General features: G+C 46.9%; 3 protein-coding genes across 4 annotated transcripts; all 3 read right to left on the reverse strand.

Moving 5' to 3' along the window:
• Positions 1 to 37,790: 37,790 nt before the first annotated feature.
• Positions 37,791 to 70,588, reverse strand: ILF2 (interleukin enhancer binding factor 2). The gene is made up of 15 exons (XM_086947564.1): positions 70,420 to 70,588; positions 69,573 to 69,629; positions 68,505 to 68,547; positions 68,271 to 68,375; positions 67,998 to 68,075; positions 50,431 to 50,533; positions 50,271 to 50,336; positions 48,688 to 48,804; positions 48,307 to 48,385; positions 47,827 to 47,914; positions 47,667 to 47,728; positions 47,469 to 47,583; positions 46,472 to 46,562; positions 46,204 to 46,383; positions 37,791 to 37,966 (listed from the first exon to the last, which is right to left on the reverse strand). Exons 1-14 carry the CDS (start codon positions 70,422 to 70,424, stop codon positions 46,205 to 46,207), a joined length of 1,188 nt encoding a protein of 395 aa, XP_086803690.1. The 5' UTR covers positions 70,425 to 70,588; the 3' UTR covers positions 37,791 to 37,966; position 46,204.
• Positions 70,589 to 87,779: 17,191 nt separating this feature from the next.
• SNAPIN (SNAP associated protein) lies at positions 87,780 to 101,083 on the reverse strand. The gene is made up of 4 exons (XM_086947565.1): positions 100,898 to 101,083; positions 95,537 to 95,583; positions 95,064 to 95,182; positions 87,780 to 89,556 (listed from the first exon to the last, which is right to left on the reverse strand). The coding sequence occupies exons 1-4, from the start codon at positions 101,026 to 101,028 to the stop codon at positions 89,452 to 89,454; spliced, it is 402 nt and encodes a 133-aa protein (XP_086803691.1). The 5' UTR covers positions 101,029 to 101,083; the 3' UTR covers positions 87,780 to 89,451.
• A 100,311-nt stretch (positions 101,084 to 201,394) lies between these two features.
• LOC147673637 (SMAD family member 4-like) lies at positions 201,395 to 464,311 on the reverse strand. Of its 2 annotated transcripts, XM_086947573.1 has the most exons (12): positions 464,155 to 464,311; positions 379,421 to 379,671; positions 296,705 to 296,879; positions 293,879 to 293,899; positions 293,275 to 293,511; positions 292,869 to 293,027; positions 292,634 to 292,750; positions 257,236 to 257,292; positions 248,420 to 248,603; positions 236,204 to 236,372; positions 214,962 to 215,100; positions 201,395 to 204,302 (listed from the first exon to the last, which is right to left on the reverse strand). In XM_086947573.1, exons 2-12 carry the CDS (start codon positions 379,655 to 379,657, stop codon positions 204,091 to 204,093), a joined length of 1,707 nt encoding a protein of 568 aa, XP_086803699.1. In that variant the 5' UTR covers positions 379,658 to 379,671; positions 464,155 to 464,311; the 3' UTR covers positions 201,395 to 204,090. The 2 variants fall into 2 exon arrangements, with proteins under 2 accessions (XP_086803699.1, XP_086803700.1); XM_086947574.1 differs by lacking the exon at positions 292,634 to 292,750.
• Between the last annotated feature and the right edge of the window lie 89,581 nt (positions 464,312 to 553,892).

The following is a 553,892-nucleotide window of genomic DNA, read 5'->3' on the forward strand; positions in this document are numbered from 1 at the left end:
CCCATCCCCAAGGGCCAAAATGTAAATAATAGGGTGGCCATGAGGCCCACCCCCCTCCTCAAGCCTATTATGACACTGGGATTCCAAACCCCAGGGCAGAAATTTAAATAAAATGGGAAGGGGCCCCATGGCCCGCCACCTTGAGCCTTTTTAAGCCCAGGGGACCACATGCTGTATATATTTTAAAGGGGAGGGAGGACATGTGGCCCCCTCCCGAGCCTCATTAGGTCCTGGGGACACCATACCCAGGACTGTGTGCGTGTCTATGTATATATTATAGTGTGAGAGTATGACCAGCTAGCAAGAAGGGTATCCCCTGGCAAAATGTTTATGAAAAAGATTTGACGCGAATGGGAGTCGTTTACTAAGAGAGCAAGGTGCCCCTTTTTTGTCTTTCTTGACTTTTGCAGTTGGAAACTGCAATAGTGTGTGAGCATGACTAGCTAATGAGAACAGTATCTCTCGTTTTTATTTTTTCTCCTATTACGACGGAAGATAATGAACTATATGGAACTGTGTTTTGGGGCCTGATGTATGACCCTTTTTTGCTGCCGCAAATGGGAGATCCTCCTGTTTTCCACCACAAAAAAGGGTAATGGCATGTACAAATGCTATTTTGCAAGTCACTGACTCGCAAAATGGCATTTGCGACTTCCGCTATTAGGAAGGGGCGTCCCTTCCGAATAGCGAGTCACCATGCCATGTACAATTGTTTTGCAACCACATTTGCGGCCCCAAAACACTTGCAGTTTACCACCTACATCAAGTAGGTGGTAAACCACTCGCAAACTGGAAGGGCTCCCCAGGGGACCCCTTCCCCTTTGTGAGTATGTGACAAAATATTTTTACGTGCAGGCAGTGGTTCCAGCCTGCCCTTAAAAAAAATGAGGCTGAAAAGTTTCATTTTTATTTTTTAAATGCATCCCATTTTCCTAAAAGGAAAATGGGCTGCATAAAAAAACTGCTTTATTTAAAAGCAGTCCCAGACATGGTGATCTGCTGACCCCAGCAGGCCACCATCCATAGGAGTGCTAGCCATTTTTTATGGGGTCGCAAATTGCGCCTGCCTCATTAATATTCATGAGGCATGCAATTTGCGACCCCATTTGGAATCGCAAACAGTGTCTGAGACACTGTTATACATCCCAATTTGCGAGTCGCAAACTGGTAAGTCATACATCTAGCCCTTTGAGTTTTTATTGTTCATGTAACTGCAACAAAGTACGTATTTTTGTTATCGCTACAGTCCACAGGTAGGATACACCCAAGGCATTTACCAATGACAGAGCCATCATGCCATTACCACTTTACCTCTGGAACACAATAAGTAAGATCAGCCGCGGTCTGTGCATGTAAGAGCTGTGGGGCCCGGCGCGGGTGTATTTCAACATTCAACTACGAGGAAAAATTCATTATTAATTTAATTTTCCCTTACAGTCGCATGCTGAAATCCCCTCCTACCCTGCCCCATCGCTTTTACCTGCACAGGCCGTGGCTGTGTAAGATAAAAGTGATCAGTTTCGCACAATAGTTTCAGGTTTTCTGTTCATTCCTCGTAATGAAGCACGCATGATTGATTTTTACAGTTTTCCATACTGTACGCAGATGAAACTAAGCGCCACAAGAAGATTCAAAACTATTGCTACCCTTTTAACCAAGCAAGTTTTGAAAGCTTTCTACTGAAAAGCACAGGTAGGAGCAATAGATCCTGCTATACTTGTGTTTTTTTCTGTTTAACAAGGGTCTCTTGACCAATTAAGCAGGAGTCCGATCCCGGCTCAAAATTATACGTTTATAACATTCTTTGCGATGTGTAGTAATCTGACCAGACATTTTTGAGGTCGAACCTAGCAGCGCATGTGCACTGCTCTACGATGCATGGTGTATTCAGTACATCCGCTTCAAGCCAGCCCATCGCTTGTCATTGGTTGTTCCGGGTGCCATTCTAAATTCCTTACTTTTGAATTGTAAATCGTGCCCCTTTGTCCCTCCTTTTGGTTTGTTGTTCCCTCCCACAGACTGGCCCTGATACAGGGCTCATTTCACTTTTGTCCACTTCAGTTTGTTTCATGTATAATTTTTTCCGATTACCTGCCTCGTATTCTGGTGTTGCAAATAAGAGCAGCTGACAAGTGTAACTGCTTTCCCTTTCCACCCGTTTCACTGTGTGTTCCTCCCGTTGCACCTTAGCTTTCACATAAGATCTACAGAGTCTGGGTTAGAGAAGATGGATTTGAGCAGTCACACAGTTAGAATGCTATCTGCTTCTCTGGTCCCATCAGTAATTCCTCATTCTGCGTCCTCTAGACAGTCCTGCAGCTCTGCCTCAGTTGCGAGCGATAATTCCTCATTCTAAGTCCTCTCCACTGTGTTGCAGCTGCTTCTCTGGTCCCAGTGGTAATTCCTCATTCTACACAATCTAGACAGTGCTGCCAAGTGGTCTAAGTGGTAATTGCTCCTTTTTAGTCATCTAGGCAGTGCTGCTAGCTGCTTTTCTGATCCTGCCAGCAATTCCTCATTCTGAGTTCTTTAGGCAGTGAGTTTAGCTGATACTCTGGTGCTATGGGCAAATCCTCATTCTAAGTTCTCTGGGCAGTGTTGCAGCTCTGTCTCTAGTCACATTGATAATTCCTCATTCCAAGTGATCTATGCAGTGCTGCAGCTGCGTCTCTGTTCCCAGTGGTAATTCCTCATTCTTGGTCCTCTAGGCAGTGCTGCAGCTTCTTCTCCGGACCCATTGTCAATTTATCATTCTAAGTCCTCTAAACAGTGCTGCAGCAGTGTCTGTTCCCAGTGGCAATTCCTCATTGTAAGTCCTCTAGACAGTGCTGCAACTCTCTCGTCCTAGTGGTAATTCCTCATTCTTAGTCCTCTAGCCAGGGTTGCTAGCTGCTACTCTGGTCCCAGCAGTTGGTTCTCATTCTTTGTCCTCTACACAGTGCTGCAGCTCCTTCTTTCGTCCCAGTAATATATTCCTCCTTTTTATTCCTCTACGAAGTGCTGCTAGCTGCTTCTCTGATCCCATCAGAAATTCCTCATTCTGAGTCCTCTGGGCCATGCGGTTAGCTGATACTCTGGTGCCATCAGTAGTTCCTCATTCTAAGTCCTCTAGGCAGTGTGCAGCTCATTCTCTGGTCACAGTAGTAATTCCTCATTCTAAGTCCTCTATGTAGTGCTGTGTCTCTGTTCCCAGTGGTAATTACTCATTGTTAGTGCTCTAGCAAGTGCTGCTAGCTACTTCTCTGGTCACAGTGGTAATTTCTCATTCTACGTCCTCTAGACAGTCCTGGATCTCCTTCTCTTGTCCCAGTGGTAATTACTCCTTTTTAGTCCTCTAGGCAGTGCTGCTAGCTGCTTCTCTGATCCTATCTGTAATTCCTCATTCTAAGTCCTCTGGGCAGTGCGGTTAGCTGATACGTTGATGCCATTGGTAATTCCTCACTCTAAGTCCTCTAGGCAGTGTTGTTGCTCTGTCTCTGGTCATAGTGGTAATTCCTCATTCTAAATCCTATATGCAGTGCTGCAGCTGTGTCTCTGTTCCCGGTGGTAATTCCTCATTCTTAGTCCACTAGTAAGTGCTGCTAGCTACTTCTCTGGTTCTAGTGGTAATTCCTCATTCTAAGTTTTCTAGGCAGTGCTGCAGCTGTGTCTGTTTCCAGTGGTAATGTATCGTTCTTAGTACACTAGCCAATGCTGCTAGATTCTTCTCTGGTCCCAGTGGTAAATCCTCATTCTTAGTCCTCTAGTCAGTGTTGCAGCTTCTTCTCCGCACCCTGTTGGTAATTTATTGTTCAGCAGTGTCTGTTCCCAGTGGCAATTCCTCATTCTAAGTACCTTAGACAGTGCTGCAGCTGCTTCTCTGGTCCCTGTGGTAATTCCTCAGTCTAAGTCCTCTAGGCAGTGCTGCAGCTGTGTCTTTGTTCCCAGCTGTAATTCCTCATTCTAAGTCCTATTGGCAGTGCTGCTAGCTGCTACTCTGGCCCCGTCAGTAATTCCTTATTCTAAGTCTTCTAGGCAATGCTGCAGATGCTTCTCTGATCCCAGTGGTAAATCCTCATTCTTAGTCCTCTAGACAGTGCTGCAGCTGCCTCTCTGGTCCCCGTGATAGTTCCTCATTCTTGGTCCTCCAGGCAGTATTGCTAGCTGCTTCTCTGGTCCCGTCAGTACCTCCACATTCTAAGTCTTCTAGACAGTGCTGCTAGCTGCTTCTCTGGTCCCGTTGGTAATTCCTCATTCTAAGTCCTCCAGTCAGAGCTGCTAGCTGCTACACTGGTACCATCTTTAATTTCTCGTTCTAAGTCCTCTAGGCAATGCTGCAGCTGTGTCTGTTCCCAGTGGTAATTCCTCATTCTTAGTCCTATAGACAATCCTGAAGCTGCTTCTCTGGTCCGAGTGGCAATTCCCTACTCTTAGAACTCTAGGCAGTGCTGTTAGCTGCTTCTCTAGCCAAATCGGAAATTCTTCATTCTAAGTTCTCTAGGCAGTGCTGCAGCTGTGTCTGTTCCCAGTTGCAATTCCTCATCCTAGGTCCTCTAAACAGCGCTGCTAGCTGCTTCTCTGGTTTCATCCATAATTCCTCATTCTTAATCCTCTACACAGTGCTGCAGCTGCTTCTTTGGTCCTGTAAGTAATTTATTTATTCTACACCCTCTAGGCAGTGATGCTAGCTGTTCCTCTGGTCCCTGTGGTAATTCCTCATTCTGAGTCCTCTAAACAGTGCTGAACCTGCTTTTCTGGTCCTGTCAGTAATTCTTTTATTCTACATCCTCTAGACAGCGCTGCAGGTGTGTCTCAATTGCCAGTGATAATGTCAGATTCTTAGTCCTCTAGGCAATATTGCAGCTGCTTCTCTGTTCCCAGTGTTAATTCCTCATTCTTGGTCCTATAGCCAGTGAAACTAGCTGCTTCTGTGGTCCCACTTGTAATTCCCCATACTTAGTCCTGTAGGCCGTTCTGAAGCACCTTCTCTGCTCCCATTGGTAATTACACATCCTTACTCCTCTAGAAAGTGCTGCAGCTGCTTTTCTGGTCCTAGTGGTAATTCATCATTCTAAGTCCTCCAGACAGTGGTAATTCCATATTCTTAGTCCTCTAGGCAGCCTTGCTAGCTGCTTCTCTGGTCCTGTCGGTAATTCCTCATTGTAAGTCCTCTAGGACGTTCTTCACCTGCGTCTCTGTCCCAGTGGTAATTTCTCATTGTTAGTCTTCTTGCCAGTGCTGCCAGCTGTTTCTCTGGTCCCAGTGGTAATTTCTTATTCTTACTCCTCTAGAAATCGGCGGCTGCTTCTCTGGTACTGGTGGTAAATCCTCATTCTAAGTCATCTAGGCAGCACAGCAGCTGCTTCTCTTGTCCCAGTGGTAGTGCCACCTTCTCAATCCTCTAGGCAGTTCTACTAGGTGCTTCTCTTTTCCTGTTGGTAATTCCTCATTCTAAGTCCTCTAGGCAGCGCTGCTAAATGTTACGCTGGTCCTATTAGAAATTCCTCATTCTAATTCAGTGGTGCAGCTGTGGCTCTGGTCACAGTGATAATTTCTTATTGATAGTCTTCCCACCAGTGCTGCTAGGCGCTTCTCTGGTACCAGTGTTAATTCCTCTTTCTTAGTCATCTAGACAATGCTTTAGCTGTTGCTCTGGTCCCAGTAGTAATACCTCATTCTTAATATTCTAAGCAGTGCTGCTAGCTACTTCTATGGTTCAGTCATTAATTCCTTTATCTAAGTCCTCTAGACAGTGCTGCTAGCTGCTTTACTTGGTCCCGTTGGTAATTCCGCATTCCAAGTCCTCTAGGCAGTGCTGCAGCTGTGTCTGTTTCCAGTGGTATTTCCTCATAATTATTCATCTAGCCAGTGCTGCTAGCGGTTTCTCTGGTCCCAGTGGTAAATCCTCATTCTCAGTCCTCTAGACAGTCCTGCAGCTGCTTCTCTGGCCCCTGGGACCATTCCTCATTCTAAGTCCTCTAGATAGTGCTGCAGCTGCTTCTCTGGCCCCTGGGACTATTCCTCATTCTAAGTCCTCTAGATAGTGCTGCAGCTGCTTCTCTGGCCCCTGGGACTATTCCTCATTCTAAGTCCTCTAGATAGTGCTGCAGCTGCTTCTTTGGCCCCTGGAACGATTCCTTATTCTAAGTCCTCTAGATAGTGCTGCAGCTGCTTCTCTGGTCCCAATTGTAATTCCACATTCTCAGTTCTCTAGGCAGTGTTGCTAGCTGCTTCTCTTGTCCTGTTGGTAATTCCTCATTCTGAATCCTCTAGGCAGCGCTGCTAAATGTTACTCTGGCCCCATTAGCAATTCCTCATTCTAAATCCCCTAGGCAGTGCTGCAGCTGTGGCTCTGTTCGCAGTCTTAACTCCTCATTCCAACTCCTCTAGACAGTGCTGGAGCTGCATCTCTTTTCCCACTGGTAATTCTTCAATCTTAGGTCTCTACCCAGTGCTGCTCTCTGCGTCTCTAGTCCCAGAGGTAATTCCTCATTCTAAGTCTTCTAGACAGCACTGCAGCTGCTTGTCTTGCCCAGTGGTAATTCCACATTCTTAGTCCCCCCCAGGCAGTCGTGTTATCTGCTTCTCTGGTCCGGTCAGTTATACCTCATTCTATGTCCTCTAGGAAGTTCTGCTGCTGCAATTTCTCATTGTTAGTCTTCTTGTCAGTGCAGCCAGCTGCTTCTCTGGTCCCAGTGGTAATTCCTTATTCTTACTCTTCTAGAAAATCAATCGGCAGCTACTTCTCTGGTGCTGGTGGTAATTCCTCATTCTAAGTCATCTAGGCAGCGCTGCAGCTGCTTCTCTTGTCCCAGTAGTAGTGCCACGTTCTCAGTCCTCTAGGCAGTTCTACTAGGTGCTTCTCTTGTCCTGTTGGTAATTCCTCATTCTAAGTCCTCTAGGCAGCGCTGCTAAATGTTACTCTGGTCCTATTAGAAATTCCTCATTCTAATTCAGTGGTGCAGCTGTGGCTCTGGTCACAGTGATAATTTCTCATTGATAGTCTTCCCACCAGTGCTGCTAGGCGCTTCTCTGGTACCAGTGTTAATTCCTCTTTCTTAGTCATCTAGACAATGCTTTAGCTGTTGCTCTGGTCCCAGTAGTAATTCCTCATTCTTAATTTTCTAAGCAGTGCTGCTAGCTACTTCTATGGTTCAGTCATTAATACCTTTATCTAAGTCCTCTAGACAGTGCTGCTATTCTTGGTCCTGGTGGTAATTCCGCATTCCAAGTCCTCTAGGCAGTGCTGCTAGCTGCTACTCGGATCCTGTCGGTAATTCCTCATTCCAAGTATTCTAGGCAGTGCTGCAGCTGTGTCTGTTTCCAGTGGTAATTCCTCATAATTATTCATCTAGCCAGTGCTGCTAGCGGTTTCTCTGGTCCCAGTGGTAAATCCTCATTCTCAGTCCTCTAGACAGTGCTGCAGCTGCTCTCTGGCCCCTGGGACTATTCCTCATTCTAAGTCTTCTAGATAGTGCTGCAGCTGCTTCTCTGGCCCCTGGAACTATTCCTCATTCTAAGTCCTCTAGATAGTGCTGCAGCTGCTTCTCTGGCCCCTGGGACTATTCCTCATTCTAAGTCCTCTAGATAGTGCTGCAGCTGCTTCTCTGGCCCCTGGGACTATTCCTCATTCTAAGTCCTCTAGATAGTGCTGCAGCTGCTTCTTTGGCCCCTGGAACGATTCCTTATTCTAAGTCCTCTAGATAGTGCTGCAGCTGCTTCTCTGGTCCCAATTGTAATTGCACATTCTCAGTTCTCTAGGCAGTGTTGCTAGCTGCTTCTCTTGTCCTGTTGGTAATTCCTCATTCTGAATCCTCTAGGCAGCGCTGCTAAATGTTACTCAGGCCCCATTAGAAATTCCTCATTCTAAATCCCCTAGGCTGTGCTGCAGCTGTGGCTCTGTTCGCAGTCTTAATTCCTCATTCTAACTCCTCTAGACAGTGCTGCAGTTGCATCTCTTTTCCCACTGGTAATTCTTTAATCTTAGGTCTCTAGCCAGTGCTGCTCTCTGCGTCTCTAGTCACAGAGGTAATTCCTCATTCTAAGTCTTCTAGACAGCACTGCAGCTGCTTGTCTTGCCCAGTGGTAATTCCACATTCTTAGTCCCCCCCCCCTAGGCAGTCGTGTTAGCTGCTTCTCTGGTCCGGTCGGTTATTCCTCATTCTAAGTCCTCTCGGAAGTTCTGCTCCTGCAATTTCTCATTGTTAGTCTTCTTGTCAGTGCAGCCAGCTGCTTCTCTGGTACCAGTGGTAATTCCTCATTCTTAGTCTTCTAGAAAATCAATCGGCAGCTGCTTCTCTGGTGCTGGTGGTAATTCCTCATTCTAAGTCATCTAGGTAGTGCTGCAGCTGCTTCTCTTGTCCCAGTAATAGTTCCACATTCTTAGTCCACTAGGCAGTGTTGCTAGCTGCTTCTCTTGTCCTGTTGGTAATTCCTCATTCTAAGTCCTCTAGGAAGTGCTGCTAAATGTTACTCTGGCCCCATTAGAAATTCCTCATTCTAAATCCTCTAGGCAGTGCTGCAGCTGTGCCTCTGATCACAGTGGTAATTTCTCATTCAAAGTCCTCTATGAAGTGTTGCAGCTGCGTCTCTGTTCCCAGTGGTAATTTCTCATTGTTATTATTACCAGTGCTGCTGGCTGCTTCTTTGGTACCAGTGGTAAATCCTCTTAGTCCGCTAGACAGTGCTTTAGCTGCTTCTCTGGTACCAGTAGTAATTCCTCATTTTAGGTATTCTAGGCAGTGCTGCAGCTGTGTCTGTTTCCAGTGTTAATTCCTCATGCTTATTCCTCTAGCCAGTGCTGCTAGCTGCTTCTCTGGTCCCAGTGGTAAATCTGCATTCTTAGTCCTCTAGACAGTACTGCAGCTGCTTCTCTGGTCCCAATGGTAATTCCTCATTATTGGTCCTCCAGGCAGTATTGCTACCTGCAATTTAGGCAACACATGACCATTCCCAAGGCCCATAGGAAAGAATGGAGTCGCAATAGCAAATAGTAATTCCCTAATTGTGATTGCGATTCTTATGGAATCACAATTAAAGAATCGCTATTTGCGCCCTTTATTGATGCATTGCATTTGGCGATTACCAAATAGCGATTTATTAAAAATATTGGTTTCAAAAAGCACATATTGCCACACTGCAAAAAAGTACTTTGTATGCAGATATGATCCTTGTGAAATAGTTGAAACCAGTCAATTGATAGTGATAGAATTTTAATAAAAACAAAACGTCTTGGTTAACTCCAGACCTAATCAGTGGACCAATTTGTGAAGGAAGTCACAAAATTGCACCCAAGGTACATGTCCTTGCATTAGTGCAGATTACGACTTGCGTGAATTCACAACAATTTTACAGAAGTAGGCCAAGAAATCGTATTCGCAAGAACATTTCTGTGGACTGTAACTTAGCACAAGCAATCCAGTTGTAGATTTGTTTATGCAAAAATCTGTTGCGTGTTTAAAAGTTCGCTTTCCATCCAACCACTTTTTTTCCCAACACTAGAAGAAGTTTTACTTCTTCTATTGTCGGGAGTATATTTCCAGCCTTTTTCAGTGTAGTAAATAGTTTAAAAAAGAGCTGGTGAAAACAATTAAAACATCCAATTTACTAGGTTTGGACGGACTCAAAAAGGCATTCCAACCCTGGAAGTATTGTTTAACGTCACCTTCAACTCCAGTATGCAGACCTGAGGAAAGGTGGCAAAATAAGGAAATTGCTAGAATTCAAATCCTGGTTTAGTATGAGCCCTAGCATAATCAGAAAGGCTAATACCAGAGCTACTATAAAACAAGACTTCTGCCATAATTTGTTGCTGCAATACGTGGCACTAAAGGGACACGTTTTTTAGGTCTCGCCTGGAATAAGCATCCGAAGGATGCGTCCAGGCGAAGACTTATTGCTGCCTGACTTGGGGGAATGAAGGACAAGAGGGTGCCACGCGCCTCTCTTGTGCTGGATTTGACTGCGTGCACGCGCACCCACACTCACGCATGCGCACATTCACAGCCACACGCATACACAGCACTCACGCATGCGCACATATACAGCCACACGCATACACAGCCACACGCATACACAGGCACACACCCCCGTCGCCGCCGCACCTACACACACTAGCGCACCTACACGCACACACAGAGACCCCCCCACACACACACCAGGGCACACAGACACACGCGCGTACACCCCCCTCCCCTCCCACTCACCGGGCTCTTTCGGCGTGTTCGGTGTCTCCTCTGCAGCGCTGGTCGGGCAGTCACCGGGCTGTTGCTGGGGATCGGGCTCCTCTCTGCGGCAGTCTAGTCTCGTCGCGGCACCAGGGGGCAGGACTTCACTTCCGGGGCTCCCTCCAGGGTCTGGGAGCCCCGCAACACTCTGGCTGTTTTGCAGCCTCAACTCATGGGAGCCCCGGGCTGCGGAGAGGCCATCAGTCGGCCGGCTTCACTTCTTCCTCGGCGGCAGGTGGGACTTCCTGCCGGATTGCAGGCCCCGCCCCCGTCTCGTCCAAAAGTGCCTGACTTCCGGTTATCACGTAGCAGGGCTGCAGCGGTGATTTCTTTCGGGGGGAGTCTGGGAGGAGTCAGCTAAACTTGCACGGGTGTTTCGGTTTCATTTCTCATCCCGAGTAAAAGAAAGAGAAACGAGGGCGAGAGGCGGCAGAACAGACCTTGAATGTGGCTGAATATGGAAGCAGAAACACCGTTTTGCGGTAACTGGTAAGACTATTTATTGCATAGCTTTGTGTTTTAAATTAGATCTCAGGAAATTGTGGCAGCAATGCAATGATCAAACATAAGACAACAGCTCGGGGAATATATGCCTCTTAGAAACTGCCATGGTGAGGCTCTGAGATGGTTTATTTAATTGTATTGTTTGTTAGTGTATTTATATAGCGCGGCTTGTCACCTGTGTGGGTATCCAGGCGCTGCCCATGGGTATGGGGATCGAGTGATTCGCCTAGCATGGCAGGTTGCTGCGCTGACGCCGAGACTGGAGCTCGGGTCTGCAGCTCCCAGTCGGCAGTTCTGGTCGCTGCGCCACATCTCAACCCCATTGTGACGCTAGGCGTAGCTTCCTTTTGTGCAGGTGGTGCAGTGTCACCTGGGCAGAGAGTCCCGAGGGGCCCAAAGAACCCGGATTATACCTGTATTTTATAATTCATGCACAGCCAGGGGGCATTTCCTTCCGTGCTCTAGTGCCCATGGCCCACTGTCTTCGCACCTGTTTGTGATCGGTAGGAGTTTGGCACTTTGTCCGTTTTTTGGCGAGTGGCGGCTCAGTTACGTATTTATTGCCACTAGTGCCACTGACTTCGGAGCCTGCTGACAGCTGTCTAGCACTCGAACGGCGCATTTCTACATTCCCCGTAGGAATGAGAGTCAGAGGACTTTGACACGCCTGCAGTTTGCATTTGTGAGAAATCTAGTCATGCTGTTGCGAAACTTTATTCCAAGAGCTGGGTCTCTCAGTAAGTGCATGAAATGGAAAAATGGAAGTGCAGGTATCCTCTCCCAGGGTAAGTACTTGCTTCTGAGAGGTGCCGGTACTCTCCAGTTTAAAGTACTGTACCTCTGGTGAGAAGTGCGGGTACTCTCCCAGATGGACCCTGAGAAAGAATGATGTAGATGCCTCTCATTGTGCGTTTGATTATATTTTGATTATATATAATTTACATATGGCTGCCGCCGACAGAGAATAGGATCTGACAGTCTGTTTTCAATTGTTTTTGCTCTAACAATCCAGTATGAGTCCCGTGATACCAGCACAGTATTCACGGTACAAACGCGGAAGCTAGGTGGATGCGTCAAGGATAACCGGCAATACAGGTACAGTCCTGGAGGATTACTGGGACCGTATGTCTCTTAACGCTTCAATATTCATTGTAGTACTGAGCACAAGTGCTCACCGTTTTTTTCGATCTTTTTTAGATGGTGACCAGGGGTTTTAGCAGGAGGTAAGCGCGACTGAGAACCGCACTGGCATAACTAATTGCAATTCTGATATTTTACAGTTATTGACGTGGGCTATTGATGTTTGTTTCAGCTTACGGTGAATTATAACAAGCAATCTGAGGTAAGAGGCTTCAAAATTCCTGTCACAGTAATACAAACCATTTGACTTGCTAGCGAGTTGTCCAGTACTTATGGCGTTTTTGGTCAGTTTCAGTTTATGGAATGTGTACACTGGATGTCGAAGACTGCTTTACATAGAGGAAGGTAGGGCAACCCACATACATGTACACACAAAAATGGGTTTATGCAACAAAACATAAATACAAAATGTGTAATTTACAATACCAATAGCTCAAACTTTCCTAATGCGAGACCTATTGCATTGCAAATGCTTGTTTTTTATAGGACAAGTAGGTTTATGAAGCAACCTGTCCCATGCACAAGCAGATATTTTATCAAATCCCACACACCTGGGAGTGGTGTGGGCGGAACGGTGTACAGGAGGTGTACACTAGGCCTGACCTTCACTCGAGATGAGAAGGGTCTCCAAACGAAAGCTGCCTTGGATACTCCAGTACACAGAACTGCTGACATTGCGAGTTCTTTGCAGTGGCGACCAGATATAACCAAGGCTCTCCCCACTGCAGAAAGAGACCTTGCACCACCTCCAAATGGAGATACCATTCATGATCCGCTAGGCATCTTTTGCTGAGTTTGTCCGCCAGGGCCTTCAGTGAGCGCACCAGATGTTTAACCACCAGCGATATACCTAGCTGGTCCAGAGAAACAAGGCCTCTTGGCAAAGTGTCCAAGACCCCACCCCGGCCTGCTTGTTGTAGTACCACATGGCAATGGAATTGTCCGTGAACACTTGTACTAGCCACCTCTTGATGGAGGAGAAAGGCTTTTAACCCCTTGGCTGCAGCGGTAATTCCACTGCGGCACGGGTTGTAAGCGCAGCGCCACCATGCTCATGACAGAACCACGCCTTCATGAGCCACGGGCAAGCTGTGCTCATGACGTCGTGGTTCCGTCACGACTCCGCCCACTCACTAATTCGCCCGCACAGGTGGGGCATCAGTGTCTCGCGGCAGAGCGGCCGCAGCGTGACGGAACCACGCTGTCATGAACACACGCTGCCCATGGCTCATGACGGCGTGGTTGTGTCATGAGCGGGGAAGGGGTTAATATCAGCCAGCACAAATGGAGCTCCAGAAGGTTGATGTGGTGTCTGGATTCAGCCGGAGACCAGAGTCCCTGATCTCCACCTTTTCCAAATGGCCATTCTATCCCAAAAATTATGCATCTGTCACCATTGTGAGATCTGGTTGGGAAAGGGAGACTGGTCTGGCGCAGATCCAATCACTATTCTTTAACCACCACTACAGATCTTTTACAATTATCTCCGAGATCTGGACCATGTCAGAGAGATTTCCCTGATGCTGCGCCCACTGAAACTTCAGGTACCACTGCAGAGCCAGCAAATGCCAGCAGGAATGGGTCACCATCAGGATGCACAAGGCCATGAGTTCCAACAAACAGTCAGTCACACCGAATTCCAGGATAGAGGCTGAAACGTTGGTATCATAGCCTGAATATTCTGTACTTGCTGTTCAGGAGGATAGGCCCGAAACTGCGCCACGTCAAGAACAGCTCTGATTGAAGGGAGCGTCAGAGAGTGGCAGGTGTGACTTCGGCATGTTGATAGTGAACCCCAGCGAACGCAGGAGGGCCGCCGTAGTCTCAAGGAAGACAACAGACTGGAGTGAGCCCGCCTTCAACAGCCAGTCATCAAGATAGGGAAAGATTGGCACCTCTGATGTCTGCAGATGAGCTGCGATCACCCGCATCCCTTGGTAAACACCCAAGGGGTGCTGGTAAGGCTAAAATGGAGAGAGCGTGAGCATTTTGAACTTCTCCTTTTTGAAGAAGAAACTGAGATGGAGCAGGTCTAGGATAGGACGAAGGCCTTCCTCCTTCTTGGCCACCAGAAAGTAGCTTAAATAGCACTGTGACCAACTTCTGCCGTTGGCACCCTCTCTATGACTCCCTTGGCCGAGAGATCAATCACTTCCTGGTAGAGCAAGGTAAGATGATCCTCCATCAGCCTGTCGCAAGCGGGTGGCATGGATCGTGGGGTAATCACGAAGGGGATGGGGTAATCACGAAGGGGAGGGGGCAGTCAGGAAGGGGAGGGAGTAGCCCTTTCGGACAATTTGAAGAACCCATTGGTCTGCTCTTGTAGATCTCCAGTGGGGCAGATGATGGCATATACTGCCTCCCACTGAGTGCGTATGATGGCAAGAGGGCAAACTATAAGGGTTTGGAGGCCGCTGGGGTAGATGGTGGACTGACTCGACCTCTGGGTACCCGACCAAAGAGGTCGGTGGGTACCACCTCCTAAGCCACAGAGACAGGGAAGCAGGCGTGCCGTGGCAGCTGGGAGGGTATAGATGTGGCTGGAATCCCCTTCCGTGGCCACAAAAGGCTGAATAGACCTGACTGCATTTAGAGTAGAGGGAGAAGTTGTTGCTTGCACCTGAATGGACTGGGGCTGCCTCTCACAAAGCTCATAGAGTGAACCTAGTCTAAGTCAGGCAGAACTTATTTATGTATGCCAGTGGAACTTTGTGCCAACTTCAAAGTGAAATGTGGTATAAATATTGGGGTCTTGACCCCAGCAATTTAGAACTCTTTGGAATTAATGAACCTGCCAAGTAGTCTCTCCTCACAGCTTTTCCATCTCTTCTACCACTTTGCTGTTTGCTTTGCTGTGTTGGCCTTCTTTTTCTGAGTATCTCCAAGGGCTTGAGGTAGAGCTTGCATCTGTTCAAAAAGTCTCAGAAAAAGCAAATACTTCACCTTCCCAGGTGTACCTGCATCTGGAACTGTGTGTTTCAGCTGCCACAACTGGAAAAAGCAAATTGACACAGTCAACGTCGCCAGCTCCGTAACCTGAAGGCACTGCCCACTACAACCCTGGTCTCATTGATGACACCGTCCAATGCCGTCATAGAGCCTCTGCTTGCACCGCAACCCACAGGCAACACACTACCTCTGTGGTCTCACAGACAGGGCCGCTGCAAGATGACATTGACGCCACTCCCTGCACTGTGGTGTGGGGGCACCGCTCTTAAGTTTCACAACACACTGCACCGCCCCACCCCACACACTGCAGTCTGGGCCCATCAACACCAGCACCATCTACTCCTGATCGTCAATTGACACTGCTGCTTGAACCGTAACCTGTGGGCCCTGCATATTGCATTACCCCATCTCACACCACAGTATTGGGTCTACCAACGAAAGCGCTTCAGCAACGACAATGGCGCTGCTTGCACCATGACCTGCCAGCATCGTCCCAATTCGCACCTCAGTTCTGATCTCACTGATGCCACTAGACGAATGTCACTGAGCCGCTGACTGCGCCATGACCTGAGGTCATCGCATGCCAAACCGTTCCACTTCACACTGCAGTCTCTACGCTTTTCAGCGCTCCTGACTTCAACCTCACAGAGTTCGACAAGCACGTGTGTGACTTCAAGGGCTATGATGACGCCCGCATTGACCTCCAGAACCGACACATGTTGACGCCGGCTCTCCGGACCTTATCACGAGGTACCAGACGCCCTGCATTTCTTAAGCTACTGTTTTGCGGGTCTTCCAGACATCGTAGCTGGTCCACAACGCCACTATTGGCCTGAACCATTGGATTTATTTGTTCAAAATGCCGTGATAGCCCTGGGCGGAGTTATCAACTTCAAGGAACTGTATTGTAAGTCTATTTTTGCATTAGTTTTAACTTGATAACTGGATGTTGGAGTTTTATTGTTTTGGTCTCGTTTTACACAGATTAATATGGACTACTTTTCTAAAACTGGTGCAGTGTCCTTTTGTAGTGTTTTCACTGTATTACTGTATGTTATGTGCAAATGCTTTAAACATTACCTCTGAGATAAGCCTGACTGCTCGGGCCAAGCTACCAAGGGGGTGAGCAGGGGTTATTTTAGAAGCGTAACTCCATTATCCTGACTTGGAAGAAGGGTCCCTACTTGGCAGGGTACCAATCTGCCAATTAGAGACCCCCATTTCTCAACATTGCTGGCAAGAGAAGACACTTTATACCCTGTAAAGATAAGCTGACTACCAGGACTAGGATGTTTCTCTCCAGGGCCAGTGGCCCTCACAGTTGCTTTGCTAGATAGTCAGGAGGCTCAGGACCTGTGGAGTGCGGGCAGGAGGGTGGTGTGCTGGCTTCTTGCAGAGCAGTTGTACAAGGAGAATATGAAGGGACGGCTGTCACAGGGATCCAGAAAATCCAACTCCCAGAAGAAAGTGCCCATTTTGAAGCACGAAGGCCTCTTAAAATGCTCCTGGTTGCTAGGCCTGGCCAACAGGAGCAAAACGAGCCAAAATTGAAGACAACTGGACCAACAAAGCCAGAGCTATGCCACTTCAAAGTTGTGCTTGGTAAAAAACAAAGGAAATCAACCCTCAGATCTTCTGAAAGTACCTTGGAAATGGCAGAGCCCTTCGTGAAAAGACATGTGGGGCCCCCTTTCCAGAGACTCTTTTGGCCCAAGTCAAGTCAAGGAATTTGTATAGCGCACTACATACCCGGAGGGTTTCAAGGCGCTTAGGAAGGGGAGGAGGATTACTTGTCAAATATCCACGTTTTAAGTTGTTTTCTGAATGCTAGGTGGTTCTGTGTAAGGCGAAGGTAAGCGGGGAGAGAGTTCCAGGTTTTAGCAGCCAGGTATGAAAAGGATCTGCCTCCCATGGTGGTCTTGTTGATGCGCGGTACAGTGGCGAGGGCTTGGTTGGAAGAACGTAGTTGGCGGGAGGGGGAGTAGAAGGACAGTCGTGAGTTGAGGCATTCTGGACCGATGTCGTAGAGTGATTTGTGTGCGTGGGTAAGCAGTCTGAAGGTGATCCTCTTATTGACGGGTAGCCAGTGGAGGTCTTAAAGGTGACCAGAGATATGATCGTTGCGTGGGATGTCTAATATGAGTCTGGCTGAGGCGTTTTGGATTCGTTGGAGTTTCTTCTGGAGTTTTGCGGTAGTACCTGCGTAGAGGGTGTTACCGTAGTCCAGTCGGCTCGTGACCAGTGCGTGGGTGACTATTTTTCTTGTTTCGGAGGGGATCCAGCGAAATGTTTTTCTGAGCATGCGAAGAATATTGAAGCAGGAAGAGGATACGGCGCTGACTTGTCTGTTCATTGAAAGTGAAGAATCCAGGATGACACCTAGGTTCCGTGCGTGGTCTGTCGGGATGGGTGCTTTTCCGAGGGCTTCCGGCCACCAGGAGTCGTCCCATGCAGAGGGGGATGTACCTAAGATGAGGACTTCTGTTTTGTCCGAGTTCAGTTTCAGACGGCTTTCTTTCATCCATTCGGCAACTTCTTTCATTCCTTCGTGTAGGTTGGTTTTGGCGGTGCTGGGGTCATTGGTGAGGGAAAGAATCAGTTGAGTGTCATCCGCGTATGAGATGATGTTGAGGTTGTGTTGGCGTGCGATGGCCGCGAGGGGGCTCATGTAAACGTTGAAGAGGGTGGGACTGAGTGAGGATCCTTGCGGTACGCCGCAGATGACTTCAGAGGCCTCGGACTTGAATGGTGGAAGGCGAACTCTGGGTTCTTCCGGTGAGGAACGAGGTGATCCATTCAAGTGCTTTTCCATGGATTCCAATGTTATTGAGGCGTTGTAAAAGGGTGCTGTGGCAGACTGTGTCGAATGCTGCAGAGAGGTCGAGGAGGATGAGGGCGACTGTGTCTCCGTTGTCCAGTAGAGTTCGAATGTCGTCTGTTGCTGCGATGAGGGCGGTCTCAGTGCTGTGTTTTGCTCGGAAGCCAGATTGTGAGGGGTCGAGGGATTTGTTGGCTTCGAGGAAGGCGGCGAGCTGGTTGTTGACAGCTTTCTCGATGACTTTGGCCGGGAATGGAAGAAGTGAGATGGGGCGGTAATTTTTGAGTTCGGTGGGGTCCGCTGTGGGTTTTTTCAGAAGGGCGGTGAGTTCAGCGTGTTTCCAGTCTTCCGGGAAGGTGGCGGAGTAGAAGGAGCAGTTGATGACGTCTCGGAGGTGCGGTGCTATGACAGAGTCTGCTTTGTTGAAGATGTGGTGAGGACATGGGTCTGTGGGGGATCCTGAGTGGATGGAATTCATCAGGCGGATTGTGTCCTCAGTGGAGATTGGGTTCCAGACGTTAAGGGTGTTCACGGGGGGAGAATGTTCAGCAGATGGTAGGGTGGGTTGGTTTCCGGGTTGGTTGTCAAAGCTGTTGTGGATGTCTGCAATCTTGTTGTGGAAAAATGAGGCTAGGGAGTCGCAGAGGGTTTGAGAGGGGGTGATGTCGTTGGAGTTGGCCGAGGGATTGGAAAATTCCTTGACGATGTTGAAAAGTTCCTTGCTGTTGTGAGCGTTGTTGTCAAGTCGATCCTTGAATGCTGTTTTCTTGGCTTTTCGGATTAGTTGGTGGTGAGTGCGGGTGGTGTTTTTGAAGGCGTCCTTGGTGCTGGTGGTTGGGTCTTTTTTCCAGGCCTTTTCAAGGGAGCGGCAGAGTTTCTTTGACTTCTTGAGGTCATCGTTGAACCATGAGGCCTTCTTGCTGCCAGGTTTGCTTTGACGTTTTTTCAGTGGTGCTAGGGTGTCGGCGGTGTTGGATAGCCATAGGGTGAGGTTGGCGGCGGCTTGGTTTGGGTTAGAAGAGTGGGCTGGGGTGTTTAGAAGAAGTGATGCGGAGATTTGGTCGGTGGTGATTTTGTTCCAGTTTCTTTGCAGAGTTGGTTGGAGGTGGTTGGTGGGTTTCGGCTTGTTGTAGGTGAAGTGAACGCAGCTGTGGTCAGTCCAGAGGAGCTCCGTAGTGTGGCTGAAAGAGACATGCTTGCTGGAGGTGAAGATGGGGTCGAGTGTGTGACCTGCGATGTGGGTGGGGGAAGTGACCAGTTGATTAAGTCCGAGGTTGGCGAGGTTGTCCAAGAGGGTGGTGGTGTTGCGGTCGTTGATCTTTTCAAGGTGAAAGTTGAGGTCTCCCAGAAGGATGTAGTCTTTGGAGGGGAGCGCGTGTGGAGTGATGAAGTCCGTGATGTCTTCGCTGAATTTTGCGCAGGGTCCTGGTGGTCTGTAGAGGAGGGTGCCTCTGAGTGTGGTCTTGGGGTCGATGTGTATTTGGAAGTGAAGGTGTTCGGAGTTGGCGAGGTTGGCGTCAGAGCTGGTTGAGATGCGGATGGATTTCTTATGGACGATGGCGATTCCTCCTCCTGTATGGTCGGTGCGGTCCTTGCGTGTGATCTTATATTCTTCAGGGATGGCAATGGTGATGTCTGGGGCGGAGGAAGCGTTCATCCATGTTTCTGTTAGGAAGGCGACGTCTGGAGAGATGGTGTCTAGTAGGTTCCATAGGTCAATGGCGTGCCTGTGGACCGATCGGGTGTTGAGAAGGATGCATTGTAGGTGGTTGGGGTTAGGAATCTGTGGTGTGGTCGTAGCGGGGATGTTGTCGGTGCCGCTGAATTTGCAGGAATGACAGGAGAAAGGGCCATGGGTGTGTCCGGGAGCGGCTTGGACGCAGGTGGGGGCGCGGCCGGGGTTCAGGGCTAGGAGGGTGGCGGCATCGTAGGTGACGCGGGGGGACTGGGTAGCGCGAGGGGCAGGGGGTCTGGCGCTGGGCGCGGTCCAGGCGCGGACGGGCGTAGACGGGCTTACCTTTGGCGCACCTTCGGCGCGGGTTGGGCGCGGGTTGGGCGCGGTCGCTGCGCGTGGGAACTCCTGTCATATATGGATGGTGGGGGGGGAGGGGCGAGGGCGTCTCAGCTGGGAGGCGGGGCGGGCTAAGAAAGAGAACAACAACAACAAAATGGAGGGCGCTTGGGGGGATACACTTAAGGATCAGGAAGGTCGCGCTGGCAATCAGAGCAATTCGGCAAGTAAAGCGGTACACAGATCACACAGCAGGTAATTCTGTTCACACAGTTCAAAGCAACAAGCGCTTTCAAAGATCTGGAAAGTCGCGCTGGCAATCAGAGCAATTCGGCAAGTAAAGCGGTACACAGAGCACACAGCAGGTAATTCTGTTCACACAGTTCAAAGCAACAAGCGCTATGCTACGATACCGGAGCCAAAGGGAGCGACCACTCAGCTGAGAAGCGTCGAGTGAGTCACAGCGCTTCCAGGTAACGGAGCGCTAATGTAGTCTGTGGGAGGGCGTCTCAGCTGGGAGGCGGGCGGGCTAAGAAAGAGAACAACAACAACAAAATGGAGGGCGCTTGGGGGGATACACTTAAGGATCAGGAAGGTTGCGCTGGCAATCAGAGCAATTCGGCAAGTAAAGCGGTACACAGAGCACACAGCAGGTAATTCTGTTCACACAGTTCAAAGCAACAAGCGCTATGCTACGATACCGGAGCCAAAGGGAGCGACCACTCAGCTGAGAAGCGTCGAGTGAGTCAGCCAGTCCTCCAGGTATGGGTAGACAAACACCTTGTTCTTTCTCAGGTGCGCTGCCACCTCTGCCATGCATTTTGAAAAAAGTCCTGGGTGCAGACTTCAGTCCAAACGGTAGTACGGTGTATTGATAGTGATTGTTGCTGACCAGGAAGCGCAGGAACTTCCGATGTTTCCGTGCAATGGGCAGATGGAAGTACGCATCCGGCAGGTCTATTGCGCAAAGCCAGTCTCCTTTTTGCAGCGGAGGATAAATCTGGTGCAAGGACAGCATGCAAAATGTCTCCCTGCGAATCGCAAATCCAGAAAGGGCCTGAACTCGTTCTTGTCCTTTTTGCGTACCAGAAAGAACCTGGAGTATAGACCCTTTCCCCTTTGAAACAGAGGGACGTCTTCTATCGCCCTTTTTCCTAACAGGGTATCGGCCTCTGCTTGAAGTTCGCGCACCTGGAATTGCGAACCAATACGTGGAATAGCTGGAGGAGGGCTGACAAACCGAAGACTGTATCCATTGCGAACAATATTCAGCACCAACTTGTCCCGAGTAATTTTTCTCCACTCTGCCAAGTAATTCTGTATGCTTCCCCCCCCCCCCCCACCGGAGTGGGTAACGGACGAGGGGGAAGTAACTCCTCAGGGCTTAGACCAGGCCATGCCCTTATTCGCAGAGGAGGCCTGCTAGCCGCCTCTGCTCCCCTGACGCTTCTGGAAGGGTTGCCGCTGGTATTGCTGCTGTGGCTGCTGTTGGCCAGCTTGGCGACCTTGCCCTCACTGAAATCCCTGGGAAGAGTAACCACTCTGGAAGGGGCGGAAGGATTTCTGTTGTTACTTCGGTTTCTTCAAACCTACCACTTTCAGCGTTTCGACTTCCGCCTTCATGCGGGCCATCTCCTCATCTGCATGAGTCCCGAAGAGGGTAGATCCCGAGAAGGGCAAATTAGCAATCCGCTGTTGCACCTCTGGCTTAAGAGAGGTAAGGCGCAACCAGGAGTGGCGTCCCAAATTTATGCCATGGCAGTACCATGAGCAGCCAGGAGAGAGGAGTCTGCCGCCATACAGATGACCTAATTCGAGACCATCATGCTCATTCAAAATTTCTTGGAAATCTTCTCTCCTGTCCCTCGGATGGAGCTCAATGAATTGCTGCAGGGACTCCGACAAGGAGCGCTCATACCGACCCAAAAGCGCTGATGCACTTGCCGCTTTCATCGAGGTGGCAGCTTTACTGCAGACCTTCCTCCCCGGCGAATCCATTTGACCGCTCTCCTTGTCAGGAGGGACCGTAGATGAAGGGGCCGTAGAATGCTACTTCTTGGCCACTGTCACACCACAGAATCCGGTACCGGGTCTGATCTTAAAAACGCCGGATCAGAGTCTGGGGGCCTGTATTTCTTCTGGAGCCGTGATGGCACCGACTTCACCGTGGCCAGTGTCAGAAACAACTCCATGGCCGGTTCCTCCAGTCCTGGCACCAAAGTCAGCAAAGTGCGAGAGAGATGCCTGCGCTGCAATGTTTCAAAGATCACAGAGGTGGAAGGAGTGGGTACCGTCAGTGTGATCCCTAGCTTCGCTGCCCCCCTCAGCAGCACATCCTGGAAAGTCACAATGTCATCCACTGGCGACACTCTCGTAGGCGGAGAGTCTAAAAAGGGGGAGAGGATCTCCTGCCACTAGATGAGTCCGTGTATCTGGACCGTGACCTGTCCCTCCTTCAACGATGACGAGACCTCATTGAAGATCTACAATCACTGCGAGAGCGATGTCTCCCTCTAGACCTTGACCTCGGTTTCCTGGGCCTTGCCGGAACCACCGGCACAAGAGGTTGAGGCAATGGAAGAGGCTGAGCAGGAACCAAAGGCTGTGGAGGCGGAGGTGGAGAAGGCGGTGGCGGAGGAGGGTGTGGAGGAGGAGGAGGGTGTGGAGGAGGCTGCGGTGGAGGAATCTGCTGTGGTAGAGCAGGGGGTGTAGGCGTCCTGGGTCTCTAGGGCGAATAGGTCCAGGAATAATCTGAGTCCGGTGACCTAACAACTCTCCTCTTCTTACAAGCAGGCCTCGGGGAGGATGCTCTGGAGGCAGACCTCTCTGTGGATGAGCGCCGGTGCCGCCGCGACCGGGGACTCGCAGATGATGATGATAGGCTCACCACAGAGGCACTAGACCAGGGGTCCCCAACCTTTTGTGTAGTCAGAGCTACTTCTGGCCAGTGAAAATCGTCGCGAGCTACTGAACCCAAAGCAACTCGCGTTTTTTTTCCGAGAGACCCCCACGCCCAGTTTCATTGACTTAAAGCCTAATTTCATCCGAGCCCATACTGTGGTATGAACAAAATAAGTTTTATTGTATTGCCTGTATTATCATTGTTGTGTCTGTGACTGCTGTTGTCTGTCTTCCCCTTTTTCTTCCCTCTGTTCCCCTCGCTGTCCCCGTACTCTCTCTGCCCGGCCTTTCCTTCTGTACCCTCGCTGCCCCGTCTCTCTGCCTGGCTTTCCCTTCTGTTCCCCTTGCTGCCCCTGTGCCTCTCTGCCCGTTCTGCCTTCTGTTCTTAGCTGCCTTATTATTTCTGTATTTTGCCTCTGTGCCACTCGTTTTTCTGTTGTTTTTGTGCCACTTTTGCCTTCTGTTCCACTCGTTTTTCCCTAGTTTTTTTGTGCCTTTCGGCCACTAGTTTTTCCCTCGTTTTTTGTGCCTATCTGCCCTCTGTGCTACTCGTTTTCCCCTTGTTTTTTGTGCCCTTCTGCCCTCTGTTCCACTAGTTTTTTGTGCCTTTCTGCCCTCTGTTCCACTCGTTTTTCCTGTTTTTTGTGCCCTTCTGCCCTCTGCTCCACTCGTTTTCCCTTTCTTTTTGTGCCCTTCTGCTGTTCCACTCGTTTTGTGCCTTTCTGCCCTCTGTTCCACTTGTTTTTCCTTTTTTTGTGCCCTTCTGCCCTGTTCCACTCGTTTTTTGGGCCCTCTGTTCCACTCGGTTTTTGTGCCTTTCTGCCCTCTGTTCCACTCATTTTCCACTAGTTTTTTGTACCTTTCTGCCCTCTGTTCCACTCGTTTTTCCATAGTTTTTTGTGCCCTTCTGCCCTCTGTTCCACTCGTTTTCCCCTTGTTTTTTGTGCCCTTCTGCCCTCTTTTCCACTCTTTTTTTGTGCCTTTCTATCCCTCTGTTCCACTCGTTTTTCCTTCCTAACCGGCGCTCTTTGACGCCTGGCCAGCCATCCCTCCCACGGGATCCCTAATTCCACCATTGAGCTTACCTGCGGTGGAAGGCACGTCTCCTGGTGTTGGAAGGCACGTCTCCTGGCTGCTTCTGGCGGTGGAAGTCACGTCTCCTACGTGACATCCACCGCCAGAAGTAGCTGGGAGACGTGCCTTCCAACGCCAGGAGACATCACAAGAGTCAGACTCTCATGAGAGGAGACTGCAGTTCCAGGAGAGGAGCGTCCTCCTCTTCGCCCGCCCCCACCCCAGCTTAGCTCTAATCAGAGCGGCTGGTTTGGGTGAGGGCGGGCAAATGGAGCCAGAAAGGCTGATAGCCCAAAATACCACCAAATACTACTGAAGGGCTACATGAGCTACTCCCGGGGTCTCCGCAAGCTACCGGTAGCTCGCGATAGGCTGGTTGGATACCCCAGGACTAGACACTGTACTGGGCCTTGACTTCCTCTTTGACGTCACTCTTCTCTACGTCGATCTCCTTGATGTTGACGAACTGCTCGACGTCGAACGTCCTCTCCCAAAATACCACCAAATACTACTGAAGGGCTACATGAGCTACTCCCGGGGTCTCCGCAAGCTACCGGTAGCTCGCGATAGGCTGGTTGGATACCCCAGGACTAGACACTGTACTGGGCCTTGACTTCCTCTTTGACGTCACTCTTCTCTACGTCGATCTCCTTGATTTTGACAAACTGCTCGACATCGAACGTCCTCTCCTCAACGTCGAACGTCCTCTCCTCGACGTCGAACGTCTCGTCGACGTTGATGGCGGACGGCAAGCGCCTGCTTCTTTGGGACTCACCACGACGTCGATGGTGTGTTGACGCCGGTGAAGTCCTCGACTTCGCCCTCATCCGAGGTCTCAACGTCCTACTCCTCAACGCCGAAGTCGCTTCAACCCAGAGCCCTGGGTCGACGGGGAACAGCTGGTAGTCATACCTCTCAACTCAGACGCCGAAGCCATCAACATCGACCGGGACCGGTGCCGTTTCTGTGCCTTTTCTTGACTGGGGAGCCCCGCCCCAGAGGCCGAAGCACGGGCAGAGGATGACGACAGAGTCCCTCCATGCCCAGAAGTCCCACCTGGTTCGAGGTCTCCTCTGTTCCAGGCCTTGGAGCCTAATCTTCTCCCTGTCACGCAGGGTCCTCCTGGAGAAAAAGTGACCGATATCACAGGAGTCAGGGACATGGGTGGAAGGGAGACAGAGTATGCATACTCTGTGGGGGTCAGACTTAGTCTTCTTCCTACCACACTCAGGGCACTTGTCGAATAAAGCTGGCATTTCGACAATAAAGAGGTGGCAAAACTAGTCAAAAAACACAGCAACTGGAAGAGGAAGACCCCAGTCATCGAGTGAAACACTCAAATCACTGTAAATGCTCCAAAAATTGAAGATATACCCAAAAAGGTAGAGCTCAATGCTCCAGGGTCCTGCTAACAGGAGCCGGAAAAAAGAACTGAAAGTAAAAGGCCTTTGGCTGTGCATCCTGGGATACCGAGTGTCTCTGGAGAGTTCCTTAAAGGTATGGTATCCCTTTTCCAGACACATAATGGCAGCCTATGGGGCTTGTCTGTCAAACCCTTCCTCTCTATCATTACAAAGGATTTTTGTGAAGTGGAGTTTCTCTGAGTGTGAAACTTAAAGTGTGTTACATTTAATAATATTTGGCTATCCCTTTCACTTCAAGATGAAGTGCTGGCCAATGTAGCCTTTAGTTTTAGGCTGCATTATTTGTCTTCGATTTTCTCTTAAGTGTCTATGCAGGTCTGCAGAAGAAGACAACTTAAGAGACTATTTTGATTGCTCCAGAGTCCACGCACATGGGCGGGACTATTCACAAGATTATGACTATAAACAGAGATCCCCTACTACAGAAAGGCCAGTTCCCGCAACCTATGAATAAGTATGAAAGATGCAGAGGATACTGCAGAGAAGAACTGGATTGGCCCCAGCCCTTCTGGCCTGTCTGCAGTTTCCAGAGATCCTGCACCAAAAGTCACCTTGTCCTGCAGCCAGCAACCTCCAGAACGCCTGGGAGGACTGACTGCCTTCAACAAAGACCAGATCTCCTGTGAACAGCATCTCTGTTCAAAGGAATCTCCAAAGAAAGACTCAAGAGCCTGCTGCAGAAAAATAACCAGACACCTAGAACCACCACTGCACTAGTTACCTGCGGCCCGAGTGGCCCACCAGTCACAGCGAGGTCCCCCAGCGATCCAGAGTCCAAGTCCACCATGGGTTGACCTTTCCAGGACTCTGCGATGTTGTATGCAGCCTCTGCATGGAGACCCTCCTCCCCCCCACCAACCAAGAGTGGCCCAGTAAGATGAAATCTGACCTCATAAGACACCCCTGCACCACACCGCCTTGTACCCTGGAGAAGAGGACCGGAGGTGCACTTACGTCTCTAAGCCCTCCAACTTAAGTGCCAATCTGTTGGTTCTTCCTTGAAGACGGACCTAGACCGAGCCTGCAGCCAAAATCCAAAAGCAGCAATTCCCATTGAAAACAACAGGGCATCCGACACCAGATCAGCACTCTGCACCCAGCCGCCCCTGTGCCGCTGTGGATTCACCTTGTGTGCTAACTCGGACCCCCCTTTGCCCTGAGCTTAACCCTAGGAGCGTTGCTCCCTCAACCTTGAGGCGTGCCCAAGAGCAGCCACCAACCGACTCCCCCCTAGCACCATAGGCTAACAATAGGTCTCAGCACTTTTTACCTGTCCGCCCTAGTGCTGCTGAGGGTGCTTTTAGAGCGCATCCTTGACCCTGGGGGAACCCCTGTTCTAACCCCAGAAATTCAACCCTAAAAAACAATTGCTTACCTGCAAACAGATCAGCTCATTTTTCTTCATAGGATAGCACTGTTTTCCTCTGAAAAAGTGTTGAGCTGTGTTTGTAAGGAAACCTAAACCACTGTGTTTTAATGAAAAACTGTTTTACTTACCTTTAATCAAGGAAATGTCCTAGTGTAATATCGAGACATATCACAGAGTAAAAAAAGTTATCTAAAAAAATACTCTGAAAAGTAATTAAAAGTAATCCAAAAGTAATTTCAACTGTAATTTAATCTTCTTTGCACAAACCTGTACCAAAAATCATTCTCATTGAGCTTGCTTGTTGATCAGTGTGTCTGGAAAAGTACAATTCTATTTATCTGTACCAAGTCCTGCTAGGTTTCTTAAAATAAAATACAACAAAGAAATATTGTTGACACTAACAAATTGGCCTGAGTTCTGATTTTGAGTGTGCACAATAAATGCTTAACACTACCCTCTGATAAAGTCTTACTGCTCGCCCACACTACCACAAATAGAGAGTACGGTATTATCTTCTTTTACCTCTGTAAGCCTTTGGGGATCCACTGGACCCTGTGCACACTAAACCTTACTTTGGTATAGGATATACAAAGACTGCTTGCTACATGCGTGCATAAGGCAAGCGTTGTTCGGCTTGCAGGGAAATGGCATGTGTGGTTCAGCCCGTGATAAGATAATTTCCCCTTTTAAAAACGTACCCGATGTCTCCTGGGCCCCAGTAAGGGGACCCTTGGGAAAGGTGTTTATTATTTCCAAATTACTCCTAGGGCTAGACCTTTTGCTCCTGGGCTAGGGCACACTAGTGGTTGGTCCTACAGTTGCATTATGTGGCCTGAAACAAGTAAAGACTAGGACACATATACTTGTGATTGGTTTTTTTTTCCTTAAACTTTTTATTGAAAAATGATCAGTCACGGAGCATTCAGGCAAAGTAGAACTGCAATTAGAACATGTCAATAGTATACAATGCATCACCTTTAACATAAATATCGGAGCAGATATGGATTGTTTTGAGTACTAATGCTTTAAACAGATATACCGACAGACACTGCAATGCATATATTTCTAAAATAACTATTTTAATTTTATTAGGATTATTGCTCCCAATGGTCTTAGTGATATCATGGCAGTATATTGCTAAAGTATAAATGTGGTTATTGGTTTTTTTGTGGTGACACTTCTGGCAACGCCAATAGGCCTGATATATATATATATATATCTATTTTCACATTTGTTAACTCCTTGAGAAAGCCAGGAGGCTCACCATACGTGATGTCGCATCTGATATATATATATATATATATATATATATATGTATATCTATATATATATATATGGAAAAGCATTGCGATAACTGGGTTCGGGTTCCACAAGGTATGAAATGTGATACGAGGGTGTCACCAAAGTAATTTCCATCTAGCTGATGTATATATTTGTAATTTAATGCATAATATTTAGTAATGTGTGTTCTGTTGGCGAGTGCCAGCGAATTGAGATTACTAGCCCACACCAAGTCACCCCGGGTAGGTTTTGAATGGTTTTGCTTCGCTACACAGAGAGTCAAGTGTTACAAGGGGTACATAGTTCCCAGTAAAAATGCAACTGCAGGCTTATTACTTCTGCAGTAATCACATCCTTCTCTATTAATACCCAATTTTTCACAGCATGCCAAACAAGGTGTCAGAACCACACTCAGAGGCCCACTGGACAAGAAGGCACTTTGCAAGGTGTACACAGACTCCCAAAACAAAAACACGCTCAGTGACCCCAAAAATTGAAAGTCCAGCCAGATACTTGCTTTTATGAAAAAAGTAGCATTTACATACTAACACAAAGTGAAAGATATGACACAAAGTTTTCATAAGGTTAGCACTCTAGTGTTGTCAGGTTAAGACCCCTTGTTAAACCCCCTTCTTTAAAGATGGTGGTTATTCCCTATTTATATCAGGCAACAACAGGTAAGGGCATGCTAGTAGAAGTTCTGTGGTGGCTTCTTGAAATGACAAATCATCCCAGCGGAATACCGCTTTTAGGTACAGCTCCGTCCCTGAGGCTCAGTGACGCGGCAATCAGTCTAACACACTCTCTCTGAAGCTGCGCTTTGGCAGGCCCGGGCGCGCGTCAGCGGCACAGTGGTGAGCAGATGTTTGGAGGAGACCGGCGTCCATGATACTCCTCCGATCATGCAATAAGTCTTTAGAGTGTGGTGACTTGGGTGCTTCTGGGTTTAGGTGGTTAAATTGATGCTCCGCTTCCATGGAGCACAACCCGCTACTCTTCACCATAAACCGGCTGTTATGCATGCGCCCATAGTGAAATGGGAGGTGCGATTCATCCCAGCATCCCGTGACAGGCACCTCAAGGTGCCTGGCATAAGATGTAGGGATTAACAGGAGGGCACCATAGGTGCCCCATTGGCCTCCAAACTGAGGCCGTGCACCAAAGGAGGCCCTGCTGAGGGCCCCCTGACTCGCTTTACAATATGGTTTCCCTGTCGGACTGACCGGCATGAAAACCATGTTGGAAACTGTGATCTTAATCTCAAGGGCGGAAAGACCAGCCCTTGAGATTACAACCCGGATTCCAACTCGCAGATGGGATCTCCATCGTAATGAGGCAGTCGGAAAGGAAACCTACCGGCCCATTACAACACAGCCCCATTTATGGGCTGTATCATAATCGGCCCCATGGACTTCAAATTCGTTAGAGACCATCTAGGAGTTTCAAGGGTGCACCAGCCCACCTGCCAAGACATGATTACAGAAGTTCATTAAAAGGGAACACTCAGGCTCGAGTACAATAACAGTGTTTAACATGTTCCAATGCTTAAAGATCAAATATTAGAATAAGCTGCATAGCGCCCTTGTAATCCCACGCTTTAAAAATCTGTGTGCCTGCAAAGTAGGTGTATTCGCTACACAGAGACCTCAAAGGACAGGCATTTAAATAGAGGTGGCTGTTAAATCTGAGAAATGTGTGGTCAGAACCTAAAAACTGAAAAGCATGCCAGTCAATATTGTGCTGTAAAAATCCCAAAGCATGAAGATGCATCTAGATTGATAGTCTTAATAACTGCAGCTGTGTTCAGGCTAAGAGTCACTTTCATTCGAACAGTTCACAGGAAGAGAAATCCCAAGGGACGGCCATATATCCGGCTGCCCCAAAACTGAGATTGCAGCCAACCCCAGAGCCCTGGCAATTACTGGGAAGGCAGCGAGAAGCACAGGTTTGATCCATGCCACATTACCAACGCCCACGGTCCCACCAGTTCATTAAACAAGGATACACAAGGCCTATTCATCAGCAATGATTTGAAGAATAGTCAGTGATGTTACCTCAAAGCCACGTTGATCTCCCATACCGCTATTAGCAGTATTTGGATAGAGTAATTGGTTCACAAGACCACCATGCAATACTAAGAGTTCGAGTTCAAGAATTTATATAGCGCACTACTCACCCAGAGGGTCTCAAGGCGCTTGGGGAGGGAGTTAATTATTTATCGAATAGCCAGGTTTTAAGTTCTTTTTTGAAGGAGATGTGGTTCTGTGTAAAGCGGAGGTGAGTGGGGAGTGAGTTCCAGGTCTTGGCCGCCAAGTAGGAGAAGGATCTACCTCCCATGGTGGATCTTTGGATACGCGGAACTGCGGCGAGGCCTTGATTGGAGGATCTTAGTTGGTGGGTGGGTGTGTAGAAGGATAGTCGAGTGTTGAGGCATTCGGGCCCTAGTTTGTAGAGGGCCTTGAGTGCGTGGGTTAGGAGACGGAATGTTATTCTCTTGTTGACGGGAAGCCAGTGGAGGTCTTTCAGGTGGCCGGTAATGTGATCTTGACGAGGGATGTCCAAAATGAGTCTTGCCGATGCGTTTTGGATGCGTTGGAGTTTTTTCTGTAATTTGGCTGTAATTCCAGAGTAGAGGGTGTTTCCGTAGTCTAGTCGACTCATAACCAGTGCGTGGGTGACGGTCTTTCTTGTCTCGGTGGGGATCCAATGGAAGATTTTTTTGAGCATACGAAGTACGTTGAAACAGGAGGATGAGACGGCGTTGACTTGTCTGGTCATCGAGAGGGAGGAGTCTAGGATGAAGCCTAGGTTACGTGCGTGGTCTGTGGGTGTGGGTGCTGAGCCCAGATCCGAAGGCCACCATGAGTCGTCCCAGGCAGAGAGGGATGATCCTAGGATGAGCACTTCCGTTTTGTCTGAGTTAAGTTTTAGGCGGCTGTTTTTCATCCATATGGCTACTTCTTTCATGTCTGCGTGAAGATTGGTTTTGGCGGTGTTGGGGTCTTTGGTGAGAGAGAGGATCAGCTGGGTGTCGTCAGCGTAGGAGATGATGTTAAGGTTGTGTTGACACGCGATGGAAGCGAGTGGACTCATGTAAACATTGAAGAGGGTGGGGCTGAGTGATGATCCTTGTGGTACTCCGCAGATGACTTCGGTGGCCTCTGATTTGAATGGGGGACTCTGAGTTCTCCCAGCAAGGAACGAGATGATCCAATCCAAGGCTTTTCCTTGTATGCCGATGTTGTTGAGGTGTTTTAGGAGGGTGCTGTGACAGACAGTGTCGAAGGCGGCGGAGAGGTCAAGTAGAATGAGGGCCACTGTTTTTCAGTTGTCCAGTAGTGTTCGGATGTCTTCTGTTGCTGCGATGAGGGCGGTTTCGGTGCTGTGTTTGGCTCGAAAGCCGGACAGTGAGGGGTCGAGGGAGTTGTTGGATTCGAGGAAGGCGGCGAGTTGGCTATTGACGGCTTTCTCAATGACTTTGGCCGGGAATGGGAGGAGGGATTATGGGGCGGTAGTTTTTAAGTTCAGAGGGGTCTGCTGTGGGTTTCTTCAGGAGGGCGCTGACTTCGGCATGTTTCCAACTTTCCTGGGAAGGTAGCAGAATTGAAGGAGCAGTTGATGATATCACGGAGATGGGGTGCGATGATGGAGTCTGCTTTGTTGAAGATGTGGTGGGGACATGGGTCTGTTGGCGAGCCAGAGTGGATGGAATTCATTAGGCGGATGGTGTCTTCAGTAGTGATTGGGTTCCAGGCGCCGAGGTTGTTAGAGGGCGGTTTGGATTCTGAGGGGGGTGGAGGGGATTGTTCGTTGGAGCTGTTTTCAAAGCTGGTATGTATGTCGGCAATTTTGTTGTAGAAGGAGGATAATGAGTCGCAGAGGTCTTGGGAGGGAGTGATGTCGTTTGAGGCTGCGGTGGGGTTGGTGAATTCTTTGACGATGTTGAATAGTTCCTTGCTGTTATGGGCGTTGTTGTCGAGTCGATTCTTAAATGCTGATTTCTTGGTGGATCGAATTAGCTGGTGGTGTTTGCGGGTGGCTGCCTTGAAGGTGGTCATGTTGTCGGTGGTTGGGTTTTTTCTCCATGTTTTCTCGAGAGTACGGCATAGCTTCTTGGATTTCTTAAGGTCATCGTTGAACCAGGGGGCCTTTCTCCTGTTTAGTTTGGTGTGATGGTTTTTCAAGGGTGCTAATTAGTCAGCGCTGTGAGTGATCCATTGTTTAAATTTGATGGCAGCTTGGTTTGGGTCCGATGAGAGGTCGGGTGGGTTTTGGTTGAGCGATGTGAGGAGTTGGTCAGTGGTGATTTTGTTCCATTTTCTTCGGGGGATAGGTTGTGGGGGGTTGTGGGTCGAGGTGGTTTTGTAGCTGAAGTGAACACAACAATTGTCCGTCCGATGGAGAGCTGTGGTGCGATCGAAGGAGATGTGTTTGCTGGAGGTGAAGATTGGGTCGAGCGTATGTCCGGCTACATGGGTGGGGGTGTCAACAAGTTGTTTGAGGCCGAGATTGGCCAGGTTGTCAAGAAGGGTGGTGCTGTTGCTGTCGTTTTTCTTTTCCAGGTGGAAGTTGAGGTCTCCTAGTAGAATGTAGTTCTCGGAGGCGACGGCATGTGGACTGATGAAGTCAGTGATGTCTTCGCTGAATTGTTTACGGGTTCCTGGAGGCCTGTAGATGAGGGTGCCTCAGAGTGTGGTCCTAGGGTCGGTGTGGATCTGGAAGTGGAGGTGTTTGGCGGTTGTAAGGTTATCGTCGGAGCTGGTCGTGATTTTGGTGGTGTTCTTATGGACGATGGCGATGCCTCCTCCTGTTTGGACGGTGCGGTCTTTTCGAATGATCTTGTAGTTGTCCGGGATGGCAATGGCGATGTCGGGTGTTGATGATGCGTTCATCCATGTTTCAGTAAGGAAGGCGACGTCCGGTGATGTAGTGTCGAGTAGATCCCAGAGTTCAGTGGCGTGTTAGTGGACCGAGCGGTGTTCAGCAGGATGCACTTCAGGTGGTTAGAGTCGGAGCTGTGTTTGGAGTTAGTGGATGTGGTATGGGTCTTGACGCTGGTAAATTCAGGCACAGCACTACGATACCCAGGCTTGGAGCGTGGGGGAGCGACCTCTCAGAGAGTCTGGAGGACACTCTTATGTGTCTGCAGCCTGTACAGATTCAATGAGTCAAAGTAGTAAAAACAAACCGGTCCCTTCGGGTGTGGCTTGCCATCCTAAGATGGCGGACGCACGAGTTAATCGCTCCGAGCCGGCCCTCATAATATCCTGTGCCATCCGACAGCTACTCATGGCAGTGTCCCTGAGGTTGATAGACTACTTTATCTTGATTGGTGGCAGCCATGGGGCCTGACCAGGCGCAGTCTGTGCGGGGCTGGCGGAGACCAAAAACAAGATCGTCCCACACAGAGATTGGTGCCTGGCTGGCTGGCCCAGAGGTGATGTACCACTTGCAGAGTGGACAGCAGGTAGGGGGTTCCACCTGGTTGGTCAGGCTGGCACAGGTCCTACAAAAAGCTTGGGGGCCCACAGGGACTCTCACCTCCGCTGCTGCAACTCCGGACCCGGATGTGTGGGTGGCTCCCTGCCTCCCCCTTAAGCAGTGACCTGCGGTGAGGAGCAGTTGTTGGGGGCCTGCATAGAGAACACAATTGCAGCCTTGTGCCTGCCGGGTTGCTCGCCTCACCCAATTTCGTCCACACCTGCAACAGTCCATCTTTGAACAGTAGAGTGGTGTGGCAGGAAGAGGGCCCGCGTGTGGAATTTATGAACTGGTTTGTGGCGCACATCCGCACCCGGAACACGTTTGTGGGGCGGCAAGAGAGCCCGCAAGCACGAAAAGGAACCATGGCCGTTGCTGGGCTGCTCTTGGGAGATGTAGTTCAAGGTTGGGGTGACTGTCACACGGGTTGCGATACATGTTGCTGTGAGAGTTTGACGGTTGGACGATCTACTATTGGGCGGAGACTTTGTGTGGCCGATGTCACGATGGACTGTTCCATTCCCCCTTTTGCCCAGAGCACCACCACACAGGACTGCAAGGGTCTCAGGGAGTGGCTGGAACATTGGTGGCTGTCCGATACATGAAGAACCCAGCATGGGGTGATGCAGGATTACTCCTATTATTCCCACATTTACCAGTTACACACTAGATTAATCACATTTCTTTCCCTGAACAGGCTCAGCCAGTAAGTAAGTATTTGGGCCGCACACTCTCGGACCCCAGCCCACAGTTGCTTGGCTTTTGATCGGAGGAGGAGCGCCCGGGGATCCCTATGTGGCGGCTCAAACCAGCATCCCTTGGAGAGGCCGGCTTTAGAAGCTCCGTGGGGGAGATTGTCATGAGGCACTTCAAGCTTAATCAGAGTTCAGCGTCTTCTGGCCTGGTCGAATGGGAAGCATTTCAAATGGTGGTTCATGTGCATTGTTTGGGTCACTCAGAGTCCGGAGGGAGTTGGACAGGGTTTTACGGTCCCTGGATGACACATTATACAGGTTAGATAGGACCTGGGCACTGAGGGGGCTGTGTTACCTAGACTTAAGGAGGCCTGGGAACATAATTCCGCCATGGAATGCCTACAATACCAATGTTACAAAAAAACTATTGCAAGAGCAAACGGGGAAGAGGGGAGGCCAGGTAGGCTCCTGGCATGGTTCATTAGGCCTAAATCCAAAGGGGCCCCCCCATCACCCAAATCCAAAAGGGGATGACACCACTATTTCCCAGGAACAATCAACACCTCCATTAGGAAATACTACGAAACACTATACAGAGTCCGGTGCCCCTCCAGTCAGGGATCCCAACCACCTTCTTGTAACTACCGCTTCGGGAGCTTGCTCAAGAAGCTAGGGATGATCATAGGGGCCTGGTGCCTGTCCAAGAGCTTTGGTTTGCCTTCAAGGAAATGGCTTAGGTAAAATCCCAGCCACGGATGGCCTACCTATGGAGTTTTACTCTGCTTTTGTGAGGACCCTGGCCCTGAAGTTGGAAGCACTCTATGCAGATTCAGAGACTGGGAGCGCTGCCTGAGTTCACATGGGACGCAATTGTGGCCCCACTTCCCAATACCAAGGTTCAGAGAGATCATAGCTCTGTGTTCAGTCACCTGTCCATGCCCAACATGGACTTCAAAATCATTAGCGAGGTACCAGTCCTCCAACTACTCCCAGATATATGTGCACTGATGCAGTAACCAAAACGGTTTCATTCCAGCTTGTAGTACTTTCCTCAACTGTAGATGGTTATATCATGTCCTTTACCACCTGGAGGTGCAGTCTTGACCCGGAGCCACACGCATGTCAGGGGACCTTGAAAAGGCCTTCGACAGTGTGCTGGGACTTCTTGTTTCAGATCATGTGACGGATGGGACTGGGGAAGCGTTGAATAAACTGGGTTAAAGTGCTGTACTCTACTCCGACTGCGTAGGTCAAACCGGGCATCAACATCTCACAAGAAAATATATACAGAGGCAGGTTTGCCGCTTATCCCCCCCCCCCCCTTTCTGTTCGCATTGGCCAGCGAGCCGCTGGTTAAAAACTTTTGCCAGGAGGGTGTGGGCACCAGCATAGTGGTAGGAGCCCGGGACCACATAGCGCGGGCGATCTCCTGCTTTACTTGGCAGATGGCCCAACAGGTGCCACGGCTACAGTGCACCTTCTAAAGGAGTTCGGGACCCTCTCTGGCCTATGGGTGAATAAAACCAAGAACTGTTTTTCCCAGTGTCAACGGGCATCCAGCAGCAGGCCTGATTTTCCTCTGAACTTGATTTGGTTCTCCACAACCTTCTGGTACATGGGTACCCAGGAGTTCCATTTATAAGAGAACTTGCAGTAGGATCATCTAGGGAAAGCACTTAGGTCTCTTAAATACATTGTCCCCTTTTGGAGAACTTTTAAACTGTCAATTATGGCCAGGCTCTCTTTATCTAAAATGGCTACGCTCCAGAGGTTCATCTACTTCATAATCTCTCGATTGAGGTGCCAACCCCTTGCTTTCGACAGGTGGACTCAATGCTTAGAGATCTGAAATGGGACAGGGCTGCCATAGAGTGGTCCTTGAGGTCCTCTGCCAAATACCTGATGAGGTGGGCCTGGGTGTCCCAGACTTACAATTGCATTTCCTGGCCACACAACCCCAGTGGGTCACTCAATGGCTTGACTGGGCTCGCGAGGAGGGACTGGGCCCAGTCAGGATGGCACAATCCCAGGGAGCGCTACCGGCGAAATTGCTTCACCCATGGGTGAGGATTCCCCGCCCTGGTGTATTGCTTCCGGTGGCCTTGAAATGCTGGAGGCAGTGTGCGGGTGGGACTCCAGCATGGTGACACTTTTTCACAGCCTTGTAGTTGTCAGCCTGGACAGATGCCAGGCTGGTGATGGTTGGTGGTTATCAATGGGGCTCTCTGATCCCTCTGGAGTCGTCGATGGCCCAGTATGCCTTGCCCCTAGGCCATTATCAGGTTTATGAGGCATGGACACGCACCTTCAGTGACTTGTGGGCCGGGAGGAACCAGCAACACGCGCAGTACTTCAGTTGTTAATGCCAATTGGTTCTGCGCAGCATTTAGGGATGTGGTTCCACAGGGCACTGAACGAGAGGATTCAGAAACCTTTGTTAGCACTCCGGTGCAGATGGGGAGGGGTACTGGGGCACGACCTTAGAGACACGGAGTGGCCCAGGGTTCTGGCATATCCTAAAAGAGTGTCTAGGAACGAGGTTGAAACATTCAATTACGTACACATGACCTACAAAAAGCACCCCACAGAATTCAGGTCATCTATGGAGGAGAGCCACGCGGCTGCCCTAGATGTCAGCTTCGGGATGCAGACTTCAGCTACATGACCTGGAACTGCTCCCATCTACAACTCTGGGACATTGTGTTACGCACCCTGAACACTACACTGGGTCGCACCCTTGCTTGCACCTTGGAGGTCATGCTCTTAGGGTTGCTCCCTAGGAGTCTGCCGTGGAAGTTGGGATCTAAATTCCTGGATTTGGCTCTGGCTAGGCGGTGGTAGCAATGGCCTTGAAGTCCGCATTGGGACTAGTTATGAGGACCTGGGTGAAGGATGTCAACATGTAGCTGGGGCGCATGAAAGGGCTCTGTTACAGGAAGAGACTCTGGGAGCGCAGAGATGTCCGATCGCGGGGCCGTGGACAGAGGCTGGAGGCCTGGGAAAATCCAGAGAGACGCAGAGGTGGGATGAGACAAGGTAGACACCTCAGGATACAGTGGGGAGTGTACACTAAGAGGCCAATGTCCGCGTCCCCATGTTGGGATCCTGTTACAGATTTCCTACAATAATGCCCACCACCCTCCTGGATCCTAGGCTACTGTCCCTGCCACCTGGGGTCTCCCATCAGTCTATTGGAGGTTATGCAACCACTCCTTTTCTGGTTCTCTAGTATTAAACAGGTACGCATCTCAAGACTGGTATCTTCCTTAATTGCGCTGGCATTCACGTTTTTCCTTTCCCACACTCCTTCACAATAGTCTGATTAGAAATGAGACAAGATACAGGCAGCTACACACATTGGGGCACTGCATGGTTTAGTTTGTTGGCACGTCCCAGGGAGAACCCCGGCAAAGGGAGTCGGGGAGGCAAGGTCTTCACAATCTGTATTAGGACCCTGTATCACACCTCCCTCCAGTCGAAGGACTGCTATGCTATCAACTTTTAGACCCTCATGGCGATGTCCTCTCGCTTTATATGTTAACTTGACCATCGGTTGTAATGTTGATTTGACTCTGCATGCCATGGTTTTACAGAGGTGATTTCATAGTAAACGGTCTTGAATTTTGTATATTGCTCATTATCAATGCCAATGAAAAAAATGTAAGTTACATTTTTTTTAAGAGTCCCTTTAACACCAACGTCAGCATCAAGTCCATCGGCTGCTATCCGCAAAGCAAAACACACTTTTCTGCTTTTGGAGCCTCAATCCTAGAAAAATGACAGTAGGAGGCAGTATTTGGGGAGGATGCAGATAAGTAAGCATACACAAACACTGATTTCCAGGCAGGTTCTAGCAAGAATTACTAAAGCTGGGTCAGCATAAAAACTACATTTCACCCATAACCTGGAGTCCCAAGAACTGTACTCGGCAAACAAGATACAAGTAACGAAATAAGTTTTTATTCCGCTATAAAAACGATGAAACAGGTAAAAAATAAAAATTAAAAAAAGTCACAAGTCTCAACATAAAATAATTTAACTTGACTGGTATGCTGTAGAATCGTCTTTGAACCTCTCCCATGAATACAATCTGCATCGGGTAAATGAGCCTCATCTGCGAAAACAAAAGAAATCTGTTAAAGGCAGTCGTTTTTTTTCTCCAAAAATAGCTTTCCAAAGATGAAATGCCTAGGTTACAGACACAGCAAGGTGGGAAAGGTAGAGCTTCCAGCATTTCAGGATTTGCCTACAAAGGAGAAAAATCAGCTATGAAGCATAATGCCCGCAATACATAACTCTGACACCAGCAAAAATCGAAATAAAGTCTTGCCCTCAAAGAGAATTCTTTATATTATGCCATAGCTACTTCCTGAAAACAGTTTACTGAAGCTTAAAGAAGCCGGACAGAGGCCCATAGGCTGATTCGGCTAAGAGGGGAAAGAATTTCAGCACAGGAGTGAGACTGGCGACCAAATGCAGTAGTCCTGTTGCTTTTAGTACAGAACTCTGGATAAAAATGCAAAGGAGCTCATTTCACATAGGCACAATCTTCTAATTCACGTCTAAGAAAGAATATACAGCCTAGCTAGAGCATATGCTTTCCCAGAGCTAGGTGGTTGCATGTCCCCAGTTCTCGTCAGGGAAAAAAGGCGCGATCCTATGCACTGAAGACAGAGCTGCGGGAGTAGTACAGCAGCATAGCCCTAATAACAAAACACAACGCTCGCTATATCTTACAGCCCAATTTCATGCTCCCTCGCCCAGAGTGGAAACTGGTGGAATACTGGCAAAGCAGACAGCTGCGCAGATCTATAGGTGGGATAGGGCTTTAGATTACTGTGGTCTGATGGGTGGATACTGGATTCCAAGGGCTCTGGAGATTGGCAAGGAGGCTTCTAAACAGCAGTCCAAGCACTTCAACTCTCCGGGCCTTGCTCTTTTAATGAAGGTAGCAGGGCCTCAAACACCCTCCATTGGGCAATATTATTGGTTATAGAGAGCTGCTTTCTACTGAAAATACGAAAGGATACACAAATTACATACCAGAAAAGGGAAAAGGTTGCTACAGGTAGAAAAACTAAAAGGGAGTACCACGGATGATGGATTCAAAGGGCGATTGTTTTAAATGATTGAGTAATGAGCATTCGTACGTGGGTGCCAAAATCAGTCTCTTTCACTTCGCCTCATTTCAAACGTACTGCACCACAGATCGACCCACGTGGTAGACCACACAGAGTGGTCCTCGACACAGTGCAGCACTTTAAGGATATCAATCCAGTGACTTAGACAGCCAAGAGTGAGATTAAATTATGCTGATTAAACCTTAGATATACAGCAGAAGGCACTCTGCCTCTTTTTACCCAGCTTCAGAGGGATTTGCACAAGCCCTGAAACAGATACCCCTGGTATACACTTGTGGAAGCCTGGCTGCAGAGTGAGATTAAAAAAGAAAACTGCTCAAGTCTCAAACAGATGAATGAACAGACACCTCACCCCATCAACAAGGATAGCTGGATCTCTAGGTTAAAGATGCAACCATTAATTAGGGTCACAAGTGGGCCTCCACATAAATGGTACAGCTTGGACTGAGCTGGGCCTCCCTGGCAATACTAGTGTGTGGCATGGACAAATCTAAAAGAATAAACTGGAATGGCTCAAACAGTTCCTCCATGTGTCAATTAAACTCCGTCCTATTCATGGGCCTTCAAGTCTGGCATACTGCGTAGTCCATCATTGCTAGTGCGCCTGAATTTTATTATGCAACATTTTTTATAGAAGAAATAACTTGCTGTACTTTGCCACACAAAGTTGTAAGATCAGTAACACAAACCGCTCACCCAAAATCTGGTTTACAATGGTTCAGCTACAATAATTCAACGTCTTTTATTTATAGCTACATAGCATGTTAAGGTTAGCAGACTAGTCTCATGTCGCAGAAGCTTCAATAAAATGCAGAAGAGATTGGTTGGGATGGGGAAAATCCCCAACATGGTAAATGGAGATGTCCAGATTGCACATGGACTTTCATCCTGCCCTATTTTTGCCTTGGTGTCAAGCCCATCTATTGAGAGGCCTAGGCCTGCCCCTGCAAGTGTGAAATCCAGAACCTGGTAGGGCTTTCCTTCGTGCCATCATGGAGTGCCTGGGACTACTGTCCACTATGCCCTGGGTGCATCACATAAAGTAGTGGCATTGGTGAACTCAATACTGTGAATCTTTAGTGAGGCTATACCCTTTTCTCAGTGTCAAGGAGATGCAAACCTACCGGCTCCTCTTGGGAAAGTTCTGTTGTGATGTAATGATAACCTGTGGGCGTGCATGTGCCCAATGTGTAGCTCATGCATGGTAAGACTATGATGTGTGTCGGAGTACTGCGACTGGCGGGATCTATTCTGGATGCCCCAAATTCCACATGGGATAACATGTGTGGGGCAGTTTTCCTCCCAAAATTACCATTTGACAAAACCACCCAAAACCATTTTTCTTAACCATGCTCGGTGGATTCACATCCTCCATAGGCAAAATATATTTGAAAGTACTGTCTAAACAATGCCTCTGTTCCAGTTCCAAGTTGCAAAGGAAGGGTCTGCTCTGGGTAACCACGGTTGGTGTCTGCATGACAACTGGTCGCCTGCCTAGCATCTGTCTAGCTATTCATGCTAAAATTGGGAGCTCTGTCCGACTTCGTGTTTCACAGCATTTGGGGCTGAAAGATGACAGACTGACATTGTGCACTCCTATCCTCTAGCACTAAAGTTTTTTTTACTCTGTCGTCCCTGACTGGCAAACGTTTCCACAGCAACTGATAGAACGGGATCGGGATGGTTATTTTTCCTCTACTGTCGAACTTACATTGTTCAATGCTCTAGAATGTTACCATAAAGGAAAGTTTGGCAAACAGACACTCACAAAGTCATCTCAAACATTGCAATCATCAAGGATGAGATGTTTGAATACAACTTGTTCATTTTAAGACAAGCTGAAATATTTTTTTAGATTTCACTAGACACCTTAGGGCATCTGTTTATTTTTTTATCATTTGTTTCATAAATTCACCTTTCTTTTTGTTCTCCTTCATCTAATCACCTGAAACCTCCCATCTGCACAGAAGAGTTTTTCCTTTCCCCCTGTGTCTGTCTATTGTGGATTCCTGCTTCACAATCATGTGTGGGGCCACGACCATGGAGATGGAATCTACACCACTAGACCACCAGGGCTTTGTTTAATGTTGGGGGAGCGGCCCCTCTGGGCAGAGTTGGTCCCTTTGGGGGATAATTGTATATCCCTGTTCAGCCACCCCTAATGGGTAAAAAGTTGGCTGTTCATTTGTTTCATTGGGCAACCTTCTATGCCGTTCTATTCAGAGATTGAATCGGGAGAACAAAGAGGACTTTATTAGTTTCATCAGTCTGTAATAGGCAGCCTTGCAGTAGTGGAGCAGGCAATTGTTCATAGAGATGGAATGGTGGAGGATGGGGCTAGATCAAAAGATTGCCACTTTCCCGATTACATTCTTTCCACAGCCAAAACATACCCAAAAACTTTCCCTGTAGATGTAGAGCCTGTGTCTGAAGGGGTGCCTTTGAATGGATATTCGTATGTACTGTCCAGAGTGGCCTTTCCAATTGTGGGTAAAGTGCATCCATACGTTTTAAATCATACCACAATCAACTCAAGTACTGGGAGCAACCGATGAGCTCAATTATTGGCTCTGGGTACCTCAAGTTTTTGGAAAACTCACAAACCCCTGCAAATGTAATTGTGCATTTGTCTTGTATATGGACCAACATGGCGAGAAGTAATAAATTAAAACATGGTCAAACAAAGGGGACTTTTCCCTATTAATTTTAAATAGATTTTGCATTTTATTTAAACGGTTAGCTATTTTGGGAAAACCTGAAGGCATCTACACAAATGCCTCCTTGCTTTATTCAGAATTTTGTATACTTTTCAGAAATCTATAGCTCTTCAGGATGGCCCATGCATTTCACAGTGGTTTCCACTATAAACTGAAAGTAGGTTGATAGCACAAAAATTCGGAGTAAGCACTGGCATAGCCAATTGTCTCTGCAATGGGAGTGCCCAATTACAGATACGGGGAAAGGGGCATTGCTTTTGCACAGCAGGTTTTTTATTTCTGTCTTTTGAATGAACAGATGTGTGCATTGGTGAGAAAAGATTGCGATTTGCAGGAGAGGAGCTTTATTTTTTCTTACAAGGCTCTTGTATCTACAGCCGAGACCTAAATAACGGGGATTGTCAGAGCAAATCCGGGGCCTCTGATCACCCTAAAGTTGCTTCAGCACAAGAGTTTTGCAGCGATTGTAAATGCCCAAGATATTAAAATGTAAAACATACTTACACTGCAAATATGAAAATGACACCAAAAATGTTTGCTAGTATTACGTGCCCGTTTGTATTTTGAAAACATTACTGAATATCAGTCTGTGTCCAAAATTCTTAAGAGGAGATACCCTCAATATGGAGTCATGTTTTGGCTTCAACGCTGTATGAATCCCGTCACAATTCGCATTTTAAAGGTAAAAAAAAAACGTAATTTTTGGGAAGACTATTTTGTAGGATGGCTGAAGATAAAAGTTCGAACACTGACACCCTTACACTGAAGGACACGCAAGTAGTCCCCCATCCAAACACAAAAGACCTAGCAGAGAAATGGTTATTTTGTTTAGGTATGCCAACATCATGGTAGGCGAGTACAATTAATTGAATAGGTCCGATCTGCATATTAGGACACCTTTATATTAAAATTGAGGTACTCCAATATCCTGCATGCTGATGCATTCCGCTTGGTCGTTCGTATACCCATGCTTAGTTTTTCAAAGTCTCCAGAGTTAAAAATCACCTCACAAATGCAATCATGTTATATATTTTTAATTCTCTTGAAAATAGAAGTTACAATAGGTCATCACAAGCGTATTAAAGGTGTAAAAAGCTGGTGCATAATGCATTCAAAATAACTGCAGAAGCAAAATTTCTCAAAAACCAGGAAGAGAATCCCCTTTTCAAGACGAAGCCTACCAGACAGCACAGCAGTCTTGTTTGATTAGGACTTCTTGTGGGCATTCGGAAAGCTTTATTTTGCAGACTTCAAAATGAGAGAAATTATGTATCAATCTTTCCTACTGAGCATCCATGTGAGAGGACATGATGTGTGTGGAAGGTATTTTTTTAGCACACAACAAAAAGGAACTATGCTGATATTTCAGAATTAGGGAAGTAGAAATGAAGCACATATACACTAGGTGATGACATTTCCACACATTTATTGTTTGTTTGCAGTAAAACTGTGTGTGCAAATGTAATGGTAATATCAATTGGAAATATGTCAGAAATGTCACTGTTACCACACCATGCATGTTCCACACAACACCACTTTACAATACTCCACAACATTATACACCACTCTATGTCGCCCCCTCCACACCGCTTGTCCCACTCCACCCAATCTAATGTACTCCAATTCACTCCTATCTATCCTACCCCACCCGATCGACCTTCTTCGTCCAATGTACCCCAATCAGATTTACTACACTTAACCCGGATCCACCGTAACCCACTCCAATCCATCCCAAACTACCCCGCCCCAAACAACCCATCTCTACCCCCACCCCAATCTACCCCACAAACTTTTATCCATGCTGAACAGCAGCTACATTAGTTTAAACATGGCTTAAACCTGTTGCCAAAGGCAATAGCTCTCACAGACTAGACCCATCTGCTTCGCCAATACTGCAATGTACTTGACGCATGAACTGATCTCAAATTGCGTGATCCTAGGCAAATATTTTGTCTTATGGAGACGCCTTTTTCTTTATCATCAAATAAGCGAGCACCGTCAAAAATGTAAGTTCACTATTTCTGCTGTACAAAAACACTATTTACTAGACAAAATGTTTGCTCCATGTATGACAAGAATCAAGCCCATATATAGGATACACATGAATCCTGACTTGCCGCTTGGGTCACTAATAGCATTGTCATCTGGGCAGAAGCAGTAGTAAGTCCCAGTTCATGTTTAAAAACTCACTTTTCATAAATATATTACCAAACCATGATGTGGTAGTGTATAGTCATTTACAGATAGCATATTTTCCATTGAAGTGGCCGCAAAACGTTACCACTAACGTAGTTTTACTGATAATAGCGGATAAACAATTTTAGGATATTGGGATTCGGATAAACTATTTTAGGATATTGGGATTCAGAAAAAATATTTTAAATGGGCACATTACCAAGTAAAGTGTTCTAATTTGTTTTGATCCTATAAAAATATTTTTCACCATTGAATTATAAAAATGGGTCTTCATAACTAGTAAAATATATTTTAAATGTTTGAACAGTTCACTTAGCCATTTCAGTGTGGTTAGAAAAAAGCCTGACATCTAACAGCCTTTCATTTGGCATGCTTTGCACAGTTCATTTGCCTAACTGTTCACTTTACAAAATCCTCCAGCTTAAGTCATAGAAAGAAAAATAAATGTAACAAGATAAGCGGACTTTTGACCTCTCCCTCTGAAGGCTAGCACATGTGACAAGATAATAAGATTTAATGGCATTTGTATTGCTCTTTCACTTTGTGCATTAAAGATGCCTTTTAATCATTTGCTCTGCTTTCAGAGACAGAGGTCAAAAGTCAGTTTGTATTCCCTGAAGATAGAGGATTTTCAGCTCCCCAAAAAGGGCGAGTGGTCCCTAAAAATAGCTTGTTCTGAATAACTCTAGCTGAGCCCGGAATTCTTATTGATTCTTGTTTAGATATTAGTTACTCAAAACACCACTAGACTGTGCTGGCCTTTGCTCCAAACAGTTAGAGACACTAAATATTTCAAAGTAGTTTAATGCCACACAGACTATTAAAAGGCTTCAATCAAACGACAGACTGTTCTAGAGACTTGGAAATGTTATTTAACTTGATTTATCCGTTCAATGACTATCAGTGTTGACATTCTGTAACCTAATCCTTCTGATATCCTTTGCGGTTAACAGACTTCTCTTCAAATGAAGGAAACGGGTATGAAAGACTAGCATGACCGTATTCGTAAAGTTCAACTCTTACGGGTACTTGATGCTTCCTTTAACTTAAATTTACAAGATTCTTAAAAAGTCCAGAGCCCCCACTTTCTTAAAAGGTACTTATTTTGGGGCAAACACCAGCTGAAGTACCTAGAAGTGCTTGTTCAAGCCAACACTGACCAGATCTTGATAACAAATTCCTTTAGCATATGTAGCTGAACATTTTTTATTACAGAAAGTGAATGCCTGCCTCCTTCAGAGAAACATTAAGCTACAAAAGATTGATAATTATATCCACACCCTCTCCGCAACTGGTACTACAAAGAAAACAGATCATAAAGAAATGTCCTTGAGTAAATAGGAAATAAATATTTCTGAGGTTTAATAACTTTCGGCAAAGAAAACTTTGAAACATGTTCTTGGCTATCATATGCAAAGATAAAAAGGCAAGTAAATTCTTAGACAGCTTTATCAGGCTAGGAATGCTTTCAAAACAGTACCAAGATTCCCAAAACATTTCATATCCCCATACATAACTGGTTACTCCAACTTTGATTAAAGACTTTTGGGAATAGACTGTGCAACAACGATGGGTTTGACAGAGCGTATTGAAATATTTGAATGGCAAAAGTCAAGCCACTGGAAGCTAGGGTCAAACTGAATGGCAGATATTCTAGCAACGACTGAAAAACGCAATTTCGATGAACTCCCGTCTTCCAGCCCTTTTGATGTAATATAGTAGCTCGCCCGGTGTCCTTAGACAAGAAAAAGAGCAAAACTAACACTATAAGCAAGTACTTACTCCAATTTTAACACAAAAAATGAGAAACATTCTTTTTTCGCTCTTTCAGAAACTTGAGGCGCCCCCGAGCCTGATTTACATACCGTAGTTTATGCTCAACTTTCACTATTAATTCATTGTACTCAGTATTTTCTGCTGACGTGGCATTTTAAGCCCTAGGTGTATTGCCAATAAATTTAAAGTGTTCTTGCAAGGAAAGTAATGAAGTGAGTCTAAACTGGCTGAAAGACTAAACCCTTCAATTAAATCATTCAAAAAAGAAATGCTACCCTAGAACATAATGACTCATTTACACGTGTACTGATTTGACGCAGTGTTTTCAAACATGGTTCTCTCTTGACGCCAATGACCTGGTTTACTAACTCATTGACAGTTTCCTGATTTACAATTTGTGTTTCTTGGTTGTTTTGTTTTTGTTCTTGCCTACCTATTTGTAAAATGCTCCGATACTTTTCTAGGGCCAAGTTTGTGCTATATAAAACTTTATAAATAAAAACATAAGTACTGTTACCTACTTTACTCAGTTGTTTCCATGCTCTCTTCCTCCTCCTCCTCCTCTGCTACGTCAGTACCCTCTGGCGCAGTCTCCTCCTCTTCCTCCTCCTCCTCTTCCTTCTTCTCAGGGGGCTTCTCATAAGCCTTTTCAGAAGGAGTAACTATTATACCATCCCAGGTTGACATTTCAGTGGCAAGATCTGTTTGGAAAGCAATAACTAAGAATCAAAATATCTAAACATTCGGTTTTGTTGATTGCCTCCAGTTGAAGCATGAAATGCTACGTACAGCTTGCATCGCCTTCTTGCCCCAGGATGTGACGATACCCGCCGTGTGAAAGTATCCTGACCAGAGTCTGTGCTGTAAAGCAAACCATGTCCTAAAAAAAGACATATTATTAACCTTAATCCAAAAAGATCGGGGCACTTATTTTTCGTTACATGAAGAAAAAAAAACACAAGTGCATGAATTCAATTGTAAATAATAACACAAATAACGCATGTTAAATCATAGCCCTACACATACCTTTTTGGGACCAAAGACTGAAAGTCATTGGCAATGAAACATTTATTAGTGGGTGAAATTTATAGAATGAGCCTCCCAGGTATAAAGTAAGACAACTAACTTGCTTTACTGAATACATGTAAAGTTCTTTTAGAAAGTATTTAACCAGGAAATCCATATTAAACTTTCAAATTGGAAAAGGTCTTTGAAACCGCAGCCTCAGACAATTGGTTCAGACAAATAAAGGAAGGCCCCCCCACTCCAAGAGAGTTACCAATTCATTAAATAGTTGAAGATATATTTACGTATGCAGAAGCTCAGCAAAGAGAAGTGGACTTTTAGTAAAACACAGAATATCTAAGATAATTCTGAACAGAACGTAGTTGCTAATCAACTGCTAATACTTTCCAGCTGCTAAGTTTAACATTGTTTCGATAAATGCCATTTGAGGTCCTAAAATTAAATTTTGGGGAACACACAAAAATACCACTTAGTGTCATTTGAATGTCAGTGTTAGTCAAACGTAGGATAAGAAGGAATTTTAAGGCACTTTAAGAGAAAAGTCTTCAAAAATAGTCTTCTCAGAAATGAAGCCTTCAAATGAATACAGAAATCTGTTTTTCGAAAACCCTTTAAGTCTGTAATGAGATAGTTTGCACTAAATCGCGGATTATGCAAAAACACTAAAGAGTTCACTCATGTCTCAGCAAGCAGTGGTGTGTAAATAGGACTTACTCAAATATCCAGCTGAATCTTTACACGAGTACAATAAACACCCTACCTGCTGCTCAAGTGTCATTACAGTGTGAACTCTGAAGTTCCCGGATTCACAGGGGTCGGTAATTCCTACAGACCCAGGCAGAAAGAGTCCAGCTGCTAGAATCTGCAAACAGCGCCTAATATGGAAAACAAATTATATAGTAACCATTGTGTTGTGCTGATTTATCAACCGATTAGGCACACACTGTGTTTGTCTTACCTGAAGGCAATATTGAGAGCCAGGGGTGCTCTTTGTGGGTTGTTCATCACTGCATAGTGACCCTGAAGATAAAGGAATATGATCAACTCGTTGTAGGACTGTGAAGACATAGATACAAGCAAAGTCACACCTGAACTTGGGTACCACCAAAACCACATACCAGTAGATCAATTATCCAAGGTGTCAGGGGCTCAAACCCAGGGAACCGATTCCTCAGATCCTTTAGCAGTCGGACTAAAACTTTCACTCTGGAAAGAGAAGTCTATTTACTAAGACATTAACTCGCAGCAGGAATGTACAAAAGACAAAATTCCCACTAACACAGTAATACATGTGTACATATTTTACTACTGATGGAACCGAAGAGCTGCATCGTAAAATAAAATATCACAAAGTGGACTACAAAGAAAAATAGTTTTTCATAATGTTGACATATGACCAACCCCATGGTAAAAGTGCTTTGGAACTCCCCAAATGATCTTAAGTTTCACCCATATGCAACCTTCTCCTAAATAAGCCGCTCAAGAGTACAGGTAGGTGATAAATGTGAAAATAACTTGACAGATAGACAACGGCAAATCCTGTGGACCATAAGTATAATGGGGAATTCTAGAGAAGGGTCCCATCCAGTTGAACTTACGTAGACTGTGAAGCATTCTCCTCAAACCAGCGAGCATGCCGGATGGCTGCCAGGGCGCTCTGTAACACCTTAATATCCACTGAAATAAAGATAAAAAGGTATTGATTAATGGTATCTAATCTATCCTCACATTGCCTGTCAAATTCAACTGACAGGGATGCATAAGTGAAGGGACCAAAAATACACAACACAATAATTAATGCAGAAGTCCATCGGCAGAGAGCATGAATGAATGGCCAAGAAATAAAGAGCACAAGCTGGAGATGCTAATGCAGATTCAGACAGACAGACAAGAGATGGATTCAAGGAAAAGTAAAAATTAAGGTGGAGAGAGGCATTTACAGATAGATTCAATAAAAGGGCATTGCCCACTGTACTCACAGTGAAGATCGCCATCTAGCTTGCGCAGGTTGGGGGGCACTGTGGTGATCAGAACTTTCACGACTGCATCTGCAGAGCTGATTTCAAAGCCAGTTTCACTGATCTCCATTAACAACTCTACAAAATGAATTAAGTCTAAATGTTCAATCACAGAACTAAAGCACACTTTAGTATCTGGGCTCCTATATACATAATCTCAGTGCTCATTATCCCAACACAGCATTCCTTTTGTAACCAGTCAGATCAAGGTTTTCTAAATACATATCAGTGGGTGCTAGTATTATCTGGTTACTTGTTTTAATTCAGCTAAAACTATCCAACTGGAGATTAGCTACTATTAGAAATTTGGAGGGCATGGCCTACTATTTGGAATTGTTCTACTCTCAGACTTGGCGAGGGTCATTAAATCGCACGGGTTGAGTTTAACTACCTATGCCGACGACACCCAGTTGGTGTTGGCTGTGCATAAGGATGGAGTAGCGGTTGCGTCCAGATTCCAGAAGGGTATGCTACCTATTAGCTCCTGGATGTTGAGCAACTGCTTAAAGTTAAACTCAGATAAGACGGAGGTCATGACCTTTGGCAGTCTCTCTCCCGGATGGTTCCCCCACCTGGTGGCCCAACGAAATGGGCCCTCCACCAGAGCCGGTTGCAAAGGTCAGAAACCACGGAGTAATGTTCGACGACAAACTACTATTGCAACATCCTGTAAATGCCGTGGTCTCCTCCTCCTTCCATAGCTTACGAAAAATCAAGAAGTTACTTCCATACCACCCACCATCTGCGGGAAAAACTCTCATTACCACCCTCATCTTCTCCAAAATGGATTATTGTAATGCCCTCCTTCTCAATGCCCAAGAAAGGCTCCGGAGTAAACTCCAGTCTGTCCAAAACGCGACAGCAAGAATTTTACTAGGCATCCCCAAATACAAACCCATCACCGCGGCCATACGTCAATTGCACTGGCTGCGTGTCAGAAGCCGGATTAAATTGAAGGCTCTCTGTATTGCCTATAAAGCCATCCATAACTCAGGACCTCGGATTCTAAAAAGTGCTTCTCCCATTTACACCCCATTAGGCCCCTTCGCTCATCATCCACCTGCCTTCTACCTGTCCCACATACAAAAACCTCATCTTGGGGAGACAGGCGCTTCTTAGTTGCCACTGCAAGACTCTGGAACACACTACCCCTCCATATCAAAACCAGCCCTACTCTTATTGTCTTCAGGAAACTATTAAAATCCTGGCTTTTTAATCAATGATTCTTCCTCTCGCGTTCTTCTGTCTGGAATTACAATCCTAAGCGCCGAGCCACCCCAGGGTATTTGCGCGCTATAAAAATCACCCAAACATAAACATACTCTGCTCATGAACAGGTTATAAAAGCATCACTGATTACCATATCCACCTCGTTGCCGTAAGTTATTTAAACGCTCTGTAGGAGTGCAATGAACTTGCAGCTAGCAATGCCAAAAGCCTAAATAGTCCTTACACATCAAGTAAAAAAGTACACGTTCTATTTTTTTTATTGTGTTGCATTTCCTATTAAACATCAGAAAAGAAAGAAAATTAGGCCAACCAACCTTCTGAAGCGTCTTGGGCTTTAAGTGTCTCAACAACGTTGTTCCCCAAGGCTGAAACTGCTTCCACTGCAATAAGAAAGAAAAAAAAAAAGCATCTCTCAAAACTTCATTTCTCACCATCATCCCCTCCATAAAATAAATATTTTAGTGTAAAACTAACCAGTAGGCAAGATCTTCAATATAACTACCAGATCTGCAATGTTATGGCCAGTCATCATAGTGCCTTTCTTGTAGGATCCAACTTGCCGAACTTCTTCTATTTGCTGTACAAAACAAACATATTGCAAAGACGTTAAAAGAAAATTGATTGTATGCTACTTTTTTCCCTTACCATAACCACAGGCAAAATATATTACTCATGAGAAGACTTCAAAATATTGACATTTCGTCTACAATTTGCTGCTGATCAGTAGTCCTCCAAATTGACGCCGAATCCCAGTAGTCTGAAGTCTGCTGCCATCGCACACCACAATCCACCAGATGCAAACAACTATTACCCTACGTCCCTCGTCCTCACAAAGTTATTCCCCCTCATGACAGTAACAAAGAACAACAGGATCTTTGAATTGTTAGCCCCAACCATCCAACCTGGGTGCCATAAGAGGGGGCTAACACTCTTGGCTCCTCTTGGTTCATTTTCCTGTGAAGGGACAGGGAGGTTCCTGCTAGGCTAGGGCTGCGCATATTATGGGACCAATCTAACCTTTCTTGCTGGGCCTGGATGGCGGCAGGCCTTTGCGGCGTTCTCCAAGAGGTAGGACAGATGGCAGAGTCCTATACTGTGCCTCGCCATGGTGGCATCCTTTCCTTCAGGGCAGGCCGTTTGGATGGGCCATATTGGTTCCTCATTGCTCACTGTTAAACTGGGAGCCGGAAAGAGCATCTGGGCAAGCGCTGGGAATGCCACCCGTGCCGCCCTGCCAAGTGCCACGCATCAGACTAACATTTCAGTTTGGTGATCTGCATCACCGCACTGAAATGCAATATCACGCATTATAGACCTCCTCCGCTGCCAAGCCAGGAGTGTTGCTATAATAAAGCACCGTACAAGCTGCAGTGGCAGCGCGCTCTACTCCATGCATGCTTGGGGTCCTCTGGCTCAGCTACTAAAGTTCAGCTGTACAGAGTGGTGCAACAATGTAACAGTAGGTTACTAAGGACACCACACAGTGATATCACTGACATCAGGACGAAGGGTCAGAGACAGTGCGCCCAGTGACTACAGTGTGTGAGCTGGGGTTACGACACCAAACTTTTTCCGATACCTACTGTACCATTGATTAAGATTTACTGGGCAGTGTGAGAGCGTTCACCAGATTCTGAAACACCTACCAGTAGAGTAGGTAGTGAAGCTCATGACCATGATTCACACGGGTAGAAAGAGGAGATTTCAAAGACGACCACCATCAAGCTCATGACCATGATGCACACGGGTAGAAAGGAGATTTCAAAGACGACCACCATCATTCAACAATAGTCCACTTTGTACGATTTATTTTTACCAATAGTGTTTATATCCGTGCCGGCTCCTCCCTGCTAGATCCCATGCAGCGCCAGGGCTAAAGGGCTCCACTATACTGCTTGCCTCATCCTCTGTCCCGCTCTCCCTATGTTCTCCATCTCCACCTACCGACTCCACCAGGCATCACACATCTGCCCTAAAGGCTGTCCGACATTTCTGCCAATAAGCAATGGCCGGATAAGCTCCACTTGTCCAAAGGGAGGGGGGAAACGGGAGGCTGTGGTATGAAGTAATTTCACTGTCTGGACGCTCAAATTGATATCACGGTCTTTAGGCCCCATCGAAGACAGATGGTTGAACATGTGACTTAATAACCGGCTCTTGCGGCTGATGTGAGCCAGCCACCGTGCAGTTCTCTCAAAGTTGGCTGCACTGACTGTTGTGCTGCTGGGCAATGGATTTAATTATGGCAGTGAGGCATGTTGCGCTGTAGGTTATTCCCACACCGGACCAGACATCCCCCGCAAACACCCCACCAGCCTCTAGGCACATTCATGGCATGGATTGGGAGAACTCACTAATTGCACCGTAGCTGCTACCATATCGGACCCCACCGGCGTCACAGCCAGCGTGTGTAGTGATTTTGAGCTGCATGCGCCCCAGTACTGAGTCACGCAGAATATCTGCTCAGTTTTTCAGCTGCTTTAATAGTGCGCAGACTAACACCGGGGCAATCTCCTGTACCTAAGCGTTCCATCTGTGGCCTGCTTAATCATCGGACTTACATCCCCATCGGACTCACACCCAGTCATCACCTAGTGTGAGTGGGTAGGCTCAACGTGTTTGTAAGTGGAACTTAAATGGATGAGGGATTGAAAGTTATATCAAATTGCCTGCTGGATACTAATTTGAATTTACACAGAAGGTGCTTAGCCAAAGAGTAAAAACAAATTAGGATCCGGTAGGTAATTTTAATTTGATTTCATTGTAGGATTTATATAGCGCACAAATGCCCAAGGGCGTCCAGGCACTTTGCGGAGGAGAATGCCAGAGCTCCAGTTAAGGATGGATTATGTTAGTTTGAAAAAAGCCAGGTCTTTATTCGTTTTCTGAATCTGAGCAGAGTTAGGCATCTTTTAATATTTATCGGGAACGAGTTCTATCGTTTCACTGTACCCGGGACAAAGCTTCTTCCACCCCAGCAGGCTTTTTTAAATTTTGGTGTCTGAAGGAGTTTACTCTGTGCCGAGCGTAGATGTCTAGATGGATAGTACCAAGTGAGGTGGTGTTTCAAAAATGCTGGTCCATTACCGTGTACAGCTGTGTACGCCAGACATAGGGATTTAAAATCTATTCTTTCTTCATAGGAAAGCCAGCTGAGTTTATTCAAGCCTTCGGAGATGGATTGGAATTTGGGGATGTCCAGCGGTATTCTGGCGGGCACACTCAAGCTTGACCCGGTGCGGTTTTTGAAAGCCTAGGTATAGGGCGTTTCTGTAGTCCATTCTAGCTATTGCTAGAACCGTCACTAGTGTTTTTACTGCTTCAGGGATGGGAGGGGGGAAATGAAGGTGCGTACTTTGAGGATTGATTTTAAAGTTACAAACACCAAGGAGACGACTTTGTTGACCTGGTGTTGGAAGGTCAGTTTGTCAATCCTACAATCAAATCAAAATTTTGTTGGGCCTTCACCCACAGATCCCATCTGTGGCCTGCTTCATCATCGGACTCGCACCCCCATCACCTAGTGTGAGTGGGTAGGCTCAACGCATTTTTAAGTGGAGCGCTTATGGACGAGGGATTGAAAGTGAATTCAAATTGCCTGCCGGATCCAGATTTGTATTTACACAGAAGGTCCTTAGGCAACAAATAAATACAAATTAGGATCCTGCAGGCAATTTGTATTCACTTTCAATCCTTCAGCCATGGTTTAAGCGCTCCACTTACAAACACATTGATCCAACCCACTCACACTAGGTGATGGGGGTGTGGGTCAGACGATGAAGCAGGCAAGATTTGGCCTCACTCACAGGTCCAAACAAAAAAAAAATCCTAGAGTTGTACAACACACCCATTCATCTGGGTGTGGATCTCACATTCTCGTGGGATGTACTAAGGGCAACGCAGCTGGCACTGTAAACAAGCATTGGCATAGCCAATAGGTCTCGCCTTTGGGACCATATAAGTGTTTAGACATGCAACAGTTGATGCTGTTGCACCAGGGATAGTGTGCTGCATACCTAAATACTTATAGGGTCCCAAAGGCAAGACCTATCGGCTATGCCAAAGCGGGTTTATTCTTAGTTTCTAGTGATAAAAAGCCCAATACTGCAATTTACCATTGTAAGAGATTATGCTTTCCATGTAATGCAAAACTGGAAATTACACCCAGCACATCCAAAAACATTAAAATAAAGTATTTTGTTAAAACAAAAAAGGGGTTATAGTGGGATTTTTTCCCCCACATGTTCTAATCAGTGAGCAGGCTTGTGAAAGACTTGTGACAGGTGTTTGCACAGGAAACAGCTGGGGTGTGCAGAAAAGCTAAAATGAGGAGTTTGCCATACTTTCAACCCTACAAATAGAGATATGCAATAGCCCATGTGAAATTGTACATCCAGATTCATACTTCTTGCATTACGTTGAGCTTTGGAGCCAGTTTTTCAGGGAAATTGTACAGAAAATACACTGCTCAGCAGTTACTTTTTCAAAACTCTCTCTCTCGAGGAACCGGAGACACTCCTGGGGATCGCATGGTCTGCATGGCACAATATGCTCGCAGCGGAATATTTATCACTGCCTCTTCAGAATGGGTTACATTTTTTCGTCATTTGCTTGGGCCATGGCCCCCTTGAGCCTACCTGAAGATAGTCAGGCTCAGTGGCTTTGCTCTCAGTGCAGTTCAGAGCAGGTATTGCTCTGAACTGCAGATATCCTCTTCACATTCTGCAAGGAGTCCTCATCACTTTATGTTACCCCACTGCTCAGTAGCAGGCAGATCTTTTATCCATGTTCAGTTCAATAGACGTCATTTAGATGTAGCCACTTTGTAGCACTGATCTGACCTTACTACCCCTAATCCCTAGGGAAGGGATCTAAACAGGCCAATCTTGTGATGCCAATAGTGCTGCCAATTTGTGTATGATGTAGCTTTTGCTACCTTTGCCATTTTGGTGAATTGACGTTACTGTGCACTATACACAGCTATCAACAGTAAAGCTGGTGCAGTGGCGCCAAAGCCCAACAGAATATGAATCCACTGCATGCCAGTCACAAGTGACTTTTAGTAGGCAATGGGGGTAGCAGAGCTCACATTAGTTGCTTGAGTTAGGCCCCATGGCTCCCTTGGTATAACACACACAACCTTACAGAATCACATTATCTATTTTGCAGGCCAAGGGGGTGTTCAGAAGGCCAGTAAAATAGATGTCCACATGGAAGCACATAAGCATGTGCCAGGAAAGAATGATCCTCTGTCCAAAATACAGGCCAAGGTAAGACTAAAATAAGTAACACGTTAGCAAGACACTGGGCCTGGCTGTTTAAAATGGCAGAAAATGGTGTGCATTGTGGCAATTTCGATTTTACTTTCCTCTCTGCAGTCTGGCCATTGATTATGTCATTATTGAGAAATAACATTTGATCAAAGCATTCATGTGTAACCGTGAAGCCACCTCTCTGATCACAGCTAAGTAGACTGAGCGTACAGAGAAAATCGCTTGACCATCAAATCAGACGCCAGCTGTCCATTCTCCCAGGCACAAATGGACCCCAAACAGTAGAGCTTTTGCAAGGAGACAGAGAGCCCAACAGGCATATCTCCTCAAGAATAACTGCCCAGGGGGCACACAGCAGGCAGCATTTCTATCCCGTGAGGGAAACGGGCTCATCTTCCGCCGTGGAGGAAACGGCACCGGACGACTCACTGATCCACGCCGGACCCACCAGCAGCAGCGGGAGGAACTACATCTCCCAGCTGCCCCGGCTCACCAGGCACACCTGTGGCTCCAGAGACGCGCCCGGAGGCGCTACAAATCAGCAGAGCGCCGAGAGCTCAGTGGGGCACACAGCAGGCAGCATTTCTATCCCGTGAGGGAAACGGGCTCATCTTCCGCCGTGTAGGAAACGGCACCGGACGACTCACTGATCCACGCCGGACCCACCAGCAGCAGCGGGAGGAACTACATCTCCCAGCTGCCCCGGCTCACCAGGCACACCTGTGGCTCCAGAGACGCGCCCGGAGGCGCTACAAATCAGCAGAGCGCCGAGAGCTCAGTGGGGCACACAGCAGGCAGCATTTCTATCCCGTGAGGGAAACGGGCTCATCTTCCGCCGTGGAGGAAACGGCACCGGACGACTCACTGATCCACGCCGGACCCACCAGCAGCAGCGGGAGGAACTAAGTCTCCCAGCTGCCCCGGCTCACCAGGCACACCTGTGGCTCCAGAGACGCGCCCGGAGGCGCTACAAATCAGCAGAACGCCTCTCGCCCCGCAAGTCGCGCGCGGGAGCGTCCGGGAGAAGCCCGGGCAAAGGGCGGGCCCTCTGTGGCCCTCAGAGGCCAGAGGAGGACGGGACGGGCCACCTCCTTTGGTCTTCCAAGAAGAGGTAAAGCCACTGACTGCCCACTCCACTGACTATCTCACCTGGCTTGACATTGTTACCCATACCAATAAGGGAGTGGTTACATAATATATCCCCCTGGTTGAACTTATGCCTTAAGATACAAGACTGGCATGCTATCGTCAATGTGGTACGATTGAACTAATAGTACAGTTGTTTGTTTTGTTTTCCATCACATTGCTCACCTTAAACATACCCCCACCAGCATGGATCCTTCTCCCAAAACGTCTAGCACAACGTCTAATCCCCCTTGGCTAGACGATTTAAACAGTATGTGTAATATCAGGTACACCCTTGTTACTGCACCCTATCTGGTATCTAACGCCAGTTCGCTTGCTCACAGCGTTAGTACACAGGGGCTTCTACCGACTTCCGTAGAAGTAAATGCAAAAAGTACAACTCCCGTTAAGGTCACATCTGGTAAAAGGAAACATGAAGGGGTTGGAGAAAGTGGGTCCCAAACCAAAACATCAAAACTGGAGAGTGTGTCATCAGATTTAAACCCGCCTGTTAACATGGCTCTGTTAACTCCAGAGATGGGCAAAAAACTAGATGACCCAGCATCCTCTCCCCAATTGGTTTTACTGACCATGATTGAACAGTTGATCAAAACTATTATCCATCCCCTGATCGACAAAATTAACATCTTGGGGGACAGACTAACGGGGATTGAGGACATTGTTAAACTCAATCAGGCATACACTGTAACATCTAAGTGTTCACCCCAGACTGGTCTTCCTAATTTACCCAAACAAACTATGCAAAACACAGTTTCCCCAACACAAGTATCAGTCTCCACTACTGTGTGCCCACTTGACCCTAAAGCTCCACCCTTACCTGCCCCAGATCGCAATGTTGAGCCTAGATTAAAAAGTACCAAGACTCCTCGTATTAATCTTCCCCCAGAGGCCGCTCCATTCGTGTCCATCCTGTCGGGGGTTCCTCCCCTGACACATGGAAAATCTGAGAGAACCAGCGATTTGCTAAATAAAGTTAAGTTTTGGCTATCGAAAAATAGACCCTTACCCCATAACCTTGATGGCAGGATAGTCAGCGTGAGGAGAGTGGGATGGTTGTGTCCCCTTCGAAAAGATATCCGTGGGGATCTGGTACTAATCAGATTTAGGAGTAGACAAGTTGTCCCTATCTCCAGTCTTGGCAGCCCCAAGAAGGTGATGGTCCTATAACAACTTGGGACCTACATGACTTTTACCCCAGTGAATCATATACCCCCTTCCGGAAACAAACTGCCGATCACTACACTCAGCTGGGTTATAGATCCTGCCCACCAAATGAGCGCAGTTTCCTCTTTTCTAACCTTTTTCCGCATAGGCTTTTCAAGTATAGCAACCTACCTCATTTTAATCCTCTCACACCATATTACAACTGTCAATATTAGGCGGGTGCATACCATGTAAATTTTTATAGACATAAATAACAACTGGGTTAGCTAATTCTACTTAACCCATTGTGATCATGTTGTTTTTAAAATGTATGTTGTTTGCAAAATTATGATTGTATTTTTTTAAAACTGTATGCTTTTATGATTTGAAACAAAATCGAATAAAGCTTAATGAATGAATGGAATGAACTGCCCAGCCATAGAATCATCGATCAAGCTGGTAACAGAAAAACAGACATGCTAAAACCATCACACAAATCACTGGCTGGTGCAAAGATTTGCAAACAGCATTGAAGAAGAAACCGCTGAAGTATCCGATATGACCAAAGTGCAAAGTTCTACATTGCAGTTTTTGGGGTCCTTCAAACAAACATCAAGACAGCCCTTGGAAACAAAGCTGTAGGTGAGAAACATGGTATAGAACACCCAGATGGAATTTTCTTTGTACTTTACTAGCTACTTAAAGTGGCAATAACGTGCTCTGGGATTTCATAGACTGGAATTAAAAAAAAGTTTAAAAAAATAGCATAGGTAAAGCCAATAGGTGTAGCTTTTAACCCCTTGTATGCTCATGTCGGAGCCGCTCCGCCATGAGCCGCGGTTGCGCTGTGCTCATGACGGAGCGGTTCCGTCATGGCCCTGCCGCCGCGCCTGCGCGGCGCTGATTTCACGCCTGCGCGTTCTATTGAGCGGGCGGGGCCATGACAGAACTGCTCCGTCATGAGCACAGCGCAACCGCGGCTCGTGACGGAGCCGCTCCGTCACGAGCATGCGAGCGCCGCCCCCCCCCCCCCCCCCCCCCCCTAGCGCTGCGGCGGAATTGCCGCCGCAGCGAAGGGGTTAATGTGCCAAAGTATGTAAACAAAGGTATCAACAAATGCGGTTTACAGGTGATGCATGCACAAATGCTATTTATCACAATAAAGCATGTTCTATTGGCTTTGCCAATGCTGGCAGAACAGTAGCAAACAAGGATTGTTTTCTGTACTGAATGCCTACAAGTGATATGCATGTAATGTGACGTTTGAATGGACTTTGCAGATGGAAAATAGTCCTTTGTGCAGTCTGAAGGAAACACTTTCTGGAAAATGAAAAGCTACGTAAAATAGTCACTAGGTAGTGTGTAATACTCCTTTGTGTGCAGCAAAAGTCTGCCCTATGCTTGTTTTAAACAAATGGTAACAATACATCTTGCTGACCATTGAGCTATGAAGTCAGACCAAACAAGCATTGGCAAGTCAGCAGATATTGCGTTAATGTGTAAAAAATGCTAACAGCATTTGTGCACGCCAGTGTTAGCGTGTTTAAGGCAATGTTTGCTTATCAGTGAATATGGAGCACTATATGCAAAACAAGCATTTACAATGCAATGGTTTCGCCTTTGGAAAAGTTTGAGCTATTGGCTTTGTAAATGACAAAATTTGTATTTATGTGTTAGTTTTGAAAACAGATAAATAAATGGCATGGTCATTTACATTGCCATTAGCTTAATCTCTCGCAAATGTGACACCTATTGTACCCTACGGACGAGCTCAGCAGACAGCAATTACTACCACACAAACACACCCAGAGCCAGCCACACAGACACACCCAGAGCCAGCCACACACACACACCCAGAGCCACACACACACACACCCAGAGCCACACACACACACCCACCCAGAGCCAAACCTAAAAATTAAATCAAATCATGGTGAGCAACACAGGATGGAGCAGAATGTGGCCCAGAGCAATTAACAGTGCCCGAGATGAATTCCGGCATTTCACCCATCGCGTTTTTGTTTTCCTTTGTACCAAACTCTTACACATACACACCAGACTGACTGCATAAATAAACAGTGATGAAAATGCAGTGGTTAAACAAGTTTGCTGCAGTAATCAGTGTGAATTATAGCACGGGGTTGACAAATAGGCTAAAGTTTATAAAACTGGCAGCAGTGAAATAGGAGTGCCTGTTTATAGCGCTGCGTGAAAGCAGGCCTGTCACAGCAGGAGCTAACAAGTTAATTATTCAACGTTTGTCAGCGCCCACCTATGCTGGAGTGGGCGAGGACAGCTGCGGGCAGACTAACAGCAGGGTTTTGTTTGTAAACGGCGGGGTCTGGTCTGCAGGATTATTCTGCAAGGAGAGGCGGGCGTGGAACTGGAATCCAGCGCCTACGGGTCGGAACGCCGGCTTCCAAGTGGGCAGATGTGAGGGGCGGGAGGGACCGTCCCACTTCACATTTTCTGAAGGGCGAACCCCCCTTGCGCCCCCACTCTATTTGTCCGGGCTCCAGGTTGCAAGCAGTTGGGATCAGCCTTGTGGGCCACCGAAGTGGTCCCGGAAGCCCACCTGAGGCGAGATCAGCAGATGTAAGCCCTCCTGCACCAACCACAGCCCGAGCACGGAGACCCTACAGCGGCACTCCCCGGAGACCCCAGGAGGCTGGGCCCGCCGGGGAGGTGCAGCTGTGCTTTTCGAATCAAGTACCAGGCACCTTGCACTGCAGGAAACTCATGCAGTCTCACCTCGGAGGCCACCAAATGCACCCTAAACTTCACGGTCTGCCTGGGAGGCACGCAATAGACATCACGTGGCCCCGTCAAACTCACCTCCCCTCGGGCACCACGCAGAAACATGGCAGAGACCACCACCACTGAACCCCCCGCTTCACTGTAAGCGACACAGCTGCGCCCTGGGGCTCGAGCCATGCACAGATGTGCACTGTCCCATCATTAGGGCCGTGTTATGCAAGAACTCACACACACTGAACACCCTGACACGATGTTGCCACAGATCTGTAAAAGTGCTAAGAGGAGGACCTTCAAAAGGCCTGTTCTTCACACAAGAGACTGACAGACTGGGGACAACAAACAGAAGACTTGTTTTTAGTTTACCAGTTTGTGCAAAACAAGGGGCACTGGAAATGGCAGGGTTACGAGACAGTTAATCTCTTTGCTGCAACCCGCCAGCCATAAACCCATGTTGTAGGACTAGGACGATAACCAACTTCCACCCCCCTCAACCCACCGAGCATGTGGTGGAGCCATTGTTAAACCGGTTTTAGCACGTCGGGCCGCTGGTAGGCCTTGTAGCCGGATTGTTTTTTTCGGCCCTCAAAGGGAAAACTCCCTTCGGAAAGAGATTTTAAACACTGCCAGGACACTTCCGAGAAGCCAGGACATCTGGCACAATCTACACTCCGCAATCTGGCAAATTTACAGAAACGGCGGCAGAAATACCTATTGGGGGGTGCGGTCAACCCAGAAAAGAACCCAGAGCCCCCCCCTTGTCCAGGAAATAAATGTTCTACTCCATCCCTCCTCTGTCCGCTGAACATGCAATGCTGCTGCTAATATGAAAATACAGTTAATTTCCCAAAGGTTTGAGTATCAGGCCTTCGTTTTTGGGTCGTTAACATCTTTCATAATCGGTGCTTCGTGGCACTCGCCGGGTGAGCCGTGCTTCCAAGCGGCGTCGAAGGAATGAAATAGGAGGCGTCTCGTCATGTTTTGAACCTGTGACCTGCCTGCACGTTGTACTCACGCATGGTTACTTCTGCAAGAGGCTGACTCAGCCTTTCCTGACTGATAACTGGTACGTTCCAGCGAGATACTGGCAAAAACTGCTATCTGCTTTTTTAAAAGAAAAGAATATTATTGGAGTATGTTGACGTGTAACATCTAACAATCTTAAACTTTGCGGCAAGATTAAGTAAACCTCAGCAGATGGGCCCTCCTTCTCGGTCTCGAAGCTCTGGAAACGTTTACCGGATCATATCAGAGCACTCATTCAAGAGCCTCTTAAAAACCCAACTCTTTAAGAGACCAAATGTTGGCTGGTCTCACCTCTGTTTATTTCTTCAACATCTCTTTCCCTCACCTACCTCCGGAACGTTCCTTTTGGATCAGCTGTTTTGCACTATGCAGACATTTCATTCATTCATCGACATATCCGCAGTAAAAAAGCGGCAAGACAGTCCCAGCGCTTGCTCTGGCAACGCGCCGCAGACTGTAAACTGCATGTAATATGATTAAAAGTGTGAATCCTCTAATAGACATAATTTGCGACTATTGGGAGACTGCGATATTTGCTGGCACTGGAACTCAGGTCTTTAGCCCCCCCTTCCATGTTTGAGGCGAAGCGTTTTGTCAGCGTTATAGGATAACACACCATTTTCATTTGTTGTTTTTTTGCAGCGACCTATCGCTTTACATGACACACCATTATCTTATCCTCTGACCTCACCGTCCTTCGAATTGTAGGGTCTCACATGCTGGACTAGCCGGGACAGGGTACTAGGGCACGTACTGTACCGCAGAACCCCCACCCCCTTCTCGGTGTGTTTTCGCGGCCCTGCTCAGACACGCACCCGGGGATGGGATTTATCGCCCCGCGGGGGCCCCGTCCGTCAGAACACGGAGTTCATACCCTGCTTCCGCCTCCCGCCGGAGGCGCGTCCATAAATCAATAATCAGCTGATGGATGGCTCGGAGCGCGGCGCGCTCTCCCTGCAATCCGCTCCAGACGGAGCGGGAGCGCCCGGCCTAATGCAAAATGCATGAGCAGTTTACCAGACGGAGGAAAACATGGAGGAAGGAGCGAGGGGGAGGTGAGCAATCACCGTGAAGCAAGTTAAATAAAAACAGAGAGAGGCTTTTCTTAAAACCGCCCGCTTGCATCCCCGGGGGGCGCGCGATAGCGCAGAGCGGAGCCTGGGAATCCTGACGCGCTGCCAGCGGCCCGCCGCCCCTCCCCCTCTCTCGCGCCCTCTTGCACTGGGCGGGCAAGGCATCGAATCAGAGCGCGGCTCTCGGGACAGGCCTACTGCAAACGGCCAATCAGAGCGCGCCTCCTGTCAACAGAGGACCAATCAGGTCGCGGCCCCTTCGTTTCTCTCGCTTCAGCTTCTGATCACTTTCAGGCCCCCGGGCCGCAGCGGTGAGAACACGGGGCAATGCCGGGTGGGCACCGGCTCTTCAGTTAGTTAACAATCGAGGTGGCCACTCGATCGGGCCATAACAGGACAGCGAGGAGGGGGGAGGGGGGACGGCGGGAGGAGGGACACAAGGCAGGACAGCAGCAAGCACGGCCCGGCCGGACCAGATTCGGGGGCGTTCCCGGCTTTTGGCTGACGTAGCCAAAAGCCAAAGATTCTCAGGAACGCCCCCGAATCTGGTCCGGCCATGACGGACGCCTCTCTGTTCCAATGGCTAGCCTCCATTTATGGAGCTAGCCAATGGGACAGGGGGGCGTATTCCAGAGTCACTACTGTAATCAAGAGATTTCTCTGGAGGCGGAGCTTTACAGCTCCGTCCCCCAGCGAAACCTAAAAAGGAGTCATGATTAAAATATTAAAGCCAATCTCACTCACTGCCCTCCCCTTTATGAGAATAGCCACTGTAATTCATCTACAAAACTCAGTGATTATGGCCAAGAGTGCAGCGGTCTCGAAAACCGTGTGTGTGTGATGGGGAAAGAGGACAGAGAGGGGTCATAACAGAAAGGCAGTGGAAACAGAAAGGGAGCTAGAGAAATAGGAAAGGACACAAGATAAACTTAATGGATCAAGCAGAACGTATGAGCGAGAAAGATGACAAAAAAAAAGAAACAATTAGATTGAGCAAGCTACAGAGATAAAGGTCAAGTGAGAGGGAGGGAGAGAACGATCAGAGACAGTGAAAACAGACAGCTCACAAAGAGCCCACTGCTGCCTGCAAAAGTCACTGAAGCTGGTCTTTCTGTATAATAAGCCAGGGAGAGGTGCATGCATGGTCTGCTCATTTTCAAGCACTGCACTCGTGCTTGTGGTGCTCGCCGCCACAAGCACGGATTTGTGCTTGAAAATGCGCAGAACGACGGCTAAAGGCCCGCCTATGCAGCGCATGCGCGCTGCGTAGGCGAGACCTAAAAACAGGATATGAGACAGATAGGTTAAGCCTCCATAGTGTAGTTACTGTGCTACTCTAGCAGAATATCCTGCCAATTCAAGTGGTTTTTGTCAGGGGAAAAGCAGATCGAATTGGAGGGAATTGATAGCAATCTTCAGGGCATTAGGATTTTTTTCATCACCATAGGTTTCAGAAAAATATGCTAATAAAGACAGACAAAACAGTGCTGTCTCCAACATCAACCTTCAAGGGAGCACAAGTTCAAAATCCTTTAATGTAATAGCAACACAGTTGGGCTCCTGGGAAAAAGTTAACCAGTTGCGTATGTCAGGAGTTCACACCAGGAGCACGGACAATGTGGACATGGACATCCAGAGCAGGAAATTTCTTAACTCACTGGAATGGACGCTATCCATTCAAACATTGAGAGCTATGCTGATAGTTCATTTCTGGATCTTCTGAGACGAAAGGCACTGCTCAGCTACACAGGTTCTACTGCAGGTTTCCAGACCATGAGGCTTGGGGAGTAGACACATTGGTTGTAGGATGTCTTCCTTTTCCCTTTCATTTTTCCAGAAGGTTCTCTCCAAGTTGCAGCAATAGAGCGGACCTGATCCTGGTGGTCCCTTACTGGCCACAGAGATCATGGTTTCTATTTTTGAAGGCTCTTCTCCCTCGTTGGATGCTGCCAAAGTCTCCATCGCCCTACAGACTTCGGCACTGGCCTTCTCGCTCCAACTCACTATCGGCTTGGAGGTTGAGAAGTCTGCTCTTCTAACAAAGGATCTTTTCCCTTCATTGGTGGAGGAAATTAAACAGTCTAGAAGGCCTTACACTATGAAATGTTCCTTAAAAAAGTACCTCCTTTGACACATGATGTTCTGCTGACAATCTTTCTGCAGCTTATGTAATGTTTTACACTTTCTTCTGGATGGTTTCCACTTAAATCTTTCTTTTTCATTTTAAGAGCTTAATCATTTGCAATTAGGTTTTTCTGTGTGGAGGTCAATGAAAACTCAGTTATCCAGCTTGGGACCTACCTACTCTTTTATGGGCTTTACAACATCATCCCTTTGAGCCTCTAGACACAGTAGACAGTTTCTTTACCTTACAGTGCTTTTTCTGGTGGGCATCACTTCGGCTAGGAGAACTGGGGAGCTGTGAGCCTTTAAATGCAGCCCTTCGTTCATATGATTTCTGGACGATTATATTGTTTTGAAACCTGGCAATGCCATTATCCCAAAAGTGAACTATTTTTCATAGATCTAAGGAGATTATTCTACCTTTTTTCTTTCCTTCGCCCTCCTCTCAGGAGGAAATTTTGGCTCATACACTTATAGTTAAAAGAGTTCTTCACTTATGTTACCAGGTCTCAGCAGTTCAGGAAAACTGACTCTTTATTTGCAACATATAGGCAGCCTAAATAGGCAAGAAGGCGACCTCTGACTGAATACATGGATTAAATTTACAATCTTGCTGGCCTTACAGGATATCTTCCAGTTCAGGAACTGGTCCACAAAGGGGGGGGGGGGGAGGGGGGGGCGGGCAGCCATCTTCTGGGCAGAGGTCCAAGGAGTATCATTTGAAACTCTGCAGGGCTGCTACTTGGTCCTCAGAGCATACTTCTGTCAAGCATTTATCGACGTAATAATGTTTGACTCACATTTTAATTTGGATACAGGTGTTTTGAACCAGCAGATTAATCACTTATTGTGTGTCTGTTTTCTGGAATTTGCTCTAATTAAATCTAAGATGTTGCATTACCACCACAATTCATTCCTTTCAACAAGCCGAAGGACCTTCAGCATACCAAATTTTGAATGACGAGAATGAGGGCTGTAGGGGTAAAGCCCTGTTACTTACTGGTAATCTTTATTACCCTTAGACCATCTCATCCTTGTCACAGTCATTACATCTCGCCCACCCTCCCTCCCTCCCTCCCTCCCTCATGTCAGTTCTTTGATGAGGGCTTGGATACATACAGGAGAAGCCAGGAGTGCCAGACCCTTTTTAATGGCACCCAGGGTGAGAGGGAGGGACTTTGTTTCTGTCCGGAGGCGACATCACCTCATGTCGCGATGGCAGGGACAACGTGGACTAAGGGCAATAAAGATTACTGGTAAGTTACCGGGGGTATTATCTTATTTCCAATCATCCAGCATGGGATGTAATAAAAAAGGCGCGGTGTCACTGGTCCTAAAGCACAATGCTATTGTGCTGTATGGTTAGAGGGCCCAAAGACATATTGCTTAATGTATACTCAAGTAAGCATGTACTATAAGTTTCTACTAAACATCCAGTAGGTAGGTCACTGCTTCCTAGGAAGCATGTGTTTGTATCAACACAAGTTACACTTTTTCTGCTTTCAGTCACTGATATATTTTAGACAAACATATCTATAGAAGTGTTACCCTCTTATCATACTTTGAGCTATCACCAACCTACCAATAAACATGTCACCCTGTATACTCACTTGAAGACCAAAGGCAACCACTACCCTTAGATTAGTTCATAGTATCACAAGAGATCAAGCTTCCCTCCATTACTTGCACCAATCTTCAAGTAGGGCTCCTCAAAATTCTGGGTCTTACATGGCTAATCAGTGACTTTCACAATGAAGTAACTGGCTTATTCGTTGATGACCTTAGAGGCCATATAATCATTACCCTCTCCACCCCACTCATTGTAGTTGACCTAAACCCAAACCATCAAAAACCCATCCACCCAATTGAAGGTACCCGGACACTTGCTTAGAATATAAATTCCCTCTGGCCCACAGCACCACACCCTCTTATCATACAAATGACAACAAGTACATCAGTATAGCTGATCTAAATACTGACACTAAAAGGCGCACGTCACCAAATAACACCTTGTCAAAAAAAATTCACAACCGTATACATGTATTGAACTCCACCTGTAAACATGAAGAGAAATGTGGCAGATGCCTTGACTTTAGCGCTGGATTTCTCCAAAATCACTCAAACCCCAACAGATAAACTTAAGGCCAAAAAACATGCCCTGGCTACCATCAAATCAACTCTCATATCTGTCAAATCATAACACAATTAATACCAAATATCCACTCTACCCTTACACCCTCAAAGCAATGCCAGCAAAAATACTACTATCTCCCCCAGCACATCTCCCTAACAATGGTATTTTCAAGCTGGTCACATTTATGCTGCTCAAACACTTATCACACACCATGAAGCTCTTTAACTTTTTTCTACAACCCTTAGATTTAAGCACTATTCTCAAAGGAGTCACTTATCCTGCTTACCATCTCACCCAATCAGCAACCAGATCCTAATCGCTCTAAAACTTAGGGCCATATGTATTAAGCCGTTTTTGAATCGCAAAGGCAGAAATTCGCATAATTTCGGCCTTTGCGACTCGCAAACTGCAGTTTTGCACGGTTTGGAATGTATGAAACATTCCCAATATAAGGAATCGCAAACTTGTGCGATTCCTTATTTTTCCTTAGCATTTAGGGTCGCAAATTTGCGATTCCTTAAATGCTATGTATGTAGCAATTTTAGCTAGCGATTTTTGTTTAAGGATTCGCAAATTACCACCAACTTTGTTGATGGTAACTTGCAAATTCTTCCAGAAATGCACAAATTGGCATTTTTAAAGGTGGCATATGATGCACACACATGCCCATAGGGCACGTATGTGCGCCATATGCACACACATGTTCTTTTCAGGAGTGCAGCAGGGTTCTCTTTGAGACACCCCTGCACCCTTGCAATAATTCTCAAATTGTGATTAGCAAATTGCGAATTCGCAATTTGAGAATTATTTTGCATTCATTCCTATGGGCCTCCTGGCCCATAGGAATGCATTGGTAATTATTCCTTAATTGCGAATTCGCAAATAAGGAAGCTTAAGGAATCGCAAATAAAAAGCGATTTTGTTCATACATACCATTTTGCATTTCCTAAATAGTGATTCCTTAAAATTAGCTATTTAGGAAATGCAAAATAGTTTGATGATACATATGGCCCTAAGGTACTCTCCTGCTGACATATCCTTATACTGCCAAGCTCACAAGTATCCAAACTTACCACACATCTGGACTCTTAATCAATTGCCCTCAAACACTTTCAGTTAGTCCTACTTCCTTCATCTGTACTTAAACTATTTCCCTCACTTCTATCGGGATTCAGAGTGCAACATTCTACAGAAGCATCCCTAGCTCACAAATTTAACTCAGGCTTGCAACTTACTATAATCACCAGTCTCATTCCAGGACAACACATGTCACCCTTTCTTATTTATGGACATTTACTAAAGATAGGTAAACACTTCAAAAGCAAACTAATTGTGATAATATAAAGATTGAAAGTAAAGTTAACTCACCACTTCAAAAGTTCCTGGTGCCACAATGAGATTATCAATGACATTGTTGATCTTTGTGACCAGGGAAAGTATAGATGCCTGAAGGGGGATATCAAAAGAGAAATGTAATAAACATGCAAAAATGGACACAAAATCAACTCAATGGGGGATAAACTGACAACTCATCCCAGGCCAATGAAACATACCTTCAACTGAAAGTAGTTTCCAGAGGGGTGCTATTCCTCAGGGTAATATGTCTACAATCAAGCACAGAAAACTAATGAACGGTGGTACCTGTTCTGATGGTGTGGGTGCCAAGTCCTGGTTCCTCTTCAACAATGCATCACTAAAAGGAGTCTCATCTGGAGCACTTTTCACACGAGGGAAGGCCATCTCACACTAAGGAAAAATTAATTGAAAAATAGTTAACAGTATACAGGTGCAGAAATATTCTCCAGAACCCACATTCAATCAACTCATTACAGTACAAGCACCAACCTATAATAATACTGTTGATAGATCACTTACCACATAGAAGTCAAATGGGATGTGTGGAACAAAAGGTCTAAACCTAAAAAAGAATGCAACATATGCAAGTCACTGTTAGATCAGATACAGAATAAAAATAATCAAGCACTTAGCCTTCTTAGATGCTGCAGAAACAATGTGAAATAGTTAGTCAACGTGTACACAGGTGTCAAAGAGGCATTTCATTAAGATACTTGCTGCAGTACCCCCAAATAAAACTTGGGGGTTGCTTCTTGGTTGTACGTGCCAATTCAAGATAAACTGTTACTGAATTTTAAAGCACAAGTCTTGAAACTGAATACTTGGCGTAAAGTTTGGGGTAATCAGATGGATTCTCTTTCACTGGAACCAAAAATTAACCCACGTCTAAAGTTCTCTCTTCTGGCTGCAGAAGAACGGATCCATTAAATAAAAAATATAAATAAATAAAGTGATAACTTTACCAGTTAAACTGAAAAACAAAGCAGTGGCAGCGCCACGGGACTTACAAAAGAAAAGCCTTCCTGTGGATGAAAACAGGAAATAAAGTCTACTTCGAATGCATAGACTTTCATGACTGATTACGTCTGAAGACCTCCATGTGTGGTCGCAAAAACCTTACCCAAGTGATAAAGCTCTGGGTAAGTCTACGATCCTTCTCTCTAGAAATGTAAAAAGGTGTAAACCTTTCCCAAACTGCACCCCCTCAACTAGGTATATGTAAAGTGATTTACACGTTTTCGCGCTTCTCTTCTTTATCGGTAAGGTAGCAAGCTATGAGACTGAAGACACCGTATTTGATGCAGCGCCCCAGAGATACAAATGGAGTTAGGGAGCAATAAGACAATTGAGACCAGAAGACAGATGGGTCAGGTAAATTCTGCACCAATGAAGCAGTAGGAGAATGAATTAGAGACAACAGCGAGAAGTTCGAGAGCAGGTTTAAAATATAAAAAAAGAATGCAATCTTTCCTGTGGGAAATGACCGCACCGAGTGGAATTTTAGAATCCTTTCATGAGTTAATAACTAAGGACACTAATTAAAAGGAGGCCTGTGAAGAGCATTAACCAAGCAGGACAACAACTCACCCTGCAGAAAGGCCACCCCTGGCACCGAAGCGTCCACGACCACGTCCTCTTTCGCCCCTGAAAAAAGAAAACACTGTCTCTTAGGAATGTGCCAAGTATAATGTTGGAAACTTTTGTGCGTTTACTTTCTTGAACCTAGGTGAAGAAAGATGTAAAAACAACAGAAAGGGGGCCCACTCGCCCGACTGGCCTCCAGTCCGCACCAAATTCCCACTTCTAAATATCAGCTTCCTTAACCACTCTCTTTGTTTTGCAGTTTAATACAGAGTGTACTTCCTTAAAGACATTACAGCGCTTTACAGGAGGGCCAGTGTCTGCCATTTATTGCAGTACTATACCTCTATGTTGAAAGTAGATTAGGTAGGCAGCAGTGCTATCTTAATAAATATATCCTGTAACCTTAAGACGTGTCCTGCTGCCTACCTAATCTACTTACAACACCCTATTTGTACTTTGTAAGCTTTTGTAACCTGCAAACGTCACTTTTTCCTCTTGTAATGTACCGTTTGCTACCTCTTGTATTTAGTTTGCTCACAATTGTCACTTTTGCCTCATGTAACTTAACGTTTGCCTTTGTAATTTCTTCACGTGTAACTTTCACCTCATGTATCTTTACTGTTCCTATTGTGAAGCGCTCTGACACCTTCGGGTAAAGTCCGCGCAATATTAAACGCATAAAATAAATAAATAAAATAAAATAAAAATCGCTGGATATTAAATAGAGGTCTCGATTATGGCTCCCAGTACCAACGTCTGACGCTCTGGCCTTTTATTCTCAATTACCAAACTCCTTCCTAAAAGCCTCGGCCTAAACCCGGTGGATGGATTTTTTTCCCGCCAGACTCACCTCATCGTTAGGCCGAATGCAGGCCCAGCGAGTGAAGAATGGAAGAGACCGCTGGGCTCGACACACAACGAGGAGAGAGAAACCGGGCCGGCGTCCCAGATTACAGAGGACTGCTCTAGCCAAAAGGAAGCCCAATCGTAGGCCTTAACCCAGCAGCGAATATCCAGGGAAGGAGGAGCTCCAGGCACAGCGTGACGCTTACGGCAGGACAGATGGCGTCTGCGCATGTGCGCTGAGGGTCCCTTTTCCTGACAGGTTCTTTTGGCGCCAGTGCGCCTGCGCCCTCGCGAGACCTCCTATTTTTTTAGTCGGTGTGGCGTTGTCACGGATACCGAGTAGTTGGCTTTCACCCCGTCAATAAAGTGATTTTCAACTTTAAGTTTTAAGGTTGACAGTCACGGTGTGAGCATTTGGAGAAATTAGAAACACGCGCCGGACGTGCGTCGTGAGAAATGCATGCCTCTCAACTTTTGTTTGGCGGGTAACACAACCGTTTTTAGCGGGAACCTCCAGATTGTTTTGTAACCTTATCACATTTTATCTTTCAGCCGTGGGAGTTTAAAACATACTGGCTAAGCGTGTCATTGGACATTTAAAACATGAATATATATACAATACGGGAATTGGAAAAAATGTACTCTCGGAACCCACGAATTGGGGATCATGTGTGGCCATAGGCTCTGGAAGTAGAGGTACGGGTAGTGCTGCAATACCCCCAGAAATAATCATATGCTTGAGTATACTTTTCTTGTCACATTAGCTGATCTTTCAAACACAAAGTCAAATGTCAGGCTAGGTCATCTGGCAAATAGCTGCTTAATCGATTAAAATAGAGATTGGTGTTTACTTTTAATTCTTTGACTTTAAAGAGAGAGGATTTGTTTCTAGGAGTTAGGCTCAACATCGCTGCCAGGCATGATGATACTTCAACAAAAGGGCTAATGGTCCCTTAAATCAGCCATCTTTTCTTGGCACAGCTGGAAGAAAGAACAAGCAGGCACTGCTGAATTGTCCTGGTGTCCGACAATGACACAAGGACAAATTCTGCATATTTCCTGGGTCTGCCAGATCCTACATATAGTCCAGAAGTTGCTGCCAGAATTAGGATCCGCCTACTTTCTGTAGCATCTTCCCAAGCCTGGGAGCATGCAAAAAAACATGCCGTATACCTGTGTTCATAGCTGCCAAGGTTTCTGATTGGCACGTGTGACCTTTTCATAATTTTAATGCATTTATGAATGACATTCAACGACTATGAGTTACACTTTCTCGCAAGCAATCAAGCAATGAAGTCAAGGGAAGGCTAGGTGGTACACTTGCGAATGGCCGCCATTGTGTGAGGCTCTCGCCGCCCAGCGGCTTTAATCCTTAATTATCCTGTTAATTGGTACCCCCGGGGACATTCAAGGAATCCAATTGATTGGTATGCCCCTCCGGTAGATGTAGGCAGAAACTCCACCCAATCAGTGGAAAATTGAGCCCGAGAAGCGTTGGCGAACTTTCACCGGTAGAGACCTGCGGAGCCCTGCTTACGCGGGCGCCGGCTGCGGTAGCGACGCCGGTCCGCGACTTCACACAAGGGATATAGGCAGCAAGTGGAGATTGTCTCCGAGCCCAGGGCCTTCGTCGAACCTGAAGACTTGCCTGTGCACCTGCGGCGGATGGAACGATATCTGCGGCCCCTCCCGTGCTCGCGGGGAAGGACGACTACAGGCAGACACCGGGCTGGCGGTAAGCGTGGGGCTCAACTGCTCCTGATTGGGGCGCGCATGGACTTGGTGGACCCCGAGCTCTTGCGCGTCTCTCTCCCCCGGCCCTCCCCCCCCCCTCTCTTCAGCCGTCCGCGGAGCTAAAGCGCGATATGGGAGACATCTGGCATCACAAATAAACTGTACTGTCCAATTGGCAGTTCGAGGCCACGAACACCATCACGAACCGTAGCTTACATCAAGACTTGACCAGTAGAACAGCTTGCTGGTCAGCCTACCCTATGCACGCTCACTCACCCGCCTACTTAACAGCAGGGCTTTTTTCAACAGAAGGCACTGCTGCAAGTCTGGATCAGATCAGGCACCAATAGACAATGATACTGCTATCTGACGTAGCCTAGACCCCGGCTTACCATCATCAGACACAAGACTTACGAGGTTGGCGTATAATGTAAGGGAGACCGCCGTACATCATCGGCATACTCAAGGAGACGCAGCACCCAGTGGATCCATCATATTATCGGAGTGAGGCAGATCTACATGGTGTCTATCAAACCCTGTCGCCCACCTCCATTATCAGACGCGCCGCTGTCCCCCACCACACCGGTGGTCGGTACACGGACCACAGTGTAAAGCTAACGACCCAGGGTGCGATTGCACCGATATGGGCAAAACAGATACGAGACAGCCGAAAATCAAATTTTAAGCTGCCAAGAGGCATACCCGCACGGGACAAGAGACACAGGACCAAACAGGCAGCAGTGGGTCACTGGGTGAACACCTCACAGAGGTACAGGACATACTACGGGAAGTTCGCCAGGGGTTTGCCACGATAGCGGACAAAGTGGATAGGTTGCCGTCACGGATGGATGCCATAGTCCACAAAATAGATGTGCATGAGGATAGGATCAAAGAAACGGAACGGCGTATATCGGACTCGGAAGATACGACTGCCAGACATACGTCACAGCTCTCTCGAATGGATAAACTGTTGATAAACTGTTGAGAATCATTGCAACTAAGAACGAGGATTTGGAAGCGAGAAGTAGGCGCAATAATATTCGCATTTTAGGTATTCAGGAGACGACCAATACAGGCCGAATGGAGGACTATGTTGAAAAGATGTTACTAACGGCGATTGGGTCGGAAGCCTTTTCTAACCAATTTATTGTTGAACGGGCGCACAGATCACTGGGCCCTAGGCCCAAGCCAGGAGACACTCCGAGACCCATCATTGCTAGACTCTTAAACTACAGGGACCCGAGATGTAGCACTGAGAGCGGCACGAAGTAAACAATCATTATCATATGATGGTAACTCCTTTTCTATATATCCTGACTTCACACCTATGGTCCAGGAGGAACAACGGAAGTTTCTTGATGTCAAGGCGAAGTTGCACAACAGGTGGAAGACTTCCTTAAGCACCTTAAGCACTCGAACAGACCTAGCAATGGAGAGGAAGATCCTCGATGATCACCGCTGGCAGGAGCAGACTGAGAAGACCAGTGAAGATGCCTCTGGTTGTTGTAGACCTCGAAACGGACTTTTGTACCTGTGAGTAGTATCATACATGCTGGGGAGCAATACCAAAAAGAGTTTATGTAACCATTGATTAATGTACCCCGGGTGCTAAACGCTAGCTGGCTGTGCCCCCCCTTCATGCCAGATGGAGCTGCAGCCCTGGCTGTGACTGTTCTGAGGGCGAGGGGTTGTTGTGGAGCCACCTAGATATGACCCCCAGAGGGAATTACCCCAGGCTATCTTGCCACATACTTATGGTAGGAGCTGTACTTTGTTATTGGTTGGGTGAAGGTTCAGGGAAGGTGGGGTGGGTTTATAATGCTGGCATGTTGGGCTTGCTTCAGTGGGAGTGGCGGGTGGTTTGGAGGGACGAACAGGAGTTGGATGTTTTGAGGAAGGTAGGGACACGCAGCTTAGAGATCAGAGAATGTACATTTTATTTGAGAATAATTGGAGCACTGAGCATCCCGCGATTGACAATGTGTTACCCGTGGTACGAGATGCTATGGCGCTACACAACATGGCTTGATTCTTTTGTATCATACCTCTATGGCTAAAGACATGGGATCACATTTGAATGTTATCACATGGAACGTCAGGGGGCTAGGAGACACTAGAAAGAAACAACAGGTGTTAGCGTATCTAGACAGACACCACACGCATATAGCAATGCTGCTGGAAACTCACTTTTCACCCCAGAAGGTTTCCACATTTGCATCTAGATGGGCCATGCAGTGTTTTCTCCTCTTACTCCAGGTACGCTAGGGGTACAGCCATATTAATTAGGAAACAAGTGCCCTTCCATTTAGTTTGATCATCCAGCGATGATCAGGGGAGGTACTGCATGGCCTGGGGAGTCGGTCACGTTAGTGTGTTGTTATGGACCAAATATAGATGCCCCGGATTTTTTCTTTTCCTTATGGGAAGCGATGAGAGACATTGGATCACACCACATTATCTGGGGGGGAGATTTTAATGTTACTTATGCTCCGGCCCGTGACAGATCTCATCCCGCTCCGCACCATCGCACTAAAGCAAGCAGTTTACTCAAAGATATTATTACTGATAATCACTTGTTAGATGCGTGGAGGCACATACATCCCTTGAAACGAGAAGGAACACATTTTACGGCATATGCAGCCACCTGGGCATGACTAGACTATTGGATTATATCCCGGGGGCTTGGACCTGCAATCTGTGCAGTGCAGCATTTGGCTAGGACGTACTCCGACCATGCACCTGTCAGACTCGCACTCTCTTTGGTGGAATTCAGCCCACCGCGCAGCGCTTGGCGACTTAACACATGCATGCTACTAGACACAGTCTTCAATGAAGAATTGCGTGAAGATGTGCAAGACTTTTTCACACGCAACAAAGGGTCAGTGCAGAGCGTGGAGACCGTCTAGGAGGCCTTCAAGGTTACACTGAGGGGGTTCTGCATATCTAAAGGATCAGGCGTACGCAAGGACATTACTAATACGCTTTATAGACTAGAGCCCGAACAGAAGGTACTGGAGGCGACACTGACGCATACACCAGATCGGGACACACAGGAGAAATTTAGGACTAAACTACTGAGTACATGGCGGAGGCGCAGAGAGAAACACATTTTAAGGGTAAACATTGGCAGGCTCGCGGCTATGGGGAGGGGGAACGCCCTGGCAAAACTTTAGCAGCTACAATCCGGAAACCGCAATATTCCAAATATGTGGTGGAATTGGAAAGGCCAGATGGAACGTGCTGCTGTGATACTGCAAGTATACTTGAGGATTTACTAGCCATTACGAAACCGTGTATACCATTTCCGGGGAACGAGACTTAGACTTAGATGCCTATCTGGGGGATGTAGCCCTTGGTTGGCTTGGCGACGTGCATTGTAAATTCCTGTGTGCACCGTTCGAGCTGGATGAAGTTTGAGATGCCATAATGGGCCTACAATCTGGGAAGGCCACCGGAATGGATTGCATTCCTGTGGAATTCTATAAAACTTATATAGATCCAATGGCCCCAATCCTTCGAGAAGTCTACGAAGAGTCTTTGGAGGTTGGCTCTCTTCCTCCTTCTATGAGAGAAGCCCTCATTATTTCACTATTAAAACCGGACAAACCAGCCCACCTCTGCGGATCATATCGAACGCTCTCCCTTATTAACTGCGACATACTGCCTAACCAAGTGTTAAGATATGAAATTCTAAGAACCCGGGTTGGGGTTAACCCTTGGAAGACAGACGGAAAACTAAAGTCTGCACTGATTGGCCCAGAAGGTAACTGTAACTGTGGGCGTGGCCTAAGACATGATATGCTGCACATTTTACTTGATTGCTTATTTGTACATGATATAAGGAAATAGTTTTTACGTCCTATATTCCTATCACATAAGATAACTTCAAGTGCCCAGGCGATCTGTCTACTTACTGGTATGCCCTCGTTAGAAATTGCAATTGGCTGGCAGCTGAACACTGGCTTGTACATCCAATACCGATAGAGGGTAATTTATATATGGCATTGAGTACCCGGGATCGTACACAGACCACTGTCAATGCCACGATTACGGCATGGCAGTGTATTGCACAACTCTTTGAGACTCCCATACCGTATTCACCGCTGCTTCCACTGGTCTATCATCCGCACATGCCCCTCTTGCAAGAAACACTTTTTTCATAAATTGCAGGAACGCACATCCATCAAAACCTGGGGAGACCTATATGAGAATGGTCAATTTCGTGATTCCGATAGTATGTTTCAGGGAACACAGTGCACTCCACTAGATGTCTTTTTATACATACGCCTCAAGCAAGGAGTTAGATTCATACATGCTGATTTTCCAGACGAGCCTCTGACGCTTACACCACTACAGACACTTTTGCAGCAGCCTTCGCCTAGACGTTTAGTATCCCTGATTTATCGAGTGATACACACTCGGCACAATGTCGAGACTTCGCCGTCTCGCTCTAAGTGGGGGGAGGAGTTAGGAGTTGATCTAACAGAGGAACAATGGGAATGGCAATGGCTGCTCGCAAACGGAGCGAATATCGGCCAGCAGCAGGCTACGAATCATACACTACAAATATCTACACAGACTGTACCACACCCCGGTTAGTATGCATAGACTTCACCTCCGAGATACAGACAGGTGCGATAGATGTCACGCACCACAAGCTGATTTCCTACACTTGTCCTGGAGCTGACCAGCAATACATGAATACTGGGGACATGATTTCACAGCACTGGGCCAGATGACCAATGCGCATATAGAAGCTACACCACTGCTTGCTTTGTTGAGTTATGTCAAACATGTACCATTGGCACACCGCCAATATACAGCCCTTGCATTATTGATGGCTAAGAGACGGGTAGCCTGTAGATGGAGCAGGGGGAGGGCGCCCAAATTTAAGGATTGGCTTAATGATATGATATACTGTCAATAACAGTCTGCCATTTATGCCGAGCTGTTACCTAGTGCATCCAGGTCCAGAGATATATGGTCGCCACTAACATCCTACTTATTGACAAGGCCCCAGGAGAATGACCATTAGCAAGCCTATATGTAAATCACTCTGTATTGCTATTATCTATTAACACACTCAAGGTTTATGGCATTGGTGACACTGTTTAAATGATACTATCTTCAGAGAATGTGAAAATGTCAGCGGGGCGGAATGTCTCGGATATGCTCTTCGACGTTTCTTTATTTTTCCAGGACACACTGCTGTCACACTGCCTGGCATAATGTGCAGCGCTGAACAGTGAGCGGGAACTGCATGCTCCAAGTACATGACTTACCACAAGCCTTATTGATTTTTGTTGTTTGTGTTTCCTGCCAACTAAAAAAGATACTTGTTGAATTGATGATCAATTAGACGCGGCCGGCCCAAAGTGGTTGTAGGCGGATTGCTGTGTTAAATTACACTGACTACGTTGATTGCTGTTTGATGCCTGATGACAATAATAAGGCGCTGCCGGCCATGATATGGTTGTAGACGATGAGCTGTGTTAACACTTTAAACCACTAATAAAGGTTTTTGAAAACTTGAAGTCAAGGGAAACCTAAAGATCAGAACCCACATGCTCCTCTAAAAGTAAATTAAATGAATGGCACAACTTTGCAGACAGACTAGTGACTGCTGAGTTTGGGGTGCCCTCGATGTCTGCCTGACTCGGAGCACTGTACGCATCAGGTGTCGGCCCCGCGTGCAGGAGGCCTCAAACTGTCCAGCAGTTATTGCACTGCCCCTTTTGGCAGCAGGCCTTACTGTCTATGTATGATAGACTGCAGGTTAATTCTGTGTGTAGCAGTGGGCACCACAGAGTCTGCAGCTGTGTGATGCTGTTTGCGTGCAGGTGGCTTGCATATGTGTGTACAGTGTAGCTGTGCATGATGCTAAGTGCATGCAGGAGGCTTGCAAATGCATGCCCAGTGTAGCTGTATACTATGCTGTATGGATGCAGTAGGCTTGCCTCTGTGTGCACAGTGTAGCTGTGCACAATGCTATGTGCATGCAGGAGGCTTGTAACTGTGGTTAACAACACACAAAAGAGCAGACAAGGTCTATCAGTGGTGTGTAACTGCAATAGCGACTGTGAGGCACTAATGGCGAGCGCATGAGACAAAGGGTTGCACAAGTTGGAAACTTCTTGTCACCAAAAGGACTAAAAATAATACCCATCAGACCACCCATGTGGTGGAGTTGCGTCATATGGGGATCAATGATCATCCCATCACGAATCTGACCATATAGTGTCGATCCGGGAAGGGTTGTCAGAAGATAGTCCTGTTATGATACCAAGAGGTATTGTGAATGGACAAAGTGCAGTGCTCAAAGAAAAATGTGTCAAATAAAATTGGCTACCAGGACACCGAAGAACATTACAATAGGGGTCCGAGTGTCAAAGATTAAAAACACGCCGAGTAGCAAAGACTACTCAGAGGCGCTGTGCAGTACGGTCGACATGTTTCAGCTGTAAGAGCAATTAGCTCAGCTTTCTTCAGGACCTTTAAACAGAAAAAACGGCTACTGCAACTACATGTGATATGTATAGGTGAAAATTAATGTACTCATCTAGAGTTACATGTATACCAGGAACTAGTACACGTAAAAGTCCACTGGAGGAAAGGAGTAGTGTCTTCTTCCCAGCTTTGTGTGGGTGATGACCTCACCTCACCCGGCAACCGCTCGGGAGTATGAGGCCCCGCCCCGTTCGGGTCTGCAGCGAGAGCACCGACGGAGAGAGCGGGGCCTCATACTCCCGAGCGGTTGCCGGGTGAGGTGAGGTCATCACCCACACAAAGCTGGGAAGAAGACACTACTCCTTTCCTCCAGTGGACTTTTACGTGTACTAGTTCCTGGTATACATGTAACTCTAGATGAGTACATTAATTTTCACCTATACATATCACATGTAGTTGCAGTAGCCGTTTTTTCTGTTTAAAGGTCCTGAAGAAAGCTGAGCTAATTGCTCTTACAGCTGAAACATGTCGACCGTACTGCACAGCGCCTCTGAGTAGTCTTTGCTACTCGGCGTGTTTTTAATCTTTGACACTCGGACTCCTATTGTAATGTTCTTCGGTGTCCTGGTAGCCAATTTTATTTGACACATTTTTCTTTGAGCACTGCACTTTGTCCATTCACAATACCTCTTGGTATCATAACAGGACTATCTTCTGACAACCCTTCCCGGATCGACACTATATGGTCAGATTCGTGATGGGATGATCATTGATCCCCATATGACGCAACTCCACCACATGGGTGGTCTGATGGGTATTATTTTTAGTCCTTTTGGTGACAAGAAGTTTCCAACTTGTGCAACCCTTTGTCTCATGCGCTCGCCATTAGTGCCTCACAGTCGCTATTGCAGTTACACACCACTGATAGACCTTGTCTGCTCTTTTGTGTGTTGTTAACCTTAGTTTAGGGGAGTGAGCAGGAAGGTCATTAAATATTTCCCCTCGACCCTCCACACACCTTTTTGTTTGTCTAGGCTTGTAACTGTGCCCAGTGTAGCTGTGCACTATGCTGTATGGATGCAGGGGGATTACGTCTGTGTGCACAGTGTAGTTATGCACGGTGTTGTGTGCATTCAGGAGGCTTTCATCAGTGTAAACAGTGAACCGTGCGCTTTGCTTTGGGTGTAGGAGGCTTGCGTCTGCGTGCACAGTGTAGCTGTGCCCGGTGCTATGTGCATGCAGGAGGCTTGCGTCTGTGTGAACTGTAAGACTGTGCGCAATGCTGTATGGGTGCAAGAGGCTTGTGTCTGTGTGTATGGTATAACTGGGTGCAGCAAACCTTGGATAGCATGCCTTAGGCCGCATATCTTAGACTTTGCCTACATGCGGCTGGATGTCTGTGTGTAGCAAGCTTCAGTCTGCATACAGTGCGCCCAGGCCTCAAACTCTGTGTACAGCACGTCTCAGGTTTGGCATCCGGCCTCATGGCTCAGACTCTGACTGTTAGATCCAGTTTAAGGCTTTTTCTGCTCAGCAGGCCTCTGGCGATCTAGTGAAGCAGGCCTTGTGGTGCTTAACTTTAGCATTCTGAGGTTCAGTCTCCAAATACACATTTATTTTTCTTTCTATAGCGCGATCAAGAAACTATGGAGTATCAGAGCGCTTTATAATTAAGCACAGTTACTTGAAATTAATATGCAGCTGTATTTCCATACATGCGACGTCAGCAGCCTCAGTACTTTTAATCTGTGCGAAAAACAACTGGCTGCCAATAAATACAGATAATCCCATCCTTGCTTTCAGTATTTGCTGATTTTAAAATGTCTTTAAATGTTCACTTAAGGATCGCATTTCATTCCAACTTAATTCAGGAAAGCACACCTCTTAACACTATATATTCAGCCGTGAGCCAGGGGAACAAACCTATGACCTGCAGTGGGCCGCTGATCACTCTTTTCGTAAGTGTTTCTCTATTAGTAACTTTTTAAGGACATGACCGTATTTACGGTGCGCACAGGCTGCAGTCCATGTTAGCACTTGACTTTTTGGGTGAGCGAAGCGTAAACCAACTCTATTACACTGAAATAAATGACACACCTTACCGCTGTCGTAAAGCCTAAGGTAACTCCTCAGGAGACAGATCATTATCTTTGGCACTGGAACAAATATGGCTTGAATCGGGCGATGGAACTAATTTGAGCAAGGGATTGCGGAATGAAGAAAGATTACCGGCCTGGCTCGCCTCTCTGTGGACAAGACGGTCTCCCGAGGCAATTGCCGTGGTGCGAAGGGGGAGGAGGGGGTGTAGGGGGGTCCTAGATTTTAATTGCAGCTCTTCTGACAGCTGAGCATGATGGGGTGGGACGGTGCAAGCAAGCAGCAATGCAGCAAGCACCATGATTTGCCACAAATATAACTAGCTGCAAGCCTCCTACAACTCCGGCAGCAGGATGTGACGTCACCCGCAACGCAGGAGGAATCGGTCTCCTTTTCTGATTAAATACATTGTAATACTGCCAGCAGCAGCTGCTCCTACCGCAGCCAGCATGCTCTGAGCCTGTTGGAGCAGGGTGCACACGCCATGGCGTGCTGCCACTCCAGTTGCTATGCGTGAGAATGCATTTCAGTGCGGTGATGCGGAGCACCACACTGAAATGCCTTAGTCTAGCGTCTGATGAGTGGTACTTGGTAGGATTGCGTGTACGAGACATCTTTATTCCTCAACATACGATCACTCTGCATGCATTGCGTCATAACTTCCATAACCACACCTGAATACCTCTTAGCAGACTACGTAATTCCTGTTTAGAGACCACCTAGAATCGCAAGGGTCCTGGCATGCATAAAATCAATGACACTACATCTCGCCCTTTTTTAAATAAAAAGTACAGACAACATCATCATATTTCCTCAATGGATCACAGAGGTGCTCGCACTGGTCTGCCAGATCGGGTGGTAGGTAGTTGAGATGCACCTTGATCAGGCACCAATGACAAGCTCAGAAGTTTGATCTGGACATTCTGGCGGGATTACCTCAATTGTGATCTTAGGAGCTCACGAAAATTGAGGTAGGTGTTTAAAGTGGGACAAGTCCCATGTGATGGACTTTCTGGGGCAATGCGCTGTCACCATGTGTGCTTTGCACGTTACAATACACAAAGGATCGACAGCAAACAGAGTGTCAGTTTTCTGCTTCCATTTCTGTTTGACGAGTACCCAGCCCCTTTATCGTAGACTGTTTCCTGGGCACGTCGGTACTGATCAGAATATGTTTTCATTTTGCACTTTCGACAAGTATCTGTGACACAATCGGCATTCAAGTCAACCTGATGTCCATTGTGGCAGTTTGGTTCCCATGGCTCACCCAAATAGCAAGGTGGCAGGACTCTCACCAGTTATGGAGTGAGGAGTTGATCGATAGGCCTGAAGGGCTTGACACATGGCTTGGTTTAGATTGATTCCCTCCAACGATGCTCACTGAATTACCCTCTTGAGGGTGCCCATAAATCGTTCAACACCACCATTGGTCTGGGGCCTGAGAGGTATACTCTTTTGCTGCTTGACCTTGAGTCAAGAAACGCCTTGAATTCTCCCCCTTCATAAGCAGGTCAGACCTTGTCAGTGGATGCTAAGTAACCTTGGAGGATAAGCATTTACAAAGGTGGTACGCTTTCTCAACTCGTTCATCTAGGCAAGGGAACCACATTCGGCCTGTGTGCAGTTTTAAACTGCCATGTCGACCTGGCAAGTGCACCCACTTGCCAGGCCCTAACCTTCCCTTTTCTTACATGTTAGTCACCCCTAAGGTAGGCCCAAGGTACCCCTGCAGGCAGGGTGCAGTGTATGTGAAAGGTAGGGCATGCTCTGGTGTGTATGTGGCATGTCCTGATAGTTTACTACTGCCAATTTTGTTTTTCACTATTGCAAGGCTATCTGTCCCCATAGGATAGAATTGGGGGTTTGCTTATAACATCTGGTAAGTATAACTACCCCTGGGAACAAGGTAGGGAAATAAAGTTCTGTATGCCTGAACTCAGAATGTTAAAATGCATCTTTTATTAAGGGTGATTTTTACATTCGGTTTCTAAATACCACTTTTAGAAAGTAGGTATTTTCTTGCTTAGCCATCCAGTGTGCCTTTGCTAGGATGTGTAGACTGTCTGGCTTTGGCGTGACAGGGGGTGGGGATGTGCAGTGACTCCAGAGAGTCTGGAAGAGTCGGGCTGGGTTGAATAGATTTGAGCTGCATTTAGAGTAGGGGAGAATATTTTCTTTCACCCGAATAGGCCTGGTCTGCCTTCCACCATGTGGTCTCCACCTCCTGCCCGGAAGCTGCAACAGAGAGGACAGAACTGGTTTGGACTGGGCACAGGGTTTCTCTGACACCAGAGAACAAAGGATTGTGCTGCAAAGTATTCTGGCCCAGACCCCGGAACTTTAGATCATCCCTGGAATTCAGAAGGACCCTTTGCCAAGTAGAAGAGTTGGAGAGACTGAGAAGTACTGCCCCTTTGCTGTGTGTGGTTGGCCTGCAGTTGCTGTTTCCGCCAAGGAAAGGAGAAGGGCTTTGCTGTGTGCTGTGTCCCCTGCTTGAAGGAGATCTCCAAGGGCCTGTGTAAGCTGGTATCCTGTTCTGAAGTCTCAGGGACACAAAGAATTCACCCCCAGCTCCCCTGAACTCTGCTGCTGTGAGTTCTGACCTGCCAAGAGGTGCCTGGGCCCGTTTTGGACCTCTGGAGGTTGTTGCTGCAGTTTGGGAGCTGGGAGAAAGAAGAAACTTGAAGAGCAGCAAAAGTCTACGCATCGCTCTTCTTGCAGCTGTTTTTCCAACGCATCTCCACAGCGTGAGAAGAATTTCGACGCATTGCCGTGCTGCTGCGAAAAATGACGCAGTGCCGGTCGCTACTGCAAGAATCAAGGCATTGAGGGCCGCTCGATGCTGCCACATCGATCACAACACATCCTGGATTTCCACGCATTGAACCTGTGTGGCAAGTTCTCCCACTGCATCACCTGCGGACCGAAACAGTCACAAAGAATCGACGCATTACTCCCCATACAGACCGGATTCAACACAACCCTTCCTCTGCGTGCAACCGGACTGTTGCATCGCCTCCCCAAGGTCTCAGGAGTTGACGCATCTCTTTGTTTCCGACTGTGGCTATTGGGCGTTGTGAATTTTCACGCAACTACAGGTACTTTGTGTAAAAGTTACGCATCCATAGTTTTCTATGATACAAGTTCTTGAAACCTTTTGAAAGTCTAATTTTTAACTGTGTATGTTAGATTTTTGTCATTTTGGTCTTGTTAAGTTTAGATAAAGATATGTTACATTTCTAAACTGATGTGGTGTCCATTTGTGGTGCTTTCACTGTGTTACTGTGAGCGTTGGTACAAATACTTTACACATTGCCTTTGGTATAAGCCGGTCTGCCCGTGCCAAGCTACCAAGGGGGTGAGCAGGGGTTATCTAAAGTGTGTATCCCCCTTACCCTGACTAGAAGCAAGGGTCCCTATTTGGAAAAAGGTACCTACCTCTGCCAACTAGAGACCCCCATTTCTAACACTTGCTGTCTCAGGCTCTCGGGTATGATGATTCTCGAGCCCCTCAAGATGATACCTTCCTGGGCGACAGCTTTTTCATCCTGTACATTTTTGAATTTTTAAAATTAAACATCTTCAGCAAAGGGTCACATTTTTTTCTTCCAAGATTGCATTGTAGTGAGGTCTTTGAGGATAAGCATGTCTTCATTTACATTGGTCACAAAAATAATCTGTTCAATGGATAGAGCTGCTGGCGTGCTGGACCTTTCAATGAAGTGGAGATGAACTTCAGTTGCTTTGGATGTCGAACTGTGGCACTATAGCGGCATGAAAAGTAATCTGCAGGGTTTTGCTCTTTTCTTGGGATGTGTATAATCACAGAGCTGTACTCTTGCAGACTCAACCCCCACCTCTCAATGTGAGGGATCGCCTTCATTTTTAGATTTTCAAAGATGTTGAGCAACGTCTGGTGGTCTGTAATGATGGTGAAGCCTTTCCCATATAAAAAAACATGAAAATGTTTTTAGGCCCACACTTCAGCCAGACTCTCCTTCTCCAGCTTAGAGTAGGCACGTTCTGCTTCAGACAGGCTTCTACTGGCATAGGCCACAATGTGTTTCTGGGCATTCGGATGGCCATTGTTTTGAGCAAGGATTAACACCAGCCCCACCGGGCTCGCATCTGCTGTGAGCTCAATATGTAACTTGGGGTTAAAATAAGCCATATCAGTTGCATTCTCAATCGCATGTTTTTATTTCTTTGAAACTTTGGTTGTTATCAGGAGACCACTTGAATGGGACATTCCGCTTTGTTAAGCCTCTCAATGGGGCATTCACAGTAGCAAAGTCACTAATGAACCTTGAGCACTAATTAGCCATGCCTAAGAAGGATCGCAGTATCATTACATCTTGTGGGGAGGGGGGGGGGGGGGGGGGGGGAGTAGATGGCAGTGCTTGAACCTCATCCGGGTCAGGAGTCATTCCCCCATCAGAGCGAATGTGCCTAAATAATTTAAGTTTGTTTTTGTGAAACTCTCACTTGGCTGCATTCAGAGTGAGAAATGCAAAAAGAACAACTGATGGACAGAATGCAGAACAATGTCATACATTCACCCCAGTACAGAGATCTGGGCCTAAATCCATTGTTTTTTTGCTCACCATGACATTCCAGTTTGAACCCAGCCATATCAGTCCTGACCATGTGCCCAATGGGAACAGTCCAGCCTGAACTGCCAAGCCAGGTACTCCCTGGACTGGAAACAAGCATCCTAGGACCGGTTTCGGGGTTTCTCCCTCATCAGCCAGGATAGCTTGACTCCAGTGGCATGCCAGGTTCTCCCTGGACTGGAAACAAGCATCCTAGGACCGGTTTCGGGGTTTCTCCCTCATCAGCCAGGATAGCTTGACTCCAGTGGCATGGAGAGCACAAGACCATCGTCTGGGCATACCCGTCCCACCTGGGGTAACAAATGAAAAAAGACCAATTGATGGACAGAATGCAGAACAATGTCATACATTCACCCCAGTACAGAGATCTGGGCCTAAATCCATTGTTTTTTTGCTCACCATGCCATTCCAGTTTGAACCCAGCCATATCAATCCTGACCCTGTGCCCAATGGGAACAGTCCAGTCCGAACTGCCAAGCCAGGTCCTCACTGGACTGGAAACAAGCATCATAGGACCACCCTGAGTCGTAAAACGGTCCCCAATCATGAAAACTGCCCCTTCCACTCCTCCCTGACCCCTAAAACTACCCCCTCCCTCCTGAAAATCATCCCCTCACCTGGAGTCCCAAAATGGCCACCAGTCCTGAAAACAGCCCCTTCCTCCCTGCCCTGAGCCCTAAAACTACCCCCGTGAAAACTCCCCCCCTCCCCCTGAAAACTAACCCCCCTAGCCCTCAAGCTATGCCCCAGTCCTTCCTCTCCTTTCTTTAATTCTACCCACCCATCCGGTCTCTAGAACTAGACCACTGACTGCCTTAACTAAGTTTATGCGTGGGTAAGGCATGTGCATTGTTAAGGCAAGTGGTGTTCTGCTTGCGTGGCAACAGCACGCATGGTTAATGCTGTTTACCATTTTCGACGGCCAAAAGCTGCATCATAGTACGCTGGACCAGTGAGCGTCAAAGTCTGTATTAGTCATTCCAGAAAGACACTAGCCCCCACTAAATTATTTTGCACCAAACATTGTGCCCGGAGACCAGAAGCCCGGCTGCTGCTGACCCTCAACCCCCAAAAGGAGGACTTTGTGGCATCCTGACTTCTGTGGCCAGTCACCCTACATCACCCGTGGACAGATAAACCACCGCAAAGGCACCCACATAGACCGCATCACAGCCAGAGGATTCTTAAGCATCTTTTCATCATGTATCCCCAGCATCAGGCCCACTCCATTAAAGTCTGTGGCGGTTGTGCTGTAAAGGCTGGAACTGGAGTGAAAATCCCTCTAGTGGTCAGGTAACTGTCCAAACCTACCCCATTAGCCTCCTATACCTCCATCCTGTCAGGTTTGGTCACACAAGCCAGGCTGGAGTAGTCGAACTAACTTTGACAAACTTGAAAAGTTTGTAAGGTTTTTGTTGACCAATGCTTCTTGGTGGTTGAAATCAAAAGTGATAAAATCTTTGAAAAATCTTATCTCCTGAACCCTCGTTTTAATTTTGCTGATCTTACACTCTAAAAAATGCATAAAAATTCACTGTTTATAAATTGGTGTCACGTTTCTTTCCTGTTTTATAGCTTTATTTAGTCGTTTGATGCTGTTAAGTAGATTACACTAAGTACCTTTGTTCAATCCTTGATGCTCGAAACCCATAGCTGCCAGGGGTCGGCTTAAGGTTGTTCAAAAGAGCCTGACTGGACCTAATAACGGTTTTCCGAGTGCATTCCACGATAAGGCACTGCAGCAATATCATATAACATACCGAGATCCTCACCAATACTGATTCCACTAAAACTTAAGCTTCTCCCGCTTTGACAAACTGTGATTAACTGGTTACCATTGCAAAGAACCACTCGGTGTACAAAACCCTAACAAATATAGAAGCCCAAAAGCAACCTTGTTCAAAACACCGACCATTCAGGCTGAAAAAAACTCTGCGGCAGACAAGTCATCACTTTATCAGCTATCTAGGAAATTAGTCAAAATGCTCAACATCTGCTGCAGAATATGCCGGTAAGAGATGAAAACTCACTAAAGTACACTAAAACACAAGAAGGAATTTCCACATCATCAAAACTTTCCACAGCAGAACACAAGGTCAACACCCATTTTGGAGCTGCAGTGCTAGTATGAAGAGGTCAGAGGCGGGTGCATTAGCTGAGTGTTGTCTTGGTATTCCAATGCTGTATTAAAATGAGGTGCAAGTGTCAGGAACAAGGTGCATTGGGTGAGTTGGAAGGAGAATATGGTGATCCAGAGCTTGTTTATGTGGGATGAAAAGACAATGAATGCAGTGCACTGACAAGAGTTACTTTTGCTGGGCACCTGATGCTGGTTCAAGTGTGTCCGCAGCAACGCGGTGCATTACTGAAGCAAGGTACAGTAGTAGAACAGGAACGTGAGGATTGGTAATAAGAGGCTGAAGCCGTTCTGGTAGCTGCAAGTCACACAGCAGCAAATGAAAAGGCACAGCAATCCAAGAACTGGAAGTTTATTCAAAAGCGGTTCGAGACGCGGTTGAAGAAACCATTTTACCATATAAAGCAAGCACAACCATTCCTGAGAAGAGAGGACTGTACCCTCTCTTCCACCCACACCCACCGAAAAAAAGACATTGAGGAATCCACATCTTGACTCTGGAGCCATCAGGTTGTAGGGCAGGAGAAGTCTCCAGGCATCATTTCTCACACACAATTTGGCCAGACCATTCAAAGGACAATAAGATGGATGGGAAAAAGGTAACTCAGCCAGCCTATCTCATATTGTTATTTTCAGGATTATGATTGCAGTTTGAGTAGGTGGGTTGGGTAGGACAGGGACAGTGTGAGCTACAGAGAGTAGAGCTTTTCCTCGGGTGTGGTTGGAGTGGTAGGGTGGAAGAAGAGCTCCTCAATTTCACAGACTGGGGGCCTCTGCCTAGCTTTTTGACTGGAGAGTTCTGGAAATGATGGTCTGAACTTGTAGAGCTTAAACATATTTCCAACCCCCCTACAGAGGATAAGAACTTCTCTCGAGTTGTTGCAAGTTTAACTGGCATGGAGGTACCTTTAGTACAGAAGTTTAGTATTTTTTGTTTTTATTTAGAAGGCGAGTACTTCGTGTACAGGGACTGGTTTTGCTCCCAGGTGCTTTACAGTTTTTGGAGTACGGCGTAGGGCAATTTTTTTAGTTGTTGCTGGTTAAAGAGGGAGGTGGTGATCTTGTGGTACAGAGCAGGGCATGGCTTCTCTCACAGGTTTGCGGTATGAAGGAAAGAGGAGGCGGAGTTCTTCGGCTATGAAAGGTCGTTTTTTTTCACAGTTTTGACTGGAGACTGAGAGGGTTATGTTCTTAAGATAAAGATGGCAACATTTTTTCTCACTTTGTTGTGGGGTGAAATTAGAAAGGATCTGGGGACATGTCTCTGCCCCAGGTGATGGAGAAGAACTTTTTGAGATACAAAAAGCAGGGTTATTCCCGGTTATTTGAGGACGGAAATGTGTTAGGAGAATTACTAAGACACAAAGACTATAGCTTTACCCCATGAATTAGGAGTGGGTGTGTAGATAGGAATGAACATTCTTAATGGTTGCTTCTTTTGTATTTAGGGTGCTGTGGACTTGAGTCGTGTGTAGGAAGGGGGTTGTTTCCTAGTTAAAGATGGCATATTATGGTTGTAGGAACCACAAGTGCCTTTCCCATAACCTATAGCTCTCCATTACATCTGGTAAGAATGCATTCAATTAGGTACTTGCAAGGGTCACATTTATTTCCTCCTGACAATTTCAGACTTATCAAGGATTGTGCTCTGCCTCCCACTTCTTTGCCACAACATTGAGAAACAAAATACAATCCAGCATCCTAACTTCATTAGCGATTCTGGCACACAGGCAGTTCCAGAATACATTTCTTCTTCTTTTAGTGTTCGCTTCACGAGATGGTCTCTCTCATAGACTCACCTCTCCCCAAAGCAATACTTCCCATACAAGAGATGAGAAGAGGGCCGCAGAACTACACCAGAATCTTTCTGTCAAAGGCCTTCACTGCCTGTTGCTAAGAAGGGTGGCTTCATTGTGGCTTCAGTGAGACATGCGGCAAGCATCTCTACATGTTATGACTTGAAGTGTCTAGAGCAGCCATGACTGGCCCATTAGCAAAGACTTCCTCATCACTTGCTTGGTGATCCTGGGGGGTACACACCACTTGACTCAAGCATAGCCTTCCTGCGTGCGGTCTCCTTACCCACGCTGTGATTAAGACGCCTCAGGCGCTCCTGTAAAAAAAAAAAAACAGCCATGAATAATACTCTCAACATTAGCTCTCAGTTGAACTCGGTTATCCACTCTTCCAATCCACCATACCCTCTCAAGTACAGTTGTGCAAGCCAGAAATTCTGTACCCGACCATGAGGGTGCCTCCTCACCTAACCCTTCATAACACCATAAAAACGTGCTAAATAAAAAAAAAACACTCAAGCTCAGTAACTGAATTTGTCGTTTGTACTCCTAGCCTGCAAGATATGGAACTCATCCTACTGGTCTTGCCCTCTGTCAGCCAAACACAGAGTATTAAAACTAACAATTTAGGTTAACACAGTCTTAATTAAAGATGTTTAGATGGGCGCAGGTATCATCCTGCCCAATGGAGCAGGAGATAGTCATTGGCCATTTAAGCGAATGGGTGAATGGAAGGACAGCCATACCACCGTGCAGCTGAGGAAAGAAGTGGAGACATGATCTAAAGAAATATTTGCCAATAGACTATAATCAGGTGGCTCATGGTTGTAGGAGAGTAGGGTCTGCTTTCCTAGGGTCACCCCGATTTTTGCTTTACTGATTTTCGACTTAATGTGGCCGTGGGCCTGCTAATCAGACCCACAGCCCAGCTGTGCCCTCTCTAAATTCAATACCATGTACTTTAGGTACATTACCAATTGGATATTGGGTCACCTTATGAGCCACTGTACAGTGTACTATAGGTACCCAGGGCATAGGTGCATCCAAGGCCTACCAGGGGCTGCAGCATGTATTATGCCACCCCTGGCTAGCCACTCGCATTGAAACAACTGGCTGATCACTCAGCTGGGGCAAGGGGTGTAATCACCCCTTGCTTAGGTGTAGTATACCTTTACATATAGGCACATATATACCTATAAGTCACTCCTAAGGAAGGCCTTAACAATCCTGGAGGCAGAGTGCTTGGTTTTATGTGAGATGAGGCTCTAGCATGAGCTGAGCCTGTCTGCAGCTTTCGGAACCATGCCCTTATAGCCATACCATATACTCTTAAGTGCATTATAATTAAGGCTCTCGGTTTTCCGTTTAAACGGATTTTTACATATAAATACAGACGGAAAACCGTCTGTATTTATAAAATTAAAGCGGAAAAATACGACCAAATCAGATTCCGAGAAATGTTTGGCAATCCGTGCTCTAGCCCTGACCCCAAGGTTATGTTTGAGTGTCCCTGGAAGCTGTCTCAGCCCGGGTGTCACACAAAGGGGGCTGGGGGGGGGGGGGGGGTTGGGGCTGAAGCCCTTTGAGCACAATGGGCGTTGCGCGCCAATCTCTAGCACTTCACCCAAAAGAGAGGCAGCCAGGTGTGCGCGCACTGCAAGAACGAGTGATTCACACCTGATGTTACCCTTGTAACTGGCGAGACCCCCTTCACAGGCCCTGGCACCCTCTGCACATTGGCTGTTTACATTTCAGCAGGTTACTGATGACATAATGGAATACACATCTACTGCCTGTCCGAGGGGCAGGGACAACATGGCGTACGCGCCGGGCAGACACTTAACCTCTGCAAAGTGCTTAAGAATGCTTTTCCGCTAGACACTAGAGCGCCCTGAAGCAGCATCCCAAGAAACACTTTGAATGAATAAATACATCACAGCCTTGCCCACAGGTATCTGCACTGTCCGTGAGACGAAGGCTCACTGAGAGGAAAGGTTTGTTTTGTAAATCCAGCCCGCTACTCCTCTGTATCGGTGAACACTGTTTGTTTGATCTTGGGCCAGGAGCCGAGGGTGTGGGCCTTGTGTAATCAGAGCTCTTTGTTACTGCCCTGCAATAACCGCAGGCCGGCTTCATCTCCAATAATAAGAAGCTCGGTCCCAACCAGAGATCTGTCCAGATGCTTCTCATTCCAACACGGACTACAAAGGATGCGCTTCCGGTTCTGTGCACAGCTGGCCTGTGCTTGTTGAACAAGCCTTGGGAGAGCCCCAGGGGTCACTGTGTCATTTGCTCCCTTGCAATACCCCAACAGGATGGAACCGAGTGTGAGACTTGTTCACTCCACTCATAAAGGATCAGAGAGTGTTCCAGGGGCCAGGCACCCTCACCGGGCGTCAGTGTCACTGCGCCTGCGCTGGCCACTGTGAATCTGGTCTGATCTCCTGCACACTCTGGTTCTCGCCTCAAGGCAGTGTCTTCCTAAGGATTTTGGGGACCTAAGACCTTAATATTTTTGGGTGTTCCACTAACAATATTCTTCTAAGTGAAGTACCTTGATGCCAAACAATATTGAAATATGTGTTAAGGGCTGAGATAGAGAAAAATACAGAAGTACAAATGATCAAAAGTACATTTTCCCAGGAGCTCCTAGGGTGGTGGGGGCCCTGGGCAACCGCCCACTTTGCCAATGGCTTAAAACGTTTCTGCCTCAAGGCACAATACTCTACAAGTGCGCCACAGCACACATTGTCACATCAGGTGGGTGTGTGCAAATGTGCCCTCTTGGGTTCATGTGTGCAGAGGTCGAAGCTGCTGATATGAGGGGACCCCTCTGCTTGGCTCAAGGGGCCCTTGAACTAGTGACAGCCCCCTCGCTTTGTGAATGTTCAGCCTTTGTTTTCTGAATGCAGACAACCAACTGTGTCAAATGTGAAGGCAATGAATTGAAAGCGCCTTTCAGCACATCTAATCTGGGCCAAAATGGGAACAAATGTTTTGTGAGTGCTCCGTGCCCCAGAGGGCAGGTGCTTTCTACGCTCGTGTGCAAGTAGCAAAGAAAATTCAAAGGCGAAACTGCAGTCATGTCATGTCCTCTGCAGGCCAACATAGTTGGCAGAGGCGCAACTAGAGCCAGATTTCAGGTCACTGAAAGTGCACAGGTGCACTTGTCTAAATTTTAAATGTGTTTACATTTAATAATCATGGCTAATGACAGTGTTTTCAATTTTGTAACACAGCAGCAGCTCACTAATTCTGCAAGTAATTTCTGTGGCAAAGTTTTCAGCTGACTGTTTTGTGTTTACTTAATTTGGCACCGATATACATATAGCTAAACCTATAACAACCGCGTGCAGTCTATTTAAATAAATGTGGAAAAATACTAGCTGAAACGTCTGTTTTTGCTTGCGGCAAAAATAAATACAGATATATACAGATAAAATGACAAAAAAATAAATATGGATAAATACAGACGGAAATGTTAAAAAAATAAATACCATAAAACCGGGAGCTCAAATTATAATCCTCGGGGTTGAATGCTAACTTTGGTTTGGCTTTATCAAAACCTGTCGTGCAGGATGTCATGCGCTTTGGAATACTACCCCATCGCCAGTTCTGGCGACTGGGGTAGCATTCCACCCTTCTAGAGGGAGAAGACATTTTGTTCCCACTAAACCCGGTTAAAGTTAACCAGAGCCTCAGCATCACAAAATGGATGCTGCTGCCACAGACACAAGTCTGACCTCCTGCTGCTTGGAGTCCTTCCAGCGAGGGAGGCTTGGACAATAGGTTTCGTGTCTTGAGAGGTGCTAGCACCACCCAGGCAGGCCATAGTGTATTGGGGCAGGGAGGGCTGAATGAAATGAGACACTGCCTGGGGCACACAAGGTCTCCCATGCATAGCCCGGTTCAAACCAGTTGCTGGGGCACTCCAGCCCCAGCTCTGGCGCGAAACTGGACAAAGGGAAAGGGGTGTAACCACCCCTTCCATGGTCCCACCCATAGGAGGGACCTAGCAGGTAATCCAGCCCTTTAGATTAGTATATAGGTAGGAGCTGAGTCTAGCAACTTTAGATTTATCCTGACTGAAACTTGAAACATAACTCTTGCTTTGTCACCGCTCCCGCCGGAGCCCGAACACAGAGCCTGACAAGACCCGGACTTCCAGACTTCCTTCAGCTCGATCCACAGCCACAGCAAAGATAAGACCCGTGGAGGCGACGCGAGACGTGGAATCGGCCATCTTGGAAAGCCAGCGAATTGCTTTCCGTGCAACTTCTGAGGCACCCTCGAAGTTGTGCATTGGGGACTGAGAAGCCCCAGCCCCGAGCATCATCTGCACCAAAGACCAGCCCTCCACACTCCACGAGTGCCGCGTGGGGCCCTTTTGCATTTTCCTGCTCGACGCGTCTGTCCCGTCACTTGCCCGTTTGCTAGTGGCCTCTGTGAGGACGAACCTACGAATTTCCACCTCTGGCCTGGTTGCTCCAGGCTGGCCCTTGCTTCCCTGAAAAGGAAAAGCCCATCAGACCTTGCTGGTCTGATCCAGAAGCCATCTTCGATTCCTGTGTGGGTTGCTTAGCCAAGGCTTGTTGACTCCAATCCGGAAGCAGACACCGCCGACAGCAAGATCCTTCGTGGGACAGTCCGTGCCCAGCTCCTGGTTGTCGTCGACACCTCTTGGTTCACGTGGCTGCGGAGACAAGCTTCAGGACATCACCTGATTGCTTCGCGACATCGCCTGCCTCCTTCCTGGTCACTGGCTAGTGACCCAGACTCTGTCCCCTCTGCTTTCAGGTACTCTTCATCCTCGATCCGCCCTTGGATCCAACCGGACACTTCTCTCCTGGTCGCCTGCAGCATCTTTCTTCAAGGCTCCATAGGATTCAGCGACGAAACCCGACACATGTTGACACCTATGCACCCACTTCCTGTGGGTGAGGTAACGCGAGTACTCTGGTGCTCCTGTGGGTATTAACTATCCTAGTCCCAGTTTTCAATAGTTTCTCCTAGTCCATCCGGAAGTGACCTAAAAGAACTAGTTTCCAATTCTTTCGTTCCCATTCTAACTCTATGGTAACTTGCGTGTGTGTAAAGACACTGCACACAGCTCCCGTGGGCCTCCTACTTCCTATCCTTTGGTAGTACAGTGTAGCCCCAGCGATTCCCTAGGCCTATCCTTTGTTCGTGACATGGTTCTTATATCACTATTTTAGTATATGGTTTGACGTGCCCCTAGGGTGCTAATGTATATTGTGCAACCTATTGTATGATAATTAAGTATCTTGTTATGTGCTTGTGCATCTGACCTCATAAAGAGTTCAGAGGGGTTGTGTTAGAAATAAATACATATATATTTTATATATAACCTGTGTGGTGTCCTTTCATCTGGTATTCAAGGGATTATATATGGTACAGCTGGCTTCACGTGCCTTCTTAAGTTTAGCCTAAGACTGCTTTGTCCATGCTACCACTAGGATAGCTGGTCTATAAGGTTGACTTTACAACCATCACCATAAGGGTTGTTTGGACTGATACAGGGTGCCCACTAGAATAGTGGACATCACATATCAGGCCAACTTATCACAATGGTCATCTATTAATCAGTGGCTATGCTTAGCACAAAACTCACCCTACGGCATCAGAGTGCAGTTTATTTAATGAGGTGAAGACATTAACCTGCAGAGTCTGCAGGGGGAACAAACAGGAGCAAGCAGGATCACGTACTGGTTAAGTATTTTCCTAGGTTGAGAAATTCCTTCACCCAAGGAAGGGCTACTCAGAATCACGCTTTTACCAGCATCTATTCTAACTATATATTCACCTGGGCATTCTGCAAAATATTATTGACCAGAACCACTCTCCGCCTGGCGTTCAATAACTTCTTTACATAGGGATCCAGGTCCAGCGCCACTTTCTGGTCCTCGTTGATCCTGCAGAGCTCTGAGGGTGAGAAGGGAGCAAAAAAATGGATAGTAAATTTGGAATGCCTGTATTTCAGGCCAAGCAGAGCTCTATGGTACAACAGGACCAGCTATCTTAAAGTAGATCTAAGTCAGGCAATTAGCAGAGGAAAGAGAGCAGAAAGATGAAAAGGGAAAAAAAGAAGAAATAGGTTTTGCTAGATAAAGAAAAAAAGAAAGAAAGAAAGAAAGAAAGAAAGAAGACTGAACAAAAACAAAGAGCGAAACAAAGAGAGATACATACACACAATAGCTGATCAGAATCAAGAAATACAAAAGTTGGTAAACTAGATCAGCTAACAGCTCATAGCAAGAATTAAATTGTAGTGATTACCTGTAGCTAGGTTATCAATATGCTCTCGCAAATCCACCTGGCTTTCTCTGCAAACAAAGAAAAGAAAATGCTGGTCACAGAAAAGATAGGGGGCTAATGTCTCCTACCTCTGGTTTAACGGCCAAGTTTAGCACATCAAAATAACCCGTAACTAAACATGGGGTGCCCGCTTTCAGACAGTAGTTTGGTTCACAAGATCTTGCAACAGGGAAATACAATATCTTATCAACAAATACGATCCCGAAAAACCCACAAAGTGGTATCTATTAAGTAGAAGTCACCATCTTCAAAACTAGCAATAAAAAAAAATATAAGCGCCCATTCTGTATATTGCTAGGAACCACCCTGCTCCGTCTAAAACCTCACCACATTCCCAATTTAACAACACATGCCCGCTTTTTAAGAATCTAGAAATCGGATTTTAGGACAAGGTTCAAATAAGCAGATGACAAAGCGCAAGAGGGGGCTTTTACTACTAGCTCATGCAACGGCCAAGACATACCGCACAATCTTGTTACACTGCATGCCGCATTCACACAGACTGTACTGGGCTACATGCAAGTAGCTGGTTTAGTTAAGCCAGATTTTGAATTCAGTACAGAATGTCGATCCAACACTTCATCATAACCAATTAAACTTGTAGTGGAGTCCTACTACTCGCCAAGATTTGGGTGGCTAACTTTCAATCACATTCAGAAACTTTAAGAAGAAACAGAGGGAGTTATGCATTGCATATTGTAGGTCATTCTCATTGCATTAATACACTATGTACGTTATTCTACTCTGCAGAACAGAGCCAGCAAAACAATCAGGTGTTTCAAAAATACAGGACTTTGCCGAAATGCAGGGGAGTTGACCACTGCTGTCTGACCTCTGACATTAAGTATCAAAGGATGTGCAACAGGTTAAATCTCAACCAGAAGAAGAATTATCTAAGGAAATGGCGTTGACACTCAAGCCCCAACGTAAGAAAATAAATGCCAACTGCAGTTCATAAATAATTTTAGAGAAACCCTGCTATGTAAATATAATACATGGATGACACATATTACATAACAAGCATTTACAATGCAATGGTCTCGGCATCATTAAAGGTAGAGCTATTGGCATTGCTCATGACATTTCTTTAAATCATAAATAAATGGCATTGTCATTTACATTGCCAACAGCTTAACCACATCGCTGCTGTGCATTTTCCCCCCCGGTGCTGGGATCTCAGATTCCCCACTGTTCATGACGAGCTCAGCTCGTCATCAGCACAGCTCAACTGTGCATCATGACGAGCTGAGCTCGTCATGAGCATGGAAAGGGTTAATCGTTAAATAAATGGCATTGGCATTCACAATAGGCAACTGCAAGACTTTGTTTGTAATGTAAGCCATGCTTTCGCAGTACTGTTGAATTTCATTATTGTCGCCTAGTGCTATTTTTCAGCCGTATATAGCGTGAGTTTTGTGGAGGTGCACCGTGCACGCTCGCACACTGCTCACCCTGCGTAATGCGTAAAGACCTAGCTCTGCCCTTCGGCCTGTGTTGTAATCGTACAGTAGGTTGTGAGTAGCTGCGCTTGATTGGTTGAGGCATCCCCTCCTTGCTGCTCCCTTCACAGAGGGCCGACTGCCTCAATGAAGCTCCCACATGTTCAGCTGTTCTTTGTTTTAGCTCCTGTGTGTCAGTGCACCGTGTAAGCGCACAAGCATACCCTGCTCTCTCTGGAACAGACACTCAACACTCTGCACACTCAACACTCTGCACACTCAACACTCTGCACTCACACTCTGCACTCTGATTGGCTCCTGTTACTGTCCTTTCTAAATTGTTGCTTTTGATTCATGAACAGGCTTAGTAGTCCCTCCTTGGTACCACCTTGTCTACATTTGTAACCTCCCATAAGGAGTGGACTTTTTATTTGTGTTGTTACACTGTCTGCTTTATCTAGTCTGAGAGCACTGTTTTCATTAATGATTTGCCCCTATTCCACCCCTTATGTGCTTTCCTACAAAGCACGCCGCCCGCTTTTAGATTTTTATTAGTAAGAGCAGTCCACTTTAACTATAGCTGCCCTGCTAGAGAACCTTTTTTTTGTTTGAAAGCGCCCCATACAGTGCTTTCGCTTTAATGCTGGCTGCTCGCTGTATTCAGGTTACAGCAAACCGCATCTAAAGAAAGGGACCCCGTCGCCATTAAAATGAAGCACAGCATTGGGAACGTTTACAACAACAACAACAAAAACATTTGTTAGTGAATTTCACTTGGGTGTAACCTGAATACAGTGAGCAGCGTCTAAAGAAAGGGGCGCAGCCACCATTAAAAAGGTCTCGGATTTGCGAAAGTTTGAGCTATTGGCATTATAAAGATGGCTCCCTGTTTTCCGTTTTTACTGATTTTTACAGATAAATACAGGCAGAAAACCATTTATTTTCTTGTCTGTCTTTATTTTTAAATGTGGATAAAAACGGCTATTGGGTGCTTTTTGAGTGATTCTAAATACATTTTGTCATGCCTGCCAGGCCAATAACTGTGTGGATTGATAGGTAAGGATGTTAAAAAGGAACGGTATTTTAGTAAAGAAATAAACAGCAGGAGATATGCACAAGGCCGATACTGAAATGTGCATATTTTCATAAGTGCATTGATTTATCTTCTGCGGGTGTTCATATCACTAAAACCTGGCAAGCATTCAAGCATGACTGTATATTTATTGGGTAAATTAATTTGGAAATATACCAGTTTTAGCTTTATTTTTTTTCGCAATACCCATAATAAATATGGATAAGTACAGATGGAGTTCGCAAAAAATAAATATGGATAAATACAGACGGAAATCACAAAGAAATAAATACCATAAAATCGGGAGCCCTAATTATAAAGGATGCCGAATTACCGCTAACTTTGTAATTCTGATCACTGAGCAAACACGAGTTTGCGGAGCTATAAATAAATACAAGTCTTACCAAATGTAGGAGTAAAGGCAGCTCGTGGCTCTTACTAGCCAACCAGCCCTACCTGACCCCACTCCCGTTTCACCTCACGTGTGCCCCGGTTTTTGGTTCTTCATCACGGATCTCAACTTTTTTTTGTTTTGTTTGCACTTAACTTTCTAGGACTGTGTTACATAACAATGGGGGTAGGGGTGCGCATGAAGGGGACGGAAGGCGGAGGGGGGGCAAGCTAAAGGGAAAGAGTATATTACAGTGCAACAAAACAGATTGTTACTTTTCGATCCTTGCCGACCTTTTTAGGTCGAGCCTAGAGCAGCGCGCATGCCCTGCTTGCTCGACTTTAGTGATGGGCTTTAGAAAGCTCACCACATGCTCGTGCGTGTTTTTCTCCTAGGCTATTGGGCTTTGCATGCGTCTTTCTAAGAAAGACAGCACGCAATTGGGCAAAGGCGGGTGTATGTCCCGCCTTTGCTCTACCAACGGCCTATTACCTGCGGTTACCCATACAGGCCACATCTGTTTTCAATTATCGTGCCCAGACATGGGCGCGATAATTGAAAACAGATCGCTTGCTGTGGTGCGCGCGCACCACTCGCATGCTTGTTTAAAATTGAAGCCCACCTCCATAAATGGGCGCCATTGTGCACAAATTACTTTAACCCCTTGCGCGCTAGCGGTTTTCCCGCTGTGTGCTGGGTTTTGTTAAAACCCGCGTTACATGACCAGCTCAGCTCGTCATCAGCATACGAGCGCCGTAGCTGATGACGAGCTGAGCTCGTCATCAGCATCGAAGGGGTTCACATAAGTGAAGTAGTGGCTTAAAGTCATCGCACTACAACCCTTTTACTTGCTTAGTATAACTATGCTGCACTTGATTGCATTGGCGTGGCAATGATGCTATGCTGAGCCTGGAAAAGGGCAGGATACTAATAGGAAGTGACTGTTTAACCTCTCGGAAACGCATTAAAGCGCAGTTCCTCTGAGCGTGCTGGCCCAACAACATTTCAACTGGGGATGCCCCGGTCGCTTAAGAGGAGGAAGCTATGTGTACGCGCTGCGTTGCCTGAAGATGAAGAGCGCGGAAAGCCCTGCAGCTCCATGCCCGTCTTCTCACCTATCTGTCTCACGTAAAGGGACATGCTGTAGGCTGTGACAGCCCAGGGAGGTGGAGAGATTGGTATAGGCGCAGTGCACGTAGTGACTTTGTGATTGCTCCTCCTCTCCGCTCTTGGGGTCTGTGTGCAGGGGCATCTACTATACCTCCTGATGTAGTCCGTCTCGAAGGGCTTCAAGTACGGGCCCGCCTCCATGAGCCGGGATAGCTCGGGCGGGACCACAGCATCTTCAACGGCCATAGCAGCAGTCAGGCCGAGCAGTCGATACATGAGAGAGTCGGAGCGTCTGCTGTCAGCTAAGAGGAGGCAGACGGGGCTGCGGGCTGTGACAACCGCCGCCACTTTTATAGGCTCTCCTGCTGCCGCCCCCTCGGACAGGAAGCGACGGGGTCACTGCCCATGGGGAACTGTCACTCACTTCCCCTGAGGCTGGTATCTCTGCCCCGTCCACGAGACAGGGCATAGTTTCTCTAGACGCCTCCCTGCATAAGGTCAAGCAGTCACCGTTCTTTTATAAACCCCCCTCTAAGTTTCTTAAAGTACAAAATTGCAAGTGTTCGGCGGTTTCCTCTCAACTGCTAGCTTAAGAGCGCAACATATGTTTAGACAAAAGTTCAGTTTTAACTAAATACTTATAAGGTCCAAAAAGCGAGACCTATTGGCTATGCCAATGCTTGTTGAACAAGTGATTGAAAGGGGGACGGTAGGCCCAAAACGGCAAAAAGCTGATATATATGCTAACATCATAGAAGTGCACAATAAAGCATGGCTAATTAAGTCATAGAAGAACCTGCGAAAGTTGACAGTTATGTTTCTGCTCTGTGGCTGGAGACAGTAGCACTGTTTGTGCTTGTCCAGCACGGACAGGAGCGCTGAATGAGTAACGTGTGAAAATACACACATTTTTACTCCAAACGACTACCAAATTCGGGCCCGGAGCCACTGATGGCAGAAAAAGTATTCGCTTCCAAAACGGCGCTCAACTCTTTGTCGTATTGCCGTTTTCCACATTGACTGCAAAAATAACATTTCAGTTGTCAAACTCATTCTGTGAGAAATGGCCGTTCTACGATCTTCCTCACGTGACATGGCCGCTGATTCTACGTTACTTCGGTTATAACAGATAGCAAAATATGCATGAAATAATGACAGTATCTTTTACAACTAAAAGATCCCATTCCAAGATGGCCGTCATACATAAACTTGTACTAGGGAACATCGTCTCCTTTCTATTTCTATGCCTCAGTGGTTGGTTCATGGACTAGGATCTGTATTCCTTCTAAGGCGTATACGGGGGCCCGTACCTGACAGCGTGCACGTGAGAATCTAACTGCTGCACTGCGGGCTGCAGCAGCTCCAAAAGACCCTCGGCGAACACTTCTCTGCCCGCAGGCGTACCCTCCGCCGATGACAAAGTGACTGTCGCCATAGCCATCTTCAGAAGGTGGTCATAACAAGCACTTGCGCACTACCGTTAGGGAAGTGTGATTTGTTGATGACGGATTTGGTCGGCATTAAGAGAGGACAATGTTTTGTAAATGATGCCTAAGGGAAGAATGCGGCAGCCATCTTAAAGACGTCAAGCTCTAGTCAGTGCCCATCAGGTATGGTAGTGAAATGAATTTAGCAGGGTTGGTCTTTCTCGGCAGAGCTATAATTGGGGCACCATTTCACGATGTTCAGTTTACTTTTCTACGAATGCCTTACTTTCTTTGGGTTTGAATGGTTCATGTTCACTTTGAATAGTTTTTTGCAGTTTTATATAGCGCGAACTGGACCCGTAGGTATTGGAGTACTTTACAGGAGCACCAGTTCCATTACCCAAGGACACATTCTTTCTTGGTTGACCCACGGAGATTTTTAAGTGATTGGCCCAGAATCACAGGCTGTTGAGTCAACCCCGAGAGACAATCCTGGTATCCCATTTCCAAAGTCAACATCGCTGGCCGTTAGGCCACATTCCTTGACAAGTTGTGTGCATATGTGACATTTCTAGGCATTACGTGACAAGTTGTGTGCATATGTGACATTTCTAGTTTTGCATTAGGCACATGTGTGAACATTTCATGCCTCACGTGTAACACCGTGAGTGAGACTAATTACAACACATTGAAAACAAGCATTGGCAAAGCAAAAATGTCTTGTCTATGGGAGAAAAAGGGTTGTCCAAGTGCACACCTGTTTTTATTTCAATTTCACTCAAGTTGTTCAGTTTCATCTTATCAGCGTGCAGCCCGGGTCGTTGTCCGCCCTGTAACCACGTGTAGAAATTCATCACAAACTGGAGCGAGGTGACACTCCTATACCAGACGCACAGCGAAAAATGTCTCACGACAGAAGATTTTCACAAATTTATCCATGTTCAATAAAGTTTTAATCCGTGTGTTCCAACTGTTTTATCTTGTTTGCTCAGATCAGTAAATCATGTCACATGAGAGACACAACGTATTTTTTTTTACATCTAATGCAGCAGATATGCCACTCCAGGCCTTTTTCTGAAGCAAGAATTCATACGCAAATCATCCTTAGTAGTACATGCAATTCCCAATGCATTTCAGGCATTGTATGCCCTTCGTCAGGGGTACACTACAATTAAAAACAACATAAACATTAGGATATTTGTCCAGATCTTAATGCACGCAATGTGAATGACAATGCAGCCCACAGTCCCTACTTTGTTTCAACATAGCCCCCAAGATCAACGTTTTCCCTCTAATTATGTAATTGTACAATACACAGTACCCAAACAGGCTTCCTCCAAACTGCTTGCGCCCTTCTCCATTTTACTTCCACATCCCTTAACAACCCTCTATGGCCTATCACCATCAGCTTGTGCTGTATGCAAATGTGATCTCACCACTCTCACAAAGAGAAGTCAACGCACTCCTGTGTTTTAGTTCATTCTCGATGTTTTCTCCTCCGTAACATACCCTTTCAGTATTCTCTGCCTCTGTTTCCACTACCTTCACACAACCTCTCCCCTCTCATACAAACCTCGTTCACCCTCCTTCCTACGTCTCCCATAACACTCTATTCTAAACACCGCCTTCACACCACTTCCCACGTCCATACCTAACTACCTGCTTATACCAAATGAATAGCTCTGGCACCTAAACTTTCAACAACCTTCCATGTATCTATCTAAACCTTCCACCTTCCCAACCACCTTCTGCACTACTTCGAACTTCCTACCTTCTAACCCCATTCCCTTCTGTGTGTTCAGACACAAACTCACCCATCCCCTTCAGACATGGCTTAACCAACATACCACCCTACCTTATTCCTCGGTTGCCCGATTCTCCTTCCTGTCATCCTCTCACCTAGAGCAAAAACGGTAACGCGCTCACTTTCACCTCCTTCCTTTAAAGTGCTCCAAACTGCATGCCGCCCCTCCCAATCAACCAATCATGTATGTAACCAACATTCTTGTGCCTACAACTCTCATAACCCTCCTGTTAACAGCTCTTCACGAACTATACTCAGGTGGTTAAACTCCTATCCATACATATCGCAAGCTCACTACCTTTCATTAAAACCTCACTGGGCTACTCGCTTGATTACCCCGCCCACCCGCTGATGGAATATGAAACGTCAATCATATGATGAAGTGCCGAAATTTATAACACATATCTATTTCTGTGCAATGCTCTACTTTTGAACTGTAGTTTACATTTAAATTCCTATTGAAAGTCAGTTGCTTTTGATATTGTACATGCAAGCGTGCCATCAACGAAAAAGTATCCATCATGCTGTTTTTCAGAGCAGTTCACTTGCTCATTTATTTAAGGTGACGTTGTCTCTCACGTGACAGTTCCAATCTTTAATTCCTTTTAATTCATATCTTCATTGTAATCTTTGGGTGCAACTTGTCCGTAGGGCAGACAAATAATATGTTCCAAGAAAAAGGGTTGTCCAAGTGCACACCTGTTTTTATTTCAATTTCACTCAAGTTGTTCAGTTTCATCTTATCAGCGTGCAGCCCGGGTCGTGGTCCGCCCTGTAACCACGTGTAGAAATTCATCACAAACTGGAGCGAGGTGACACTCCTATACCAGACGCACAGCGAAAAATGTCTCACGACAGAAGATTTTCACAAATGTATCCATGTTCAATAAAGTTTTATTCCGTGTGTTCCAGCTGCATTGTCATTCACATTGCGTGCATTAAGATCTGGACAAATATCCTAATGTTTATGTTGTTTTTAATTGTAGTGAACCCCTGACGAAGGGCATAAAATGCCCGAAATGCATTGGGAATTGCATGCACTACTAAGGATGATTTGCGTATGAATTCTTGCTTCAGAAAAAGGCCTGGAGTGGCATATCTGCTGCATTGGATGTAAAAAATACGTTGTGTCTCTCATGTGACACGATTTACTGATATGAGCAAACAAGATAAAATAGTTGGAACACACGGAATAAAACTTTATTGAACATGGATAAATTTGTGAAAATCTTCTGTCGTGAGACATTTTTCGCTGTGCGTCCGGTATAGGAGTGTCACCTCGCTCCAGTGTGTGATGATTGTCTATGGGAGAGCCATTGGCTTAGCCAATGTCTTTCAGCCATGTTGAACTGCAGCCCGGCTGTGTACAGCATGGCTAAAAGTTAGAAAAAGTGATATGACAGCCAAGGATGGCAGAGGAAGAAGAAATAAACACAGTACAACAATTACAATGCAAGCAGTGGGAAGACACAAATAAATATGAAGCAATCAGGACTTGGTCCATGCTTCACATGAAGGATGAGGAAGTGAAGCTGGCACACAGGAGCCAAAGAGGAGGCAGCAAATAAGAGTGACATTAATCCATCGAATGGTAAGCAATGGGCGGGCTCCAAGCCTCTTGTATACAATATTTCTCCAAGCAACAGCACATGCACATTTTCTTATGTGACACTTAAAAACAAAGGGAGGCATAACAACTCTGTCAACTTTCAGATTGCAGTGAGCAGAGTCCAGGAAGTGGTAAGGAGACAGACTAGTGCTGTCTCTTCCCAAAACAAAAGTTGTTTAAAAAACGATTTTCTCTTTCTGTGATTACTGTCTTTGCATGTGGTTGTTACAGTTTAAAATTGTAGTTTTGACCTGCCTGTGATTGCATATTTTATCACCTGTTTTGTGTTTTAAACTTGTGGTTTTTCCCTGCCCATGATTGCTTGCATTTAACATGTTGATTTGTGGGATTTGCAGTCTGTAGAAACTGGGTTCACCAGATCCCCGGGGGGTAGCATGGACCAAGCAGGTAGGCACCCGAAGCTTAGGTGTTAAGTGACTGCACAGCACACGCATCCACTGAGACAATAAGTTCACGCAGAGACTGAGACCACACCAGTATTTTTGATTCAAATAAATAAGTTTTATCTAAGATCAAGATCAGGGAAATCAAAGATCACAGTAGTAATAGCTCATTACCTTTCCTTAAAAACGCATATTTTTCATTACTCAGCCATAAATACATAAATAAATAAATATTAAATAGTATATAACTGTAGGCCTGGCATCAGCCTTGCTCCTAGTCAGCACCTGCAAGAAATTCTCTTAGAGAGACATTTGAATACCGTTTCATTTAGCAGGAATAACGTCTCCTCATGTAGAACAATTAGTCAGCATTTCCTCAACCCTGCATTAGGCAAAAGCTAACATTCTATTAGGCAAAAGTACGCCTTTCATTTGGTAAAAATAGACATGTCAGTAAAGATCATGCAAAATCTCGTTATAAGAGAACAGGCAACTCATTAAGTAGGCAGGACCTTTCATTAAATGCAGACCAGTTAGTTAGCATAAGTAAAGCATTTTGATAGCCAGGTTAAACATGTATAGAGTTAAATGAGCCTTTAACGTTATCCCAGGCAGGGTTTAACTTATCTAGCCCCGGCTCCAGGGGCGTATCAAAGATTTAGCCCAGTTCAAACGGTTCAGGGGCTAATCGGGGGCCAACGGGGCTCAACTTCAGCTTCCCCAGGGGAGGGGCGAACCCAGGGCCTCCTTCGGCCTTCCGCCCTCCTCCCCGGGGGTTTACCTTTCAACTTCAGGCCTCCTCTACGCCCCTTGCGGTGGCACAGCTTGTTGAGGGAGGGCTTGTGCTCCTTCTGGAGCCCTCCGGTGAATCTTGCAAGGCGGGGCAGGACGCGTGGCGCAGCCGGGCTTCACGGGCCCCTACGCCGATTATTCCGCCGTCCCTGACGGTGCAGCAAGTAGCAAGGGGGCTGTCGCTCCATCTGGCCCCCTCCGCGATGAACTGGGGGCCGGACCGGAGCTTTTTCGGGAACAGGCCAATCAGATGGCGGGCGTTCGGCCCTATGGGCAATCACAGCTGAAGTCGGGGGCGCGGCCTATGATGCGGCCGGGCGCCCCCGTCACATGCTGCGGGTGTAGGCGGCGTCGGGCCTCGCAAGGCATAGCGCTGCCTACCTTGGATTCCGTTGGCCCTCTCCTGATACCGGGGGCCGCCGCGTAGGCACACACAGCAGCCGGGCCCACGCAGGGAGAAGCGCCAAGGTCGCATCAGCGATGGCGAGTTAAAGAATTAGGAGCCTTCCGACTAGAATAGAACTTAACCACTGGAAACTAGGACACTAGGGATGTAAACCTCTACAGGAGCACTGTAGTACTCGCGTTACCTAACCCACAGGAAGCGGGTACATAGGTCCAAAAGTGTGTCGGGTTTCGTCATGGAGATCTATGGAGCCTTGGAGTAAAGATGCTGCAGGCGGCCAGAAGAGAAGAGTCCGGGTGGATCCAAAGGTGGATCGAAGATGTAGAGGACCTGAAAGCAGAGGGGACAGAGTCTGGGTCACTAGCCAGTGACCAGCGTGGAACCAGGATGGAACCAGGCGATGTCGGGATGCGATCAGGTGCTGATTGGAAGCTTGTCTCTGCAGCCACGTGGTCCAGGAGTCATCGACGACGACCAGGATGAAGGCACGAGCTGTCCCACGAAGGCTCTCGCTGTCGGCAGTGTCGGCTTAAAGATTGGAGGCAACAAGCCTTGGCAAAGGCAACCCACGCAGGAATCGATGAAGGCTTCTTACTCAGACCAGCAAGGTCTGAGGGGCTGCTTCTTTTGAGGGAAGCAAGGGCCAGACTGGAGCAACCAGACCAGTGCTGTAGTTTCTCTGATTCGTGGCCAAGATGGCCACTAGCCAACGGGCAAGTGACCGGGCAGACGCGTCGAGCAGGAAAATGCAAAAGGGCCCCACGCAGAACTCGTGGAGTGTGCAGGGCTGATCTTTGGTGCAGATGCTGCTCGGGACTGGGGCTTCTCAATCCCCAATGCACAGCTTCGAGGAGGCCTCGGGGGCTGCACAGTTAGCAGGTCGCAGACTTTTCGAGATGGCCGGTCCCACGTCTCACGTTGCCTCCACAGGTCTCAGCTTTGCAGGGACTGTGGATCGGGCTGTTGGATGTCTGGGAATCCAGTTCTTGTCAGGCTCTGTGCTCGGGCTCCGATCGCTGGATGGTGCCTGCTTGTGCAGGGTGGTCACTCCTTGACCACAAGGGAGATACTTCAGTCGTCTTCTACCAAAGTAGAGTGATGAAGGTCCAGAGTTTCGTTTCAAAGTTTCAGTCAGGATAATCTAAAGTCCTAGTTACTCAGCTCCTACCTATATACTGATCTTAGGGGCTGGATTACCTGCTAGGTCCCTCCTATGGGTGGGACCAGGGAAGGGGGCGGTTACACCCCTTTCCCTTTGTCCAGTTACGCGCCAGAGCTGGGACAAGGAAGCCCCAGCACCGGTTTGAACTGGACTATGCATGGGACACCTTGTGTGCCCCAGGCATGTCTCAATCCTTTGAGCCCTCCCTGTCCCAATACACAAAATCCTGTCTGGGGTGGTGCTAGCACCGCCCAAGGCAGGAAACCTATTGTCCAAGCCTCCCTCGCTGGAAGGACTCCCAGCAGCAGGAGGTCAGACTTGTGTCTGTGGCAGTCTTTTGGCAATAGATTACCCATAAATAACAGAAAAGCAGCTAGTGAATTAAAACGGAAACAAGGTTTTCAATTGTTGTCTAAAACGCAATAAGAATCAGTCTGCTCAAAGCTGCAATGACTTGTGTTCCAGATTTTTGCTGCAGACACCGAAAAAATACATATGGTTGCCAAACTTTACGGTTCTGGTTCTAGGAATCTTCAAGAGAAAAAAAATTACCACTCAGTTTAAGGGGAGCGTTATATCTTTCAATTTTGGTGTTAATGAAGCCAGGAAACTCTTGATGAATTGCACAATGAGAAATCATTAGAGCTTTAAAAATTAAACTTTGGCAAACCGAAAGCCAATGCAGTTTTAACACTATGACACCTATCCACGAAGCGAAGGATGTTGTCTATTTTTTAAAGTAAAATAAGCAGGTGCTAGCAATGTTAGCATTCATATGTATCCCCCATGCTTAAAAATGGCCCATTTTCCCAGGGCCCACGTAAGAATTAAGGGTTATGTCTCATTAAAGATTGTATGTCTACACAAGCTTTCACTGACCATGACAAACATATTTCTCAGGTGTGTGTTACAGAATCAGTGTACAAGGAAGCTGGCAGTCAGACCAAGGACCTGGAATGGATTATGTATCTCACCGGCACAGGGGCTTTCACCAATTGATGCACTCTGGAAGGGACACACAACACTGATAATTTCAATTTACCTTTAGGTTTAAAGTATTTTATTCAAGACAACACGTAAGGACAAACAAACATTTCAAGAGGATGTAGCAGGGCGGAAAAGCAAGTGTCCAAAAGTGCCGTTAATGAATGGTTATCCGTTGACTCCGCCTGCACTGTGATAGAAGGCTCCAGTCGCCTCAACATGTTATGACATTTCCCATGTAACCCCCCCCACCCAACATGCCCCCCCAACACCCAAACTCCCATCCCCCCCTCCCCATCCCACCCCCCGTCCAGTGCACAGTCCCTAGGCTCAACGCACATCAGAGCTACAATACTGAGGAGAGAAACTCACAGGAAGATCAAGGGGCAGACTCCACTTGGGCTGGAAGCCTCAAAAGGCGGAGATATTTTGGACAGGTAAGTTCCTTAAATTCAGTAAGCAATAGGGAGTGAAATGGTTGCCAGAGCTCCCTAAACTGGTCCACATCCCCCGCCACCGTGAGGGACAGCTTCTCCATACCCAACACATGCCACAACCTGTGGAGCCAGCCAGTGATAGACGGGACTGTAGCAGTGTGCCAGTGAATCAGGATGTTCTGAACCGCAGAGCCCAGAGCTATTGCTATTTGTCTTCCTCTACGAGAACGGAGGGGATACATCAGATCATTCGGTAGTCCCAGCAGGGTATAAGCAGGGAAGCGTGGCAGTTCAATTTCAAAAGCAGAGTCAATTTCATCCAACACCTCCTTCCAGTAAAGTTCTAGGAGCGGGCAGTCCCACAGTATATGTGTAAGTGTACCTTTATGTCCACACCCCCGCCAACATGCATCCACTTTACTACGGTCAAACTCATGCACTCGCTCCGGCGTGTAATACCAATAGGTAGAGATTTTAGTCAGGGTATCTGTGAGTCCCATGTGGTAGGCCGAGTGCCGCGCTCTATAGGCTATGTGTTCCCATTCCTTAGGGCTCAGTGTCCTCCCCAGCTCCCTCTCCCAACGCTCTCTCCCAGGGTGATAAAGGTGTGTCGCCGGGGGTTGCAGCAGCCTGTACAAATCAGTAATCAGTTTGGAGTCCGAAGTCCGTGTCATGAGCCAGTGCTCATAGGGGAGAAAAGGCCGATCGGCCGTCTCTCTCACTTGCGGGTGAAGGGCCCAATGGCGGGCTTGCATGTAATGAAGTCGCTCCGTCTCTGGAAGTGAGAACTCCTGGCGAAGTTGGGGAAAAGGAACCACCCCGTCCGGGCCATAAAGATGACATAAGGCTCTGCATCCCGCCTGTTGCCACCTCGCAAACGCTCCCCTCTCCATTCCTGGGGTGAAGTCTGGATTATCCACCAGCGGAGTAAGTGGCGACGGGAACGTGGTGAGGCCACGTAGAACGCACGTAGCGTCCCACACCCGCAGTGGTACCCTCGTAACAAAGGAGGCATAGAGATTTTTGGGCCGATGAGAGCGACGTAGGAAGGGGATTTCCTGCAACGGTCTCCCTGCTACCGCCTGATCCTGGAAGAGCCAATGCTTATCAGACTCCCACTTACTCCATTCCACCAGGTAGCGCAGCTGCGCCGCCTGGAAGTATTTGCGAAAGTCTGGGATACCCAGTCCACCTGCCTCCGGGGCCAGCAGCGAGAGCGCCCTACGTAATCTGGGCTTCTTCCCCTGCCAGACAAACCGAGAAACGTCTGCCTGCAATTGCGAAATCCATCCCGCCGGCGGTTGGAGCGGCAAGGCCCGAAAGAGGTACAACACCTGAGGTAAAATCGTCATTTTAACAGCAGCTATCCTGCCAAGCCAGGAAAAGGTGCCCCGATTCCATCGGCCCAGTTCCTCCTTGATCTTGGTCCCCAGGGCCCGATAGTTTGCTGACACCATCGCCGCCAAGGTAGGCGCAATCTGGATGCCCAAATAGGGCACTGCTCCCGAAGACCATATCATGGGAAATCGCTGCTGCAAACAGGCCCTAGTGACCGGGTCAAGGGAGAGATCCAGCGCTACCGATTTCCCCATGTTCATCCGAAATCCCGACACTGCGCCAAAAGAGGACAGTTCCTCCATGCACGCCGGGAGAGCCACGGCGGGCTTATCAATGGATAAAATAACATTGTCAGCGTAAAGGCTAACAGCGTGTGTGAAGGCCCCCATCCGGATGCCGGTCACTCGCGGGTTATCTCGCATCCGCTGGGCAAAGGGCTCCATGTAGAGCGCGAAAAGCAAAGGTGAGAGCGGGCATCCCTGCCTGGTGCCTCGTTCAATGTCGAAGGAGGCAGAAGCGTGCCCATTAACGCGGACCACCGCCGACGGACGAATGTAACAATTGAGGATCATGGTGCGGAATTTCTCTCCTATACCTGCTTTCATAAGCACCCGCTCCAGGTAAGGCCAGTGGACTCGGTCGAATGCCTTCTCTGCGTCCACCGCCAACATCATTCGCTCCCCCGGAATCCGGGAGGCCTTTTCCAGCAAATGAACAATTCGTTTCGTATTGTCCACCGTCTGCCTTCCCGGGACAAACCCCGCCTGGTCAGGATCGATAAGGCCAGGCAGATGGAGAGCCAACCTAGCAGCAAGTATCCCCGTATACAATTTTAAATCAATGTTCAGAAGGGAGATCGGCCGGTAGGATCCACATTGCCTCGGGTCCTTACCTGGCTTGGGGATAACCGAGATCGATGCTCTGAGCAGATCAGGCGGAATGGCCCCGACTACCGCGAAGGAATTGAAGAGGCGCGTTAGGATGGGTGCCAGCGTCATGCAAAATGTTTTATAAAACAGCGCAATGTAGCCGTCTGGACCTGGCGCCTTTCCGTGCTTGAGTCTGGAAATGGCCGAGACCACTTCCTCGATCCTAATGTCCCTATCCAGATAGTCCGCTTGCACAGAGTCCAGAGAGGGAAGTGTGATCGAAGCCAGATAAGTGTCCATCGCCTCCTCATCCGGAGGATCTCCGGTATAGAGATCTTTGTAAAAGCCCCGAAAGACTGCAGCTATCCGCTCGTCTTCAGTTTCTGCCACGCCCGTCGGGCTAGAGATCTCCTTGACCAGTTGGCTTTGCCGCGCCACACGGAGCCTATGTGCTAACAACCTGCCGCAGCGGTCACCTCCAGTATAAAAGGCATGTCGCAGCCGCAAAGCGGCGTACTCCGCCCGGTCGAGATCCAGGGCCGCCAGGAGCTTCCTGGCTTCCTTGAGCTGCCGCCAAATTCGGGGGGCCCCGGTCCTGCGATGGATCTGTTCAAGTTCTCGAACACGATCCGTGAGTTCATCTCGCTTGGCCTGCCGTTCCCTATTATCCGCCGAGGAGATCGCTATAAATTCCCCTCTGATGACCGCCTTCAAAGCCGCCCATTGCGTGGCCCGACTCGTGTCTGCATTATCGTTATGGGATTGAAAGTCCTGAATCGACTTTTCAACTCGAGCCACCACGTCCGCCCTATGCAGCAGTGTATCCCTAAGGCGCCACGTCCGTGGGCGGAGCACCGTCGGGGGCATAGTTAACAGGACCTCGACTGGGGCATGGTCCGATAGGGAGATCACGCCCATTTCAGATCCAGATGCCAATGCTTTCACAGGGGAGGTAACCAACAGGTGATCTAACCGTGCGTACGTTTTGTGGGCATGAGAATAGTACGAGTAGTCCCTATCCGTCGGGTGCAGATGCCGCCATATATCAAGGAGGTCCACCTCATCCAGCTGAGCTTTACGGTCCGCCGAGAGTTCTCCAACTTGAGGGGAGCGTTGCGCCGACCTATCCAACGCCGAATCGAAGACAACATTGAAGTCACCCCCGAGTATGACATGCCTATCCTGGGAAGAAGTGACCTCCTCGATCGCTGCCTGAAGAAAGCGGTCCTGACGGTCATTAGGACCATAGAGGGACCCTATCGTAAAGAAGAGGCCTCCATTTCGAAATCGATAAGCCAATAACCTACCCTTTTGTTCAGCAAATTTGTGGAGAACCTCCCCCTTGAAGCGCCGCGCCACCAGAATCGCCACCCCAGCAGTTTTAGTAGTGCAAGAAGAAAAGAACTGTGTGGGGAACTTGTGTGAGCGGAGTCTATGAGTGTCCTGTGACAGTAAGTGCGTCTCTTGGAGGAGACAAATATCTGCCTGTGTGTTCTCCAAAAGTGAAAGGACTGCTCGCCTCTTTACGGGATTATTCAGACCCCGGACATTCAGGGTCACTACTCTACAAGTGGTCAGAGGCATGAGTGATGTGGCAATATACAGCAACAAGGGCCCCTCGTTGAAACAGGGGGATAGGAACCACAATCAACCCGCAGTGCCGCGGAACACCAAGCAAAGAACAGAGACACCGAAAGCAGATAATACCAGCCAGACTATAAAGCAGGCCACGCCACCAGCAGCTCACCACTCTCACGAAACTGCCGGTAACCTTTCTCTCCTCACTCCAACATCCACGCCAAGCCGAGAGGCAGTCCGCCTCCCCGACTCCAGAGCCAGTCAAAAGCAGATCAAAAAGCACAAACAAAGTCAAAATGACCAGGAACCCCCGCGTGCACTGGGCGACCCCCCCCCACCCCTTCCCCAACCCCCAGACCCCATTCCGGATCCCAACTCCCAATGCCCCCCCCAACAGTTCCCTGTCTCCCCCCACCCCTTACCCGCAACCAGTCCCCTCCCGCAACTGGGACCAGATCAACAGCCTTAAACACCCCCTTCCCCACCCCCCAAAGAACTTGTAGAATCATTGTCCCAGTCCGGTCCTAAGCGGACAAGCCCGTGGAAAGTCAAAAGTAGTGGACGTCCAGCCACCTCGCACCCTCCATTCCCCCCACCCCCCCAGACCCCCAAACCTGCAGCTCCATCACAGCGATGTCGATCTCCCCCCGGAGTTCACTTATGCCGTCAGCGCGACCTCAGTTGCAGCATCAGCTCCAGAGCCATCCTGCACTGCTGCATCCGACTCCGCTCGGGCCCTAGGGGAGCCCGGCCGCAACAAGGAGGCAGGAGAACGCCGGCCGGGGACCGTCTGCCAGCCGTCTCTAGTAATCCGACTCCGGCGCGGTGTGTGTGCTCCGTCCTCAGTGGCTGTGATCCCCAACACTCCACACGTGTCCTGAAGAGAACGCAACTGGTGCAAAGTACCATTCCACCTGAAAATGAGCCGGAAGGGATGTCCCCAGGAATACTGAGTGCCGTGCTCCCTGAGAAAGTCAGTTGCAATTTTAAACGCTTTGCGTTTCTGCAGAGTAGATGCAGCCAGATCCTGATAGAGAGCAATCCGGTGGCCCCTGAACTCCAGGGACGGTCTCCTCCGTGCCTCCCTCAGTATCCGCTCCTTCAGGGGGTAGTCCGGTAGAAAAGCCAAGATGTCAGGAGGAGGCGCAGAATTGCGGCGTTGCAGGCCCACCCTGTGCGCCCTGTCAATCCGAATGGCAAAGTCAGCCGATTCCCCCAGCACCTCTCTAAACAGCTCCACGAGGTACGCCGCCACATCCTCCCCCTCTTCTCGGGGCGGCAAACCCCGGACGCGGATGTTGTTGCGCCTGGAGCGATTCTCAAGGTCCTCTGTGTGTGCCTGTAGGTCAAGGTGCTGCTCCCGAAGTCGGATGACCTCCTGTTGCAGCTGCGTAATTTCTTCGTCCCTAGCGTGGCCTGCGTCTTCCACCGTGGATACTCTGTCACCGAGCCCTTCCACATCCCTCCGTATCTCACGGACCTCGCCCGCAACTTCCTGCTTCAGCGTCTGAAAATCGTCCCTCAGCGAGCTGAAGAGGGACTCCAGGAAGGACCTCGTAACTGGGGGTTCCCCTCCACTCGCTCCCTGGGCACCGCTCGAGTGGGGTGGAGATGGGTGTCCTCGGTCCTGTCGTGCAGTGCTCCGACTCAACATCTCAGGCAGTGTGCGGTCCCCTTTCCGGTTCCCCTTGTTGTTCGACATGATGGCGCTCGAGGTGCCCTCTCGAGAATTCACCAGCCCAATCCCAAGTGCAACGTCGGAGGCCCGCTGCCGGACCCCTGCCAGTGGGTCGCGTCCACAACGGTAGACCACTCTCTCGGGCCCTCAGCAGTAAGCTGCCCAGTTCCGCTCAGTTCCCCTCTCTCCTTGCCCAAGTCACTCTGCTTCGGGCACTGCGTCACTCACTGTACTGAGGGATCGCTCCTCCAGCTAGGCCACAGCAGACCCCTAGACGCCACGTGGGGGCTGCAGCAGTGCCCGAATGGGCGTATGGTTCCCCCACTGCCAGGCCCGGAACACCACCAGGGACCACCTCAAGGAAGGGGGCCTGACCCAGCTCCAGTCTTATGGCCAAGCGCAAAGGCGGGCAGAAACACTGAGGCCCAGGTCCGGAGGCCTCGAGGGGAGAAGGCCGCTCCAGTCAATTCCTGTCAATTCCCAGCCGCCTGACTCACCGTCGGGTTCCGCTGCTGCCCATGAGCGCCGCTTCGTGCCCTGCAATATCCACCGGATGGCTGGGGGGCCCCTGCTGAGCAGCGTCACTGAGGCCTAGAGCGCGTACCAAAGCCGCGGTCTCGCGTAGCCGGAGGCCCCAGGTCCGGCACCTTTCCTCCTGGACCTCCGCTCCAGCCCGGCCCGCTCCGTTGGGGTGTCGCCAGCCCAGGCTAGGCTGTCCGAGTCCGGTATGCAGGGCCTACAGCGCTGGGTAGTCCACGTAGGGGCCGTTCAAAGTTGTCGAGGCCCAGGACCAGTCGCAAGCCTCGGCCTCGCAGTACTTCTGACCCCGACCCGGGGTCGGAGACTCAGCGGCTCCCGGTCCTGTCGTCCAGGCCTCCGGCTCCCGCAACAGCGCAAGGCTCGAAAAGCCGGCGCTAGCAGGCAGGGTCAGCGACACCGCTACAAGCACCCAGCCGACAGCAATGGCCGGGCAGGACCCGCCTCCGCTTCAGGCCGCAAGCCGGGCCTCGCTCGCACTCCACAGCGGCGCCCCGTCCGGCGTCCGCCCAGTGCTCCAAGGGGGAGACCAGGGGTCCCCTATTCGCTTCACCGGTGTGGCGGGCCCCCGCTCTGTCCAGTGCAGTGTCCCGGGGGGAGGATTAGCACATGTATAGCAGGAATGGGTTCCGGGGATCGCGGAGCTCACCGAGAGTGCAACCACTCAGCCCGCCATCTTGGCCACGCCCCTCAATTTACCTTTAAAGTATTCTGCACACTGGAACTCCCGCATTCTGGGTGATACCTAAGCTACTTGAATAGAACACACTGGAACTTGTTTCTTGCCAGATGCCAAGAAAAGGACTTTGCGAGTTAAAAATTCATTTTGGATATTTGGCGGAAACTGGAGATCAATGAAGGAAACCGGGCCCTTTTAGCAAGCTGAGCCAAGATCGGTCTTGTCATCTTTTTATTCATACTTCTCTTTAACTAAAATCACGCTCTTACAAATGAAGCGTTCGATAAAAATAGAGCTTCCCAAGGAAGAGGCAATCAGTCACTGTAATCAGACCGCCCAGCAGTGAAATTCATTCACACCATATATTACACTAGATCGCTTTACACCGAGTTTTGCAGAGTTTGGCAGCCAGGAAGCAACTCTTTTATGGCTGCACGGCGACACCTAGTGACGTGTGTGCCGCGTGCAACCAATAAAAAGCCTTCATTATTTCCTTTCTTCAGGAAGACCCTTTTTAGCGGTTAGTCAAAGGGGAGATCCCTGGAGTCGACTAATCTACTGATCACTATTGGCCTTTCCTGTTAGAGGAGAAAAGGTCACAATATGCCATGGGTATTTGGACAAACATAAAAATAGGTTTCCACAAAGAAATAGTCTCGTTTACAGTCTAAATTTATTAAAATTACAATCGATTAAACAATAAAAAACACAGTAAATTCATATACTTATTGCTATACAGTTTAAAATCCAAGGGAAGGTACCTTGGAAGGATAAAAATAATTATTCAACAATGTCACACAAACACAATATTACGGTACACGATAAATGGGGACACAATCAAAATATATTCACAGTAAATAGACAGCAAACTACACATAATCACAAAAAACCCTAATGTATAAGTGGCCCACTAGATATCTACGCCACTGTATTTCACCAGATCCAATGGCCTTAAACAGTTTCGTTACTATAAAGCTTTAGTGGAAAGATGAGATACCCATCTAAAGTTTTACCCGGCCCTGACTGGATTCTTTTAAACAAAACAAACAGTGCGTCGACGCGTTTCGGTGCTTTACACTTGATTTTGTGGCACCTTCCTCAGGACTTCTTTTTTCTGGGGTTTCGGGGAACGGATGGTTACACCGTATCTGTGGATATATTAGGAGAAATGTGCGAAATCAATTATCGTGCATAAAACCTGTTTCCCATTCTCTATGTGAGGTGGAGTGCTCAATTAACAAATACCCAGTCTGACTTCTCACTCTTGGTTATAATTGCCATTGTTCTCTTGACCATTCATAGTGCCTGGCACTGGTCTACTTAGTCAGAAAATACATAATGTGTTTAAAAGAATCCAGTCAGGGCCGGGTAAAACTTTAGATGGGTATCTCATCTTTCCACTAAAGCTTTATAGTAACGAAACTGTTTAAGGCCATTGGATCTGGTGAAATACAGTGGCGTAGATATCTAGTGGGCCACTTATACATTAGGGGTTTTTTGTGATTATGTGTAGTTTGCTGTCTATTTACTGTGAATATATTTTGATTGTGTCCCCATTTATCGTGTACCGTAATATTGTGTTTGTGTGACATTGTTGAATAATTATTTTTATCCTTCCAAGGTACCTTCCCTTGGATTTTAAACTGTATTGCAATAAGTATATGAATTTACTGTGTTTTTTATTGTTTAATCGATTGTAATTTTAATAAATTTAGACTGTAAACGAGACTATTTCTTTGTGGAAACCTATTTTTATGTTTGTCCAAATACCCATGGCATATTGTGACCTTTTCTCCTCTAACAGGAAAGGCCAATAGTGATCAGTAGATTAGTCGACTCCAGGGATCTCCCCTTTGACTAACTGTCTTCCTACCCTGTTCCCTGGTGAAAGTGGGGTACCCTCTCCTTTTTGAAACCAGACCCTTTTTAGCGGCCAAATCAGCAAATATCGCGGCCATCGCGCTAATCTGCCGATTTCTTCATGAATCGCGAAATGCTGGAGGGTCTGAAAGATGCTTCAAGCTGCCAGAAGAGAAGAGTCCGGGTGGATCGAAGATGTAGAGGACCTGAAAGCAGAGGGGACAGAGTCTGGGTCACTAGCCAGTGACCAGCGTGGAACCAGGATGGAACCAGGCGATGTCGGGATGCGATCAGGTGCTGATGGGAAGCTTATCTCTGCAGCCACGTGGTCCAGGAGTCATCGACGATGACCAGGATGGAGGCACGAGCTGTCCCACGAAGGCTGTCGCTGTCGGCGGTGTCAGCTTCAAGATTGGAGGCAACAAGCCTTGGCAAAGGAAACCCACGCAGGAATCGATGTAGGCTTCTTACTCAGGACAGCAAGGTCTGAGGGGCTGCTTCTTTTGAGGGAAGCAAGGGCCAGTCTGGAGCAACCAGACCAGCGGTGTAGTTTCTCGCATTTGTCGCCAAGATGGCCACTAGCCAACGGGCAAGTTACCGGGCAGACGCGTCGAGCAGGAAAATGCAAAAGGGGCCCAGGCAGAACTCGTGGAGTGTGCAGGGCTGATCTTTGGTGCAGATGCTGCTCGGGGCTGGGGCTTCTCAATCCCCAATGCACAGCTTCGAGGAGGCCTCGGGGGCTGCACAGTTAGCAGGTCGCAGACTTTTCAAGATGGCCAGTCCCACGTCTCACGTCGCCTCCACGGGTCTCAGCTTTGCAGGGACTGTGGATCGGGCTGTTGGATGTCTGGGAATCCGGTTCTTGTCAGGCTCTAGGCTCGGGCTCCGGCAGGAGGCAGCGGCAAAGCAAGTCGTCGATCGCTGGATGGTGCCTGCTTGTGCAGGGTGGTCACTCCTCGACCACAAGGGAGATTCTTCAGTCGTCTTCTTCCAAAGTAGAGTGATGAAGGTCCAGAGTTTTGTTTCAAAGTTTCAGTCAGGATAATCTAAAGTCCAAGTGGCTCAGCTCCTACCTACATACTGATCTTAGGGGCTGGATTACCTGCTAGGTCCCTCCTATGGGTGGGACCAGGGAAGGGGGCGGTTACACCCCTTTCCCTTTGTCCAGTTTCGCGCCAGAGCTGGGGCAGGGAAGCCCCAGCACCGGTTTGAACTGGACTATGCATGGGACACCTTGTGTGCCCCAGGCATGTCTCAATCCTTTGAGCCCTCCCTGTCCCAATACACAAAATCCTGTCTGGGGTGGTGCTAGCACCTCCCAAGGCAGGAAACCTATTGTCCAAGCCTCCCTCGCTGGAAGGACTCCCAGCAGCAGGAGGTCAGACTTGTGTCTGTGGCAGCAGCATCCATTTTGTGATGCTGAGGCTCTGGTTAACTTTAACCGGGAATAGTTAGAACAACATGTCTTCTCCCTCTAGAAGGGTGGAATGCTACCCCCGTCACCAGGACTGGCGAGAGGGTAGTATTCCAAATCGTATGACACCTTACTCAACATGTTTCGATAGAGCCAAACCATAGTTAGCATCTAACTCCGAGGATTATAATGCACTTAAGAGTATATGGTATGGCAATATCCCAGAACAGCTAAAGGACATGGTTCCGAAAGCTGCAGACAGGCTCAGCTCATGCTAGAGTACCATCTCACATAAAACCAAGCACTCTGCCTCCTTGATTGTTAAGGCCTGCCATAGGAGTGACTTATAGGTGTATATGTGTCCAGACATAAGGTTAGATATAGGTATACTATATCTAAGCAAGGGGTGATTACACCACCTTGCCCCAGCTGAGTGGTCAGCCAGTTGTGTCGATTTGAATGGCCAGCCAGGGGTGGCAAAAGATATGCTGCAGCCCCTGGTAGGCCTTGGATGCACCTATGCCCTGGGTACCTATGGTACACTGTACAGGGGCTCATAAGGTGACCCAGTATCCAATTGGTAATGTACCTAAAGTACATTGTAGTGAATTTAGAGAGAGAGCAGCTGGGCTGTGGGTCTGATTAGCAGGCCCACAGACACATTAAGTTGAAAACCAGTGAAGCAAAAAGCAAAAAGTGCGGTGACCGTAGGAAAGCAGACCCTACTCTCCTACACACACCACGCTGCCGTAGCAGGGGTCAGTGGCAGCCATGTTGGGGGAAGAGAGCACCTGCACCTTAGCATTGATTAGCAATGGGAAGGTGCCCGGAGACCTAAGGCCAACAAAAAGAAGGTGGGAAAAATGAGGCAAGGGCGAAAAAAAAATAGGGAAAGACCACCGTTGGGCTGACAGGTCTAACATGCATCCCCCCAGCTGAAAGTGGGGAGAGCTACCCAACCTCTAGGGAGTTCTCGTCACTAAGGCGGAAAAACCGGGAGAGAGACCGTCAGGATTGGCTTGGTCAACTCCGGGCCGGTGTTCCACCCTAAAGTCCATCCCCTGTAGGAAAATGGACCACCTTAGCAACTTGGGGTTTTCACCTCTCATCTGCATGAGCCAGTGAAGGGGTCGGTGGTCGGTTTGAATTAGGAAGTGAGAGCCAAAAAGGTATGGCCTCAACTTCTTCAAGGCCCAGACCACAGCGAAGGCTTCTCGCTCGATGGTACTCCATCGCGGTTCCCGAGGGAGGAGTCTTCTGGAGATAAAGGCCACAGGTTGGTCTTGGCCATCGTTGTTGAGTTGCAAAAGCACAGCGCCTATGCCGTGCTCAGAAGCGTCCGTCTGCACGATGAATTCCTTTGAAAAGTCAGGTGTTTCAAGCACCGGAGCGGTGCACATCGCGTGCTTCAGTGTTTCGAATGCCTCTTGGCAATCAGCCGTCCAGATCACTTTTCGTGGCTGCTTCTTGGACGTCAACTCAGTCAAGGGGGCTACGATGGTACCATATCCCTTGACGAACCGGCGGTAATAGCCAGTGAGGCCGAGGAAAGCTCGGACCTCAGTCTGAGTTTTGGGGGGCTCCCAGGCCAAGATGGTCTCAATTTTGGCCTGGAGGGGTTGCACCTTACCCCCGCCCACCAGGTGTCCCAGGTAAACGACAGATCCCTGTCCAATCTGGCACTTGCTAGCCTTGATGGTCAGGCCAGCACGTTGCAAAGCCTGCAGCACCTCCTGGAGATGCTGCAGATGGTCCTCCCAGGTGCTACTGAAGACAGCTATGTCATCCAGGTACGCCGCTGAGAAGGACTCCAGGCCAGACAGCACCTGGTTCACCAACCGCTGGAAGGTGGCCGGAGCATTCTTGAGCCCAAAGGGTATCACTCTAAATTGAAAGTGGACCTCGGGGGTGGAGAACGCGGTTTTCTCCTTTGCTCCATCAGCCATGGCAATCTGCCAGTACCCTGATGTTAAGTCAATGGTGCTGAGGTACCGGGCTGCTCCCAGCCGGTCAATCAGCTCATCTGCCTGTGGGATCGGGTGAGCTTCTGTCTTGGTGACCGAGTTCAATCCCCGATAGTCCACACAGAACCGAAGTTCTGGTGTGGTGCCCGGTGGGGCCGCTTTCGGCACCAAAACAACCGGACTAGCCCAAGGGTTGCTGAAAGGTTCGATCACCCCCAGCTCCAGCATTTTGGCCACTTCACCCTGGATGCTGTTCTTAACTTTATCGTACAGCCTGTAAGACTTGGTTTTTACAGGCGGACTGTCCCCTGTGTCCACATCATGGGTACACAGATGTGTAATTCCAGGCGTGAAGGGGAACAACGAGGCATACTGCTCCAACACCTGGCGGCAGTCCCTTTGTTGTTCTGGGGTCAAGGATGGGGAGAGGACAACTCCCTCCACTGAACCATTCTTCTCCTGGGCCGCCAGAAGGTCAGGAAGAGGCTCACTGTAAAGGAGGCCATGCTCCCAGTACACGTGAAAACTTCCGGTTTCCTGATCAGTCGCTTGGGCTTCAGCCTGTCGCCGCATGCCTTCAAGCGTGGGGCACTCCTTCTGCGCCCGACAGAATTCCTCCCGGGTAGGCCCTCCTTCCCCATGCCACTCGGCAAGGGTCGGCAAGTCCCACACGGGAACAACATCCACCTCCGCGGACTCCGGGCGTACCTCCGCGGGCTCCCCATCCATCACACGGGGTGTGTCCTCCACAACACTCTCCTCTTCACGACCAGCATTGGGTTGGGCCGTTGTTTCAGGCTCCAACCCGGGTTGAGTTCCTTGCCGGGCAGTCATGGACCGCGTGACCACGCAAGTCCATCCTGGTAACCCCAGCATCTCAGTGTGGGTCTTAAACTCCACTTCCTTCCAGGCGGTATGTTCCAGGTTGGTTCCTAGCAGACAGTCCACGGGCAAGGCTTGGCTTATCGCAACTCTCAACGGGCCTTTCACTCCTCTCCACTCAAAGGGAACCTAAGCCACAGGATAGTAGCTCAGAGCGCCGTCAGCGAACACGGCCGGATGGACACCAGCCGCCTTACTACGGTGGTCATGCTGGCACCTGTGTCCCTCAGAGCCTCCACCTCCTCCCCGTTAACCTTCAGCCTCTGCTGGTTATTAGCAGTGTTCGATGGTAAGGACGTCACTGGGACCATCTCTCTGTCCCCAAGTGAAACCAGGGTCAGGCCTGTCCATTCCCCTATCTAGGGGCAGCTCCACCCCAAGCGCTCCACTCGCTACCCCGGGACTCTTGCCACCTGTGGGGGCTGGAGGTCTCTTGCGACACTGGGGATCCCCCTCGTAGTGTCCAACCTCCCCGCATTCGTAGCACCGAACAATTCTCGGCTGCTGACTCTTGTCAGGGTAAGTGGGCTTTGGGGAACTGGAATGAGGTGGGGTACCTACTCCTCTCCCAAACTGTCTAGTTTGTGGGCCTCGTGAGAACTCTTTTTTATCTCCCCCCTCTTTCTTCTGGGGGACGCCCTGTCCGCCTTTCGGGCCTTCTCCCCCGGGGCCCTTGTGTGAAACCCGAGTGCTAACCCAAGTATCCGCCTCCTCCGCAAGCTCACGGGGATCAGTTAGCTTGCGGTCCACCAGATGTTAGCGCAGCTCCGGAAAACATTTATCCAAGAGGTGCTCTCTCATAAATAAATTGTACAGGCCCTCATAATCATCCACCTCACTACCACGCACCCAACCATCCAGAGCCTTACGGGCATAATCAAAGAAATCCACCCAATTCTGCGTGGATAGCTTATGGCTGCCACAGAACTTTTGGCGATACCTTTCGGGGTTGAGGCCAAACTTTTTAAGGAACGCCTCCTTCATGGGGGAATATCTGAACTGATCAGCCTTGTCAAGATACAGGAGGGTGTCCCTGACATTGGGGGGTATGTATCGATCCAGGCCACCTCTTCAGTGTTTCTCAGGCACCCCATGGGCTGTCAAGGCCACTTCATACGCCTCCAACCACTTGGCAATGTCATCCCCCTGAGTGTAGCTCGCTATCACCTCCTTGGGTAACCAAAATCTAGGCTCGTGTTGAGCCCCTGGCACGCTGCCACCATTGGGACTTGCTGGCGCACTCAATCGCAAGGCTCTCAGCTCCAACTCCTTGAGCTGAAGCTCGTGCGCAAACTTCCTTTCTTCCAATGCAAACTCTTTATCTTCCCTCTCTCTCTCCTTCTCGTGCTCTAACTTGGCAAGCTCCCACTTCAATTGCCTTTCCTCCCTCCTGTCCTCATACTCCTGCGATGACATACTCCCTCTAGACCCACTACTACTTGCCCTGGAACGTCTTCCTGGCAACACATTTTCACTCACCTCATCATTAAGTAGGTCTAGCTCTTCTGGAGCACCCGTCCCCCCTGGTGTGCCCTGCCCCTCCTGTCCCCCATCCCCTCTCCCCTCTGGGTGGGCCCTTACCCATGCCCTCAAGGCGGTACGGATTTCCTCCTTTGCGGCCCTCCGCCCAACCAGCACCCCTATCCCCTGACAAAATTCCCTTAGCTGCACCACTGTGTACTCTACCAGGTCGGCTAGCTGGAACTCCATTTTGCCAGGTGGGGACCCAGATAAATCAAGGAAAGATACTAGGACGTAGGTAACAGGATTAGGTCAAACAGGTCTCTATACGCTCAGGTTTGACAGTGGGGGTCAATTGAGCAGGCTTGCATGCACAATAGGTGTCTAGTCTGATTGCAGCGCACTCTGCCTTACTGGAGGGTGCTGTACAGTCACAGGTCCTGATCCCACCGCTCGCCACCAAATGTAGGACCTGGGTTCACCAGATCCCCGGGGGGTAGAATGGACCAAGCAGGTAGGCACCCGAATCTTAGGTGTTAAGTGACTGCACAGCACACGCATCCACTGAGACAATAAGTGCACGCAGAGACTGAGACCACACCAGTATGTTTGATTCAAATAAAAAAGTTTTATCTAAGATAAAGATCAGGGCAATCAAAGATCACAGTAGTAATAGCTCATTACCTTTCCTTAAAAACGCATATTTTTCATTACTCAGCCATAAATACATAAATAAATAAATATTAAATAGTATATAACTGTAGGCCTGACATCAGCCTTGCTCCTAGTCAGCACCTGCAAGAAATTCCTTAGAGAGACATTCGAATACCATTTCATTTAGCAGGAATAACGTCTCCTCATGTAGAACAATTAGCATTTCCTCAACCCTGCATTAGGCAAAAGCTAAAATTCCATTAGGCAAAAGTACGCCTTTCATTTGGTAAAAATAGACATGTCAGTAAAGATCATGCAACATCTCATTATAAGAGAACAGGCAACTCATTAGGTAGGCAGGACCTTTCATTAAATGCAGACCAGTTAATTAGCAGAAGAAAAGCATTTTGGTAGCCAGGTCAAACATGTATAGAGTTAAATGAGCCTTTAACGTTATCCCAGGCAGGGGTTAACTTATCTAGCCCCGGCACCAGGGGTGTATCAAAGTTTTAGCCCAGTTCAAACGGTTCAGGGGCTAATCGGGGGCCAACGGGGCCCAACTTCAGCTTCCCCAGGGGAGGGGCGAACCCAGGGCCTCCTTCGGCCTTCCGCCCTCCTCCCCGGGGGTTTACCTTTCAACTTCAGGCTTCCTCTAGGCCCCTTGCGGCGGTACAGCTTGTTGAGGGAGGGCTTGTGCTCCTTCTGGAGCCCTCCGATGGGTCTTGCAAGGCGGGGCCGGACGCGGGGCGCAGCGGGCTTCACGGGCCCCTACGCCGATTATTCCGCTGCCCGAGGGTGCAGCAAGTAGCAAGGGGGCTGTCGCTCCTTCTGGCCCCCTCCGCGATGAACTGGGGGCCGGACCAGAGCTTTTTTGGGAACAGGCCAATCAGAGGCCGGGATGGCAGGGGTTCGGCCCGACGGCCAATCACAGGTGAAGGCGGGGGCGCGTCCTATGACGCAGCCTGGCGCCCCTGTCACGAGGTGCGGGTGTAGGCGGCGTCGGGCCTCACAAGGCCTAGCGCGGCCTACCTTGGATTCCGGCGGCCCTCTCCTGATACCGGGGGCCGCCGCGTAGGCACACTTAGCAGCCGGGCCCACGCAGAGAGAAGCGCCAAGGTCGGGTCAGCGATGGCGAGGCCCCGATTCCCTCCGAGGCCCCGCGGATGATAGCAGCCCCGCTCTCGCGTGGTGCCGGGCCGCGATGGTGAGTTCTTGTCAGGGGTGCTCACGGGGACAACAGCGCTTCCCGGCACAGCCGGTCCACAAATCACAGCGCTTGGGGGTGCTAGCGCTTAGAGGCAGACAGCAGGTCAACAGGCTACAGCGCGTGGGGGAGGCTTCCTCAATAGCGCTTCTCAGGACACAGTGCTCAGGGGCAGCAGCGCTGTAGCAGGCACAGGTGACAGGGATCCAGCGCTTCTCCAAGGGCACAGAGGGAAGCGCTGGAGAGGCACTAGAATTCGAGGGGGCCAGTCAGGCAGTCCAATTAATGAGGCCCCTCAGGATTCCACGTGAGGAGAAAAGCGCCTCAGGGCACAGCAATTCAGGCAGATCAGTCAGTGGGAGTTTGGTAGAACAGCGCAGGGACCCAGGTAAGGCAGAAAGGGGCGCAGAGTGGACACAGCCCTATACCTGATTGATCCCCAGTAGTCCTTGCAGTGAGGTTTGTTCTTGGCGCTTGGTGGTTCCTGCGCCCTTGACAGATTCAGTCTCTTGGTGTCTTGAGGAGGGGGGGGGGTTGAGTTAAAGGCTTTCCTCAGCAGGTCACTTCAGGTGGTCCCTGGGTTCCCCTCCAGCCGGGCCAGATGAGCGGGCTAGTTCAGTGTTCCTCACACAGCTTGGTTGGCAGCGCCTAAACCCTGTCACCCCCAGTGGTATAGGTTCCTGACTAGGCCCTCCCGCTTAAGTCTCCTACGTAGGGTCCCCCTGGTAAGTGATGCCCCAACTGGCTAGAAAGTTTCCCTCCCTTTTCTTTTATAGTGGCAGTTGGCAGTTGGTGACCACTCCCCTATTCCGGAAAGTTCCAGGAGCTTCCTCACTCTAGTTATGGGCAGGCAGGCAGGCTGGCATTGCTACAATGTTTAGGGATTCTAGCCAGATCCTTGCTACTAGAGTGCGTCTAACAAGACCACGCTGCGGTAGCAGGGGTCAGTGGCAGCCATGTTGGGGGAAGAGAGCACCTGCACCTTAGCATTGATTAGCAATGGGAAGGTGCCCGGAGACCTATGGCCGACAAAAAGAAGGTGGGAAAAATGATGCCAGGGCGAAAAAAAATAGGGAAAGACCACCCTAGGGCTGACAGGTCTAACACACACAGTCCACCCTCTGTAGCTTGTTCCTCTCATTCCTTGGTGACAAATCTGTTTTCCCATCCAAATTTCTCCTTTGCTCTGTGCTAAGACCTGTTTGTTAAAACAGTGCAACCCCAGGGGGCGTGGCCAAGGTGGCAAGCATGGCGGACGTAGCCTAAGAGAGCTCCGTCCCGCCGACAACATATCCGTTGATTATCCTGCGTCTCCTCGACCCAGAGACGTCCAAACGGGGTGAACGGCTATCGGAGGCGACAGTAGAGCCCCGACGGCGATTTGAGCGACATCGACGCCGGAACAATGGCGGTCCGGGCCCTGAAGCGGTGAGGCCTCCTTCACACGCAGAAGCCGGGACCTCGAGTTTGGTGAGCCCGGGCGGAAGTGCGGTGACGCCGGGGCCGGCGAAGAGCAGTGGGCTGGATCGCACCTCCGGATAGCAGTGGCCCGGGGCGATCAAACAGTGCGGCACAGAGGCGACAGCGAAACCTACAGCATCACTGGAGAATCGAACCACCGGAGGCTGCGGGGTAAGCTGGAGACAGAGGGCACGCGGGGGAGACCGGGCTGATCCCATTCGGCGGTCGTATCGGACCGCGGGGGCCTGGTGGGCTGTAAGCGCTGAGGGACATTTATCCTTTCCCCCCCGCCCTCCAACGGATATTTGAAGGCATAAGCGGCGCTGTTCGTGGCTGAGGCTGGTGGCTCGTGGCAGGCCCAGCCGGGGTCCGGGTAAAATTATGCTCCACACACAGCGCACCGCTGAATGCCCCCCGTTCGGCGGCTAGATCGGACCGCAGGGGAGGTCTTCGAGGACGGGGGGCCTGGGAATCAAGGACTGGGCCCTGGGCGGTGACGGACTGGTGGTGGTGCGGAGGTGAGCAGAGGCGGAGGCAAGCCACCCCTCGCGGGCCCTGGAGTTTGCGCGCATACGATGCCTCAGAGATTCGCAGGGGGATCTTCTGTGGAGCAGCGATCGCATTCCCGGAGTGGCTCCTGAACTGAGGTGGGACATTTATATCTTTGGCATTGAAAATGGAGTGCCTGGGCACAGCGAGGATGGATGGGGGCGCAGCGGCATTGGAGTGAGGGGACGAAATAATACAGGCAGCCATACAGATTGCTCGAGAAGTGGAAGATAAACTCCCCAGCACCCGGGAGAGCGGGGAAGACCCTGACACAGATCCACATCCGAGGAGGCGAGTGCAGCCGTCCAACACCCCCGCAGTAACTTGGACTCTGTACCCATATCGTAGACCGCCATGACGAGGGGCGCCACGAAACAAGGAACAATTGACAAGTTTACAGGGCCGAATGGAGGGGCAGGGGCCTTGGGGGGCCACCAAGTGCCGGGACCGGACAATGCAGCTCTCATGGCGGCGATAACGCAATCTAGAGACATGCTGGATGCAAAAATTGGGTCAGTTGGGGCGGATGTTACTCTGCTACGTCAGGATTTGCGAAATGCCGTGGCCCGCATTACTGAGACTGAGACCAGAATCACGGGTGTGGAGGATGACGTGGCGACCCTAAAGAAGAAAGTAGCCAACATGGAAGGGATTCAAAAGGGTCTTGCACTTCGAGCTGAGGATGCGGAAGGGCGTGCTCGACGAAACAACCTACGGTTTGTGGGATTTCCGGAGGGCTGTGAGAAGGGCGACATGGAGGCCTTTCTGACCCAATGGCTAGAGGGGTGGCTCCCTCCAGAGTCCCTCTCGCGCTGTTTTATAATTGAGCGAGCGCACCGAGCACTGGTCCAAAAGCCGCCGGTGGAAGCTCGCCCTCGACCGGTGATAGCCAAGCTGCTCAATTACCACGATCGCGACACTATCCTGCGACAGGCACGAACAAAGGAGCCCCTACTATTTGAAAACCACAAAATCCTGATATTCCCAGACTACACTAGGCTGGTGCAGCAACAACAACAGTCCTTTACTGCGGTTAAGGCGCGTTTGAGAGGCCTCAATATCCAATATGCCTTGCTCTACCCTGCCCGCCTACGTGTGGTTTTCCAGTCCCGGACCCAATTCTTTAATACTCCGGAAGAAGTCTTCACCTGGACAGACGAGACGGTCCAGATCAGAGTACATACCCCTCCGGGCCGTGACTCGGACTCATCCTCCACAGCGGGGCCCCCGAGGACCCCCCGGCGATCGTGGAGCAGGAGCAACTGGAGGTCGCGTTCTAAGAGGAACCCTCCTCCCAATGATGGGGCGACAGAGGCAACCGAAGCTACTGACACTCAGACTCCGGAGGCATGAGGCCCTATGTCACTCGGCGGATTTCTTGCATGGGCCCTGAGGGGTGGCTAGGGGGTCGCGCTCACCTCGTGGGCGAAGAAAACTCTTGGGATTCACCACCTGAGACTCTTGACAAACTGTAATTGTATAGCTAAGGGACGTGGGTTGGGAGATGTTTAAGGGAGGGCGGACACAACCCCTCAGTTTAGCGGAGTTTGTTTAGTGGGGGGTAAGTTGGGATTGAGAGGGTAGTTCATGGGGATCCATTGGGATAGTGGGTCTCCTACCTCCCGTTGGGGGCCGGGGATGATCTATACTGCGACAGGTACTTCAATGTTGCTGAGGTATGGGGGGGGGGGGGAGTTGCAGGGGCGGTTTGGGGCAAGGGGAGGGCTGGGGGGCTAGTTGGGAGGAATTGGGTAGCCGGGAGTGAGTTGAGGGGGGATGGGAGGGGGTGGGGGTAGCTTTCAACTGCACAGTGTCCATTCGAGTTCTATTGAAGCGTGGTGTGTGTGTGTGGTCTCTGACGCCCGGGCCATTGACCTTTCTGCCCATAGATGGTGGTTGACACCCCCGTGACAGGCCTTCAGAGGGCATTATTGCGCATTGTGAGCTGGAATGTACGGGGGATGCTGGATAAAATAAAGAGGGGTGCAGTCCTGCGGCTAGGGAAGAAAGAAAAGGCAGATGTACTACTTTTGCAGGAGACTCACCTCCTGGGCACCAAGACCCTTAGCTTACAACGTTATGGATATCAGCAAGTATTTCATGCTGGTTTTGTGAGGGGATCCTGAGGGGTAGCTGTCTTGGTACACCGTAGGTTGTCCTATGTTCATGAGACACAATGGGTTGACGCGCAAGGCAGGTATGTGTTTGTCAAGGGAAAGATAGGTGCTGAGCCGATAGTCTTCGGGAGTGTGTATGCCCCACCTCCACTGCAGGGAGCCCTTATAGAAAAGCTGTTTGGTGTATGGGCCGAGGTACCAGACGTTATGGCAGTTGTGGGCGGCGACTGTAATGACGTAATGAATGGACGGATGGATCGCCACAGGCCGGGGGGAGCTCTGTCAGCGGACACACCCACTAAATTGAGTGACATAGTGAGAGGGATGGGCTGGGTTGATGCATGGCGATACCAACATACCCATAGCTGTGAATACACCTACGTTTCGGCAGTACATAAGTCCTTCTCCAGGATAGATTATTTGTTTGTCCCCCACACCTGGATTGGGAGGGGGGACTCTACTTCCATGTTGCCATGCGGCCTGTCGGATCACTCCCCGACAACGATATACTTACATCTCGATAGGAGGCGGCAGCCATTTCGGTGGCGCCTTTCCACATGGCATTTGCAAAAAGACAGTTATCAGACTCACATGAGGAGGCCATTGCTCACTACTGGGACGATAATGACAGGCCCGATACTGACGACATGACCCTCTGGGAGGCTCTGAAGCCCACGCTCCGCGGGGAGGATATTGCCTGGTGTGCAGCGGCCCGTAGGACACGTGGGGAAGATATAGTGAAAGCGGCGGGTCGGGTCCGAGATCTGGAAGAGAGATGCCATACCGGAGGGGATGCGGAAGATGTTGGACAGTTGCTACTGACGCAACAGACATATGCCTCTCTGCTACTAGACGAGGCTCGACAGCTGTGGCTGGCAAGTGGCAACACAGAGTAGAATTTACCAGTGGGGCGATAAATCCAGCACTATGCTATATAGGCTTTGCCAGAGTACTTTCCATGCACAGTCCCTACCGGGTCTTCGAGATGGGGCAGGGGCGTCCATGACGGCCCCGGCAGATCTAGCAGCCAGCTTTGCACAGTACTATGCGGCCCAATATGCCCCCGGGAGTCCCTCCCGGCAGAAGACATCGACAAATTCCTTGCAGACCTCCCGCCACGAGCGATCTCAGATGAGGGACGCGCTCGTCTTGAACTTCCACTGTCGGCTGAGGAGCTGGGCACAGCCTCGGAGAGCTAAATGTTGGTAAGGCCCCCGGACCCAACGGGTTCCCGTGTGAATTTTTAAAGAAATTTCACCTCCAACTAGGGTTGTACTATAAAAGGGCACTGGAGGCGGCCAGAGAGTGTGGCCGACTCCCGATGGACTGGCGACATGCCGAAATTGTGGTCTTCTGTAAACCAGGGAGGCCCCCTGAGCAACACGAGTCTTATAGGCCAATATCGCTCTTGAATATCGAAGCGAAAATACTGGCGAAGGCACTATCCAATCGTCTCCTCCCATATATTACTGACCTTGTCCACCCGGATCAGGCCGGGTTTATGCCCCACAGAGCAACAAGACACAATATTAGAGGCGCACAGGTGGCAGTAGAGGCGGCCCTGGCGGCAGGGATCCCGTCGGCACTTCTATTGGCCGACATAGATAGGGCCTTTGACTCATTAAGTTGGGTCTACCTCCGCGCGCTCCTGTCCCATCTGAACCTCGGGCCCCACTTCGTATCGTATCTGCAGCTGCTCTACACGGATCTGACGGCATCAGTGAGAGTGGCCGGGGCGGTGTCTGATCCCTTCCCTATAGGCCAGGGCACGAGAGAGGGATGCCCCCTATCGCCATATTTATTTGCCTTGGCCATGGAGCTGTTGGCAGTGTGGGTACGGGTGGACGCACAAATGCGAGGCATCGAGTGGGAGGCGGGACCGTCTGATAGAATCGCACTCTATGCCGATGACGTCCTATTTTTCCTTACAGACCTGAATAGATCCGGGCCGAGGGTCCTTGACATCATGCGAATATTTGGGGAGGTGTCGGGCCTTCATTTGAACTTATGGAAGTCCGTGTTATGGGTGTTGGGGGAGCGCGGAGGCTTGGGATCCTGGCCGGGGGCATTGCAGGAAGCGGCCGGTGGCCTTAAATACCTGGGTGTATTCCTGACAGACCTGCATGGGGTCTCCTGGATGCGCAATGTTGTGCCTGTCTGGGACCGAGTCCGATCAGACATGAAAACATGGTCCCGCATGCCCCTGAACGTATATGGCCACTCGGCCATATTTAAGATGGTGGCCCTCCCGCGTCTACTATACCAATTGCAAAATCATCCGTATCCTATTTCACCGCAGTGGTTCAAACAGGTGGATTCGGCGCTAAGCCAATTTCTCAGGGCTGGGGGGGCGGCGAGAGTAGCACGCCGCAGATGTTTCTTCTCCACGTATTGTGGTGTCCTGGCAACGTCGGACATTCCGTCCTATTATCAGGCATCTCACTTATTGGTACTGAATGAATGGTGGTATGGGGACCGGGGAGACCCGGCCTATGCTCTTGAGAGACACCTGATGGACCCAGACACGCTACACATAATACTTTACTCAGCGGCTAAGAGAAAGAGGCTCCCAGTAGTTACTCAAGTGGTCTTCCGCATATGGCGTGGGGCACTACACCGTATGGGGTGGTGGAACAGACTGACTAGGGAAACTCCATTATGGCAGAATGGGCAGTTGCCGGCGCTGGCGTCCCTGCAGGGGTTCCGTGGCTGGGGTGCGATTGGCATATCGGCCTTGGGCCATGTTATGAAGGGCACGACCCTCAAATCGTTCCAGGAGCTGCGGGAGGAATACGATATGCCCCAAACCCAATTCTTTAAATACTTGCAGTTCCGCCACGCTATAACACCCACCTTGAACGGCCTAGACACATTGCCCGAATTTAGCCCATTGGAAGCTAAGGTGTTCATGGGGGAATTGGAAAGTAAGAAAATATCTAGTATCTACCAGACGTTGGTTACGCATTGCTCCTCTTCCCTAGACAAACTGCAGACTAAATGGGAGGGAGACATAGGTGCACTAGAGGAGGAGGACTGGAGAGAAGCCCTTGAGGCTCCAAGGGGTGCGGCTATTGCGGTACACCTGTGATTTATTCAGTTCAAATATGTGCATAGTGCCTATTTTACTAGGGAACGGCTATGGAAGGCTGGCTTGATTGCGTCTCCTGATTGCTTGAGGTGTGGTCGAGAGGTGGGTACTTTTGTACATACGGTGTAGTCGTGCGATGGGCTGAGGAGGTTTTGGTCGGGTGTGTGGGACTGCCTGTCTGAGGTGTTGGGCTGGGAGCTCCCCCGCTCGCCACAGCTGGGTCTTCTCCATGTCCTGGAACAAGTGGGGGGGAAACATTTACAAAGGGCATTTGCTGCTTCTGGGCCATACAGTGGCCAAGAGGGATGTGGCTCGAGCCTGGAAGGACCCCAGGGCCCCCCTGGTGGGAGTGTGGAAAAGGGGATTAGATTTTTACATGGGACTGGAACGCCCGATCTTCGAGGCCAGGGGCTGCCCTCGAAAACATTATAAAATATGGAAGAGATGGGCAGACTATAGAGGGCTGTGGTTGGAACCGCAAGTGCAACATGATGCTGATGCAGGACAATTGAACGTAGATCCCGGGTGAAGAGGAGTACACACTGAATGTTTCTTGACATGCTTTTTGTTTGTAGACTAAGTAGACGCTGTGCAGGGGGCTGGGGGGGATCCGGGTAGGTGGAGTGGGAGGGGGATGGGAGGGGGATGGGAGGGGGGACATAGGAATGTTACTTTATTTCAAACTGTTGCTTGAATTGCCTATATATGATTATTACTCTAATGCTCACAGCTTCTCCGGTGCCCGGGGTGCTGTGCTTTTCTTGCAATTTCTCAACAACACAATAAAATTTTGTTCTGAAAAAAAAACAGCGCAACCCCAGCCACCATTTTGTGTTCATAAGCCAGTGAGGCCAGCCCCCCCCCCCCCCCCCCCCACCCCAGCAACAGGGATATTCTACATCAGAGGGTGCTTCTGTGAGCTGTTTAAACTTTATTTACTGGGGCCTGTGCACTTTATTTTTTGGCCAGCAGGGGGAGTAAAGCTCTATTCAAACAGTATGGTTAGATTTCGAGTTAGTGAAGCCTTTACCTGCAGAAGTCCAAGTGTGGATTGAGCCTGTCTGTCTCCTAGGAGATTCTGAACAGGAAAAGCAGCTGCCCAGCCCCCACCCCCAGGCCAGCAGACCATTGGCTATTCAGCTACCAGGCAAGTCTCAGCCCTCCTCTCACACCTGCCCAGGCCCCTTAAGGCCTTGCTGGGTGCACCCCAAATCATTCCCCTCCATCTTGTGAATTGCAGCCTACCCATGCCCCAGATTGCAGTGAGCAGAGTCGAGGAAGTGGTAAGGAGACAGACTAGTGCTGTCTCTTTCCAAAACAAAAGTTGTTTAAAAAACGATTTTCCCTTTCTGTGAATACTGTCTTTGCATGTTGTTGTTACAGTTTAAAATTGCAGTTTTGACCTGCATGTGATTGCATATTTTATCACCTGTTTTGTCTTTTAAACTTGTGGTTTTTCCCTGCCCATGATTGCTTGCATTTAACATGTTGAATTGTGGGATTTGCAGTCCAACCTCTGTAGTTTGTCCCTCTCCTTCCTTGGTGACAAATCTGTTTTCCCTCCAAATTTCTCCTTTGCTCTTTGCTAAGACCTGTTTGCTAAAACAGTGCACCCCCAGCCACCATTTTGTGTTCACAAGCCAGTAAGGCCAGCCCCCCCCCTAGCAACAGGGATATTCTACATCAGAGGGTGCGTCTGTGAGCTGTATAAACTGTATTTACTGGGGCCTGTGCACTTCATTTTTTGGCCAGCAGGGGGAGTAAAGCTCTATTCAAACAGTATGGTTAGATTTCGAGTTAGTGAAGCCTTTACCTGCAGAAGTCCAAAGTGTGTATTGAGTCTGTCTGTCTCCTAGGAGATTCTGAACAGGAGAAGCAGCTGCCCAGCCCCCACCCCCAGGCCAGCAGACCATTGGCTGTTCAGCTACCAGGCAAGTTTCAGCCCTTCTCTCACACCTGCCCAGGCCCCTTAAGGCCTTGCTGGGTGCACCCAAAATCATTCCCCTCCATCTTGTGAATTGCAGCCTACCCATGCCACAGATGGCAGTGAGCAGAGTCCATGAAGTGGTAAGGAGACAGACTAGTGCTGTCTCTTCCCAAAACAAAAGTTGTTTAAAAAACGATTTTCCCTTTCTGTGATTACTGTCTTTGCATGCGGTTGTTACAGTTTAAAATTGCAGTTTTTACCTGCCTGTGATTGCATATTTTATCACCTGTTTTGTGTTTCAAACTTGTGTTTTTCCCCTGCCCATGATTGCTTGCATTTAATGTGTTGAATTGTGGTATTTGCGGTCCAACCTCTGTAGTTTGTCCCTCTCATTCCTTGGTGACAAATCTGTTTTCCCTCCAAATTTTTCCTTTGCTCTGTGCTAAGAACTGTTTGTTAAGACAGTGCACCCCTGGCCACCATTTTGTGTTCACAAGCCAGTGAGGCCAGCCCCCCTGCCCCCCCTCCCCCACCTCCACCCCCCTCCCCCCCCAGCAACAGGGATATTCTACATCAGAGGGTGCTTCTGTGAGCTGTTTATACTGTATTTACTGGGGCCTGTGCACTTCGTTTTTTAGCCAGCAGGGGGAGTAAAGCTCTATTCAGACAGTAGTGTTAGATTTCGAGTTAGTGAAGCCTTTACCTGCAGAGCCTGTCTGTCTCCTAGGAGATTCTGAACAGGAGAATCAGCTTCCAACTTCCTGGCCAGCAAACCTTGTCTGAGGTCGCTGGGACCTTATATGGTCTGCTAGTGGTTGGCACATGTGTACACTGATTGGTGGTTGAATCTGGTGTTTCTATTGGGTTAGGGTTAATGTCCTCCTCGGTTGGGTATTTGAGGGTTCTTATTGGTTTCTGGGTCTGTGATTCAATCATTGTAGGGTTGGGACTAGGGCTAGGGTTAGGATTTCTATTGGAAGTAGAGACTAGGGCTTCCTATGTTATTGGTTGTTGGGAGTAGGGTGGGACTAGGGCTAGGGTTAGACCTTTAATTGGAAGTAGCTATTTAGGGCTTCTGGTGTGATTGGTTGTTGGACTAGTTGTGGGACTAAGAGTAGGGTTAGGCTTTCTATTGGAAGTAGGGACTAGGGATACCTGTACCATTGGCTGCTTGGACTTGGGTTGGGACTACTGGTAGGGCTAAGGCCTTTATTGGATGAAGAGATCTGGGTTTTTGAACTGATTGGGTGCTTGGACTAGGGCTAAGATTGGCTGTAAGGTCCTGGTCTCCTATTGGTTCTAGATTTTAGGGCTAGTGTTGTGATTGGATAGTGTTAGGGCTAGGGTTCCCATTGGCTGAAAGGGTCACCTGATTACTAGGGCTATAAAAGGCCAGGTTAGGGCGTCTCAGCCCGGGCATCTCAGCTAAGGGCGGAGAGGACAAGGGTAGTTGCCAGTTTGAGCCTGTTAAGGACATAGAGGACAAGGGTAATTGCCTGTTTGAGCCTGTTAAGGGCAGAGAGGACAAGGGTAATTGCTTGTTTGAGCCTGTTCAAGACTGGTCGGGACTAGGGCCAGAAATGCTGCCCTTTTTCTCATTTAGCAATACCCAGCCCACACCATCCACTTCCACAAACAGAGCATTTTGCATCTATGTACCTTCCATGTACTTGGATCTGTGTGTCTGTTACTTTTCTCCTGAAAAAGCATATCCAATGCACTACCCTATTTCTCATCCTGTGCCACTATCAATATATTTAATCTAAATATACTTACTCCCTTTATGTATCTATATACTTTCAATGTACTTATGGATCTATATATTTATCACTTTCTTCTAATTTAGCATTTCCAATGCACTACCCTATTTCTCAGCCTATACATCGTTCAATATATCTTCTATCCCAACCTACTGACTCATCTCAAACTTCTTTCTAATACTCCTTCCATTGCACTACCCTATCTCTCATCCTATACATCTATCAATACATCCTCTGCATCCACTCTCTCATTTATCTCAAACCCCATACCATTACTATGATCGCCAAAATAACCCTTTCTAGACTCTCTCCTGCTCTACCCCTCCTTGCATCATCTGACACCTCTTTTTACTACACTGATCCCCTGAAAAAACCTTTCTAAACTCTTCCCTCTGACTCCTCCACTCCAAAACTCCTTTTTACTCATCCAAAAGCCTCTTCCTGCTGCTAAGACCTAAAAAAACCTTCACTCTTTTACCCCTCCACTATCCTTTTCAATCAAAATTAACAGACTAACATGTTCACTTCTCAAATTCCATATTCAACTATACTAATATACTGCCCAAATAACTGAATACAAACATATACAGGGAGAGGAGGGTCAAAGGGAAAAGATTGAAGACCTACTACTGGTTCATTTCCCCAGCAACATCATATGAATCACGAACAAGAAACCAGGAGGTCTATGAGCCATACATTGTACTGGCCATACTGACAAATCTTCGCCTCCCCCAAGCTTCAGGTTAGTTTGGTGGCACCGACGGAGAGTGCGGGGCCTCGTGTACCTGAGCACGGTCCAGGTGAGGTGAGGTCCAGTCCCCTGTCATTCTGGATCACGTTGAGTATCCAGTGACAAGGAGGATCAGTATTTGAATCTAGGTACAGGCTGTATTGTTCCTACGTGTATTATCTATATCCTTTTCACTGATTAGTTGGGTGCTTTATTTGTTTTCACTCACATATAACAGTAGCAACTATTGTAAGAGTAGTGGCCCTGATGAAAGCCAAGGGAGTTTTTGCCCGGTAGGCAGAAACATGTTGGCCCTATTCGCGACAGTCATTTGTTCCATACTGTCGTTTGCGCTGTTCCTGTTTTTTAATTAGGGGATGTGCCTCGTTTCTATTAAAAAGTTGTTTAGACACATCACCCTATTTTACATTCACCACTTTTTCTGTATGTTGCACTGTGTCTCTATCACTATCACTTTTCACCAACCATCATAAACTGGCCAACAATTTGGAGGTTCATTTCACTGTGGACCGCACCCAGTATTCACGATCTACAGTGTGGCGTGGGGTCTAGATGATCTAGAGACCCGCCAGGCCATGGTGTGGACGGCCAAATGATAGGACGGATCACTTGGTTTGTTTGATGGTTGTCCACAAATTCTCTGTACTGGATTTGGTTGACCAGTCTGTGATAGTTTTTCTAGACACTATTTTTCTAGAGATTACTTTTTTGTCTCCCACACATGTTTCTCTTGTTCTCCTTTGTTTGACCTTCAGAATTTAGTATATGGTGACTGTAGCACCAACTGACATAGTGGAAGATTTGTCAGTATGACCAGTACAATGTATGGCTCATAGACCTCCTGGTTTCTTGTTCGTGATTCAAATAACTGAATAACATATCTACTACTCAAATTGCTTCATATTTATACCATACTCATTTTCAACACTAATCCTTTATGGGTTCCGGAGTGGCGTGCTACTCGCCAGAAAAGCGCTTCAACACCCATCAGGGGTAACACGTGCTATATGAATGCAAATCTTTCTTCCCCTTTATCCCTACGCTATCCTTCGCACTCCAAGTAACAGACTAATATCCACCACTGAAATTACCTCATATTTCACCATATTAATTCACCACTAATCCTTTAAACCTTTGTCCTCCTCTATCCTTCTGCTATCATTCCAAATCGAAATAACTGACTAACCTATCCACCACTTAAAATGTACTTGCATGTTTCACTATACTAATTCAACACTAATCTTCTATGGGTCCCGGAGTAGCGTGCTACCCGCCGAAAAAGCAATTTGACGCCTTGTCAGGGGTAGTAAGCGCTATATAAATGCAATTACAATACAATACAATACAATATTACACCACCACCTTCACTATAATATTGCTTCAATGCCTCGTCAGGGGTAGTAAGAGCTATATAAATGCAATTACAATACAAAAACATGGCAGCAAGGCAGGCTGTCACAGTGCACCGGCTCACAGGGACACACGCAAGCAAGGCAGGCTGTCACAGTGCACCGGCTCATAGGATTCTAGACCAGGTTTTCGCGCTGATTGTGCAGGTGCGTGAGGAGACCGAAGGAGAACGCAGGGAAGACGCCGGCCGCTCCCAGCAATCTCGGGTTTCTACCCCCGCTCTTCGTCCCTGTTTGCGCCCCGCGTCTTCCACACACAGCTTGGGAGCGGGCGCTTCACAGACCCGCCGCCCTCTGATCCACGGATCGGCAGAAAGCAGGCAAGGCTGAGGACGAGGTCGAGGATCACCCCCGGCGGTTGGAGATCGTGCACAGTGTGGAACCTCCAGGGTCCAGAATTTGCACCAGGGCTGTCACGGGAGACTACCGCCAGGAACCAGGAGCGGGTCCCCCTGCAGTTGGCACCATTGAGGCAACAATCAAGCAACAACCAAGCGGCAGACGGCAGTAAGTGGGGAGCTGCAGCAAGTGGGAAGACCAAGACCAGACCAGGTGTGGTCAGGTGCGGCCAGTTGCTTCTCCTACTTTTCCAGCCTTCTCCCCAAAACTTGCCCCCCAGCTGCCCCTTTGCTACTCCCTAGCTACAGGCCGCTGGGCAGAGAAGAGGGAAGAGAGGGAAAAAGAAAACAAACCATCGGGAGTGATTAGGCAACTGTTCCTCCTTAGAAGTCTTCACTCTAGCAAATCAGCCGCCTAAGATCTCATTTGCATAAATATTTGCACAATTTTTGTTAAGCACCATCATCGAGCAAACCCTGGATCGCTGCACAGATACATAACTGTTTAGCACTAAGAGTCCCGGCTCAGCTTTAGCGACCTGCCCTAGCTGGTAGAACTCTATAGACCGGATAGAGTTTGGGCCCCAACAATTCTTGATAACAACCAGAAATGCGGTCTGAAAAATAAGAGGAGGTGACAAGAAAGACGAGTTCTTGCAAGTCCCTGCCCCAGCCCAAGCCTCAACCAAAAACAGAAAAGATGGCAAGGATGAGGACAAAGACAAGGATAATGAAGGAGCCATGGCCGATATCACAGCCCAAAAGCATAGCACCTCAGATACGTCCCCGGTAAATCTTGGTACACAAAACATAGAGGGCTCAGAATTAATAGAAGTAACAGAAGTACGGCACACGTACGGACCAACAACAGATACATCATCTCCCATGGCAAACACCTTGGAAGTCACAGAAAAAAACACAGCAGAGGCCACCCCACAAGCCAAGCGGGACGGTAGAAGGAATGCATCCTGCTCAGCAACCCGCACAGCAATCAACAGGCATAATTCCTGCCTGAATAGCAGCAAACGGGCTTTCATAATGGACTTCTTAAAAGTCGCCATTAAAACAACTGAGGCAAACCAGGGTCGTCAGGTTGTGAAAGCCACCACCCCTGTTAATCTAACTAACAATGACAAGGCCCCCCAAAACAAGAATGACGCAATTCTCCCCCCACCGGGGGGCAGACACACAAACAGTGAGGCTGAATGGAAAGAAAAGAAAATCACGCGGGACTGGATGTTTCGGGCAACAAAAACCAAGAAATCCAAAGCCCCCATCCACCTATTCCTAAGACATTCCTCCCTCTGGAGATCCAACAAAGGAAAAACTCCCAAGTAACAGAGGTCCTAATACACCACCCTTCGTCTCATCCGGAACTGCCTTCCCAGTCTTATGAACAACATTCCCCGAATGGACACAGTTGTCATGAAGGCAACCCATGTTGTAACCCAGCATATCAGTACAATAAAACCACCTCGAGTGCCTTGGGCATGCAAGATCCTATGAAGGGGGCCAACCCCCCACAAGACAGGGGATAGGCAACTCAAGTTTCGACACCCAACTCACCCCGATTCACCCTTCCATATGATGGAAATAGTAGAACACCTTTGTCAGGACAAACAAAACGAAGTGTCGAACTGCCAACCAAATCATTCTGGATCAGCCTCCCAGACACCACTAATTCAATACATGGCATCACCCATCAGGTCCCCAGGTTATTTGAGCGAACCACTCCCAGGGCAATCGCCTCTCCTGGACCACTGCCTTAGCCCAGCCTTATTAACATCTCCAGTTTAGCCTCACCTGCTAAGCTCAATGGATACAATCAGCAAAGCAATGATCCTCCATGCAGACAAACTGGAAACGCAAGTAGACCTCTTAAACATTCTTGCAATCCATGTTCAGGGGGTCGAACAAAAGCTGCAAAGCTTTGATGAAATGATCCAGAAGGTGCAGCAATATCGAGAAACAGCCTTTCAAATGTGCCACTGTCACTGTACCCAAATAATCGACAAATTAGCCTCTGTTCCAACTATACTTACTGACCTATTGGGTACAACAAGGGAAGTCTCCACCAAGCCCACAGCAGGGAATGAAAAAGCAATAACAACAGAGAACGAAAATGCATCCCCAAAGGATATCGATTTGGAAAGTCCCCACCACCCAGCGGGGCAAAAAAGCAGTGAAACAGAGTCAACCAGTGTATCGATCAAACTTACTAAGTCAATAACACCGACACTCAATCCATCAAGTGTTCTCGACAACATAGGCATCCAGGATATTTCATCCCAAGAACAATGCAACCAGTCTCTTGAAAGAGATCTAACAGTACCTACGCTTTTATCAAAGCGGGAGCGAAAGCGACTGAGAAAGTCCAGAAAGCACAAACATACTAGCCAGGTACAAGAATCATCCCTGGCAGCATCAGCTCAAAACAAAATCCATCAAGAAGACAACGCAACCCAAACCAGCATGGAAGTAGTAACCCTCAAGGACCAACCAAGCCCATTCCCCATTCGGCCCGCTACGCCCAATGCTTCAAACCATAAAAAAGGGAGTCACCCCTGCCAGAAAAAATATATCGTTTATTCAAACCTGCAGCTGGGAAGGAAAAACATAATCCAAATTTTCAGGTTACACAATCATCAGCGAGATGCTTCAAGTCGGCAATAAGGAAAACAATTCATGTTGTGTCCACCTTTGCTGAGGAAACCAGAACAGTTGCAAGCTGAGTTGTGGAATCAAATAGGGGAGGTGAAATCAACCCACAAAAAAAAACCTCCAGAACCTTGAGATATACCCCACATCTTCCGAGAGCCTGTGGTGGTGAAAAAAAGTGAAAGGTCTGTAGACAATGAACCACAGGCCGATTCCCCAGTTAACAACAAACTGGTTTTCAATCCACAGTACGTTTCAAGGGGAACGCATGACATTCTAAATAGAAGTGTCTTGATCAAACTATTTCAAGCCCTTCCTTCCACCTTTAAGCCACATAAACACCTATGATATTGAAAGCATTGAATTTCATCAAAACTCGAGTCTCCTCGGTCAAGAAGTTACAACAGCTACATTTAGCAACAAAATGCACATAGGACAGATTTGGCAGCAGAAGGACATGTTTGCCAAATGGGGAATCGAGTTAAAAAAGATAATCCCACATCGTTACCCTACCCCACTACAACCATCTTCTCATATTGCAAGTCTTCGAAAGGGGGCTATAGGCCCGGATCACCATAGCCAAACAAGGGATAAAGAGGACCCGGCAAGGAAAATTACTATTACTTTTGATCATCCAGAAGCCAGTAAGTTTTCGGGCTATTGGGACTCAAACGCAGAAGGCACACCCTTGGGATTGGCATGAACAACTTCAACTGCTTCACACACACACACCAAGGTTGTGACATCTGTTCCTGGAACGTGCACGGCCTCCCCTCAAAATTAGAAGACCCAGACTTCATGGATTTTATTACACAATACAACATTCTTCTATTTCAAGAATCCTGGCAGATAACCTCATCCCCAATAATCGGTTTTAAAGAATACCTAAACCCAGCCAAGAGAGCTAAAAAACACAGAAGAGCAAAAGCGGGTCTCTCTACCTTTATTTCAATAGAAATCCCATGGCCCGCCTCTATTATAGATCTAGACTGTTCTTATATGCTGTGCGTCAAAATAGACGTCTCGGAGTCCCAGACCCTGCTCATACTCAACATCTATATTCACCCCGCATCCAAACAAAAGAAGTTAAGAATCAAACAATTAATTTGCTCACTAACAACATTAAAACTCACCTATCCAAATGCCAAAACCATCATGTCGGGCGACTTCAATATGAATCTACAATACGCCAGGAGTAAGGGTAAAACGGAGGCTACATCAGCCCCAATACAACAGGACACATCTGGCAAAAATTGCGTGGCCCGCTTGAAAGACCTTTCAATGTGTGTACTAATTGGCCAATGTCTGACTGATTGGCCCGCAGCTTACACCAGGGTTACACAAAAAACACGCTCTACTATTGATTACACCTTTACGGATTATGATCTCCTCCCATACATCGTGAACTTCCAGATAAAAGACAGGGCGGAAAGTGCCCCGCAGCCGCAATCCTTTACTTTATTAAAATCATTCACAACCTCTGAGAAATCAAAAGCGTTATCAACATTAACACAATGTTACAACTTAAAACGACTCCGCTGGAATAAGGACAACATTGAAGATATTACAAGCACCTACAACAGTCTTTTGGAAAAAACCACATCTGAAACATTAACCATAGAAGCCTGGGAGTCATTCATCAATGAAATTAATAAGAAATTCTCTAAAAAAGCCCATGTTTATAAAGCAGGATACAAAAAAGGGGCAGCCTGGTTCAATAATAGCCTGAGGAAACAAAAACAACAACTAAATAAATACATCAGACAACTACGATCTCAGGAACCAGAACGCCACCAGGAACTCCTTCTTTTAATTGCAAAAACAAGAAAAAAGCTAAAAAAGGATATAAAATTTACCAAAAAAGAACATCAAGAACAAATTTGGGCGAAACTCCTTTATGCTTGTAAATTAGGGGACTTAAAGCTCTTTTGGGATCAAATCAACCAACTAATCAATGGCCGGAACCAACATCATAATTGGGACATATTAGAGGCCACATGGAGAGCTCATATCGAACGCCTATACAATGAAACTACACCCCAATTGCCCCCAAATTGCGAATTACCAATAGGGAAGGAGGCTGGAGGTTGAGGCAAAGTCAACTATACAACGAATTATGAATGCCCCAATGATTTTATGCTGTTCCTGGAAATCCAAGTTCTGAAAATAATAAAAAATCTAAAAAACGAGGGAGCTCCAGGTCCGAACGGACTACCAAACACTCTGTTTCGGCATGACCCTCCATTCTGGTCTCAAGTCCTGACTCCTCTTTTCTCCAAAGTCACAGCTAATAGTCTGGTCCCCGAGTCCTGGAGAGGAAACATCCTTAATCCAACCTATAAATCAGGTTCTCGTTCAGATCCCTCCAACTACAGGCTGATTGTGCTGATAGATGTGGAGGCAAAAATGTACTCATCTAATCTCCTTGTAGAGCTAGACGCTTGGGCCAGTCAAACAAACCTAATACCTCCCACGCAAACTGGATTTCGGGCTGGGATGGGCACCCTTACGAACATCTCTGCAGTTACTCTTTTAGCCAGTCAAGCTTTTGCAAAATCAAGGCATTTGAATGCCTGCTTTGTAGACCTGAAAGCGGCTTTCGATAAAGTTCCAAGAGCTTCTCTATTGGCAAAAATGCAAGCCTGGGGGGTCCCTTCCAGGCTCCTGGACGCCATTATCAATCTGTATTCCCACACGTGGGTTCAAATCAAGAAAGGAGACGGGTCCAGCGTAACCGGTAAGATTCCAACATCAAATGGGTTAAAACAAGGTTGCGTTTTAGCGCCGTGCCTGTTTAACATTTACATGTCAGATCTCGACAAGTGCCTCCAGTCTATCCCAGCTGACCCCCCAAAATTGGGCAAAATACCGACACCTTGCCTCCAAAACGCAGATTACATTGTATTGATATCACAAACACCAGTTGGCCTGCAGACATTGATCACGGGACTAGAAGCCTATATCACCTTAAACCATCTTACAATCAATCATCAGAAGACAAAAGTCATGTGTTTTTCCAAACATAATAAAACATTGAATAGGCACTCCTTCTCCTAGAAACTGGGCGAACAACCACTGGCCTGTGTTACTTCCTAGGCTTCTTGCTCGATGGCAAGCTCAAGTTTAAGCTACAGGTGGAACAAGGAGGTACAAAAGCAAAACAACTGTTATTTGCCTTTAAAATCCTGAAGAAAAAGCTTATAGGTTGTTCTACCGGTCATCTGCTAAAAGTGATCTCCGCAAAATTCCTACCTTCCATCTCGTATGGCTCAGGAATGTTGCACCCTAAAGATGCTACCATATTAAATACAGCACAATTGACATTCTTTAAAAAAACAGGTTTTTTTACCGCTACATACCTCGCAGGAACAAATCTGTTTAGAATTCGGACTAAAAAATCAGATCATGGCCAGACAAGGTGCCCTAGTAAAGTATTATTGGAGGATGAGGGAGTCAGAAGACAACACCCTAGCCCACCGCTGTTGGGTTGAGACTGAAAATCAAGCAAGACTAGCTAATTCGACCACGACAATCCTAAAGGAATCCTTGTCGGCATTACAGCGAAAGGAGGCTTGGTTAACACCAGTAACGTATTCTGGTCTCAAAAGCGTTGTGAACACCGCAATCAAGCGAACCTCTTTGTCAACCGATAAAATGAACTTCGCAAAAAAAATCACGCTTGGGTCGTGATACATGCCTAGCAGAGGATTAAACCACAGCAGTATCTGACCGAACACCTCTCCTACCATTAAAAGCATTACCTGGTGTTGCTACGTATGGGATCATTCCCCTCAAAGGATTTGACCCCAAAATGGAAATTTACATGGCCATCTAAGGAATGCCGCCTCTGTCGTCAAGGGGAGGAGTCACTATTACACTTACTATGCATATGCCCTTTCCTACTGAAAATCCGTAAATCCATTCTTCTGGAGTTTTTTCGGATTGAACAAATAAGAACTTGCAGAGCTGCAGTCATCAGGTGCCTTGGAGGGCTTTCAATTCCCCTCTCCTGCAGTGCCATGAAACTCTGGAAAATAGCTGCTAAGGAACTGGAAAAATTGATTTAAGCGAACCAGTTAACAAATAACGTACTGGCCGGCATTAATAAATATATATATTGAATTACTTTTCAGCTTATTAACTGTGGTCCCGTCTCACGCTTCTCATGTTTAAAAAAAAAAATATTGTGTTTCATGATGGTTTGCCATGCTTTTACGATTTTTTAACGAATCAATAAATGAATACTTGACTTGACTACAATACAAAAAAATACAATAACGTGCTGTAAATGTAATATTTATGAAATGCATGTGCATCATTATGCTCTTAGCCTTTGCATCAAGCTTTAACCACATGCGCGCTAGCGTTATTCTGGAGCTGCGCTGAGATTTTAAAAAACCCATTGTTCATGACGAGCTGGGCTCGTCATCAGTGTTTGAGGAGGCTACACCATGACGAGCCCAGCTCGTCATGAGCCTGGAAGGGGTTAAAAGAAAAAACAAAAGATCATATCATGATCCCGAAACAGAATGCATGTTTGATTTTAACTGCATAATAAGACTAATATAATACATTCTTGTATAAGAATTGCCCTACTGTTCACAGAACAATAGATATGTGATTAGGTTACGTACCAATATACAGCATTACAATAAATGGCATATTGTCTTTCCTGTCTAGGCCGGCACTAATGCAGTGGTTTGACAATTTTAGTACCATCAGCTTTGTATTCCAAACAGACAAATTAACTCTATTAGGAAAATCTAAATTCTCTTCATGTTCCACATAAATATTATCCTCATTTATTAATTTCTATTTTAAAAGGATGAGGTGTCGAAGAAGAGCATGGAGAGGTAATTACAAGCAACAATTTATCCACTTACTTTATGTAAATGAAACATTACACAATCCCTAAATATCACTCATTACCAAACAAACCAGTACTACAAAGAAACACTCAGGGTAGCACTCTGCACTCAAACAAAAGGTGTTATTGGCCAACATGGTGCTACTCATTACACCTACCCGAGAATAATGAACTACTGATTCAAGCATGCATGTCACTCATAAATCGCTTCAATGAGTTATTTTGCCAGCTTAGAAAAATGTGAAGCTTTGTCACCGATTGCACTGGTGGGCCACAACATTTTTGAACAGGTGCAGCATCGAGCTTGAGATTGCACAACGCCTGATGTGCCTGCATTCAAAACCTTTTTGAAGAGATTGGTACCGGTTTACTTTTCTAGAGCATAGTTAGCTAGGCTGTGGCAAGGCTGTTTCAAATAACAATGACTGACTAAGTGATGTTTAATTCTTAATATATGGAACAACAAAGGATCAGCACAAACCGCAGACCTCTAAGTGGCAGCAGCAGGATTTTCCAGATGTGGACTTGGAATATCACCTACGCAAGAATGTTGTCTGAGCTCACACATTCACGAACACAACCACCTATACATTCATCTCACTGATTAAGCATCCACTCCAGAGCTCTGTCTGTAACATACGTCACTCAAGCCTTAAGTGTACATATTCTGTGGGCAATGAAAGCTTGTTCAGGTCTGCCCTGTTGGATCTGTTATGTGGAAAATAGAAGATTGCGTGTATCGCCATCTCTACGAAAGAGAAGTTTGATTTACTCTTGCCATACTGTCCCACTTTTGTGAGGAAGTGAAGCTTGCACTGCTTCTTCCCAATTTGTTACTGTCGTGTGATGGGAAAGACTTATACTGATGCTTCCATTGCTGTACCTGTCCTCTGAAGTTAGTAAGCTTGAATTCTGTCTGCCCAAAGTGTACCTGTTCTATGAATCGAGTTGAGTTGCACCCATCCTGTATGTTTGAGAGAATCTTGTGATATTCCCTCTGCTACTACCACCTGTCCCTAACTTATTTGTGCTAAGGAAGGTTGTGAAGTGTGTATCTATGTTATACCTTTATTGTGTTGTGACGCTAGCTTTGAAACTTTCCACTAAACATAAGAACAATTAATTCACATCACCAGTGCTTGTTTTAATGCATTTGAGTAGGCGAGTGAAAGCTTAGGTTTTACGCATGTAACAAGCTGTTTTTTAAAAGGAGTAGATGATTTTATAACATTTTAAAACATAGCTAATTAGTGGCTACATGTCATGCCTAATACCTCTATCCGTCAGGCATTGTAGCTAACAACACTTTGTATGCTTAGATTTTGAGCCTAGGATGAAACTGTTAAAAGCAAAACCTCAAGACCCATGATGCAATATATTGGGGAAAAAGATGTTTGTATCCTATGTAATGATGCCAAAGCACAGGGTGTGAAAAACAAAATAAAATGTAGGTTTCAGCTTTCTACCGGTTTTGTCTTGTAGGCAAACACAGGTTTACAGTCTAGAGCATGAGAAGGGAAAGGTAGCCAATAAGGTGCAAATACCTACATCTCACTGCTAATGGGTTAACATTAGCACTCCCTGAAAAACAAAAGACATTATTTACCAGAACAATATGAGAAACAGCAGTTAGACATCTCACAGAGAAATGAAAAATAATGACCCGATCCCCTTCTTTCTAAGCACATCCTTGGCCTAGAAGTAGCTCAAGTTTAATTAGTGAGCTACTGTAAAGCCACCTGCATTAAACAAGTGCTGTGCATGCTGCAGGTGCTGCCCTGTTACGACTGACAGTGATCCACTGAGAAAAAATAGTGTAAAATATGTTGACTACAAAATGCAACACAAATGTCCTGCTTAATAGCTTTGAATGTGGAGGTTTTATTTAAAATGTAGCTGTTTCTTCAAAATGAAGATGTAATATTTCAGGAACCATGAGATCTATATACTTCATTTTGGTGCCAAAACATAGGTTTTGAGAGTCAAGTAGTCTTATAGAGACAGAAATAACTCCTCGGTGAAACCCTTCTGCCATTTTCCAAAATGGCAGCTCTATAATGATGTGTTTTAGCCATCACATTGATAATTTATTTTAATAAGGTTTTCAGTTGCTTCAAATTCGTAGACATGATCGAAGCAGGTGGTAGCAGAGGATCTTTACCTCCTGACAGTGTTGCTAACTACAAAATCCTAGGACTCCTTCAACAAAGCAAAATGTGCTGTATGCCAAACTATTCCTAAAGAAAAGCTAACATCAACTGCAGCTGGACAGAAGAGAGTTCAAGATGCTGCAGAAATATGGCAAGACAAAGTTTACAAAAGATGGAAACTGATGGGTGAAGAGGATCAAATATTGTACCATTGTTTCAACAAGTGCTACAAGTGGTATAAAATGGAAAAAAGCCAGGATTTTTTGTTGTTGAAAAAATGGTAGCAACCAGTGAATGACAACAAGAATCCGAGTCTTCTGAGAAAGCGAAGACAACTAAACCCAATGCCCATCCACTTAGATCGATGGCTACCCCTCGTCCACCTCCAACAACTGATCATAAAGCAGAGGATCTGCAAAGTGTTATCTGTGGTCTAGCTAGAACAAGGGCCAAAGGGATTGATGAAAAAATAAAGTACAGAGTATCTGAGTCTCAAAGGGCAAACAAGTTTTTATGTGCAGCTGGTTTCTTACAAGATGACATTTTCAACAGAGTAGCTGATCTAAACAGCGAAGTGAATGTATTTGCAGTGGATTTGTATGCCCTCTGGAACTGCATGCATGCATACATTGACAATTATGAAGGTACAATGAGCTCCCAGCACCACCGTAACTGCCAGCCTTCAGTTAAGTTTGCACTCTTTGAAAAAGCAAACAAAGTTTTAAAGCCATTCTTGAGTGCTGGCTACGGGTTCACACTCATTGAGATCAGAGAAATAATGGTCAACATTGATGAAACTGTATTGATCTATAATGATACTTAGATTTTTCTGGTGAGAATGCACAACAGAATTTGTTTTTGTCAGTCTAACAAAAATAATGAGCCACTTATGATGTTCTCAGCTAATTTGACTCCTTAAGTTCTTGCTGCCAAAATGAGATCACAGAATGCAGTAAAATCAGCAGGAATCATTTTAAGAAACATCCTGAAAGATTTACATTTTAGACTTAATGACACATTTTGTGATGCGCCAGAGCTCTGCAAATCATGGGAGTCGATAGGAATGCCTAATGTTGCCCTAACATTTTTTACACCATTGTTTAAAATCAGCAAAGCAAAACTGTTACAAACTGAATTTCTTGAGTTCGGAACAGGAGACAATCCTGGGGACCAACAGGTTTATGATGTGCAAATGTACTGTCTTTTCCAAATCATGTGTTATGAATTACATCATGGCAAAAAGAAAAATGTGCTACAGATGATGACTGCCCACGCAATCAATGACAAATGCAAACGTTGAGAGCTAATCACTTCAATGATGAGGATTGGTGTATCAACAAGTTATAATGACATAGTACGGAGTAGCAACTTGTTAGCAGCTCATGCTGTAAAGTCTTGTGAATCCGACAGCACACCACTTCCAAGTCACTTTACAAGTAAAGGATTTACAATTGCTGCTCTTGATAATTTTGATTTTGAAGACAACTCTTCTTTGTCTGGAACATCCAGCACACATGATACTGTCATGGTGCTTTTTCAAGACTGTACCAATGACGTAGCTGCTGGAGAACAAGCTGTGTCAGCTGTAGGCATAAACAAACAAAGCTAGCTAGCGCCAGGATGCCTCTCGAGGTGACAGTGCGCTCTATAAGTGTGATAAACAAATAAAATAAAAAGCTGCAAACCTATAACCCAACTGCCTTGCCAACATGTGCAAAATAACTACAAGCCATCAATACATCCCAGTCTACCAGAAAGTTTAAAAGAGGCTGAGGACATGTATCTTCTTCTACCCAATGCTGCGGTCCCCAAAGCTGATTTAACTGAATTTATCATATTGCTTATTCGGTGCGGTTTGAAGGATGAAGAAAAGCCACTTCCTGCTTGACCTGGAATTCATGCTCTGATCGCCCGGAATACCGTCCCACTGAAGAAGGCTAAGTTTTTACCACTAATACCATGTCCAGTCACAAACCACGCAATAGTATAAACATCTCTAAAAAGTTTCCAAATTGTGCATGCTCAGCTTGAAGATCAGCCTATCCTGCCAATCTTTTGCGACAAAGGTGTTTTGTTTACTGCAGCTGACATTTATATGAGTAATCCATTAAAATATGATGATGTATATCCACCGATGGACGTTTTCTACATGCCAAAAGTTGTGTTGCGGTATGCAGGAAGTTGTTGCAGTAGATGTCACATAAGGAATGCACTTATTGAGGCTGAAATCCTTGGAAGCAAAACTGTCCAGTCAGTATTGAGTGGAACTCATTATGTTAATTTGTTACAAGGTATGCTCATAATATCTGTGGTTATAGTAACATTGCGTTGGAATGCTTTCTGAAACAAGAATGACAAATTCGGTTTTGCATATCTTATTCCAGAAGTGAAGAAGTCACAGGGTGCACTTCATTCAAAAAACATAATGCAAAGCCATGCAATGTTCAATACACTCAGTCCAAAATCAGAACATCTGAAAAACAAGTTTGTAGAGTTTGTCAAAGAATGTGAAGAAAAATCAGAACTTTGCAAGTACAAGGGAAATGTTTTACACATGATAGCTCTAGTGAAAAACTTGGTACATGCTGATCGGGGAGGTCATTGGGGGCTGCATATGAAGACTGTGAAGTCACTGATTACTGTTCTTTTTCAAATTTGATTGCATAAACTAACTGAGATATGGGTCCTGGTATTTGGAAAGAGCAAAGAAGATAGAGGTGAACAAACCATACCTCTACAAAATGTTAATCCAAAGACATTTTGTGGTGGAAGAGAGAGAGGGAAGGTTTAATGCTGTGTCTATATAGATGAAGCTGGAACAGACAATCCAGAGATCACAGTAAAACTCAAAGGGAATTGTTGGTCAGACACAAAAAACTGAATATGTTTCTCAATGGCAGCTAGTTTACCATGATGTTCTTTCTATTTGTAATGTTTTCAGATAGATGACAAATCCAAAATTAATGAACCATTGTGAAACTGTTCCTCACCACAAACCTGTGGGAAAGAAATGGGAACGGTTTAATAAACATGTTGACAGCCTTCTTCATTTCATGCATCAGCAAGAAAACCCCTTTGAAATGACTGAGCATGTGAGACTACATAACTTCATGACCAAACAATATGTGGATAGGGATACTAGTTGTCCTGGAACATGGATCAAAACTATACGCAGAACTGAAGCAGGACAGATTTGTATTGAAAGAGAAAAAGCTGTTTGACATAATCACTAAAGCTAAACTTCCACACTTTAATTGCCATAGTAAGAGTTTCATCCAACCAGCCAATATAAAACAGGTTACAAAAAAAAGAACTTTTGCAAGCACATAGAGATGGATATAGCAAAAGAAAGGGGTGAATTTATCATGGACATTTTCTCGCATGATCTTCTTTTGGCAAACGCATTATTTGATGAAAATGCTGCAACCAAACCAGTGAAGCAAAAGCTCATACAAGACCTAGTTTTATTTAGAACATTTAATTAGAAAATGTGTCCTCATTGAACACTGTAGTTGTTGTGGGCTATATGTCACAACTGCGAATGGTAAAGATTTCATCCATGCAAAACTTCGGATAGGTCGTTCAGACTGTCTACAGATATCAAAGTCAGTGTGCACCGTGCAAAAACTGCATATTGCCTTTGTCAGTTGTCTTGACCTTTTGGTCAAAGAACGTGAGAGAATCAAACGAATGTTTGTTTCCAATTGGAACAATTGGGTGTCAAGACAGAATATTGAGTTGGAAATGTCAATTTACACAAATATCGAATTGGAAATATCGTGATTCAGAAATATCGACAGCAAGAATATCGAAGTCATTAATATTGTTTGCAAAAATATAGTTGTTTAAAATATCGATTTTTTAATTAGTGTTATGTATTTTGGTTTATATTACAAATGTATGTAATGTCCTTTTTTTGTATAAGAATTGTTTGTTTTTTAATATGTGTTACATTTTTAGTAGTTATGAATTTTATTTTCATAACATTTTGCATTTTTTAGTTCTGTAGCGGGTTGTGGGTTTGTAGGGGAATAGGGTGGAAAGTAATTTAATTATAATAAATTAATGATGATTTTTTTATTTATTGAATTTAGATTTTATAGTGTTAATTGTGTGAAGTAATCAATTTGTGATCTATTATTAATTGATTGTTAATTAATATTAAGAAACTAATTGATTATGGTAATTGTATAATTTTTTTTTCAGTGCGGGTTGTGGGATTTATAGAGGTAAAGGGTGGGAAGTAATTTATTCTTGATTACTAATTAGTTGTTAATTTATATTAATTGATTGGAAATTAATTATGGAAATTGTGTAATTTCAGGTGCGGGTTGTGGGGTTTCTTCGGTTAAAGGGTGGGCAGTAATTTATGTTTAATTAGTTAATAATTAGTTGTTAATTTATATTAACTAATCAATTGATAATTAATTATGCTAATTATGTGCTTTTTGTATAAGTGTGGGCTGTGGAGTTTATGGGGTGGAAAGTAATTTATGTTTAAATAATTAAAAATGAGTTGATCATTCATATTATTAATTATTGTTTATTTAGTTAGGGTATTTGTTTATATTTTTTTGTGTGGGTTTTATTGGTATGGGGTACAGTTTTGGGGAGTAATTTCATTTTACTAATACTGTTAGTCTTTTAATTTAAAATAAGTTTTAATTGTGTAACACATTTCTTTCACAGTTTAACTTTAGCTGTGGGTTGTAGGGATTGCAGGGGTAAAGTGTGGGAAGTTAAATAATTTTTATGAGTTTTTATTTGTTTTTAATTAATATTTCTTTAAATGGTACTTATGTTAATTAAGCAAGTACATTTAAACATTTTTTAGATGTGGGTTGTGAATTGTGTGGTGTTATAGAGTAGGAAAAAAAAATTAAATGTATGTAATTAATGTTTTTGTTTCTAAATAATTTCTAATTAAAAATATGTATTTATTTGGAACTTATTGTTTATTTTATTAATATTTGTAGGTATTGTCATATGTATTTAACATTATAATATGTTTTGAATTTTTCTTAAAATAATAAATATTTGTATTTTAAATGTTAACATATTTATATATTTTTTAATTTATTTTGTTTTTGAAATATTTTTGTTAACATTTTGTTTGTTTTAATTTTTAACTTATTGGAATGAGAATATTAAATGTTACTCCTCTGCAATCCAACACTTTCCCTATGGTTGCACTCACTGGATTGAGAATAGTAATTTTTACCCCTCCGCTATCCAACGCTTTCCCTACTTTTACAATTATTGGTGTGGAAATAGTAAATTTTATCCGACCACTATCCAACACTTTCCCTATTGTTACACTCACCGGAGTTGGAATAGTAATTTTTACCCCTCCGCTAGCCAACACTTTCCCTACTGTTGCACTCACTGGAGTGGCAATATTTATTTTTACCCCTCCGCTATCCAACACTTTCCCTAGTGTTACACTCACTGGATTGGGAATTGTAATTTTTACCCCTCCGCTATCCAACACTTTCCCTACTGTTTATATATATGTAAAATTCAATATTTTGTACAGCTAAATTTTTTACATCAATATGTTTTCTCTCAATATCTTTGTACTTACCTGTTTAAGTATAGGGAGTCAATATTTTTTCAGCAATATTTTTTACTTCTATATTTTTTACATCAATATTTTGTCAGTGAACCGAACAATTAACCTTGCCCGCATCAAAAATTCAATACCAATACCTGTGCAACTTAATAAGTTCTGGTCATCAGAATCGAACAAGATGTACTTGGAGATGATAACTCGTCAAACATTGCAGATGCTTCAGTGAATTTCCAATTATTGCAACTGGAATGATTTTCAATGATTGTTGGTTCCTGCAGAGATATATTCAAAAGGCACTGGACATATTGTTAAAGAACTTAACAGCAAATTGAATGAAGCTGGCCTTTGTGTTGTGCCACATGTGAATGAGCTGTTTGAAATGAGTCATTATTCCGTCAAATGACACAGATGTTATTATTGGGCTATTTAGATTTGTTAAAATGTTTATAAGTCAAGGATTGTCAGAGTTATGGTTACATTATGGAACAGGCAAGAAAAGACACTTAATCTTGCTTCATATATCCTGTACAAGAAACTTGACCCAGAGATTCCCAGTGCTCTTATCAAGGCACATATTCTTATGGGTAATGACACTATGAGCAAAATTGGAACAAAGCTTAGAGCTTTAACGGCTGAACCTGTGAAGTTTCTAAAACGATTTGCTGAGACAGAAGAAGAGTGTAACTTTAAAGATGTAGAAAAATACCTTGTATGTGTGTAGATAACGAGTTTTGACTGTCACTGACGAGCCACAACAGACGTAGAAAAGCTGTGGAAATGCATTAAGATTTCTTTTTCAACTTTTCCCCTTAGAATTGAGGAACTGGCAGTACCAGAATGCAAATTAAAAGCAGTATTTAATGAAGTAGTTAAACACATGAAAGGAGGGCCGCCACTTGGCCATGTTGTTTACTGGTATGACCGGTATTTTAATGTTCCAGCCGGTAAGAGAATTACAAAAATCATTTATAACCTGTATTTTTATCCCATATCAATACATATTTTAAACGATAAATAAAAGAAAAAAGCACTTTAAATTGTATTGTAGGGCTACCCTACTGATACCTGACTGATAATTAAAGTGAATAAAGACAGAAGGGCCATGTTCAAAATGAATACAGGTGATTTTATTTAGACTTCTATTTAAGTGTCAGGTCCGGGCCCTTGCAGAAGCCTTCAAACATGAAACAAGCATTGGAAATGCAATAGGTCTCGCAGCATTAGAGTTAGTGCTTTTAGAATTGTTTATGGGTTTTTTTTGTAAATCTTTAGCATTTTTGTTTCCTGTAGCCAATGCTAAAGAATTACAAATAAAAAAAGCCATAAACAAATCTAAAAGCTCTAACTCAAATGCTCCGAGACCTATTGCACTGTGTGAGGGTGAGAGGGTGAGGGTGAGTGAGAGTGAGGGTGAGTGAGGGTGAGTGAGGGTGAGGGTGAGTGAGGGGTTGAGGGTGAGTGAGGGGTTGAGGGTGAGTGAGAGTGAGGGTGAGTGAGGGTGAGTGAGAGTGAGGGTGAGTGTGAGTTAGGGTGAAGGGTTGAGGGTGGGTGAGGGTGAGTGAGGGTGAGGGGTTGAGGGTGAGTGAGAGTGAGGGTGGGTGAGGGTGAGTGAGGGGTTGAGGTTGAGGTGTTGAGGGTGAGTGAGGGTGAGGGCGAGTGAGGTGTTGAGGGTGAGTGGAGGTGAGGGTGAGGGGTTGAGGGTGAGGGTAGGTGAGGGGTTGAGGGTGAGTGAGGGTGAGGGTGATGCTGAGGGGTTGAGGGTGAGTGAGGGTGAGTGAGAGTGAGGGTGAGGGTGAGTGAGGGTTTGAGGGTGAAGGGTTGAGGGTAAGTGAGGGTGAGTGAGGGTGAGGGGTTGAGGGTGAGTGAGGGTGAGGGGTGAGGGTGAGTGAGGGTGAGGCGTTGAGGGTGAGTGAGGGTGAGGGGTTGAGGGTGAGTGAGGGTGAGTGAGGGTGAGGGGTTGAGGGTGAGGGGTTGAGGGTGAGTGTGGGTGAGGGGTTGAGGATGAGGGGGTGAGGATGTGAAGGCGCGTTTGGCAGTGTATGTTTTAACGCTCGGAATATCATAATGAACCCAGACATGACAGTCTCCAGCCAACAGCTGTAAATAGTTAGTCAAGTAAGCTCCAGTGGCCCTGCCAAAAGGACGTGTTTTTTTCGTGTAAAGTTTCTTATGTTCTTGTGAGATAATCAGCCACCCAAAGTTCTAGGGCTCTGTGCAATGACAGAAGTTACAATTCTTGACCAGAGGCCCCAGTTGGCACACATGCAAATCAGAACCAAACTTTCCTCTAAAAGGAAACTCAATCCGCAACACAAGACCTGTAGTGCCGATAATGGTATGATACGGATATAGTGCTTTATACTTCCGATGGCGCTGAAGCTACATTAGAAATGTCACCGTGCGTAAGGAATTAGACTTAGCCATGCTGATTAACACCCAGCTATCATGCGGTAATGAAGGTCATGCTTTTGATACAAACTACTATTCTTGTACTCGTCTGTCCTGCTGGATCTGTTCCACGAGGAATAGAGTATTGCACTTGATGCCTTCCAGGAGACACGGAAACTTGCGTTGCGACAGCCACGCTGAGCCGGTTTTGTAAGGCAGCAAAGCCTTCAATGCTGCTGCCCAATTTGTAAGTGTCCAGTGATCGGGAAAGCCCGTGCTGCTAAAATGGCGGCACCCCGCAGATTGCTCTCCAGATTGCTCTCCTGAAGCTGGCTGCCTGATGGAGTGGAGAGCGGGCGGGCAGAGAGAGTGAGGGGGCGGAGCGGGGGTGTGGGAGGAGTGCGGCTGACTGCCTGATAGAGTGGAGAGCGGGCGGGCAGACACCACAGACAGTATGCGGTCAATAGGCTTGTGTGGTACCATCATTTTTCAGGGCTATAGGGTCAGGATGTGGTCCAAAGCACCAGAGGGCGGACAATAACTTGCGGACGATATCAACTCGCTGGACAATCGCACTGAACTGCCCACGTCATCTGTTTGTTTACCCAGCCTGTTTTGCAAACCTGCAACATAATTCACACCTCCACCTAAATGCACTTGAAGCCTGTGCTGTCTTAACGCGTGTGCACCCTGGGCAGTGCCCGGGAGCCCCACGAGCATAGGGGCCCCACGCAGACCAAAATGTAACACCAATTTTCCGTTAAACATTTTTATTCCTGTGAGTGTGTAGGTAGAGCCCGGTGCAGTGCTCGGCCCGGGGCGTATAATGCTGTTAAGATGGCCCTACTTGGAGTCATGTATTTCAGGTGGTTCAGTTACGTCAGCAGGCGTTGAAGCGCTTTGGTGACAATGATAGGATTCAGCAGCCAGCATCCACAAGCAGCAGGGACACAGCACGGCCAGTGCACTGGGTGACAGCAGGGGCAGCACAAGCTGCTGCGGTGACAGGCCTGTGTCCACAGCCCACCGCTGTTAACCAAACAAACCCCAAGTGACTGTGGTTGCAATGATCCGGGAAGGCGTCAGTCAGGGGAAGCAATTAGAAAACACAAATGCATTCTCTCCAAAGAGCGTGGGGAGAAAAGATGGCATTAAAAAACAAGCTGATGCAAAGACTCCAAAGCCAAGAAGATCCAGAAACCGTGACACCGGAAGCCGGGCATCCCACAGCAGGAAGCGTACCAGGTGCCCTTTTCAGAAGGAGTGAACCCTCATGCTAGCACACTCTGTACTTCTAGAAACCACAGTAAACTCAACTTTAGGCCAGTTCGTGAAACTGGACTACAAGTCCCAGCATGCATTGTCTTATTAAGGTACTGTTTGCAATAGGAACATTGTGTCCACGGAGACAAAGTTATCTGGAAGCTTAGACAATAAAAACCATGCACTGGGGTGGGAAACACAAAAATATAGAACGTAAAACGTATTCAAACCTAGAGGTAGGGTAGAGTTCATCAACTTTGTCGGCAGGGAGGAGGCTACGTTGATTTCAGGAGGAAGGGTGGACCAGGCACTGGCCAAGTGGATCATGCAAAGAAAAAAACTGCAGTCGTTTTAGGAAAAAAATAAGGTGGCATTGAGTTACTCTGTAATTATGAACCATTGGTGAGATCTTCTGTCGCCCGTAGGGGTTGGGGCTCTAAATAACCCTTAAAGACCCCCCTATTACTGCGAAAAGACCACACTGTGGATAATTTCACACGGCCAGGCTGCGCATAGCATTCAGACAGTCATGAATGGGACTGTAGTTTTAAAAGGGATAACTGAATTGTTAAATACCTTTAGAGATATCAATTTTAGAGTGTATATGTGAAAAAATGTTGGCTACCCTGGTGGCTAATAATCGAGTGGCCGCCGCCGCACCATTAAAACTTTAGGACCACTTGGCTAGAGGGGCAGAGAAGCAATAGTCATCGGCGGAGCTCAAGAAAGTGCTCGAAGCTTCACCAGCACTTACTGGGCCCAAGTGCACGTGCACCACAGCGGAAGTGTCTGCTGCGGAGGCGGGAGGGGCGGAGGAGATCTTCTCCTGACAGGAAGGGGCGGGGCTTGTGCACCCAGGGCTCGAGGCAAAACCCCTTCACCTGTTAAGGTACTCAGACTTCGCCTGATCTCACCGGGCACGGGTGCACGTGGAGGGCAGGGAGACCGAGCTTCGTGTCCCAGGAAGGGTGGCCATGCACCGAGGGATGGAGAAAGGCCGATCACTTGGTTCAAGAGCGTGCCCAGAGTAGTCCGGCGTGCACTCACGCGGCACACGTGCACGTGGAGAGCAGGGAAGGCGGCGCTGGACAGAGGGCTCAGGTCCCATTGATGGGGGCTGGAGGGGGAGATGATTCGTGGGAAGAGGTCTTCCTTAGAGTTCAAGAATATGCTGAAAGTTAGGCCTGCACGCACGGGGAGGGCGGGGCTCGGGCGCTCTGCGGGAACGCGTGCAGCCAGGAGTGGAGGGATGAAGAAGACCAATGTCTGGGTTCAAGGAGGTGCTGAAAGTTGCGCCTGTAGCACGGGTGCAGGTGGGGGGGGGGGGCACGTAGGCTGCACAGGAGGAGGGGCAGCGTAATGGCTCTGTAGGGGGGACCCGTGCAACCAGGATTCGGGGGATTAAGAAAGATGCATTTCTGGGTTCAAGGAGGTGCTAAAAGTTCTTCCTGTACGCACGGGAGGAGGGGGGCGGGGAGAGGGCACTTGGAGTGCACGAAGGGGTTGGGGGAGGGCGCCGAACGGGGACGCGTGCAGGCACTATTCGACGGATGAAGAGGTCCATATCTGGATTCAAGGCCATCTAGAGTGGAGAGCGGGCGGGCAGAGAGAGTGAGGGGGCGGAGCGGGGGTGTGGGAGGAGTGCGGGAACAGACGGGAGGGGAGGAGAGTAGGAGGAGGAGTAGGGGAGGCACGGCCTAGCGGCCGTGCAATCAAGAAGTGAGGGGGCGGGAGAGTAGGCAAGGCAGGCGGCTGGGGCCATGTGCACGCGCTTTTAAGCTCAATGCGCATGCGCATTGAGCTTAAAAGTCACGGGCACTGCAAGGAATCGCCACGATTCCTTGCAAGTTGGATAAAGAGTCGATGAGCCCCCATAGTCTCGCTTGCTCGATGCGCATGCGCATCGACAGGCGAGACCTAAAAATGGGCCGTATTTTTCCCTGGAAAGGTGGCAACCCCAACAAAGGGATATTTGAGTTTTGTATGCATGGGCTGACTTCTTCATAAATCTGTTAACCTTTTATTCCTGTAAATCTTCTGAAATCAACCAGTGTTGGTGTATTGTATTTTAAGTGCCCATCCACAAACCATCCATTTAGTCCTATTAATATCTATTCTTTGATTAATGTTTTCACTTAATCTATTCTCTTTTTAAATTAAAATTGTCGTCTTAAAACGTTGTATCATAGCTACCAAATGGCTTGACGTTGTTTATGAAACTTTCAGCGAATTCTGATTTTTTAGTCTGCACTGAAGCCCATGTTAGTCTGGCTTGTAGTTTCACCTCTAACAATTGAGTTATAGGCGCAGAACTCATAGCATGCAAAGTTCCAGAAAAGTCAGGCTTAGCTGAAAGTGCAGTACCACATGGAGGAGAACAATAGAGTGGAGACTAAAGTAATGGGGGACTACAAATTCCAGTGTCGAGTCTGATACATGCTACCCCAGTCTTTTGAGGCCCGGGACTTGACTGTCATGTCAGAGATGACAGAGTGCTATAAGTAGTGTATCTGCGTTAAAGTCATTGTCTGGTAACATCGCTTATTTCAGCTCTTTCGCTTGAAACACATGTACCTCCGTCCCTTCACCTTTGTTGTTTTTACCCTTCATCATTTTCCTAGGTTTCCTTCTCATCTGTATTTACCCTTGTTTTTGTTTTGCACTGATTACTGTTTTTTTATTGGCTATAGTTTTTCATTGGCTCCTCCTTCTGTATATTACTACGGTAGTCCCCTTTTTTACTTTGGTGACTAGAACTCTACCTTCTGTACAGACGTGTGCATTTCATCGTTAGTTCTCGGGCAAACTTCCTGGTTTGCCTGAGAGCGAGTTGCAGTGACGATTCCGAACACACAGGTAAGCCACTCACTCATCTGACAATATACTTACCATTATAGAGTACAGTACAGTTACTCATATATTCACTTTCTTTTGTGCTTCCTTCTTGCCAGTGAGTCACATTACCCCTCTGCAGTGCTACACCATCCTGTACCTCAGAGAGCGTAGTCCAGATCCTGCTGGAACTAAGGGTCTTGCAATCTCTGTTTTTCATCATTTACCTTCTCTCCCATTAAGTTCAGATAGGTGTTTCCTACTCTTGTGGGTGATGCAGGAAGTGGGATCACCTTTCCGGCGAGAAGGTGGGATTAGCCTTGCTATCCCTTCGAGCCACATTACAACGGTCGTGACATTGGGCAGGGCATCTGGCAGCAGTTTATGGGTAGGGGAAAGGAACTGATGCCATGAATGAATTCGGGGACTTTATACTTCTTCAAGAAATTCATAGTTGCCTGACTTTGCAGCCATAGTGTTTCACTTTTAGCTACCAATTGTTTTCACAAATAGCAAAATCTTATCAAAATTAGAAATTTGCTCCAAGAACAGCTTACATCAGACAATATACCCTAAAAATGTTCTCTCTTTGAGGCAGATATTCTATTATGAATTATGTATTAGACGGATTCAAGCCAACAGCACAGTCAACTAAATTTAGGCTTTCATCAGCCCCTTTGTGTTTCACCAAGCTTCTAAAATATGTGATGGAATGACTTATGAATTTGTCTCATCATTTACATGGATGATATCTTGATCAAGGCGTAAGACCCAAGAGTTCTTTCTGGTCATCTCAATCTGGTGATCTCTCTTTTACAAAACTTAGGCTTGGTGATTAATCTAGACAAATCCTGCCTTACTCCTTTCTGGTGTAAAAGTTCAGATCCATTAAGTAATTGATTCTAAAAGTGCCATCAAATACCGAGGTTACTTCCCAGTATATTACCAGGCTACCAGGCATTTTGTCTGCCTACAACCAGGCCATCTTTTGCTAGCCCGCTTCACTACTGGGCTCTCCCAACAATAAAACAAGCATTTGCAATGCAATAGGTCTCGCATTAGGAAAGTTTGAGCTATTGGTCTTGTAAATGACAATTTTTTTATTTATGTGTTGGTTTTGAAAATAGGTAAATTAATAGCTTTGTCCTTTACAATGCCAATAGTTATAACTTTCGCAAATGGCACACCTATAACCTGGGGTTGCGCTGAGTGATGCTGTGGTGGTGCCGAGTGATGCTGTGGTGGTGCTGAGTGGTGCTGTGGTGGTGCTGAGTGATGCTGTGGTGGTGCTGAGTGATGCTGTGGTGGTGCTGAGTGATGCTGTGGTGGTGCTGAGTGGTGCTGCGGTGGTGCTGTGGTGGTGCTGAGTGGTGCTGAGTGGTGGTGCTGAGTGGTGCTGTGGTGGTGCTGAGTGGTGTTGTGGTGGTGCTGAGTGGTGCTGTGGTGGTGCTGAGTGATAATGTGGTGGTGCTAAGTGATAATGTGGTGGTGCTAAGTGATAATGTGGTGGTGCTGGTTGGTGCTGTGGTGGTGCTGAGTGGTGCTGTGGTGGTGCTGAGTGGTGCTGTGGTGGTGCTGAGTGGTGCTGCGGTGGTGCTGTGGTGGTGCTGAGTGGTGCTGTGGTGGTGCTGAGTTGTGGTGCTGTGGTGGTGCTGAGTGGTGGTGCTGAGTGGTGCTGTGGTGGTGCTGAGTGGTGTTGTGGTGGTGCTGAGTGGTGCTGTGGTGCTGTGGTGGTGCTGAGTGATAATGTGGTGGTGCTAAGTGATAATGTGGTGGTGCTGGTTGGTGCTGTGGTGGTGCTGAGTGGTGCTGTGGTGGTGCTGAGTGGTGCTGTGGTGGTGCTGAGTGATAATGTGGTGGCGCTGAGTGATGCTGAGGTGGCGCTGAGTGATGCTGTGGTGGTGCTGAGTGGTGCTGTGGTGGTGTTGAATGATGCTGTCGTGGTGCTGAGTGATGCTGTGGTGGTGCTGAGTGATGCTGTGATGGTGCTGAATGATGCTGTGGTGGTGCTGAATGATGCTGTGGTGGTGCTGAATGATAATGTGGTGGTGCTGAGTGATAATGTGATGGTGCTGAGGTGGTGCTGAGTGATAATGTGGTGGTGCTGAATGATAATGTGGTGGTGCTGAGTGATAATGTGGTGGTGCTGAGTGATAATGTGGTGGTGCTGAGTGATAATGTGGTGGTGCTGAGTGATATTGTGGTGGTGCTGAGTGATGCTGGGGTAGCGCTGAGTGATGATGTAGTGATGTAGAGGGCAGAAAGGCACAACAAGTGCAAATTTCTTTTAAAACCATCCCTATTTATACATTTTACCTGGCACCCTTGGCTGTGTGTGTGCGCGCAGTGCCGGTGTGTGCGCGCAGTGCCGGTTTGTTGTGTGCGCAGTGCGGGTGTGTGTGTGAAGTGCCGGTGTGTGTGTGAAGTGTCGGTGTGTGTGTGAAGTGCCTGTGTGTGTGAGCTGCATCTGTGTGTGTGAGCAGTGTCTGTGTGTGTGTGAACAGTGCCTGTGTGTGAACAGTGCTTGTGTGTGAACAGTGCCTGTGTGTGTGAGCAGCCTGTGTGTCTGAGAGCATTGTGTGTGAACAGTGCCTGTGTGTGCCTGTGTGTCTGAGAGCATTGTGTGTGTGAGGGCAGTGTGTGTCAATGCAACGGGGCTCATGTTATCGACCTCAGAAGCATTAAAAGAGTGTGTCTTGGAACGTCTGAGGGCAGCTCGTGTTACAAGCTTGCTTTGAAGATGGTCATGCAGTGCTGGGAGTGGAGCAGATGGTCCTGTTTATGACCTGCAGAGCGCGTGTGAAGTGGGCGCGGATGAAGTGACTGGGGGTGAGGGGTGTGCAGCCTGGTGTGCTGAAGCCTGGCAGCAGAGGCTGAAGTTACCTTTGGCGAAGGATGGCCGCACACAGAAGGAGTCTGCCTCAGAATGTGAGCAACTGGGAACTTGTATGGGCAAAGGGCAATAAAGACTAGAATCACATTATGGTGCTCTCATTTGGGGGCTGCAAAATATGTCTCGGATGAGTCGCAGACCGATCAGCTGATACTGTCTAGTTGCTTTGATTTGGTGGTGTCTCTGCACATAAGACAGAGGGATCTGCGGCTTCTGGACATTGGGATGGGGTGGTAAGGCGTCGAGGGTAGCATTGTTGTGTGATTTTCATAAAAGGGCGCTAGAGGGTATCAACCACCACCCCGGGAAGACCTGTAATTGTGTGAGGTACGGGGTTTGGGGGTGAGTTACAGAGAGGGTAGAACGGGAATTGCTTCCCCATAGGCGATTTCGAACAGGGTAAATCTGCATGTCACTTAGCAGCTGATGCCATGTGCTTTCATTTTTTTGATCCAGACGTAATATATATATTACTAATTCACTTTGCATAAAAAGGCTTCAAGTTTGACCTTTTTCATTTTAAGCAAGTTGGCTCTAAAACGCAGCTGACTCGGTGTACCCTGGGCATCTGCAGAGTGGCCCGTGGAGACCCTAGCCTCATCAAATTGCTCTAGAGAGTGAAGGCCATGCTAAGATTGCTGCCTTTCAAAACCCGTGTTTGAAATAGAAATAATGAAGTTCTGGCACTCATAATATCCGAGTACCGGGCTGTTTGCTCCGGAAAAGGTCCGCTCCCATTGGAAGCATCCTGCTGAGGCGTACAGTCACCCCTACCCTCCGCCTTTAAAAAAAATTGAAGTACCGATACTCCCTACCTGACAGCACCTATCTATTTAAAACAACGTGAAAACATATGTTTAAAGACATGCACATATGCATATAATGGATATGACAGTGTATGTATTTCCTCATTTCACGTAAGGCTGTAACTCAAAAAATATTGTTGTAACTCTGTCTGCAATCTGAAAGGGTTGGGTCGGTTCGTTGCTCACTGTAAAGTGAATCTATGCCCTCCAGGTTAGATCTGCACCAGAAAAAATAGGAATGAAATAAGCGCTGGCAAAGCATGCAGGTCTTGCCTTTGCGAATGTATTTTGCTGGTGCTGTATTGTATAAATTAATAAATGTCAAGATTTGTAAAGCTTGAACTAATCACCCTAAGGGTCTCAAGGCCGTTGGGGATATTAAGTGAGCTGTTGTCCATGGCCACATGATGTTGACCTGCCACAGTCCCCGGGGATCGAACCGCGAGCCCCACAACCTGGAGTCAGCCACTCTAGCCACTGCGCCGCAGCTTCGTATCACCCTCCCCACTCCTCCAAAAAAGGCATATTAGTGCAGCCAATGTTGATGGAGGCATCATTCTTTAGACAAGGGTATGTGTGATGAAACATGCGCCTATAAAATGGCATGGGCACTATTTACTTAGATTTCTTTTTTTATCAATCAAAGATGGCGGGTACTCCTTAGATAGGTCAATTACAAAAAAAGACGTATGTATGCGAAAGTGATTTTGTGGAGGGTCGGCAACCATTTGCTGCCTGGCTGCAAAAGAAAATAAAAGTATTTATAAAAGAATGGTGAAGGTATGGGGTAGTAAGGGAGTGGGTTGGAGATGAGCATCAGAGGAGTTGGCAAGGACACCAGGGAGAGAGCAACTCGAGCAGGGGTAGAAGTATGCAGGAGAGACAGCAACACAGTGGGCAAGAGCAGAAAAGCATATAGACGAAAGAGCAATGCGAGGAGGGAGAAGCGCATGGTAAAGACAGAGCAACAAGGAGTGCTTGGTTGGGGAAAGAAACATGAGTTAGATTAGTGGAAAGCAGATGCTTTCTGATGGAGTTCTAAAGCAAAAGGAAACAAGCAAACTCACTGCCACAGCCCGGCTTCAACAGGAAGCCAGGCAACCTTTGTTGGGACGGGGGCGGGGCCGGACACGCGACCGGAGCTTCCCAGGAGGCAGGCTGCAGTGGCTGGCGCATGGCTCCGGTGCAGAGAGAGGAGAGCCCTGCGTGCAGCCGGCGTCCGCCCGGGAAGCCAAGGAGCGGAGTGCCGGTGTCCCTGTGCCCGTTGACGTCGGAAGAGTCCTGCGGAGTAGAAGTCCCGGTGAGTGGGGCTGCAGCGTGTGTATGTGTGTGTGCGTGTGTGCGCGTGCGCGCACCTGTGTGTGCGTGCATGCAGAGGGGTGGGGGCTGGCTGTGTCCCGGTGAGTGGGGCTCCGGGCTTGCGTGTCTGTGTGTATGCAGGGGGGTGGGGGGCGGCATCGTGTGTATGTGTGTGTGTGTGCGCGCGCGCCTGTGTGTGTGTGCGTGCATGCAGAGGGGTGGGGGCTGGCTGTGTCTGTGTGTGAGCAGGGGCTGTGAGTTACTCTGCGCAAGCGCGGCTCAGACACGCGCTCCCGCGGTCAAAACTGAGACTGCAAAAGCGCGCGTCTGAGTCGTGTCCACTCTCCTAAATACGGGCCACATTAGGTCTGTAGCAGACACTCTCAATGCTCACGCATTGAGAGTACGTCTGCTCGACCTAAAAATGCTATACTTGAACAAGGGTCTGTCTTATAAAGAGGCAATTCCTCTTTCCTTGGAGGTTCAGTCAGGAACTTCAGTGGTAGCTCTCCTATCAAAAACATGGAATAGCCAATGCCATTCTTGTTCTAGTTACCGACGTAAATAGAGTCATATGTGAGTCAGTCCTGTTGGGGTGCTTGATGCGGGAACATTTCCACATTAGCAAATAGTCCCAGGAGGAGAGCCAGTTTCACTTTAACTGTCTTGGATGTCTTTGACATCTGGCCTCTAGCCTCTCACAGAGCCCATTGCTGCATCTTCCTTAGGATGGGCAATGTCTCAGCGGTGCAGTAGATGAACCATTTGAGGAGGAAACTAGAGCTTGGATGCTGGCAGAAATAGGTAAGTGCTTTTAGCATTATTACAGGGATCACAATATTTCAATATCCACTGTGCACCTTCCAGGCAAGAACAACAATGTAGCTCACAGGAACTTGTGATGTCCCATGGGTTTGAGCGAATGGAAACTTAACTCGCCCTTCTTTACAAAGATATCGGGAGCTTTGGTGTCCACATAAGATGGATCTTTGTATCTCTTACCTGACCTGGATGCCAAACACCAAACCTGGACTAGATTCAATCATCCTTTACTTCATTCTCGGTGATCTCATTCAGATCAGAAAGCAGGGAATGGAGTTGATTTTAATCAACTCTATTATGGAGAACACAAGCATGATTGCCCACTGTACAGAAATTATTTTGTAATACCCCTCTTCTATCATCTTACCTCTCTCTGCATCTGGGGCGTTATGCCAACCTCATCCACTGAGCCTTCTTGGACAACTCCATCTGGTGGCTTGGAATCTTTCCAGAATTGCTGGCTGGACCAAGCTCTTTTCTTTATTGACTAAGGATGGCCTGATTCAACTCACAAACTCTACAAATAGGCATAGAATAGATGCTTACACTGGTGCCTACAAAAGGATCTTCATTCCATGGTAGTAGATGTCAATTTTGTAGTAAAAGTTTTGACTATTAGGCAGCAGAACATTTGTCCTATCAAACAATCGATTGTTACCGATCTACCTTCTCGGTGTGCCATGTTCCTGTTGCCAGTCAGCCGCTGAGTGAGCATCCTTTTGTTTCGAAGTTGCTTCAAGGCTTTAGATTTGTGTTGCCCCCTCAACATAAATAAACTTTTCTTTGGCATGTGTCTATTGTTCTAAGGTTTTTCCATTCTTGGCTGAACAATGGTGCTGTGACCAGGAAACAGCTATTGGCTAAACTGAACATGCTTTAGTAACTGGCTTTGTGTAGATGGAACATTTAAGTAAGAACCTTAGATCTAGCTGGAAGATGACATACATCGGATGGTGTCCCCTTTGTTTTATCAAAGACCACCTCCAGGGAAATCTCTTATACCACTTTTTCCACGGGACCGCAAAGTCTGCATTGTGAATTGACAACATGTTTACCAGACTGTGGCAACGTATTATAGATTTGCTCCTTTTGGCCATCTTTTGATTTCTTTTAACCTACCCTATGCTCCAGTTTCTTCAGGCACTTTAGCTAGTTGGGTCAAAAGGATATTGACAGAAACGGGTATTGACACCTCCATTTTCGGGGCTCATTTGATTGGTGGCACTTGGGCCTCAAAGCCTTACGCTTTAGGTGCAAGACCAGAAGACATAATTCGAATGGTGGACTGGTGTACAGATTCAGGGCCAGATGTAGGTGGCCAAATAGCAGATGTGTCGCTTTATTGCTCAGATGTCTGTATTGATAACCGATTATATGACTTATATTCAGATAGTATTCCTGTCTATTATTATATATATTTAAATATATTGAATGGATGGTGATATATATTTTTTCTTTCTTTAATTAGAACTAGGACAGGGAGGTTTATCTGAGCCCTCAGATGGTCACTGGTTGGAGGACATATTCATGGGAAATATAGTTTTTCACTCAAAGCACCATGGTCATTTTAGTTTCTTTGAGTTTATATTTACTATGGGCCATATGCATGAACACATTTTCTCATAGACTAAGAATGGGCAAAACCCTTTGATGCATCTGGCCCTATGTGTATTAAAACTTTAATACATCTGCGATTTAAATAAAGCAAAGGAGAGAATTCCTAATCCTCACCTCCATGTCCTAAATAGAATTGAAATTGTAGGAGAGTAGGGTCTGCAATCCTATGATCACCCCAGATTTTTGCTTTTTGCTTCACTGGTTTACGACTTCTCTGTCTGAGGGCCTGCTAATCAGACCCACAGCCTTGCTGTTCTCTCACTAAATTGACACGTGTACCTTAGGTGCATTGACCAATTGGTACTGGGCCACCTTATCAGACCCTGTAACTCAGGGCATAGGTGTACCCAGCGCCTACCAGGGGCTGCAGCAATGCCACCCCTGGCTGGCCATCTAAATCTGACACAACTGGCTGCACGACAGCTGGGGCAAGGAGGTGTAATCACCCCTTGCTGTAGATATAGTATACCTATATCTAACCCTAAAATGGACACTCGTACTCCTATCAGTCACTCCTATGGCAGGCCTTGACAATCCTGAAGGCAGAGTGCTTGGAATCGTGTGAGATGGTGCTCTGGCATGAGCTGAGCCCGTTTGCAGCTTGCGGAACCAAGTCCTAATAGCTGTTCCATGATAACGCATACCATATACTCTTAAGTGCATTATAATCCTCGCGGTTATATGCCAACTCTGGTATCGCTTTATCAAAACATGTCGAGTAAGGTGTCATACGAATTAGAATACTAACCCCTCGTCAATTCTGGCGACGGGGTTAGCATTCCACCCTTCTAGAGGGACACGACATGTATGTAACTGTGAACCCCGGTTAAAGTTAACTCGAGCCTCAGCATCACAAAATGGATGCTGCCACCACAGACACAAGTCTGACCTCCTGCTGCTGGGAGTCCTTCCAGCGAGGAGAGCTTGGACAAAGGGTTTCCTGTCAGGGGCGGTGCTAGCACCATCCCAGACAGGGTTTGGTGTATCCTGGGTAGGCAGGGCTGAATAGGAAGGTGACTGCAAGTGGCACCCCGGTGCTCACTACGCATAGGCCGGCTAGAACCAGTTCCAGGGGCACACCAGCCCCTGAGCTGGGGAAAGTCCGGCATGGGAGAGGGGTGTAACCACCCCCTCCCTGGTCCCACCCATGGGCAGGACCTAGTCCCGTACCAGCCCCTTTCTTTAGTATAAAGGTGGGAGCGGGGACCCTTCCAAATTAGATAATTCCGAATCTTGATGACTTTCCACGAAAGAACTCTTGAACCTTTCAGAAGACTCTCCCTTGTGGCTAAGGAGTGGCCACTCTGCACAGCAGGCACCATCCAAGCGCATCGCGGTTTGCTGTAAGTCTCTCCTCCGGATCAAGACTGCCCAGCTCGACGAGACCCGGCTTCCCTGGCACCTCTGACCTCTACCTACATCGTCAGCTCAGCTGAGATTCGTGGGTGTGACGAGACCTCGAGGGACCGGCCATCTTCAAGACTGCACGACGCTTGCCCAGCACGACCGCCGAGGGATCCTCGAGTGAGTGCTTTGGGGTTTGAGAAGCCCTAACCCTGAGCAGCTCCAGCACTGAAGTCCAGCCCCCCAGCATCCTCCAGATCTGCGTGGGGCCCTTCTGCTCCTTGCTGCTCACCGCGTTGTCCGGCTACTTGCCTGCTGGCTTGTGGCCCTCCTGACGACGCACCACGACGACAACACCGCTGGTCTGGTTGCTCCAGACTGGCCCTTGCTCCCCTCCAACAGAGGAGCACCCCGGACCTTCCTGGTCCACTCCAGACGCCATTTTAAGTCCACCGCGTGGGCTTGCATTTGCCAAGACTTGTTGCCCCAATCCTGGGTCCAGCGACGTCGACAGCAGATACCTTCATGGGACAGCTCGCACCTCCATCCTGGTCACCGACAACGCCTCCTGGTCCGAGAGACTGCAGAGCCCAGCGTCGCCCACTCACCTGGTAGAGGTGACTTCGTCCGGTGCCATCCTGGTGCCCATCTAATCACTGGCTAGTGATTCAGAACTTGGTCCCCTCTGCTTACAGGTATCCTCCATCACCGATCCAGGCTTGGATCCCATCGAACTTCAACACTGGTCGCCTGCCAGCAACTTCTTCTTTCAGGCTCCATAGACTGCAACGAGGATTCCCGACGTCTTTCCAGACCTATGCAGCCGCAGCCCCTGGGCTAGGTAACCTGAGCATTTCGGTGCTCCAGCATAGCTTAACTATCCAAGGGTCCAGATCCTTTTTTCGATTCAGCTCTACCTAGTCGGATTCGTCCGATAACACTAACTTTACGAAATCTAGCATCCATAGACTTTGTCCCGCATCCCGCGTGAGAGTGCACACTCTGCACCCGATCCCCCTAGGCCTCCTGCTCGTAATCTGAAGGTTCAGTAGTCCAGTCCTAGCGATCCTAAAGCCTATTAGAGTAGTACTTACCTGCTAGTAATTTCGCATTCCACTTTTAGAGTATATGGTTTTTCGTGCCCCTCGGGCATTTGTGTAAATTGTGCGACTTTCAGTATTTTCATAAGAGCTTTGTATTGTGCTTAGCACCCTGTCCTCATAAAGAGTCCAGGGCTGTTGTGTTCTAAATAAATATCTTTTTATTTTCATAACAACTTGTGTGGTGTCCTTTCACTTGGTGTTCAAGGGGTATATGTGATGGTATAACAGCTGGCTTAACACGCCCTCTAGATTCTAGCCTGAAGACTTCTCTTGTCCATGCTACTAGGATAGCTGGTCTACGGTTGACTTACAACCAATCATCAATAAGGGTTGTTTGGACTGATACATAGTGATCACTAGAATAGTGAGCACTGCATATCAGGCCAACTTCTCACATTGGTGAGCAGCGGTTGGGATTTGAGCTTGCTGTTGTTTTACCACACGTATCCTAAGAATATCATTTGAAAGATCACATAAGTCCCAAGGTACATATAACTTAGCTTAGAATACTCTGAGTTCTACTGAACCAGCTGTTGTAGTTCAACAGGGCTTAGCACACCCTGACTACAACTCTTAGCAAGGGATCAGTAGGCAAACAAATAGTGTAGGTAGGTGCATCACTTACACCACACTAGAAGCATGTCGGACAAAGGAGGGAACTCAGAAGCCCCCCTTGTGTCAGTGGACCCTCCACAGGTCACTTCACGATATGCTGCTCTTAGCTTCCAGGAGATGAGACAAATCTGTACATCCAGGAAGCTAAAACAGGGTTCTAACCCTACAATCCCATTTCTGATTGGTCTCTTAGAGACGTATGATGCAAGGAGGACTGCTAACACAGACACTTCTCATCCAGATGGGAACATGCCCCCTTTAGAGGGAACTACTGGTGACCCTGACCTCCAACTCAATGGAACAGTTAGTGAAGGAGAGGAGGAGGATCAGGAGTTGTCAGGGGATGAGGCAGACAAAGGTCAGGTAGAAGTCAGTAGACTAACCAGGACCAACTTAAGCAGGCATGAGAATGGATTTGGGGGACCCCCAGGGCCACTCTCAGGCAGGCTTAACATTGGGAGTGGACGAGTTAGGTCTCTATCCAGAGGCTTTAACAGATCCATTCGAACCAATGGCTCTCAGACCTCTTCTCACAGAGGGATGACATCCCCTCAGAGAAGAGAGCATGAAGCTAAGATGAGGGAAGTCAATCTGAGGATTGAAAGGGAAGAACTTGCCCTGGCCAAAGAAAGACTTGCCCTTGCTAGAGAGCAAAAATAGTGTGGGCTAGATCCCACTGGTGGCAGCATTTTACCTAGAGAAAAGGACAGGAGTTTAGACACTAGACACCTGAGTAAGATAGTGCCCCCCTTTAAACAAGGGGATGATACCCACAAATGGATAACTGCTTTGGAGAGGGGCTGCACTGTCCAGTGCGTCCCCCAGAGTCAGTGGGCAGCTGTCTTGTGGCTCTCCTTTGAAGGCAAAGGTAGAGATAAGCTCCTCACTACTAGAGCTGAGGATGCTAACAATTACCAAGTCCTGAAAAATACACTGATAGATGGGTTTGGCTTAACCACTGAGCAGTACAGGTTGCTGTTCAGGGATACCCAGAAAACTCAGTCTCAGGATTGGTCTGATTTTGTGGATTGTGCCACTAAGGCTTTGGAGGGCTGGTTGCTGGGCAGTAAGGTTACTGATTATACAGGATTGTACAATCTGATCATGAGGGAACAGATTTTAAACAATTGTCAGAACCAGTTGTTGCATCAGCACCTTGTTGACTCGGATCTGACCTCTCCCCAAGAATTGGGAAAGAAGGCAGACAGATGGGTCAGAACAAGGGTTAAGCAGAACCAGGGCCAGAACCAGGGTGGTCAGAAGAAAGCAGACCAAAAGGGTAATACTAAGAATGAACAAAATGACCAGAAGTCTTCGATAGGCCCTTAACAAACCAAAGAGGGTGGGGGCCAGGCTTCCCAGAAGAAGAAGACTCAAGAAGGCCAGTCTAAAAGGTGGTGCCAATACTGTAAGAGTAAAACTCACTGGTTTAGTGAGTGCACCAAGAAAAGAGGGCAAACTCCTGCCACTGCAGCCCCTAAGGCACCTGCACCCCCTAGTACAGTCAGCAGTGGTAGTGCACCTCCCAAGGGATTAGTTGGGTTAACCTTGGGATCTGAGGGGTATGACAACTTAGTTGGCACACTCACTCTGGCTGTCCTTGTCTGTACAGGGGATATGGATATATCCCCTGATGCAAGTCCCAATACTTTGGGCAAATACAGGCAGACACCTTTTATAAATGGAAAGATGGCTCAGGCCTATAGGGACACTTGTGCCAGTGTCACAATGGTGACACCTACCTTTGTGGACCCTGGACAGATCATACTAGGTACAGACTACCTAGTGACCAATGCTAGCAATGTCACTACCCACCATAGTATGGCAATTGTAGCTTTCTCCTGGGGAGGGGTAAATGGCCAAAAGAAGGTTGTTGTTAGTTCAGACCTCCCAGTTGAATGTTTTTTGTGCAATGATTTGGAGTCATCACTATGGTCAGAAGTGGAGCAGAGGACTCACATGGAAATTTTAGGTGTGCCAGCACATGTCCTTGCTGTGACTAGGTCACAGGCCAGAAGATGCCCCACTGAACAGGTGCTGGATCCTGGAACAATGGACCCGACACCTTCCAAGAAGAAGAGCAGTAGGGTTAAGGCATTGCCTTCCCCCTTGCCCCAGGTGGAGGATCAAGTCTCAGAGGAGGCTGACCTCAAAGAGCTGAGGGAAACTGAGCCTAAAGAACTTGAACCTGATCAGGTTGAGTTTCTGGGTTCAGGGGGACCCTCCAGAGAAGACCTGGGGAAGGCACAGTTAGACTGCCCTTCTCTTGAATTCTCAGACAGCAGGCTGCTGCTGAGGCTGCAGGGAACGCCACAGGTACCCACAAGGTATACTGGGATGATGGACTCCTATACTCTGAAGCAAGAGACCCCAAGCCTGGTGCAACCAGGAGGCTGGTCGTCCCCTTGTCACAGAGAGGTTTCCTTCTTACCTTGGCCCATGAGATTCCCCTTGCAGGACACTTAGGCCAGAACAAGATTTGGGACAGACTTGTCTCCCACTTTCACTGGCCTCATATGAATGAAGATACCAAGGAGTTTTGTCGCTCCTGTGTCACTTGCCAAGCCAGTGGTAAGTCAGGTGGCACAACAAAGGCCCCCCTTATACCAATGCCTGTGGTGGGGGTGCCCTTTGAAAGAGTGGGGATTGACATTGTTGGTCCAATGGAACCCCAGACAGCATCAGGGCACAAGTTTATACTCGTGGTGGTGCACCATGCCACCAGGTATCCTGAAGCTCTTCCCCTTAGGACCACTACAGCACCTGTTGTGGCAGGAGCCCTAGTTGGAGTGTTCTCCAGAGTGGGCTTCCCTAAGGAGGTTGTCTCTGACAGAGGTGCAAACGTCATGTCAGGATATCTGACTGCTATGTGGAAGGAATGTGGTGTCAACTACAAGTTCACTACACCCTATCATCCACAATGCAATGGGCTTGTTGAAAGGTTCAACAGGACCCTAAAAGGGATGATTCATGGACTACCTGAAAAGCTCAGGCGTAGATTGGATGTCCTGATACCCTGCCTTTTGTTTGCTTACAGAGAGGTCCCACAGAAGGGGGTTGGCTACAGCCCTTTTGAACTTCTGTATGGGCATCCTGTAAGAGGAGCCCTGTGTGTGGTGAAGGAAGGATGGGAGAAACCTCTCAAAAAGCCTGCAACCAACATAGTGGACTATGTACTTGGTCTCCGCTCCAGGATAGCTGAGTATATGGAAAAGGCTTCTAAAAACCTTGAGGCAAGCCAAGAACTCCAAAAAGCTTGGCATGACCAAAAGGCTGTCCTGACTGTGTACAAGCCTGGACAGAAGGTGTGGGTGTTGGAGCCAGTGGCTCCAGCAGCACTCAAAGACAAATGGTCTGGGCCCCACACAATCATTGAGCAAAAGGGAGAGGTCACCTACCTGGTGGACCTTGGAACTCCCAGGAGCCCCCTCAGGGTGCTCCATGTGAATAGGGTCAAGGCATATGTCGACAGGAAGGACATGAGCTTGCTCATGGCCACAGATGAGGGACAGGAGGAGGAGAGTGACCCTCTCCCAGACCTGCTCACTCAGAACCCTGATGATGGGTCAGTGGATGGTGTTGTCTTTTGTGGCAGCCTCTCTGAACATCAGCAAAAGGATTGCAAACAAGTTCTTCAATCCTTTAGACATATGTTCTCTCTGACACCCAGTCAAACCAATTGGTGTACCCATGAGGTTGACACTGGTGACAGTCTGCCAGTTAAGAGTAAAATCTACAGGCAGCCTGATCATGTCAGAGACTGCATCAAATCTGAAGTGCAGAAAATGTTGGAGCTGGGAGTCATTAAGCCCTCAGATAGCCCTTGGGCTAGTCCAGTAGTTCTAGTGCCTAAACCTCACACCCAGGGTGGTAAGAAAGAGATGAGGTTTTGCGTAGACTACAGAGGCCTCAATGCAGTCACTAAGACTGATGCCCACCCAATACCAAGGGCAGATGAACTTATAGCCTTATAGGCTTCTGCCAACTACTTAAGTACATTTGACCTGACAGCTGGGTATTGGCAAATCAGGTTAGCTGAGGATGCCAAGCCCAAGACAGCATTTTCTACCCCTGGTGGGCATTATCAGTTTGTGGTAATGCCCTTTAGTTTGAAAAATGCACCTGCCACCTTCCAAAGGCTGGTGAATCAAGTTCTCACTGGGCTGGATGACTTCTGTGCAGCATATCTTGATGATATAGCTGTCTTTAGTTCCACCTGGGAGGATCACCTGTTTCACCTGAGGAAAGTGTTAGAGGCACTGCAAGCAGCAGGTCTCACTATCAAGGCCACAAAGTGCCAGATAGGGCAGACACAGGTTGAATACCTGGGCCACCTTGTAGGTGGAGGCCAGGTTCAGCCACTGGAGAGCAAGATACAATCCATCAAGGGTTGGGCTCCTCCAACCACCCAGACTCAGGTTAGAGCTTTCTTGGGCCTGACTGGTTACTACAGGAAATTTGTCAGAAATTATGGTCAATTGTGACTCCACTTAATGACCTGACAAGCAAAAAGATGCCAAAGAAAGTTCAGTGGACAGCAGGCTGTCAAAAGGCATTCGATGACCTAAAGCAGGCCATGTGCACAGCCCCTATCCTAAAGAGTCCAGACTACTCCAAACCATTCATTGTCCAAACAGATGCTTCTGAGTTGGGTGTGGGAGCTGTTCTATCTCAGCTGAATTTTGATGGTCATGACCAGCCCATTGCTTTTATTAGCAGAAGGCTGACCCCCAGAGAGAAAATTGGTCAGCTATTGAGAGGGAGGCCTTTGCTGTGGTTTGGGCCCTGAAGAAACTGAGGCCATACTTGTTTGGCACTCATTTCAAGATTCAGACCGACCATAAGCCCCTCTTGTGGCTAAATCAGATGAAGGGTGAAAACCCCAAACTGCTTAGGTGGTCCATTTCCCTACAGGGGATGGATTTTACAGTGGAGCATAGACCTGGCACTGATCATGGCAATGCAGATGGGCTCTCCAGGTATTTCCACTTAGAGCCAGAAGACTCACCTGGTCAAGGTTAGTTTATTGTCCCAAAGTTTGGGGGGGGGGGTCATGGAGGAGAGTAGGGTCTGCAATCCTATGATCACCCCAGATTTTTGCTTTTTGCTTCACTGGTTTACGACTTCTCTGGCTGTGGGCCTGCTAATCAGACCCACAGCCTTGCTGTTCTCTCACTAAATTGACATGTGTACCTTAGGTGCATTGACCAATTGGTACTGGGCCACCTTATCAGACCCTGTAACTCAGGGCATAGGTGTACCCAGGGCCTACCAGGGGCTGCAGCAATGCCACCCCTGGCTGGCCATCTAAATCTGACACAACTGGCTGCACGACAGCTGGGGCAAGGAGGTGTAATACCTATATCTAACCCTAAAATGGACACTTGTACTCCTATCAGTCACTCCTATGGCAGGCCTTGACAATCCTGAAGGCAGAGTGCTTGGAATCGTGTGAGATGGTGCTCTGGCATGAGCTGTGCCCGTTTGCAGCTTGCGGAACCAAGTCCTAATAGCTGTTCCATGATAACGCATACCATATACTCTTAAGTGCATTATAATCCTCGCGGTTATATGCCAACTCTGGTATCGCTTTATCAAAACATGTCGAGTAAGGTGTCATACGAATTGGAATACTAACCCCTCGCCAATTCTGGTGATGGGGTTAGCATTCCACCCTTCTAGAGGGACACGACATGTATGTAACTGTGAACCCCGGTTAAAGTTAACTCGAGCCTCAGCATCACAAAATGGATGCTGCCACCACAGACACAAGTCTGACCTCCTGCTGCTGGGAGTACTTCCAGCGAGGAGAGCTTGGACAAAGGGTTTCCTGTCAGGGGCGGTGCTAGCACCATCCCAGACAGGGTTTTGTGTATCCTGGGTAGGCAGGGCTGAATAGGAAGGTGACTGCAAGTGGCACCCCGGTGCTCACTACGCATAGGCCGGCTAGAACCAGTTCCAGGGGCACACCAGCCCCTGAGCTGGGGAAAGTCCGGCATGGGAGAGGGGTGTAACCACCCCCCTCCCTGGTCCCACCCATGGGCAGGACCTAGTCCCGTACCAGCCCCTTTCTTTAGTATAAAGGTGGGAGCGGGGACCCTTCCAAATTAGATAATTCCGAATCTTGATGACTTTCCACGAAAGAACTCTTGAACTTTTCAGAAGACTCTCCCTTGTGGCTAAGGAGTAGCCACCCTGCACAGCAGGCACCATCCAAGCGCATCGCGGTTTGCTGTAAGTCTCTCCTCCGGATCAAGACTGCCCAGCTCGACGAGACCCGGCTTCCCTGGCACCTCTGACCTCTACCTACATCGTCAGCTCAGCTGAGATTCGTGGGTGTGACGAGACCTCGAGGGACCGGCCATCTTCAAGACTGCATGACACTTGCCCAGCACGACCGCCGAGGGATCCTCGAGTGAGTGCTTTGGGGTTTGAGAAGCCCTAACCCTGAGCAGCTCCAGCACGGAAGTCCAGCCCCCCAGCATCCTCCAGATCTGCGTGGGGCCCTTCTGCTCCTTGCTGCTCACCGCGTTGTCCGGCTACTTGCCTGCTGGCTTGTGGCCCTCCTGACGACGCACCACGACGACAACACCGCTGGTCTGGTTGCTCCAGACTGGCCCTTGCTCCCCTCCAACAGAGGAGCACCCCGGACCTTCCTGGTCCACTCCAGACGCCATTTTAAGTCCACCGCGTGGGCTTGCATTTGCCAAGACTTGTTGCCCCAATCCTGGGTCCAGCGACGTCGACAGCAGATACCTTCGTGGGACAGCTCGCACCTTCTTCCTGGTCGCCGACAACGCCTCCTGGTCCGAGAGACTGCAGAGCCCAGCGTCGCCCACTCACCTGGTCGAGGTGACTTCGTCCGGTGCCATCCTGGTGCCCATCTAATCACTGGCTAGTGATTCAGAACTTGGTCCCCTCTGCTTACAGGTATCTTCCATCACCGATCCAGGCTTGGATCCCATCGAACTTCAACACTGGTCGCCTGCCAGCAACTTCTTCTTTCAGGCTCCATAGACTGCAACGAGGATTCCCGACGTCTTTCCAGACCTATGCAGCCGCAGCCCCTGGGCTAGGTAACCTGAGCATTTCGGTGCTCCAGCATAGTTTAACTATCCAAGGGTCCAGATCCTTTTCCGTTTCAGCTCTGCCTAGTCAGATTCGTCCGATAACACTAACTTTACGAAATCTAGCATCCATAGACTTTGTCCCGCATCCCGCGTGAGAGTGCACACTCTGCACCCGATCCCCCTAGGCCTCCTGCTCGTAATCTGAAGGTTCAGTAGTCCAGTCCTAGCGATCCTAAAGCCTATTAGAGTAGTACTTACCTGCTAGTAATTTCGCATTCCATTTTTAGAGTATATGGTTTTTCGCGCCCCTCGGGCATTTGTGTAAATTGTGCGACTTTCAGTATTTTCATAAGAGCTTTGTATTGTGCTTAGCGCCCTGTCCTCATAAAGAGTCCAGGGCTGTTGTGTTCTAAATAAATATCCTTTTATTTTCATAACAACTTGTGTGGTGTCCTTTCACTTGGTGTTCAAGGGGTATATGTGATGGTATAACAGCTGGCTTAACACACCCTCTAGAGTTTAGCCTAAAGACTGCTCTTGTCCATGCTACTAGGATAGCTGGTCTATAAGGTTGACTTACAACCAATCATCAATAAGGGTTGTTTGGACTGATACATAGTGATCACTAGAATAGTGAGCACTGCATATCAGGCCAACTTCTCACAGAAATGTTTTGTGCAAGTATGCAAGAACATTTTCAGATGAATGTTATGTGATAACGTAACGTCTGTTACCATTGAACTACTGATGTCTTTCTACTCAGTTAATAGTATTTTGTGAAGGGTACCATGTTCACCATGTTTACCTCTTAATTTTCAAAAACAATAAACAATAGAATGTTTTGAAATAAAATACATTTAAAAGCCTGTATACATCTTCGGCTCACTCATATTCCTCACCTCAGCTGCATGTAGAAGACTGCCTTTTTAAACTGATGGATGCCAGTTCAGAGCTACATTACAGGTGAGAGGCGGCCCTGTGCTGAGTCATCTGGACATGGCATCAGCTAAGCTTCTGGACTCGAGTCTTGGAACATGCACTGAAGCTGTTTCTACCTTAACAAGTGGCAGAAATTCATCCTCTGGGCTGGAAATCCAGGTGCATAGGGTGCCCGAGTTGTAGTTTGTGTGGTGTTTTACTGCTCTCAACTAGGATGCAACAGCTCTACTCTCGTGTGCAGGTTTCAAGGTAGCCCTGTGGGGAGGTAGAGGCCTGTAGAGCTGTGTAGTGGTGTCAGAGGGGCAGCTCTGGGATTGCTTGCTTCTTCATCGACCCCGCTGTGCCTTTCTGCCCAATATGTGGCCCGCTCTCTGTGATCCTGCGAGTGATGACATCTACCGTTGACAAGTCCTGCTTGCACCCAGGTCTGCTGCTGCAACTAAGACAACCAGTCTCACTGCTCGGCTATGTGGCTTGCTCCGCTGCAGGGTCGGACTCATCGCCCATCAGCCCCAAGTGCACTTCAGTCGCACTGAGTCAGAAAGAGCCCAATTTTCATGTACACCAGCATTTCCACAATGGTGCAAAGGGGCCTATTGCAGCTTCAGCTTGACCCACGCCCTCCGTTGCACCCTAACTGCTAGAGAGATTGCTGTATAGATCTATCCTACGCCTGTGGAGCTACTTGACAATCTGCGCTGTGAGCTTTTGTCTCCAATGCATTGCCCACACTATTAGTTTTCCCTCCCACAGTAGATGCTCTGTTAGCTCCACTGCTTTCAGCCTTTGGTGGGTGAACCTCCCCTCAAAAAATGACTGCTGTTGCCTTCTGTGTCTCTGCTTCAGAGATGCTGATCTTCCTTCTTGGCGACACTTTCCTTTTTCCCCATAGGGCATTGTGCTTATCAGCGATCTTGCTGTCAGTGCTGGCTGAACACAGGAAGCCACATATGAAGATGCAGGGTTGAGAGGCGCTAGGCATTGACGCACCCGGCATTCACCAGGGCATTGTAAGGTTCAGCCAGGGAGGTTCATCAGGCGCCACCCAGCGGGGTCAAGTCAGTTCTTTGTGCAAGTGCTCGAGCTCCTAATCCATCTGAAGCGAAGGGAAGTGGCCCTAGGGTTCTACACTTGCCAGGATCATCTTCCCTCCAGCTCTAAACGCGGTGACTTCTGCGATATGCTTCCCACCGTATGGAAAAACGACCATCAAAGAGGCCAAAACTCTCGAGCGGGCCCCTTTTCATACGCCTCCTAGCCACAGTCGTCCTCCCCTAGAGATATCCTTACTGGGGATGGAAATCTGTGCTTCTTGCCCCCATGGCACACCCAGAGTGACCAAATTCCTCTTTTTGGCAGGGGAGCAACACTACATTACTGTCTCCTCTGCTGTCACCCCAGTGGAGAAGTGTGGCTCAGGGGTTAGAGGCGGCAGACCCGGAAGCTGAGATCGGCCCTGGACCAGGGTTCAATTCCCCGCCTCGGCGGGTCTTGGGCTCAAAAATTCCACTGACTCGATAATTCTCGCTCCGGTGCCTTCTCGACTCACGGGTTCACACTCTGCGACTCTGGGCAATAGCTTGCTTAATCTCCACAACGGCCCCTCGCGGCGGGATGCCTGGCTTTCACCTTGTGGATACCCTGCCGGGGTTATCTCACAGGGGAATACCAGGACGGGTTCTCTAAGCAAGCGCCGGGAAACCGTTTGTGGGTAGCTGTGCGCTATATAAGCTCAAATACATTTACATTTGGGTAACGTGGGCAGCTTAATTGTTGTTTTTGGCAGGAAAACCGTGACTCCTCAGGTTTCTATAATTCAGGTCTTCATTTTCAACCAGTAGGGAGATGTTGCAGCCTCCATCATCAATGCCAACAGTGCCTTGCCAAGATGGTGATCTGTTGGTCCTTCTTAAAATACAAATACAAATAATGTAATACAGCAAGACTGAGCACATTCACTTCCTCCACTGCAACAGTTGCAAACCTTGAGACCATCTCAGCTGATTGTTCCAGTGAACAGGAAGAACGCTGCTCCAAGCTCCATGACATGGGAAAGTTGACAATCAAGAAGATAGCTGGAACTGTGCCTAAAGAAAACACCTTCGATTAGGTGAGTACCCGCTGGCTTAGCCAACAATGACCAGGGTGGCTTGTTAACATGATCCTTACTGGATCCTGGGAAACTCCACTGTGGAAGTGGATCACATTGATCGGGTATTCTCTAATTTCCAGGCACTCTGATAAGGCTCCATCACCTTAAAATGAAGTAGGTTATCTCGCAGAGAGCAAGAAGCAAGAACAAACTGGAATGTTGTGGTTCACGGTTAGCAACGTCAAAAGTGCAGGGATGTAAAGTATAACCTCACATCTACCAGGCTTTTTAAATCCTATTTAGAAAAGACTGGGGTTCAAGCCGTGTGACAGAATGTATATGCCTGGATTTGCAAAAATCGTAGGTTGGTCCCCGTACAAAGAGGAACCTTGTGTGGCACTATCCAGTGGCTTCATGACCCGAAGCCATCAGCAGTTCAAAAGATATCTTACTCCTGCGACAAACTCCCAAGTCAGACAGTGTCAACAACACAGACACAGCAGGTAGGTGACAGACATTAGCCAGAATGACTTCTGGAGGGGCAGGTTATTTTCTGAGTAGGCAATGTAGAAGAAATATTGAAGATTGCACCTCCACCGTACTATTATTTCGAGTGTGATGAACTGGACAAAGTTGACAAGTCGATTGTGGCACTGGGTAGCACTGGTGAAAGACCTGCAACTGTGCTAAGGAAGTACATTATTTATTTACTTATTTGGGGGTGTTTATATAGCACAGACAGATCCACTAGGGCGGCAGCGTGCTCTACATGTAACGAAGTGGCTTATGGCCTTTACAGAAAACATAATGAAAGGGGAGGATAACCTGAAGAGTATGTACAAGGAAGATAGAGTTTGAAAAACTGTAGGTTCAAATCCTTTTGGAATAAAAGGTCAGGATTTAGCCTGATACAGTTTGGAATGTTATGTTATGTTATTTCCATTTTTAAAGCGCACAGCTGCCCCAGCAAAGGGGCGTCCCGGCGCTGTGTCTGGAAAAGAAACACAACTCAGTCAGGGCGAGAAAAGAAACCAAGCGGAGAAACCCTAAGAGCCAATGGGAAAGATGAAGGTCTTAACGGCTCTCCTAAATACCAGTAACTCATCCAGGGCGCGAATATGGGCAGGAAGAGAGTTCCACAGCTTGGGTGCCAACACTCTAAAAGAACGACCACCTGCTCTGCTTCTCTTAAAACGTGGAACAACTGCCAAATTTTGCCCAAATGACCTCAGCTGCCTAGGAGGAGCATAAGGAGTAATAAGATGCTCCAGTATCTGAGGCAAGGATTGTTTCAGAATTTTAAAAGATAGACAAAGTCTTGAATTCAATCCTCTGAATCAGGGGTAGCCAGTGAAGCTTACGGATAGTTTCTTTTGCCGAACAAAATCTTGGAAGGCCTACCAGAGCCCTGGCAGCTGCGTTCTGAATGAGGTTCCGTAGTCTCAGAGCGTGGCCAGCTTAGATGTTTTGGCTTTTCTGGTTTTAGGCATTTCCAGCAAAAGATGTTTTTTGCCGGTAGTTTTACTTTGTCCTCCAAGGTTGTCCATGGTTGTTTTTCCGTGATGGTTACATCTTTGATGGCCTTGGTCCCCGGTACTCTTAGCTTTGGTAGGTACTCTTAGCTTTGGTAATATAATCCTAAACCGACAAGTCTTAATGAAATAAGTGATATGTATATTGTTGTTATTCTTTGACTTTCATACCTAGATATTCTCCCTACCATCACTACAGATTGGCAAGCAGCCACATCTCCAATCACCAAACATTTCCAAAGAGGTTACTAACTCAGTCTGTAGCCTCTTGCCATATTTCAGAAGACCATTGTAATATTTAAGTCCCATATTTAGCCTGGTCACAGAAAGGTGTAGCCAAAATACTCTTCATGGACACAACTCCACATACCATGCCTTCCTGACAGGAGGTTCCCCTTCCATGAAATAATCCTCAGTTGCAAGCCCCCTGACAAATTCACTCATACTACATTCATTCACACTGAAACTTGTAGCTTATGCTCTTGATTATGTGGAGTCTTTATAATAGTCGCTCTCACCAAAGAAAAAAAAAAAAATCCTGGAATTTCTGTTGCTATATTTTTGCTTGTCTCCCTAATGCGTGATGATGTGGTCATTTGTTCACAGATTGCAAATCTATGGAGGACTGCATCCCATATGCAGAACGGCAAGAAAAAGTCTACCAAGGAATACATCATCTCCAACATAGAACAAGAAGATAAGTCAGCTGCACTTTGTCAGAAGGGACACATCTATCACAAACCAAACCATTTACATATCTATATAAAACTGTTGTTTATTGACTTTGGTACAGTCACATCAAAGATTAATCTTTACATTTGACAAGAAGAAAACTTTAACACATTCCTAATGTGTCTGTATGTGGTACCTGTATAGTACATTCCTACAGGAAGAGTGGTCTTCACCCACACCAGTCTCCTTCATAATAGCCTGTGCAACCATAGCCTTGACTGAGAATTTTTTCCAATATGGGACACAACTATACCACCAAATCCGGGGGACCTCTATGGGTTCTACCTTTGCCCCCAGTCTGACCTGCATTTACATGGCTACCTTTGAAGAAAGTGTAATCAGGGCCACACACAACCCCTTCTGTGACAACATAACACTCTGGCGCAGATACATAGACAATATCCTCGTACTATGGAAAGGAGACCGTGTGACTTGTGAGGCTTTCTGCTCATGGATCAATCTTTAGAACCCTTTCCTTAAATTCACCGGCACTATCTCAGAGACGGCTATCCCCTTCCTAGACTTGAATATCTGTCTGAGCCCTACCGGGCTAAACACTACACTCTACCGCAAAAACACTGACAGGAACAGCCTTCTGTTATATGAAAGCTACCACCCGAGGGCCCTGAGGGACAATCTCCCATTTGGACAGTTCCTTAGGGTCCGCAGAAACTGCACTAACAAGACTGATTTTAAACAAGAAGCAAGTCTTCTGCAACACAAACTACAGGATAGAGGGTACCCCACAAGGCTCATTCGCAACTCTTGTAAACGAGCCTTAAATAACCCTAGGGAAGTGCTGCTGGAAACACGTCCCAAGGAACCAGAAGACCTGATAACCTGTGTCACCTGCTTCACCAAAAACTCAGCTTACATTAAAAGCACAATAAACAAGCACTGGAATATCATCAACACAGGTGGTCTGGACATTCCACGCCCACGTTTTGCATTCAAACGGACATCCAATCTAAAGGATGCACTGATCCACACACGACCCAAGAAGCAGAACATCAACAGCCAGAGCACATTATGGGACCTCCCCCCGTGGTGGGCCACTTCCCATGTGGCGGTTACACTGTATGCCCTCAAACACAACAGTGCAAAGAGATCAGTCTTACAGACACGTTCACCTGGCATCTCCAGAGGCATACCAATTGCAATAGCACCAGATGCATTTACATGCTAACCTGTCCCTGTAATAAGTATTACATTGGGATGACAATGAGACTAGTTAAACTGCGAATTATGGAGCACAAGAGTAATATCAGATGCTTAAAGACACATACCAGACTGTATGAACACTATGCACAGCATGGCCATCGAGCAGACTGTACGCTGGCTGGTTCTAGAATCCCATCCTGCCATTACCCAGCAGGCCCTGTTCCGGATTGAACAGAGATGGGTCCACCTGTTGAAACTTGACACAAGGGGTCTTAATGACTCGGTCCCATGGTCGACACTGGCTCGCTAACCCTGACCCAGAGGATGCTTGATAACCATCCCTATATCTGTTGCATGCACACTGCCCATGCTGTTAATTGACTATAGGCACCTCGTCCCTGGTTGTGGGGCATGTTCTGATAACCTAGTGCTATCTCCTGGGACCCAGTCTCTCATCATTATGACCAACTTCAGCATACAGGGGGTCAACTAGCCTATGCCAAACCTAGTGCCTGCGATAACTGCACATCATACGTACTGACAGCACCTCGGAGTCTGCATAGTATTGGGCCTCTACCACACGTTCAATGACAGACCATAGCAACCAGAGTGATCTCACCGCAATACGATCTGTCCTTGCACAGCCCCTGTAATCATAAACATCTGCACCATCTGGCGTTTACCACAAGTGGGGGGTATTTGTACATCAACATCACCTCACAGTGTTACCTTCCTATTTTTCCACCTTGCTTATGACCGGTTTGCAAGCCAGCATGTTGGCACCTTCCCAGCCGGGTGATTCGAGTATGCTTGGCTTTGACCAGCGTCCCCGTCACCTATCCTTAATTGTACCCCACATTTCAATGGGCTGCGAACAGGCTATCATTGTTTCTGAATTAATCAATCCCTTAGGCCCGCTATTGCCAATCCTTGGCTCGTCCTCTCATTCATGAGCGAATTTCTCCTTGGACACTTATTTGGGCACTCATATCCCCGTTTATATCTATTACACCCAATATGGCCGCCGCAATTAGAACTTGGTGGTTGTCCCATTCCGCTGCACTTGCCAGGCGCATGCGCAGTATTTATCCACGTTGCCCCCCCCCCCCCCCCCCCCCCCCCAACCAGGGCAGGACGGAAGTGCGGACGCTACATAAACAACGGGCATCTTCCGTGTATGCTACCAGTCGCTCCAACGTCCTGACCAGACTCTGTGGGGGTAGGTGTTTACGGATAGAACCGCGCATCGACTGGGTAAGTGTTTTTTCGGGGCTTCCACAGGTTTTATCCCGGTACCAGGCTGACGGTGCGCTCTACCTCAGGGATAGCCTCTACCTGCCGGCGCTACTGAGTACCCGGGCCCTGTGTCCTAGGCGCGGTCCCTGGTGGGCGTAGTTGCCATGCCCGCTGGGTGTTGCCTGTACGTGGGTCCGGTCCTGGCTTGTCCCGTCCTCCACTGTCTTCTACATGTGGGGGTTCGGTGATGTGTCGGGCCGACTCAGTGTGCCGGCGGCTCCCGCGGGTGAGGCACTACACCCCCGACTCGTGTGTTACCACCAGGCAATGACGCTCACCACGCGGGTGTGGCCTTGGACTATACTTGAGGTAGTCACCACCTAGAGTAACAACCTATGGGCTAATTGCGTTCAGCTCACCTTGAATTTTATGTGCGAATTGGTCTCCAGGCAGACACTTCTACTGCACGTCTTCTCTCTCCATTAGGTACCTGACTCATGGGTGCAGGTCCCACGGGAGCAGACTGCGAGGTGCCTTAGGGAATCACTTAGCGCCTATCTGCCTCACCCTTTCTTCATGAGTTCTGGCGTTTTCGCCTTTTTAACATAGCTATTTTCACACCCACGATTGTGGGTCTCCTGTCACCATGTACTTGTTGTTTGTTATTGGTTTTAATTTGACTAGTGTGCTTTTTATAGCGTAGAACACATTTGACCAAGGAAGTAATGGAACACAGCATTGATCATACCCCTATGTTGTGTATTTTCCCTTTAGGTCACATCGCAATAGCAGGACCTGCCGGCCTGCTTACTTATTGACCTCAAGGAATAAGGTTGTAATTCACATTTAATTAAGTGTTCACTGTGTAGTACTGAGCACTTTGGTCCTGAAGAATTGCCATGTCGGCAAGAAACATGTTGACCTGACCAGAGGGTTGCAGATATTCTGCTGTGTACCTTCTCAGCGCATATCTCCCCTCCCACCTATTTTATTCAAGGGAGTCAGCCACGCTAATAAAGTTCCTTGTGGACTGACCCACCTTTTTTAATTAACCACTACTTCACGACTACACCTTTTCACTCGCCCTCTCACCTGCATGCACCATATGGCTGGAACAAAAGATCTCCGATAAAGAGCCCCTTTACAGGTGCCCGTTAGACATTGCAGCGCCAGTCTGACGAGGAGCAGAACCCATATGATGAAGCATGACATCTAGCTTGCTAGGTGTGTGAGGGTTTTAGTTCCAAAAAGTGAATTCCCCCTCCCTTTTCACCTACTTCAACACTACACGCACACTTGTCTTGCACAGCCTCCCCGGGGAACTTTGTACCCCTCTTGTGCTACCTGTATAGTAAACACATAGCCAAAAGGTTGCAGAGTGAAGTTCAGTTAAAAACCTTCAGTATTCAAAGTAAATACTGAAGGTTGTTAAATGAACCTGGAGAAGCTTGCCTTGAGCAAAGACCCGCTGGCTCAGTCACATCATAACAGAGACTTTGGCCCCTGTATCACTGAAGTGGAGGAACAGCACATGTTCTAGGGGCGAAATTGGCACAATAATCTGAAATGAGCGAGTATAATTTAGGCTGAAGCAATTACAAACTCTAGATTATATAACTATTTAAAGTTATCTGTGGAAAAATCGTCATAAGTCTTTCAGAATCTCTTAAGAAGTCAGACACATAGCTACACCTCTAGAATCTTTTGAACGGGACAGACCGCTAAAAAAAGATACCCCGAAAGTTCTTTACATCCCCACAGATATCTTGTAGTGCTGCTCTTTGTACTCTTGGGTAGTTTGCTTCTCTGCACTGTAGATTTAAGGGCAGATGCAATATACATTAATTACCATAGATGCCACCTTGGTGGTACTAGATAAGAGTTTTATTGAGTTGCCTTATGAATGTACTTATTGGCATGTATTATAAAGCACAAGCCTAGCAAAAGAGTAACCTAGAAGTGATTTCAATAATGATTCAGGATCATGAACAATTAGAAGAGGGACATACGGATGCCTTGGGTGGAAACAACTGAGCACTATGGAGGTCTTTCTCGCTCCTTGAAAAAACAAGCATTTGCAATGCAATAGGTCTCGCATTAGGACAGTTTGAGCTAATGGTATTGTAAATGATATTTTTTTTATTTATGTGTTGGTTTTGAAAATAGTGAAATTAATAGCTTTGTCATTTACAATGCCAATAGTTTAAACTTTTGCAAATGTGACACCTATAGCATTTGTAATGCAATATGTGTTATATTTACGTGACTTAGATGTATTGATATTATAAATAACTGGCTTTTAATTTTTTTACATAATTCATACTTAAATAAATGTTATTGTAATTTATAATGGCAATAGCTTAAACTTTTGTAAATAACTTTTGTGAAGATTATGTTCAGTGAATTTTATTGTGACGAAGAACCAAGAACAGAAGTGAAATATTAACATCTTTTTGTGACATTTGTAATTAAGCTTGAAACATTGAGAGAACATATTTGAACCAGTTGTTGTTGAATGGTTGCACAGATTGATGCTGTGGTGGCGCTGAGTGATGTGGTGGCGACAAGTGATGCTGTGGCGTTCAGTGATGCTGTGGTAGCGCATAGTGATGTTGTGGTGCCCCTGAGTGATGCTGTGGTGGTGCTGAGTTATTGTGTGTTGATGCGATAGACAGAGTGAGGGCGATAGATAAAGTGAGGGCGATAGATAGAGTGAGGGCGATAGATAGATAGATTAAGTGAGGGCGATAGATAGATAGAGGGAGGGCGATAGATGATAGAGTGAGGGCGATAGATAGATTAAGTGAGGGCGATAGATAGATAGAGGGAGGGCGATAGATAGAGTGAGGGCGATAGATAAATAGAGTGAGGGCGATAGATAGATAGAGTGAGGGCGATAGATAGATAGACAGATAGATAGAGTGATGTCGATAGATAGAGTGAGTGCGATAGACAGACAGATAGAGTGAGGGCGATAGATAGAGTGACGGCGATAGATAGATAGAGGGCGATAGATAGATACAGGGCAATAGATAGATAGAGTGAGGGCAACAGATAGATGGATAGATAGAAAGATAGAAAGATAGAGTGAGGGCGATAGATAGATAGAGTGAGGGCGATAGATAGATAGAGTGAGGGCGATAGATAGATAGAGTGAGGGCGATAGAGTGAGGGCGATAGATAGAGTGAGGGCAATAGATAGGTAGATAGAGTGAGGGCGATAGATAGATTAAGTGAGGGCGATAGATAGATAGAGGGAGATAGATAGAAAGGATAGATAGATAGAGTGAGGGTGTTAGATAGATAGATAGAGTGAGGGCGATAGATAGAGTGAGGGCGATAGATAGATAGAGTGAGGGCGATAGATAGATAGAGTGAGGGCGATAAATAGAGTGAGGGCGATAGATAGATAGAGTGAGGGCGATAGATAGATAGCTAGCTAGATAGAGATAGATAGATAGAGCGAGGGCGATAGATGGATAGATAGAGAAGCAAATCATTTCAGTGGGTCTGCCTTAGGTGAATTAATCACATTGGTTTCCAGTGGGTCTGCCTTAGGTGAATTAATCAAATTGGTTGTATAGTAGCAAAGTAAGGGATATTTTCATTGATGTTTTGTGTCGGTGCTTGCGCGGCCCAACACAACCCAGCCCAAAATGTCATTGAGATTTACCATACGCTTAAAAAAAAAACACAAGTGCAAAATGAGCTGCACTGCGTAAGCTCACAGGCTAACGTTAGTAAATATACACTGAAGACTACAACTCCCAGACGCCTTAGAGTGTCAAATGAAGATCCGGGATTGGAATCGTGGAGTTTTAATAACTTGGAAAAAGTCGTTAACGCCAAGCACGGAATCATGAAGGCGAAGTCACCGACATTTTCCTCATTGTTCCCATATTTATAATTGTCAATAAATGCGACCATACTGTTCCAAAATGCATTCCGAGGCCTATATCGAAGTCTATGGTGAAGTACGACTCCAAACGACCCCCAGTCCTCCCATGAAAGTTATTATCATAGAATGAAGTGACTGATAGCTGAGAAGGCCGGTCAGCAGGGAAGAAGAGAGTGTGGTCTTGGAAGAGGGAGGGAGGCGTGGCGAGGTGAGAGGGAGGGAAGAAGAGGTGCTGGGGGAAGAGGGCCCAGGGGGTCTTGTGAAACTCGAGCTGCAGTACCAGTGGGGGAGGGACAGCAACACTGAAGTTTCGTTTTTTTTCAACAAAACATTTGGGAGCAAACCTGGCGGGCTCGAGCAGGGGCATGGAGAGGGCAATTTAGAAGGAGTGCTCTCTTAGAGACGGGGAGCCTGAGTGCCAGAAGGGTGAATGCTAAGGACACAGCTGCGAAGAAAGAGAGACTTGGAGAAAATAACAGAGAAGAGTGAGGGAGGAAAGAAAATACGAGGCGCACAGACATGCAGGAAGTGGGATAAGGTAGGGGTGGCAAATGGTGTGCATTTTCGCGGCCGCTTTGATGTTCTCAGTGGCCGCGCGGCTCACTGAGAACATCAAAGCGGCAGCGAAAGTGCTCCCAACGGCTGCATGCTGACAAATGGTGCACGCGCCCGGCGCACATGCACTGTACCTCATCCGCCTGCAGCCTTTGGGAGCACTTTTGAAAGCCCCTTACTTAACTCTCGTAGAGCAACGCATGCGCGCTGGCTCAGCGAGATCTAAAAAGGCTCTGTCAATATGGAATGCCTCTACATAGGTAATACATAACAGCCATAGCAGCAATGCCTCTGCTACTAAGGTAATAACATTTGTAAAAAGTCACCTCAATAACACATGATATATCACTCAATGTCAACTTTAAATATATTTTAGAAATTCAGCCATTTTCCTTCAAATATCAGTCATGAGTACTGAAAATAAACTCATTTTCATCTCTAATACACATCCTCAGTTTTGGTATACATATATTAATTCAACCAAGCAAAAGTTTCTAATTTAATGGGGTTGTCTGAACACAGGAGAGCTACTTACAGGTGGCTGTAGAGTTACCAGTAGCTCACAAGCTTCTCGTTGGGAGAAGCCTGTGCTAGGCCATTTTCACTTATTCATAAATAGTGCATTGTTAAGGTGTTGTAGACTTCTGATACTATGATGACAAAATGCATCCTCTTTGTTAGTAATATGTGAAGGCATCAGACATACAGCCAGTGCTTAGTATGAACTGGTGTATGGAGGTTGGGGCCCACCAGCACTCATTTTTACTCAACAAACATTGATGCAGAGCAAAATATAAACAACCATAAAAGAGGGAAGGAAGGAGGAAAAGGAAGAAGGAAAACAGTAACAAAGGGAGGAAGCAGGAATTAAAAAGAACCATCAAGAGTAAACTTAAGGGGCAGGGAGTGTCTGGTGGTAGATTAAAGAGCCATGAGGTGGAATCAAGTTTACGCAGCCTTGGCACCCCGACCTTCAACAGTGTCGGCGGTGGGGTTCTGACCGAAACTTTAAGCATGACAATTATTTCATTTTTATTTTTTTAACAAATTTCACACCATTCATAGCACCCAAAGGTTTTAGAACAAACATAAAATCACTTATGTGGTAATGGGTAACATAATCCTGTTTCAGATTTGGATAATAAATCTGGCTATGGAAAGTATGAACTTTTATTGGGGGCAATGAGTTTTTGGCATTGACTTTTGGTCAATGAAATGATGGCATAGATATTAAGAGCATCCAGATAAAATAACAATTGTTCCTTATTGAGTTATTGCTGTTGTTTTTCTTCTTATTATTATTATTGTTATTATTAATAATTGCTCTTTCACCAGACCATCTTATGTCATTGAAGAACAAAAATTAAAAAAGATATAAAAAAAAAATAAAAAGAAATCAACAACATCCCTGAAAATTAAAAAGGGGAATCAGCTTTGAATTGATGTGACCTTGGGGGTTCTTTGGAGGTCAAATGGCAAGCCATTCTAAATCTTAGGTCCTAAAAGCCAAATGCTCTGCTTCCTCATCACATGTTGTAATCGTGAATCTTCCAGAAGGGGAGAGGAGCTGGACCGCAGAATTCTGGCTGTTCTGTACGGGGGTCACTTTTCGAGGTAGAGAAGCCAGACCAATGTTTAGGAATGCTCTGTGAATCAACATAGTACTTTCAGTTGAATTATCTGCTATACTGCCAGCCACTTCAGGGTCTGGTATTTCTGAAAGACAGGATTGAATTGCAGAGGCCGCCCACTAATCTCACAGCTTATGTTGGAGGCAATGAAGACTAGAGACCTATTGTTCTGACAGCCCCAGGTAAAGGGCATTACCATAAACAAAATGGGTCATAACAGGCCCAAACTACTTTTCCATGCATCTCCAGAAAAAAAGGAAAGGGTTTTCTCAGAATTTTAACTTGGACAAAACGTATGGATGCCCAAGTTCTTAATTTAAGCTACAGTGGTAGGAAATTAGCAGAACTAAGGAAGCCACAAGTCAGCAGTAGAGCACCCGGGATAATCTACTATTGCCAAGATCTCAGTTTCTTCACCATTTAGTTTTAGGAAATGTCTCAACATTGAACATTGGATACCCAGTACACACTCCTGCTGATGTCCGACCCAAGTGGAGGTATGCTGATCAGATAATAGTATCAACTAGCTATCACTGGCATACAATAATGCGCTAAATCCAAACGACCGGTTAAGTCGACAGTGAGGCTGGATATACAGATTGAACAAAATGGGCGAGTGAGAGGAGCTCTGTGGGGCTCTGCAGTGAGACGTTGTGATTGCATAAAGAAAGGTGGAAGAGGTACAGATTGAGACCTGTTAGATAAGAAGAAATTGAAACAAGCAAAGCCAACCCTTCTATTCCATGAATCTCAGAAATAATCTAGCAAGGCGTTTAAAATAGGTGTAGTATAAGCATTACATAAATAAAAAGCAAGTCTTTTCAGAAACCAAAGAGACATGTTTCCACAATGGTTTCAATTGACTCTGCTTTCCAGTTGGATGGTTTAGCACCCTAGATAACAGTATTGTTTGGGTGTAGGATGTCAAGATGTTCTAGATATTAAGTCACTGAACATAGTCTCTGTGAACAACATGTCTGAAATGAGGTCTTGGAAGGATATGCCGATTTTAAGAATTGTTAGTGCAGATCTTGGATCAATGAGATGGCTGCTGGTGTCTCAGGTGGGAGTGAAAGCTGGCTCCCTAAATCTTTAAGATGGCTGAGGGAGGAGGACAGGAGCATGAAGTGACTTTAATGCCTTTTGATATTGGGGATAGTTTCACAGAAATGGGGACGTGGAGTTACTTGTCATAATCTGCAATTTGGCCACTAATTTTGTAGCCCATGATGGTCTTCTTGGGGGACAGGGGATACTGAATGAGGTGTGTGGCTGAGCTGGTCGCAAAGGTATCTGGCCAGGATGGGTTTGGTTGCAGTCCTGTTCTCTGAGCTCAGAGTGTGAGCCCTATAGGGCTTAAGGTGGTAAGGGGAGAGGTTTTATGGAGTGAGATGAACCATGCAAGATGTGGTGATAGGGTACAGCATATATATCAGTGGCAGGATTAGCATCAGAGTTGCAGAGACAGCCTAACTGAATTAAAGTGTATGCTGATTTGGAATCGTTAACATAAAATGCTTTCTGTGTGGATTTGTGTTGGATTCCAGGGTCAGCAGACTAAGGAGAAAGCTGCTTAACTCTAGCTCATGAACAGTCCTCTCTCACCTGACTCAGGACACTGGTTGATTTACATTTCATCTTGATTCAGTGGAAGAGGTAAAATAGTTTACCTTCTTGCCATTCTGCTCCACAGAGGAGGCTTGCTTGCTGAGACTCCAAGGGATTCTGGGAGTAAACATAAATGTATCCAAGATGGCATGGGTAGCCAATATAAATTGTGGAATCCATATTAAAGCTGAATACTTAGGACATTTTTATTAAATCTCAAAAACCATCGAACCTGTTACGTTTTTAGCTACTAAGGAAAAGAAGTTGCTATCCCATAACTAAACTAAAGAGTTGGCTAATTTACTATTGTGTCGCTTGAAAATAAACAGGAGTGACATAGCCAGAGGATTCTGCTGATTTTGTGAAAATGCAGGGGACATCTATTTAAATTAGCTATGATAATAATAAATGCCTGGGCTGATTATCTTTAGGTGTAAGGACAAGAAACACTGACTTGTAATACTGAAGCACACACTTGCTTTTCGAATTGTTTCGGCACAAATCACCGTTTTCTAAAATACTGTAAACCACTGCAGTTGCGCTACTGGCAACTTAAGGAGAGTAGCCTTTGCTTGACTTGTAAAAGGAAGAGGGCACCTATCTACATTAATTCTGATGCGAGGGACCTAAACTCTGATAAAAAAAAACTAGAAAGGTCGTGGATCTCCAGCCGGTGGTCATGCCTACATTGATTATTCTTCACTTCAATGAATCTTTGCAGATCTTCTGGAATAGATATAAACTCATGGCAGAAAGGTGATACAAAGAGTGAAGGAATCAGCTTAAAACGTGCAGTGTAAAGTTGGATGCAATTTTTATGCTGCTTAGGCACTTTGAGAAATCTCTATTTAGCACCAGCAACTCAAATGAATACGAAACAATGTAGAATGAATTTGAAATATGTTTGACTTGATCTTATTGTTTTTCCCAACTGACTGGTTAACCCTCACAAGTATAACTCTTCCACCTTGCCTTTCCACCATTAGTTTATCTGTGTTACCTTTGTCTCGTTGTATGAAGAGTTAGCAGAAATGACTACACTACTTTTATTTATATTGAGGGAACTACCTTTCCTTTCCTTTTCTGTCTATCTATCAATGGGAAGGACCACCATATAGTATTTATTTTTACAATAATGAGTCAAGTGTTTGTTGACTGCAACTAATGGCATGGTCCCAAAAGTAGCAGTATCTGTGCTTCTTAAAAATTCAGCATGTTGCTTCTAAATAGAATGTTTAAAAATATGCGGGTTATGTTTGTGTATTAATACAATCTCTCGCTTTCTGTTCTTTGATGGTAGGGGTTTCACTTTATCAATCGTGTACTAACCAGCAGAGGTAATAGATTGAGGAAGGTCTAGCAGACAAACATCAGAAACCTGAAAGAATTGATAATCCCCCAATATGTTGTATTATACAAACACCTTTTGTCCATAAAATCCTCAAAGCCCACTAAAAAGTGTTACTGTTTTGCTTTACAAATGTGAATGTTATAAGCCACCCGAGCGCTAACCTCAACTTCATTTCATCTTGGGAATGTGTCATGGGACCCGAAGAGTTATAACGTTTTACCTGGTTTAAGATCCACATAGACTCTTACAGCTTATTTTTACCTCAATTAACAATTTAACTTACGTTTATTTTTAACTCTGTGTGTGGGGGAAAAAAATCATTTCTGGGGCACATTATCTTGACAGTTAAAACATGGAAATATTGATTTTTTCACTTCCCAGTTATGCAAACAGATGTTTGAAACTCTCTAAAATCGCCACATAAACTCGTTCGCCGTAAGTGTATGGTCGCTCCCAATGTCATTTCCTACAGTTGTGTATGAAGCAATTAATAAAAAAAACGGTATGCTAAATATTAGTTCAGCCGTGAGGAGCAGAGTTTATTTTTAAGGGTGCTGGCCTCCAACTTGGTATGTATGAATATGTGACTCACATGACCGTTTCGTGAACAATACTTTCATTCTGGTCTACTCTGGAGGAAAGCAGCGAGCCTCGAACCATCTACTTTCCTGCCAGCGGACGCCCTTCAGAACGGAGACACCTTGCTGCGTTAAAGCGGCTCAGCGAGTCACTGCGCAATGGTTGACTCCGTGTCACGGAGATGGAAAGGAGCACGCAGGGACGCTGTCAGCGTTTATTAACGTCGCGCGGGGCATTAGTTGCTGAAAGTTGAGAGAGAAAAACACCACAGTAAGCGAAACAGAAAGCGTGTTAGTTTTCAGACGAATACTTAATACCGAGTCTTCTCAGTACTAATTGGGCCAGCCAACACTGGTTTAAAATCGTCTTTTTCTTTTACAAAGTAATGAGCAGACGTTGGTTGCTGCTTGTTGAACAACAGACACTACGACAATAAGAGCTGTCTGGGAACAAAGAATGCAGCAAAGTTGTCAAAAGGCTGCTCAAACAAGCTCTCTGCATTGCGCGAAGGAGGGGCGGGGGAGCAGATTCGTTCGAAGTGTGAGTGTGGAGAGAGGCTCACTGGCTGACAAATGGTGTTTGATGTGCACACGCCTGGCTCACATGAACTGTACCCGATCCGCAGCAGTTTGGGTAGACTTTTGAAAGCCTTACTATAATCTCGACAAACAAGCATTGCTAAAGCAATGCTGTAGGTCGAGACCTAAAAACAGCCTTTAACCCCTTCGCTGCTCATGACGAGCTCAGCTCGTCATGCAGTACACTGGTCGTGTGCTCATGACGAGCTGAGCTCGTCATGAACAATGGGGATCCTGGAGTAACAGCACTCCAGGGGAATTCCCTTAGCACTGATGTGGTTAATAAACTTCAGGAGTAATAATATGAGGAGCACTAATGTTCCTGATTCTTGGTGTATTTGACAAAGTGCTTGAGAGCTGCCTGTCATGTCATGTCCGAGCCATATCTAACAGGTGACTGACCCTTACTGCTGGACAGCATTGGTGTCTGGCCTTCACACCCCATAAGTCAGCCAGTACAGTGATGGTGTGTACATGATCTTTCGTAGGGACCGACGTATTTGTCTTGGAAGAGCTGTGAGGATGCTATATAATCTGTACTGACACTGACAGGACCTTATTGAGCCAATCCTATGCGGTATGCATACCTTTGGCATCTAAACACGTTGTCACTACCATAGGTTAGTCAGCAAGTTACTGTAACAAGGTTGAAGGAGCCTCCAGGCATTGGCTGGTAGGAGGTCCACAAAACCAAGAGTTGGTGAAAGATTCTGTTAGGGGCTGATAGAAGAAATATTGAGTCTGGCCTCTTCTTGGGCAGTTTAGGATTAGACCAAGTAAGAAAGCATTGCCTGTTAGAGAAAATACTTGCACCGAACAAGAGTGTGAAATATACAACTTCATGTGTGCCACTTCGAATGATGTTGTAAAGGTGGAAGGTGATTTGCCGGGTATGTTAAGAATGGAATCCCTTCAGCCTACTGTTAACCCGAAATCGACAGCCTCAGCTGTGCCAAACTTGATGGCAAAGGAGAGTTTGGAGATCAAAAATGCAGGTGTTTTGTTTATTTTGGACAAAGCATCTGCACAAATTACTTCCTGAGGAGAATACGGTCTGAGATTGTACACTAAAATAATTCCACATAACTGAAACACTGATCTACTGCAAAGTACCTTAAAGTTATGGAGCATACAGAGGAAATGTATTTTGCATAATGGTTTCAACTTTCATACTCTACCCTTACTCAGCAGATCACACACAGATGAGAGTAAAAACATGTAGGTAGCCTAAATGGCATATCCATGTGAGCAAAGTAGCTGTTTTTATACTTTGAAAAATCGCTGTGTGTTCAGTTTTTCCTCTACAAATATTGCAGTTACTGGCATGATCTGTTCACAGTCTATGGGAGTCTTCAGTTTTGTAAGGGAATAAAACATGGTACAAGAAAATTGCAATTCATCACGTCCATGTCGTCAAAATAAGATGCAAAAGCTGAGTTTCGACAGACCACACAATTTACATATGTGTATAAAAACTGCTATTTATTTACTTTGGTGCAGTCAGATAAAAGATTCATCAATACATTAACAAGAAAAAAACCTGAACACTTCCTTAATATAAAAAATCCTGTAAGTAAATATTTGACAACACAAAGCAGATCTCTCTGAAGAATACAGTTACTTTGGGACGAGATTTCATGTCAAAAACAGGGGTGTGCTTTTTGTAAAATCAGCTATTGCAAAGGAAATCACTGGTAAGCACATGAAATAACAGGCCTCTGTACCTGTATTTGAAAAGTAGCATCACAAGACTTAAAGAAGGTATACTAACCATGTCCAGTTAAAGCCACAATTTGTTTTGGTACCATGTTTAGATAGACAAGGAATTATTAACAGGAGTGCAGAAAATCAGAACATGGAATAATTTTGATTTTGAGGTGTGCTCATTCTGCTCTGAATACATTTCCTAAGTGCAATGCGTTTCTTGTATGGAGAAATTAAGTTGGGTTTAACACCAATACACAGAACCATTTGTTACAATTTGACACACATCCCTCACGAGGGTACCAGGTGATAAATGTGTTCCTTCCATCACTATAAGATTAATTTTTGGTCATTAATCTCTGTGCGAATAAAGTAGGAGGGCAGAGGGGGCACCACTGCTCCAGCTAGTCACTAGAAGAGTGGACACAGGTTTTTGAGATAACACGATGTCTAACAGGGTGTTCATCTTACTAGCCAAAAAAGCAAGAAATCTTCATAAAGCTATGAAAAATGGCCAAGAGGGCATTCTCACCAGGATGGGAGTGCTGGAATTGAAGTGGGTACTAACATCTGTGGAGCTGACAGACAGAGCAGCATAGCAACAGTAGGTGCAATTGGCGAAGAGACCAGCTCACCTCTTGGTTTCCTTGTTCTTACACGAGTAAGGTCAATTTACATGAACAAATGGCTCGATTTCGGTGAGGGCAAGGTATTTACACAGGTGAATATATCTGTTTCCTGTGCAATATTGCTCCACAGTGGTGTAATACTGCAGGTGAGTAAATCTCTCTGTAGGGTAAGGAAGTGGGCATCCCAGCCAAGGGGTTCCCCATGTAAGTTTATAGACATCACATAAACCCAAGAGTTTATAAATAAAAGTTTCAATGTCTGGACAAGGACTCCCTTTTTACAAAATCAAATAAGACATACTTTTTTAGGTATTATTTGGTAATTAACCATTTGTGCGAAAAACAATGGGTTAAGGATTTATTGTTTGTTTGCCCCACACTTTGGTGAAAGTTGTATTATAAAAGAAGCACTGGCAAATTCGGTAGATCTGACGTAGGAAGCCATCCTTTTGAATGCTTGTTTTGTTATGGTTTTTGCAAACATTTTTGTTAGGGAAGCTGCTAGCCCTCATCAAGTTGATAAAAAGATTGACTTTTATGCTTTCATAAAGCACACATTGTCACAGTAGTCCTTAACGCTTGAAGGAACAATGTTGTGTGTGAATGTGCTCCCTGTGAAAGGACAGAATACTGTCACTCACAATGAAGTTAACCAATGGCTGAAGTGGGCTTACCCCATGCTGTTTCCTATAGTAAGCAGAAGCAAATTGTGAATTACACAATAAGAGACCAATGAACCAAGAAGGCTGACTGAGAGCCCATATAGAGAGCTTGTCTAACACCAGAGCTAAAAAGTTTGACCAGGCCTGTGCTACTGTGTTGAATAAATAACACCAGACTTATTTTAAATGTAATGTAGTTTGCTGTTTTGATAATGAGTACAGCATGCCAAAGTATGAACGTACTCTGGAGATACCTTCTGTTTGCTTATTATTGTGTGCGCACTGGATGAGTATTATACGAGTCTCATGTGACTGTCAGTCATTTGGGAGACAGGATCCAGAGGCTCCACCACTGCCCTGGGATAAACATGGTTCTTGCATGACCAAAAGGCTATAATCCTTACCTCCCATCACCACGATATTCCACCACCAATATTACATATTCCCCGCCACCTAGCACTATTGCCACATAAAAGAACGCGGTATGCCTTGTTCGTATGTTCTGTTGTCATGCATCCCAAACACGAGCACAATGAGTTCCGTGCCCTTTGGGAACACCCGACTGCATATGCACACGTTGCACCTTGCATGGAAAAACGGCTGTTGACTAGCACATTAGTCTTTTAGCGCTTACACTGTAAATAATTGATACAGAAAAAACCTTTTTCTCTTTTCTTTTTCCTCCTGTTTATACCCTACAGGCTCACTTGATAACTCAGGCAAAATCAATTCTAGTCCTGAAGATGATCCCAGTACATTATTGGAGATAGGGATCGAAACGTTCGTCGACTGTTTTGCAGTACTGCCCGTTATTTAATTTTTAATTTCCCGGCAGTTTCTGTGGGTTTGTGCTTATTCAAGAATTTCTTGCATTGTATTATAAGCCACCCTGTTCTCCTTGTTTGCCTGTGAATTCTTTGTCTTTTCTTTCTGTATTGTCTCCCCTTGACTTGGTACAGGCTTGTGCCCAGTTATTAATGTGCGAAATGTTTTCGCTTTATGCTGTTTATCTTCATTATTTTTGAAAATAAATACTTCTAGGTCCGGCTGGACACTAAAAGAGAAAAAACACAGTCTTTATTTTTAGCCTGTGAAAACTAATCCTTTAGATATCATTATAAACCTAGGACCTTTGTAATATAAAATTAATTGATAATGAGTACAGCATGCCAAAGTATGAACGTACTCTGGAGATACCTTCTGTTTGCTTATTATTGTGTGCGCACTGGATGAGTATTATACGAGTCTCATGTGACTGTCAGTCATTTGGGAGACAGGATCCAGAGGCTCCACCACTGCCCTGGGATAAACATGGTTCTTGCATGACCAAAAGGCTATAATCCTTACTAAATAACTTGCTCCATCATTGGATCTTCATGGACATTAATGAACACTGAATAGCTCCACCCATGTGAGGAATCCCAAAATACTTTTTGACCAGATCCTGAGTTTGGCACATGGTACGTCAGGGCGGAGGACGATATTACGTATGCCACTCTGATGGACTACTTTCTGTCAAAAGTTAGAGGTCACTGCTGGCCCAGTTGTGATCTATATGCTTTGTCAGAAAATGCCATCATGGTGGTTCAAGTCAAAGTACAAAAAACTTGGTGGAAAGGCGATGTGTATTTTGACACCAGTTCAACAAACTTGAGCAATGTTTGGGTTTTTAACAACAGACTCCTAAAGTGGGAGTTTGTTATTGAAAAACAAACTCTGGCTGGTGGAAGGGCAGGTGCTTTATTAGATTTTTTCAGTTTTTTACTGCTAGGTTAACCTTGTGGTGATGGACAAAATGAAAAGGACAGCTCACCATACAATGCAATTAGGGTGGATGGTGTAATTCCCTTTCATTGGAGGAATCATTCTGTCACTGGCTCCATGTCCAAAGAAAGCAATTGGTCATCCTGATCTTAAATAGAGCAGGCAGCCCATAATTTTGGCAGACAGGGTACCCTATCGCCTTTGCCTTCAAAACAAAACATGTTTTCCTTTTTAAGGTTAGACAATCTAAACTTTTTTGTCTCTTTTTAAGAGGAACAAAATTAAAGAAAGTGAGGAAATATGCAGTGTCCCATTAATGCAGAGAGGCTGCTCTTCCACTCCCAGAAGGCACAACTTTCACAGGTGAGAGGGATTTCATTTTAATGCTATATAAAGGAGGGCTACCTCCAACTATCTTCTCAGTAGTCACACTTTGTGAAGTGCTCTTCACATGGCATAGTGTATATAAAAAGATTATTCATCAGCAATCCTAGTTCTCCACATTGGGAATCTTAGTAACAGCTGTAAGCACTGAACAATCCTACCCAGGCAACAAACCCTGGAGCACTTTTAAAATGGTATATATATATAAAACAAATGTCTGTAGAAAAGCCATTAAAAAAATAATAATAATGTTGGAAGGTTATTCATTTCGCCGCGGCGGTGCGGGCGAATTTGACGTGTGCGCAGATCGGATGGCCCCCGGACGTCTGGCGCACACGCCCACAGTGACGTCGGACGGCCGGGGGCCAGCCGACGCATGAAAGCAGTTATGTATAGGTGACATAGGCCGATTTTTCTTTAAGTTGTTTCTTTAAAAACTGACCAATTTCAATAAACATTTCCACTATTTGCAAAATAGCATCAAGGAAACTCCCTTTATCAAATGTCTTTCCAATCATTACAAGCAGAAAAACTGGCACTGTTACTTTAAGAAACTCCAATTCCTTCATGTCCTGTCAATAGCAGCTAGGTCGGTTCTTTTTTTCAGCTCCCTGTGTAGGTATTCTGAGCAATGAGCTCTGGCTTTATAGGCTATTTTGTTTTGTCTGAAACCTTTCAAAATCAGTTTCCTTAAGTCCCCCATCCAGGGAGCTATAAGAATAGATACTGTCATGCTTGATCTTCATACTTCTGATCAAGGTTGAGGACTACTATGTCGAAAACAGGTACAGCGGTGACCTTTTTGTATGCACATATCTATATTTAAAAGTGATGCCTGATCACATTCTTGGGTGGAACTATTCAGTATTTATAACTGTTAAAGAAGAGCCAAAGGAAGAGAAACATTTGTGTATGCAACATCTTCACCTTGGTTAGTACTCCCCAAAAACTTGAGACTTAGAAGGGATTTTCAGAATTACAATCCTAATGCCTGTTTCAAACTTCAACATGAAGTGCTTTGTGACTGGCTTCGACGCGTAACGCAGGGTTTTAATTTGATATAACTGCAGTTTATGTGCTCTCTCCTTCCTTTTAAAAATACATTTATAATGTTTCAGAAGCTGTTACCTCTGAATTAGCTTTCTCAAGGTGTTAATGGGTATCATTTAAAACAAAACAGAAAACACGCCCTCATTGTTAGTTTTTTACCAATAAAGTGTTCTAGAAAGCCACACAGGGGCAGAGATATAGAGTGCGTATAAATTAAGTGAACAGTCCCTCGATGAAGAACAAAGAATATAGTTCTGACTCTCCCAGGCCTCAGTTACTTTACGTACCAAACCCAAAAGTGCTTAGAAACAGGGTGAACACGAGTAACAGTGCTTTATAAAAACAGAGAACATTTACGGTGTAGTGGAACATCAGGGTTGCTATCACCTCTAGGTTATTTTGAATATTTTGGCACCATCCCCTATAACCCCGCTAACATCCTGAGAACACTAGGTTGGAAGAATGCATGATCTTCATACTCTGAAGGACATCTGCAAATCCCACCTTGCACCAGCAGTATACCAGACTCCTTGACTGGCCAGTGAGACAACGCTCAGCAAAAGTCACTGAGAAACATTAATAGAACAAACTCAATGCAAGCCCAACACTAGCTGAGCAAAACATAAGATTGCAGATTGATCTGGCCTCATTATCACTGTCACATGTACTTTCACTTTTTGACTGTAAGCGTGTTAGGGTATTTATTTAGAGTACGGATCACTCACTATACCTTGCTACAAGGTACCGGTTTAGCGGTGGATCTCAAATTTCTTTTCCATTTGTTTCAGTCTATGGCAGTCTGTGTTTCAGTGCTATGACCCTTTTGTACTTGAACTACAGAGACTGTGTGTTTGACTTCAATATATCTTCTTCTTTGAGATTCTTACGCCTGAAGTTTATTCATTAGCCCACACTGTACTGGCAGAAATGCTCAACACTTTCTATTAAGTCAAAGTCTAGACTAAATCAAACATTTTATGCCTTTCTTTTTGAATCAGGTAAGATATTATACAACTTGAGAGAATGTGAATAGACCTCCCTCTGTCACCTCAAGGGCAGCAGGCATCCAGCACCTTCTTTCTCTAGCATCTATGCGTTCTCAGAAGAAAGACAGTGAGGGAAGGAGATGGAGACTGGATTGCTTATGATTTTGACATTTTACAAACATTCAGTGATTGCTACAATGGAATATTCCAAAGTCACTGAGCTAAATATGTGTCTCTGTGTATGCTCACTGCCACACAAGGCATATAGAAGCTCTGACATATTTTAAATCACTGAACGTTGAGTAGAACAGAGACACTTTCTTTAAAATGTTTGATTTAAATTAAGTATACAAAGCTGGACATTACGTGGGTACAGCAGCTCTTCCAAAAGGAAGTGAAGGTGGTGCAGCCTGGGCCTAGGGACCATCTCTGCCAGCAGTTTCTATGGAAAGTCTTCAAAGATGTTGGTGAGCACTTATTATTAATATTTAAGCATAACATATCTTTGGTGAGCTACTGATTGCACACCACCTGTTGAATGACCCTGTGCACCTTCTCTGAAGATCTTGTGATCATTAAAGAGGGTAGGATATGTTTTTGCACACCCAACAACGTGTTAAGATGCAGAAAGTATATGGCACCTAAAAACATGTGCAATATAGAAACAGAGTATCCTACCAGATACCTAATTCCAAACAACCAGGTTTCTAAAGGAATTGATGAACAAGACCAACGATTGGCAAGGAAAAAAGACAATGTGTTTTCTTGCTCTTTGCAAGCGACCTGTTTAGTACGGCACACCTACAATGAGATCCATACACAGACCCGCAGACCGGATTTCACAAGATTTGTTGGTTCAGCTCTTTCTACTAGGGGCGGGTCCGGAGACTCTTTAGTGTTACAAGCTTACTGGTCTTTCCAATTTGCAGCTTCTTTTTGGTGATTTAACCTTTAATTGAACTTTGGTGTTAAAAAAATAATTCAAAATGTTAAAGGAGTGGGCATCTTGTCCTCTTCTACACTTGGCACCCACTCTGTACGTTGCAACATCCAAAGAAGATAGTGCGTGTTTGAACGCACTCAATTTAGGAAGCAGCAGAATCCTCCCATCTGTCCGAATCCCCATACTTGCAGCTTATAAGTGGAACGGGTTGTTGACTTTGGAATGTGGAGAGCATATTCTATTACCTCAAGGGCTCCCCATGCAAATCTTTTTCTTCTTTATAATGGACAAGGTATAATATACATTGAGGCCAGGACGGGAGGTGCTCTTGAACGCAAGTTTCTGGAACAGAAACGCACGACAGGCCGAAGACTGTGAACCTCAGTCCAGGCAATACCATGCCCACCGTCAATACTGAGATAAATCCTAGCTGGTCGCTCCATGATTGTTGGTGGTCCCTGTTCTCTTCTTTGTCTTCACGTGTGGCTTACCAGCCCTGTTATCTTAGAGAACCTTCACAAAATGAAGAGCAAGACAACACAATATACATCCAGTACCACTAGCCATGTTGCTTGGCCTCAGGGAGTGTGCAGTGCTGTAGGCAGCTAATGATGGCAAGTATTCCAGTGTCACTGCCAGCCGCTCTGTTAGTTCACGGGCCCAGGGTCTGCCATGGGCATTGTGTGCAAGACCTCGTCCAAGAGCTGCAGGGCGCGATGTAAGTGCACCTCGATCCAGCAAGGAGTGTGCTTGATGCTCTGGCGGGGGTAATCTGGACCCCAGCCCTTAACGAAGCTAAGTCGGAGAATGCACAGGCGCCTCAGGTCATCCACTCCAATCCCGGCTGCTGCAGAGAGGCCTGGAGGGGAAATCAGAGAGTCAAAATCATTGTATGAAGACTGTAAAGACAACAAGAGGCAGAGAATGAGAGTGACCATGAAAGCTTCATAGGCAAATGTAGGACAGAGAAGGAACATGGAAAGATGCACACATATCTTGAACTGAGGCTGAATAAAGGTTGGGCGCTCAGAGTGTAAGAAGCAGAACATTGCAGGCTGCACAGACAATGAGAAAGTGAAACCGAGACAGAAAAACAGAGATGATGATGGAGGAAACGGAATACCTCACCAACAATGTGAACTACAGTGAGAGATAGCTTAAAAGGCTATATAGACAAGGGCGTTTGCCAAGCAAGATGGCCGACACGATGTGCTAGGGGGAGCTCTCCCAGCAACCCACAACAATCCACAAAAATCCTCTGTTAAACTGCATTCCTGGGCTGCCACTATTCATGCTGAGGTGGATTAAGTGGGGGTGACCCCAGAGACGCTCCTAAACTGAAGATCTCTACTGGGGGGCTGGCTGCAGGGTGACGGGTGCCGAGACCGAGGCACGAGCATTACCAGAGCCCGTGGCGGCACTGTGCTGTTGGGAGCCATGGAGGATCTGCTAGCTTGAGGTCACGGCGGCTGGTGAGGGGCGAGGACAGAGCAACGCGGCAGCAGCGGGCTTCTGGGCTTGGAGACGCCCGTGTGATGACGCTGTAGGATCCTGGGCCTTCCGCCGTTGGGCACCGCGCCTGTTGAGGAACTCAGAATGGTTTGGGGAAAGGCTGTGAGGGAATCACAGCAGCTGCATAGGTACCTTTTTCACAGGAGCTAGAACACCAGCCGATGCACACCTCCAACGCCTGGATTGGAAACCTCAGGCGCTCAAATTCTGGTCGCGCTTGAGGCCTCCAAGCAAGTCTAGGAACATAAACTAGACACTATCACAGCTGAATTAAATCTGCCATGCTCGGATCTATGGGCAGTCTCCCAGCGCTCCAAAGAGACCAAAGGAAAGGTACAGGTACTGACACAGGAGGTAAAGACATTGACATAGTACATACCTTATCAGTTCAAGCTCTGCACTTCGAGAAACGCCTGGGAGATGCAGAGGGAATATTTTGTCATTATAACGAAGATTTGTAGGGTTCCTGGAACGAGCAGAGGGAGAGGTCACAGAGCTCTTCCTGGAGCAATGGCTCACCATACTGATGGGAGACAGGCCTATCTAAGCTCCTTGGGATTGAATGAGCCCGTAGAGCCTTGAAAGGACAACCCCAGCCCGGGGCCTCTCAAGGGCTTTCATGGCCAAAATCCTAAACTATAGAGACCGTGACACAACACTGCAATGAGCCAGAAAGCATGGAGACCCCAGATTCGAGGGGTCAACAATACAGATCTCCCTGGACTAGGCTGAGATGGGGATGACCCAAGATGGGATGTCACAGTGCATCGAAGTGCAGCCGGATGGTACATTGAACCTGGCAGAAGTGTTTCGGGAGAATCAGAAGGGGCCTCCCCACCACCTTTGTCGCAGGATACTGACAAATAACTGGTGTGTGGAGGGGTGGGATGGCTGTATTGATAAAAAAGAAGCCCACGATCTAGGTGCCGTGGACATGGGTAGATCAGAACTGGAGATATGTATGGGTCCAGGGACTATGGGGGAGGACTTCAATTGCCCTAATCAGGATATATGAACCCCGACTGCAAGTGCCTGTATTGGACCATGAAGCAACCATATTCCTGGAGGCCAACTCCGACCAACATGTTGTGAGAAGTGACTTCAATTATGTCATGGCACCCAATTTGGACCATTCAGGTGTAGCTACCGCCCTCCTAAGGGACACGCCCTTGGCACTATTTGCGGACTCACTGAGTCTCTCTGACTTGTGGCGGCAACATCACCCGAGGGACAGGGACTATTCCTATTTCTCCAGGACACACAGGGTCTTTTCTAAGATTGACTATAAATTCGCTCCAGCAAGTAAGGTGGCCGGGGTGGACAGGGCAGACTACTTAACACTTGGTTTATCGGATTACTCGCCTCTCTGGATCACGGGCGGGAGGTGCTCTCCTCAGATACGGCCTGGAAGCCCAACTCATGGGACCTGAGCGACGGAGAGGTTGTTCAGGCGCTACAGCTGATTCTGAACTTTTCTTTAAGGAAAACAAGGGGACAGCAGAGCAGTAGTGCCCTGGGAAGCCTATAAATCCAGAGAGATAGGGCACAGAATATACTGGCCCATAAGAAGAATAAAGCAACGGCGGAGATAGAGGAGATTGGGGTTAGCTCAAGGACATCTCGGAGTCCCCCGGGGACTGGACGGATCTACAAATCCCCCGCAAACTAGAGGTGCTCCAGACAGAATACCGAGATTTGAAACAGGGGAGGGTCAAAAAGCAGATGGTGGCCATGGAACATTGCCTCTATGATGCCGTGGAGAAGGCGGGCAAGTTGCTTGCCTGGCTGAGCAGTAGGGAGGCAGAGACACCCTGGGTGCGGTGTGTCAATAACGAGACCGGGGCTCCCCACTTGATGGACACGACAACTGCGGAGGCCTTAGCACGGGTCTATGCCTCTTTTTATAGGGCTCGCACACTAATGGAAACGAAGCACATAGCGGACAACCTGGACACTGTAGACATGCCAGAGGTGCCTGCCAAGGGCTGACTGGCGCTAGAGGAGGAAATCACACTTGAAGACGTCCAGGCGGTCATTCTGAAACTGAAATCAGGGAAGATTCTGGGGCATAACAGTCTCCCAGCTCAATTCTTTAAGCGATACCTAGGGCTGTTGGGTCCATAGCTGTTGAACCTTTTCAAAGATGCGAGGGACAAGGGTGAACTCTCACCAGACTTACAATGTGCTACCATTGCTGTGAACCACAAGAAGGGCAAGCCGGAGACCATTTGTAGCTCCTACCGCCCTATCTCCTTACTAAACACTGAAACAAAGATGCTGGCCACAATTCTGGCCACCAGGCTTTTAACAGTGATAGTTCCGCTTAAACACAGAGACCAGTTGGGCTTCCTAACAGGCAGGTCTACTAGACTCAACCTCTGTCGCTTGCACAACTGGATGTTGGAGGCAAGCCACATGGAGGAACCCCATGTATTTCTATCATTAGATGCCAAAAAGGTATTTGAAGTAATTCACTGGCCCTTCCTTCATCAGACACTGAGAAAGTTTGGATGTGGCCCTAAATTTAGACAATGGATTAAGCTACTCTATCTGGCCCCCACTGCAGCGGTGCGGGTGAATAGCACTCTTTCACTGACATTTCCAATTGGGCGGGCACCTGACAGGGGTGCCTTCTGTCCCCCTTGCTTTTTGCCCTCACTATTGAGTCATTGGCCGCTATGAACTGTACCTGTTCCGACATCCAAGGATTTAAAGTCTCCAGCACTAACAAGGAAGAAGGAAAAATCTTGCTTTATGAATACTAGGTCATCGAGCTGGTGACAACTACCCTGGCTATTCTCCAGACGTTGGAGACGTACAGCGTTCATTCTGGTTACCATATCAACTAGAAAACGTTGATGCTTTGCCACCCCTATGGCCCATTTGATCCAACCATCCTACCTCGAAAGCTCCAAGTAGAGACTGTTTCCAATACTTGGGCATTTATATAACTCCCCCACAGGGAGATGTCTGTCCAGGACTTTGGGATGGATAGTACTGAAATTTTAAGAAGAGGAGGAGAGATGGTGTGCGCTGTCTCTTACGCTGGTGGGGAGGGAGGCAGTCTTTAAAATGATCACACTCCCCAAATTGCTATATGCCCTGCAAAACACATATTACCCAATCCCAGAGGTAAAATTCGCCAAGCTAGAGGATGACCTGAAAACTCTACTGTGGGATGGGGTGGCACCCTAGGTTAGCGCTCACACTTCGGCGTAATCCATACAGTGGTGCAAAGGTTCTCCCAGACATTAGGGTCTACTACTGGGAGGACACATGGTGGCTATAAATGATTGGTTTTCTGCACCAAAGGACCACTCAACTAACAGACTGTAATGAGCACAGTTCGCCAGCGGGTCCTATTTGCATTACCAGTAAGGAGGGAAGGGCACTCGACAGTTGCTGCCAGAGACACAGGTGGCATTGGAAGCATGGAAGAAGGCCACTAAGTGCATAGGTTGGGCAGGAAATATAAGACGGGTAACGCCATTCTGGGAAGGCGCGTGGATGCGGGAACTGGGAGGTTGCCCTGATGCACCCAAGAGAGATGGCCATAAAGTCCTGACTGCGCCTGATACAGCTCAAAATACTGCACCAAGTGTACTATAATCGTGATCGCCTACACCACATGGAAAAGGCGCTGTAGGGGAGCAAGGGGTACATTTATCCATATGATATAGGGCTGGCCAGCTATTCAGGAATATTGGTCACAGGTGGTGAAGAAACTCAGTCACGTGTTGGGAAAAGACATCTCTCTTGAGCCAAAATACATTCTACTAGGTATTCAAGGTGATGTGGCCATCCCCTGGGTGAAACTACTCTTTTGTAACCTGGTGGCCAAGCATGATGTGGCACATCACTGTGGTGCACCAGAGACCTCGACCTTAGGATAATGGAGGAAGTAGATAGACCTATACATGGCACATGAGAAGGTCACCTACGGGAGTAGGGGGTGCCCAAACAAATGTTTCAAGCTTTTGGGGAGCTGGCTAAAATACTATGACCTAGACTTCACTGTGGATGCGGTGGATCCTTCAACATGATTGTAATTCTAACGTGCACCGTAATGTCCTATCATTTATTAATGGACTCCATCCTTCTTGATGCTACACCTTGTTGCTACGTGCTTGACTTGTGTAAACTGATGTCTGTGTACTCCTGGCACTTCTGATTTTCTAGGAGTTTTTTGGATAAGAAATCACACTCTAATTTGCTGTTTGACATGACAAAAACAAAACAAAGATATTTAAAAAAAGAAAAAGAAAAGAGTAAAAAACAAATAAAAAGGCTATATAGACGATGACAATCTGTGAATGGCAGCATGGTATGCTGCAAGGATTAAGAGAAAAAACAACAGTGGAAGACTTTACTGGCAATGGGAGACACACTGAGAAAAAAGAGTAAGAACAAGAAGTTGCAAAGAAATTGTAAGAGTCAGAGAACACAGACAGCTACACCAACAATATATTAGCTGAAGCAGTAGGGGTACACAGTGATCAATGAGGGAGAAACAGAGAGAAGGGAAGATTTAACCTGTACAGACAATGGGATACATCAAATGAGACAGGTAGCATGGAAATTATATATAGCGAGAGAGCGACTGAGAGGCTATAGGGACAATGAGAGAATGAGACAGAGAGAGAGCAAACAGAAGGCGGAATTAATAATGAAAGAAAAATAACTCAATGGAGTTATCCTATCACAGATAAACATTCTGCACAGACAGAGGGTGAGTTTAGGAAGCTGGCTCTTTATATAGTGGACCAAAACGGGGTACACTGTGTAAAGACTCCAGGTAACCCTTATCTGTTTACAGAGGCAAAGATGATAAGGCTAAATGCTAATTTTTGTTGTAGCGTGGGCGGGAATTTTAGGCTTATCAGAGGGTAGAGCTAAGTATTTGCTGCTCTCATAGAGGCAATTAATGAAACGCACAATCAAGAATAAATCCCAAATCAATTTAGAAACATAACTTGTGATTTTATATAAATTTTGATACCAAGAACTTCGTTATCAAATAAGTACTTTTTTTAAATACTGAATTTCACAAATAAACAGTTCACTTTAATGAGTCTTTACGCAGCAATGATTCCCTATGGAAGAAAAGGCATATGTTGCATACAGGTATTTATGGTCGGTTTCTTGGGGTCTCCTTTAGGACTTAGGGTCGTAGGGGACCTTGGTCCAAAGTGGTACCAGCAGTTACTAGTTACCTGCCTTGACGCATCCAGGTGCAGGGGTGCTGGTTGGGTTGGTAGCTGTGCCTACGTCAGATGGATAAAAGGTGGGCCACCTACAAACAGGCTGCAGAGGGGGACTTGGGGACAAGTCCGGGAGATCTCAATGGGCGGCTCGGGTCCTAAGGGTGCTGGGAACACGGGGGCACACCTGGTTCGTTGGTACCCGGGCTGGGGTGCTCGGGTGCAGAGTGGAAAGGTCAGCTGGGCTCTGTGCGTCCTAGTTCCTTGTGGTTGTTGGTCTCGCCGGTTGAGGGTGCAAAATCAGGACAGCTGGGCCACTCTAGAAGTGGGTCTCTGCGGTGCTGACATCCCTTGATGGCTCCTTAGTCTCGGTGCTGTTAGAGTTCCGACTGGACTTAAACAGGCCTTGGCTGCTGCAAGGAGTGCAGTGCCCTGGGTATTTGTCCTGTGCGGCTCCAGTTGGTCCTGGTGTTCTCTCACTCGGTGGGGGGACCAATCTGATCTTCAGGAGCACCGGTACCTCTTCCTGGGGGGCTGCTGCATCAGGCTGGCTGGGGAGCAGCACCTTGGTGAACCTTACTTTGCTTCTTTGGTGCTTGCGGACTGCAGGGTAGTAGATCCTCTACACCATGGGAGATTGCTGGCTATTTGCGAAGGGCTGCCAATCTCTCGAGGTTCTTGGTCGATGCTCAGCTGTAGGATGAGTCGCTGGTGACGATTGTCGAGATTGGTGCAGGCAGGCAGGGTTTGGTGCCAAAGGTCCAATGCTAGTCTTTAGTTCTTGTATTTTTGTGGCTCTTCTTTGTTCACTTCTTCTGGATCTGTCAAATCTAAGTTCCTGGCATCAGGGGTGCCTCCTACATACTCAGTATAGGGGTGTTAAGGGGAGTGACAGGTAATAGCCAATGGGCTACTTACCCTTAGGGTGTCTACACACTCTATTTGACCACTTCCTGTGGGAAGTGGGAAACATCCTTTACAACGAAACTTTTTCCACACAGTACCTTTACAACGCAGGAATTACAACGCAAGTCGTTACAACGACTTGCGCTGGAGGGCGCTGTAGGATAGGGAATAGTTTAATTTACTATCCAAAACCTTCCCTACTATCCACGGGGATGGGAGTTGGAATAGTAAATTAAACTATTCACTATCCAGCGCCCCCAACACAAGTCGTTGTAACGACTTGCGTTGTAAAACCTGCGTTGTAAAGGCATGCGTGGAAAAAGCATGCGTTGTAACGACATACATCCGTGGGAAGTGGGCATAACCCTGACCCAGTGAGCCTAATTCCGCCAAAACAAAGCTGGTGGAATTCTAAGTTTCATGTTCACATCAGGTAGCCCAACTTTGGAATGGAACTAGCCTGAGGGGGGGAACATGCCTCTGACTAGCTAATTTACCACCTGTCCTGGTGCTGAATGGGCCTGGGGCAGGGGGTGACATTTTCTCTGTCTTGGGACGCCTTGGGTCGCATATCATAGGTGGCAGAGGCTTGGAGGAAGTGACAACATCTCTGACCGGAGCAGGCACAGTTTCTGCCTTCAGAGAGCATGGGCTGTAGGGCAGGCTGATCTACCCCAGCCAGCCAGTACACTAGCAGTCGGTAGTATTTCAGGGGGCACCTCTAAGGTGCCCTCTGAGTGAATGCATTGATTAATTCATCACTGGAATCAGTGTGGGTTTATTAATACGAAATGTTTGATACCAAACATCTCTAGTTTCAGTGAAGCCATCATGTAGCTGGGGAATACCAGTGTCCAGCAAATGTTTTCAAAATGGCTTCCCTGTTCACTTGTAATATCTAAGAATCGACTTAGACATCACAGGGGCATATCTGCTCATGCAGATATGTCCACACATGTAGTATAGAATACACTGCATTAGGGCTTTAACGGCTGCTGTAGGGGTGATTTTCCTATACTGCATGCAGTGTCTACATGCATGGCACACAGGTGGTGTGATATGTTGTGTCTTCACTTTTCTCTGCACCAAATCACACAGCCTGTAATGGCAGTGTGAACAAGTGTGCTGAGGGGTCCCTTAGGGTGACACAATACATGCTGCAGCACTTAGGGATTTTCTTTAGCCTCCTTGCCCTAGATACTATGGGGTACCATTTACTGGGGACTTACAGGGGGTGCTAAAGATATTGCCAATTGGGGGAACAATTATACAGTTTTAGGGAGAGAGATCTGGCACTGGGGACATGGATAGCAGGAACCCAGTGCACTTCTGTCACTATTGCATCAGATTCCAGGCAAAAAGTGGGGGTAATCATGTAAAAAAGAGGCACTTTCCTACAGAGAGGGTGTGAGTGAGATAAGGTTTCACAAGCAACTGGCAAAAGAAATACAGCGTGTTGTTTGTTAATGGGAATAGGAGAGCCACAGAAAGCATAGAAGCTTATGCATACAGTGACAGAAAGAGGGAGAAAGGGAGAAAGATCACAAAAGCTTTGAATAATTATTTTTTAATTTGATTTTACTGAGTTTTATATAATGACAAACTTGACCCGAAGGTATCAGGTATCAGAGCGCTTTACATAGCACCAGTTGCATTACACAAGGACACATTCATTTTTTGTTTTTAGGCACAGGGAGATTAAGTGATTTGCCAAGAATCACAGGATGTTCAGCGTCATTGCCGAGACTCGAACCCAGTTCCCCAGATTCGAAGTCGCCCGCCCTAGCCATTAGGCCAACTCCTCTCCTCTTACTGTTTAAGAAGTCTGGTATCATTCTAAGTGTATAATGTTTTAAAATAAATGTAAATATACATTTTCTCCTTATGTCTGTCACTTGTGAAACTGGGACCTCTACGGCCTCGGACGCCTTGGCTGCTGCCTGTCTGCTCTGTGTTGTCTAAATGGTCGAAAGAATAAGCATAAGCTCTCATTATAGGATTTTAGTCCTTGGAACCTCTAATCGTTGTGTTGCCACTTATTGTGAAGCAAGGATCTGGCTATTTCAACGCCAGTCTTTATTGCTTGCAGCGTATCGTCAATTTTTTCTCCCAAAGATGCTAGCCCTATATTAAGGCATGTCCAGGACTCTTAACTGGTTTTCTGGACTGAATGATGAGCTCTTTAACCTGCAATATCTGGGAGACATCGTTTACATTGAATGCGCTACAACGCATTCCATTACAACGCGGTCGTTACAATGCGAACCATTAAATTGCAAGTCGTTTCAACAACTTGCTGTAGGGGACGCGGTGGTGTTAGATTTACAATCCAACACCTTCGCTGCTGTTGCACAAACTGGAGTAGGAATAGTAAATTATACTATCCCTAAATCCAATGCCCCCTACAGCAAGTCGTTGTAACGACTTGCGATGAAATAGTTTGCGTTGTAACAACGCCTTTGTTTTAATGACCGTATTGTAATGGAATACGTTGTAACGCATTTGTTGTAAAGAGATACATTCGCAATATCTTTGCATTACAGTAGCGTTTCTCGTTTGCCTAAAGGTGCATACATTTTTGCATCAATTAAGGGAGTAGATGCTTGCTCTCCATCTTTAATAATTGCCTTCACTTTGTTCCTATCCTCGTCTGGCAATTTTTCCAGGAGTGGCACCACATCACTCTATCGTTGTCGGGCAAAACTTGACACTGGCTGATGCATTGACGAACTTAGCTGTGTGTGCAGCCAAAACATGAAACGTTTTCTCACCGACTCCTAATTACGTCCTTCCTCATTAGTTCGCCCAGTACACTATCTGAAGTGTTTCCAGACCTCTGTTGTACATCAGCTGAGACAACTGAATCAGTCCTTACCTGACCTAAAATACAAAATAGCTCTGGGCTTGTAGCCCTATATTTGTCTCTATCTTGGATAGATTGACAGCTGCTGGGTAGTTGGGTTCTTCACTGTGACCAGACCCTCTTCCGAGAAATATTATAAAATAGGATTACATCCAGCATTTCTTGAAGCTTTTTCTTTGAAATCAAAAAGAAAGCATGTGTTTTCCACAGCAGAAGACAGGAATATAAAATGATGGGATGCTTTCTCAAATAGTGCATGAAACTTTCCTAAATAGTCTGATGAAAACTCCCCTAGTTTAGGTTTGGGACTGCATCCCTAGCAATTGCAGAAGATGCAGCTCACTCTCGATTCCAGCTGCCAATGCTGCCATGCGATCCAGTCAGATTTCGTACACTTAGCATGGCATTGCCCAGCAATTGCAGCTTTCTGGAGCGAGGTCTTCCGGTCTCCCCGCTCACTGGTCTATTGGGTTATGTGAAGTAGATGCACAATGACTTCCGCAGGCTGACTGCCCTGATGCTCCTTCTCGTGAAGCGCAGAGTCGCTGTTCACTGGGGCGGGACGCACTCCTAAGACTCAAGATTGGGTTGAAGACATAGCATACTGCCAAGGACAGCTTTCAGCATATTGAGATTTGACACCAATGCAAGCGCGGCCCTGCAATATCTGGGAGCCTTTTACCTCGTATCTCCTCCGTAGCAACATGACCCTGGGCACGGACACTGTTCACGTCGCGCTTGAGCATTAAATGTAAATGCAAACTGCCCCAGCCTAACAATGTTTCTGCCTGGGCTACTGACGTGTAGTCAGTGTCTCACTAAGCCACAAACGTGTTGGGGTGATAGCAATGCTGCACTGTGTCTCTATGCGCACATGCAAGGTTCTGCCATTCGTGTGGTGTGCTACTGCTTAATGTGTACCCATGTCATGTTTGTCATTGTTACTGTCTGTACACTTCCAATGTATGCTGTTCACTATGTACTGTTCTGAATTGGCCAACTGTTACTTCAATAAATAAAATAAAAAAACACTTACTAACAGCAGGGGCAATGCCCCCTACAGAGCCTGGTCCTGGGATGTTTCCAGCGACAGCTGCAGCCTGAGCTGCGGCGGCTGCCTGGGCTGTTGCTGCCTGTTGCTGCATTTGGCGGTGGCACTGACGTAAGTCAAACACCTGTTACAGGTACGACAAATGAAAAAAGAGGTGTGTGAGGAGAATCAAGTAGGACAAATGTGCTTATTTCACTTTTTTAATAAGGCACACTCCATTGTGCCCGGTGGCAGTGTGCTTACAAGTCAAACAACAAAAGAGAGCAAGCTTATTTTACAGAGCACATGAAACCAAAAATTACGAGAAACTTGTTACCTGCAGCAGGTTGGAAGGTTGAAAACAGAGCACAGAAGGTGAGATAAAGTACTGAGATTCCCTGCAGGAGAGAGGAGCTAGTGATAGAGTTTAGAAGAGGATGGGGGAATACATCCAGGACAAGTACTGGACAAAAGAGGAAGATTAGAAACGTGTAAAGCCAAGTAAGGTGAAAAGTGGATATAATGGCAGGGTTGCAGAGCAGGGAGAGTGGTATGAGACTGTAAAAATGAACAGTGATGACATGGCAGAAGTGGGCAGGTGCAAGTTGCAAGGTTAGAGGAGTAGGCAGTGGGCGAGTAAGGAGAAAATCTGAAGGTAGAGTCGATTGGAGAGGAGTTGGACAAAGGAAGAAAAAATTAGTTACAGCTCAAAGTAGAGTCTAAGTCTTTATTTTTATACAACATTGTAGGTATTCTTGGCAGCGGCGGTCTTCAGGTAATGAATTATAGGGAGAAGCGTCTGCTCCTGAGAAGGGCTGATATGCAGGCATGCGTAATCCTAATTTTTTTTGATTGGAATGTGAACGTTTTTCCATTCAAGAGGTTCCGGTTTTCAGGTTGGAATCAACAAGGTAGACTGGACTTTGCAGGAGGATGGTTTTGAAGGTAGTGCAAACAAGTACAATATAAAATCTCAAAAGATTGGAGTGATGTGGTACCTTTTTTTGCGCTGGATTAAAAAGTTATTTACCTTTTGTAACATTCCTTCCGATGGATACTGTATCCATCTGCAGATTGCCCTCCATTTGACTATCCAAGGCTCGAGAGTTCGTGTTGACTTCGGAAGGGTGTCATCATGTTGTCACTGGAGCCATAAAGCACCCAGCCTGGCATACGATCATTAGTTTTCCATCTTTGTTGACAGGCCAATGAGGTGACAGGGTCAGAGATGGTCACATGTGGAACTGGGCCTGCCACATACCTTCCCGCAACAAATGGTTGCTGTTTTACCACTGCAGGAACAATGGATGTTGGTCGTTATCAACACTAGATCATCCCAAAGACCCTCCGCTTGTGACTATTGATCTGAAAGGCAAATTTTGTGCCAAGGAAGAGAACTAAGCCTTGAGTGAAGGACTATAGCTATGCATGAGTCCATCATACCAAAGAGGCCCATTACAGTTTGAACTGGGAGAGGACGGAGTCACTGAAAATGAGGCAGAAACCCGACGGCTAGGTAAGCTACGCAACACCAAGGGATTCAGACAGTGGGACCTCATCAGTATCTCCAAGATAGGAGACCTGAGGAAAAATGGGGAGGTCATTGCTTTTGCTCAATTAAGAGACATGTATGGCCTGGCGCCAACTGAGATGTTCCGATATATGCAGATCAGACACGCACTAATGGGCACTATCCCACCAGGAACACAGCTACCGGTGGCCTCACCATTACAAGACAGACTTCTTACCGATCACATGTGCAAGAAGGCCATCTCTCCCAAACCTATTGCTAAATAATAAACAATCAACCAGACCCCACAGCGACCCTATGGGAACAATGGCAAGCAGACGTTGGAGAGCTGGATGAAACAGACTGTCAGGAGGCCCTCGCGTCTCTGCGAGAAGTTGCGATCTCCTCCAAACTTAAACTGGTACAGCTAAAAGTCCTCCATCGCATATATTACACAAGTATCACAATACACCGACTAGGCCAAACACCCACGCCCATATGCTTACGGCAATGTGGCTTGCCAGGTACGTTTTACCACATTTTATGGGAATGCCCGCAGATCGCACCCTACTTGGAGACGGTCATGAACACGATCTCAAGGGTAGGTGGAGCTGATGTCCCGCCAGAACCAAAAAGATGTCTCCTTAATATTTGGGAGCCTAAAGATTTAAATTTGAAGATGCAGGACTGGGCTGTGTTAGGGATGATAATTGCGAAACGTAACATAGCCCAGAACTGGGTTACGGGGCTGATTCCCACATACCGACAATGGAGTTGTGATATGTTGGTGGAAAGAGCAGTCTATATGCATGGAGGCTGCCCTAAGAAGTGGTTGAGGGTGTGGGGTAAATGGAATGCATTTAGAGGCAACATAGGCGAACCCACCACAGGAAGAATCGATCTCTGATGTCAGTGATTAATGGGTGTGTAAGAAGACCATGTGTATTTCACGTAATGCTCTGCAATGTGCTACAAATGATGTCAAGTTTTTAATAACGTGGCAGTAACGAATGCTACCATCTTACTGTGTAATGAGAGATGCTTACCTCTTAGCGTATATTGTAATAATAAGTCATGTTGACTGCAACTTTTCACATTGTAAAAGATCAATAAAATATTCAAAAAAATAAAATAAAAAAGAAAGCAGAAGCTGCTGGAATGCCACTACCTATTTACTCTCGGGTTAGCATTGTCCAAGACTGCATTTACGTCTGACCTCAGGAAGGATTGGACTTGAACTGGCTAGATGTGAGACTTGGTTGCGTTTATTGTAAACCCAAAACTGTGTAGAAGAGCGATAGTGGCTTGGGTGTGTATTAGGCAGTCTTATCTGCTTGCACTATTGATCAGGCAGTCATCTAGGCAGAGGTCGACAGGAGTTTTGTTCCTTCTGAGGTGGGTGGTTACCACTGCCAGACATTTGGTGAAAACGCTTGGGGCCATGGTGACACCGAAGGGCAATACCTGAATTGGTAGTGTTGCCTACTTACTGTGAAGGTCAGATAATACTGATTAGCCAGATGGATTGGGATGTGGAAATAGGCGTCTATCTGGTCTAGTGCAGCCATTAAGGCACCTCGCTGCAGCAGAGGGATGAAATCCTGTAGGGTGACCATATGGAAATGTTCTGAAAGGATCATTTTGTGAGAGACATGAGATTGAGGATTGACCTAAATGATCTGTCCTTTTTGGGGATGAGAAAGTAGAATAAGTAGCGCCCTTGTCCTAGAGTTGAGGGGATACTAGTTCCATGGACGCTTGAGAAGGAGCACCTGAAATGCCTCTTGGAATAGAGCCAGGTGTTCTTGTCTAAGGGCGCGTGCGCGGGGTGGGATGTTTGTAGGGGTTAAAATTAGATTGAGGCACTAGTTGTGCTGGAAAATTTATAAAATCTGCTGGTTTGTAACGATTTCCTCCCAACAGGCAAGAAGTCTCTGTAATCTACCCTGACATGTGTAGTGTGATAAAGGGCAAGTCAGTTCTTGAAGGTAGAGGCACCACTGGCGTTGAGTGCTTCTGCCCCTAAATTTGCAGCTATTCCCTTTAAAGGAGACCTGCGTGTAACCTCTACCGCCTGTTGCTACCGTTGGGAGGACTGGATTGGCTCTGGGGAAGTAGTCTTTTACCGACAACTTGCTTGTTGCCTTGAGAAGGAGCCCCTAACAATAGGTACTTGAAGTGCACCCATGGCCTTAGTGCTATTGGTGTCCTTTATTTTTTCCAAATTCGTATCAAGCTGCGCACCGAAAAGGTGTTGTTATAGCTCCAGCGTGAAGCCAGAAACACACAGCCTGGAGTGGCGGTGGAGGTCGACACATGTATTCACTCCACAAGCAGCTGTTTAGCTGAATCCAAGCAACACCTCATGGTAGAGTGGAAATGGATTTCTCTTCTTCTACGATTTTATCACCCCTTTTGCAGTATTGATTAAGGATGTGTTGAGTAGAGCCTCCATCTCTTCTCCCTGTGCCATTTTGTAACGTGGCAGGAGGCCTACAGAATTGGAGATGTAGCAGTGTGTGGCGGCACCAACCACTACCCTCTTTCCAGCTGCGTTCATATGCTTAATATCATTGTCAGGTGGATGGGGTGGACGGGGATCACCTGAGGTTTGATCTGCCGCTCTTTTCTGGGCAGTAGAAATGACCACTGAGTCTGGTGGAACGTGACCACTGATGTAGAGTGCATCTGAGGGTGCCGGCTTGATCTTCTTTTTAATCCTGGGTGTTATCGCCCAGGATTTTACTGACTCCTTAACCCCTCCCCTGCTGATGACGGAACCGCTCCGTCATCAGCTACGGTTGGGCTGTGCTGATGACGGAGCGGTTCCGTCATGGCCCGGCCGCCTCTCTATTGAGCGGGGCGGGTCATGACGGAACCGCTCCGTCACCAGCACAGCTCAACCACGGCTGGTGACGGAGCGGTTCTGTCACCAGCATGCGGCCGCCACGCGGCCGCCCCGCCCCGTTAGCGCTGCGGCGGAATAGCAGCCGCAGCGAAAGGGTTAAAGATCTCAGAGGTAAATTTTGCCATCCACTTGAGCATGGGCAAATACTGGAGGGAGAGCTCGGTTCTAGAGAGACTCTCCACCAAAAAGTCATCATCCTCTGTGGTGACAAACATATCCACCTTGTGACATGCGACTGCACGTTAATAATAATAATAATAATGAATTTTGTAAAGCGCATGGTTACGCCATCTCGGCGTGTCCCCGTTCTGTAGTGAGTAAGAAGGGAGGTAGCCCATCCAGCGTTAAACGGCGGCTGCAAGATTAACTAGCAAATAAATAGGTTTTAAGTCCCTTTCTGAACTTAGCTTCAGATTGTCTCCATCTGTTAGTTCCGGCGGGAGATTATTCCAGTTCTGAGCTGCCAGGACCCGGAAAGATCTGCCCCCCATTCTGGCTTTCTTTACTCTCGGTACTGTTAGCAGACCGATCCCACTTGATCTCAAGGACCTCCCTGGAACATAGCTGGTAACAAGATCCCCCAGGTAGGCTGGACCAGATCCCTTAATAATGCGGTGGCAAGTGCAGAGTGCTTTGAACATTACTCTTTTCCTTACTGGGAGCCAGCGCAAGGTGTCGAGGGCTCTTTCAGAGGCCGCCCTCCTTGGCTGCATGAGAACAAGTCGAGCAGCAGCATTCTGCATAACCTGCAGTCTGCTAAGGCATTTAGCAGTGGCACCCAGATAGAGTATGTTGCCATAGTCCATACAGGATATTATAAGGGCATGTACTAGCGTCTTTCGTGCCTCTATTGGTAGGAGATCCATTGTTTTGCGGAGGCTTTTAAGGACTCCAAAACATTGCCCTACTACGCGCCTGGTGTGCACTTCTTAGGAGAGAGTGGGGTCCAGCCAAACCCCAAGATTTTTCGCCTGGGTACAGGTTAGATACCAATATGGTATGCCGCAGTGCTATTCGGAGGGGGAACCCTTACAGGGACATGGTCATAGCCCTTCCAAGGATCATCCTAGAGGTGAGGGTAGACTGGGGCACTAAAGTCCTATGCAGGAGGGAAGGGACTAGGGCTGCTAGTGTCCGAGTATGACTCCGGTGACCCCTGAGAGCAAGTCGCAAGAGGTGAGGGAGGAGGTGGTAGATCAGGTGGTGTAGGCAGGTGAAGGTGGTGGAGAGGTTGGTGGAGGAGGAGGAGAAGGCTAACAACCATTCCTTAGGACCTTTGGGGGGCGGTGGTGGCAGAAGAATATCCGAAGATGGACTGTCCTCGAAGGCGAGTTTGCACTTTTTGGGCAAAGTATTTTCTGAGGTGGAGAGCCTGCCTGTGTGTGGGCGAATGATGAATCACCACTGCCTTTCATCCAGCTCCTGGTGGAGCTTTTTGTGGATAGGCCTCTACTCTGGGTTGACTGGCAATGGCCTCAGAGGCAACAAGCTTTTCGGTGACAACACAGGTTTCGGCCTTGACAGAGACATTTTCTGCAAGACTTTGTCGCTGACATGTGGTCTTGGACTCATGGGCTGCGGGGAGGGGGGTACTAGGCTTTTGGCTGGATTCTACCCTGGCTCTAATGCTCTGCTTCCGGTTTGACGAGAGCCAAAGGGTGGTCGTGCAGGTTTTTGCATGGTGCATAAGGATTGACTCCCAGAGGGGGCGTTAATTAGCCAGGACAAGCAGTTGCTTATGTGTCTTAGAAGAGGTTTGGTGTGGTCTTCACATGAGGTCCAGGGGTTGATGGAGGTAGATGGGACGTACTCTGTCACCTCTTCCTCCTATTGAACTTCTCTTTAATTGGGTGCTGAGGAGTTGGAGCCAATGATCTCGGGACTGGATTAGTGGGCAAGAAGATCAGGTGGCTCACCAGAATCTTCTTAAGCGCCGAGTGGGTCTGCCTTACCTAAGATGACCAGCGTCTCTGAAGATAAACAATGCATTTTGTTGTGGGCCCACGCCCTGTCTCTACGCTGCCAATGGGCCTTTTGGCTCCTGAATGCTGAACAAGAGTCACAGCACTTATGGGCTCTGGTGATGGGCACAGGTTACGGACAGTGTAGAAGATGGCCAAAGCATACCCGGAGTAGCACACAGAGCATCTTTTGCTTGGTGCCCATTCCACTACATTCTGCACTTCCTCATTCTCCAGGATGTGATAGAGTTGGGTACAGCCCCCTGGAAGGGTGGGATCTGTAGAGGTTGTAGGGGGTACTGGTGTCATTTATGGTAAACCCAAGGCTGTGATGGAGTGAGATAGTAGCCGAAGTATGTGCTGGGCCGTGTCCCTTTCCACTGCCCCACTTGTTGCTACTGTAGACACCCTTGGAGTAACCTTTCATTGCTTGCTCGTGGTAGGACTGCTGCTACCTCTGGTAGGAGAGGTTAGGGTCTGGTAATGTAGTCTTAGAATCGGCCCTATACTGGTGTCTGCAAAAGAAGCCCCCAGCGAATGCGGTCAGCAGGACACTCATGACGTTAGCAGTGTCAGTGTATTTTTTCAACTCTTCTAGCATCTGGTCAACCTGCAGACGGACAGAATGTTCCCCACAAAAGGGCAGGTGAGCAGAATCGGATGGACTTCGTGTTTAAAGCCTGAAACATGGAGCCTTACGTGGCGTATGATAAGGAGGATGGTGTCGACCCCTCGAGAAGCGGTGTCTGCAGCTTCTAGGGTGCAGCGGAGAGTGGCACTGGAAATGGTCTTTACTTCTGCTATTAATTCCTCCACTCTCTTCCTAAATTTTTCAAGAATGTGAATCACTAACCCCTTCATTTCATCCCATTGTGCCCAAATATATTGGGAGAGAAGGCCTAAAAATGTTAGATATCCTTCAGTGGGTGGTGGCTCCTATCGCTATCCTCTTCCCAGAAGCATCCAGCTTCTTGCTCTCTTTATTCGGCAGGAGAGTATCACCTGTGGCATGAGCATTAATGGGTTTGCATGGGATATATCCAACAAGGGGCTCAGGAGAGACCCAAGCCCTGATGTAGACTGAAGCATTGGAAGAGGGCTTATATATATTTTCTCCACCAGGTGCGATACCTCCTTTGGCTTGACATATTCCTTGAAGGTATCTGCAACTGACTTCAACAACCTCTCCAGCATCAGAAGAGACTGTACTGGACAATGTTCCATCTAAGAAGGCATTCTCCTCGTGGAAGACATGCATATCCACCTTGTGGAAGATGGCCACCCTTTGTATGCTTTTGTGGTGTTGTCTGTAGGTACTTGTGGAGTGGCTCACTGGTTAGAGGCAGCAGACCCGGAAGCAGAAGTCGGCCCGGGACCAGGGTTCAATTCCTGGCGCGGCAGGGTCGTGGACCAGGGTCAGCGGACTCAATAATTCTCGCCTCCGTGCCTACCCTAACCAGGGGTCCCACACGGCAACTCTGGGCATTAGCTTGCCTAATCTCCACAATGGCCCCATCAACGCCGGGGATGCCTGGCTCCACCTTGGGGACTCCCAGCAGGGACCATCCCACAGGGAAAACCAGGACGGGTTCCCCAGCGGTATACAGCGCCAGGACGCCGGCTGGCAACAGTGCGCTCTATAAGTATAACATTACATTACTGACCTTACCAGACAGGGATCCATATCTGGATCTCCCGGGGATCTACATCATTGTCACCACCTGGGTCATTGGTGGTCACCGAATGGAACAGTTTATCATGAGGGTGTTTAGGGCGAAAGGGTTTCCTACTTTTGAAGAGATGAGGGAGTCCTCTGTTGAATATGGGGGTCGTGATTGTCACGCTTGCTGGAAGCGCACGATCAGCAGTCTCTCCATATCGCTGTTTTCACCACATACGCATGCGCGGGTGACGCCATGCAAAGTCAAAAGCCCGAAGCGTCCCAGCTTCGGGCTAGGCCTTCCCTTCCGGGTTCACTCCTGGTAGCTTCCGGGTCTGAGCTCCTTGTCTCCAGCGTCGGTAGCCTTCTGCTCGGCGTCCTGTTCGCCGTATTTCTATCTTCGGGTCTCCTGGGTTCTCCTTTTCACTACGAGTTGGCGTTCATGTTCGACGAGACGTTGGCTCCTTCCACGCCCTTTCCAGTGCCTCTGAAGTAACCTCTCCAGTACGTGAAGTAGGGTAACAGTGTTTTAGGCGCTGCCTTGATTTTGATTCTATGTTGTTTATGTTTGGAGATTTATAGAGCGCATAGCTGCCCGTAAGCGTCCCAGCGCTGATGATAGAAACAGCGACAGCAGAAGGGGGAATTTACGGGTACAGCCAGGTCTTCAGAAGTTTGCTGAAAGGAAGGAGATTGGGTTGAGCGCGCAGATCCAGAGGGAGTGAGTTCCACAGTTTGGAGGCAATGTAAGAGAAAGATCGGCCCCCCGATCGGGCCCTCTTGATCCTGGGTGTCAGGGTCAGGTGGAGGTTCGTGGATCGAAGGGTTCTGTTGGTGGTGTATGGGACAATGAGATCTTTGAGGACGGGGGTTGGAATTACCGTGAAGTATTTTGTGTGTGAGACAGAGAGCCTTGAACTGAACTCTTTCCAATATTGGCAGCCAATGCAGTGCTCTAAGGGCCGGTTTGGCCGAGCACCGATTGTTGTTATTCGTAAGGATCCGGACAGCGGTGTTTTGAACTACTTGGAGTTTGGCTGTCACTTTCTTAGGGGCAACGAGGTTTCGGGCATTTCCGTAGTCCAATCTGGACAGTATAAGGCCCTGGACTAGGAGCTTCCTGGACTGAAAGGGGAGCAACGGGAGGATTTTACGGTAAGTAAGGAGGAGACCATAACAGGCTCCGGCTGTTTTCCTTGCTTGGGTATTCAGTGTGAGTTCCTGGTCCAGCAATATCCCAAGGCTTTTGATATCAGGTTTAGGAATAGGAGGAGGACCCATGCAAGGGGGCCACAAGGTCTCTGGACGAAAATGAGACTGGTTGCCCATTACCATAATCTCCGTTTTGTTACCATTCAGTTTAAGGTGAGACCTGTCCATCCACCTGACTGTATCATGAACGCTTGTTTCTGGGTAGTTCCCATATCAATGGAGATCTAGTTATTTTTTGTTACATTCCATTTTGGGCTATCCTGACAGTAAGGTGATTGCCAGTGGAACTACCAGATTTTAGGTAGATATCTTTATTTAGCATTCAACCCATTTTAGACACGTTTTTGGCCTACCTACACCAGATTTACGGTTCTCTGTTCTTGCCTTTTAGGTGAGTTAGGACCTCCATATTGACCGTATCTCACTATCCTTTACTCCTTTTGTGTTTACTCCCTACCTTTCTTCTGTCACAGCCTTGAAACGCCCCTACTCTCTCACCAGACTCCAGAGTCCACGGAAGAAGGGATTCATTCAGGTAGTTATAGTATAGGAACACATAATTATAAACTGTGCAAACCTTCTCTTCTGTGGGTACTTACCGTGTTCTGGTCATTATATGACAGATACTGCTCCTGGTTGACTGGTCCTGACATAGAGCAGGGTGCATCGTGGGATTATTCCTTTGTTTGTTCCCTTCTTCCCTGAGCTACTGATGACACTTTGACTTTGTTGGGTGTCTGTGGTGGTTCCGCGAAGTTGGGGAGCATTCATCATTTCCATGGTGTTCCTGAGGAAACGTGAGTAGATCCTGACAGTGATGATGGAGGCAGTGGTTGGGTTGAGGTGTTTGTGGTGGAGGTGGCGAACTGATGTTGCAAGAGGAGGTAGTGGTACATGTGGGAGGGTGCTAATGCCCCGTTTCTTAGGTTTTTTAATCTTGGGAGCTGAGGGAGACTCCAAAGCAAGCTTTACCATGTAGTGGTGTGTGTTTATTTTGCTAACCATACTCATGGTGCTGGCTAATGTATTTTTCAGGGATCGGAGGGTGTGGAGGTGAGCTTCCCGGTCTTCTTCCACTGGATCAGAGTCAGAAGAGAAGGTCGCCTCTGGTCTCAGCGATGGCTGCTAGGGCAGATGCCCAAAGGAGCCTTCACTCTCCTCAATGTCGGACAAGGGATATTGCCCTAAGATGCTGGTAAGTCATCGGAGGGTTACCACTGCATCTTCTGATGTGCCCACTGTCCCTCTCTTCATAATGTAGGCAGCTGGCTCTTAATATGACATATCAAAATGAGATATATCGTGCAAAGAGGCCTGGGGTTCACTTATGAGTGGACAGGGGCATGCTCGAGCAATCCCAAGGTTCTCTTCTAAGGGGTATTATGGTTGAGCAGCTTTAGGCTTATCAGAGAGGACTGTAAGACATATGTAAATACACACAAAAGTCATTAAATGATGCACACAACTCAATAAGGATATTCACACCAATTTATAAAAATAACATGTATCTTTATATATACTTAAGCACCAGAATCAATACGATCAGGTAAGTACATTTTTTAAAAGAAAAACTTTTGCATTAAAAAAGACGACACTGTGCAATTTCTAGAAGCTGCAAAGTTATCCAATTTGAAGAAAAACGAGTACGGACACTTACAAGACTAATCTCCTGGACTTAAGGTGAGTGGAGGGCAAGGTCCAAGGCAGCGCCAGCAAGACACCACCAGTGGCACTGGGGAGGCAGGGTGCAGGACTGCAATACACCATTGGGTGCCCAGTGGAAATGAACTGGGATTGGTCTTTGTGAAAAGATGCTGCAGGTTTGGAGTGCGAGGCCCGTCGGGCTGAACCAACAGGGGGCTCAGGCCTCACGATGCTCAGGCACTTGGGGACACCTTCGGTCCTCTTGTCCACGGGCCAGCGGCGACGGGTGCAGATGTGGACTCCCGGTTTTAGTCACCAGGAGCAGTTGAGTTAGAGTGGGGCCTGCAAATAGAGGCTGCGGGCATTGTTGAGAAGTCAATAGTGGGGAAGCCCAAAGTGGACTTCCAGTTTGGAGGGTGTGGGGGCCATTTTGGCACAGTTGGCCCACTTCAGCTCGGGCTAGGCAGCTCAGGAGCAGGGGTGCTTTCTGGCATAGGGTTTCTGCGGTCTTGGTGCCTCACAGCTCAATCTTTAGTACCTGCAGGATGCAGGGTAACAGCTCCGCTCTCCCATTGGAGTTCTTGGTTCCTGGGTGAAGTACTGGAAGGTCTCCCAGGCTTTGGAGACTCAGCACCTGCCAGACAAGTTGTCTTTCGGTGCAATTGTCGAAGCAGGCAGACCGGCAGGGCTGGTGCCAAGTCAGTAGCTGGATTTTCTGCTCTTGCTTTTTGTAACTCTTCACGCCCGTCTTCTTTCAGGTCAGCAGGATTTGCTGTTCTAGTGCCAGATGCTCCCCTAAATACTGAATTTAGGGGCAAAAAGGGTAGTAGCTTATGGACTACCTACCCATGGGGTCACTACGCACCTATGTAACCACTTCCTGTGGGAAAGGAAAAATAACCCAGTCCCAGAGTTCCTAAGTTTGCCATCACCAAGATGGCAAACTCTGAAAAGTAATATTCACTTCAGATAGCCCATCTTAGGTGTCAAACTAGCCTGGAGGTGGGCACGCCTGCCTGGTGAGCTAATTTTCCTACCTGTCCAGGTGCCAAAGAGATCTGAACGAAGGGGGCTGGCTTCCTCTCCTTTAAGGGAAACCAGGTTTGCATATCAAAGGCAGGGGATTCTTTGAATCTCCCCTGCCCTGGAATGCTGATCAGCAGGTCATCCTGTGGTAGGAGGTGTGAACATTCCTGCCCGAGCAGGCTTTGTTTCTGACCTCCTGAGAGCGGAGGCCCTCACCTTTGGGGGTCAGAAATGTATCTCTCTGTGCATGCTGGCGTAAAGTAGTCAGTCAGCACACCAGCGATAGGTAGGTTTTCAGGGGGCACCTCTAAGGGGACCTCTGGACGCATGTATTGATAAATCCAACCCTGGCATCAGTGAAGGTTCATTAATACGAGATGTTTGATACCAAACATCCCTACTTTCAGTGAAGCCATCATGTAGCTGGGGAACTCGTTTTCACCAGTGTCCAGCATATGTAGTCAAAATGGGTTTCCTGTCCACTTGTACTGGCAGCAATATGGCTGACCAGCACAAGAGCATATCTGCTCGTGCAGTTATACCTTCACCTGAAGTATAGGACATCCTGGCTTAGGGCTGTCAGGCTGCAGTAGGGGTGACTTACCTATACTACATGCAGTGTCTGTAAGCATGGCACACAGGGATGTGTGCCATGTTGTGTTTTCACTTTTGTCTGCACCAAGACACGTAGCCTGTAGTGACAGTCTGTATGAGTTTTTTGAGGTGTCCTTGAGGGTGGCACAATTAGTGCTGCAGCCCTTAAGGGCCCTCTTTGGCCTCCTTGCCCTAGGTACCAGGGGAACCACTGACTAGAGACTTACAGGCTGTGCCAAAGGTATTGCCAATTGGGGTACAACTGCTCCATTTTGGGAAAGAGATTATGGCACTGGGGACCCTGTTAGCAGGCACCAAGTGCACTTCCACTCCAAATCACATCAAATACCAGGCAAAAAGTACGGGTTTGTTGTCTTTGAGGGGGGCAGAGGTTACACACTTCATGTCAGTTGGACCACAGGAACGTCACGTGCCACTGGGGACAGTTCTAAAATGGAGACCTCCTATCATCCTGTGTGCATTCTCAGTGAAGAAGCTGTTGAGAAAATTTTCAATGTCGAGAAGCACGCAACCCTGAAGAGGTCCTGATGGTTTTGTCAGTCTTTTGGAAGGAGTTGCCGAGAAGCCAGGGTGATAAAGGCGGTTTTTTTACCCGAGTATCAGAGTCGAATTGACCGGTTGGGCCTGAACGAGAGCTTGAGGAACACGTCAACCTCTGAACCGTGGTAATACCAGTCCAGACCCAATCCCGGGGGAAAACAATCGAACATGGAGTTCGGTGCCCATGAGCATTGTTAACCGACGGAGGAGTCACTAAATACTTTTTGATTTGAACAGTGTCTTCGAAGAACTACTTGCAAATATTTGAGCGCGCAACACTAGATGGCAGGAGTATCGAGAGCCTGTGTATCTACAGCAACACATGCTAAAAACATGCAATGACTCAGTCACCATGTCAATTTGTAGGCATGTGCTTAAACACACGTGTGCTTACAAAAGGATACAGGCTTTTTTTACTTTTATTTACTTATCTGGGAAAGATCAGTAAATAAAAAAATATACCTAAAGTGCTTTTTCTGGGAGGTTAGAGCTGAACTGACGGAGGATAATGGTACTATTTTGAGGGGTAAATAGTGGTTTGACTGCACTCACTGCATGAAATGGTGTTAAGTTTGGGCCATGAAGGACATTTTGGAATTTTTAAGACTAAGTTTGCAGTGAAAAAGTTGTTTAGCTGGCTGGGTGTGGACCTTGCTGTGGAAAGATTTGTAAGTAAATGTTCTGTATGTGCAGGAGCTGACAAATCGTTGCCGACTGCAAGACCTCCTATGTGCAGTGGTCTTAGTCCCCTGAATACTTGGGAACCGGGTGCCCAGGATATTATAGGACCTGTTGGCTCTTTACATAAGATTATTTTAGTCCTCATCGATTCATTTTTAAATAGCCCGTTGTGAAGGTTGTGGATAAGGCAGATAAGGATTCAGTATTGGAGTTTCTTGACCTGGTATTTGTTTCAGAAGGTATCCCTGCTACCATTTTGAGTGGCAATTTGAATCAAAAAAGCTAAAATGTACTTTGAGAAAGTTGGTGTTAAACAAAGGACCACTTCTTTATATAATTGAAGTGGGAATGGCATGGTTGAGAGTTTTAAATTTGAGATCAAAGGAGCTATACAGTTGGCCTTAGTTAGTTGCATTGACCGGGTTATGCAACTCGGAAAAACTGTTTGATCTTATAGAGTCTTCGAAACAAAGAGAGAGAAAGGAGTTGCGTCCGTGGTAGCCGGACGGGGAATACTCCTGATTCCCTGGTCAAAGTATAGAAAAGAACAAATGGAGGAGTATTGCCCGATGAGGGTAATGAAGGCTTTATCCAAAATAAGGAAACATTGTTCCTTTGTTAGTAAACTCCTCACTCACCACCTAGTGGTGACTTGCTTCATCATCGGGGCCCACCCAAGTGGCCTAGCGTCACTTGGGTGTGCTTCAACACCTGAGTTACAGTGGAGCAGGTAGTGAAGTGTGGGATGCGAACAAAAAAAGTGTGAGTGTTAAAATTGTCCTGGTTAATGCTTTTATACAAATTTGAATAAAAAAGTAACTGGACAATGTTAAAATGTGGGTGAGATAGTAGTAGGGAAGTTACGGCCTACATATCTCAGTTTATGTGTTGGTCGACATGTTTCTACCATATGGGGAAATCCCCGGTATTCTTCAGGACCAAAATAAGGAAGTGGGTGGTGTGCGCCCCCTAAAAGACGCACCCAGTCCTAATTCCTTGGTCATCCAGAAGAAAAATATACTTCTGGGTAAGCACTCCTAAGATTTAGGGTGCAGATAAAAACCTATGGGAAAGAAAGAGAGTAAATAAAATAATTACTATCCTGTAACGTAGTGCAGAATTAGGGTGCAGAGTACGTGCAGTTATTCTTGCTTTCCACAGTGGTGAATGACACAGTGCCTTCATCAGTACAGAGCGTGTCTACTAGTGGAGTGTAAACGTGCTCATTAACGTGGGAGTAGTAACTCAATAGAGTAAGGTATATCAGACTAAGGGCTCTGGATTTGCGTCCTTAGTGCGTGCCTAAAAATACATGCTCGCGCCGTATGTTAGGGTGCACTGAACTGTAGTGCTCATACTTGTACCGTCGTGGTTCAAATTGTGCCAGCTGGGTAGTTATTTTTTTATATTATAAATGTTCGAGTATGTCCTAATCAGGATCAGTGGTCAGCATATAAGGACAAACTAGACTCACATACACATAAAACATAGAGCTTTTCACGAGGTGTCACATGGCTGGAAAGAAAAGGGCTTACTGGAGTGGAACTCTGGTTGAGCTGCATCAAGCAGGAGGTGGGGGCTTCGCCGGTTACAACATATTCTAATAGGGAAGGCATATGTTGTAAAATGAGGGTTAAACCTACATAGCGGAATAAACCTACATAGCGGTTCAGGTGTTCAGCCCAATTGTTGGTCCTGCGTGGGGAGGAAAAATAAAACTTACAGTTGGATGTGGCGAGCAAAGGCGGATCACCTATGTCTCCCTGTTCGCTGCTTGGTTGCAACGAGCGAGCGAGGGCGTTGGGCGTATATGCGCCCGGCTACTTCCGGGGAGTGTCACGTGTCAGCTACGGCGGCCCGTGGGGAGGGATGGTTGACATGGTAACCACGGGACGCTGCGCCTGCGCCGTAGTAATGGCGTTGTTGTGATCACCACGAGGTTTAAAGGGGAGCGCGCGTTGGTAAAGTTATGAGTCAACGCTGCGCTAGTGCAGTTATTAACGGTCTGGGGCAGAAAAGGCATTACAGAAACCTGATTGTTTTAATTAAGAGGCTTCGTGGTTTGTGATACCGGCAAAGTAAGGGATGAGGTGCATCCATACGTCGGGACTGACTGTATGGACCTGGATGGGATGGATATGATATAAATTATCAAACTGGGAGCTGATACAGTTAAACGCAGGGGAATGTCTGTAGTGTCAGACCGGCTCAACATTAGGAGTTTTTAAGAGGGCAGCGTTTCAGAAGGGGGTGTATTGTTGTGACATCAGACAAAGTTACTAAGAAGTGTTGTTATTTTAGTACAGAGTTCCACGGGATATTGTCGTTGAGCCCATGGATGTGAGTGGAAAGTCTATATATCCATCTCTGTTCTTTCTCAAATAAACGAGCCTGGATGTTAGGGCCCGCTTGTAACTGTTCAATGACCGTCCACCTCATGTCATTGGTGGTGTGATGGGCAGTGAGAAAATGGTCTGTGAGTTTTGTCATGTTCTTCTTGCATCTTATCGTGCTCCTGTGTTCGCAAATACGTTGCTTTATTTTGCGTGTTGTCATACCCACGTAGGGTTTTCCGCAGGTGCAGGTGATCAAGTAAATTACATTATTGCTATTGCAATTCGTGTGGGATCTCTGTTCCCATGTTTTTCCAGGTTCCAAGGTGATGGTCTTGGTATTTTCTGTCAGGTGACAGACACTACAATCCCCACATCGAGAATGTCCAGTGACTGGTGGTAGACCCCATATCTGTGTTAATGTCGGGTCACTAGTGTTAGTGTTGCTTTTGGGTCTAGTGTTGACCAAGGTGTTTTTCAGACTGTTCGCTTTCCTGTATGAGAAAAGAGGTTTCTCCCAATTAAATGATCCAGAATTGATTATTGATCAATGCTTTCTGATGCTTTTGCTCACTTCATTGGAAATCACATTATAGGTCGTCACACAGGTCAGCGGTATGTTTTCACTGTCTTTTACGGTTTCTTCCAAAAGCGCTTGACGTGGTTGGTTTCTAGCTCGTCGTTGGCACTTCTTGGTGATCTTAGTTGGGTATCCACGTTGTGAAAGTTTAGCAGTGAGGTCTTCAGCTTGTTCTTTGAAGTCCGTGAGATTACTGCAATTCCTCCGTAATCTTAAATATTGGTTACTCTCACCCACCAACCCATACTTTGAAAACATAGTTTTCTGGCGCCGTTATATTGATGACGTGCTAGCAATCTGGAAGGGCCCTCATGAAATTCTAACAGCCTTTATCGCCTGGGTCAACACACGTGATCAACATCTTCACTTCACCCACAGCATAGAGAAGGACAAAATGGTCTTCCTAGACATTGAGATTCAAAAGAATCAAGAAGCCCTGACCACCAAAACACATTTCAAGCCTACGGCAAAAAACAACCTCCTTAGGTTTGAAAGTTTTCATCCCCGACCATTACGGGAGAATCTTCCCTATGGCCAATATTTAAGATTACGGAGGAATTGCAGTAATCTCACGGACTTCAAAGAACAAGCTGAAGACCTCACTGCTAAACTATCACAACGTGGATACCCAACTAAGATCACCAAGAAGTGCCAACGACGAGCTAGAAACCAACCACGTCAAGCGCTTTTGGAAGAAACCGTAAAAGACAGTGAAAACATACCGCTGACCTGTGTGACGACCTATAATGTGATTTCCAATGAAGTGAGCAAAAGCATCAAAAAGCATTGGTCAATAATCAATTCTGGATCATTTAATTGGGAGAAACCTCTTGTCTCATACAGGAAAGCGAACAGTCTGAAAAACACCTTGGTCAACACTAGACCTAAAAGCAACACTAACACTAGTGACCCGACATTAACACAGATATGGGGTCTACCACCAGTCACTGGACATTCTCGATGTGGGGATTGTAGTGTCTGTCACCTGACAGAAAATACCAAGACCATCACCTTGGAACCTGGAAAAACATGGGAACAGAGATCCCACACGAATTGCAATAGCAATAATGTAATTTACTTGATCACCTGCACCTGCGGAAAACCCTACGTGGGTATGACAACACGCAAAATAAAGCAACGTATTTGCGAACACAGGAGCACGATAAGATGCAAGAAGAACATGACAAAACTCACAGACCATTTTCTCACTGCCCATCACACCACCAATGACATGAGGTGGACGGTCATTGAACAGTTACAAGCGGGCCCTAACATCCAGGCTCGTTTATTTGAGAAAGAACAGAGATGGATATATAGACTTTCCACTCACATCCATGGGCTCAACGACAATATCCCGTGGAACTCTGTACTAAAATAACAACACTTCTTAGTAACTTTGTCTGATGTCACAACAATACACCCCCTTCTGAAACGCTGCCCTCTTAAAAACTCCTAATGTTGAGCCGGTCTGACACTACAGACATTCCCCTGCGTTTAACTGTATCAGCTCCCAGTTTGATAATTTATATCATATCCATCCCATCCAGGTCCATACAGTCAGTCCCGACGTATGGATGCACCTCATCCCTTACTTTGCCGGTATCACAAACCACGAAGCCTCTTAATTAAAACAATCAGGTTTCTGTAATGCCTTTTCTGCCCCAGACCGTTAATAACTGCACTAGCGCAGCGTTGACTCATAACTTTACCAACGCGCGCTCCCCTTTAAACCTCGTAGTGATCACAACAACGCCATTACTACGGCGCAGGCGCAGCGTCCCGTGGTTACCATGTCAACCATCCCTCCCCACGGGCCGCCGTAGCTGACACGTAACACTCCCCGGAAGTAGCCGGGCGCATATACGCCCAACGCCCTCGCTCGCTCGTTGCAACCAAGCAGCGAACAGGGAGACGTAGGTGATCCGCCTTTGCTCGCCACATCCAACTGTAAGTTTTATTTTTCCTCCCCACGCAGGACCAACAATTGGGCTGAAAACCTGAACCGCTATGTAGGTTTATTCCGCTATGTAGGTTTAACCCTCATTTTACAACATATGCCTTCCCTATTAGAATATGTTGTAACCGGCGAAGCCCCCACCTCCTGCTTGATGCAGCTCAACCAGAGTTCCACTCCAGTAAGCCCTTTTCTTTCCAGCCATGTGACACCTCGTGAAAAGCTTTATGTTTTATGTGTATGTGAGTCTAGTTTGTCCTTATATGTTGACCACTGATCCTGATTAGGACATACTCGAACATTTATAATATAAAAAAATAACTACCCAGCTGGCACAATTTGAACCACGACGGTACAAGTATGAGCACTCCAGTTCAGTGCACCCTAACATACGGCGCGAGCATGTATTTTTAGGCACGCACTAAGGACGCAAATCCAGAGCCCTTAGTCTGATATACCTTACTCTATTGAGTTACTACTCCCACGTTAATGAGCACGTTTACACTCCACTAGTAGACACGCTCTGTACTGATGAAGGCACTGTGTCATTCACCACTGTGGAAAGCAAGAATAACTGCACGTACTCTGCACCCTAATTCTGCACTACGTTACAGGATAGTAATTATTTTATTTACTCTCTTTCTTTCCCATAGGTTTTTATCTGCATCCTAAATCTTAGGAGTGCTTACCCAGAAGTATATTTTTCTTCTGGATGACCAAGGAATTAGGACTGGGTGCGTCTTTTAGGGGGCGCACACCACCCACTTCCTTGTTTTGGTCCTGAAGAATACCGGGGATTTCCCCATATGGTAGAAACATGTCGACCAACACATAAACTGAGATATGTAGGTCGTAACTTCCCTACTATTATCTCACCCACATTTTAACATTGTCCAGTTACTTTTTTATTAAAATTTGTATAAAAGCATTAACCTGGACAATTTTAACACTCACACTTTTTTTGTTCGCATCCCACACTTCACTACCTGCTCCACTGTAACTCAGGTGTTGAAGCACACCCAAGTGACGCTAGGCCACTTGGGTGGGCCCCGATGATGAAGCAAGTCACCACTAGGTGGTGAGTGAGGGGTTTACTAACAAAGGAACAATGTTTCCTTATTTTGGATAAAGCCTTCATTACCCTCATCGGGCAATACTCCTCCATTTGTTCTTTTCTGATCTTATAGAGTCACATATAATGAAACTACTGATGTATCTCCTTTTCGGATGAGGAGAGGACGGAATCCTAGAACTAAGTCCAACCCTGGGTGGTTGTTCCACACAGGAGTTGAATAGTGGTATGTGGAAGTAGTTTGTGGAACAATTTGTGAAGGACAATAGAAAAGAAAGATATAATATGATTCCAAGAAAGGAACTAAGGTGGTGAATGTTACAATTAGTGATTGGGTTCGTGGAAAAAAATAGGTTGTGTTGCTAAGGGTAAGAGTCAGTCTTATGAACCTGAAAAAGTGAATGAAGTGTTAAAGAATTCAGTCAGGATGAGTAATGGGAAAGTAGGGAATCTCAATTGAGTGGACTTTGGGCCTTTAAAACGTGAGGAAGAGTATTAGGAAAGAATCTCCTAATTCTTTTCAAGATCCTTTGGAGGATGTGCCTGTCACGGCTGACTGCTCCATTGAGGTGACACCTGAACAGACAACAGGTGGAAACATAACTGACGTGCATGATTTGATTTCTAAGGAAGGTGATGAGGTGTCAGTCATTGGATCATCAGCGGAAACTAAAGTGGTTAGACGATTATGTACAAGGAAACTCTTAGTTTGTGAACTTTATCAGAATACCTTTTAGCTCATTCATGTTTTTTTTTAATAATTGGTTTTGGATTTAGAGTCATATTTTAATTTTGCTTAGGTATATGTTTTATTTTAGTTTCAAATATATTTAGTTTAGTCACTTCTTTAAATTCTTGAATAAAGGGGGGGGTGTTGTGGGCTGCTAGTTGCTTCAGAATTGAGGGTATGTAATAAGGGGTAGAGCTTATGTACATTCTATATGATGTAAGAGAAGGGCACTTGGTGGAGAGAGGGAGAAGAGGTAAGACGTGTGCTGCCCTGCTGCTGTACTTCTGTCTTCAGGCGTTGTGGTTAATAAATGTTCCACAAGTGCAACTGTGTGGTATCTCCACTACACTGCCTTCCTGGTGCCCATTTCTTTATCTCCTAGAATTAGTGAATTTCACTGTGCACCCATACTTCTCTCATCCTCAAAGAGAATTCAAAATTCAAGCTTAGTAAGAAGATTCTCCTTGCTGTCTTCTTCCCTTGATCCATGAATCTAGGACTAATGAGAAAATGAAGACTTGATATGTTGGACATCCTTTTAGGTTCATCATTAGCAGTATCAAGAAATCCATTACTCTGTGTCTCTTTGGAGCAAATGAAGAAAATGTGTGTCTGGAAATATCCACACCTCTTTTCCTATGCAATTGTTTTCTGTTTATACCATGGCCACCACAACCAGGAGACTAGGCACTCAATGGTGACTCATATCCACTTCAACTTGTGTTTCTTAGGCCTGATTCTGGACAAAGGGATGGCAATCATTGATATACATCTAGGCAAAATGAAGCATGCTCCATGTAATAAGGGTGTGTATTCATTTACCTTTATATATGCTCCTGGGTATATTTTGTGGACTGCATCTCCAGGAGCCCGTCCTGCTTCCCTGTCCAGGTAATAACTTTGCACAAAAACAGCATGATCACTGAGACATCTCATCCACACATCACCTTCGCCTCGGCACTCCAGCTGCACGCCTTTCCCTATATGTAACCTGGAGGAAAGGGAGTGAAAGAATACAGTTCACTAATGTTATGTTATAACAATTTGTATAGCGCACTACAACACATAGGTGTCTAGGCGCTTGAAATCCTTAATTTTGTGAAGCCATAAGGCTGAATGTGAGCATCAGAGTATCATTACTTAAAACTTATTTTTGAGAATCATTACAAGTTAGAAACTAAACACAGAAGGCAATGAGAATATTTAAAAGGCTAAATATTAGGAACCCTTGCGATACTGTCCTGTATTCCCATCAAGAGGTTTGGTGACATCAAAAACCAGAAAGATGAAGGCCAAGTAGTTTTGTAAACGTCATCAGATCCCTGCTATGGCATTATAGAACTACATTACACATTATCACTATGTATCTTTTATATTACATGTTCCTTTTGGCACAGTTAGCTTGTAAGATTTTTTTCGAACAGCGAAATGTTTATTATTAGTGAAATACTAGATACTAATGTTTGATTGCCTGTGGTAAACAAATAAGAGAACTGTAGTGATCTTGTTCATTTTGCCAATAACTTGAAGTCAGAAAGTTACCTGGATAAAAATTATTTTCTTAAGTAGCAATATCATTATGGATTATATAACACTTGGTATGTTCCCTCGCCCCCTTTCCCCCTGTGGTAGCACATTCCACTGTGTTCTATTTGGAGTGTGGTGACAGTTTAACTGTCTGTAAAGGTACCTTTGAGGCTTGAGGTTGTTCTCCTTTTGGCTTAATAAATTCCTCTTTCAACTGTCACCTGCTTCATGCCTTCTTAACCCTTTTGATGCTGATGACGAGCTCAGCTCGTCATCACCCACGGGTGTCGTGTGCTGATGACGAGCTGAGCTCGTCATTGTGCCACTAAAATGGCATTTTCCAGCACACAGCGGGAAAACGCCTAGCAGCCAAGAGGTTAAGGAACCATCTCCAAATACATTAATAAGAATGTCGAATTTTAGAAAAACAACCTTTGTTTGATTAAAAATACATTACGCGCACGGAACAGAATGGTTGTTAAAGCTGTTCTCTGAACGTTGCAGCTAATATGGGCAATGACTGGAATCAGAATGTTAATTTTTTTCTACCTTTCATGAACAGTATGTTGACTAAATAATGGACAAGAGTAAAATGGTAAAAAGTGGTGTGTGTGTAAATTAAAACCCATATCAAAGAAGAAAAGACAACGCCCCAGATTACGATTCACTAAAGTAAACTGTCACACAAAGTAGTTTTGAGAAGGGATAATTATGGTGTTGGATAAGTACACATGAATATGTTTTGAAGGATTACTGTAACATTAGCATTTTTGACTAATTTAATTACCTGAAAGCCCAAGTGCAACTACATTTACTTGAGTGAGATGCTTCTACCTGACAGTTAATTTAATTTTGAAAGCTTTAATCAGCCAATCCAACAAAGATATCCACTCCAGCGCCTGTTTTCAACAAGCATTTACAATGCAACGGTTTCGCCTTTGCAAAAGTTAGAGCTATTGGCATTGTAAATGACAACATTTTTATTTATGTGTTGGTTTTGAAAACAGAGAAATAAATGCCATTGAGGACACCGCATGAATGCCATGTAGCTGCATTGTTTAATTAAATCACATATGTGACCATTTCTGGGAGGTTTGGATTTCAACCAATAGGAAGCCTATTTATGAAGATCGGGGTTAACAGGTACATTATGGTCAACAGTTGCCTACTCTGAATTCTGCAGAGACGCACTTGTGCCGCCTTCTTAGGACTTCTAATAATAACCTTGTTGCCCGTGCCAACAAAGGCCTAACTTCAGAATGAGACGTCTGACCTTACCGGCCTCTTTATCATATTTTAGATCCGGAGACCAGGACGCCTTGAATAGTGTGCTCAACCAACATGTTGACATGCTTGCACACCACACTGCTGCGGTGACTCCTGCCGTCTGCAGCTCGTCCGACATCGGCCAGCGGCCTCAGTGCGCATCCCACCCCTTCCAAAGACACGGACAAAATGGCCAACACATGCCGAGAAAAAAAAAAACATCCTCCCAACGCCGCATGACGTTCTAAACGAGGCGGGATGCGAAAAAATCTACGGAACGCCCATGAATCTGCTCCGACAATTACGGACAGATCTCTCTTCCAATGGCTAGCCTCCATTTATGGAGCTAGCCAATGGAAGAGAGAGGCGGGACAAAGCCCCGTACTGGTAAACATAAGATGCGCAGTGCTACGCCAGGCGAAACCTAAAAATGGGCGGTGATCCCTACCATACCTTTCGTTATATACGTTTTTGATTTCAAGAATGTAAAAGGGCCAGAGCAACGTCCATCACTCAGGATAATCACTTACTATTCAAATGATTTCCACTTAAAATTATTGCATGTACATTTACCCAAATGGATATCTTGAAAATCCCCACCGAACTGAGAATTCTGTGTAGAATTCCACCCTGAAGAAAGCAGTTTGGCAAATTATTCCTTATACCATGGGGATAAATTCAGAATAGACGGTGGAATCGTAAGCTCCAGCAACCTGATATTGCCATAACTATATCTTTTCAACTTGTAGTCAAGGCAGGTCTAGAACTGAAATATACAATCAGTGTTTACGTAAGGAGACATATTTAGAGTTCGGAGATCAACAAATTGTCCAGCTACATAAATCTGTATTTCGTGACTTTTGGTTTGTGCAACAAATTCTTACAACTGTTTTGGGAATACCTTGTCAACCAGCCAAACGGAGCATTTTGTACTGGCCCCACTCTTCCCCACCACTCCATAGTTTACTCCATAGTTCCTAACTAGTGTATAAAAAATGCATAATCGTTTTCACTTAGAATAGGGAAAGTCTGTGTAAGAGTAACTTTTTTGAATCTGCAAGGGAAGTGCAATGTTAACCTACCAGGCAAAAGCAAGAAGTTGGCAATCTTCGCAGGATGGACAAGTTACTCACCTTCGGTAATGTTCTCTGTGGTGGCTAATGCATATTTTTTGCCTTGTAAATCTCCTCAGGCACCGGATTCAATGTGGAAAAATAAAAATCAGTGCTCCTGTCCACCAGTAGATTTTATTGTGCGACTGGGTCGTTGTCAGTCTGCCCCGGAAAAAAGGAAGCCCCATGGAATTGCCACCCATGTGTTATTTTTCATTTATGAACTCTTCCGCACCCTCCAAAGCGAAGGATATAGGCGAACTGAGCGCACCGATGTGCAGACTCCTAGATTAGGATCTTTTAAGATGGAAGGAACCAAACCACCTAACAGGGTGGTGGGAGGGTGCTGAGGAATCTGTGGTTACATAGAGTATGCTTCGGAAAGAGAGTTACCGAAGTTAAGTAACTAGGGGCCAGATGTAGGTGGTCAAATAGCGAGTGCTAACGCTGAAATTCTCAGAATTTCAGTGTTTGCGATCGGTATTTGGCAGCGAGCAATGTAGGTAAGTTGAAACCCACTAGCAAAATAAGGAATCGCAAAATTGCGATTCCTTATTTTGCTCTTGCATTTAAGGAATCGGAAATTGCGTTTCCTTAAATTCAATGTAAGTAACACAAAAGAAACTGCACTTTAGCCTTAACCCCTTCGGTGCTCATGACGAGCTCAGCTCGTCATGAGGCACAGTGGAGCTGTGCTCATGACGAACTGAGCTCGTCATGAATCATGGGATTCAAAGGCTCTCAGCACAGCAGAGGACTATCCTGTGCAGCCAAGGTGTTAAGGAATTGCTAATTACCACCAACTTCAGGTTGGTGGTAATTAGCAATTTCCTTTAAAAAAGCACTTTTCTGCTTTTTTTTTTAAGTGCCATGTGGCACACATTCATGCCCTTAGGGCATGTATGTGCGCCACATGTGCACACATGCACATTTCAGGAGTGCAACAGGGTGTCCATGTAGAACCCTGGCACCCTTGAAATTGCGCCCACAATTCCTATTCATTCCTATGGACCTCTTGGCCCATAGAAATGTATGGGAAGGTATTCCTTATTTGCGAATCGTAATCTGCGATTCACAATTAAGGAATATTAAGGAATCGCAAAAATATTGCGATTCCTACCTACATGGCATTTTGCAATTCCTTAATAGCGATTCCCTAAAAATCGCTATTAAGGAATCGCAAACATGCATTTACCAACATCTGGCCCTAGTTCTTCTGATGAATACTTCTAACTGCAGATTCCTTAGCTTGTGAATATATACCAAAGCAGTACCTCCCAAAGTGATGGGTCTGTGGAATCACTCAGACTGAAAAGTTATAAAGGACCGAGTGAGCAAAATGCCTATCTCAACAGACCTGACTGTTAAGACAGTAGTGGTTTGCGAACGTGTAAACTGATGCCCACATAGCTGCCTGACAAATATCCAGGACAGATAGTCAACATACCACTTTAGTCATAATTGGCCCCCGTACAGTGGACCCTTAGGCATTATGGAGGCTGCTTGATCGCCAGCACAAAGCAGACCTTAATGGAGAGAACTATCCCAGTAATCTTCAGATCTACTACTGACTTGGCTGTCTTTAAGAAACCTCCTAAAACTTAGTTATTCCATGGTTAGGGGTGTTTTTTGTGTGTAGTTTATTAGACCAAGACATTTAGCGCCAGGACACTCATCTTCGCCCAGAGAACCTCACAAATAGATGACCATCCACCTGAGGTTCTCTGGTACGATCGTTATAAAAAACTGAGTCCACTTTTGGGGTCCAGACCATGGAGTTTCTCTTCCTCTTCTGAGAGATGAGGTAGAGCAAATTAGTCAGGAACGTGATGGCTTGTCCAACATGAAACTGAGTCACCACCTTTGGTAGGAACGCAGCTTGAACAATTTGTCCAGAAAAAGGTGGTGTAGGTAGGCTAGACCAAAAGGGCCTGCAGTTTGCTAACACATCGTGCAGATGTTATCACAATCAGGAAAGCCATTTTACTGGTGAGTAGCAATGTAGAACTAAGCATCGGTTAGGACTAAATGTAAGTCCCATTATGAAGGGCCTAGTTGGAAAGGGGTTGTAAACCTTTTAATAAACGCATCACAACTGGTGATTTGAACACGGTGTGACAAATGTAGAAAGGGTGAAAAAACCAAGAGGTAATTTTTAACTGTGCTCAGAGCAAGGGCATGCTGGGCCAAAAACAAAGAAAAAACACCAGTTTGGCCTGCAACTGCGCTACATACTTGTCCCAGCGCCCTATGTGCACAGATTTTGTGGATGGGTGGCCAGCCAAAGGATGTGCAGGCTCAGGTCCACGGTCCGGATGTGCTGTTGCAACAGGAAACCATCTCACACCTGCAGTCTGGTCAGAGGGCAGATGCTCAGGCCCAGGAGTTCTGGATACCCCACTCTGCTGGCCCATTGCGAGACCTCAGAATGGATTGGGCCTAGTCATTCCTGATCTTATTCAGAACTAGAGGCTGCAGAGGTAGTGGCTGGAAATCATACAGAAGTCCTGTGCTCTACTAAAGGCAGAATGCGTGTCAGAGAGAAAGCCTTCTTTGGAACTTCAGTGCACAAAAATGCTGACACGTAAACTTCTCTTCGGTGGTGAACAGATCTAGCCAGGATTCTTCCCATTGTTGGAAAATGACCTGTGTCACCTATAGATGCACCTGCCATTCATGATCCACTAGGCGTTGCCAACTGAGTTAGTCTGCAATGGCACTTAAAGATCCTGCAAGGTGGAGTACCACCAGGGAAATACCCTTGTTATCCAGTCAGCTCTAGAGGCATATGACCTCCTGGTGCATGATCCTGGACTCTATCACACAATGCGTGTTGCAGTACCTAAAGGTAGTGGTGTTGTCTTGAGAACCTTCACCATCCTCCCTTTGATGGCTGTCAGGAAATAATTTAACGCCAAGCGAATCACCCGCAACTCTAACAAGTTGAAGTGGAGGCAGGTCTACGCTGAAGATTAGAGTTCTCCAAACTCCATCCCTCCCAGATGACCAACCCAGTTGTAACGCATCAGTTACCACTGTCAACATTGGGTGAGGCGGGTAGAGGGGCCTACCACTTGTCAAGCTGCCATTGCTGCAGATCTTTTACCGTCTCCTTCTACAACAAAATGGAATCTGACAGGTTCCCCAGGTTCTGGGCCCACTGAGGTCTCACTGCAAAAATAGCAGGTGCCATTCAGCATGACCGGCAAGCAGGACACAATAGGCTAGTAAGCCAGGAAAGTACAAAGATCAAGAGAGAATGGACCACTTTTACCTGTGTGGTCAGGGTCATTGGTTATTGGTACCTTTCATAAAAAACCCTCATACACGCACGCAGGTTGGAGGCTGTATATCTTGGTTCTCCGCCTGATCGTGACGTGACAGCATCATCATCAGGTTACTTTTTTGGTATGCTGACCTCCACCCGGAGGTAGACTCACTGATGTTACAGTTGTGTCCAGAGGCCAAAATATTCTCTTAAAAAAGTGAAGTATGGCAGGTCATTATCTGTGATCCAGCATAGAGAGATCCTATGCCAGGGTTAGTATCTTTAATTATCCTTTATACAGGAAGGTGTTGCGAGGGAGAAGAACCAGAATAGAATAGAATTTGTCACCCGAGTGGGACGGGTATGCCCAGAATTGGGTCCTGTGCTCTCCATGCCACTGGAGTTAAGCTAGGCTGGCTGATGAGGGGTGAAACCCCATAACCGGTCCTAGGATGCTTGTTTTCCAATCCAGGGAGAACCTGGTCTGCCAGTTCAGGCTGAACTATTCCCATGGAGAACAGGGTCAAGAATGATTTGCATAGGTTTAAACTGGAATGGCATGGGGAGCAAAAAAATGATGGCGTTAGGCCCAGATCTGTGTACTGAGGTGAATGTTTGACATTGTCAAAATTCTGTCCATCAATTGTTCTCTTTGCAACCTTCCTTCTTTGGCATAAGAAAGTAGTAGGAATAACACCCAGTCCCCACTTCTGAGCTGTTACCCTCACTATGGCTCCTTATGGCCAAAAAGGCTTGCACTTAGTGGAATAAAACAGGTAGGTGGTTCTCTGACGGGTGTTTTGCTGTAGGTGGCAGGTCCAGTGGGTTGCAATGAAAAATGGCAGGGCATAGCCCAGTGGACAATCTTCAGGACCCATCTTTTGGTTTGAACTTTTGTCACCCCTGCTGCAAGTGGCTGATCCTGCCTTCCAAAGGATGTGTATGTGCTGCTAGGGGGTGCAGTAAAGTTGTTTTCTGGTTGCCGGGGTAAAGATATTTTGGGCGGAATGCTGTCCCTGGTGGCTGGGCCGTTAATTGCCGGAACCACAGGCCCACACTCAAATGGGCTGGAAAACCTGCTGTGCAGGAAGTTGGGGCTGTGGCTGTTATTATGCCATGGAATGCAGCGTACATTCGATTGGGTAGGGCTGAAAGCAATCTCAGAGGTGGGGTCGCTGACATTTTGCTCAAATTCAGGGTCTGATATTTGGGAAGGTAAACGTTTTGTAATTTGTATTGGTGTAAAGTTAGTTGCTGGAAAAAAATAATTGAAGGTGTCATAGTCAGTGACATCAATTGAACCAGGGACATCTTTGGAGTACTCATTGACAGTGTAGTAGTCATCAATAGCATTGATGTCAAAGGCACTGATGTCGCCAACAGGCTAGTCGTCGACAAAATTGTCTTCATGGTCATCGTCGACAAGGGGATTTTCATGTACAGCGAAGGTCTCGTCTTGTAAAGCAATGTTTTTTCTTCGTAGAAATTATATTTTTGCACAGCTTTTTAAACAGAAAGGGTTATTCTGGGATATTTTCTATGAATTTCCAAGTTTGTTCAGTCAGGAGGTGGTTGCAGGCACTTTATAAAATAAATCCAACTCAGGAAACTCTACATGTTTCCTTTTTTGTGCTGCCTTTGTGGAAGTCCTTGGAGGGGCACTTTTCACGAAATCATCCCCTGACGAGAGGGCATACCCCTTTAAAATATGGTATTTCTTGTTAGTTTCCAGTAGATATAGTGCCAATCTTCTGTGCCTGTCCTTCAGGGTCTTAGAAGGAAACGTTTTACATATATCATTGCGCAAAGTCTTGAGAGTAGGAGAATGGTAGTAAATGCATTGATCAAGTGTACCATCAATATCAATCTTTTTATCTCCATAGGTAGAGCAGGATTGTTACAAGGATTTCTTGTTTCCTTCAGTTATAGTGACAGCTGGAGGCAAAGAAAGAAAAGGCCTCCTTGGTCCCAAAAAAGAGATTTACTCTAAAAACAACTCTCAGCACTCTAGAAGGTAAAGGTAGGCCTGGTTCAGTCCCAGGGTAAACAAGAAATAGTAACAGGATAAGGTAATTGAGATTTTAGAGCAGAGCTTTGCTTGGGGACTCCCTCACACATGACATGATTTAGAAATACATATGTACCTACATAAATACACACCTACTGGGTACCATGAGTACCTGTAAATATCTCTCAACCAAGCTGTTACAATTTGTAATCTTGCACTGTGGAGTGTTGCTCATCCCCAAGTGAAGGTCATCTGAGCAATGCTTTCTAAGCCTGGGGTACCTTTGAGACCAGGCAACTGCACATGTGGTATAAATAAGCACCACAAACTACAGCTGTGGTACCTGCAACTCCTGCTCAATGTATCGGACTGCGAGTGAGCACCAACCTATTAGCAACACCAATTACGCTCGTCAATCCTGTAATTATACCAACTGCTCCTACGGAACCTGTGGTATTCGTAAGCTCCCTTAACAGTGTCAGGGGAACTTCGAGCTCTTCCCACTATGAGTCTAGCACCTCTTGTTTGAACACAAATTCTCTCTGTGGTCTGGAATGGCTTTGTTATGTAGGAACGTTGATCCTAGAACAACTGCTCCTAATGCTGATTTTACTCCTGGAACTGCCTTTTTCAAAAAGAGATATGTGAGAGTTTTTTACACATTGAAAAACCTTTACATTGGACTGTGGGAAGTCTGTCTTGCTACATGCTGCTAAACCACTGATGCTTTTTTTTATATATACACATGAAATATATGTGATTTGATTCTTTGTGATTCCTGTCTTTAACCTTCAGATAATGCTTTTAATGATTTTAATAAAAAAGATGTGTATAATTCCTACTACTGAGGTATTTATAGTATGCTACTTTTGAGTTGACAAATAGAATCCCTTTTGTATGTCAGATTCTGCATTGAGCAGTCCGTCGGATGATTGTGATTGGTGTTCATTATTAGGTAGCCCAAAGGATGACTTGGTTTTTTACTTTTTAAAGGACTGCAATGTTTCTGGGTCTGTTTTCTGGATTCCTCATTAGCTTTAGACCTGAAAAAAGACAAACCATTGAAAGACAGCTCAAGCATCTTGTGTGGAGCGTATGGCAATAAAGACGTAAGTCTGAGCCAAGACATATGTCTAGCAAAGGAGCCGTGGCAGATGTCAGCAGGGCCCATGTTAGTAGTGTCCCGGGCCACACCAATCAGTCAGTGGTAACCATACCTTCCTTTACAATTTTCTGAAAATTCTCTCTCTGTTACCTAAGGAGAAATTCCAGAAAAGCGATCTATCATTGCGGTCCAAAAGGACAGAAGAACTGGCAGCTCTAGCAATGCCAGCCGAAGCTTGACAAACATTTATGTCCAGAGTCTCATCTTCTCCTCTCTTTTTCTGATGGATTTGAAAAAGTCAACCCTCAGCATTACATATCTTCTTCACTGCTGCTTCACGATGCTGCCACCAAGGAACAGCTAAGAACTTTGCATCAGAATCTGCAGTCTAAAGAAAGGATTAGCAAATGTGTCCATCATAGATATGGGTTACTAAAGCAACGGCAGAGCACACCTAAGGCTTCACCTGAATAATGTCAAACAGAACTGATGTGGTAACCTCTGGAGTTGCTGTTTGTACGCTGAACTTCCTCAGACTGCTTTTTGATTGCTCAGGCAAGAAAGTGAGATTACAACTGGAGACCCTCTTGATGGAATTCCCTTTGGTGAAACCGATGATAATGCGCATCAAAGTGCAGAAGAGTCAAACATGGAGTCTGAATGATATGGCATTAACCTTCGCCTCCTAGAGCTGGGAGATTCTACCACTGTAACTTCTATGATCAGACTCTGTCCAGCACAGCTTCTCTAATTGTGTTATGAGACAGCGAGCAGAAGGTTCATCATCAGTGACAACAACGCATTTCTGTTAAAGTCGGCTAGAGAGCTGAATAAACTGTGGAACTTGAGGCAACCATGTTTTGGATGGGGGTCCAGCCTCTTGCAGAGTACTGTAAGCCACAACATGGAGAGGTTGTACATTATCCTTTGCTAATGGAAGAGCATCCACTATTTTATTTTTATTTATTTAAGAGGTTTTATACAGCGCTAGCCTGACCGGAAGGTATCGGAGAGCTTTACAACCAGTATAGAGCAGTGCAAAAGAAAGCAAATATAATACATTCAGCAAGGCGTTCTGGATACGAGTCAAGTATAAATGACCAACCGCATCGAAGATGAGAGCCAAGGCGTTTTGAACACTCCAAGCGGTTCCTATCTGTTTGATAGGGAGCGGTCGAGAAAAAGGATTTTGAGTTGGCTATATGATTTTCTGTGCGAGAAAACGACAAGGCTCTAGTCAAAGGAGGATATACTCTGACAGACGGGAGCCAGCCAACACCAATTGTCTCTTGACATTGAATGGTGCCTTGACATCCACCCAAAGTGATCCGAACCTCTCGATAGTGAAATGCAGGAATGCCGCAACGTCAAATTTTTTGAGGGCAAAAGATGTTTGGCAAAAAATGTGTCATAGAAATGAGAGGGGTTGGAACCTGGACCCCTACCCTCTGAGACAGATGCAGGTGCACCAGGAGATGGAATTCCAATCTCATCACTCTTGTCTTAAGCCAGGCCCCTTTATTGACCCATTAATTGATGGAGTGAGATTTCGGAAGACAGACTACACGTACTCTATGGTCATCGTTCCATGACAACTTTCCCACAGAGGCCGGACTTTTGTCAAAAAGAACTGTCAAAATGGCTTCAGACAGCAGGGAGATGAAACACCTTAAGGAAATAAAAGGTGAAAAACCTATTTTTTCCTCAGAAAAGAAGAAAATGAACAGCAACATCAAAAAACATTGAATGAATATCAAAAGCCCGCAAATAACTGGTGTTTGTTATCAACACTAGATTTAAATAAACCAAAGCTGTCTTCAGGATCTCCCTCACAGAGTGGAAAAAAATAAGCATCTAAATTAGACCATGCATTGCTTGATGGAAAAGTGCAGCCTTTCAATGTTGTTAAGGAGCAGAGTCTGTTTTAACTGTGGTAAAGTGCTTTTACATCAGGGCACTATTCCAGCATTCTGTTTTAGTTAGTGCACTGTTCTCTGAGTAATGTTTCAGCAAAATGTTCTGTGTACTTAATAAATTGGCTAAATTAAAAAAAACTGTGAATGTTGATTGTTTAGGCATGCTTTCTTTTTATTTGTTTGGCTGAATTATATTCATTACATTGTTGTGTTATGTAATATTATATATGTTAAGTTAAGAGATTTCTAACTTGTTGATTATCGGAAAAAAACCCATGGTGAAGAACTGGTGCATGTCCCATCCAACTTCTGCAGTTTTGTAGGTGTGTAGAGAGAGTCCGATGATAACACAAACATTAACACAAGTTGCACGGATTTACATTTGTGATGCATAAGAGAGAGTGAATAAAGGGGAAAACATTTCAAAAGAACTAGAGAGACCTGGTGGTAGCCCAAAGAAAAAGTACAGCAAAGAAATTAACATGCATGCCTTTATGAACCCTTTTTATTACTTAATAGTCTAACAAATACAGTGGTAGAATAGGTATCTGCTCCAGCAGTTACTGGAGTTGGCAGAGCTACATTCAGGAATCAACTGAAAAAAAAATGTATAGGAGAAGATTGGAAAAGGATGGTGAGCAGAAGACTGAGGCGAGAAGACAGGGCGATAATAAGAAGGCCATGAAATAAGTGTGACAGAGAAAGGAAACAATAGCGACAAGTGGAATTAGGGCAGAAATGGAGGTGAAGGGACTGGAAGAGAGTGTATGGGGCATGAAACCGAGGGACAATAGGAAAACTGGAGTCAGATAAAAGAGGCAAAAAGTCAGCATCACCTGGCCCTTTCACTGGCGTCTGTCCGATGCACATTGGAAAGCTGCCCCAGACAGAAGCGATCACCACCGGAGGGATCCACGTACCCGTCCACCGTCACCACGGGACAATTGGCAAGCACTTTAAACATCTCCCCGACCTGAACGTCCATCTCGAAATATGCGATAGAGCACCAGAATTCAGGACCTTTGGAAGGAAGACATTATGCCTCAGATAAACATCTCTTGAAAAGATCAACAGAAGGATCATACACTATAATGCAACAATACTCTTGCCAAGCCCATGGGAAAAGAGCATCGCAGACACAACCCATCATCAGGGAGGCAATAGAGGCAGGATCACCAGGGAGAGCTCATTTAGTAGCAAAATAGGGGATTATGTTAGAGAGACAATTAGGAGTGTCCACTTGGAGGGCAATGGACAGAAAATCTTACAGGGGCAATGGGAAGAGTCCACAAGACAGATATTGGAAAGCAAGAGCATCAAAGAGACATTCCACCATTTGGGATACAATAAGTAAAGTATGTTAAGAGCAGCAACGACAAATGAGGAGATGGAAAAATGGAGAGAGTTCAGTGTAGGAACCATGGGGGAAAAATCTGAAGCACAATCATTAGGGAGAAAATGTGGAGCATTAGGGAAAGCTCAACAAAAGAATAAGGAGGAGCATGTGTTAGCATGACAATGGGGATAATGCCCTAGATGGGCAATGTGGAGAACATGTTATGGGAACAATGTGGACAACGTGGTAAAGTAACAAGTGGAAGAGATCTGGAGAGGCACGCCCTATCATTAGGCTGACCCACAGGAGAATGTAGGAGATGGGACAACAGAGATGTTGTACTAGAGGGCCAAAGAGGGTAATGTGTTATAGGCAATATGGGGAGCAAGTGTTAAAGTATGAATGGGAAGACAGCAGCTGAGGCGTAATCCATGATCCAGAGGGAATTGTATGAAAGGGACAAAGAGGACAATCAAGTGGATGGAAACATAAGAGAATGTTTTTTAAGAACAATGAGGAAACTTTGTTAATGTCACAACAAGAAAAGAGCAGCAGACAAGCAAACTGTCATTGTTTATTATATTTGTAGGGCATGCGATTAGCCACAAGCACCCTGGCATTGAGAGAGAAGTCAAATTATCCTGTTCATTATGTGAACAAAGTATCCTGATGACTGAGTGAACTACCACGATTTCCTAAATCTCACTAGATCCGTTGGATTTCTCATTTGTTTTCCCCCCCGAGATTTATATAGGGCGAACTAGACCCGAGTCATCACTTTACAAGAGCACCAGTTTCGTTACAGATGGACACATTCATTTTTTTTGTTAGGCACGGGGAGATTAAGTGATTTGCCCAGAATCAAAGGATGTTGAGAGCCGTTGCCGAGACTCAAACCCACTTCCCCAGGTCCGAAGTCGACTGCTATATATACTGCTATGTATAGCTATATCCTTCTCTGTTCAAAAGGAGAGGCTTCAGCTTGATTGCTACTTGGTAGGTACAGGATCTGCCCCATTGATGGTACAGTGGCCCCGGAAACTTATACATTTTCCCACTGGGAGCCATTGTAGGGTTCGTAAGTGCTCAGAGATGTGCACCAGTCGAAGGCATTACAGTGCACAGGATGGAAAACCAAGAAAGAGACTATTAGCATAATTAGGGTGGGAACCAACCAGGGCTTGAATTATAGGGGAATGTGCTGTTTTTGGAATATGAGAAAGATTTTTTTAAAGAATATTTAAATAGCTTAAACAGGTGGCAGAGAATTTATCACTGTGGGGGAGAAAGGAAAAGCTGTCATCAAACAAGACCCTAAGATTTGTAAAGATATTTATGGAGTTGGGCACTGGCTAACATCTGGCCACAAGTCAGTGGCCCAACAAGAGGGGGAGCCTCTCTTCCCCCAAAGTCTAAAACTTCATTTTAAAAATAAATTAATTTAGGCAGATTAATGCCATCCAATCAGTCACTGCGGTTAAACCACGTAGAAACTTGATTTGAGAGTATTATATCTGAAAGAAACAGGTTATTATTAGATTCCTCACCTTAGACTATCCCCAGGCGTCAGACTGGATCCGGAAACTTTTGCGTGGCAATACCCCTGCGCGTCGGTAGGTGTCGTCTGCGGCTCCACGTCCCTCGTCGGCGTCGGGATGACGTCGCCGGAGTACTTAGACGCCGCCTTCGCGCGCTGCCATCAGTTCTTCTTTTTTCCGCGCCAGCAAGCGCAGATCCGGAAAAAGTGGTACCTCTTAGTCAATTTTTGACTAAACTTTTTCGATAATTTTTTATTCTTTTCGAAGTCTAACGACTCAGACGGGCCGATAGGGATGCCTGGGTTTAAGCCCTGCGCCAACTGCGACCGACTGATGTCGGTTACCGACCCCCACCGCCGGTGTCTTCATTGCCTGGGCCTCGACCACGACGACAAGGCCTGCTCCAACTGTCGAGCACTGACGTCTAACGCTAGGCGGGTGCGGTCCCGCAAGCGACTCCAGCTCCGGCAGTCGGCCCCGCGCCGAGAGGAGGTCGAGGGACCGGTCGCAGGGTCGGAGCCACCATAGCTCCGGGAGTCGTCCTCGGTCTTCGGGCTCGAAGTCCTCAGGTAAGCACAAGAAGTCGATGAGACGTCATCGCTCTTCCGACTACCCCCGATAGTCTTGTGACGCGGCCGGGGGTTGGGGTGACACCGCCGGAGCCGCAGGCGTCGCGGCCTGCTTCATACCCGTCGGTCCCTGGGCAGAACGCGACGCCGGAGGAGATCGAGGCCTTCCTCACGGCCATGAGGTCGCTCACTCCTCCGTCCGGCTCCGCAGCGCCTTCGGGCCCAGCGGCCCCGACTGGGGGTCCCAGCGGGTCGGGGCGCTTCGGCCCCGACGCCGTCGGGTGCTTCGGTCCCGACGCCGCCGGTGACTTCGGTCCCGGCTCCGCAGGATCCAGGTCCGAATCCGAGCGGCGCCGTCCCCGATCCTTCCCTCGATTCGGGTCCGGCGCCGGAACGGCGCTGCTCGGCGCCGCTCTCGACGCCGATAGGAGATTTCTACTTCTATGACCAAGTCCCATCCTTTGGTCCAGAGTCTCACGATATGGGTGGCGAGAGGGATTGGGAGGGGTCTGAGGAGTGCCAGTCTTATCAGGACTGGACAGGTGAGCTAGGGGAGGCCAGTGGTCTGGACACCTCACCGGACACTGGTTTTGTCTCCCCTCCTACCGTGGCTACGGAGGAGGGGGCTGCCTATAGTGTGGTACTGAGGCGAGCGGCCTAGGGGCCTGGAGCTCCCTGTCGCGGCCTTGAGAACTAACCTCCTCACAGAGGACCTTAAACCGCAGGGAAGCTCGGCCGAACCTCTGCTGCCGTTTAATGAGGCTTTGTCTGACGTTCTTCTGGGCACTTGGTCCAAGCCCGCTACAGGTCAGACTGTAGATAGGAACGTGGCCAGACGCCACCGGCTGGCTCCGGGCAACCCTTGCTTCCTGTCCACCCATCCCACCCCCCGAGAGCCTGGTCATCCAGGCCTCTAACTCCCAGACCGCATTCCTGACGGCTCCCCCGATCGGGAATCCAAGAGGTACGAGCAATACGGGAAAAAGGTATTCTCCTCCCTAAGCTTAGGGCTGCGGTCAGTCAACACCGCGTGCCTCTTGGGCAGTTATACCCACTCTCTGTGAGACACAGTCGCGGACGTGCTGCCACAATGTCCGGTGGAGGTCCAGACTAAACTCACTCAAGCCCTTGCGGAGGGTCGAGATGTAGCACGGTACTCCATCGGGTGTGGACTGGATACCACAGAGTCACTGGGCAGAGCGATGGTAACGACGGTGGTGATTCGTCGCCACGCCTGGTTGAGGTCCGCCAACTTTTCGGCTGATGTCCAGAACACCCTTATGGACATGCCGTTTGATGGCCATCGCCTCTTTGGCGACAAGTCAGACCATGCGCTTGAGCGCTTTAAGGACTACAGGGCTACGGCCAAGTCCTTGGGCCTCTCGGCCCGCGCCAGCAAACGGCTGCTTTTCGCTCCTTTCGTGGCCAAGGAAGGGGCGGCCCCACACGTCCTGCCAGCCACGGGCTGCAGACTACTGTCCAGCACGGTGGCAAACGTGGACACCGCCGGGGCGGCGGTCGTGGACAACGGCGAGGCCAGTCCACACCCACCCCTGCAGCATCCGCCTCAAAACCCTCCTAGTCCGAGCTTTCAGGCTCATGTGACGCCAGTGGGGGGCAGGGTTCGCCATCACCTCCTCCACTGGCGCACTGTCACATCGGACAGGTGGGTGCTGCAAATCGTCCGAAGGGGCTACTCCCTCCCCTTCGAGGCGACCCCTCTAGCCATGCCACCGCGATACCACTGCGTGTCGGGGGAACACTTGACACTTCTACAAAAGGAAGTTACGGCCCTCTTGGCCAAGGGGGCCATCAAGCGCGTTCCTGGGCCAGAAGTAGAGTGTGGTTGTTACTCCCACTACTTTCTGGTACCCAAGAAGGGCAAAGGGGGCCTAAGCCCTATCTTGGACCTGCGGGACGTCAACGGCTTCCTCCGGCAGGAGAAGTTCAAGATGCTGACATTAGCTCAGGTCTTAGCTGCCCTAGACCCAGGAGACTGGATGGTAGTGTTGGACTTGCAGGACGCTTATTTTCATATCCCCGTCCTGCCGGCCCATCGACGTTACCTGCGGTTCACAGTAGGCCACGAGTATTTTCAGTTTACCGTGCTCCCCTTTGGCCTTACCAGCGACCCACGGGTGTTCACGAAAGGGATGGCGGTGGTCGCAGCTCATCTGCGCAGGTTAGGGGTTTCAGTCTTCCCCTACCTCGACGACTGGTTGTTGAAGGCGGGCTCGCCCCAGACAGTCGTCAGCCACCTCCAGACTACGGACGACCTCCTGCACCTGCTGAGGTTCTCCATCAATATGCCGAAGTCACACCTGTGTCCCTCTCAGAAGCTCCTCTTCATCGGAGCGGTTCTGGACTCGGCGCAGTTTCGGGTTTATCCTCCCGAACAGCGGGTTCGGGATAATCAGGCTCTGATTCCGATCTTTCAACCGTTATCCCAAGTCTCAGTCAGGTTGACTCTGTGGCTTCTGGGGCTGATGGCCTCCTGCATCCTTCTGGTGCATTACGCCAGGTGGCGGATGCGGGCTCTGCAGTGGGACCTGAAGTTTCAGTGGGTCCAGCATCAGGGCAACCTGTCCGACCATGTCTTGATCTCGGAGGGCACTGCAAGACAGTTGCAGTGGTGGTTCACGGACCGCAATTGGGTCAGCGGCAGATCTCTCTCCCTACCCCAACCGGAGCACGTAGTTGTGACTGACGCGTTCCTCCAGGGCTGGGGAGGCCACATGGGAGAGGCGGAGATCAGAGGCCTCTGGTGGCAGGCGGAGTCCTGGCTCCACGTCAACCTTCTGGAGCTGCGGGCGATCCGGCTTGCACTGAAGGCATTCCTCCCCTCTGTCCGGGGGCATGTAGTGCAGGTGTTCACGGACACCACCACCGCCATGGTGTACTGCAACAAACAGGGCGGGGTGAGGTTGTGGACCCTATGCCAGGAGGCTCTGCGCCTCTGGCAGTAGCTGGAACATCAGGGCGTGACCCTGGTGGTTCAACACCTGGCAGGTTCTCTGAACGCCAGGGCGGACGAACTCAGCCGTCGGTGCATGATGGATCACGAATGGCGTCTGAACTCGGACGTGGCGCAAGGCCTCTTTCAGCAATGGGGAGAGTCCTGGTTAGATCTATTCGTCACAGAAGAGAGCGCGCAATGTCATCAGTTCTGCGCGTTGGAATTTCCAAGGCGGCACTCGCTTGCAGATGCTTTTCGTCACAAGTGGATCTGCGGTCTGTTGTACGCCTTTCCGCCTATACCACTTCTGCCCAGAGTGCTGAAGAAGATCAGGCGCGACCGGGTCCAAGTTATCCTTGTGGCTCAGGACTGGGCCCAAAGATACTGGTATCCCGAGCTACTCAGTATGTCTGTCGATTCCCCGATTTGTCTGCCTCTTCAGGAGGACTTTCTGTCGCAGCAGCAGGGGACGGTCCTCCACCCGAACCTGTCCAGTCTCCACCTCCATGCTTGGAGATTGAACGGCGACAGTTGAGGCCATTTGACTTGCCTCCTGAAGTTTGTGATGTGATTCTGGCAGCCAGGCTTCCCTCCGCAAAGTCGGTATACGCCTGCAGTAGAACAAGTTTGTGGCATGGTGCACAGCAAAGGCTGTGGATCCCCTGTCTGACCCTCTTTCCGAAGTTCTCCTCAACCTTCTTTCTCTTGCCCAGCAGGGCTCTGCTCTGGGCACTATCAAGGGCTACCTTTCTGCCCTTTCCGCCTTCTTAAGGCTACCTGATCAGCCTTCTTTGTTCAAGTCCTCGGTTGTTAACAGATTCTTAAAGGGCATCACTCATATGTTCCCCCCTGTTCCCTTTGTGATGCCTCAGTGGGACTTGAACCTTGTACTTACTTTTCTGATGTGCGCTCCCTTCGAGCCGCTTCATAACTGTCCTCTCCGTCTTCTTACCCATAAGACTGCTTGCCATCACCTCTGCCAGGAGAATGAGTGAGCTCCAGGTTCTTTCATCCAAGCCTCCCTTCCTTTCTGTCCATCCGGACTAGGTTGTGTTGCGGACAAGACCCTTTTTCCTGCCCAAAGTAGTCACGGCCTTCCACATCGGGCAGTCCATCACCTTGCCCACCTTCTTACCGCCTCCGCATCCCTCTAAAGAGGAAGAGCGGCTCCACCGTCTCGACCCAAAACGTGCGCTCTCATTCTATTTGGATCGCACACGTCAGTTCCGGGTGGATGACCAACTCTTTGTTGGTTACGTGGGTGCTAAGAAAGGTTGGACGGTGCACAAGCGGACCATCTCTCGGTGGGTCGTGTTGTGCATCAAGGTATGCTACTCTTTGGCTAAAAAGGAGCCTCCTGTTGGGCTGAGAGCCCATTCCACTAGGGCCACAGCGGCTACTATTTCCCTTGGCCGGGAGTCCCCTTGCAGGACATCTTTGAGGCAGCTACGTGGGCTTCGCTGCACACGTTCGCAAGACACTACTGCCTGGAAAGCCAAGTCCGGAGGGATGGCTTTTTTGGCCGTTCCGTCCTCCAGGACTTTCTGGTGTGATTTTGGTTTGCAGACCCACCACCGGGGTTGGTATTGCTGGGGTATCTATTCTAAGGTAAGGAATCTAATACTAACCTTTTTCTTTCAGATGCACAAGTTACTTACCTTCGGTAACGATATATCTGTAAGAAACAGTAGTTAGTATTAGATTCCTTACCGCCCCACCCATCTTCCCCGTTCTGCGAACCGATATCTAGGGTTAAGGTTATCCCCTTTCAGGGCCCTAGTTTCTTGGCACCAGTGTTGGTTTTGATCATGGCTCTGCGTTTCTGGCACGGAAAAGCTGTGTATAAGAACGGATGTCAGCGCGTGAGGGCGGTGTCTAAGTACTCCGGCGACGTCATCCCGGCGCCAACAAGGCCGACAACGGACGCGCAGATGACGCCTACCGACGCGCAGGGGTACTACTACGCAAAAGTTTCCGGATCCAGTCTGACGCCTGGTGATATTCTAAGGTAAGGAATCTAATACTAACTACTGTTTCTTACAGATATATCGTTACCGAAGGTAAGTTACTTGTGCGTCTGTCCTGTCTAATGATCATTTGTGAGTCATCCACATAGCTCATATAGGACAGCAGAAACCTTGGATCAACTCACCTTGTGGAGCCACACAGAGATTGAAAATTGTGTGATTTAGCAATGATCCTTGTGTAACACTCTGTAAGCATTTAGTAGAAAATTCTAATGAAGCCATGATGATTGATTGGCTCGCCCTGTTGAGAAACAGTGCAGCCAATCAAAGGCCACTCTTTCACTTCATCTGAAGCTAGCCTGTCTATCAGAACAGAATGACAGACGGGTAAAAGGAGGCAGACTAGTTAAGGAGGAGGATGAGGGATGCCACTACAGCAAATCAGATGCAACTCATTTTGAACTGCAATAAGAGCAGCCTCTACGCCATGAAATGGTCGAAGCTAGGCTGAGCATGATTTAACAGGGAATGGTGGGGGATGCCCTCAAAGAGCTGCTGGTGCACTATTCTTTAGGAGATCTTGGCGCGGCATAGCAACACCAGCCAAATAGGACAAAATTGCCACATTGAATGGGTCAAGAGAGGGAGTTTGAATAGCTGCACCAGAACAAGCCTCTTCTCATTCATTCGTCAAAGAGTGTGCAATATTTAAAGGTTAAATTGATTCACTTGCCACAAGAGAGAGAATGTATGAGAATGACAATGGGGTGAATCATCTGCAAGAACGATAGGAAAAAACACTGGAAAATTAGTGCGAGAATGTAAGGGAAGTACATTTGGAGAATATAGATAGAAAAAGTTTAGAGAAATTGTCGGAACAGAAATTAAGAAAGGGCTTGATATAGAGCTTGTTTTGACCCAGCCCCATTTGCCTCTCAGGAGTTGGTTTGTCGGGATGTCTTACAATTGTGTGTCTCATGTAGACACCTTGCGAGTCCCGGCGAGAGCGGGGCTGTATGCTCCTCGTCACCTTTCCTCCTACAACTGTCTTGCCTTCATTTTCACTGCCCTGCCTCTTCTTGCTCATTTATGAAACCTCTATGGTCTCTGTCTCAGGCCACATTTGCCAGCTACAGGGAACCTCTGTGTCTCCAAATATGTCTGAGAGTAAGCAATTAAAGAAATTTGTTTTTATTTGATAGACAGGGCAAGTTACACAACTTGAGTGGCCAACAAAGCTTAACATTAGAGTGTATTTTGAGGTTTAGGGTGAATACATTACCTACCAGGGTGACTGGAGACAGGCTGCTGTTGGAACTGGGAAGAGTTGTGGTGTGAAGGCCCTTAAATAGGAAACACAAGTAAAAACCATCAATGCTAAATGCGCTTATATACCATAAAATACAAAGATGGGCAAAAAGAGAAAGCAGGAAAAGTACACATAAAGGTTACAGCATAGGCAGAGGTAAAGCAAGAGGTACAACGGTAGAAAGACTAAAGTACTAACAGAAGGAAAATCTAAACAAAAGCTTGAGATCCAGTCCAACATAAATGGATAGGATAACATGGACTGATAAAAAAAATGGAGCAGGGAGAGGCACACGAATAAAGGAGGACAGATTGGAGATGTGTAAATGGGTTCGGAGGAACAGATAAGGGAAGACATCTTAGTAAAGAAGGCCTTGGGGAAGGGACGAAGGAAGGAAAGAGCTGAAAGAGAAAAATATGTAGATGAGGAGAAACAGTAGCACTGAGAGCTTGACTGGTGTGGGAAAGAAAATAGAACTTACAAAGGAAGGAAGTTGGTCGAAGGTGTAGTTTAAGGCACAGGTGAGTTACAGACAGAGGCAGATAGATGAAGGCACTGGAGTGAATACACCCAGGTCAGAGGGAGGATGGTGGATGAGGGTATTTGAGCAGATAAAAGAGAAGCAAAGAGAAGAAGCTGGGTGGTGGTAGAAAGTAGGGTATGGGTAAAGATAGGAAGCAGGGTACAGTTTTAATTGAGTGACTGAGCAAGGAAAAAACAGATTGAATTGTGTGAGGAGATTGGGAAGTAACAGCGGCAGGGAGGTGGAGGTGCAACAAAAGGAAGTATCTATTGCCATAGGAAGGAATAAGAGCTACAGATGTAGGATTCTGGACAGTTTTATATATAATCATAAGGAATGACTGAGAGACAAAGATGAATGAAGGACAGAGGGGAGGAGGAAGATAGGAAGAGGTCAGGGGGACAGGATTGTAACATAGTAAGGAAACTGGATGAGGAGAAGCTGGATTGAGGTACAACATGATAAGGAAACAACGGCGGCAACTGAACAAAAATATGCCACGGAGAAGGAGAAAAATTACATTTCTACATGGTTAACAGAGTGAGGGATTAGGAAATGACAGAGGCATCTGAACAAAAACATATCAGTAGACAGAAAAAAAGCTGGCACCTGAGAAACAGTGAAAAAGATACAGGGGAGGGGTGAGGGATGGGAAAAACCTATAACAAGAGTTTTGCCGTTTGAGACTATAGTAGATTCACACGCTGTGCATTACTTCACCATCTAATGATTGGGCGGGGAGAACCATCTTATGTTAGTAACAAAATGTTTTTAGCCATCAACCATAGGCTTAGGCGGTTGGATTAATGACGACGTGGGAAGCTCACAATGCCCCACAACAAATCACCCATGTGACATTGCATCACATGTGAAGTCTAACATGAAGTGTAACATTAAAGAATATATGTTAACACTTCTCTACATTGAGGAAGCGGGTATAGTGAGTCTAGAATAGTCTCCAGCTGTTACAGGTAAGTAACCATTTCATTTTGCAGTGTAGTCTATTTTAGAATCACATGCTGTGCCTCACAGCCAAAGCACTATTCTCGTTTTACTGGCCGGGTCAGAACAACAAGAGAAGGCAAATTAATAATTTGGTATTGTATAGCCTCTTAGCATGTCCAAGTATCCAAACACAGATGTGCGAACATCACACCAACTTGACACGCTACATATCTCGGACAAAGAAATACTGCCAAGGAAAGCTAAGGAAGATGTTTTGAACCTTGAGGAATGTCGTCTAGTCCTAATGTAGAGTTTTGCCAGCTAACTAGAAATATAACTGAATGGGCTGTATGATATTACAAAGCATTCCGTTGCAACGCATGCCTTTACCACGCATGCTTTTGAATGCACTACAATATCAAATGTGCATTTTTCTCTTTCATTTCCTCTTTCTCTCCCTCCGGTTTGTAAACTGTGGGACATAAACTGATTTTTTTTTTTTTTTTTTTTAAATATATTTTTATTGCAGGAATCAGTAAAACAATACAGTAACGACCAGTATCGTATTATAAACAACTTATACAAGATATAGCCCACCGACCCCCTTCCATAAGGTTGCTATACAGCCAATCAGCCCATATCCCTAGGGTTGGGCGGCAAATGCAGCTGGGGTCAGTAGGATGCTGGAGCTGGTCCGGATAACTCACTGTCCGTCATCTGCTTTTCTAAACAAACCCAAACCCCAAAAAGAAACCCCCCCCTCAAAATTCCCAGTCACTGTGAAACTCCCCCCTCCCCCTCCCCCCCACCATCAGCGCCAGGGAGCTCATCAACATAGGATCCACTGCTTGACCCACGGGGAAGGTAATAGTGCTGTCAATGCTAATGTTTAACGGGACTCGGGTCGAGTTGCATCTTCACTTTCGGAGTCGCTGGGGGTACAATAATCTCTGAGGGCCTGCACCAGCGTTTCCCATTCTAACGCGGCCTCCTGCGCCTTCTCATTGCTCTGCCTCCAAGCCAACTGATATCGCAGCGCGCTCTCACCCGCCGCCCATTTCAAAAGCTCACTGTGCCATCTGCTGCCTGTAGGACCAGCTCGTGCCTTCCAGTTCCTGGTCACCTCTCGCTTAGCAAGTAGGAGCCCCAGGTCGATAAATTTACTGGTGATTTTATTCCGGGGGGTATGGGGGAACCAGTGCAATAGCCCTACCGCCACATCGAATGATAGGTGCCTCCCCGTCACCTCTTCCAAAGTCGCCGCCACCTCCTGCCAGTAGGACGTCAGTCCTGGACAGGCCCATAGCATGTGTAGGAGGTCCGCCTCCTGAGCCGGGCACCTAGGGCATTCCGCCGAAGCCGTGGCAAAATAACGCCTGATCTTTACCGGGGTCAGGTACGCCCTATGGAGAACATAATAGTGGACCAGTTGGAAACGGGCGCTACGTGTACCCTTCCAGGCACGCCTCATCAGCTGGGACCAGGTTGTCTCCGGGATCTCCCTACCAATGTCCTCTTCCCAGCGGGACTTCAGTGTGGCGAGAGGAACCAACCCCTCGGCAATCAACCTGCCGTAGAGGCAAGTGACCGCCTTCACCGTGCCCGCCGACATCATTACGTACTGGCACACCTGAGACAATTGAGGTTCCTCTAGCCCGTTTTGCCAGTGCGCCTGGATCGCTCGCACAATGGCCGAGTGCAGCAGAAAGTCGCCCCGGGGGATCCCAAAGCGGTCAATGAGATCCTGAAAGGACAGGAGCGCTCCGTCTTCGTACAGGTCCCCGACGAGCTGTAAACCGGAATCCTCCCAGTCCGCCAGTCGTGACCAATCTCCTCCGTGGGGGAGGGCCGTCAGCATCCCCAATGGTATTTCAGGCGCATATGGCGTCCGTAGGCGACCTCTGTTATGAGCCCGATTCCAACAGAGTCGGATAGTCCGCTCCTCCATCGACAGGTCCCGTAGGACTAAGCGCTGTCGCAGCGCGATAAAGGAGAGGACGTGCCTGGCCATACCCGTCCCTCTACCGTCCTCCGGGCCTCTGAATTCCCTGGCTATCTCCTGGGTGTAGGTCTGGAGCTGCGCCGCTAGGTAATACTTCTCGAAGTCCGGCACAGCGAGCCCCCCCTCGTCCTTCGGCCTCATCAGGGTATTGAGGGCCACCCGCCGCCGGCCCGTTCCCCAAAGGAACCCGACCACCATAGAACGCAAGCGACGAAACGTAGCCGGTGGGACCCAGATCGGCAAAGTCCTAAAGTAATACAATAGTCGGGGGAGCGCCACCATTTTGAGCAGGGCGATGCGTCCCGCCACGGAGAGCGGCAGCGTGGCCCAAAAGTCCATGCTACCTCGGAGTGCTCGTATGCAACGGGCAATGTTTCCATCTAGGAGGTCGGGTTGGTCGTGGTACACAAATACCCCAAGGTATTTAAAGCAGTCGGGCTCCCATCTGATCTCCTTACTTAGCGCAGGAGTGGGGGTACCCCTACGCATCGGGAAGAGGCAGGTCTTAGACCAATTCACTTGGAGGCCTGAGACCGCTCCGAACTCCGTTAGCGCTAATTCCGCTCCCCGTAATGCGTCGACCGGATCCTCCAGGAAGAGCAACAGGTCGTCCGCATAGAGCGAGACGTAATGTGGGCCCGCCGCTGTCCATAAGCCCGTATAGTGGGCTCCCGAGCGAAGATGCATCGCTAGTGGCTCCACCGCTAGTGCAAAAAGAAGCGGGGATAAGGAGCACCCTTGCCGCGTGCCACGCTCCACCGGATATCGCGATGAAATCAAAGGGCCCGATCTTACCCTGGCCGAAGCGGAAGCGTAGAGGACTGCTGTCCATTTGACAAATCCCTCCCCGAGGCCGAATTTCCGTAATACCGTGCATAGGTAGTCCCACTCCAGGCTATCAAAAGCCTTCTCCAGGTCCACCGACAAGACTACCGGGGACGGGGCATCCACGAATGGTTCCCCAAGCAAGCGGAACAACCTTCGGATGTTCATAGTCGTATTCCGCCGTGGGATGAAACCGGCTTGGTCTTCATGCACTAGGGAACTCATATGTCCCAGCAGCCTCATGCTCCGAACACATTGAATTCACGCATGCCATAAGCGAAAAAGAACTTCCTTTCTTGGATGTATTAGTTAAAATTGATGAACAACAAATTGTTACCACCATATACAGAAAACAAACCGATGTCAACAATTCACTTTTATACCAAAGTTTCCACACCCAACACTTGAAGGATAACCTCCCAGTATCTCAGTACATGAGAATCAAGAGGATCTGTTCTGAAGAAGATGAATGCAAAAAGAATCTTGACTTGCAACACCAACGCTACAAAGATAGAGGATATCCGGAAGAAGTATTGAAGAAAGCTGAAGACCGCATTAAAGTTTGCAGTAGAGAGAATTTACTCACTCAAAAACCCAAGAAACTCCAAGATAGACAGGTGTTCGTATCCAAATTTTCTACATCATCCAACAAACTAAAAACCATAATAAACAAACATTGGACTCTTTTGAGGAATGAAGTTGATTTCAAGGGAATTTTTAACAACACACCCATTTTTGCTTACAAGCGCTCTAAAAATCTGAAAGAGTTACTCATGACCCCAGTCAGGGCAACTGAAGAAATTAACAGAGGCATGAAGAAGTGCCAGAATTGTGTACACTGCTCCAATGTTATTGTAGGAAGCATACTGAACCATCCGCAAACTGGCAAAGAAATACAATTACACTACAACGGAGATTGTAACACAAAAAATGTGATTTATTACATCAAATGCCCGTGTGGCAAAATCTACACAGGCAAAACAGAAAGGAAACTAAAAACCAGAATTTCAGAACATAAAAGTACAATCAGGAACAAAAACACTAAAAGTAATTTAGCCAGACATTGGAATGAGAATAACCACAGCATCGCTCAGATAAGGTATTCCATCCTAGAGGTAGTTAAATTATACGAGGGGGTTGATCTTACCAGATCCCTCCTCCAACGAGAGATTCACTGGATTAAATTTTTATTGACACAAGAACCTAAAGGTCTCAATGAAAAAATAGATTTCTCATGTTTTTTATGAGTCCTTTTGACTTTGTCTATGTACCATAGTATGCTGCTTGTAATTATCATTGTTATATTGCATCTGTTTGTAATCTCTAAACATTTTGAGGCACATTGTCCCTTGGTTTGAGTCACTATCTCATCACTCACCAAAAATTTTTTTTATTTTCACTCATTTATTTTCATTCACTTGTTTTTATTTGAAAGGGTAATTTTCACCATTACAAGATGGCGCGGTTCAGCGTTTGGAACCTTAGACGCTAGTCCGTCTTTTATGTTGTTGGATGTAGCTGGTAGTTTAGTACCGGCGAGGTTTGTGGTCTTGCATCCACTGCCGAGTCGAGAGAAGAACGCGTGAGGTTTTCTATGTGAGGAGTTTCGAGAGAAGTTCTGTGGAAGTTGATTGAGGTGAGCGAGCTGCGTTATTGCAGCGGTGTCAGTTACATCGGTCAGGGTTAGTTAGATGCCCGTTTTACAGATATGGTGTTTCTTTGTTACTTCTGCAGGTGAAAACCATAACACGGAGCACACAGCATTTTGACTAGTGGAATTGAAGACAAGGTAACTAGTTGCTTCAGTCCACCGGATTGATTATTGAGAGTTTAGATTTTGTTTTAGTTACCCCGGTAGAAACCTGAGTTTAGAGGACATATTCTGGTTTTTGTGTTTACAGAATGATTTAGCGCTTGAGGAGCGCGACTGGAGTAAGTGGTTTTTCAGTGTTTTTTCACACGTGCACTTAGGTGATGGTGAAGGTTTTTCTTTGTTTTGGAGTTCTTTGTTTTGGAGCTCCATTTCACTATCTTTTGTGCTTCTAAGACTTCTGAGTGACAGTATTGCTTTCTGCATCATTTATTTACAGGCCCCCGACGAAGAGCTGCCCACAGCTCGAAATGCATTGGGCATACAGAGATGAAAAGAAACTGATTTTGATGTTTTTTTGAATATTGCATATTGTGTTTGTTATAAAATGAGAACAAGATGTGTTTATTTGTAATCTTTGGAAACTACTGTTGAAAAAAACTAAAAATAATTTTGAAACAGCAAAAGAGTGTATGTTTAATTTGGAGCGCGTTTAGCGCTTGAGCAACAGTGCGCTAAGGTTAAGTGTCATTTACACTTAAGATAAGGTTTTCTAAGTTTCAGCACGTGATAGGGCAGACGTGCTACCTTAGCTGCACGCTTTGAAGTTAAAAAAGTTTGAATATTTACCTAAGTTCAACTAAGAATAATAAATAGAGTGAGTGCTCCTCTAATCATATAAAGTACCAGCAGCCTCGAGGCCAAGATGCTGCTCAATATTTTGTAGTCCACCGTCAGCATTGAAAGGGGACGGTAGGACCCCGGGTCAGACGAGTCTCGGCCTGGTTTGAGGAGAGGAACCACCAACGCCTCACACATCGAGCCAGGGAGACGACCCAACCTCTTCGCCTCCCTGTAGACCACCAGTAATCGAGGGGCCAAAAGGTCAGCGTAAGCTGCATAGAACTCCACCGGAAGGCCATCTAGGCCCGGGGTCTTGTTCCTCGCCATCCGTTTGATGGCCCCGCGGATCTCCCCCAAGTCGATGTCAGAACCCAGGGTTTCCGCCACTTCCTGTCTCACTGTGCGGAGTTCCAGTGGGCTAAGATAGTTATCAAGCCGGTCTGGGTCACGTGCGGAGCGACTGCGGTATAAACTTTCGTAGTAATGCCGGAAGCAACTAAGAATCTCCGGTTGGGTGCATACCTCGGTCCCATCCGCCCTACGCATATTTGTCGTCGTTTGGGACTGGCGCGTAGGGTTGGCCAACCACGCCAATAACGCGCTCGACCTGTCGCCCTCCGCAATAGACCGGACCGTATAGGCCTTATAATCGAAACAGCGGAGCCGTTCGACCTCCACCGCTACCTTCTCCCTCGCCTCTACCGTTTGTGTTTGCAATTCCGGGTGTCCGGGGCGGCTAATTTCAAGCTCGCGGAGCGCTCGGTCCGCTGTGTCTAAGTCAGCCAGGATAACACGCCGCATGCCCACCTTCTTAGAGATACAGTAGCCCCTCACCACCACCTTGAAAGCGTCCCATTCGAACGCCCTAGTACTCGCGGAGCCGCCGTTGGACGCAAAATAATCCGTGATTCTCTCCCCTAGGTCCGCCTTGAAGACACTGTCCTCGAGGATCTCGGGGCGCATCTTCCAGGTGGGTACTGCCGGCGTCCCAGGGAACCAGCGAATGTCGAGTAGGAGGGGGTTATGGTCCGAGATGGTCCGCGATAAGTACTCCGATCGGACCGCTGCCGAAACTAATTCGGACGAACCAAGAAAGCCATCTAGTCTGACATGCAGCTCATGAAGGCTCGAAAAGTATGAATAATCTCTAGATGCGGGGTGATGCGCCCTCCAAATGTCCGTCAAACCCCAGCGGGTCTGCCAATCTTGACGGCCCTTAGCCGTCCGCCGGACCGGGGAATCGGGGAGCGGGGGATGCGAGCGGTCTATGTCTACATCCACTACGGAGTTAAAGTCTCCCCCCAGCAGGAGGGGCCCGGCGAAAAAGTGGGCCAGCGAGCCCGATAACCTGGAAAGGAAGGCAGTCTGGTCCACATTAGGAGCATACACACAGCAAACGTTCAAGTCCCTCCCTCCTAGCGTGCCTGATATGGCCACGAAACGCCCCTCTGGGTCCAACACTGTCCTCGTGACCTGGAAGGGGACTCCTGCCCTAATCCATATTAGCGCCCCCCTGGCATAAGCAGAGTACGCCGTGGAAAAGACCTGCCCTCGCCACCTACGCTGAAGCGCCGCCCCTTCCGCCTTGTTCAGATGCGTTTCCTGCAGCAGCGCCATTTGCACTCCCCTACGCACTAAATAAGCATGGACCTTGTGACGCCTGGACATAGTGTGAAGCCCCCTCACGTTCCAAGTAATACATTTCAAGTTAGCAACATCAGCCATTGTCCCAGAGTGTTCTTGCACAGCCTCCCCGTTCGGGTCCCCACAAAGAAAAAGCATCAATCCTCCCAGCGCTGACGGCGGCCATTTTCCCCAACCAGAACCAAACCACCCAAAAACCAACAAAGACCCCCCCCAACCACCCCAGAACAGGACCCAAACTGCACCATCTAGATCCCATCCAAACCTCTACGGAGATCAACCCCAAAATCCCCACTAGTCCTACGGTCGCCACCGTAGGAAGGCCTTATGGGCCAGGTGCGGGCTGAGCGGAGGCAGTGGGCCCTCGTCGCCCAGGCTACCAGGACTATAGTAAGCCCCCCCCTGTGTCAAAACCTTTCGGGGCAAGAGCAGAAGCCCCCCAGCCCTCCCTCCTTCATTGTCAGCAATAAAGAACGGCAACCGCCTCCCCCCTGCCGGGCCCCCACCCAAAACAAGGCAGCATATCCCGTTACCCTTGTCCGTCCAAAAGGTCCTCCACCGATTTCGGTGTGATCACCGGTGTATGGGTACTGTCTGCCACTGAGTCTTCCGAGTCCGATGGTGCCCCCTGAGCACCCGGGTTTTCTTCCTCCTCCTCGATGACTTCGCCTCTTGCTCCCGACAGTTCCGACAGAACTTCCAACACTCCCCTCCGCTCCGATGATGTCTCCGCTGTCGAGGGCCCTCCCGTGCGGCCGCGGCGGTTCCTGACCCTCTTAGATCGCCTCCTTTGTTCCGGCTCCTCCGCCTGATGGGTCGAGGCGCTATACCCATCCTTCCCTGTCCGGTACAGTTCGAGCCAGTCACAGACCTCCTCTGGGGTGTCGAAGAACTGGGTTTTGTCGTCGACAATGACTCGGAGCCTTGCGGGAAATAGGAGTGAATATTGGATGCCCTCACTCCTGAGTTCACGCTTAACCGCCAGGAAGGAGAACCGCTTGCGCTGCGTCTCGTAGGTGTAGTCAGGGAAGATATTCACCTGACTGTTTGCAACCTGGAACGGGCCATTGTGCCTGGCGGCATTTAGGATCAGGTCTCTGTCCCGGAAATGAAGCAACCGCGCCACCACTGGCCTTGGGGCTCGTCCCTGCTATGGGGGCCGTGCTGGAACTCTGTGGGCCCGTTCTAGAGTGTAAAAGGTGGACAGGCCCTCCGGGACCACCGTGTCTCGGAGCCAGGTCTCCAAGTATCGCACCATATCGCCATCCTCGATTTTTTCCGGCAGGCCCACCACCCGAATGCTATTCCTCCTATTTCGGCCTTCCGCATCCTCCGCCCTCCGTTCGAGGGTCTCGATTCGGGACATGGCATCCTTTATCGTCGCAGCCAGGGTTCTCTGCGCCGGTTCTAAAGTCTCCACCGTGCCCTCCACCTCCTTGACCCGGTCTGAGAGTTTACCATGGTCTGCCCTAAGGAAGCCCAGGCCGGTCGCCACCTGGGCAATGTCCTGTTGGAGGGCCGACCGAGTTGCCTCTATCGCTTCCAGTACACGGTCGAATTGTTGCTGGAGTGGTGCGCCACCAGGTCGTTTAGGGTCTCCATGCTCTTCCTTGTCCTGGGCTTCAGAGTCTGAGGTGGTCTGGCTGGATCCCTTGGCTCCTTTAGGTTTCCCCATGCTGCCAGGGGCTCTCCGCGAGGGTCCCGGAGTAGGCGTCTCCGTGTACAAGTGTCCAGCACGACCTTCCCGGGATTTCGTTCTCAAGTCTGGTATGGGCGATCTCCTTCTCCAGAGCCTGTGGAGACTCCGCCGCTTCGGCTCACGCCACCGCCACGGCGTCCGAGGGCACCGATAAGGGGGCGGAGACAGCCGTCGCCGAGTCGGGCAGGCCCGTTCACCCACTATAGCTCCGGGGCGAGGGCCACCAACTCCCTCGGTTGACCTGTGGCGCCAGAGTGTCGCGCCATCCATGTAGTTGGGCTGGCCAGGAAATCGTAGCTAGTTGCGGAGTCACGGTGCAGACCACCGCCTGGAACCGAGGGCACCCGCGCCCGGTGTCCTCTAGTGCGTGGGCACCCGCCCGGTCGTCTAATCGAGTATGAACCCGTTGTAGAAGGTCCGAACCTGCCAATGTCCAATGTCTAAAACAACTGAGGATGGTGAAGCCGGGTGCCAGGTGACACCCGCGAGACCTCTTCAACTCCGTAGTTTCGATCAAGGGGACAAAGGGGTCCGGGCGCCATGTTGGGTCGCACTCCGCAACTCCGCAAACTTCGGCATTTCCTCGAAGCCACCCCCGTCCAAACTCCACCAAGGCCCCCGGCAGGGTGTCGTCGCCTCGCTCAACCGAATGCGGGGTCTGGGGCGCCCCTCAGCCTCCGATGTTCAGGATAATTTCGGGCTTAGTCCCGGAGCCGAGCTCTCAGGCGACCATCGCCATCGGCGCCCAAGCCACGCCCCCCTGTGGGACATAAACTGATGTTACGACTTCCTCATGGATTTTGATTTGCCAAAATAATACAATAGCGCTTACATACTACACCTCCCCCCCAACTCTGTTACTAAAGGAAGGACTACTATCTCCATTCAACTTTCTGGATCTACTGTTCTTCATGTAGAAGAGCCCGCCCTTCACATTGTGGGCTCGGACGCTGCATCAGTACAGGGTTGCACCCAGGAAGAGGGCAGTGAGTTGGACTGGGGGTTCACAAGCCAGTACAGAATAATAAAAAATTGCATAGCAAGTGACCATGATGTCTGCACCCGGATGCTGCGCCTCTACCCTTGTTGAAGTGCCAAAGCTGAAGAGCTGAATGATGGGTTGCACAGTAGTGGCTGCAACACCTTTGTTTATTTTTTGCGGGACGTCCAATCACCCACCATAATGCACAAGAGAATGCTTAGGTAGACCTCGATCGAGAGAAGGCATACAGCCTAGAACATTTCGATTTAGTCACAATGGAGTTTGCAACTGCCTCCTGCGCAACCCATCCAAAGAATCCTGGTACTCCCTAATAAATGCCAGTGGGGTACGGTGGCACTCGTAACTTCAGGCACATACCAGCACTGTGCACTCCCACATGCGCGCGCTATTCCCACATGTTCCCGGATGTAGGCCAAAGTTGAGTTGACCACACAGCAGTGGAACGTCTGCGAGTGGGCTTGTTGGCCCTACTCCCATAACACAGGTTGGAAGGCCTGCCTATAATACTTGGTCATTTTCTATAAAAAACGGTATGCTGCCACCAAGGCACTCACGCTGGTTAGCTCCAAGTGAGGACAGTAGTCGCCACCACTATGATAATAACGCGTGGTGTGACCCTCCTGGTCTAACCAGAGTGTAGTCTGTGAGTTTGAGCCTAGATCATGGCGCACATGCATGATCAGTGTTCGCTCAGAAATCATTACCAAGGAGCCAGATATCACTGCGGTTGGGACATTCAGGGCAGGGGTTCAGGTCTGCTATCATGTGCGGGACTTTACTGTCCCAACAATATAACAATTATTAAAAATATAAATTAAATTACAAAGACAAAATTAAAAATATTAATTACACCCCACGGCCGCACTCTATGGACACTCGAGTACCTCCAAGTAGACGATTTTATATGCACGATTGACCCGGAGGGGGGAATACTTAATGATTTGGGTGCAGGGGTACCCATTGTGTATGTGGTTTCCTTCTAGCAAAATGTCAATTAAACAAAGTTAAACATAAAACAAAGCTAAACATAAAAATATTAACGACAATTACAAATTTATTACACTGCCATCCAAACCCCCAAAAAAGCCCAGATCCCATAGGAAAAATGACATAAATAACATGCAAAAAATGAATAAAAACTAAAATGAAATTAAAATTACAAAACAAATATATAACATCTTTTATTGGAAAACTACCCACCGAATTCCTATAAAATCCAAAAACCCAATGAAAAATAACCTATAAAAACTAATACGATAATTAAACATTATAAAAACAAAATAAGAGATTTTAATTGCAATTACAAATGTAATACACTGCCCACCTAACCAATATAATATTTAAAAACTCAAATTATAAACAGTATAATCACATTTTTAAATTATAACACTCCCAAAAAAATATGAGTCTGAAAATATAAATTAATAAATTACACACACAAACCCCCAACATAATCAACAACTCCACAAAAAATAAATAACTGTACAGAAAATAATGAATGAAACAAAAAAAGTAGGAATTAAACCGTACAATCTAATTCTGTAACCTCTCAAAAAAGCAACCAACAACATAATTAAATTTTTACATCTGAAACGTTTTTAAAAATGTATACAAAATATAAATGTAACTAAATAAGCTACCCACCCAAACCTCAATCCAAATAATAAATAACATAAATATAAAACAAGTAATACATTTTCTTGACAATCAAATATTGAAACAAATATTTAAAAAAAATATTTAACACATTACTCACACTAATCCCCTAAAATAACAAACAACCTGAAATAAAAAATACACTGAAAAATAACATTAGTAATTTATAGAAAAAACAACAAATATATTTATACTACAACATATATATATATATATAACACAAGCATATTGAAGAATATATAAATATATTTCAAATTCAGACACATAAAATGTACATATAAATAATGCATTTAAAGACTTACAAATGGTATTGATTTACAACTATATTTAAGTTTTTCATATTTAAAACTCCGAAACTATCGTATACAATAGACAAACAATATACTTACCAATGATAATACCTGCCTCAATATACTGAAGCGCTTGCTATTCTGCCTTTGATATTTTGTACCATTAATATTCTGACTTCGATATTAAGGGTGCACACCTAAAAAGGTTAGAATTTTTCTTGCTATTTTCATTGTCCATGAAATTATTCGCTGCATTACTTTTCATATTCTGTGCGGTTACCATTTTTATTTTATTTACTAGATTAGGATTTTAAAATAAGCATTTTAAAACATATGTCTTAGGGGCATCCTTGAGTGTGCTTTCCATTAACTAAAGTGATTTTGGAGTTCCACTGTGTCCCTGAACTCATTTTGTGAGACTTATTGAAGGAAAGTAGGATCTTTCAGACATGGTTGCCCCCACTTTTTGCCTGGTGTCAGTGTTTTGACTGTAGTACACTGGGATCCTGCTAACCAGGTCACCAGTGTTGATGTTCTCTCCTTTAAATTGACTGGTAAGTACCTGTACACCCCACAATTGGCATACTGGTGTACCCTTGTAAGTCCCTAGTATATGGTACTAAGGTACCCAGGGCATTGGTACACCAGGGGTCTCCCACGGGCTGCAGCATGTATTATGCCACCCATGGGAGCAGTTGCAAACTGTGACTTCAGGTCTGCCATTGCAGCCTGCGTGAAATGGCGCATGCATCTTTCACTTCGGATGTAAGGTTTATCTTCTATCCCGTTCACTGCATTTAAAACCTATAAGTCACCCCTAAGGTAGGCCCTTCAGCCCACGGGCAGGGTGCATGGTTCTAAAAGTGAGGGTGCTCCTGCATGAGCAGAGACACCCCTATAAACCCCAGACTCTATTTTCTGGGCTTTGTAAGTGCGGGGAAGTCATTCTAAGGTATGTAGTGGGCAATGCCAAACTCAAGATATCAAACTACATAATGGCTTCACCGATCCCGGTCATGTTTGGTATCAAACATGTTGGGCTCATGCAATTACACCGATTCCAGTGTTAGCTGTTAGTTAAAACCCACGCCAAAAAGACTGCTGGCGTGTGCTTTGGCCTGCTCCGTTCAGCCCAGAAGATTCTGCCCTTGCTCCCAGTGGCCACTCGAAGGCTTCTCATCCAGGGACTTATCATCTCGCGGCTGGATTTCAGCAATGCGCTATTCCTGGGCGCACCCGAATCTACCCTGAACAGACTGCAGCAAGTGCAGAACGCGGCTGCTAGGCTTTTGACGGGTCTCCCTAGGCGTCAATCTGCCCGCCCGGCGTTGAGGGCACTGCACTGGCTCCCTGTGAGGGACAGGGTGAAATTCAAGTCACTTTGCATCGCCCACAAAGTTCTGCACGGGGTAGGTCCACCTATTCTGGAGGAGATGGTCCAGCCCTACAAGGCCTCTCGTTCCCTTCGCTCTGACCACCAACATCTCCTTCAGGTTGGCAGGGTGAAAAAAGCTAGAACTGGTGGCAGAAGGTTCTCAATTAATGTGGCCTCCTTGTGGAACTCATTGCCCCTACAACTGCGCTCCGAAGCCAGTCTTCTCAGGTTCCGTAAACTTTTAAAAACTTTTTTGTTCTCCGTTTAATCCCTGCTTTCTTTTAGTAGTGTTATGTTCTGATAAGCGCTGGGATGCCTACTGGTAACCAGGCGCTATACAAAACTCAGAATAATAATAATAATAATAGCTGCATGATACCATGTACTGGGGGGGGGCTCCTTAGAGGACCCCCCCCCCCCCCATGTCTACCTGTGTAGCCTTGCAGGGCCTGTGTGCAAGCCAGTGTTGCCGCCGATCCCAGACACTCTTTTACCCTTCTGCTGGTAAGCCTAACTTGGGCAGGGGAAGACAGAACAGAGGATTTCATGTTGAAGAGAGGTGCATCCACCTCTCCTTTAGAATTAGGTGTCTCTGGGCTAGAGTGGGGGCTTCCAGGCGCCACCAGACTGCTTTGAAGGGCACATATTGTGCTGCCCGTGCATAAACCAGTTTCCCCAGTTTAGGAGCCTTTAGCTCCCGCTCTGGGGCGAAACCACACAAAGGACAGGGGAGTGACCTCTCCCTGTCCAGCACCTCCCCAGGGAGGTACCCAGAGCTCTATCAGGTGGCCGCTTGATTCTGCCATTTTGAAAGCAAGATAAGCAGAGACCCCTGGGAGCACCCGACTTGTCAGACTATCAGAGTAGAGTCTTTGACCCCCAAAAGCTGTCCAACCCCCTACCTGGGTTACTTAAGGGTTCCCCTGAGGGTGGGACCCAAGATTCGTCTGAACAAGTATTCTGCTGCAAGTCTCGTCTTCAGTATCCTCCAAAAGACTCTCCTGCTCCTGGACACTGGACTCTGCTGTTGGGCTGTGCCAGACCCAAAGGCAAGACTCCTCCTGGTAGGAAGGCTCCTACTGCAACTTCGTCTCCATGCTTTGCACCCATCCTGCAACATTTGTTACTGTGAATCCTCCAGAGTCACAAGGACTCTAGGTGCATCAACGGCAGCTGGAAGGAATCTCCCTTGGAGTGAAGGAGTCACTCTGCTGCAACCACACACACCTCAACGTTGTCTACAGATCCTGTTGCCCCATTGACTCTTCAAGGCTCTACAACACAGGTGGTGGTTTGTTGGTTCTCCTGAGGCCTGACTGGTCTTCTATGCAACTTGGACGACTACAATCCCTCTTGGAGCTGCTGGAACAGCTTCCCTGTGCACCATGTTTGTCTGCTGTTGCCAAGGCTTGCTGACTCTTCAGTCTAAAGATCTTCGAGCTCCAAGAAGCCCAAGCCTCCAGCATCACCCTGCTGCAAAAGCGACGCCATCCTTGCATCTCCTGCGACATGGGCCTACAAATTTGCTGTGCTGCTGAGACCTCCTTGCGACTCCCTGTGCCTGCTGCCAGAGAGTCTTTCTGGGGTTTCCATCGATTCCTGCTAGCTCTCCTGCTTACTGAGGGACAGCTCTAACTTACCTGTGCTGGGAGAGTTCCCTGGACCTTGCTGGTCCTCCTTTTCGTAACTCTTCCTGGAATGCATCTGCTGCATTTCCCATGGCTTGTTGGTGGTCCTGCCAGTCACTGATCCTCCTGCATTTCGTCAGCTGAGGTGCGATAGTTTGTGCACAGCTACTGTGTTCTACATTGTTGCCTGGGCTCCACAGCTGCATCTCTCCTTCTGCTGTGAAGTACCCCTGCGAAGGGGGGGCATTGTGCTCCAGGCCAGCGCCTCCTGGTCGACTGTGGGTGGTTTGGACTCTGTCTCCTCGCTCCTCAGGTGCTCCTCATCCGGAATCCTCGCTTGGGTTCAACCGACCTGGTCCAGGGATCACAGTAGCAGCTGGACATCCGAAGTCCCCCACTGACTTTACCAGGCGGTTCCAACACCACTTCACACCTATGCACCTGGGCTCCCTGGTATAGGTATCTTCCTGCTTCTCTTGGAATTAACGGGGGGCTCTCCAACCTCCCTGGTTCCAAAGGGTTTCACCTGGGGAGGAGTATTATTCTAATTGTGCAGGGAAAATCTATGCAAGGGAAATGCAAGAAATAAGCAAGATGTAACAGGAGGGTCCTGAAATTCCAAATCCTTAACTGCGACTTCCCCATGCTCTTCCATGGACTCCGACCACCTCTGCACCCAGATGCTAATGGACTCCCAGTTACTTATCGTGGGAGGATCCGTCCTCGCCCTGGCCTACAGATCCTTGGGTATTAGTCTTGGTGAGGTACCCCTTTCGCATTCCACTTACTTAGTATATGGTTTGCCCCCCGCCCCCAGGGGCCTATGTGTTTTACTTACCTGTTTTACTGATATTGTTATTATGTATGAATATCTCTGGGTAGCAGGTATATCAAAGTAGTTTAGTATTGGTGTGCAATAAATACTACAGTGTTTTTCTAACACTGGTGTGGTTCTTACTTGTGTGATTCTCACTGACTGACATGTGTTAAATGCACCCTCTTTACACCCTCCTGGATAAGCCTTAGCTGCTCTCCACAGCTAGCCCTTGAGAGCTTTGCCTATAAGGGACCTCTTACACTATCACTAAGGGTTGCCTGGACTCAGTGCAGGGTGTGTCACCAATAGGCGTACACCACATACTGAGCCAGCCTACAACACTGATTTTAACCAGGAGTTATGTCCTGCTATACAGCGCTGCTCTGTAGGCTGTGCGTGGGTTGCAGTCCATTTGAATTTCTAATTTGTATTGGCACATTGACTATGTCCTCGGACAGGAGGTTGGAATTTAATCCCTTTAACTATAAGGGCGGTGACCCCCAGAGAACCTAACACTAAGACAGGAGGTTTTTTACAAGTGTTATCTTGTGAAGGAACAAGGACTCTTAGACTTGATTATGTTGCGCTTGTATACATGAATGTCGCATACGAATTTCCAAGACTAGGGAAATCAGTATATGAACATCCAGAGTTAATTCCAGATCTTCAGCGTTGGTATCTTTCATATAGTCACATACTTGAATCAAGTCAAGTCAAGTCAAGTCAAATTTATTGCTTAAAATTATTGAAAATTATTACAACATACATTTGAAATCATCGCTAAAATTTAATAAATAATGTGCTTAATTGTTCACAAGGTAAATGAATAGTCCGTACCATTAATAAAATCTCAAATAGTTCATTTTGGTTGTACACTTCTTACTTGGCTAAACTTTTCAAGTATACCCTTCCTATACACTGTGTTTTCATGGGTCCACTTGTTGTAGGAGAGATTGTACTTTCCTCATGTATTTGACCCCCCTGCAAGCCAACATAGGAGATGATCCATCTAGCCATCGAATTACAGCTCGCCTGCATGTTCGAATGTTTAGTTTATTAAAAATAAAAAGCCGTCTCCTTAGGACTATTAGAGCTGGGCAAGCACATTGCGGGTGAATTAATGTTTCATTTTTATATACGCATAGACGACAATAAAGGTCAGTGTGACTACCTTTCCAGGATGGTAACAAGTCCTTTGAAAACTGTAGGCCCGGCCGATGTTCTATGTATCTTTGTTTTATTTGCATATTAAAATGACTTTGGAAATATGGCTGTGGTTTTACCCCGGAATATGAGTTTATTACTGTCCACCCGTGTCATCGTTTTGTGGTGCTTGACTTGTCTTCCAGATAGGATTTCCATTTGACCGCATTGTTTGTAATTTTATCGAAGTTATTTCTATCTGGCATCAAGTCCCATTTTGAATCTATTTCTAAACAGGTCAAGGATTGTGACAAGAAATCTCCCCAACTGTGAGTCACGTGCTGTTTCTGCTGGATGTCGATTTCTTTCCAACACAGGTTGTCCAGTGAGCCTTCTTCTGATGCACGTACTTTATGACAGAGTTTCGCAAAAGTTCCCATACTGCGAAACTTCTGATTCAGCAGGCCAATTTCTAAACAAACCTGCGCCGTGATGCTGATTTTGGGAGGTTTAAAGCTGCCTTGTATACCTTTGTTTGTAGGCTGTTTAACAGCCCGCCTCTTTGCCACACCAGGAGGCCAATGCGTAAGACAAGGTAGGTAAGGTTTACGCTTTTATCACTTTCAGCAGGTGTGTATAGTTTGGGCAACTTAGTGTTTTTTGTAATTGCCGGTATGCGTAAATCAGGGAGTGTGCTTTTGCCTTCAGATCTAATTTGTGTTCCTTGTTCGTTGGGCCTCGCCCCAGTTTCAGACCTAGGTACTTGTATGATGATTCCTCCTTTATTGGGGTGTTGTTTGCGTCCCGTATGAATGTTGATTTTTTCGGGTCTACGATGCGGACCACTTTGGTTTTGTCTTTATTGAGTTCCAAGCGTTCGTGTTTCAAGTAGGTGGACAGATTGTTGATCATCCTTTGCAGGCCTATTGGGGTTTGACTCAGAACAACAATATCGTCAGCGTACTGCAGGAAGGGGATTGGGACTTTTGACTGCAGGAAGGGGATTGGGACATTTGAATCATTCACCATCCTCAGGATTAAAATCCCTGGTAATTTTAAATACCAGTAAATGGTGTTAAAATGGTCCAAGCTTCAACAAAGAGTTTACTTAGTATGACTTTGAAGCAACCAAACTTCAAGCAATGAGGTGGAAGTGCAAGGTCTCCTACTCTCCCTAGAGGCCACAATAGCAGAGTATATAATAAAGGAGTTATAACGCTGGTGTACTGGAGTTATAGGTAAGTAACCAATTTCTTCTCCAGCATTGGATCTTTTCATATAATCAAATAGCTGAATCAGATTAGTAAACGGTACATGAAAATCGAAATAAATACAAGAGAATACAAGAACAGCGGGAAACAGGCTCACATTTACAGAAACTGGTTAAGAAGAGCAGCCTGTCCCACTGCTTTGTCAGCTTCTGCACTCACATCGAGGCAGTAGTGTTTCAGGAACATGCGCCTGCTCTTCCAAGTAGCTGCAAGGCAGATGTCTTTCAAAGGTGCACAAGCGCAGAAAGCTAATGTCGCAGCCATGCTTCTAGAAACATGCACCCACACCCCTTGGGTGGGCGCTTGGCCTTGTTGTGGCAGCAGATGGTGTAGGCTGATAACCAACATGCTATTTTCTTCTTAGAAAGAGTTTTGCTTATTCTTGGATGGTCAAATGACACAAACAGCTGTATAGCAGAGTGAATGCCTTTTATTCTATCAATGTAAAACTTAACGCACCTGCGTACGTCAAGTGAGTGCAAAGACTTCTCAGCTGACGTTGTGGGATTTGGAAACATGGAGCACAGAATAAGGGTACACTGAGATGGAAATCACTAGGATTAAAGTTGGTAAGATGACTTACTCATTAGTGAAATTAAGGTAGGTTTCTTTGGCAATAAAAGCATGTATTTCTCCTACTCATGCACTGATGTAAGCACCAAGAGAAGCAAACCTTTTCATTTGGCATTGCAGTTTCTTGTGGTAGCAGGTGCTTTCGCCAGGATCTTTCTACATTCTGCTGAGAGAGCACGATAACCATACTCTGGATTGTCAGGTATCCTTCTGCCAAGCTCAATGAGAGAAGGTCATGTCAGCATTCTCAGCTGTTCCTGGAGAGAAGCATCTTCAGTGGTATTGAAGGGCATGCAGAGAGATTCCAAAGTTTTGTGAACCAGTACTGGCGAGGTGAGGCGGCAGCAATGAGAATCAATGTACAATAGTCAGGCTTTGCTTTCTTCAGGACTCTGGGAATCAGAGGAAATGGTGGTAAGGCGTAGGCAAAGACGCTGACCATCTGACAAAAAGACATTTCCCTTGGACACTGGTTTAAAAAACCTGTAGACATAAGACTGGCATTTCTTGTTATTGCAAATGGCGAACAAATCCAGCGTGGGTTGGCCCCATTAGCGGAAGACGTAATCCACTTGGTCTTGGTGGAGCTCCCATTCGTGACAGTCCAATAATGTTCGACTGAGTGCGTTGGCCTGATTGTTTTGCCGATCAGGGAGATGTTCCACGACAATGTGCACACGATGGGAGATGGCCCAGCTCCACAGTGTCTGCACCTCTTCTGGTAGTGGCCTAGACCTTGTTGTTGCTTATTTTGCAATGTAAAACATTGATGTTGTGTTTTATGTTCTTATGATAACTGCTTGACCTGCCAGCCTTGGAAGCAATGCTTCGAGACCCAGTCTCATGGCCCGGAACTCGAGGATGTTGATGTGGAGCTTCTTTTATTCGTCTGACCATACTCCACTGGTTGATAGTTCCTGCATGTGAGCTCCCCAGCCTTCCACGAAGGCATCTGTATTAAGTATCACTCTGTCCAATGTAATTTTGAAGTGAAAACCTGTGTTGAAATTTATGGGGATCCACCACAGTACCAGTGCTTGCTTCAAACGCCTTGTAACTTGGACTACGTAGTCCCATGAGCCATGTTTTTTTCACATTGGTTGTCCAGTTCTTCTTGGATGGGCCTCATCTAGAACCTGCAATAGGGTAGAAGACCTATGCATGAATACATAAGACCCAGCAGTGATTTGTATTGTCTTACTGTAAATAACTTTTAGGCAGAGACGGTACTTGCCATGGAGTAACGCTTTCTTAATCTTTCTGCAGAGGGCAAAGCTTTTCCCTGCTGCTTGTCCAGTACTACTCCCAAGATCTGTAGTTTTATTTGAGGTTCTAAAGCTGACTTGTCGATATTCTGTGTCAATTTCAATTTACGGCAGTGATCAGTACAGGATACAGTCAAAATGTTTGCTTTTTCTTTTGATGGAGCCTTGACCAGCCAGTTGTCCAAGTAGGGGTATACTTGATGTCCTTGATGTCCGAGGTAAGCAGCAAATTCAACTAGGCACTTGGGGAAAATCTGTGGTGCTGGCTTGAGGCCGAAGGGGAGCATTTTTTTAAATTGGAAGTGCTGTTGCGCCACTGCAAAACAGCTGCAGGAAGCAGAGCATGTTTTGGCTGTCCTAGAAGCACGATTAATAGGCAACTTCTTTTCAACCAGATGACCAACTATAGCTTTATCTGTTGGATGTATAACCCTGGTTGTACCCAAATTGTCTTGGAGGGTAAAAGGGACAGCTTTGACCTCCGGACTGGTGATAACCTCCTCTATAGTACTGAGATCTACTTGAGCTATGAAAAGGTGTTAAACCTGAATTGCAATATTGAAGAGCTCCCAGAGATGTTGCCAAATGAGTATCTGTTTAAATACTCTGCAAAGATTCATCGACATACTTGCCAAACAGATTGGCTCCATCGAACGGCATGTCAAAAATGTGTGCTTGTACTTCAGGACAAAAAGCAGTGGACCAGACCCACCCTGCCATCTCAAAAGAGCTGCTCCTGCCAATTGATGAAAGCCTGCATTAAGTACTTCCATAGCTGCATCAATAATAGCAGCTGAAATTGTGGTACCTTCTTTGACTATTGCCCTAGCAATGTCCCTCTTAACATCAAGTATGAGATCAATTAGTGGTGAGATGGCAAGCCACATCTGGCAAAACCAAAGGGGATGAAGGCCGGAGTGTTGAACAATGTAAGCACTAACCCCCAGTCAACTGACCTGGGTTTAATCCATCATCATTCTTTAGTTCACTCCTCCACCCCAGTTCAGACATGGCCATATGCAAATCAGTCTGACCCTGTGCCTCATGGGAACAGTCCAGCCCGAACTGCCATGTCATGTCTTCCCTGGAAACAAGCATCCTGGGACCGGTTTCTGGCAAATCTGCCGTCATCAGCCAGGCTAGCTTGAATCCAGTGGCAAAGTGAGCAAGGGACCCACGTCTGGCAGTCATTGTGGTCTAAAATTGCTAATCCATTTGCCGCACTGATTGACATAGCCGCCATGGAACCAAGTCTATGGCCCAAACTGTTGAGGCACCCACTATCTGGGGATGCTGAGGAAGTCGTGACTGGAGCCGTTTCAGGAGCCTTGTATTTTTCCCCCCAAATGAGGCAACACTGCTGGCACTGTGTCCAGCATGTCCATTAACTTCTGACCTTCTGATCACATAAAATTTTGTATAGGACTTGATTTTATAGATTTACCTAGTTGTTCCGTAAAATCATATAGGAAGCATTGCTGTTCCACGGATATCTTTGGCAGGCTGAATTCTTTAGTCGCTCTCACCATCAGTGCATGGGAACGGCCTACTTTGTGCAGAGAAGGATCCAGTTGGACCGGGGACTTGTCACTTTCCTTAGGTGCCACATAATCATCCCACTCGTCTGCACTGCCTTCATGAGGTAATTCACCCTCTTTCTCTATATCTGAATTGTGGAATTCAGAGGAATCTTTGTTTTCCACATCCTCATGAGTGGGTGGCACAAGTTTTGGTGTTACTGTATTTAGCAGTTGGGCTCTTGAAGGAGATGCGGTGGAGGTGATGTGGAAGTCAGCGATGGTGGAGGCGGTGGTCATGCTCGGGATGGAAGAGGAGCAGACACATGCTGCCCCACAGTATGCTGAGGAAGTAGTATCTGAAAGGTTTCTATCATCTGTTGCACTGTTGTTAGAAATGCAACAGGTTCCAGACATAGCTCAGATTCTGCAAAGCCATGAGTTAGGTTCACAAGGACGATGCAGCACAAAGTTCTGTGACTAGTAATCATACTTGTTCTGGCACGTGGCATGGAAAAATACAGTTGATGAGAGTGTGGTCGTCAATGGTAGTGATGCTACAGCTGGCATCGAGTGGGTCATCGCCAATGGAGTTGATGTCTGAAGCAAGCACATTCTTGGTGTTGTCGGTGTCATCATTGTCGATGATGATGATCTTGACCTCGAGGGAGCTGTTGTAGTTGACAATGGTCTCGACATTGACAAAGTTTTTAGAACCACAACCCACTTTTTAGAACAACAAACGTTCACAATCAATCTAGCTTTAATAAACATGAGGTGGGCGATTTTTTAATGTAACTAAAGCTTTGTGTGGCAGTGCACTTTACAGACAGCACATTTTCCATTGAAAATGGCCACTAAATTTGCACAGACATACAGTTTTACTGATAAAACTATATTACACACAAATGATAGCTATCATTTGTGCATCACCAAGAACATGTCTTGATTTGTTTTGATCCAATGGCTTAGTTCATCTGCTCTGGTGTTCAGAGAACCCGCCAAAAGTTGAGCAACCAGGAAAATGTCCTACAGTTTCAGCCATGTCCAGAAACGCAGGGCATCTTGGCACAGGGTCCATGACCCCACCCCGCCCTGCTTGTTGCAGTACCACATTTTGGTGTTGTTGTCCGTGAACACCTGAATCGGTGTCCCCTTGACGGAAGGTAGGAAGGCAGAAGAATATGTTGGAGAGCAGAATCCTCTGTTCTCCAACTCTTACATATGGTCCCCCATCTCTGGTCAGAAGGTTAACTACCTCAGGAACCACCTTAAAAGGCTTTAAAAAAGACCCATTGTAGGTCACCAAAAGAGCATAGCCCATCTGCTGAGCACTCTCACAACTATATAAAAGAGGATGTTTCCTTAAGAAAGTCAAAATCTGAGCCTCCAACATCTCCCCCAATGTAGGCTTTAAAATTCAAAAAGCCCTCTTCAATGACGCCAACTGAGAAATCTATAAGAAATGAGTCAACAACTAAAAAAATACCTGAGAAGACATTGTTGATGACAGCAACTGTGTCAATGATAACATCTAAACAACCTTGACTATAATGACGATACTATAGACTGCACGATGGGCAATGACACAATGGAAACTGATGATGACCCCGTCGATGACAACAATGATACCATCAACGGCAAAAACAATGATTACACAATTAACAACACCGTCAGCAAGGGAAAAAAATACCTTAAGAAAGAGTCCTATAAATGCCTGAGCATACCTCCCTCAATAAGGTGTCACCACTTTCTCCAAGTCATTTACTGGAGAAGAGGATGCCAGGCCTTTAGAGGCTGCTCATAGTCCTTCTGCATCAAATGTAAAGTACCAAAAAGAAGAGGAAGGTGGGGAATATGTTGAGGAGGAATACTATTCTTCTCGAGCAGAAGAATTTGCTGCTAGGCCCATTAAATATATGGATCAATACCAACTGTCTACTCTTCAACAACCTCAAGAAGAGATGATGCAGTTGCCAAGAGCATTAGATCATGACTTAAAGTTCATGTTGGATGATTATTAAAAAAGGTTTCCAGAACCTACGAAACCTACACCACCTAGACAACCATTTAGGTCTCCGCAATCTCCTCGGATACAACCGCTTACTCCACCGATGCCTCACCACCTAGACAACCATTTAGGTCTCCGTAATCTCCTCGGATCCAACCGCTTACTCCACCGATGCCTCGTAATTTATCAACGGAGCATACACCTAAGGGAACAACAGGGTCAAACCTTGCAATTCCAACAGCGGATGACGATATGCCCTCTGATGAGGACAGAGAAGGTGAAGTATGCCGAATGATCAGGACATAAGTAATAAATGGGATGACTACTTAATTTCAGATTCTTCTCCACCTGCTCCTCAACCTGTGGACTCTTCTTTGGATGACATTGGAGGATTTCATAATCTAATGGAACGAGCGGTGAAGAGATTTGTATTGCCGATATCTACGAAACAATCAGATTGTTTTATGTATGGCTTCAAAGAGCCTTCTAGGACATCGGTAAGAGCAATCCTTATTGTAGATTTCATTTGAAAGGAAGGTCTTAAAGCCATGAAGAACCCAGCAACCGTCTCTACTGTCTTGCTTGGATTAGATAAGAAATATCTAAGCACCAGAAAATTCACCAGCTTGTTTGATCAGACACCCAAAACTAGATTCCATAATAACAAAAGTAACCCAAAACCAATCTAAACATTCTTCTACAATCATCTCAACGCTACCTGATAGAGATGGCAGACGTTTAGACAATAGAGGGAAGCGTTTTTTCATTATGTCAGCGACTACTGTTACGGCAGCCAATTTCTTAGCGATCCTTAGTCCCTGTAATAGACAGATGTGGTCAGACATCACTCCATACATCAATCGTCTACCAGAGGATGTAAAAACAGAGGTGAAAAAGATCCTGCAGGAGGATAAAAGAATTTCCTCAGTGAAGGTGGATTGTACAATGGACAATGCTTCTATCAGCTGGCAGGAGCAGCTGTTCTTCACAGACAGGGGTACGGTTGAAGGTAATTTCTTTCAGGCCTGAAGTCTAAAGAAAGCTCCTGGACATGCCATATGATGGAGAAGCATTATTTGGCAAACAGGATGACAACGCCCTACAATCAATCAAAGCAGATACAGAAACTCCAAGATCACTGTGTAATTTGCAAATGAGGTGAATGACCTTTGGCGGAACAAAGGCCAGAGGGCAGCTTGCTTATAGAGAAAGATATCAACCCTTTCGATATCAGCCATATCAGCCCTTTCAACAGCAATACAGACTCCAATGGCCACAACAGCAATGTAGGCAACTACCACCAGCAGCCTATACCAGGAAAACACCAAGAAGGAAACAAGGTACCCAAGGAAGGGACACTGGATGAAGGTAGTGATAAGCTGAAAGTGCTGGTTACCTTTACACATTCCGTAATGTCACATAGGTGTTGAATCTCAAATTATTTTATAGACTGGAAGACAATAACAACAGACTGCTAGGTTTTGGACCTAATCACCTACAGTCATAATTTGGAAATCAATCAATCACAACCTCATTAGCCTCCACACAAAAACATTCCCACATCATCTCCATCTCCTTCAATTAGAAATACTAACCATGCTCAGCAAAGGAGCCATAGAAAAAGTGCCTCACTCCCGGAAGGAAATGCGTTTCTAGTTCACCTTCTTCTTAATAAGGAAAAAGATGGGAGGATGTAGACCCAGTTTAGATCTGTAAAAGCTAAACAATTATCTAAGAAAACAGTAATGTTGTATGGACACTCTTAAAGACATCCTCCAGCTGTTCAGCCATGGAAACTATATGACAACGTTAGATCTCCCAGATGCCTACTTTCATATCTCAATTCACCCAGAGCTCGGCAAATTCCTAAGTTTTGAGGAGACTAGCCCTCAGTATCAATGCAAAGTTCTTCCTTGTATCGAGACAATCGATGCAAAGTCAAGGAGCTTTCCGGATATAATTCAAATCACACCATCCATGAAGACGGTTCTTCCTTGGCACACCCCGGGAGTGGAGGAATGTGTTTTCAGAAGAATGGTCAAGGATCTTTGCTTACTCTTTTCCCTCCGATCCCTGTTAGTCCCAAAATGTCTCAACAAAATGAAGAGAGTAGCATGACGAATATTTTCATTCGTCCTGAAATGGCCCAGACAATACTGGTTCACCAAACTACTTCTCCTGTCGGAGAAACATCACAGTAAACTGAAACCATTTCACAAATGGTTGACAATGAGATACAACCAAATGCTTCATCCAGATCCAAAATCCTTAAACTTGCCAGTCTGGCTCCTGAACACGAGTAAGCAAATTTGAAAATTCAACAAGACCAGAAATGAATTCTTGCCATGGCCAGAGATGAATCAAGCAACAAAACTTACAAACTGAAATGGAAGCGTTTGTGCTTATGGTGGTAAGAGTCACACATTCATCCTATAACTTCACCTCCAGAGCAGACATTACCTCATCTATTTATATTTAACAAAAACAAGCTTGTTTCATATTTTTGTTAAATTGCACTTAGCTGCAATATGCTTTAGAAGATCATCTGGTTCCATCCTTATGGTCAAATAGAATAATCAAGGAGTTTCTTAAAGGACATTTTAGAGTGCTTTCTCCAATACAGCAGGCTTCTCCTCCTTGGAAACTAAACACAGTATTCTCACAATTGATGAAAACTCATTTGAACCCATTCACACAGCTGAAATTTCTGTCATGGGGGGTAACACTGTTATTGGCCTTAACGTTAGCAAGGACAGTTAGTGAAACACAGGCTTTCACCATTAAAGAGATATTTATGCAGCTGAGGAGTTTTAAAGTAATTTTGAGGAGAAACCCCTGATTCATTCCAAAGGTTCCATTAGAATTTCATCTAAATGAGCCAATTGCCTTAAAAACATTTTTGCCGAACCCGAATGATGTAGCAGAAAGGTCACTGCACACAATGGATGTCAAAAGATATCTGAAATTGTATTTAGACAGAACAGTTTAGAAAACAAGATCAGTTGTTGGTAGCACATGGCACTCCTCGAAAAAGCTTTCGAGGCATAGTAAAGCACTCTCGATTTCAGCAGCCATTCTATTCCGTAATTGGAAAGTCAGTAGGCGGTTAACTGACCAAAGTAAAAGTGATTGCACCAATGAGTATCTCTACGTTCACTGCTCTATTTGCTGGTGTGCCTATTCAGGACATTTGTGGGGCAGCAACATGGAAAAACAGACACTCGTTCACGAAGCACTACTGCTTGAATTCAACAGTGCAAAAGGATGCAGCTGTGGGACAAGCAGTGTTATGCCATCTGTTTCAATAAGGTGAGCTCTTGTTTCATTTGTTCTCCCGCCACCAGCTGTTATGTCATTGATTATCATATTGTTTTCATGTTTAAATGCGAGCTACTCTGATTCAGGTATGTGAATCTATGAAAACCCAATACTGGAGAAACAAGCATTTGCAATGCAATAGGCCTCGCATTTACACTAGTTTGAGCTAGTGGCGATGTAAATGACAATACCTTTCATTTATGTTTTGGTTTTTAAAACATAAATAAAAGGCATTGTCATTTACAATGCCAATAGCTCAAGCTTGCGTAAATGCGAGACATATTGCATTGCAAATGCTTGTTGTTATTAGGTGGTCAGTCTTCTAATGCAGGCTTGTAGGCCGTCCGTATGAGGGAGTGGATAAATAATAATGAGGCATTGCTAACAACATTAAAGCCATCAAATCAAAGCAATACAATCTTCTAAGTCTCGTGGGTTTAAGGTGGACGACAAGGGTTGTGTTAGTCTATATTTCAGGTGGTAACGTTTTTTTTTAGTGTCAGTTTTCTGGTGTAATTGCAAATGTCTATGAAAATGCTGTCAAAGTTGATGATGACATGGAGTAACACAAGCAAAGCGTCTAGGGACCATACAGCTGTGGAAGGTGGCGTTCTGGAAATAGTGCTGGAGGAAACCAGTACATCTAACGTGTCTTTGCGCTGTAAAATCAGAATCAGTGGTGGATGCTGTTTTACCGCGAGATTAAACAAAGTGAAGTGTATATGTATTCTGTTTCTGTTCCCTGGGAGTTTGTCACCATAATGTTTTGATTGATGCAAGAAGAGGAGACGTGTTGTATCCTGTGGCATGAGGGAGCAATCCTTTGATTCTTGAAATGCCCCCTCACACCTGGTCCCTGTCAAAAAAATTTAAAAACCGTGTGGTGGCGGCCTCCTGGGGTTAGGCAATCAAACGATATTTTACATGTAGGCTATCTGTGTGCTTGATTAGCAGTCATACACCTGTTGCCACAGTATGCATGGGGTAGACCACAGTGAACCACTTAAATCTGCACCGCACCTACCTGTTGGGACTTACTGGCTTACTGCACTGATGAACCCCATTAGTATAACGCTTTATCTTTTGCTGGTGCTGCTTAATATCAGCAACACAAAAAAGCAATGAGCAATCAGTCTCTGTTGGTGGTCGCATAATTCTGTAGGAGTACCAATACGTCATTACTCCTGCACGCGCCTAGGAAAGGATGAAAGCACCATTTTCTTTTCATTTTTTTGACCGATCTAACATTTGCAGGTGCCACTTAAATTGATCAGTGAAAAGAGACATTTGAACTGTGTGAATGCAGTTTGTGGAGGGGCTACAGCTATTTGCTGTCTGGCCCTCGAAAAAAAATATTTAAAAAAAAGAATGACAAAGGCTTGAGAACAACGGAGGAGTGGGTGGGTTAGTTAGTGGATGGGAGGCATGAGGGGAGAGTAAGATAGGTATGGAGAAAAGCAAACAAGAGAGACAGCAACCCGGGGATTCAGGTGGCGAAGTACACGAAGGAGGCAGCCACACAGGGCGTGGAGGGGAGTGTACAGAGTCCACATTACTTGTGAAACACGTCCCGTGGCTCGAAGACTGACCTGGAGAGACACTCTGCACCCACTGGCAAAAGATTAACGGCGCGTCACTGCTGTGTGCCGGAGTCTAGGCTACCTGCGTGTAAAGTCTCTCCAAAAATATGTTGAAATGATAACACTAGAAACAAGATGTCTCGGTGGAGCTGACGGGGGACGGAAAGTGAAAGTGTGCGATCGATCGTGCAGTGGGAGCCAGAGAGGAAACGCCAGGCGCGCGCGCCGGTGGAAGCGCGTGAAGCAGAGGAGACGCCATGCGCGAGCACATCGCATGTCCGTGCGCGCACATGGTTTGTCTCTCTTCACTAGCAAAAGTCACAACATTAGAGGCTCGCCAAGGTGAAGCAGCGCATGCGATGCGTTCGCTAGGCGAGACCTAAAAAATAAGGTACTTATTTACCTGTAACACTAGTTCTACTGTATTGGCATCTTTCATAGATTCACATGCCACCCACCCTCCTGCCCTGAGAGGCTCACCTTATTTTCTATAGTACTGTAGGTTCACACTAGTGCTTACAAAAGTGAGTGTATGAGGCCTCTGAGGGGAGTGTTCTACAGGATGCTACAACCTGACTTGCTGGAGTTTGGTTGTTTTTGAATGATGTAAATAGGATACTGAAGTGAATGTTTTCTAGCACTTCTCCGGTGTATGGGTAACATTGTAATGCTTTTTAGTTAAACAGTGAAACTGCTGCTTCGACGATCTGGCCCTGTCTGAACATCAAGCCCGGTCCAATGCCCTCGATCCCACACAGAATGGCTTCCGTACTGGCCACAGCACGGAGACTGCCCTTCTTGTGATGGTGGAACATCTCCGTGCGAGGTTGGATGCTGGTCAGACGGCGGCGCTGATTTTGTTAGACCTCAGCGCCGCCTTCGATACTGTATCGCACAGCATCCTCCTTCAGCGGCTCGAGGAGATCGGTATCGGTGGCCAGGCGCTGCAATGGTTCCGCTCCTTCCTAGACAACCGTTCCTTCTGTGTTGCCATCCCTCCCTTCGAGTCCAGGTTCCAGCCTCTGGCCATGGGGGTTCCGCAGGGGTCCTCGCTGAGTCCCACGTTGTTCAACCTTTACGTGAGACCGCTGGCTGATGTCGCAATGCAGTGGGGCCTAACCCTGGTCTCATATGCCGACGACACACAGCTGGCGGTTACTCTCAGCGGGGATGCGGAACAGGATGCCCCCAGGTTTCAGTCTGGACTGAAGGCGGTGGCCAGCTGGTTGACAGGTAACTGTCTCCAGCTTAATGCCACAAAAACAGAGGTTATGGTTGTCGGGAAGGGAGTGGAGCTCTGGGGCGATCAGTGGTGGCCTTCGGAGCTGGGCCCCACTCCGACCCCGGTATCGGAGGTGAAGAATCTAGGGGTCTGGTTAGACGCTGGTCTCACATTCATAGGGCACACCAAAAAAATTGCAGCCTGTTGCTTTGGACTCTTAAGAGGTTAAAGGCCAGTGCTTAAATTCTTCGATGCCCCTACCAGACAGCTTGTAGTACAGGCAACTATCATCTCCCGTCTGGACTACGCAAGCTCTTTGCTGGCTGGGGCTAACCAGGCTGAGCTAACCCGTCTGCAGCGGGTGCAAAACGCCGCGGCGAGAGCCATTGTCGGCCTACCTAGGTTTTTCCCGGTGGCTAATGTCCTCCGCTCCCTGCACTGGCTTCCGGTCAGGAAGCGTATTCTTTTTAAGGTCTTGTGTTTGACCTTCAAAATCCTAAGAGGCATAGGCCCTGAGATTTTGGCCAACTCTATCTCTTTTTATGTCCCCACCCGCAACCTCCGATCTCAAGGTCAGGCCCTTGCTGTTGTCCCCAGATTTAGGCTCAGCAGGATGGGGGGTCGCTCTTTCAGTGTGAAAGCTGCGTTAATCTGGAACACCCTCCCAGTTGAAATCCGGCTGCTCGAGGACCTGTTGTCCTTCCGTAGAGCCATCAAGACCTTCCTGTTTTAGCCTTCCTTCTGAGGCGTTATCTCCCTGTTGTGTTATGTTGCTCTGTGTCTCTGCGCCGGGATGCTCCTTCGCTGGAGTCGCTGTGCGCATAATGAATTGTTATAACATAACATAACATAACATAACATAACAATTATAAACATAACAGTCTATTGTAAGGCGGTCTGTTCTAAATTAAATATATAATGTTCTAAGAGCTTCCGCGCTCACCCCCCCCCCCCTCCATGAGAGCAGCACCGACCCGCCCGACACACAAGCCACGACCACAATCAGCCGCACACACGAGGGCCCTCCACCACACAATGGCCCGAACACTGCTCTTAGCACCTTTGCCTTGACACAGCCCCCACGAGTACACTCCCCCCCCCCATTTCCGACCCCCCCTAAGCAATCCCATGTTAAAGGTTTCGCACTCCTGTTCTTACTAGCTGCGTGAACACCCACCATCACACAGCGGCGGACAGGTGCCGCTGACTGGACACTCGGCAGGGAACACGGGAGCGGGTGACACCCACCGAAAGTGCACCAGGGGCGACACATATGTCTGCCACACACGCCGTACACTGAACCGACAGATGGGGGGACACCACCGCTCACCGAACCTGTTCCCCACCAGCTTTACAGCTAACCACATAAGCGAGCCATAGATCCCACATTTCACTGATGCGCCACCAGCGCATGCCTAACAAGTTGATGGGACATTGGTGCCGTGCGCACCGATGGTACGTGGCACGGCACTGGCATCACAGACACACTGGGACATACCGATGTGACCAGCCCTGTTTTATGTTGAAGAGTTAATGGTTGAATTATAGAAAAATGTAAAATGAGACGTCAATTATAGAAATGATTGTGTGCGAAATGCGAAGAGTATGCATAATCCACCAGTGACAAGGCACGCCAGACAACGAACGAGGCGATGCATAATGCCTTCCCCTGTAACCCTATGTCCCTACAATACACGGACTTCTCGCAGCCGGCCCGCAGGGTTGTAGGCTTTGCTATATGTACTGCACTTTTTTTCACAATAATAAACGTCTTCAAAAAAAAAAAAAAATAATAATGTTATAAGAGCTTGAGTATATATTTACTCCAACTATAAACCTGTAGCAACTGTAACCTTGTGATCAAAACAATGGAGACATGCTACAGGCATTTGCTATTTGCAAAATCATCATCTCAATTCTCTCACAATACAGGTGTTTAATTAATTGAATATCATTTATTGTTAGCTGTGTGATACTTTTTATAGCCAGCGCTATATAAAACTCTGCAAATAAATCAATAAATCAATAGAGATCAGTCTTATTCAGTGCGTCCAAGTTTAAATAACAAGGTGTATGTACATTACATTTTGAGTAGTCTTAGGACTGACAGTTTGTTCTGATTTTGATGGGTTCAATGGAGTCAAAAACACAATCAGCATAAATGCACTCATATTCGTAATCTACAAGATTCAGCCCTATTTAAAGCTTTTGAAATGTTTTTTCCGGGTATAACTTTACTGAGGCAGACCCATAGCATCCATCCACATTTTTTTTAACACATGCAGCAACTACAGTTTGTTTTGATAACATAAAAGGGTATTTATGGATTAAACACTCCCAACCTGCAGGCATATTCCAAAGCAGAGTAGTTGAAATAATTAACTACTTCCAATCTCTCCTTATAGAGAAATAGGTGGAACCCTTTCTGTTTCTTTGGGTTTCTATGGTCTGAAAGCCATTATTTTACATTTTGGGACATTAGAGTCAAGCTCTGTGCTAATGCAGCAACTGTGGTGGGCATTAAGAAACCAAAAGAAATCTTCTGTAGTATCTACCAATGTAACATTATCCACATGCAACGCTAGCAGAACAGATTCTCCTCTCCATCTGTAATTTAATGTATCATTTGGGCCATTTATATAGCTATATATAGGACACAGACTTGGCACACCCCTAAGACAATCAATGTTTCAAAGTTTATATGAGCTTTTTCCTCACTCCAATCACGAGCCTTTAATATTATTATGATGTAGAATCTTGTTGCGTTCTACCCAGTTCAAAATCATATTTGTAATTCATTTGCGGTGCGGGTTGTAAGAACGATCTGAAAGTGGAATGCACCTATAATTATTTGTCAGAAATTGATCTCTCATTTGAAAGTCAGCACTATTTGCCAGAAAAACACAGTCATTTAAATGCTTAGGTCAAAACTGGGAAACAGACTATATGATCATATTTGATCATATATTCTGGAATATATTATCTCTGGCTACACTTGACCAAGGAAAGTGATACCAATACATCATGTAGAATATCAAACCCAAAAGGTCCTCTAGTACATTATATACTCAAATTACCATATTCCAAAATTTACTTATGTGATACCTATGTACATGTTTAGGGGCTGCACTTTTTAAAATCATTCTTGTGCTCACCTTCCAAAATTGCAGTATGCTAAATAAACTGCTGATGTTGTATCAAGAAGTTTATTTTCCTAATAAAAGGGATCAAATCTCTGAATAATTCCAATGAATTTAAATACAGTATTTAGTCACAAGTTTTATCACAGACCAATAAATCTTTTCACCAAAGAATCGAAAAGATGCAAGTAGGTACTTGGAAAAAAATCAGCTTGAGGGACGGTGATGCGTATCGCCGCCCCTCAAGCTGATTTTTTCCCGAGCTGAGCAGTCTGCCAGGGCCGGTTTCTGTTCCCAGTCTGTCCCTGCCTTCAGTTGTGATACGTCGCCACTGCTATAGAAATAACTGTAACCTGGTCCTGATGATGGCCTAAACATTTCAACAGGCCGAACTGCCGTTGACTTTTACAGCGAAAACTTCGGCGCTATTGCTTCAAGGATACCCTTCTTGACTCCTTTTATATATATTATCATTCACTGTTTGGGTATCCCAACTATGTAAATCTCACCATCATTTGTTTTTTGTGCACCCCTTCCTGTCGCTGTACATACTTCCTCACGTGTCACTTGCGCCGTCACAACTTTTCACGAGCACTTGTGCACAGTATCCCACAGGTTACATGCCATTTAATGTAACGCAGTGCTAACCTCACATATGTTTGAATATATGAAATTAAATATGACAAATGAATGCATTTACTGAACTACATTCTATGTTGTCCAAACAAAAAAATTTTTTGTCTCCCTGGTTTCTCCTTCCGCTCCCAGCAATTATGCTACCTGTAAATTGACCTTTAATTAATACCCTTAGAGACATTGTCGCATGTTACAGATGTTCACCCTAGTCTCTATAGGGTTTATGGGCTACCTCCTATAGTCTGAAACTACTGTGATCTACTACTTAACAGTGTTCTTTTCGTTAACGTCCCTAAAAATCCTGGAAAAAGGCACCCAAAAAATCCTCAAGTGTCATTCCATAGGAGCCTTTTCCACTGCTGGCTGCTAAACACCGTAGCAGCAGTAAAGTTGAAATCTCCAAATTCTGAACTGTTGCCCACGGTGACATTTTTGGTTCATTTTTCGTTCTTCTTAGGAGTCAGACTAACTAATGATTCAACAGGATCTATCAAAATGCTCAGCAATATTATTATTCCGTCACATATATGCTTCTGAACCAGATAGCAGAAAATACATTCTGAAGATGGTGGATATGTTATAAGGCCTTGTGGCCTCCGGTCGATGTCATCACAAGGCAAAATGACTCTGCCTATGATAGACTCCCAAACAAGCCCAACAACTAAATGGTCGAAAAAATGCACTGCAGGTAAATCTTTGAAAAGTTCACTTTGTAAAAAATAAAAAGGAAAGAACACCTGACAGAGAGGGACAGGTGAGTGACAAAGATGGGTGAGGTGCTGATAAAGAGAGGTGGCAGAAAAAGATGCAGGGAAGGATGGAAGAAATAGGAGAAAAGATCACATATACTAGACATACAGAAGTGGTTGGGATGGTGGAGGGGAGGTTGTTGTTGTCCACGGTCATTCTGCTGCTGCGATCCTACACTGGGTGTGTACACAGCTGTGCTGCTGCCCGTCCAGGTCGCTGTGGCATCTAACACAATACACCCAGACACATTATATTAAATAATGAAATTATATTAAATGATTACTTGTCAAAGGCATAAAGAATCCCTGTGGATGAACAGCATCTCTTTCAATAAAGGACTCACTATGGTATGGCTGCTTTGACTGAGCTGGAAATCCATTCTGCTGAGGCGGCAGGTTGGGAATGGATGGTGGCGGTGTGGGGGCCATTGGCTGGTGAGGAGGAGCGATTTGCAGTAATCCTTCATTGTGCGTCCTTGAGGTCACCGGTCCTCCTACAGGACCTGGGAAATAAGAAAAAGGTGATCTGAAGTGTCAAGTCGCCAAAGGAACAAAATAGGATGGATATTAGTGAAATCTACAAAGTAAATATGATGTTTATTAAAATCCATTCCAAAATACTGATAGATGGTTGCAGAAGATGGACTCAAAGTAGAGGGCTGCATCTTGGAAATGGAGGAGAGAACAAACAAGTGGAAAATTTACAAGTTGTCCATTTCGCTATATCAATTTGTGGAGGAACGCACTTACCAGGAGGCGAGAGGGGTATGTTGGGATACAGATTCAAAGGGGTTCGGGGATGCTCTGGGAGCTGTAATGGAGGTAGAGGTTGTCTGTAGGAATCGGAGGGCACCATGATCCTCGGTGGGTGCTTTACAGATGGCACGTGCTCGCCAGGAGACCTGGACATCATGGAGGGCAACTCCAGATGCACACAGTCATGCATGTCATGTACAAACTCTTCTTTCACCAGGTGCGTTGGGGGACCTGCAGGGAGGACAGATTGCAAAGGCAAGTGTCAAGAACACTGAACACCCAGCACTAAAAAGTGGGTAAATAAAATAAATTTACAACCCATGGAGCTGGTCAACCTTCAGCCTAACAACTCCAACTTCATAGGACTTCCATACCCCCAATATGCTTGTCCATACGACAATCAGCAAGGAACCTCTCCACTCCTTGTGGTGCTTTTCACTTAGCTTTGATCACATCATACCCTCAAATCACGCTGCACCAGCATGTTCTGGCTATGGACCTCAACATCCCATGCACATGAGGACTTTTGGACTCATAGCTGCAGATTGGTACCTCAAACTCACTTCAGCCATCACTTACATCACACAGATTGACTCACCTGAGTTCTGAATATTCAAACCTGCAACATGAAAGAAAAACAACATTTAAGACACTCATGTTATTATGAGACTCTCTTGAGTAAGAGCATCATCACGAATTCTGGACACAATAAGCATGGCACAGATGTAACACCGTTCCATTTTGTGAGTCGCTAATTGGGATTTTTTGCGACTCGAAAATGTAATGTACAACAGTGTCTGAGACACTGTTTGCAATTCCCAAATAGGTTGCAAGGGACCTTCCTCATTAATATTCATGAGGCAGGTGTCAATTTGCGACCCATTGGAAATGGTCAGCACTCACAGAGAGGGTGGCTTGTTACGGTGAGCAGACCACCATGTCTGTGACTGCTTTTTTATTAAAGCAGTTTTTTTAATGTGGCTAGTTTTTCTTAAAGAAAAATGAAAAATTTGTTTCAGTTTTTAGGAGCAGGCAGTGGTCCGTAGGACCACTGGCTGCTCTTTAAAAATATCTGTGCCCACATTCGCTAAGCGGAAGGGGTTTCTTGGGGACCCCTTCCCATTTGCAAATGGTTTACACTAACTTTCCATTGGCAGTAAAATGCAAATGTTTTGCGACCACATTTTGACCACAAAAGATGCGTACATGGCACTGCGAGGCGCTCTTAGGAAGGAATGCCCTTGGCACGCTCCTTGCTAATATCGATTTGAAAACCCTATTTTGCGAGTCAGTAATAGGTTACTGACTCTCAAAATTGGATTTTACATGCCACAGATCTATTTAGCGGTCGCAAGTGGCCCGATTAGCCGTTTGCGAACTCGCAAAATGGTCATACATGTGGCCCGTGGTGACTCTATACCAATATATCACCTCAAGCAACTTGAAATCAACCGGCCTGCATTCCTTAACACTACCTAAACCACCCCGCTCTTGAAACTTGAAGGCCACCGAGGTTTGACCTCAAATGGCCTCACAATGTAAATTTGCTGATGGTAGTTTTCTATCTCCTTTTGTATGTTCTCTCGTGTACAGTATTTCAGATGCCTGGTTGTCTTTGCTTTTCTTACTTGCTAAACATCAGCACATTTTATATTTCAGGTCGTACCCTCATTATTTTATGAACCTTCATACAATTCATCTATTATCCTAAGTTGAAAATGTCATTCTTGGCTTTTCAAAATGTTACTCTCTGTTCTAATATATAAATAAATAAATTCACCATCCTATGCCATGAGATCCTTACTGCTGCTATGCAATGCATATAATATGCGGAAGCTTCCAGCAAAGGCTTTTTTCTGTCCTTACAGCTACCTAGACTGGGGATGCTTTGAATCCTGGCTGCCAGGTAAGAACAGAATACTGAAACATATCAATGTAGTTTAAGAAAAACTATCCTTTCTTCAACTCTTCAATTCTAAACGTTGTCATCTCCTTGACAGCACTTTTGTCATGGTACCTTTGACCAAATCATTTGACACTGTTGCATCCACCATTTTCAGTTTGTATCTAGGTCTCCCATTGGACTGTAAATGGAGTCTGAATATTTGTGACCTGCTACATCCAATAGTCAAGTGAACATCTAGTCATTTTAATTTATTAGATACACAGTGCTCTTAGGTTAAAAATAATAAAATCATTCAAGTATTTACATCAGATTCTGTAAGAGATTTGTGCAACCATGTTTGCCTCAAATGAGAAAATAATGAATAATGTGTCGTCTGGACATAATCTGATTTTTAAAAAAGAATATTGGATTTATTTCCTATAAAATGACAATGAGAAAATTACCTTAGAGTACAACCATTTGGAAATGCATGTAAATGCTTGAATGGTTAATATGTCTAACATACGAACATTATTTATCTGCAGTTGAATGGATTTTCTATTGGCTGATGGATGTAAGACTGAAGACCCCCAACTATCAAAGTTGGTTTCAATTTGAGTTATTGATACAGATTGTAAAATGTGACTCGTTATGGTGTTTGCTGCACAATATCTCGAGAAAGACCGTGTGGGCGAACATATTTAGCACTTTCCGTGAAAGGACTGGCCATGTCAAGAATTATATCCTGACATAAAGACTCTTTTCAACCTACAAATATTGTTTGCTTACTGACCAGCCTTGTAGCTGCACCAGAAACAAGCGCTCAGCGGTGGAAGGCCTCAGGGTAGCCATGCGCTATACAAATATAAATTCATTCATTCATCCATTCATAATGGAATTCTACCCAAATGGCAGCAAGAGACAAATGGGGTTACGAAACAATTATCACGGCCAAGGTTAGCGTTCCGCAGTGTGGAGTAGGAATGAAAAACTCGGCCCCACGTCAGTTTGCCCTCAGTGCGGAGTATGAACAGCCTTGGTTCCCTTTGTCGTCCCTGATGGGTAGAAATACACACTCGCGGCTTAGCCCCACTGTCTTCTCCCAGCTGTGGGTGAAAGCCATGCTTACCACCTCAGCCATCAAGGCCCTGGTTTAGTCTGGTGAATGCGGGACACCGGCAACAAAATGGTGGCTGTCCTGCCTGCCCTATGTAGAGAGTGTTAATATCTATATATTCTAACCAGGGGGGCACGGATTGGCTGCTTTCTTGACAGCTGGCCAGTATTCCTCAAACTCTAAATCAGATCCCAAGTTATTCATGGGTGTGAACACAGCCCGGGCGCTAGGCCTTGCTTAGTGGCACTGACGGGGAAGGGTGCTTCCTGTGGCAGTGTGTCTCACAACTGGAAAGAAACATAGGGTTGTAACTAGTTGGTAGAATACAAGTACACTCATTGTAGTGTTTATACTAATGTTAATGCGCAATGCAAAACAACAGTAAAGGGTCCATTAGAGCACTTTCTGGCGGAATCACTTACCAATGCCAGGCGACACCACCCTCTCGTAGTGGAAGGGGTTCACGCACACGCTGTCGTACTTCAGGTCGAAGGCGAACTGGCAGAACTTGACGTGCTTCAGCTCGTTCTTGTGGAGGTCGGGCCAGCGCCAGAGGCGGGCGTAAATGACGTGCGGGAAACCCTTGCGGCCGGCAACCTGAGAAAGAGCGACATAAGGAAAATGACCGATGAGCACACTGGGGATTATTTGATATACCTGCCAAAACGAGATTCAGCCGTACATGTGAATCACGGGGCACACAGGTACACGAAGAAACATCTGCATAAAATACTGTGGCAGAGGCGACGGCCCAAAGACGTAACAGCAGCCCCGTGCAGTGCAGGCTTCCGAACCCCCATTCAGCCCAAGACCAATGAATATTCATTGAGATTCGGGAGGGTCAGGGGCCGCTCTTCATATTTTGCAGAGGGCCCCATTATTTTGTGTTGCACACAACAAACTGTAAATACCTGTAAATTAACTGTACAAATACTTCAGAATATATCAGAATTGGGAAAGCACAAATTTAGCACTTTTTTGTAATTCTGAAGTTTGGTGGAAACAAATATTTTATTTGGATTAAAACAAATCAATACAATAGGTGATGCTGATTTTGACACACTATTGTTTGTGCACTCTATAGTTTTATCAGTAAAATCGCACACCTGTTCAAATGTAACGATCATTTCTATCCCCGGGGTGGGGAACTCCATTCCGCCAGTGACGTTTGCAGAGTGTTGCCAACTCAGCGCTACGTTGAGAATGCGGAGTTCAGGCAAAACTCCGACTCTGGGGCGGAGTGGAGTTAGCCCCTTAGCCCATGCGCCACGGCCCAAAATAAAAATAAAAAAACACTTACCTGCTCTCTGGCGTCTCCGGGCTGCCCTCCCTTTGCAGTCCACACAAGACGCAAATCGTAGGGGTTTGCAACTGGCGACGAGGATGGTGGCGAGGAAGAGACACCACGGCAAGGAGGAGGGCAGCCCTAAGACGCCAGAGAACAGGTGTTTTTTCTTTCCTTTTTTTGTTAAATTGGGGGTGGGACTAGGATGGAGCGGAGTGCCACTCCACCCACCCTTAATCATTTCAATTAAAAATGTGTTTGCTGTAATGGCAGTGTGCTACTACACCATTCATACTCCACTCTACGCAACTCCAATCTAAAACACACTATTCCACGTTGCTTTGCACAGCTCCACTCCATGCCATTCTACGAAACACCTTCTATGCTAGTCTACACCACGCGATTCCACTCTACAACACTTACTCCACACCAATCCACAAAACTACTCCACTCTACGCCACTCCACAATACTCTACTCTACAATACTTGCTCCTTGCCAAGCCACTAAACTCCACTCCACTCTGCTATACAACAGTCCACGCCACTCCATTTAACGGCACTCTATGCCACTTTACTCCACTCTATTCTATACACTCTACGCCACTCCATTGTACGACACTCTACTCCACGACACTTCATTCTATGCCATTCCACTTTATGGCAGTGCACTCCACTCTACACCCCTTCACTATACAACACTCTACACCACTTCATTCAACACAACTTTATGCCACTCCACACGTTACTCTACTCCCCTCTACAACACTCCACTTAAGGACAATGAGCCACTCTATGCCACTCGTTTCTACTCTACTCTACGATACTCCACCTTAACCCACTCTATGCCATTTCAAGCTACACCACTCTACTCCACGCCACTCTTCTCCACTCTATGCCACTCCATTCCTGCCACTCTCCTCTACTCCACTAACATTTAGCCATGCTGAACGGCAGCCACGCTGGTGTGCAACATGGCTAAAACATATTGGCAAAGCCAATAGCACTAGCATAAGCGAGACCTATTGGCTTTGCCAATTCTTGTTCTCCAGTGCTGTGAGAAAAGTGTTGACATTTTCCAGCTGGTAACAGCAGGTTAAAAATCTCATCCTGAGGCCCATTTGAGGGCACAATTTTGGGCTGAATGTGGATGATCAGGGCAGACATGAGCCTGTTCTTGGATGGTCTCTCTGCTCCAACGGTGCTGCTGCAGAAGTTGGGTGGGAGCCGGGCTGCAATCCTTCCTGCAGCCCCTGTCTCTGTAGCTGAAACAGAGAGCCCTATGTCTCCAAACCTTGAATTATTAGATCCGAAGAATAAGGATTTGATAACTTGCGGCTATGAGACACCTGGGCATTCATGATTATCAGTGGCAGAATTCTTCCCATAGTTTACACTCAGGGTGAAAACCTGCTGTTCCTAACAAAGGCCCAAGTTCAATCTTGTTCAGTTAAATCTATCTTTACTGCAAAATTGACAACAGAATTCAAAATCTATTAGGACACCATCTGACCTTCCCCTTGAAATTCCTCTACCTTAAATATGCAACTGCACCCCTCTCCATCTAAGAACATCAGATCCAACTTTAACAATGTAGATCTTGAAATGGTCAAAGGAACCAAAAGCTGCATATTGTATTTGTTTTGTGAATGCTTGTTTCCATATATTTTTGGGTGTGTTTTGCTGTTCAAATCATAGAAATTGCTTAGGCTGGGATCCCTGGATTCCAATATTGACTCAGTGGGGGTCCCCGGATTCAAATCATGATTCAGTGGAGATCCCTGGATTCCAGTAATGAATAAGTGGGGTCCAAGGAAATCAAAACGTTACGAACCACTACTTTTGGCCATCACATTAATTTTCTTTGATTTGTTGGGGGTGTAGGAGAGCACTCTTTTTGGCATGATTATCCCCCACTTTTTGCCTGACACTGAATGCAAATTTGACTGACTGTCACTGAGTTCCTGATAATCAGGTTCCCAGTGCCTGATTTATTTCCCAAAACAGTACCTTTGTTTCCACAATTGCCATACCTCTGGCACACATGTAAGCCCCTTGTAAAAGGTACTGCGGGTACCACGGACACTGTGACCAGAGAGGGTCTCTAAGGGCTTTAGAATGTATTGTGTGACCCTAAGGGACCCCTCACCAAACACATGCACACTGCCACTGCAGCCTGGGTGTTTTGGTACAGCTAAAAGTGAAGAGTCGACCTTGCACACATCTCTGTGAGCAAGACCTGCCAGCACTGCCAGAGGCATAGATAGACCACCCCTACAGCAGATCTTACAGTCCTGAGGCTGGGTGCACTACACATCCGGTGAGGGCATAACTGAATGAGCAGATATGCCCAATAGTGTCTAAGTCCATTCTTAGGCATTATAATTGCATGTGAAGCAATACAGAGCACATGGGCTGAGAGCTTGTCAATACGAGTTCCACAGCTCCATGATGAAATCCCAAGATGTTTGATACCAACATATTAATGAGCCCACGCTAATGCCAGTGTTGGATTCATTAATAAATGCACTCAGAGGGAACCTCAGAGATGCCCCCTGAAAACCTACCTAACTGATAGTGTGCAGCTGACTGGTCTGCACCAGCCTGCCACTTCCAGACATGTTTCTGACTCCTTGAGGCGGGAGCCTTGTGCTCTTGTGGGTTAAAAGCAAAGCCTGCTCTGAGTGGAGGTACTTCACACCTACCCCCAAGCTGGAACAGCATTCAAGGGATGTGAGCCTCAAACGCTTCCTTCCCTTTGTTATGCTAGCCAAGGCCTCTCCAGCTACTGGAAAAGCCCGCCCTCTCACCAAGCTCCACTTTTGGCAGCAAGGTCAGCGGGAAAATTAGTAATTAGGAGAGATGTGCCCCCTCTCAGCCAGGACCACCCCTAAGGTGTCCTGAGCTCAAGTGACCCCCTCCTTTGGAAATCCTCCTTATTGGTTGTGAGGATTTTAGCCAATAAGATTAGGGTTATGCTCCCTGCCCAAAGGGAGTGGGCATACAAGGAGTGTAGTCACCCGAAAGGTAAGTAGCCCATTGGCTACTACCTGCTGTACCTGGAATGCCCCTAAATGCAGTATTTAGCGGCACCACTGAACCTTGTCCCGCAGATTTCTGGTGACCTACAGAAGAAGAAGGACCGAAGAGCTGTGCAGCAGTGAAGACTCTCGATAACAACTGTTCCCTGCCCTCGAAGAAACCTGTTCCAAAAGGCAACTCGTCCATCAGGACCAGCAACCTCTAAAACCCTGGGAGGACTGCCTGCCTTCCCTAAAGATCAAGAACTCCAGAGGACAGGGGCCCTGTCCACAAAGAACCCCTCAAGAAGAGCTCCAGTGACCTGCTGAAAAGCACAACCAGACCCCCGTACCGACCTCTGCACCTGACGCCTCCGGCCCGGGTCCAAGTGGTCCACCTGTCTTAAGAAGGTTCCTCAGCCGTCCTGAGCTCAAGTCCACCCCAAAGTGACCTCTCCTGGACTTCACCTGCAGCCTCAACACAAAGGACCCCCTAACCACGACCGGTTCTGGTAAGAATCTTCCGACCTCAAAGGACACCCTGCACCCACAGCCTCCAGGCCTTGGGGAGCCGGATCGACGGAGCCCAGGTGCCCTTTAACATCCCAACTTACCTCCACAGCGACCGGTTCTCTTTGTCCTGCCTCCTGGTCCGAGCCTGCAGACTTTGTTCTAAATCTTCACTCTACATTGCTTTGCATTGGGTGCCTCACACTACGCTATGTTGGCACTCTTCACCTGGCCGCCTCTGTGGTTCTGAGGGTGTGTATGTGGTGCTGCCTTGTGGCCCCCCAGTGCTGGTCCTAACCTCCAGAGATTGAACCACAACTCTCGATTTTACTCACCTGCAACAGGCACCTCTTTGCGTGCCTCTAGTCCCCCTTGACTAACATTGGGCCCCAGTAACTGAATTTGACCTCTGCACCCGACCGCCCGAGTGCCGCTGGTGGTGCCGTCTCTAACCCTTGCCCAGTGTTGGCATTAAAACCCGAACACTGGATTTGTAAGTCATGTACTGACATGTGAAATTACATTGTTTTTCCTCCATAGTGTTTGATAAAAGCAGTGTCCACTTTTTATACTTAAAAACTTTGAGTTTACAAAACGTATTTTACTGCAACAAAGTATCTTTGGTGCTAAGTAATAAACATACAAAAAGTAATATTTTTTACAATAACCTGGTCCTGAATGTAGTCATTGACTGTGTGTAATCATTTCTTTCTTACATGGGAGATGAGTTGGCCTAACAGCTAGTGCGGTCGACCTCGAACCTGGGGAACTGGATTTGAGTCTCGGCAATGATGCTGAACATCCTGTGATTCTGGGCAAATCACTTAATCTCCCCGTACCTAACAAAAATGAATGTGTGTCCTCATGTAACGTAACTGGTGCTATAAAGTGCTCTGATACCGGATTAGGGTCAAGTTTGCGCTATATAAAACGCTGCAAAGAAAGAAATGTGTGCAACAAATGCTTAACACAGTCCTCTGATAAGCCTAACTGCTCAACCACACTTCGACCACACTACCACAAATGAGAGCATCAAGCATTGTCTACTTTAGCCTCTGGGGATCCGCTGGACTCTGTGCAATACCTTACTTTGGTAAATTATATACAGGGCCAGCTTCCTACAAACACCTGGGTTCAAATTGAGCAAACCCGATCTATGATTCTCTCAATCATAACATTCTGGTATTGTCAACAATGGTTGGAACATTCTACACTGCCTGCAGTGAAACAACACCTTTCTCTCCTATCCGAAGACATTATCTTGACAGATTTTATTATGGGTCCAAAATCTCTGCGTTCTAAAATATTTATTTGTGGTACCTATAAAGAAATTTAGAAATTATCCCAAATGGAAGCTGCCACAAGTTAATGAAAATGATCTTAGTCAATTTGTCTTAAAGTGCTTGCTGTTGTTGATACTAGTATTATTTTGCTGTTGTCTAGTATTCACAATTTAAATAACATTGTGTCTTCTGTTGTTTATATTATGCAAAGTGACCCATCAACCTTGTATCATGGCAAAGTCAGCTTAGATCTATCATGCAATTTGGCTGGACACTCAAACACTTACAAATGGGAGTGTACCATGACATTATCTGAATTGCAGTAGTTTATTTTTGCCTTTTAATTTAACTCACAAACAACAACTGATGGCATTGAAGACGCAAACTACACAATGCTGCACTTAGAGAAGTTAGAATAACTTCCATTCACTACAGCTGAAACATCTTCAGCTGGGTGGTTAATACATGGCGTTATCTCTTTACCTATTTCAACATTTCAATTCACTGCTTCCATGAAACATTTTCCTTTTGGTGGATATGAACTCCTCAGAGGCAGCTTCATTCATGAGTTGTGGTCACTTCCTTTCTCCTATCATGAACATGCCAATAAGACGTTTTCCTAACTGGGGAGCAACGTGACTTCTCTGTTGGGCATTCACTTGTTTGCAAACATGTTAAAATCCAGAGTGCATTTAACCCCTTGGGCGCGGCCGCGATTCTGCGCGGCACTTCTACAGAGTGGGCGGGATCCTGACGGCGCCTAGACGTCATCAGCACACGCCCACCGTGTTGCATGACGGACGGGGGCCGTCATAAGCATGGAAGGGGTTAATGTATCAGCACTGAATATAGCCTTTTATTTCAAAGGAACACCAATTCCCGCATTACTTCCACTTTTTATGGTCCTTTCAAATGGAAGTTATTTATTGCTTAGCAATCGAGATTGTTGCGGTATGCGAGCAGGAGTTTCCAATATCTTGTCCATGTCCCAGCTCGTCCATTGTTGCAACAACATCCTATTCCCCCCATGCATGGAATTGTAGATAGCTCTTTGTGGCTTTCTATTCCAGCTTTGAAGGCAGATTTCAATAAGCTAAAGAGACTCACAGCACTATTGTTTCAAAAAGAGGTAGCTCTCACATCTGCTTGCAAAATCTTTGAATTGCAGGTGGCTAGAACTTCTAGCAAAATACAGTCATTGTTAAATACCAATCTTCCGCTGCATTTCGGTGAAGTAGTGCAGTGAATTTTTAATGCCTCTAATAGGGCAGGTCTCACACACTTTTTTTTAAAGCTGTTAGCTCCAGCCTTGTCAATTTCTTCCAAACTGTCTTTGGAATAATACCGGCATTTATTAATTCCTTTTTAGGTCTCGCCCTGGAATTCGCATCCGAAGGATGCGTCCAGGGTGGAGACTTATAGCTATCGGACACGGGGGAATGGAGGACAAGAAACTGTCACGAGCTTTAGAAGCAGATTTGGGTGCGCGAACGCGCACGTTCTGTCCTGCGCCGCGCCGTGCACTTCCCTCCCATACTTTCAGCAAGTCAGCCTAACGCGCATGCATGCACACGCACACGCACTTACACAGACACGCAGGCACCCAGACGGGCAACCCCCACAGTCACACACACACACGCATACACACAGACTCCAAGACACATACACACACACACACACACGCACGCTCACACACATACACAGCCAGCCGCCGCACGCGCGCGCGCGCACACACATGCCCCTGCCCTCGCAGCCCAGCAACAAGGCAAAGCCCCACTCACCGGCTTCCTTGGTGCAGCGGCTCTCACCGGCACCAGGACTCTTCCTCCCTTCTTCGGCACCGGGGCGCAGGGTAGGCTCCTGCCTGCTCCGGTGCTCCAAACAATCGCGGCTCTTCCGTGGGAGGCGGGGTAGGCTCCCGCCCTCCTACTTCCTGTTTCCGGTTGTCCCGCCCGGCCTGCCTGACTTCCTGGTCGCAGGCCGGCGGCGGACTGCAGCACGAGCTAAAGTTGCAAGTGAATCTCCAGTACTCTCTCAACTGCTTGTTAATTTTATAGTGACTTCTTGCAGAGGCGCCTGGTGTGTTCTGATTTTGTGTTTTATTTTATTTTTCAAATTTTTTTAAATCGTTGACTACGCGTGGCCATGAGCACATTTTTCCAGTTGCCGAACCGCTCCGTGGTGGCCGTCTTCTTCCTCTTCTCGCTCTCCTCGTCCTTCCTGTACTTCATCTACGTCGCACCTGGAATAGGTAAGACTGTTATCCATGCCTTGTTGTTGTGCTTGTATTCAGTTAAGAAGTGTCTTTTTTTAGGGCGACTGTGTGACAGGATCCGGCACCCCCTTCGATCGGAGAGCCGAAGTCAGACCCCAGAAGGCAGCACATTTTAAATACTTTTGGGGAACAAAATGCCCTGCACTCCAACTGAGTATGATATGGATTTAGCCGATGTAAAGACAGAGAGCAAGCAGCCCTCTAGGCGCTATGTTAGGAGTGGAAATGTGTAGACCGGTGGGAGTTTCAATCTCCTCTGCTGTTACTTTCACAGAATGCTCTGCCGAAGGGTGTTTTTTGTAGCAGGGGTGAACTATGCAAACAATGACAGGTCCAGGGCTGCCTTCAGACATGGGAAGCACTTGAAATATATGGTTTTTTTTTTTTTTTTCTTAGAAGAACCGGTTGATGGTTGTGCTTCTCTTACCACCCACCCATCCCATGGTATGTTTTTGTCATATCCCTGGTGAGATCTGTGGGGGCCCCATCACATTCTGCAGGGGCCCCATCATTTTGTGTTACGTCACTGGAGGTGTACCGTGATACCTGCACGCAGTAAGATGTGGTAACAAGTTATCTTGCTCATTTCCTCCACGTCTTATTGTCACTTAGCGCCCCGAGGCGGATTTGGTACTTTTGCACGCTATACTAGCACACCGGGTAACGTAACATCAGATTGCCCCTTCTCCCTAATAATTTATTATTCATTTTTTTTCCTTTCCCCGAAGCCTGCTTCTCCTTGCCTGTTTATCCATTCACGTTTTGACACGACCTTTATATTCCTATAAGCGCTATACAAGGCGAGCTCTGTAGTGACAGTGGGAAGCCAGCGAGGCAACTTTTAAGCCCCTTCATATGGGCCAGCACGTTCATTTCGAGTACAGACCTTTCGTCTTTGACTCGACAATGCGGAGAGGGGGCATGTTTGGGACCCCGAATAGGGCATCCCAGGGTAATTCAAGTAAAAAGCATTGAGAAGACTGCAGTGTCACGTTTTGTTCTGTAATGTGTGACATGTAATGACTATGCATTATTTTGACATTTGCACTTAATACCCAAAGTCGAAACTAGCGATTTATGAAACTGATTAATTCATAAAAATAAAACATAGTACGGCTATTTTGAATGCTCGGCGTGGTCCGTGACGAACAGCGAGTTGTGTGCGGAAGAGCAGTGTCATTTTACTCTCGCTGGTTTCACTAGCCGCCGGCACCTGCTTCAGAGACACCAGCAAACAGCCCCTCGGGCAGCATTCCGCACGCGGCACTCTTCCTCCCCTCTGGGGTAATTCAAGTGGGGTAGGGGGGCGGCGCAGAGGCCTGAGTCACTGCATTTTATTTGAGCCCGGCGGCAGACAGTGACTTCATGCTTGGGGCGACTGTTTCAATTGTGACTGGCAGCCACAATTGGACATGAATTACACCCTCCATTAAAGGCTGAGAGGTGGCATTAACTGCGCTTGCCTTGCACGTGCTCTGACCGCATGGGTTCCGCTGCCTTAGGCAAAGTGACGTCTGCCCTTGTTCCCTGACATTTGGCTGATTGTGGTGGCAGTCTGGCGCCCCCTACCGGTGGGGCAGGAACGCTGGCCCTTTGTCACCCCTCTAGCGCTGCTTCCTCCGTGCTCTCTCTAGCCTGAAGCATCCAGAGGTGGGGGACACAACGTGCTCTGGAGAACAATTTCTGACTCCCCGCATTTCCCGTAGGACTGTACCTAGGAATAGTCTGAGACAGAATTACTCGATAAGATCCCTCGTCACCGGATCATCACCGTTTTCACTCTGGGGGTTTTGCAATACCCGAGGGCTCCCTTCCAGCCGTTGTCCTGGTGCAGTGCTGTTGTTCTGTTTGTTTACCAGACGACAGTGCACCGTGAGAATAGCTTCCAGGGTTGCAGCCCCGATGTCACCAGGCACGTGGCCCCCCTGGCATCGGTTCGGTTGAAGGGCATCCCTCGGGCGTGTGGCCTAGGGGTACCTTTTGTCTTCTAGCTTTCATCTGTGTTTTGTGTCTGTTTCTTTCACGGTCTGTGCTTGTTCAGATGTGTAACAGCTGACATTTATATGTTTTCCTGGTTTTCATTGCTTGATTTTGGTTGCGAGAAAGTGTCACTCATAGTTGTTGAAATGTAACACACAATTACACTGAATTTATGAAAATGTCACACATGGGAATCAGAAACTTTGGCAGCTATGCGCTCTTCACTGGGGAAGGAAGGGTTAGGTCCTCGCGCACCTTTTGCCCTACTTTTGGAGTGCGATATGCCACAGCATCACTCAGCGCCACCACAGCATCAATCTGTGCAACCATTCAACAACAACTGATTCAAATATGTTCTCTCAATGTTTCAAGCTTTATTACAGACGTCACAAAAAGATGTTAATATTTCACTTCAGTTCTTTGATTTTGGTCACAATAAAATACAATGAACATAATCTTTACAAAATTTTAAGCTATTTCCATTATAAATTACAATAATTTTTATTTAAGTATTCATTATTAAAAAAAAATAAAAGCCATTGTTATTTGTAATATCAATACATCTAAGTCACGTAAATACAAAACATGTTGCATTACAAATGGTATAGGTGTCACATTTGCAAAAGTTAAAAGCATTGGCATTGTAAATGACAAAGCTATTAATTTCGCTATTTTCAAAACCAACACATAAATAAAATATTAGTCATTTACAATACCAATAGCGCAAACTTTCCTAATGCGAGACCTATTGCATTGCAGATGCTTGTTTCCAGTGTATTCAGGTGATTTCTGTTACTTTTATTCCTCATTTGCGTCATTCTCATCCTATATCTGCTTTACCGCAATGGATGTTCCTTTTGCAAGCCCACCGGAACTACAACCGCTACAACCGTTTTCCAATTATAATTTTAATGAATTGCGCTTTGAGTTTTTTAATCTTTTTTGATTACATTTATATTTTCAGTGCTTTGTTGTGCTATTATTTTGGCCAAAGAGGGGTGTTGTATGTTTCTCACATGGCCCAGTGTTGTTTACCCTAAGCTAGCCAAATCATGCACGATATAGGCAGCTTTGCTTTTGCACACGTTACTGAAGAATCATGCTTGTCTTTGTGCCACATTATACTTTCACCTGGAACAAGCACATGTTTTTGTATTTTATTATTTTTCTGTGATTTAGTCAGAACAGCCTAGGCAAGGTCAAACAATACTGCCCCTTGTTATTGTCTCTGGACAGACACTAGTACCTAGACATAATAAAGGAATGAAGCTGCTGTTTTTGAATACACACATCTTGCCAAATAACTGAGGATAGGGGTTTGGAAAAAACAGACACAGAGCGAAGGTCCTGGGGCTATAAAGAGCTGTATCAGCCGAGATGTAGATCATCCACCCGTGCATGCTAAGGTACGGGGTCCGCCACAAAACCCAGAGATCTATAATATACAACCACTTCGCTTCAGTAGTACGGGAGGGGTTAGGCAGATCTGTCAGATAACATGACAGGGATTTACATGGTGCAAGTAAGCCATGTTAACTCCTTTACAGGGGAGTCCTGAAGTTGATACCCCTGAACCTTTTCCACAACGTTCAACAATCAGAGCACCTCTCTTCAAAGAAACATATTCCAGTCATGGTGGGTCGTTTGAGCAATGCCCCCTGCCGCATGTGAGGGTGGTGAGCCCGGGGCTATTTTGTCATGTTTCGGCCTGAATAAACAACATGCCCAAAAGCTGTAAACTTTTAGCCAGGAAGTAGCCAGCTGACTAAAGAGTATGCTTTTTATTTTCTGCTAATTTTCGAGGAGAAGAGGGTCTAAGGGCCAGATGCATCAAAGGGCTTTGCCCATTCTGAGTCTATGGGAAAATGTGTTGATGCATAAGGCCCTATATGTAAATGAAGGATTCCTTATTATGTTCAGCCAATATGGTGTCAAGGGGATGCAGGGAAAATAACAGCCCAGCCCCGAGCCCCCGAGCCCCCCCCCCCCCCCCCACACGCATTATTCAACCTGAACTAGCTGCAGCAGAAGACCTTTTAAAAAAGTGAATGTTTCAATGTAAACATCTTTCACTCCAGGTTTCTTCTCACGGTTTCTGCATTTTTCAGTCTGTACCAGTAAACACAGTGTGTTTTTTTAAGTGTCGTTGTCAGTAGCAATTCAACCGTCATCCCCCAGGTCGCCTTCTGGCTACTGAGCCCACAGGCAGTAAAAAGAGTTTAAAGATGACGACTCTGAACTGCGCAATGAGGACTTATACCCGACGTCACTGACATCCAGAAATAAAACTTAATTTCGAGAATACTTCTAGATCCAACCACTAGATGGCGAAACAATGCACAGCATGAACGCTTCCAATAGCTTCCATCCTGGCAAAGGTACATCCATCCTAACAGCAATACAAGGGAATGAATATATGCTTCTGCTACCGTGGGGATGTTTTCTTATATAAGGTCATTGCAAAGGCATATGTATAGCTGAAAGACCACCTCACAGAACCATGCGCACGTGCCCCAGCAGGGGGTAAACACGTGCAGCATCACTGTAGGGGATACACCTTTTTCTGCAGCAGAAAGAATATGGCAGGCTGCTGCTTGACAACATCTGTGGCAGCAGACTGTGGGGGGCACTTCTGTTGTATAGGTATGCGCGGCTGTAGCGCCAACGCATGGAGAGACATCCCACAATGCAGAACGTAACACCACTTGCGACGCCGTTTCAGGAGAAAGATATTTTTACACTGTAGACTTGTATCTTTGATCTGTAACAGCCAAATGTGCTAACATTGCAAAAAGTAGCATCCCTCTGCGACACCATTGCAGGGGAATGGTACTGATGCTGCGGAGTTATATGTACCTGTAACACCAACGCAGGGAGAAATAAGGTCACCCTGTAGAATTTAAAACCACATGCAACACCGCTACAGGATAAAAGCCCTTACACCAATGAGTGATATGTAACTAAAATACCAATGCTTACTCTGCAGAATGTAACAGCACTTGTAACATCATTTCAGGAGAAATGTACATTTACCACAGAGTTCTATATGTACCTATGTAACTTGCGCCGGGGGCATCTATGTAAGTACACTATGAAGAGGCTATATATTACCTCTGAAAGGCCACACATGTACATGCAGCACCATACATTCAGGACATAGCTAAAAGAGCACCTGTAATATCACTGAACATGCCTCGCACTGCAGCTGCAATGCGAAACTACAGTTCCAGACTTCTGCCTGGGGGTAGTTGTACCGCAGAGGACACACACTAGTAACACCACTGCAGGGGGGTATTGGTCTGTAACATCATGTAGGGGACATGTATTTCTAATACCAGTAAAGGGACATATGTACATCGATACGAGTAATGTATGTGGCTGTAACAGGAAGGCAGACGTATGTACTTCTGCCGTAGTATGAAAAGGTATGTTTAATGTAAAGGGGGTGGTTATGTACATCGTGCAATACTGTGGAGATATATGTCTTATGGTGCCCCTAGAGGAGGGTGAATACTACTATCACACTGCAGACAGACACGTGCTTCTGCTGACAGGGGGTACATGTGTCTCCAGCATCACTGAAAGAGGAAATGCAGTTCAGCTGCCGGATCTGAACCTCCACCGCATTCCCAGAATAAAACAGTTTTCAGGGATGTGTCTTTGAAACATACCCGTGCTTCAAGGGGTTATGTACCTGCATTATCTCTGCAGGGCGCTCTATATTTTTATGCAAAAAGAACAATTGATGGACAGAATGCTGCACACTGTCGTACATTCACCCCAGTACAGAGATCTGGGCCTAAATCCATTGTTTTTTTGCTCCCCATGCCATTTCAGTTTAGACCCAGCCATATGCAAAGCAGTCGTGACCCTGTTCCCTATGGGAACAGTCCAGCCCGAACTGCCAGGCCAGATCCTCCCTGGACTGGAAACAAGCATCCTAGGACCGGTTTTGGGCTTTCACACCTCATCAGCCAGGCTAGCTTGACTCCATTGGCATGGAGAGCATGAGCTGAGCATACCCACCCTCCCACTCGGGGTGACGAATGCAAAAAGAACAATGAATGGACAAGATGCTGAACAATGTCAAACATTCACCCCAGTACAGACATCTGGGCCTAAATCCATTGTTTCTTTGCTCCCCATGCCATTCCAGTTTAGACCAGCCATATGCAAATCAGTCTTGACCCTGTTCCCCATGGGAACAGTCCAGCCCGAACTGCCCATGAGGAACAGGGTCAAGAGTGATTTGCATATGACTGGAACCAAACCGGAGTGGCAAGGTGAGCAAAAAAACGATGAATTAAACCCAGATCTCTTGACTGGGGGTGAATGTTTGCATTGTCCAGCATTCCGTCCATCAATTGTTTCGTTTGCATTTGTCACCCTAAGTGGGAAGAGTATGCCCAGGCGTGTGTCCTGTGCTCACTGCGCCACTGGATTTAAACTAGCCTGGCTGATGAGGGGCGTTACCCCGAAACGGGTCCCAGGATGCTTGTTTCCTTTCCAGGGAGGACCTGGCTTTGAAGTTCGGGCCGGACTGTTTCCATGAGGAAAAGGGTCAAGACTGATTTGCATATGGCTGGGTCCAAATAGGGTACGTGGTGAGTGGTGAGCAAAAGAACGATGAATATTTGCATTGTTCACCATTCCGTCCATCAATTGATCCTTTTGCTTTCATATATTTTTTAAGCACCTATAACGACAGGGCAGAGTAATCGTTTAAACAGGTAATTTAATTGACAAATGAGATTATGATTAAAAAACAAAGTTCTACTTAATGTGACAAGGAAAAGTCAGAGGAAACTGCCAGTCCCAAGCGTTAGAGCACCTGTACCAGCTATGCAAGGACGTGTCATTCTTAATAATACTACAAGTATAACATCAGGGGAAAGGAGTTGGCCTAACGGCTAGGGCGGTTGACCTCGAATCTGGGGAACAGGGTTCAGGGCACAAGTCCTAAACAAGCATTGGAAATGCAATAGGTCTCGCATTAGGAAAGTTTGAGCAATTGGTATTGTAAAGGACACTTTTTTTATTTATGTGTTGGTTTTGAAAATAGCAAAAGTAATAGCTTTGTCAGTTACAATGTCAATAGTTTTAAGTTTTGCAAATGTGACACCTATAGCATTTGTAATGCAATGTGTGTTGTCTTTACGTGACTTAGATGTATTGATATTGCAAATAACAATGGCTTTTAATTTTGTAAATAATTAATACTTAAATAAAATTTATTGTAATTTATAACGGCAATAGCTTAAACGTTTGTAAATTAATTTTGTGAAGATTATGTTCAGTGTATTTTATTGTGACGTAAATCCAAGAACATTGCATTTGCACCTGGTGGTGGATGTGGTGGTGAATGTGGAGGCAGGCGAGACCTAACAATAAACATCTGAGAGTTTTTCACTGATCAACTCTCACGATCTCTTCTCGCTCGCACCACGTGAATATGTTGTCAGAAATTCGGGAAGAATAATTGATTTCTTAAGTGCGCCGGGCTTATTTCTGTTTTTGTAAAAAAGTTTTCCCTGGCACTATTTACGCTGTACAAGCAACTTGGTTGGGTTTGCTTGTGTATAACGTATATTTTCTCTTCTTTATAGCATTGTAATACAGTTGGCTTTAAAAAAAAAAAGTTCAGGTGACAAAATTCTCCCAGTGAAACTTGTAATCCCGTAGATATTCAGACCACTAGTTTGCCGCTCCTAGCATTATTGTTCAGTTGGGCAAACGTTAGACACACTTGGATGCGTATAGATGTGATTTATTGAAGTCGTTTAAAATATCAGAATAAGCAAACTGAGCATGTGTAATAATAGGTCATTTACAACGTCAGTCTTTTAGATGCACTGCAAAGTTTTTTTTTATACAGCCTCTAAAAAATGTAATGGTATGTAAAAAAAAAAGCTTTAAAGGATAATGTTTATAAATGATCAAACCACCATGCATATCCATTTCACGCAGAATGCTAATAAACGCGCGAGTGTGTAAATATACAGCTATAAAGAGATGTAAAAAGCAGATTTTGCCGCTTTAACTTTTGTATTTCCAAGGTTGAATGAAATGCAACGAGGGCGCATTAAATATATGAAGTCTGGTAGGAATGTGCTACATTCTTCCATGTGGCTCGACATTTGCAAAGTTTTAAGTGGGTGAGCTACTCTTTAAGAGCTGTGGTAAAAGTTTACCAAAAGATTGTATCGCTCGTGTGACCCCCTTGGATACTTTGTGTTTGCCTGACCGAATACAGTATAATTCGACGTGGCATTACAAAAGTGCACGGTAATAAAGTTTTTTTTTTTTTAACTCTTGAGATAAGTGTCTCGTTCACGAACCATCACGTGTTAACATTACAAATACCAATACAGTTAATTAAAGAAAGGCAGTTACAGATGGACCCTCCAACCATCCAATGCGTGCTGTGCAGCAGCTTCCACAGGACGTAAGCCCAGAAGGTCCAGGATGGTGGTCGAGATGTCGCATAAGTAAAAACATTGAAGCCACGCCCCCAATGACATCAGACGAACATTTACGCCAAAAAAACAAGACCTCTTAAAATCAACTCTGACACTACTTGGCATTTTGCGCAAGGTTTCCTAAACATCGAGCTGTTGCACCGAGATCATACACTTGAAAATAAAACACTGGAGATGTTCGTCTAAATAAAGGGGGATGGGGATGGGGTTGTGGTGGGTGTGTTGAGGACAGGGAAAAGGAGAGGTGAGGGAGGGAGGGAAGGAAGGAGGCGATAGGGAGAGGCACAAGGGAAGGAGCGCAGATTATTAAAGAGAAGGGCTGTGGGAAGATAGCGAGCAGAGGGGAGGGGCGAGGGGGCCAGGGGAGAAGTTTAGTATCAAAACAAGTCCTTGGAAGCAGAGGCGCCTGCTCGGTGGCCGGTGCTCCAAGTCTTCTAGGGACCTCGGGCAAAGTTTGGGCTGCAAAGCAGACGTGCGGATCGAGAGTGGGCTTCGGGACCCCGGTGGCGAGTTGGTGACGTTTCTGATGATGGACACCCTCGATGTATCTCTCCAGAGGCTGGAGAGCAAATCTGCCTGGAAGGTAAGCCCAGGGTACCATCTGGAGGAGCGCGTGCGCTGCGAGGAACTCCGGGGGTAGGCTTCAGCTCCAAGAAGCCCTCTAAAGCGGGGAGAATATATATGCACATTTATTGCCAGCTAAGAGCAAGAGATGGCCTTGGGCCAGAGCCTATCTAGTTTGAGGGGGGTCCTGGATACACAGAGGCTTTGGGGATGCAATATTGTTGACAGAGGTTACAAAAGCTACGGCCCCGTATCCTGGGAACGCCGCACCCTTCACTCGGTGTACTGTGTGATCTTGGCTACTGGCAAGAAAAAAAAGACGGAGGGAAGGAAGATAAGGGGAGGGGGGAGGAGAAATGCGACACGGCGGGCAGGAGAGGGGGCGGAGCGGGGAGAGGTGCGACACGGCAGGCAGGGAAGGAGAGTAGGAGGAGGAGGGGGGAGGAGAGTAGGAGGAGGAGGGGGGAGGAGAGTAGGGGAGGCACGGCCTAGCGGCCGTGCAATCAAGAAGTGAGGGGGCGGAGCTGGGGGAGGCTGTGACAGAGAGAGTAGGCAAGGCAGGCGGCTGGGGGCATGTGCACGCGCTTTTAAGCTCAATGCGCATGCGCATTGAGCTTAAATTTCTCGTGCACTGCAAGGAATCGCCACGATTCCTTGCAAGTTGGTTCAAGAGTGGATAAGCCCCCATAGTCTCGCAAGCTCGATGCGCATGCGCATCGACAGGCGAGACCTAAAAAAGAAGTGGGGGGACAAAGACGTCACAACAGGAAGTGACATCACGAAAGGTGGCTTGCACTCAGTTACAGTTTATAGTTATCGAGCTCCCGGTAAAATAAGTGGGGGGATGCCGTCCACATGTGTGGTACACCGACTCGAGCCTTGACTGGGTTCGAGTCTCGGCAATGACGCTGAACATCCTGTGATTCTAGGCAAATCACTTAATCTCCCAGTGCCTAACAATTATGAGTGTGTGCTCATGTAATGCAACTGGTGCTATGTAAAGCTGTCTGATATCTGATTCGGGTCAAGCGGGCCCGGTTCTAGCCGGTGGGCCGGGTGGGCCAGGCCCACCCAAACAGGAGCCTTGGCCCGCGCAGTGAGCATGGGCTTGAAGGCATGCGCGCAAAGGCATTGTGCTAAAAAAAGGGTTGTCTGTGTGTGTGTGTGTCCCGGGCGAATACACGCACAGACAGTTTTAGGGATTATAGCAGCCCGAGTACTTCACAGGTCTTTAAAAGACCATTTACATGTTAACAAGGCTTTGTTTATTTTTTCACCCCTTCATCTCCACTGGCAAAAGGCGACACAGTCACCTTTGCCTCCTGTTCTGCTGTGTGGATATTTCTTTTTCAATGCAGTGCAGGAGAAAAGAAGTTTGTTTATTCCTATTCACCTTTCCTGACCCCTGCAGCTGCTTATCACATGGACACAAAGTTTGACTAAAGGAGTAGTAGGAAAGAGGATGTGTTACTACTTTGTTTTTCTTTTTAAAATCTGAACAGGCCCAGCAGGACACATACTTCCTGTGTGCTTCATTTGAACAGTTTGTATCATTATCATGGCTGATGCAGGACAGACAACAATAAGACAATACAAAATGCCCAAATAAAGCTGGTGGTTAATGATCCTGCTGGAGAGCAAGCATTTGTCTGTTAGTAGTTTTTAAATGCAGATGAACTGTATTTTATTTGGAAGCTCAGTGGGTTACTGCCTTTGTCACAGAGATCCTTGTGTTACTTGCAGTTCAAAAGTTACAATCCTAACATAGGACAGTGACCAATGAATTGTCACCAAAGAGCTGCATACAAACATGAATGGTATAGTTAGAACTTCGCTGTTTTTGTTTTGTGATGTAGTTAGAACTTCCTTTGTCTTTCATTATTCTAATGTTGCTAAAATTAGTATTTTTGGGCAGATACACATTTTTATCAGTAAAGCTGACCCCCATGGAATACTCTTTAAATCCAAAGGTTGTGTTTCCACAGACCGAACCCTCTTAAAACATACTACTCACCAGTATAGATGACATGTGATTCAGTCCCCTTGTAATCCTCATTGGCTTCTGTGACATTCCCTGTAGACTGATTTACATACTTGTATGAGTCATTGTCTCTGTATAATGTGTGCATGGTGTAAAGTACTGACACACACTACACTGATATGAGTAGCGCTATGCAACAAATGAAATGCATATGAGAGAGGGGCTACGTAAAGATGAGGGGCACTGGTGGAGGGTGGCAGTGAGGGAATCCGAGGAAGAGGTCATGGAGTGGGGGGAGTTAGGGAGAGATAAGGGGCACTGGTAGAGGGTGGTAGTGAGGGAGTCCGAGGAGGAGGTCATGAGGGGGAGGGGCTATAGAGCGATGAGGGGCACTGTTGGAGGGTGGTACTGAGGGAATCCAATGAGGAGGTCAATAGGGGGGACCATGGAGGGATGAGGGACACAGGTGGAGGGTGCCAGTTAGGGAATCTGAGGAAGAGGTCATAGGGTGGAGGGGGGAGGGGGGAGCTAGGGAGATATAATGGAAACTGGGCGAGGGTGGTAGTAAAGGTATTTACGGAGAAAGAGGTTACTGGTGTGGCGCCAAAAAAGACTTTCGCATCAGCGCTAAAGCCGGCCCTGTAATGGCCTTTCTGTTTTTGATTATTTAATTAGCAGTCGGGTCATAAGCGCTACTGTGGAACATACTTTAATAGTGCGTGCTAATTATATTTACTGCTATATTCAATGTTTTAATGTTGAAGGTGATTTTACTAATGTTTTCACTGGGAAAAATGAAATTGGAGCCCGATGGTGCCTGATATGGGGCTGGGGCCCAAGGTCAGCTGTGAGATAAGGTGCACTGGAGAGGAGAAGTGGATAATCAAGCCTGTAAGGGAGTACGTTGCAGAGTCCGGGGTCAGGTGGAGGTAGTAATGAAGAGGGATTCTCCCTGATGGCTCACAAAGAGGGAGCCTGAGAAGTGTCACTTGCCTGATACTCCCACCTCCGAAAACTCCTCTTCCCATCAAAGGAACATTACATGGAAAAAACTTTTTGAGAGTGATAATATTTAGAAAGAGACTTGGAAAAGAGTGTGTTTTACTGGGCCTTGTAAGACTAAGAAGTGATAAAGGAGGGCCCTGAAGCAGGCCTGCCCAGACATATATGCGACAAGTCGAGCCCGCACCCTTGGCCCACCCAAATAAAAATTCCTGGAGCTGGGCCTGGGGTCAATAAAACTTAAAACATAAAACTCTTTAAAATAAAAAATAAAAATAAAAGAAATCAGTGCAAGCTGAACGACAAAGGTCCCTGTGCATACACTGCAGCGGAGGCTGTTTCTGTAGCATTACTTCAAAAACAAAGCCGGATCAGGGGGCTCAGTGGACTAGCGCGTCCACTGCAGGGACCTGTGTTTGACCTCATGGTAACATGTTCAAATCCCGGCGAGTCCACTCAGCCTTTCATCCACCTGAGGTCGATAAAATAAGTAACATTGAGTTGGGTAACAATAAACATCTGTTATTCAGCGCCAAGATGTCTCTGGGTGAACGTGTGCTTTACAAATACACTCTATGTTATGTTAAAACGGCAGAGTACATACTTTTGATACATGCATTAATAAGGGCTCTGCAGAGGAGCACCCACCGAGACACGCATAACAAGTACATGTAATAATGCAAGGGCAGGAGGATCTATCTGTAACAACAATGCTGGGGAAATACTAGTGTACTGCGAGCAGGCACTTATTGCAAATGTCAGCATTCGAGGGGCGCTAGAACCCAAGAGCGAGCAGGGCTGACTGCACCCCAATAAACTCAGTGTGTGTGACTGGAGACGCAGGGGTGGCGCTGACAGCAGAGCCCAGCTGCGCCTCTCTCTCTACTCCTGCACATTCCGTCTAACGCTCCTGTTTTGGAAACTCGACTCTTCCCCTCGCAGCCCTGACCCCCGTGATCCCTCGGGGTGCACTTTGTTTATCCCAATGCGGTGAGATGTCAAAACTCATCCAGTCTCACTGTGCGGGCTGGCGCCACTGCGCGGGAAACATGAGCGCGCGGCGCCCCTCCCCCTCACACCTCCCGCAGGACTCACTGCCCTCACACTCCGAGAGATGCCAACGCGAGGCGGACCCAAAATGAGCTTCTCCCCCTCACACACCTACTGCAGGACTCACTGCCCTCACACAGGGCCGGCTTTAGGCATGTGCAAAGTGTGCACCTGCACAGGGCCGCCAAACCCCAGGGGCCGCCACGACGACGAGGATCGGATCCATCGGATACCAATCATATAATATTCGTGGCACTGGCAGGATTTGGCACCCTCCGACCCCGGCTTTTTACTAACTTCCATTCCAGTAACTTCCAACCAAAGCCTGAGTCACCCCCCCTCCTCCCCACCTCCCCATCTCCTTTCTTTTTTCATTACCTTTTTTTTTTAACCTTTACCCTTTAATCTTTCGCTCGTTTTGATTATTATATTTCCCCTTATTTGAACCCCTGCCATTGTTTCTATTCTCTTCCCCTCATGTATTTCGTTACGATTTGATATGCTTCAACAATAATTATTTTGCTTTGCTTTCACAATGTTTATTAACTTTATTAACTTCATTGCTATTTCCATTACGATGTATGTATTCTCTTAATTTATTTCTGTCTGTCTCTCTTCGTGCAAAAGTTTCTGGTGATTTATCTCCAGAGGCGAGTCTGGCTTCCTGTTGAATCGTGCATCCCCTAACTCAGCCCGAGCAGTGATCAGCTGCTTCTGTCTGAACCTGCCCGGGCTGAGTTTGGTTTCCGAAAAGTGCCGAAGAGCAGGGGATACAGGATGCCATCTTTGGTCTAGAAATACTGTGTTAATGTTTACTGACGTATGCAAACCCCTCGACCTTTCATCCCGTTCCTTACTGCCATGTTATCTCTATACCACCTCAAATCCATCCTACCGCCTCGTCAAAGGGGCAGAAAACCCTGACCACATGATTCAAGTACTGCAAAAACTTAAAGTACTGCACCCCGAGCACAGTGCTGTGGACACTGCACAGATAGTATTAGCTCAGACAGTGCAGGTGTTATTGTAAGTGGGCCGCACAAATTGTTTGAAAATATTAATCACAACATCCTGAGTGTAACAAGAGCTTTGAATATGAGACTTTTCATCGCACACCTACAATGAGGAAGAAAACAACAAGTACCAGAATGCATTGTGTACTTGGCTAAAGGCCAGGCGTGGAAGAAGTTGACATACATCACATGGGGTCGCTGGCAGCTGTGTACCTCAGATAACCAGAGATTTAGGTAATGACGCCTTCTGCACAGTATTGGATTCCTCACAGCCCACCAACACTATGTGCCTATAGGCCCTTAAGAGAAGCTCTCCAGTGACCCACTGATTGCCCTCAGCTGGGCCCAGGCCTTTGACCCGCGTTGAGGCTCTTGAAAGGTCTTGTGGGAGGGGCCTGCACTCATTCACCTGGCTCCGGACCAGAGGTCCCCTGTGCTGCGGCCCTGGATGAGCAACAGGTGAGCAGAGGCCAGGTAGGTGAGCTCCCTTCTTCCCGCAGTGGGATGGCGGCCGTGGGGACTGTCTTTTAGGCAGGGTGACTTACCGTCATTAAATTTCACGGACAGTCCGTGAATTTACCATAATGTCCTTTCTCTGTGAAGGAAGTTTCCACGGACGTCATTTATCCGTAATTGTAGCATTGGTGCTAAAGTGATCATCTAATGACTTTTCTGGACGTATTATTAAAACACCTTCCTGAACTCCGCCCCAGCCGGACCCCCTCTTCCGGGGCCTCCACCTACACTCCCTGCACAGGGCCACCATGAGCCTAGAGCCGGCCCTGCCTCACACTCCGAGAGATGCCAACGCGAGGCGGACCCAAAATGAGCTTCTCCCCCTCACACACCTACTGCAGGACTTACTGTCCTCACACTCGGAGAGATGCCAACGCGAGGCGGACCCAAAATGAGCCCCTCCCCCTCACACCTCCCGCAGGACTCACTGCCCTCACACTCCGAGAGATGCCAACGCGAGGCGGACCCAAAATGAGCTTCTCCCCCTCACACACCTACTGCAGGACTTACTGTCCTCACACTCGGAGAGATGCCAACGCAAGGCGGATCCAAAATGAGCCCCCCCTCACACCTACCGCAGGACTCACTGCCCTCACACTCCGAGAGATGCCAACGTGAGGCGGATCCAAAATGAACCCCCCCTCACACCTACTGCAGGACTCACTGCCCTCAAACTTTGAGAGATGCCAACGCGAGGCGGACCCAAAATGAGCCCCTCCCCCACACCTACTGCAGGACTCCCTGCCCTCACACTCCGAGAGATGCCAACGCGAGGCAGACCCAAAATGAGCCCCTCCCCCTCACACCTACTGCAGGACTCACTGCCCTCACACCCCGAGAGATGCCAACGCGAGGCGGACCCAAAATGAGCCCCTCCCCCTCTCACCTCCTGCAGGACTAACTGCCCTCACACTTTGAGAGATGCCAACGCGAGGCGGACCCAAAATGAGCCCCCCCCTCACACCTACCGCAGGACTCACTGCCCTCACACTCCGAGAGATGCCAACACGAGGCGGACCCAAAATGAGCCCCTCCCCCTCTCACCTACCGTAGGACTCACTGCCCTCACACTCCGAGAGATGCCAACGCAAGGCTGACCCAAAATGAGCCCCCCCTCACACCTACCGCAGGACTCACTGCCCTCACACTTTGAGAGATGCCAACGCAGGGCGGATCCAAAATGAACCCCTCCTCACACCTACTGCAGGACTCACTGCCCTCACACTTCGAGAGATGCCAACGCGAGGCGGACCCAAAATGAGCCCCTTCCCCTCTCACCTCCTGCAGGACTCACTGCCCTCACACTTTGAGAGATGCCAACGCGAGGCGCACCCAAAATGAGCCCCTCCCCCTCACACCTACTGCAGGACTCACTGCCCTCACACTTTGAGAGATGCCAACGCGAGGCGGACCCAAAATGAGCCCCTCCCCCACTCACCTCCTGCAGGACTCACTGCCCTCACACTTTGAGAGATGCCAACGCGAGGCGGACCCAAAATGAGCCCCTCCCCCTCTCACCTCCTGCAGGACTCACTGCCCTCACACTTTGAGAGATGCCAACGCGAGGCGGACCCAAAATGAGCCCCTCCCCCTCTCACCTCCTGCAGGACTCACTGCCCTCACACTCGGAGAGATGCCAACGTAAGGCGGATCCAAAATTAACCCCCCCTCACACCTACTGCAGGACTCACTGCCCTCACACTCCGAGAGATGCCAACGCGAGGCGGACCCAAAATGAGCCCCTCCCCCTCACACCTACCGCAGGACTCACTGCCCTCACACTCCGAGAGATGCCAACGCAAGGCTGACCCAAAATGAGCCCCCCTCACACCTACTGCAGGACTCACTGCCCTCACACTCCGAGAGATGCCAACGCGAGGCGGACCCAAAATGAAATGAGCCCCTCCCCCTCTCACCTCCTGCAGGACTCACTGCCCTCACACTTTGAGAGATGCCAACGCGAGGCGGACCCAAAATGAGCCCCCCCCCTCACACCTACCGCAGGACTCACTGCCCTCACACTCCGAGAGATGCCAACGCGAGGCGGACCCAAAATGAGCCCCTCCCCCTCACACCTACTGCAGGACTCACTGCCCTCACACTCCGAGAGATGCCAACGCGAGGCGGACCCAAAATGAGCCCCTCTCACCTCCTGCAGGACTCACTGCCCTCACACTTTGAGAGATGCCAACGCGAGGCGGACCCAAAATGAGCCCCTTCCCCTCTCACCTCCTGCAGGACTCACTGCCCTCACACTTTGAGAGATGCCAACGCGAGGCGGACCCAAAATGAGCCCCCCCTCACACCTACAGCAGGACTCACTGCCCTCACACTCCGAGAGATGCCAACGCGAGGCGGACCCAAAATGAGCCCCTCCCCCTCACACCTACTGCAGGACTCACTGCCCTCCCACTCCGAGAGATGCCAACGCAAGGCAGACCCAAAATGAGCCCCTCACACCTACTGCAGGACTCACTGTCCTCACACTTGGAGAGATGCCAACGCGAGGCGGACCCAAAATGAGCCCCCCCTCACACCTACTGCAGGACTCACTGCCCTCACACAGAGAGAGATGCCAACGCGAGGCGGACCCAAAATGAGCCCCTCCCCCTCACACCTACTGCAGGACTCACTGCCCTCACACTCCGGGAGATGCAAACGCAAGGCGGACCCAAAATGAGCCCCTCCCCCTCTCACCTCCTGCAGGACTCACTGCCCTCACACCTCAGAGATGCCAACGCGAGGCGGACCCAAAATGAGCCCCTCCCCCTCACACCTACTGCAGGACTTACTGCCCTCACACTCGGAGAGATGCCAACAAGGCTGACCCAAAATGAACCCCCCCCTCACACCTACTGCAGGACTCACTGCCCTCACACCCGGAGAGATGCCAACGCGAGGCGGACCCAAAATGAGCCCCTCCCCCTCACACCTACCGCAGGACTCCCTGCCCTCACCCTCCGAGAGATGCCAACACAAGGTGGGCCCGAAATGAGCCCCTCCCCCTCACACCTCCTGCAGGACTCACTGCCCTCACACCTCAGAGATGCCAACGTGAGGCGGACCCAAAATGAGCCCCTCCCCCTCTCACCTCCTGCAGGACTCACTGCCCTCACCCTCCGAGAGATGCCAACAGACGCTCAACGCAAGGCAGACCCACAATGACTGAACATACTGCAGGCCCGAGAGTAGGGTGACCAACCGTCCGTAAATTTCACGGACAGTCCGTAATTTGGACCTCACGTCCGTTGTCCGTGAGGAAACCTTTTACGGACGCCTTTTGTCCGTAATTTTGGACATCACAGGGAGCAGCACTGCTCCCTGTGAGAGGCCTCACCTTCCTGATGGGGTGCCTTGCGCTCCTCCTTGAGTAAAAGAGCAGCCCCTCCCCGCCCATTGTCATTCTGTATGGGGCTGATGATTGCCACATACAGAATGTCAATGGGGCAGTCTGGGCTGGTAAATCATGTGGCGGCCTCCTCCTGCCTCGGTGTACAGCAGGGCGTTCTGTAAAATAAAAGGCAAAACGCTAATGCTGCAACTTTAGCAACGTAAGAAAATAGTTTATATAAAGAAGCCTGTAAAATAAGTGAAAAAGAACGGGTTATCGTTCTTTAACTGTCTCATCATTTTTTAACTGAAGTATTTTCAATATTATATCCAACAAAGCTGCTTTTTTTATTTTAAGCAACTAACAACCATTAGTCAATTGCTGACGCGTTTGAGAGATCTGGGCATCGGGGGTGAGGGGGGACCGCACTAGGCTGGCTAACTTCATTCCTGCAGGAAAGATTGCAGAGGGTTCAGTTGTCAGACCTAGTATCAACTGCAGCGGCTATTACCTGTGGAGTTCCGCAAGGTTTCGCTCTCTCACTGCTCCTATTTAATATTTATTTGCAGCCACTGATATCAGCTCTTAATCAGATGGAATGTCAGATATACAACTATGCCGACGACACACAGATTGTCATTCAAATTGAGGATTCACCAGGAGCGCAAGCCAGGCTGCACAACATCTTAAAATACACGATTAACTGGATGTCCGCCAACTCCTTGAAGATTAATCCAGATAAAACCGAGGTGCAGCCTATTACCATCTCTGGCAACCCTTGGAACGATCGTTTCTGGCCCAAGGAGTTGGGCAGGACTCCAGTACCGGCAGTCGTGGTGAAAAGTCTGGGCATCCACATTGATGGCAATCTGTCTATGAAGAAGCAAGTGTCTTCAGTGGTGGGCACAAGTGTCGGCCTTCTTAGAAAACTTCGGAAAATCTCCCAACTAATGTCTTTCTCTACTTTGAGGAGCGCGGTGTCCGCTATGATCTTAGGATGGCTGGATTACGGTAACGCTCTTTATGTATGGCTTCCCCAGCAACAACTTTCAAGACTACAAACAGTTATGAACGATGCAGCCAGATTGATCTTTAAGAAGCCCAGGAGTACGCATGCTTCGCCCCTCCTGCGCCAACTACATTGGCTCCCCATCAGACAGAGAGCAATGTTTGAAGGTCTGTGTATTTCACACAAGGCAGTATATGGCAATGCGCCCAGTTATATTAAAGCCCGACTGTCTTGCTACACTCCTGGTAGGGCGTCACGCTCATCAGAGGCTACTCTTTTGGTCAGCACACGTTTCCGCCTGTCCACTTTGGGCGGGCGTGCTTTTTCGACTATGCTTCCTGCAGCATGGAATAAATTGCCATCTAACCTCCGCAAGGAGTCTAATCTATTGCCGTTACGTCGGATGCTAAAAACGGTGCTCTTTCAAGAAGCATGGGGCGTGATGTAAGTTGGTTGCCTGTCCTGTAATGTCTGGTGTTTACCCTGAACAAGCGCTGGGTGATAACGCGCTATACAAATTGAAATAAATAAATAAATAAAATTGACAAAGCCAATAGTCCTGGTTTTTGTTGGTGTAATGATACTTGCTGTATTATATATCTGGATGTAATGACAGAAACAACATAATACCAGTCGGGCGGAACACTACGCTAGCGCTGATTTTTAGCATAGTTGTTTTAAACTACGCCCTTAATTACATCGAACACCCCCTTTGAAGAGACCCCCCAGTTTTTTTACACCACTTCAAGTCCTGGAAACAACACCATGTCACAGTCACCTCACATCCTGGCACTGTGCATAATGTGTAACTCATGACTTCTACGTTTTCAGACTGACTTTGTGCAGGGGCATAGTGAACTTCCCCCACTCCACCCCTTGCTTTAGGAACTACAGCGAGAGTGAAGTTCTTCATGGGCCTCTTCTGTCTGCAACTCTGTAGACAAAGGCTCAGCTCATAATGTGAAAAGGTGGGTGAGTAAATAAGTGAAGGAATGTGTGTATGGCTGGATGGATGGATGAATGAAAGGGTGAATGGACAGATAAAAGAAAGGATAGATGGATGAGTGGAAGTATGGATGAGGGAAAAGGTAAATAAATGGATGTATGGGTGGATGGGTAGATGGATGGGTAAATGGGTGGATGGGTGTATGAAAGGATATATGGATGAGTGAAAGCTTAGATGATGGGCGAGTGAATGGGTGGATAGATGAGTGAAAGGATGGATGGATTGAATTGATAAGTGAAATGGTGAATGTATGGATGGATGAGTGAAAGGGGTAGATGGACAAAAGGATGAATAAATGAGTGAAGAAGTGAAAGGGTGGGTGGACGAGTGAAAGGATGGATGAGTAATAGGATCAATGGATGGAATAAATGAATGGATGAGTAGATGGATGGGTGGATGATGGATGGATGGATGGATGGATGAGTGAAAGGGGGATGGAGAGAGAAAGGGAGGATGAATGACTAAAAGGGTGGATGGGTGGAAGGATAAGTGACTGGGTGGATGGATGAGTAAGTGAATGAATGAATGGCTGGATGGGTGAAAGGGTAAATGGCTGGATGGATGAGTGAATAGAAGGATGGGTAGAAGAGTGGACGATGACTGTACGGATGGATGGGGTGAAAGGGTGGATAGATGAATAATGGATGGATGACTGAAAGGGTGGATGGAGGGATGGATGAGTGTAATGATGGATGGAAGGATATATGGTGGATAGGTTTGCAAATAGTTAAATATGTTTGGGTATAAATGGGCACATAGATGAAAGGACAGAATGAATGGTGAAAGACTGAATAATAGATAAAAGAATGATTAAACCTTGTAGCACCCATTATCTTAAGCAGCATTTCCTATACATTGACTTTCACGTTAATATGAGTCATTGTCTCTATATATTGTGTGTGATGTAACGCACTCCGACACCCTGCCCTACATAATTAGGATGAGTAACACTATAAGAGAAATTAAATACACATGAGAGACGGTATAAGTGAAGATGAGGGGCACCATTGAAGGGTGATAGCAAGGCAGGACTGGCCGGACAGGGCATCGGGTGTTTCCCTGGGAGGCTGGAAAGGGGGGGTGGGGGCGGTTTTGTTACTGGGGGCTGGCACTGCAAAGTTCCTTATATATCCAGTAGTTTTCAATCAACAATAAAAGCGGCTTCACTTATATTCAGGTGTGGTTCACCATTGTCTGGTGATTAATGTTCCTGCTGGAGCGAGATGCGAATTTTGAATTGTCTAAGGCAGCAAGCTGCAGCCATACTGAACAAGCATTTGCAATGCAATAGGTCTCGCATTATTTAAGTTTGAGCTATTAGCATTGTAAATGGCAATGTTTTCATTTATGCGTTATTGTTTTTTTCTTTGCATAAAAAGGTACATATAAAATATGTGTTGTACAAAAGTTATTTATGCAGTATTTTGAAAATAGCTAAATTAATAGCTTTGTCATTTACAATGCCAATAGTTATAACTTTCGCAAATGTGACACCTATAGCATTTGTAATGCAACATGTTTTGTATTTACGTGACTTAGCTGTATTATATTACAAATTACAATGTCTTTTAATTTTTTTAAATAAGTAATACTTAAATAAAAGGGATTTTAATTTATAATGGCAATAGCTTAAACTTTTTTAAGTAACTTTTGTGAAGATTATGTTCAGAGTATTTTATTGTGACGAAAATCCAAGAACAGAAGTGAAATATTAACATCTTTTTGTGACATTTGTAATAAAGTTTCAAACATTGAGAGAACATATTTGAACCAGTTGTTGTTGAATGGTTGCGCAGATTGATGCTGGGGTGGAAATGTACTATAAAAACACGCTCAGAACATGCCATAATATAACACACTTTGTGATGTGCTGTAGTGTAGGTGTGCTGCGTGTCTGCTTGCGGTTGCATGTGTGTGTTGCAGCATAGATAAATAGCAACCGTTGCTGTTTATCTATGGAATCATATGTCTGTATTTTGTGTTTGCTCTGTTTGTGTCTTTGTTTTTTGCGTGTGAGTGATTTTGTGCTTGTGTACACGTTATGTCAATTGTTGCATGTATCTGTCTGTCTTTGCTTTATTTTTTTTATATCTGTACATGTCTGAATTAGCTCATATGTGCGTGAGTGCTTGTGCGGTCATATATGTAACAGTAATGAATGTAACTGCATGAACGTGTGGGTTTGTGCTTGTGTGTGTGCGCGTATTGGGGTAACTGTGCATGGTGTGGATTGCATGTTAGCATCTGTATGACTGTATGTATTTATAATTGCCTGTGTGTGACAAGTCGTTGTGTGTGCATGCATTTTACTTGTCTGTGTGTGTCGGTGAATTTGTGTTTAAAGATTTGTGGCTTTGAGTTCCTGCCATGTTTAGAGCAAACCGCAATGATAGAGAAAGAGCGGGAGTGGGGGCTGGTGGAGGTGGACAGGTTGGGGGCAGAGAGGCGGTGAGCGCGTGTGGGCGGTGGAATGAGCAAGAGAGAGAGTCAGGAAGGGAGAGGAGAGGGTGAGTGGGAGTCAGAGAGAGCTGGGGGAGGCAGGGGTGCGTGGAAGAGACGGAGAGCTAGAGAGAGCGAGGGGGAGGAGGGAATATATAATTTAGCTGCATTTATAAAACCCTATGCGGCTTGTACCAGCGCAGCGCTATAAAAGTAAAGGAATGATTGCAATTCTATGGTTCCTGAAAATAAGGGACGCACTAGAAAGGGCTGGTGGTTTCCTAAATATTGAACATTCTGTTCTGATTACAGGATGTGGTTTCTTTTTGTTGGGGGTGGCGGGGGGGGGGGGGGGGAGTGGAGTGTCTCCCCAGTTTGTTTCACATCAAAGAGTTTTCAAATGTCGTGTCGTAAACACCTCCTCCCGCCACCGTGCACATAAAAAGCCACGGTGAGAGTGCGGAAGAACCTGTAAAGAACTGTTGTTGTTGTCTCGCTATTTGAACAGTTCAGAGTGAATGAAGAGCAGAAAGGTGTTAGCCTGGCTGCAGTCTAGCCAAATGCTCGAGCGACTCTTGAAAGAAGGAGCGAGGCATTTCAGATTTTGCTGTTCGGTAGAGCACCCACCGCCTACACACTTTCTCCACCTGGGCAGCATTGTTGCAGTCTACCTAAATTACGTAAACAACTAAGAGGGTGTGGGAACCTATCAGCGAAGAATCATCCTTGTCAAACAGCATCTAAAATCTTCCCAGGATGCCTGAAAGAATCTTCGAGCATCACCTTTGTCACAATATATCTTTAAACAACCACTTTGCTCATATTTCCTATTCTAGTTAGCCCCATCCGCACATACATCTATAGTTTACTTTTTAAAAAATTATCACCGCCGAAGGGCCCGGGATTCCAGAGGAAACGCTGTGCCCGCCTCCCTGCTCGGGGCCGCGCTGCCATTGGCGGACCCCTGAGGCGGGAAGCCAGGCAACGGGAGAGAAGACGTAGGCCGGGCCAGAAGAAAGAAGGAAGTCCCGCCTGCTGCTGGGCTATGATTGGCTGCCCGCCGGGATGGAGCAAAGAAGCCGAGTCCTCCCGCGGCCCGGGGCTCCCGTGAGCTACGAAGAGCCCCGGGGCCGCCCCAGAGAAGAGAAATCCTGCGTAGCCGGTGAGTGGGGTCCGGTGCTGGTGTGTGTGTATGTGTACGATTGCGGCTGCGGCAGGGGGAGGGGGGTCTTTGTATGTGTGCGTGCGTGTGTGTATGCGGGGGGTGGGGGGATTGTCTGTGCGTGTACTCTTGTGTGTGGGCGGCGGCGGCGCGGGGGGGGGGCTGGGGAGGTGTAGTGTGTGTCTGTATGTGTGCGCTCGTGTGTGTGTCGTGTCTGCCTGCGTGTGCATGTGTTGTGAACAGCCTGCTCTCTGTGTGTGTGTGTGTGTGTGTGTAGGTGCGGCGGCGGCGGCGACGGGGGGGGTGGGGGAGGGAGGAGGTGTGGCTGTGACTGTGATGTGCGCGGCTGTGATGTGCGCATGCGTGAGTGTGCGCGTGCACGCAGTGTAATCCAGCCAAGAGAAGCTCGTGGCAGTTTCCTGTCCTCCATTCCCCCGTGTCCGATAGCTATAAGTCTCCGACCCTGTCGTGAGGGAAGTTGAGAATAAAATAACAGGGACTCCATGTAGGACCCTGACTGTAGCCTTAGAGGTGAAGAATTATCAGGGGGAATCAATATTTTAATTCCTCACTATTGCTAGCATTTCACCATTGGTCTACTTTCAGCAGGCAGACTCTATGAGTGAGAGTTAAGGAGTAGGAAGGCGCTAAGGAGTTCATAGGGTTCGGCAAGGGTAGCATTAAGGGGTAGTAATGGTCTTTGTAAAGGATTCATGGATCGCTGCATTAACGGGTAGTAATATTTTTAGGGTTAGGGATGACTACCATTAAGGGGTTTTAGGGTCCAAGGTAGGCTAACATTAAGGGGTAGGTAAGGTTTTCATGGTTTACGGATGGGATGCTTTAAGGAAGAGTAAGAGATTTATAGGGTTCAGGGGAGGTTACTGTTAAGGAGTTTGTAGAGTTCAGGGAGGGTAACACTAATGGATAATGAGGAGTTTTTAGGGTTCAGGGAAGAGTAGAGATAAGGAGTAGTAAGGGTTTTAGGATCGGAATCGGGCCATAAGTGTTCCCTGATGTGTTTTTACAGTGGGAAACTGAACATTAAAGTATTTTCTGGGATTGTACAGATTTCTCTGAGGAAAAATGTTTCATCTGTGGAGAGAAAGTGTATTAGAAAAAGGAAATGTGGCCTGCACTATATTCCTTAAACCTAAACCAAACAGGCTAGCTATTCCCCTGGCATAGTGTTATGGAGTTGACTGTCTAGTAGTTGGGGTGGGAGGAGCTAGGTGGGCAGAGGGGAAGAGGTGGGGTCAAGACAGGAAAGGGTCAGTTAGTGTAGGGACGGGGACTGAGCTACACGTTAATAAAGAGCTCATCAAGATTCAGTCTGTGTCCGTGTGAGTAATTAGAAGGGGACACGACAGCTGGCGACGAGGATGGGATGCAACTGTGACCCCCCCAGAACGAGCCCCGTCCCGCAGCGTAGAGCGCCCAGAGCTCCGCTGTGACCGTGGTCCCGAGGCGCCACGGAAGAGCCCCCGACGTGAAAAGGGAAATCTGAGTGCGACCAGGCGGTCCTCAGAGCGTGGGCAGGAGAACAGACGGTGCGCCGAGCGAGGGCGCCGGAACAGAGGACAGCTCGCGCTGGACGCGCGAAGCCCGCCCGGATCAAAGACAGGGCGCTAGAAGAAAAGTGCAGGTCGCGCTGGAGGCGCGAGACCCGCCTGACAACGCAACAAAACTGTGAGTGAAAGTCGGGAGCCCACTCCGACATTGCCCCAACTCACCGCGTGACATTGTGCAGGGAGCCGATGCGCGAGGCATAGCGCCAGGTCGGCGCGCGTGTAGCCAGGAAGCAGCGCTGAGTGATCCGTCAGCTGAGCGCCCCCACAGTGTGAGCTTACCTAAAAGCGGCAACCGGCAGACACCTGCAGGCGCGAGCTCAGTGGTGCAGCGACGCGTGTATGCCCCGAGAGAGCAAGAGGGAGCCACGTGTCTTGCCAAAGGGAGCGGCCATTTCAAGGTCAGGCAGCTCCAAGGACAGGCCCTATCAGAATTGAGGGCGGCCATCTTTGAGTCAGGCGGACTCTTCAAACAAGCACTGACAGCACCAAATTGGTACAGTAAAGAGCAGACAGTAAGCGATCAGTGCCACGTGAGCGTAGCAGCAACAAACAAGCATTGGCACCTACCACAAGAAGTAAAGGGAGCGGACACCAACAGCTGCGACCAAGGTCAAGCGTCAGGACCGAAACCTCATCACCAAGATGTCCAACCCTCCCGCGCCAGGCGCACAAGATGCTCCCGCCAAAAAGGAAATCAAGGGCACGCACCTGCGAGCGCCAGAACCCCTAATAATCATGACAGGGAGCAGCATGGGCCTCAAATGGCAGGAATGGCTGGAGGACTTTGAGGACTACGTCGTAGGTTCTAGAATCGAGACAGACGAGGACAAAATAATAACCCTTCGCAATCTAGGAGGGCGCGAGATCAGCAAGATCGTGCGAGAGATCCCAACCGCCGACAGTGACACCTATGTCAAAGTAAAAGACATATTGAACAACCGTTTCCTGCATAAACGAAATGTTGATTATGAGAGACACAAGTTCCACCAACAGCGCCAGGACAAGGATGAGCCACTAACATCCTTCATACATCGACTAAGGCGCCAGTCCCAGTACTGCGACTTCACAAACTTCTCGCCGGATGCGGCCATCAAGTCCCAAATAATCTCAGGATGCCATTCAGAGTCACTGAGACGAAGACTACTAAGGAAGCCACAAGAGTTGGCGGAAATCGAGGAGAATTCACGAATATATGACCAAGCCGAAGAGAATGCGGCGGAGATCGAAGTTAAACCTAGCACTAGCAGAGAACACGCCAACCGTGTCTCCGACCGACGACATGGACGACAGGCCTACAGAGGCAGCCCGCGTGACAGATCACGCCGATCCAGATTCTCACCCAGACGCCGAACAGATCACCGGCCAAGAGACTCAGAGAGGAGAGACCGACGACCCGAACGCACAAGACGGTGCTACAGGTGCGGGTATGATTACCCTCACATCGACTCATGCCCTGCCATGGGCCAACGCTGCCGAAAGTGCGGACGATCCAATCATTTCGAGGCCATGTGCAGTGACTACCACCGAGAGAAACGTGGCGGCAATGACCGACGCGCCAGCCAACAAAGATCTTCAAGGACAGAGACCACACGGCATCACGCCAGAGCCGTTCAGGGTGAACCTGATCGATCCCCGGCGTCATCTCATTCCAGTCGTGAATCCAGACGTTCCAGATGGGATCGCCGATCTCCCTCGAGAGGGTCCAGGTCGTCCTCATCCAGGCGATCGGCCTACACCACAGAGTATGTGAACATTGCTGACAATGATCAGCTCAAACGCTACCCACGGCTTGATATCATGGTGGGCAACCATGCAGCAAAATTCGTCATGGACAGTGGCGCATCACTTAACTACATCTCCGTTGCCGAACACGAGCGCATGATCCCTAAACCTCATCTACGCTTTGCACCTGTCCGGGTATACACCTGGATGTCAAGGAAACCACTCCCATGCCTGGGCAAGTTCGACACCACCCTCACGCATGGCGGCATCACCATCCCAGCCGTCATCCACGTCATCAAAGGACCCGATGCCGACTGCTTACTAAGTCTTCCGACTGCCGAGCGCTTGCGCCTCGTGCACATCCTCTTCAATGTGAACGACAGCTCCAACTACACCGCAAAATTCCCATCTTTGTTCCAGGGCCTGGGCAAACTGAAAGGTCGACAAGTACATCTACATATCAATGAGAGAGTCACACCAACTGCTCAACATCCGCGGCGCGTGCCGTTTCATCTGCAACCCGCAGTGGCCCAAGAACTGCAAGACCTCCTGGATGCCGACATCATTGAACGCACCGAGGGACCCACTCCCTGGGTGTCGCCGGTGGTCATCGTGCCAAAAAAGGGGACTCCCGACAAGGTCCGTCTCTGTGTAGACATGCGCCTGCCGAACACGGCAATCGAGAGGGAAAGACACCCCGGCCCACACTTGAGCGACATGATTACGGCACTCAACGGAGCTACGGTCTTTTCCAAGCTGGACCTCAACAAGGGCTACCACCAGCTGGAGCTGGATGACAGCTCTCGCCCCATCACCACTTTTGCCACGCATCTTGGCCTCTTCCGATACAAGCGTCTCAGTTTTGGCGTCTCCTCGGCAGCCGAAATTTTCCAAGAGGCGATACGCCTGATCATCCATCATATCCCAAATTCACTCAACTACAGTGATGACATTCTGGTGTACGGCACAAATCTCCGAGAACACGACATCGCCCTTGATCGTGTCTGCTGAGCTCTGATGGACGCAAACCTGACTCTCAATAAGGACAAATGCGAGTTCCACCAGTCAACTCTGAAATTCTTCGGACACATCTTTTCGTCCGACGGCATGAAGCCCGATCCAGACAAGGTAGCTGTGCTCAACAACACCAAAAGCCCAGCTGATGTAAACGATCTACGCTCCTTTCTCGGGATGGCGAGTTATTGTGCTCGTTACATTCGCGACTACGCCACCATTAGTCACCCACTGAGGCTCCTCACGAAGGCCAGCCAGCCCTTCAACTGGTCCCCGGACTGCGAGCGCGCCTTCAGAGACATCAAACAGGCGGTTGAATCGTCTGACTGCTTGTCCTACTTCAACCCCAGGCGGAAGACAGAGATCACTGTAGATGCCAGTCCGGTGGGCTTAGGGGCGATCCTGGCTCAGTACGACGACGATTCGGAACAACGGAGGATCATCGCCTACGCCAGCCGCAGCCTCACCGATCCAGAAAGGAAATATTCCCAGCCTGAGAAGGAGAGCCTGGCAGTTGTGTGGGCGTGCGAGCATTTCCACATCTTCATCTATGGGAAACACTTCACGCTCATTACCGACCACCAGGCGCTCGTGACAATCTATGGAAATCCAAAGAGCAAGATGCCTCCCAGGATCGAGCGGTGGGGCCTCCGGCTGCAGGAGTACACGTTTACAATCATTCACAAACCGGGGAAGGGAGATAACCCTGCTGATTACATGTCTCGCCACCCCCGGGACTCTGCAGTGCCAACCTCATCCATAGCAGAGGAATACATCCACTTCGTGTCAAGTCATGCTCGCCCTCCAGCCATACCAATGCACACCATCCGGGAAGCAACCAACAAGGACGCCGTTCTACAGACCGTGATGAAACGCATACTATCCAACAGGTGGAGACATCATCCGCAAGATGACGACGAGAATCCAGATGGCAGAAATGAGCTCCAGGCTTTCCGTGTCGTGATTACAAGCAGCGCAAGAACTCGCATGCGCCACTAACCTTAATCCAAAGACCAGCAGGGACGATAAGAAGATAGTCCTCAAAGCCTCTCTCCGTAATACCTCAACACTGGGTACTCCACCACTGTTTAAGGGAATCAGGAAAGAGGCCGCAAGGTGAATGGGCAGGGAACATCTAGGGTGCTTCGAATGCCTCAGATACACACTACCATAGTAGACATAGGGGTCGATAGTACGAGATCTATTCTTCTTCTCTCAGTATAGATCTCCTGATAATCTGCACCACGTAGAACTGCTACAAAAGTACAAGAAGTTACGTCACTTCTTAACAAAATCATTCACCTCGAATAAGTACTGACTGGTAGCGGATTTCCAATTAGACGTTTTAACAGCACGTCTTATCTTCACCACACTACTTCGTGTGGACAAAGAGTTAAACAAAAGAGCAAACTTCCTTTTTTCCCCTGCGTCGGGAGGGCACAGGGTAAACAGAATTCTCCCAGCACGCAGGGTTTTCAAAGGGTGAGGCGGCAATACGGGGACGACAATGATACTGTGTTAACAGAAAAAAGAAATGATGACAGCAAGGCTCGTGTGAAACTCTGACCGCGCTGGCTCTTGGTCGGCGGGGGTTTCTTCTCCTCTGAGTCTGACCTCGCTGGCTCTTGGTCGGCGAGGATCTCTTCTCCACGGAGTCTGACCTCGCTGGCTCTTGGTCGGCGAGGGTCTCTCCAAGACGTTTGGTCACGCTGGTTCCGCTCTGGATACGTGACACACGAAAAACGCCGATCTCTCCACACACTCTGACGGCTCTTGGAAACAGGCATTCACACGAAGGAAAACAGAACAGGCTCTGGAACATGATTGACAAGCACCGGTCCTGTGATAGGGAAGTACCTATATAGTGTCCGCCCACTTTCCTGGTTCCTGGCGCCGCTTTGCATTCTGGGACCTGTAGTTTCTCCATTTGGGAATCATGACAAAAACGCACTTTTTCCTTTTTGTGCAATGTTGGGCGATCGCTACAGTACCCCCTCTCGAGGACCGCCGTCCCGGCGGACGACCCGGTTTCCCAGGGTAGATATCATGAAACAGTGCCAATAAGTCAGGACAATGTAGATTGGCAACCGGTTCCCAGGTACGGTCCTCAGGGCCAAAACCTTTCCAGTCCACCAGGTATTGGATTCTACCTCGCACCATCCGAGAGTCCAGGATAGCTGCAACTTCGTACTCCTCCTGACCTTCTACCTCCAGAGGTGGAGGGCGGACCGGCACCCGAACCTCAGGCAGACAAGGGCGAAGAAGCGATACATGAAACACAGGATGTATGGACCATGACAGAGGAAGAGAAAGCTTCATGGCCACAGGATTTATCACTTCACAGATACCGTAGGGACCTATGAACTTCGGCTTCAATTTACTGATCCCTTTCAATTTCAGGTTCCGTGTAGATAGCCACACTTTATCCCCAACCTTATACACAGGTTCCAAGGAACGATGAGTGTCTGCAAAACGCTTTTGGGCCTTTTGAGCATTCTCCAAGCAGTGTCTAGCATCAATTAAAACAGCCCGGAGATGAGCGTGATGTTCCTGAACAGTAGGAACCAAGGATGTGGCCGGCCACTCAAAGGGAAGCATGTTAGGATTTAAACCATACAAACAAAAGAACGGGGAACATCCTAAGGTAGAGTGTACCGCATTGTTGTAGGCGAACTCCGCCAACCACAAAAGGGTGGTCCAGTCCGTTGTGCTTTGCAAAGTAAAACAACGAAGGTATTGCTCAAGGGTTTGGTTGAGCCTTTCCGTTTTTCCATCCGTTTGCGGATGGAAACTAGAGGAGAGGCGTGCATCAATTTGGAGCAATGTACATAAGGCTTTCCAGAAATGGGAAGTGAATTGCGTTCCACGATCCGTGATCAACACACTCGGCAAGCCATGCAGCCGCACGACCTGTTGCAGGAACACCTTGGCCAATACCAATGAAGAGGGTAGACCTGGCAAGGATATAAAATGACCCATTTTCGTGAGGTGGTCAACTATCACCAATATAACAGTTTGGCCTTCACACGGGGGCATTTCCACAATGAAATCCATAGACACAGTATGCCAGGGTTTAGGGGGTATCGGCAACGGTTGTAAGAGACCTGAAGGTTTCGCATGACTAGACTTCCCTTGAGCGCAAACAGCACAGTTCTTGACGTATTCTTTCACGTCGGCTCTAAGACTAGGCCACCAAAATGATCGTTCCACTGTAGCAATGGTTTTATGTATACCCATGTGTCCGCCAAGTACTGAATCGTGAGCCCATTGTAACACTTGTAATTGTAACCCATCTTGGGGGATGTACAATGCATGATAATGGTATGCAAGTTGGTCTTTTTCACAGCGATGTGTTGGATCTTCTTGTATCCAGGAGGCAACATCAAGAACAGAAAGAGCAACTTTACAATCCTCCAGAAAATCCTTGGAGGTAATCAAGGCTATACTGTCGTCTTGAATGTGTGTCTCTTTAAGGATGGACGGTGGGTCTGAGGGGGCAACCGTCTCTTCTTCTCCAAGCCGCGAGAGGGCATCAGCCTTCCCATTTCTCGTACCAGGTCTGAACTTGATCACGAAATCAAAATCGGAAAAGAAGAGAGTCCACCTCAGCTGGCGAGGGGTCAGTGCTTTAGCCGTCTTTAAAAACAACAAGTTACAGTGATCTGTAATGATCTCCACTGTATGCAAGGCCCCCAGAAGATAGTGCCTCCACTCTTCACATGCTCTCTTAATGGCAAGAAGTTCTTTGTCTGTAATAGTGTAGTTAACTTCACAGGGAGAGAGCTTTTTCGAGTAATATGCCACGGGGTGCAGCTGTCCTGTAGAAGGATGTCTTTGAGACAACACTCCCCCAAGAGCGTACTGTGAAGCGTCGGTCTCAAGAATGAACGGCAGATGGGGATCTGGGTGTCGTAGGACAGGAGCTTGTGTGAATTTCTGTTTAAGCATCCGAAAGGCGCTTTCTGCTTCCTCTCCCCATATGAATGGAGCATTCTTTCTCAAGAGCGCCGTGATAGGTTGTATGGTCTTTGAGAAATCCTGAACAAATCTCCTATAATAGTTGGCAAAGCCAAGGAAACTTTGCACGGATTTCACGTTTCTAGGCGTCTTCCATGACAAAATGGCTTCCACCTTTTTCATGTCCATCCTGAATCCTTGCGCGTCAATGACATACCCTAGAAATGCCACTTCTTGTACATGAAAGAGACATTTCTCCAACTTCGCATACAGAGAATTCTGTTGCAAGCGGTCCAATACGGCCTTCACATGGGAGATGTGTTCAGGATAAGTAACAGAATACACCAGAATATCGTCAATGTACACTATACAAAAAGACTCTAAGCACCCCCTTAAAACCTCATCCATAAAGTACTGGAATGCTGCGGGGGCGTTGCAAAGCCCGAAAGGCATCACCCGATATTCATAGAGTCCAAATTTGGTTCTGAACGCGGTTTTCCACTCATCCCCCTGTTTCACCCGTACTAGATGGTATGCTCCTCGAAGATCAAGTTTGGTGAAGTATCGAGCGCCTTTTAATTGGTCCATTAAGACCGGAATCAAGGGGAGAGGGTATCTGTTCTTGATTGTCACTTTATTTATGGCTCTGTAGTCAATGCAGGGTCTCAATTCATCACAGTCCTTCTTCGGAATAAAGAACATGGGGGATGAGGCGGGAGAGGTGGAATGTCTTATAAAGCCTGTAGCCAGGTTGTCCTCAATGTAGGTCTTAAGATACTGTGTCTCTTTCTCCGTTAAAGCATACACTCTACTACAGGGAATATCTGCTCCAGGAACAAGGTCCACGCGGCAGTCGTATGCCCGGTGAGGGGGTAATTGGGTGGCTTTTTGTTTGTCAAACAGAGCACTATACTCTATGTACTCTTCTGGCAATGTCGTGGCACAACAGAACATGTCGACCGTACAGGAATTTGCTAAGTATGTAGCAGGTGATGGGCCGGGTGTGTAACTATAGATTGCCTGGCTTCTACAATGCTCTCTGCAGTACTCAGATGTCATGCTGACTGTTCTTGAGGACCAGCTCACCACAGGATCGTGTAATGTGAGCCAGGGCATTCCCAGTATCAAACGGAATTGTGGTGCGTCTATGAGATCGAATTGAATATTTTCGCTGTGCTCCTTTCCAAAATCCATCCGTAGAGGAAGGGTATGAGACACAACAGGTCCTGAAGAAAGAACCGTCCCGTCCACTGCCTTGACGGTCTCAGGTTTTTGTTTCTTTTCACAAGGTATGCCCATGCGAAGGGCATATTCTCGATCAATATAATTGCCAGTTGCTCCCGAGTCAAGCAGAGCATCTACTAGGAAGGAATCCTGCATCGAAATCCATAAGGAAACGCTGACATTCATATGGGCAACAGCGGGATGAAGAGTATTCGCTACAAACGGGGAGACCATGGGAGAAGGGTGTCTCGAATCAGAGGCCTCTGACGGATCCGAGACCTTTAGTTTTCCGTCGGTTCTTCCGTTCTTGAAGTGGCCTGTACACGGGAAGGAGGATTTTTCCCAGTTACATAAGATTTTGCTCGACATTCATTTACGAAGTGTCCACTTTTTCCGCAGTATAGACACAGTTTGAGTTTTCTTCGCCTGTCCTTCTCTTCTTTGGTGAGTGGACCACGGATTCCCCCGATCTGCATAGGTTCGGGACTATCTGCCACTTTGGCCTTTTCTTCACCCCCTTGTCGACTTCTGGCCAAGGGGTACGAGAACCTGTAGTCACCTCTTCCTCGATCCCCCTTTCGTTCCAACAATCGATGATCAAGCTGGACCGTCAGATCAATGAGTTCCTCGCAAGTGGACGGTAATTGCACCACCTGTGCCAATACGTCTTTCAGTTCACTCCTCAATCCCTGGTAAAACAAGGATATCCTTTTTTGAACTGGCCAATCCGTTTCCACTATAAGACGATTAAACGTGGTAATATAAGACAAGAGGTCTTGGGAGCCTTGTCGTAAAGTCATTAATTCCCTGTCCAAGGACATCATGTGTGACTTTCTGTCAAACAACTTCCGAAGTTCTAGACAAAAATCAGAGAAATTCTGAAGTACAGGATCATCTCGCTCCAGCAAAGGGATTGTCCAACTGGAGGCATTCCCTCCCATGTACGACATCAGGAATGCAGTTTTGGATGAATCATCCTGAAACACCATGGGTTTACATAGAAAATGGAGACGGCATTGGTTCAAAAATGTTTCGAATTTTCTGGGGTCTCCATAAAATCTTTCAGGCGGGGCTAGAGGTATCCCTTGATTTTGAATAATGTGTACGGTAGGAGTAGTCTCATTAGAGGTGGAAGGCGCAGCAAAGGAACCTCCGGACGGGAAGGAGGCCGGTGGGGGCAAGGTAGCGGGTCTCAACAACGGTTTAGGAACGGTTTCCCTTTGTGCAAGATCGGACATGTCTTTACGCAAATCCGACACTTCTTTGTACAGAGCTTGGTTTTCTGCTCGAGAGGTCTGGACTTCTTGCTGCAAGTTCGAGAAACTTTCCAGTAAGGAAGTAAGGACCGCGTTGGTATCCATCGTCCAGGCCGGACAGTATTCTTGGGCTTGTCAATCTGTCGTGATTACAAGCAGCGCAAGAACTCGCATGCGCCACTAACCTTAATCCAAAGACCAGCAGGGACGATAAGAAGATAGTCCTCAAAGCCTCTCTCCGTAATACCTCAACACTGGGTACTCCACCACTGTTTAAGGGAATCAGGAAAGAGGCCGCGAGGTGAATGGGCAGGGAACGTCTAGGGTGCTTCGAATGCCTCAGATACACACTACCATAGTAGACATAGGGGTCGATAGTACGAGATCTATTCTTCTTCTCTCAGTATAGATCTCCTGATAATCTGCACCACGTAGAACTGCTACAAAAGTACAAGAAGTTACGTCACTTCTTAACAAAATCATTCACCTCGAATAAGTACTGACTGGTAGCGGATTTCCAATTAGACGTTTTAACAGCACGTCTTATCTTCACCACACTACTTCGTGTGGACAAAGAGTTAAACAAAAGAGCAAACTTCCTTTTTTCCCCTGCGTCGGGAGGGCACAGGGTAAACAGAATTCTCCCAGCACGCAGGGTTTTCAAAGGGTGAGGCGGCAATACGGGGACGACAATGATACTGTGTTAACAGAAAAAAGAAATGATGACAGCAATCCCGCTCTCCCCGTAATACTTGCTGTGAGAAGATCACGGCTTGTGCAGAGTTACGCGGACAGGAATCCGTCGGGCTTGTACTTCCAGCGAGGCTCGTGTGAAACTCTGACCGCGCTGGCTCTTGGTCGGCGGGGGTTTCTTCTCCTCTGAGTCTGACCTCGCTGGCTCTTGGTCGGCGAGGATCTCTTCTCCACGGAGTCTGACCTCGCTGGCTCTTGGTCGGCGAGGGTCTCTCCAAGACGTTTGGTCACGCTGGTTCCGCTCTGGATACGTGACACACGAAAAACGCCGATCTCTCCACACACTCTGACGGCTCTTGGAAACAGGCATTCACACGAAGGAAAACAGAACAGGCTCTGGAACATGATTGACAAGCACCGGTCCTGTGATAGGGAAGTACCTATATAGTGTCCGCCCACTTTCCTGGTTCCTGGCGCCGCTTTGCATTCTGGGACCTGTAGTTTCTCCATTTGGGAATCATGACAAAAACGCACTTTTTCCTTTTTGTGCAATGTTGGGCGATCGCTACATTCCGACACGTCTCTGATGAACTTTCAATAACCGAAGATGGCCTCCTTCTAAGGGACCACCGGATAGTCATCCCAGCCACCCTGAGACAAGGAGTAGTCGACCTAGCACATGAGGGCCATCGAGGGGTCGTATCCACCAAGAGAGCACTTAGAGAGCGTGCCTGGTTCCCCGCTCTAGACCAGATAGTCGAGAGCACTCTAAAGGATTGTCATCCCTGTCAGCTAACCAGCCCCAACTCTCCACCTGCACCACTCCAGATGACCCCACTACCTGACGGAGTGTGGCAAGAAGTTGCAATGGATTTCTACGGGCCTCTACAGTCAGGGAAGTATGTGGTCGTCATTGTGGATGAATATTCCCGATTCCCTGTGGCTCAGTTTATCTCCTCCACCAACGCCACCTGTACTCTCAAAGTACTTGAGGAGGTTTTCGCAACCTGGGGTGTTCCCAGAATCATCAAAACGGACAACGGACCCCCGTTCAACGGGCATGAATTCAGTGACTTTGCGAAACAGATGGACTTCCAACACCGCAGGGTCACCCCACTCTGGCCACAAGCCAACGGGACCGTTGAACGGTTCATGTCTACCATCAAGAAAACCTTCCAACAGGCCACTGCCGAGAAAAAGGATCTGCAAGCAGCCCTGAATGAGGTCCTCTGTGCCTACAGAACCACTCCTCACTCCACGACGGGCGTCTGCCCTGCCACTCTCATGCTTGGGAGGACACCGAGAACTCGGATCCCAACCTGGGAAGGAGCCCTGAAGAAACCCCTCTCAGACCACCAGATCAAGGACATGGCTGCAACAGATCAGTACCACAAGGAGAAGATGAAAGACCATGCGGATCTCAAACGAAGGGCACGGTCCCCTTCCCTCAAAGAAGGTGATCGGGTCTTTGTTAAACCAGAGCAGCGCCAGAAAACTGACTGTCGCTTCAAAGACGAGCCCCTCACGATTGTGCAGCAAAAGGGCACCATGGTGACCGCGGAATCAGAGAACAGGCGAGTCACCCGAAATGCATCCCACTTTAAGAAGTGCCCTCCTGAAAGACGTGACTGCACGCCTGCGGCTTCCGCGTTGGAGAGCCACAGCGTCCCAGAGGCTGGCGCACCTGACTCAGCACCTCCCACGGTGCAAGAACCAGTGGGGGAGAACATTGTGTCTACACCGGCTCGACCCCGACGCCAAGTGCAGCCTCCTAAGAGACTGATCGTAGAAATGGACTAAGTTTCACTTTCACTGCTGTTTTGTTAAGAAAGGGGGAGATGTTATGGAGTTGACTGTCTAGTAGTTGGGGTGGGAGGAGCTAGGTGGGCAGAGGGGAAGAGGTGGGGTCAAGACAGGAAAGGGTCAGTTAGTGTAGGGACGGGGACTGAGCTACACGTTAATAAAGAGCTCATCAAGATTCAGTCTGTGTCCGTGTGAGTAATTAGAAGGGGACACGACACATAGGTGTATGAAAGGAGGCTTATGTAACTCTTTTGGATTTTGTGAGTTCCAATGTGAAATTAAATCTAGAACAACTTTCGACGTGTTTATTTGCTCAGCCCAAAATGTCTTCTGAAACAGCTGTTAACATTGTAAATGTATCTGTTCTTTTTTGTTTTGCACGCCACATCTTGAATAATGCTGTTTTAAGTAGCTACTTTATGCAATCATAAACTTACTCGGTAAACCAAACGTTTGTGCCCAACAAACTATGGCTTTTTACTGTAAACACAAAGTGAAAGCAATAGGTTTTGGCAATGCATGTAATAGAATGAGTGTCCCAGTGTTTGTGGTTTATGTTGCAGTGTGCATAATGGAATGCAAGGGGGCGCTGTTATCATGCCCGAGTAATAGTAGCTATGTGTGTACAGACCGACGGTTTACCCATTAACAAAGAGATTTTGTTCCTGAGTTCTCTTGTGCGTGCCTTTGTCTCTAAACAGTTTATTTCTTCACGCTGTCTAATTAGCTTTATTTACATCTACGTACTTTTTTTTCTTCAGTCTTGATTTATAGATATTTGCGTTTTTGATTTCTGTGCACTTTGGTTATGAACTAGTTTTATTCACCTGTAAAAATTGAGATTCAGCTGCCTGTTTTTTTTTTCTCCTCGTGGTCGTTCCGTTTTCTTCCCCAACGTCTCGTGCGATTTTTTTTCAATGAAATAATTTGCTGGCTTTAGTATTACCCTTGATGAATTACTAAATGATGTCGTCCGTATTCGGCAATATTGTGAGCGCCATTAACAGTGGAAAGTTCATAGGTTTTGACCATCACTGCACAACAAATTGCAGCTTGACTCATTTGTTTTAAGTCCATCAACATTTAGCACATGGTTTGGTTATTTTGCTAGTGCGTGTTGCCAGGCAGGAAGCCAGGCAACGGGAGAGAAGACGTAGGCCAGGCCAGAAGAAAGAAGGAAGTCCCGCCTGCTGCTGGGCTATGATTAGCTGCCCGCCGGGATGGAGCAAAGAAGCCGAGTCCTCCTGCGGCTCCCGTGAGCTATGAAGAGCCCCGGGGCCGCCCCAGAGAAGAGAAATCCTGCGTAGCCGGTGAGTGGGGTCCGGTGCTGGTGTGTGTGTATGTGTACGATTGTGGCAGCGGCGGGGGGAGGGGGGTCTTTGTATGTGTGCGTGCGTGTGTATGGGGGGGGGATTGTCTGTGCGTGTACTCTTGTGTGTGGGCGGCGGCGGCGCGGGGGGGGGCTGGGGAGGTGTAGTGTGTGTCTGTATGTGTGCGCTCGTGTGTGTGTGTCGTGTCTGCCTGCATGTGTTGTGAACAGCCTGCTCTCTGCGTGTGTGTGTAGGTGCGGCAGCGGCGACGGGGGGGGGGGGGTTGCCTGTCTGGGTGCCTGCGTGTCTGTGTAAGTGTAAATGCGTGTGCGCGTTTGTGTGCATGCATGCGCGTTAGGCTGACTTGCTGGGAGTATGGGAGGGAAGTGCACGGCGCGGCGCAGGACGGAACGTGCGCGTTTGCGCAGCCAAATCTGCCTGCTAAAGCTCGTGACAGTTTCTTGTCCTCCATTCCCCCGTGTCCGATAGCTATAAGTCTCCGACCCTGGACGCATCCTTCGGATGCGAATTCCAGGTCGAGACCTAAAAACCGTGAAGTGCACGATTGTCTCAACCTAATATAAACCTATTTTGCCTTGTACTTAGATGGTTGTCTATTTACTTACATATATACTATTGTGCGACCACCTCTGACGTATCTGTAAAACTTACCTTTTGTCCAGAATTTTGACCTTTTGTCCTGAATTTTGTCCTGAATTTTGACCCTTTGTCCTGAATTTTTACACTCACCATCCTGAATTTGCACCTATGCCAGTTGGTCACCCTACCCGAGAGAGAAATCCAGCAGCGGAAATGAGGACAGTTACAGCCTCGTGGGCTGACCGGATATAAAGCCACTAAACTGTCTAAGCACGGGGCCGCAGGAATTGTGTGGCAATCGAGGGCCATATGACCCTCCTGCCTTAACTAAATTATGCGGCAAAAAAGGCAATTTATACCGCAGAATGCCACACGATCTGTGGCAGCATTATTCGGCTATTATGGCACACACGCACAGTAATACCGTCTGCGAAAACGTTTTTATCTCCGACAGTACTCGCTTGTCACCTGAAGCAATCAGAGAAAGAAAGGTTACCAGTACCAGTCAATCTCTGCTAAGCAGGTGACATATAATTTTTATCTGGGAAAATCTGGTAGAATATGGTGGATTATGCGGGAAATGCAGACAGAATTGCATAGTTCCAGTTGCTCGGCTCCTGCCTATACACTGCATACCCAACCGGACCATCCTTAGAGTACAGGACAGAAGCAGAAGTACAAAAGCACTTTTTCACACAACATAAACACTGGAGACCACATCCATACATTGAAGATGCACTTTTTGACACTGATGGTAGGTCCAGCAATGGTGCAGCCCTGCTTGTACAATGAAGGCTGTATTTAGTTAACAGCGGTGCACTGCCTATTACTGCAGGCCGGGCTCAGTCATGGAGAAGCACAGTTTATACAACGCAAGCTCTGAACATTCTTTATGCATGGCAGGCTGAGTCCTCTACTCCTGCAGGCAGCACTGTGTCTACATCGCAGGCCTGGTCAAGCTGCAAGGGTGCACTGCGTATAAACTGCAGGCAGGGTCTAGGAATAGGGATAGCCAGGGCTTTAAGTGGGGAGGGGGTCTGTGGGGGTCTGAGCACCCCCAGTTTTTTTTGGGGAGCCTCGAAAGGGGTCTCTAGGGCTCTATTTTCGGGCCTCAAAGGTCAAATGTAGGGTGACCACACGTCCCGGTTTTTGTTGATGTTTCGGGTGAGCATGCGCGCGCACTGCTTAACCAAATCAAGCTAATGCACTCCCAGTACCCCTGGCATCCCCACACCAGCTCGATCAGAGGATCAACTAGAGTGCCCACAACTCCTTGGTAGTGTGCTTTCATCACACCATTGTGTCGATCAATGGTAACTCAAGTGGGATCATTGAGCAGCTGAAACCCCTTTGTGTAGGAAACTGCCTACATTTTGATATGTCTTCTTTACTTCTGTTCATGGGAAACTTGCTTGTAAAAGTCCAGTCAAACAAAAGTTAGACGTGAAATAATACAAACGTGTTTGCACAGAAGGAAATTTTATGTGACCGCATCATAACGAGGATGTGACAGCCCCATTTTACAAATGTGAGAACAGCAGGCTGATTTTGTGTGCTGCGACGGTGGCCTGCAGCTTCGCCCAGTTTTTTGGTACACCACAAGCCTCTCTGCGTGTTTACCGCCAGTGTTAAAGCCACAGAGGGGCCTATTCAGTGTCCTGGCGACAAGCACCCACTGGCATACCCACGGGGCAATGAAGGGGAGGCAGGAGCATTTGCACTGTTGAACAGAACGGCCGTGGGCACAGTACTAGGAAGTGTGGAGCTGCAGGGGCTCTAAGAAGGGGTGAAAAAGCGACAAAGAATCATTAACATGCAAAAGGTCTTTTAAACACCTGTGAAGTACTCGGGTGCGGCCGAGTGTGCGCCCGGGAAGCTATCTCAGCCTGGGCTGCCACACAGAGGGGGCGGGGGGGGAGGGGGGGGGGGCTCTGAGGAGTTCTAGAGCTGATGGCTTGTCAGAGCAGGGGGTACTGCTACACTAGTTATCTTTATTTAGACCACGCCCCTACTTAGGCCACATCCCTTCGAGATATGCCCCGCCCCTTTTAGAGCACCCCCAGGTTTTTTTCCCACTTAAAGCCCTGGGATAGCGGTTGTGGTGCAAGTCACAGCACAAACATCAACCACTTACACTGCTCCTGACCTCCAGGGCCATGTCCACCTCAACAACAACCATCCAACACTCTACACCAAGCTACCTATTATCAATCACGTCACTCATCGTATCCTAGATCCTAACACCACCACATCTAAGCCAAGTATGTGGAAGGCCAGCTCTCCGGACAGTTACGTCGGAAAAACTTGTGGACTATCCCTGCCGGACTCCAAAGCAACAAAAGATGAAAAAAGAAATTATGCATGCATGCAAAAATGTTATAGGTATGTGTGTATATATACATATTCAAAATGTTCACTGGTACAGAAAAATTTGTTTCAAAGCAATACGTTGCTAATGTTCGAATTCTTGTAGCGGGCACGTCAACCTCTGACGCTCCAACATTCTACTCTCTATGAAATGCCATGCCGTATGCCTCCTGGAAAATAGAGGTCAGCGATTATCTGCATCTGTTAGACATAGGACAGGTACTTTTTTCAAAAAGAGCACTATATCTTTGACGAGAACCACGCAAAAGAGGTGTGGGAAATGATGCTATTGGGCTTCAGCAATGTTGAGGGTCTCCAAGGGAAACAAGTAAGTACCAAGAAATGCAACCATGAGAATGGGGTCTACAATCAACTGCTGTTTGAGAAGTACTCTGTTTAGGGCCGAAGACAGTGGGACTGTTAGCAGGCCAGCCAGGAACAAAGTGCAAGGACCCATCACCAAATTGCAGCTGCCAGGCTATACAAAAAAGTTTAATTTTGTTTCACAAGTCAGTCAGGCCGGTACATGGAGTGAGAAGCAGTGGGTAGTGAGGCTGGTGGAGTGAGCAGAAGCAACAGTTGAGGAGGGAGCACAAAGGACTTGGGCGTGTTTAGGGTTTAAACCTAAAACAGAAGGAAGAAAAATTTTAAAATGTGTGCGCGACGGGCAGGGTAAGGGCACATGGGAGGCACGGGTAGAGAGGGTAGGGAGAATTTGGCAGGGGTAGTAAGTGTTATATAAATGCAATTTCAATGCAGAATAAACAGATGAATTAGGATTGGGCAACAGGAGCCACACCGGAAAGAGCATGGGGGATTTCATTTGGGATGCACCACTGGAGGGTAAAAGCAAAATATCATATGTACTCAGAGTGCTGAAAGAAAAACGTAGTTTCCTAAAGTGAGATGTGGAAGGCTACAAGTCTTCCGATCAAAAGGATGGAAAATAATCTGTGGTCTGGGGAGGAACAAATACAGGAAGTGGAAAGAAAGCCATTGAATATGAAGGAAGCGAAGGAGATTGACAGGAAAGGTAACCAATGGTGAGCAATGACCAGGCCCAAGTCCGTAGGAAAGACCCACACGCCAGAGCTAAAAGCTGGCTGTGGGACAGACCTAGAAACCAGAATAAGTACAGTTTGCTCTCAGTCCCTAAAAGGAGAAAATGTGGCTTAACGGCTAGAGCTCCTGACCTTGGAAAGAGGATTCGAATCCTGGCCTCGGTTCATAGTCCTGTGATCCTGTGCAAAGATGTAAACCCCACGCAGTAAAATGTGTAACGTTTGTTACTCTAATGCCTTTGGGCCACGTTTGTGCTTCTTAAAACCGCAACAAAAAAAAGCTCGTACTAAAAAAGGGGCACGGCGTGACTACTTAGCTCCACTACTGGGTCTAAGTGACCCAGTCAGTGACCTGAATAGGCCCCTGAAACATCTCTTTACTCTGGTGCCCCATAAACCTTTAGATGGCTGGGAGCTAGGCAGAATAAGCCCATAGGTTGGCTTCAAACTGTTTTTTCCTATGCACCTCTTCTTTCGGGCAGGCCAATATACAAGGGCTAGTAGGGTATGTATGTATATACTTAGTTTAAACATTTGTAAAAATCCTAGTATGTAATCTACTTTTGGGTGCCTTTTCCATGCCCGTGTGTGTTACTGTGTGTGCATGCCCTCTGAGGGAGGAGCTCTTTGCCCAGCTGCGCTGAGCCCATGTGGGGCAGCAAAGCCCGGTTTACACTGGAGGGCTCTGGCTGTAACCGGAAGTGCTGAAGTGCTTGCTGAGTTCGGTGCTCCTCGCTGCTCACGCCCCCGCGCCCGGCCCCCTCCCCACTTTCCACCCCCCTTCGGTGCTTCCAGACAAAACATCCCCTTCTCCGCCGGCTCCTTTGATAGTGTGAGCCGCGCGTGAGTCACCCCGGCGCAGGCAGACAGCGCGGATGATAACAAGGCTGGGGTGGGAGAGGGGGTGGGCGCTGGCAGGGGGGAGATGGGCGAGCAGTGGCCACCACGGCCGCCTACCAATCCACCTAGGCCCCCTCGCATGAGGGCAGCGGTTCAACTCAAACACAAATCTATACTTTCCCAGGGCAGCAAAGGGCGAAGGTGGAGCAAAAAAAGGCGAAAAACGCACCGAAGGCATTTTTTAAATGATAAACTACGATGGATGCTGCGATGAACGGTTTTGGCGTAAATTGAGAAATTAATTAACCAAAACTTAACTAAGGCACCAGGCCTTGGAATTTTTTCTTTGGGAGGGCTGTAAATACGTATGGGTGGGCCATGAAGATGAGTGAATACGAGCCAACCCCCCCTCCCCCCCAAAAAAATTTAATCAACCTGATATTTTAGGCATTGCCATCTGTCCTCGTTTGACATTTTTAACATAATAATCCGTACCCAAAGAGCTACATACTTCACTTTCTTTGGTGGGCTTCCGGCTGTGGGGAAGGCAAGGGATGCTGCTTGTCAAATCCTTAAAATGCAGAACGTTCAGACTGCAGCATACTCCTGGTCTTGTCAGCAGCAGAGATGCCTCACCTGCCATACAGAGCCACTTTACAGCTTTTCATGTTTTAAAAAAACGTTGTCAGCTTTTTTCTGTGCAAAGCACGGAAATTTAAAAAGACGATGCAATAAACTTAGAACCACAATGCGTTTTCCAGGATATCCATGTAATTTGTGCGTCATGGCAGCTAATAAAATGCTGACTTCACACCTCTCCCCAGGTCTGAAAGTACCTTGTGTCAATCGTGTTAATCATTAAAATAAACAAGCATCTACAATGCAATGGTCTCAGCCTTATTAAAGGTAGAGCTATTGGCATTGCTCATGACATTTTTTTATCATAAATAAATAGCATTGTCATTTACATTGCCAATAGCTTAATCGTTTTCTATTTCTATAGTATATCTTCACTATATCGCATGAGTTATACTGCAAGATAAAAAAAAAATCGCATCCAGTAGGTCAACCTAATCAGAACATTGCAAGGTAAGTCTAGGTACACTTCAGAGATGTGGAGGTAAAAATAGTGACTATTTACGGACTTCACAATGTACTGCAAGGCACACATTACGGACCTCGATAATGTAACACAACCTTTTTCACCTGCGTCAGAATGTAAATCAATGAGGAGCTGCCCTGCTGCCGTGTTGGCTGATCTGTCGATCTGGACCTGGATTCTAACTCAAGTCTCTGGCACGTCACTGAGAACCGTGTTATCCTCTGCAAATCACTTGATCTCACGGTTTCCAAAGCTCTCACTGTGTGTAAATAATGTCCTTCAGCCTGAATGGCTCTGTTGTTACTCGGCTTGGCCGTGTATTACACATACAGTCAGTGGTCGAAGTGGGGGGAAAAAAAGTAGGGGAACTGTGGGCGGAGAATCAGAGGGCGGGAATAACCTGAGGATTGGATCAGTGGGCGGAGTTAGAGGTGTGGCCAGGGTGCGCAAAACATCCCAATCTTTAGTATTTGTGTGACATTTCACTGACCAGTTACAGCTTATTATGTTATGTAATTCAACCAATGGATACACATGATTATTTAACGATTAATATGAGCTATTGACATTAGAAACATATTCCACTTTGTGAATTTATTTTAATCACAGAATGTCCCAAAAATGCTTAAAAGTGGAAACACAAGCCATTTGTTTCCGAGCAATGGAGTTTCTGTCATCAGCAATATACACAGAGACAATCAATTTTGTGTAAATGACTGTATAGGAAATGTTACATAAGACAAAGGACTACAAGGTGTAGGAGTCACATGACAACCATACTAGTAGACAGTATAGTTTAATAGTGACTGATGTAGAGAAACACAAACTCATAATTTTAAACTTACTACCATGATTGGGGGTTCTCTTTAAAAATCATTATTGATTTGTATCAAAAATAACACTTTTTGCAACATTAGGATAATTAAAGGCTTAGGGAAAAAAACACAACGCTCTAGTTTATTCCTTGAGTTTGCATGCAGCTCTTAGATGACAGTTAATAGCTCACTATTCTAAGTTAGGATTTTAACTTATAAACTGTAAGTAGCAAAAGGATCTCACTGACAAAAGCAGTAACCCATTGACCTATTTACAATATGTGCACTTTGTGATGGGCCTGGTACATTTTCTTTGCAGCAGGCACATTAACCCTCTGCGCTATCTTTCCATGAGTCAAAACTTCCACTAGACAAATTTCCGATCTCGCTCTAGGAAGAAGTTTATTCATCCGAGTTATCATGACATTTTTATTATTGACGAAAATAGCTGGAGGCCAAGAAGGAGGCAGCAAGTGCTTTTAAAACCTTAATATACGACGCCCCCACTCAAAGACAGCGCCCGTTGCAGTCACACCAGTTGCACCGCCCTAAAGCCAGCTCTTCTCAGGGGTCCTGTGACCTCAGTGACAGATTCACTGTTGCTCTAGGGTCTGCTTCTTCGTAGGCCTGCCCGCAAGACTGAAGGTGAACTTCAGTATGGATTGTGGTGGGCAAGCCTTCAAGGTGAACCCACACTTGCCACTGCTAGGGTCCACCTGCTGGTGCTAACACACCAGGGCTTTTCTAGTGCCTTCTAAGGTCTGGCATGGGAATGTGCTCCCTCAGGAGAGTGGTCTGGGGGACTGTTCATGAAAGCTGAACCTGGTTCCCCAGTTCTAAATTTAGCAGCTCTGCCCCCAGTGCTACAACTGCTCCCTCACTGAACACCATACTGCCCCACTGAGAGAAACTCGTACTGCCTTCAGCTACAATCCAATTTGACCTGCTATAAATAACTGGATGCGACTCAATTCAAATTACACACTAGGCAAGAGCAATATGCTGCCTAAAAGAAAAGGTAACAACATCCTGGAACAAGCATTTGCAATGCAATAGGTCTCGCAGCATTAACGTTTGAGTTATTGGCATTGTGTATGACAATGCCAATAGCTATAACATTTGCAAATGTGACACCTATAGCATTTGTAATGCAATATGAGTTGTATTTACATGACTTACATGTATTGATATTACAAATAACAATGGCTTTTCATTTTTTTAATACTTAAATAAAAGTTATTGTAATTGAGTTGGTGGAAGGGTGAAGTGGGTCGTGTCCCAGAGTGATGTGGTGGTGTCCCGAGTGATGTGGTCGTGTCCCGAGTGATGTGGTGGTGTCCCCGAGTGATGCCCCCGAGTGATGTGGTGGTGTCCCCGAGTGACGAGTGGTGCCCCTGAGTGATGTGGTGGTGACCCAGAGTGGTGTGGTGGTGTCCCCGAGTGAAGTGGTGGTGTCCCCGAGTGATGTGGTGGTTTCCCCGAGTGATGTGGTGGTTTCCCCGAGTGATGTGGTGGTGTCCCCGAGTGATGTGGTGGTGTCCAAGAGTGAAGTGGTGGTGTCCAAGAGTGATGTGGTGGTGTCCCCGAGGGATGTGGCGGTGTTCCCGAGTGATGTGGTGGTGTCCCCAGAGTGATGTGGTGGTGTCCCTGAGTGATGTGGTGGTGTCCCCGAGTGATGTGGTCGTGTCCCCAGAGTGATGTGGTCGTGTCCCCAGAGTGATGTGGTGGTGTCCCTGAGTGATGTGGTGGTGCCCCCAGAGTGATGTGGTGGTGCCCCCAGAGTGATGTGGCGGTGCCCCTGAGTGATGTGGCCCCTGAGTGATGTGGTGCATGGCAGTGGTGGTGTCTGTGTGTGCATGGCAGTGGTGGTGTCCGTGTGTGCATGGCAGTGGTGGTGTCCGTGTGTGCATGGCAGTGGTGGTGTCCGTGTGTGCATGGCAGTGGTGGTGTCTGTGTGTGCATGGCAGTGGTGGTGTCCGTGTGTGCATGGCAGTGGTGGTGTCTGTGTGTGCATGGCAGTGGTGGTGTCCAAATGGACTTCAAAGTGCACTTTTCCGAACTGAGGTTTTTTTAATCGAAGACTGTGATTTGTGATTGTTGAGACTGCGTGGTTCTGAATGAGACGCCGACAATAGTATATCTTCTTTAGCTTGGATCTTGTGAATAGTGCCCATTCAGAGATTGTCTTTTTACCCTACACCAAGAACCGCCTAGACTAGATACACTGCAGCTAATACTGTCATCCTCAAATACCACACACTTAGTGTCGAGATTATACACGGTTGCCCAAGCTGAAATCCCATACACCACCACTAAAGCGCTAGCTAGGTAGAACGAAGTCCTCACCGATCCGCTAACTGAGAAAAAATGGTACAGTGCTTGTACGTTAATTAGGCTACTCACACCTAACGGAAACTTGCGCCTCATAAATTTCAAATACCTCCACCAAACATTCTACACTCCTGTGAGGCTGCACAATTATGGGTTGCGGGAGGATGCAAGCTGTAGAAGATGTGGGGTGAGAGGAGCTGACTTTATACACCTGGCATGGAGTTGCGGGCAAATACACACCTACTGGGAGAACATAACTGCTAAGATCACAAAGATGGTGGGGGTGGAGATCGAATGTTCTATAAAAATATGTCTGCTGAGCCTTTTGTCAACGGTAAAGGCAGAAAAACGCAAATGTTGTGCTATTATTCTGCTTATCGCCAAAAGGCAGATATCTCAATGTTGGGGTGGCACGAGGGTTCCTAGTGTTACAAGATGGCTACAGGACATGGCCTGCTGCAGGGATAAGTTGTTAACTTATGAGGAAGAACTGCCAGCGAGATCACGTCCAAAGGATTTCTGGAAGTACCTTACTGATTTTCTGCAGAACGGTGAACTAAACAAAATGTCATGAGCACTATAGTCTATGTTCCCTTGCCTAGAATGCCCACACATGATTTGGTATTGTTCGCCCTGGCTGACTCTTCTCCTTAATTATATGTAATATTTGTAAAAGTATACAAGTGGATGATGAATGCGGGAATGTACTGGCCTTTGTTTTTATTGAATGGTTGTACTATGTTTTCTTGATGAAAATCAATCAAAAGAAATTTAAAAAAAGAGAAGTCAGTGCCGTGAATAGTTACACAATTAGAGTCCAACTAAATTAATTTAAGGAATTTGAGGACCAGCATAACAGGTAGAGTTGCAATTGGCAGAGTAGGAAGTCTGAGGCAAGGTTCTCATTCTATCTACCTGCATTTGGGATCTGTTCAAAGACCAATTCTTCACGTGGGCAATTTGGCCAGAATGTTAAATATTATCAGTTTTAATGCAGCGACATTTCATTGTAGACATCTTAATTGGAGACTCGTGCAATACATTTTATGTTTTTCTGGTATTTTAATATCCTCACGTTACTTGTCTAACATTCAGGTATAGGTAGGCACAAACGTGTTTTTCCTTCATTTATGCAGGAGCAATTAGCAGACTATCAATAACGCACGGGCACATTTTCAAACGAATCCTACAAGTTTCTTAAGAGACCGAAGCTGCGGCAAACTAACGATTACGTACACAACACCTTTCGCCCCCTCTTTTGCAGCCCTATTCTTCACGGACCCCCAGTGTCCATGTGCAAAGGGCCAACAAAGTGCCGTATCTGAAGAACAGACACCGGCCGCGCGCCTCTTTTTATGTTTACTTGACATGGAGAGGCTTGCGCTTCAATGAAATCGTCGTATTTAATGTCGACTTGGCTCTTTTGTGGAACGGAGAGTGAGACATTGTTAACCCAACAGGAAGTACAGGCTAAGGCTTCAAACAGAACGAGTACAAACGGCAGCATTTCTGAGATCCGGAGCCCCTCAAGTTTTCCAGTTGATGCAAGTTGTACACAAAGTCCTGGTCCAATGCGAACTCCTGCTGTGCAAATGCTGTGGCGTCCAACAAAGAGGTATCTGTTGGAAATACAAACACCTGCCAAACAGAAAACCTCTACGTACACCCCGGAATCCCGCCTGTGACGGGGGCGGGGCCATGTCCAGACCGGAAGAGGAGGCAGGCGGAGTCAACTGCACTTAGAATTTCCTCTACAAAAGGTGTTGAACTGTCACACCAATACACAATTACCCCTGAAGAAGAGAACATTATGGTTGAGATTTGTATTTCTGCCCTGATACCATTATGTACTTTCCACATTCTGGGCTGTTTATACCAGACATATTCAGCCATGTCTTGCCTGGTGAAACGTATCTGCTGAAATCCCCAAGCATGCCAAACTAGATTCTCCTGAATTTTAAGCAGGGGATACAGCCCAATTTCCACCACCCTAATGCTCCCAGTGCAGCCCCAGCCCACCCTCTTTAACTTGGTTTTCTAGGCTAAAATGAACTTGTATGGCCACCCTGTAACCCCTACATAGTCTGAATCAATAGCAGTGTATAACAAAAAGTCTGATACAGAGAACATTTTGTTTAACCACAAAAACTAATTTATATAAATATCCATGCCCACATCAAATACGGATTTAATAAATGACTAGTTGGAATCATGCCTGAAATCACACTGTGCTTTAGACTAGACACACAAATATATATCGCATTTTTTCTAGGATTTTGTAAATATATTGCTTTAGTGGTCATTATTGTAGAGGATTAAGAAGAATGGGTTTCAAGAGAAATTCCGAATAGGTGTCCTAATTTACGCACAACTAACTAGTTATGCCTTTGACTTATACACATTAAAAATATGAGTTCATTCTTCGGGCTGATTCCATAAGGAAAAGATGTCAATGCAGTTTTTGTCAACTTTCTGCCCACGCAATTGTACATCTGCTACAAGTTTGCATGCTGAAATAGTTAGGCATTGTATACTCTTGTATTCTATGACATGCGTTGACATCTGGGCATACTCTTAAATTTTTTCTAAATTACATCGAGATCGGAAACGTACTCAAAATACAGGAGTAACCCAACAAAGTAAACTTCTGACTATTCTTTTTTAAAGATTTACTTATAGGATTCATGCTCTAACCTTTGTAGGGGTAACGCAGAAGGTACTGTGACTAGAGCTTGGGCCTCAGCCTATAGATGATATGGGTGCTTTGCCCTGGATCTGGTTCGTTTCGAAGTTTCAGACCTATAGGAAACATATAGAAATGGTAACAGCAGTTACAGAACACCCTTTCGGATGTTTTACTCCTCAGAAAATTCTCTCCTTACACCATGTTTAATCTTTTTTTCCTGCAGATACCGTGTTTTGCCAAGAAAGTAGTCACAATGGGGTCTTTAGAACCTCATAGCACGTGGCCTGTTATTTGAGGAGGTAATACCGCACCTTTTAAATGCTAATACGTCCTTGTGCCGGGTATTACCTCTCCTTTCCAAGTTCCATATCTCGGAATGGGGAATAACTCAATAGTACCTCATTTTTTCCCTGCTCTATAAGACTCAGAATGTTGCAGGTTTAACACATGCAATTGTCTCCTGGTCTTACTTGGTGCAATATTTGTGCAGGAAGAAGTATGGTATTTTAGCACTCCTTGTAGTTATGAATTAGTAGCAAAGTCGTGTGCGCTCCCTCTTGAAGTGAGAGCTTAATATGCTTTCTATCACTGTTAGCCTTTTCAGGTTTACAGATGGCGCCTGTGGGATGTTTTGACTGTTCACAGTCCCTCACCCACTTACAGTGATTTACAGTGGAATCCCGCCGCGGCCGCCCCGTAAGTCAGGCACGGTCGCCTGTGACGGGGGCGGGGCCACGTCCAGACCGGAAGAGGAGGCAGGCGGAGTCAATGCGTCTCGCGGCCCGGGGCTCCTGTGAGCGGTGTAGAGCCCCGGGCCGCGCCAGCAGGAGGTTGGGCGCCGCGTGCTGAGAGCAGAGTCCCCGACATTGGCCAGGTAAGTTTCAAAAGGCTGGGGGGGGCTTGGTGCACGTGTGTGTGTGTGTGTGTGTGTATGCTTGTGTGTGTATGTATGCGACGGTGACGGCGGGGGCCTCGGTGCACTTGTGTGTGTGTGCGCGCGTGTGTGTGTATGTGTGAGGGGGGGGCTCTGTATGTATGTATGTGCGTGCGTGCATGGGAGCTTGTGTGTGTGTCTGTGTGTATGCGCATGCGTGTGTGGTGCTTGAGCTTCCCAGGAGACAGCGCCTGGCCACAGCGCGCGTTCCAGTTTCAAATCGCCTCCAAGGCGATGCGCGCGGCCGGCACTGTCTCCTGGGAAGCACAGTCAGCAACAAAAGATCTCTGGCGAGACACAGCGCTGACGCGCTGTGTTTTCGCTACGAGACCTAAAAAGCAAACACTCATAAGGAATGAAAGATTTAATAAAGCATGTAAAATGTAAGCAGGAACATGGTGAACTTAACGCTTTTACAGTCATTATTCAGAAATCAACAAGTATTTTTGCCTGAAAAGTTAAGGACATAACTACAGGGCCCAGAAAGGACCCATTTCAATGTCAACTGCTATATGCTTACAAAACGTAAGCAATATGGTTTCAAAAGACCACATTTGTGAACACAAAGACACCGTACACATTTCGTTTTCCAATCCACCCATCAACCAGGTATTGCAGTACCTCCAGGCAGGGCTGGTCCTAGGATTTTCGAGACCCTGGGCAAAAGGGAATGTGGGAGGCCCCTGAAATCTACATAAGTGACACCTTCTGATCTCGGGGAAGCTGCTTTATGCAGACTCCACTTGGGCCGCAGCTCCTCTTCTCAGCCACCCCAAGCATCTCTTGTACAGCACATTTCGAACTGAAGGTGTGAGAATTGCTTGGGGGCTGAGTTAAACCTGTGTGGGCTAAAGTGCTGACAATGGGCGCCCTGCTGAGTCTCTGAACTGGCTGCCTGAGAGGTGAACCCTCCCCTAGGCCTTCCCACACCATCCCTTAGAGGACCCAGGAGGGGGGCCCCCCTCCCATGAGCCTGTTTGTGAAGCATTTCTTTCACTCTGATCGGTAGACATACACGAGGACTAGTGGGGTGTTAATTGCCATTGTGGGGGGCCCCATCCTGGCAGGCAGAGTGCCAGGCCCTGGGTAGCTGCCCACACTGCCCATGCCTAGCGCCGGCCCTGCCTCCAGGTAGGAGGTATTGGAGGAAAACGATGCTGTTCAAAGAAAGACAAGAAAACAAAAGTAGCACTTTACTGGCAAACTCTGTAAAGTGGCGCTAATGTGTTGGGGTTTGAAAAAAATTATCTGGCCACTTTAAGAACACTCCATCTTGCTTTATTTAATTATTTTTCAGAGTTTGAACATTTTATTTCCGAGGCTGCACTTTGGAATAGAAAAATGTCAAAACGGCATTTCCAGCAAAAGTGTTTTTCTTTTTTACATCCATTTCACAGGGGTACAAATAGACGACAAGAAGAGACGGTGAGAACCATTTCTTGATTCATGATTTTCGGAAAAGTGAGAAGGAGTTAGACAGAACGAGAGGGAATAGGAGTAAGAAAGAGGGGGCAGCTGCCAGCGGCAGAGCAGAAGCGGACACCTTTCCTTGTCTTGTCTGGGCAGGAAGTAAGAGACAGAGACCTTTTCCTTCTCTGCTCCCCGCCCGTCCACGAACAGAATATTTCTGACGTCCAGGGACGCATGTTCATAATAAAAAAGTAGGGGAACGGAATCTACAGAATTAAAGAAGTAGGGGCACGCTGTGCCCCGCCGTTCCCGCCCACTTCGACCACTGCATACAGTACTTGACTTACAGTGACAGCTATCTTCTGTAAACTAGCAGGCACAAAAAACACACCCTTTTTGCAATGTCCCTTGTTGCACTTTCAAAGCATAAGTGAAGGAAAGCAGACAACAGACTCATTAGCCGCTGCTGGCCGTGGCTGCCCTGAAGGTACAGCATTTCACCCATCCACAGCGAGGCGTGTACAGGGCCTGCATTTCCTCAGACAGCGCCCCGGGCGACACTACATTTGGCGCCTCTCCCGATCTTCCTGAGACAATGCATCCCCATTGCGGATTTGTGGAGGTTGGGGGGTGGGCTCACAGGTGAGGTCCTGGCTGAATACACAGATGTGCATGCTGTTCCCTCACCGACATCCTCTAGTCCGTGCTAAACTGGAGGTGAGAGTCCCCAGGAGAGGGATTGAGAAAGAGGTAATCGGAGGGAGGCAACGAAAGTTAAGAAAACATTTTAAACACAGCCTGAAGTGACGATGACCCGGCGGTCTGCAACAAATGCTTTCTTCGTGGCAGCTTGAGAGGTCAACTACCTGCCCTAAACGGAGGCGCCCCGGGCCATCGCCCATGACATTTTTCATTTATGAAGCTAGCCAATGGAAGAGAAGGCGGGTTCAAGCCCCAGTACTGTGAAAACATAAGATCTCGGCTGCGTGACACTGCTGCGCAGTGTACGCTAGGCCGAGCCCTAAAAAGAATGGTAGCCCTTGGAGCTGCACGCTTTGTGAAACATTAAGGTGAAAAACGCTTGTTTTTCAGTTCTGAATGGCCTTTGGTGGGCCAGGGTTTCCTTGGGTGGGCCTGGCCCACCTCGCCCATCCTCTAGAACGAGACCTGTAAGGCACCCTTATGGAGGGAGGTCGTGCACCAGTGATGCGGTTCGAGCAGTGAAGTGACGCAGAAGGATGCCCCTCCCCAGCTAGGGTGACCAGATCGTACGTGCGACCCAAAAACCGGGACATTTTGCAAAAATAGAGGAAGGACTATACATTTACATCAATAAAGTGGCAAAGAATGACAGCTCTCATCCTCATAAAAACACAGAAGAGGCAATAACAATAAAAATAAAATGTCTAAAACCAGCATCATACCTGTTAATTAAATAGCTTACTCATAACAGCTGCTTTCTAGCCCTGCTTTGGAACACCTAAAAAAGTGCCTCTCATTGTTTTCAGTTTACCCTCTCAAACAAGCATTTACAATGCAATGGTCTCTGGATCATTAAAGGTAGAGCTATTGGCATTGCTCATGACATTATTTTTTTCTTTAAATCATAAATAAATGGCATTGTCATTTACAATGGGCAACTGCAAGACTTTGTTTGTAATGTAAGCTATGCTTTTGCAGTACTGTTGAATTTCATTATCCTCGCCTTGTGCTATTTTTCAGCCGTATATAGCGTGAGTTTTGTGGAATTAAACATAATGTAACCTACCTTTGTGTTTTGGAACCTTGTGTAACAAGACATGTGTTCAGCTGTTCTTTGTTTTAGCTCCTGTGTGTCAGTGCACCGTGTAAGTGCACAAGCATACCCTGCTCTCTCTGGAACAGTCACTCTGCACTCAACACTCTGCCCTCAACAGCACTCTGCCCTCAACAGCACTCAACAGCACTCTGCCCTCAACAGCACTCAACATCACTCTGCCCTCAACAGCATTCTGCACTCAACAGCACTCTGCACTCAACAGCACTCTGTCATTCTGCACTCACACTCATCCTGCACTCACTCACACTCTGCAGCACTCACTTACACTCTGCAGCACTCACTCACACTCTGCAGCACTCACTCACACTCTGCAGCACTCACTCACACTCTGCAGCACTAACTCACACTCAGCACTCTGCACTCAACAGCACTCTGCACTCTGCCCTCAACAGCACTCTGCAATCTGCCCTCAACAGCACTCTGCACTCAACAGCACTCTGCCCTCAACATCACTCTGCCCTCAACAGCACTCTGCCCTCAACAGCACTCTGCCCTCAACAGCACTCTGCCCTCAACAGCACTCTGCACTCAACAGCACACAGTACTCAACAGCACACAGCACTCTGCACTCAACAGCACACAGCACTCTGCACTCAACAGCACACAGCACTCTGCACTCAACAGCACACAGCACTCTACACTCAACAGCACACAGCACTCAACAGCACACAGCACACAGCACTCTGCACTCAACAGCACACAGCACTCTACACTCAACACCACACAGCACTCAACAGCACACAGCACTCTGCCCTCAACAGCACTCTACACTCAACAGCACACAGCACTCTGCACTCAACAGCACACAGCACTCTGCACTCAACAGCACACAGCACTCTGCACTCAACAGCACACAGCACTCTGCACTCAACAGCACACAGCACTCTACACTCAACAGCACACAGCACTCAACAGCACACAGCACACAGCACTCTGCACTCAACAGCACACCGCACTCTGCACTCAACAGCACACAGCACTCAACAGCACTCAACAGCACTCAACAGCACACAGCACTCTGCCCTCAACAGCACTCTGCCCTCAACAGCACTCTGCCCCCAACAGCACTCTGCACTCAAAACAGCACTCTGCACTCAAAACAGCACTCTGCACTCAAAACAGCACTCTGCCCTCAACAGCACTCTTCACTCAACAGCACTCTGCACTCAACTCAACAGCACTCTGCCCTCAACAGCACTCTGCCCTCAACAGCACTCTGCCCTCAACAGCACTCTGCCCTCAACAGCACTCTGCCCTCAACAGCACTCTGCCCTCAACAGCACTCTGCCCTCAACAGCACTCTGCACTCAACAGCACTCTGCACTCAACAGCACACAGCACTCAACAGCACACAGCACTCTGCACTTCAACAGCACTCTGCACTCAACAACAGCACTCTGCACTCAACAACAGCACTCTGCACTCAACAACAGCACTCTGCCCTCAACAGCACTCTGCCCTCAACAGCACTCTGCCCTCAACAGCACTCTGCACTCAACAGCACACAGCACTCTGCACTCAACAGCACACAGCACTCTACACTCAACAGCACACAGCACTCTGCACTCAACAGCACACAGCACTCAACAGCACACAGCACTCTGCCCTCAACAGCACTCTGCCCTCAACAGTACTCTGCACTCAACAGCACTCTGCACTCAACAACAGCACTCTGCACTCAACAACAGCACTCTGCACTCAACAACAGCACTCTGCACTCAACAACAGCACTCTGCCCTCAACAGCACTCTGCACTCAACAGCACTCTGCACTCAACAGCACTCTGCACTCAACAGCACTCTGCACTCAGCAGCACACAGCACTCAACAGCACACAGCACTCAACAGCACACAGCACTCAACAGCACACAGCACTCAACAGCACACAGCACTCTGCCCTCAACAGCACTCTGCACTCAACAGCTCTCTGCACTCAACAGCACACAGCACTCAACAGCACACAGCACTCAACAGCACACAGCACTCTGCCCTCAACAGCACTCTGCACTCAACAGCTCTCTGCACTCAACAGCTCTCTGCACTCAACAGCTCTCTGCACTCAACAGCACTCAGCACTCAACAGCACACATCACTCACCAGCACACAACACTCAACAGCACTCTGCACTCAACAGCACACAGCACTCTGCACTCAACAGCACCTAATGATTATAGAGTGGTCTGTGTTCCGGTTTGTACGGAGGACACATGGGTTGGCGACAAAGGGAAAGAAGGAAAGGAAAGCAACTAAAGTGCCCAAACGCCTTGGATGGCATCCCTATGAGGCAACAGGGGCCTCGGAGAGGCTCTGTGGCACTGGCATAGGTACAGTGTACAGGGGCCTCTTTTCACAGACGCCTCACCTTGAATCCAACTGGTACAGAGGATAGCATAACCTCACAGCGATCACACAATGAGCCAATGGAGAGCCCAGGATTGAAACAGAACATGGGGCCAACACTGGGGTTTAAGATGCCAAGGAAACAAAGGCACAGGTGGGATTAAATGCACAGAATGCTCGTACATTTATTGTTTAAGCGCTGAGGTATTTCACAGGTACGGAGTAAGTGTTAGGAGGCTCAGGCAGGAAGGGTAGGGTTCACTTCATCCAGTGTGTTCTCTACTGTGTAACCCAGATACCAGGCTAGAGGTAATTTGTTAAAGCTTTTGCAATAAATTATAAAAAACACACCTCTGAGAAGCCCTCAAGACGTATTCCAATAATTTTTTAAGTACCAACATTTTTTTTTCATTTGAAGCACTGATACCCAGTACATACCCAATACAGGAGATAACAACAATATTGAAGTAAAGTAAAGGACTGGGATGCGGCCTTGCAAGAGGGACTAGCACAGAGTTCAGGTCTGGGAAGGTTAGTGACGGAGGACGAGTGTCTGCTCACAGGTTGGAAGGCGCGTGGGGCCCTTGCCTTTCTGTGGCTGAATACATGATTTTGTTTAGTTGTGTCTAAAGATGTGTTCCTGTCCGTAGAGCCTCCCTCTGCACCCGAACAACGTGCGCAGAATAAATTATTATCTTGAAATAATATCACTGTAAGTAAGATCTGTGACACCCCCCATTTCTCACATATGGTCCTGTTTTAGATCTAAAATAACCTTTTTTATGGATGTTGCGTTAAAGCAAACATATTTCTCTGCAAATTGTCTGTAATCGACACTCACACACCACTCAGAAAATTAAATCAAAGGAAAACGCAATTGAAAACAATCTGTTTAAATAATTTTTCTGGGGCATCAGGGCAAGGTCTCTGCAGAACAAAGCTGGGTGGAATCAGTGTGCACAATATATATTTGTACTACTGTGACTGGTATGGTAGAATTGCTGCAGCTGATACAGTGGAATTCTTGATCCGGAGTTCGTCCGGCTTCTTGCCCCGTTTCCTTTTTCAGCAGTGTTTAAAAAGCTCCGTTTGTGCCCGTGCCGGGTGGCAGAGGGCATCTAAATACCGCGCCTACTTGCCTCTGGCAGCTTTGCCGAGGGGGTTGCGTCTCCTCCCTGCTGCTTGTCGCTATCAGCTGCCATTTGTTGGAGGGCTGCCCACCCAGCTGTGCCGAACGGGATCTGACAAATTAGGCTTGGAAGGAGCCACTCAGACGGCTGGGGGCTGCTTGCTGCTGGGCGACAGGCACACTGGCTGCGTCGGTGGGGCCGTGCAGGAGGGACTAGCACGGAGTTCAGGTCTGGGAGGGTTAGTGACGGAGGACGAGTGTCTGCTTACAGGTTTAAAGGCGCGTGGGGTTCTCTGCTTTCTGTGGCTGGCACTTTTCTGTCCCGTGTTGCAGAGGACAGGGGAGTCACGGCACCAACGCTGGGGCCCCGCAGCACTAGGAAAAGGCCGCGCCTCCTGCGCAAGTAGGTTAAGGCTTAGTTAACAAGAGTCATTGCTCATGAAAGAGGGTGCGCGGTCCGGACCGGCAACCGAGTGAAACAAGCATTGGCCGCGCAGCAGTAAAGCTGCACGGCCATCAAAGGATCATCTGCATTTTAAAACGAGCAGTGGTAAGCGCCCGTAGCCCCGAGCCCTAAAAACAGGAGACTGGTGCACGCGCGCCCGGCATCTGCCTTCAATTACCTCGGCCCCTGACAGCTGGTAATTGATGAAATATAGCCTTCTGGTGCGCGTCTCCGCACGGAATATGCAGGAAGCGGAGCAACTCTACAGCCTATGGCCTATTGCGTGCTGGCTTGTAAAAACACAGCCATGCGAGGGCCAATTGCCATGCAGCTGCCATAAATAACAAGCACAAATCACGCGCTTCTCTGGAATTCGTAGCTTAGATTTTCGAAGTCCTCAGAAAAGGACTCTTAGGCCACGCCCACTTCGTGGGATGTAGGCCGAGCCCTAAAAACGGGACATGAGCCAATTTTACTGAAATTTGCAGGGACAACTGTTTAAAAACCGGGACGGTCCAGGCAAATACGAGACGCATGGTTATCCTATTGCCAGCGGAATGTGGCGAGGGGCCCCCGACTCTCCCATCTCTCACAATTACTCATTGGTATTAGCTTGAATGGGGCACGTGGAGGATTGCTACTGTAAACTGTTGAGCAAGGGACACTGCGGGGGCGCATGGGCCTACACTGGAGGAAGATGCTTAATTACGAGGCACACAACACACTAGCGTTCATTCTCCAGGACTGGCCACTACACCCACAACACCGCCAACTCTACTCTGCAGGGGCCTGCATTTCACCCCTGGCTGTAAGGACTGCCTCTGTGTGTCCCAAACCGGCAACATTTAACCAGCACTGGAGAAAGACAAGCTGGTCTGCCAAATGTAGGCTCCAGTAGCGTAACAAAACTTGAGGGCGCCCCCCCTGCAAAGCACATGGCGCCCCCCGCGCGGCCCGGCCCACCACCTTCCACTGTGCCCCACCACCCAAAAATCTGGTATATTTTGATTTGAAACCTCCAACATTTAATTAAATGCCTCTATATTGTCTTGACTCAAAGTTCTAATGAGAAAAGTGGGAAACACTCTTAACAATACTGTAAAGAGCAGATCATTTAACTGAAGCAGCAATCAGAACAATGCCAAGGAGTGATCCTATTGTCTCAGGAACTGCCTGTGGCTGAAGAACAAAGAACAACTGTGAAGGGTCTGAAATAGAATTGACATTAATGGACAATAACTTGAACATCTGAAAGACAAACCCGAACCTGCTATTCCATTTAAACTTGACTGACAATATACATGAGAAGTACACAAGATATAATTCAGTATCCTGTGAAAGTCGAGAGAAATAGACTGGTGAATTATCTGCATGCCACACACTAGTCAAGGGTTGTGCATGATAATGACGTGAACTGAGGAAGCAATTTCAATTTCTACCATCCTGTCTTTATTAGTAAGCATTACAAAACAGGCAGGCAAACAAGGCTGAGGATGAAAACTGTTTGGATGCTTCAGAATATTGATGCAGATGTTTGAATGTATCATTTCTGTAGTGTAAACAATGTTAAATACAAGATTTAGGGCACACGTATTACAGACAAGTGCAAGCAACACCATAAATAACACCGCATGTAGAATAAAAACAAACCATATCAGCAATTACCTAATGACAAAATCTATACAAACTGTAGTTGGTAAAGCACAAGAAAAGTGCAAATACTTCCAAAGTGCATAATAAAGCAATCACAAGTCCAGCAATATACAAAAATTAAGCATGGTTTGTAAAACAATCCAACTTTCTTCCATTAAGATGAAAATGCTTTCAAAGTGCATGATAAAAACAAGCCGAGCAGTATGAAAAAATGAAGCCAGGTTAGTCAAACAATTCTCCGTTTGGTGTGTGTATAAAGGCACATATATTTCAAAGTAACTGGTAACAATAACGACAGCACCATAGAATAATCAAGCCGGTTTAGACTAACAATTCCCTTTTTGAAGATTCAACTATTTCAAAGTGACTGGCAAAACAGTATCAAGTACAGTAGGCAGCAGCATACAAAAAATCAAGCGACTTTGGTCAACAAATGCCCTTTTGGGTTGTGCACGAAAGTGCCAATATTTCAAAGTGACTGGTAAATCAATAACAAGTACAGCAAGCAGCAGCATACCCAAATCAAACCTATTTAGTAAAACTAATTCCCCATTTGTTTGTGCATGAAGGCATAAATATTTCAAAGTGCCTGGTAAAACAATACAATTTAGCAGTTTAACATCAAACCTCTACAGTCAAACAGAGGATCCTGGGACTGTAGCAGCACAGGTCCCTCATGTGCATAAAGGTCAAAGAAGTCAAAATACTTCCTACAGCTTTGGGTAGCAATAAAGTCTGGAATGGGAAGCTGTGCCAAGATCCCAGCCAGCACCAAATGAGTCACGATAAGGTGTCAGTATATCACGACCTCTCTTTAATCTGGACCTGGGAGGCTCTGGCAGTACCCACTACCCAGCTGCTGCAGACACACAGCGGATCCTGGAATCGCACCAAAGCGCTAATTTATTAAAGAAGCCACAGCGAGTGTAAAGTAAGTGCTGGGTGCGCAGGCACCGAGGGGGCCCCTGGAGCGTGTGCTACGCCCCTGGTTGGCGCCGCACAGACAAAAAAAGTACGGGCAACGAGCCAGAGTGGGGTTCACCTGCATATCTGCCAACTGTCCCATTTTTGCCAGGACAGTCCCGGCAAGTTGTGGCCTGTCCCGGGTAATTCACTATCCCCGGACAGACCCGACAATGGTACTTCCAGCCATGCCAAGTGTCTTGCAGGGAATTGCGATGGGAACTTCAATCTTTAGGCCAATGTGCCAAGTTGGAAAAATTCTCGAGTGCAGTTGAATGAGAGAATTTTTCCAACGCAGCTACTTTGGCCTTAAATCGGAAATTCCTGTCTCAATTCCCTGCAATACTCTCTTTAATGAGTAGAGCCTATAATCTGCACTATGATAAGTAGGCAGATTTACATTGTTCTAGTTATGTGGGTTGGGCACAGTGGACGGAGCTTTGGGGTAGTGGCTGTGGTAAATTTTCAGTAAGTAATTGATAACTGTGCTGCAAAGTGTCCCTGGATTTTTTTTTAATGTTTGTAACTATGCAACGGATGGACTCATTTCACATACAGTTTATGAAGGCAAGCTTCTGGTTCACAAATCTCAGTAAATTGTCATTTTAAATGCATTTACATAGAGCCTACCACTCCTGACAAGGCATTAAAGTGCTTTTTTTCGGAAAGTAGCCTGCTACTCCGGGACTCAAAATCAGTAGTTAAGAGAATATTGTTTTTTAGGTCGAGGCTACCATCGCACTGCGAAGCAGTGGGCTGAGCCGAAGATTTTATGACTTCTACATGGGGCTTTAACCCGCCTCTCTCTTCCATTGGCTAGCTTTGTAAATGGAGGCTAGCCATTGAAAGAGAGATGTGTCAATCATTCTTGGAGCAGATTCGTGGGCGTTTCTGTCTTTTTTTAAGCCCCACCCCTTTTTTCCGTCATGCAGAGGTGGGCCATTGTGGGTGTTTCCTTTTTTTTCTTCTTCCCAGGGCTGTTTTTTCGTCTGTCTGTGCCAGCTCGGTCCCGGTTCCCTCTGAAGCCTCTCCCCCCCAGCTTCCAATTTCACGGTTTTTGCCTGTAAACAACAGACCTGTGTGTTACATGTGAAAAGGGCTGTCACTTGATGAATTTCCCCTCTGTAGATATTTTCCTGTTGCACTGTTTTTCAGACAGATATAACACATTTCTCTTAGGTCAAGTTACCTGTAAATAAAGTGTGTCTTTTCGACATACTAACACAGTAGGTGTGTATTTCCATTGTAGAAATGTTTATCGTATCGTATCGTATCGTAAGGGGTGCTTATATAGCGCACTGACACCATGGGTTTCCTGGCGCTGGTTGGTAGTAGAGGAGACAGAGAGACTAACCAGTTTGAGGGAAAAGCCAAGTTTTTAAAGATTTACGAAAGAGGATCAGAGAGTTAGAAATTTTAAGAGAAAGGGGGAGAGAATTCCAGAACTTGGGGGCCAGGTATGCAAATCTCCGGCCTCCAGATCTGCAGAGCTTGTAAGAGGGGACAGTCAAGAGGTGAAGATGGGAGGATCTCAAGTTACGGGACGGGCAGTAGGGACGGATGAGAGATTTTACAAAGATGGGACAGGAACCAGCCAGAGATTTGAAGATAAGGCAGCCGATCTTGAAGGCTGCCCTAGCGGTGACAGGAAGCCAGTGGAGTTTGACGAGGAGAGGCCTGGCAGATTGCCACTTCGGAATCCCTAAGGCCAATCTCGCCGCCTGATTTTGGACCACCTGTAGTCTGCCCATCGATGTTTTAGGCAGACCATGGTAGATCGAGTTGGAGAAATCTAGGCGGGAGAGGACGAGGGCCACGATGACCTGCAGGAGGGCATCAGGTGTAAAGAGATATGCCACTTTCCTGATCCTGCGCAGTTGGTAAATGCAGGACGAGACCACGGTCCCCACCTGCGGCCCTAGGGATAGAGCGGAGTCAATAGTGACCCCTAAGCTCTTCACCGAAGCCACGGGGGTGGGAGAGGGGCCCAGTTCCACCGGAACTTTAGTACAAAAAAATCGTCACTCGGTGAATGTAAACAACCGACACACTATTTGCCGTAGGAAAAGTTTTGCCCGTGTTAGACGACAAAGGGCGCCACAGCGTGGCTCAGGGAGCAGCGCAAAGTAAAAACGTTCAAGGTTTGTTTTTGGTGTTTTTTTTGTGGTGGGTAGGTCACTTTAATCACGAAATTCAGTGCTTTGCAGGCAGGGGCTCCTTCCACCGGGGCAACAAAGGGAAGAGAGAAGGTCTTACCTTCCGAGAGGAATGCTTCTGGGTGAGAGGCCGCCCCCTTTCCCACGAGGTCCGGCCCGCTGCCCTCCCGCATGCCCCTGCTGCCCCCTCGCACCTTGGAGCACGGATTCCAGGCGGGCAGGTTCCCGCGGCTGGTCTGTTTGTTTGCAGAGCAGCCGGAACAAGAAAGTTAAACAAGGGGAATGACCCCGAACGCACTCTTGTTTTTCGGCATCTTTCTTCCCTTGTTTTGTAACATCAGACGGGCCTGGTGATCATCGGGGTAGAATGGCATTTTTCTACTTCCGGTGTTTGCAGGCAGCTAACAGAGGTGCTACTGTCAGCTCTTCCGGACGCTCTCACCCGCGCTACGTCACGTTTTCAGCTTTTGTTAGGTCTCATTAATAATATCTCGTCACTATTATTTTTATCCAGGCTTGTTGGATTAAGAGCCGTATTTAACACTGCAGATCCTAGGGTGCGCAATGGGCGTTTGCGATCAAGATGGATTTGCTGTGTATTGTTTTGGGACAAATCGATTTATTAAGGCAGACGCTCGCACTTTTTTTGTTAACGTGGTAACTTCAACTTGGTTAATAAGGTGATTAAAATACCAGCTGTGAATCGCGATTTAACAAAATATCTACGTCTTCCAGAATATGCATATAGCTTTCGTTTTCGCTCAGTGCTGTTACGTCATCATCCTGCGTTGCAGTTGTTCATGGCAACTGTTTCCAACACAACGTCTAGGCTCTACGACGCTGGAAGCTGTAAGTAGACCTTACTCATTCCTCTGCGCTTTTCTATATGGCCACGGGTATTAATGCCCGCAAACATCAATTCAAGGGTGGATATTGTTTTGTTCTTGTACACTGTTCACTTTGTAAACCCGTACCATTGTGATATGTTGGTCATATTTACACATGCCTCTTGTTCTTGCCTTCTGCCCCCTGATTGCACTCGTTTTTCTTGCCTTCTGCCCCCTGATTGCACTCGTTTTTCTTGCCTTCTGCCCCCTGATTGCGCCCCGCTGCCACTCCAGGTAAGTTGATGCCCGCTTCGGTTTCAGTTTTGCTGCCTCCCGTTCTCTGGACACTCGTCTGCCTTCCATGTACCCCCTGCCTTTTCTTTTTACTGTGTTACTCCTGATCGTCTGTTTTCCTTATTATGTTTTTTTTCATTGCCTCTTTCTTTCCAGTGGGTCTCTTTTTCTTTCCTTGGTTCTCCTCTTCTCCTGTGCTCTAGCCCCGGCTCTGATCCCTCCTTCCCTCTCCAGTTTCAGTGGTTCTCCACTTACCCTCGAGTTCGTCCTCGGGGGATGTCGATGGGCTGGTGGTCGGTGAACAGGTCGGGATGGTGTATATCCCTCGATACATCAAGGCGGCGGTCACCGGGTGGAACGGCATCTCTGCGGGTGTCGGGTTCCCAGTCTAGGCGCTCTGCTCCCATGAAGTGTGGAGACCCAAGCAGGGGACGGAAACGAGACCAACCGAGGGGACCGGGCCCTGCTGCTATGTGCCTGAGCCCTGCCACAGAAGCCCCTATTTCATGTGCTGTTCTTTGGAGACGGTAGTGTCACCCCCTCCAAAAGTGGCTTCTGGTGGACCTTTGTAACAAGGTTATTTCAACCTGCTCTCGAGCTGAGGACTTTTTGTACCTTCTCCTCTCCCAACCTGGCAGTCAGTCACGTACCCAGTGGTGGTGACCTCTATGACCTGGTGTCTTGCAGATCCTTTTTACAGAGGGGCTTTCTACAAGATATATATCTATTTACTTTATGTGGTGTTGACCCCCCTCCAGTCTTGTGGTACATCGGTTCTTTGTTTTGTGGGGTTTCCTGGCGGTAAATCACTCAATGCTGACCAACCCTTTGATCTTGTTTCTCGCTGTATTACCCGGCTGGTTCCACCTGATCTGTAACAGTTGAGTGTTGTGTTTCCCACCCTTTCACAGCCGTGCTCTCATCAAGTGCCAAAATATAGCCAATCCTTTGACCTGGCCAGATCTGCATCTGTTGTCTTTAGTATCTTCCACTATAACCCTGGTTTAGTACTCAAGCAAGCATTACAATTTGAGACTACCTTTGACCTGATTGCTTTTACAGAGCTAAAGGAGTCCTACAACGGACTGAATTGAATGGGAAAAGCTAGACTGGCTCAGTTATTCGTGGCTCTGTCTGTGTGTGTGTGTGGCTCTGTCTGTGTGTGTGTGGCTCTGTCTGTGTGTGTGTGCGTGGCTCTGTCTGTGTGTGTGTGTGCGTGGCTCTGTCTGTGTGTGTGGCTCTGTCTGTGTGTGTGTGTGCGTGGCTCTGTCTGTGTGTGTGTGTGTGTGTGGCTCTGTCTGTGTGTGTGCGCGTGGCTTTGTCTGTGTGTGTGTGGCTCTGTGTGTGTGTGTGTCTGTCTGTGTGTGTGTGGCTCTGTGTGTGTGTGTGTGTGTGTGGTTCTGTGTGTGTGTGTGTGTGGCTTTGTGTGTGTGGCTCTGTGTGGGTGTAAATGCAATAGGCCATGCATTTGTGAGCGATTAAGCTATTGGCATTGTAAATGACAATGCAATTTATTTAACGATTAAGCTATTGGCAATGTAAATGACAATGCCATTTATTTATGATTTAAAAAAAAATGTCATGAGCAATGCCAATAGCTCTACCTTTAATAATGCCGAGACCATTGCATTGTAAATGTTTTTTTCTTGTGCATTAGTTGTGATATGTTTGTGCTCTTGATTTCATGTGTGCTTAGTAGAGTTTAAAATAGGGATAAAATGATAAGAGTGGGTTTGAAAAGGGGAAATAGTGAGGCTTTTTGTAAGTAGTGGTAGTGTGCTTTTTAGTTGAGTGAAATGGTAAACAAGCACTGGCAAAGCCACTAGGTCTCGCCTATGCAAGAGCCTTTGGGTTAGTCAATGTGTTTGAGCCATGTTGTACACCACTGTGGCTGCTGTTCAGCTTGGCTAAAAGTTAGTGGCATGGAGTGTTGTGGAGTGAAGAAGGGGGAGTAGAGTGTTGTATAGTGGATATGTTGGAGTAGATTGTCGTAAAGGGTAGCAGGAGGTGTATAGTGTCATTGAGTCGAGTGTCGTTCAATGGTTCAGTGACAGAGTGTTGTAGAGTGCAGTGGTGCAGAGTGAAATGGGGTGGAATAGGGTGGAGTGGGTTGAGTGCATTGAGGTAGTGGGGTGGATTGAAATCGAGTGGAGTGTTGGAGCAGAGGGGTGGAGTGGAGTAGATTGGACTGAAGTGGATTTGATTGGAATGGTTACATTATCCAGAAAATCTCAGTCCTTATGTCAAAATATCCCTAAGCGGATAATAACTGAAAAAACGAACAATAAGTCTGCCCTATGGTATTCACCCCTCTTCAGAACTTTAAAGAAAAACTGCAAGGTTGCAGAAAAGGAGTGGAGAAAGGGTTATGGGGAATCTAATAAAAACTTATATAGGGAGAAAGTTAGAGTTTACCACTCGGAAATCCATCTCGCCCAGGTGTCCCATTTCGAAACTAGAATTAACAAGGCCTGAAATATAACCAGAGAAATGTTTAAAATTTCCAAAATGTTGTTGGACTCTTCCTCCAACGCACCTTTATCTGAACCCTCAACTGACAGATGCAACGTTTTGGCTTCCTTTTTAGATTTAAAGATTCAGGTTATCTATTAATCCTTTGAAAAAGATCTTGGAAGCGGAAATTATAGCCCTGAGAACAATAGCAGGATAGTCGCCCCTCCAGCCTCTAAGCAATTCCTTCCCCTCTCATTGGAGCAGCGGACTGCTCTTTTTAGTAAAATCAAATCCGAACCCGCCTCGACCCGGCTGCCCCAGGATCATTGGTCTTGAGCATGAAACCATTCTCCCAATTCTGCTCAAAATGTTTACCTGTTTCTGGAAAAAAGGACTGTGTGTTAGCCTGGAAGCATGTGATGGTTAAAGCCATCCTTAAGAAACCCAACCTTGACCCTGCCTGTGTGGGAAACTGCCAACCTATCTCACTTTTACCAGCTTTTAGCAAGGTAGGGGTGTGGAATTTTATAAAATATGTATGGCAGCAATCTCATTATACCAGGGCTCAAACCAAAGGAGGGTTTGACTAAAAACAATTTCTTTATATTATCACCTTTATTCAAATGTACATACTGGGGCTAAAGGTAGAGGTAAGCAATAGTTCCAGGACTGGAGTGCCCTTATGAGTCTGTGCAAACAGAGCCAACTGGCTGTAGCGGGCACTTCCCCGGTGGGCCGCCAGGGTGGGGGCTGGTTTTGGGTCTCTGGGGGCCGTTTTTGTCACACTGCCGTTTTTGCAGAATAGCTGAAATATTGGTCCATGTAACAAAATCAGCCGAAACCGTACCTGGCAAACAAAGCAAGACACACATTCTCACAGCCAAAAGGTGGACTACCAATTAGTAAGCGCTATATAAATGCAATTACAATACAATACAATTTCAGACCTACTGACTTGGCCAATGCTAGTTTATTCTTGTTTCCCAAAACCTTGTTGAAACTGGTTACACCGATTTTCCATTAGGAATATTTTCGAAAATACTGGCATGAATCAACCCCTTTTTGTAAATGATGCTGCAAAGAAATGGTACCTATAATTTTACAGTAGTTAAGCAACATGTTTTTCCCTAGTTGTATTTTTGGTGAACATTTTATTTTGAATGCAAAGAATCATCCCTCGTGGTTTCAAACTTTTGCAAATATTTGCATCTAATCATAGAGCATTCTGGGAGCATTATACATAGCCTCACATTGCTAAACTATGAAAACGTGTTCACACATGTTTATGCTAGAACCGCTGTCAGTTGTGCAATCCGAGCTTACATTTCCTTAGAATGCTCATCTAGGAATAAAGGCTTTGCATTAATGAACCATAAATACAAGTTCAAACAGCATTAATATATGAATGTAAAAATTACCTAACTGCAGACAATGATCCATAATGTGGTACTATAAACTGGCAGCCGAAGGGTTTGTGCTGCAGGGGGTTGAGCCTACTTCTCCCAAGGACAAAATACCCATGAAAACTTGTTGTCCTTGACTCCAAACAAATATTTCTTGGGCATCGGACTATAGGAATTCCACACTCCTGGTAAGGTGGCTGAAAAACATGTCAATCAATGTCTCTCCAACTTTCTGGAGTCCAACTCTTTTACGCACCAAACACCAACTGGCTTTTGTCCCAGACACAACACAGAGACAGCCCTTTTAGTGGTGGTTGAAGAGGACAAAAAGAGATTTGATCCACGAGTAACAGTGGCCATCGTACTCCTGGACTCAGGAAAGCCTTCAAAACTCTTGACCGCCTACCCTTCTGGACAGGGTTGGTAAGGCTGGTGTCACAGGGAAAGCCTTGGACTGGGTCTGTTAATTTCTAAAGGGCCAAACATTTCAGTTTTTAAAAAAAATTATTTTTATTAACTTTGCTCATGATCTCATTCAATGTACAGCAGTGTTCATATGGTATGAAGTAGAACAACATTTCATCATACAATAGGAGGCAAAAATCAGCATACATTGAACTGGTTACACGTATACCCCATCCACCCGTTATGGCTCGGTATTTCTGCCAAGGCCCCCATACCTTCTTCCATTTCTTGGCACAGCCCCTGGACTTGTATATGGTTTCTTCTGCTCTCTGACACCAATCTAGGTCCCACAGCCATTGGTCTCATTGTGGGGGGCGCGCACGCGCCCGCAGCCACTGGCTATGTTACGTTTCGCCACTCCGGCTGCCATTGCCAACCATATCTCGTTCCCCTCCCATCTCTCCGGCAGGGACACCAGTGGGTCAGGCATATTATTTATTAGCTTACGATAGATCGTGGAAGTGGGTTTCTCCAAAATGGAATCTAGGAGGAGCCTGTCTTCCTTAGGGGAATACTCCAGGATCGAGGTGTCGGTACTTATGTGTGAGCGCAGGGCATGTGGAAAGTGCAGGTAGTGATAATGTTGAAAGTCGTGGAGTTGGTACTCTTTTTTAAGCTAGTCAAAGGATCTAATAAAGGATAATTATGCACTTATATAGAGCACGACTACCCGGAGGCATCTCGGCGCTTGTACGAATACTGCAGAGGAACCCTTCCTGGCCTTTCCCTGTGAGGAGCCCACTCCTGGGCATCCCCAAGGTGAAGTCAGGCATCCTCAGCGTTGATGGGGCCGTTGTAGAGGTTAAGCAAGCTATTGCCCAGAGGTGCAGAGTGGGGCTCATGATCAGAATAGGCACCGAGGCGAGAACTATCAGGTCCGAGGAAATTGAGCCCGAGACCCGCCGAGGCGGGAATTGTACCCTGGTCCCGGCCAGACTACTGCATCAGGGTCTGCCGCTCTAACCATTGAGCCACACTTCTCTACAATCTATGGGCGTCCCCTTTCCATACGTTGCCAAAGTGCTCAATCCCAATTGGTTTCCATCCCTTGAAGCCGGTCAATCTTGTCACCTTTGTTAGCTGATCTCCAAGCCAGAGTGAGGTTCTAACCGTCAGGGAGCCCGCCCACCCTAGGAATTTATTGGCCTCCCTCCAGCACTGAATCACGACCCCTGTGTGAGAAGGTAGATTCTTGCGCGGTCTACGTGCGTATAGAAGACATTTCAGGTTTTTGACAAGGGGTGAACATCGAATATCCACTCTGTCATCTGTGGGGTCCCACAAGGGTCTTCAGTCAGCCCCACGGTATTTAACATCTACCTGCAACCACTGGCGGACATTGTAGCGCCTTCTGGGATGTTTATGTCACTTATGCGGATGACACTCAGCTGGTTTTTTAACTCACGCCTGTTTCTGATCTGCCCTCAGTCAATCTTGGATCTTGCGGGAACAAATAGCCAGCTGGATGAATCAATCCCATTTCAAGCTCAATGGAGCGAAACCTGAATTAATGATTCTCTGGAATATGTCTCCCGCCCAACATGATCTGGATTGGCCAACTCGACTACCCTCCACATCTAATAAGTCAACTGGGGATGTGGATTGATGACACTCTGATGATAGTAGCCCAGGCCGCCAAAGTATCAGACAGCTGCTTTGGTCCGTTGTGGATGCTGTACAAGATCTACTCCCCCAGACCTCGAGGCAGGCAGTAGTCCAGGCATTAACTCTCTCTCGCATGGACTATGGTAACTCTTCATAACTGGGAGCCTGGACAAAGAAGCTGCGCTTCCTTCAAAGCTATTAAAACCTGGTCTTTCAGCAGTGACTTCTTGGATGATTGATCTTTGCCGACCTCCGTCTTGATGTGCTCCCTCTCTCTCTTAGCGCTGGGATGCCTCCGGGTCGCCATGCGCTCTACAAATTCTATAGTATAGTACAGTACAAGCTTTAATAAGTATTCAGGTATAGGTTGAACAGCTCTGAAATATATTTTACCTAATTTCCTCTTGCATTTTCTGTTTGAAGTTGAAATATTTGACCAGGCAAGTAAAATATTCCCCAGATGTCAACCCCAACCCAATAGCAACTGCCTGAGTGAGCCCTGGACTGCTAACGTTCGATATCATGAGAGTTAAGTGCTAAAATGGTGTACTTGATGATCAGTTTTGGGCTTAAAAGTACAGTAAAACTAGAGGACACTGGTAGAAAAAAGCTGATTTTTACAGTGTGAGTCCAGTAACCCCTCTCTGTTCTGGGACATCTGAAAAAGTTCCTATCCTGACACATTTTGACTAACCCTGTGCGTAGTTCGCGTAGTAGCGCTACGCGAAGCTACGCAAAGTGCACTTCTCACTAAGCGAACTGCGTAGTGCACTGTGCAAAATGCTGTTCGCACTGATTGCACAGTGCCGGATGCTTGTCCGCACTCTGCAATCAGTGTAAACCGCATCTTGCACAGTGCAAGCGGTCGTTTTCTGCCGCTCAGGTAGATTTCTACTCGAGCAGTAGCTTTCTCAAAGCGGACTGGAAGGTTCTCATCACGAGGAGTCGTGAGCATACGCGACCACTCGCAATGAGAACCCTGACCTCCCCACGTTGAGAATCTCGCCGAGAGGTTTATTTTCCACGCTCGTGATCGGCAACTTGATGTTGCTGATCACGAATGAGGAAAAAGTCTCACTGGGATGTCATTTTGCTCGCCCTTCGCCAACTTGGCGTTGAGGACCACGAGCAAGCAAAAAATGACTGCTAAGCTACATGTGTTTGCACTGTGCTACGTGCAATTCGAGTAGCGAGAAGAAGCACAAACTTCGCAAACTACGCGAGCGTAGCATAGTACTTCGCCCAGGGTTAATTTTGACCTGCATTCAACTCTGTATTGTGTTTTAGCAATTGCTATTTTTTTTTAACTAATTGGTATGGTTTAGCGTAGAACTAAATATAACCTTTTATAACAAAACAAGATGCACATATATATTAAACTTTACTTTTGTCATATGGTGATCCATTGTTTGAAATTAAATAAATAATAAAAAAAGGAGAAAGAGACAGGTTCAACTCCCAAAACAACCATTTGCTAGGCTTTAAGAATGGTTCTTGAAACAAGGGCTTTATTATTTTTTTGGGGGGGTTTGTACTTAGCTTGCATTTTAGAGCGAGAATTTAGCTGGGCCTGTGTTCTTTGTCACTTAGCTAACAGTTTCATTTTAAGTACAACACACACACTCCTAAAGTATTTAAGTATTATTGCGCAAGTAACTGAACAAAAAAAACTGTGAATGACAGTTGAATAATACTAACCAATATACAAAACACACTAGAACCTGCCTCTGCAATTTTGAGTGACGTATTACTCTCAATGGAGCGAAAGGAATTCACACCTGTTAATTTCCTCCTAACATGACATTCTAAACAGCCATTGGCAAACATTAAAAAACTGAAAAACTGGCTAAAAGCAAAACGAATTTTTCAGAGTCAAAAAGCATACTATGCTGTAGTGGTTCCTGGCACTGAATAGAACTCATTTGTGTGTGGTTGTGATCCTCGTGAAAGCGCAGGATACCGTCACCTATAGTCAAGAAAGTAAATTGTGTGGCAGGGTTGACTAAATTATGAAGCAAGAAAACCCAAAACATGTGACATCTTTTTTTATTGTATTACTTTATTATATTGTAATTTGTACACATGGCAATACTGTCTGGGCTAACAATACACATCATTAGTACCAGTTTAACAACCAAATACATAAATAAGCAACTGAAAGATGACCAGTACACCTTTGAAAAGGATCTTCCAATGCGGGTAAACACAATGTCAACACATTTTTTTGTAACTTTTGATCCATTTGAGCTAGAAACAATTTCTTTTTTGTTAAACTGTGCAGAAAATGCACCAGTTGATAGATTATGACTGAGGCAACTGCGGCGAATCCTTAACTATGTGAAAAATCTGCAGCCACAGAACCACATAATTCTAGTGCCCCTGCCTATAGTGAAGTTAGCCAAAGGTTGACCTATTGCTTGATACTGTAATAGAGAAAAGAAAACGTCAAAGATGCAACAACAAATCAGTGGATGATGAGGGATGGCTGAAAGACCCTCTGAGGAAGTACACTGAATATATAATTTTATATATTGGTTAATACCAAACCTAAAAATAAAAATAAAATCCTGTGACTCTTAACTGCTGCCTGTTGCATGCTGGTGAGATTTTCTTTCATCAGTATACAAAGTCCATATGTTTACATGTTCAATTCCTTGCTCAATAGCAGTTTTGTGTTTTAGTGGGTGAGTTATTTTCAGTGCAGCAAGAACTTCATCTGCCCACTGAACACCAAGTTCACAACGTTAATGTCCTTTTAATAATAAGTGTCCACTTGCAGATTTAAGAATGAAGATTGTATTAATTGTGGCATGTGCTGTTTCGTTTCCAGATTAACGCAAACTAATAAACAAAGAGGTCAATCCGAAAACAGGCCCAGGATTCCACTGGGAGCACCCGTATGTTTCATGGTAAAACTTCATGCGAGAAAATAGAATAAAGACGGATTCATGGCGGATCTGTCGGCGCCAGCCTGACAGGAATGAGTCAGGCCTTCCCAGACAAAACAAGAGGCGGGCAGCGCGATTCACACAGAAACCAGAAACACAGCCACCCTCGAGTTGGCCAGCACATTTTCTGACTTGGACTAAAATATATTATAACACTCGCCAAAACAGGTGCCAATGGAGTCGGAATTTTTGAAACCATTTCATTATTTACCTTTCACTGGTCCTTTTGCCTTGATTTTAATTAAAAATGCTTTACCGAGGCAGTGAATAAAGTTACAAAAAACACTTTCCGGCCTTCCCCCTTCATTTCTCTATACTGACCTTTCTTTACCTTGTGCCTGGGCACGCCCTTCTCGACATATGTTCACGGGTACATCTATGCTTGGTTAATCAGATTTAAGTTGTATGGTCTACTGGTCGACCCAACAACTCAGAAACAATAAACGCATAAGGAGTGGGGAACAGGAAAGACACACATGATCGCGACACAACAAACAGAAATAGGTCTCTGAAGACAGGGCCTGCAAACACACAAGAAAACCGGTCTGCTAGCAAACACCATTACCCAGAAAAAGCAAACACACATGGACTCGAGCACACGAAGCGCAGTTAAACTCAAGCACAGCAAAGACGAAGGGTCCAACGCGCCCCTCCCCCCCCCCCCCCCCAATCACACACACACTCCCTCACTCAGAAACATGGAAAACGGCACAAATTAACCCAGGCATGGAAAATGCAAACACATAGGAACGGTAAATAGACACAGACTCGAAGAACAGCAAAAAACATGTTCCGGCACAGCAACACCGAGGGACATGGGCAAAGCAAACATGCAGGGACATGTATAAACGAAGGATTCTGGGGAAAGCAAAAAGCACGAACCACAACATAACAAGCCTTGCTATACGCACAGGAAAGACATGTTAACACAAGCACAGTAAATAATCATGGACACAAACAAAGCAAAAACATTGGCATATGAACAGCACCTATATATGGACCCAGGCGAAACAAACATTCATACATCCTCTGGTCAAGCAAGCATCGACTGACACAGTTACACACAGGAAACTAAGCACTGCAACCAAGAAGGGACTCAACCAGAACTAACAAGCAGGAAAACAGGCATATTTGGAGCATAGGCAAATACACATGGTGACTCATCCACAGTTCACACATTTCACATCCACCCACTCACATTCCATCAGGAAAGAATGCAAACAAATCATACAAGAACTAGGGTTTGTCAAAGACAGTACAAGATGTGGAGTCAAAAAGAAGCGGAGATTGACCCGTTCACATTTCAGCAGTCTCTACATGGTTACGCGCCCTCCGTAATCGGTCTTCAATGTCCCCTTGAGAGGATAACCACTGAAATGAGCAGAGGGGGGTGCATGACCACATTTCCACAGGGTCTCCAGCACATAAGGGCGAGGCAGGTCGCATTTAAGGAACAGTAGCTGGCCCCATTGAAATGATCAGATCCACGTTATTTCCACAGATATGTTTTCTCATGAGGAGATTTCGGCTGCTCAGTGTGAAAATTGTTGGAAAATAAGGAATTCCTGGGGGAATCATACCTGGAGAAGCACTTCCAACCTAATTTTTAAGTTGACCCTAAATGTCCTGCTTATAATAGTCAAGATGTTCCCCAATTCAGGCAACTTTCAGTACCATTAGTTATGAAGACCTAGGTGACACTGGTGCAGTACGGACGGAGGCCAGACCATCGTCTACTAGGTGCTGTCTCAGCTTCGGTCAAGTTCTCAAGTCTCCCCCAGACAACTATATAACTACGATTCTCAATGTTTCCCAAAAAAAAGTCACGAGGTCTACGTAACCAATTTACAGTGAGTGACTAAAATAGTCAATTGTCTTTTAAAGCTAAGCTTTATTGGTAATAGACTTATCCTGCAACCTCCCAGCCCAAAGAGGTTTAATGTGCATGGCAAGTGATTTTCCTCTAGGTAACCCTCCTCATTTTAGAATCCAGCCACATACACAATTCCGGAACCATTAAGCAGAACGCTTCCCCCATACCTGCAATCGCCCATCTAGGGTCCGCTGGATTGTGACACATTTGCTGGGATGGACGCCGTTGGTAGTGATGGCTGTGATGAGAGAGTCAAGCTCCTCTTTCTTCTCCTTCAGCTTCTTCACAAGACTTTCGATGGCCCGCTTGGCAAAGGTCTCGTTCTCCCCGCCCTGTCGGTGGCACATTAAGCTGTGGACAATGCTCAGGCATGCATCGTTGCTGGTCGGTGGGTTCAGGGACATGGTGCAGCTCGCCCCTGCAAACAGGACACATGAAGTTAGCAAAATGGAAGGCCATCAACTCCAACTTCACCTGATCCTCATTTCTCACAAGTAAGTAGCTTGGGTCTTCAAACTATATGGAAAGCAGTTTAGTGCCCCACAATTGTCACATTAATCACAAAAGCCATGTGCTGCCCACTACATTATCAACACCTCCAACCTCTAAGACACACAGCCACATGCATCAAGCTAAAAACCGGTCGCAAAATGGGCAGATTCTCAGAATCTGCCCCTTGAGAATCTGCCCCTTTGCGACCGGTATTTTTGCATTTGGGATGCATCATCCCAAATGCAAAAATCGCAATTTAAGGATTCTCTAAATTGAGATTCCTTAAATGCAATGCATCAAAGTAAAACAATTAGCGATTTCGCTAATAGGAGTAGCAAATTACCATGAAGTTGAACTTCATGGTAATTTGCAAAAACTTTGAAAAATTTACTTTTGTGTATTTTTCAAAATTTCATGTTGCGCACACACATGCCCTTAGGGCATGTGTGTGTGTGTGGAACATATGTGCAATTTGCGAGTAGCAATTAAGGAATGTGTAGGAATCGCTATTTTTATAGCGATTCCTACATGCATAGGCTTTTGCGATTCCTAAATAGCGATTCCTTAAAAATCGCTTTTTAGGAATCCTAATTGCTTCTGTTGATGGATGTGGTGGTAAATACTTCCCCTTACATTAAATATTTCTTCCAAATATATCAGGGTTGCAGTTAAGACTATATAGCTACTAGAAGACAACAAAGGCCCTTATTACAAGAAACACTTTACTTACCTGTACACTGCGGTTCTCCAGTATTGATATCTTTCATAAATTCACTTGCTTGGATCTTCCCAGTCATCGTGGTGGGAGTCCCACGATAATAATAAGAAGCAGTGCCTAACATAAGCATTGAGAACCATAGAGAAACTAAGGGACACTGGTAACCACGTCACATTGTTTATATAAGTACCACATAAGAACAGAGACCATAAAGCAACCTACCCATGCAGGGCCACCATACATCAGATTTCAAGAACGAGTGTACAAAAAAAAAAAGAAAGAGGTATTCAGATTGGTGATCCCGAATGGTGAGGAGGGAGGGTCGCATGTGAATCTACGAAAGATATCAACACTGGAGAACCACAGTGTATAGCTAAGTAAATTGTTTCTTCTCCAGTGTTGGATCTTTCAAAGATTCACATGCTTGAATCAGATTAGTAAGTAGTAAAAAGCAAAAAAAGAGGCAGTGTGTATGGCAAACCACTCTGATGAAGAAAATACCATGCCCTAAATGCTAATTCTCTAAATAAAATGAACATTTTCCTTTTCCAAAAAGAAAATTTGAAATATAAAATCATGACTTGATATTTAATAAAAAAACAGCAATCCTTTACCTTACTAAGAAAGGCAAGCAAGACTGCTTGCCCAACCACAGCATCAGCTTTGGTTCATCGTCTTCAGTATCTTGGCATTTGATGTTAACTTGCATGGGATAATAAGCTGCCCCAAATAGTCCCTCATTACCAGATACGTCCATCTCCAAGAAACGTACAGGAGGCAGTAGTGACACCGTACACATAGCATTCATGATGATCGTGACAGCTACTGAACCATTTTATTAGAGAAATAACTGTCCTTCATTGCGATGGGACGGCATAGCAAAACAAGCTAACACAGAGGAAACAAGGCGCAGGATTGTAAACACTGACCTAAGGTATCAACAAAGCAGCGGCCGCGCTTCCGTTTTCGGCGGGGTGAATGGCGGTTAAGGCTGCACATGCGCCTACACTGTGGGCGGCAGCGGACTGTTTACATGCGGCGTCGCATCACTGTACAGCGGCACCGAAACAATATGAACAAAAAAAACATATGCTCAAAAACTGTGCTGGTGTGTGACAAACGTACCGGAGAACAAAGCTCTGTGATATCGCCGCACTGATGCCAGTCTCCCTGTGTGTCCATAAAAGAGTGCTTCCCCACCAGATAAAGCCCACCATGTGACGCCGCTAGTGCACATCCAGTCCGGATGGGCGTGCCAACAAGGAGACAGGGAGTAAACAAAAAAGCCTCATTGCAAATAGAGAGCAAGCATTACAAATAAATGCTGACGCCCGCCAATAAGAAAGAGGGGCAGCACTTCAAGTGCCCTTCAGAAATCTCATTGATCACAAGGGGTCTCGCAGAGTGAGCAGCGCGGATGCACTGCAACGCTAGGCGAGACCTTACCAGGAGACTTATTGATGAAGCAGAGCGTTTTGAAACGTGATCTTTCTAAACAAGTCAGCAGCAGGATTTGATTGCTGGTGTAATATGATCATGGTTTCTTGGAGCAAACAACAGGTAGCAATTTCAAGTGGCGGAACTAGAACTAGGAGCTAGTTTTTGATGTATACTGCGATACTGAACAAAAGCCACAGGGGAGTGGAGGGGGGTAGGGAGTTCTTTATAAAGTTTATTTTTTGCTCAATAAACGGAGGCTTTATTGGGTATATTAAGCAATATGTATGTGTGCTGTGTTGGAGGTTGGAGAAGTTTGTGCTATTCCCAAGCTGTTCACTGGCAGATGTTCTTGGCTGCTTTTTTGACTGCTAGTGCTTTCTTTGTTATACGCTGATTTGCATTATTAATGGCAGATAGCTGATACAGATATATGTATACACTTGTTGTTCAGGGATTTCTTCTTAATGGTGCAGCACTGTACATTTGTAATGTGCTTCACACTGCCAAAAAAAAAAAGACGTTTTAAAGAAAAAAAGTGAGTTGACGGGGAGACCAGTACAGTGTTTATTTCAATAGTCCAGGTGGTAGAAGAACATAATACATTTTAGAGAAATTTGCTGAGATAGGTATAGCAATGGTATGAGTACTTGGAGCAAGTTTAAGTGATAATATGCTCATGTAGGAGTAGTGTTTATCTTGGGATTGAAGCAGAGACCACTGGCAACCAACATGTCAAGTTTAGGAGTTTTCCACTGGTGCAGGTGAGGAGCTCAGTGATTCAGGCCTGGCTGACAGGACGCAGAAGCAGACCGTCACATTTTATTGCTGTTTAAGCACAGCCCGTTTCTGTGCATTAAGTAAATTTTTTTTTTTAATTTAATTTTTATAGTTTTGTATAGCGCAAACAAGATCCTTGCGGGTATCAGAGCGCTTTCCAAGGCACAGAAAGGTGATTTGACAAATACATACGAATATAATGATATTAAGCAAATACATTCCTGATAAAAGTTAGCGAATAGCACATAACAACAAGCATACATATCAAAAAGTTCAGGTGAATCTAGCTAAGAGGATCGCTTTCACGTAGGCAAATAGACTCTTTAAGTAGATTCTCTGAATCACCTACTAGCTTGGACTGAAAGGAGAGACTCCAGTTTAACATGCTTGGCCCAGCGTGGAACGAAAGATGATGCGCATTGATGCCTGCTGACACTGCCATTCGGTAAAGATGCACCTGAAGGTCGATGGTATCAAACGAGCCCCTGAGGTCCAGAAGAGTAAGGGCCATGGCATGCCTGGCTCACAGAAGTTGAGGAGTCCTTCCCTTGTGTTAGGTAGTAATGTCTCCATACCTTGCTCTGGTATGAAGGCTGATTGGAATACGCACCATTATTCCCAGGTTGATCGTTTTGGCATTGCGATGTGGGTAGGATCTTTTGAAAGAAGCCAAGGTTTTGCTCATGTGCATCCCATTGACAGTCATAAATTCATTAACAGGTTTTGGCAAGAAGGTAAATCCAAGTTCAGCTCATTAGTCTGGTCTGAAGAAAATAGGCCAGCAAGATGGATCTGGGTGTCCTTGTAGGATGGAAACAGGAATACTAAATGGTCCTCATCTGAAAGAAAAAGGCACACTTGATGGGTCGGAAGGTACTTACTCAAAGGACATTGCCAGACTCGATAGGTACAGTGCCCTTGTGTGAAGGGAAGGAGCAGACTAGATGGATATCGGGTCCTTGTACGAAGGAACCTGGCAGACTAGAGTACAGGTCATTATAGGAAGGAAATCGCCAGCTGCCAAGATGGGTTAGGGTACATGTATGCAGGAACTAGGAAGACGGGAGGAGTCCTAGTGTCCCTGTTGAATGAAAGGGGCGGGCCTACAGAACCCAATGGCTCTTTTCTGCATGCACCGTGGAGAATAGATGTGTATGTGGTTCCTTCTCTGAAGAAAATGGGCAACTGGCTTGGCTGGGTGGAACTGTAGCTTACGAAAATGGGTAGTATAGATTTGCCAGAGCACTAGAAACTTGGAAAACTGGGTGTGCATAGGCGGTTCCTTTTTGGCGAAATATTTGATAGAGTAGATGTGCCCTGTGGTCCTCATCTGCAGCAATGTTGACTAATGTATGTATTACTTAGACACTTTATAATAAGCGTGTTTGGAAACGCAGTATTCTAAATCATCTCTTCCTGCAAGGACTGTAAATGGTGGAATAACCTGGAGAAATCCTGCAGGATATTTCCGTGTGACTAATAAGAGAAAATGTGTATCTGTACATCACATTTCCCAGTGAACTGGTTTTCCTATCTTTCCTTTAGTGAAACGGTATGTATTGTTGGATTACTCACTTCATATGCTCTTTGACATGTCTGGTACACCATGCCAGAGGCTCATACGAACACCATGATATACCCTCCTGGGACCCACAGCCTACAGCCTCCAAGAGCCGTTGCCCGGGACATGATTGTGCGTGAGTGAAGCATCCAACCTAGCTGCCTGTTGGTGCCTTTAGGTTCTGTGTTGGTGTTATTTCATGGTATTCTCTCTGTATCTGAATGTACCCACCACAGTGCTGGGCCACGTTTTGCTGGAATACGTGTGTAGCACTTGACGTTAATGCAGCTCTCGTGCTCAAGGAATGTTTATTGTATGGGCTCTGTAGGATGCCTTGGTGACCATGGCTTTAATATATCAGAGGCGCCTAATGCATCTATGGTTGTTCTTTACTAGCCACCGTTGTAGTTACGGACAAATATTTAATTTGAACGATATTTAAGTTTCTCACCTGCCTATAGCTAGAAGGTGATCACATGACTCATGCATTCCCTCCCTTCGTCATCTATCCTATATAACCCCTCCTCCGTGAGAGTCCAGGTAAAGGGTGGAGAAGCGCATCTCCTGTGGCTGAGGTTTCCTGGATCTTGGGTGGACTTCATATCCAGTTCTCTGGTCGCTTAGTAGTGCCTCCAAGGGCTGGGCCTTCGTTGCTCTTGGATGGACTCCACATGGTATTCTCCGGTACCTTAACCGGCGGCTTGTGTCACTCCTGCGTAGATCATTACAGTCTATTATATACGGACCCATTGATTAACATCAATGCAGCTTCTACTGCTGTTTGCTAACCATCCAACGATGGTAAATGTCTAGATTCACTGGATCTTTTCTCAGTCTTTTCGCTTAAGTACAATGACGCTGCTGCACAATGCTTGGAGAAAGTCTCCAAACGTTATGAACCTCACACAATAGTTCCCATATTGGCTGTGCTAAAACCATGAACCCCAAAAAGATGCACTATGAAGCACTATAAACATTCTATAGTACAATAACTAGAAGTGCAACCCCACATTAGCTGGTGAAAGAAGCTGTAGTGCACGAAAAGGCACAACTAAAAGTCTGAATGAGAGGTTTTTCTGGTGTTGCTATGGACACGTTGTTGGTGTTGGAGTTTTGGTGTCTGAAACATGAGCATTTTGCAATGTATAGTCTTGTTTAATTCAATTATGCCATAGGAAATTAAGTTACCTGTTTCAATGATATCTAAAAAGAAGGGCCCGATTCACAGAACTAACTTAAGTCAAAATCCTAAACTTACTACTTTTGGTATTCACAGAAGTTAGGATTTTGTCTTAAGTTTGTCTTAAAACAGACTTAGGGCAGACTTAAGACAAAATCCTAACTTAAGTCTGTCTTAAGACAAACTTAAGTGAAAATCCTAACTTCTGTGAATACCAAAAGTAGTAAGTTTAGGATTTTGTCTTAAGTTAGTTCTGTGAATCGGCCCCAAAGTCCAGGACTTGAAACCTGTGTCCACAGTTACAAGGAGTTATATAGTAACTGGTTACCATTAGTGATGGGTCTGTAAGGTTGCAAGCATGATTTGAATCTGAAGGGAGGGGACGTTGTGTGTGACACATTTTTAAGTCAGAGAGTTTGGTTCTGGCTGAGCTCGGTACTCAGTCTCTTATGAAAGGAGAGAGGAGCTGGCTTTTTCCAGACCATTGCTTAGCTGAGTAGCCACGTTTAGACAGTAAGAGACAGTTAAGGTATTTGAGAAAACCTGAGGAACCTGAGCTTAACACAAGCTGCCCTTAACTACAATGCAGACTACTAAAGAGTTGAATCTGAAAGGAATCTGGAAGGAGGTGTGACAGAGTTGGCAACTGCTCTAGTCGCCCTTGAGATACACTCCCAGAGTGTTTGTGAACTCGGCACAGGTACTCCTGACACAAAGAATGTGGAGGGTAGTGTATAACTATAAAGGTCAACCATCTTAGCACTTGTTTTAAAAGTGGCAGGCTATAGTTAGTGGAACTTTCTTTAAAGATCATATTGCTTGAAAATAAGAGAAAACGAGCGGCGCCCCGCTTACCCCTGGATTGCCAGGCACCGGTGCGGCCGGAGGGGTTTTGGTACTTAGGAATATATCACAAACATATTGAGCCACAATTGGTAAGGCTCAAAGAGGATGTGACACATTGGGGAAACCTGCCGCTAACGATGATGGGCAGAGCAGCCCTATACAAAATGATGAGCCTACCGAGACTACTCTATATTATGCAAAATACGCCGGTCTATAGGATCCCGTCGGTGGTGTTTAAAAGCCTAGACCAAGAGGTTTGTAGATTGCTGTGGAAGGGGGAGGCCCAAGCATAGCACCGGCCAAACTGCAGCGGGGATCTATGACGGAGGACTCGCGATTTCTGATATACTGAAGTATTACTGGCCCTCTCAACTGCAGGTCATTAATGAGTGGGTGTTTGCGGAGCACCAGGATCCAGCATATAGAGTAGACAAAGCGCCCATGGGCCGAGGTCGGTATGAGGAACTTCTCTATGGAACTAAAGGAAAATGTTGCAGGCCGGAAAAATACACAGACAGTAATTGACGTATGTAAAGAGGCCTAAAAAGAAGCCCCACGGTTTCTGGGCTGGAGGGGGAAACTTATCGGGCTGACGCTGCTTTGGTGCAGTGATCTGCTGTCAGAGGTGGGACGTCTGGAAAGTTTCTCAAAATGGGAGCTCTAAGACATAGAGCGCCTGGGAGACGTCTGGAGGAAGGACGCCTTCATAAGATTTGAGGACCTCCGTGGGGAGTACAATATGGCGGAGTCTGAGCGCTTCCGACATTTACAATTGGGTCACGCCCTATGCTGCCATTTACTGGAGGGCGAGCAGATACCTGCGTCCTCACCCCTGGAGGACCGGATACTAACGGAGGCACTGACGGAAAAGGGAGTGTCAATGATTTACAGGAAATTAATAAATAATCCCCCAGACTTATTGGGACCCTTGAGGCTGGTGTGGCTTGGAGATCTAGGAGAATTTGAAGATGACGACTGGGCGGAGCCCCTAGAGTGCTCATGGGGGATCGCTATCCGAGTATGATTCAGATTGGTCCATTATAAAATACTCCAAAATACCTATTACTCACAGATATTGCTGCACAAAATAGGCAGAGCAGAGTCTCTGCAGTGTAGGAGAGGGTGTGGGAACGAGGGAACGTTTTTCCATATTCTCTGCGAATGTCCACCTATACAGGGTTACTGGAATGGAGTGGCAACCAAAATGGTCAGGGTCACAGCGATAGAGGCTCCTCACAATGCAAAATGGTTATTCCTTGGTATAAAAGGGGAGCAGGATTGGCCAAGGTACATGGAGATCTGACTGAGACTGGCATCTGGAGTCGCTAAACCCAATATAGCAAGAGTGTGGGGGGCTACGGTCCCACCGAGAGAGGTCGAATAGGAAGCCGGCCGGGATTGGTGCCAAAGGCTGGAACAAGTGGTATATAAGGCGAGAGGCTGCCCCACAAAATGGGAAATAGTTTGGGTGGGCATGGAACGAATACAGGGGACAAGGGCGATTAGAGGCTGAGTGAAGAACTTCAGGATGGGAGGAGCTGTGAGGGTGGTTAAGTGTATGCTGTTATTGATTGGGCTGCAAAATCGCCACTCTTGCAAGATTAGGAAATACAGACCAATCCTATGATATATCAAGGCTAACTGTGAATGTAATGACTATCAACTCTCTTTCTTTTCATCATATGATGTACGAAGCCTGTTTTCCAACAAAAAGAATTTTATATCAAAATACGAGAAAACAACAGCTATTCCTATCATATAGAAAAATAACGCAACGCCAACCAATTAAAACAGATCACAGAAAAAAACCAGCTAAATGTGACTGTTATTTCATCAATCTAACTGTTAAACTCACGATTATATCTTGATTACTTAACATATCATCTTGTACAGCTGAGAACCTTCAACTCCATTTCAGATAAACCCATCACATCATAAACAACCAAAATGTACACGTGTGCGTTACAAATGCAAATCAGCCTAACCACGAAGTATACAAACTCTACAATTACTGCTTGCAGAATTACTTCTGGAACTTCAATCATATTTTTGCTGAGAATATTTCAAGGCAATTAACAAAACAAGTGCAACGTCACCAAATCATTTGAGTCATTTTACCCCATGCTACTGGTTTATAAAAGTCTTGCCTTTCAACACTTCCACAAGACATTCAAGCGTTCCCATGGATATGTCACAAGCAGATTGTCTCTTCATAATGAAATTTCTCCCAATGCACAATCATTTCCAACTGATGAATTTGCTCAAACCACAACAACATCTAGGCAGCACCTTTCTTTGGCAGCAAGGAAATTCAGAAGTGTACTTTATAGATGAAATGATCCCCAACTCTTACACCATCATGTGAAGCCAAGGCTGAGGCCAGCAACAAATTCAGGAGAGACAACATGAACAAGCGGAAGAAGAGCTGGGAGGTAAAGAGCTTTGCAGGACACTTAAGGTGGCTCTGGTGAAATCAGATAAGGAAACATCCAGCCTGTTTTGGCAATCAGATAAAAAAGAAAGTATCTGATTAACAATGGTGCCACCAACACCCACCACTGCCTCCATTTTATGTATAACAGCTTTGAAGATTGTAGGATGTTAAGCCCAATAAAATGAACCAAGAAAATTGATCCGAGAAGATCAGAGAAGAATATGATAATGCCCCACAGACCCTCAAGTGCTGTCTCAATGCCATAGCTAGGCTTAGAACTGTGGTTTCAAAAACTAATATATACTGAGGTACGGTGACAGAATGTTTATTTTACTATGGCCACTTGCATCTCAAGGGAAAGTTACCTCAGTGCTAAAGTGACAATAGAGTATTAGAAAGCTTCAAGTACATTGGGTACTCGCAAACATTTTCCCAAGGGCAGCAAGGTTTGGTCAGTGATGTGATGAGGGCCTCATTGATGCCAGCAGGGTGGCGATCCTTGAGGAGGGGGGGGGGGGTCATTGTAAGGTGGGTATAGAGGAAGTGAAGCATAGGCATCTACTGGAGAAGTGTGGCTCAATGATTATACCCTGATGCAGAGGTCTAGCCCGGGACCAGGGTTCAATTCCCCGCCTCGGCGGATTTTGGGCTCAAATTTCCACGGACCTGATAATTCTCGCCTCGGTGCCTATTCCAATCATGGAGTCCCACTCTACAACTCTGGGCAATAGCTTGCTTAATCTCCACAACGCTAAGGATGCCTGGCCTCCACCTTGGGGGTGCCCAGGAGTGGACGCCTCACTGGGAAAGCCAGGATGGGTTCCACAGCGGTATTCGTACAAGCGCCTTGAGACCCTTGCGGGTGAGTAGTGCGCTATACAAGTATCAATTTACATTTACATTTTACTGGCTGAATTGCACAGTCTGAAACCAGAAAACCTGAGATTAATCCCCGATGCCCTACTTTACTAAATCGTTTTGTTTAACTTTCCCACCTTTTTCTTTGGTTATCACATATAAGAGGGCCTCGAAATAAATGACTTCAGGATGTTTTAATTATCTAGAATGTTCATGTATAATAGGAGGCCACCCTAAGTGTGCACATAACAACTGACTTACCTCTTAGTTCACTATTGGCATTGTTGTAAGTGCGGGGGGAGAATGTGCGTTTCCAAATTCATATTTGAAACCTATCACTTAAAAAAATACTTCTCAATGCACCGATATAATCTGCTATGCTCCGGTGAAATGGTTCTACATGTTAATGAAATACACATTTTGCACTTTTGAAGAAACCTTATCATATTTTTACACTTTTGCTGCAAGATGACTTTGAAAATGAAGGTGTTCCTAAAGTTAAGTGGTGCAGGACAACCTAGTTACTTCCTTTATTTAACTTCAATTTACCTTTAAATATAGGCTTGCCTGTATATTTGACATCATTTTAATATTAGTGCAGAGTCGAGTGAACAGCAGCCAGTACTACTCTTGATCAGGGGGCGCGTGTAAAGGTCTGGAGGGCCGTACTTTGAGTATCACTGTTCTAGTGCATGGCCTGAAGTGACAGAAAAATAATGGCAATACGTTTGACCAGTATTTCGTAGTAATCCTTGATCTGTGGCACAAAAAGGCATCAACTGGGATCTAACAAGAACTTAAACTTTGGATGCATAGCCCAGACTAGGAAACAGAGATTATTTCAATCAAATTGAAGCAGGCATGGTTGGTGTAAATGGATCTGGCGGGAAACATCCTTTACAACGCAACTTTTAACACGCAGTGTTTTTACATCGAAACTTTTACAACGCAAACCATTACAACGCATTGCGCCGGGGGGCGCTCTAGGATAGGGAATAGATTTATTTTACTATCCAACACCTTCCCTACTATCCACGGGGACTGGAGTTGGAATAGTAAATTAAACTATTCACTATTCAGCACCCCTCAACACAATGCTTTATAAAGGCATGCGTTGTAAAACTTGCGATGTGAAAGCATGCGATGTAAAAGCATGCGTTGTGATGTCATACATCCGGATCTGGCTATGGGTGTTTGAGAATCTCAATGTGGTTCTGGGTGTAGACATCCTAGTGGAAGACATCACTTTATCAATGAAAAATGTTAACATTTCCTGTGAAAGTCACGTAAAGGTCTTCACACCATCCAATAACTATTGGACGTTAAAGTGTTTGAAGGGCTTTTTAAAACTCCCTTGACCCTTCTGGAAATGAAGTCTTTGGTGCAAGTAGCACTTTTTGCAAACAGCGCAGGAGGCTTTAAGAATGGTTATTGCTTATTTAAGTTGAAGGTCTTATATATATAGGAAAACTTAGAACATCTCTATTAGTTGTCTTAAAGATGGAGCTCTTGTTTATCACTTATCAGGTGGGAAAACAACCTGGATTGGTTAGAGTTAGAAAGTTGGTAAATGTATAAAGGGGCAAATGCCTAAAGCACCTAAAATGACAGTAGAGGAAGGGTGGTGAAGGTCTCAGAAGAGGAGTCCTGAGAAAATCCTGTAATTTGATACTTAAATTGTTTGGTCTAGCTTGACACGGCTGCTGTCTACAAGGCACACTGTCACCAACTGTTTTAAAATATACATAGGCAGAGGAGTATTACCTTCTCAGTTAAAGCTAATAGCAGCTTGGTATATCATTCCGCATCCAATGGAGTCATTGCATTGCAATGCATTAGGGACTATTTAGCATCTCAAAAGTAGTGTAAATCATATCAAATTAAATGAGTTATCTCCAAGATGCATTCTGTGCCCACAAAATAATAATAATAATAATAATACTGATATTTCTAAAGCGCGATCAGCTACCTCACAAGGAGGTGTCCCGGCGCTAGGTGGGCAACTCTTGTTAGGCAGGAAAAACAAAAAAGGGGGGAGAGTGCTTATTTTTTCTGGGCAAAAAGCCAGGTCTTTATTAGTTTCTTGAAACAGGATTCAGTCGTGGCAGCTTGGATGGCGACCGGCAGGGTATTCCAAAGAATTGCCGTGTTAGCAGAGAAGGACCTGCCACCGAGTCTGGCTTTTTTGGCGCGAGGGACGAGGAGCTGAAGCAGAGCGTTAGAACGCAGGTGCCTCTCCTGGTGATACCTGGGGAGTCTAAGTTTTAAGTAATCAGGACAGGACCCCTTAAGTGCTCTGAACGCCAAGGTTAGAGCTTTGATCTTTATTCTACTAGCCACAGGGAGCCAATGCAGGTCGTGTAGATGCGGAGAGACATGCTGTCTAAAAGGGATGTGTTTTAGCAGTCTCGCAGCCGCATTCTGCACGATCTGCAGGCGATGTACCAAGTATTTGGGTAGGCCAAGATATAGGCCATTCGCGTAGTCCAATCTGGATGTAACTGTTGCATGGACTACCATTTTTCGGCAGTCTGCTGGCAAAAGCGCAAGGAACTTCCGAAGGTTCCTAAGTTTGAAAAGACAGCCAGTTGTGACTTGTTGTATGTGTGACGAAAAGGAGAGACCCTCGTCCCATCTGACACCTAAGTTCTTCGCATAGGTGCTAGGAGGAGGGGGGGGACCCATTTCAGGAGGCCACCACAAGTCAGAGGGAGGACGATTATGTTTGCCAAAAAAGACAACCTCCGTTTTGCCAGCATTCAGTTTTAATTTGTTAGTATTCATCCAGCTGGAAATATCCCGAAGACATCCCCTCAATTTGCTGAAGGCTGCCTCAGATACGTCAGAGAAAGGGAAGACTAATTGCGTATCATCTGCATACGAAATTGCCTTCACTCCCCATTTTGAGATCAAGGTAAAGAGTGGGGCTAAATAAACATTAAAAAGTAATGGGCTGAGAGCCGACCCCTGAGGGACGCCACACTTGAGGTGTTTTGGTTTTGAGGTGAAGGTGCCCAGCGCTACTTTCTGGGAGCGATCTGTAAGATAGGATTGTAGCCAGCCCAACGCTTTATCTTTCAGTCCTATATCCTTCAGCCGTGAGATCAATCTGTCGTGATCCACCGTATCAAATGCGGCTGATAGATCCAGGAGTACCAGCATGTTTTGTTTCTCTCTGCAGCAGGATGTTTTAAATGTCTTAATAAGGAGTCAAATGCAATCCAAACCTACTGGCTTTGCCAATACTTTTGAATTTTGGCAAAGAACAATATAGTCTTGGTCCGAAAAAGGCTGATGTGGGTCTCTGTGAGATTGGAGCTCCCCTGAGAGGTCATATACTATGAAAAGTCATAGAAATTGATCATACGAGGTGGAGAAATAGCAATTAGAAAATCATAGAGTAAAAAGGGGTGCGTGAGAGGTGGCCATCCGTACAAGCATTTTGTGGGCAGTATAGAGGTTGTAGGCTTGTGACATGGGGAGCGTCTCAGGAGGGCTGAAAAGTTAGGATTGGATTAACTGAAATAGGATGTGATCCAAGTAAGATGAAGATAAGTGAAATCACGGTTTAGGAGGACTATATGCTCTTGGCTGAGAATTGTTGAGTGTCAAGAAAATTTTTAGGATGAACTTTTCTGAGCTTGTGGTACAAGGCAGTGGGAGAGTGGTGTGGTGAAGATGGGAAAGGTTTGGAAAATAATGGAAACGCAATACTTCTGCGCTGGGTACTCTCTTTGGGTCCTATAAGAAATCCACTAGGAGAAACTAGTGGGGACGAAGTGGCACTATTATGAGTGGAGTTTAGTGAACAAAGTTTCTGCCATGAAAAGACAGAAGAGTGGGCACTAAGATACATACACCTAAAGAGAGTGGTAGAGTGGTAGAGTGGTTGGGTGTAGCTAACGGTGCTGTGAGAAGCAGATGTAGGCTCAGAACCATTTCTCAAAGCCATGTGGATGGATATGGTGTGGAATTAGGATGTGTTGACTTACTCTGCTGATGTAGGAAGAAGTTACAGAATCACTGTGATGTCTGAGACAGAGGAGGCGTTTGGAATATATGTGGAGTGGGACACTCAGCATGCAAGGTAGATGAGCTTAAGGAAACAGTGCACTAGGCAACATGGTGTCCTGAGGCTCAAGAGGATAGCAGAAAAACGAACTTGACCCAAAATGTTGGATTTAGGCTTACAGATGATTAAAAGGGAAACAAACAAGCAATGTTCTTTAGAGATGGCAAGAAGTAGGTATTGGCAAGAGTGGATCTTCTCTTTAATTAAGCACTCATTGGAATGCAGTGGCCCTAGAAATGGCGTGGAGAATCGGGAGTAGTGGATGTATTTCCTGACGAAGGGGTCGTAATTATCTTTACTTTTCTCGGACGGAGACTATTCTCCTGATGAAGGGCTCTGGTAGCCCAAATTGCATTGGGATTACTTAATTGCTTCACAAAATTTTCTCGCTGGGAAGATGTGAAAGAAACTAACGACATTGCTCTAAGCCCTACCCTCTTTAACATCTGTATTCAACCTGTGGCAGCAGGAGCCAGAAACAGAGGATTAGTTAAGGCATCTTACGCAGATGACACACAGACGGTGGTAGCACTATCAGATGACTCGGAGCAAGGACCACTCAAGTTTTAGGAGGATTTAACAGCCATTGCAGATTGGATGACGGCCAACTGTCTCCAAATTAACGCCAACAAATCGGAGATTCTGTTGGTGGGAAAATAAATCCATCTGAAGAGCGATCATTGGTGGCTGTCCTCTCTGGGCCACCCGCAGCTCCTAAACCGGTAGTAAAAAATCTGGGAGTCTGGATAGACTCCACTCTATCTATTCAGACCAAGGTAGTAGCCTGGGTATGTTTTGGGCACCTTCATGGGCTTAAACCTCTGCTGGGCTTCATCAATCCTATCACCCGTCAGGTTATCATTCAGGCCACGGTACTCTCTAGACTGGACTATGCCAGCTTCCTATATATCGGAGCCAACAGGGCAAAGATACTGCGTCTACAAACGGCACAAAATGCGGCAGCCCGGGCTCTCCTAGGCATGCTGAGAATCTGTTCCCCCGCCAGCTACTTTCGCAAATTAAATTGGCTGCCTGTGGAGAAACATATTCAATTTTAGACCCTCTGTATCGCCCACAGAATTATGTTTCTTCAATCTCCCGTTATTCTGTCCAATTTTATGACGCCATACATACCCACCCGACAGCTACACTCCATGGACCAGCACCTGGCTGTTGTCCCTCGGTTTACGAGAGTACAGGCTGGAGGACGCTCATTCCGCATCTGCGCTCTTAAGCTTTGGAACTCCTTTCCCACCCATATTAGAAACATTCAGAATCACTCTCTTTTCCGCAAAGCCATAAAAACTGCCCTCTTCCACGCATAATCTGCTTCTGCGTGTTTCCTGGTTTGCTTTGACAGTTGCAGTAGGGCGCTGGGACGCCCTGTTGCTGAGGCAGATGTGGGCTCTACAAAACCCCATAACATAAAATTTTGCAGAAGTGGGAAAACTGGAAAGGCCTGGGACTGAATAGGATGAAAAATATCAGTGTATGTGACTAAGGGGGTTTGTCTACAGTGAAATGGATTTGTCTGCGTGAAAAATTGTGTGACTTTATGGACACTTGCCACAATTATTTCGCGAGCAGTGGAAAGCATGGAAGGACCAGTGGTTGGAAACTGTAGGAAATGGTGCAGAGCAGGAATATCGCCGGGGAAATATCGTGGGACAAAAATATCGCTGCAGAAATATTGTTTGGAGGAAATATCGACCATAAAAATATAGATGACAAGAATATCGACAGACAGGTAAGTAATATTGATTACAAAAATATCGTAATAAATATTGTTTACAAAAATATAGTTTACTAAAATATCGAATGCTTTAATAATGTTATGTATTTTAGTGTTTTTAATAAGAATTGTTTGTCATTTTATTATAGGTTTCAGAATTTTTCTACTTATTAATTTATTTTAAGTTTAATTTTGCGTTATTAGTTCCGTAACGGGTTGTGGGTTTATAGGGGAATAGGGTGGGAAGTAATTTAATTATGTAAAATTCATTGATTAATTAGTGTGTTCATTTATTAATTAATTATAGTTCAATAATTAGTTGTTAATGTATTTCAATTAGTTAATTAATAAAGTATGTTAATTGTTTGATTTATTTTAGGTGTGTGTTGTGGTGTTTATATATGTAAATGGTGTGAAGGGTGGTAAGCAATTAATTTTTTATTGATTAATTATTAAATAGTTTAAAATTCATTTCTATTAATTATTCAGCCATTATTATTGTAATTGTGTAATTACTTTTAGGTGTGTGTTGTGGTGTATATATGTGTAAATGGTGTGAAAGCTGGTAAGTAATGAATTGTTTAATTAATAAATAATAAGAAATTAATTTTAAATAAGTAAGTAGTAATTATTAATTGTAATTGTGTAAGCAGAAGCTATGTGATTCCCTGAATAACTTTTTCAGAGAAAACATTGTCACTATTAAATCGAGCATTGCCAGTTCCCCAACGTCACTTCCTTTGGATGACGTCTTTTATAATCCCTCTGTACTAGATGCCTTCCCGGCCATTGATGGTAAAACTTTTTCTTCACTTTTGTCGAGGGTAAAGTCCGGATCCCCTAATGACATCTGCCCCCCCCACATCTTCTCGGAAATCGGTCAGACTGTCCCTCAGGGTATCCTACCCTTACTAAACAAATCACTGACCCAGGGCAGGGTACCTACTGGCTTTAAACACGCCCTGCTAATCCCTCTAATAAAAAAACCAGGTCTGGACCCCCGGGACTCATCAAATTATCGTCCCATATCCCTGTTGCCGTTCTTATCCAAGATATTGGAGGCTCACGTCTCCAATTGCCTTTCCAACTTTGTGGAAACCACTGGGTTTCTGGAGCCAAATCAAGCTGGGTTCCGTCCAGGCCATTCGACCGAGACGGTAACCCTGGCAGTCCAGAATACACTTCGGTGTAACGCAGACAGGGACGTCCACCAGGCACTGGTGCTTCTTGACCTGTCTGCTGCATTCGACACGGTCGACCACACTATTTTGGTCGGCCGTGTCGGGCAGGCAGGCCTCAGAGGTACTGCCCTGAGCTGGGTGGAATCATTTTTGTCTGACCGAACTCAAGCAGTGAGACTGGGCACCTTCACAGCCCCTAGAATTAAGAACGACTGTGGTGTCCCTCAGGGCTCTTCCCTGTCCCCCCTTTTATTTAATTTATACTTGCGTCCCCTCTTGTACTCCTTGAGGAAATTCAAAGTGTGGATCTTTAACTACGCAGATGATCTGCAATTGATTTTCCCCCTAGGGTCGCCGGATGCTGTCACTGAGTTTAGGGAGGTTATGGCTCATATCCAGAGATGGATGGGCCTTAACCACCTAAAACTTAACCCAGGCAAGACTGAATTGATCTTGCCTGGGAAGAGCGAACTCAGCTGGGGACCTCAATTTTGGCCTCCGGAGATGGGAAATCCCCCCTCCAAATCCCGCACGGTCAAGAGCCTTGGAGTCACCTTTAGTGAAGACCTCTCCTTGAAAAGTCAGGTAGGGTCAGTTGTTTCCGCATGCTTCTTTCAGCTGCGCAAGATTAGAAAGATTGCCCATTTCCTAACCCATTCTGCCCTGATACAGGTGACCATCGCCCTCGTGCTGTCTAGGCTGGACTACTCAAATAGTTTATATTTGGGCCTTCCAGCCGGGCAGCTCAAGAGGCTGCAGCTGGTTCAAAATCAGGCGGCCAGGCTGATCTGTGGGCTTCCTAAATGGCAGTCCATCAGGCCAGGCCTGGCAGATCTGCATTGGCTGCCGGTAGCCCAGAGGGCGGCTTTTAAAACCGGCTGCATTATCTTCAGGGCATTACAAGGCAAGGGCCCCAAATTTATCATCAACTTGCTTGCCAGATACGTCCCCTCTCGCAACCTCCGTTCTGGTCATAAAAGCTTGCTCACGGTGCCGGTTGTTAGGAAACAACGTCAGGGCGGCAGCTCCTTTCATTTTCTCGCTGCCTCCCTCTGGAACTCCTTGCCAGCTCCTTTAAGGTCACACGAGGATATTCTAGCCTTTAGACTAGCCTTTAAGACCTGGCTTTTTAGGGAAGCCTATCCTTAGATGTTCTAAGTTGTCCTCCTGTTGTTGTGTTGTGCTTCTGAAAACTTCCTACAGCGCCATGAAGCCTACGGGCGTACATGCGCTTTATAAGCTAAATTTAACATAACATAACAAGGTGTGTTTTGCGGTGTTTATATGTGTAAATGGTATGAAAACTGGTAAGTAATTAATTGTTTAATTAATAAATAATAAACAATTAATTTTCATTAATTAATTAGTAAATATTAATTGTACTTAATTGTAGGTACTTGTTGTGGATTTAATTGTGCTAAATAATTATTATTTTTATCTTTCTTAATAATATATTTATATTTATATATTAATGATGTTAAAATTAGAAATTACATTTATTGAAAATGTTGATATTTTTATTTTTTATTGTTTTGGGATCATGCGCTTTCTCTACTGTTGCACTCACTGGAGTGGGAATAGTAATTTTTACCTCTACACTATCCAGCGCTTTCCCTACTGTTGCACTCACTGGAGTGGGAATAGTAATTTTTACCCCTCCGCTATCCTGCGCTTTCCCTACTGTTGCACTCATTGGAGTTGGAATAGTAAATTCTACCCCTACGCTATCCAGTGCTTTCCTTACTTTTGCACTCACTCGAGTAGGAATAGTCAATTTTACCCCTATGCTATCCAGCTTTTTCCCTACTGTTGCACTCACTGGAGTGGGAATAGTAAATTTTACCTCTATGCTATCCAGCGCTTTCCCTACTGTTGCACTCACTGGAGTGGTAATAGTAAATTTTACCCCAACGCTATCCAGCACTTTTCCTACTGTTGCACTCTCTGGAGGGGGAATAGTAATTTTTACCCCTACGCTAACCAGCGCTTTCCCTACTGTTGCACTCAATGGAGTGGGAATAGTAATTTTTACCCTCCTGCTATCTAATGTTTTAACTATTAATGTTTTTATTCTGTTATTAAATGTATGTATTTTTTTAATAGTTTAATGTGTTAATTAAATATAGAATACATTAAATACTTGTATTTATTTTTAATTATGTATATATGTTTTTATTTTATTTTTATGTAATTAATAAAATTTATAAATTAAATAAAGATAATAGTTAATAAAATGTATGTAAGTAAATATATGTATATGTACACTTTTTGTGTTTATATTAATTAAATTTAGTTTATTTGTTATAATGAGTTAAAATATATATTAAAATTAATTTAATTTGTTAATAATAATAATATTTAATTAATTTATTGTAAGTTATGTTATTTTTTTTGGGGGGGGGGAAACCTTTATTTACAAATCAAAGTACACAGCTAATTAGCCTTACATCCCAGAGGCTAGGCAGCATAGTAAAGGTAGGATGGCCGGTGCACACAGTACATAGTGTAAAATCGTACCAGGTTTAGTTTTATGTTATAAAGTAGGAAAACATGAAATAGAACACGGTAAAAGAGCACCAGAACCAGTGCTAAAAGGCAAGGCAAAAGAACATAATTGCGACAATACCCAGGTCAGGGGAAGGCTGGGCCAAGGAACTCGAAAAGTACACATATGAACAGTGCAAAATGGACGATATCGCGAGGGAAAGAGTGCAGGATGTGCAATGTAGTAACATTTGGGTTGGAGCCACAGGCTACGGGGATAGTCGTTCCTCCAAGGGGGCAGTGTCGGGTGGGAGACAGATATCACCCCTATATTCATTCCAGGCCCCCCAGACCTTATGCCACTTCTTGGGTTTACCCCGGGCCACATACACAGTTTTCTCACAAACCATACACCAATCCATATTGGTCTTCCACAGAGGGATGCGACGTCGCGCCCCACTTCTGAGCGATGTCACGCTTAGCCACCATGTTTCCCAAGGTGACCCATTGGGTTTGCGCACTGTTGTAGTCCGTAGGGCCCCACACATTCAGTAGGCAGCGCCGGGCCTCAGCCGGTAAGTCAACTCCAGTCACCTCACTCATCACCGCGTGGACACGCCTCCAGTAGGAAGCGACCGCATGACACTCCCAAATGATGTGCATGAAGGTGGCCAATGCACCACAACCACGCCTACAGAGTCCATCGACCGAATGGCCCATATGTATCAACCGAGGACCGGTCACATACACCCTATGTAAGATTTTCAGCTGGACCAAGCGTAGTCTGGCCGGGATCGCTACCTCCTTGGGGGATGACACCGCATACTGCCAATCTTCGTCATCCAGCTCAATACCATCCCGAACCCATTGCTCTCTCACACTCAGAAGGAGGTCTGTGCGGACATTGATCAGTTTTTTATAGACCAACGAGATGGCACTATCCGGCATATGACCGTACAGCACCCTATCTTCCAACAGGGATGACTCAGGGACCTTCTCACCCTCCGGCATCACTGCCAAGAGGGCGTGTCGCAATTGGGCGTACCTAAAAAATTCTGTCGGTCCCAGCTGAAACTCTGTTTGTAGAGCAGCGAAAGATTTTATTTCACCCTTGACCATCATGTCTTCAACTTTGGAAATACCAATCAGGTCCCATCGATCAAACCCCTTGGTATGCCACAATTTGCCCAGTAGGTCCGAGTCGTAGAGTGGGGTGGCCATCGTGAGTCTTCCTTTCCATCCCTGTGCCTTTGTGACAGCCCTCCATATGTGTACTGCCGTCCTAGTCGGACCTGTCATTCTACCATCCAGAGATCTCGAGTACAACGCCCTGTAATATTTCCCATCGTCAAGGAGCCACCGATCCATGGCGTACCCCGGACTTTCAGCTGGACCGTAGAAACCATGATTGAGGGCGGCTAGTTGGGAAGCCCAATAATACCTCCGGATGTCAGGCAATGCAATACCTCCGTCGTACCACGGAAGCGTGAGTTTAGTGATAGCAATACACGGTCTGCCATCCCAGAGAAGGGCCCGCTGCAAGCCCTCGACCTCTCTGAAATACCCGGATGGGACCGGGTCCTGGGTATTCTGAAGCGCATACAGGAATCTGGGCAGGGACATCATTTTGAACAACGCCGCACGTCCGAGCAGGGAAAGTGTCAGCTTCCGCCACCCCTCTACATCCCGCCGTAGGCGTGCAAGAGGGGGAAGCAAGTTGTTCGCATAACGTGTCCTGGCATTGGCTGAACTATACATGCCCAGGTATTTGAACCCCTGCCTAGCGATCTTTTTGTTGCAACCCCTCGGGAGCCGCGGAACCTCACCTCTCAAAACGTATAAATGTGATTTCGACCAGTTGATGGCCAGGCCTGAATACCTACCGAAGGTATGCAGCACGTCGCACACCACAATAAGGGACTTGCAGGGAGAAGTGAGGTAAGCAAGATGTCATCCGCGTATAAAGACACACGGTCCTCAAATCCGGGGGACCACCGTATCCCGTTGATGTCCGGATGAAATCGCAGCCACGCAGCCAAAGGCTCAAGTGCCAACGCAAACAAGAAGGGCGACAGGGGGCAACCCTGCCTGGTGCCCCTGCGGAGAGCTAAGGATACAGATACGCGGCCATTGACCGTAACGTTGGCAAGTGGACTGGCATACAGAAGTTTGACCCATCCTATAAATTCCGGACCAAATCCGAACTTCGTCAGCACCGCCCACAGGTAGTTCCACTCAAGGGAGTCAAAGGCCATCGTGGCATCCAAAGACGCCAAAACGGCCGGCTCCCGGAGCGTACGGATCCTCGCCAGAGCCCCATGGAGTCTCCTAAGGTTAAGGGCGGTGTTGCGATGGGGAATAAAGCCTGACTGATCCGGATGAACCAAGTCGCTAATCGCGCCAATCAGTCGGTTGGCCAGCCAAGATCTTAGGCTCGGCATTCAGCAAAGAAATGGGGCGATACGATCTACACAGGTCTCTGGGCTTCCCTTCCTTATGAATGACCACGATGGTGTCCAATCTCTGGTCCGGGGGAAGCGTGCCCACATCCCGCGCCTCCAGGAACATGTCCCGTAAGGGCGGGGGAACTGCGTCAGGCTTTATCTTATAAAGCTCCACCGGGATACAGTTGGGGCCGGGCGCCTTGCCGGACCTCAGGGAGCGTATCCCTATCCATGTCGTCGCGTTCAGTATCCGGCAGGCACGGAAGGTCCACCTCTCTCAGTAGGGCATTGGAGTCCGCCTCAGACATCTCAGAGACCGAGGTGTAAACGGACTCGAAATATTCTGCGAAGACCAGGACTATAGCGCTGGGGTCGGTAACAGCCAAGCCGTCCTCCCCCAGCACCTCAGGGACCACCCGGGAGGCCATCTCCTTTTTATCAAGCCACGCAATAAGCTTGCCTGCCTTGTCCCCGACATCATAGATCCTCCCCTGCTGTTCTCTGCCCATAGTCTTGGCAGCGTCAGTAACAGTGGCCCGGTACTATGACTGCTTAAGCGAGAGAGCGTGGAGTAGGGCCGGTGCCGGGTCGTTCTCCAATTGGGAGTCAAGAACCTCGATCTCCGATTCAATCCGCACCGCTTCCGCGTCCCTACGTCTCCGCACCTCTGCTATTAAGGAGAAGGCCTCTCCTCTCAAGACAGTCTTAAAGGCCTCCCATAGGGAGACAGCTGATGTGACCGAGCCCGTGTTTTCAGAAAAGTAGAGCTCAATGGCCTTGGCCAGGAGTCCACGCGTCTTAGAGTTACGAAAGTACCACGGGTTAACCGGCGCCACCCTCTTGGTCTCCACGATGTCAAAGTCAAAGGACACCCAGACCGGAGAGTGGTCCGAGATACCCCTGGCCATCAGTCGGGCCTCAGAAACCGCCGACGCGTGGGCCGCTAGAGCCAGAACCTAATCAATTCTGGAGAGGCTACCATGCGCCCCGGAGTGAAATGAGTATTGACGCTGGGTGGGATGGAGAAGCCTCCAGCAGTCAATAAGCCCCATAGTATCCAAGAAGTCGGGGAGCCAGGACTGCGCACCTCGAAGATCTCTGGATGGATGCCTGTCTAAGGTCCCCGAACCAACCGCATTGAAGTCACCACCCACAATAAGCAGGCATTCAGGCAAACCCAAAATGGCGCCCCCGAGATCCTGAAACGTGGTCGTTTGCAAACCAGGAGGGACGTAAACAGAAACCAAAACTAGGGTACGCCCCTCCCATCTGCCGGCGACGTAGCGCCCCCTCTCATCAGTCACGCTGGATTCTATCTCGAATGGGAGTGACACCCGCACCATGATCCCCGCCCCGCGGGACTCCGAAGAGAACCCCGAATGTGCCACCATCTTGAAACCCTTTCTGTTAAGCGCATGACACGTGTTTCCTACCAAATGAGTTTCTTGCAACAGAATGATATGAGGCATACATCTCTTGAACATTTGTAGTACTACACATCTCTTAATACGATCCCCCAGCCCATTAACATTCCAACACAGAACATTCAATTTCTTACCCCCCATCGTCAAAATGCAGGCCCACGCCAGCCCTGTCGGGTGGGGTCGCGACAACACAATTAGCAGCACAACATTTACCTTGCCGTGAAATAGAAAAATGGAGAAGGAGAACAAGTAAAGAACAAACAACCCATCCGCCCCCCACCCTGCACCCCTGCATTAGACTAAAGAGCCCCCCCAACTAGCAGTGTGCCTGTCGCCCCTAGTAAACTACTCTACGAAAAGCCCCTAGAGGAGGAAGGAGTCTATCCTATCCCCCCCGCTTCCCCCGTTCTAAAATTGAGGATAGTAACCAAGAATACAGTACTGTGATACCGACTGCCTGGGCAGTCCCATTGTCCGAAAAAGGTCCGAAGGATCATTCTACTCCTGATGTTCAGGGCCACCCGCTGCTCCTTCCTGTCGCCGCTGAGGCAAAGTATCCAGCCAGTCAACCGCGACTTCGGGCAAGTCGAAGAACAATGCACTGCCATCATGCTCCATACGCAGTTTCGCAGGGAACAGCATGGAGTACTTCATCCCCAGCTCACGTAGTCTCCGTTTCACGCCCGTGAAGCTTTGCCTCCGCCTCTGAACCGATTGGGTGAAGTCCGGGAAAAAGTTAATATCCGCATTATGGTATTTCAGCGGCCCACCTCTCCTCGATGCCTGCAGGATAGCGTCTCGATCCCTAAAGTTGAACACACGGGCAATGATGGGACGCGGAAGGGCCCCCAACTTCGGGCGGCCTCCGGACAGTCGATGAGCCCGTTCAACCGAGAAAAACTTGCTGAGGCCCCCAGGGGCCAGATGATTCTGGATCAAGTCCTCGACAAAGAGGTCGGTGGCAGCCTCCTCGACCCCCTCCGGAACACCGACAATTCGGACGTTCTGGCGACTGGCACGTCCTTCAAAGTCCTCAAGCCTACGGGCAAATAGCGAGTTCGCAGACTTCATGTCTCGAACCTCTGATTGCAGGTCCGAGACGTCTGTGGTCAGGCTCGAGGTTTTTATATCAAGTGACTTGACCCGATCATTGGTCTTGCCCAAATCGGCTCTGATCAGGTTGACCTCAATGGCCAGTGTGTCGACCTTATGTGCCAGGACCTCGTGCTGTTTGTGCATCTCGGCTTTTATACCCGCGATGGCGCCCATAACGTCCCGGAGGGTTGGGGCCGAGTCGTCCGGCGACACCTCTCGATGCATGTCCTTAGGCCTCGCGGTGGCACCAGGCGAGCCCTTAGGGTGGGCGTATCGTTCCATGTTGTTGGATTGGGAGTAGGTTGATTTTCTACTGGCCCGGGGCTTCCCTCTGTCGGGTTCACCTCTGCGCGCCATGATAAGCGAACGACCACCACGATCGAGAATACCCCAGGGCCTCGTCGGCTCACCAACGGGACGAGCGGTCGCAGCTGTCCCCGCCGTCCGTTCTGCACCAACACACTCCGGAACTCCGCAAGCTCTGCTTCGAGGCGGAACAATCACTCTCTTTCCATGCCACCTCCGTACGGCTGTGTCGCACTCACCGGCTCAGGCACGGGCGCTGGTCACGTCGTCGTCCCCAAACTTGCACACGGTGTAACTTCACCTAGGGACGTCGGAATTTCAATCGGACAACGAGTCCCGCACCAGCAGCAGTTCACCCACAATGTTCCACTGTCGTGGATCAGGATAGACGACAGGATTAAAGCAGAGGATCGGAGGGTCTTCGGAGCTCCGAGCTCACGCTGCCATCTTCGTTGCCCGCGAAGCTCCTCCCCGTTTTTTTTTTTTTTAAAGTCGATATTTTTAAGTATAGGGAGGCAATATTTTTGTTATTGATATTTTTACATAAATATTTTTTTCATCAATATTTTTGATATCGATATTTTAACATGGATCCGTAGGAAACAGCTACTAATCATCTGCAGAAATCATATATCGATCTGGAATTAACAGAGGCATAGTAATAACTAAAACTGCATACAAAATGGCTGCTCGTACACTGAACTGACAAACACCCTATGATTTATAACAAACACTGGAAATGCGAATTGGTCTTTTTACCTTTACATAAGCGAGAGACGGACTGGCATTGCCAATGCTTTTTTACAGCGTTAGCAATGATTTTGTGTCTTCTAAACTTCTGTTGCAGTTTTAATTACCAATAGGTGATGCTGGAAGGTGCAAACTGGTGGTGTTTAAACTTGCCTCTGTTTGCTGCGTTCGGAGCAGGAAAATTGAAGAATCTACCTACAGCTAAACCAAAACGCACACATGGCCGAGTAAGAGAGGAAAACAACAATAAGAAGCAAGGCGACTGAGACTGACGTAAAACATATTCAATCTTTAACAAGGATTGGCTCTGTGGAGTATGGTTTACAATGATAATTCCCGAAAGGCAGGTAGAGCTGTCTGTGGCGAGACTGCAAAAGCTGATTATTTAACACATTCTTAGACCACGGTTGGACTGCACATCTAGGTGCAAGCTACTTATGACAGAAGAACTTTGTATTACTAAACAAAACACAATAATCAGAACAGTGGAGAAGTGTGGCTCAATGGTTAGAGTGGCAGACCCTGATGCAGAGGTCTGGCCCGGACCAGGGTTCAATTACCGCCTCAGGCGAGTCTTGGGCTAAATTTCCCCGGACCTGACAATTCTCGCCTTGGTGCCTATTCTAAACATGGGTCCCACGCTGCAACTCTGGGCAATAGCTTGCTTAATCTCCACAACGGCCCCAACAGCGCCAGGATGCCTGGCCTCACCTTGGGGGGCCCAGGAGTGGGCACTTCACATGGAAAGGCCAGGAGGGGTTCCAGAGCGGTATGTGTACAGCGCCGTGATACCCCTTGGGGTGATTGTGCGCTAAATAAGCACTACAACATTTACTACAACATAACAGTACAATGAAGTCTCTCGTAGCACAATATGATTCCTGTATAGGTCGAGAGACAGCATCGGGTATCAAGAGAGCGATTTACAGAAAAATAAATATGATGATGCAATTGATTGTGGCTCTCACCTAACTAGTTATAAAAGAAAAAAAACATTACAACCAGACTTGGCATGAAATGTGGAAAAACAAGCATTGTCAAACCCAACAGACCTTTTTGTGTTGTGATTTAAAATCCTTTACCGGTCGAGCACGAGGATGCATTTGCATGCAAAATTATCACTATGTGGCAATTATTTGCAAAGAACCCAATTGTTGAAAAAGGTGTATTTGAAACACAGAAGTAATGAGAAAGTGTGCCTTATAAGCACTTGTGGAAAGAGATATTACACAACTCGAAATCTTTGGTAGTCAGAGCAATGTGAAACACTCTTTAAATCTCTCACTAAAAAGATATATGATTTACATTTACCTTTTTTGCGCGTAGAACCTGCATCAATTTGATTGAAACGGCAGAAATTTGTTTGTTTTCTGTCAAGGCTAAAATGGTATTAAAATCTGAGTTCATAATCACTGTAACTCCCAACTTCTTCCACCACCCTCTCCACGAGGGACCCACAGGCTGTCCTCAAATCCCTGAGGTCTATGAGCTACAAAGAAAGCCTGTGTGTGCTGAATGAACAAGATACTTACATTCATCAATGCTTTTTCTGGTAGATATTCTAACTAACTGCAGATTTCCTTTAGAATGTCCCCAGGCACCAGACTGGATCTGGAACATTTGATCAAAATTGCTTCTGCGCTTCCATCTCTAACATCGCGAGGCTGCACAGTGACTTTGATCTGGCCGGGAAGTGATGATGGAGCCGCATATAAGCGCCACACCTGCGTGTCGACATCAGTTTCTTTGTTGACTCTGTTCGAGCCTTCGGATGCTGAGCCCAACTATAATCAGAGGTATCAGAGTGAAAATTTCTTAATAGGGATCTCTCTAGATGAAAAAAAATTGACTGTTCCACAGAACAGAGAGGAGGAAGGGTGACGAGGATTGGTGGTTATAGAAGACTATTCACCAGAAAGAGCATTACCGCAGGTAAGCAACTCGTTCTTCTGATGGATAGCTTTAACCTCAGATTTCTCACCTTTATAAACAGATATTAAAGAATTACCTCCCAAGAATGGCTCATACCAAAAAGCCCTGCAGGACCGTTGAGGCTAAATCCCCATCCCATCGGCCCTGGCTGCCATGGCACTAGTGCTTTGTGAACGTACAAACTGGTGCCCACGTAGCATCGGAGCAGATGCCAAGAACAGGCATGGCACATGAGGAAACTGAGGACCAAATTAAGATCACCCATGGAATCACAAAGGGGTTTAGAAGAAAACATTAGGTCACACTTTTCGGAAATCTCATTACCTTGGGTGATTGGAACAGGGACAGTTGGCCTGGTAAACGTAAAAAAAAAAATACAAAATGGACGACAAATAACTTTTAACAGTGCCCAATAAAAGTGCATACTGGGCCAAAGATAAAACAACCAATAAGACACCTGACAGTCTGGCCTGTAATGGGTCAGTATTCCAGGAGCCACAGCAGGCTACAAACTTATCTCAGTGCCCGACATAGACATGCCTTGTAGAACGATGCCTGGCACAGAGGAGGGCATCCAGGGAGGAAGATTAAACATAGTCAACTGCTGCCGCTGAATCTCCACACATGGAGGTGCAGATTGTGAAGATTTGGGGTGCAGGACCCTGCACTGCCGCTTTGACAGGAGGTCCTCCTAAAGCGGTAGTTTGATCGGGGAGAGATGTTTATGTCCAGTTTTTCCAAATACCACTCTCTCCTTGCCCAATCCAGAGCCACTAAGATGACTTAGGCATGTTTGTTCCTGAGCTTCTTCAGAAATCAAGGCAGCGACAGAAAGGCACACAGGAATCTTTTGCCCTCCTCTATTCAGAATGTGTCCCCAAGTGAGAGCTTCATTGGAAACTCCAGCCGCCCTGTAATGGATGATAGAAAGGCTTTCAGCACCAGGCGAATATCCCACAACTCCAACATGCTGATATGGAGATGGGCGTCCACTGGAGACCAGAGTCCACTGATCAATACTTCTCCCAGATGACCTCCCCATCCAAGCAGTGACACATCTGTCGCCACCATCAGCTCTGGGCAGGGCAGGGAGAGGGGTCGGTCCAACTGTAGTTGAGCCACCACTGCAGGTCTTTTGCAGTCACCTCTCCAAAACCTAGATGGAATCCGACACATTTCACTGTCTTGGGCCCCGCTCAGACTTAAGGTTCTGCTGCAAAGCCCGCATATGCCACCTGGCATGGAGGATGAGCCGGTGCAGAATGTCAGGACACCCAAAATCCTCAGAGCATCTCACTCAGATCCAGGACCGAGCCTGAAACATCACAATTATATAGCAAACTTCCTGGGCATGTTGCAATGGAGAGAAGGCCCAAACCTACACCATATCCAGGAAGGCTCAAATGAAGGGGAGCCCCTAGGAACAAGTCAGCTGTGACTTCAGAACATTGTTATTTAATCCCAGTGATAACAGGAGATTCGCTGTTGTTTGGAGGTGGTCCACGGCTGACTGTAGCAAGTACACCTTCAAAAGCCTGTCATCAAGGTAAGTAAGAACTGGAATCCCTGACCTCCGAAGGTACACTGTGACCACCGACATCACTTCTGCAAATAGCAGAGTGGCAAAGGTGAGGCCGAAAGGGAGCATGGCAAATTGAAAAGGGTCCAGGCCATCTTGACCTGCATGTAGCATCTGTCCACCTGCAGGAAGCGCACATGAGATTATGTGTTCCGCAGAAACAAAGTAATGATCAACCACCTAGATCCTGGGCAAATAGAACCTGGGCCAGTGTGAGCTTCTTGAATTTGTCCTTCAACAAAAGCTGCATAGAAGGCGGAGATCTAAAATAGTACGAAGACCTCCACCGTTCGATGGCATGAGGAAATAGCTGTAGTAACAGCCAGTCCTGATTTGCAGGGCAGGAATCCCCTCCATTGGTTCATTAGCCAAAAAAGCCTACATTTCCTGGAGAAAAATGGACAGGTGGACGTCCTCCGAAAGATGCTCTGAAGCGGGTGGGAGCAGCAGCAGGGGAATGGCAAAGCTTATCCTCTTTAAACAATCTACAGCACCCGTCGGTCAGATATGATCTTTTGAAATGCTTGAAGGAAATGTCTGGTCCTGCCTCTCACATGGTGGTTTATGTGTCCGTAAAGGCAAACTAAAGCCGCTTGAAGGATGATGCCGCAGGGGTGGAGGGCTGGGAAGTGTGCTGCCCCTGATGGTCTGGGCGTCGCCTGCCTGGCCCAGAAAGATTTTGGGGGGCTTGTTGTGGGGTTCTGGGTCTTGGTGTTGCTGATGCGCCAAACCTCTGAAGCAGCCTCAAAAGGGGTTGAACATTTGAGTGTTCTGTCTCACTGAAGTGGACAGGTCTAAGTAACTCACCTTGGCCCGACATTCTTTAAAACGTTTCAACTCTGAATTGGTCTTATCACCAAACAGGTGAGACCCAGCAAACAACATGTCCGTTAAAGAGCCTTGCACCTCACCGTAGAAGCCTGATGATCTCATCTAAGTGGGCCGCTGAAGCACCACCCTAATGCCACCTGCTTTGCCCAAACAATTGGTAGGGTCCAACCGGACGATATACTTTGCAGCATCCTGACCATCCTGGAAGGTTTGAACGGGTTGGCCGCAAACTCCTTGGGTACTGCCAGCAAGATCTTTCCACATATGTCCCATTGAGCATGGAAATATCTGCCCAGTAAACAGCTGGCACGGTCTGATTGGTGGGCTAGGCTGCCTGGAAAAAATGGTTGCTTCCTGAATATCTCAATTTGTTTTGACTGTCTGGGGAGTCGTAGGGAATCGGTTGCGGTTCACCCTACTGGTGGAAGCTTGAACCACCAGACTTTCTGGTTTATGGTACTGCATCGATAAAATCACACTCATCTGGTGCTGGTCTAAGGCGCTTGGCAACCAGACTGTTTAATGAAGGACAGGAACAAGGCTTAGAAATATGCCCATAAGCGTGTCAGTCAGGGCCTTCATTAACTGGAAATAAGTGCTCAGACAAAGTTTGTCCAGGATGTAAAACTTTGGTCAGTATGATAGCTTTGACTTCCATAGTTGGCAATTGTAAATCCAAATACCTCTGCTGCCTGTCTCATTAGCACGGAAAAGGAGGCGCTGTCTACTGCTGATGGTCCAGGGGGAAAGTACAATCCAGTGTCAAGGGAAGTGCCAACCCCACTGGCCTCTTGCAAGTCCATGAGTAAGTTATCATCATCATCATCATAGTGTGGAGGAAAATGAATCTGCCACATTTCCATTGTTATCTCCAGAGGTTTGCTGACTAATCAGAATCTGAGGCACTGGTCTGCTGCTCCGAGGCAGAGGTGTTCTGTCTGAGTTAGTCTGGACAGGGGCCAGGTGCGTTAATACTGTGTCGAGACAAAACCTCGATTGGGGCTGAGACAAAGTTTGGCTTGGAGTTAGAAAGATGACAGGAATAGGGTTTTCCTCTTGCGGCATCAGGGTCACAGTCAATCTCTAGGGGCTATGGGACTGGTGTGGATTTTGGTGCCAGAATGGAAGTTTGTTCCAACATCAGGACAAAAACCAAGACATATTCAGGAGGCACAGACAGCACGGAGGTCAGACCTTCCAGCAGAACCAGACTGTAGGCCCCTTTGAATCCCTGGGGCCCGAAGACCCAGACGAGGAAGACAGAAGAGTACCAGAGGTGAGCAACATGGCCTCTTGAAAGGTCTCAATCTGTTGCAAAGAACAGCAGCAACTCACTTCGAGAAGACATCGGCTACACCCATCATGCACTATAACTGACTAACACATTAATGAAACAGTGGAACAAGCAAAAATACACAACTGATATTACAGCTTCACACGCCAAAACAGGTTGCAATGGATTCCGCAAGCAATCTTGGACGGTGTATCTGGACGGTTAGTAAGGACAAAAGCCACACCAATGACACAACGAAATGATCCCAAAATGCTAAAAGCCGGGTTTTCAAACGTAGGTACATCAGTTTAAATGCAAGGGCAGAACTGGGTATTTACTGGAGCCTACAGCATTGCTGCATGAACTGAAAGAACCAGGGCAAATAGGTAGGAGGCCTTTAACAACAATCATTAAGGGAAATACCACAATATTCACTATTGATGACTGAAAAAGAGCAAAATGCAACTTTGCACGTGTTTCACCAGCAATGAATAATAAACAAATTCCAGACACATGCCTCTACTTGAAGGCAGATTATGTATGTCCTACTGTTCTTTAAACACAGCTGGTTTAAGAGTTCATTTTCTTTATCAATCCTTCTTCAAATGCCAGCTGCAGTCCTATCACGTTTTACTTATTGCTTACTCCACCAAACCCGGTTGCTGTCTCCGATTTTTTTATTATTCTGTGACCTTTCAAGCCGGGCAGCAGACTTTAATCTTTTTAAGTCTGGCCTAGATACAGTTTTAGTTCTCTCATCAGTCTAATTTAATATACAAATCATAAATTATAATGTGTCAGCCAGCCAGCCTACGTCAGCCTCCGGTTCCCTTTGCGTGAGTGTCAGCATTGTTCCTGGTCACATATGCATATCCACCTAAAACGAGGTGTACTTAAGTAAAAGGGCTGATGGGCCAATACGTCACTTTGCCAAAGCTTTTTTGTTTCCATTCTTTATCCTTTTTAGGTCTCGGGCCTGCCGTACACTGCGCATGCAGTGTCGCGCAGCGAGAGTCCTTTTCCCGGGGGTTTAGAAAATGGACCTAGAAATTCCACACAGTTTGTGCGTGTTATTTCGTAGGTCCATTTTCATTGGCCTTAGCGTGCGTGTGTTTTTAAAACAGAACACGCAATAGGCCATGGGCGGTCGCGTAGCTCCACCCATGGCCTATTGGTGTGTGTTACGCGCACCAGAAGGCCATATATCTTCAATTATCGCGGCCGTCAGGGCCGCGGTAATTCAAGACATATACTTACAGTGGTGCGCGCGTGAGACTGGCGGTTTTTTTTTTGCAATTGGATCGCTTTTGCGATCGGTTTACGCTTGCAGTGTCACTTTTTGTGGCTACTAGCAGCACCTCCGCCAATAGCCTTTTAAGAAATGTAATACGTCTTTTAAGAAATAGAACTCGTTACTTCATCGCTTGGTTCTCTTCCTTTTTGTTTAAAATACATTCCCCTTTAATAAGTTCGATGAGGAAACTGACCATCCCATATATTGCTTAACTTAATAATACCCTGGCGCTTGACAACTTCGGGCATCTAAGCACTGTGAAATATACCCCTCACAGTTAAATAAATGAGTTTCAGAAGTGGCGAGAATGGATTGACCTTCCAGTATAAACTTACGACGTCAAATTAGGTTCTACAGGGATCTCTGGGGCACGTGCATTGAGCCACTGAACTATCTTACTAGCTATTAACACAGCTGAACATGGGCAGCTCCGTATACAGCGGGCTTGGGTCCTACCTGCAGAGACTGACAGGATCCTGACCGAGTAGTGAAGGGGTTCGGGGGCCCTCCCTGGCTTCGTCATCCTGCAGCTCGTCGGGTTTCGGCGCCTCCGCTCGTCGGGGATGAGTGTGCGTCTCTGGAGGGAGGATGAAGCAGTATCGCCGCCCGGGCCAGGCAGCGCTTTATGTGAACAGCGGAGGGTGTGCCAGAGAAGCCTGCTGCGGGGCTGCTCAGTGATTCATCCTCGTGGCTGCGTCTTCCTGGTGGGGGAGGGGCTACAGGGAGGCGTTTGGAAGATAGAAAGACTCGGAATAGCAGTGGCAGCGGTGCGGGCACTCACAGGCCTGAGGGCAGGTGTGGACTTTCCCCGCAGCGAGCTCACCTATCAATAAACCAGCATTGCTAACTCCTAAAGGCCATTGCCTGCACATCCTGAAATATCCTGTATCATAGAAAGAGTTTCTATTAGTTCCTCATGGTTCCTGTGATTATTTTTCCTTCGCAGTGTTCTACAAATTTAAATAGTCAGGACTAAACTAATGGGAGTCGTTGTTGTGTGGTTTAAAGGTTTTCCCCAACCTAGCGCCTCGGAGGCACCTTTTCTAGGGTGTAGGTAGAATATATGCCTTTTATATGGTTTTCTAATAACTTTGGCACTTTCACAAAACGATCTATTTTTAGGTCTCGGGCCTGCCGTACACTGCGCATGCAGTGTCGCGCAGCGAGAGTCCTTTTCCACAGCAGAGTGAGAGTGACAGCAGAGTGAGAGTAGAGTGAGAGAGACAGCAGAGTGAGAGACAGCAGAGTGAGAGTGACAGCAGAGTGAGAGTGAGTGACAGCAGAGTGAGAGTGACAGCAGAATGAGACAGCAGAGTGAGAGTGACAGCAGGGTGAGAGTGACTGCAGGGTGAGAGTGACAGCAGAGTTAGACAGCAGAGTGAGAGTGACAGCAGAGTGAGAGTGAGAGTGACAGCAGAGTGAGAGTGACAGCAGAGTGAGAATGACAGCATGAGAGACAGTAGAGTGAGAGCATGAGAGACAGCAGAGTGAGAGTGACAGCAGAGTGAGAGTAGAGTGAGAGAGACAGCAGAGTGAGAGACAGCAGAGTGGGAGACAGCAGAGTGAGAGTGACAGCTGAGTGAGAGTGACAGCAGAGTGAGAGACAGCAGAGTGGGAGACAGCAGAGTGAGAGTGACAGCTGAGTGAGAGTGACAGCAGAGTGAGAGCAGAGTGAGTGTGACAGCAGAGTGAGAGTGACAGCAGTGTGACAGAGACTCAGCAGTGTGACAGAGACTCAGCAGTGTGACAGAGACTCAGCAGTGTGAGTATTCCAGAGAGAGCAGGGTATACTTGTGCGCTTACACGGACGGTGCACTGACACACGAGCTAAAAGAAAGAACAGCTGAACACGTGTCTTGGGAGCTTCATGGAGGCAGCCGGACCTCTGTGAGGGGAGCAGCAAGAAGGGGACGCCCCAACCAATCAAGTGCAACTACTCACAACCTACTGTACGATGACAACACAGGCCAAAGGGTAGAGCTAGGTCTTTTCGCATTACGTAGGGTGAGCAGTGTGTAGGGTGAGCAGTGTGTGAGCATGCAGGGTGAGCAGTGTGTGAGTATGCAGGGTTAACAGTGTGTGAGCGTGCAGGGTGAACTTTGTGTGAGTGTGTAGGATGAGCAGTGTGTGAGTGTGCAGGGTGAACATTCTGTGAGTGTGTAGGGTGAGCAGTGTGTGAGTGTGCAGGGTACGAAAACTCAAACTAAGTCCACCACACACACACACACACAACACCACACACATTAGACTATACACATACGACCACACACACAACACCACACACACACTCACCACCACACACTCACCACCACACACGCAACCACACACACACGCAACCACACCGTCAGTGCATGCTTTCACCGAGCACAAAGACCACCAGCCATCAGTGCACGCTTCCACCAAGCACACACACCACCAGCCGGCAGTGCACGCTTCCACCAGGCACACACACCACCAGCCATCAGTGCACAACTTCTACATGCACACACACACCACCAGCCATCAGTGCACACATCAATTGTTAATGCATACACAATTAACTATTGTAGCAATCGCAGTATGGTGCACTTTACTTTTAAACATATTCATCTAAAGCGCAGCATGCCACCATTGCTACAATTGCAATCCAACACACATAATTCCACTACACACCACATGCATAACCTCCATAACACATGGCGAAAAGACATTGCCATTCACAATGCCATTAGCTCTAACTCAAATAAATCCAAGACCTATTGCATTTCCAATGCTTGTTTCTATTGTTTTAGTCATTTTCGTGAGCATTCTGTCTTCGATTGAAAGCAATTTAAAAGCGAATAGTCCTTTATGCTTGTACGAATCACATGTCCCTGTGATCTGCATTAAAACTAACAATGGAGTCTAAACCTTTTCTATGTACACCTGACCGAAATGTATACATGACAGCTAAGACACGAGAGCAGAGTGATATTGGAATACAAAGGTTTTTAAAGTGATGTAGAGCACTGTAGACAGATCTCAAGGTTACAAAGGAATTGTCAGCAGCTTCGTTAAGGCCCATTGCAATTTTACTTAAAAGCAATGTAAGAAGCTTTGGTTCAGAACATCTATATGAAGTTTAAATCTGGCTTGTTTCCATTAGGTGTCAACCCCTGGGCAAAGGTTGTAGGAGCACAAAGGGCCCCAAAGTAGTCAATTCTGCCTTGCACGGATGCAGTTCATGTTTTGTTCTTTTGCCTGGGCTTAAAGACTTAGATATATTGCTCCAATATGGAAAACGCACTTTTGTGAAACATATGAGCAAGTATTATTTATATGTTTAATTTGCCATCTGCAAGCATTTGCTATTGCCTGAAGGGCTTTTTTATGTCCTTTTGAAAACTATAACCAGGGACTATGTTCCATTTTAATAGTTCCTTATAGCCCTTAGCATGCGCAGTTAATTGCACTTGCTGTTTGGAGTGACCTCGATAATGGACCTACTTAATAGCAGCTTCTGGGTTACGGGAGGGTTTTATGTTCTTTGTATTATTTAGGTATTGGGTATTTTTTTGTCCCACGAGTTTTTATTGTGATTAATTGAGCTTATGAATGTAGTGCTTCTGTGGACTCAATCCCTTTTATGTTAAAACAAGTAAATAAATGTGATACTTGTTAAGATAGCACAGTAGGTTAATGCACCCGCTGCAAAGTTCTGTGAAACTGAAAGGCACGGACTTCAAGCCAAGCAGGGGCGACTCACCTTTTTCACTGTTTCGAAATAATACAACGAGTGCCGCTAAACTGAGATAACAGCAGCGGGAATTTACACCTCTACCAACTTGAAAAGCAGGACGCAGGAATCGGTAATCAGAGTAAAAGGCTGACACAAGTGGGCAGGGTAGGAAGGTGGCACTAGGGTCAAGGGTGCGGTTCTTGTGCCAGTGAACAGGTGACAGCGGTGGCACTAGTGGGTGGCGAGGAGCTGGCATGGTGACGTATGTGACGCTGGCAGGACTAACGACATGCACCAATGGCAAGGCTGGGCTGGGTGAGTATGCACAGTCAGGTGTGTGCAGAAAGGGCACTGCTGCTGGGCATACTGGTGAGATGCTACCGGTGGCAGTGTTGATGTAAGAAGATGGCACTGGTGGGCGCTGTAAAGAGTGGGCCCGCGTGGGCAGTATGAGAAGCTGGCACCGGTAGACCGTGGGAAGAACAGCTGGCACAAGGGGGTATTCTGAGGAGGTGGTGGCATCCGTGGGAAGTGTCGATTAGCAACAGAAGGTAGCTTGAGGAGGTGGCACCGCTGGAAAGGTTGACGGGCTGGCATTCGTGGGCAGTGTCAACTGGCACGGGTGGACAGTCTGAGGAAGAGGCACGAGAGGGCAGTGCGAGGAGCAAGCACTTACGGGGAGGGCTGCCACAAGGCGAGGTGGCACCCACTGGCAGAGTTAGCACCGCTGGGCAGTGTGAGAGAGCGGCGCGGAGGGCAGTGTCTGGAGTTGGCAGAGTCATCCGTCCTGGCAGGGTCCTCGGGGCCGGGCAGCACCTGTCTGGCCGCCGTGCATCATTCCTCGCTTCGGTCTGACCCTTTCATCACCAGCCACGGTCCCACGCGCGACATTTCCCAAGCGCCTAGAGCAGATCTGCCTCAGTGCGCTGCACTCAGCGCTCACTTACTGCCTACCTGCCGAAGAGGAGGTGGAACCCTGCGACCGCCAGGACACGGGGATCTCTGCAGCCGGAACATTAACCCAGTCTGCTATCTAATCAGCAGAACAACCCATAGATTGAATGCAGAAAAAGCAGAGACAGCTTCGTGCACCTCCATTCCGTTTCACGCTCAAAAACTGGCGCACAAAGGGCGATGAAATAAAGCAGACGCTAGCCAAGAAGGCATCCCAGGGTTCAAGGTCTCGAACACAATGACAAATAAGATACCTTTTTTCCCCGGGGGGTGCAATCCCTCTGCTCTCACGTCCTCCCGGGATCCATGGAGCACGGCGCCTGTGCATACCAATGGGTGCCGCACCAAAATAACTTTTTCAGCGGTATGTGAGGCTGGGGTGGGGGGAGGGTGGAAATAGTCGCCTCCCAACTGTTATCAAAGGACATATACGCTCACCGTGACACTTTCGCGGGGGGCACGCCCCTTTCCGGGCGGTGTCCTATCGCAGGGCTCGTCTCTTTGAATGAACAGACAGACCCTCCTCTCGGGCCTCAGGCAAGTTCAACAATCACAGACACGAACTGCCCGCCTAGCGCAAAGTGTGGCCCGTTCCTGAAGGGCAGCCTCGTCTGAAAGCGTGGGAAGGGTGTGTAGGCTGCACCATTAAAAACCATGGTTACCTGCTTTTGAAGGGCAGTATAACTGGAACATAGGTTGTGGCAAAGTGACAGGCTCGACTCCTTCTGCAAGAATACAAGGGTTGTGGGGATGTTTATTTGTATTTATATGGCGCTTACACCCCTATCTGGGCAACACTGCCACCTCTGTAAATGCCTCACTGCAGTAATCAACACGAGCCGCAATTTAAACAACCCCCGATCACTTTAACCTAGAAATAGTTTTGTTAAAGTCTGCAAATTATGCAGAAATACAATTATGGCCTGTATGAGGTGTGTCAAAAATATTCCAGATTTCGGTGGGAAAGGCCATGACTGCACAATGACAGTCACGTTTTTTCCCAACGGCACTGCACATATTTCACCAACGTAAAGGGGTCATCGCTAAAAGCACACCGGAAATAAAGGCACAGGCATGAGCCCTGGCCGTGCCTACACGGCCGGAGCACAGCGGGGCACTGCTGTCCAGCATGGTGGACACGCTCATTGGGCGTGCTGGCGTGAATGGGTCGCGGTTGGGTGTGTGCAGCCCGGAGATGCCTTTTCACGTGTCTCCTCCGCCCTGTGGTGTGCTCGGCCTGCCAGGCGGCCACCGAGGTATCAGCAGGCGCGCGCCTTCCATGTCTCACACCGATAAATGTGCAGCCGGCCCACTGGGATGGAGAACATCTCCACACTATACTACACCCATCAAGGAATATTAGACTGAATACCCAGCATGCATACGACAGAGCGCAGATACACCTTAAAAATGCATACTACTGCACTCATAACAGCTCCCCTTTAGAAACTCCATATAGCTGGAAGCTCACAACAGCAGCCACAATACTAAACTACACACACAACAATGCACATATCTCGGAGTGCACAGCTGTGCAGATGCGATCGGTACTTAGAGGTGCCCGTGCACGCCACAATACTTACGGATAAGTAACAGACACCAACCAAGGGAACACATTAGTTAGAACAATGAGCGCGCACACACCCCATGCTTTGGACATCACCAAGCTGACAACAGTGCCAGCCATATGAATAATGTGTTTTATACAATGCTTCCTTCTGCACTGCCATTTTTAAACACCCTAACCCACATGTGGTACTATTACCCAGGCCATGGTGCCCATTCTAGCCATTTGATGAATGTTTCAGCATATAGGTATAACATACCAAAGGCAGTACAAACATTAAGCAGAAGAATACCAATTATGAAGACATACGAGTACAATTCAGTGAAAACATCCAAATAGCAAACAAGTTCAAATCCACTCCAGTACATAATTCATAATGCACTAAGTTCATGGCACCCACTCTCAGTGCTTAATTTGAGCCGGTGGTTTCCGGTGCTCAGCACTAGCACTTAGCGGTTCAAAAGGGGGTGGTGTAGACCCAGATCTGTTGACTGGGTGTGAGTGTTTGATTGGTTCAGATGCTCCGTCCATCACCACCCCCTTTTGTACCGCTTTGTTCGCCATAAGTTGGCAGGGTATGCTCAGACGTGATTCCCTTTCTCACTTTGCCACTGGATTCAAGCAAGCCGGGCTGAAGACGGCTGAAATGCCAGAATCCGGTCCTCGGAAGCTTGTTTCCGGTCCAGGGAAGGCATGGCTTGGCAGTTCGGGCTGGACTGTTCCCATGAGGCACAAGGTCAGACTGATTTGCATATGGCCATGTCTGAACTAGGGTGGCAGAGTGGGCTAAAGAACGGTGATAGATTAAACCCAGATCTGTTGACTGGGTGTGAGTGTTTGATTGGTTCAGATGCTCCGTCCATCACCATCCCCTTTTGTACCACTTTGTTCACCATAAGTTGGCAGGGTATGCTCAGACGTGAGTCCCTTGCTCACTTTGCCACTGGATTCAAGCAAGCCGGGCTGAAGACGGCTGAAATGCCAGAATCCGGTCCTCGGAAGCTGGTTTCCGGTCCAGGGAAGGCATGGCTTGGCAGTTCGGACTGGACTGTTCCCATGAGGCACAGGGTCAGACTGATTTGCATATGGCCATGTCTGAACTGGGGTGGCAGAGGGGGCTAAAGAATGGTGACGGTTTAAACCCAGATCTGTTGACTGGGTGTGAGTGTTTGATTGGTTCAGATGCTCCGTCTATCACCACCCCCTTTTGTACCGCTTTGTTCGCCATAAGTTGGCAGGGTATGCTCAGACGTGAGTCTCTTGTTCACTTTGCCACTGGATTTAAGCAAGCCGGGCTGAAGACGGCTGAAATGCCAGAAACCGGTCCTCTGAAGCTTGTTTCCGGTCCAGGGAAGGCATGGCTTGGCAGTTCGGGCTGGACTGTTCCCATGAGGCACAGAGTCAGACTGATTTGCATATGGCCATGTCTTAACTGGGGTGGCAGAGTGGGCAAAGAACTGTGATGGATTAAACCCAGATCTGTTGACTGGGTGTGAGTGTTTGATTGTTTCAGATGCTCCGTCCATCACCACCCCCTTTTGTTCAGCACTAGCACTTAATCATCATCACTGGTGCTTTTCATGAGCACCAGTTAAGGACACCTTCATTTTTGGGGAGATTAAGTGATTTACCCAGAATCACAGGGTGTTCAGCCGATGCTGAGACTCAAATCTGCTTCCCCAGCCGCAAAGTCTGCAGCTCTGGCCACTGCGAGAGATTCTTTCGTTGAGGTATTTGGGTCCGATGTTGTGGAGGGATTTGTAGGCGAGGGTAAGTCGCTTGAAGGTTACTCTCTTATCGACGGGGAGCCAGTGGAGCTCTCGTAGGTGTTGGGTCATGTGCTCATGTCGTGGGGCGCTGAGGACTAGTCTGGCTGCAGTGTTTTGGATGGTCTGGATTTTCTGTAGCAGGGATTTGTTGATTCCCACATAGAGGCCGTTCCCGTAGTACAGTCTGCTGATAATGCGTGCGTGGGTGTCAGTTTTCCTGGCTTCGGGTGGGATCCACTTGAAGGTCTTGCCGAGGATGCAGAGGGAGTTAAAGCAGGTGGAGGCGACAGCGTTGACTTGGCGAGTCATGATGAGGGAGAAGTCTAGATTGATGCCGAGGTTCCAGGCGTGGTTAGTCGGGGTGGGTGGGTTTCTGAGGGCGGAGGGCCACCAGGAGCTGTTTCACGCGGTGGGGGAGGGTCTAAGGACGAGGATCTCTGACTTCTCTGAGTTCAGTTTAAGGCAGCTGGCGTTCATCCAGGCTGTGACGTCTTTCATTCTATCTTGGAAGCTGAGTCTGTTGTCTTCAGGGTTCTTCGTGAGGGAGAGGATGTGCTGGGTGTCGTCGGCGTAGGATACTATGCTGAGCCCATGCTGTCTTACAATGGCGGCAAGAGGGGCCATGTAGATGTTGAAGAGCGTGAGACTGGACACTGTTTCGGGAGGGCACACTGATGGCACACACTGACTTTGCAAATGCTAATGGCATGTCGGATACTTTATTCCTTCTACATGCAGGATTATCTCATTGTGTGAAACAACTGTGGGCTCCAAATGGACAAGAGCCACCCACAAATGAATTGGGGCATATGCTGCATTTAATGGAAAAGGGCAGGCATCTAACGAAATGGGTTTACATAGGCATAAGAGGGGCGGTAATATCTCCATGAGGGGAGATGCAGACTAAATGGGAGGCAGACGTAATAGAGGGTCTGATGGACAAAGAATGGACAAGAATGTTAAAATATCCAAAGATGGTGTCCCGTAATGCATAGTTCAAATTTATACAATACCCGATCACACAGACGGCATACCTTACACCACACAGACTTCACAGGATGTTTCTGCCTCTCCATCAAATAGCCCGAGATGTGAAGAGGAGGATGCTGGGTTTGAACATATGATGTGGGCATGCCCAGCACTGACAAACTACTGGGCACATATAGCGCGCATGCTTACTGACACGGTGGGCAGGAATACTTGGAACAGGGCAAAGAGTTGTCTGCTAGGGATATACCATCAACCCAAGGGATATAAGGTACAAGCGCACTTTGCCAATCTAAAGTTAATACTGGCAAAGAGGCATATCACCAGTCGGTGGAAAGCAACAAGGCTGCCAAACTTTGGGCCATATGTATCAACACTTTTCCCCATAGACACAGAATGGGCAAAACCCTTTGATACATCTGGCCCCTAGAGTTTTGGAGGGAGGAAGTGATCAAGTGGAGCCTCGCTGAAAGTGCTGCGCTACGTAGGGAATAGCAGAGGAGACTGAGAAAAATACTGATTGCGATAGCATGTGATGCGCTATGCGAGGCCTTCAAAAGCTGGGAAGATCCAACGCAGGTAGTGGTGGCACGATCACGACTACGGCTGAAAAACTGTGTGGGAGGTGGATGCTGTTCATGAGCTATACTTGGGTATGCTGTAGGATACTGTAGTGTGCCGCCTGTCCTAGGTCATGTGCATGTCCATTTGCAAAATGTTACTGTAGTGCTCTGATGGATCTGTAGCTTTCGAGGTGTTCCCAGTTAGATAACAGCGGGAAGGGGGTGGTGGGTGGGATCCAGGGTAGTTGTTTTGTATTTATTCACATTTTTTAAACTGTGAATTTATGATACAGAATGGGATTCATACTGTCAGTGGATGTATACACTGTAACATGTAAATGTTAAAGAGCTATGCACAATACAATGTTGGACCGGCAACCGGACTGCTTGTGTGCTAGCAGTGCACACGCCTGTGTGCCACAGCCATACAAATATGTACTGTTGTGGATGTTGAAGTTTGTATGTAAATCTGAAAAACGTAATAAAGTTTGTGTTAAAAAAACAGAAGAGTGTGGGGCTGAGAGATGATCCTTGGGGTACACTGCAGTTGATTTCAGTGGGTTCGTAGAGGAAGGGTGAGAGTCTGATCCGTTGGGTTCTGCAGGTGAGAAAGGAGCAGATGCATTCGAGGGCGAGTCCTTGTATGCCAGCGTCATGGAGTCTGTTTGCAAGAGTGCGGTGGGAGATGGTGTGGAATGCAACAGAGAGATCTAGCAGGATGAGGGCCACTGTGTGTCCCTGGTCGAGTAGCATGCAGATGTCGGCGGAGAGAAGGGTGGTCTCGGTGCTGTGGTTGCTGCGGAGCACGGACTGGGAGGAGTAGAGTATGGAGTTCTCTTCGATGAAGGTGTTCAGTTGTGCATTGAAAATTTCTCTGTGACTTTGGCTGCAAAGGGAAGGAGCGAGATGGGCCAGTAGTTTTTCAGGTCTGTCGGGTCGGCCGAGCGTTTCTTGAGGAGGGGCTTGACCTCAGCCCCTTTCTAGTCATCGGGGAAGGTGCCGGCTTCGAAGGTCACATTGATGGTGCAGTGTAGTTCGGGGGCAATGTCGGTGGCAGCTCTGTGGAAGATGTGAGGGTCCGTGGGGGCTCCTGAGTGGCTCCTTTTCATGGTGGCGTTGGTATTTTCGGTAGTCACCGGTGTCCAGCTGGTGATGGTGGGCTTGCTGTCATTGCTGGAGGGAAGGGTGGTTTCTGGAGTCTGTTCGCTGAAGTTGTCGTAGAGGGCCTTGATCTTTTGGTGGAAGTAGGAGCCCAGTTTGTTGCAGAGGTCCTGGGACGGTGTGATGTCCGTGGCTTAGCTGGTAGGTTTGGTGAACTGCTGGATGATGTTAAACAGTTCTTTAGAGTTGCTGGTGTTGGTGATGATAGAGTTGAGGTCCTCTTCTGTGACCTTGCTCCAGTTCCTTCGTGGCGGCCGCAGAGAGGGCTTGTGTGCAGTGGTGGGACTGAAGGAGAAGTGTTCGCACTGGTGGTCTGTCCATGTGTGGCTGAAGTGGGTGTTGGTCCCTCCTGCGAAGATGGGGTTGAGGATGTGTCCGGCCTTGTGGGTGGGGGTGGTGACGAGCTGCTTCAGTCCGAGGTTGGAGAGGTTGTCCAGGAGGGCGGTGGACTCTGGGTCGCTGCAGTTGTCGGGGTGGAAGTTTAGGTCTCCGATGAGTATGTAGTCCGTGGAGGCGATGACGTGGGTTGCGATGAGGTAGGCAAAGGTGGTGGTGAACGGAGGGCGGGGCCTGGGGGTCTGTATACGAGGGTGCCGCAGAGCGTGGTTCTGGGGCAGGTCTGGATTTGGAAGTGGAGGTGTTCGGTGTTAGAGAGGGGGTCGCTTGTGCTGGAGGTGAAGAATTGGAGGGAGCTCTTATGTGCCATGGCGCGTCCTCCTCCTGGGCGGTGGGGGCAGTCTTTCCTTTGGATTTTGTAGCCATCGGTGATGGCGTTGTCGGCGGCAGAGGCAGTGTTTGCCCAGGTTTCCAGGAAGAAGGCGACGTCTGGCGAGAGGGTGTCAAGAAGGTCTCAGATCTCTACGGCGTGTCTGTGCAGGGAGCGTATGTTGAGGAGGATGCATTTCAGGACTTTGTTGGTGCTGGCGTCCGGCGTGGGTGAGGAGGTCGCAGGGGTGCAGGGTCTGGTGAAGGAATGTCTGCAGTGTCAGCAGGAGAATTGGTAGTGGGTGGTGTTCGGTATCAACAACTGGCAGTTGCTGTTTCTACCGGGGTTGAGTGCAAGGAGGGCAGCTGGGTTATCACGGTGGAGGGTCAGAGATCCAGGGTCCCTGCGGCTGGTCGCGGTCGGGGCGGCGCAGACTGGCTTGCCTTTAGCATGCCTTCGGCACGCCAACGTGGGACTGCTCAGCGGCGGCCATTACGTAGGGAAGAAGGGAGAGGGGAGGGACTCGCAGATGGGAGGCGGGAGCGGGGAATCGGCAGGGATATGGGGCCGCGGGGGCAGTATCGGCAGGAAGGGAAACGGCAGGAAGTGGAAAAACAAGGCAAAAATACAGGGGAAAAACAGAAAAACACAGGCACAGTCCAATACAATACAGTTACAGTGTGATACAGCAAATTAAAGACAGAGACAAAACCAAGCAGAAAAACAGGCACAATATAGGGCCTCGAACCCCTGACAGTACAGAGCGCGGCACAGCACGGCAGCGGCACTTACCAGCAGAGCTGCAGGGGGAGAGAGCAGGTCCCTGACCAACCACCCGTCAAACCACAGCTGGACTGTGAATAATCTTAGTTACCTCAAGCATGTACCTCAAGCGGGGCAGGGCACAAAGCAAGAAGTGTCTTGGAGGTATACACTCAACGAACCATTACAATATTAACCACACACACTCTGCTGTTGACAGAGATCAGTCTGCCGCGGAATCCTTGAGACCTGGGTCGTAGGCACCAGGATCCAAAGGTGCTAGATGGCATAAGGATGGCAATTTATGGCTAAAGAACTCTCCATTGTCATAATGTGTACATTTGGTTTGCTAGTGATACACAGCGAGCAAACACATTTATACTGTGTTCTATATAGAATGACCTGCCTCTAGGCACTGTTGACAAGGGTTTTAGCCTATTGCACAAACCTACATGTCTCTCAGCATACTATCAACGGTACACATTTTATAGACTTTGTAAGAATAAAACAGGCATTGGCAGCGCCATAGGGTTTCGGGTGGACCGGAGTCAGAGCCAGGGGTAAAGATAATGGGCCTATTGGCAAAGTTGGGAGCAGAAAAATGGTGGCATTTTGCACAGAAAGCTAGCCCTCTGGTGGGAATCAATTTAACATCCCACAGGAGCCATGGGACCGAAGGCACTCCAGATGGGACCTTCGGACGCCTGAATACCTCAAAAATGGCACTGAGAAAAGAAGCTAGATCACTTTTGGTAAGGTCTGAGTACACTTGGCATGAAGCTGGTGCCAGTTTCTAGTTGTCTGAAGGCCTCACCTGCACTAGCCTGAAATTTACTACCTCTGCTCCAAGTCCACTACCTTTCAGTGAGTTGGCTCTGGCTCAGCCTGACGCCTCTAAGAGACAGAAATTGCTTTGCCCATGTGCAATGGAATCAGTGCATTACATGGAAATCTAGAAGTGTAGGTACTCTCTATCCCAGAGTCCCTGAGAAGTTTAGGTATCTCTCACTAAAAGTACTGCAACCCTGATGAGAAGTGCTGCTACTACCCGTTTCAAATTCAAGATGTGCAGGTACTCAGTACCTGTCAGTACTTGTCCAATTAAAGCACTGAATGGAATGATTACTTCTTAAGAGGGTCATCCCAGAAACTCAAAAAGAGAAGGAACATGTAAGCATGGGAAGAGCAAGTGAAAAACGCGTAGAGTGAGGCATGCACTGGGGCACTCTAATGGGAAGGTGGCCGGGCCCTTTCACTAGGTCTGTCAGGAGGCGTCGCAAGCTGCCGTTCGGCGAGCAGGGATTTTTGCAGTTTCTTCTTTGTTTTTCTAAGCCTTCAACCTATGCTCAGGGGACCTTATAAGTTTTCACGATCATTGCACAAGCCTAACGTAACCCTTGCCGCCTCTTCGGTGAAAGAGGTAGGGATGCACCGCAAGCAGCTCAAGACTTTTCTGAATCTGTGAGCAGGGTAAGATAGGTGCCATTTTAAAACTTCTGGTCAAAAATGTCTCCCTCAGATACTCACATACCCTGCCCATGAGAAGTGATTACTGGAGACCTAGCATGCCTCTAGGAGGGACTCATTCTTCCACTTTCAGGATGGAGGGAACAGGTAGAACCAAGCTTCTTGAAGGGCCCAGTCTATGGGAAAAATTCTCAACAGACTGGTATGACTGAAAGCTGGGAAAAGTATGTTGTGGCAGAGTCCATCCCATATCAGACTACTAACATAAGATGTCTCCACCCCAGATCTACCAGCTTTAAAGACCATAACAGGCACATGATCACCTTTGCCTGTACCACTGTCCTTCCAGAGACAGGCTCATCTAACATAGGACTGACAGTCTCATGCCAACCAGTTCTCAAGTTTGACAGTGAAAGCTAGACATTAAAAATTGGTGCATTGCCTCTAATGCCCACTGTGAGCTCTCTGGAGGTCCGCGCTTGTGGCCTCGATTGCTCCTGTCACTGCTCCTGGGAAAAGATGGCGGGCTCAATTGTCCTGGCATCAGGCATTGTCTGCTACCAGCTTTGGACCGGTTGGCTTAGTTTGTGTAAATTCTCAGCTGGTAATTCCCTGGCAGAGCATCAAGAGACACTGGCACATGTCCTGCAGTCTCTAGCCCTCTCCACTGTTATTCTCATCCTCTCTGGGACCTCCGGCTGGCAGCCAGCACAGCCACCAGCTGTACGGTCCCTGCGCATAGCCCAAAAACATATGTTTGCAGTGTTATCACTTCTCTGACCGGGAAAGGACAGAGGTGTTTGATCAGGTCTAAAGCTAGAACTGCACTACCCAAAATAACTATTAACACAGGGATCTCTAACCTTTCTGTAATAAGAGCTACTTATGAAAAATGAAAATCATCCTGCGGTACTAATAATATTATCATTGTAGTCGTAATCACATCCATCAAGATTACATTAGTAGCCACACCATTCAAGATTACCTGCCATGATCACCGTGGTGCATCACGCAGGACAGCCAGTAGTAAAGTAAAAAAGGCTTTGTCAGTTTGGAATACTTTTACATAGGTAATACGTACTAGCTTGAATGCCCCTGGCACCAAGGTAAACCCATTAGTAAGTTTCAACTATATTCTGGGAATTCAACATTTTTTCTCCAAACATCAACTTATAAGTTCTGAAAATACACAAATGTTTGCCTTGAATACAGAATTTTCAACTTATGGTACAAATATATTAATTCAGCCAATCAAAAGTTTTTAATTTAGTAGGCTGGGCTTGACACAGGAGAGCTACTGACAGACAGCTGGAGAGCTACCAGTAGCTCGGGAGTTACTCGTTTGAGAAGCCTGGTGTAACGACTGGTGGTCCTATGTGAAATGTAACTACAAACCTTGTGCAAGGTGACTGTACGCCTCAAAGGCAGGGAACAGGGCTATAAGGGAGGGAACAGGGCTAAGGATTTCCACTTCACATTTTCAGTAAAAAGATGGCCTGCTCAGTCAGACATCATGTAAAAATGAAGAAACATTGCTGAAGAAAAGTGATACTGATGCTTTTTCATTTCAGGTACAAAACAGTAAAAATTATTTTGGTAAAAAGTTTTTAAAGAGGGATACATTTTAAATATGAAAGGGGGTGCTATGGGCACCGTAAGAGTGGGCTGAGTGTTAACTGTTCAACTTATGCTCAGAGGTACGAATGCGGTTAGGGCAATGGTTACATTATAGTTAGGGATATGGTTTTAGTAATGGGTGAGGTGGTATTATGACAAAATATCGAGTCATAAATATAGAGTGACACTAATATCGAGTTTTTAATTATCTGTTACAGAAATATTGTGATGCAGGAATATCGTTGACAAAAATATCAATTTTTATGGCAAGTAATATAGTTTTGAAGAATATCGTTATTTTTAATATTGTTTACAATAGTACTGTTGTAAAAAATATTGTTTTTTTATTATTTTAATGTGTTTTAAGTAATATTGTAATTGAATATGTTATATATTGTTTGTATAATTTTTGTTAATGGTTTTTAAATATAGTTTGCAATTTTAAGTTATTTATAATTTTATTTAATTGTTAATATTAATTTATAATGTTGAAGCGTGTTGTGGGGGTTATAGGGGTACATGGTGGGAAGTTAATTAAGTATAATTAAGAATTCATTTGTAATTAGCATAAATTATTCAATCAATAATTATGTAAATTGTGTAAATATTATTTATAAAGTTATATTTTAGGTGTGGGTGTTGGGTTTGCAGTGGTATAGGGTGGGACGTTAATTACGTATTTATTAATTAACAATTCATTTTTTTATTAATTAGTTAATTGATTGTTAATTATGTACATTGTGTAATTATGATTTTTGGTTATATTTTAGGTGTGTGTTCGGTTTGTACGGGTATAGGGTGGAAAGTTAATTAAGTATTAATTGATTAATTATTAATTAATTTTTAAATTGATAACTAATTACATAAATGGTGTAATTATTATATTTTTAAGTTATATTTTAGGTGAGGTTTGTTGGGTCTGTAGGGGTATTGGGTAGAAAGTTAATTAGGTACATTTTAAATTCTAATAACTATTAATTTTAATTAAAAGATGTAATTTATTTATAATGTGTAAATTATGTAATAAATATATTTTCATGCTATATATTAAGCGTGTGATGTGCTTTTAGGGGGTAGGTTGGGAAGTTATTTAACTAATAATTAATTAACAATTAATTATTTATTTTATATTAATTATTGTATTACTTAATATGTTAATTGTGTTATAATTTGGGCTGATAGGTATGTGGGAGTATTGTGTGGTAATTTAATTAAATAATCAAATATTTGCATTTCTTATTTGACAATAATTATTTTAACTAATTATGTAAATTGTTTTTTAAATGTATGTATATGATTTTTATATGAATAGTTTATATTTTTGTTCAATTAATACATGTATTACAATATGTATATTTTTACTTGTTGTATAAGAACATTAAAAACATTGAAAATCATAATACAAATTAATATTAATATTTTTATAGTTTTAGATTGCATATGTGTAAATAAACATACAAACATATGAGGCCTTGTGCACGTGCCATGAGAAGAGTCACATGGACAGTGGGGAGTGTGTGACTGGAGGCGAGTGACCCTGTTGGCTCTATTTTATGCACTCTAGTTACATGAATACTTCTTTGCATGTATGAGGAAAAAATGTACCCAGCAAAAGTTCTCTGCTAACATTTGCCAAAACATGTTTAATCAGTTTTGATGTTAGAGAGAGTTTTTTTTTATTGTTGCCCGCCTGTCAGGGACAAACAAAGTTCATTCTTTTACGTACTGCAAGTACCAAATGCTACCTTTGGAAGGGCACTGCGTTTGCAGGCCAGTGCTTTTCATTTACAAATTGTCAAGCGTGTTACTCGCATGGGCGCATTTACTACACTTTAACTGCCAGGAAACACATGCATGTCCGTTTGACATGGAAGGCCCTGTCGAGTAGCAAAGCTCCTGTTGAGCTCTTTTGCTTTTGGGCAATGTAGACCACCTGTCACAGAGTAAAACTACAAGGTGTTCAGGGCTAGATGACATGACAACTGTAAGTCTTGTGTGTTCACAGCTCTGCATAGAGATAGTGCTATTTGTGCAATATGTGTTATCTGTTATCAAATATGTTTTTTTTCAGAATCCTAGGAGCAAATGACAGAACCCTTGCTCCTCTAGATCTGGGTATAGGTTCACCCAGCTGAGCATTAATGCTCCATCAGACACTACCAGCAAGATCTTGTTTTCTCTGCGACCTTGCGCTGCTGCTGTGATTTCTGCCTGCACGGTTATAGTTCCAATGGCACAAAAGGTTGGCATACAATGAAATGAGGGGTTTTAGTTTGCGTCTGATGTGCTTGCACCCTGTATTCCTGCTCAGGTGAGGGTGGAGCCTGCTGTGCCCTGCGTTGCTTCCTTTTCACTGAAGCAGCAGTCCAGTTATGTGTGTCCTGGGCAGAATGTTGTCTCTGCTTGCCTCACAAGCTGTTTTCACTATTCTAGCCAGTCTGCTGCACACCCTGTCTCTGCTGGGCCCCCAGGGGCTGCATTTTGGTTCAGGCTCTTACCAACCTGTAGATTACTCACACGTGATGTTGATCTCCTTCGGGATCAGTACAGCAGCAGTACATTTGCTATTTATTCTTCCTGTTCCACTCACCCTGCCTGCTGCTAAGTCCATAGCACTTGCATGCCACTCCACTTTTAACAATACCACCTCACATAATTACACTCCATGACTCACAATCCCACTCCACATAATTCCACTACACTCAAAACCACATAAATACTACCCACATAATTCCAATGGTAACCGTGCCACATATTTGAATTACACATAACTCCACTCAACACCACACATTTCTACGCCACATAATTCCACAACAAACAATTCCACTACAACCCACATCAAGTTACAAGTTTATTTATGTGTGATTAATTAAAATCTTACAAAAGTTACTAAAAAAAGTCAAATGTTAAAGTTTTAAATGAAATACAAGAATATAAAATGATCATAATTTAAAATACGCAATATATATTAATACAATCGATTAGCAGTTCAAACTATATTCCTCCATTTTTTTTACAATGATACACAAAAATTTTACAAATGCAGAATTCATAAATATATCCTCTGGGTTTAGACATGCTATCAGAGCTTGCCTACATGTCCGTACTCCACCATCGTTAAATAATCTCTTCAGGGTGATTTTCCTTTCCTTTTCTATTTCAGGACAAATACACAATAAATGTATAATGTTCTTGTGACCGGATTTGCATAACCTACATTGGGTATTCTCTTCTGATTTTTTCCGGGGAGGTAAAAGACATAATCCCGGCAGTAGGCCAAATCGTACTTTCATAAAGATATGTTAAATTTTTCTGCGACCATGGTGTTTCGAGATATTCTTGGACTTTTTTTTCCTGAATCCATTTATGATTGGCCAAGCATGTTTTCTTTTGACCAATATATCTTTATCTTTTATCAGTGAAAGATAATTAGCAATTTTATTGATTGTTTTTGTGCAGCTTTCATGGGTAATTGTATTCACCCATATCGGTCTTACGCCAAATTCTTCAACAGCTGTATTTAAATCCAAGGCCAGGCCTGCAGATTCCTGTTTTCATTAACTTCTTGCCATTACAGCTGAGACATTTGGTTTCCGTTATCGTTTTTTATTCGATTCCATACTTTAAGCGCTTGCCCTTTCCTTGCGTATAGCTGATTATTTATCCCAATTCCACCCTCACTTGTGCTTGCGAGGCATTGTTCGGTAGGCGAAATAGAACTTTATACATTTAAGCAACTACGTTATTAATAATCTCAGCATCTTTCCCATTTAATACCTCACGTCCGTATGTCAGAGTAGGTAATAATTTTGCGGAAATAACCTTTAGGAAGGGATGATAAGACAAGTCGCTTATACCTTTCTGAATGATCCTAAATGCTGCCATCATAGTATTTGCTTTTCTGGTGATATCCTTTATTTGCAGACGAAAATTTCCACTATCGTTAAATATAACACTGAGATACTTGTAGGATACAACTTGTTCTAATTGAGTTTCATCGAACAACCATTTGTATTTATATTTAAGTTGTGTGTTTTTAGTAACAACCATTACTTTGGTCTTTTCTTCATTTATTACCATGTCATTTTCTTTTGCATACATTGATGTACGATCAATCAACCGTTGCAACCCCACTTTGGTTTGACTTAAAAGTATAACATCATCTGCATACAATAAATTGGATATTTGCTTGTCTGCGAGCCTGGGGTGTGTGCATTTACTTCATTTAAAATGGTCAAAAGATCTGCTAAGAATAAATTAAACAGCAGGGGGGCCAGGACGGATCCTTGTTTTAATCTTCCAGTCGTGGGTATTTCTGTTGTTAGCGTCCGACCATCACCAATCCTCACCCTGATCCAGGTATCAGAATTGGATCAGTTTCAATAATGAGTCTGGAATTCCTTGGTACTTTAGTTTTTTCCACAGCAGTTGTCTATTCACACAATCGAAGGCCGATTTAAAATCCACAAAACAAAAATACAATGGCTGCTTTGCTAAAATTGCCTTGTCCATTAATACTGATAGTATTAGGATGTTTGTGAAAGTTCCTAGACCTTTGATGAATCAGGTTTGATTTGGGGGTAGAATCTGCTTTTCATTTACCCAATCTGTTAAGTTTGATAATAAAATCCCTGTGAATAGTTGTGCATCAGTATCTTGAAGGGTGATCAACTACAACCCACATAATTCCACTCCACATACACCCACTCCACTCTACAACGCAAAGGTAAAATGCAGTAAATTGACAACCGGCGAAAGCTCTCGGATTGCAGAGACATATTGGCTTTTGCCAATACTTGTCAATTAAGCACTCGAAACCTTGTTAAAGCGAATGGAGTGGGGTGACACAGTGGAGGTCAATTTTACTGACCTCGATATTGTTATATGCAATCATCGAAAACCCAAAGTCGACATTAAACAAAGGAAAATCAGATATGTAAATTTGAATAGTGCATACAAAACGTGGAAATGCCTAAAAGGGAAGGGTTGATTATGAATAAGTACGTCTTAGGCATCTGACTGGCAAGTGAATATAAAATATACTCTAGATGATGAAACAGAAAGCACCCCTGATGTCTACACACACTGCTTGTGATTAGAGGAAGTACTAACCTTGCAGCAATTTTAAAAACAACCTCCCCAAAAAGAATCATACTACTCGTTTCAATTTCGCTGCTTGTTCCAATTTAGTTCAAATAATTGATGATCTTTGTACACGAACAGTAAACGTTGTTCTTTGCGTTAGTCAATAAAGCAATTTAAAAAAAAGAGCTTGAAGGGTCACAGTTTTGAATTTAGGGCATGACAACTCAGCATGTTCTTCTCCCATTCAGGTGGATAAAACGAACACCAGTGCGATTGGTCCTAACAGGTTGTCACGGGCAAAGATAACAATTGTGCAGCAGTCGCAGTGACAAGTGGGCCGAAGGGTGTGAAGGGAACACTGAACCCCAATTATTACTGTCTTACTACCCGGCCACGCAGGAGGGACCCATTTTACTAGCTTTCAATAGGGTTCATGGTACACTTGCTATGACACTACTTTTTATCACACTTTAAGACTTGATGGATTATTGTACATAAAACGTCCACAGGCTCTTGACACTTTTTACCCAAAAGGAAGATATTGGGGCCATGCATTAAAGGGACTTAACTCTCTGCACATCACAGCACATACTGAGTGGTAAGAATTCTAAGTTACACCACAAAGAATGTGTAATTATCACTTAGTTATGTATTAAGATATATTTGCTTCACAACATTACTCAAGGAGTCTTTTTCTTTCACTTTTCTTGGTGCTGTCTCCTAATATTTAAGTAGAAAATAAATATTCTCCGGACCGCCGTGTCTCTTCAATGTAAACTTTCAATAGCTCTCTCAGATCAGGAACTGTTTCCAAAAATTGGAATTTTGCACCATTGAAACCCCTCCTCAAGGAGCACTTCCCAAATCCAGAGGTTATTCATGTGCTTATCAATTACAGGCCTTTCTCCCCGCTTCCATGCGACGGGAAATTACAGCAGAAGTCGGTTTTCGGGCAACTAATAAGATCTGTGCCAAGGAACAGTCTGCAGGACTCACCCCAAGTAGGCATCTGAGCTGACAAACACACTGAACCACTAGTGTTGGCGTCAGTTCTGGCTCACCTGCGGGGACTGCAGACAGAGGTAAAATGTGAGCAGGGCAGGGCTGGGACAAAAACATAGGCCTGGGCAGCAAAATAAATAGAGGCCCCCAGTAGAAAACCCTATAGCTAAATAAACAAGCATTGGCAAAGCCAATAGATTTCGACTATGTGAAACCTATTGGCATTGGCAATGTTTTTCTTTAAATATTGCTCAGGAGCCGTGGCTTAAATTAAATAAAAACAAACACTCCACGTTTTCCCCCTCCAAAATGAGAGTCTGAGGGTCCCTGTAAAAGTACTCGCTCCATGTGGTGCCCAGAAATACTCAAAAATTACATAATGGAAGAGGCTGGTTGTGGATCTCACCAGAGGTCTTCAGTCATGAAATACAACTCACTTCTCGGAAACCCTGTTGCACTCGTATTGAGAAACGTGCTTATGCCTGGTGATTCCCATGGCACCCGCTGAAGTGAGACATCCGAACGTGAGGAGCAAATATGCAGGTGGAACACCTGTACATGAAGAGTAGTTAACATAACTCATCTGTGCACTAAAGTCCAAGAAATTTCACAGCCATTTGAATGCTAGATGATTTTACGCAAATGTTACCCCAGTGCACAAGAGATCTTTACGTGCACAAGAGCGCTTTACATGCACCTGATTACATCTCACCACCAGTAGGGACCAGCCCCCTGCCAAACTGGCGGGGCGGGCCAGAGGAGGGAGGTGGGGAGATCGGAGACAAAAAAAGAAAAATAATTTTAAAAAAAATAACTTACCTGAACGCCGCCGCCCGCCACATTGTACTCTTCGAGTCTTCTTCTGGGCACGGGCTCCCAGACTGTGGCCAGTCCTGACGCTGCATGAAAGCAGCGTCAGGATTGGCCGGAGGAAGGTCAACTTGTGCTCCCAGGCAGACTGAGAAGCTGAGCCAGCTCTCTTTAGCCCCAGCAATACAGCAGGGGCTGTAGAGAGCTTCAGTATGCATAGCCGGTTAGAAAAGCCAGGCCAAACCGTCATGCGCACAGTAACAGTGCCCTCCACTCCTCCACTAGCAGTGTCATCTGCTGGACCCACCCCCAAGACTCGTCAGAGTCCTGGGGATGGGTCCAGGGGAATTAAAATAAAACGTTAACAAAATGGGTTTAAAACCAGTTTTAATGGAGGGTGGTGGCAGAGGTGCTCCTCCGCCCTAATGGAGGGGCCACCGCTGGGTCAGATGTTTAGGCAGAGGGTGTTAAAGTGCTTTTTCCCTGAATCACAGAATGTTGAGTGAGCGCCACTGGAATTGAACCTGTTTCCTCGGTTTCAAAATCAGCCGAATATGCCGTTAGGCCACATCTTCTCCAATCTATATTGCATGTTTAAAATCCTGAAAATATGGGCTACCAATCGTGACCTATAGATTATCAACATTTACATGGAGGAACACGTGGTACGTTGAGCCACCTTGCCTGCTGTGTTAAAACACCATATGAAGGGTGATTTTGTTACACATGCATTCGGCTCAAAATTTAACCTCTAAATATATTGCATAAAACATGCTCCTTGAAGTGGACCAGACTAAACCATTGCAATCAGCGAAACGTATGGAAAAAATCCTTACGAATCATCACAATAACAGTCAAACACCTGCAATACAGTAACCGCTTTGCACATATATAAACCACCTCAACCTTATTTTCCCTGATGTCACCGTATCAACAGTGAGGTCCCTAAAATGGATTCTCGTCTTTGTAACACATGCGTACAATGCAAAGCACACCAGTTGGTCTCAACTGCCTATGTATGGCTCTTCTAGCACTCAAGTGTTGTGCATAAGTGCAGCGCTATACGCGAGCATCCAGGAGACCCGAGTGCTATGAGTTGGGCTTTAGGGCGTTGGGGCTTGCAGATCATGCTCTGGCCAGTCTACAGGTGTGAACAATGAAGGAGAACAGAACATTACCAAAGAGTACTGGGATGCTGAGAATCCTGTTAAATGCATAAGCCCCAAATTATTATGGAAACATCAGAAGTGGTGCCCTGCACAATAATGCTTTTTTTTCTTCCAATATTTTTATTGGTATTTTACACATTTACAACATATGACATGTAACATGTAAGCCTCGTCACGTTTGCTCATACATGGACCCCAGCCCATGTGGTTTAGCTGCTGGTTTTAACAGTTTGCCTGAGCGTCCCTGTCTCTCTACCGTGCAACACTTAACACAAAACATATATCTATTGGTGCTTGCGCTAGGGGTGACCGTCAGCCTGGTAGGAGGGACTCAAGTCTGATTTCTATCCAGGCCCCCTGTCTAGTCATCTACTCAGACGTGAGAATATATAGATGGAAGAGTGAAGGATTAAGAGGTGGAGGGTTAAGAGGTGGGGGTGGGGGGGCTTGCTTGAATCCAGTGGCAAAGTGAGCAATGGACTCACGTCTGAACATACCCTGCCACACTTGGATCAAACCCAGATCTTTTGACTGGGTGTGAGTGTTTGATTGGTTCAGATGCTCCGTCCATCACCACCCCCTTTTGTACCGCTTTTGGCCGCTATAAGTCTGGCAAGGTATGCTCAGACGTGAGTCCCTTGCTCACTTTGCCACTGGATTCAAGCAAGCCAGGCTGAAGACGGCTGGAATGCCAGAAACCGGTCCTCGGAAGCTTGTTTCCGGTCCAGGAAAGGCATGGCTTGGCAGTTCGGGCTGGGCTGGTCCCATGAGGCACAGGGTCAGACTTATTTGCATATAGCCATGTCTGAACTGGGGTGGCAGAGTGGGCTAAAGAACGGTGATGGATCAAACCCAGATCTTTTGACTGGGTGTGAGTGTTTGATTGGTTCAGATGCTCCGTCCATCACCACCCCCTTTTGTACCGCTTTTGGCCGCCATAAGTGTGGCAGGGTATGCTCAGACGTGAGTCCCTTGCTCACTTAGCCACTGGATTCAAGCAAGCCGGGCTGAAGACGGCTGGAATGCCAGAAACTGGTCCTCGGAAGCTTGTTTCCGGTCCAGGGAAGGCATGGCTTGGCAGTTCGGGCTGGTCCCATGAGGCACAGGGTCAGACTGATTTGCATATAGCCATGTTTGAACTGGGGTGGCAGAGTGGGCTAAAGAACGGTTGAGGTAATATGAATTTTTATGGTCAATTGTGTCCCCTAACGTAGACCCCAACGGCTCCATGTACGTGCTTCAAGTACATGTATGTTCCCTCCACAACCAGCTATGAAGATGCAAATACATTTGCGTCCAACGTCAACATGTCCTCTTTCAGATCCACCATGAATGGGTCGAAAATTCATTTCCTAAGTATGCCGTGCCACCGTCTTTACATGGTGCACTTTCACGTTTTCCTGGCTCTGGCGAGCTAGGCCCTGATTTCTGCCATCGAGCCCTTTCTGCCTTCTGCCTCTGAAAGCTGCAGCCTGGATCTGCATCCATGACCCTTACCTTACTCCCTGTGCGGCGAGCGGTGCCTGGCTCGGCCTACTTGCCTGCCAAGACTGTATTTTGCATTCAGGTTATCTGCTCCGCTCCTCGAAAATACATTCCTGTCTAGTGATATAGGAAAACATCTCCCCAGCTGCAGAGCAAAGGGCCCAGCCTTTCTGTCTCCGTGCAAGTAATTCATTGCTCCCGTTACCATGGTAGGCCCTTGGCTCCTCGCATTACACGTAGTCACATATGCATGCACTAGCAGTCAGTATAGAATAGCCTCTGCCCGAGAGACCTTTCCTTCTAGATAATACAGTTCCTCAAACACAAGATATTAGATATGATTTGGGTTTAGGTTGTTCTGACACGCCAGACTTCTGTCTCCACGTATAATGCTAAATGTCAAGTCCCCTTCACCCTCCAGTTCCACGTCAATCACACGTCATGCTGCTGCGCGCGCATCTCTGCCATATATTTCTGCTGACACTGCAGGATTCCTCTATGGATCCACCCACCTGTGACACTCTCATGTGACTTTTCTAGCACACACCTCCGTGTACGCCCTCGTGCACGCCTTCTGTTACGTACATGTGTTCTTATCTCTTTTCTCTCAGCTGTTACGCCTTCTGTATCCATCACCATTGTATGCATTTACTATATATATTGTACTCTGTTAATAAAGCATTGTCTATCCCTTCCTGAACCTTCGTGGTGATGGAACATGATACCTGGTTCGAACCAATTCCATTTTATGGAATAAAACCCTTATAAACTCAGATGCCACGGACTCTGCCTCTCATTTTTGATTGAGTTATTCTTATTGAACTTTACCGCATAGAAATTCCGCATAGGTAAATCTTTATTTACCACATAATTTGGCGCCCGAACAGGGACCCCTCCCCCACCTTACACGCCGGCGGTGCGTTGCAGGCCTAGCCCCCTGCCACAGCCGTGACGGACAACTACGCGTACCCGCAAGATTTCCTGTATCTCCCTCAGGCCAACGGAGGTGACTGAGACTGCGATCGACACCCAGACGAGGCGGTGAGGAGTGCGGAGGATCCCGACCAGAGCCCAGCCGAGAGAGCAAGGTCCGAGGTGTTCAGAGGCCCACCACTTCCGAAGTACCTACGTCACGAGTCGAGTCGAGTCCGGTCCAGTCCAGTGTCGAGTTTCCGAGGCCTTCCGTTCCGTGCTTCCCGGTGAGTACCGTTGCTGGGGACGCATCTAGACGGGTGCATTAATTTGTGTCCGGTCAAGACGGGTTTGGGTACACAGACCCGGTCTGCACTGTTTTAGCAGTGTATCTGTACTGTTTAGCAGTGTATCAAGTTATCAAGTTATTGTCTGTTCCGAAATGTTTTAATGTGTTTTAATGTCGTGGTATGAGTGACTGTTTGATCTTCATTACTGTGTTTATTGTATTAGTTGTGTCCGAGTCCGAGTAAGTATCAAGTATCAAGGTTCAGAATACCACTGTTTTCTAAACTGAGACAGATAGGAACTAGAAAAGGGATACTCGAGGAAGCTGTTCCCATCCCACCCAGGGACACTCCCGGCTATTTTATGTACCACAAGCACGGCTTAGACGCTGTATTATATCTCGACTTGTGGGTGGATTACACTAAGGATTTAGCAGAGAATCAGAGATGGCCCGCTACAGGGACATGGGATGCCGAGTGCATCATGAGAGTAGAAGAAGCGTTGTGGAAAAGGAAAGCCAGACAGTCACAGAAAGATGCCATTGAACTATGGCGTAAAGAATCACATAGACGGACAGAGAAAGCACTTAGAAAAGCAGAGAAAAGTAGAGAGGATTCTGAAAAAGCCAAAGAAAAAGAACTACTAGAAGAAGGAGAACGAGTTAGAATGGAACAACACGATAGACGGAGTAATGCCATTATGACAGGATTGTATCCAGTCCTGGCCGAGGGCCTGCATAAAGAATATACGAATGTCCCACCTGCACCTGTGCCACCCGCCGATCGTCAGCCCCCAGGTCCGCAACCGCAGACCCCTCCTGCACCCCCTATTAATCCGCTTAATCCTTTTGGGCCTGGCACGGTCCAGTTTCCAACACAGTTACAGCAAGCACTGACCCTACAGACAGGTGATGCTCAAGCCTCCGCCTCAGGAGGTGCATCAGGAGGTTATCATACCCCGCCACCAGTACAGCGATTAACTATTAGAGAACTAGCAATGCAACGTACTCCGAAACCAGTCACAATTGAAAAGCTCAAAGAGTATCTTACAGACTGTAGATATGATCCAGTACCAGGCAAAGATGGTTGCATGTTATTAGCCTCAATACGTATAAGACTGTCTGCTTCACTTTCAGCTTTCTCTCTTTCATGAAATACTGTTATTTCTTTACGTATTTTTCTGTACATGGCCTCTATACATTTCTTTTTATCATGTTTTCCGTCTGCAATATTCTGACCCCATGTAGTTAGTACCTCCATCTCTTCTTTATTTACACCAGGACGGTCTCGTTCTCTTATGAAACAGTTTGTGAGAAATCTTAAAATCATACTTTGAATGTCTACTTTCTGATGTGTCATGGCCTCGTGAATACACTCCTGACCCTCTCCAGTCTGAACAAAACAATATATCCTGTCTAGATAATCTGTCATTCCTGGAAATAGAACTAAAAAGTTTGCAGCACGTCTGTAGTCTGGAGTAGTACTACCACGAATCCGACAATACAAGTTACCCCCAGATGCTGTAGTGGCTTTACTGAAAATCATTGACGAGCTCATTGCACAAGGAGTGGTTGTAGAAACTGACTCCAATCTATGTAATTCCCCTATCATTCCGATTCTTAAAAGCACTGATCCAAATGCACCTCCAGTTTATCGATTAGTGATCGATTTACGAGAATTGAACAAATGCATTGTACCACAGTACCCTGTGGTTCCAGACATCTCTTCATTATTGACAGCTATTGATTCAGAGGCAACGTTCTTTACTGTAATTGATCTGAAGAACGCCTTCTTTAGTGTACCTATTGATCCGGAAAGCCAATATCTTTTCGGATTCTGTTTAAATGGCCGAAGCTTCAAATTTGCACGCGCACCTCAAGGATTCACAGAAAGCCCCAGCATCTATAGCCAAGCATTGAAAAGACAACTTGACAGTATTCATATGCCTGACAACACTGCTCTACTCCAGTACGTCGATGATCTATTGATCACCGCCCGTAGTGAACCAGAATGTGAACAAGCATCACTGACAGTTTTGTATTTCTTGGCTGACAAGGGACACAAGGTGTCTCCTTCGAAGCTGCAATTCTGTGTTCAGCAAGTGGTATACCTTGGGCACTTGCTGTCCAAAGGGGGGAGACAGCTAACACCTGACCGTATCCAGTTAATTGTAAACATGTCACAACCCAAGACACAAAAGGAGGTACGGGCCTTTATAGGCCTCACTTCTTACTGTAGACAATGGATCCCTCAGTATGCATTTCTAGCCAAGCCACTCATACAGTTGACAACCCAGGAGGCAGCGACATCGACTGTCCTCCCCTGGACTCAGGAACATACACATGCTTTTGACGATCTGAAGAAAGCCCTATGTCAAGCACCTGTTTTAGCGACACCATGTTACAGTAAACCTTTTACACTTTTTGTCACAGAACGCGAAGGTACTGCATTGTCAGTACTCACCCAGGATCAAGCAGGTTCACACAAACCGTGTGCTTATTTTTCTAGTACATTAGATCCAGTAGCCCAGGCTCTGCCTGCGTGCTTGAAATCTGTGGCAGCAACAGCTCTAGCAATCAGACAAAGTGATTCCATAGTGTTAGGACACCAATTGACAGTACAAGTTCCACATTCCGTGGAGGTTCTTTTAAACAGGACACAGACTCAACACTTGACTATAGCACGACTGACAGGTTACGAGTTGACATTGTTTCAGCCACACATAGAAATCAGACGTTGCAATACATTGAATCCAGCTACACTTTTGCCACTAAGTGAGACAGACCCTTTGGCACATGATTGTGTTGAAGTCATTACCATTACGACGAAACCCAGACAAGACTTGACAGACATTGCATTACCAGATCCAGACCTGACACTTTATGTGGATGGTTCATGTATGAGAACAAGTACAGGAGAGTTAGTGGCCGCATATGCAGTAACGACAGAAACTGAAGTCATAGAAACGAATCGTATTGACACCCTGTCAGCCCAAGCAGCAGAGCTCATCGCTCTGACTCAAGCCTGTATTCGAGCCAAGAATAAGAAAGTTAACATATACACAGACTCCCGTTATGCCTTCGGAGTCGTACACGACTTCGGTGTACTCTGGCGAGAGAGAGGTTTCTTGACCTCTCACGGAGCCAAGATCCAGCACGGTCCCCTCATCCAAGCTCTGTTAGAAGCAATACATTTGCCTACAGCCATATCCATCATGAAGTGCAAAGCACATACGAAAGTTACAGATACCATTTCCCAGGGTAACGACCTGGCAGATCGAACAGCCAAGCATACAGCTCATACTCAGACTCACGCAACTGACCCGACAAAGACAGTAGTCCCGACACCGACACATTGCATGACAGTTAGGGATCCCGCCTTAGATGTAATTGATATACAGACACATGCTACACCAGACGAAATCAAGAAATGGATTGAACTAGGAGGGATCCAGACAGAACAGGGATGGATGACGAAGGGAAAAGCCACATGGTTTCTCCCCGACTCGATGGTTCAAGTTATCATTAACACAGTACATAGTCCTGCACATTTAGGAGAAAAAGCCATGTTAGACAGTATTCAAAACCTTTGGTTCAATAAGCATTTACGAGCAGCAGCAAAACAGAAAGTGCGTACTTGCATGATCTGTTGTCAGTTCAACCCAGGTAAAGGCATTCCCATAGAGCAAGGTGGATTTCATCCTCCCGATCACCCTTTTGAAGTCCTCCAGATGGATTATATCCAGATGGAACGTTGTCGAGGATTCAAATATGTCCTCGTAGTTGTATGTGCACTTTCCCGTTGGACAGAAGCATATCCAGTCCCAGATTACACTGCTCCGACCACTGCCAAGCAGCTGGTACGTGAATTTTTCCCCAGGTATGGTTTGCCCCGTATCGTGTACTCAGATAATGGCCAGCCATTTTCGTCCGAGCTTATGAAGCAGGTATCACTCCTGCTAGGTTATCAGTGGAAGTTCCACTGTGTCCGACATCCCGAAGCAGCAGGTCTCGTAGAGAGACATAATCAGACCCTGAAAACACGTCTTGCCAAGATATGTAGAGAGAAAGGCGTTGACTGGATAGTAGCTTTACCAGTTGCACTCTTTTACATGAGAATGATAGCACATTCAAGAACAGGGCTATCCCCGTATGAGGTGGTCTTTGGTAGGCCACCGAATATGTGGGGGACGCCTCTGCCTCGTAAGATCACAGATGTTGACTGTAATATGCTGACAGATTACCTTGCCTCCTTGATGTCTGCACTACAATCATGTCGTTCACAGGTAGCTGCAGCCTTTCCCGACAACACCGAGGTGAAGCCACACGAGATCGTTCCTGGGGATCTGGTGCTGGTCCGGAATTTCGATAGGAGGAGTCCGCTAGAGCCCCGTTGGCAGGAGCCGAAGCTTGTGTTATTAACAACAAGGACAGCAGTGAAGGTGGAGGGCCGCAAGGGCTGGCTCCACTCGAGTCATGTAAAAAGACTCTATGGACTGCCGCCAAAACCAGACTCCCAGCCCTGCCCCCTTCCAGAGACTGACACTAAACTCCCCCTGGTAGAGAAAACTCCTTCTCAAGAATTTCGTATGAAGTTGAGGTCTAGCAAGTCAGACAGTTTAATTGTTTAAGTCCTCCCCTAGGTGAAGCGGTTAGACAGGTTCCTGACATGTACAAGTTAGACCCCAATAGAGAGAGAGATAGACAGAAACAGATCAAGAAACATGAATATTGCAAATCTCTCCGCAGTCACTGCATTGTGACATTATTGATCATGTTTTTTCTGAGTCTTATGATTATTGCTCGAAGCATATTGCTACACATGTACTTTCCTATTTTCACACGTGCACATTCTTCTTCAAATAACACTGCAGAGCATACTTTCAGTGAATTGCCCCCGCACGAGTTATCTTACCGACTTGCGCTGCGCAACAATACATTCATCAGTATGTTACATCATTTTCATCAGACCAGCAATGCTACCAATTGTTGGATATGTGGCCGACTCCCTCCCTATCAGAAGTACAAGGGAGTTCTGCCCCTCTTTCCGTACCCGTTCACACATAATGGTTCCTGTGGTGCATGGTTTAGTTTAATAAATTCTTTAGATTCTGATTCCGTAGTTTACCAGGGCAATTGGGTATGGGGAAATCTGAACACAGTTTTGCATAAAGTATGTTTCCCTGACAAGGAGGGTCTTCCCCAAAGGACAGGGACTGATCTAGAAAACGAAGTATATGGATTAGGTAATTTTACACTTAACCTCATGATTCTGAATGTCCAGTCCGAAGCCGAACCAGTCTTGCCCGCTATGTCAGTATTACCAGTCAAAGGTGAATTATGTGTCAGAAAGAATGGTTCAGTACACCTAGGTCATAGTAAATGTACTACTGTGATCGAATTTAGTGATAAAGGCAAGTCTACATTCAAAGCTTCCCGTCATTCCTATTTCGTTTGTGGTCATACAGCATATATACGCTTACCTCTAGACTGGGATGGTACTTGTTACATTGCATTCCTTCTGCCACCTGTTTTCCTAGCCCCTCCTGATTATCATAGGGACTCCCATCTAGTACACAATAGACCCAAGAGAGATCTCCCGATTGTCGACTACACTGAAACGGCATGGGAGCAGTAAACAGACTTCAATAAAGGTTTCTTTCCCTATTTAGGTGCTGTCTTTAATAGTAAACTGATACGTAAATTAACTAGAACCCTCGAAGCAGTAGTGAATGAAACTACTTCCGCCCTAGGTAACTTAACAGAGGAACAGTCTGCTATGCGGATTGTTGTTCTTCAAAATCGTCTTGTTCTTGACGTCATCCTGGCCGATAGGGGCGGAGCTTGTAGAGTCATCGGATCCAGTTGCTGTGTTTTCATTCCAGAAAACGCACCATCAGTATATAGAGCCATAACCCGTCTCCACAAGATTGCAAGTCAGATACACCAGAATCCAGGCACCTGGACTTGGTCCGGTTGGTTCTGGAGCGTGCTATCAGCCTGGGGATGGAAAGTCCTATCCTTCCTCGGAATAGCCCTTCTCATAATATTCAGTTGTTGTCTATGTTTACAGTGTGGGCCAGCGATTTGCGGCTTGTGCGCCACGTCATGTATTCCCCATTCAAGTTCACGTTCTAAATCCCGCCTGAAAAAGGAAGAGCAAATGATGTTATATGAACAAATTGATGGACTAATGAAAATTGATATATCATGAAGGGTCCGTCGGGGACAAGGAGGGAATGAGGTAATATGAATTTTTATGGTCAATTGTGTCCCCTAACGTAGACCCCAACGGCTCCATGTACGTGCTTCAAGTACATGTATGTTCCCTCCACAACCAGCTATGAAGACGCAAATACATTTGCGTCCAACGTCAACATGTCCTCTTTCAGATCCACCATGAATGGGTCGAAAATTCAGTTCCTAAGTATGCCGTGCCACCGTCTTTACATGGTGCACTTTCACGTTTTCCTGGCTCTGGCGAGCTAGGCCCTGATTTCTGCCATCGAGCCCTTTCTGCCTTCTGCCTCTGAAAGCTGCAGCCTGGATCTGCATCCATGACCCTTACCTTACTCCCTGTGCGGCGAGCGGTGCCTGGCTCGGCCTACTTGCCTGCCAAGACTGTATTTTGCCTTCAGGTTATCTGCTCCGCTCCTCGAAAATACATTCCTGTCTAGTGATATAGGAAAACATCTCCCCAGCTGCAGAGCAAAGGGCCCGGCCTTTCTGTCTCCGTGCAAGTAATTCATTGCTCCCGTTACCATGGTAGGCCCTTGGCTCCTCGCATTACACGTAGTCACATATGCATGCACTAGCAGTCAGTATAGAATAGCCTCTGCCCGAGAGACCTTTCCTTCTAGATAATACAGTTCCTCAAACACAAGATATTAGATATGATTTGGGTTTAGGTTGTTCTGACACGCCAGACTTCTGTCTCCACGTATAATGCTAAATGTCAAGTCCCCTTCACCCTCCAGTTCCACGTCAATCACACGTCATGCTGCTGCGCGCGCATCTCTGCCATATATTTCTGCTGACACTGCAGGATTCCTCTATGGATCCACCCACCTGTGACACTCTCATGTGACGTTTCTAGCACACACCTCCGTGTACGCCCTCGTGCACGCCTTCTGTTACGTACATGTGTTCTTATCTCTTTTCTCTCAGCTGTTACGCCTTCTGTATCCATCACCATTGTATGCATTTACTATATATATTGTACTCTGTTAATAAAGCATTGTCTATCCCTTCCTGAACCTTCGTGGTGATGGAACATGATACCTGGTTCGAACCAATTCCATTTTATGGAATAAAACCCTTATAAACTCAGATGCCACGGACTCTGCCTCTCATTTTTGATTGAGTTATTCTTATTGAACTTTACCGCATAGAAATTCCGCATAGGTAAATCTTTATTTACCACACGGTGATGGATCAAACCCAGATCTTTTGACTGGGTGTGAGTGTTTGATTGGTTGAGATGCTCCGTCCATCACCACCCCCTTTCGTACCGCTTTCCACCTAAAGTCAGCACCCGGTGCGGTCACACTGGTTGCACCGCCCTAGAGCTGGTCCTTCTCAAGGGTCCTGTGACCTCGGTGACTGTTATTCTAGGGTATGCTGCTTCATAGGCCTGCCCGCAAGACTGGAGGTGAACTTCAGTATGGATAGTGGTGGACAAGCCTTGAAGGTTAACCTAAACTTGTCATGCTAGGGTCCACCTGCTGGTGCGAAGACACCAGGACTTCTAAGGTGTTGCGAAGCCTTCTAAGGTCTAGCATGTGATTGTGCTCTCGCAGGAGAGTGGTCTGGTGGACTGGTTATTAAGGCTGGACCTGGTTCCCAGTTCCAAATTCAGCAGCTCTGACCATAGTGCCACATCCTCTCCCCCACTGAACACCGTACTGCCTCACTGAGAAAAACTCCCACTGTCTTCAACTACAACCAAATTGTTGCCCGCTATAAACACCTGGATGCGGCTCAATTTAAATTACGCTCTGGACAAGAGCAATATGCGGCCTTCAAAAAAAAAGTAACAACATCCTGGAACAAGCATTTACAATGCAACGGTCTCGCCTTTGCAAAAGTTAGAGCTATTGGCATTGTAAATGACAAAATTTTTATTTATGTGTTGGCTTTCAAAACAGATAAATAAATTGCATTGTCATTTACAATGCCAATAGCCTAATCTCTCGCAAATGCGACACCTATTGCATTTGCACACACACACACACACAGAGCCACACAAAACCGGATCACAAGCAGGCAACAGAGGCACACAAAACCGGGTCACAGGCAGGCAACAGAGGCACAAGCAGGCAACAGAGGCACACAAAACCGGGTCACAACAGGCAACAGAGGCACACAAAACCGGGTCACAAGCAGGCAACAGAGGCACACAAAACCGGATCACAAGCAGGCAACAGAGAAACACAAAACCGGATCACAAGCAAGCAACAGAGGCACACAAAACTGGATCACAAGCAGGCATCAGAGGTACACAAAACCGGATCACAAGCAAGCAACAGAGGCACACAAAACTGGATCACAAGCAGGCAACAGAGGCACACAAAACCCGATCACAAGCAGGCAACAGAGGCACACAAAACCAGATCACAAGCAGGCAACAGAGGCATGCAGCAGTGTCTCCTAAATCCTTCCCTTCCCTTGCCCAGCCTGATGGAAGTACTTGTGAATGTAGGTGATGATGTTCCTACTCTCTCGGAATTTAATTCACATTGCCAAAGCTCTGGAAGTCAAAATCTGCTCCTGTAACTTTTCTGTCAAATTTGGAGAAAAAGACCCAAAGACTTGTAGGAATACCCCTGGGAAGTCTATGGAAGTCATAGCGAGGAGGAGAAAAGTTAAAGTGGGATGGCAGGAGACCTTTCTTAGTGAGGCCTGGAGAGTTGGCATGGCTGTTAGGCCAATAGATAGTATTTCTTATTTCATGAGTGGAAGAATGCTGATGGAGGATGGGAGTGAGGGGTTTGCAGTAGGATGCGATGTATCATTTTTATATTTTTGAGGGTGGATATCATTAAGACTTCACAATGTCGAGTGAGGCAGCAGGAGACATTTTTATAAGTATGGCTTCCCCACGATACCTCTTCTCAATCATTGGATGACCCCTGCTCAGAGGGTGAGGAAATATATTGGGGGGAGGGGGGGAGTGAACGCCAGGCTTCGACCTAAAAAGCGAAGGACTGTGGTGCGACCCCAGGTAATTAACAGTCACTGGGATGAACTGAAGTGTCTCAACCATCACTGTTGTTCACGTCCGTTATTTTCTAGGGCTGCCCTGGTGTCCTGCGCTACTCACGAAAGCCAGAGTAACCGGCAGTCACTTCTCCCGATGGCCATAAACTGAGCGTTTGTGGCTGTGCAATAATAATGATTGCTTTTGTGCTGCTACAGAATGGAAAACCCCTGTTGCAATAACTATGTTGATTCACGTTATTATTTCGGCAATTAATTCTTGGTAGGGAATGAACCTCGAGTGTTCTCATATTTTTGGCACACATTTAAGGAGCTGTGTAAACGAGATTAAAATCGCATTACGGTAAAAGTGAATTAACGTGCATGCCAAAATGACTGAACATAGCTAAGAAATATTTACGATCCTGGGCTCGTGCAGGGACCGGAGGTCAGGACAAGTGTACGCTAAAGACGGAGACTTTTTAGATAGGGTTCGGGGAGAACTGCGCACGTGACGGACTGCCCTCGGTGGCTCAGGTACCGGGAGATGCAGCAGCATTGAGACGTGTACAGCCGGTCCGGGACTGGACCCCAAGAGGCGGTTTCCGGACCGCAGGTGACGTGGGCTGACCGTAGCCAGAGACCAGTGACGGGGCGGATTGACGGGATTGGTCATGATGGCAACAGCCATAAATGGAAACAATGTGGCGCGTTAGTCTTCCTGTAAATTCTAAATAGGAGTTGTGGGGTAAGGTGGTGTCTTAATAACCCTGGGTGTGTTATTTCATGACCTGGGGGCGCGAAATCTCGCCCACAGTGGGCGAGGGAGGGCTGTAAAGATGGTAAAGTTCATGGTGCAGACTTCGGTGTGTGTGTGTGGGTGGTGGGGGCAGAAGAGACAGACCTGGAGGCCGTGCTCTCGGCATGGCTAGGATGAGCAGCACTCACCGTCCGACAGGAGCCAGACGGCAGCATTGTATTGCTGTGGCTAAGAGATGACAGCAGCTCCAGGCATTTACGGATGACAACCACGGGCAAATAGCAAGGATTTGTTTTTCATAAGTTTCTAAAACCGCGCCGCAGCCTTCTCTGCCCATGCGCATTGAAAATCATAGGTGTTAATAATATTACCCAGTGTAAGGTACCTCACAGGCTCTGAAGTTTGGAAGCCAGGACTGGTCATCAGACATCCGTCTCTGAACTCACTGAGCCGTGTCACCGAGATGATGCCAGAGGCGTCTGCTGTTTGCCCAGCCGATGACTGCTTCCCTGTAAACATCAAATATTACCAGAGCGTATTCCGTATCACAACTTACATGGGGGGAGGGGGTGGCCTGCGCGCTCTCCTACACCAGGGCAGGGACACTTCCCTACTTCACACTCCTTCTACTCGCTGTCCTCCTCCTCCCTCCCCAAAGAACCTCTCAAACTCGGCGGCTCCCAACGCCATCTTGGAACCGGCGTGCGGGAGGCTACAGCACAATGAGCCAGGGACTCGGGCCAAACCAACGGGCGCAGCGGAGAGAGTGGGATCCGGCAGTTCCCAGCGCAAAATAAATAAATAATTCCGTCTCGATGTCCTCGCATGGCCCTGGAACAGACATCACAGAAGAAGCAGCACAGGCCATGCAAGGAGGGGAGCTAACTGTGGGAGCTAGAAGAGAGAGGTTCCCCCTGCGCCTCACTCCCCTACTCTTCGGCTAATTTTTTCTTTTACAGATCTCTCCACAGCCTTTCTCGTCATTAAAAAACCGTCAGGGGGGGTTGCGGGGCTGCGGGGGAGAGCGGACACGTCCATCCCGGCACAGACACATAAGGAATGACAAAAACATGACTTGCAAAAAAAAAAACACCGCCCACCGCTGCATGCCGTTCAAAAAGGGGCGGAGCTTTAAAAAAACAGCGGAACGCCCACGAATCTGCTCCGAGATTTATTGACATATCTCTCTTCCAATGGCTAGCCTCCATTTATGGAGCTAGCCAATGGAAGAGAGAGGCGGGTTAAAGCCCCGTACTGAAGAACAAAAAATTTCGCCTGCGTGACACTGCTTGCTCAGTGAACACCAGGCGAAACCTAAAAAGCAAACACTTATAGGGAATGCAAAATTTAGCAAACCATGGGAAATGTAAGCAGGAACAACATGGTTACCTAATGCTTTTACACTCACTATTCAGAAATCAGTGAGTGCTTTTGCCTGAAAAGTTAAGGACACGACTACAGGCCCCTGAATGGGCCCATTTCAATGGCCATTGCTAATATCCTTACAAAACGTAAGCAGTATGGTAAATAGACCATGGGGCATATTAGCAAGAACCCGGCGTAAAATCATCGCCGTTTTATCGACAGGAAACTGCTGATAAAACGGCGATAATGGGCTTGCTAATATGCATTATAGAACTCCAATAGAAGCCCAGGTTAGATGTGCAGGGCATCTAACCTGGGCTTCTATTGGAATTCTATAACGCATATTAGTACGCCCATTATCGCTGTTTTATCGACAGTTTCCTGCCGATAAAACGGCAATCATTTTATGTAGGGTTCTTGCTAATATGCCCCAAATCCCTGGACGCAGAGCCGCAGCACACATTTTGTTTTCTAATCCACACATTGCAGTACCTCCAGGATTGGTGCACTAGTTCCAAGTCCAGGGAAAACAAAGACAAGAAAACAAAAATAAATAGCGCTTCACTGGCAAACTCTGTAAATGTGGCGCTAATGTGTTTCAGTGTGAATAAAATCAGTTAGGCCAGTTTGCTACCACTCTGCCTTACTTTATTTATTTATTTATTTATCTATTTTTCATATTTTTAGCCATTTATTCCCAATGCTGCATTTTGGAATTCAAAATTTCAGAAAAGTATGACATTTCCAGCAAAAGCGTCTTTCTTTTTTGGATCCATTTCACAGGGAAGCAAATAAAAGAAAGGAGAGTGAGAACCCTGTCTTGTTGTCACGTTTTCGTGGGCGTCCGCAGGAGGGGCAAGGAGGGTCGCTCCAGGGGGGGGCAAGCGCCCCTCCTTGCCCCCCCCCCCCCCCTGCGGACGCCCACTGCGTTTCCGTCCCGCTGCCCCCTTTAACAGTAATACTCCTACAGCCAGCACTAGGCTGCCAGGCTTTGTCCTTTTATTCCAGTTTTAATGATCTCGATTGGAACTAGGACCTCTTCTGAGTTCTGCTCTTGAAAGAGGAGTGGTCACTTGCCATAGTAAAAATATCATGCGGTGACGTGATAAATGGACGGAAACAACAATAAAACAACCAGATTAGCAAAATAACCAGTTTGGTCGCATTCCAAGCGAAACATGCTAGTGCAACGAAGAGTGACTCCCCTAAGCCAACCCTTCACACACGAAGGGCGCCCTGAAGCAATGCGCCTCTCCCAGAGCCTTGCAGTCAGTCAGAGGATACATCTCTGAGCGCTCACCCCGTTCACTGTGATGCACTTTAATCCCTTCAATGCTTTGGACGGGGGACAGTCTCAGAATCATTTTTGCTTCAAATATATTTTTTAATGCTTTAGGAAGATTAAAGTTAGCTTCAAACAACAGCCGAACGTCGAACTACTATTTAGACCAACAGTGTCAAACATAGGAACAGGAACGCCCCAAACAGGACATATTTTCAGGCTATTCACTCGACATAAATTTACATATTACAAATTGTAATGGCATTGATATCGTGCTTACTACCACTAATAAGGCACTGAAGCACTTTATGCTGCTGGGCAGCTCCCTGCTCCGGAACCCAAGGATAGGGGTGAGTCCAGTGTTATTGATTACTCATTGGAATTAGTTGTGCTCAAGCGGACCATTCCATGCAGTCATTCCAACTTACTTATGGCTGAGTAAATTAATGGGGGTTAGCTGGGATCATTAGTGGGGAGGGAGTGTGAGCTCGTGACATGGTTGGTGGAATTAATGGATAATTCAGAGGAGATTAGCTTGCATAGGGTGAATGCATTTGCATAGCCAATGGTTATCATGAAAGTCTGGCATGTATCTGGCCCTAAATCGGCCACTCCTTGTTTAGAGCAATATGCGATTTATACACAAAAACAGAGATTTGGATCATAAACAATGAAGATTGATTGCCATTAAGAGTGGTGACACTTGCAGTGGCGTGGCCTAGTCTGCCGAAATGCAGGGTCACTCGATCCCAGCATGCAAGCTGTTCATCATAAACAATATTTCATCAGAATGCATCTGGACAGATTGTAAACACACCTTGGAAGGTGTGCACCAAGAGTAAGAGAGGAACTACTGGTTTGTAGAAACAGGTGGGTTTTCCTGATAAGCTGACGCCCATGACAGACTGGCACAGCTGGCTAAGACCGGGGGACATTAGTATAATATGTAACTGACCCTCTCCAGCCCTGCCTGCTTTTAGGACATCTCAAGTTTCATCATCTTCCATCCTGTTTTTGCAATATGACCTAGTCGAGAAACTGATGAGAAACAAAGACAGATACGAAAATGCTTTCATTGGTGCCTTCATTTTAGGAGCTCACCACGAAACATCAGCAGAAGCTGCCACCACTTTGACAAAGGTAAAGTGCAGTGAGATGTCTTACAGTTGTCTCTATTCAAGTCATGTGTATAGACGTATGGAGGGCAAACCTAACTCGAATGCACAGATCATTGGACGACATGGTGATCAATACTATATAAAAGAACTCGATAGCAGAGGAAGGGTGAATATCATTTGAGTGGGCCACAGGGTGGCAGAGGAATCCGGGAAACCCTTACTGATGATGGATGAGAATTCTTTGAAGAGATGGGCCTTCAAGCCCCTTTCGACTTGCAGCACTAAAGCTGCAAGCCTAATGAATGCAGATATTTTGTTCCATATGAAGATGGAGAACGCTTGCATCCAGGCATTTTCTCTTTTTGTAGTTTAGAGCTTGGTGATGACTTTGCTCATTTTGTTGTGTTGACCCACAGACTGGTTCTATTTTTCACCGGATATAGAAGAGCCTTATGATTACAGCTTCTGGACTTATGGTATTTTTTGTTGTTGACATTTCTGTCTGTATTTAGCCATACTGCTTTTTTGCTCATTGCATCTGTATTTATCTATACTGTGCTTAGTAGTGGCGGGCGAGCCCCTGAAAGCTCATGCCAGGCTTGAGCATGAAGCCTGGCTCTGGCTCAGCTTGACGTCCTGTTGGAACCGCGAGCTCATAACGAGTCGAGCTTTCATGTGGCTTCTGCCAGCCTCTCTCCCTGCCTCCATCCAAGATCTGGCATTACGGTCAGAACTGCCAACTATAGAACCGGGGATCCAGGTTGGAGTCTCAGCGCTGGCTCAACATCCTGCGATTCTGGGCAAATCACTTTTATCGCCCCATACCTATAAACAATGCATGTGACCCTGTGTAAGGCAGCTGGTGCTCATGTCAAGTGTTGGGCCATCAGGTCAAGTTCTCCCTTTACTTAAAGACTGCAGAAAAGTTAACTAAGCGGCCAAAACAAAGCCTCAACATAAGGAAAGACAAATAGATACGCATTTGCCACTGATTTGTACAAAGTGAAACCTGAAAACCTGGATAAATAGAGGCTTCCTCACGTAAATTGTGTTATGTCAGCTTAAGCAAACATTTTATTTCTAACTGACAAAGAGACCGAGAGGGTGGGAAATCTAGTTGCACTCTCCCTAGCACAACCACGGACACCTATTACCTAGGTTAGATTTCTAGGATAGGTCCTGGAGAAAATTCAAAGAGTTTGGAGTAGACGCCTCAACCACTATGTATAGTGAGTGGCTTGCTTCAGCATCGGTGCCCATCCACACTGTGGAAGGATAATACCACCATGGTGGACTCAACTGAGGTTGGAAGTTCTTATCTAAATTGTTACTCAGTTTGGAGCAGGAATCCAGAGGAAAACAGCAATAAAAATGTATCAGGGTATATCTAAAGGAATTTTCTTTATTGTTTGAATACCCTGGACATGATTAAAAACTTGTTGGGTAACATGTGCTTTTTACCTAACAGTGGTGAGGAGAAACTGTCTGGTACTCCCAAGGACATTGAGACTTTTTACACATTTCTGCCCACCCAAAAAGCTTGTCGACCACATGTAGGGGTATCTGTTTCCCTCCTAAAGCTCCAGAACTCAGTGATGCGGACATAGTGCACACCTCACGCTCAAGATCTAGGTCTGCTCTGGGCACAGTGGAGTGGGATTGAGCTTTAGTCCTTCTCCCCGACTCTAACCTGCAGAGGTGATTATGCCCCTGGCTCTGGAATTTACGCTGGGCAAGGTGAGGGAAGTGATTGATAAAAGCCCTTCCAGGCAGGCCACAGGTCAGAAGGGCTGCCTATGAATCTATATAAAATGTGAGGGGAAGAGAATGTGGCCTAACGGTTAGGGCGGTCGACCTCAGAGTTCGGAGCTGGGGAACAGGGTTTGAGTCTCGACAGGGACGCTCAACATTCTGTTATTCTGGGCAAATAACAATCTCCTCGTGCCCTACAAAATGAATGTGTACATCTGTAACGTAACTGGTGCTCATGTAATGCACTCCGATACCTTCGGGTCTAGCTTGCGCTATATAAACCGCCCCCCCCCCCCCCAAAAAATATATATATACACACGACCTGGATCTGTGGGCCCCTCTTCAATGCCATCTGTAAGACAGGCCAGCCACATTCATGGCACGCAGCAGCCATTGTGCCAATATTTAAAAAGAGCAATCCCCAATGTGCTACCAACCAAATTTACCTGTTGGATTCCGCAGTCAAGCTGGTAGGGAGAGTGGTGCTGGAACACCTCCTATACTGGGTCAGGGACACCGATGTCCTGACTGAGGCACAGTATTTGTGGGGGCCTAGGTACACTGGAGCGATGCCTCAATTTGCACCTGGTGCATTAGTAAATATACCATCCCTAAGCAGGACTCCATGTACCTGGCCTTTATGGACCTCTCCTGCGCCTTCGACTGCGTGGTAAGCTCCAAACTTTGGGAGCTTTTGACTTACATGAGGGTAGAGAAGGAACTAGTCCAGTTTTAGAGAGCAATCCACAATGGCCTCTTTGCTTCAATTAGGTTTAGCCCTGCAGGGGAGCAGACTCATCGCTTTAAGATAGGGAGAAGGGTGCGTCCTAACACCATTACTATTAGTATTGTACATCAACGGTCTTGACCCTGCCTTACTGCTAAAGTCTCGGATTCCCCCTGTTTTGGCAGAAAAAGGTACCTGTCTTATTATATGCAGATGACCCAGTTTTGCTATCAAGAACCCCTACGGCCTTAATATCCTATTGCAGGAATTTCTCTCCTTTATGGGCTCACTTGGATTAGCCACTATCCATTCTAAAACCTTCATAATGGCATGTAATCCAGAGCATTCTAAGCTGGGGGGAGTCTCACTCCAAGGACACCACGTTGCCCTTGCACAGAATTTCCGCTATATGGGTGTCGTCTTTGATGCAATGGCCAACTGAGGCCCTGGCCTTGCCTAAACTCACCAGAAATTCACTAGCTCGTTTGGATACATCTTCAACCTTGCCAGATGCATTGGCAATACACCTATTGCTCCTATGCTGGAGATTTATAGAAGTAAATGTCTCCCCACCTTATTATATGGATCAGGTATTTGAGGCCACATTAATTCAAACCAGTTTTAAGGAGAAGAAAACAGAGTGATAAGGAGGTTACTGGGTGTTCCACCAGCGTGCATAAGGAGTAGTTTCTTTTCTGTAACTCCAGTTCTGTAGTAGGGGTATCTCTGTTATAGTCATAATCTAGTGAATAGTCCCGCCCATGTGCGTGGACCCTGGAGCAATCAAAAATAATCTCTAAAGTGTCGAAAAAATGCAGAACTGCACAGACACTTAAGAGAGAATTTAAAGACATATAATGCAGCCTAAAAAAGGCTACACTGTCCAGTACTTCAGCTAGAAATTCCACCAAAAATCCACAAAACAGCAAAAGCCTGTCCAGATTTCCCTTGCCTTAAGCAAAAACCCCTCTGAATGATAGAGAGGAAGACATGGACAGACAAGCCCCATAGGCTGCCATTATGTGGCTCAGAATAGGATACTGTGCCTTTAAGAGAACTTTCCAGAACTTCACAGTATCCCAGAATGCCCTGCAGGTCTCTCTTACTTTCAGTTCTTTTTGAAGGCGTAACACGCCAGACCTGTAGCATTCCGTACATGAATATCTGTCTCCACCGGGGAGGAGGGCGGGCGCTTATGACTATAACAGAGATACCCCTACTACAGAACTGGAGTTACAGAAAAGAAACTACTCCTTCTGTAGTAGGGGATCTCTGTGTATAGTCATAATCTAGTGAATAGAATGGCAAGCCCATCCCCACACCAAAAAGGCGGTGGAGAAAAGAGAATCAACACCACTATTGTGCGAACAAATTCCGCAGCGAAGCCTGTCCCACCTGAGCATCTGCCCTGGCATCAGTGTCCAGACAGTAATGCTTAGCAAAGGTATGAACCGACTTCCAAGTGGCAGCCTTGCAAATTTCTGCAATCGGCACATTACGGAGCAAGGCTGTCGTGGCAGCTTTGCCTCTGGTGGAACGAGCCTTAGGCTTACCTCCTAAGGTCTTATTAGCTTTCTGGTAACATAGTTGTATGCAGGACACAATCCACCTAGAAATGGACTGCTTAGAGGTCGCAAGACCCGTCCTGACTGATCCGTAATTGATAAACAATTGTTCAGACCTACGAATATCTTTAGTCTTATCCAGATAAAATTTCAACACCCTCCGAACATCCAGGGAATGTAAGGACCTTTCCGCTGGAGATGAAGGATCCTGAAAAAACGTAGGCAAAGTTATAGTTTGGTTGACATGAAACTCAGAAATAACCTTGGGAAGAAATTTAGGGTGAGTACACATAACAACCTTAGCAGCATGAAATACAGTATAAGGTTCATTACAACACAACGCCTGAATTTCACTCACCCTGCGGGCCGATGTAATGGCCACGAGGAACGCCGCCTTCCAGGACAGGTGCTGCAATGAAGCCTTATGAATAGGTTCAAAAGGCTCCTTCATCAGTCTGGACAGCACCACATTCAATTCCCATGAAGGCGAAGGAAGCCTGACAGGAGGGAACACTTTCTTCAAGCCTTCCAAAAAATCCTTTATCACAGGGATCTGAAAGAAGGAAGTCTGTGAAGGGCTTTTCCCGTAGGCAGTCAATGCAGCGAGATGAACCCTAATAGAGTGAACATTAAGGCCAGATCGCGCCAAATGTAGAAGGTAGGGAAGGATGACATCTTCCTTGCACGTCGTAGGATCGAAGTTCCTGGACACACACCAGATACAAAACCTCTTCCACTTGTAAGCGTATGACGTCCGAGTGGAGGGCCTCTTAGACTCCTTCAGTATGTCCATGCAATCGTCTGGTAGATTCAAATGGCCATATTGCACTACTTCAGGAGCCATGCCGCCAAACTCAAGGATGAGAGGTTGGGGTGCACCATCTGCCCCCCGAACTTCGTGAGAAGGTCCGGCCTGCACGGCAACCGAATGTGTGGAAGGAGGGACCGGTGTAGAAGGTCCGTGAACCACCACTGTCTGGGCCATTCCAGGGCAATCAGGATCATCCGTGCCCTGGACCGGGACAGCTTGATGAGCACCGCCGGAATCAGAGGGATGGGCGGAAAAGCGTACACAAAGCTGTTCGACCAGTTGATCCAGAGTGCGTTCCCCAGCGTCGCTTGCTGGTAGTACCTGGAGGCGAAGTCTCGGCATTTGCTGTTTTCGGCGGTGGCGAACAGATCTACGTCTGGAGTCCCCCACCTTGCGAAGACTTCTCCTAGTACGTCGTCGTTTATGACCCACTCGTGATTTTCCAGAATCAGTCTGCTCAGTGCGTCTGCCTGAACATTCTGCACACCCGGCAGATGTGTAGCCGTTATCGTCAATCCTCTCGCCAGAAGCCAGTGCCAGATCGTCTGCGCCTCCCGGGACAGGGTGCGCGATCTCGACCCCCCCTGCTTGTTGAAGTAATACATCGTGGTCGTATTGTCCGTCTGTACAAGCAGCGAGTTGGTCCGGAAGGACGGATGAAAGGCCTTCAGTGCCAAGTGAACAGCCCTGAGTTCCAGGAAATTGATGTGATACGTGGACTCCGCCGGAGACCACGTGCCTTGGATCTGTAAGTCTCCCGAATGCGCTCCCCAGCCCTGGAGAGAAGCATCCGTCACGATTGTCTGAGTAGGGATGTCCTTGTGGAAGGGGACTCCTCTGAGGAGATTCTCCGCTGAACACCACCACTTCAGAGACTGAAGAGCATGCAGGGACAGTCGTATCTTGTCGTCCCAAGATCCTTTCCTCTGGTCCCATTGGTCCTCCAAGCACTCCTGCAGAGGTCTCATGTGTAGTCGTGCGTGAGGAGTGAGGAAGATACAAGAGGCCATCGACCCCAGTAGAGAAGACACCGTCCTCACTGTTGTAGATGGAGCGGTCATAAGAGCCTGAGCCTTCCGAAGGATCGATCTCCGTCGCTCCTCCGAAGGAGACACGCTTGCTGACAGCGTATCGATGGTGGCCCCCAAGTATTGAATACATTGGACCGGGATCGGGACAGACTTGGACATGTTGATGTGCAACCCCAACTTGTTCAAGAGAACGCACGTCTTCCGGAAGTCCGCTTGGGCTTCTGAGAAGGAGGAGGCCTTGATCAATCAATCGTCCAGGTACGGGTAGACAAACACCTTGTCTTTCCTCAGGTGTGCCGCTACCACTGCCATGCACTTCGAGAATGTCCTGGGTGCAGATTTCAGTCCGAAAGGCAGCACCGTGGATTGGTAATGATGGGTGCCGACTTGAAACCGCAGAAACTTCCTGTGCTTGTGCGCGATGGGCACATGGAAGTACGCATCCTGTAGGTCTATGGCGCAAAGCCAGTCCCCCTGTTGCAACTGAGGATAAATCTTATGCAACGACAGCATGCGAAACTTTTCTCTGCGAATCCACTTGTTTGCCTGCCGCAAGTCCAGAATGGGCCTGAACTCGTTCTTGTCCTTCTTGTGAACCAGAAAGAACCGGGAGTACAGACCTCTTCCTCTTTGAGACATAGGTACGTCCTCTATCGCCCTTTTCCTTAACAGAATATCGGCCTCCGCCTGGAGCTCGCGCAGTTGATACTGCGAGCTGACCGGAGGGATCGCCGGAGGAGGGCTGATGAACCGAAGACTGTATCCATTGCAAACAATATTCAGCACCCACTTGTCCTGAGTAATTTTTCTCCACTCTGCCAGAAAAGATTGAACGCTTCCCCCCACCGGAGTGGGTAACGGATGACGGGGAAGAAACCGCTCAGGGTCGAGACCCGGCCGGGCCCTTGTTCGCGGTAGAGGGCTGCTGTCCACCTCTACCCCTCTGACGCTTTTGGAAAGGTCGTCGGAGTTGCTGCTGCTGTTGTCCCGAAGACTGTCCCCTTCCTTTCCCTTGCGAGCCAAACCGCCGTTGGAACTGGCGGTAGGGTTTCTTGTCCTTGGGCTTCTCCAAGCCCACCGCAGTCAGGGTCTCCGCCTCGGCCTTCATCCGGGCCATCTCGTCATCTGCGTGTTTACCGAAGAGCGTGTCCCCGGAAAACGGCAGGTTGGCCACTCGCTGTTGTGCCTCAGGCTTGAGAGACGTAAGTCTGAGCCACGCATGGCGGCGCTGGTTGATACCGTGGCAGTAGCCATGTGCTGCCAGCAAGGAGATATCCGCTGCGGCACTGATGGCCTGGTTCGAGACCAGCATCCCCTCCTTGACAATCTCCATGAAGTCCTCCCTCCTGTCCCGCGGCACAAGGTCCGCGAACTGCTCCATGGAGTCCCACAGCGCACGGTCATATCGTCCCAGTAATGCCGAGTCGCTGGAAGCCTTCATCGTGGTGGAAGAGGTCCCACAAGCCTTCCTTCCTGCCCAGTCAATCCAGCGGCTCTCCTTGTCCGGAGGCACGGTGGAGGACGGGGAGGTAGAATGCTGTTTCCTGGCCGCCGTAACAATCACCGAATCGGGGACCGGGTCCAACCTCAGGAAGGCAGGGTCTGAGTCCGGTGCCCTGTATTTTTTCAAAAGTCTAGACGGGGCGGCCTTCACCACTGCAGGTGTAAGAAATAGCACTTCTGCCGGTTCAACCAGTCCCGGAACCAAGGGCAGCAGAGGGCGCGACAGGTGCCTCTTGTGCAAAGTCTCGAATATCACGGACGTCGTAGGTGTAGGAGCCGTCACCGTGATACCCAGCTTCGCGGCCCCCCTCAGGAGAACCTCCTGGAATGTACCTATGTCATCGATAGGAGACACCCTAGTCTCCGGGGAATCAGACAAAGTAGGGGAATAGGAGCGGGTCCTGGAAGATGTGTTGGTCCTGGATCTATGTCTCCTATGGCGCCGGGTAGAGGATCTGTGCCTGCTCCTCGACCGTTCCCTGTGTCTGGAGCGAGACTTAGATCTCCTGGGCCTCGGGCGGTCCACCGGCTTCTCCGGGGTGGCCGACTTGGGCTTCCGCGGTTCCTTAGAGGTAGGAGTCTTCTTCGGAGGAGTAGGGAGATGGGGCAACGAGCCCGACCTCGGTGGAACAGGTGGAGGCTGTCCATGCGGAGGAGGCAAAGGAGGAGGAGTCGCCATCCTCGGACGCGGGCCTCTAGGCGGAGGAGGAGGTGGAACAGATTTTTCTGGGGTATACACCTCCGAGTACACCGATCCCGGTGACCCACCATCCTTCCTGGGCTGAGGGGAGCCCCCCACAGTCTTAGGCCGCGCAGCACAATCCTTAGACGCCTCCGACCGGCGTTCAGGCGGCGACCGTCGGTCTCTCGACGTCGAACGACCCTTCGGCGTCGACCGTCTCCTCCTCTTCGGCGTCGAGCGGCTGCCGTGTCTCGACGTCGACCCGGACCACCTCGACGACGACCCTTTGCGCCTTGACGGCGATCTCTTGCGCCTCGACGGCGACCTCTTGCGCCTCGACGGCGACCGCCTTGACGTCACCTTGGAGCGTCTCGACGTCGACCTCGACCTCCTACGCCTCGACGGCGAACGTCTCCGTCTCGCCGGTGAGTGCTTCGACGTCGGCCTTGACGACGAGGATCCCTTCGACGACGATGAAGCCTTGTGTCTTGACGGCGATCGACGGTATTGCCTCGGCGGCGTGCGTCGACGCCGATTCTGTCGACGCCGAGAGCTCGACGTCGACGTCGAAGACAGCGACGATGAGACAGTCTCTGCATCCGACGGCGGTCTATGCAGGTCCCTCGACGTCGACGGACGACGTTTACTCGACCCAGAGCCCTGGGGAGAAGGGGAGCCAGCCTTAGACCTTCCCCTCGACGTCTTGGGGGGTGCCACCGACCCAGACGGAGAATGGGGACGCGTGCTGGTCTTCCTGCCCCCGGGGAGCCCCCCAGGGGCCTCAGCATGGGCAGAGGAAGCCTCTCCAGACCCACCTTGCGTCTTCTGTCTTCTTTCTTCAAGGCCCTGAAGCCTGATCTTCAGCCTGTTCTTCAGGGTCCTGCCAGAGAAACCTTGGCAGATCTCACACTCCTCAGGGATGTGGGAAGAGGGAAGGCAGAGGATACAGACCTCATGGGGGTCTGTCTTGGCCTTCTTCCTGGAGCACTCCGGGCATTTGTCAAATAATGCAGGCATTATGGACAATAAAAGGGTGCAAAAAGCCAAGAAGAAAGCTACCAAAGTACTTTAAAAGTACACAAAATCGAAATAGTGAATAAAACACCAACAAAACCCTTGAAAAGGGAGAGCTCAATGCTCCAGGGTCCTGCTTGCAGGAGCCGGAAAAAAGAACTGAAAGTAAGAGAGACCTGCAGGGCATTCTGGGATACTGTGAAGTTCTGGAAAGTTCTCTTAAAGGCACAGTATCCTATTCTGAGCCACATAATGGCAGCCTATGGGGCTTGTCTGTCCATGTCTTCCTCTCTATCATTCAGAGGGGTTTTTGCTTAAGGCAAGGGAAATCTGGACAGGCTTTTGCGGTTTTGTGGATTTTTGGTGGAATTTCTAGCTGAAGTACTGGACAGTGTAGCCTTTTTTAGGCTGCATTATATGTCTTTAAATTCTCTCTTAAGTGTCTGTGCAGTTCTGCATTTTTTCGACACTTTAGAGATTATTTTTGATTGCTCCGGGGTCCACGTACATGGGCGGGACTATTCACTAGATTATGACTATACACAGAGATCCCCTACTACAGAACCTTTATCCTACACCAGGTGCTCGGGGTTGAATATGTAGCAGATCTAATTAAATTGGCCCCTGTACTGCTGTGATGCTCGATATGAACTAATCTGCATGCCTCCTTTAACAAGCAAATTGTTAAAGATTGTTTGTCATGTGATAGAGGTGCAAACTTTCCTTGGTTTCACCACATCAAGACCATCTTGACTGACCTGGGTGAGCCGCATCTATTTGCTGAGCTAGCCTGTAGTCATGACTAAACAAGACACAGCACAGATAAAAATGTATTTTAAATCACTTAGCTACCGCAGCAGAGAGGTCCTTAAGTTTACTAGAACCTCTGACGAGGAATATGCCTTGCTTTGTTGTGGAACCGTATTTGGAGTGGTTTGATATTCCCTGGGAAAGAATGGTACTCTCCCATTTCAGATTGGGCTTCGTGTGCTGGCATATGGGGTTCTCGTTGGGCCAGTTTGCCACTTCAAAAACGATGTTGTGCCCTTGTGATAAATCCTCTCCTCCGAGCTTGCTGCATTTTACTTTCTTCTGTAATTGTGATTTTAGCAAACGGTTTTTATTCTCAACTATAAGGAAACAGGGAATCAAAATGTGGAACGAGGAATTGGAATATCTGCAAATGCTGGACACTCCACCTAACTGTGTCAATATATGCTCTTTTGTAAAATGTGCTGTTGCCGAAGGAACTTATGTTTTAATATGGCACATGCACTTTATATAATTAGCAGCATTGTGGGTGTAGGTCCAACACGGCATTGGCTATTCTTGTAGGGCAACTTGATGGTGACTGAAGATTTATCTATTAGGTCCCATGTTCCCCTATCTGTGATGGTTTTCAATGTCAAGTTTGAATGTTTTTATCACTGTGTTTTAACTTCTTATGGATACTCTGGTAACCCGAAATAAAGTTTGACTACTACTACTAATCTACTCATGTTTAATGTCTAACATGTTCTAAACATTTACAGCACAACATAGTCATTTGAAAGCATTTGCATTAAAGAACAGCTGTACTACTGGAGTTATTTAAGCTTCATTATGAAATCCTTTTAATAACTCCGCTGTCAATCTGAACAGCTATTGACCTAGCACTCATGATTGATAGCAGTGAGAATCGTTCGAAAGATAATTTATTTTCCATATTTATTTATTTATCTATATTTTTTAAAAAAATACAGATACGAAAATAAATGGTTTTCCGTCTGTTTTTATCTGTACAAATCTTTAAAAATGTAATCTGGGAGCATTATATATGATTCAGCAAACTTTAAGGACAAAGCAGTTGGGGCAAAGCAAGTTGGGAATGGGCAACCATTTCTACCTCTTTGTTTTAGACCGTTCAGAGGTGGCGAGAGACAGGATTGGATTTTTTTCATTCCTTTTCTTAGACATGGAATGGTATACAGGATGGTTTTCAGTGGGGTGTGGGAGTAGTCGGTAACACTGCCAAGAATGGGACGGCCTGCACCCAGAAAAAAGAGGACCAATGCTTGAACAACGTTTCTCAAGCGTGCTTGTGGAAGGGAAGGCTCTTAAGTCTGCCTGCGGGAAGGGATGGTTTGACTTTCAGTGGGAGTGAAAGTTGATACTATCTGGTTTATACCTTTTTATTGGTGCCATGCTTTAAATGCTTGCTTAGAGTTTATAGTAAAGCCAAGTGCTGTTGCATGTGTGCTACATATATTGCATTATTTTTTGTAGGTGACAATACAGGAGCCATTTCACTTATTATTATTTCAAAAGGAACCCTTAGCTGCTGAGGCGTTTCCATCTACAGTGCTGAGCACTTTTAGAAGTTCAGGGCACTTTGTGCTTAGGCCTTCATAACTTTATTTCTACAAAATGTATCGAGGTGATCTATAAATCCCTTTTTCTCCTTATTTTCAGGATTCTAAAGGTACCCAGGGTTTGTAGATGCCCCAACAAGGAACTATGAATTAGCCAAAATACAGGAAAATTGTGTTTTTGATGGAAAAATGCTGCACAAGGTGTGTTTTTTATTTCACCCCATAAAAACATCAACAAATGGTTTGTTGTGCTAAGATCACCATCTTCCCAGCTTTTAGTAACACACAGTTTATACATTGTTCGAACTGGTAGTCCACTGTACCCAATGTTTGCAATGTCAAACTATGTGTAGTGGATAAGGGTATGAAACCCATGGATGAACCCAGAAAGATACACATTCCTGAAAACTAGACAAAATTCTGAATTTAGCAAAGGGTTTTTGTGTAGTAGGGTGGCACACTTTAAACACAGATTTTTAGTTTGTGTTTTTAAGCCACGTCCTTAAAAGCATCGACCACGCCCCTTTGAGAGACCCTCCCCCAGTGTTTTTCATCTCATTTAAATTGGAGTTAGGGCTTAAAGTTTAAAATGCGAAGCACTTTTTTGATTTCAGCGTGCATGCTGAATATATTCTGAGGCAAAGTGCTAAACTTTGGTGTTGAAAATGACCTGACTTCTAAGTCATGCCTGCTGCATTTTGAGGGGCTAACCATTAATTATAGGCGTGCCTGGCCCCTTGAGACCACAAGTGGTAAGGGCCCTGGAAAGGGGTGTGGCTTAATAATCGTGGGCGGGGCTTGGCAATGCCACTGGATTCGAGTTAATCGTAAATGCCACAGCTTGTAACTGAAATAAAAGTCTGTCGAAGGGCCCCAATTCACGTCGGAAAGACAGAAGGCAGGGTTATAGCCCCACAGTGAAAAGCCTCTCCGGAGGAGGGCACGCGCGCTTATGCAGGCCTCACACTCCTAAACGAGGCGTGGCTTGAACCGCAAAACAGGCGGGGCCTAAAAGGGAGTGGGCGGTGCTTGGTACTTACAAGGCGAAGGTGCCCGGCTGGCGCTCCTCACAGCCCCGCGGTTGCCGCTTCCATCCGCTCGCGCTGTTGCTTTCAGAGCTGCGGACTCGCCGCGCGCGCCCTGATTGGCGGCAGGCGGCTGCACGCGCGGGTCCCGGGCTCGCGCTCCCAACCCTCTCTCGAGCCTTGTTTTCCCTCAATAGAAAAACAAAAGGGGAGCCGGGTGCGTGAATCGTGTCTGGCAGCTCCCAGCCAATCACAGCCTGGGCGCGCCCTCCCGTGCCGCGGGAGGCGTGGTCGTCCGGGCTCGGCGCCGTCTGCCTGGTGCGTCTATGTGCCCGACTGTCTGTGTCTCTTAAGGTGGACTCAAGGGTTAGTATGCTCCTCGCCGTCTGTCTGACGCCGTTCCCCTTGCCGATTCACGTCTCTTTGCCTATGACTACCTCTTCACGCACCCTTTACCTGCTGTGTGCTTTTTTTTTTTTTTTACACTATATTGCATAAGCTGCCAAGGTTTGAGATTGCTTAGGTGTGACATTTTCATAATTTCAGTGCAATTATGAGTGACATTCAATGACTAGGATTGACACTTTCTGGGGAGCAAAAATCAAGCAATGGCAAGGAGGGAAACAAATATCAGAAATTACACTTATTTCAGTAACGGGAAACGCAAAGATCTTAAAATTGCAAATAAGCACCTTAAATGGAAGGGCACTAACCACTCAGTGCTTAATTTGTTCAAAAAACCTGCTAGGTCCCTTGTCAGGATGCCACTACTGCTTGCGCCACACATTTCCCCTGCCATGCTGCCAATGATAGTACCAACACAACTATTAACCATCACACTCCTACAAGTGTGATCATTTATTCTAGGCCCCTAAAGAAATAAGAATGGCTTGGGCACAGGTGGTATTCATTGTTAAAAACCGCATCCGCAAGCTACAGAACATCCAGAACGCCGCCGCAAGACTGGTCCTCAACCTGCCAAAACACTGCCACATCTCCCAGCACCTGCGCACACTCCACTGGCTACCCGTCGAGGCGAGAATCACCTTTAAGATGCTCTCCCACGCACACAAGGCCCTCCACTGCACCGGACCAGCATATCTGAACAGCCGACTCAAATTCCACGCACCCCAAAGGACCCTACGATCAGCCCAGCTTTCCTACGCCGTGGTCCCCCGCACCAGAAAGACCAGATCGGGAGGCCGCTCCTTCTCCTTCCTCACGGCCAAAGCATGGAAGCCCCTCCGCTCCACCTCAGACAGACAACATCGCTCCCCATCTTCGCAAGAAACCTCAAAACCTGGCTCTTCGACAGACCCCCTCCTTGATGGAATGGAACCTGCACCCCCCACCCCTAGCGCCTTGAGACCCTTACGGGTGAGTAGTCGCGCTTTAACAAACTCCTGATTGATTGATTGATAGTCATCTCCAAATTAGCCAGACAGCGCCACCTTGTGTCAGACTGTCACAAGCGCTGGTGTTGACAATTAAGTGCCAGTGCTAAGCACCAGAAACCTTCTGCTTAAATTAACACTGAACCAGCTTGACACAGAGTCTGTCCAGGCTCTCCACCTGAAAACGGCTGTAATCACACTGAAACAGAATGTGTGAGAGGACCCAGCATGCAGATCTCAGCTGCCTTAGCCTGCTAATAAATAATGATAATTACTAGTCACAACAGACTGACTCGGTCTGACGGACTCAGAGCATGGCTACAGCACTGTGCGACTCTCAGGAGACTGTGAGTTTGTACATACACAGAAAGTAATTAAAATTTATTATGGACTGGCTCTGGAGCACGACTGCCCAGCCTGGCGCAGCATCAGACAAGCTGCACCTAAGAGACAGAGTGACTGAGAGGCTGAGCCTGGCTGGACGCACAAAAGTATATAACCAGTGACTCAACGGTGACACTAGCCATGGCGCTTTCCCCCAGGCCAGCTGCAGTAGTGCATGAACCTCGCGCAGTCCAGGACTAAGACTCACACATCATTTATGGCTATGAACTGACTGACAGTAGTGCAAGCTCAGCTGATGCGCTGTAGGGACCACTCCAGGGGCAGCAGGGTCATAGGTGGTTCTGAAAGTACTCCATTGTTCTGTGTGGCACAACGCGGCAGGAGCTGGCAGGCTGCACTGTTTACACTTAAACTGTGCACTACAGTGCTCCCTTGCTTGCCGAAAGAAGCCCACTTATAGGTGTGTCAGTGTGACACATGAGCGTCTCTCCTTGTTGTCTCAGCAGTAGCCATTGGGCAAAATCGGACTGAGTTCCATGACATCACTGGTGTAGCCAAAACATTCTCCTACCTCGGTGTCCTCTTTGACCACCTGCTAAATTGGGGACCCGCAGTACAGAGGAAAATGGGAGAGGTAACCAGAGCCAACGCAGCAATACTTGACTTCGCAAGAAAAATGGGTAATAGTCCGGTGGCCGCATTGCTCCAACTTTATCAAGCTAAGAGTACTGCTATTGCATGCTATGGAAGTGAGCTATGGGGGTACACCTCCTCTAGAGGCCTGGAGGTTGCAGAAAATAGTTTTTTAAAACGGGTTTTGAGGGTTCCGAGGGGAACAGCAAACTTTTCTGCCCATGAAGAGTTGGGCATGCCCTATTTATGCGATAGGATAGCCGTAAACTCCTTACTTTGTTGGCTAAACTGTTGGATAAATACTGACATACCCCTTACCCAACAAATCTTGAAAGAAGCACTAACATGGGAAAACGGGTTCACAGTCCCCTGGATTGAATACATCAGTAAATGTTTTTCTGAACTAGGGCGTCCCGATCTTTTTGCAACCCCAGAGCTTATCACTAAATCTGATGTTATTTTTGTGAAGAAGACCTTCATTGCATCCAGGTACTTAGCTCGGGAGGCGGTCGAACTAAAGAAAGACAGTGCCCGGAAACATGTGCTATTAAAAACCTCTCTGCGCATAGAAGCGTACCTGTCATGGCCCCTGTCAGGTTATGATCGCTTTCTGCTCACAAGGTTTCGCCTAGATTTATTCCATCTATTATTGGCCGTACCGAGGGGGGCCCATCGAGGCCAAGTGTTGCCAGCTTGCGGCTGCGACGAAAAGTCTCCGCAAGATCTGGCACACTTTTTTTTCATCCGTCCATTCTATTTTGTACCACTGAAGCTATATTTAAAACCATGCCTCAAACAAATGAATTTTGCACAATTCAGACCAGCACTTTATTACCTCCAACTTTTAAGCTGTGATTGCACTTTATTTGTATGTAGCTTTTTAAAACTTGCAATTAAATTTAGGAAAAGGATGGAGGGGTAACTATGTTGCTGAGAGAAATATTTTAACTAACATAATTATTTATATCTTAAAAAAATTTATTGTATATTCTGCTTGTGACCCTCCATTCTATGTCGTTTTACCAATATCTGGATTTTATGTGTTAATGTATGTTTACTGAAATGTGCTTTAATGGATGTTACTATGGACATTCGAATAAAGTTTTTTTGACTTGACTTGAATGCCATGGTGTCAGGAGAATTGGTAACATTGTAGCTAGAGGGATCTCAGCAGAGTAAGTCTCATCTTCCAATGTCACAACAATACCAGAGTGCACATTCGTGTTAATAAAAACGTTAACATAAAGTACAGAGAAAAGCCACAAAAAAAAACAGGGCAGCTGTGCAGCCAGCCAACACTTGACTCCAGCTTACATAACACTGCCCAGCATTCCAAATGACATCACATTCTAGATGTAAAACAAAATATCAAACTGATGGGAATGCTAATTTTCTTCTACATACTATGGTGAATGTGACAACAACAATATTTCGGATTCGTAAAGGTGGAGGCTTCGCGATTTAAAAGAATGTATTTCCTACTGTTTATTTAAATTGCACTGGCCCTTCATTTTAAAGTGTGTGTGTGTGTGCCATTATTTGTTATCCAGTTTAAATGCACTCTGCTTGTACCTCACACACAGACTCTGACCAAACTGACACTGTGTGGTAGGTAATTTGTGCCGGCACAGTAATCCCAGACAGAACTGTGAGTTAAATTTGATTTTTTAGCTAAATTTGAGGTTTGAAGGACATTCTGGGCAAGAAAATATTGGGGATATACCCAAGCCACCCGTCCCTGGACTCCCCCAGGTGTCTAGTTTTCAGATATTTCTGGGATTGGTAGGTTTCCCTAGATGGCGGCCGAACCCGGTACCTAAAATGCATGTGCCCCCTTGCAAATCCAGTTTGTTCTGTGATAGAAAGGGGGCACCTGCATTTTTGGACATCGACCATCTAGGGAAACCCACCAAACCCAGACATTTCTGAAAACTAGACATCCAGGGAAGTTCAGGGGGGTATGGCTTGTGTAGATCCCCCAACATTTTCCTACCCAGAATCCCCTGCAAACCTCAAATTTAGCTTAAAAAACATTTTCCTTACATTTCTGTCTGGGATCACCACGCCGGCACAAATGTCCTACCACCCAACGCTCCCCTCAGTCTCCAGAATAAAATTATACCTCACTTGTTTGAGTGGGCCAAAGGCCTGCGACTGGGAAGGGTAAAACATAGGGATTCAGGAGATAGCACAGCAATCTAAGCCCTATATTTTTTTTGAATAACGTTTTTAGGCGATTCTGTATTGGACACCCACACAAGTGAGGTATCATTTTAATCATGAGACCAAGGGGAACGCTGGGTGGTAGGGCATTTGTGCCAGCGCAGTGATCCCACACAGAAATGTAAGGAAAATGTTGGGGATAGAGTAGTTTCTTACCTGTAACTCCAGTTCTGTAGTAGGGGTATCTCTGTTATAGTCATAATCTGTGAATAGTCCCACCCATGTGTGGGGACCCCGGAGCAATCAAAATAGTCTCTTAAGTTGTTCTCTTCTGCAGACCTGCATAGACACTTAAGAGAAAATCAAAGACAAATAATGCAGCCTGGCATTACCAAGTCCACACTGGCCAGCACTTCATCCTGAAGAGAAAAAGGATGGCCAAATAATATTGAAATGTACACATTTTGCTAAGTTTCACACATAGAGAAACTCCCCTTCACAAAAATCCTTTGTCATAATAGAGAGGAAAGGTTGGACAGACAAGCCCCACAAGCTGTAATTATGTGTCTGGAAAAGGGATACCGTGCCTTTAAGGAACCCTCCAGAGACCCTCGGTATCCCATGATGCACAGCCAAAGGCAAGTTACTTTCAGTTCTTTTTGAAGGTATATAAAGCCAGGCCTGTAGCATCCAGGATATTATTGTTTCATCCACCGGGGAGGAGGGTGGGTCGCTTATGACTAACAGAGATACCCCTACTACAGAACTGGAGTTATAGGTAAGAAACTACTCCTTCTGTAGTAGGAGATCTCTGTGTATAGTCATAATCTGTGAATAGAATGGCAAGCCCATCCCAACAAACCAAACCAGCAGTGGAGGAAACAGACAAACTCACTACTGTGCAAACAAATTCCTCAACGAAGCCTGCCCAATCTGAGCATCTGCCCTGGCATCAGAGTCCAGGCAGTAGTGCTTAGCAAAGGTATGGACCGACTTCCAAGTGGCAGCCGTACAGATGTCTGCGATAGGAACATTAAGTAGCAAAGCAGTCGTAGCCGCTTTGCCCCTGGTGGAGTGAGCCTTAGGCTTACCCCCTAGAGTCTTGTTAGCCTTCTGGTAACATAGTTGGATACAGGACACAATCCACCTAGAGATGGACTGCTTAGAGGTGGCAAGACCAGTCCTGACCGATCCATAATTAACAAACAATTTGTCAGACCTACAAATGTCTTTGGTCTTATCTAAGTAGAATTTCAACACCCGTCTCACATCAAGGGAATGAAGGGACCTCTCCGCCGGAGAGGAAGGATGTTAAAAAAACATTGATAAAGTGATTGTCTGATTCATTTCGAAATCAGATATCACCTTAGGTATGAACTTCGGGTGAGTCCTCAGGCTCTTGGCAACACAGGGCCTGGATCTCACTCACCCTTCGAGCAGATGTTATAGCCACAAGGAAAGCTGCTTTCCATGATAAATGCTGCGGAGAAGCTTTGTAAATAGGCTCAAAAGGCTCCTTCATCAACCTAGACAGCACCACATTAAGCTCCCACGGGGCGAGGGACGCCTAGTGGGGGGAAACACCTTCCTCAAACCTTCCAAGAAATCTTTGATGACAGGGATTTGGAAAAAGGAAGTTTGTGAAGGTCATTTCCTATACACAGTTAAAGCTGCATGGTGAACCTTAATGGAATGAAAATGAAGGCCAGATTGTGCCAAATACAGCAAGTACGGAATGATGACATCCTCCTTTCAGGATGTGGGATCAGCGTTTTTAGAAGCGCACCAAATGCAAAACCTTTTCCACTTGTATGCGTAGGAAGCCCTTGTAGACAGTCTTTGCCTCCTTTACTATCTCCATGCAGTTCTCTGGAAGATTTAAATGTCCATACTGCACTAGCTCAGGAGCCATGCTGCCAAACTCAACGACAATAGGTTGGGGTGCACCATCTGCCCTCCGAACTTCGTGAGAAGGTCAGGCCGACATGGAAGCCGAAGATGCGGCAGGAGAGACCGGTGGAGAAAGTCAGTGACCAGGAGTCCGAACAGATTTGGACATGTTGATGTGCAGACCCAGGCTGCTCAACAGAACAGCCGTCTTGTTGAAGTGAAGTTGCGCTTCCTGGAACGTGGACACTTTGATCAGCCAGTCGTCTAGGTACGGATACACAAACACCTTGTTCTTTCTCAGGTGTGCTGCAACCACCGCCATGCACTTTGAGAACATCCTGGGTGCAGACTTCAGGCCAAACGGAAGTACTGTGTACTGATAATGGTTGGTGCAGTCTAGGAACCGCAGGAACTTCCGATGCTTCAGTTCAATAGGGACATGGAAGTACGCGTCCTGCAGATCTATGGCACACAGCCAGTCTCCTCGATGCAGCTGAGGATAAATCTGATGCAGGGATAGCATACAAAACTTCTCTCTGCGGATCCATTTGTTTGCTTGTCGCAAATCCAGAATGGGCCTGAACTCGTTTTTGTCCTTTTTTCTTACAACAGACCGTTTCCCTTTTGAGATGGAGGAACAGCCTCTATCGCCCTTTTTCTTAACAGAGTATCTGCCTCTGCTTGACGGTCGCGTAACAGGAATTGTGAGCGAACTGGTGGAATCGCTGGAGGAGGGCTGACAAAACGTAGACTGTATCCATTGCAAACAATATTCAGCACCCACTAGTCCTGAGATATTTTCCTCCACTCTGCCAAGTAGTTCTGAATGCTTACCCCCACCGGAGTGGGTAACAGAAGAGGGGGAACTAATCTTTCAGGGGTTAGGCCCGGCCGGCCCTTACTCCCTGACGCAGACTGTTGGTTTCCCCTGCCCCTTTGACGCCTCTGAAAGGGCTGCCGTTGAAACTGTTGTTGCTGCTGTCCTGTCTGACGACCCTGCCCACGTTGTAACCGCTGGGCAGAATAGCGTCGTTGATGGGGCGGAAAGCCTTCCGTTGTTCTTTTGGCTTTTCAAGGCCAACAGCCGTGAGCGTCTCAACTTCTGCCTTCATGCGAGCCATCTATTCGTCACCATGGGCCTCGAAGAGTGTAGAACCCGAGAAGGGCAGGTTAGCAGTCCGTTGCTGTGCCTCCGATTTCAGGGAGTTAAGTCGCAACCAAGAATGACGTCTCAGATTCACTCCTTGACAGTATCCGTGGGCTGCCAGGAGAGAGGTGTCCGCAGCTGTGCTAATAATCTGATTGGACACCATCATACCATCATTTAAGACCTCTTGAAAGTCTTCGCGTCTGTCCCTAGGGAGGAGTTGGATGAACTGTTGGAGAGACTCCCATAGCGAGCGATCATATCGGCCAAGAAGAGCAGTCGAACTTGCTGCCTTCTGGAAGTCGCTGCCGTACTGCAGACCTTCCTCCCAGCCAAATCCATTGTGCGGCTTCCTTTGTCCGGCGGAACCGTGGTCGACGGAGCCGTAGAGTGTTGTTTCTTGGCCGCCGCCACGTGAAGGATCCGGTGTAGGATCCGCTCTAAGAAAAGCAGGATCCGAATCTGGGGGTCTGTACTTCTTTTGAAGCCTCGATGGCGCAGACTTCACAGAGGCAGGCGTCAGGAACAGTTCCATAGCCGGTTCCTCCAAACCGGGCACCAAAGGAAGCAAAGGCCGAGAGAGGCTTTTCGGTTGGAAAGTCTCCAAGATGACTGAGGTGGATGGGTTAGGCACAGCCAGTGCGATCCCCAGTTTCGCTGCCCCCCTCAACAGCACGTCCTGAAACGTGGCAATGTCATCCACTGGGGGAACCGTCATAGGTGGAGAGTCCGACAACGTAGGTGAGTAACTCCTGCCACTAGAGGAATCCGTGTCCCTTGCATACCTGTATCGCGACCTCTCTCTCTGCGGTGACGATATCGTGATCTAGTAGAAGATCTGCGCCTGCTGCGAGAGCGGTGCCTCATCCGAGATCGTGGCCTTCTGGGTACAGCCGGGATCACCGGCACAGGCGGTTGAGGATAAAGAGGCGGCAGAGCCAGAGTCAGATGCTTCATCGGAGGCGGCGTTGGCGTTCTAGGCCGCGAAGGTGAGTGGCGAGGAATCTCAGCCAATTCCGGAGACCTAGATGGTGAGTAGGTCCGGAAGTATTCTTAATCAGATGTCCAAATCACACTCCTCTTCTTGCGAGCAGGCCTCAAAGAGGGTGCTCTTGCGGTAGAATCCCCCGACGACGAGCGCCGATGTCACCGTGACCGAGGACTATCCCATGTGGAAATGCTGACCACCGAGGGCGACCGGCTACTTGAGGATGACCTCCTTCTAGATGTGGACCTCCTCGTCATCGATCTTCTCTTTGACGTCGATCTCCTCCTCGACATCGACAATCTCCTTCTCGACGCCGAGCAGCGCGACGACGTTGGCGGCAAGCACCGATCCCTTCGGGACTCAGATCGACGACGATAATGTGTCGACGTCGTCTGCGAAGTCCTCAACGTCGACTTCGTCCGAGGTCTCGACGTCTTTCCCCTCTACGCCGAGCGTCGACGTCGCTTTGACCCAGAGCCCTGGGTCGACGGGGAGCATATCGTCGTCATACCTTTCGACGTCAAAGCCATCAACATCGACCGCTGCCACTTCTGGGCCTTCTTGTGACTGGGGAGCCCCCCAGAGGCCGATGCACGGGCAGAGGACGAAGAAAGAGTCCCTCCATGCCCAGAGGTCCCACCTGTCTCCTGATGTCTTCTCTGCTCCAGGCCTTGAAGACGGATCTTCTCCCCGTCACGCAGGGTCCTCCTGGAGAAAGATTTGCAGATGGAACAGGAGTCAGGTACATGCGAGGATGGAAGACAGAGTATGCAAACCATGTGTGAGTCCGATTTGGTCTTCTTCCTGCCACACTCAGGGCACTTGTCGAATAAATCTGGCATTTTGACAAGAAATAGGTGGCCTAGCTGCCCAAAATGACAGCAAATGGAAGATAAAGACCTCAGACGACGAGTGAAACAGTAAAACTTTACAAAAAGCTCAAAAAATTGAAGAAATACCAATAAAGGAAAAGCTCAGTGCTCCAGGGTCCTGCTAGCAGAAGCCGGAAACAAGAACTGAAAGTAACTTGCCTTTGGCTGAGCATCATGGGATACCGAGGGTCTCTGGAGGGTTCCTTAAAGGCACGGTATCCCTTTTCCAGACACATAATGACAGCCTATGGGGCTTGGCTGTCCAACCCTTCCTCTCTATCATGACAAAGGATTTTTGTGAAGGGGAGTTTCTCTATGTGTGAAACTTAGCAAAATGTGTAAATTTAAATATTAATTGGCCATCCTTGTTCACTTCAGGATGAAGTGCAGGCCAGTGTAGCCTTGTTAATGTCAAGAGAAAATCGAAGACAAATAATGCAGCCTAAGTGTCTATGCAGGTCTGCAGAAGAGGACAACTTAAGAGACTATTTCGATTGCTCCGGGGTCCACGCACATGGGCAGGACTATTCACAGATTATGACTATACACAGAGATCCCCTACTACAGAATCTGGGTATGAAAAAGTTGGGGGATCCATGCAAGCCACACCTCCCTGGATTCCCACAGGTGTCTAGTTTTCAGAAATGTGTGGGTTTGGTAAGTTTCACTACTAAACTAAAGTAAAGTAACAAGATGGCCCTGCATGGACGGTGTTCAGATGCATGGCTTTTATTTTGGAGAAAAACATCTTTCTCTTACTGCCCAGCCCATTGTCATGACCACCTGCGGGCCACAAACACCACAAAGCACAGGGTTGCTTGGCACCACCTTCTTTGGGTGTGGCACGCACAGCAGAATAGAGAAAAAGACTCTGCCTGGGCTAAACATTAAAGCATCAGGACACACGCCGGACAAGGAGGCACTTTACTGCAATGTTGCTTTCAGGATGGACCGCAAAGTTGGCACCCGTGGCCCAGGGAGACGTAGTCATTTTGTTTATTCACTGATAACTAGCAGTACAGAGAAACCTGAAGTGCACTGACTACTTAAATGAGTGCAGCTCCTCAGTGCACACGTCGGCACCAGCAGCTCTAATGTGCGTGATTAATGCATTTTAGTGCAATGATGCGCACACCAGCACAAAAATGCGTTAGTCTAACCCCTGATGTGTGCTACTTGGCAGAGCTGTATAGGCAAACACAGGGCTTTAATTGGGTTATAAAAGAAGAGGGTCTAAAAGGGGCGTGACCTATATAATCAAGGACGAGGCTTAAACATATAAACGAATTTTCTCAGATTCTCATAATGTGTTACCAGACCTGTGTTTTGGTTCCTCTTTGAGCTTTTGTAACAACATTCTGAAATATAACAACAACTAATATACACCTAAAACCAGCTACAACAATTCGCTTTTTCATTGTTGTTAGCTGTTTAAGATAAATAAGGAACAATTATTTTTTGTTGTGCGCAATACTGAGAATGCTTAAATTCTGAAAATGTGAGACTGAATTAAACATAACTTAGACCCGTGATAGTGATCTACTGAAGGTCTCAATCAGTACAGTTATGTTAACTTTTTGTTAGATGTGTAAGCCCTTTTTCTCTCCCCAGCTTGTCTATCTGCATTTATTACACTTCACGTCTTTCCTCTTCAGCACCTTCTTTTCACCCTATACCGAATGCCTTTCCTTACATCTTCACTTAACCAAACCAAAACAATGCACTCAACTCACCAGTAAGCACTTCAATTTATTCTACTTTCTCCCTCTCAATATTTTGACAAATGTTTATTTTCACACATATTTGCCCAGAATCACAATTGCAACTGGAATATGTGACTATCGCAATGTGCGCTCTGCAGAGAGGCCAAGGAGTGGATGGCCATGTATTCGAACACATTTTTGACTTACTGGCAGGCACTGTGAAAAATTCACATTTCCTTCAGGCTCAAAATTTGTGTTCTTAATCATGGCTCATTATAAACACCTGGAGGTTACAGAAAAACAAAAGAACAGCAGCCGACTAAGGTTAAGCAAATAAATCCCAAGTATTTCGTAGTAAGGTTCTGTGCAACTACTTCCAGCAGCCGCCTCTGATAGGTGCCACTGATTTAAAGAAGTTCATTGAAAAGGAAGGTGCACCTAAGAATTATTCGGAAGAACAAGTTCAGTCCATAAGACTTTTTTATTAAAAATAATATTTAAAAACTGATGCACAGCCATGTTTCGTTCCTGTGTGCCAAAGGAACTTAATCAGGGCTTATAATGAGATGTAGAATGGATGGCTATTGTGGCAACCACTATTAGCTATTGGTGTACTCCGGGCACCATGGTCCCAGACAATAAAGAGAATATTCAATCAAAATGTCAATTCTTAGTGTAATGTGAGTGTTCATACACAATCAAAGCGATGAATAACAAACTAAGATCGTGAGGTCCCGGAGTTCCACCCAGAAACATGGTTTACTCAGGTCAATTAATCTTTGCTGTTCTTTTAGAGAAGATTAGGAGCTAAACATCATATCACATTATAACTATTTCTAGTTCAGGCAGTAAAAAGACTTTGTTATAAGTCAAAAAGTTTTATTATTCAAACATTTTAGTGAGTCATATATATTTTGAATCCCAAATTAATTTACATTCATTTCAGTCATTAGCATTGCATTAGAAGTCAAAAATAAATAAGTAATCAATAAATCGCAATGAAGTACATTAAGCTTGCTCCATAAATGAAAGAAAATCCCTATTCGTAGGATGAGAAGGAAAGGGCATCTGTATCGGAGTCCCATAAAGAGTTCTGATATTGAGAGTAATCATAAAGCATAAATCTTCGGCGTCAAACGTCCGCTCAATAAATCAATAATCGACTGAAGCAGAGCTCCTCATAAAGAGAGATTCAAGAAACGCAGTAGAGTCTCAAAGCAGCGTGGACAAAATATAAAGGTATGTGAATGGTTGTAGAGGTGGGCCTGCTCTAGGAACACACATTATTATAGATAGGCAAAAATATTGTTTCAATCTTCATGTAGCTTCTTTTTTCTTCTGTCGACCAATCAGCTTCTGATACACACATGGGAACATGTTCACTCCCCAGCTCCTCACAGGTTCTTCAGACAGTAACGTCTAAACTGCAACTCCGTTTTACCATTTCTACATTTCCCATAATTTAACCTCCCATTTAAGTCTTCTTTCCCACATGTGAAATTTCATTTCTAACCTTACAAATAACAAGTTTATTTATTAACCAACAATGTTCTTTTTGGAAATTGAAATATCTGTAAAAAAAAGGAAATATTTCGCACTGCACAACAACCATTCGTTGGAAAAAACAAGTCAATTTAAAGGGTCAAGATTAAAGGTAACCCCTCTGGTGCTCATGACGGAATGGTTCTGTCATGAGCATGTGTACTCACGGCGAAACCATTCAGTCATGTGCACACATGCACTAAATACCTCTGCCGTTTACAGCACAGGGATTTCCTTTGCCTCAGAGGTGTGGAAGAGCTACCCCAACCTCCTGAGGCTTTTTTTTTGTTTCAATGCAATCAATATCATGCAGATGGCACGCTGATGTCATTGGCTTGAAACTGAAAGGAGCCGATCGGCTCGTTTCGTTTAAGTGCTCGTGGGGTTCTCAGCACGCTGAGCACGGAAACACATGGGAGAGGCATCTTTGGAAAGGAAAAAATCTCTTCTTTCTAATAATATCCCTCCCTAGTTGATCAGTGTTTGTGGATTGCCCCAGTAGCAAAAGCCCCTGATCTGCCCGGGGGGGGGGGGGGGGGCAGAAAGTCCACCAGGTGCTAGGGATTATTGTTTTTTTTTTTTATTAGTAGGGGTGAAGGCTACCCAGAATGGCCCTGCCAATGCGTCTCTCTGCCCCTCTTTGGGGGCATATCAGGGCAATAGCCCCTGACCTGCCCACCTCCCGCCCAAGGGCGCCAGAAAGCCCACTAGGTACTGAAATTTTATTTGCAATGTGCCTAGCTTTGGATTTTGGGCCCTTGCACAGCCAGCACCTAGGGAAACCTAGCAAACCTGTACATTTTTTAAACCTAGACATCCAGGGAAATCCAGGAGGGTGTGACTTGTGTGGCAGCTCTCAACATGTTCTGTTACCCAGAATCCCTTGCAAACATCAAACTTTGTAAAATCAAAACACAATACATTATCCTCACATTTCTGTGATGGAAAGTTCTGGAATCTGCAGGAAGCCACAAACTTCCCCACACCCAGCATACTCCACAGTCTCCAGATAAAAATGGTACCTAAGGTGTGGGTGGGCCTGGTGCCCCTGCCAGGAAACGTCCCAAAACGCAACATGGACACATCACATTTTTCCAGTTAAAACTGATCCTTTTTTCCACAATGAGCCTATTTGTGGATTTTGAACCCTAGCTCTGCCAGCAGGGAAGGAAACCTTTTCAAATAGGAGGGGGGTGGGCGCACACTGCCTCACACTCCAGCACTCAGTTTGTCCCGATGCATCATAATAAATGCAGTGCATGATAACACTTTCTTCAATGTAAGGCTTTAGTTTTTCACCCTTGTTGGCCTCTAGACACGTGTTTCAGAATAATTGTCCTTCATTAGAGAGCAACACTTTTACTGAGACCTCAGAAGACTCTGGGCAGCATCTCCAGCACCCCCCAAAAAAGTTTTGCTCTCTACAGAAGGACAATTATCCTTAAACACATGTCTAGAGATACACAGCACTGGCTGCACCAACAAGGGTGAAAAACAGAAGCCTGACACTGAAGAAAGTGTTATCATGTACTGCATTTATTATGATGCATCGGGGCAAACGGAGTGCTGGAGTTTGAGTCAGTGTGCGCCCACCCCCTCCTATTTGAAAAGGTTCCCTTGAGCTAACGAGCTCTGGTTGATGCACCTGCGCCCAGCGAGTGGTACTGAGACCTGAGAAGACTCTGGGCAGCATCTCCAGCACTCCCAAAAAAAGTATTGCTCTCTACTGAAGGACAATTATCCTGAAACACGTGTCTAAAGATACACAGCACTGGCTGCACCAACAAGGGTGAAAAACGAAAGCTTGACACCGAAGAAAGTGTTCTCATGTACTTCATTTATTATGATGCATCGGGGCAAACTGAGTGCTTGAGTGTGAGGCAGTGTGCGCCCACCACCCCTTCAACCGAAGGTAATCTAATAAACCTGTACATTTTTTAAAACTAGACACCCTGTGGAATCCAAGATAGGGTGATTTGTGTGGCTCTCTCCAGGTTTTGTTTTCAGACTCCCTCGCAAACCTCAAACTTTGCAAAAAGAAACACATTTTCCTCCGATTTCTGAGTCTGCGGGGAGCCACTAACTTCCACCCACCCAGCATTCCCCTAAGTCTCTCGATAAAAATGGTACCTCATGTATGTGGTTAGGCCTAGTGTCCACAACAGGAAAAGGCCCAAAATGTACTGTGGAGACTTCAAAATTGTCACTCACAAAAAGACTAGGGTAACCTACCAAACCCAGACATTTCTGAGAAGTAGACATTCTGAAGAGTCCAGAGAAGTGTGGCTTGTGTGGATTCCCCCAATATTTTCCTACCCAGAATCCCCTGCAAACCTCAAATTTAGCTGAAAAAAATAAAAATCAAATGTTCTTACATTTCTGTCTGGGATCACTGCGCCGGCACAAACGTCCTACCACCCAGCGTTCCCCTCAGTCTCCCGAGTAAAATTATACCTCACTTGTGTGGGTGGGCCAAGGACCTGCGACTGGGTAGGGTCAAAAACATAGGGATTGAAGGGATAGCACAGCGAACTCTAAGCACTATATATTTTTCAAAATAAGCTTTTAGGAGATTCTGCATTGGACACCCACACAAGTGAGGTATCATTTTTTATCGGAGACCAGACGAACGTTGGGTGGTAGGCCATTTGTGCCAGCACAGTGATCCCACACAGAAAAGTAAGGAAAATTAGATTTTTTTTAAAAAGCTAAATTTGAGGTTTCCAGGAAAAACTGGGTAGGAAAACGTTTGGGGATCCCTGCAAACCACACCTCCCTGGACTACCACGGGTGTCTAGTTTCAGAAATTCGGCAAGTTTCCCTAAATGGTTGCCGAGCCCAGGACCAAAAACGGAGGTGACCCACCCTTGCAAAAACAGGTCTTTTTGTGATAGATCGTTTTGATATCTCCACAATATGTTTTAGCTCCTTGCTTGTCACAGGTACTTGGCCCACCCACAGAAGTCAGGTACCATTTGTATCAGGAGACTTGGGGGAATGCTAGGTTAGTGGGAGTTTGTGGCTCCTCTAAGATTCCACAGCTTTCCATCACAGAAATGTGAGATAAAAGTGTTTTATTTTTTTACAAAGTTTGAGGTTTGCATGGGATTCCAGTTAATAGAACCTGGTGAGAGCCACACAATTCCATGAGAATCTGGGGGGGTTACCAGGGGTGATAAACTTCTTCAGAACTAAAAATAACTTGCCTACAAAACTTGCCTGTAACCTACAACTATTTATTTATGCATGAATGTGGAGGGAGCCACCCCTTGAAACCTTCCTAAGGCACAGCCTTGATGCATTTATTCACCCTGTCCGGCTTTCACAGGGACCGAGGATTGATGGCAGAAAAGCAGCGCGTAAGCGGGGAGCCTATCGGTAGATAAAACTTGATCCGGCTGCTCGCGCATGCTCGTAGATCGTGGCAGTGGAAAGAGGACTGCCTCCTCGAGCAGGAAAAGCTCCACTAACAGCCACTGATACCAATAAAATACGTAAATACCACTGAGCTGAGCGCGCGGTCCCAAATACATAATAGCAATCATGCAAGAATTATGCAATAAATCACCAACAGTAACCATATGCAAATTATACCAAATGAAGTAATGCCGCATGTACTTAACACGCTCCTTGCAGCAGCAAAGAGAGGACAGACGATAAAGTTCAGGACATTTATACCTAGGAGGGGTAATGTGATTGGTGTGTAAAAGGAGGGCAGTCCTTCCGGGCTATGCTGTTTAAGGTTTATTGCCTGCTGTATTCTCTTCAGTAAAGAAAGAGAATCCTAATCTTCACCTACGCGTCCGTAATAGAATTGAAAATTCTTGATGCATCAGCTAGAACATTTTGTTGTCACCCCAACCTCGATTTCCCCTGGACGCCTACTTTTCAACAATGAATAGGTTTGCTAGGCATCCTTTGGTGCAGACTGTGCTAGGGTTCCTAATCCATAGCTAGGCAAATTGCAAAAAAAAAAAAGGGTCAGTTTTCTGTGAAAAAATGTGATGTGTCCGTCCATGTTGCGTTTTGGACCATTTCCTGTCACGGGCACTAGGCCTACCCACACAAGTGAGGTACCAATTTTATCAGGAGACTTGGGGGAATGCTGGGTGGATGGAAGTTTGAGGCCCCTGGAAGATTACAGAACTTTCCATCACAGAAATGTGAGGAAAATATGTTTTATGGGACAAAGTTTGAGGTTTGCAAGGGATTCTGGGTAACAGAACCTGGCGAGAGCCACAAAGCCACCCCATCCTGGATTCCCTTGGGTGTCTAGGTTTTCTAGATGCCGGCTGATGTAGGGTTCAGAATTCACAGCTAGGCACATAGCAAAACAAAAAAGAATTAAAAAAAAAGGACAGTTTTAAGTGGAAAAATGTGATGTGTCCACGTTGCCTTTTGCGACGTTTCCTGTTGCGGGCACTAGGCCTACCCACATAAGTGATGCACCATTTTTATCGGGAGGCTTTGGGGAATGCTGGGTGGGTGTAAATTGGTGGATCCACACAGATTCTAGAACTTTGCCATTACAGAAATGTGAGGCAAGTGTTTTTTTTTCTTCCAAAGTTTGAGATTTGTAAGGGATTCTGAGTAACAGCTCCTGATGAGAGCCACACAAGTCACCCCATCTTGGACTCCCCTGGATGTCTAGTTTTCACAAATGTATGGGTTTGCTAGGTTTCCCACTGTGGCGGATGAGCTAGGGCTCAAAATCCATAGCTAGCACATTGCAGAAAAAGGTTCAGTTTTCACTGGAAAAATGTGATGTGTTCACATTGCGTGTTGGGCTTTTTACCAGTTGCAGACCTGAGGCCTACCCACACAAATGAGGTAGAATTTTTATTGGGAGACTTAGAGGAACACAGAATAGTAGAACAAGTGTTATTACCAATGGAGTATCTTTGCATTTCTGCCTTCTGAATGCAAGACAATTTGGTAAAAAAAAAGTTCTTTTGAAAAATGACCTAAAATTCACAAGCTTAAATGGGTACCCACAATTTTGGAGCTGTGCAAATAACCACTGCTTCTTAACTTTATATGTTGTTCCCATTTTGGAAACCTACAAGTTTCCTTGTTACCTATTTTTCACTCTTTAAATTTTACCAAATGAATAGTTATATACCTGGTACACAATGAAAAACCATTGTGAGATGCAGCTCAGTTATTGGCTCTGGGTTCCACAACCAGAAGAGTACAGTGGATGTAACAGTATATTGCTTTAAAAATCTGTCATGCTTAGAAGTTGCAGGTGAAAACGTTGGCACAAATAGCTGTTTTTTTTCAAATCAATTTCAATATTTTTTATTTTCAACTGTTAGTTTCAACAAACAAAAACTTGAAGGATCTACACAAATGACCCCTTGCTGAATTCAGAATGGTCTCTACTTTTCAGAAATGTATAGCTTTCCAGAATCCATGATTGCTTTCATACCCATTTTTACCACTAACTGGAAGGAGGTTGAAAGCACAACAAAAATAAAAAAATAGGCTATGTCCCAGTAAAATGCCAAAACTGTGTAGAAAATGTATGTTTTCTGAAAAAGGTCTGCCTTACCCTTAAAGCTGAGAATGTGATTAATTCAGCACCACAAACACCTTGTTGATGCCATTTGCAGGGAGAAAAACCAGATGCTTTCTTTTGCAGGACTTAAAAAAAACACAACAAAAAAAAGTTTGGGTATTTTGCCTAATTTCTGTGACCCCCACCGGTGGAGTCAACAAACCCTGGGCACTTTTAGAAACCTCAGGGTTTTGCAAATTTGATGTGGATACCTTACGTGGACAAAAAAGTTGCAGGGGCCTAAGCTCGAACTACCCCAAGGGGTTAAAATTGATAACTCCAGTTATACTGTATATATTTATTTTGTATAAGTGTCTAAAATATATAAATATCGAAGCCCTTTTTATTATAAATTGGTGTCAGATTTCTCTCAAGCCGTGCCAATTATTTATCGTCCATGCAGGTGATGTGAAAGGCTTAGCATGTTCCTCTAAGTAGTCAGTCTGCTCTTTGCAACTCTACCAGGACAAAGAAGGTGTACTGAGAAAATACCTGGGGTCCATCTTGGAGTGTATTGTGCTAGTTTACAGGGTAAGGCACCCCTGACGTACTATATAATACTTTCACCTTACAAGTGTTCTATTTTTCACTCAGCGTTTGTCCATCACTAGCTGGGGCGTTTAGTAATGCCTTATCTGGTTAAGACTCTACTAGCTGCAGATTCCTTACCTTATAATTATTCCTAGGCGTCAAACTGGCTCCGGAAATATTTTCCATGGTAGTACCTGTGCGCACCAGTAGGTTTGGATGTTCGGCTCCATGTGGCATTTTTCACGCCGGAAGTGACGTTCATGGTGCCTACACATCACCCATATATGCTGATGTCAGCTACTTTTCACAACTTTCCAAGCCAGAAGCAAGGAGCCTCAAAGTACAAAGACCACTGGTGTGGAAAACTAGGGCTCTGAAAGGGAAAAGATCTGTTGTTAGAAATCCCTTTGCACAGCCATGGAGTATGAATGGGTCGGTAGGGAATCTGTGGCTGAGTTACTAAAGGTAAGTATCTTGTTCCTCTGATAGAGACTTCCAGCCGCAGATTCCTAACCTTAGCATAGATACCCAAGCAATACCTCCCCAAAGGTGGGCCCGCAGACCAATTTCACATAAGAAGTCATGCAGGACCGAACGGGCAATATGCCCATCTCTACGGACCAAATTGTCCAGGAAGGAGTGTTTGGTGAACATTTGCAAGGAATACCACGCCACTGCCGGCAGATGTCCAAGACTGGAACTCTGCTTGTAAACTCAAAAGTAGCTGCTTTAGCTGTGTGGAATGAGCATACAAACTCTCAGGGGGTTGCTTCTTAGCCAATGCATAGCAATTGATTGGCCTACATGAAATGGATTGACCACTTTCGGAAGAAAGGAAGAGCTTGCACGAAGCACCAGCTTATCTGGGTAGACTTTAATATAAGGAGGCTTGGATGACAAGGCCTGAAGCTTATTGACCTTTTGGGCAGATATGATTGCCACCAGGAAGGCAGAATTGATGGTAAGGAGCCTGAGTGGACAATTGTGCAGAGGCTCAAATGGAGCACACATAAGGAAAGTGAGAATGAGATTGTAGTTCTAGTGGGGCATAATAAAGGGAGAATGAATAAACAAATTTTGGAAACCTTTCAGAAACCTATTTACCACAAGGGATTTGAAGAGGAATGGCTGATCAGGCAAGCAAACAAAAGTCGAAATGGAGGAGAGATGGCCCTTCAGAGTGCCCAGAGCAGAACCTTGCTGGGCAAGGCAAAGGATGAAAAGGACAACCTGAGAAGCGTCTTGGTGGAGGGACATCTGGCTGCCAAGACAACGCTTCAGACTTCGGGAGGAAAATCGAAAGCTGTCAACTGTCGCTACTCAATCTCCACATAAGAAGGCTGAGTAATGACAGGTTTGGATGGAGAACCTTTCCATGCTATTGGGACCGACGATCTTCCCAAAGGGGCAGCCTGATCAGAGGACCAATGGCAATGCTCAACAGCTCAGGATACCAGATTCACCGAGCCCAATCTGGAGCCACAAGGTTGACTTTGGCCTGTTAAATCCTGATCTTCATATGAACTCTGGGCGGGAGTGGTATAGGCAGAAGGGGTTACAGGAGGCCTGAGCTACACTCGAGATGAAAAGTCTCAAGAGCATCCTTGAAAACTCCAGTGCGCAGAACTGCCAACATTGTACGTTCTCATCAGTGGTGAACCGATCTAACCAAGGCTCTTCCTATTGCTGAAAGAGACTTTGCACCACCTTTGGATGGCAACGCCGTTCATGATTTACAAGGCATCTTCGGCTCCGTTTATCCGCTTTGGCGTTCAGAGAATTCACCAGAGGTTAAACCACCAAGGATATGTCCTGCTGTCCCAGCTATGTCCAGAGACGCAGGCTTCTTGACAAAGGGTCCATGACTCCATACCGCCCAGTTTGTTGCAGTACCACACAGCTGTGGTGTTGTCTGTGAACACTTGCACCAACCTTCCCTGGATGGAGGGCAAAAAGGCTTTCAATGGCAATCAGATTGTTCGGAGCGCCAAAAAGGTTGGTGTGGAGTCCAGATTTCGCCAGAGACAAGAGTCCTATTTCCACCTCTCCCAGATTGGCGCCCCATCTCAGGAGTGATACATTTGTCACTACTGTGAGATCTGGTTGGGGAAGGGAGAGTGGTCTGCTGCTGACCCAATCACAGTTATCCACCATTGCAGATCTTTCACAGTTCTCTCCGAGATCTAGACCATTGCGGAGAGATTCCCCTAATACTGTGCCCATAGAAATTTCAGGTCCCACTACAGAGCCCGCATATGCCAACGAGCATGTGTCACCAGCAGGATACAGGAGGCTATTGGGGCCAGCAGCTTCAGAGTCTCTCACCAAAATCCACGAGAGAGTCTGAAACATCAGTATCATAGCCCAAATATCCATTACTTGCAGTTTGGGAGGATAGATATGAAACTGCACCATGTCCAGAACAGCTCAGATGAAAGGGAGTTTGAGAGGGAGTCAGATGTGATTTTCGCATATTTGATAGTGAACCCCAGCGAATGCAGAAGGTCAGAAGTAGTCTTGAGGTGGAAGATGACAACCTGGGGCAAGCCATCCTTCATCAGCCAGTCACCCAGCTAAAAGCAGATTGGCACCTCTGATCTCCACAGATGAGCTACAACCACTGCTACCACTTCGGTCAACCCCAGAGGGGGCGCTGGTGAGGCCGAAGGGGAGCACAACAAACGGAAAGCCCTTGCAGCCCACCGTGAGCTGCAGGTAATGCCTGTGTGCAGGCAGGATGGGAATTGGAAATATGCGTCCTGCAAGTCCAACACTACCATCCATTCCCCTGGGTCCAGAGCAGATAAGACCAAACAAACAGCTAGCAGTTTGAACTTCTTCTTGAGGAAGAAATTGAAAGGAGCGCAGGCTGAGAATAGGACTAAGGGTTCCATCCTTCATGGGCACCAGGAAGTAGCAGGAATAACAACAATGACTCACGTCTGGTGCTACACTCGCTCTATGGCTCCTTTGGCCAAAAGAGCTGTCAATTCCTAGCAGAAAAGAGGTAGGTGGTACTCCGTCAGCCTGTTGTAAGTATGTGGCATGGGGAGAGGGGGTTGTCTCGAAGTGGCGGGAGCAGCCCCTTCTGACAATCTGCAAAACCCACCTGTCTGATGTTATGGTCTTCCAGTGGTGTAGGTAACGGTGAATCCTGCCACCGACTGGGTGCCCATGATTATGAAAGGACAGACTAGGAGGGTTTGGAGGCAGTGGCTGCTGGGGAGAGGGGTGGACTGACCAAACCTCTGGCCTCCCGACCCACGGGGTAGGTATAGTGTCTGCGGCAATGCAGAGGCTGGATAGCATGCGCACTGCTGTGGCAGGGCAGGAAGCGGCTGTACGCCCCTTCTGTGACCACGAAAGGGGTGAAAGTTAGGCGGGGGCCATGGAAAGGCCTAAGGACTTGGCTGGAGCCCTGCTGCCATAGCGCTCCAGTGCTGAATTCGCCTGCTTTCCAAAGAAGTGACAGTAGCCATCAAAGGGCATCTCCAGGAGTGAGGACTAGACATCCCCAGAAAAAACAGTAGTCCTCAACCAGGCATAGTGTTGAAGGGCCACTGACGATGAAACCGCTCTGCCTAGTCCACATCTAATGGTGCACTTAGCTGCATCTCTCCCGTCGACAAAAGCCTGCGAGGGCACGGCCTCGGTCTCCTCTGTGGACGTTGGCAGCACCTGTGCAACTGTATCCCACAATGAGTTGGAATAGCGTCCCAAAAGGCATGCGGTTTTCAACTGCAATGCCAGGCTGGTGGAAGAAAACATTTTCTTGCCTAAATTGTCCAACCTCTTGGATTCCCGATCTGACGGAGCGGTTGAGAATGAACCAGGATTTACATCTGAAGTTGGACCATTAAGTTCTCCAGGTTAGGGTGTTCTGTGATTAATTTGGGGTCCCCTGGAGCGGGGCAGTGGTGGCAGGTAATTGACCTGTTCACAGGAGCCCATGTGTTGGGGTTGAACCAAGTAGCACGCCGACTTTCAGAAAGTGCTTTGTTGAGGGGGAGAATCGGTTCGGAAGGGAACACGTGTTTGAAACGCTTCAGTCAAAGAAGATCCATCCTCAATTTTTTTTTTTGTGTCTGAAGAAGTGTCCAGTTCACTGTCTTCAACCAGATCCTTACTCCAGTCAAAGGATTACGAAGGCTGCTCATTTGCAGGGTCCAGCTAGCCACTCCGATTCTTCTGAGTCCTAGTCCATAGGAATAGGGCTCATGATTGGCCTGGACCGCATGGCTCCAGTCAGTGCCAGAGTCTGCATCGGGCAATGCCCTTCTGGCTGCTGGGGATGGCGGTGCCGAGAGCGTCCGCCTCTGGACCTGTGCAGGGGAGGGTCTACATAGTACGACCAGCACTGATCTAGATCTATATGTGGATCACCAGGATCCAACTGGCTCCAGAGATGCCTGCCTGGATCAAGTAGGGGTCTCAGTTCCAAACCCACACCAGAGGTAAAGGGTCCTCAAATATGAGGAGCAGGGCTTCATAAAACTTTTGAAGTTGAGCGGGGCTGGCTCTGGCTCTCGGAAATGCAGGGAGGTGCAGAGCTGGCCCAGGCGCTGGCTCAACCGCAGAGCCAGGCCTCAGGTGACGCTACCTCGTCTTGTTGGCTAACATACACCTTTTTGTGGGACTGAAACCTACCCTAATTTGTTCCACTAATTGAAAGCGGCGACAACCTCGGACTCCGTGTATACTCCCGGGGCCTTCCTCTCGACTGGGACCTCAACTGTTGCGCCATGGCATGTCAATTCACCAGATGCTTGAGAAATCGCTTCCTCAAGTCCTTCGAATGCATGGCGTGGCAGCTGGGACAGGCCTTTTGGTCATCTTGTTCCAGGCACCTGATGCAAAAAAAGGTGCGGATCCGTCACTGACATGTCAATGACAGGCGCCGCAGGGCTTGAAGCCATCCTTTGGCAAAATGTCAAAAAAGCTCAGTCAAAAAGTTACTAGGGGGTATCTCTTCCTGGATCTGCAGTGACTGGTGCACAAAGAAAATATCGGACGTCACAGCACCTGGGTGGCGCCTATATATGCACTGCAAAAGTCACTTCTGGCATGGACGATGCCACCAACACCACGTGGAGTCAAACACTGCCACATAACGGCTCGCATGGGTATTGTTCACAAAATCATTTCTGGTTCCAGTCGACTGGGGAGGGGATAATTCTAAGGTAAGAAATCTGCGGCTAGAAGTCTATCAGATGAGTGTAATGGATATCTCATATTCTGAACAAGGAGTCAAATAAGTAGCATTCCCAAGTTATTACCCAATGACTTAATCATCCAAGGGTTTCAAAGCATCAACTTTATGCTACTGCATCAATATATGCCACAGAATTAAGGTGATAGCACCGCCACATTATAACGAGCTAACCTGCAGCAAAGGCCACGCACTGTCATATACACTGGCAAACTGTTCTTGCGGCAATTTTTGCCTTTTTATTTAAAAAAAAAAATAAGTGCCCCATGGCATCTTTAAAAAGTCTGTCAGTGACTGCAACTTTCAGCCATCACAAGACCTTTAATAATTTTTTCACATCAAAAGGTAGCACGGTTCTCGGAAATGTCAAATCTTTCTCTTTGCTCTAATGCAAAGTTGAGCTTTTTAGCCCGACTTCAAAATTTGTTTCAGAATGCCATACTTTCAGCACCAATTCTGGTTTCAAAGGCAGAAGTCCCAAAAATTGTAAGTGAAAAGTTGTAGACAGATTAAAGGAGAAGATAGGATAATCCTCAGCTTCAGAGCACAGACTGCAACACTGTCCTGGTCCACCACTTTTTAATCTACATTTTTAAGGTCATTGGTAGGTTAAACGCCACATCTTGTGTTCACCTACTAACAAGTTTGGCATGCATTGCTTTGCACAAAAGAAGTGAAAGGCCTATTTTCAATGTTGTACCTCAAACAGACTATACAGTCAAACTCAGCAACTCATCACTCTGCGTAGAGTGAACTCTAAATGTTGCCAGAGCTCTGCCTTTTATTGAAGACAATCCAGTTCCAATAGCACTGAACATGATGGCACAACAAAAAAAGTTTAAGGTTGCATCTTCCTCGAAGGACATTGTCGGCATTAGAAGAACAATCTAGATAAAGCAGTGCTACATAAACATCCAATATTCCTCTCAGGCGTTGTTTATTGTATTCACATTTATCTAAGTAAACTGTCTAGCTCTTTTCCTAATCCACTGTCTACAACAGAATATGCTTTGCATGCTTTAGAAGTGTTATCAGCTGTTCTACCTTGAAGCCAAAGCACCAACTATTATTGGTGCTACACACTTGGAGGAGCCAACGGTTACAAATAAAACAATTACAGGACCAGTTACTTACCTTCAGTAACACCGTATCTTGTAGACATGAACTAGCCGCAGATTTCTTACCTTTGAACTTCCAGGCGTCAGCCTGGATCCGGAAAAGTTTTGATAGCAGTACCCCGCGCACCTATAGGTGACGTTGGTTGACAGCGCATGACGTCATAAGGGTCCAGCATGCTGATGTCAGTACTGTTTATGACTTTCCACACCAGAAGCACGGAGCCATGAAGTGACTGACCGTGCTGTGTCAAAAAACAACTGGGGCCCTGAAGGGGAAATGTCCCTGGCACTAAACCAATCCGCAGTGTGGGGAGGATGGGTGGGTCGGTAAGGAATCTGCAGCTAGATCATGTCTCTACCAGATAAGGGAAAACAGTAGGTAAGTAACTTGTCCATCTGCCAGAGACATCTAGCCGCAGATTCCCGATCTTTGAGCAATATCATCCCTGAAGGATGGACTGAAGAAAGGTTTAAGACTAAGAAATCCTGCAAGACAGAGCACCCAAGAGACCCTCCCTACGAATCAGAGAATCCATGCAGTAGTGTCTGGCGAATGTGTGCAGAGATGCCCACGTGGCCACCTGGCAGATGTCACTAACAGGGACACCACGCTGAAGAGCCATGGTGGCTGGCTTTGTCCTGGGATAATTGGCCGCAAGGCTTTTAGGAAGTTGTTTCTTCAGTAAGGCAAAACATTTTTATGCAGAGGATGACCCAGCATGAAATGGTTCTCTTCTGAAAATTTGTCCCTTCTTTGCTGTAACTTACCCTACGAAGAGTTGATCATCCACCCGTAACGCTTTAGTGCAATCAAGATAGAACGATAACGCTCTTTTTGGGTCTAGACGGTGGAGCTATACTCTTCCTTGGAAGGATGCAGAGGTGTATAGAAGGTGGGCAGAGTAACAGAATGAGCCACATGGAAAGGTGTTACCACCACCTTAAGGCAGAAAAGATGCCCTAATGCAGAGCACTACTTTGTCCGGAATGACGGTAAAGGAGGCTGAGATGACAGTGCCTGCACTTCGCTCATCCTCCTGGCATAAGTTATTGCCACTAAAAAGGCAGTTTTGTTAGTGAGCAGCCGGAGGGGGCATTTGTGCAGCGGTTCAAACGGTGCACACATCCACAAAAGGTATGGACCAAAGTAGGGTTCCACTGGGGCATAATAAATGGAGAAGGGGGGGGAACAGATGGCAAAGCTCCTCCAAAAATCTCTGTACAAGAGAGGATTTAAAAAGTGATGGCTGATCTGGCTGTTGCAACAGAAGATCCTCCCGAAGAGGCAGCCTGATCGGAGGATTGATGCTCATTTGCAGAAGCTCAGGATACCAGACTCTCTGTGTCCAGTCCGGAGCCACAAGGATTACTTGGGCCCGGTCCCTCCTAATCTTTTTGAACACTCTGGGCAGGAGGGGTACAGGCGGAAAGGCGTACAGAAGGCCTCTGCTCGAATTGTGACTAAAAGCATCACAGAGCGAGTCGCCTTGGAAACTCCAATGCACAAAACTGCTGACATTGTGCGTTCTCTTTGGAGGCGAACAGATCTAACCAAGGATCTCCCCACTTTTGAAAGAGACCTTCCAGCAACCAACTCCGCATAGACATGCCACTCATTATCCGTAATATTTACAACAAGGGGTGGTGAGGGACAGAGTCTCTGAATTAAACAGAATACTCTCACCCAGTCAAGAGATCAGGGCTAGATCCAACACCGTTTTTTAGCTCACTGCACCATCCCAGTTTCAGAACCTGGCTGTATGCAAATTAGTATGTTCCTGTCCCAGTGCATGATGGGAACAGGGCAAACCAAACTACAAAAGCCAATTCTTACACTGGGAAGGAAACAAGCTACCGGGGACCGGTTTCTGGCATTTCAGCCGTCTTCGGCCCGGCTTGCTTGAATCCTGATGGTGCAATGAGCAAGGGACTCACATCTGAGTATACCCTTCCACGCTTAGGGTGGACAAAAATATTTACAACAAGGGGTGGTGAGGGACAGAGTCTCTGAATTAAACAGAATACTCTCACCCAGTCAAGAGATCAGGGCTAGATCCAACACCGTTTTTTAGCTCACTGCACCATCCCAGTTTCAGAACCTGGCTGTATGCAAATTAGTCTGTTCCTGTCCCAGTGCATGATGGGAACAGGGCAAACCAAACTACAAAAGCCAATTCTTACACTGGGAAGGAAACAAGCTACCGGGGACCGGTTTCTGGCATTTCAGCCGTCTTCGGCCCGGCTTGCTTGAATCCTGATGGTGCAATGAGCAAGGGACTCACATCTGAGTATACCCTTCCACGCTTAGGGTGGACAAAAATATTTACAACAAGGGGTGGTGAGGGACAGAGTCTCTGAATTAAACAGAATACTCTCACCCAGTCAAGAGATCAGGGCTAGATCCAACACCGTTTTTTAGCTCACTGCACCATCCCAGTTTCAGAACCTGGCTGTATGCAAATTAGTCTGTTCCTGTCCCAGTGCATGATGGGAACAGGGCAAACCAAACTACAAAAGCCAATTCTTACACTGGGAAGGAAACAAGCTACCGGGGACCGGTTTCTGGCATTTCAGCCGTCTTCGGCCCGGCTTGCTTGAATCCTGATGGTGCAATGAGCAAGGGACTCACATCTGAGTATACCCTTCCACGCTTAGGGTGGACAAAAATATTTACAACAAGGGGTGGTTTGGACTGGGTAAGAGTGGTCTGTTTAACTCAGACACTCTGTTCATCACCACCCCCTTTTGTAAACTCATTATCCGTAAGGCAATGGCAGCTGAGTTCGCCCACTCTGTTTTTCAGAGAACTGGGCAGATTTTGAACCACCAGGGAAATTCCCTGTTCCAGCCAAGTCTAGAGACACGGTCTCTTAACAGAGGGTCCATGACCCCACTCCCCCCTGCTTGTTGCAGCAACACATGGTGACAGTGTCTGAACACCTAAGCTAGCCTTCCCTTGAATGGTAAAAAGGCTTCCAATTCCAATCGGATCGCACAAAGCTCCAACAGGTTGATATGGAGCTTGGCTTCAGTCAGAGACCAGAGTCCTCTGATCTCCACCTCCCCAGATGGCTGCCCCATCCCAGAAGAGACACATCAATCACTACTGTGAGATCTGGGTAGGGAGGGAAGAGGGGCCTGCCTCGGACCCAATCGCGGTTCGTCAGCCACCACCACAGGTCATTTGCGGTGCCCTCCTATATCTGAACTAGGTCGGTTAGGTTTCCCCGATGCTGTGCCTGTTGGAACTTCAGGTCCCACTGCAGAGCTCGCATGTACCATCTAGCATGGTCCACTAGCAGGAGGGCATGATGGCCAACAGCCTCAGAGTCATTCTTACCGAAATCCATGATAGAGGCTTAAATATTGGTATCCTAGCCTGAATATCCTGGACTCACCGTTCAGGAGGATAAGCCCGAAACTGCAGCGTGTCCAGAACTGCTCTGATGACAGGGTGCGTTTGAGATCGAATCAGGTGTGACTTTGGCACGCTGATAGTAAACTCCAGAGAATGCAGGAGGTTCGCCATAGTCTGGAGGTGGGAGACGATTGCTTGGGACAAGCTGCCATCAACACCCAGTCGTCGAGATAGAAAAAGACTGGGACCCCTGATCTCCACAGATGGCCTGCGACCACCGCCATCACTTTGGTGAACACCCGAGGGGCACTGGCGAGGCCGAAGGGGAGCACAGAAAACAAAGTGCTTGTGGCCTACCTTAAACCTCAGATTGCGACAATGGGCTGGCAGGACAAGGATACGGAAATAGGCGTAATGCAAGTCCAACGCTACCATCCAGTCTCTGGGTCCAGAGCAGACGAGACCTGAGCAAGAGTGAGCATCTTGAACTTCCCCTTTTTGAGGAAGTGTTGAGGGCTGTGAGGTCTAGGATACGACAAAGGCCTCCATCCTTCTTTGGAACCAGAAAATAGCGGGAATAGCAACTACAGCCTATTTCTTGCCCAGGAAACCGCTATATAGCTCTCTTGGTTAAGAGTATTGAGCAATGTGATTCTCCATCACCTGATCGCAAGTTGGAGGCATGGAGGGAGGGGTAGTCTCGAAGGGGAAGGAGTAGCCCTTTTGGACTATTTGCAGCACTCACCTTTCCAAGGTGATATTACCCCAGTGCATCCTGCCACCAACTGGACGCCAATGATCTAGAGCACAGCTTTCCAAACTTTTTATGTTGGGGGGACACACTTTTTGGAGATGTATAATTTTGGGAGACAGTAAGGCAGTGTAGCGAGTGTAGCGAGCGTAGCGTAGCAAGCCCGTACCACCTAAGGGGGGGGTTCTCACTCACTCCGTCTATTTCACTCTCTTTCTCTCTCTCTCTCCGTAACTGTCTCTCTCCCTCTGTCTTCATCCCTCTGTCTCCGTCCCTCTGTCTCCGTCCCTCTGTCTCCGTCCCTCTGTCTCCGTCCCTCTCCCTCCCTCTGCCTGTCTGTCTGTCTCATCTGTCTCGCTTCCTCCGTCTCCCTCCCTCTGTCTGTCTGTTGCCCCCTGTCTCCCGCCCTCTGTCTCCCCCTGTAACGATCTCCCTCCCTCTCCCTATGTCTCCCTCCCTAGGTCTCCCTCCCTCTCTCTGCCTATGTCTCCCTCTGTCTGTCTCTGTCTGTCTCCGTCTGTCTCCCTCTGTCTGTCTGTCTCCCTCTGTCTGTCTGTCTCCCTCTGTCTGTCTGTCTCCCTCTGTCTGGCTGTCTCCCTCTGTCTGTCAACCTCTGCCTGTCAACCTCTGCCTGTCTGTCTGTCTCCCTCTGCCTGTCTGTCTCCCTCTGCCTGTCTGTCTCCCTCTGCCTGTCTCTGTCTGTCTCCCTCTATCAGTCTGTCTCCCTCTGCCTGTCTCTGTCTGTCTGTCTCCCTCTGCCCCTCTCTCTCTCCCTCTGTCTCTCTCCCTGTCTACCTCCCTCCCTCTGTCTCGCTTCCTCTGTCTTCCTCCCTCTCTCTGTCTCCATCCCTCTCTCTGCCTATGTCTCCCTCTTTCTGTCTCTGTCTGTCTGTCTGTATCCCTCTGTCTGTCTCGCTTCCTCTCTCTCTCTGTCACCCTCTATCTGTCTCCCTCTGTCTACCTCCCTCCCTCTGTCTCGCTTCCTCTGTCTTCCTCCCTCTCTCTGTCTCCATCCCTCTCTCTGCCTATGTCTCCCTCTTTCCTTTACATGGTCCCCCTGATCAAGTTAATATCTTCCTTTGACATCAGCACTTTGCTTATGCTGATGACACGCAGCTGGTCCTAGTCCTGGATAAGGACGTGACTAATGCAGAACAAAACCTCAAACTGTCTAGCAGCGACATTTACCTGGATGCAAAATAACCATCTAAAGTGCAACTCCGCTAAAACGGAAATTCTGCCGTTTGGACTTAATAACGCTTTCGCCCCTCAGAAATGGTGGCCAGAGGATGCTGAAGCACCGCCGAGCACAATTAGTGCAGCACGAAATTTAGGGATCAAATTTGATGATTCCCTATCTTTCAAACAGCAAGTAGGGGCGGTAGCAGGATCCTGTTTCGATATCATAAAGGGGCTAAGGAAATTTTTTGATTTGCTTCCCCTGGCAGACAGGCGCACGGTGGCAGTTGCATTGATTACATCTAGACTAGATTATTGTAATAGCCTGTATGTAGGATCAAACAAATCGGCCCTTCACAGGCTTCAGATGGTCCAGCACGTGGCCGCTAGGCTGGTACTTAGGTGGCCCAGAAAGTCTTCGGCCTCCGCTGCACTGGATGACCTTCACTGGCTCCCTATCCATAAACGCATTCTGTTTAAGGTACTGACTATCACCTATAGGGCTTTTCACTTGCAGGGCCCGATATATCTCCACAAAAGTTTTACGAGATATTATCCTCCCCGAAATCTTAGGTCCGCCTCAGCCAACCTACTCATTGTCCCCAAATTCAGACTTTCCACGAAGGGAGGAAAATCTCTGGCAGTGATTGGCGCGAGGGCGTGGAATAAACTACCCGACCAGTTGCGCCAGTTCACAACTGAACATGGTTTCAGGAAAGCCCTTAAAACCTGGATTTACAGCCTGTCGGAACCAGCATGTAAAGCACTAGTGTGAATTCTAATTCCCTAGGTGGAAAGTACAGCTGCGGATCATCAACTCAGCTGGTTTGAGTCTAAGCGCCAAGATGCTCCTTGGAGTGATAGTGCGCTATACAAATGACGCCTCACATCACATCACATCACATCCTCTGTCTCCCACCCTCTGTCTCCCTCACTCTGTCTCCCTCCCTTCGTCCGTCTCTTGTCTGTCTCCCTCCCTCCGTCTGTTCTTGTCTGTCTCCCTCCCTCCGTCCGTCTCTTGTCTGTCTCCCTCCCTCCGTCTGTCTCTTGTCTGTCTCCCTCCCTCCCTCCGTCTGTCTCTTGTCTGTCTCCCTCCCTCCGTCTGTCTGTCTCTTGTCTGCCTCCCTCCCTCTGTCTCGTCTGCCTCCCTCCCTCTCGTCTGCCTCCCTCCCTCTGTCTCGTCTGCCTCCCTCCCTCTCGTCTGTCTCCCTCCCTCTCTCTCGATCTCCCTCCGGCTGTCTGTCCCTCTGTCCCTGTCCCTCTGTCTCTGTCCCTGTCCCTCTGTCTCTGTCCCTCTGTCTCTGTCCCTCTGTCTCTGTCCCTCTGTCTCTGTCCCTCTGTCTCTGTCCCTCTGTCTCTGTCCCTCTGTCTCTGTCCCTCTGTCTCTGTCCCTCTGTCTCTGTCCCTCTGTCTCCCTCCCTCTGTCTCCCTCCCTCTGTCTCCCTCCCTCTGTCTCCCTCTCTCTGTCTCCCTCTCTCTGTCTCCCTCTCTCTGTCTCCCTCTCTTTGTCTCCCTCCCTCTGTCTCTGTCTCCCTCTCTCTGTCTCCCTCTCTCTGTCTCACTCCCTCTCCCTGTCTTCCTCCCTCTAGCTCACTGTCTCCCTCCCTCTGCCTGTAACCCTCCGCCTGTCACCCTCTGCCTGTCACACTCTGTCACCGCACCCCACCCCAGCTTCCCGGGCACACACAGCTGCACCAGAGTACTTTGCAGGTCCTTAAAGGACCATTTACTTGTTAATGGGGCTTTGTTGTGAATCTCCCGGCCCCCCTAGAGCAGAGTGTCTCGGAGTCTGTGCTTCTGTGGCCGACTCCGAGACAGTCTTTCAAAGGAATGCCTCCTAATTAGCAGTTATGTGCTAATCCAGCGACACACCCACCACTTGCAGGCGACACAGTAGTGTGTCGGGACACACAGTTTGGAAAGCTCTGATCCAGAGGGATCAGACTAGGAAGGGTTTGCAGTAGAAGAGGGGCTTGCGGCTTGACTACTTCTGGCCACCCGACCCATGGGGTCGGGGTGAACCACATCCGTGGCCTGCAGAGGTTGCTGAACTTGCAGGGACCTCTGGCTGGAATAGGGTTGGCATGATTGGAAGCCCCCTCCATAGCTACGAAAAACTGAATGAACAGATGTCCTCAGCCAGGCGCCTTAAGGCCACAGTCTAAGAAGTCGCTCTGCCTAGCGAGGCGGTTGTGTCTAACCAGGGCACAAGTCCTAAAAAAAGAAGTGGGGGGAGGCGCTGACGTCACGACAGGAAGTGACGTCACGAAAGGTGGCTTGCACCATCAGACTCATTGCCTCCCCTCGCTCACCCCTTAGATGCAATTGCATCAGAGAAGCCAGCGTGTGAGCAGCGTCCTGCATGAGTTCCGATCACGCCCCAGAGAGGCCAAAGAGTGAATGTGTGGCTCCATTTGCTCCAGTAATCGAGCTCCTGGTCAAATAATTGGGGGGACGCCGTCCACCCGCGTGGTAACCAGACTCGAGCCCTGGTCTAAGCCACAGAGTATCGCAAACTTCCCTGCATCTCTCCCGTCTGAAATCGCTTGGGAGAGGACAGCCTGGTCCTCAAATAAGACTCTGGGAAGCACCTCCGCAACTTTATCCCATATCAAATGGGAATAACCGCCCAAAAGGCATGCAGAGTTTACCGACTGCAATGCTAGGCTGGCAGAAGAAAAGCTCTTTTTACCAAAGCTGCCCAGCCTTTTGGATTCCACATCCGGGGGAGCGGAAGAGAACGCACCACGAGAAGTGGATGATTGAACCACCAAGCTTTGTGGAGTGGAATAGGTGGAGAGAAAAGATGGGTCACCCAACGAAGGGCAGTGGCGACGGGCAATGGTTCAATGCACTTGAGCCCCTGTGCTGGGCTTGGACCAGGTGCCCAGTAAGAACATCTGTCAAGGTCTCGCTAAAAGTCAGCAAGGGTTGGGCGTGGCCTGGCGAGCTAAGATGTTGGACGCACTTTAAGAGTGCTCCCGTATCCCTCCGCCATACACCTGTAATCCTACCCCTAACAGAGCCATCTGGGTCTGATTGCTGCAGTCCACTTACCGGTGCATCTCCAGCAAGACCGTGGATGTTCAGAACCTCAAGTTTTGTCTCCCAGCTGCTGTGATCCGGCCAGCCGTGCCTCGCAGCCAAGACGGCAACTCCTACGTCTTGATTGGAGCCCGGGCTGACACCGGGGTGCTCCGCCCGGCTTAACATCGGCTGCTGCTGTGCTTTGGGGAGTCTACTGGCCTGGGGAGGTGTTCCGACCCCTGTGCCTCCTGGTTTCCTGGCTGATGCAGGAAGAGGCGACCTGATCCGAGGTGTCCCGGCGGCCTGCTCCGTGGACTGCGTTTCCTGACTGTGTTCCGGCCTTTACCCTGCGACCAGACAGCAGAGGGGGCTAGAAGAGGGTGGCCGCCGCCTCATTTGCACCGCGCGGCCTTGAAGACCCGGAGGCCTGGCCCGCGACAGTGCTCATCTCCTTTACTCCCACCGCACCGGTCCTCCTGTCGGAGCTGGGAGGTGCGGGCTCGGTCTATCTCGGGCCACAGCCTTCTCCTTGGTTGCGTTCTTGTTTGTGCCTTGCCCCCCAGAAGGAGGGGCTACGCTTTCGGCTGCCGCATCGGGCAGCGGGGAAACTGATAGGTGGTGCTTGCTGCCCCCGAGCGACGAACGGCCCGTGATCGGCAGGGGGCCTGATTTCCAGACGTCGAGGCGGTGGGCCTCCCAGCTGAGGATTTGCCTCGGGGATTGTCGGCCTGCGTGGATCTCTGTTCTTTTCCTCCCGCCTCCAGACTCATTTGGCAACCTACCCTGTGGCCTGGTCTCCACTTATGTCCAAATTTCTCCTGGCGGCGCGGGCGCGAAATCTGCAGTTGCATCGGGCAGCAAGATCCGACGGACAGCGGCTGCTACACGAGGAGCGGTGGATCTGCAGGTGGGTGAATCCTAGGGACGGTGGGGGGGGGGTCCGAGGACGTGGGAGGGGTCCGTGGACATGGGGGGGTCCGTAGACATTGGGGGGGGGGCGTCCGTGGACATTGGGGGGGGGGTCCGTGGACATTTTGGGGGGGGGGTCCGTGGACATTGGGGGGGTGGAGGTCCGTGGACATGGGCTGGGGGGGGGGGGGGGGGGGGCTTGCCTGGGAAGCCGGCTGAAGTGGGGACCAATTTGGCTGTGGGACCGGTCTGGATTCTTCCCTTCCCCCCTATGGACCGCTCATTACCTAAATCGACTACCCCAGGCCCTATAGACACTCTGTAGGGGCACTTCATGTCACGCGGCAATCCTTGGGCTGGGTGCAGTTCTGGAGATGGCATGGACTGCATAGCTCGAGCGGCAGAGAGGCTGCGATTGTGACTATCAGCAGTTTGCTTGCCCCCCCGGCCTACCACCGCTTCCTTGACATAGGCAGGGGGGAGCCACTCCCTGTCTCGCCACATATATGGACACTGCTCCACACCTGCCTTAGACCGTAACTCCGTTCTTTTGTGGCCACGACCTTGACATCCGGGGCCCTCGGGCCTCCATCCTGTGTGACCTGGGTCTCGTGGTGGCCGTTCTGGGACATGGACTCGGTATCAGCCTCCCTCCATACATACATTGTTGCTCACTGGAGCTGGGATCTGCAGGGGTTAGGTTGGATGTTGGCTTCTCTGCTCCTGGCTTGTCCCGGCATTCTGGGGCCGCTTTGCGTGGCAGCGGGCCTGATCGTACCCCTCCTTTGATCTGGTTACTTCCTCCACTTGACTTTGGCCTACCTGAAATGGACCACGGCCCCCTACTGCGGGGACTACCGGTGAGGAGGATGGGAACCTGCAGCTCCAGGAGGTGTCAACATGGGCAGGACTGACAGGTCGGCGAAGGCTCCTGCCACCCAAATCAAGATGGACCGCTTTACCACCTCGGACAAGAGGGGGCGACCGGAGGTCCCACTGAACAAGTACCTCTACCGTCCGCAGATTTATCCACTATCCTACAGGCCATCCACGCTTCACAAACATCGGTGAAGGGCAAGATCGCGGAGGTGCAAGTGAACATGACCCTCATCAGACAGGACCTCTGAAATGCTACAGAACGGATCAAGGAGACCGAGACCCGAATCTCCACGGTAGAGGACGACATTCAGCAACTGAAGGGACATGTGGCCTGTCTCCAATCGCATACCCAGGAATTACTTACATCGCCGTGCAGGGGATGCGGAAAATAGGTCCCGGCGCAACAACCTCCGCCTGGTGGGCTTACCGGAGGGAGTGGAGCAGGGCCACGGCGGTGTACTTCATGGACAAGTGGATACAATCATGGGTCCCTGAGGGCTTCCTCTCCCCATGGTTCGCGATTTAGCGAGCCTACAGATCCCTTGCCCCTAAGCCACTGCCGGGCACTCCTCCCCGACCAGTCATAATGCGGATTCTTAATTTTAAAGATTGTGACATCCTCCTGGCTGAAGTTCGGAAGCTGCGAAGGCTCCACTACGAAAACCATGCCATCATGATCTTCCCGGATTATACCCGTGAGGTCCAGGGTCAACGCCGGTCCTTTAGCAAGGTTAAGCAGAAACTGAGGGCGCTCAACATCCAATACGGCTCCTCTTTCTGGCACGCCTGAGAGTGGTATTCACTAACAAAACCTCGTTTTTTGATTCTCCTGCCTGGGCCAGGGCAACAGAGGAGTGCCCCCTGCGGACCGGTGGTCAGACTTCACCTCTGGGGGGGCCACAAGCGGTGCACCCACCCATCCCACGCCATTCGCCCCTCATCCACAACACCAACGCCCTCGCAGGTTGAGACGGGCCCGGTCGGACTCCCCGCCTAGCTGCTCCCAACAACAAATGCCATTCTCTGGGGAGTCTTCGGCCGGGAGGCATTCTGGCTCTTCCGGCCGCTTGGAATGCGGAGGTGCTTCGCCCCGGCCTTCTCTTATTGATCTTCCAAATACGGACCTCTTGCGTAGCCCGATGCTCCTCAGAGATCCTGCCTGATCCCGTCCCTGCCTGCCGGGCCTGGCTGCGCAGCCAGAGACTGTACTCACATTATTTTCTCTTTCCCGATGGACTGGTTTATGTATGTCCTGTCAAGAGGAAACCCTTAAAGCATACTTGGAGACTTTTGAGCTCCTTAATGATCAATAAAAAGAAATCTGCTAAAGAAGCAGACAGACAGCCTCAAGAAAATTAAGGAAAAGGAGACAGAGCTGCAACAGGCAGCCCTGACCTGCCAAAGTCTGATGTCACAGCTGGAGAGGGAGTTGGTGTCCTTACAAACTGATTTCCAGGCAAGGATCGATAGACTGTGAAGGATAGATGGGAAGCCAGCAAATTACAGCATTTCGCCTATGGTGAAAAATGTGGCTCCCTGCTGGCTTGGAAATCCAGAGCGGACAGGGTAAGAAACCAGATCAAGAGTTTGGTCCAAAGAGGGTCAGGAGCCCTGCTGCAGGAAGATGAAGAGATTAGGGAGGAGGCCAGATCCTTCTTGCTTAATTTATATCAGGAGAACACCGATTATAGACCAGACCCTGTTAAGACATGGTTAAATCTGAGGGACCTCCCCCACCTGTCCGAAGCAGACAGGATGAATCTATCCACCAGTATCTTGGATGGTGAGATTAAAGAACAACTTTAAAAAATGAGAAGGGGTAAAGCTGCCGGGCCAGATGGGCTCCCTGTCGAGATATACTTGGGCCTATCAGACAGGGTAGTGCCGGTTCTAAAAACCCGCTTTAATAAAATATATCTACATGGAGAAGGTATCCCCCCCTTCATGGTCTGAAGCGACGGTTTCCTTGATCCTTAGCAAGATAAGGATCCACAAAAAATTGAGGCATATAGGCCCATCTCACTATTAAATTCTGATCTCAAGATATTGTTTATACTGTTTATTTTTCTAAATTAGAAATCTTTGTTTTTCTAATGTATTCTTTTATGGCTTGGAACATAGCCGAATAAAGATTTCCGAATTAATGATCTCAAGATCTTCTCTGGGATACTGGCTACCATGATGGCAAAAATCATTAAAACCATTATACATCCTGATCAGAGGGGGTTCATACCTGAAAGACAGCTCAATGAGCTCACCTTTCAAGCCATAGGGGCAATAGATGTTGCAACTGAAAAAAAGCTGCCACTTACTATTGTTGCAATCGATGCCGCTAAGGCATTTGATCAGGTCAGATGGAATTATCTTTGGGAGACCATGCAGAGTTTTGGTTTCCCTATAAATTTTATTGAGGCTGTCAAATCTCTTTATTCAAACCCATGGGCAAACGTTTAAATTAATGGTATCCTAACTGAATGGTTTAGTATTTCAAGAGGACCGGGTTGTCCATTGTCACCCTTATTGTTTAATTCATATATTGAGCCTTTTGTTTGCTCCCTTAGAGAAGATCCCCTTATTAGGCCTTTTAACATGCCGACCTGGAACTTAAGTTTGCCCTATATGCGGATGACCTTTTCATGTATACATCTGATCATGTAAAAGCCATACCAAGGCTGTTTGAATTAGCTAAGGAATTCGGTCAGATCTCTGGTTACAAAATTAATAGAGAAAAAACTGATATAATGAGTTGGAACTGCGTTAACGTAATATCAGGGGCAAAGGGTCGGATGAGATATCTGGGGGATCTATCTAGCGCAGAAGCTGTTAGATACACCTAAAATCAGCTAGGAGAAGGTTTCTAAGGAGGTGGGCGGCCTATTGTCATGCTGGGCGAACCTACCATTGAACATATATGGGAGGGTCAACCTCGTAAAAATGATAATCTTGCCTAAATTAACTTTTTTGTTTAATTCAATTCCACTTTCCTTTAATATCAGAGATCTTGCTACCCTTCAAGGTAAAATTGGTTCATTTATATGGGCCACAAAAACCCAGAGAATAGCGTGGAAAAAGCTCAGGAGAGGGTTAAAGATAGGAGAACTGACCTTACCCGACCTACTTTCCTATTGCCACGCCTTGCATTTAAAAATCTTTTAGAATGCTAGCTAATAAGGCGGATTCATCTTCTATGGGCCTCTTGTTCCAGGCAATGTTATATGATGTTCTGCAGGGACAGGAGTTTTTCCTCTATAAATTTGGCAACCCCAAGTTCTACAAAAAAGTCTGACTTAAGATCCTACTGGCTGCACTAAATAACGGGGGGTACATTAGGAACGTTTTGGGAATATCGTATTATACGGCACAGGCTCCAATCTGGGATTCCCCAGGTATCCCCGAATGCACCCAGGACCAATTGTCACAACCACTTAGATTAGCAGGTATTAGGTTGTGGGGAGATCTTCAGAAAGATTCACAACTCATCAGCTGGGATTTAATTTCGAACATAACCAGTGGGACATTGACAAGGTTAAGTTTTATCAATTGTCTGCATGGTGGGCAACACAGTCATGGAGCAACGAAGATCTGAGTACAAGTATTGCCTCTATTTCTAGAATGGGACCATGGAAACGTAAAGTATCATTCTGGTATGGGGTCTCTATAGATACAGGGGGATCGTCTAGATTTGGAGCTGGGGAAACGCTGGGGCAGTGTCTTTTCCGAAAATGGGGATGGTCTACGGAAACTCTGGTGTGACTCTTTTACTATGTTACAGGCTGTGGTTAAACCAGCTAATCTCAGGAGAAACCATCTATACACGGCTTACAGAGTGTACTGAACTCCTGGGAAACTATTTAAGGTGACTGCGACAATCTACCACTGTCCCAGATGTAAGTACCCAGCTGCTGATGACCTCCATATATTTATGGACTGCCCGAAGATCGGCTCCTTTTTGACTGAGGTATGTGGTTTCCTGGAGGATGTGCTGCTTGTACAGATTGAAGTAAGTGCAAGGCTAATCTTCTTAGGCCTTTTTCCAGATTATTGTATGAATGTTCCAACCTCGAAGTTTGTACTTTATGTAGTAATCATTGCCAGGAGGGAAATCTGTAGAGCCTGGAAATCGGAAGTTCCTCCTTCCTTTGCGGATTGTTTAAAGAATATCATTATGATTAGTCAATCTGATATGGCCTGTGATAACTCTAGCGCCAATAAGATCTGGGCTGCCCTAGAGGTCTGGAGAGAGTAGTAAGATCAGTCCTATGATTATGCCAGAGGTCTGTCAGTCCGGTACTCCTTAGTAACATACGGTCTCCCAGGTGTCGTGAACAGGAGTGGGACCAAGATACAGCCGTACCTCTGGGAGAACTCTGCCTCTTCTCCAGGCCCTCCACAAGGGCGGTCTCTAAAAGTGCTTGTTTGAAGGGCGTGGAGTAATCCCATCTAGAGCTTTCTTGATGGCATGTAGGACAAAAAAAAAAAAAGGAGTCCTTCACACATCCACTATCCCAAGCGTTTTAGTTTGCTCCGGCTTCAATTGTTTATTGTTAGGGCGACAGATCCTTCTGTTACTGAAGTGTAGGGTGGGTGGTTTGGGTGGGGGCGGGGGTTGGGACCGTTGTCCCGTGTTTTTCTGTTTAGTTTGTTTTTTGTTAGTTTGTTTTCTTTGTTTTTAGTTTTGCCGCACCAGCACTCACGAGACCCCATGACTTGCACCCGGCAGGACAGGCAGATCAGACCTCCCCTTTCAGACTCATAGTCACACTGCCACACCGCTACCATGTCTGACACCTTTAATAGGCACCTCCCTGCGCATCATGTCCTGGAATGTTAATGGCCTCTTGGACGCTTCAAACGCACAGCTGTTTTACGATATGCACAGCGCCTAGGGGTGGACATTCTACTCTTACAAGAAACACATCTGATGGGTAATCACTACCTCTATTAAACGCGCTATGGCTTTTACAGGACTTGGCATTCGGGGTTCACTCTGGGTTCCCGAGGGGTGGTGATCCTGGTGAAACTCTCCCTTCCCCTTGTGACTGTGCAGACGACTCTCGATGCCCAGGGCACTTTGGAAGCCCTCAGTGGCACACTAAACGGTAACCCACTCAATCTTGTGTCACTTTACTCTCCTACCTCAATGCGGACGACGACCCTAGCCAAATCTGTTGATCTTTTGGCACCCTTACCCCCATGTCCCACATTCCTCGGGGGCGATTTTAATGTGGTCTCATCATCTGACCTCGATACGACTGGTCCCCGTCCCCTAGTAGAATTGTGCAGGCAAAACAGCTGACTACTTGGTCCGCATCATTGTGCCTACGCGATGCCTGGCGTGTATGGCACCCGCATTCTAAGCAATTTATACACACTTCGGTGGCGCACCGCACACAGGCACACATTGACGCCATCTTCATCCCATCGACGGATTGCCTTCTGATTCAGGAAGTTTCACTCCCTTCCAAGAGGTATTTCTGACCACACCCAGGTGATGGTTGCACGGGTCCCCCCCGCCTCTATTCGGCAAACATGGAGGCTAAATGTTTGGTTCCTTCAGGACAGGGCATTTCGGTGAGTGGTGGGGCGGGAACTCAAACAATATTTTCTTTCTAACGAAGGGTCAGTTTCTTCCCCAGGTACCTGGTGGGAGGCGGGCAAGGCCACGAATAGAGGGGTCACCAAGGGTCAACTCAAGCTCCAGCGACAAGCCCAATTGGAACAAATCACTTTGCGGTAGGCTTGAACGTGCCTCTGCCCGATCCCCAGATGCTTCAGATACGAGACTTCTAGCCCGGCTCCAGTCAGAGATCAAGAAGCTGTCACTGGATGCGTCTAAACTCCTTTGGCGCTCCTCCGTAGCTAGGGTATCCAGTTGGGGAGATAAGAATGTATCGCTCCTTCACCGCCTTGCCAAGTACCCAAGGGCGAACCGTATAATTCCAGAGATTGTGGCTCCAGACGGATCGAAGTGCTGTGCCCCAATGGAGATGGCCCATGCCTTTGCCACCAACTATCGCCAATTATAGGAGGCTCCACCTCCAACCCTTTCTCTTGCGGACTTGCTGGAGGTAGGGGTAGCAGACTTTCGAGTGTAGATCCAACAACTCAAGTAGATCTAGATCGCTCCATTACCCGTGCAGAGATCGGTGAAGCAATCGCTCTAGTTTCCTCTGGTAAGAGACCGGGCCTGGACGGCCTTCCTCAAGAATATTATGCGCACTATCAGGATGTTCTCACCCCTCACCTTGCTGAATTATTTCGCAAAGCTGTGGAGACAGGTTCCTTCCCTTGGGAGACGGACATAGCCACCATTGTTGTTCTTCCTAAATCCCAGCCGCCCTGGTCACGGTGCGCAGACTACTGCCCTATTTCCCTCATTAATACGGAGGTCCAACTGTTTGCCACAATCCTCACCCAGCGGCTCAATCCCCACCTGCCTACGTTAGTTCATCCCGACCAGTGTGGTTCATGTCCTCCCGTGGCACCCAGCATTGTCTTTGCAGAATGCATTCTGCCTTGGCCCACCGCCATCTCTTCCCCCGTACCTAGCGATTCTCCTGGTAGACTTCGAGAAGGTCTTTGATTCGGTGGACTGGGGGTTTCTTCAAGATGTTCTTGGCAAGATGGGACTCTGTCCCTGCTTCCAGACTACGGTAAAGGTTATTTATGCCCTCCCGCAGGCTTGTGTCCTAGTAAATGGGGTTCCGTCGGAGCCCTTCTCAATTCGCAGGGGGACAAGGCAGGGCTGTCCCCTTTCCCCCCTGCTCTTTGCTCTAATGATGGAGCCCTTGGCATCCCTGATGCGGTCATGTGAACCGGTGTGGGGATGGGAGTGGCCCAACACCGAGCCAGACAAAATCGCCCTTTACGCGGACGATGTCCTCATCTACTTAGCTGACCCCACCCGATCCGGCACACACTGTCTCCGTATTTTGGATTCCTTTGAACGGGCCTCTGGCCTTCGGTTGAATCTTGACAAAATGGTTCTGGTTCCCCTCCACCTCCCCCGTGAATGCTTTGATTGGCAATCGGATATACCGCTTCGCTGTCAATCTTTCAAATACCTGGGGATCTGGGTGACCTTATTACCTGAGCTTAGCTGTGCCCTCAATGTCACTACCCCGGTGAAGGGGCCAAGGCAAACCTCCAGAAGTGGCAATCACTGCCCCTTAAACCCATGGGGAGGGTGGCCCTTTTTAAAATGATGGTGCTTTCCCGCTTCATTTAAATGCCTCAGAACACCCCCTCGTGTTTTCCCAGGGCCTGGTTCTGCGAGCTAGACAGCATGGCCAGCAAGTTTCTATGGGGGAGAGGTAGGTCACGATTGGCGCTAAGTACCTGTATGATCCCCTCGTTCGACGGGGGTCTAGGAACGACTCACCTTTATTTATATTACCCAGCCACGCAACTTCTCTCCATACAGGACTGGATCAACGGAGGGTCGTCCGATCCGGCTTACAGGCTCGAGCTGGGCCTCGCCAAGATTCAATCCATGCTGTATGGGACCCAGATTCCTTCCTGCCTACCGGAGGTGACGCGCTCTGTGTTAATGGCCTGGCGGGCGGCACACTAAATGGACACACACACTGACCCAATGTACACCCCTGTGGCGCGGGACTTGGCTCAAGGAGGTTAATGGGCTTTGGGACCTTGTAGGTATTTTGCAATTGGGAGATGTATGGGTGGGGGACCACATGCGCTCCTTAGACTACCTTCGAACCAGATTCTCCCAGCACCAATCACAATTTTACAGGTATCTACTACTGTGGCACGCCCTACACACACACACCTTACAACAGGTACACAGCTTCCTGATCACAGCCCACCTGAAGCTTAGATTATGTTTGGGGACCTGGAGAAGGGTGGCATTTCCCGCATTTATTGTACACTGATCAACAAAACCCCTACTTCCCTAGACTGACTGCATACACAATGGGAGTACTGTGTGGGCTCCTTGGAAGAGGACGACTGGCGTGACGCCCTTATGGACCCCAGAACGGTCACTGCATCCACAAGACTGCGCTTAGTGCAACTCTACTACTTACACATCGCATACCTCACCCCGGTGCGCCTTCATTGGGCAGGGTTCAGTCCGATCTCAGCCTGTACCAGGTGTGGCCATGACCCAGCTGACTTCCTTCATATGGTATGGCGAGGTTCTGGAGGGACATCGAGGAAGAACTCACCGAAATCTTAGGGTGGGAGGTCTCCCAGAACCCAAAGCACACGATCCTGGATATCACGGATGGGTTGGATGGGTCTCTTAATGAGAAATTGTATTTTATTACAGCTATGGTGGTAGCGAAGAGAGACATTGCGGCTTCCTGGAAATGCCCTGAACCCCCGAATGTGGGGTGATGGCGGACTAGGGTGGACTGGTGCGCCACACAGGAAAAAGTCATGTATGTGGTGCCCCAAGAAATAGCGCAGAGTCTGGGGGAAATGGTTGGGGGGGGTCTAATCTTAAAGGGATTATCCAATTTCATTCTATTTTATTAGTGTATGGATACTGGGGAGCGCAAATTTTTTATACGATATCCTATATTATTATGGTGTGGTACTGATTGGCTGTTGCATTCCTTTTATAAATCAATAAAAAATGTGTTTATCAAAAAAATAAAGTTAGCAAGGGTTTCGAGGAGACAACACCAGGCTAGAGCACCTCCGTCAAGACGTTAGTCTTAACTGACACCGTAGGAAGTTGCAGGTCCAAGACTTCTGCAACCCTATGCATGAGGCTCCCTCCTCCGTAGCCAGGTTAGGGCAGACAGCATGCCAGAATCTGTCCAGTGTCAAGGCCGCTGGCATTACCCATGGTGCTCATACCAGTTAAGGTCTTTATTGGGTTGCAGGATTTCTATGTGATCCTGCTGCCCTTCCCAATCATCATCATCCATGCCTAACCCTTCAAAATCGGTACGGTTGAAAAGCATGGAGCCGTACGACTCGGTCGTCACCGTCTCTGCGTCGATGGACGCTCAACAGACTCATTGTCGTCTAGAATGATGGGGGGCACCTCGGGTGAAGTAGAGGGCCTCAACATCCGATGCACTGCCAGGGAAGGTTGTAAAGGTACGACCGGCCCCGGATCCAGGGACAGATTCAAGAAGAGGCCGTGGCCAGAGGCACGGAACTCATGGGATCTCCTTTAGCTGAGCCTGTGGGGCCCTATGGGGCGCCAGAAAGGTCAGGCCGCCCCAAATATGGCAACACATGGGGTCCTAAAATTCTTTTAATTGGGCCGGGGTCGCTCTTGGCCCCTTAAAGGGAGGGAAGCACGGAGCCAACCTAGGCACACGTTCTGGGGAGTGAGGCCTCGAACGCAGAGGCTCCTCTGTCTCGTGACGGAAGGGGCCAAGTCAAAGCACACTTCCACTTCTTATGCTTTTTACGATGCTTCCGACCTGACCTGTCCGCCGCATTCGATACGGTAAACCATGCCACCTTACTGGCAAGACTGGAAGAAGTGGGGGGTGGCAAATATGGCCTTGCGATGGCTTCAGTCTTATCTGGCAGGTAGACAGCAGACTGTTGCTTTGCCTCCATGGGGTCCCTCAGGGGTCCTCAATTAGCCCCATCTTATTTAATGTCTAAATGCAGCCATTGTTAGAGGTCATTAAAGCCAACAACATAAGTGTGGTTAATTACGCAGACAACACTCAATTGATTCTGTCCTTGGATGGCGACCATGCAAACTCCCAAGAATCATTCCATAAGTGTATACGTGAAATGGTGTCTTGGCTGAGAAACAATGCGCTGCAATTTAATAATGACAAGACGGAGATCTTGCACTGTGGGGTGGGCAGAGTGCCGACAGCTTTACCATCTGACTCCTGGCCTATCCCTACAGATGCACCTCTGGTACCCGTGAGCATGGTTCGCATTCTGGGGGTCAGCTTCAATGAGAAGCTTAACCTTGAATCGCATGTAAATAAACTAGTCAGTCATTGCTACATGTTTATCAGAGGACTCCGTAAGGTACTACCACTATTGCCTGCCCAGGTTAGAGGCACAGTGGTTCAGGCTAGGTTCGGATGGTATGCCCCTGCACGCAGCCTGCGTTCTTCGGCAGCTAATTTGGCAATCATTCCGAGGATTAAGAGATCTACAATGGGGGGACGAGCGTTCGGCGTAGCAGCCGCATGCTTATGGAATAGTCTCTCCCCCAGAATTGAGGCAAATACAGGATCTGCTGCTGATGTTGCGAAAGAAAGTTAAGACTTGGCTCTTCCCCAGAGAGTAACCAGCCGGCCGCGTTTGTCTCGGCAGCTTGCTCTTTACCTTCTCTTTTTACTGTGTCTCAGCGCCAGGATGCCGGTAGGGTTACAGCGCGCTTTAGAAGTGTAAAATACATACATACATAAATACATAGCTCAATGGCTTCAACACCCTCCCCACTCCCAATCCCCCCGTCCGGAGCTATGCTCGGAAACTTCCTCTTGACCGTGAACGAGATAGACAAGGCGACCTCCGAGACACCATACGCTGGGCCTCTATTAGCTTTAGGAAACACTCCCTTAAAGCGTTCGGCCCCATGGCCGACAATCCGAGCACGACGTCGCATCGTGGTTATGCTCTAGGCACCAGAGACGCAGCAAATGGGGTCCATGACCGACATGGCATGGTGACGGGCGCCGTATGGCTTGAACCTGGAGGTCTTTTTGGGCGTCCTACACACCATAAAGAACTCAACAAAAGCCGAACAAAGTTGTCAAAAAACAGGGTAGCTCTCGTAGATGGATCTCCGCTGGTTGGCACGGAAAGAAAATAACTGACGTCAGAGCACCGGGGTGGTGCTTATAGAAGACGAGGACCTCACGATGATTAATCTGTTGCCTAAGACTTAATGTAACGACGACCAATGCCACCTATCTACAGGGGTACTGCTATCAAAAATCTACCGGATTCAGTCTGACACTTGGAAGTTCAAAGGTAAGAAACCTGCAGCTAGATGCATCTATCAGATAATTGGATTGTTCAGGGTGTACATTTCTGTTTCTCTTCAGCTAACAAAACATTAAGCTCAACAAGAGTTAAAGGAAGAACAAAGTAAAGGTTCAAAAGGTGTTTGCTGTAACGGGGAGAAAGTAACAACCTTTTGGTGGAGCATTTTTGCTGGACAGCATTTTGGAGTGACAATTAAGTGCAAGGAGTTTCATGCCTTCTAAAAAGAAAGATAAAGAGGTGACAGATAATCTGGACATCTAAATAAATGCACTGCAGTTTGGTTAATAGAGTGTTGAATACCCTTGTTGAGGTGAAGATTGATTTGGATTTAAGTTTTAATCATTTACTGAAGAGAAAAAGGAAAGAAAATACTGGAGTGTTAGATGGTAATGTATGGATAAAAAGTAGGATTACAACTCAGCCTGTGTAAAAAGTAGGATTACAACTCAGCCTGTGTAGGAAGTGTTTTGATGTGTGCAAGGCAAGATTACCTCAAACAGTTTTGCAGCAAGATTACAGCTGTGCATAAGCAGGGAATAGGTGAAAAATGAAAACACGTATTGGGGAAACGTGGGCACACTTGGAGATACCCACCATCTCTGCAATTGTCTGTATCATAAATTGCAAAGATCATTGAAAACCCTGCATAAAAAGTACCCAGAGATGAAGAATGCTATCCTTGAGTGGTGCAAACTGCCCTTTACAATAGCATTTGGCATGGGACCACATGGGGCAGCCCATCACAATGGACATCAAACATTCAATCACAGTATGTGCTCTGAGAAATACATCTATTATCTGGCAAAGGAGCATCCCTGAGATGGGCAACACAAAGCCATAGTGTATAATTAAAGAGCATACCCAGAAGCGACAGAGGCACAGTCAAAGATATCAACAATATATGATGCCACTTCCTATAAGCTTTGATGAGTCCACTCACCTGCAATAGATTAGCAACCACAGAAGGGCCAACAATTAGAAATCCAGCCATATCATAAGCCTGAGGTGTTCACACGGCACGGAAGCAACCCATAGGAATGTGTATTACAGTAACCACCAAGGCATATATTCTGGGAAGTCTACAAAGAGTACTAGTTAAGCAACCAGCCATAGTATATGCCAGAGGAGGCTATAGAGGAGCGGCCAAGAAGTAACCTATTGTAACAGACATATAGCACTCTTTAGTATATGCTGGTGGGAGTTAACCCAAGAGTAGCTTAGTGCAGCCCCTACCTCTCAAAGCATGTATTAATCTTGGATGGTTGACAGTCTGAAAAGCTACGGTTAAGTCTAATAAAGCAAGAGCAGAGATACCACTACAAACCAAAGTAAGTCCAATATTGTTCAGCTTTCTTACTTCTGACATACCCTGCCTCACTTGGTCTCATGGGTGGGTCTGATGCAGGATTGACACGGATCTAAGACTACGGCTTCTAAAAAGCAGGAGGGCTGTAGTTCATACTCTTTATGGCTCCAATGAGCTCAAGGCACACTGCTCCTGGCACCGAAGTGAAGCCTACACCTCATATCAGATAGTACAACGAATGCCAAGTTTTTCAGATTCAGTCTGATGACTAGGATATTTGTAAGGGGGGAATCTACAGGTAGGGGTATCAATCATTAAATTGTTTCAATCCCCATATATAGCCGAATTTGGAAGAAAACTCTACAGTAATATTGTTGCACTGTTCTCCATTTCTCATGGCAAGGCGGAAAGCAATGGCATTTTATAATCCAGTGAGAATTTGATTTGTTGTAATAATGCATGTTTACAGAACCCTAAGGTGTTTAGCCTGTAGCAAGTTTGTATACCCATATTTAACCAAGCTGCTGGACCCTTCTCTCTTCTTAGATACCATGCCATAAGTTGGCAGGATATGCTCATACGCGAGTCCCTTGCTCACTTTGCCACTGGATTCAATCAAGCCTGGCTGAAGACAGCTGGAATGCCAGAAACCGGTCCTAGGAAGCTTGTTTCCGGTCCAGGGAAGGCATGGCTTGGCAGTTCGGGCTGGACTGTTCCCATGAGGCACAGGGTCAGACTGATTTGCATATGGCCATGTCTGAACTGGGGTGGCAGAGTGGGCTAAAGAACAGTGATGGATTAAACCCAGATCTGTTGACTGGGTGTGAGTGTTTGATTGGTTCAGATGCTCAGTCCATCACCACCCCCTTTTGTACCGCTCACTTTCATGTCTGGCATGGTGAAGCACGAATTCTCAAAGTCAGGAAGTGAGTTTGCTGTAGCTTTATCAAGGTATTTTTGCTCTTTTTTCTGTGAAAAGGCAAACATCTGCTAACACAACTCTATAAAGTTTTGCTTTGTCAGATTCTCCTTCAACTGCCTAGGTGAAGAATATGCTTAAATGGGGAACATTTGGGGAGGTATTACCATTAGAGGCGCAACTGCTTGGTGAGGTAACTCTCTTGTACAATATCACTGTTTGCTTGTTTTGCACAATAAATGCGTTTTAAACTTCAAGCAGGCTGTAGCCTTATTTCTCTCTTCGGTTTGGAACCGCCTACGGTGGAGCGAGAGAGAAGAGAATCAGGAGTCTCCCAACTATCGAAGAGGTAAAGGTAAGGGAGACATTCCTCCAGGTTTGGAGCGCAGTCCAGCACTCTACCCCACTGCTCAGTCAGACAGCATTCAGGCAGCTCACCCGAACATGGTGAAAAACCCCAAAAAGCGACTTTCGGCTGGTGTGCTTATTAATATGTTTTTTTTAAACAGGGTGCATAGATGAAGCCTGGGTAGAAGGCGATGAGTTCCGACTGGGCTGAAGGGAGGTAGATAGAGCAGGCACCCGCTTAAATAAATGTATGAAGGCACTAGATGTTATACAGCAAAAGGGATCTAGAGTAGAGCGGAAAGGGGATGATATAAGTAGTACCAGGTCCGTAGTGGAGACGCTTGAAGGATGAATGTGTGCATAAAATGACTGCCACAGCTTATCCATTTTGCAGCATTAACTCAAGAGAAGATTAAAGCAAGGGGGCAGTGTGTGTAAATGTAGGCTACTTTCATTCTGCCCGCCACAAGAACAGTTATAAGAAATAACTGGGAGGTCCCCTTAGTGCCCATATTTCTGTTGTCCTCCCTACATCCAATGGATGAGCGGCAACACAAAGCTGGAAGCCACTTTGTGTGTTCTAGGTGTGGGGGGCAAGTATTCAAAACAAAAATAATCTACAGCGACAGAGTCTCCAACCCATGGTATGTATCACCAGTACAGAAGAAACTGATTTTTGAAACAGTGGATAGGACTTATTAGCGAAGATGGAAAGAAGTACTTTTATAGGTGGGAGGTTCATTTGATTTAGCACAATTAAGCAATTTGAGAAGACAATTACAAGGCTATGAATAAAATAGATAGAGTTTTAAGGACAGCTTGGCCTACTGCAGCTTGCTGCTTGGCTTGCACATCAACACAGTAATGTTTAGTGAAGGTGTTATGTTATGTTAAAATTGTTTATAAAACGCGCTTTCACCAGGGGGTCTCATGGCGCTGTGAACATGGGGGCAGCAAAGAAGTGAAAGGAGGCATTGCGGTACTCTTAGGCCTGACAGAACAGCAGAGTTTTCAGATGGGATCTGAAGAGGGTATAGGATATAGTTAGTCTAAATTCCAGGGGGAGTGAGTTCCAAAGGTAGGGGGCAAGAAAAGAGAATCTGAGACCACAGTGTTTCTTACGTTTGAAGGTGGGGGTGGAAAGCAACGCCACATGGGAGGAGCGAAGATTGTGAGAAGGGAGATAGCGGTGAATCAAAGAGGAAATGAAAGCTGGGCCATTGCTTTGAAGGTGATGCAGCCTAATTTGAATTTGCAGCGTTTGGCCACCAGGAGCCAGTGAAGACTCTTGAGCAAGGGACGAACATGGTGGTGTCTAGGTTGGTGGAAGATGAGCCTAGCGGCCTGGTTCTGTACAAGTTGTAGACGACGGAGCCGACAGGCAGGCAGTGTGTGTTGTAGACCATGGTGCTGCCTTGCATATGTCCTCTAGGGGGATGTTTCCTAAGAAAGCCATAGAGGCTCCTAGTTTGAGTGTTGAGTGCGCTCTAGGAGGAACTGTTAATGTAAGTTTTGCTTTTTGAGAGCATATTTGTATACATTGTACAATCCACCCTGCAATGCCACCTTTAGATATGGGGTTGCCTTTATGAGGTGGAGAGAAAGACACAAACAGGACTTAGTCCTATCTACATAGTAGAGAAGAGCTCTCAACATCTAATGTGTGTAAAGCTCTTTCTGCCACAGAGTCTGGGCTTTGGAAAAACACAGGCAATTCTACAGATTGGTTTAAATGAAAAGGAGCTATTACTTTTGGAAGGAATTTTGATTAGTTCTTAAAACCACTTTGTTACGATGTAGTTGTAAAAATGGTTCTTGTATAGTAAGGAATATGCTACTTACCAGTATGCATCTGTTCTTAGCATGTCGGGCTGTTGACATTCACATCTGTGCATAGATCGCCGCCTAGTGTTGGGTCCGGATGATTGCACTTTGTTGTCTTGGAAGAGTCTTCAAAGTATCACGAGATAGGTGACTCCTCCCCTGGACTACAGTGCGCATGGGCATCTTCTCCATCCTCAGATTGTTTTTCGCCATTGTGGCAGAGATGGAGATAGTACAGAAAGAGATGGCCATGCCAGAGATAATGCTGCAGCTGCGACAGGCACCGGGGAGGAGGGCGGGCGATATGAATGTCAGCAGCCCTACATGCCAAGAACAGATGCATACTGGTAAGTAGCATATTCTGTTTGAGGCATGTGGGCTGCTGAATTCATATCTGTGCATAGACTGTATAGCAGTATCTCCTCTAGCGGTGGCTACCTTTGCCAGCTGCAGCAGTTTGAAAAAGAGTTTTGAGGACAGCCTGGCCTACAGTAGCTTGCTGTTTTGCTTGTACGTCTACACAGAGTGTTTTGTGAAAGTGTGTATGGTGTCCATGTGGCTGCCTTACAGATATCTTCAAGAGGAATATTTCCTAGGAAAGCCATGGATGTCCCCATTTTCCTTGTAGAGTGTGCTCTTGGGGGGACGGTTAAAGTGCGTTTTGCCTTTTGATGACATATTTGAATGCATTTCACTATCCATCTGGCTATTCCTGACTTTGAAATAGGATTTCCTTTGTGTAATAAAGTAGAGCTCTTTTTACATCTAATGTGTGTAGGGCTCTCTCAGCTACTGACTGTGGATTTTAAAAGAAAACTGTCAGTTCTATTGATTGATTGATATGGAAATTGGATACAACCTTAGGCATGAACTTAGGGTTGGTTCTAAGAACCACCCTGTTGGCATGTACCTGCATGAAAGGTTCTTGAATTGTTAGTGCTTGTAATTCGCTCACTCTTCTGAGTGAGGTAATGGCAACCAAGAATGCAACCTTCCACGCTAAGAATTGTAGTTCGCATGATTGTAGAGGTTCGAAAGGAGGGCCCATAAGTCTGGTAAGTACTATATTTAGATTCCAGACTGGGGAAGGGGGTGCCTTGGAGGGATCACCCTTTTTAAACCCTCCATGAAGGCTTTGAATGCTGGTACAGTGAAAGGTGTTGCCTGTTTTGAAGGTATGCTGCTATAGCAGCGAGGTGTAGTCGTATAGAAGAGTATGCTAAGTTACACGTTTGTAGATGTAGCAGGTAAGATATAATGTTTTGTATGGAAGCGTCTAAAGGGTTGATTTGGTTATTGTTGCAGTAAATACCAAATCTCTTCCATTTAGCTGCATAGCACGCTCGTGTGGTTGGTCGTCTTGCCTCCCTAATGATGTTCATGCAATCTGGGGGCAAGCTAAGGTATCCAAACTCTAAAACCTCAGGAGCCAGATCGCTAGGTTCATCTGATTGGGATCTGGGTGTCGGATTTCTCCAAGGTTTTGAGTTAGAAGATGGGGTGCAAGGCACAGTCTTTGATGAGGAACTACTGAAAGTTCTTGGAACGTTGTGTACCACGTTTGTCTCGCCCATGTGGGAGCAACTAGGATTAGCGTGAGTGTTGCCGCAGTTTGCATGCCACCAGCGGGATCAGCGGTGCTGGGGAAAAGCATACGCAAATCTGCCTGACCAGTTCATCCATATCGCATTGCCCTGTGACAACGGATGTGGGAATCTGGCAGCAAAGTTCTGGCATTTGGAGTTTTCTTTTGTGGCAAACAGGTCTATTTCTGGGTGACCCCACTCTTTGAAGAATGGCTTGAGAACTTGGGGTGAATCTCTCATTCGTGTAGTTGTTGGCTGTGTCGGCTGAGCAGGTCGGCAATCGGATTGTCCTTCCCTGGAAGGTGTTCTGCTACGAGAAAAATGTTTTTGAAGTCACCCACATCCATATGCTTTGTGCCAGATGGGACAGCTGTGGAGAGTGCGTTCCTCCCCGTTTCTGGATATAGTACATTGCGGTCATGTTGTCCGTCCGGATCAACACCGTCTTGTTGTACAAGTATTTCTGAAATGCTTTTAGGGCTAGGAATATTGCTAGCAATTCTAGTTGGTTGATATGCAGCTTTTTCTGTTTGGTTGTCCAGAGGCCTTGTACTGTGTATTGAAGGAGATGGGCTCCCCAGCCTGTCAGTGATGCGTCCGCTGTTAGTACTAGTTGTGGAACCGGCTCTTGGAACAGTCGCCCCTTGGAAAGGTTTTGTGGGTTCCACCAGTGCAGAGAGTTGTGAGCGCGACTGTCTACCAACACTAGGTCTTTTAGTTGTCCTTGAGCCTGGTTCCATTGCCGTGCTAGGCATTCCTGTAATGGGCGCATTTTAAGTGTGGCATGGGGGACAATGAATATGCAGGAGGCCATCATGCCTATGAGCTGCATAAAGACTCGAGCTAGTAGAGAGTGTTTTGGCAGGAATTTGCAAATGAGTATCTGCATACTGGCTATCCTTACAGAGTTTGGATATGCCTTTGCCACCGAGGTGTTTATAGTGGCTCCCAGGTATTGCTGTACGTGGGATGGTTGCAGATGCGATTTTGTGTAGTTGATTGAAAAGCCTAGGCTGTGTAGCAACTGAATTGTTTGAGACGTGTGTGCTGCACACTGTTGGTACGATTTTGCTTGTATTAGCCAATCGTCCAGATAAGGGTACACATGGACGTGTTGCCTTCTGAGATGTGCTGCCACTGTCTCTAAGCATTTTGTAAACACTCTTGGAGCCGTGGTAACCCCGAAGGGCAAAACCTTGAGTTGGTAGTGTTGACCTTCTATTGTGAACCTGAGGTATTTTCTGTGGGCTGGATGGATGGGTATGTGAAAATACGCATCTTTGAGGTGCAGTTTTGCTAGGAAATCTCCTTGTTGTAGCAACGGGAGCACTTGTTGTAGTGTGATCATATGGAAGTGCTCCGATAGTATATATTGATTTAGGGGTCTGAGGTCCAATATTGGTCTGAGGGAACCGTCCTTCTTGGGAATAAGGCAGTATAGGGAGTATACTCCTGTTCCTTGCTGGTGGAAAGGGACTTGCTCTATGGCCCCCTTTTCCAGCATGCATTTCACCTCTTGTTGTAGCAGGGTGATGTGTTCCGTGGACATAGGACGATGTCTGGGTGGTATGTTTGGTGGTGTAGAAGTCAGTTCTAGGCAATAACCAAACTGGATAATTTCTCTCACCCACCTATCTGTGGTAATTGCGTTCCAGACAGGTAGGAACTGTTGGAGTCTGCCTCCAACCGGTGTTAGGTGGTCTGGAGGTAGCGTAATGAAACCACTGTTTTGTGGCAGTGGAGGCTCTGGTGATATTGCCTCCACGTCCTCTTTCCTTGTTATTGTTGCCCCTATAACTTCCTCTGTTTGTGTTTTTGTTGAAGGAACCTTGTGTGTTACTTTTGTATGAGGCAGATGTTTGCGAGGTATTTCCTCGTGTAGTTGCTCTGTATGAGGAGCGTCGAAAGGAGCCTCCATGTTGCTGAAATTGCAATGCCCCCATTGATTTTGCGGTTTCTGTGTCTTTTTTCATTTTATCCAAAATGGTGTCGACAGCAGGGCCAAATAGAAAATCCTGATTGACAGGTTGGTTAAGAATGGTGGACTGCACCTCATTCTTAAAACCAGAAATACGAAGCCATGCAGGTCTGCGTAGTAAGACGCTAGTGTTAATTGACCTAGCTGCTGTGTCTGCTGCGTCAAGCGCACATTTGATGGAGGCGTTTGTTATGAATTTTCCCTCCTGTATGAGGTCATCAAGCTTGTGCTTTAAAAGGCTCAGGTAGGTGTTGCATTAGGCTTTCGAGCTGATCATAGTGCGCCCTGTCGTAACGAGCCAGTAGAGCTTGTTTATTAGCAATTCTCCATGAGTTGGAGGCTTGTGCTGCTACCCTTTTGCCTGATGCCTCCAGTATTTTTGAGTCTTTATCGGAGGGAGGTGCTTCCCCTGTTTGGGAGTTGGCCCTTTTACGTGTATTAGCCACTACCAGTGAGTCTAGTGGTAACTGCCATTTGATGTAAAAAGGGTCTGTAGGAGCTGCCCTATGCTTCTTTTCTATTCTGGGATTGATTACCCGTGCCCTGGCTGTATCCTTAAATATGTCAGGTGCATGTTTTAGAACTCCCTTTAACATGGGTAGTGTTCTGACACTTTTTTCCGAAGTAGGGAAGGTGTCAAATAAGAAGTCTTCCTCAACAGGGTCATTATGCATGTCTACATTGTGGAATTGTGCTGCCCTGTATATGAGTTGTTTGAAGACTATGGTGTCATCAGTAGGTGACGGCTTAGTAGGATACGAGGGTATATCAGGGATGGGATGGGTGTTGTAAGGGTCTGTTGGCTCCTCCCATGGTTCCTTTTGTGGTTGAGGATCTTGTGGGAAATCATATTGAGGCTGTGGCTCATCCCCCATGTTAGCCTCATTGTCCCCGTGGTGAGAAGGAGAATAAGGAGAGTAGGGGGGAAATGACGGCGACTGCAGAGATCCACGCCTCTGCGTAGTCTCCCGTGACTCGTGACCTACGGCCCCGCCTCTGGAATGGCGTTCGAGTTACCGGGATGCCAGCTGCTTCCTGCAGATTGCTTTGACGCTGGGTGCCGCGAAGCAAGGAAAAGCGGGTGAATGGAGCGTGAATGAAGCGTCGGTGATTGCGGCTGAAAACCTCTAAAGACTGAAACGGAGGAGCCGTTTAAAACGTTGCCCCGCGAGTCCGGCTCGATTTTCAATTGCTGCATCGCTACGTTCCCGGGCTGCCCGAGGTGAGCTCTAATGAGTGCTCGAGGTGAGCACTCCCTAAAACAGAGATATCGGAACTGAGACAGTTGTGAAGCTTAAGGATTAAGGATTGGGGCTAGGTCGGCAAAAGTGGAGGGGGAAAATAAAAGAAGGCAATCAGACTCATTCGCTAACGGAAGCTGAATAAAGCGCCTAATACAGTCATCTCGTGAAAATCGGCTTGTAGCCTGGAGGTAGGCGATTAATGAAGAATCTGGTGCGGCAGTAAAGTATCAGCGGGGTCTCTTAGCATCTGGGCCTTGTAAGGACTGCCAAGTAGTAAATAGTAAATAGTGAAAAAACTCTTGATGGCCACACAAAACCCGTAACGGTACAGTTAAAGCTTCAAAAGTTCTTCGCAAAAAACAAAAAACAAAGGAGAGGTTGCACTTCTAAGAATGGGCAAATCGCAGAAAGAGTGTGAGGATGCGTTCAAACTCAGCAAAGTGGAAGCGGCTGCCTGACAGAAGGCTAAAACTCGCCTCGCTCTGACTAGAAAGGCGGGCACGCAAGGCTGCTAAGGATAAAAAGGAGGATGGCAACAGGGAGGAAAGCCCTGTGCCTGAAGATACAACACCTGAGTCTTCAGATGATGAATCACCCCTCCCCTCCACCCCCCAACAGCATGAAGAACAGTGTAAAGCAGTAATTAAGGAGGGCAACATGGTTGATATTAATACTGTAGTTTCTTCTCTTCAATTAGAGGTGGTAGTTCATCCTCAAACTCCTAATCCTTCTCCAACTTTGGCTATGCCAGCAGCCCAGACAGAAGAGGAGAGAAAGAGTGGAACCAGAGGAAAGGAAGTGAAGGATTTTCCACTTTTCGCGAAAAGAACTCCTCCAAAATCGGTCCTCCCCTTTTCTTCACAGCCCCCTTTGGTTTCTATCACGGTGGATACTGCGGATACACCAGCCCCTAGTGCCTTATCTAAAGGCCCCGACAAGACAGTATTTGCACTTCAAACCCAGCTTCCAACAGCAAACGAGGAAATAAATAATGGGGAAATCATACAAGCTATAACTCCCAGGAATGAAGAAGCAACAGGGCTCGACATAAGTATACTGGACTCTGAAGGGAGATCTGAAGCGAAATTTCAGCTAGACATTCGTGAGATGCTCAATTTAATCCTCGATGAAATCCGGAAATTAAAAATAATCAACGAACTGAGCTAGCTGCCATCCATGCCAGAATAGATAAGCTGGAGGAATTAACATTAGCACTCCCTATTAGGGTTCAGGAAGCTGAGTCGAGGATAACAAGCTTGGAAGATAAAATGAATAGGGTATCAGGAGCAACCAAAGAGGCTGTAAAGAAGAGGATCTCTATGGAAAATAAACTCGAGGAGTTGGAGAACCATTCTCGTAGATCAAGCCTGAGGATTGTGGGGTCCCGAAGGAACAGAAGGTTCCGACACTGTACAATGGGTTAACTCCTTCATCCAGAAAGTAGTCCTACCAGACTTTGAGGGGGACTTAACAATAACAAGGGCCCACAGAGTACCGGCTCAGCGTTTCGCGAATTCTCCATTTCCAAGAACCATCTTACTGAATTTTGCGGATTTCAGGATCAAGGAGCGGATTCTTTCGAAAGCCTATCAACAACGTCAGTTTGCTATTTCAGAAACTACTAAATGCAGGATATTCTCGGACATGACAGCGGCTGCGGCTAAAAGAAGGAAAGAATTCGTAAAATTGTTACAGCTGTTTAAAGCCAATGGTGCCCAGGCTTCGATTGCACAGCAATCAAAGCTGAAGTTCTTGTAAAGGGAAAATTCTTTCTGTTTACCGATATAGAGGAGGCCCAGACTCTTCTCAATGAGATATCCACAAAGGCTTAGGTTTAAAAGCTTAAAAACTTAAAGGTGATTACATCCAAGGAATCCGAGTTTTTGCTAGCAAAAAAAAAAAGGGGGAACAATCAAAGGCAGGTGCCTGGGTTAATGGGTCACATCAGGTGTAACAAGAAGACACCTGAAGAAGCAAATGGAGGGAGAGATGTGGGCTGCGTGGACGGAGGGGGGACTCCCACACCACTGGGGGGGTTCAGGGTGGGGGGAGGTAAATGCAGTAAAAAAATACAAGCACAGTAGGTTTATTATTCTTGAAATTAGTTGGTACAGAATATGTTTAAGATTATTTAATTTTATAGATGGGATTTGATCCATGCAAAATCCTGTCCATAAATGCGAATGGGCTGCTCAACAAACAGAAATACAGTGCTCTTTTAAAATGGATTACAGCCCTTAAGCCCCAGGTGGTCTTCCTCCAGGAGACACACCTGAAAACACATTCACCAAAGTTGTTTCTGCCAAGATATTTCTCCCATGGGTTCTTCTCCTCAGCAGGGGTTGCACAGAGGGGTGTCGCAATCTACTTCTCAAGAAACCTACCTTGGGAAATTGTGCAGGTGCAAAGAGATTCTAAAGGTAGATGGCTTTGGGTTGTAGTAAAACTGCTGGGAAAGACATTCAACTTTGTAAATTACTACGGCCCAATCTTTGATGACACCACGGCCCTGACTGAAATTAGTGAAATGTTGAGGGGTACTCTGGGGCAAATTATAATAGGAGGTGATTTTAATTACATTCAGGATTTAAAGAGGGATACCTCTAATAAGAACAAGAAACAATTAAAACCAAAAACGAAAAAGGTGCTGGAGGCCTTTATGTCAGAATACCAACTGCGGGACTCTTGGCGCTCCCTGAATCCCAATACTGAGTCCTACACATGTTATTCTAATAGATTTCAAACAGCCTCCAGAATAGACTTTTTTCTATCCTCCAGATCACTTCAAATCTCCAACGTATTGATAGGTTGTAATCCGTTCTCAGATCACGGGAGGATTGAAATTGAATTGATTCTGGAGGGTATGGAGGGTGTCCGTTCTAGGTGGCAGCTGGATCGTACCCTTTTGCAGAATACATTATGGGTAGAGAGCTTCAGAGAGTGGATAAAAGATTTTTTTGTGGTTAATAAGGAGTCAGCAGAGCCTTTTGCAGTATGGGGCGCATTTAAAGCAGCAGCCCGGGGGCAGATTATAGCATTTTCCAGTAACAAGGCAAATGTCCGAAAGGGAAAAATATCTGCCCTTCAGTGTACCGCTGAGAAAGAGTACGCATTAAAACTGCATCAAATACCTAATAAATGGGAACAAGCCAAAGCATCGCTCAGGGATTTCTTTATTCTGGAAGAGATAAACAGCTCAAAGGCCTTCCAGCAAAAACTGTATGAAGACAGCCAACTGATGGGGAAGCTTCTGGCTAACTCGATCCGAAAAAAACAAGAGTCTTCTATTATTTTGAAAATTCAGGATCCCCTCGGTGGTACAGAGACTCGGAGTGAGGGGATCGCGAAAATATTCCTTGATCATTATAAGAGAATTTATTCTCCAGCTATTCAAGTGGACGAAATACTGATCAGGGAATATTTTGACAATCTGGATATACCTAAAATCTCTGCCTCTAGGCGTAATCAAATAAATAGCGAAATAAGTTCCCTGGAAATACAAAATAGTATAAAAGAAACAGCGGGAGCGAAAGCCTCAGGTATAGATGAGTTTCCAATTGAATTTTATAAGGTGTTTTTGAAGGAATTAGAGGATCCCTTGAAAAATGTATTTAATTATATTAGAATTGGCGGTACGGTTCATTCTGAGTTCAAAGAGTCCACAATTATTAGTTTCGTTAAGAAAGATAAGAATCCCGAGGATGTGAATTTATTTAGACCAATTAGTCTATTGAACTCGGACTATAAGGTCTTTATGAAAATCTCGGCTCAAAGATTTGTGTTCGCAGCCCAGGAGGTAATACATCAAGACCAGACAGGGTTTATAGCCGGTCGATATATGGCAGTTAACACAGAATATTTGATACAGGCGTTAGATTTTTTTTAATATTAACTCAATCTCTGCATGCATCTTAATGATTGATGTAGAAAAAGCATTTGATTTAGTTAACTGGTCAGTTTTATTTACTTCCCTGGGTTATTTTGGGTTCCCTGCTTCAATTATTAATATGCTACAGAATATTTATGAAGGGGCATCAGCCCAGGTGATAATTAACACTAGGCAAGCAGGGAAGATAAAAATAAATCGTGGCACTAGACAGGGGTGCCCCTTATCTCCCTTGCTTTTTACCTTTTTTATCGAACCTCTAGTAATAAAATTAAGGAATAATGTAGCAATATTTCCCCCAATCGCTGGAATGTCAAAGCTAAAATTGTTCGCGGACGATATTATCTTATATATGGCTCCCGATAAAGAAAATATTTTACATCTTATGAAAGATCTTAAGGAATATGAAAAGATTGGGGGTTATAAGATCAATGAGAAAAAAACAGAAGTTCTTGTTTTAAGCTCAAATTTAGATTTTCTTCCGTTAGAACTTCAGCCCCAAGCAGAAAAACGGGATCCAATAAGATACCTAGGGATCTATGTGACCAGAGATTATCAAGAACTTTTTCGTTTAAATTATTTAAAAACGAAGAACAAAATCAAGAGCTTACTTGAAAAATGGGACCTATTGCCCTTGTCTTTGATTGGCAGAGTGGCTTTGATAAAGATGAACGTACTTCCTTTGCTTTTATTTTTGTTTAGCAATATCCCAATTAAAGTTAACATGGCCTTTTTTAATGAACTTGAATCCATGTTGAGAAGATTTATTTGGAATAAAAAGGCCTCAAGAGCTAAGCTCTCGGTGGTACAACTTTCTGTAAACCTAGGTGGACTCGCTCTGCCCCATTTTAAAACATATTATGAAGCAGCTTTCTTTGACATAGTGGCGGGATTATTAAGGAATAGGCAGACAAGAGACAATTTTTTTTGGGATAAAATGCTTGAGGAATCAGGCTCTCAATTTTTTTTCTTTTTAAAAACTGCAAAGCTTCCTAAGAAAACAAGATATAAGACACTGATAGGATATTCATCAAGATTACGGCTTTTATTTAAAAAAAATGGTTCAGATGGATCTATTTATTTGAAATTGGTAGAATGTGCTAAGATGGGTCTTAAGATATCTTTAAATCATCTGCTAGAATGGGAATCTGCTGGATTTGGGGAAATAAGGCACCTACTCATCCAAAATACTGTAATCAGCTGGCAAACGGTAATAGATAGAGCACACCCTAGACGTATTAGGTTTTTTGAATATGTACAACTGGTCAATTTTATAAAAAAAGAAATAGGAGGGTTAGACACAACATGCAATGTTTTGTTAACAGCTCTATATGGGGAGAAACATACGGGTATTGGATTCTGGTACAAAAAGCTCTTTCCTTCTGGATCATCTCCTATAACTGCTAGTCACTTAGAAAAAATAAGTCTTACGACTCAGTGTGTTTTTACAGATAAAGACTGGGAAGTTATATGTCATTTAGGAAACAAAGCAATCCGAGCAGCTAATTACAAACGTATGTCCTTTTTTTCTCGTTGGCTGTTATACTATACCCCTGAGGCCTTGCAGAGAATATTCCCTGAATGCGAGAATAAATGTTTCAGATGTAAAACTAGGGGTCAGGGTGGTTGGTATCATATCTTCTTCTCTTGTCCAAAGTTAGAATCCTTCTGGAAGGGGATTTTTGCAGACTTGGAGATGGCAATTGGGAAAATTCTACTACCAGAGGCAGAGGTGGCCCTTTTTGGTATCTGTAAAGAAAGGAATAGGTTTAGCAAATCAGAAGAAGTGTTTATTTTTATCTCTACAGCGGTAGCACGGTCTTTGATCCTACAAAATTGGAAATCTATGATAGCCCCATGTCAATTAAAATGGATTAATAACATGAGAAGAACATTTAACTTTGAGAGAGCTTATGCAGGTAGAGTGGGAGCGATTGCGAGATTTGAAAGGAACTGGAAATATTTTGAGATGCTTGAATCGATAAAAGGAAGTTGATTGTTTTATTTAAGTCAATTTGTTGATGGTATTGTTTCTATATTTTAAAGAACTGCAAGTATATATTTGATCTGCTATATTATATCAGCTGTTTGTGCACCTCATCGTATATATATTTATTTGTCAATGTTGCGCGATTCTGCATTTGCACTTTAAAAAAATATGATACTTCTGCTGGTATATATTGCCGGTCCCCGCACTTTAATGCACTAGTCACTTTATATATGGCAACTTTGTACGTTACTGCACTAGCACTTAAAAAATTACAATAATACTCTTGCTGTTTTAAATTAGCGGCTCTCGTACCTCATAGCACTAGCACTTTATAAACCGTATTGCAATCTTGATGCTTGTTCCATACCAGTAGTTTTTATATTTTCTATCTGACTACGTCTTTGCTCTACCACTTTATGAAAGGAAAAACGTTTAGTCGTATGCTATTGCAGTTTGTGTAGGTTTTTTTTTTGGTGGTAATTTCTTATTTTTTTTTTCTTCTTGTCTAGTGTTGTCTCTTGTATATTGTCTGGAAATCTTTGTCTAATTATGAAGTATTAATGTACCAATGTTTCTCCTACGGCTTGTTTAATAAAAAAAAAAAAAAAAAAAAAAAAGAATAAGGAGAGTAGGGAACAAAAGGTGTAGTAGGCATGATAGGCTGAAAAGGGATGAAGGGTCTAGAGGGAGAAGTCTATAAGTCCTTTTTCTTCAATGGAATAGGGGAATGAGCGCCAAAGTCCAAAGGCCTCTTTTTTCTATGCAGGGTGGTAACTTTACCAGTCTTTGGATTAATATATATCTTTGCCTGGTCGTCTGATGGATCTGGGTGGAAGAATTCTTTCTCTACAGTCCTGGGTTGAGTGTTAGACTTCTTTGGGTCGGTAACACCTGGTTTTTCGATGAAGTTTGGTGTTTTATTGGATTTTTTCGGCTCGGGCCCTTTTTTCGGGTTAACGAGTGACTTTGGGTCGACCGGAACTTTAGGTTCGACACGTTTTTGTGCTCCGTAGGCTTTTTTGGATGAGTGTCCTTTTCCAAGTCGATTTTCTTTTTTGGATCGACTGGTGTCTTTGGGTCAACAGGTTTTTCCGGCCATGCTACGCGCTTTGGTACGGCACCCTTTGCCGGGTCAACGGATTTCGGAACAGTAGGCTTGCTCGGGTCGGCGACTTTCTTTGGTTCGGTGCCCTTCGGCTGCGTGCCTTTGTTCGGTTCGACTACCCTTTTGGGGTCGACAGTTTTTGGCTGAGCGGCCTTTTTGGGGTTGACAGTCTTCTTTGGCTCGACGCTCTTTGGCTGTACTGCCTTTTTCGGATCGACGACCTTCTTTGGCTCTGGAACCTTCTTTGGGACGATGGTACTGGGCCCTGGGGTCTCTGAAGGTTTCGGTTTCGGAGCTGAGCCGGATGGCGGGGCTGGCAAAACTTTTTTATGATCTTGGCTAAGGCCTTTTGGCGATGCCACGACCGGATCCTTTGGTAACGGGCTAATTGGTGTTGGGGGCAGGGAACTCACGATTTGCTCCGGTGGGATCTCGTCATCGGAGTCAGAGTAGTCCTCGACGGTGACTATTTCTAGGTCCGAGTCTGGAGCTTCCGGTAGATCATGGTCATCTTCGAAGATGTTGTCCGGTTCCGGTGTCTGTCGCTGCATTTCTTGCCTAGCGGCCCGTCGGTTTCGTATAGTTTTCTTCAATCGAAACTGGGCGCAGGCTGGGCAGGTTTCTTCCCTATGGTCTGGGGAAAGGCACTTGTTGCATACTGAGTGTTTGCCAGTATGTGGGAACTTGGAGTGGCATTGTGGGCACCTTTTAAACGGGCTTCTTTTCATCGACGGTCGGCTCACGAGTCGTCAAAAAGGCCCAACGGCCCGCGTCAACGACTGATTTGAGATGGAAGGCTGGATCGAGTAGAGAGGTACCGAACGAGAACAATACTGTCGAAGTCGAAGGCCTTTTGGCCTTTAGAAAAGTTTTGTCTTCGATTCCGAAGTTGGAGTATAGGAGTTAGCATCCAAACCCAAAAGCGGAAAAAACCAATCTGAGGATGGAGAAGATGCCCATGCGCACTGTAGTCCAGGGGAGGAGTCACCTATCTTGTGATACTTCGAAGACTCTTCCAAGACAACAAAGTGCAATCATCCGGACCCAACACTAGGCGGCGATCTATGCACAGATATGAATTCAGCAGCTCACATGCCTCTAACAGGTTTGTATCTCACTTACTCTTCTAAGAGAAGTGATAGTAATAAGGAAAGCTGTTTTCTACGTGAGAAATTGCAGTTCACATTTATGTAAAGGCTCAAAAGGGGGGCCCATGAACCTTGTAAGAACAACGTTTAGGTTCCATACTGGAGAAGGTGGCAACCTAGGTGGGATGATTCTTTTCAATCCTTCCATAAATGCTTTAATTGAGGGTAATCTGAAAAGAGACAGATGTTGTCTGTTTTGTAAATATGCTGTAATTGCTGCAAGGTGCAGGTGTATGGATGAATATGCAAAGTTACACCTTTGTAAATGTAAAAGGTAACAAATAATATTCTGGATGGAAGCATCCAGGGGATCAATTTGGTTATTGTTGCAATAAATGGCAAATCTCTTCCATTTAGCAGCATAACAAGCTCTATTAGTAGGCCTCCTGGCCTCCTTAATAATGTTCATACAGTCTGGTGGTAGGTTAAGATAACCAAACTCTAAGACATCAGTAGCCAGTTTGCCAGATTCAGTTGATTTGGGTCTGGATGTCGGATGTCTCCATGGTTCTGCGTGAGCAGGGATGGAGTCAGTCGTAGCTTTTGGTGTGGAACTAGAGATAGTTCTAGCAGTGTGGTGAACCACGGTTGGCGTGCCCATGTGGGAGCTACTAGGATTCGTTTGAGAGACTGTTGTCTGAGCTTGCGTACTACTAATGGTATTCGTGGTAGTGGCGGAAAAGCGTATGAAAATCTGCCTCACCAGTTCATCCATATCGCATTGTCCTTGGACAGCGGGTGTGGAAACCTGGCGGCGCAGATTGGACATTTTGCATTTTCGTGTGTGGCGAACAGCTCTATGTCTGGATGACCCCACTTGTCAAAGAATGGTTGAAGAACCTGCGGATGTAGTTCCCATTCGTGAATTTGTTGTGTCTACCGACTCAACAAATCTGCTACCTGATTGTGAACACCTGGAAGATGCTCTGCCAACAGATGTATATTTTGTGGAAGGGCCCATCTCCAAATGTTCTGTGCAAGCTGGGACAGTTGTAGAGAGTGTCCCCCCCTGTTTTTGTATATAATACATGGCTGTCATGTTGTCCGTCCAGAACAAGACTGCTTTGTTCTGTACTTGTAATGTTTTGAGTGCTAAGAATATTGCTAGCAGATCTAGATGGTTGATATGGAACAATTTGTGTTGACGGTTCCATTGTCCTTGAGTTGTATGATGTAAGAGATGGGCTCCCCATCCTGTGAGGGATGAGTCTGCTGTGAGCACTAGCTGTGGAACAGGTTCGAGGAACGGCCGCCCTTTTGTCATGTTTTTGGTGTTCCACCACTGCAGAGAGCGATGTGTGCGGCTGTCTACCAACACCAGGTTCGTTAGTTGACCTTGAGCCTGGTTCCACTGTTGTGCTTGACATTCTTGTAACGGACGCATTTGAAGTCTTGCATATGGTACTATGAAGATGCAGGATGCCATCATGCCTATTAGTCTCATGAACACTCTGGCTTGCAGAGATTGTTGCTGTTGAAAAACTGTGACTAAGGCTTGAAGGCTCTGTATCCTTGCTGGTCTGGGACATGCTAGAGCTGTAGACGTGTTTATTGTAGCCCCTAGATACTGATGTATGTGAGAGGGTTGCAGGTGCAACTTGGTGTAGTTGATGGTGAACCCTAAGTCGTGCAATGTTTGAATTGTCCGATGTGTGTGTTGGACACACTGATTGAATGACTTGACTTTTATGAGCCAATCGTCCAGATAAGGGAAAACATGTATTTGTTGTCTCCTGACATGTGCTGCTACTACTGCTAGGCACTTTGTGAATACTCGTGGTGCAGTTGTCACTCCGAATGGAAGGACCATAAACTGATAATGTTGTCCTTCTAGCACAAACCTTAGATACTTCCTGTGGGCAGGATGTATAGAAGTGTGGAAGTAGGCGTCCTTTAGGTCTAGTGTTGTAAGGAAAAGGCCTTGTTGCAGCAGTGGGAGCACTTGTAAAGTGATCATATGAAAATGATCTTATTGTATGTAATGATTGAGGGGCCTGAGGTCGAGAATTGGTCCTAGTGTCCCGTCCTTCTTGGGAATTAGAAAGTACAGCGAGTAAACCCCTATTCCTTGTTCTTGTAAAGGAACTGTTTGTATTGTGTCCTTTTGTAGAAGTGACAGAACTTCTTGTTTGAGCACAGTAAGGTGTTCTGTAGAAATTGGACGCTGTCTGGGTGGTATGTGTGGAGGTGTTGCTGTAAGTTCTAGGCAGTAGCCATGCTGGATAATCTATCGTACCCAGCTGTCTGTTGTGATGGAGTTCCAGACAGGCAGGAATTGCGTTAATCTGCCCCCCACAGGAGTAGAATGCTGTTGGGGGGCAGAGGGAAGTCACTGTTTTGTGGCGGAAGAGGTTCGATTACTGTGGTTACCCCGACCTCTTCCTTAATTGTTATTACCTCTATATCCTCCTCTAAATTATCCCTTGTTAGAGGATGTTTGTGTGTTAGATTTGAAGGATGTTGTATTGTCTGCACCTGTTTGTTTGGAGCCCCCTCTATAGAAGGAACGACGAAAGGAACCTCAAGTTTGTGTGGACTGTAAAGCTCCCATAGATTTGGCAGTGTCTGTATCCTTCATTTTTTCAAGTGCTGTGTCTACTTCTGGACCAAACAATTGGTTTTGATTAAAGAGTTGATTTAAAATGGTAGTTTGCACTTCCTGTTTAAACCTGAAATGCGTAGCCACACATGTCTTTTAAGTACGACACTAGTATTTACAGCTCTAGATGCAGTATCTGCTACATCTAGTGCGCACTTGATTGAGGCATTAGAAATAAGCTTGCCTTCTTGTATAAGATCAGTTGTTTGTGCCTTATATTGGTCAGGTAGATGTTCTAGCAGTTTCTCTAACTGATCATAATGAGCCCTATCATATCGGGAAAGGAGGGCTTGTGTATTAGCTATACGCCATATGTTGGTAGCTTGCGCAGCTATTGTTTTGCCGGAGGCATCTATGACCTTGGATTCTTTGTCAGGTGGGGGTGCCTCACTTGAAGTTTGTGAGTTTGCTCTCTTCCTAGCATTTGACACAACTAGTGAATCTAATGGTAGTTGTCCTTTAATGTAGGCTGAATCTGCAGGTGCAGGCCTATATTTCTCAATTCTAGGGTTTAAAATTCTAGTAAGTACAGGGTCTTTAAACATTTCTGGAGCATGTTTGATGACCTCTTTGATCATAGGAAGAATTTGAACAGATCTCTGCGATTGTTCAAATGTATCTAATAGAAAATCTTCCTCTGCCTCATCAGAATGCATAGTGACCCCATAGTAAATGGCAGCTCTGTTCAATAGGTGCCCAAAGCCAATGTTATCTTCTGGGGGAGAAGGTTTTGATGGGTATGACTGTGGATCAGGAATATCTGGTATCCTGTGGGTTTGGGTACTCCCAGTCTGTATCATCTGTAGGGTATGGGAAAGGCTCATCTGAGTCTATCCCTGTTCCTTATACTCATCATTTTGAGGTGAGTGTGAAGGTAAAAGAGGAGAATCTGATGGAGAAATTGTTAAGAGGAGCAGGAGACAAAGGAGAAGAAAGTATAGGGGAAGAAGGGTGCATAGGGGATGTGGCAGAGTCCTTCTTGGCAGGAACCACAAGTGTGTTTGTTTCATCTGCCTTCCTCTTCTTGTGTGGTGTAGTGGACACCTGACCTGTCTTTGGGTAAATGTAGATCTTCTTTTGCAGAGGATCTGGCTGGAAAAGTTCTTCTCCTTGTGGAACCTTTGTCGGCGCCGATTTTTTTGGTACCGGCCGAGGTTGTTGCTCGTCTTTAGCCTTAGGAGTTGTTGCAGTGTCCTTTGGCCTAGTTTTCGACACCGAAGGTGTTGTTTTTGATGTCGTAGGCTGTTTCGAGGTCTTGGGCATGTCTGAATCAGGCCATGACGGTTTCGGCACCGAAAACGATGTATTCGAAGTGGAAGCTGGTCTCATCGGCTTCGAGGCGTCGGACTCTGGCTTTGTACCCTTGTCTTTAGAAGCTGCCTGTTTCGGAGCCGAGACTTCTTTCGGTTTCGGTGCCGAGGGAGCTGGTGGGATCGGCACGTGCGGCTTGCTCGGTACCGAGCTACCGGAAGGCTTAGTTATTTTCTTCGGAGCCAGGCTCGATGGCGGGGCTGTCGAAGTGGTTTTTCGGTCGGGACTGGGCCCTGGAGGCGAATGTTGACCTTTGCCTTCGATCTTTGTGCTGTGTGTGGTGCAGGGGTATTAGTACTCACGCGCTGACCTGATGGTATGGAGTCGTCTGCCTCTGATACGATTTGGAGATCTGAATCTTCTTCGGGAACGAGCGGAACATCCTTGTCGTAGATATCCACCAGTTCTGGAGCTCATCTCTGCATGTTGTGTCGACGGGCCCTCCGATCTCCGATGGTTTTCTTGGATCGAAAGGACGCGCAGGCTGTACAGCTGCATTCGTCGTGTTCTGGCGATAAGCACAGGTTGCAGATCTCGTTGTGGTCACTGCGTGGAAACTTTGCTCCACACCCAGGGCATCTCTTGAGCTGCGTCCTTTCCATGAGGTTAGGCCTCACGGCGTGGATAGGCCCAACGGCCCGCGTCGACGACCAGAATCGAGCTGGAGTCGAAACTATGTTAGTTGGTATCGAAATTAGTTTGAAGAGTTTTGGGGAGTTTTTTGCACTTCGAATTGCTTGAAAAGTCTATTTCTAGCCGGAGCAGAAAACTTTCATCCGAACCCAGTGGCGGAAAAAAATAATCTATGGATGGAGCTGATGCGCACTATTGTCCAAGGGAGGAGTCACCTATCTCGTGACTACAAAGACTTCTTCTAAGAGGACAACATGCAATCATCCGAGCCCAACACCAGGTGGCGATCTAATGCTAGGTGTACAATCTGCAGCTCATATGCCTCGAACATTCAATATCTCCATTGATTGTTTGAAATATATAAAATTAATTGGGCAGGTGCGAACCAGATTTTAAGACTGGTTGTGTTGAGCAAAGTTAAAGACAGTTTGAAAACTGCGGTTGGCCACTACTGTCACTTTAGCACCAGGCTGGGTTGCTAAATGCCATAATAGATGTGTGCCCAGTCAAAACAGAATGGGCAAAAATTTCTTACTGTAACTAGACAAGGGAGAATCCATCAAAGATTATATAGACGGGCTGAAGGGGGTTTAATCAGTCCCACTACACTCGATAAGGGGAGGGGGCGGACTTTGTGCAGGGATTGTTACTGAATATGCAGAACCAGTTATACACCACTTATGTAATGGATGGGAGGCTGGAAAGCTAGCAGAGGTAGAGTGGCAAATGACTGCCTGGCTGTGCAGAAAACAAACTCCTGGGCATGTCCACTGATTCAGTGTGTATCTCCAATACAAGGGGTCCCCACTATATTACTGAACCGTAACATTGGACACTATAACCAACACCTTTTTATGGAGCCCTATATCACCTGCTAACTTGCTGGGTAGAGATTTATTATGTCAATTGAATTGCATAGCATGTTATACCAGTGACAGTATTCTTTAACTTTCCTAAAACTAAAGAAAGGATTATATTTCTTATTATGTAAGCATCTTTTCGTCACACGTAGTGCTGTAGGTTCATACGCTTTGAACAATTCTAGTGTAGGGCTCGGAATACTGACATTTGTTTCTCTTTATCCTCCTCCAGTAGTGAACATGCATGGGCACAAACTCCATTGTTAGATCGTTTTCCACACAGCAGATGAGAGTTTGTATGAACTAGTGAGTAGGATAGGCTAGTTTCTGTGTGTAGTGTAAATAATATGCAAGTTGAAGGTATCTTTAGCAAACGCTGGTTTCTGAGGAGACGCGTGAAACCACAGGGGTAAGCATTATAATCCTTTTGCACTCTGTGCATGTGTAGATACACATGCTCAGAATCCACTGTAAAGCAGCACTCCTCTAAGTAGTGTCTAGCCAGTGCATGGAGCACAGGTCTGACACAAAGTCCCAAAGACACTTTGCCCTACTGTAGCCTGTTGCTTTGCCAGAATGTCCACAGTAATGCTTTGTGAAGGTGTGTAGAATGGACAACGTGGCACGGCAACTTTACAGATGTCTGCTATAAGTATGTTCCCAAGAAAGGCCATAGTGTTACCGTTTGCGGGTAGAGTGAGGCCTTGGGAGGGCAAGTAGGGTTCTTTTGACTTTAAGGTGACACGTTCCGACTATTTGACCTTTCACTTGGCTACACCTGCCTTAGATATGGAATGACCTTATGAGGCTGAGCAAAGGCAAGAAAAAGCTGCTGTGCTTTACAGTACCATTTGGTCCTATCTATGTAATACATGTGTATGAAGTCTCTGCTAACAAGTCAGGCTGGAGGAAAGATGACCAGGAGCCTCAATTGTCTGTTGAAGGTGGAAATGGAAGACCATCTTAGTCAAAGCCTTGGAGTTGGTTCTAAGGACAATCCTATAATTTTTAACCGGGGTAAAAAAAAAAGGGCTTTTGTAGTGCATGGGCCTGTAGTTCACTAATAGTCTAAAGGATGTATGACTACTAAAAAAGCAAGATCCTCAAGAGGGTCGCTGTGTAGGAGCTCTGCATGGGAGCTCCTGGGGTTTGGGATTACCCTTTTGGTATTAATCCTTAGCTTAAACCTGATCATTTTATAAAGTGGCCTTACACGCACTTCACGCACCGGAGCCGCTGTCTCCTGCGCGAGAGCAGACCTCAAATGCCGTGGTGGTGTCGACCAGATGACCCGTGGGACCCGCTGCAAACTGGTCGTGGAGAGGAATTTGAGCGTACCAATGCCATGCAGCAGGGACCGGAGTGTATCTGGCTCCTTGCGGACCTGGCGACGAGATGACGCGGAGGGGATCTTCCCAGTGAGTGCCCAGCAGTTTACCACCCAGCCGCCAATATCCCATTTCAAACTTCTGGGCCCGCTGAGGTTGAGCAGCTGGCACAGAGCAGAAGGGACCGGAGAGCGTCTGGTTCCTTGTGGACCTGGAGAAGAGCTGGTGCAGAGCAGGTCATCCTGGTGGGTGCCACACATTTTTGCTGCCCGGTCGCAGACGTCCTGTTTAGGTTTTCTGGGCCCCACTGAGGCCGAGCAGCATTGTGTCTGCTGAGCGAATGCAGCTTGGGGGTCCTTGGCGGTCCTCATGAGGTTTGATGGGAACCTGATGGATTCCTTGTCCCCTAGATGACGCCTGCCTGCGCATACTGAGTCGCCCCTCGCTAGGGGTAGTGTGGACCATGGTGTAGAGCGTAAATCATTCATTTAATGCCACATAGCCAGTCCTAGCACGAGCGAGGCGACCACAATGGAGGTGTGCTCTCCCCTTCCGACCTGCAAATTTGGCTATCTTTGTGGGAGCCTTCACTCATTGTCATAGTTCCTTATTGTGCAGAGAAGCTGTCCCTCAGTGTCAGGAGGCCCTGACCTCCATTTTGTAGAGGTATTCTCCTCTACAAGCTCCCTCTCCAAAGACGGCGCCCCCCCTCCCTACTCAAAATGGATATCAAAATATGTCCATCAAACTAAGCCTTGACAAGCAGAGGCCATCTTTGAATGGTGTCGATCTACACCAGACAGTAAATTAATTAAAGAGAAGTGCTTTCCAAACTGTGCGTCGCGACACAGTGTGTCGCCTTCCATTTGTGGGCGTGTCGCGTAAATGCTCTCTTGGGCAGAACGTATTCAGTGACGAAGACGCAGTGCAGCCGAGTACCCAGAGGAGGAAGGAGAAGTGAAAGGCGAGCGTGCGGCCTTGTTCATTTTGCGACGCAGTGATGAGAAACTGCCTCTGCACCCCATCCAAGGTGCTCGGTAAGGGAAATTTCGGAAATTGTTATAACATTGTTGGCATCCCTCTCTACTTTTCTCCTCTTTTGCTTCACCCGCTCGCTCTCTCCCATCGTCTCTTTTTCCCTCTTCTCATTCTGTTGTCTAAACAACTGACCAAGTTCATAGAGTGATCGCCGCTGGCCCGAGGCAGTCATTACAGGGGCCATTTGGGCAGTGTGTGGTTCAGGAAGGCCCCGAACACCAGGCCTCGGCAGGGGGCAAGATTCAGTGTGTAAAGCGGGGTATCCGACCATCAAAGCAGCCCCCCCCCCTGTGTGCAGCGATAGCTCCACACAGGACAGCAGGCCTGGCTGTGCTGGGGATGGGGAGACATGCTTTGAAAGTCCAGTGGTGTATAATTAACAATAGACTCGCTATATAAATAACAATAGACTTGTTTCAGCTTTTAATTCAAAATGCCGCCCCAGTCCCCAGGGGTATTTAGCTGCTAATAGGCCAATGTCATGTGTGGCATCTTCCAGGCAAATCTGGCTTAGTTACCAAGAGCACTTTGCACGCTGGTATTTTCAAACTCTTGCCACTGCAATGCACTTACTTTGAGGCTTTTGTAAAGTGCTGCAGATCATAGCTTTGCAGCCTCAGAGCGCTAATAGAACAATAGACACTAGATATTCTAGAATGCAAAGTCCCATGTTAAAAAACTTAAACCCAAATTTATGATGGTTTTGCATCGCCCTTGCGTCACGCAAGGTAGCACAAGGGCGACGCAATACCTAAAATGACATTTGCCAAACACACGGCCAACTTGCATGGGTGGCCCTGTGTGGCTTTGGAATTGTGGATTAACCCAAGGCAGCGCAGGTCACTGCTTTGCGTTACCCTGCCCTCGGGAGGTATCCCAAGGGTGGATGCATGGGTGTTCCTGCGCATCCACCCATGGATTTTGGTGCATTTCCAGATTTACCTTTAGTGGTAGACCTGGGAATTTGTCAAAATGCTGCACCTCCAAGGGGAGGTGTAACCAGGAGAAATATGTTTATTTCTCCTTATTTCCTCTTTCTACGTAGAACCGCCTGCCCTGTATGGAAATCGGGAGACGTAGCTGCTTGAGTCCCTTCTGCGACGTTAGAGGGTTGACAGCAAGTCTTTCACATTGGGCCATGTCTGCTACCCTCATAATTCCTGATCCATATTTTCAGATTGAAATAGTTTTGGATGCAAAATGTCTGATTTTCTACATTTATTGATTCTTTAATTTAGGGGACATGAGCATAATATGTCTAGATGTGGAGTACGATACAGGGATAAGAAAAACTGAAATATAATAGGTACTGAGAACTAACAAATTAGCAGGATAAGGTCCACACCAGTGAACCACAGGGTCCGCAGTCTTAAGTTGAACCCTATCTATAAACAAATATAATCTGTACCCTAGCATGCACTTTTAGTTAGCAGGCCAGACTGAGAACCAAAAAGAGCACTGGTAAATATGTTCCAAGCAGCCCCGTTTCCATTCATCCATTTTCTGTCTCTCCTTTTTTCCTCTTTCGCTTCTACCGCTCACTCTCTCTCTGATCTCTCCCATCCTCTCTTTTTCCCTCTTCCCTCTTTCTGTTTATGCCCACGCTGTGCCTGCTATAATAAAGTGACAGAGGTGTTAGTTAGTGAACTAGTATGGCGCCAATCTCGGAGGTGTAGTTGTAACTACTACACCTCCGCGATTAGCGCCACCTAGCTGCCAAGGTTTCAGATTGTTGTCAATAATTTAAGTGACACCGCTATCAGGGGATTTACTCACAATATGGCAGGATATCGCAAGGACGGGCTTCTGGGCGCCCCACCCTGCCTGCAGCGCCTGTCCAGACGTGTCTGCACAGACACAACCACCCTTAAGGTCCTCTATGTTTGTTATTCATATATTTTATTTTTCTTTTGTACAAATTAACACATTTGAATGTGTGTATACCCCCTCAACCATTTATGTTCTTATACTGTATCCTGCTTTCTCAAATTTGCTTGGAAATGCACCATTTGCCCACTACTTCAAAAAAAAAAAAAAAAAAAAAAAAACCTAACGCCCCGTAGGTGGTTAGGGCGAGCGCTCGCGTTACCGTGTCCCTAAAAGAAGGTTGCCAAAAAAGGTGCATCACCAACATGAAAAGTTTGGAAAGCTGTGCTCTAGGAATAGAAGGAAGTTGTTAGGCAGAGGGGGAGGTCTTAAGAGAAATAAGGAAAGAAAGAAGAAAATCAAGAAAGAATTTAAAACAATTGAATAAAACCTATAAAACCTAGAACCCTCAGGACCACATGCCTTCACCATTAAATATCCACCTAATCTATCCAAAAATTCTGCAAAAAAGTTCAAACACAGGATAATCAAAACTCACCCAGACACCCTCATCTCAGATCCTTATTTCTGCATCAACAAAGGTGTGCTAACTAATGACCTCATATTCCACACCAAAAAACTTGCACAATGGAGGAACATCTTCTACTCAATGCTTCGAATATCTAATTCCAGAAAAACCCCACATGCCCTCAAAATGACGGTATCTGCCTCAAACTTCTGTAATGCCAACGCCAGTATTTCCCTGTACAATGGTAATATCCTTATAAACGCCTCAAATGTCAATCTCGCTATTATAGACAAGTTCTTCCCTATTCTCATTGGACACGAAAAAGCCATTCCCCATCATTAACCATCGTGATTACCCTGACGGTATTCCAACTCTACCACAATATTCCATGACTGCATCAACTGTTCCTAAATCTCATCATACCCCCAATATCATCTACCCGTCCGTCACAGCGGACGCAACCACCCCAGAGTCTACAGGCCCAGATTGGACAAGGATTCACTTAGCCACAGGCCAAACCAGTGCATACACACCCCAACATCCTTGATGTCAATGGAGAATCCCTCAACTCTGAACCCACTCCCGATAACCCACCCGTCTTACCTACAGATGAACTGACCCGCATGGCTCCCCATGACCTGCCAACAACTTTGGTCTATGATCGGCTCCTCCCCTATCTACAATTCTACCCCCCACCCCCCCAACCTGTTCACCACCCTACAATCATACCCCTCTCTGATGCAACAGGCCCTACCATACTATCACCTATCCAGGCCGTCTCCAATTCACATACGGTCCCTTCCCAATCCGCCCTGATCAACTAACCCCATTGGAATCTAACAATGCGATCCTCACTCATCAAGATCATACATTCGGACTCCTCCCTCTAATAGATTGCACACCTCAACACAAACTTGCTATCCTAACTCTGATTGGATCGCACTCTTCAACAAGATATCCCTCGGCCTATCCCATCTCAAGGACAAAATGCTACATCTATCAATCATCACAAAATAACTCCTAAACTCTCACAGAGCAACTAATGCCACCGTGAACCCAATCAGTTACCAAACTAGTAGCTATATCCCCAAAAATCCACACCCTGAGTATTCTATTCAGAATAAACATAACTTCCCCCAACGACCCTTCTTGTCCCAAGATACTAATTGTGAAGTTATCTGACATTGACATACGTGACCCCCTCCTATCTTATGCCAGTCCTACAGTCAACTGCAAGCCTCTACATGGTAGTATTCAAACCATTCAAGCTAACCCTTACAGAGAAGCTACTCACAACAACAGATCTATAAATGGCGAAAACCTAAAAAATATCAACATAGTACAGACAGCCCTCACTCACTTTACTAGCAAACTGAAGTGCGTACTGCAGATCAGCTAGCAAACATGCGTTCGACATCTACGATCTCATACTCTCAAACGAGCTTGACATTGTTATCCTTACTGAAAGATGGCTAAATAGCTGCTACTCTACTATCCTAGACCTACTGGTCCCTCTTAGTCCCGACATAATCCGCCTAGACAGATCTGTGAAACCTGGCGGTGGTTTAGCCTGCATTTATCGAAACACAAGCTCAGTTAACCAAACGGACACCGTACAGATCTGTGAAACCAGACGGTGGGTTAGCCTGCATTTACCGAAACACAAGCTCAGTTAACCAAACAGACAGTCTCTTTTTACACCTGTGAATATCTTTGCATTAACCTAACCAACAACTGCCGTATTTGCAACTACACATAATATACCACCCCCGGTAATAATCTGCCATTAATTGAAGAGATAATGGAAATCATTACAACCAATGACTATTCACAAGTGTTGTAGATTTTTCTAGGAGATTTCAATTGCCACTGGAATAATACGAATGATCATGCCATGCCGTAAGCAGTCTTAAATCCTTCCCGTCAGATCAGGATCTGACCGAATTCTGCGACAGTCCAACCCACAACAAAGGAGAGACACCAGACCTTATTATAGCTAAAACAAACATGGTGTCTTTATATTCCATTATTCTGACCATTACAGCATCTTCTTCTCTATCAATATTGAGCTGACTCCGAAAAGATGCCAACCTACAAAAACAAAACCATGGAAAAGGAATACCCAAATATCAACCCTATCGGCCTAGCAAACCGATGCAACACCGACCGGATCACCAAGACAGGCATGACAGATGTTCATGACCTCAGACTTTTACAATGCCACTATTCTTGAAATACTTGACTCAACAGCCCCCTCCAACTAAAAAAACATTTCCACCCAAATTTCCAAACCATGGTTCAATGAGCATCTGAACTGACTGGCGCAAGCTTAGATCAGCTGAACGAATATGGAGATCGATACCCTCTATAGAACACCTAAATCACCCTTCGAGAACTGAGGAATACATACAATGGGAAAATCTTAAAAGCTACGGTGGACTTCTTTAGAACTCAGCTGAACCAAGCCATTAATCGTCCCAAAATACTTTTTGAAATAGTCGGACAGCAATCGCTCAACACAAACGCTACGGAACTTAGAGAGTCGGCTACCCCCAGCTGCGAGGAGCGGGCTAATTTCTCCCTAGAAAAAACGAAAACCATTTAATACGACATACAATCTGAAAATGCTCCTCCTCCAACTACCAACCAACCTACCAACCAAACACAAGCTCAGTTAACCAAACAGACAGTCTCTTTTTACACCTGTGAATATCTTTGCATTAACCTAACCAACAACTGCCGTATTTGCAACTACACATAATATACCACCCCCGGTAATAATCTGCCATTAATTGAAGAGATAATGGAAATCATTACAACCAATGACTATTCACAAGTGTTGTAGATTTTTCTAGGAGATTTCAATTGCCACTGGAATAATACGAATGATCATGCCATGCCGTAAGCAGTCTTAAATCCTTCCCGTCAGATCAGGATCTGACCGAATTCTGCGACAGTCCAACCCACAACAAAGGAGAGACACCAGACCTTATTATAGCTAAAACAAACATGGTGTCTTTATATTCCATTATTCTGACCATTACAGCATCTTCTTCTCTATCAATATTGAGCTGACTCCGAAAAGATGCCAACCTACAAAAACAAAACCATGGAAAAGGAATACCCAAATATCAACCCTATCGGCCTAGCAAACCGATGCAACACCGACCGGATCACCAAGACAGGCATGACAGATGTTCATGACCTCAGACTTTTACAATGCCACTATTCTTGAAATACTTGACTCAACAGCCCCCTCCAACTAAAAAAACATTTCCACCCAAATTTCCAAACCATGGTTCAATGAGCATCTGAACTGACTGGCGCAAGCTTAGATCAGCTGAACGAATATGGAGATCGATACCCTCTATAGAACACCTAAATCACCCTTCGAGAACTGAGGAATACATACAATGGGAAAATCTTAAAAGCTACGGTGGACTTCTTTAGAACTCAGCTGAACCAAGCCATTAATCGTCCCAAAATACTTTTTGAAATAGTCGGACAGCAATCGCTCAACACAAACGCTACGGAACTTAGAGAGTCGGCTACCCCCAGCTGCGAGGAGCGGGCTAATTTCTCCCTAGAAAAAACGAAAACCATTTAATACGACATACAATCTGAAAATGCTCCTCCTCCAACTACCAACCATGAGTCTACATTTTACTCCCAGGTCAAGGACCAATTCTGTACACTGACAGGAACTCCAAAAAACAATGCCTCGTGGCATACCTTTACACTCTACACTGAAAAGGACATCTATATCACTCTTCTTGCGATTAATCCCTCCAATTACTTCACTGACCCACTACCTCTTTCCTTATTCAAAATGATAAAAACCTCTATTATTCCCTTATGGTCAAAGATGGTAAACGCCTCTCTTAGGCAAAGCACAATACCGGACTGCCTTAAAGTAGGGCAGGCTAACACCCATACTAAAAAAAAAAAAGTCAATTCTCTCTCCTCAGATCTCAACAACTACCATCCTATATATCCAATATCCCCACTCTGGTAAAACTACTAGACTAATGTGTACAAATTCAATTATGCAACCACATTGAGAATTTTAACTTCCTAGACCAACACCAATCCAGATTCCGTCAAGGACACAGCACTGAATCAGCACTCACCCACATAACGGACGACATATTAAAAATGCTAGACCATAATGAATCATGTGTCTTGACACCTCGACTTATCCTCTGCTTTCGACACGGTTAAACATGACAACCTACTGTCCCTTCTGGAACAAAGGATGGGGCTAACTGGTCCCACGCTACAATGGTTTACCTCCTTCCTAAACAGAACCTAAAAATCAATGAAGCAATCACTCTCTCAACCCTCCATGGTCACCCTAGGGGTTCCTCAGGGCTCAGCACTATCATCCATTCTTTTCAATCTACTCATGGAACCCCTGGCAAACGCGTTTAACATTCTATATCACCTATATGCAGACTACAAATAACTGTATATGAAAATCTCCTCCTCCACAGAAGACTTCATCTCACTCAACGATATTCTGCATAATACTCAAAGTTGGCTCACTGACAACCACGTCATGCTCTTCACCAAAAAAGCGGAATTCCTCCTCATCTCCCGCCCAACCACATCATTGACGCCGCTAAATCCTTGGGAATCGCCTTAGACAAACACTTGAAGATGCAGGTACATATCAATAATGCCACCAAAGGAACTAATCATAAGATGAGTATCCTAAGGAAACTTAAACCTTTTCTCCCACAGGCAGATTTAAAAATGGCAGTACAAGCCATAGTGCTGCCAAGATTGGACTACGGAAGCACACTATGCAGACTTCCCAGATACAAGCTGGGCCCGCAGAGGGCATCTCTAAAACGCTGCGGCCAGGCTGGTCTCTGGAAGAAAAAGAAATAACCACATTTCCCTGACCTTAAAAGATCTGAATTGACTACCATATGAGGCAAGAATACAACTAAAGATCACCTGCATGACCCATAAAGCCCTTCACCTCAAAACCCCGAAACTTAGCATAACAGCTAGAGCTGTCTGGAGGGTGCAGATATTCTCGGAGCATGAGCTCACTACTACTGAAACCACAATCCTTCCACAAAAAGAGAACGTGCTGCAGAGCCTTCTCTGGTATCGCACCGAAGATTTGGAACTCCTTACCTCCCAGATTTACGCAAAATCCCTTCCTCCTCCTTCAAAAAAGAAGTTAAAATGCTTCTAATGAACACATTCACATCCTAAAACCTTAAATCATACGTTACTGTTAACATCTGTTTTCTACCACAGTCTACTTTTTTTGTATTGAATGTCGAATACTGAATGTATGTATATTACCCCTCCACCATCTAATGTTTCCGAACGATGTAATGTAAAGTGCTCCGATACCCTCTAGGTTCATGCTCGTGCTATATAACACTATATAAATAAATAAAAATAAATAACCTTCCTGGATAGAAACTAGAGGGCAAGAATGCAGTGTGTCGAAGGGAAGTCCTGTGAGTCTGGTGAGGACAACGTTCAGGTGCCAGATTGGTGCAGATGGCACTCAAGGTGGGATGACAAGGTTTAGGGTGCTCTATGAAAACCCTTAAAAACAGTGATCTTGAAGAGTGCAGTATGTTCCCTGTTCTGCATGTATGCGGCCAGGTAAAAGCAGCCAATTTTTTTTTGCAAATTTAGAGGTAGCAAATGGTGTCTTGTAAGGTAGGTACAAGTGGATTTATATGGTTTGCGGTATAGCAATAAGCAAACCTGATCGACTTAGCAGTATCAGTACTGCAATGATAGGCCTACAGGCTTAGTTCAGCATGTGCATGCAATCGTGAGGTGAGTTAAGGTAAACAAATTTTAGGACCTCAGGAGCCAGATTGCTCGGTTGAGCGGCCTGGGATCCAGGTGTCTGACTGCCTTGGTTCTGCACGAGAAGATCCGGCCACTTTGGTAGTGTCTTGTGTGGGGCGATGGACATCGCTAGATACATTGAGAACCACAGTTGTCTGGCCCACGTGGGAGCCACCAAGGTGAGGATGTTTGCTGCAGTTTCCTTACCATGTACGGTGGAAGTGGGAAAGAAAGAAAAGAGTATGCAAAGATCTGTGACCAGGTCATCCACGGTGCCTTGCTCGTAGGCTGGAGTCATGGAACCTTGGGAGGCGAATCTGGATATGGAGAGTTTTCACACAAAGAGAAGGTCTCCGTCTGCCCCCTCCTTGCATCCCCCCCCCCCACCACTACCAATGAAAATAAGGGAGAAGTACTTGGAGGTGACACTTCCACTTGTAGAGTTGTCGCAACATGTTGCTAAGCAGATCTGCAAAGTCTTTGCCCACATCTCAGGGGTTACTTCACCAGCATATGTACTTGTGAGAGCACCCACAGCCAAATTTGCTGCACTAGTGCCGACAGTTGGGGACTGTGTGTGCCAGCCTACTATTGACCCCCCTCCCCACCCCACAACTGAGGGGTCCGTGGTAATGGTCGCTCGCAAAACCAGGTCTGTAAAGGCCTGCCACGCAACAGGTTGTTGCTCTTCCACTATTGTAGAGAACAATAGGTTTTGGCCCTTACCAAACACTAAATCTGTCCAGTGAAAATCCATTTGTGGCCCCTTTGCAGAGAGGCACTCCTGGAGTGGACGCATTTGGAGCCCTGCGTAAGGAACTATGGCTATACAGAAGGCCATCATACCAAGGAGGCGCATTTCTGTTTGAACTGTTAGAAGATGGAATGACTGAAAAAGGCAGTAGCTGCTCAGTTGCCATCACCCTTTAACTCACTTGGGGAGATGTTTCCTAAGACTGCATTTAGGTCTTACCCTACGAGGGTTGGACCTGAAGGGTAGATGTGGTGTAATGACCAGAGCAGTTGACTTGGTTACTGGGGAACCAGGTCTGCATCTCGGTCAGCATTAGCTCAACATCCTTTAATTCTGGGCAAAGGAATGCCAAAAATGAGTGTGTCCTTTTGTAATGTAACTGCTGCTCATACAAAGCACTAAAATACCTTGGGGTTGAGTTCACGCTATATAAAAAAGCACCAAAAACAAAATTGCAGTCGGAGGGACTTTGTGGTGCTGACTGTACCGCCTAATCTGTGGAGTAGGGAGATGACCACTTGGGTGACCAGTCATGTGCTTGCACTCTTGATCAGCCATTTGAAATATGTTGAAGGCCCCCTCTTCTGAGGTGGGCAGCCATCACAGCTAGACATTTGGTAAAAACACTTTGGATCATGGTGACTCCAAAGGACAACATTTGGAACTGGTAGTGCGGACCACATACCATGAAGCGTGGGAAACATCAATGGGCTGGATAGATGAGGATGTGAAAGTAGGAGTCTTTCGGGTCTAGTGTGGCCATGAAATAACCTTGCTGCAGCAAGGGGATGTTATTCTGTAGGGTGACCTTGTGGAATTGTTTCAAGAAAATGCATCTGCTGAGAGGTTTGAGATCGAGGATTGGTGTGAGGGGGCCATATGTTTTGCATGAGGAAGTACAGGGAGCGAACACCTTTGCTCCAATGTTGAGCGGGGCACTGTCTCTATGGCCCCTTTGAGACGAAGTGCCTGGTCCTATTCTTGCAGAAGGGCATGGATGTTCTGGGCTCAAGGCGTGTGGGCCTGCATGCCATGGTGGGATGTTTAGTGGGGTTGAGATTAACTTGAGGAAGTAGTCCGATTGGTTTATGGTGATCTCCCAACAGGTAGCTCGTGATCGACTGGTTGGAGACTCTTGATCTACAGCCTCATGCTGTGAACATGAAGTTTGGGCTGCATTGCACAAGTTACTACTAGTGTAACGATATATCTGTAAGAGACATTTGTTAGTGATAGATTCCTTACCTTAGAATATCCCCAGGCGTCAGACTGGATCCGGAAATTTTTGCGTAGCAATACCCCTGCGCGTTGGTAGGCATCGTCCGCGGCTCCGCGTCAGTCGTCGGCAGCGCCGGAATGACGTTGGAGTACTTAGACGCCGCCCATGCGCGCTGACGTCAGTTCTGATACACAGCTTTTCTGCACCAGATACGCAGAGCCATGATAGAACCAACACTGGTGCCATGAAACTAGGGCCCTGAAAGGGAATGACCTTACCTGTAGATATCGGTTCGCAGAACGGGGAGGATGGGTGGTCGGTAAGGAATCTATCACTAACTAATGTCTCTTACAGATATATCGTTACACAAGTAGTAACTTGTGCATCTGAAAGAGACATGTTAGTGAAAGATTCCTTACCTTAGAATAGATACCCCAGCAATACCAACCCCGGTGGTGGGTCTGCGAACCAAAATCACACCAGAAAGTCCTGGAGGACGGAACGGCCAAAGAAGCCATCCCTCCGGACTTGGCTGTCCAGGCAGTGTCGTGCAAACGTGTGCAGCGAGGCCCACATAGCTGCCTGGCAAATGTCCTGCAAGGGCACTCCTCGGCCCAGAGCAGTTGTAGTCGCCGTGGCCCGAGTAGAATGAGCCCGCAATCCAGCAGGGGGCTCCTTCTTGGCCATGGAGTAACATGCCTGGATACACAAGATGATCCACCGCGAGATAGTCCTCTTGTGCACCGCCTTTCCCTTCTTAGCGCCCACGTAACCAACGAAGAGTCCTCCACCCGGAACTGGCGTGTGCGATCCAGATGATAAGAGAGCGCACGTTTTGGGTCCAGACGGTGGAGCCTCTCTTCCTCTTTCGAGGGATGCGGAGGCGGAAAGAAGGTGGGCAAAGTAATGGACTGCCCGATGTGGAAGGCCGTGACAACCTTGGGCAAGAAGGAAGGTCTTGTTCCCAAAACCACCTTGTCCGGATGAACAGAGAGGAAAGGAGGTGTAGAAGAAAGAGCCTGGAGCTCACTCACTCTCCTGGCAGAGGTGATGTCAACCAGGAAAGCAGTTTTCAGAGTAAGAAGACGAAGAGGACAGTTATGGAGCGGCTCAAAGGGAGCACACATGAGGTAAGTAAGCACAAGATTCGAGTCCCACTGGGGCATCACGAAGGGAACAGGAGGGAACATGTGTGTGATGCCCCTCAAAAACCTATTTACAATGGGGGACTTGAACAAGGAAGGCTGATCAGGTAGCCGTAAGAAGGCGGAAAGGGCAGAAAGGTACCCCTTGAGAGTGCCCAGAGCAGAGCCCTGCTGGGCAAGAGAAAGAAGAAAGAGGAGAACCTCAGAAAGGGGTGCAGAGAGTGGGTCCACAGCCTTTGCTGTGCACCATGCCACAAATCTGTTCCACCTGCAGGCGTATACCGACTTTCGTGGAGGGACACCTGGCTGCCAGAATGATATCACAGACTTCGGGAGGCAAGTCAAATGGCCTCAACTGCCGCCGCTCAATCTCCAAGCTTGTAGGTGGAGACTGGACAGGTTCGGGTGCAGAACCGTCCCCTGCTGCTGCGACAGAAGGTCCTCCCGAAGAGGCAGACGAATCGGGGGATCGACTGACATGCTGAGTAGCTCGGGATACCAGTATCTTCGTGCCCAGTCCGGAGCCACAAGGATAACTTGGGCCCGGTCGCGCCTGATGATCTTCAGCACTCTGGGCAGAAGTGGTATAGGCGGAAAGGCGTACAATAGACCGCAACTCCACTCGCGACGAAAAGCGTCTCCGAGCGAGTGCCGCCTTGGAAACTCCAACGCGCAGAACTGATGACATTGCGCGTTCTCTTCTGTGGCGAATAGATCTAACCAAGGCTCTCCCCATTGCTGAAAGAGGCCTTGCGCCACGTCCGAGTTCAGACGCCATTCGTGATCCATCATGCACCGACGGCTGAGTTCGTCCGCCCTGACATTCAGAGAGCCTGCCAGGTGTTGAACCACCAGGGTCACGCCCTGATGTTCCAGCCACTGCCAGAGGTGCAGAGCCTCCTGGCGTAGGGTCCACGACCCCACTCCGCACTGTTTGTTGCAGTACCACATGGCGGTGGTGTTGTCCGTGAACACCTGCACTACACTCCGCCGGACCGAGGGGAGGAACGCCTTCAGTGCTAGACGAATCGCCCGCAGCTCCAAAAGGTTGATATGGAGCCGGGACTCCACCAGAGACCAGAGGCCTCTGATCTCCGCCTCTCCCATGTGGCCTCCCCAGCCTTGGAGGGACGCGTCCGTCACAACCACGTGCTCCGGGTGGGGTAGGGAGAGGGACCTGCCACTGACTTAATCACGGTCCGTGAGCCACCACTGCAGTTGTCTCGCAGTGCCCTCCGAGATCAAGACATGATCGGACAAGTTGCCCTGATGCTGGGCCCACTGAAACTTCAGGTCCCACTGCAGAGCCTGCATCCGCCACCGGGCGTGATGCACCAGAAGGATGTAGGAGGCCATCAGCCCCAGAAGCCGCAGCGTCAACCTGACCGAGACTCGGCATAACGGCTGAAAGATGGGAATCAGAGCCTGTATATCCCGAACCCGCTGTTCGGGTGGGTAAACCCGAAACTGCGCCGAGTCGAGAACCGCTCCGATGAAGAGGAGCTTCTGAGAGGGACACAGGTGCGACTTCGGCACGTTGATGGAGAACCCCAGCAAGTGCAGGAGGGCGGCCATAGTCTGGAGGTGGCTGACGACTGTCTGGGGCGAGCCCTCCTTCAACAACCAGTCGTCGAGGTAGGGGAAGACTGACACCCCTAACCTGCGCAGATGAGCTGCGACCACCGCCATCACCTTCGTGAACACCCGTGGGGCGCTGGTAGGGCCGAAAGGGAGCAGGGTAAACTGAAAGTGCTCGTGGCCTACCGTGAACCGCAGGTAACGCCGGTGGGTCGGGGATGTGAAAATAAACATCCTGCAAGTTCAACGCTACCAGCCAGTCTCCAGGATCTAGGGCAGCTAAGACCTGGGCCAAAGTCAGCATCTTGAACTCCTCCTTCCAGAGGAAGCCGTTGACGTTCCGCAGGTCCAAGATAGGGCGTAGGCCCCCTTTGCCCATCTTGGGTACCAGAAAGTAGTGGGAGTAACAACCACACCCTACTTTCGGCCCAGGAACGCGCTCGATGGCCCCCTTGGCCAAGAGGGCTGTGACTTCCTCTTGCAGAAGTTGCAAGTGATCCCCCGACACGCGGTGGAATTGCGGTGGCATGGCTGGAGGGGTCGCCTCGAAGGAGAGGGAGTAGCCCCTTCGGACGATTTGCAGCACCCATCTGTCCGACGTGACAGTGCGGCAGTGGGATAGGTGATGGCGAACCCTGCCTCCCACCGGCGTCACATGGGCCTGAAAACTAGGAAGGTTTTGAGGCGGGCGCTGCGGAGGGTGGTGTGGACTGGCCTCGCCGTTGTCCCAGACCGCCGCCACTGCGGTTTCCACGGCAGCCACCGCGCTGTTGAACATTCTGCGGCGCGTGGCTGGCAGCACGTGTGGGGGCGCCCCTTCCTTGGCCGCGAAAGGCAACCGATTGCTGGCGTGTGGCAGAGAGGCCCAAGGACTTGGCCGTAGCCCTAGAGTCCTTAAAACGCTCAAGCGCATGGTCTGCCTTGTCGCCAAAGAGGCGACGGCCATCAAACGGCATGTCCAGAAGTGTGGCCTGGACATCGGCCGAAAAGTTGGCGGTCCTCAACCAGGCATGGCGTTGAACCACCACCGTCGTTGCCATCGCCCTGCCCAGTGAGTCCGTGGTATCCAGCCCACACCGGATGGAATATCGCGCTGCACAAGGGTTTGATCGAGTTTAGCCCGGACCTCCTCCGGACATTGTGACAGCACGTCCGCAACCGCGTCCCACAGGGTGTGGGTGTAGTGGCCCAAGAGACAGGCGGTATTGACAGACCGCAGCCCTAAGCTTAGGGACGAAAACACCTTCTTCCCGAACTGCTCAAATCTCTTGGATTCCAGATCGGGCGGAGCCGACAGGAATGCGGTCTGGGAAGTAGAGGCCTGGATAACCAGACTCTCTGGGTGGGATGGGTGGACAAAAAGCAAGGGTCGCCCAGGGCCGGGCGGTAGCGTTTGGCCACATTCCTATCCACAGGCGGACCTGTGGCGGGCTTGGACCAAGGGCCCACAAGAACGTCACATATAGCCTCATTGAACGGCAGCAGAGGCTCGCTGGAGCTTGTCTGCGGTTTGAGGACCTCAGTGAGGAGGTTAGTACTCACGGCCGCACCGGGGAGCTCAAGCTGTAAGGCCTTGGCCGCCCTCGTCAACACTACACTATATGCAGACCCCTCCTCCGAAGCCACGGTCGGAGGGGAGACAAATCCAGTGTCTGGCGAAGTGTCAATACCACTGGCCTCCCCCAAGCTCATATGTCCAGTCCTGTTGAGACTGGCACTCCAGTGCCAGAGGGACCTCAGACCCCGCCCAATCTCCCCCATCACCCGTTTCCTGTAAGGCAGGATTAACAAACGGGGCCCCCTCATGGAAATAAAAATCTCCAAAGGCCGTCGGAAGCGGCGCCGTTCCAGCGCCAGAGTCGGACCGGAGGGAACATTGGGGACGGCGTCCACAGTGGGCGCCGGGGGCGACACCTGTGGGGTCGGCGCCGGATCGGGAAGCGGATCCGGTGAGGTCCTGCGGCGCCGGGACCGAAGCACCCAACGGCGTTTGGGCCGAAGCGCCCGACCCGCTAGGGCCTCCAGCCGGGACCGTTGGGCCCGTAGGCGCCGCGGAACCCGGCAGAGGAGGGAGGGTCCTCATGGCCATGAGGTAACGCTCGATCTCCTCCGGCGTCGCGCCGTGCCCAGGGACCCGAAGGTGTGGGGCAGGCGGCGACGCTTGCGACTCCCTCGGAGCCGCGTGGGCGGTGCCGCCAGAACCCCCTGCCGCATCGTGCGAGCGTCTGGGTGGGTCGGAGGAGCGATGACGTCGTTCCGACCTCTCATGCCTCTTACCTGAGGACTTGGAGCCTGACGACCGATGTCCACTCCCGGAGCTGCGATGACTCTGACCCGGCGACCGGTCCCTCGACCTCCCGTGGGACCGGGACGGGGTCCTGGAACGGCGCAGGGCCGACTGCCGGAGTTAGAGTCGCTTGCGGGACCGCTCCCGCCTAGCTTTAGACGTCAAGGCCCGGCAGTCGGAGCAGGTGCGGTCGTCGTGGTTGAGGCCTAGACACTTCAGGCACCGGCGATGGGGGTCCGTAACCGACATCAGTCGGTCGCACTTCGAACAGGGTTTGAACCCGGGCATCCCTACCGGCATCAATAGAGTCGAAGACTCGAAGAAAGAAATGATCAAAAAGTTCAGTCAAAAAATGACTAGGGGTAGAGCTTCTCCGGATCTGCGCTAGCTGGCGCGGAAAAAAGAAGAACTGACGTCAGCGCGCATGGGGGGCGTCTAAGTACTCCGACGACGTCATTCCAACGCTAACGACGCCGACGACTGACATGGAGCCGCGGACGACGCCTACCGACGCGCAGGGGTATTGCTACGCAAAAATTTCCGGATCCAGTCTAACGCCTGGGGATATTCTAAGGTAAGGAATCTATCACTAACGTGTCTCTTTCAGATATGTGAATCTTACAATCAAAAAGTTGAATATGAAACACAAATGTCCGAAGGTTTGAGTAAATTACGTAGGGAAGTTCCTTCATGTAAATGTATATGGTCTAGTCATGCACATTATGTTGAATATGTTCTCTCAACTGAAACCATCAAGATCATGTAAACGCTAGGAAGAACCTGCCTCGTATCCCCTTGTGTCCTAAAGCTGAAGTTGGAAGTCACCCTGCTCTTTCCAATTTGATTAAGCATGATATCCTAGTGCCCTATACTTGCAATAGGCAGAGCCTCGATTAAAAAAACAGGCAAGAATGTGCATCGCTTGGCCCATGACCTCTTCCCGATTAATGTGGTTATCCTTAGCTTCACAGTAGTACCTGACCCAGCCAACATACTTCTTGCATCCCAACCACCATACGATGGTTCACCATAGTAGACTTGTGCCCTGCCATCTTTTTACATCCTTATACAAATGGAAAGGCAGTATGTTTCCGCTTTCCAATTTGGCAGAAAGCAAAACACAGAGGATCACACTAGGGTTTATATTAAGTTCCACGCATCCTGCCCAGCTTCAAAACGTCTTGACACCTTGATTGTTTCAGAACTCTCCACTCTGGAACAGTTATGTGCATGCAACACCAAGGCCAATTTTCTATACTGAATAAGTAAAATCAAATAGATTACAGCTTTTACTCCCTTGTGCACTATATTCGGGTTATTGAAGGATACTGTAGAGAAGGGATTGTTATATTTGCTGCTATTGTCTAACTCTACAAAATTATATGAGAAAGCACTCACTCCAGCCTTGCATTGGACTGAGTAGGTACAGCAAGCCTTTGTGGCGGTGAAAGAGGAACCATTTCGGGTACACGCACAAGGGTTTCCTGATAACAGCAAATCCTTTTACATTAGATTGCCATGAATGAAAGTGGTTATGCTCTTGAAGTATTGGTGTAGAATAATAGCAATCAGAAGCCTACTGTTTATTATTCCTCTGTCTTTGCGCCCCTGCAGCAGCAGGGCTCCCACCCTGCATGCCCTCTATTGCTGCAGAGCCATCTTACAGAGGCTTCAAAACACAGTCTTGGGGCCTCACTCTCATTGAATCCATTGTAAGTTTTCCAGTTGGGAGAGGCTTATCCATGTACCTGTGGAGAAACCATTACAATGTCTATGTAATTACTGATAGACTTCATCCCTAGCCTTGGGGTGCCCCCATTTTATATCCTCTCCAATCCAACAAGTGTGCAAAGCGCTAGTGATTAGACAGAATTTCCACTGTGTCCATTACCATGAATCGTCTGGAAAGGTAAAACTCCACTATAAAGAACAAGATACACAAAATATGCTCTGAAACACACAATTAAAGTGGCCCACTGCTCTGCCGAGACCACTCTTTTCAAGCTCAGGCATTCTGTCACAAACTGTTGGATTCTTATGAGCCCACTCTGGACCAAGGTATGATATTTCTTTCAAATTCTCCAGTCTCACCTGCCACTGAATGATGTGGCTTTGCTGTACTGTTGGTAACTGATCTTCTGTCTCTGCAGTTTCCTTTCTCCAGTTGGACAAATACCCGCCGGATTGCCCTACTGAAGCTTTTTTTCAATGTTCACCAACAAAAGTGACCATGCTAACTGCTCACCACCAACATTGATGTGAAGTGCCTTTAGGCTCCTGTCTGGATTTATTTCACTCATTGTAAAACTGCATCTCCACTCAAGCAAAGCACCATCTGCACGGAAATTCATGCCTCAGCACAACAAACTGCTTCCTGATTTGCTCCAATATGCTTCAAAGACACAGGGTAAGGCAAAAGTGCAAGCTGCTTTGCATCTCCAACTGTCTCAGGATGAACAGAAAGCCTCAAAAAAACATTGCTTCCTTTCACCAAAAGTGAATTCCAAGGCTTCAAAATTAGGTTACTACCAAAATCTTTTCTACATTTCTACTTTGAAACTGTGAGAAAGCACCCAAGGACTTCCTGGCACCTAGAACTTCAAGCAATTTCTTCCTTTAAATATCATGTAGCTTGATTTTTTTCATAGAAATACTAGGATTTAAATCAGGTTTAAATTTTAGCTTGACCCTTCCCTTATTTTATTTGCAAAGAATTCCATGGATTTGTGCTCTGATGACTTCTCGATCTATGATGTTGCAGGCTTCTGGTTTTTTGGGGGCAAAGTTTACACAACTTTAGAAACAGACTTTGTAAGATTAGCAAGAAATTACACTAGTTAGATTCCTCAACAAAATCAGAAAATTGTTCTGCAAGCCAAAGTCCACTGAATTATTTGATTTAGTTTTTATCCTTGGTGGCGAAGACTTGGAATGCAACACCAAGGCATTGAACATCTGTTTTTTTTAGGATCAAGTTACAGTGTTAACCTAACTACAGTGACTATACTGTAATACGTTAGCCAGAAATTCAAAAGTTCTGCCATAACTGGTTCATTCCCAAAATGCATTACATTACGACAAATTCATATAGCAGTGTGTTGCAACTGGGATGGCCTCCAGCACTGTTGAAAATTGAGTACCTTTACTCTTTGGACTCAAGGATTCCCTTACAGGCTGGAGTCCGTTATTAAACTCTTTGTAATGAATCTCCAGTACTGTGATGCTTTCATTTAATGTTTGGTTGTAAGTGTGTTGCAATGGTTAGTTTTTTTGGTGTATGTTGCCAGCTGTAATTTTTGGAAAGGGCAATCTGGGAGGATTTCTGTGTGCATTGCCGACATAGTATACCAAGCAACAC

The sequence above is a fragment of the Lissotriton vulgaris genome, chromosome 12, assembly GCF_964263255.1.
Source record: "Lissotriton vulgaris chromosome 12, aLisVul1.2, whole genome shotgun sequence".
NCBI lineage: Eukaryota > Metazoa > Chordata > Amphibia > Caudata > Salamandridae > Lissotriton > Lissotriton vulgaris.

Bases quoted from the DNA above. Each gene is read 5' to 3' on its own strand.
- SNAPIN (XM_086947565.1), bottom strand. From the start codon at position 101,028: ATGGCTATGGCGACAGTCACTTTGTCATCGGCGGAGGGTACGCCTGCG. The intron at 95,183-95,536 runs GTAATCACTACA...TCTCACCCTCAG, and splicing joins TATTGATAACCTAGCTACAG to AGCTCTGCAGGATCAACGAG. The intron at 89,557-95,063 runs GTGAATATATAG...TTTTTTTTACAG, and splicing joins ATATTTTGCAGAATGCCCAG to GAGCGCCTGAGGCGTCTTAA.
- ILF2 (XM_086947564.1), bottom strand. The intron at 48,386-48,687 runs GTGAGTACAGTG...TCTTTATTTCAG, and splicing joins GCTAGATGGCGATCTTCACT to TGGATATTAAGGTGTTACAG. The intron at 47,584-47,666 runs GTAAGACAAACA...TTTCCATATTAG, and splicing joins GCTCTCAATATTGCCTTCAG to GCGCTGTTTGCAGATTCTAG.
- LOC147673637 (XM_086947573.1), bottom strand. From the start codon at position 379,657: ATGTCCCTGAACCCACCGACCAGCAACGATGCATGCCTGAGCATTGTC. The intron at 292,751-292,868 runs GTGAGTCCTTTA...GTATTGTGTTAG, and splicing joins GTCAAAGCAGCCATACCATA to ATGCCACAGCGACCTGGACG. The intron at 236,373-248,419 runs GTGATGCTGACT...CCTTTCCTCCAG, and splicing joins GACGCCAGTGAAAGGGCCAG to GTTACATATAGGGAAAGGCG.